Source organism: Lissotriton helveticus, chromosome 3_2 (genome assembly GCF_964261635.1).
Source record: "Lissotriton helveticus chromosome 3_2, aLisHel1.1, whole genome shotgun sequence".
In the NCBI taxonomy this organism is placed as follows: Eukaryota; Metazoa; Chordata; class Amphibia; order Caudata; family Salamandridae; genus Lissotriton; species Lissotriton helveticus.
Genome location: NC_136062.1, coordinates 42378424 through 42955139, shown reverse-complemented (window position 1 = coordinate 42955139; position 576716 = coordinate 42378424). Strand labels below are relative to the sequence as shown.

General features: G+C 47.0%; 2 protein-coding genes across 3 annotated transcripts; both read right to left on the bottom strand.

Annotated features, from left to right (window-relative positions):
* Window positions 1–63216: 63216 nt before the first annotated feature.
* On the bottom strand, window positions 63217–77866 carry LOC144826206 (uncharacterized). Its single transcript, XM_078684590.1, has 4 exons — window positions 77836–77866; window positions 65902–66339; window positions 64535–64750; window positions 63217–63442 (listed from the first exon to the last, which is right to left on the bottom strand). Exons 2-4 carry the CDS (start codon window positions 66337–66339, stop codon window positions 63350–63352), a joined length of 747 nt encoding a protein of 248 aa, XP_078540716.1. The 5' UTR covers window positions 77836–77866; the 3' UTR covers window positions 63217–63349.
* Window positions 77867–115829: 37963 nt separating this feature from the next.
* On the bottom strand, window positions 115830–556831 carry COPS2 (COP9 signalosome subunit 2). Of its 2 annotated transcripts, none has more exons than XM_078684793.1 (13): window positions 556601–556831; window positions 519662–519775; window positions 507574–507651; window positions 383631–383756; window positions 381787–381897; window positions 373052–373129; window positions 305858–306032; window positions 288546–288724; window positions 288410–288462; window positions 287306–287403; window positions 231205–231287; window positions 157965–158023; window positions 115830–116563 (listed from the first exon to the last, which is right to left on the bottom strand). In XM_078684793.1, exons 1-13 carry the CDS (start codon window positions 556652–556654, stop codon window positions 116419–116421), a joined length of 1353 nt encoding a protein of 450 aa, XP_078540919.1. In that variant the 5' UTR covers window positions 556655–556831; the 3' UTR covers window positions 115830–116418. The 2 variants fall into 2 exon arrangements, with proteins under 2 accessions (XP_078540919.1, XP_078540920.1); XM_078684794.1 differs by having other exon boundaries at window positions 381787–381876.
* Window positions 556832–576716: the final 19885 nt, after the last annotated feature.

Below are 576716 nucleotides of genomic sequence, written 5' to 3'. Positions count from 1 at the left end.
TCTGGGGCCCTATGGTTGATAGCAGAAATCTGAGACAGTTAACCCGTGTAGTAGAGTCAACTGCTAACATAACCGCAAGTGCCCTTGGTAATTTGACAGCAGAGCTTCAAGCGGATAGGCTTATGACGTTACAGAACCGTATGGTTCTCGACATTGTTCTAGCAGATAGAGGAGGTGTGTGTAGGGTCATCCATTCGAGCTGCTGCATATTCATACCTGATAACGCTCCAACGGTTTATCAAGCCATCTCCAAGTTGCACAAAATCTCGGAGTCCATACACGTGGACGAGGGAGATTGGACACTTCTAGGATGGTTTTGGGGCCTGATGTCGACCTGGGGTTGGAAGATTCTGATGATTATAGGGGTTGTTGTGACGTTCCTGTTCACGTGTTGTCTTTGTGTACAGTGTGGTCCTGCCTTATGTGGCCTTTGTGCTACAACGTGTATAAGAAGGCCGACTGTTTCCAGAGAGGCATTGATGGATAGAATAATGTTCCAGCAACACCTGAACGATCTGATGAATATCGAGATCAATCCTGATTTCGACTAGTGCTTGCCTACATGAGGGCAAAAGGAGCGTCTGAGGTTCCGTGAAAATCGTTACGGTGTTTTGGGCATTGCCGAATATGGACGAATGTGGTGTCTATGAACCGTAAATGGCAAGCTCGGTAAGTGTACGTGTTTTCACTACACTACCTGGCTTGGTTCGCCTTATTTACGTGTTTCTACATCTGAACCCGTGGGTTCCATTTTAGATACGGTATCCATTTTGTTCCTTGCCCTCACGTAGTCAGCGAACAGGCAAGTGTCCGCACCATGAACTTTTAGTTCCCAAGACATACGGAAGATGCATATTCCTTTCATGCTCCTTTATGACCGGAGGAATGACACTGCAAAGGCAAATGGCTCAGCTTGAGGGTAATCACTTCGTACCGGCCTATTGTTTCAGCCGTGCATGCGCTGGGATCAAGCTCTTTGATCCTATGATCATGTTTTCAATATTACCCCCACACTCTTTTCTTTAGGTGTGCCTGACTTCCTAGCAGCTGTTCTTGTCCCTTTTCTCTTGCTCATTTACAACTCAAGTGGAATGTGCCTAACGATGGGAAGATGTGCTTTTACAGTTGGGGACTGATAATGTACTGTGATCATGTTCCGGAGTTCTAAAAGCATGAAAGCGACCCTTATTGAAGTTTATTGTGGGAACTGGGTTGTAACCTTTTGTTCACATGTTGTGCAATGTCAATATCCTGTATAAAAGAGAGCGACTCACATATGCAAGTTGAAGCAGACTCGTAGAACCTACACGCTGTTGTACTTCTAGTGACTTTTGCCTCCCTGCAGTAATAAACTCTGATCTTTGATGCCGAAGGAAGCCTCCCGTGTCTCTGTCAATTGTGCGCCGGAACAGGTATCCCACGAAGGTTATAGGTGTTGTTCCCTGGCACCGCTGGGTCTTAAAAAGCTCAGTCCTTCACCATCCAAGCTAGAATTAGCCAACATCGTAGCAGGATCCGAAGGTCCGTTCTAAATGCACCTCTAGTGTCTCACTATAATGAAAAAAAATCACACCGCTGACAAAATAAAGTGGAAAGTGATAGAAATTGCCACCCTACCAGAAAGAGGAGGAGATTTAGCCAGCATACTGCAACGCACAGAGTGTAGATGGATAGTCAAAGTCAATTCCATTGAAGGAGGATTGAATACAGCTGAAGAGTGGAGACGTTATGTAACTACTCTAAATCAATAATTTAGAACACAACCCTGTACTCTCTCCCAGCACCATATACGTACACCTACAGGTAGGTCACTGACTCTAGAAACACCTAAACTCCACCACCCTTCATGTACCTGCATTGTTAGCACCAATATAGGTCATTACCATCAGGACACAACTGAAACTTGTCCAACACTATGACCTGTAATAGGTCAGGCTCAATCATCAACCTAAGCTTCAAAAGAATGAGAGCGCGCCATGCACTATGTGCTCGCGACAGTACGCCAAATGTAATGTTCTAAGACAGTAATATACCAGAATGCACTAATGTAACCCTATATGTACCCTGAACATGTTGTATTTAACCATATTGACCATCATTCCACATAATAGTTCACTAACGATAGGGCGTAATGCACCTTGTGCTCGCGATAGTAATGTCCTAAGGCAGTAACACACTAATGTAACCTTGTATGCAATTATCTTGTACCATGACAACAATGTGGCACCATACCCTGAACATGTTGTAATTAACCATATTGACCATCACCCATCGATTAATTTACGAATAGTAACGCATTATGCACCTCGTGCTCGTGACAGTGCGCCAAATGTATCGTTTTAAGTTTACAGCATACCAGGAGGAAACTATATTTTTTAAATATTTTTACACCTTTTAAAAAAAAATATTGCGACTATATTGATGCCACACAACTGTTGACAATGGTAAAATAATACTATTCATGTATCCGATATATAAGGAAGCATTATTATCACAGGCACACTGAATCTCAATGTGTTATGAATACGGTATGTACCTTGCCTGCAACATGTCGAATGAATATGCTGACCATTAGCACATACATCAGGCCATTTACGTAAACACATGATCGGCATGTCACTGCTTCATCAAAGATGTGCACCGAAAACCAAGAAGCCCGTGCGCGTTGTTATGGCAACGAGATCCCAATCAATGGATCGATCGCAGACACTGACAGCCTGATTCATGAAGCGAAATAGCGCCCGCAATGGCTGCGAAAATGCAATTGCGGGTGCAAAACACGGAATCGGCATTCAAGTACAAAATAGCGAATTCGCAAACACAGAATAGCGATTACGCTATAATAGTCGCAGACTCCGGGTAGTCGAGCATTAGCGATACGGAAATAGCGACCAACCACGGAATCTGCGAAATGAATAGCGAAACGCCATATTGTCTCAATCGGCATTCATGAAAAAAATACAATAGCGAAAAAGCGCAAATTCGCACGTTTGTGCGGCGCAATTTAAGGACAACTCAAAGCAGGTGGTAACCATAAAAGCCATGATTAAGTAAAATTTGAAAAACTGTTGGCCAATCACCAACAGGTCCAGGCCTGACCAATCACACATAAGGACATTCAGCAGCAGCATTAGGCGTTCCACAATGCCAGGGATGTACATGGTGGTGAGGCGGCGAAGGCTACAGCGAGCAGCACGGAGGAGACGCATGAGGCAGGAAAGGATTTACCGGCAGCGGGTCACCTTGCTGGGCCAAACCAGAGAACAGATTTATGCTAAATACAGGCTGAATGGGGAAATGATCACCTGGCTGATACAAGAACTCGACCCCATCATGCAGCACCCAACAAGGCGAAACAATTCTGTGCCCACACATGTGCAGGTATTGTGCAGCCTGCACCTCCTGGCCTCCGGCAGTTTCCAGGGCATAGTAGCCGCTGCTGGGGGGATATCCCAGCCCACCATGTCACGCTGCCTCCACACTTTTGTTGACGCCATGCTCAGCCAGCTCCACCGCCACATCACATTTCCCACGAGCCAACAGGAATTGGACCTGACAAAACTACAATTTTACAATGTCGCCCATTTTCCCCATGTCCTCGGCTGCATAGACTGTACCCACGTCGCCATCTGCCCACCAGCTGCCACGGAGTATATGTACCGCAACAGGAAGTCCTACCACTCCCTCAACATACAGATGGTCTGCAATGCCAAGACCATCATCACTGACATTGTGGCCCAGTACCCAGGGAGTACCCATGACTCCTTTATCTTCAGGCACAGCGGACTCCACACACAACTGCTCAGGGGAGAGTTTGGGGAAGGACACCTACTTGGTAAGTACACTTTGTCGACAATGTCACATTGCTATGAAGTAACTGCGCTGCACAGGCAATCAACATCTGCTCCTCTCATTCAGGTGACAGTGGCTACGCCCTACGGGAATACCTCCTGACCCCTTACCTCAACCCTGCCACACCTCAGCAACGGCGCTACAATGTTGCGCACATCCGGACAAGGAACTGTATAGAAAGGACATTTGGCCTGCTCAAGAGCAGGTTCCGTATTCTGCACAAGACAGGTGGGGCGATGTATTACAGTCCTGCAGCGTGCTGCCGCATTGTGGCTGTCTGTGCAATGCTTCATAACATTGCAACCAAGCGCCGGATACCTGTTGACATCTCAGGCAGTGAATCTGAGGGGGATGACCGGCCACCAGCACATGCGCACCATGCACGCGGGGAGAACCCAGCTGAAGGCCACAGACGTCGCAACCACATCACAGCGAACAATTTCTAGCCCACCCTCTTCCCCCAACCCACATATCGCAATTGCATGCAAAATGTAATGATTACACAAGGCTAATGTGTGCAGCAAAAAAAATGTATTTGTTTCATTCACAAGAAAAAGGTTATGGTTTCAACTATTTACAAATTACAGTATTCCTGCATACTGCAGTGTGAAGAAGGTTCTTGGCAGGCTTAGCGTCAGCCTGTGGCAGTGTCCCTCAGACAGTGTCAAAGGCGCCTCCGGCGCGTAATGCCCAGGCGCCTGTGAGGCTCATCCTCATCCTGGGCAGCTGTACCAGGCGTTGCCCTGGTGCTGTGCCTAGGTGGCGGGACCTGCGTGGCAGATTGGCTGCTCACGCTGGAGGCACCCTCACTGGCATCGTCTCCCCCTACAGTGGCCGGTAGCACAGGTGTGTGAAGTGCCGTCACGGCGGTGGTTAGGTGCTCCAGGACCCGTGTTATGTCCTCGCAGCACTGGACCAGTTGGTGCTGCTGGGTGAGAGAGCGCCGCGACAACTGGGTGGTGGCATTTGCTGCCACATAATTCGACCTACTATAGGACGACAGCCGGCTCATTAGCTGGTGGTGGCGCCTGCTTGCTACACTGCGGTGCTTGATGAGCGCAGCAGTGTTATCCTCCATGGCTGCAGTCATGCGGCACATGGCCGCCGTCATGCGGTCCATCCTGTCTCCAACTCCCGCCACATTGCGGCCAATTTTGTGCAGCTGGAGCTGGGTGGCTCCTTGCTGCTGCGACTGGCGCTGGTGGATTCTGAGCATGCGCCGCTCGACGCTCATACAGGCATGGAGATGCCCATTGCCCCTCCTGCTGATCGGCCGCTGTGTTGCCGCTGTCGCAGGCCCAGATCTCGTTGCACGAGCTGCAGGTGGTGTTGCAGCAGGTGTTGCTGGTGCGGCAGGAACTGGAGGCACATTGGTGGGGTGCCTGGCTCTGGCTGCCGGTGGGCCGGCAGATGCAGGAGCAGGTACGGTGGGGGGCCTGGCCTTGGCTGCGGGTGGTGCGGCAGATCCAGATAAAGCTACGGTGGGGGGCCTGGCCTTGGCTGCGGGTGGTGCGGCAGATCCAGATGCAGCTACGGTGGGGGGCCTGGCCTTGGCTGCCGGTGGGATGCTAGTTGCAGGGGCCACAACGGTGGGGGGCCTGGCTGCTGGTGTTGGTGCAGCGGCAGATGCAGGAGCAGGTATGGTGGGGGGCCTGGCTGCTGCTGTTGGTGCAGCGGCAGGGGCTGGTGCCTGGGTTTCGGGTTGTGAGTCCTCCTCCTGGGCCTCCTCATCAATCTGCAGCCTCTCGCTGTCACTGCTATCTGCGCCACCTGTGAGGGTAAGTGGATACTCATTAGTTGCATGTGACTGTCAGACGTGCAGATGTTACATGCATACTGGGTGACATTCCCTGGATGGCTGTGGATTTGCGTACTTTGGAACCTTTCTGCCTGCATTGTGGTACTACTACATTGTGGACATACTACATCTCCCACAATGCTTCAGGGCATTTCCTGATGCACAACATAGGCATGACTAAGGGCCAATGAGTGAGCCTATTTGGTCAGGGACGGTCATAGGGGACAGGGTCGCAGTCGCATGCCACTTACCTTGGGTGTCTTGGGTGGGGCGGGAGGAGTCCAGAGGGGTCACGCCAACGCACGCCTCCCTCTCCAAGGTGTTCTCAACCTGGTCCTCCAGGGGTGTGTTGGGTGGGACTGTCGGTCCGCCACCTCCAGTGCCCGATGCCTCACCAAGGCGCTCCGCCACCCTCTCCTTGGCACGACCTCGGAGGTCGTACCAGCGCTTCTTTAGCTCCTCCAAGGACCTATCGGCCACACCCACCGAGTTTACGCTGGAGGCTATTCCCAGCCAGATCCTCCGCTTGTCCTGCTCTGGGACCTTCCTGGAGTTGAGGCCGAACAGCCTGTCATGGTTGGCCACCACCCCTTCAATTAGGTTCTCGAGCTCCTGCTCAGAGAACTTGAGCTTGCGCTTTCGTCCTGCGCTGTTGCTGGGGCCAGGGACAGGTTCCTCAGACATGGCGGTCGCTATTTCAGGCGTTTCTGGAGTCGCTATCACTGGTTAGGCGTCTGCTTTCCGACGTGCTCACTCGTAGGATAGCGTCACTGTGGTGTTTGGGGGTGGGAACTGCCTGCTTCCTGGATGTGATGTCATCACGGTGCTCGGAATGCGTCTTCCCGTTTTCCCGATCGCGCGAGAATGCGAGTCGCAATCCCGATCGCACGGGATTGCGAGTCGCAATCCCGATCGCACGGGATTGCGAGTCACAATCCCGATCGCACGGGATTGCGAGTCGCAATCCCGATCGCAGGTAGCCGGGAATAGCGATTTTTCTGCGTTTTTAGTTGGTCGCTAACGGCTTTAGCGCCCGCGTGCGAGTCGCTATTTTTTCCCCGAAAAGTACATGAATGCCGTTTTGCGTTTCCTCTATAGCGAGTCGCTATGAATCGCTATTAGGGACACGCAAAACGGCCCGTACATGAATCAGGCTGATAGCTCTTCCCGTCTCGCTGCGCCACGCGCACGCGGGATACTATGCATCCTGTATATACGTTAGTTTAAACTGAACACTCGGTTTCAACGCACCAGGAGCATTTACTGACACGCCAAGGCCGCAGATTGTTTCGCGGGCCTTGTTCACAAGCCAGAGACCGTTCCACATACAAAGGACTAAGTAAGTACACAAATTTCCCCGCCAAGCGCAAACCTTCTCTCCTCTTGCCTGACAAGTGTAATTACTAATGGCAACCGCTGCGCACCCCTTCCCTCGTTTTCAGCAGCGCTCGGGAATCTCCGAGTTAAGCAGATCGCTACGGATGTAGCAGGGACTCGCTAGAGCCCGGTTTGGAAATTGAAATAGCAGAGCCAGCTATCTTCACCTCACAGTGAGGTAAGAGACAATAAATTATCCACAAACATGTGTATAACTTTGAAGAATCGTATGCACCAAGAGCCCAAATAACAATAATTTTCCTTCTTTGTTTACTCAACCAATTACCCGGCTGAATCCTCACGTGAGTCCTTTTAATTCCCTTTCACCACTCTTGGGTACACCACAGGGTCGAATTGGGATCACAATTCGGCCCGGGCACTGATGAAAAAAGTGGCCAACATTCAAGAGGCGTGGCCCATATTTAAGGGGCGTGGCCCACATTCAAGGGGCGTGCCCTTTCATGAAACACCATTTGCACAGACAAGGAATGAAAGTGGGAGGATACTGTTCTTGCACAGGACACAGGGCCAAGGTGAGAATGGCCTACATGCTGAGCAACTAAAAAAAATAGCAAGGCCCCTTTCTGTCACAACATTATTCCAGCCCTCCAGCACAGGAGCACCTGAAAAGCAGCAAAGCCCCTGCTATTACTAACCTACTTAGCCCTCCCAGACCTTCAGCTCAGGAGCACATGAACAGAGGTAAGGCCCCTGCATTTAGTAAATTAATCAGCCCTCCAGGCCTCGGGAAAATGTCCTGGCAGGGGAGCACAAAACACAGCTTTCTGGGTCATCCAAGGTAGCCAGGTAGCCAGGGGGGAGGCTGAGGTGAAGCTGGTGCATGGGAAGTGCCTTCCCAGTGTGTTCTGGCAGTTTGAGTGCTTACCATTTACTGTAGTATTACCCTTGTACCTGTGTATGGTACCCTTTTGTAACTTGCACACGTCACTTTTCTCTGGTATCACACTGTATGCTACCTTTTTTTTTTCATTTACCTCTCACTTTTGTTTGCTTTAGACAAGTGCCACCATTGCCTACGTAACGTTTGTTCTTGTGCTGGAGTGTCTGCCATTTATTGCAGTATTATACCTCTACTTGTACTTTGTACGCTTTTGTAACGTGCACACATATCACTTTTTCCTCCTGTAATGTACCGATTGCTACCTCATGTATTTTGGTTGCTCACTATTGTCACTTTTGATTCATGTAACTTAACGTTTGCTTTTGTAATTTGTCCACTTGTAATTTTTCTCCTCATGTATTATTGCTGTTCCTACTGTGAAGCGCTCTGACACCTTCGGGTAAAGTCCGCGCTATATAAAATCGCATAAATAAATAAGTAAAATAAAAAAATTCCAAACATCACCTGGCCCCCACAGCAAGACCCATTCTTCCTCGCCCACTATGCCCTGAATGTGAAGGGCTGTGGGCGAGGTGTTAAGACCGTTTCTGGGCTGCATGGGCGCCAGGGGGCCGAGATGCAAATGGCTCAAAGGCCTGAGAAACACCTGGCCCCCAGGGAGGCCGATTCTTGCAAACAATCACCCCTCCCCAGCCCAGCCTCAGCTTGATTGCTTGGCAGGGCAGGGGTGAAGGAGAGGCCACAGCTGACAATCGCTGTCTGGCCGCACAGCGAGGCTGCTTTCATTTTCTCTGTCTCTGTCTCCGTGCACTCTGTGGGCCGTTTTTTTTCCCTCCCCTTTCCTAGTCCACTCTCTGTGGACTGGGACAGGGGAGAAAAAAACGGCCCAGCGAGGGCACTGAGGCACCGGCCCTTCGGCCCATGCCCGAATGCCCGCCTTGCCAATCCGCCCCTGGTACACCACCCACGCCTAGCTGCGCTTTGTGACATCAGGTAAATGCCTCTCATTATGACCCGATCGAGTTTCTTGCATATGTGCCACTAACATGGGCCTAATGCTATTCTTATTCCTTATAGATGTCCCCACACTCACAGTCCTGAAGAGACTCCTCATACATAGTGGGTCAAAACGTTATCGGCAACCTCACAGAAACAGACCTAACTACAGCTAGTGTAACTATACACTGAGGCTGTTTATATATGAATGTATTGAATGGCCGATTTCTGTTTCTAGGAAAAACATACATTGCACATTGTAAATAGTCACAAGTGTTCTTTTGTTTTCATGTTTCTCTTGGGGGCACAATGCACATAGTGTAGCGCTTTTTGAATGAAAGAAATTGTTTTATAGTATTGAACTGTATATATTAAATTATCCAAAGAATCAAACTGTGTAGATTGGCCCTTCTGCCCTCTGATGTTAATAAGGCCTTTACAAAATCTAGAGCCATTGTGCTTACCTATTATCATAAATGTGCATGTATTAGCCACTAGAACCGCTGTCTCTTTATATAAACCCAATACCCTGGTTCCAAGTGAGTATGGTTCCCCCTGTCCTTAGTTGTGTCGTTGACCGTTTAGGCATTAAGCCTGATTGGTCAGGATGTATGAGTCCCGATATCACCCTAGTGAATCTGTTAGCCAAAATCCTAGCTAGTATTTTGGTTTCCATGTTAATAAGGGAAATGGATCTATACGAGCTACACTTCTGTGGTGGTCTGCCCTCCTTAGGAATCACCACAATTGTGGCGGTCCTCAGATCTCAGACCAGTCTCGCGTGCCTCCAGGTATAATTGGAGGAGGTGTGGCCAAAAGATCGTAACATTCTGCTTAAAAAATTCTGGGGGGGAGGGGGCATTAGTTCCCCATCTAATGTCTGCGATTCACTATCTGTCAGCGTTAGAAATTGCGTGCAGTGGAGGTAGGCCTGTATCTGTTCGGGTCCCGCCAGGTCGCATTGTGTGTAAAAGTTTTCATAATATTCCACGAATGCATTGGCTATTGCTATGGGGGTGTAGTGTGTCTGGCCGGTTTCGGTCTGTATCTGTGTCATCCACCTGCTTTCTAACTCCTTCTTACTGAGCCATGCAAGCAAGCAGCCCGTCTTGTTCCCTGAGTCATATAACGGTCGGTGCATGACTTGTATTGCGTGTTGGAAGTCCCTTTTGGCCAACACAAAATATTCCCGTCTGAGAAGTTGAAGTCTACCCAGGAATGAGGGGTTACTACTTGTGCTGGCTTGTGTTTCAATCTGCAATAGTTGGGAATCAAGCCCTGCAATCTTCTCACCCTCTTTTCGTTTTTTATAGGCTATAATGTTTTGGGCTCTATCTCTCCATACCGGTTTAAAGGCTTCCCACAGTGTGCTCGCTGAGTCTACTGGCCCCACGTTCTCACTAAGGTAGAGTTCAGAGTTCACCCTAATTTCTTTAGTAACCTGTGGGTCCCTTAATTCCCATGGACTGAGTTTCCATTCCCCTACTGGGCGTTGCAGTCGAGTGCCCGCTGTAAGCCACAGGGGTGAATGGTCTGAGAGGCCTCTCGCCATGTATTCCACCTTGTGCAAGTCTCCTAATTCCCCGCGCTGGGGTCAATATGTAGTCCAGACATGAGAAGAATTTGTGCTCACCTGAATAAAAGGAATAGGCTCTGTTTAGGAGTAATGCCTGTGCCATACATCTGTGAGTGCCAGTGTATCAGCGAACCTTTTTCAGGGGCATCTCCTTAGGGCCTCCCATAGGGATCGTTGTACGATCCATTGTGGAGTCCATTACATCATTAAAGTCCCCCCGATAATATGTGTGTCTGATCCTGCTTCCAGCAGGATTGTCGTTAATTTCTCTGGTGTTTGTTTTTGTAGCCTAGGGGGCGCATATACACTGATGAAGGTGACGTTTCTCCTGTCCCACATTCCCTTCACCGCAACATATGTACCACCGGGATCTGTCCATGTACGTTCAATTCTGAAAGGTGCGTTTTTCCTAATTAGTATTGCCACTCCTCTTGCTCCAGTCGAGAACCCGGCATGTGCTAGTGTCTTGTATGCCCCTCGGCCTATAAACCCACAGAGAGTTCCCTTTAAGTGTGTCTCTTGCAATAAGATGACATCTGGTTTCAGCCATCATCGTTTGCAGCCACCAGTCCCCTCTTCATTTTATTCCCCATCCCGTTCACGTTCCAGGAGAGGACCGAATACATTCCTATGTTAGGTGTGTCCATCCCGGTGGTGTAGTGTGTCTGTCCTGCTGTCGAGGCCGTCTCCAACGCCCCATTTCTGCTATGTCTGTTGTCTCACAATATCTGCCTGCTCACTATGGTGCCATCTAACCTGCGAAAACACCGACCCCACCCTCCCACCCTCCCCCCACGCTCCCCCATCATCCAACTGACTATCCCTTGGGTCAACAGGACCAACTTTGTCGTGTGTGGACTAGAGAGGTCTGTCACCCACCCACCCAAACTCACCCTCTCAAACTGTTCCCTGCCCTTCCAGGCCCCGCTCACACAGGTCTGCGCACTTCAATCAGTTATCTAGTGTTTGGGCCTGCACATTGCTAATGTTTCTCATGATCCTTCAGGCAGGGATTCCCCGCATCAAATAACCCCGCACCCGGTGTCCAATCCTGAAACAAAGAAAAAAACAACTAAAACAGGGGAAGGAAGGAAGGGGGAGAGGGGGAGGAGAAGGGGGGGAGGGGACCAAATAGGAACACCAAAAAATGAAAATAGAAAAATCTAATGCAGGAAAAGAGAACCAGAACCCATGGAATGGTGTGCGAGTTCCTCTATCTTCCCGCTGTCCTCGCGGTACTCCAGGCCAATTTCTGCACATCATTCTTCCGTACCGGCTTGTTGAATCCGATTGTCCATCTCGGTTTCAGTGTCTGTCTCTGCGTGGTTTTCCAGGAGATTCATATCTTCCAGCAAGGGATGCTCTCCTTCCGAGTCTGTTGTAGGATGTATGATGTTACAACGCAGGCTATTACAACGCCTGCCTTTACAACGTGGTTTTTACATCGCATACCATTACAACGCATAGCGCTTTTGGGTGCTGGATAGTGAATAGTTTAATTTACTATTCCAACTCCAGTCCCCGTGGACACTAGGGAAGGTTATTGGATAGTAAATTAACATATTCCCTATCCTAGAGCGCCCCCCAGCGCAATGCGTTGTAATAGTTTGCGTTGTAATGACCTCATTGTAATGGTAGTGCGTTGTAAAAGTTTTGTTGTAAGTGATGTTTCCCCTGTTGTAATGTCTTGATCTGTGCAATCCGCTGAGCGCTGTTGTGCCATATCCTCGGTGTGTGATGGCGCCCTGGGTTTCTCCGTGCGATGTAGGCTTTCAGAGTCCGAGGCTCGGGGCACTGATCCTGTTATTCTCCTACTATGGTATGGTGTCACTCGGTGTAATCCGCTTTGCGCAATCTCTTTATTTCTTCCTTTCAGACGCCCTGTTTTGGGCCTGTTGCTGTCCCTGATGGGGCTCTCCCAAAGAGTGTCATCGCGCCTCTCAATGTTCTCTGCATGTGGTGCTCCTCCAGCCAGTGCCATGCGTCCTCTGGCGTATTGAAGAATAGTCTCCTACCCTGGTAGATCACTTTAAGTTTGGCGGGGAACAGAAGCATGAATGTGATTTGCATTTGGCGTAGCTTGTCTTTCACCGAGTCGAATGTTTTATGTTGTTTCTGTACCTCACTGGAGTAGTCTGGGAATACCATGATCTTTGTGTTGTCCAAACGGATGTCACCCTTTTGTCTGAACTCTCTAAGGATGAGGTTCCTATATTGATAGTTCAGGAATTTCGTAATCAGCGGTCGTGGGGAGGCTCCCGGTGGCGGCCTGGCCCCGGGTATTCTGTGTGCTCTTTCGATCACGAAACATGGCGAGAAGCGGGCATCAGGGAAGAAGTCCAGTAACCACTTCCGTAGGTAGGCCCCTGCATCTGTCCCTTCAATGGCCTCTGGAAATCCAATACGGCAAAGATAATTTCTTCGGGCCCGATTTTCTGGGTCGTCGACCCTCCAGAGCACGTCTTTTCATGGCCGCTGACAGGGCTCTGACCTATCCTCTGACAACATAGGTAGTGTCCTCGACCTCCGATACACAATGTTTGCTTGTGTTACCTTCTCTGATACTTTTCGCAGGTCTTGATGGAGCAAGTTAACATCAACTTTGATCTCATTGATGTTGCCTTCCAGTACCACCCTAGAGGATTGAATCGCTTGGAGGAGGACGTTGTTATCAACCTTTGTAGAAATTCCCAGTGGAACAAACTGCGGGTTCAGGGGAATCGTCCCCCCCAAAATGGCCCCTAGCTCATCTAGCAGGTTGACCCAATATCTCTGAATCTGGGAACACTCCCAAACCGTGTGGAAGAAGGTGCCCTCTGGCTCTCGGCAGTGTAGGCAATTGCATTCCTCCACCCTCCCTATGCGGTGTAATCGTGCCCTATCATAGTACGCCCTGTGTAAATACTTGAGTTGGATCAGTCGTAATCGTGATTGGAGGGTGCATCAGCGCCATTTCCCAGTCCAGATCCTCTATTTCCCCCCATGTTTCGCTCCCATTTGGCCCTCAACTTCTGCAAGGAGTCTGGCTTGTTATTGATGATGGTTCTGTATGTCCTGAAGACCGCCTTGTCGCCCATCTCTGTCGTCAGGAGGCAACCCTCTAATGGTGCGTATTCTGGAATATCTGTTGTGTCGATATGTTGTCGATATGTTGTGCCCTCTACGCGTGTGTCAGCTGTAGATATTTATAATGTTGGGATTTGGCCATAGCATACTCTGTCTGAAGGTACAAGAAGGCTACCAGTTTCCCTAGACAAAGTATATCTTTAAGTTGTGAGATGCCCAGCATATCACAACTTAAAGATATTCCCCACTAGCAAAGGCTTAGTGAACTTATCCATCTTCCCCTGCCTCTGCATTTTGGAGTCTTTATCCCGCACCATCTGGAGTCGCTACCCGTGTGGGCCAGACGATTGTGGCGTCAACAGCACCACAGGCCATCTTTGGTCACTGTCTGCCGGTATCACTCTCTGCTGCCAGTTGGTGACGATGTCCCGCACTGGGTGCTCCCCCCGAGTGTAGGTCACAGCAATCTCCCACTTCCACTGTAGGGGGTGGGGGGATATCCTCCCACGTCTGTCTCTCTTGGTGCCCAACTATCACTCCATCTTGCCCTGGAGCTGCACCGGCACCTCCTCAGCTTATGCCCCCCTCATCCGGTTTCACTCGCCACTCAGTTGTGATTGCTGCACCACCGTGGAGGTGTAGGCCCCTTCACATGCCCTGCCGCATGATGCTGGTCTCCGTTTCCGTCGTTGGTCCACCACGTATGCGGGTGGAGGGGGGGGAGGAGATTTCCCCCAAAATATGGAATTCCTGTTACAAACAAGCGCCAAGGGACCTTTAATGCCTCATCACTGCGCTCCCCCTTTCCTTAACTGCTCACCATGTCCTTCTCCTTGACCACTTTGCTCGCCAGATTGCACCCTTTCCACCGTTGCCTCCACATGGTTCTAATCAGGGGCCTCTCCTCTCCGCGGCGGCCACTCCAGCACTGCAGAGTCCCCTGCGGATTGCCAAACTTCCCCACTGTCTCAGGGCATGTCGTCTCTCCACCTCCGGCGTTGTCGCGCCTTACCCCGTTAGTGTCGGCTGTCTTTTGGGGCCACGGCCGCCACCGCCCCCAAGGTGCAGTCGAGCCCTTCTTTGCCTCCACCGAGGTGCTGGGATATCACCGGTCGCGCCGTCGGCTGTTAACTTGCGTGCCCACCACCGGGCCTCTGTGTCCCGGGCTCACTACTACGTGCCACGTCACAGCGGGCCCGGTGGACGGAGAGTTTCGGAGGAGCCCGGGGACGTAGGGAAGAAGGCTGGGGAACGCCCGCAATGACTCACCGCTACTCGCTCTCCCCTGCTCCTGCAGCCTTGGCTCAGCATCGGGTCTGGAGCAGGGCCGGACTGGGAATCACAACCGGCCCTGGCAAAGTGCTCCCCCCCCCTCCCCACTCGGGGGGGGGAGGGGGTTGGAGGTGCCGCCGAGCTCTTTAGAGGTAAGGTTTTTGGCCGATTTTGGTACAGGGCCGATTTTGCAGCCTTGATGCAAAAACGGCCCTGTAACAAAATCGGCCCCCAGGGGCCCAAAACCGGCCCCCACCCGTGCAGTGCACCGGGGGTTTGCCCGGTGCCCGCTATAGCCAGTGTGGCCCTGGTCTGGAGTCAGTCTATCACCCTCGGCAGCCACCTCTTCAACACTTCGATATGGCCGCCGCTATTTTGCCTGCAGCCCGGGGTCCGCTTCTCATCGAGTTCCAAGCCTCAGCCAAAGGATTTCTGGTGGCACGACCCAGCCAGCATACGGACCATGCCTTCCAGCACCTTGCCTGTATGTTTCTTCTCTCAGTTTGCAGATATGCGTGTGAGAATGTCAGAATCACTTGTCGGCCCTCGGAGCACTGGTCGTACATGTCTAGTCCACCATGCTGCTGGCCACACTCTGCCAGTTAGACATAGTTGTTTGGGGTTAGTATATAGCGCTCTGTGGTATCCTCCCTGCTCCATTAGCCACAGATCCGTGCAAAAGCTCAGCTCAACTTGGGAACCATGGACCCAGTGATTAACTGCGATGCCCAATAATAGAGCTTAAGGTCGGGTAGTGCGATCCCGCCATCTTACTATCCTGCCATCATATTCTGCACTGCGATACGCAGTGCCCGCCCATCCCATCGTAGAGTACGAACCACACTGTCAATGTTTGAAAAATAGGAATCTGGGATCTTATAGGGGGTATTTTGCAGTGCAAATAGGAAGCGGGGTAGAGCTAACATTTTGAAAAGAGCTGCTCGACCCAAAAGGGTCAGCAGAAGGCCACGCCAGTGTCTGAGATCGGTTCGCAGACGTATCAAAGATCCCTGCAAATTAGTTTCAGAAAATGTTTTTGGGCCCATGGTTATAAATATCCCTGAATAGCGGAAGTCATCTGTTGCTACGGGGATGTAATAGGCTTTTGGTGGTTTAGGTCTAGGGCTGTGCACTGGAAATAGTTATGACTTGGACCAGTTTATTGTGTATCCAGAGTGGTTACCAAATATACGGAAGATATTGAGGATGCAGTGAATTGAGGATGTGTCATCTGCGTAAAGGGATATTCTGTCCTCATGCTGCTCCATCCATTTAAGTCCCCATATCAAGGGGTCACCCCTTACCCACTTGCCAGTGGTTACAGCACCAGTGCAAAAATCAACGGCGATAGGGGGCACCCCTGCCTGGTTCCTACCCAATTGGATCTGCCGTGATGTGTGACCGTTTACCACGATGTGTGCTTTTGGGTCTGTGTATAGGAGCTCAATCCACTTTATGAATTTAGGTCCGAAACACATTCATTCCAGTACAGCAAAGATGTAGGGTCACTCAATAGTATCGAAGGCCATTTCGGCATCCAATGACAGCAGGGCTACGTCCTCTCTTAATGTGTTTCTCCTACCCAGAAAGCTGTGTAGGTGGCATATGTTTAAAGAAGTGTTTCGGCCAGGCATAAAGCCTGACTGATCCGGAAGCACCAAATTTGTGATCAGAGGGACGAATCTATTAGTTAATACTTTTGCTAGTATTTTGGCCTCCGCTGTAGGGAGGGAGATGGGTCTGTACGCCTTATAATCGTTTGCTGGTTTGCCCTGCTCGTGTATTACCACTATCGTGGCTACACTTGTGCAGTCTTAAAACTGCAGCTCCTGCCAGATGGTGAAATCCAGTGGAGGCTATATCCATAGCACAATCAATAATCTCTGAAGATGTTCTTTCCCCTTCTTGCAGGATTCTCTTTACTTCTGCTTTTTTGTCCTCAGGCACGAGGTTTATGAAAGCACTAATGTAAGACCACATTTGCCATTTGTATGAGATACAAAACCTGGGCACACATATGAATATCAACAGTACAAAAGGTAAGTGTAGTCGACACCGGATTTATATTTTGCACATTTTATACGTGTAGATGATCTTTAAGAAAGACAAACGCCAGCCGACACGTGTTTCGTCAAAGGACAGTGCCTATGACTCTTCAGGGCTGGGAACAAGGTGACATAATGACAAAATAAGTACGATACATTATTCAGGTGCAATACATTTCTGCGATATAATTAGTCAAAAATGGGTCAAAAGTACAGGCACCTACACAGTGAAAGACCATCTTAACAAATTTAAAGGAAACCGAAATATCGAAGGAAGGAGTTATCATCTGCAAGAGATTAACAGATACAAATGATGTTAAACTGCGAGATTCGCTTGGAAGTCCTACAGTGTAGTATTTCTCAAGGAATGAGGGATGGCAAAAGAACAATATGAACTTCGAATCACTTGGAGACCGATTTGTATAAAGGATCTCTCAAGGGATAAAGATAGCGAATTTTAAAAGGAGCGTGCCCCGTGTTTTAGTACAAAATTTAACTGTATAATAGTAAAAACATACGGGAAACAGCCTTAATAACGAATCTTTAACAACGAGGGTCGTAAACAACGAGTCTTAAACAACGACCTTTCCATGAACCACGACTTCCTAAACAACTATGTACACGAACAACGACCTCATCATGTTCTCATGAAATTGGCCAATAGATGGCACTGCAATACACGATTTAGGAAGGGCACGAGTAAGGTACCCACCAGTTTTGTATTGAAGTTATGCAGCTTCGTTTTGCTGTGGTTCACAGCATGGACAGGCAGGGCAGCACAGGAACCAAGTGGCGAGAAGTTAAGATTCCCCACTGAGAAACTTAGAATACAGGGTATTGAGAGTTTTATAAAGGGAGAGGAGAGGATAAGAAGTCGAGCTCCATTGGCTTTAATAACTTGTCTGACTGTCAGTGGCAATACAAACGAAGATAGGAAAGTAGATGGAAATCATCCTGTAATAATTAGTAAGAATATTCCGTTTCTGAGGGAGCTAGTGTCACATATCCCCTGCCAGCCCTGGCCAATGAGGCAGAAGTTGAAGGTTTTCAGGTAGGCCATCCAAATCTATTTTTGAAATATAAAATAATCTAGTATGTTATAACATATGAATGAATTATATTTTATTTTTTTCAAGAGAAAATTACCGTCTTTTTGTAAGTTCATCCCTATTTAAAAAAAATGTGTTAATTTAAACATTCTTCACTTAATATTGTTTATTAAAAAAGATATGCGTTGTTTTAAGAACATAGTTGTATATTTGGGTAATGTGGCAATTAATAATTTTTCGTGGTTAAGGAAGTCGTGGCTAAGAATGTAATGATTTGTCTTTGTTCGTGATTTAGCCTTCGTGGTTCAGGCAGTCGGTCTTTGAGAAGTAGTTGTTTGATCATACATTCAAAACATACATATCAATGAAAAGAGCACAATAAACAACTGTAAAAAACACTATGAATAACAAAAAGTGGCGAAGCGACTAGCACCAAAATCATAATTCTCAATGGTATACAATAGACGGTGGAACAGTGAAAAGCTAGTGCGTGAGAAACGAGTAATTGTGAAATACATATCATATAAGGTGGAGATGAACAACTATGAGCAAACAGCTGTCATATTATAAGTTAAAGTGTGGTCACTAGCATACTACATGAGTTAGTGATTTTAAAAGAAAAAAGAAAAAAAACAATCAAACGTAGTAGCTCTCTAATATAGTAAGACATTAATCGGAACAGGGCGTAGTCGCGTACAAAAACGAGTGCTCAGTTCTATCTTATCGTGCTAGCCCAAGGTCAAAAGTCAAAAGTAAGAAAGGGACAGGGTAGAGAAAAGGGTGTAAGGGACAGGGTGAATATCCGCCGTAAAAATTCACAGCCGGACAAGAACAACAAGTTCACAGGGATAATGGAAGTTTTTTTTTTTTTTTTTTTTCAAAAACCTTTATTCAACAAAATTTGTGTAGCAAAATACACACGGATATCAATGCAAAGCACCATGGATATGCACTCAATTGAGTCTGACAACTTGGATCATAATCGCGGCTTGAATGAGAATCTGTCCGTTACGCCCGGGATTTGGCCAGTCTCTGAACCACGGCAAGGATAATGAAGTGCGCCGTATCCACCCTTCGCCCAATAACTTTGTTCACAAAAAGAAGGGAAAACCAATAGTAAACAACATAGGAACTCACCTGTCCCCAGAACCCCAACCCCTACCCAAACTCCCCCCCCTTCTCCCCCCTCTGGCTGCTGGGTCTAGGAATGAAGGAGAAAAGCGTAAACGAAAAATTGGGCCTATGCCACCCCTTCTCTATGGTGGGTCATCATGTATCTTCGGGGTCTCCCGCTGTCCCATGTACGTGGAATCCGGGCCATTTTGGGACTGCGGGGCATCCAGTCCCACTAGTTCCTGAAACATCACACCCCAAGCCTGCAGGACCTCCGGTAGCTTCCCGTCCCTTCTTGTGTGTCTCATGTGCGCTTCTTCCGCCAATGCCCACTCCCGTAGATCCGCCCTCCATTTCTGCAATATTGGGCCCTGTGGGGACAGCCAGTGGATCGCTATACGCCGGCGGGCTGTGACCAGGCCTAGTATGAGGAACCGCCTGCTCACTTTCCGTTTGGGGTCTCTGGGGATTAAGCCCAGGAGGCAAGGGCGCAGGTCCAGGTCTATCACCCACCCGAGACCTTTGTCAAGACCTCCAACACCGATTTCCAATAGGATTGGAGGGTAGGGCACGCCCACACCATGTGGACAAAGTCCGCCCCGGGACTGCGGCATCTGGGGCAATGGGAGTCCCTGGTGGTATCAATAACCTGGAGTCGCCTAGGGGAGAGATATGTCATATGTATGATATTATATTGAATTTGTTTAAAGCGGTTGCTCACCGACACCTTCCGCACACTCTCATGTATCTTTTCCCAGTCACGGGGGGTCATGTCCTGCGGACACGCCTGCTGCCATCTGTATTCTATCACCAAGGGCTGTAGTCTCTTATCCTCCTGAAAGCCCTGTAGAGGTGAGTCACGAACTTCCGCCCCCCTGCCATCGCCAACATCGTGACTAAGGTATGGGTGTGTGTTGGAGCCTCTGGGAATGAGGGCCATAACTGGTGCGCGGTCGCCGCTAGTTTAGCATAATGGAGGAATTGCCCTGGCCCCAGCTCAAAGGTAGTGACCGCCTCTTGGTAAGTGATGAATTTATCATTTGGGTACAGATCGGCCAACATCAGGCAACCACCCTCCATCCATTTGTCTACCGACATAACCTGTGAAATCCGGGCAAAGGGCGGCATCAGCCACAGATCCATGTCGGGGGGCAAATGGCGTGCCGCAGATGTGGCGGCGTGTCACGCGGTCCCAGATTGCGGACCCCAACTGAACCAATGGGGGAATGTGGTCCCTTTGTCCCCTCTCCGCCAGAGCAGCGCTCCTAGGTGTTCACTCCCATAGGCCCCTGCCAGCAGGGACCGTTCCCAGGAGGGATCCGTGTCCAACCATGAAATGGCATGCTGTAGCTGCGACGCAAAGTAGTACAGCTCTAGGTCGGGGACTTCCAGTCCACCTGTGCCCCAACTACGCTTTAGGACCTCTAGACTTACCCTACATCTCTTCCCATTCCATAACAGCAGGACTAAGAGAGAATCTAATTCCCCAAAAAACCGATGCGGCAACTCATAAAAGGACCCCTGCATCGTGTACAGGCAGCGTGGGAGGACCACCATCTTGATTAAAGCGATCTTCCCCATCAGGGAGATCTTGAGGGTGTTCCAGAAGGCAACACTTCCCTTCAGACCCCGCAGTATCCGTCCCATATTATCGTGGAAAAAGTCAGTCGGGTTACGACCTATCCAGATCCCCAAATAGCGAAGTGTGTCATCCACCCAAGGGAGTCCCACCTCCGGGCGCTGGACCCCCTCCCATTCAGACTGCTCCCTGATCGCATAGAGCTGGGACTTTGCCCTATTTACTGCAAGGCCAGAGGCTGCCGCAAAGTGTGACAGCTCGGACAGCAGGATGGGCAGTGATTGCGCTGGTTGATTCAGATAAACCAGGGCGTCATCTGCGTATAAGGACACCACATGCTCCACTGTCCCTATTTGGATACCCTCGCCCTGCAGTGCTATGCGGAGATGGCATGCCAATGGCTCCATTGCCAGGGCAAAGAGCAGGGGGGAGAGGGGACACCCCCGACGTGTTCCCCTCGATATAGGTATCTCATCTGAGACACAGCGCCCCGTGCGGACTCTAGCCACGGGTCTGGTATATAGTAGCTGAACCCATTTTACGAATCCCTCCCCCAGTCCTAGTTTTAAAAGCACCTTCCAGAGGTAGGCCCAGCGGATCGAGTCGAACGCTTGTTCGATATCCAAAAAGACCAGCGTGTTTTGTTTGGCCTGTCCCGCTAGAGTTCGCATGACGTGTGCCAGGCGACGGATATTCCGTAAGGTGTTCCGGCCAGGGATGAACCCTGACTGGTCATCATGGACCAGGCGACGAGGGTGGGGGAGGAGTCTGGAAGCCAGCACCTGGCTGATGATCTTCAAGTCCACGTTTAACATGGATATGGGTCGGTAGGATCCGGGGAGGAGAGGGTCCTTACCCGGCTTGGGGATCATTACGATCGTCGCTGCCCGCATGGAGTCTGGGAGCGAACCCCGGTCATAGGCCTCCATTGCCACCTCCCGCAGTTTTGGAACCAGAACCTCCCTGAGCTCTTTATATAGTTCGGCTGCTAAACCGTCCATCCCCGGGGATTTCGCTGTCTGCAGATGGGCTATTGCAGCACGTAGTTCCTCCTCTCGGAGTGGCCCCCCCAGGTCTTCCTGGCTATCCGCTTCAATCTCAGGGAGCTGTATCCCCTCGAGGTACACCTCCATGGTCTCGGCGCCCGCTAACGGCTGCGTTTCCGTGTATATTTTACATAGATGGGATCGGAACACCTCGTTAATCGCCTGTTGGGTATATACCGTCCGCCCCAATTCATTCTGCATTGCCAAAATAGGGTGAGGTTGGGTTTCTGCCCGTATCAGACGCGCTAACAGTCTACCAGCCCTGTCACCTTCCATATACCATTTCCGCCTGCTGGCCGTCCGGTTAAATTTGCCAAGCGAGGCCCAGGTATCTCCCAGTTGCTGCCGAGTGGCCGTCCATTCAGGCTGCCACTCCTTGTCCGTGGGGAAGTCTCTCTCCATCTCCGCCAAGCGGTCCTCGTGCTGGCGGAGTTCCCGTTCCAGCACCCGTTTTACCCCTACCTCCGTGGACATAGCAGTCCCCGGAAGGACAACCTTCATGGCGTCCCATTCAGTTGCCCTCGTAGTAGCTGACCCCCAGTTCACATCTAGGTATGTCCTGAGCCCCTGCGAGATAGCCTCCTTATAAGTGGGATCTCCGAAGGCCTCTGTGTTGAGTCTCCAGAGCGGGATCTTGGGCCGTGGTCCACCCATCAAATACGTGAGTAGGAGGGGGGAGTGATCAGATAGGTAGCGCGCCAAGTAGTGGATCTCGTCTATCCGGTCCATTACCATACCCTGCAGGAAAAAATAATCTAGTCTACTGTGTGTGTTGGCAGCAGGCGTGAAGCACGAGTACACCCGACGAACAGGGTTGCGGTGTCTCCACTCATCCACGAGGTCATAGCCTTGGAGCATCCGGGCCATCGCATCTCTCATTTTAGGTTTGGCGTCTAGTTTCGGGGGGCACCTGTCTAAGTTCCCATCAAGCGCACAGTTAAAATCCCCCGCCAGCAGGAGCTCCGTGTCTGGCTCTATATCTAACTGGCCCAGTACCTTACCCAAAAACTCACCATCATCCGTATTTGGGGCGTAAACATTCACCAGGCACACACTGCGTCCATCCAGGGTACCCACCACAATTACAAACCGACCCTCCGGATCCAATTTTGAATGTACGGCTTTAAAGGGGACCCCTGGTGCCACCCAAATTAGCGCCCCTCTGGCAAACCCTGAGTAGGATGTGGCAAAAAACTGACCACGCCACCTACGCTGGACATACTTAAGGCAATCCCCCCAGAGGTGTGTCTCCTGTAGGAAAGCAACGCTGACCCCATAACGCCGGAGATATGTGGCTACTCTGATCCGCTTAACCATGTTATTGAGCCCTCTAACATTCCACGTCAGTAGTTTGTATTTACATGTGTCACCCATCATGGATTAGCATTCATCCACCTCGTAGCACCCATCTGGCACCCCAAGGAATTGTCTCCTCAATGTGATGTGACCCATCAAAAAGCGGACAGCTTAAACAGTACATAGCAATAGTGTAAAAAGACCCGGCAGCATCCCTCTTTGAATCAAAAACAAGAGCCCCAACATTTCCCCCCCACAGGCAGTTATCCCACCCCGAATCAAAACTGGGAACTTCAACATCACCCACCCACAGGCGGTAGTACCGCATCCCCCGAATCGACCAGGAGACCTCGAACCCCGCCCCAAAGACACACCCTCCCTCAAAACCCTCCCCTCAACTCGCAATTAAAGAAGTAAACAAAATAAGCACTGCAACTGAATACTTTACAGTCCAAAAAACAAAACAAAAGAACTCTTTCACCCCGTAGTTGAGTCTTCAGCCGACTGACTGGTACCGTGCAGCCCTGCCTGGCCAAGGCCTAGCCGGCCACCTCGGCACTCTACAGTCGGTCACGTAAGGTGAATTGGCACAAGATAACGAGCACTGTGATACACCGGGTTTCCGCCCCCCCGCCCCCGTCTCATTATACTCTCACCACTCCGGGGAACAGCCCCTTCACTAGCTCGTCAGGCTGCCATGACACCCCCAGATTAAAAGTATGAAAATACTCACAGAGTCCTGGACCCCCTTATGCTACAATTCGACCATCTGAGTTACCAGTCACTTGTCCTGTGCAGGTCCAGCCAACGGGCTGGTGGCTCCCCCTGCGTCGGACTGTGTTTCTTGCACCAAACACAGTGGGGAGAATTGGTTCTGGGTGGGGATCGTCGTTAGTTCCGTTCGGAGTGTGCCATCCGGGCCAACCGTGATGCGTTCGCTTTGTATGACGGCGCGTTCAGCCGGGGGTTGTCCTCCCTCTCCGCGCCGCTGGCCCCGCCGGCGGGAATTCCGTCTTCGTTGTTCCTGCCATCCTTGCGCGTGGTCGTGGCCCGCTAGGCCCAGTGCGTCCATCCAGTCTTCCGCATCCGATGGGCGGTCGAAGAAGTGTGTCCTATCACCGTGCTGCACTCAGAGCCTGGCCGGGAAAAGCAGACTGTATTTGATGTCATGGCTCCGCATCTGTCGTTTAACCTGCAAAAAGTCGTTCCGAAGGTCTTGAACTTTTCTAGTGTAGTCTGGGAAAATATGGATATCCTGGTTGTCATACCTGGGTGGTCCGGACTTGCGGATATGCTGTAGGATCACGTCCCGGTCTCTAAAATTGAAGAAACAAGCTATTATGGCCCTCGGTGGAGACCCCGGCTTTGGAGGCGGCCCCAGAGTCCTATGGGCCCTCTCTATTGCGAACAGTTTGGATAATTGCAGATTCGGGAAGACCTTGCCAATCCATTCCTCCAGAAATAGGTCCGCCGCTGGCCCCTCTGAGCGTTTCGGAAATCCCAGAAAGCGGAGATTGTTCCTCCGGGAACGCCCTTCCGCATCCTCAGCCCGGTCCTCCAAGCGGGTCGTATGCTCCTGTAGGGCCGCTACCGTTTCCCTCATCTCCCGGACCTCAGATTGCAATTCTGTCAGATCCCCCTCCGTGGTGGTGACCCTGTCCGCCACCTTTTTGAGGTCAAGGCGCAAGTAGTTGATGTCCATAGCCATCCCATCCATCTTGGTTTCCAGTGCTACCCTGGAGTCCCGGATCGCCGCCAGAATATCAGCAGTATCCCGGGCCACCGCCTCCGGGGGGGCCTCCACCCTCCGGTCCATCCCGGGGCGCTCCGTCGCCGTTGGACCCGGGACCGTATATTGCACAATCTTATTAGCCTGGGCTCCCCTCACTGGACGGTCCTTTCCCATTGTACTGTGGGCCGCCAAGGGTGGTCTATCGGGCACCTCCCAGGGGAGGCCTGAGCAGGGTACCGTATCTCCCTGCGAGAGGCAGTGCAGCCCGGGTAGCAGCAATCCAAGGTCCAGTCAGTTCAGACATTGGGCACCGACAGGGGCGAGCTCTGTCCACTATTGACTGTGTCGTGGCTCTGGGCCGTCGGGCTATTGGGGGGCCTCTCCGACCTGTGTGCCCACTCAGTACCCACTCAGGGGCCACCTCGCCTCGTCCGGTAGCCGCTCCCCTTTCGCCGGCAGCCACCCCCAGCGATCCCGTAGGGGTGAGTTCACTCTGTGCTGCTCTATGTGGGGGTAGCTCCGATGGTACCAGCGGGCCTCACACTATTTACAGGCCCGGAACCTCCGCAGGACCAGGCGTCCCCCCGATGGGGCGGGGGAGAGGGGAGCAACAACAACCACACTTCAGGCCACTCCCGTCCTGCAGGCCCTTTCTCCGGTCACTCTGCCGGTGCCCCCGGCATCGGGACGTGTCTAGGCCGCTCCTCCTCGGCCTCGCGTAGGAGGTGTGCTCCGAGGCCTGCGGCAGCTCCCTCTGCAGTCTCCCCCGATCTCTATCGGCTGGGGTTTTTCGTCACTCCGGGGCTCGCGCGTCTCCCCACTCACCTCCGCGGGTGCGCACAGCCACTGCCCAGGGTCCCACAGCCACTGCACTGAATCGCCTCAGCGCGAGGCGGCTGCCATTTCCCGGCCGCGGGCGCAATCAAGTCCGTTGCCGGCCGCCGGGCCCCCTGTCTCCACTTGCGGTAATTTCTGTCCGCGTTAGATGCGGTCCAGGTCCGGGGGGGGGCTTCTCACCCCAGGAACAGCATTTTTCACTCCAAAAGTGCCAGGATATCGGAGGATATCAGAACTCTAGGGCAGGAGCTAGGCTCAGACACGTCTAGCCGGCCATTACGTCAAGCCACGCCCCCAGGGATAATGGAAGTTACCTCAAAAGCGTCATAATGGTATCTGGGGGGGAAAAAAGACAAAGTGATACGGGCCGTAAGTATTTACATTAAAGAAAGACATAGTGTTATCGATAATTGCGAGGTGAACGGGGCAATTGAGTACCCATTCTCACGAGCAGTTTCTCATGAGCAGTGGACTGAAGGAAAATGTAAAAGGATAACTCACCGTTGGTCCGGTGATAATTCTAACCCGGAGGCGGGTAAAATATGTGGTAAGCAAAATATATGAGGTGGTCAAAACGGGCGAGTGCGTCCGGGACCACGGAGGAATCTGAAAATGAAAGGAGTAACAGGGCGGTTTCAGTCACGTACTGTAAGAGATAACATGAATGGGAGGGGGGGGGGATAAGGCTATAGAATCGATCTCAATGCTGAACCGGTTCTTTGGACGTACCTGTGAAAGCAGAGCTCCTCCTGTCAGCGTCTCGTCGGTAAGGGTAAAAACCGAGAGCGTGCAGGAACAGGAAGTGAGCTTATCACAGTAAGACGGGTAAACTACTAGACCGCTGAACACAATCGAGTTATGTCCAACCGGAAGTAGATGTCTGGAAAGGAAATGACAGGTGGGAATTGACGGATGGGTATTGTTAGGCCGTCCGAGGAGGGTTGAGGTCCCAAATGTATAGTAAGAAAAGAAAAAATAGAAGATATAAGAGTCACCATTATACGAAATTATTTATGCAAGCCAAGAGAATAGTACAAGATTCATAAGGTGAAATGAAGAATATTATTACTTCTTAATTTGGTTATATCTTCTACAGTTCAAAATTTTAGTACATTTTAATGGCTCTTAACAGACTCAAGCACTTCTGTAAATAGAAAAACAGAGATCATATGGTTCAACACCACAGCCTTTATTGAAGAGAAAGTTGCAAGGGAATATTACCATCTGAGTTACCAGTCACTTGTCCTGTGCAGGTCCAGCCAACGGGCTGGTGGCTCCCCCTGCGTCGGACTGTGTTTCTTGCACCAAACACAGTGGGGAGAATTGGTTCTGGGTGGGGATCGTCGTTAGTTCCGTTCGGAGTGTGCCATCCGGGCCAACCGTGATGCGTTCGCTTTGTATGACGGCGCGTTCAGCCGGGGGTTGTCCTCCCTCTCCGCGCCGCTGGCCCCGCCGGCGGGAATTCCGTCTTCGTTGTTCCTGCCATCCTTGCGCGTGGTCGTGGCCCGCTAGGCCCAGTGCGTCCATCCAGTCTTCCGCATCCGATGGGCGGTCGAAGAAGTGTGTCCTATCACCGTGCTGCACTCAGAGCCTGGCCGGGAAAAGCAGACTGTATTTGATGTCATGGCTCCGCATCTGTCGTTTAACCTGCAAAAAGTCGTTCCGAAGGTCTTGAACTTTTCTAGTGTAGTCTGGGAAAATATGGATATCCTGGTTGTCATACCTGGGTGGTCCGGACTTGCGGATATGCTGTAGGATCACGTCCCGGTCTCTAAAATTGAAGAAACAAGCTATTATGGCCCTCGGTGGAGACCCCGGCTTTGGAGGCGGCCCCAGAGTCCTATGGGCCCTCTCTATTGCGAACAGTTTGGATAATTGCAGATTCGGGAAGACCTTGCCAATCCATTCCTCCAGAAATAGGTCCGCCGCTGGCCCCTCTGAGCGTTTCGGAAATCCCAGAAAGCGGAGATTGTTCCTCCGGGAACGCCCTTCCGCATCCTCAGCCCGGTCCTCCAAGCGGGTCGTATGCTCCTGTAGGGCCGCTACCGTTTCCCTCATCTCCCGGACCTCAGATTGCAATTCTGTCAGATCCCCCTCCGTGGTGGTGACCCTGTCCGCCACCTTTTTGAGGTCAAGGCGCAAGTAGTTGATGTCCATAGCCATCCCATCCATCTTGGTTTCCAGTGCTACCCTGGAGTCCCGGATCGCCGCCAGAATATCAGCAGTATCCCGGGCCACCGCCTCCGGGGGGGCCTCCACCCTCCGGTCCATCCCGGGGCGCTCCGTCGCCGTTGGACCCGGGACCGTATATTGCACAATCTTATTAGCCTGGGCTCCCCTCACTGGACGGTCCTTTCCCATTGTACTGTGGGCCGCCAAGGGTGGTCTATCGGGCACCTCCCAGGGGAGGCCTGAGCAGGGTACCGTATCTCCCTGCGAGAGGCAGTGCAGCCCGGGTAGCAGCAATCCAAGGTCCAGTCAGTTCAGACATTGGGCACCGACAGGGGCGAGCTCTGTCCACTATTGACTGTGTCGTGGCTCTGGGCCGTCGGGCTATTGGGGGGCCTCTCCGACCTGTGTGCCCACTCAGTACCCACTCAGGGGCCACCTCGCCTCGTCCGGTAGCCGCTCCCCTTTCGCCGGCAGCCACCCCCAGCGATCCCGTAGGGGTGAGTTCACTCTGTGCTGCTCTATGTGGGGGTAGCTCCGATGGTACCAGCGGGCCTCACACTATTTACAGGCCCGGAACCTCCGCAGGACCAGGCGTCCCCCCGATGGGGCGGGGGAGAGGGGAGCAACAACAACCACACTTCAGGCCACTCCCGTCCTGCAGGCCCTTTCTCCGGTCACTCTGCCGGTGCCCCCGGCATCGGGACGTGTCTAGGCCGCTCCTCCTCGGCCTCGCGTAGGAGGTGTGCTCCGAGGCCTGCGGCAGCTCCCTCTGCAGTCTCCCCCGATCTCTATCGGCTGGGGTTTTTCGTCACTCCGGGGCTCGCGCGTCTCCCCACTCACCTCCGCGGGTGCGCACAGCCACTGCCCAGGGTCCCACAGCCACTGCACTGAATCGCCTCAGCGCGAGGCGGCTGCCATTTCCCGGCCGCGGGCGCAATCAAGTCCGTTGCCGGCCGCCGGGCCCCCTGTCTCCACTTGCGGTAATTTCTGTCCGCGTTAGATGCGGTCCAGGTCCGGGGGGGGGCTTCTCACCCCAGGAACAGCATTTTTCACTCCAAAAGTGCCAGGATATCGGAGGATATCAGAACTCTAGGGCAGGAGCTAGGCTCAGACACGTCTAGCCGGCCATTACGTCAAGCCACGCCCCCAGGGATAATGGAAGTTACCTCAAAAGCGTCATAATGGTATCTGGGGGGGAAAAAAGACAAAGTGATACGGGCCGTAAGTATTTACATTAAAGAAAGACATAGTGTTATCGATAATTGCGAGGTGAACGGGGCAATTGAGTACCCATTCTCACGAGCAGTTTCTCATGAGCAGTGGACTGAAGGAAAATGTAAAAGGATAACTCACCGTTGGTCCGGTGATAATTCTAACCCGGAGGCGGGTAAAATATGTGGTAAGCAAAATATATGAGGTGGTCAAAACGGGCGAGTGCGTCCGGGACCACGGAGGAATCTGAAAATGAAAGGAGTAACAGGGCGGTTTCAGTCACGTACTGTAAGAGATAACATGAATGGGAGGGGGGGGGGATAAGGCTATAGAATCGATCTCAATGCTGAACCGGTTCTTTGGACGTACCTGTGAAAGCAGAGCTCCTCCTGTCAGCGTCTCGTCGGTAAGGGTAAAAACCGAGAGCGTGCAGGAACAGGAAGTGAGCTTATCACAGTAAGACGGGTAAACTACTAGACCGCTGAACACAATCGAGTTATGTCCAACCGGAAGTAGATGTCTGGAAAGGAAATGACAGGTGGGAATTGACGGATGGGTATTGTTAGGCCGTCCGAGGAGGGTTGAGGTCCCAAATGTATAGTAAGAAAAGAAAAAATAGAAGATATAAGAGTCACCATTATACGAAATTATTTATGCAAGCCAAGAGAATAGTACAAGATTCATAAGGTGAAATGAAGAATATTATTACTTCTTAATTTGGTTATATCTTCTACAGTTCAAAATTTTAGTACATTTTAATGGCTCTTAACAGACTCAAGCACTTCTGTAAATAGAAAAACAGAGATCATATGGTTCAACACCACAGCCTTTATTGAAGAGAAAGTTGCAAGGGAATACAAAGAAGTTATTAGCCAATAGGCTCCATTATTAGCAGAACTGGAGAATACTGGCACTGTGCCTATGAGACCCCCAGGACCATCTGTATACCATCATGCTCCAAAGATGACAGGTCAGTTTTTTTTATGGTAACATGAATAAGTAAAACAAAGAAATGTATAACTGCTGCATGCAAGACTCGTCCAAGGAGGTGGGCGTGTTGCTTATGACTTTGATGAGGAATCCTCTAGAAGAGAACTAGAATTACAGGTAAGTAACTTATCCTTATCTTCCAAGGGATCCTCATTAATAGTCATAAGGATTAGAATAGAGTAGCAAGCCCATCCCACAACCCTGCGGACGAGTCAGTAATAATTAAAAGCAGTAGTCATCATCTCTAAAATTGATTTTATTAAAGAAGCCGCCCTACTTGTGTGTCTTTCTTAGTGTCAGAATCTAGAAAGTAATGCCTTGTGAAAGTATGCTCCGATCTCCAAGTAGCAGCTTTGCCTATTTCGGAGACTGGAACCTTCTTTTGTAGAGCTGCTGTTGCCACCTTGCCCCTTGTAGAGTGGGATTTGGGTCTAGCAGATAACTCATTGTTGACTAACTGATAAGTTAACAGGTTACAAGAAACCACCCTGCTAGAGATGGACTATTTAGAGGATGCGAGGCCTGTCCTCATAGGACCATAATTAACAAATAGAATTTCAAAACTCTTTTGAAATCTAAAAAGTGTAACGCTCTTTCCACTGGTGTGAAAGGGTTTGGAAAGTATGATGGGAGAGAAATTCTTTGGTTAATGTCGAAATCAGACACTACTTTGGGTGAGAAAACTTGGATGAGTCCTCATAACCACCCTGTTAGCATGGAACACTGTGTAAGGCTCTTTGGCACAGAGAGACTAAATCTCATTGACCCTGCGTGCTGAAGTGATAGCTACCAGGAAAGCAACTTTCCAGATAAGGTGTTGCAAGTTTGCCTTATGTGTGGGTTTGAACAGTGGCCCCATGAACTTTGAAAGAATCACATTCAGTTTCCAAGGGAGAGACGAAGAGTGTAGTGGTGGGAACACCTTCTTCAATCCTTTTGAGAAATCCTTCAATACAGGAATCTGGAATAATGACCTTTGTGTTGGGGACATTCTACAAGCAGTTATGGCTGCAGGATGTACCATAATAGATGAGAATTGCAGACCAGATTTTGCTGAATGGAGAATGTAAGATAATATTATATCAATATTATATCCTCCTGCCCCGTAATTGGTTGGAAATCATTTTGTAAACTCCAGATGCAAAATGTCTTCCACTTGAAAGCAAAGAGCATCTGGTTGTGAGCCTCCTGGACTCCCGAAGAATGTTCATGCATTCATGGAAAAGGCCTAAGTGTCCATACTGCAGGAATTCAGGAGCCATGCTGTCAAGCTCAGCGAGGGAAGGTTGAGATGGAAAATCTTCCCTCCGAGCTTGTAGACGAAATCATGTCTGCATGGCAGCCTCCTGTGTGGTGTTTCTGACAGATTGAATTGGATCTGGGTACCACCACTGGTGAGGCCATTCTGGAGTTATTAGGATCATTCTGGTCCTGGCTTGGTACAGCTTGTTGATGACTCTGTATCAGGGGAATGGGAGGTAACGGGTACAGAAATGTTGTGGACTGGTCGCTAAAAAGGGCATTCCCTTTTGTTCCTGGTCGGTAGAACCTGGATGCAAAGTCTTGGCTTTTTTTGTTGCTTTCATCTACAAACAGGCCGATCTATGGATTCCCCATATTCTCGCAAAATGTCTTGCACAACATCATTGTGCAGAATCCAGACATGCAATGCAATGTGACCAATTGGCTTCCTTTTTTGTAAATAAAGTGGATAAAATTTACCAGGGTATTGAACGTATACAAAAGGACCAAAATCAGTCGAACACGACTATCCTTAGTAGCCCAACTGAGGACTTATGCAATAATATTAATGTATCAGATTCAAGTGTCACTGTCAACATGCACGCTACACTAGAAAGTTGGCCTTTGCTGAGTGTTGACTCGGTCATCGACTTACTAAACACGATCAAATCTGGCTCACCAAAAGACCCTCTACCATGTTCTATTCTAAAGCAATTAAATAGGAACGCCATGACTACGATCACGGACTTTCTAAATGCTTCCCTTCAGGAAGAATATGTTCCAGCAGAATGGAAGCATGCAATGGTTCATCCATTATTGAAGAAAGTTGGAGCTGATCCAAACATGCCCTCAAATTTTAGGCCAATTTCTCTTCTGCCTATTTTTTCAAAAATTTTAGAAAAACATGTTCTTCAGTCCCTCACTGAGTTTATAAGGACACACGATCTCTTGCCCCCGCAACAATCTGGTTTCCGCGTAGGCTTTTCAACTGAGACTACGTTGCTTGGAGTGACAGAGAACATCCGCGCCATGATGGATAGAGGAGAAACGGTTGCACTCGTATTATTAGACCTTAGTGCCGCGTTTGATACGGTGTCACACGCGGTACTTTTACGAACACTCTCCTCTATAGGTATTCATGGCGCTGCTATAAACTGGATTAAGTCCCTGCTAAGCAATCGTACGTTTCAAGCCTTCTCCCAGTGTGCCTGCTCAGAGATTTTAACTCTTAAGCATGGAGTACCGCAAGGTTCAATTCTGAGCCCATTGCTTTTTAACTTATATATGAGTCCACTTGCCAGAATAGTAGAAGAGGCAGGTTTAAATATGTTTTCCTATGCTGACGATTCTCAGCTCCTTTTCTCTCTCTCTTCAGCAGAAAGCGATCAACCTTCCACGTTAAAACTAGGACTGGGTAAGATCGCGGGATGGATGCAAGCTAATTTTCTAAAATTAAACGGCGAGAAAACAGAGCTAATCGTTCTAGGAAGAAATAAAGAACTATGGGGACCCCAGCATTGGCCATCTGAAATGGGCCCTCTTCCGATGCCAGTCCTACAGGCTCGAAATTTAGGTGTTATCATTGATGAATCTTTGAATATGCACCAGCAAGCCGTTAAGACTTCAGCCACCTGTTTTGCAGTCTTAAAATGGCTAAAAAAATCTGTTGGATGCTACCTGATTGTAAAAAAAAAACAGTTATTAATGCTTTGGTAACTTCAAGGCTTGATTATAGCAATGTGCTATATTTAGGGGCAAAGAAAACTACGATCAGAAGGATGCAAATGGTGCAAAACGCGGCGGCGAGACTCTTATTCAAAATCCCTATGTCTTGCTCTACTTCTAAATACATTTGTGACTTACATTGGCTGAAAGTCGAAAATAGGATTAAGTTTAAATCCTTGTGCTTCATGCATAAAATCTCAACTGGCACTGCCCCAAAATACTTGCAGAAACTTGTCCGTCCTTACCAACCATCTAGAACCCTTAGGTCAGCAACAGCCAATAACTTCGTGATCCCTAAAATCAAACTGTCACGGATGGGTGGGAAATCTTTTGTTTTCCTGGATCCATCTCTCTGGAATGCGATGCCATATGCATTACGTACGGAGATGAGCCACGTGAAATTCAGAAAGGCCTTAAAAACCTGGCTATTTAACATTTAATATTGCTTGGCACTAGAACGCACTTCTGAATTATCAAACGCCGGGAAACCCTTTGGTGGGTAGCTGATTTGCGCTATATAAATTAAATAAATAAATAAAACTTTTCGGCTGAGAGAGTCGGCTGAGAGAGTCTGCCTGGGTGTTGTGGACTTCTGGCAGGTGAATCACTAAGATCATCAGCTTCCTCGCTATGAGCAAATTCCAGAAGGCCTGTGCTTCCAGGGATAGGGGGCAAGTGAGAGTGCCCTCTTGCTTGTTTAGGTGCATCCTGGTCATGTTGTAGACTAGGAGCACTTTATTTGGATGGAGGGATAAAATGACTTGAGGGCTACATGGACAGCCCGCAGCTCCAGCATGTTGATGTAGTATGGTGGACCACAGGCCCTATGTCTGTAAGGTGTCTCTGTGTCTATGTGAGCCCTAGAGAGACGTATCTGTTATGAGCGTTTGCGTCAGACTGTCCTGGTGAAACAGGACACTGATGTAGAGATTTTTCCATTGAGACCACCACAGTAGCAAACTTTATGCTGCTTGTGACAGGGTGAGCCTGTTGATCCAATAGTCAGTGTATTGGTTCCACTGATCCTCCAGATTCTGTCTGGCATTGAGGACCAGGAATATGCATGAGGCCACTGACCCCAGTAGTGAAGCCATCTGACTGGCTGATGGGTGCAGCATGTGTAAGAGGTTAGAACACTTTCAAGTAACCGAGGATAGTCTCTCCTCAGAAGGACACCCTGTTGCGATTCTTGGGTTTAGGGTCACATCCAGGGAGTGCAGTCTTAGATTTGAGATCTGTATGGATTTCAGGCAAGGTAGATTGAGAATGTGTTGGTGTGCCTCTGGCTTCAGGCCTGTAAGATGAAGCCATGATGAACGTCGGGCACATATATCATGGGGATAGCTGTGCGCCGCAAGGTCAGAGCCGTCTGCCGCTGCACTAATTACTTGGTTAGCAATCAGACCTCCTTCTTGCAGGATCTCTTCAAAGTCCTGTTTTTCTTCCCTAGGAAGCTATTCTATGAATCTGGTGAATGAGTCTCATAGCGATCTATCATAGCAACCTAGCAAAGCATGCGCGCTAGATATCTTCATAAAGAGGAGGAGGTTCCGCACATTTTCCTGCCCATTGAATCTATTTGCTTGCTGTCCTTGTCCGGCGGCTGATGAAGCCGCAAGGAGTGCGTCTTCTTGGAGGAGTCAATAATAACCGAGTCTGGTGAAGGGTCGGTTCTCAGAAATAAAATATCCTGATCCAGAGACTTATACTTCTTCAAAAATCTTCCAGGAGCCACTTGAAGGGAGACCGGGGTAAGGAGAATGTTCATGACCTATGATGTAAGGTCTCGAAAATGACCAATGAGGTTGTTGCAGGTGTTGGAATATCTATGTTCAGCTTGGCAGCCCCTCTAACCAACACTTCGTTGAATGCATTTAGGTCATCTGTTGGGGATACTCTCGTTGGTGGAGTGTCCACAAGAGTTGGTAAGTAGTCCCTCTTTGATGATATGGTGGTATAGACCATGTAGGTGATCTACGTTCTCAGTGACATGAGCCAGACCTTCGAGATCTCCTTGCAGGTGTAAGAGATATTGCCCAGTGTGGAGATCTGATTCTTGTTTGTGACCGTGTTCTGCAGCAAGGAGTGGACTCTCTAGGTACCCTGGACCTTGTTGGGGATCTTTCAGTGCTGGTCTCCTCAAAGCAGTCTAGAGGAGTCTTCGGGGGTGGCTTTGGAGACAGTATACTCGGGGGAGACCCTGATAGTGAATAGATCCAGGAGTAGTGTGAATCTGGACTCTATTGCACAGGCCAGTGGTGGACACTCTCCAGCCTACGTCAATGGAGGAATGCTGCCTTGACATCGAGCAACAAGGTGCTGTTGTTGAGGGTGGACTCATGGCCTGATCATGATGCTTAGATAAGGAGTGACTGGAGTCTTGCTGCCATTGGCGGAGAATATCTAGAAAGTGTTTGACTAGACGTTGACTAGCGCCTGGATGCCACCACCAGAAATCCATGCTTGGATGTCAAGAGGCGCCTGGTTGCTGGAGGAGACATCTGCCTCTATGTTGAGTGGTGCCCTGTTACCACGGACTGAGACATCAGCCTCGGCATGGAGCTGTGCCTAGTTTCCGCCAATGGAGATGTTTGCGTTGGTGTGGAGTGGCACCTGATTGCCATTAACGGAGACTGCCTTGGAGACATGTGTCTAGACATTGAACATTGTAGAGAAGCCAGGGAAGCCGTGGGAGTCTTTGTCGTAGTATGCCTTGACGCTGAATGACAATGGGAGGCCGTTGATTGGGTGACTCTCTGATGCAGATGCCTCGCTGTCGACTACTGGACACTCATTGTCGACTGAGACTTCTCTTGTGCAAGACAAAAAATTTGATCTATATAATAAAATGCCCATGTGATAAGGCCTACATAGGGAAACGGCAAGAGAGGTTAAAACGCGGATTACAGAACACAAATCTGCCATCAGAACCAAAAAGCTGACTGCTCCCTTAGTGGAACACTGGATAACCCACAATCACAAAATAGAAGATCTGAAGTGGGGGGGTGTAGAAGCCATTTCCCATAGTATTAGAGGAGGTGACGATAATACTAAAAGAAAGAAAAGGGAGCAGTTTTTTATGTCGTTATTCAACACCTTTAGAACAGGACTCAATAATAGAGAGGAATGGGAAAGACTGTTTATATGACATTATTAATTTAAGATGCGATTCAAAATATCCCTCCATTTGATGATTGGAATATCAGCATGTTTATGTGATGATACCATGTGATGATACCATAATACTAGCAATTGTTGATCTGTAACAAAAGATATTAGCTTCGAGTTACTAGAGAGATAGACTGATCGTAATGACTATCTTAAGCAGACAGACAGCCCACTGTACACCTTTTGATGCTCTAATACCCGTACGATTATGCTAAGATACAATAATAGAAGCTGTATGTATACCATTACATTAATTGATGATTTGTAACAAAAAGCTAAGAGATTTAAGGTGTAGATATTATACAGATAAACTGAGTGTAATTGCTATTGTTATCATACAGATAGCCCACTTTATGCACTTTATACACTTTCCACTCGCTGTGGGTGCATAGTATATGGTCCACAGAATTGAGAACTGTATAAAGGGAGAATGAACTAGAAATTATTCGTTCATAACGCAAATTAAATGCTTTCTGAATTGTTCCCTGTACAAAATGTGGAATCATTCGCTCAAAACGCAAATAAATGCTTTCTGAACTGTTCCCGTACAAAATGTGAATTTCTGAACTGTTTGTTTTTCAATCACTTGATTGTGTGTATAAATGACATAACGATAAGGAGGAATTAGTAGATGTTAATAACCACGGAAAAGGCTGACTTTATGAAATCACTAACCAGGTTAGTCTCCCAAACTAAGATGGCCGCCAATTATACAAGCTGCATACAGACTTATCCAATGGGGCAATGATACATTACAAGATAAAACAGGACATATTAGTCGCTGCATGCCAATAACAGGCACACATTCCATCGTCGAACCGCAGTAAAATAATTTTTAATAAGTTTTTATTAACACGATCTTCAGGAGCGGAGTTAGTACCAACTACTTCCGGGTCTCCATAGGTAGGACTCGAACGTGACCGGAGTTTGGAGCTGAAAAACCCTTAGATATAGAGGGCTAGAGAATGGGCTATGACCGCAAGTATTAATAAATACATACGCTTAATAAATATTAAGTAATACAAAATGCGGTTTTGAAATTTTAACGATGTAAGTAAGTATTACTTCCGGGTCATTCTAGGAAGGGGCAGCATAAATACGTGGTCCCCTTCTTTGCGGGTTCATTCCACTTCGCATTGACATGAAGGCAACAGCACGGAGGAACAGGGAAGCCGAATAAAGAGGATAAGGTATGTTATCAGTTGGGCTCTGTTCTTGATGACTTGTTATCTGAGTAAGGGCATTCTTCACGGGCGGTATTTTACGCACAGTTCCAGGCAATACCCTAGACTATGTAAGGGCATTTTTCATGGGTGGTTTTTTACTTATAGTTCCATGCAATATCCTAGATTATGCAGCTCCTTGGGAACTTTGAACCGGGGGGCTAGTCTTACTTGGCACTGGATGTATTGTCCATGTGTATTGTTTAACAATTATAGATATCGCTCCATACGACTAACATCACAGCATTATTCTAGGATACTTATCCAGTTCGGTGAAGTTCTAGACACTTAAGAAGCGATTTTAAGTAGGAGTTAGAATAAGTAGAAACCTGTATTAAACTAGAGATATTATTAATTATAATCAGTTTTTTTCACATTTAGATCCATAGCCACCAAATATCTGATGCTTGAACAAATCCTGAAAAGCGGGAAAGTTCAATATAACCGCATCAAAAAGACAATACTCAGAAGACATTCATATAATAGCTGGTGAGTAACAATTGATGGGATATCTATTAACAATAAGAGACTTTCAGGCCCTATTATTGGTCACAATATACATGAGACCAATTATATGTGATCTCTTGTATACTCAGGTCACTAAGAGACCAAAGCGGTTGAAAAATTCACTTCGATCCCCAACGGTGGTTCCTCCGTGCATAGAGATAAAATCAAGTCTTATCTGAAAGGTAATAGCTTTGATTTCAATGACCACAAATATGTGAGTTTTGGGCACTGGAGAGAGAGAAATCAAAGGTGATTTTTGGTTTATGTATTTCTCACAGAATCACCCTGTGCTGAATAAAGAACAGGTACAACGATTGGCAAAATTTGCATCAAGGTGGATAGCAATTGATAAGCTCCTCCCACCTAAGATACAGGTATATACAGCCGTTTCTTAAAATCAAAAAGAATTAATCTGCAACAAATTAGCTATTTGCTATCAGGTCCGGTAGTACTATAGATTAACGACAATAGGTCTCCAAACTGGGGGAGGAGGAAGTAGGATGTCAGCATAAGATGATTAGTCCAGATAACATTTTGGTTAATAAGGAGGACATGGAAAATATGTCGTACACAATGATACTAAAACATTGTTATTCACTTGTAGATACGGAGTCAAATGTTTTAATGTCCTGATGAAGGTGCCAAGATTAAGTAACACCGAAACGCCGCGTCGACCTTTTTAAAGTTTTGACTGTAACCTTTTAATTTGTTGCTACCTTAGATGGTATTTTAAAATGTTTGAATTATGTTTTAGAATGTAACCCAGTTGGGAGGCTTATAATAAATTTTGTGTATCCTTATAAACTGTTTGTATCAGACAGACAGACAGAATATCTTTATTCGACTTATTCAAAGTCATACAAAGAAAAACAATAAAAACATTTCATACAAAGTGTTTTTCTTAGGAACGATAATATAAATATACAGTTTAAAAAAAAAAAAAAGTATTATTCACCATTAAAAAGTGTTACGTTCATAAAATGATCATACATGATGAAACATTTACTTTAAGGCGAAATTTGGCAGACAGCTTTCACCCTTGAGGCGGCTACCAGAAAATTAGCTATGCAAAAAGTAATGTGGGGATTAGGCAGTAATTGTAGAAAAAGCAGGGCCGGTCTCACTTGGGTGAAGCCGGCCTCTTTCAAGATAGGGAACAAATCTTTTTTCCTCTGCTCTATGTACAACCCACAAAACATAACAAAATGCATTGTATCCTGCACAGAAAACTGGTCACAGCTACAGGGAGGGGCTAAATCCGGCTTCTGCCAAGTTTTAAAAGAACCTAGATGAAAATGTAACAAATTAAATCTAAACTTAGTTAATAAAAACCTGTGAAAGGGGATTGTGACGAAACTAAGGTAAGATGCAAGTGAGGATGAGCTGACCAGGAGGCAATGTTCCCTTACTGATGGTTTCACCAGATCACATTCCTCACGGCGTGCTTCCTTCCTTTCCCTGAATGACTTTTTTATAAAGTCAATGTCTTGTACCTTAATTTTCTCTGGGGAGGAAAAAAGCTCCGAACGTCCCAAATCTGCGAATGTTTTAGCTAAATAGGCCAGCCATGGGATCTTGTTAAATTTGTCCAGAGACAAAACATCGTGCAAAATTTTATGGTTCAGGGGAAGTTCTTCGTTAATCCATATTTTCAGCCAAAAAATCAGAGGGGACATGCTCAATGTATCTGACAAATAAGGTAGGCCTACTTCTTTGTGGATTGAGTAAGTTGGAGTTGACTGTGGTACAGAAAGCAGGGTTCTGATAAATCTATTCTCTGCTTTCTGTATTAGATCTAAGTTTACATAACCCCACAAAGCGGAACCATATAACGCAATGGCCACAGATTTACACTTATAGATTTTTAAGAGGGCTTCCATAGGCCTAGCCCCTAACTTGCCAGCAAAGCCCAGGAGAGCTGATGACAATCTAATTACAGCTAGCCTCTTTGCTCTTATCTGTGGCCCCCAGGACCCTTTCTGGTCAAACAGTACACCTAAGTAGGGGAATGTAGATACCTTAGAGACAATGTCCCCCCTGCAAGAAAATGTTTTATGACTTCTCTTGTTGCACTCACGCCCCATTACCATTGTATGTGACTTAGTTACGTTTACCTTAAGGTCCAGACGCTCCATAAATGAGCCGAAAGCATCCAAAAGGTACTGAAGGCCGACACCCGTGCGGGCGATTAGCACGGTGTCATCCGCATACAGAAGTGCCGGAATTTGGGCATCTCCTGCATGCAGGACGTCGGCTTCCTGCCCCCGCAGATGTGCGCCCAGGCCATTGATGTAGATGGTGAAGAGCAAGGGGGCTAGTATACAACCTTGCCGTACCCCCTTTAATGATTTAAAAAGGGGGGTACGTCTACCATCATTAGTTACACGTACAGCTGCAAAGAGCTCCTGGTGCAAAGTGGCCATGAACGCGACCAAGGCTTCATCAATGCCCATTTCCAACAGAATCAACCACAGCTTTGACCTATTGACCAAGTCAAAAGCCGAGGAGAGGTCCATGAATGCAAGATACACGGACCCCTCCTTGGCCACAGTATATTTGGAGATAAGCAAATACAAATTAACGCACTGTTCAATGGTCCCTTTTCTTTCTCTAAAGCCATATTGTAGCTCGGACAACCCGCCGCAGCTCTCGACATTCTCCCTCAATCTAGATAGAAGGACTCGGCCTAAGATTTTTACAGTTGAGTCCAAGAGGGATATAGGCCTATAACAGGCGGGATCATCCCGCTGACCTTTATTTTTAAAGATAGGAACGATAGTAGATGTAGCCCATGAGGCTGGAACTGGGTTACCATTAACTGCATTAAACACATTTGTCAAAACCTCTGCCCACAGTTTTGGTGAGTAAATAAAAAAGTCGGCAGGGACACCATCAGGACCGGGTGCCTTGTGCTTTGTGGTAGCCAAGATTGCTTTTTCCACTTCTTGGGGGTTAAAAAGGATAGGGCGGACGGCTACAATGACCAACGGGACATCTTTAGTTTCTTCGTCCTCATCTCCGTAAACATTTTTAAAATGAGACAGCCATTTTCCATCGGGGATAACGCAGTCCATGAGTTCATTGTTATCATCTGAAAATAAAGGCTGTTTAATAATCTCCCAAAATTTCCTGCTGTCCTTCAGCACTGCCGCTGAAAGGAGATTTTCCCATGCTTCGCATTTGATGGTGTCCTTTCGTTTCTTTATAGCTAACTTGTAGATTTTCCTTAATCTGGTAATGTCATCTTTTACCCTAGGAGTATTTTTTAGGGCTACCAGCAGAGATCTGTGGGCATTTGAACATGCTGAGTCAAACCAGCGCATAATTCCCGGGGTTCCTTTTTTTGGCTTTGCTAAAAGGTCCTGTGACACCTGGCCACATATTAGCTCAAATGCCTCTACTATTTCTTTACCCTGCGCACAATGTTTTTTACAGATCTCGACCTTGTCCTTGATTTTAGGAAAAAATTTTGCATAAAATTTTTCTGGGACCACCTTAGCCCATTTCACTCGCCTATCTTGATCAGTAGTCCTCAAGGGGTGGGCGAGTTTTGCTGTTATTGGGGATACTCCCATCTGGGCTCCCCATGCCACTTCGAGTACTACCGGGTTATGATCGCTAAAGTGTATTTGTACTGTGCGATAATCCATAGTCCGGTTTAGAATGCCTTGTGAAACAAAGATGTAATCTATTATTGTGCCTTGCTGGGCGCCAATAAAAGTTGGCAGTCTCGAACCGCCATCAGGTTCATACAGGTCGAAGTTAGCAAGCAATTCTTCTAGCTCCTCCCCCTCTGTAGAGTGTTCAAAGTGGGGTCCCTGTGGTCCCTCATCCCCATCGTCACTGCTTCCCCTACAGGCTAGGTTACACAAATGAATATTAAAATCGCCTAATAAAAAAAACTCTAAAACGTACTTGATATTCTGGTTTACTGTTTTTAAAATGCTATCTAAATTAGCAACATTGCAACCTCTGTAGTCACTATTTCCTGAGTTGTAAAAGTTTATGTATATAGTCCTGCTGGTATTGTTAATCACCCTTTCAACCACTAGGATATTGTGGGAATCGGTGCTTATCTGCCTATAACTTCCCTTCAAGTTTAGAGAGAACAAAATCACTAGGCCTCCCTTGGCTCTCCCCATACGACTGGGGACAGCTGGTTTAGTAAAACTAATGAACCCATCCCACCAGAGATTAGCGGATGTATCCCAGGTTTCCTGGAGTGCAATGATATGGTGGCTTAAGACGAAACTTGACCATGCCTTATCCTGTCTTTTGGCACTTAGCCCTGCTATGTTCCAGCTTATGATCTTGCAGGAGTCTGTGGGTTTCTTAGACTCTTGATACCCCGCCGGGGCCCCTTCAGCTATTCGTGGCGGTTTTGTCCCCTCATTAATTCCCACTTGCAAAAGACTCTGTAGGTTATCGCTGACAAAGCTCTGGTTTGCACAGTGCTCCAGCCGATTTAGTGTAAGAAGGTGATCACGATTTAATATGACTTGACCCTCTAACACTGTCTGGGGGGTGGGCTCGCTGGAGTCTTGGCCATTGGTGTGTTGACTTCTCTTGGGTGGTGGCATATTCAGAACATCAATTGCCAAATCAATTCCATCTATGAGTCAATCACAATCATTTAGGTTCGATAAAGGCCCATACCTGTTCCCCATTCCAAATCCCCAATCAAAAGGGGTAGCTACCTGGCTCCATCCACTAGCTGTTGTATTCCACATGGGACGTGGGGTATTTGGGCGCATCAAAGACTGATCGTTTCCCATCCGTGATATAAACCCATTACCCTGAGCTCTATGGTCGTAACCCAGAAATCCAGGACCCCAACCATTTGTAGTGGGTCCATTACCCTGAGCTCTATGGTCGTAACCCAGAAATCCAGGACCCCAACCATTTGTAGTGGGTCCATGTGACATTACTGATCTGGCGATTGGCTCGATTGGGTAGTTATATTTTCCTGTCTCATGATTGATCATGGGCTGAAAACGGTCATTGTTATATCGGGGTCTGGTATCCCCTCCCCACCTAGTGGTATTTATGTATCTCCTAGGTCTAGGGATATTGGGGAAGGTAGCAAACTGGATCTCATTATAAAAGAATTTCAGGGTGAGGGGAATTATAGAGCCACTTTGTCGTTGGGGTGGAAAAATGTTAGACAGGATATTTGGGAGTACCTCTGCGTTAGCAAAATTTAATATTACGCAGTCCCCCTTAAACTTTTTTGGCTTGTTCCCAATCCATGGTACCCTCCTTGTCATAACAATATCCCCTGCTAATTGATCAAACCCTTGATATGCCATATGCATATTGTTAGTGAGCCAGTGTAACGCTTTATCTTTTAGACCCTGGTTAGATTTGGTTTTGTCTTGTGATAGGGCAGGGACATTTGCCAATACGAGTACTACTGGTGAGGCTTCCATAATGAATTGGGCTGAGTCATCCTCTTGTTGCAGTCGTGCTGATACAACCGATGGTACTGTGGAGGCATCTCCTATTAGTTCCTGGCTAGGCACAGGTAATGATGGAGATGCTGGTGGCTGCCCTTGCGGGATAGTCTGTGTTTGGCTTTCCAACGGGATATCCTCCGCGTCCGTGGCCATCAGTTTTGTAACGAAAGTAGATAGATTCTCCACCTCTTCAATCAGCTTACTTTGTGACCCGCCCAACTTTTTAACCTCAGAAGTTAATTTATCCAATTTCCCGATCATGGGCTTAATAATTGTCCTGATTTTCATGTCTATCATATCTTGAATCCTATTGAATAGATCATCGTCAATGATGCGTCTTGATTCCTCGTCAACATCAAGCTCCACAGTTTTCCCTTCCCGTCTTGGTGGTGTGACCAGCTTTTTCCTGCCTTGCTGTCTCCCCCCACGCTTTGCCTGGAATTTTCTGCAGGTTCTCACAGCCCGTACTACAGGCAGCTGGGGTGATAGAACTTCATCCACCGTGTCTATCTGGTGATTGGAATCAGAGACTACGTTTGTTGACAAATCTGCTAGTGGGTCTGAGTCACCGTCCTCCATACCAGTATCTTGAAGGTTAGAGTCTGGTATGTATATGGGAGGGTTTTCTACAGATATATCGGGCATTAATGCACTGGAGGGAGGGCTTTCTGGGAGCAGGGTTGGCGATTGGCTCAAACCTAGGGATTGCCTTCTTTCATTGTTGATCTTGCTGATAACTTGTACTAGGTAAGAGTCTAAGGTATTGAGTGACTCAGTTGCAGCAGGTACCAATATTTTTTACCATATTTACGATAGGTTTGTAATAGCTATCAGGAAACTAAACGGTGCTCAAGGGATTAACTCCAAATAATTTGCCCAATGTTAGCAGGGCAACAGGATGTGGCTATCATGCAACAGTGTACACTTTCTTCATCAACTCAAGTCATGAACCAGATGCGTACTTAACTAAGGATCAAACGGGTACAGTACCTTTGCAGCTCAGTGCAGGAAATGTCAGGGGGGTTGCCTTGCCTGGCCTTTTCGGTCCTCTGAGGGCCACAGAGGGCCCGCCCTTTGCCCGGGCTTAGCCCCGGGCGTCCCGCTCGCGTCCCGCGACGCTGAGGGCTTGCTGTTTATCTAGCCCCTCCTGGCGCGAATTCTGCGTCAGGGAACGCGCCGCCGCAAAGGCTGCCGGGATATGGAGTCCCGGGGCGGCGGGCGCGCCTGAAGGAAGCGGTATCTGTTTTCCCCAGTTGTTGGTCTGCTGGCAAAGCGCTCCTCTTGTGCCTCGATCCTCTTCCACGCAGGTAAGGCAGTAGTAACTTTTGGGTCCCCCCGCTCCCCCTAGGGCTTGCTGTTTATCTAGCCCCTCCTGGCGCGAATTCCGCGTCAGGGAACGCGCCGCCGCAAAGGCTGCCGGGATATGGAGTCCCGGGGCGGCGGGCGCGCCTGAAGGAAGCGGTATCTGTTTTCCCCAGTTGTTGGTCTGCTGGCAAAGCGCTCCTCTTGTGCCTCAATCCTCTTCCACGCAGGTAAGGCAGTAGTAACTTTTGGGTCCCCCCGCTCCCCCGAGGGCTTGCTGTTTATCTAGCCCCTCCTGGCGCGAATTCCGCATCAGGGAACGCGCCGCTGCAAAGGCTGCCGGGATATGGAGTCCCGGGGCGGCGGGCGCGCCTGAAGGAAGCGGTATCTGTTTTCCCCAGTTGTTGGTCTGCTGGCAAAGCGCTCCTCTTGTGCCTCGATCCTCTTCCACGCAGGTAAGGCAGTAGTAACTTTTGGGTCCCCCCGCTCCCCCGAGGGCTTGCTGTTTATCTAGCCCCTCCTGGCGCGAATTCCGCGTCAGGGAACGCGCCGCCGCAAAGGCTGCCGGGATATGGAGTCCCGGGGCGGCGGGCGCGCCTGAAGGAAGCGGTATCTGTTTTCCCCAGTTGTTGGTCTGCTGGCAAAGCGCTCCTCTTGTGCCTCGATCCTCTTCCACGCAGGTAAGGCAGTAGTAACTTTTGGGTCCCCCCGCTCCCCCGAGGGCTTGCTGTTTATCTAGCCCCTCCTGGCGCGAATTCCGCGTCAGGGAACGCGCCGCCGCAAAGGCTGCCGGGATATGGAGTCCCGGGGCGGCGGGCGCGCCTGAAGGAAGCGGTATCTGTTTTCCCCAGTTGTTGGTCTGCTGGCAAAGCGCTCCTCTTGTGCCTCGATCCTCTTCCACGCAGGTAAGGCAGTAGTAACTTTTGGGTCCCCCCGCTCCCCCGAGGGCTTGCTGTTTATCTAGCCCCTCCTGGCGCGAATTCCGCGTCAGGGAACGCGCCGCCGCAAAGGCTGCCGGGATATGGAGTCCCGGGGCGGCGGGCGCGCCTGAAGGAAGCGGTATCTGTTTTCCCCAGTTGTTGGTCTGCTGGCAAAGCGCTCCTCTTGTGCCTCGATCCTCTTCCACGCAGGTAAGGCAGTAGTAACTTTTGGGTCCCTGTTTGTATCATTTTTACCCTTGTGTCCTTGCTTAAAAATAGTTTAAAAATACTTCATTAAGTTAGCTAGTGTGTTTTGAGATATACCTACAAGTAATAGTAGATAAACTTACTACCTCCCCTTAGGTTTCCACCAGCGATCCCAGTCTGCTACAACTTTAACAGGGATTTTCTCTTTTTGGCTACTTCTCTTGTGTTGACATAGAGCGGAGAACCTCCCTTGAATCCGTGGTCTTCGATGACTTATGTATCACTGTCGATGGAGCCCTTCGTGGTGTAGAGTCCCTTGACGTCTGATGTCATTGTTTTCCTGCCGACAGCTGCATTGAAGATGAAGAGTGCCTTGTGGGCACTCTCGACGTCGATCCCAACGCTGACGGAGACAAAGCAAGTATTTTCCTACCTCTTGATGTAGATCTTGTTCTCCTTCTTTCACACCTGTATGGAGATCTACATCTGGATGGAGTCCTGTGAAGAGAGGTAGCCTTGGAGGAAGGTAGGAGAGCTCCTCTATCCTGTAAAATTATTTTTGAGATTTAGAGAGCCTCTGGGAATGGTGGCAAGGCTCAGGCAGATGAGTATGAGGTAGGCATAAGAGGCAGATTGAGTGGGGGTCAGTCTGAGCCTTTATTTGCCACAAGCAGGGCACTTGACAAAAATGAAGGCATTTTTTGACAGGAATTCCTGTCAGAAAACGATTGTACCTCGTTGTAGGAGTAAAAAGACACTGAGTGAAGCACAGAAAAATTATTTTAAAAGCAGTTTCTGATAAAAAGTCAAGAACTGAGAGAGCTCAATGCTCCAGGATCCTCACTGAAGGAAGTGGAAAAAGAACTGACCTAACTGTCACCTCTGGGGCATGATGGGATAGAGTAGGTTCTGAAGGTCTGGAAGGCACAGTGGCAGTATCCTCTTGTTATGCTTTTAATGCAGCCTATTGGCTAAAAACCTTTGCATTCCCTTGCAATTTTCTCTTCAATAAAGGCTATGGTTTTGAACCTTGTGCTCTCTGATATTCCACTTACAGAAAAGCTGGAGTCTGGTAAGAGTTTTATTAAAGGAAAATCCAATGTACATGGGGGATTTTTAGCTCTTAACATAGGCTGCATAGTTATATGTAGATGTTTATTAGAGTACTATGTATATGTTTTATTCTATACATACATATATAGTACATACTTAATATGTGCTCCAGGGCCCCCACACATAGGCATGTACATTCTAATGCTTATGACTTTGATGAGGATTCCCTGTAAGATAATCAGGATTTTCTTGTTATATCACCAGAGTCACATTTGCACTACTCCTAACTCATTCCACTGCACAGGAGGTCTTGCGAACAGCCTGACCCTCCATGCTCAGCTGGAAGTATTTGTAAACAGAAAGACAGTGAGATGTATATCTAAAAACATTAGTGCACAGATGTATTGAAAGTTTTGTCCAGTCATGTCTCTTGCTTACTGTGTTTTGGGCATGTCCGTGTTGGATTTACCATGATCAAATCAGTTGATTGATTGAATTACTGTTTCTGTTGATTTAAATGTAAGTTGTGTCAGAACATGTTGGCAATTTTATATAAATATATTGGCAGAATGAAAGTTTACAATGAAAAAGGTTCTGGGCATAGACTCAGGGGTCTCCTAGGATCAGAAAGGTACAGTAGTTACACCCTCAGCGGCACTGGGGCAGCCGGGTGCAGAGAGAGTTGGCCCAATGCAATCAAATGGAGGGTAGGGGTCCTTTGGTTGGTGGCTGCAAGCAAGCAGGCCACGCGGCTGTGGGAGCTGGGCTCCTGGTCACTTACTCAGGGCAAGTAATGTAGGGTAGAAGTTGCACTTCCAGCGGCACTCGGGCGGCTGAGTGCAGGCTGCTTTTGAGAATTCGGACGCACAATGTTAGCCAATGGGAAAGTTAAAAAGTGAACAAAGGCTGCAGGCTCTGGGAAGGAGATTCTTCAGGTGCGACCACCACTTCGAGAGATAAGTTGGGATCTTGGAGAAGAGGTAGGTACCCCAAAGGAAGGCACAGGGAACCGTGGGGCGCCGGGTGCAGGGGTGTCTTTTGGCGTCGGGAAATCTTACCCGCAGCTGTTCGCGGTTGGAAGGGTCACTGGTTCTGAGGTCGAGGAGAGTCTTTGGGCACTGGACTTCGGGTCCCAGTCACTGGGGGGGACGTCCTCGTGGTCATAGTTCACTCAGGCACAGTCCGGGCTCGGCGGGTGCAGAGTGGGCTGGATTTGCGGTTCCTGGCTGGCACCAGGGGTATTGCTGTTTGAGCAGAACGTTTGAGCAGAACCACTGCTCGTGGGAGTCCCAGTCTTTTAGAAAGTTCAAGGCAGGCAGGTCCTCTGGGGTTTTCGAGGTTGCTGCCTGCAGGAGACGCCCGAGTCTAACAGGAGCAGGTTCAAGGATCAACAGGCCTGTAGGGTTCTGGGGCCAAGGCAGTGGGCGTCGTCCTTTTGTTAGCAGCTGCATGGCAGGTCTTCTTGTTTCTTGGTCTTGTTGTTGCAATCAGGATCCAAGGAAGGAAGGTTCAGGATGCCCCTAATTACTACCTTTAGGGGTGTTACAGGTAGGGTAAGGGCAGGGACCAATGGGTACCTGTCCTGGGGTGGGTACAGCTCCTATCCTGCTCCTCTCCTGTGGGATGGAGGCAGGAGCATGGCTGTGATTGGGCAGGACTCCCCATCTTCAAGATGGCCATAGCCCGGGTCGTGCTTCACCTCGCCTCTCCCACCTGAGGTGTGGTGTTGGCACAGGCTGGCACCCCCTTTCCTGACGTAGGGTTTCCCGCCAGTTTTCCCGCCAGAGTGGGGGTCAGAACTGGTGGGGGCAGTTGCTGAGTACAACAAGTGGTCTGGAGAAGCTTACAAAGGCGGAATGCCTTTGAAGCTTCCCCTGCCCATCCTGGGGGGAGGAGGCTTGGCACCTCGTCCCAGGATGTGCATTGTTGCAGGGCCAGGAGAGCAGGGTCTCTCCACCCGGGGGTCCAGCAACATGTCTGCTGTGTGGCAGCCTAGGCAGCTTCTCAGACAAGACGTGGATTGTAGGTTAGGTTTCAGGGGGCTTTACTTCGCCTCTCCATCAGAAGGATGGAATTGGCAAAGGTGGGCACACCGCCTAGCCTTGCTACATTTTCCAGCTGGTTTTCATGCCCATAGTGGGGGTGTAAACCGAGGGCTGCAATCTGTTGCTAGCAGAAAAGGCTAGGGGTCGTATTACAAAGGAGGCTGGCCTTTGAAGCTTTCCCTTTGAGCACTGGGCCCATCCTGGGGGAGGTGGTGACACCACTACCCAGGATTTTCATTGCTTCCTGTCCCAGAGAGCAGAGGCTCTCCACCTGTGGGCCCAGAGACATGTCTGTGTGTGGCAGGCTTCGTAAAGCCAGTCGGTGTCCACACCAGGGTCAGGTGGTTTTCAGGGGGCACTTCTGAGCTGCCCGCTGAGTATTTTACAACATATCCCACAATGCCATCAGTGTGGGTTTCTTGTGAGGAGTAGTTTGGTACCAAACTCTCTTGTGTTCAGTGTAGGAAGCTGGCTCTGTATATACTATACCAAGATGAGGTATAGTGTGCATAGAGTCCAGGTGAACCCAAAGGTAGTCAGAGGCAAAGTTAGATAGCACCTCACTCTCTATTTGTGGTAGCTTGGTCGAGCAGTAAGGCAGTATCAGAGGACAGTGTTAAGCATTTGTTGTACACACTCAGTTAGCAAATGATGTCACACACACAGACTGAACTCAGACCACTTGGTTTTGAATAAAACTATTTAGTTGTAGTTTATTTCTAGAACCAAGCAAGCTTGGTACAGTTTAGTGATAAGTACTTTACAAGAATATTGCAGCTGAAATGCAGTTGAGTGCAATTGGGTTTGGTTACAGGCAAGTCAACTGTTCATACAGCGTTGAAATTACTATACAGTTATTTTGTAATTACTTTGTGAGTAGTTTGTTGAATTACCTTTTAGATTACTTTTCTTACTCCGTGTGGTATACCTGGGTACCACCCTGGAACACTTCCTGGATAAAGGTAAGTAATGCAATTTGTTATCAAAACTCCATCTTGTGAGTTGCAGCCTCCCTGTGCCCCAGATTGCAGTGAACAGGAAAAGCAGCTTCCAACTCCCTGGCCAGCAAACCTTGTCTGAGTTTGCTGGGACCTTATATGGTCTGATATTGTTTGGTACATGTGTACACTGATTGGTGGTTGTATCTGATGTTTCTATTGGATTAGGTTTAGGGCCCTCATTGGTTGGGTATTTGAGTGTTCTGATTGGTTTCTGGGTCTGTGATTAAATCAATGTAGGGTTGGGACTAGGGCTAGGGTCAGGATTTCTATTGGAAGTAGGGACTAGGGTTTCCTGTGTTATTGGTTGTTGGGACTAGGGTGGGACTAGGGCTAGAGTTAGACTTTTAATTAGAAGTAGCGATTAGGGCTTCTGGTCTGATTGGTTGCCTGACTGGTTGTGGGACTAAGAGTAGGGTTAGGCTTTCTATTGGAAGTAGGGACAAGGGCTTCCTGTGCCATTGGTTGCTTGGACTTGGGGTGGGACTACTGGTAGGGCTAGGGCCTCTATTGTACGTAGAGATTAGGGTTTTTGAACTGATTGGGTGCTTGGACTAGGGCTATGATTGGCTGTAAGGTCCTGGTCTCCTATTGGTTCTAGATTTTTAGGGCTAGTGTTGTGATTTGATAGTGTTAGGGCTAGGGTTCCCATTAGCTGACAGGGTCACCTGATTACTAGGGCTATAAAATGCCAGGCTTAGGGCGTCTCAGCCCCAGGGTCGAGGCTAAGGGTAGAGAGGATAAGGGCAGTTGCCTGTTTGAGCCTGTTAAGGGCGGAGAGGACAAGTGCAGTTGCCTGTTTGAGCCTGTTAAGGGCGAAGAGGACAAGGGCAGTTGCCTGTTTGAGCCTGTTCTAGACTGGCCAGGGCCAGAAATGCTGCCCAATATACATACCTCCATTATGCATCTATATACTTTCAATGTACTTATGGATCTATATATTTATCACTTTCTTCTAATTTAGCATTTCCAATGCAGTTCCCTATTTCTCAGCCTATACTTCGCTGAATATATCCTCTACATTCACTCTCTCATTTAACCCCATACCACTATTATGATCCCCAAAATAACCCTTTCTAGACTCTCTGCTACCCTACCCCTCCTTGCATAATCTTACACCTCTTTTACTATACCGATCCCCCAAAACAAACTTTCTAAACTCTTCCCTCTTTTCTGCCCCTCCTCAACCCTTCTCAATCCAAATAAGTGACTAACATATCCACCACTAAAATTACTTTCTTCTTTCACCATACTAATTCAAAACTAATCCTGATGGGTTCCAGAGTAGCGTGCTACTTGCGCTTCAAAGCCCCATCAGGGGTAGCAAGCGCTATATAAATACAAACCTCTTTCCCTTCACTATCCCGCCACCTACCCTTCTCTACCCAAATAACTGAATAACATATCCACTACTCAAATTACTTCATATTTGACTATACTAATTTTCAACAATAATCCTTTATGAGTTCCGGAGTGGCGGGCTACTCGCCAGAAAAGCGCTTCAATAGCCATCAGGGGTAACAAGTGCTATATGAATGCAAATCTTTCTTCCCCTTTTATCCCTTCGCTATTATTCTCACTCCAAATAACTGACTAATATCCACCACTGAAATTACTTTCATATTTCACCATATTAATTCAACACTAATCCGTTATGGGCTTCCTGAATAGCATGTTTCAACACCCCATCAGGAGTAACAAGCGCTATATAAATACAAACTTTTTTTCCCCTCCTCTATCCATCTGCTTTCATTCCAAATCCAAATAACTGACTAACCTATTCACCACTTAAAATGTACTTGCATGTTTCACTATACTAATTCAACACTAATGCTCTATGGGTCCCGGAGTAGCGTGCTACCCGCCGAAAACGCCTCGTCAGGTGTAGTAAGCACTATATAAATGCAATTACAATACAATACAATATGACATCAACTTAAAAAATCTTTTGTGTTCTGTACATAATTATGATCTTTTTAGTCACTATTTTGGTGTAAGCAGAGATTCATGATTAACAACACAAATATCTGCCTTAATGACATTTAAAACACAAGTTCATCATCATAATTGCTGAACATAACCACTTACAATAATCAACCATCACCACATCATTGTTGCTGTAACCATGATTTAGCACAGTTTTACTATTCTTTTATAAGTAAGTGCCTGTTTGCCAACATAGATGTAGGTAGGGCTGACATTACACAAATTATTCTGGGAAAATCACTGAATCTCCCAGGGTCTAACACAAAAAAATGAACATTTCTGTCTGTAACGTAACTGGTGCTAATGTAAAGCGCTCGGATACCTTCGGGTCTAGTTTGCGCTATATAAAACTCCACACAAAAAAACATAATGTACCCCTCTGAGCCCCTTTATAGCAAGCATTTCAAATCGTCTGTTATCTCACCCTTCCCTACCTGCTGCTATCTTTTTACCTAGTGTGTTGCTACAAGTTGCTTCTACTCCCACCTCAGGGTCTGTCCGGTCCAGGCGTACTTAGCCACTTGTCTGCATCTGAGAAAATATTTGTTGTGGTGCTCAAAACAGAAACTGAGGAATCCAGGGTTGTTTGCATCCAACTCATTAGAGCTCCTCTGACACTCCATCGGTGTCGGGGGTGACTTTACTTCTGTTGGATATTTGTGTTTTAGTTCACCAATTCACTAAACTTATAATATTTCGTCTATCATTTTGGACTTTTTTCTATTGGACTATTGTATTTTATCTTAAATTTTCCCCTTTTACACGTAGAAAAAGATGTTGCCCCTTACGTACCTAACATGTATTTACATTTGATTTCTTCATTTCAAGTTTTGATTTCCTGCTTGAATCCTAGTGTTATTTTCTTTCATTTACTCATTCACCAGGACTGTCCCCTACATAATAAGTGATAGATAATATACATTTCTTTACTGAAAGCTACTACCTTTTATGGGTTATTAAACCTGCGTACCTTATCCTGTTAGAGATGCATGTTGATGTATGCATTTATATTACATCAGGGAAAAATGACAACCAAAAACAGAATCTGTAGCACAATACATCCATACATGTAATTCACATAAGTAGTTTACATAGCTACACACGCTTGAAAGCACACATGTGGATGTTTGGTGCAATTGTGATTTATTTACAAATGTGTTCAAAGATTAGAGTTTGATATTATAAGATTTGTGGATGATAAAAACAAGTTCACCGAAAAATATGTGGACGAGTGAGTGAAATGTTGAATGAAAGGTTTAGGGGTTTGGGGATTAATGCCCATGTCAATGAGGGGGACAACGATATCTCTAGCTATGCAGAACTGTGGTCACTAGAGGTTGAGGTTGTGGAGTGCTTATGGGTGGTGAGGTTGTTGATATTGATAAAAACGATGCTAATGCTGATGATGGTACACTAGCATACACAAAACGAAAAACGCATCTTTAGTGTCAGATTTGCCCATACTGAACTCTCCATCAACCCTGACTCGAAAATACGTGATCAGGCAGGCTCTGCAACTTAGGTCTGCAGTAACTGATCGACAGGTGGGATGGCACATAGCCGGAAAACAAACGCTTGAACAGGAAGCTCATGTCTATCCTACAGATAAGCGTAGCGACACCAAAATGGTCCAGGGAAATTGGCCCCAATAACCCCTTTCCCTGCAGCGCGAATTCTGCCGTGACAGGGGGGGGGGGGGGGCTAGGGGGTGGGCGTGGTGCTGCGGTGCTCATGACGGCTCCCAGACACCATAAATCACGGTGGGCGTGTGCCGCCCACTGATTAATTCTTCCGAACAGGTGGGAAATTAACACGGCGTGGGAGGAGCAGCAACGTTCGGATGGCTCCCGCCGTCATGAGCACACACCTACCGTGACTCATGACAGCCGGGAGCCGTCATGAGCACCGAAGAGGATAAAGCACACATGGCCAGAGGGGTGTGCACATTCTCAAAACACCATAAAGTCAGATGCAACATGGAGGTAGGAACATGCAGCCATTCAGGACACAACACACAGTAGACACAGTGATCACGCGCTCCTCATGCCAGACATCTGGGGACACTAGCTCACATTGTGTCCACACAATCTCAAGGCGCACCTGCCTTTGTTATCAGGGATCTTTTATTTATGAGTCCACAGACAAGCCTACATTCTTTTACCAAAAAAGGTTCGCCTGACATACTTTTATTGCTCCCAAAACTGTATACAAATCATCACTCGGATTGATTATACTTGAGACCGTCCTCTGACCCGTTTCTGTAAGCTGTTCTCCTGTCCGCAGCATTTAAATATAGCAACTGTTCCTGTTTTGCCACATGCCTCTTGTCTTTTGTTTTTTCAAGGTAAATTCATATTCAAGCCATAAGGTGTACTGCTAAGACAGTTGGTGGGAGGTACAGGTGTATTGTGTACAGTCTGTGGTTGGTGCAGGTGTATTGCCCATAGGTTGTTGTGGTGCCTCAAGGCCTGTGCTGGTCTTGTCCTTGCAGGTTGATTTTGGCACTTGCAGGATTTTACTTTTATTATCTGCATGGCCAAGCCATTTTGTTTGGCAGTTTTATATAGTGCAAGGGACAGAAGAGAGCTTTACATAAGCACCGTAATATATTACACAAGGCCAAGTTTTTTTCTTTTAAGGCACAGGGAAATTAAGTGATTTGCTGAGAATCACAGGATGTTGAGCAAACTCAAACCTGTTTCCTTAGTTTCAGTCAGCAGCTCTGGCCATCAGGTCATGCATGTTGCCTTGCACTCAGCTCCTTCAATAAATGAAGAGGTTTCCAGTGCAACTTTCACATACCTAGAAAACATTTCTCCAAAACACATGTGTCTCAAGCAACACAGTTGGTTGTCCCATGTAATTAATATTCCGTTGTATGAATGACTGCTGTTTGAAAAAGTGATCCTTCCAGAGCTCAAGATGTGTCCATGCCAACCTCCTTATGCACCTGCATCTCCACCTCACCCCTACTACACCCCCACCCGGCTGCATGCATGGCCATCTGACGACCAGCAGGTTGTCGATCATGGAAAGTTCAGCACGTGCATGAACAGTATTGCGCAGTGGATGCAATTGAGCGCTCAAGCTTAACTCTCATAAAACGGAGGTTTTAACGTTTGCCAATAAGAGTACTTTCTGGAACTCCTCCTGGTGATCATCTAATTTGGGTTCGCTGCCAACTCCAGCCCAGAAGGTGATAATTCTACGTTTCATTTTTGACAACAGATTAACCTTCATATAACATTCAACCCAAGTGACCTCCTCCTGCTTTCTCATGTTAATCTTTTTTTTTTATCAAACTTATTTATACTAGCATTTGGTGTGCAATACTGTGACATACAATGAGCTTGAATACCTTTACAGGTTATAGTATTCTAAGCTGTGCCGAGGTTGAACACCCATTAAGAAAAAACGAAGGCCTCCTCCTTTATGGAACATGCAAATAAGAATACAGTTTCAAACATTGTAAAGGCACAACATTTTAACAGAAAGTCCATGCATGCTCAACCCGTCTATTCTTTTGCAACAAGTTTTTTAATCAAACCCTTCCAACCGGGAAGGTCCCTCAAGAACTAAACCCCACGTAAAATAAATAATTAGTGGTGGTGGCGAATGTGCAATATATTCTTAGACTCAGTCTTGTAAGGGGTGGACCTTGTGGTGTTTCATGAGGTTGTCCGTTCTCCTCTAGTCTTCCATACCCAAGTACCTCCGTAGCTGTGCCCGGTTCCCATGGGTATGATCTAGAACTGGAATAGGTGCATGTCTCTAATTGAGGGTGGGTAGACTCTAGGTAATATAAGTAACTAATGCACCCCATTTGTACTCGAAGTTTTTATAGTCATCCCTGAAAATATCAGTCATTCTCTCGAGACAGAGTATTTTCCAGAGACAAGAATGCCATAAAGAAATGGCAGGTGCCGCCTTCTTCTTCCAAGCCGCCACAATCGCAACTTTAGTGGCCTCCAGACAAGTCCACATAATTGCTTTGTCTGCCTTGGTTTGAGTACTCCTTCTATGAAGGTTGGTATGGGACACCCCAACTTTTCTTTAATGTGCACGAGTATCTCCTCCCAAAAGGGTTTGATTGTAGGACAATCCCACCATATATGTTGGAAATCACCGAGGAGACCACATCCCCTCCAACACATATCAGAGGTATTCGGAAATATCCTTTTAAGTTTGGTGGGATATAAATACCAATCCCTTAAAGTTATAATGTGGGCTTCCCGTAATTCTAGGGAGTGGTTAAATTTGGTGGTCAGACCAGAGCCTCGTCCATTCGGGTATTTCTCTTCGTGCCACCTCCTCCCACATGGTCATATATCTAGGTGGCAGGGAGAAGGGAGCTACACAGAAAAGAAAATACCCCCCTCAGGGAGTCTACCCAATGCACAAATCTTTCAAAAATCATTCTCTCTTGTGTTGCAGCGTCTCTAATCTGTGGGGTGAGAGCCCAGTGCTTGAGCTGAAGATAGTGGAAGTGTTCGTCCGGTTATAAGTGAAACTCCCTTTAGCAGTTCTCAAATGTAAAGCTATCATTATTGTGGAAGAGGTCTGACAACATTAGACATCCGCCATCCTTCCTTGGGTTAAAAGGGCCTTCGCGGTGCGCATGTGGAAAAGCCGGGTTGAAATGGATCAGTGTATATGGTGACGGGAACGTGGTCCACCTCTCTCCCCTAGAAACTGTGTCCCAAACCTTCAGAGTAGTGCTGAAGGGAGTGCTAATGTAGGTGTTACCGGGTCTGTCTTTCTTGGGTCTCCATATGAGGTCCTATATTGTCCTACCCGCTCTAGCCCTATGTATATGTAACCAGTGGTTATCTGATTCCCTCTAAGACCATTCCGCCACTATCCTCAGTTGGGCAGCTTTATAGTATAAGCCAATGTCGGGTCGTCCTACTCCTCCTTCAACTTTTGTTTGCCTCAGGGTATGGAATGGGAGACGAGCCCCACCGTTTTGCCAAATTAACCGGATGATTAGTGATCGGATTTTGGGAAGTTCCCTATCTAACTTGATGGGTAGTGCTTGAAAAAGATACAGAAATGTAGGGAACACTGTCATTTTAATCGCATGATTGCGGCCCAACCAGGAAATAAAGAGAGGTTTCCATCGCTTGAGGTAGTGTTGGAGCTGGAGAAGGAGAGGTGGGAAGTTGGCCTTATACAACCCCTCCAAGCGTGGTGTTAATTGTATACCCAGGTATTGAAGTGAGCGCTTGGCCCATTGAAAAGGAGTGTGCTCCCATAGGCCATTAGCCTCAGCCACTGGAATCCTTAGGTAAGTATGAAAGATTTATCTAAGTTAACTTTAAATCCCGCTACTTTCTCAAACAGGGCCAGCTCCCTCTGCAGAGCAGGATTGAAGAGAGATGGATCGGTGAGGGACAGTAGGACATCATCTGCAAACAGTGACATTTTGTGTATATCTCCCCCAAAGGGAAATCCTTTTATCTCTGGAGTCTCACGGATATGCATCGCCAGCGGTTCAATGCTTAAAGCAAATAACAGGGGCAATAACGGGCATCCCTGTCTAATCCGTCTAGTAAGGGGAAATGAAGTAGATGCAGTCCCATTAACCTGTACTCTAGATCAAGGTTGTACATAGTTGGCCTTGATCATCTTAACAAATGTGTCCTTGAAGCCAAAATGTTGGAGTGTGCTAAAAAAAAAAAAAAAACCAGTCCACCCTGTCAAAGGCCTTTTTGGCATCCAGACCCACGGGAATTGCAGGTATCTTGCACTTAGTTACTTTCTCAATCAGATGTACCGTTCTACGTATAATATCATGAGTGTGCCTGCCCTTTATGAAGCCAGACTGGTCAGGGTGTACTAAATCTAGCACCAGATCATTTAACCTCACCGCCAAAATAGCTGAATATAGCTTAGCAACTAAATGTAAAAGTGCAATGGGTCTATATGATGCGTAAAGATGCACGTTTTTCCCCGGCTTAGGGATTACCGTTTTCACAGACTCAGCCACGGAAGGGGTCACCCCGACATCTTCTGCCATTTTATAAAAAAAACTGTGTGAGGTGTGGAATGATATCTGGTGCGAATGTTTTATAGAATGGGCCGTCAGGCCATCCGGGCCCGGAGCCTTATTGGGCTTAGGGGATTTGATTGGTGCGCCCACTTCTTCCTGTGTATGGGTGCATTGAGAGTATCGTTTCAGGCCAGGTAAACCTTTGGGAATTTCAGTGTCTGTAGGTATCTATTTTGCCCGTCTACCTCCCATGTTTCCCCTGTGTATAACTTCTCATAAAATTCCCTAAATATGGTTGCCTTTCCCGTATCGGAGTTCACTATTTTGCCCTCCCTATCAAGTACTCCTCCGATGTATTCCTTTTCTCTTTTTTGCCTAAGCTGCCTACCTATTTTGTTCCCCTGTGTATAGGATATCTGATGTAGACGCAATACGTTATACTCAGCTCTGTTATATATCGCTTTAGCTTCCCTCTGAGTGCAGTAAGTTTAGGTTGCAATCCCATGGTGGGCGTGCTCTTATGTTCTTTTTCAACCAGTTTTAGTTCTGACTCTTAGCTCTCTCTCTCCCTAGCACTTTGCTTATTCAGGGTACCATTGAGTTCTAGGCATTTTCCTCTTATGACTGCTTTCAATGTGTTCCAATTATTGAACCCCGAAGTGTCATGGGGTAAGTTCAAATTAAAAAATTCCATGAACGACCCCCTCAACTCATCTCTCAGCAGTCTGTCTCTCGTAAGGGAGACCGGAAAATACCACCTTGGGGTCCCGGGTGTGACTCGGCCCCAGCTTAAACATATCGAGACAGGGCAGTTTTCAGAGATTATGAGTGGGAACATTTTTGCCTCCTGGGGAGAGCCTAGCAGACTTTGACTAATAAAAACATAATCGAGTCTTGAGTAAATTTGATGTACATGTGAAGAAAAGTGTAGTCTGTGGTCAAGGGGTAGAGAGTATGCCAGGCATCCCTGAGTACGAGATTGGCAGTGTCTGTTTAGCACTGGTAGGGAAGGAGCTTGTAACCGTACTGTGGGGGTGGTTACTATCTAACTCTGTTTGCCAGGTGAGATTAAAGTCTCCCAACAGGATCATCGGGCCTTCCGCAACTCTCCTTCTTGGTATAGAAGTGTTGTCCGAAAGGCCGGTTGGCTCACATTGGGAGCGTAAGCTGCAATAAATGTACATAGTTTCCCTCTCAGTGTCCCCTTTACCATGACTATTCGGCCTTCTCTATCGGATTTAACTGCCTCTGGAATTTAGTCAAGCTACCCCTCGCTGTTTTGGTGACTGCTGAAGACCTATAGATGAGAGGATATTGTTTATGGCGTAATCTAAACTCTTCTGCACGTTTTAAGTGCGTCTCCTGGACGGCCACTATATCGAGATGATGATCCGTCAGGTATTTCCAAATTTTTTGTCTCTTAAGTGGCTAGTTCAATCCTTTTACATTCCATGACACTAAGGTGATCACCATGGCATTATGTTAATTCCCCTTTCTTCCCAACCGCCATTTGGATCATCATTCCCAGTTTCGGCTCCTTGTTCTCTAGTCATTGGTCCCCTGGTCTCACCCCCCCCACGTAGAATCTACCAGGGCCCAAATATGCATATGGGTAATGTACTCTGTCAACCACCACCAATTCCCCAAATCCCTCCCCCCAACAAAAAAAACAACAATACCAACATCAACGTTTGCCAGAAAGGTGATAAATCTCCAGCTGTGTGAATCACGACACGTCGGGACATGTTGGTGGGTTACTCGACCGGAGTCCACGTCCACGCCAGTCCTATCTGTTCAAAGTGATCGCCAACCAGCGGCACACATCTTTGGATGCTCAAAGTGTTATGTTGGCGTGTCTCGTTGCATCAGCCTTTGTCCATTAAGAGTTTGCTATCCATACTTATACACCCTCCCCTTGAATGCTGCGACCACACAGGATCTGTTAGGTCTCAAATCAAGTTCCCTCAACCATTTTCGGTCTCATGCGCCCTCCCTTAGTGCTTGTGCACCACTGTAGCTTTTTATTAACGTCTCTTTCTGTCACCCTCGACGTGTCTTGTATGCTCACGATATGTGCAGGAGGGAGTCCCAATATTCTCAGTCCCTCTTACAGTTCTGTGATGTGGCGCATCTTGTTGTTATGCTCAAAACTTAGTCCAAATAGATATGTGGACCTGTATTTTATTTGGTCTGCGCGGAGTTTCGTGGTGATGGGCCTGAATTGCTGCCTCCTCGCCAGTGTCGCAGCGCTAGGTCTTGGTAGATGCTGCATCGGAATCCTTGAAAGAGGTCACCCTTTTTCCTAGCCTCCTGTAGAATAGCCTGCTTCACCTTAAGAAAGTGGAATTTGGCGAAATTGTCACGTGTATGGCGACAATCTCCAGCCACCTGGCACCCAACGCGGTTCTTTCGTTTTATCTTGATTTTGAGCTGCCGTGGGCTTGGAATCTCCGCAAAGAGTCCCTCAAGGAAGGCCTCCAAGTCTGGTCCCTCCGCTCCTTCCTCCAAGTCCCGAATTTGAATGTTATCTCTACAGGATCTATTTTCTAAATCCGCTGACTTCAGTAGGGCCAGGTGCTGTTGACTCTGGAGATCTTGTATCCTTTCTTGTGCGTCCGGGGCCCGCTTGTCCAGGTCCTGAGCTTCTAGATCAATAACTCTTGTGCTTACCGAGTCCACTTCCTGTTGGAGCATTGACATGCAGTAATTTAAGTCCGCTTTAAGTTGCTCAATAGAAGCTTTGATATCCTGGTTAAGCTCAGAGCGTAATTCTGTCTTAAATTCTCTCAAGGATGTCATCAAGTCCTCCTTCGTGAGGGGCATGGTGTTGGATGGTTCACCCTGATCTGGTTGTTGCCTTATCTCCGCAGGAGTAAAAAAGTTGGAAACTTTGTTTGTCTGGTGTTGTCAGCCATGGAAAGCACGCATCTCTCCACTCTCAAAGCTCTTCAGAGCCACTAGACGCCACCAGTGCAGGCACGACCCCGCTCTTCATTGAACTGGGCCAGGTATCCAATGTTATCTGTCCCCAGGGGACGAGTTCTTTGATTAAGTGGCCCAGTTCTGAGCAATGCCAGTGCTTGTTGATCATGGGGACTGCACGGTACCCAATTTCCTATGCATCACTCTTGCTGTCCTGTAATACTCGATACAGCAGGGGCATCTGAAGCATAGCCACCCCCATTCACAGGATCTTTGACAGAGAGCCGGCTGCCATTTTAGGGTCAGGCAAGGCTCAGTTTTGCTACAGTCTTCTAATCAGTGCCTATCTGCCCGGTGCCTTTGCTTCCCCCGCAGACCTCTGGCCAAAACCAGGTCGCTTAATCCTGTTGTGTTAAATAATCATGCAGGGGCGATCGAATTAATGTTCTTTTTCCTCTCTGCCCTATGATTTATTTGGCTATTAATTCGATGCCTATGTTCTTTGACACAATAATTTTCAAATCCGTAATTTCATGGCTCAAAAGGTGTGCTGGGAAACATTTCTCGTAAAATAACAGTTAGAAAGGCAATTTTTTGATTTTACACAATTTATCATGGTGGCATGATTTCTCCTATGGCAAAAGTGTTTGGCTCTGCCTTTGGAGTTTGTTATAAGCACCCAATACTTGCTGCTTGGTATAGTGGCCAACGTTAAACAATCACATTATTTTAGGAGTGTTCTTTCGTTTGCACATCTCATGGCCTTTTCCAAAGCAATTTTTTTCTCAATGAGTCTTAAAATACACCACTTGACAATTGTAAACAAGCATTTACAATGCAACGGTTTCGCCTTTCAAAAAGTTACAGCTATTGCCATTGTTTATGACAATTTTTTTGTATATGTTTGAAAACTGATGAGTAAATGGCATTGTTATTTATAATGACAATAGCTTAATGTGTTGCAATTGTGAGTATTGAATAGTTGTCATGTTAGTATAGAGTGAGTAGTATAGTTATTTTTGAGTTGAGTAGCAGAGTATTAGACAAGTAGTAGTAGTGAGTAGCGTAGAGACAGTATAGTTAGTTTGATAGTATAGAGTGATTAGTTTAGTGTGAGTAGAGAATTAGAAAGTGAATCTTTCATTAAGTATTAGTGAGTAGTAGTTAGTTAGAAAGTGCATAGTATAGTTTTTTTAGAGAGAGCATAGTAGAGTAGTGTGTTGTAGAGAATTATATTTAGTACTAGAGTAATAGTTTTTAATAAAAAGTGAGTAGTAGATATTATGAGTGAGTTGTGTAGTAGTATATTTATTATGGAGTATTGTGAATAGTGTAGTGCGAGTAGTAAGTGATGAATGTGTAGTAAGGAGTGAGTAGTGATAAGTGGAGTTAGTACTAGAGAGTATTAGTGAGTTTTGTAGTAGGGAGCATTAGAGTGAGTAGTATTAAGTTAAGAGTTGTAAATAGTGATTATTATATTGTAGAGAAGTGTGTGTATGGTTTACTAAATGTTTGTGGAGTACTTAGTAGAGTACACAAGAGAGTAGTATAGAGTATTATAGTGATCATATTTAAATGTGTAGTAAAGTGTTCTTAAATTCTGTAGAGTAAAGTGTGAATAGTAAAGTATCATTAGTAACGCAAGTAGTAAAGAGTTAGTATGAGCAAGTAGTAAATAGTGAGTATTAGTGTTAGTGAGTATGGTAGCGAGTAGTAGAATGAGTAGTATAGTTGTAAGTAGTGAGTAGTGAGTAGGAAGTGTTTCATAGAGTAAATAGTATAGAATGACTAGCAGAGTGAGTATTGTGTATTACAGTTGTAGAGTAAGTTGTAGAGTACTATAGGGAGTAGTTGAGAGTGTAGTTAATAGCAAGTAGTATAAAGTGAGTAGTATGGAGTGAGTAGTAAAGTGTGAGTAGTATTTGAGTAGTAAAGCGTGAGTAGTGGAGTGAGCAGTAGTGAGTATAGTAGCAGAGTAGTAGCATGAGAATTAGCATTATGAATTTTGTAATTAGTTAGTATTAGATAGTAGATATTTATTAGTAGAGTAAGTACAGAGTAGCAGATAGTGATTTTTAGAGTAAGTAGTCGAAAGTGATTAGTAGAGTGAGTAGGGAGTATTATAGAGTGGTAGACTAAGTACTAGAGGGAGTAGTAGAGAGTATAAGAGAGTGAGTAGTAAAGTGCAAGTAGCAAATATTTATTTGTAAAAAGCAATTGGTAGGTAGCTGTAAGCAAAATAAATCAGACAATTGTTGAGCACTTTACTGGAGGTTAGGTAATGTAAAACAGGCGTTGTTTTTAACTGGCAACAGGTAGATGTATTGCATTTGCAATGCAATAAGTCTGACATTTTGTGAATGAGAATACTAGGTACTCAACGCATGAGAGCAGTCATTTTTATATATATATATATATATAAAAAAGTAGAGGAATATATATTCATGTCGTTTATAAACAGTAATGAAAATATGTAACAAACAATAAGTTTAAGTTTTAAATCTTTTATTAAAGCAAATATATTTTACATTTTTCTTTGTGAAAGTTGCGTAGTGTACAATTGTTTAATCTTCAAGGATTTGAATGATGTATCCATTTTGGAATAGGACATTAACTGTTGTTGGCAGGTATTCAATGAGAGCTTCTGCAAAGTCGTCAATATCTGCTGGGATTTTTAAGTAGTCCATTAGTACTGAATTATTTATTTCAACAGATTGCAAATGTTCTGCATTTTCAATTTGTACTGTTATAGTACTTAGTTCTTGATTTGCAGTTTCCAGTCCATGTATTGTTATAGTAATTTTTTTCTTTTGGTGGTTCTATTTTCTGTGAAGGAAAAAGAAAAGTGTTACTTGAGAAATTTTCCTAAAAAATATTTTTCTTCTTTGAGCTAAAGGGAAAAATGATTGTTATATGCAGAGTTAAAACACGTTAATAACTAGAGAAGGTGATTTAGATAGCATAGATGAGACTAAACATATTTTACCAAATATACTGTTTACATATGACCTAACAAAACCTTTTTAAAAAGTATATATATTTTATAGATGTAGTTTAATAGTTTTTTTGTTAGAGAGTGCATAGTAGAGTTATTAGAGAGCACGTAGTAGAGGAGTTGAGTTATTAGTAGAGTGAGTAATAGAGTGAGTTGGGGAATTTTGTAAGTTGTAGAGGGAGTAGTAGAGATCTTCAGAGAGTGAGTATTAAAACTGCGAGTTTTAGGGCTGTAGTACTTATTAGTGTGTAGTAAAGAGTGAGTAGTAAACAGTAAGTAGTGCAGTGAGTTATAGTGAGTATTAGTGAGTACAGTAGTAGGGAGTAGTAGAACGAGTAGTATAAATTTAGAGTTGTAAATAGTGAGTAGCAGATAGTTGAGTTATTAGTAGAGTGTGAGTAGAGAGCAGTAGAAACTTAATAGAATAAGTAGTAGAGTTTGACTCAAATTGTGAGTAGTATTACTAGAGATTTGTTAAGTACATAGTAGAGTACTAGAGGGAGTAGTATAATGAGTTTTAGAGGGAATATTAAAGTGTGAGTAGTACAGTGTGAGCAGTAAAGTGTGAGTATGAAAGTGTGACTTCTAAAGTTTGAGTTGGAATCTGCGAGTAGTAAAGATTGAGTAGTAAAGAGTGAGTATTAAAGTGCGAGTTGTAAAGTGTTTGTAAAGTACAAGTAGTAAAATCTTAGTAGCAAACAGTAAGTAGTAAAGAGTAAGTAGTGGAGTAGTAGTAGAGTAGTTGAGTATTAGTTAGTATTGTAGTAGTGAGTATTTGAATGAGTAGTTAAGTTGTAGATAGTGAGTAGTAGATAGAGTTATTAGTAGAGTGTGTGTAGACTAGTAGAAAGTGATTAATAGAGTAAGTGGTAGAGACTGACTAGAAGAGTGAGTTATAAATATTGATTTGTACTTGTACTTACTTGAAATTGTGTATTCCGCGTTGTATTTAATATCTTCTGGCTATTGAATTCCTGCACAGTTAGGTGAGTCATTTTAATGTATGATCCAATTTTAACTGCAAAGTCTGCTGCATCTCTCCAAAGTGTTATTTTTATAGAGTCTGTTGTATCGTGAACGGTTATTGATTTCAGTTTCGTTTCTTGCCCTGCGATAAAGATAGTTTTTGTTTCTTCTACCTGTAAGATAAAGAAAAATATTTATATCATGGTTTTTGTATTTTTTAGATGGTGTATTGTTGAGAGTGTGTTTTTGTAAGTAATTAAAATATGAAATTTAGAAATAGCAGAGTGTGGGTGTTAAACAGTGTGGGCACAAAAGATTGTGGACGTGAAAGAGTGTGGGTGAAATAGCGAGTGTGAAAGAGCGAGTTTGAAAGAGTGTGTGTGAAAGAGTGTGTGTGAAAGAGTGTGTGTGAAAGAGTGTGTGTGAAAGAGTGTGTGTGAAAGAGTGTGTGTGAAAGAGTGTGTGTGAAAGAGTGAGAGTGTGTGAAAGAGTGAGAGTGTGTGAAAGAGTGAGAGTGTGTGAAAGAGTGAGAGTGTGTGAAAGAGTGAGAGTGTGTGAAAGAGTGAGTGTGTGAAAGAGTGAGTGTGTGAAAGAGTGAGTGTGTGAAAGAGTGAGTGTGTGAAAGAGTGAGTGTGTGAAAGAGTGAGTGTGTGAAAGAGTGAGAGTGTGTGAAAGAGTGAGAGTGTGTGAAAGAGTGAGAGTGTGTGAAAGAGTGAGAGTGTGTGAAAGAGTGAGAGTGTGTGAAAGAGTGAGAGTGTGTGAAAGAGTGAGAGTGTGTGAAAGAGTGAGAGTGTGTGAAAGAGTGAGAGTGTGTGAAAGAGTGAGAGTGAGTGAAAGAGTGAGAGTGAGTGAAAGAGTGAGAGTGAGTGATAGAGTGTGAGCAATAGAGTGTGTGAGGGTGAAAGAGCGAGTGGGGGTGAAAGAGCGAGTGGGGGTGAAAGAGCGAGTGGGGGTGAAAGAGCGAGTGGGGGTGAAAGAGCGAGTGGGGGTGAAAGAGCGAGTGGGGGGGAAAGAGCGTGTGGGGGTGAAAGAGCGTGTGGGGGTGAAAGAGCGTGTGGGGGTGAAAGAGCGTGTGGGGGTGAAAGAGCGTGTGGGGGTGAAAGAGCGTGTGGGGGTGAAAGAGCGTGTGGGGGTGAAAGAGCGTGTGGGGGTGAAAGAGTGGGGGGTGAAAGAGTGGGGGGTGAAAGAGTGGGGGGTGAAAGAGTGTAGGGGTGAAAGAGTGTGGTGGTAAAAGAATGTAGGAGTGTGTGTGAGTGGGTGGGTGTGTGCGAGAGGGTTGTGTGATAGTGTGTGTGAAAATAGGTTTACTTAGTAATGAACGTACCTCCGATATAGTTCCAGATATACTCATTAATGTGCGTAAATTTGCTTCTTTTACAGTTTTTATCGGCGAAATTGGTGGAGCAGGCGGTTGTAATATATATTCTGCCTCTTGCTTAATTTCCAGAGGAATAGTTAAGGGTGCTATTCTGGAGATCTTGGTTTGCTTTGTTAGGATTACTACATTGTTTTTTGTTAAAAAATTGCGAATAATAATTGCATGTCCTTCTTTTGTTTGTTGGTACAATTCTTCATTATAGCAAGTCCCTTTAATTGAAGCACTTTGATCAGCTAAAGCAAGATGATATAATACTTTACTTTCTTGTTTTGCGTTCTTATAGTTCGTTTTTGACGAACATTTCACTATGTTAGCACGGATATATTTTTGATATAGTTTGCTTTCTTCCTGTTGTGCTTGCTTAAGTTCTTGTATGGAAATCATCTGAAATGAGAGTAAATGTTAGTACACATTCTGTTTATACATTTTTTCCCTTTTGTAATTACCTGGAAGAAAAGCATATGTTAAAGGATACTTTTTTGCATATTAAACTGCTATCCATAATGCTTTGTGATCACTATAATATGATTCTATTATACCATAGTGCATTAAATCTACATTACTATAGATATGATCTAGTGTTGAATTGTAGTCTGTTGTGTATTCTTGTATTTTTTGTTGACATTGAAATTGTTCTATCATATATTCTAATAGTAATGTTGCATTTTGTGACACTTGTGTTAAATCTATGTTGAAGTCTCCCATGATTACATATTTATAATCTGGATAAAAGTTTATTATTGAAGTTAACACTTGTAATAGTGTCTGTAGACGCACATGTGGTGGCTTGTATGGTATAACAAATAAGTAGTCACAATCATTAAGATGCAGAGTAAAATATAAAATGTCAATTTCGTGTTGTGTTTCATATATTGGCAGTAAGAAAATACTTTTTCTGTAATAAATGGCTATTCCATGTTTGGTTTGCTGATTGTTAAATTTATCAAATATGAGCAGATGATATTGTTCCATCAAGAAATTATTGGTATCTGCTTTTCTAGTTGTGTTTATTTCAGTGAGGCATATAATATCACTATGCATGATATTTTGGTCAGCTTTAATAGCAGTGTAATTTTTTTGCAAGGACCTTATGTTATGCACAATAATATTACACTGTTGGCTATACTTTTCTAATTGTGGTACTGATATTTGCAATTGCATGTTTGTCCGCAAGCGTGTCATTTCTTCATCTACTTTTGGATGTACAACTATTTTGTCTGGCCGAAAGTTTTTAATATATATGTTGTCTAAAGATTTAGCTCTGCTTAAAGCTACATAATGCAAATGATGTACTTTGCTATTGTTAAAGTGGATGTAAAGGGGTTCAATAGTTTCTCCTTGTGTCCTATGTATAGTACGTGCTGATGGTTGTCGCAATGGGAATTGCTTGCGTATAATTGTTATATATTTCTGTGTAAATTGAAAATGCCGTGTTATAGCATGAATTGGTGTCCAATGCGACTTAATGTTACTGTGATATATGTGTCTATTTTCTTGCCTTGTTAATTTGCCAACAGTTTCTTTATCAAAATTAATCCATATTACATGTGGGTAGTTATTAATAGCTTCTACAAATTCCACTATACCTGTTGCACCATTTGTTAATCCATCATTAACATTTATATTGCTAGTTAAATCATATCTTAATTGTAGTGCAATATGTAATATGAATGGCAAGCCCATTGTTTTTGTTGTGTCTGTGGGTAATTGTACTAGTATTTTTTGTTTGACTACTTCACTTAGGTCTGATGCAACTGTATCTATCGCTGTTGCTGTGTAAACTGGGTATTGTGTCATATGTTCCAATAAAACTGCACTATTAATATTATTAACCTCATTGTTAGTTCCCATAATATAAGGAATAGTTTTTATAATGTTTTTGGGTGGTTCTAATTCTCGTGTTTGTATCTGTATTATGTCTTCATTAGTTTGTTTCCCTTCTCTTAATCTGTTTAGTAGTTCAGCAAATGGCAAGTCATTTAGTTGTCTCATTATTTTTGTTAACTCAAATAACTTAAAATGTGTCTGCCATAAATTGGTACTTACTGGCTTGTATGAATGGTTTGGATTTTGAAATATGTATGTGTCAAATACTGGTTTTAATTGGTAAAAATCTCCAATTGCTAAAATGGATATTCCGCCAAAAGGGAGATTAGACATTTTTATTTCTTGTAATCTATTATGTATGAAATTGAATACATTAGCCCCAACCATTGAAATTTCATCAATTATTAGCAATTTAAGATGCATTAGCTGACTCTGTAGTGTACTCCTATTCTCATGAGTTAGCTGTTTATAAGTTAGTGTTTGTTAAACAGGTATTTTAAAGGTACTATGTAGAGTCTTGCCATGAATGTTATGTGCTGCTTTGCCTGTTGGAGCTGTAAGTAATACATATATGTTATCTGGATTTTCTCCTGCTTTTGTATTGTAGTAACGTATTAATGTTTGGTAAAGTGCTGTAATAAGGAAGCTTTTGCCTACTCCTGCTCCGCCTGTACAAAATGTGTAGCAAGGTATTTCTTTTGTTTTCACCCAATGCAAGTGATGATATATAAAGTTAAGTTGTTCTGCTGTAAGATTTTGCATCATGCTGTTATATTGTTCATCTGGCATTATATTATTTGTTAGTGCTTCTTCTATAGTTGTACTTCTAATGCCTAAATCAAATGATAGGTCATATAATGGCTGTTCATTATCTTGGACTTCAGAGGCTATGTTGTCATCTGTTTCTACATCTATTGGTATAAGGAATGGATCTAATATACCGTTTTCATTGCTATTAGTTGTTATTGGTTTAATATGCTTATTATACTTATTATGATTAGAGTCAACTGTGTTTTTAACTTGTAGATATTGCTCATAATAATTTGTCTTATTATTAATTATTTGATTTTCTTGTCGCCATGGGTAATAAAGCATTAACAATTCTCTATAGTAATTTTCAGAGTCATTTTTGGGGTTAAATCTGCAGTAGCTAATTACTCTGTGCTTTTTTCTTTTTATATAGTCTGTTTGATCTTGTAAATTAATCTCAAGTTCTTCTTCATCTGAGCTATGAAAGTTATTTTCAGTAAGGAAATTGTCATGCCCGGTTTCTTGTTTTTTATTACATTTCTTCTTTTCATTATATATAGATGCATAGTCAGCTAATGTACATGTTTCTAATGATTCAGGGCGTTTGCTGTACTTTACAATAATATTATCATAATGTATTTTACAAGATTCATCTGGTAACAAATTTATTGTTTCTATGTCTTTTAATAAGTACATACGCTTTTCTGTAGGATTTGTATTAATAAATACAAAAGATCTTGAACTTTTCCTTAAAGGAATTTGAAGTATAAGATAGGCTGCTTCTTGTGCACTTATTTCTGTACAGTTTAAAAATGTGTTACCTATATGCTTAAGTTGTTCTTTAATACTTGGATTGTGATGTACTTCTTTCGCAGCTTGAGCAATTAATTTGCTCATTCCTCGCTGTGATTTACTAATATATGAAACAACATATACAGCACATGCATATGCATCTAAGATATATTGGATATCTATATTTGCTTGCCATGCTTGCAAAATAATAGGATTGTAGTTATTAATAAAGCATTCAGCTGGTGCCCTTTTTAGAAAAATAGTATTTTTTTGTATAATAGATTGTATACATAAAGTATATTGTTTTAAATCTAGTTGCATTGAACCTAAAAATTGATCAAAAGTATAATTTGGGAATTCTTGGGTGTTCATAGTTAAATGTAGTACTTCAATTTGTTGTAAGAGTTCTTTATCTGTTTTGTCTAGTTCTATTGGTTCAAGTATAAAAGTTTCAGGCATTGGATATCTTGGATAATGATATTTGCATGTTCTTTTATGTTTGATACGGCAGTTTTTTGTATGGCCGTGTCTTTGTAGGGGTATTAAAGACTCTATAGCTGGATCTTGCGATTTTGCACATGTAACATACTTATTTATAAAAGTAGTGACTTCATTGACATCAGAACTTTCATATAGTGGAGCATTTTCTATCCATATTATAGCATGTATATGTGGTGATCCACGTTGTTGGAATTCCACTCTATAAAAGTAATCAATAATCTTGCCAATTGGATTACTTTCATGCAATAAAATGCAATTAAATAATTTCCTAACTTGGAAGTCAAAATGTCTTGCACATGTAATGGGATTTTGCTGTATTAATTTGCATTTTGTTTCCCATGACATATTTTCAAATTCTTCTTTTGTGCATTCTGGTCTTTTTTCTATTCTCAATAAAATGTTAATTAAGTGATACCATTTAGTTTCTGCAGCTGATAACGTTAAAAAAAAGTTGGTAATCCTAATTGTCTAATCATAGCAAATAGGTCTTTTTTGCATTGCTCCCAATATGGTGGTGAACTACGTATTTTTTTAAGTATTTTGTACCCTTCATTATATTGTAAAATGGTGTCTAATTTATCTTTTATGTCTTTTGCAGTTATTATGTTCCCATTATTAAAGTATTTTCTAAGAGAGATAAAGATGTTGCTCTGTATTTGTTTAATGTGCAATGCTTTTAATTTAAAGAAAAGATTACTTATAGACTTTGCTACTCTTAGATCATTACTTCTTACTTCTAATTGACAAATTGTACTGTAATGTATTGGTACATGCCTTTCTTTATTAGTTGGCCTTCGTTTCCCGCAAAATATAGTTGGGAAAGCTAAATATTCTGAATCTTTGTCTTCATACAAGCCTCTTGGTGTGTTATATTCTGCAGGTGCTAAACTTAAAATATTATTTGTTTCAGTAGTAATTGTTTCATTATCTAACATAGTATCTAAATTCCCTGCTGCAATGTTGTCTGAAGAATCTGATGTATTATTTGTATCTGAAGTCTCATTACAAGGGTCTATATTTTGTGGTGTGTAATCCCAATCAGGGTTAGCAGTTATTCCATATTCTTGAAACATACTGCTAGTAGTCGCCAAATATAAAGCTGCACGTTTTACTTTGTTTGGTCTAACATTTTCAAAATGTGTATAAGATTTATAACTTAATTTTCTTTTTAATTTTATTCGAATTGTCATGTTGTCATTTATTTGCCTTGGTAAAACAGTTACAGTTGTCATAACATCTGCAGGTACATTTACTACTGCACCTCTTAGAGACTTTTGAAATCCACGTGGTAAGGTTCTAATTTGTAAAAAAGGTATTCTTGGTGATACTAATCTTTCTTCTAAGTTATGCAAGTGTAAGGCTGCTGGGATATCTGGAAATGTATTCCCATTATAAACTGAACATGGTGGTATTTTGTCCTTACAAATATAAGTGTAGCATGTTTGGCATATCTCATCTGTTGTGTATTTGCTAATGTTACATTCTATGAATTTTAGCCGCTTACTAATATTATGTGTTTTTTGTAGACTTTGCTTATGCCATAGTTGATTGCAAATAGTGCAAGTGTACTCAGGGCCATATTTTATTTCTGCATGAAAGATATTAATTATGTAATTTGTTGTTTGAACTGTAATATTTCTAGTATTATCCAGTGCATTTCCTCTGTTTTGTGTATGTTTTCTTTTTCTATTACTGATATTTACTAGAACTTGTATTGTACTTCTTTGACTTTATGATTCAGCATCAGGTGTGAATGTGTTTGTTATTATATCAGTATTGCTAATAGCTATTTGTGAAGCCAAATTGCTGTGTGTTGTTAAATGCAGTCCTTTGGCTTGACTATTGCTACTTTGTGTGTTTATAATTGTATTTTCTACTTGTAAGTTTGTTGATGAAATATGTGGCAATGCATTTAGAGATATCGGTGTTGTATGGACATATATGTTTTTTCTAGACTTAAGTTTTCCCTCTCTATGGTTTCGTTGTGTTATTTGTAGCGATATTTTGCTAATTGTCTTTATTTTAACTGTAGTTAATTGTAAAGTTATACTTATTGGATTTGTTATGTTTTCTGTATCAGCTAACTGTACGATGTATTCCATAATTAGATTAATAGAGTCAATTGGTATAGCAATACATGTTCCATTAGGATGAGGTATTGCTTTTTCATTTTGGCTATGTGAATCAAATATAAAGTATGCATGTATAGTTTTAAATACAGAAATTGTATATCTACCTATACAGATTAACACCCCAGTATGTGAAGTAATTGTTGAAGTTAATATTGATATAAATTTCCTATGTAAAATTTGTGCTGATTTTGTCATCTCGTCTATAAAGCATTTTTTTAACTTAATTGAATATATTATGCCATTGCTATTGATGTAATTTGGTAAATTTTGGGGTAGCATACAATGTTGTTCATTATCAGAGTGCATTTCTGTGTATAAAGCATCTCCGAGATTCATAATACAATGTAAATCTACACTATCCCAAGTATATGCTGGTTTACAGTAGTTCTGTAGAATAGCAAATATACTATTTGGTATAGAATGTGCATATTGAATACTATTTGCAATATGTGTATTTGTTTGCTGTTTTTGTGTGTTATTTACAAAATGCATTTTTTGTTGTGCTTGTACTAAAATATGTGCATCTATGTTAGTACTATTTGTGTCTGTTTGCCTGTTGTACAATGTGCTATTGTTTATACTTTCTGCTACTATTATATCATTACTTTCAGTAATCGGGTTATATGTATGATCAAAATTACCTGTATATGTGTTGGTATGTAAAGTACTTGTTGATGTTGTCGGTTGTTGTACATTTATGTTTGTGCTATCAATATGTTGTCTTTCTGTGTTGCACTGAAGTGTTTTCTTAAGTATACTTGCATATGTGTTAGTAGACGTACTCTCTTGTGGTGTACTAGTATATTGTGTTGTACTTATGTTCTTCTTGTTAGTGTTAGCCATATTCTTAGGTGTTGGAGTTAAAAGCGTATTGCAATATATACTAGTACTAGGAGTATTATCTAAAGATGGTAATGGCTGTTTCACATTACAAACTGTATTTGCTTTAGATTTAGCTTCCCGAATGATATTTTTTGCCGTTGCTATACGTGTTTGAAATGCCTGTGTAAAAAAATTTGGACATGCTTTAGTAGAATACACATAAAGCGCTTTGTGTGCTACTGAATTCCTATTTTGTTCATTAATGGCTATTGCTCTTCTAAGTGAATGTTTTTTAATTGTACTTAGTTGTATTGGAGTTAATTCATATGGTACGCAATTACTATTTTGTTTCTTTAGACTATGTGCTAGATTTGTGATGTACTCTATAAGTTTTTCAAATATGAACTGTATAGTAATACATGTTCCATTTGGGTGAGGCATTCCAGTGTTATCACGACTATGTGAGTCAAATACAAAGTATGAATCGTTATTTTTGAAAATGGATATTACATACATATCCATGCAAATCAAAACACCCGAGTTCAAATTAAGTTCAGCTTGTAATACTGTTTGCAAATTTGGAAAAGATGGGTCAAATTGTTGTAATATGTCCCCATAAGAAGGTTCCTTAAGCTTAAGCGAATAGATAATGCTATTGTGTTCTATGAAATTTGGTAAATCATCTGGGTGCATAAGTTGTTCTTTATTAATAGAATGCATATCTGTATATAAAGCATCACCTAAGTCCATAATGTAATGTAAATCTTCTTTAGTCCATGTATTTACAACTTTGTAATAGTTGTGTATAATTGCAAAAGTACTGTTTGGCAAACATTGGTTTCCTCTTGAATTAGCTGAAAATTTGTAATGGCCTTGATGATAATCTGCTGGCAGTATTTGCATCATATTTATTGTAATACAGGTAATATTTCTTAATTAAACTAATCTAATATTTTAAGTCTTAAGTCTAATTATTTTTACCTGTGGCGTAGTATTCTACATTTTTTTATATTTTTTATCAATATTTATTTGGTTATATGTGAAGATAAAGCAAATACTAAGCTACCTTTTTTAAGTTATGTTTTGCAATGGAATTTTAAATCAATGGTGTTTAGCTGTATTTTTTGATTAGTTGTTTAAAAACAAGGGTTTAATAAGGATAGATATACATTTGATCTAGATATAGAGGATTGTAGTCCTCTGTTGATGTCGACTGAGAGGCGTAACCTTTGTACGAAATTACCTATATTAAGTGTACCGGTTTTTAGGTTTCGCTGGAGGGCGGAGCTCTTAGCTCCGCCTCCAGAGAAATCTCTTGATTTCCAGTAAGGAGAATGGAATACGCCCCCCTGTCCCATTGGCTAGCTCCATAAATGGAGGCTAGCCATTGGAACAGAGATCTGTCCGTCAAGGCCGGACCAGATTCGGGGGCGTTCCCGAGATTTTTTCCCAGGGCGGAGTTACGTTTTTTCCGTTCCCTCCCCTTTTTGGCGACGTCACGCGACGTTCTGCTTTCACCTTCCTGCTCCGGCCGTCTTCTGCGTCTCTCCTCCCCCTTTCCCGCCCCCTCCCGCAGTCAGTCCGAAGCGCTGTGCTTCCCCCTGAGCGCTTTTTGTGCACAGCCGTTTTGGCCGTGAAAATCACCGCCGCAGCCCCGGGGCCGTGGAGAAGCCGAGGGAACCACCGCTGACGTCACCCGGGAGCCGCGCTGCCATTGGTTCAGGCTGCGGGAGGCTCGCCGGGTGACCTGCGCGGTGATTGGCTGCTGGAGTGAGGAGAAACCAGGAAGCGGACGGGAGGCCACCCCGCGCTCCTGCCGGGAAGAAGAAGGAACCGTCCTCCGGCGAGGCTCTCCCGAGGAGAGAGCCCTGCCACCGTCACCCAGAAGAGCCCAGTGGAGAGGAGCCGCCGCCGCCTCAGACAACCGGTGAGTGCGGGCGGGCTGGCTCCTGGTCGACGGCTCTATCTGCCTTATGCTTGCCCGGGGCCGTGGAGAAGCCGAGGGAACCACCGCTGACGTCACCCGGGAGCCGCGCTGCCATTGGTTCAGGCTGCGGGAGGCTCGCCGGGTGACCTGCGCGGTGATTGGCTGCTGGAGTGAGGAGAAACCAGGAAGCGGACGGGAGGCCACCCCGCGCTCCTGCCGGGAAGAAGAAGGAACCGTCCTCCGGCGAGGCTCTCCCGAGGAGAGAGCCCTGCCACCGTCACCCAGAAGAGCCCAGCGGAGAGGAGCCGCCGCCGCCTCAGACAACCGGTGAGTGCGGGCGGGCTGGCTCCTGGTCGACGGCTCTATCTGTCTTATGCTTGCTCCGATTCAAGGGCGTTTTTGCGTTTTCTTCTCCTTCACAAATCCTGTCTTTTTCAAGTTTGCTGATATTGAGAACTAGGCTTTGTACATTTGCCACCACTTGCTGTTAATCCGAAACTGAAAGCACGTTCCTGCTCTGGGCTTCCTGCTGTCTACGGAGCCCATCCCGTCTTCGTGCTCGAGCCTGTCTAAAAGAGCCAGATGTAACCTTTCAAAGTACACCATCTTTGAAAGAGCCCCTTTTCTGGTTACTGAAAAGCTGACAAGCTACACATTGGAGAAAATCCCTAACTTTTAGTGTAATTACACAGGATAGTGTTTGTGGATATCTGAGGGAGGCCGGAATATTCCTCCTTTTTTGTGCTCTACCTAGACTCCCGAAGTAGCTGAGGTTGCGCTGTTCAAAGCCTGGTTTCAGAGCAGGGCATAATCTGGGTAGGGTTGACTTGGCAAACAGATATACACCCGTTTGTTGCGATATACAGAGATGCTGAGGAAATAGCAGGCCTGCAGTATGTATGACAGGAGGAATACAATACCTACATGCTAAAAAGGCGTTCAGATGTCATAGTGAGTGGAATGACAGTGTGTACAATAAGGTTAATGATGGTGCCAGCCGAAGAAATGCTGAGATGGGTAGGCATGTAAGGCAAGCAGGGAGCTGAGAAAAGGGGTAACGCTACACTGTCAGATACTCAGTAGGGGATAAACATTGAAACTGTACCGACATGGTGATGGATATTTTGGGTTGACGTAAATGTGTATGGGTTAAAAGAAAACTGGACGGAAGATTCACCTAAGAAGAGAGGAGGAAGAGTCTGCACGCACAGGCTCGGGCACAGGTAGTGGGTGCCTGCGTTTGCAAAGAAGCTGTTTTTTTTTCTTTTCAAGGGTGGTTTTAAAAAGTGAAAAGGAGGGTAATTCGCCATATATAAAGACACCTTTCACATTTTAGGACTATTGGTAGGGAAGCATCTGAAAAATATGGTAGAAATATTGAGCAGTCTCTTGGTGGAAAATACCTCGAAGCAATTATCTGTTATGGGCATATAAAGAATTGTAATTTATTTAGGGCACACTTCTTCCTCCATGTTAGTTCTTCCATACTAGTTTTCTTGGGTCGCAACTGACATCCTCGAGTTAACAAGAATCTTTTATCAAACTGGAAGTAAATGAGAAACAAGCATTTACAATGCAACGGTTTCGCCTTTGGAAAAGTTAGAGCTATTAGCAATGTAAAAGACAATGCCATTTATTTATCTGTTTTCAAAACCAACACATAAATACAAATTTTGTCATTTACAATGCCAATAGCTCAAACTTTTCCAAAGGCGAAACCTTTGCATTGTAAATGCTTGTTTCATGTGTAAACACACTGACGAAGGCCTAGTGCTGAAACGTGTCTGTGGCATACTTGTAGTTAATAAACTACCGTGTGAGCAAGATACCCCCGAGTGCTGTCATTTCTTTCCCGGGACCCTGGGATGGTGAAGAGCGCAATATATATATATATATATATATATATATATATATATATATATATATATATATATATATTTTACAGTTGTTTAGCAGGCAACTAAATTTAAAGGTAAGTAGGCAAATTTTATATTGTTAATGGTTTTTTTTGGGCTTTTAAGTAGTAAGCTTAGAGGTATTGCTTAGATAATCAAACTTGGTATTTATTTTGTATATATATCTACTCTGTTTTTTATAGTTACAGGTTGTTAAATGAAGGAAACTGGTAGTTTTACCTTGATTTTTTTTCCCAAACAATTTGCAACGTTTGATAATACAAAACAATTGTCAATCCAGGGAATGAAAATTATATATATGTTATTTACAGTAGTTTTGCAGTGAACTAAAATGAAAGGTAAATGGGAAATGTCTATATTAGGCTAATGGTTCGTTTTTGGCCTTTTAAGTAGTAACCTTTTGATGTATTGCTTATATAATGAAACTTGTTATAGTAGCTATATTTTCTACTTATTTATATTTTATAATATATCTATACTACTATTATGAAGAGAGAACGTGCACCTTTGAGCCAGGTAAACTCGAAAACTACACCACCAATCTGAACACCCAAGACATCTAAGAAAACCTCAGGGCAAGCATAAGGACTTAGGCTACAAAAAAAAAAAAAAAAACATTGTTTAAAATATTTACAAATAAAAATAAAGTAGTCCCTTGCAAGTAGCGCCAGCCACAACGTATGCGTGAGGGGAGTAGCGTTGTTCACGAGCCAACAGGAAGAGCGAGGACATGAGGAGCGTCTGCGTGAGGGGAGAAGCAGAGTTCACCAACAACAGCAATACGGGAGAACATGAGCGCTGGGAGGAGCGGAGGAGCGATGAGAAGCGGAGGAGCAGTGGCAGCGCGGGGAGGTAAGTCGGGACCTGGGGGGTGGGTTCAAAAGCCAGGGCGGGAGGCGCGAGGCGCTATGCGCAATGTCGGGGCAGCAGGCAGCGGGCTCAAGGCGGGAGGCGGGAGGCAGTATAGCCAATGTCGGGGCGGAAGGCGGGAGGCGGGACGAATGCGGAGTAGGCAATGTTGGGGGGGTACACAGAGGCTTAAATTGCTACCCCCAGCCCCTTTCTGCCCCAAGCAACGCTGGGGCGGGCTGCTAGTATATATAATAAAATGTATATTTAGTTTTAATATATATGTACTCTCTTGATATTGGTTAAGCGATTTCTATACTTACAAGTGGCTAAATAAACAAAAAAACAATACAGAGACTTTTACCTTGATTTTTCATAAAGATTACCAATGTCCGATATTAAAGAAAGAATTGGCAACCTAGGAAAGAATGAAAACAAAAACAAGCATTAAGAATGAGTTTACATTTTTTATAAAAAAAAGTAGGTGTATGTTAATAAAGAATGCAAGTATATAAAAGTGTTTTGCAAAGAGTATTTATAATAATGCATAAGTATGAATGAAAAGTGTATTACAGTAAGTTTGTAAGAATAATGTAGTACAGTATGTAGTACAGTATATACTATAGTGTATGTTAAGTTTGTATTAAACATTGTGTGTAAGAGTGCATCTGTTGAGACTGCATTTTTAGAGTGCATCTGTTGAGACTGCATTTTTAGAGTGCATCTGTTGAGACTGCATTTTTAGAGTGCATCTGTTGAGACTGCATTTTTAGAGTGCATCTGTTGAGACTGCATTTTTAGAGTGCATCTGTTGAGACTGCATTTTTAGAGTGCATCTGTTGAGACTGCATTTTTAGAGTGCATGCGTAGAGTGCACATGCGTAGAGTGCACATGCGTAGAGTGCACATGCGTAGAGTGCACATGCGTAGAGTGCACGGCAAAGAGAGCGTGTGGCAAAGAGAGCGTGTGGCAAAGAGAGCGTGTGGCAAAGAGAGCGTGTGGCAAAGAGAGCGTGTGGCACAGAGAGCGTGTGGCACAGAGAGCGTGTGGCACAGAGAGCGTGTGGCACAGAGAGCGTGTGGCACAGAGAGCGTGTGGCACAGAGAGCGTGTGGCACAGAGAGCGTGTGGCACAGAGAGCGTGTGGCAAAGAGACTATGTGGCAAAGAGAGTATGTGGCAAAGAGAGTATGCTTGGCAGTCTTTACACTGGGCTCTTCATTAAGTTATCTACATTGGGCTTTGTGCACTATGCTGTCTGCATTACACTCCTTGCATTACAATCTGTGCACAACGCTCCCAGCACTATGCTCCGGCTTTGTTTTACTGCACCATCATGCATGGACTACTTTGCCCAGTATGTATGCTGCTGTTCGCTTCTTAGAGATAAGCCATTTTGACTCTGCTTCTAATGTGTGTTTTTTTTCCATTCACTTTTTAGGCTTATCCTGTGTCCTGTCGTGCCTGGCTGTTATCTCCATTTACCATTGTGCATGGACTGCTTTGTCCAGTATGTATGCTGCTCTTTGCACGGTGCATGGAGTGTAATGCAGAGAGTGTAATGCAGAGAGTGTAATGCAGAGAGCGTAATGCAGAGAGCGTAATGCAGAGAGCGTAATGCAGAGAGCGTAATGCAGAGAGCGTAATGCAGAGAGCGTAATGCAGAGAGCGTAATGCTGAGCTCTCTGTATTATGGAAAGCATGTGTAACAGAGCATGAGTTAAAGTACATGTCATAAAGTGTCTGTGTTAGCAATTGCGTGTGGCAAACAGAGCGTGTGGCAAACAGAGCGTGTGGCAAACAGAGCGTGTGGCAAACAGAGCGTGTGGCAAACAGAGCGTGTGGCAAAGAGAACATGTTACGTAGAGGGGGTCTGTGTGTGTAGAAGGCCTGTGTGTGTAGAAGGCGTGTGTGTGTGTGTGTGTGTGTAGAAGGCATGTGTGTGTAGAAGGCGCATGTGTGTAGAGGGCGCATGTGTGTAGAGGGCGCATGTGTGTAGAGGGCGCATGTGTGTAGAAGGTGGGGTGTGTGTGTGTAGAAGGTGGGGTGTGTGTGTGTAGAAGGTGGGGTGGGTGTGTGTGTAGAAGGTGGGGTGGGTGTGTGTGTAGAAGGTGGGGTGTGTGTGTGTGTAGAAGGTGGGGTGGGTGTGTGTGTAGAGGGCGGGGTGGGTGTGTGTGTAGAGGGCGTGCGTGTAGAGGGCGTGCGTGTAGAGGGCGTGCGTGTAGAGGGCGTGCGTGTAGAGGGCGTGCGTGTAGAGGGCGTGCGTGTAGAGGGCGTGCGTGTAGAGGGCATGCGTGTAGAGGGCATGCGTGCGTGTAGAGGGCATGCGTGCGTGTAGAGGGCATGCGTGCGTGTAGAGGGCATGCGTGCGTGTAGAGGGCATGCGTGCATGTAGAGGGCATGCGTGCATGTAGAGGGCATGAGTGCGTGTAGAGGGCATGAGTGCGTGTAGAGGGCATGAGTGCGTGTAGAGGGCATGCGTGCGTGTAGAGGGCGTGCGTGTAGAGGGCATGCGTGCGTGTAGAGGGCATGCATGTGCGTAGAGGGCGTGTGCGTAGAGGGCGTGTGCGTAGAGGGCGTGTGCGTAGAGGGCGTGTGCGTAGAGGGCGTGTTTAGAGAGAGCATGTAAAGAGCTTGTGTGTAGAAGTGTTTGTAAAAAGCATTTGTTTTGTACAGCGTGTAGTACAATTTGTGCATTAAAGGATGCATAGTACAGACTTACCAAGTAACACAAGGAAGAAGGCATAAGAGTAAATACACAAGCATTATATGAACATACCTTGTTGTATTAATAAACGTAAAAGATGTATAGTAGATGGTGGTGTTCGAGGAAATGGCTGGTGTTTTTTCTCCCCTGTGTAAGTAAATCAGAAAAATATTACGAGTGAAAATAAATGAAGCAATACATTTTTTATGTTTACTGCGAAAAGCCACCAATATCAAGCCCTTGAACTTTAGCAGCTAACGTGTTTGACTTCTTATATTTAAAAAATGGACTATTTACAACATGTGACATAAAAAAAAAAATTACAGAAGTTTGTGGTGGGCAGCACATTGCATTTTGCTTTGCATCGTGCGCAACGAATTGTTCCATTGAAAAGTAGGTCAGAGGCCTTTTGAGCATTAGCACATCAAAGCCTATTGGCTTTGACATTTTTCGTAGACCACGAGTCTTGCCATGTTTTCTGAAAGACTGAAGGCTGCACTATATATTCCATTCAGGTTTGGTTGTGTGCCATTTTGTTAATTACTCAAAGTAAGGAATGCCGAGTATGTGGCAAGAAAGAAAACAGGGGCCTTCTCCTGTCACAACATTGTCCAGTTATTCCAAGACTGCTAAATTGTCTCCTTGCCCTGTTTTGTTATGCAGCTAGTCACGGACAGCAAGGCTCAGGAAAGATTTATGTTTGTCTTTATAGATGCAGATAGCGTTCCAAAAACTTTAAAAGCCCTCAGTCCATGGAAGCACTCACCCGTCACTTATGTGTCTGCAGTGCTTAATTTGTAGAATTTGAAGTGCAGGTGCTCAAATGTTTGTTGGAGGCCACACCTACTTTTCTTCAGCTCCACCCATTTCCTCCATTGGAACCTGTACTGTGTGTGTGTTGCATTATCATAGATATTCCATCCATGCTCAGTCGCATGCTTGCAATTTTTTTTTGCAATAAGTGCTTTTAGAATGATGGGTGCTGGACTGCCTGTGTGTGTGTCGTGCGTGCGTGCAAAAGGTTTCAACTTTAAAGCCTGCCCAGCCTGAGCCACTGCCAGTAAGCCTGATGGATCAATCTGAAATATGCAGTGCTGGGCATGGGCGTCCGCAGGGGAGGGCAAGGGGGTGCGCTTGCCCCCCCCTGGATCGCCGGTCCCATTCCTTTTATCCTTAATGTTTATGATTACAGCAGGCTGTTCCCCTGCGAGAAGCCCCAGGAGTTTAAATGTCATGCCACCAAGCCAGCCCTGAGCCCGCCAAGCATTTGTGAAAGTGACTGAGTGAGCCCAAAAATTGACACATTTTTAAACATCCGAACAGGCGGTTTAGTGGTTTTACCGGCTTTTGGGCTGTTTGAACTAGAAACGTTTTTTATTTAAACCTGCAGTTTGTGCAGTAAATTGTGAAATATGCAGCAACAATGGGTAATTCAAACGTGGAAAAAGCAGTGGAACCACGATTCCTGAAGAGTGAAGCAATTTTGCTTGACTGTGTAACTTGGACACAAAGCAAAAGCAGAAGTGAAAACCACAAAACGAGCGCCTCCCGTCCACTTTACCAAAATGGGGCGCTGTTATCACTGAGGTGCCTATATAATAAATGTAGTTCTGTTTAACCAAGCGCTGGTTTGGCCGGTTTTACCGAACATATCTGGGTGCTGTGTAATCTCTACTCCAGTCAGTGCAGGACCCGCACACATGAAGGAGGCAGCTACAGAGGCTAATTATGGATAATTGTGTGGATGTGGCCTTGTGCGTAGCTTTGTGGTAGAACTGCACACATTCGACAGTTGCCTGATTATTCTACGAATCTATAGACACAGCCTGTGTACTGTCATCACACAGACGTGGTGTCGATGTTACTCACTTCGATACATATACTCACTGAATATGTCATCCAGTACTGACCTCGTCACGCTTGGCACATCTTGAAACACAGTGTTACCTTCAGTGAAAATTAAGTACCCCACCCTGGAGCACAGTCTTACTCTCACCCCCTTCAAGTGCCGCCCCACACTCGAGAGCAGAGCTCCCTCTCTGGAGCACAGCAAAATTTCTCTCACCCTATGCTATGGAATGCCGCGCAGCTCTAATCTCTGGCACAGGCACAAACATGAATCTGCCAACACCTCGACATGCAAAATAAAGCGGCCGTGCCCAGCCGCCGCTCCGTGAAACTGCGATTTGGCAAACACCGCGCAGGGCTTGCCGGCTTATGCGGATCCTGGAATAAAATGTACTTTTTTCAGGGTATTTAAAAATATTTAAAAAAAACCTCTGCGTTTTTAAGAACATTAACTGGCAGTAAATTGCTCTTTTTTCAACTTTGCTCCAGGGTTCCAAAACTGATAGATTGCTTAAGATTATGATATAATTAAAATATGTCTTTGGTCATGTCTAAAAAAACCCCACACACTGAAAATTCTCGCAGCACTTTGATACTAGATGATTTCACTGTTAGGTTACACGAAGAGGCCAGCAGCAAGCGCATTGCCCACTGCTCTATTGTTCCGTATGCTAACAATATGTACCCGGGTGGAGAGATACGAGCGTTTTATTTAATTAGCATTTTTTACCGGTAGAAGGACGCGTGATTTATACCTGTCACTTGAACCCCGAATCGGCATTACTGGATCATAAAACACGTTCTACTAGCGTAATTTTTTTTATTTATTATATGTCATAAAATTACATATGAAATAAGTGTGGATTTCTCCAGAAAACATTAGTTAAAATTATTTTTTTAACGGATGTATGCGCGTTTTACCGCTCTTGCATATTTACATTTTCGTGTAGCGCTCAGTGTCGCGTGAAGCAGCTTCTGTGCTCTGTGTGGCTGGCGATGTCCTGTTTGTGAAGAGCAGCCTATGGCGCTCGCGCAGCCTCCCCCTCCCCCCCCCGCTGAGTGAGAGAGTTTCCGTTAATTGTGCATTTTGAAACCACTGTGTGCACGAAGACCAGCCAAAGATGTCAAATAGATTCGCTTCTATAATATGATGACGTGGATGGTGCCCGGTGCACTAGAGCAACATTCACTGTTCGGATTTTTAACTTGAAGCCCAGACATGCCACTTGTCGATCCAACACGTCTGCCCAAAAACGAAATGCGATGTCATGTCAGGCGACAATGTCACGATATAGCTTGTTGTACGGGAAAGGTTTACTATGCCGCCCTGTTATGTCACGTCAGGTTATGGTATACTAAGCTGTGTCGTGACGTGTTAATTTGTCATGTCATATGAGTCTTTGGTTATGTTATATTACTTCATTGTATGGTATCCTAACGTCAGAACATGTCGGAGCGTGGCATGCTAGGTATGATGCGGTATGGTGTTTAATCTCAGATAGCTCTATATGAAGTTCAGTGCAGATCGAAGAAGTCAGGTCCCGGGCCGGCCAGCCAATCACAGCGCAGCCCGGGAATGACGTCACGGTGGTGTCCCGGGCTGGCAGCCAATCGCAGCGCAGCCCGGGACAAAGGGGCGGGGCTTAAAAAAAGCACCAGAAACGCCCCCGAATCGCGTTTTCGTGAGAAAGCGCGATTGACAGCCTCTGTCTCCCAATGGCTAGTCTCCATTTATGGAGCTAGCCAATTGGAAACAGAGGCGGTCCGAACCTCACTACTGAAAACAAAAGATTTCGATCTGGGAGGGGCTTTGCCCCTCGCCAAGTCGAAACCTAAAAATGGCAGGAGTTTGGAAAGTGCTGGCTTGTACAATGCACTTGCTTACTCGAAAATTGTTTGCAAGATCTTTGCTTTTTTGAAACAACACGTGTTGTGCCACTCCACCCCAAATTTGAAGAGCACATTTACAATATTTTGGCATAGGGCAGCGCTGCAAGCCTTCTAGCAGTCCTGTCCAACATAAAAAGAAAAGGGCAGGAATGCGCCTTATCTACAAGATATGGCGCATTCCTGTCCTTTCTGCCAGCGCACAAACTGCTGCCGAGCGCCAATGCAGGCTGTGTTGTTGGTATGATAGTTTTGTAGATGTCTGTGCTGTTTGCATGATTGTTTTTGTGCAGGAAGGAATACCTTCCTGCACAAAAACAATCAAAGGAGGCATGCACCTTGTACACGTGGAAAGGGGAAAAAACGAGGGGAAGCATAAACATTTCTCCTCATTATGCCTGCTTTAGGAAGGTGTTAGTTTCATAGCTTCCACAGATTTACGCTATGTTGTAAATCTGGGGCAGTGTCAAAAACTATGTGTGTTGCATAGGAACACCGAAAGCAACACCCATATTTACAAGGTCATGAAAAGCCACGGAGGGTGGCATTGCGTGGCCTTGTAAATATGGGTTGGCAGACTATGGTCTCTGGCTGTGTAAAAGGGCCGTAGGTGCACTGTAAATATGGCCTAGGTTCAGACTGAGTAGGATGGGAGGGCGCTCTTTTCGTGTTCTGGCGGCTGATCTATGGAACTCCCTCCCTGTACACATTCGTGCCCTGGATAGCCTTATTCTTTTTAGACGCGCCATTAAAACTTACCTGTTCGCTTCTGTTAACTGATCTTTTTCCTCTCAGCTTTGATCTGTTGTGTTGTGGTTCTGATCAGGCGCCGGGACGCCCCTTAGCTGGGGCAGCTGTGCGCCAAATAAAAGTTATTAACATAACATAACATAACATAACATAGTGTGTCCCAGTCTCATACCTAGGCAGCAAGATTAACTGCAAAGGTCTGTTTCAAAACTATGAACAACCATTGAAACTATATCTTTTCAACGTGTGATGAACCTTTATAATTTTGGAAACAGTGAACGTTTTTGGTATCAGAAGATGCTTTGAAAAGACCTATTTCCAATAAGAGGCAAGTTGCCTTCACAAGAGTACCCTAAAAGCATGCCATTCTTCAGAAATGTTTCAAAACCTAAAACACGACTATAAACCAAGGCAGCTTTGACCAGAGGCAAATAACTTTCTGAAAAGCAGCTGGAATGTGGAGACAACTTGAAAAACTTGTTTTCTGAAACATGTTCTTTTGGGGCACGGTTTTACACTTTGAGATGTTATGACATTTAGTCTGCTATCTTTCGTTTTTACAAATACTGTTTTTACAATTTGACTTCTGAAACAACTAATCCGTTTGCACATCTTGTTAGAGATGTAGGAGACATTGCATTAATGTCGAGCGCCAGATCCCACTCTTGTCGTGCTGAAACAATTGACTCTGTGTCAGTGACGACAATGGGTATTGTATGGCCTCTGCTTTAGCTAGTTAAAAATTCCAATGCAAATTATACGAACCTCAGCATTATGTCATGACACTTTCTTGTTTCATTGTGCCAGAAATAAAGGCTAATTCAGTTTGCAAGATAGATTTGTTATGTGACACTGTAGGACAGTACTCTACTGTAAGACCCCTTCTCGAAGGTCAACCCCCCACCCACCCTCTATTTAACGGCAAAACTCACTTGTGATTTGCAGGAGAGCTATGGAGCATATTTACAATATTTTAGCATAGTGCAGGCAGGGCCACAAGCCTTCTAGCTGCGCTGCCCTATGTTGAAAGAAAATGTCAGGAATGCACTTTATCTACAAGATAAGGTGCATTCCTGTCCCTTCTGCCGGTGTGCCAATGCAGGCACCATTGCACCATGGAGCCATGTTGTCTGTTTCATTGGCATGATTGTTTTTGTGCTGGAAGTGACAATTTCTTGCGCAAAAACAAAGGAGTTTTCCTTGTTCTAAGTGTGCTGCAGAATGCAGGACACGTAGAAAGAGGGAAAAAACTAGGAGAAATGTAAACATTTCTCCTCGCTACGCCTGCTTTAGGAAAGCATTAGTTTTGGTGCTGCCCCAGATTTACGGTATGTTGTAAATCTGGGGCAGTGTCAAAAACCATGGGTGTTGCATGGGAACACCCATAGCAACACCCATGGAACGCCCCTTTCATGCAGAGTAAGGCATTACCTAACTCCATATTTACGCCATAAAAAGCCATGTAGGGTGGCTTGGCATGGCCTTGCAAATATGGGCCGGCACACTGCACCTCTGGAGTGTCACAAAAGTGCAACTCCGGCGGCGTAAACGTTCCGCAGGAGTATTGTAAATATGCCCCAATGATTTGTAGGGAGGCAGTTGTTGAAAAATAAAAAAGAGCAAACAGCTTACTTCTAACGCTTTATGTAAAATGACAAACGTAAATCCAAAGTGCTACTTACAATGAATTATCTGGCCTACGCATAATAAAAAAAATATGTATGTGGGCAATTAACATTTTAATGGCAAATAATTTTAATGACCGATGACTGGGTGCGCTTGTAAAAATGTTACTGTGCGTGCAAGGCTTTTTAATTTCAAATGTATTTTATTGATTTTAAGAGCAAAAACGGGCATAGCAATACAATGGAAATGCAATAGGTACAGAAGGCGAGCGAGACAGACAGTCATGTCTTCTCTGCAGTTCAAAGCGAAACAAAAGGGGATGATGGACGGAGCGTTTGAGCAAATCAAACACTCACCCCCAGTCAACTGATCTGGGTTTAATCCATCACCATTCTTTAGCCCAATCAGCCACCCCAGTTCAGACATGGCTATATGCAAATCAGTCTGACCCTGTGCCTCATGGGAACAGTCCAGCCCGAACTGCCAAGCCATGTCTTCCCTGGACCGGAAACAAGCATCCTGGGACCGGTTTCGGATTCATAATCCTCATCAGCCAGGCTATCTTGAATTCAGTGGCCAAGTGAGCAAGGGACTCACGTCTGAGCATACCCTGCCACACTTAGGGCGAACAAAGCGAAACAAAAGGGGATGATGGACGGAGCGTTTGAGCAAATCAAACACTCACCCCCAGTCATCTGATTTGGGTTTAATCCATCAAGAATGGTGATGGATCAAACCCAGATCTTTTGACTGGGTGTGAGTGTTTGATTGGTTCAGATGCTCCGTCCATCACCACCCCCTTTTGTACCGCTTTGGCCACCATAAGTGTGGCAGGGTATGCTCAGACGTGAGTCCCTTGCTCACTTGGCCACTGGATTCAAGATAGCCTGGCTGATGAGGATTATGAATCCGAAACCGGTCCCAGGAGGCTTGTTTCCGGTCCAGGGAAGACATGGCTTGGCAGTTCGGGCTGGACTGTTCCCAGGAGGCACTAGGTCAGACTGATTTGCATATAGCCATGTCTGAACTGGGGTGGCAGAGTGGGCTAAAGAACGGCGATGGATCAAACCCAGATCTTTTGACTGGGTGTGAGTGTTTGATTGGTTCAGATGCTCCGTCCATCACCACCCCCTTTTGTACCGCTTTGGCCGCCATAAGTGTGGCAGGGTATGCTCAGACGTGAGTCCCTTGCTCACTTTGCCACTGGATTCAAGCATGCCAGAAACCGGTCCTCGGAAGCTTGTTTCCGGTCCAGGGAAGGCTTGGCTTGGCAGTTCGGGCTGGACTGTTCCCATGAGGCACAGGGTCAGACTGATTTGCATATAGCCATGTCTGAACTGGGGTGGCAGAGTGGGCTAAAGAACGGTGATGGATCAAACCCAGATCTTTTGACTGGGTGTGAGTGTTTGATTGGTTCAGATGCTCCGTCCATCACCACACCCTTTTGTACTTCTCTGTAGTTCAAGCAGTAAGCTAGGTACAGGTGCCCAATCGAAAGCATCATGCCAAGGCTGTAGATGAAAGCTAGGAACAGAAACCCGGAACTCCCCCCCACCCCTACCACCCCAACCAGTGTGCTGTAGTTGTGAAGTAATCATAGATGCAGACACTCGAGGAATATTGCAGGTATACATGAGATCACGGAGGGTCAGGAGGAGCCTCTGTGAGTCGCAGTATGCGGAGGTATCTAGGGCATGTGATCTCATTGAATTCCTTGGACAGGATTGACAGCAGCGGTAGCCAAAGCTTACGAAACGCAGCCGCGGAGTGTGTAAGTGTGGCCTGAATGCGTTCCATCCCCAAGGTGAACCAGATTTTGTGTGACCACCCTGTATGAGTAGGTTTGGTGGTGGAACCCCATAGTGATAGAATGTGTTGCGATGCAGCCTGCATGGCGATCCCCATTTGGCGACCTCGGGGAGATTTTAGAGGAAAGGTGAGTGCATTGGGGAGGCCCAAGACGGTGTAAGCCGGAAAGCGCGGGATTTCAGTATCAAAAGTAGAGTCAATGTCGTCCAGGACCGCTTTCCAGTAATCCTGATTTTCACTGCAGTCCCAGAGGAGATGAGTCAGGGTGCCCCGCTCTCCGCAGCCCCTCCAGCACAGCGCATCACGGGTTGGATTTCCCCTATAGAGCCGGACTGGAGTAAAATGCCAGTACATGGCCAATTTCACCGCTGCGTCCCTACCTGCGGTGTTGCGCGTGGTGTGTGAGGCCCTGTAATAGATGTAGCTCCATTCCCTGGAGGTCAGGGTGCAAGGCTTTTTAAAGGGAATGAGGACATTATTCTGGAGTAAATTGGCTGACACTCCTAGGCCCCCTGATAACAGCGGCGCAGCCAGAGATGGGAAAGGACTGGAACATATACATACCTCCTATATGACCAAAATCGGAACTAAGATGGTCAGAGCCACTTCCAAAGAAGTTTACAAAACAAATTGATGGATGGTATGCTTGAATCAATCTCAGCCACTGGGAATCACTTGGGCCGCATCCCAGTCCATTGCTATTTTGCACACCATGTCACCTCGGTTTGGATCCAGCCATATGCAAATCAGTCTTGACTCCGCTCCAATGGGAACAGTCCAGTCTGAACTGCCAGGCGAGGTTCTCCCTGAACCAGAACACAAGAAACCAAAGTCACTTTCAAAGGCTGCGCCTAGCACTTACACACTGATCAGACTCCAAATCATTTGCACTCAGAGGATCCAAGCTCACTTTAATTTGAATATGTTCCCAGTCCAATGCAGCTCACATATAGAGTCTGTCTGTTCCAAGCAGTTCAGGCCTTTTCTCATTAAGAGACATTTAGTGGATGAAGGAGAGCGAGCATCTCACAACACATACCAATTGATGCAAAATGCTCCCTCTGCCAGGAGCATCTTGCATAATGGGTTATGTATGAGTGTCAGGATACTTTCTTTTGACATTGCACTAGAATGATAATTTATGGTGACTAAGGCAGATATAGGGAGGTTAGGGGGCACAATAGCGCTATGTAAAATCCCTAAACAATCATCTAATCCAGGCTCTACCTTGTGATGTTGCAGCCATCGATATAATTATGGCAATTTATTACAAACTAGAAAAAACTCTAAAAACTTAACAGAAATGGCTTAGAGGGTATATGCATTGTACAATCTGTGTATTTGCAAATCCAGATTTTTCGCTGAGTGTAAACCGGTTATGATTCTGCCCCTGGATGTGTAAAGGCATTTGCCTCTCTGAAATGATTGTTCATGTTACCACTAGGTCCCAGAATATCCTGGTCATCTTCAACCTCAACATGGAGCTACGTGGGACTCTACTGTAAGATAATCTCAATATTTACCAATGTGCACTTGACACACAACTCTGTTGAGAGTTCTCCTGTGTTCCAGACTTCCAATAATAATAATAATAAAGACATTTATAGAGCGCACAGCTACCTCGACTGAGGTGTACCGGCGCTAAAGCGGTTAACTACAAAACAGAGCTGGTGAAAGAGCTAGTCCCTGCGCCTAAACAGTCAGGTGTTCAAAGCCTTTCTGAGCTCCTGTTCAGAATGCATTGCACATAGATGAAGAGGCAAGCCATTCCAGCATTTGGAGTTCCCACCTCCAACGTTCTTCCCCCCATCCTTGCTTTAACAATGTGTTTATTGTTGGACCTCAGCAAACTACCCTGCTGGTAAGGCTGCAGTCTCTTCCTCAGATAGTTAGGCCCTCTGCCCTGGTAGGACCGGAAAGCAAACGTGAGGACCTTGAATTTCACTCTCTTGGCCACCGGGAGCCAATTAAGTTGTCTGAGGTGGGGGGTAATATGCTGGGGGAGGGGAACCTTACATAACAATCTAGGGCCCCGCATTTTGGATTATCTGTAGCCTGGGGATCAAGCCGCAAGGCAGGCCAAGGTAGAGTCCATTGGTGTAATCGAGATGCGAGGTGACTAACACATGCACTACAGTTTTACGGGATTGCTCTGGCAAGAAGTCGATGGATTTTCTAATCTTTTTTATCTTGCCAAAGCAGGCTGCAGATACGTGCTGGACATGGGCAGAAAAGGATAAGTCTTTATCCCATCCTATTCCAAGGTTCCAGACCGAATCCTTAAGTACAAGGGCAGTCCCCAGTTCTGCCGGCCACCACAAGGCAGCCGGGAGTGGGACTGCTTGGTTAAAAAACAGGACCTCCGTCTTATTGGCATTAAGCTTTAAAAAATTGTTGCTCATCCAGATGGAAATGCTTTTGAGACAGTCTCTGAAGGAGTCCAAGACATAAGATGACGCCTCGCTGAAGGAGAACATGAGTTGGGTGTCGTCTGCATAGGATATCACCCTGATCCCCATGTTAGCAATGAGCTCCACCGGAGGTGCCAGATACATATTGAAGAGTAGTGGGCTTAGGGCCGAGCCTTGAGGCACCCCCCATCTAAGCGGTTTTGCAGCAGAGGTGAAAGGGTGGAGAAAGACTTGTTGGTATTGGCCATGTAGGTAAGAAACGATCCAGTCCAGCGCGGTCCCACAGATGCCAATTTGTTCAAGACGATGAAGCAAGAGGGAATGAGACACCGTGTCAAATACTGCTGACAAGTGGAGGAGTACCAACATGGTCGCAGCGCCCCCATCCACCGCCCAGTGAATGGAATCAGCCATCTCGATCAGTGCTGATTCAGTGCTGTAGCCAGGGTGGAAGCCAGACAGGGAGTCATGTAGTAGCCCATTGGATTATAAAAAGGCTGCCAACTGCTGGTGGGATAATTTCTCTAGGATCTTAGCAGGGGCTGAAAGAAGAGAGATGGGCCGGAAGTTACTGGCCACCATATTGAAAACCTGGGGCATCATCTACAAAGCAATCGTGAACCGCACCCATGCCTGCATTATGAAAAGCTCGCTATCTCTGGTAGCTTCTGCCACTCCCTTATCCAGAACGCCATGCGACTGGGAACAAGTACAAAAAAAAAAGGAGCCAGTCAAGCCAGGGATCTGCAAGGCGGTGGACCGGACTCTGCTCTTTGGTGCCTACGGACTGCAGGGGAGTAGCTCCTGTACTCTAAGGGAGGCATTTGTCAAAGTGCTGGCAGGCTACCCAAGGCAGTGGTAGATCTCAAGCTTGCATGACAAGTCACTCTGTCACAATTGTCGAGAGATTTGCGAGCAGGCATGGGTTTGGCCCAAAAGTTCACAGTTCTTGCCAGGCAATGACTGTTTTCCATCCTTCTTCTCTTGATCCGTCTCATCTAAATTCTTGGGTACAGGGGTACCTCATAAATACTCAATTAGGGGTACTAAAAGGAGTGCAGGTAATAGCCAATGGACTGCTTACCTTTAGGGTGTCTACACCCTCTATATATCGAAAAACAGCCAAGTCCCAGCCACAAGGGTAGATGCTTAGCATCTGTTTAGTAAAGTGGAATTCACAACTATCAAGGCTCCGATAGGAACACTAGTGCCACAGTATCAAAAAGACATTATATCAACAAAAACATTCAAAATAATTTTTACAAAAAATCATTCAGGTGCAAACTTATTACTAAAACAACATGATTTTATTAGATGCAATACATTGTAAAATATATCAAATTCATAAAAAACAATGACATAAAAACACATTAAAATAACATTTCTTGTGTGGTGGTTACAAAAATTTGATTAACAGTTGTCGACACAGCATTTCGGTTTTTTGAGAGTAAAACACCTTCTTCAGGACAATTCTAGGTAGCAAAGAACACAATCACACATATTCTGAATTCTTTATATACTATTTCAAAAGACAATTTAACAGGCACTGGTTACACTTTTAAATCATTTTTTTCAAAAAAACATTATTTGTATCTGAGCACAAAACACTTTAAAGATGTGACCGCTGACTAAGGGAAGACATGTATATGTCCATTAACAACATATATATTAAAGATATTATTATAAGAAAAGCTACTGGCGTAATCACTATACAGACATCCATTTGATTACATACTTCAAAAGAAACTTTCAAGAGGTACAAGATAAGATTCAAATTTTCACTTTTGATTCTTTGATCATCGGATCCCAACCGTGCTTTATCGGTACCAATCGTCACTTCTGTAGGATCACCCTTTTCAAAAAATAATAATGAATATTTTTGAATACCAACCTCTGTATCATCATTTGAGGTGTTGTATTCCTGATTTTTAAACATCTTTCATAAGAATTAATTACCTCAGGTCATCAATTTGCAGGGTGTGATGATGTACACCGGAGCTACCGTTATTAGTGATTACTGTCAATTCAGACTCTGAGAAAATATATATACATGAAGGATAATTAATCAAATATTACACTGCACAGATTGATGTTATACCCAAGGTTTACAGTACAACGCTTACCGATTTAAAATATGCAATGAATGTGCGTAGTAATGAATATGCAAGGTTTGCTAAATAAAGTATTTTAGTCGTTAAGGTAACATTAAAAGTAAAAAACGCCGTCCGACGTATGCACGTGGAGAGGAAGCAATCACATGTTATGGCGGAGGGCCGCTGATACGTAGACTGAACTTATTTAAACTTCCGCCCTGCTTGTTTCCCATCTTCTAATCAACATAAAGAAAGAACCGGTACACACGGAGCAGGGAGGCCGACCTTCATTTTACTGGTAAGTGGAAGCTATCGCTTAGTAGGAGACCTACGTGGCTATTGACTAATTTCACTGTTACACTGTAGCACACAATATAACGCGGGTGTGCAACAGTATATCGTTTATATCCTTTTTGTCCTAAGCGAAATAGCACGCACTACGTAGTTTAGCTGTACTTTCCGCTATAAGTATTCAAGGGCTTCAAAGTTTTATACATCTGATCCTTTGAAGCATTAGGAGAGAATCAGGAGAACTTTTATGTTAAGCAACTACCGACGGATACGAGGTCCATTCCGCCATGAGTGAGAGTGAGCCTCCAGTCAGACAACTACTATGTTAGTACTCGTATAGCGTTTTCCTAGTTTTGAAATGAGAATGACGGTTCATCTGTGCTCACTAGCACGCGTGCTTGGGCATAAAACTGATTTCAATTCCATTTTGTCTCGAGAACAAAGAGATATTTTAATAATATAAAATATTGCAGCGCGAAGATATGACACTCAGACTAACCCAGACACTAAGATGTCCAGTCGACTAAGGAGCATGCTATTAATCTTATTATACACTTTAATTTAGCTTGGAAACCAGTAGTCTATCACGAGACTTATTAACAAGCACTGGCGTTGCCAATAGGTCTCGCAGTAGGAAAGTTGGAGCTATTACAATTGCAAATAACAATGCCTTTTATTTTTGTTTTCATGTTAAAAACATAAAGGGCTTTGTCATTTACAAAACCAATAGCTCCAACTTTCCTACTGCAAGACCTATTGTGCACTGTACAGTGTGGGTGAAAGTGGCACTGCGTGGGTGTGAGTGGCTTTGAGTGAGTGGCGTTGCGTGGGTGAGTGGCGTTGCATGTGTGAGTGTTGTTGCGTGGGTGAGTGGCGTTGCGTGGTGAGTGGCGTTGCATGGGTGAGTGGCGTTGCATGTGTGAGTGTTATTGCGTGGGTGAGTGGCGTTGCGTGGGTGAGTGGCGTTGCGTGGGTGAGTGGCGTGCGTGGGTGAGTGGCGTTGCATGGGTGAGTGGCGTTGCATGTGTGAGTGGCGTTGCATGTGTGAGTGGCGTTGCATGTGTGAGTGGCGTTGCATGTGTGAGTGGCGTTGCGTGGATGAGTGGGGTTGCGTGTGTGAGTGGCGTTGCGTGGGTGAGTGGCGTTGCGTGGGTGAGTGAGGTTGCTTTGAGTGAGTGGCGTTGCGTGGGTGAGTGGCGTTGCATGTGTGAGTGTTGTTGCGTGGGTGAGTGGCATTGCGTGGGTGAGTGCCTACGTTTTAATTTTTATCATGCTCCTGCGGAAATTGTGCGTAAAACAATGAAAGTTACAAGTTTATCATTATTTATCACGTGAACTATATCAGCCATGCGTCAGCGCCATTATACATTATAAGCAAGCTCTTTTCAGATGTGACTTTGAAATGACATTTAGGTAAGAGATTGAACTCCACACGTCACACGTGCTGGAGCCTGGTGTAATATGCCGGTTAAGGTAATTGTTCAGGCAGGAAGGTTTGAGTGTTAGTAAGTACGCTTCATTTGTAGCTTAAAAGAAGGCAGCAGTCACGTGTGTGGGAAGGGTGGGGTGCTAAGCAGAGTGCCTGTTGAAGAAACTGAATTTCCTTCAAGGACACCCTCTCATGCGTGTCGCGCTCACTGTCAAATAATCGACAGCCCCAAGCTAAGTAAAATAAGTCAAACTTCAAGTAAAGCATATGTATGGTGACTTCCCATTCCCCCTTTCATGAATTGAAGACTTGCCACCGCGAAAGTGATGAGTAAATAATTTGGGCGTAATTGTGTTTTATAAAATATGGTAGTTTTAAATAAGTTACAGGAACATGTCAATTGGTTGGTACTAAAATAAATCGACGAGCTGGCGGAGCCTGAATTTCGTGTTGTATGCTGGAGGGGGAGGTGTGCTGGGAGAGAGAGTGGGGAGGGGGCGGAGCGGGAGGAGCGTCGTGAGGGGAGTAAGTACGCTTCATTTGTAGCTTAAAAGAAGGCAGCAGTCACGTGTGTGGGAAGGGTGGGGTGCTGAGCAGAGTGCCTGTTGAAGAAACTGAATTTCCTTCAAGGAGACCCTTTCATGCGTGTCGCGCTCACTGTCAAATAATCGACAGCCCCAAGCTAAGTAAAATAAGTCAAACTTCAAGTAAAGCATATGTTTGGTGACTTCCCATTCCCCCTTTCATGAATTGCAAACTTGCCACCGCGAAAGTGAGGAGTAAATAATTTGGGCGTAATTGTGTTTTATAAAATATGGTAGTTTTAAATAAGTTACAGGAACATGTCAATTGGTTGGTACTAAAATAAATCGACGAGCTGGCGGAGCCTGAATTCCGTGTTGTATGCTGGAGGGGGAGGTGTGCTGGGAGAGAGAGTGGGGAGGGGGCGGAGCGGGAGGAGCGTCGTGAGGGGAGAGAGAGTGGGGAGAGGGCGGAGCAGGAAGAGCTGCTCTAGGCAGGCTGGGGAACAGATGCTGCTGGGGAAGTGATGAGGGGAGGTGCCCTGAAGAAATGCGACACGGCAGGCAGGGGAGGGCGGGCGGAGCGGAGTGCCTGTTGAAGAAACTGAATTTCCTTCAAGGAGACCCTTTCATGCGTGTCGCGCTCACTGTCAAATAATCGTCAGCCCCAAGCTAAGTAAAATAATTCAAACTTCAAGTAAAGCATATGTTTGGCGACTTTTCAATTGGTTGGTACTAAAATAAATCGACGAGCTGGCGGAGCCTGAATTTCGTGTTGTATGCTGGAGGGGGAGTTGTGCCGGGAGAGAGAGTGGGGAGGGGGCGGAGCGGGAGGAGCGTCGTGAGGGGAGTAAGTACGCTTTTGGCAGCCCCTTTATAACAAGCATGAGATGGGACCCGAAAACACTGGAATGAGAAGGGGCTGAAAGGAGCTAGTGACAGAGTTCAACTGGAGGAGAGGTGGGCAAAAACAATGAAAAGGTGGACAAGGGAGGAGAGAAGGAAAGGTGACAGAGAACTGCTGGAGGAGCAAAGAGGAGAAAAGAAATGCGATACGGCGGGCAGGGGAGGGGGCGGAGCGGGTAAAAAAAATAAGGGGAGGGGGAGGAGAAATGCGACACGGCGGGCAGGGGAGGGGGCGGAGCGGGGAGAGGGTGTGAAAGCAGCAGGGGCCTGGAGTGCGGCTGAGGGAACTAATGTGCACGCGCTTTTAAGCTCAATGCGCATGCGCATTGAGCTTAAAAGTCACGGGCACTGCAAGGAATCGCCACGATTCCTTGCAAGTTAGTTAAAGAGTGGTTAAGCCCCAATAGTCTCGCAAGCTCGATGCGCATGCGCATCGACAGGCGAGACCTAACTAGTGGTGTTGACTAATGCCGAAATGGTATAAATGATGCTGTGTTAGTGCTCATTGACAATCGTGTGTACCTTGAGGAGAGATGGGAGAGGGGAAGGGAGAGTGAGGAAAGAGGGGAGAAAGGGGGGAGAATGTGGAGAGAGAGCAGAGAGGGTAGAGGAGAGAGAAGGAAGAGTGTGGGGAGGGGAGAGAGAGGAGACAGGGGAGAGTGGTGAGAGGGTGGAGAGTGGTGAGAGGGAGGAGAGTGGTGAGAGGGAGGGTAGAGTGGGGATAGAGGGGGAGGGGAGAGTGATGAGTGAGGGGAAAAAGAGAAGGGAGGGGAGAGTGATGGTGAGAGGGGAGAGTGGTGAGAGTGCATACTGGTGAGGTGGGATGAGAGAAGATAGTTGTTATAGGGCAGAGTGGTGAGAGGGCTGAGTGGTGAGAGGGCAGAGTGGTGAGAGGGCAGAGTGGTGAGAGGGCAGAGTGGTGAGAGGGCAGAGTGGTGAGAGGGCAGAGTGGTGAGAGGGCAGAGTGGTGAGAGGGCAGAGTGGTGAGAGGGGAGAGTGGTGGTGAGAGGGGAGAGTGGTGGTGAGAGGGGAGAGTGGTGGTGAGAGGGGTGAGTGAGGAGACAGAGGGATTGGAGAGGGAGTGTAGTGGTGAGTGGTGAGAGGTGAGATGGGGAGAGGGGTGGGTGAGGAGAGGGGTGAGTGAGGAGAGGGGAGAGGAGAGGGGAGAAAGGGGAGAGAATGAGGGGTGAGTGAGAAGAGAGGGGGAGGGGAGGTTGAGGAGAGTGAGAAAAGAGGGGGGAGAGTTATTTTTCACTTTTTAAAAGCCTTTTAAAAAAATCTCTCAACCTTTTTTTTATTTGCACCTTTTTAAACAGTTCTTGGTTTGAGGGCAGCTAAGGTATGCACTTCCCAGAGACAAGCATATGATTTATGAGGTATTTGTGCTTGACTTGATAGCCATGTTATTGCGTCTTTTATCAGTTGCTGGAAACTTCCCGGTTATGGAGCCCCCATGTTTGTCCGGCATGAAAGTGAGTTTTACCATCTTCCCAGCCCCTTGCCAAAGCCTTCCCGGTGTAAGCAGCGTTGAATTTTCTTTGTGCCTACATATTTAATGCCCGTGCAACAAACAAGAAACTTTAAAAAGCAAGTGGGAAGGGGAGCTGCGGTGCGCCGCGAGGCAGTTGGGTTCCCGAAACAGACACAGCTAGGAGGGTGAAGGGCACAAATCCACTCCTGCACTGGCGAGAGCTGTGAGAAAATGCGCGGCTGCCATTTGAAAAGATAAAACACAGCAGGCGCCCGGTTGATGAAAGGAAACATGCTGTGTGCTGCGGCCTGCGGAGGGCAGGTGAGAATGGGTGGGTGAAAAAAGAAAAAAAAAACGAGAAAGTGAGTGAGGAGGGATGTGGCGGGACACAGAAGCAAGGATGAAACGGCCCGAGATGCATAACTGAATTAAAAGTAAACAGGAGGAAAGGCCGACAGCGACAGTGAAGAGAAAGAAAAAGAGCGTAACAGAACGAGCTGTCAAGAGAGGGAGAGGTAGAGAGCGGGAGACCGTGAGGTAAATGGAGGAGAGTGAAACAGAGCGGGAGGAACAAGGCAAACAAGGAGGAACAAGGCAAGGAGACAAAGCAGTTAAAATGATAAAAGATAGACGGGGCACAAACAATCCTTTAAATAAAAATGTGTCTGATCCATGCCAACTGTGGCCAGAGAACCCGAATTGACAGAGGGTGAAGGAAGGCAAGACTGACACCGCTCTGGAATGTAGACCTTACTGGACAGGAGTCGATATGGGGGTGGGCGCACCACATCAATTCACAGGATAAGAAGCAACATCACGCTTGATAAAACAGAAAGCGCAAATTGAAGGCAATGGAGGATTTCCTAAATGAACATTTGCTGCATCCAAAAGACAAGGAAATGGTAAATGCTACGTCGAATGATAGGTTTAAAGGGTCAAAATATGAACATTTTCAACTAAGATGTAAACATACATAAAGCCAGAGAACATTTTACAATCCCAGTATTAAAACTCTGAGCAGGGTAAGGAAATATGAAATAAAAACAGAAACTTCAATACATAAAAAAAAAAAAGAATTTCGGTGTTGACGTTTTTCAAAATTGATTAATAAAAAGGTCCGCAATGGGGGGGGGGGGGGGGGGGGAGGGAGGGCTGTTCAGGTTCAAGAGCGCAAATTCGCTAACTGTGAACTGTCCCACTTTCCGTGCAATGAGTTAAGGCAAAAAAACTGTAGGGCTCTTCTCAGAGCACATGTGAAGTGATACCGCTGGAGCCTGTTTACCCTTCGCTTTGAACCTATTAGGTGTTTAACTAGTACACTATTTAAAGTCACTCAGTCAACTGCCTAAGAAGTCATGAATCAACAAATAACAATTACGCAAAAGGGAAGGCAGACAACGGAAGAGAAAAGCTCACTAAACTATTATAATGTTTGCAGACCTGCTATTATTCATTAGATGAAATCAGCTGTTTTAGGCATTTGTTTTTATTAAGAATGTTAATCACGCAAACACACCACAAAGTAGGAATCGAGATAGGGAAAGAGTATCTAAGCGTACAGCATCAATGCCATATGTTACAATAAATAGGATGAGTAAAACAGGACAACACAAATAAATATTCAAATAGCACTAGTCTGCACAATTTTACAGCGTTAACTAGCTCGGACTCAGGCTTTAAAGCTCACTGTTGAGCAGCATCATCAGATCACAAAGAATACCTGCAGCATCTTTCACGTGCATCATCAGTCAAACAGCGTCTCCTGGTGACCAAATCTAGATAAAGTCTGAAATAGTGTCCCTTTAAACGTAATGATGCCGCATTTAATGAAATAAAAATAATTGTGCTTTCAGAATCACCATGTTGGGAAAAGTTTGAAAAAAGTGAACCTGTGCAAGGACCCAGGTCTTAGCACAACCCTATGCCTTGGGAAAAGTTTGAAAAAAGTGAACCTGTGCAAGGACCCAGGTCTTAGCACAACCCTATGCCGCAAACATAAAAGCTGCCATGTTAAAATAAACAGCAACAGGGCCTGGGTGCCGTGTAAAGTGAAAGTACGGCCGGCCTGGGCAGTAAAAGGGGAGGAGGGAGGAGAAATGCGAGTCAGGGCAGCAGCAGCCTTTGATGTTGCCGCCGGCCGTGCAGTGAATAATTAGGGGAGGAGAAATGCCGGCTGGGGGAAGCAGAGATGCCTGTGGGAGGGGGGCTTTGATGTGCTGGTGGCTTTGATGTGCACGAGCTTTTTCTCGGGCACTGCAACAAATCGCCGAGATGGTTAAGCTCTGTTTAAGCCACAATAGAGCTCGCCAGCTATGCGCATGCGCATCAGCAGGCGAGCCCTAAAAACTGATAGCCTAAAACCCTGAATAGTGGGTAACCAAGCGTGAAAAACAGGGCATATCAAATAAGATTAGAGCAAAGTTAAGACCAACTAAACTAACTATTGAGAATTTTTTTTTCTCTAGTAATACTATACTATTAAACACCTTTCCAGATTGTCATATATACTGACCCACTTCAGGAGGAAAACCTCTGAATACTACACATCTTTGATATGAAAACAAGTTACTTACCTGTAACTTCAGTTATCCAGTATTGGTATCTTTCATAGATTCACATGCCTGATCATTCCCCGTCGCCGAGGCGGGAGTCCCACGTATATAAAAAAGCAGTGCCAAAAGTAAATTATAGTAGTAGGCCCTAAATACAGGCCTGAGGCCTACATTGCAGTAGCCTATCTACCTCATTATGCTGAAAAGACCCAAGTCTTTGTCACAGCCAATCATCTGTCAGCACCCTCTAGAAGCCTCTCTGCAGAGCCAGTTCTCCTGAGATTTTCGTTAGCACAAGTGGGGAATAAGTATCCCAATTCTAGAGAACTGACTCTCCGGGGAGGAGGGTGGGTGCATGTGAATCTATGAAAGATACCAATACTGGATAACTGAAGTTACAGGTAAGTAACTTGTTTTCTTATCCAGTATTGGGGTATCTTTCATAGATTCACATGCCTGAATCAGAATAGCAAGCAGTAACCAAGTGATAGTCGGTTGCAGATGGTGGGAGAATTGTACTGAAATAGCCCCATTAAACCATCATCAACCTATTCACAAAGGTTCTACATATTATTGTCATAGACAAAGAGTAACAAAAGTTTAAAAAATGCATTTGAAACATTAGCATATATATATATATATACATATATATATATATATATAAATCACATGAATATGTTTGCAATCTTAATAAAATAACCTCCTTTATAAAATAACAAGTATGACAAAATCAAATATCTGTACCTGAGATTTTCTTTAAACAAACAGGTGTCGTAAGACGGCTTGACCAACTGCTGCATCTCGATGACTTGACGATTGCAGGCAGTAATGTCTGGTGAATGTGTGGACATTTTTCCATGTCGCAGCGCGACAGATGTCCTCGACCTTCACCCCTGCGAACAACGCTGTAGATGCTGCAACAGCTCTCGTAGAATGTGCCTTGACATTCCTTGTAAGAGGTCTGTTTGCTTTGGTATGGCAGAACTGGATAGCTGAGGCTATCTATCTGGAGATCCTAGCCTTGGTAACCGCTGTTCCAAACGTGGTCTGTCCATAAGCTACAAACAGTTGATCAGATTTTCTGAAGTTCTTTGTCCTCTGTAAGTAGAATTTCAGACATCTTTTGATATCTAAGGAATGTAGTGTCTTTTCTGCCGGCGTACTCGAGTTTGGAAAGAAGACTTTCAGTTTAACTGGCTCATTTAAATGGAACTGAGAAGGTACCTTAGGTATAAATGAAGGGTTCGTTCTGAGAGTAACGCAATCCTGTGAAAAATGTAGGAAGGGTTCTTTTATGGTGAACGCTTGCATCTCACTCACTCTTCTAGCTGATGTCAAGGATAGGAGTAAGGAAACTTTCCACATAAGGTACTTGGTTTCAGACTTATGAATAGGCTCGAATGGATGCTTCATAAGTTGTGAAAGAACTGTATTGAGTTCCCACTCCGGTGGGGGATGTCTAATTGGAGGATACGCTCGGAAGAGTCCTCTCATGAACTGTTTAATTAGGGATGACGAACATAGTGAAGGAATGTTGGACATTTTCCTGAATCTGGACAGGGCCGCCAGGTGAACCTTTATCGATGAAAAGCAAAGGCCAGAGCGAGCCAAGTGTAGTAGGTAAGGAAGAACTTCTTCTGCTGGTGGTGCGTTAATCGGGTGGACATTGTTGGATGCACACCAGAAACAGAACCTTTTCCATTTCAGCCGGTAAGTTTTCACAGTACTTTGAGCTCGAGATCTCCGTAAAATATCTCTGCAGTCTTGCGAAATTTGAAGGTGCTCAAACTCTAGGAAATCAGGAGCCATGCGTGCAATGTTAGAGATTGAGGATCTGGGTGAAGAACCTGTCCCTCGTTCCGTGACAGTAGTGTTGGAGATGAAAAGAGGCGAATTGGCTGATCCTGAGACAACATGAGCTCTTGAAACCAATATTGGCGTGGCCATCTTGGAGCAATTAGTATCAAGCGGCAACTCTCGCACTTAATCTTGTGCAATACCCTCGGTATCAACGGAATCGGGGGAAAAGCGTAAACATAAATCCCTGACCATCGCATGGACACGGCATTCCCCCTTAACCCCTGTTGAGGGAATCTTCTGGCGTAAAACCGGCATTTTTTTATTCTGTTGTGTTGCGAACAAATCCAACTGTGGTTTGCCCCAAACCTGAAAGACTTTGTGCAATTGAGCTTGATCTAACTCCCACTCGTGGCAGTCTAACAGGGATCTGCTGAGCTTGTCCGCCAGTGTATTCTGGAGGCCTTTGACATGTTCCGCTCTGAGAGTTATGTTGTGGAGTGTAACCCAGTCCCATAACTCTTGAGCTTCCTGCGTCAGCGTCGTAGATCTTGTTCCTCCTTGTTTGTTCATGTAGAACATGCTGGTGGTATTGTCCGTCCGTACCAACGAATGGATGCTTCATAAGTTGTGAAAGAACTGTATTGAGTTCCCACTCCGGTGGGGGATGTCTAATTGGAGGATACGCTCGGAAGAGTCCTCTCATGAACTGTTTAATTAGGGATGAAGAACATAGTGTAGGAATGTTGGACATTTTACTGAATCTGGACAGGGCTGCCAGGTGAACCTTTATCGATGAAAAGCAAAGGCCAGAGCGAGCCAAGTGTAGTAGGTAAGGAAGAACTTCTTCTGCTGGTGGTGCGTTAATCGGGTGGACATTGTTGTATGCACACCAGAAACGGAACCTTTTCCATTTCAGCCGGTAAGTTTTCACAGTACTTTGAGCTCGAGATCTCCGTAAAATATCTCTGCAGTCTTGCGGAATTTGAAGGTGCTCAAACTCTAGGAAATCAGGAGCCATGCGTGCAATTTTAGAGATTGAGGATCTGGGTGAAGAACCTGTCCCTCGTTCCGTGACAGTAGTGTTGGAGATGGAAAGAGGCGAATTGGCTGATCCTGAGACAACAACATGAGCTCTTGAAACCAATATTGGCGTGGCCATCTTGGAGCAATTAGTATCAAGCGGCAACTCTCGCACTTAATCTTGTGCAATACCCTCGGTATCAACGGAATCGGGGAGAAAGAGTAAGCATAAATCCCTGACCATCGCATGGACAGGGCATTCCCCCTTGACCCCTGTTGAGGGAATCTTCTGGCGTAAAACCGGCATTTTTTTATTCTGTTGTGTTGCGAACAAATCCAACTGTGGTTTGCCCCAAACCTGAAAGACTTTGTGCAATTGAGCTTGATCTAACTCCCACTCGTGGCAGTCTAACAGGGATCTGCTGAGCTTGTCCGCCAGTGTATTCTGGAGGCCTTTGACATGTTCCGCTCTGAGAGTTATGTTGTGGAGTGTAACCCAGTCCCATAACTCTTGAGCTTCCTGCGTCAGCGTCGTAGATCTTGTTTCTCCTTCTTTGTTCATGTAGAACATGCTGGTGGTATTGTCCGTCCGTACCAACACTGACGATCCCGCTATTCTGGGGAGAAAGGCTTGCTAAGAGAGGAAGATGGCCCTCAACTCTATACTGTTGATGTGCTTCTGTCTGTAATCTTGAGTCCACCTGTCCTGGACTTGCAGATCTTGGAGAAGGCCTTTCCATCCCTCCATGGATGCATCTGTTGTAACTATGAAGTCTGGAGGCGTCTGTAAGAATGAAAGTCCCTGCTTTAGATTGTGCAACTGTGACCACCACAGCAGAGCATTTACCATGCGCGGCGTGACCTTGATAATGTCCTCGAAGGAACCTGTTGCCTGCTTCCATTGATGATGCAGCTATTCCTGCAGAGGTCGCATCTTGAGGCGTGCCAATGGGATGAGATTTATGGCTGACGAACACATTCACAGAAGGGAAGCAAATAGTCGGACCGAAAGTGACCTTTTTGAGATTTGAATTGCCAATTGTTGCAAGCGGAGTTGTCTCTCCTGTGAATGGAACGCTTTGCATTGTATTGTGTCCAGGCGTGCCCCTAAAAAGGGTAGGACTTGTCTTGGTTGCAGTTGGGATTTGCTTAGATTTATAGTCGGACCCAGAGAAGCAAAGAGAGCACGACAGTTTGTCATGGTGTGTATCACTTACAACGCAACTTTTACGTCGTAATGCTGTTACAACGCAGCTATTACAACGCAGGATCCATTACAACGCATGGCATTACAACGCATGGCATTACATCGCAGATGCTATTACAACGCATACCATTACATCGTAAGTATTGGTAAGTATATAATTTATTTTAATTTTATTTAATATTATATAATTGATTTAATTAATATTAATTATAAATAAAAATAAATAAAAATAGTTATTTATGTTTTTAAATATTATAAATTAAATTTATTAATTTAAGTAATTTTTTAAATAAGTATGAGTATAGGAGTATATGTTTTGGTGTACTGAGGTTTTAGGGCAGGGTTTGGGTTTTGGGGTGCAGGGGTGTTTTTAGGTTTCAGGGCTAGGTTTGGGTTTTGGGGTACAGGGGTGTTTTTAGGTTTCAGGTTTGGGTTTTGGGGTACAGGGGTGTTTTTAGGTTTCAGGGTAGGGTTTGGGTTTTGGGGTACAGGGGTGTTTTTAGGTTTTAGGGTAGGGTTTGGGTTTTGGGGTACAGGGGTGTTTTTAGGTTTCAGGGTAGGGTTTGGGTTTTGGGGTACAGGGGTGTTTTTAAGTTTCAGGGTAGGGTTTCAGGATAGGGTTTGGGTTTTGGGGTACAGGGGTGTTTTTAGGTTTCAGGGTAGGGTTTGGGTTTTGGGGTACAGGGGTGTTTTTAGGTTTCAGGGTAGGGTTTGGGTTTTGGGGTACAGGGGTGTTTTTAGGTTTCAGGGTAGGGTTTGGGTTTTGGGGTACATGGGTGTTTTTAGGTTAAATTAAATTAATTATAATATATTAATTACATTTCTTAATTAAAATAATTAAATTAAATACATTATTTTAAATAATTTAATTTAATTACAATCAAAAAAATATTTAAATTAAATTAATTTAATTATATTAATTAAATAAAATTAATTACAAATTTTATTAAAATTAATTTAAATAAATAGATTTAAATTTATTAAATAAAAATAATTACTATTTTAAAATGTATTTTAATTAAATTAATTTAATTAAATTAACTTAATTACATTTTTTTTAAAAAGGTATACTTACCTATACTTACGATGTAATGCCATGCGTTGTAATAGCATCTACTATGTAATGACATGCGTTGTAAAGGTTTGCATTGTAATGGTTCCTGCGTTGTAAAAATTGCGATGTAACGGTCTGCGTTGTAAAATAACGCGTTGTAACATCATAGATCCGTTTGTCATGGCGTCATGTACACTGTTTGTTGAAGTCCCTTTGAGTAACCAATCGTCCAAGTACGGGAACACTTGGATTCCCCAAGAACGTAGAGTTGCTGTTACCGGGGCCAGGCACTTTGTGAATATTCTTGGTGCCGACTTGAGGCCGAACGGTAGTACTTTGAATTGATAATGGGCGCCAGCCACATTGAATCTGAGATATTTGCGGTGTTTGGGATGGATGGGGATGTGGAAGTATGCGTCCTCCATGTCTAAGGAAGCTAAAAAATCTCCTTCCTTCAGGCAGTTTAGGATTTCTGAAAGAGTGACCATGCGAAAGCCCTGCTTCTTGAGGAATCGGTTGAGGCTGCGCAGATCTAAAATTGGCCATCATTCTCCCGACTTCTTTTTTATAAGGAAGAATCGGGAGAAGAACCCTTGCCCTCTTTGTTGAAACAGGACTTTTTCTAAGGCATTCTTGAGGAGCATTGTTTGAACCTCCTTGAACAATAAGTGAAGACGAGGGGGAGGGGGTCCCTTGGGCGGAACAGTTGGCGGTTTGGTAACGAATTCCAGGGTGTGACCATGTTGTACCAAATCTAACACCCATTGATCGGTGGTAATTTTTTGCCACTGTTGATGGAACACACATCTTCGCGCCCACGGGAAGGAATAAGGATGTGGATGGCGCCCGGTTGAATTCACTTGTTCTTGAGAGTATCTCGCCCTTGATTGTTGGAGCGTCTGCGGCCCCCTTGGCGAGAGAAAGCCGCTGTGTTCGATTGACTGTAAGAACCTAGTTTAAATTGCAGGTTACCGAGTGATCTAGCGGTATCTGTGTCCGTCTTGATCGTTTGTAGGGCATCGTCAATGTGTTTGCCAAATAGAGACTTGCTGTCATAGGCCATGTCTAGTCAAGTCAAGTCAAGTCATAACATTTATATAGCGCACTACATACCCAGAGGGTTTCAAGGCGCTTAGGGAGGGGAGGTGGATTATTTGTCAAATATCCACGTCTAGTACCTTTAATTGAACCTCTGGTCTGAAGGTGGTGGCTTTTAGCCAACCTTGATGCTTGAGCACAGCCGCTCCAGCCAATTGCCTGAAATTTGTGTTGGCAATATCCAAGGCACAGTCGATAGTTTCTGAGGCTGCGCATTCGCCCTCTGTCAAGATCTTCCGGGCTTCTGCTCTGTGGTCTTCTGGTATTAAATCAATGAAAGGTGACATGTCCGACCACATTTGGCGATCATAGCGCCCTATGATCGCCAGCGAATCAGCTGCTCGGATAGAAGCTGTCACCATGGTTGAGAATTTCTTCCCAATACGGTCAAGTCGACGCCCTTCCTTGTCCGGAGGAGTAGTGATGGGTGTAGCTGGATTTCTTGAGCGCTGCTGCGCCGCCTGAGAAATAACAGAGTCTGGTCTCGGGTGACCCAGTAGGCAAGATGGACTGTCTGATGTAGCTCGGTACTTCTTATCGATGCTTGGCAGTACTGCCGGCACGGAAGCAGGATTCTGCATGATTTTAATGCCTTCCTTCCAGATGTAATCAATGATTGGAATTGCTCTAGAAATCTTTCTAACGTCCTCTTTAAAGTCACGCAGGAAGCAATCCGTTTGTTCCACAGTGACCGGAAGTTTAAATCTTTTTGAAGCCCTTTGTATGAGATTGTGGAATCCACCTATGTCCTCTGGTGGAGAGTTGGATGGTTGCAGAGTTGGCGGAGATGGCAATGGAATAATATATGAATCCCACGGATCAGCAGGGGGATTCTCAGGAAGCTCTCCTTCCTCGACTTCGTCGTCAGAGGACGTATCAGGGGTACGAGGAGGTGGTGCAGGCTGGTCTATGATTGGTGACCTGGGCGCTGAAGGTTGAGGCGGAGGTACTGGGTCTGTACCTGCTGCAGAAACCGGTGGTGGGATGACCTGTTGCGGTGGAAAACGCTGTCTATAGTCAGCTAACATGGCTTGCATGTCTCGAATGAGGGTAGGAGGTATGTGACTTGTCTCTGCTGCCCTTGGATAACTTGCATGATGAGGAACCATAATGTCCTCTTGATAGTAGTGTGCAACGTAATCCTCCTCATCGTCATCTTGACATTTTATAACTAAGTCAGAAGGATGGCGGGCTACTCCAAAGGCTCCCTCATTGTCATCATCCTCATAGTCTCCTTCCTCGTCCGGATCATAAGTATCGAGGAGGTGAGGAGGTGAGAAGGTGTGAGTGGCGAAATATATGAGTACTCCTGTCTCTGAAAAGAGCGAAGTTGGAAGCTCTTGGAGGTAATAGGAGTTGAAAATGCCTGCATTGCTGGCATAGATGCCGTTGAAATCGTTGCCAATGCTGTAGATGGTACTGGACTCTTCTTTTTCGTCGACGGGCTCGGCGTCGACGGAGGGCTCGACGACGCGATCGTCGTCGCCAGGGTCATCGTCGACGGGGGCGTCGTCGCCGGGGTCATCGTCGACGGGCTTGATTTCTTCGTCGACGGGGCAGATGATGATTTCGTCGACGACGAAGCTGTCATCGACGGAGTTTTCTTCGATGAATGCTTCGACGACGAGGTTCTCGTTGACGATTTGTCGACGATGGTCTTTTTTGTGGTGATAGAAATACTAGTTGACAGGATTGGAGAGGTAATAGCCGTAGTAGATATAGTACCCGTCGACGAAGGAACTGAAGATGTAATAGTAGTGAAAGCTGAAGAGACAGAGCAAGTCTTACTCACGGTTTTATGCTTCTTAGGATCCTTAAGGATAGAAGGTCCTGAAGAAGCTGGAGGAGACCTTTGAGTAGAGCCAGGAGTGGAGTGTGAGGTTTTACATTGTTTTCTCCCCTCACTTGATGTTCTTTCCTGAGATCTTGCTCTTTTACTTGATGTTGAAGCTCCATCATCATCATCAGAAGATTTGAGCCATAACAAGACTCTAGCCTCCCTATCCCTCAAGGTTTTAGAAGGGAAGGTACGGCAAATCTTACAATTTTGGGCCTCATGAGAAGGATAGAGGCAATATATTCAGTCCTTATGTTGATCATCAACATGGACTCTCTTTTTGTCGCATGTCCTGCAAGGCTTGAACAAGGCCTTCTTCTCTGACATCTTTGAAGAAAAAACTGAGCAGGCACTCAGGGAGACTCCCTTCCACACGACGTGCGGTGAAAATCTGAGGAGAACTGGCTCTGCAGAGAGGGTTCTAGAGGGTGCTGACAGCTGAATGGCTGTGACAAAGACTTTGGTCTTTTCAGCATAATGAGGTAGATGGGCTACTGCAATCTAGGTCTCAGGCCTGTATTTAGGGCCTACTACTATAATTTACTTTTGGCACTGCCTTTTTATATACCGTGGGACTCCCGCCTCGGCGACGGGGAATGATTCAGGCATGTGAATCTATGAAAGATACCCCAATACTGGATAAAGGCAATAATCTGATTGTGGGTGCGGCACCATGCTCCCTTGCCATATTTTAAATCGGTAACCGTTGTACTGTAAACCTTGGGTATAACAACAATCTGTGCAATGTAATATTTTATTAATTATTCTTCATGTGTATATATTGTCTCAGAGTCTGAATTGACAGTAATCACTAATAACAGTGGCTCCGGTGTACATCATCACACCCTGCAAATTGATGACCTGAGGTAATTTTTATGAAAGATGTTTAAAAATCAGGAATACAACACCTCGAATGATGATAGAGGTTGATATTCAAAAATATTCATTATTATTTTTTGAAAATGGTGATCCTATAGAAGTGACGATTGGTACTGATAAAGCACGGTTGGGATCCGATGATCAAAGAATCAAAAGTGAATTTTTTTTATCTTATACCTCTTGAAAGTTTCTTTTGAGGTACGTAATCAAATGGATGTCTGTATAGTGATTACGCCAGTAGCTTTTCTTATAATAATATCTTTAATATATATGTTGTAAATGGACATATACATATGTCTTCCCTTAGTCAGCGGTCACATCTTTAAAGTGTTTTGTTCTCAGATACAAATAATGTTTTCTTTAAAAAAAAGGATTTAAAAGTGTAACCAGTGCCTGTTAAATTGTCTGTTGAAATAGTATATAAAGAATTCAGAATATGTGTGATTAATGTATGTTCTTTGCTATCTAGAATTGTCCTGAAGGGGTTTTACTCTCAAAAAACCGAAACGCTGCGTCGACAACTGTTTCTCAAATTTTTGTAACCACCACAAAAGAAATGTTATTTTAATATGTGTTTTTATGTCATTGTTTTTTATGAATTTGATATATTTTACAATGTATTGCATTTAATGAAATCATGTTGTTTTAGTAATAAGTTTGGCACCTGAATGATTTTTTGTAAAAATTATTTTAAATGTTTTTGTTGATATGTCTTTTTGATATTGTGGCACTAGTGTTCCTATCTGAGCCTTGATAGTTGTGACTTCCGCTTTACTAAACAGATGCTAAGCATCTACCCTTGTGGCTGGGACTTGGCTGTTTTTCGATATTTCTCTCCCCTGTCCCTCACTGGATCTTGTAGGGGACCTCCCTTTTGTTCGTGTCTCAATATACACCCTCTATATAACCACTTACTGTGGAAAGTGGGCATAATCCTGACCCCAGAAGCCTAATAACATCCAAAACAAGATGTAGGAGTCTGAAATGGTGGTGTCCACATCAGCTAGTCCACCATAGGGGTGGTGCAGGCTTGGTCTGGGACATACCTCTAAATCTTACTAATTTTCCCACCTGTCTGGACGGGGTGGGGGGATGGGGAGGGGGCAGGGATCTCCACTATCTGGGGAGGCCAGGGTTGCATAACAGAGGTGGTGAGGCTTTGAAGCTTCCCGTCATGGAATGCAGATCCTGCATGGAGGAAGTGTAAAGACCTCTGCCCAGAGCATGCTTTGTACCTGGCCTCCGAGGGCGAAGGCTCTGGGGGCTAGCTGATCAAGACCAGTCAATCAACACACTAGTAGTTAGTAGGTTTTCAGGGGGCACTCCTAAGGTATCCTTTGAGTACATTTATTAATAAATAAATCACTGGCATCAGTGTGGGTTTAAGACAAGATGTTTGGTACCAAACATTTGGGGGTACAGTAAAGCCACCATGTACCTGGGAAATCGTAATAACAAGTGTTGAGCCTATGTAATCGGTATGGCTTTCCTGTGCACTTGTGGCATCTTAGAGATCACAGAGACACATCCACTCATGAAGATGGGGTATAGTGCACCCTGCCGTACGGCTGCGAGGCCTGCAGTAAGGGGATGGCTTCCTATACAACATGCAGTGTTGTTCAGGCATGGCACACATAGACGAGTGCCATGTCGACTTTTCATTTTTCTCTGCACCAGGACACGCAGGCTGCAATGGCAGTTTTGTATGAGCTTGGTGAGGGGTCCCTTAGTGTGGCACAATTGATGCCGCAGCCCTAAGCAGCCCTCTTTAGTACCAATGCCCTAGATACCAGGGTTACATTTACTATGGCCTTATATTAAGCCTAAAGGGGTACACTGGTACTGGGGACCTGGTTAGCAGGAACCAAGTACACTTTCAGTCAAAGTTATATCAGGCAAAACGTGTGTGTGGGGAGAGGGGGAGGGCTAACCATGTCAAAAAGGGTACTTTTCTACATAGACTAAAAAGTCTCCCCTCAACCTTTTTTCTTGACATACAAGTAAAACATATTTTAGCAACCGTTTTTTTTTTATTTGACTAAATTATTGCATTATTGTCATTATGTAAAGAATAGTGCTAGGACACTGTCATTTGTATGATCTATGACAGGTAAATCCACAAGTATTTTCAGATAAAAGACATACAAATAACCAACTTTTCAGTCAGTAGTCTGGCATCTTCCGGAATCAGCCTTTTTTGAGGAAGTGTCATGACTGCCCTTCACCCAGACAATCGGCCTTCTAAAGAAGATCCTAGCATGCAAATTATTATTGCTGAATTCTGTCAGCATTTCAGAGACAATGCTGACATATGACTGACTTTACGCGAAGACTTCCTGTCTTTGATCAGTGATATTAACAAATGGCTGTAGTTATACCAAGTTGTCCCAAGCGACGTGAGACATCTTGAGTCACTGGTCTTAAAATCCACATTTTTCACCAAAAATTTAAATAGGTGCTATTTATCACACCTGATAAATGTCCAACTCCGAGAGGTTGAATTTTAGTGGGTGTGATGAGTAACACTTATTTTCACACACACTAAATCAGAGCCTAGGCGTCTATGGAAATATCAGCAAACTTTGCGGAACGTCATAATTGGTCATGCATCCCTCCTAGACTCATATGTAGCTAATTTTTCTCCATAATCCACTTCTATAAACACGCCCCTCCTCCAACTCTCCTTTACTCATCCCAGACCTCTTCCGACTGATATGACCTCCAAAAAAACACTTTCTTGACCCCTCCCTCTTCTATCCCTCCACTATCTTTTTCAATCTAACAGATTCACAGGTCCATCGCGCAAATTAATTCATATTTCCCCCAAAAAATTCACCGCTAATACTTTTTGGGTTCCAGAGTAGCATGTTACGCACCAAAAAGCACTTGGATGGCTCATCAGGGGTAGTAAGCGCTATATAAATGTAACCTCAGAATCCCCTGAAAAAAGTAGTGATTAATTATAATCAATTGATATTCCACTGAAACTAATTTGGTTGAAGCATAATCTATATTGAAAGGGATTTGATAGTAAGCTGTCCTACTGCACAAACGTCCATACTATGTATTGAATTATTAGGTGTGGGAGAGAATTATCTTTTAAATTATTGGTAGCCAGAAAGTCAGGAGCAGTAGAACATCCTTCAGTATTGTCAGCTTGAACATTGGTGCATACAGCCATTTAACAGATGCAAATCCAGAGTGTGTTTCAACGTCCAGTTCATTTCTAAGTACAAGTAGAGAGAATATACCCTCTGTCCTCACTCATCGAATGGAACCTTTTAACTGTTCCCTCTCCGACCTATGCTTGCCCTCTTCCAGCAGGAGAGAAATGTGGTCTTGATGAAAAAGAGCAAGAAGTCTTTTGATTTTGGACCACTTGTTAAGTGTACTTATTCACTATCAACCAGGGCGGTAATGTCAGCAAGAGTGAATACAGGCATGTCCTTTGATTGCGACTGTGGTGGAGGCTGCCATTTTCAGAAAGTGGAGGGCTGCTGGCCATGTCAATGAGATGCTTGCTCATTGGTTGCCATATGCCATTTACCCTGTCGCACAGGTAGATCTAATGTTACACCTGCAAAAGTGTAATCTTGCTGGAGTACTCTGCCAAGGCCTTTGCAGCATCTGTTTAAATGTTATTGGACTTTAGTGTATCATCTACGCCTGTCTCAGACAGATGAACTTTGGAAAAATTCATGTAATGATGTGACTAGGGAGAAAGCAAAAACTTAAATGGTGACATAGGACTAGTCAAACTGTAAGCAATGCTGCAATTGCTATGTTTGCATGCTGCTTGCGGCATATGTAAAAGCTCCAAGAGCGCTTCAATGACAGCCGCTTGCTTGTGGCTAGACCTACATATGAGGGCTATAGAATCAGCAGCACTCCAGCGAAAGAAGATTACATTTTATTTCTCTCAGCAACTAGTTTTGCATTCTGCATTTAACTGAAGGTCCGCGTTATTTTGTCAGGTTAATGGACTGCTTTCTTGTTGTGTATACAATAAGCAAGTCAGGGAACAGCACGCAACGTTTTATAGGTTGGGAGCTAAACAGTCCTCTACCTGTTCTGGGCGCAATGGATCTCACAATGGCCGTTTCCAAATGTTACTTGCTTATCATAAAAAGATACACAGCAGTATTGAAAACTGTTTTCTGATTACAGTGATGCTAGTGTTGCCATTAAAAAAGGCATGAACCTTCCCCCAACAAACACACTCCATATGTTTTTCGAAGCCCACTAGAACACTACACGGAATACCCCAACTTTAACCAGTAACCTACCAAAACTTCTCTTCTTTATCCTCATCACTAACTTCATATGACTGAGTATCAGCAACAGCTTGTAAAGGAATCTATTCCTGAACAGCGGTGTGATCCACATTTTCCTTTGTGTCACATGAAGCAGGAATGGAGTAAAAGGTAACCTCGAGTTAAAGCTGAATTGCAGTGTGGACATTTCTGAATGAAATTTTGTAGAAATATATAGCGACCATAACTTTCTTCAAAATGTGTCTTTCTTTTATCCAGCAATGAACGTTATAGATATTGTAAGGCAACACTTGGGTTTGGCGGACAAAAAGTGACTTTCAGCGATAAAACGATGTCCTTTTCAGTTGTATGTCAATTGCCTTTTGTTGTGATCAACATGAACAAATAGTAACTTTATAGCGACAGGACCTAAGTTAGAGCCTGGACCTAAACTGGGGTTGGCAGTGAGAAACACAGTCTTTAGATCAGCCAGTAGAAAAGACCAAGGATTGGTGAAAGGGTTCTCGATCACGTTTTGATTCTTTTTTTTGAGAAATATGGCTGGCCAAAGCCTGAGTCTCTATATGATAACTGTATATTTTGGACGTACCAACAAGAAGTTTGTTGGTACAGGTCTTGTGACTATGTAGTTTGTCCATAACACAAATTTTAGAAATATAAGAATGCATACAGAACGTCAGGAAATGTAAAGTTAAGGATTTATTACAAGTACAACACCTAATATGGTCTACCTACAACAGACCACCAGTGCTTGCTAAAAAAAAAAGCCCAGTATATTCCAAGGGGCCTGTTCTTGATTTTCCATATGATGTTTCCAAATCCAAAGGGTATATCAAACAACCCTATGTGCAGAGAAAGAAGGTGCTGACTTATTCAAATGATGGAAACGGGCTCAAATGCAGCAGTGAGCATGTAGGTCATTCTGATGTTTAATATCGACTTTTACCAACCTATTGTCTCTCCCCGAATAGAGAATATTGTGGAGTTCGGGTTCAGGTGTTGCAGACTGCTGAGAGAAAATAAGAATTCTTAGAGGGTAGGAATTCAGAAACGCGTACATCTGCATCAGAAACCAGGTGTGCATGCATTACAAAAACTACGAATAGAAATAGGACTTCGTGTATCACAGTTTTTGACATGAGTTTATGATATTGACTAATGAGTGGTGTGTTTTATGATTGGGATCAATATTAATATTTACTCTGTACTGGACTACTTAGCTGTAAGTATTTTTGTAAGTGGTTCCAAAAATGTGCAGGTGATGTACAGTTATTAGGTAAAAAAAAACAATGCAGTGAAAAAGATAATTTCCGCCTTCCAGCAAACCACACAATCAATCTCAAAAATTCTCGGAAGGGCTAGAAATGGCAGCATTAAGATATATATGTAGAACAAAATCACTTCTACAATTTCGATTTGTCTCAAGATAAAATATGCTGGCCAAGCTCACTTTGATTCTGGCAGCATTACATTCCGAGATACAAAAGATCATAAGCCACCCCTGCACACTGTTCAAATTAAACCATCGATTTAACAAGAATGTAAAAATAAGCTAATAATGACATAATGCATTTACAAATTAGCCTTCAGCTGCCGTTGTCAGTTGTCATGTTAAGCTTCTCTGCTGACAGTGCACATAAGCATTTCTGGAAATATCCATTGTTTACAATTGTTAAGAGAATTCTGAAAATCGTTGGCAGCAATTGATCGACACGCTTGCTAAAATGGCTGTACTGTTGCAGTATTCCAGTTTGACTAAATGCGATACTCAAACAGGTTCACCATTCAGCATGAATTATGTAAGAAGTCCTTAAGTCAGTGACATATTACTTTATTTAACTTCCTAGTGTTGTTTAATATTGTAGTACAATATTCAAGTGTAAGCAGCAAATCAAAACTTTCAAACCCGTCGCAGTCTTTCTCTACACGCTCTCTAAATTCAGCTCATAGCACCCTTACGAACCGTTGCAAGGGTGTAACAGCTGCAACAGCGCCAGAGGCTACTTCACTGCTCAACATAGCCATTCGCAGTTTGCCAGACAGCACTGTTTGTAGTACAATTTGTTTTGTTGTACTAGTTTTAGCAACTGTACAGTACGTTCAATCTGCAAGTAGAGGGACAGAAGGCAATGAACTGAAACTTCTTACAACAGTATTCATTCTTTGCTAAATGTGGCTCTGTAGAGATAACTTGTTTTCAGAAATTCCACTGACATTTTATTTATGTCTTACATAGCTATAGGGATAGTTTTATATTCTAGATCTGTATCATAACTTATGTACATCTCTCTTTCTACATAGATATATTTATAGAGCTGTACAAAATATCATATATTGGATTATATTTATCACCTCGTGTCCTGTACATGTGCATAAAATCAGGATATTAGCAATGCATTGAGTAACTGTTGCTAATTTCATGGAGGATTAAAATATATCCAATATATTTTGCTCCTCAAATGTTCTACGGTGAGTTTTACTGAACCCTCAAGATCATTTTTCACTGATAACAATTTTGTATCTGTAGCACCAACCAAGTACTGATTCTATTTCCATAGAAGTGGCTGCAATTCTTTAACTATTCTGAAAAGGTGGTTCTGGACAAATGTATGGTCGATTAAAGAGCAATACTGAAAAGGCTGCATAAAAATCAAGTTTGCCTGACTAACAGATACCAGTTCTGAACAAGGCATTTTTATGCTGTAACTTTCATATTTATAATTATATACAAAAACAATAAAAATATATGCCACATTTAAAATTATTTTCTCAAAATATTTTATCATAACTAAAAAAAATATTAACAATACTAAGACGCCTATCACCTGACTCACTTTGCTACCCTGCTCCAGCCCTCAAAAATATAAAGAAAACACATCAAGCAAACTGTACAATTTCTGAGCTGCACTGTTTATTTTGCTGCTTGAAACCTAAGTGACAGTATGCCACTGTAATTACCGGGTTTCTTCTAAACCTTTACTACACTGCAGGTGCAGAAATATACGGACACATTTTTCTGTTTGTGAGAACTGACATTTTGAAATGCAACAAACATTTCAATTCATACATGAGAAAAAAGGAAGTGTTCAAAAGGGTATGCATTTCAAGTTATTGCAGGTTATTTCTGTGAGAGAATTTCTGCAGGTAAAACATGTTTAAACTGAACCAAGAGTAGCGTGTCAGTGTATTTAAAATCATGACAAGTTCTTCTCTGGTCTAATTGTCTTTGCAAATTACTACGTTGTTGCATGTTTAGGGCAAGACGTCAAGACAGCATAAATCCCGTGGCGTTTTGGTTTTCTTCTGGAGGTTAAAGCTGTTTTTCTTGGGATAAATGCAGCAGCAAAACACAAACCAGCTGTTCGAAAAAGCACTTCTGCCATAACTCCAATCATTTTTTCAGGGCACACCAACCACAGTAGTTCTGCCATTCCCCGCACTGTTGTCTTAAGTACTTTTTGTCAAAGGCTGTACTCCATTACGCCAGCTTGCTGACCACAGCCTGGTTGAGAGAATTTAGCTGGTTTGTCCATTTATCTAACGCTGTGTACCGTGCCCCACCTCTCTTCTGATGATCCAGTTCAAGGAGTTGGTTAACTTGATCAATGCGGCCATGGATAGCGCTATGTGGGAAGCAAGAAAGGAAATTAATAATGTACACTAAACACACAGCTGATATTTACTTGAAACTCGCTTGCTGCATGCCTTTTTCCATTAGCAATCATAGCATCTAAAGATACAGCTCTACACGTCAGTAAACATAATGTATTTTATTTTTATAAAATGCGTACACGATCGGGGTGTATCAAAGAGCTGTACAATACACTTAAGGGAGGTTATAGTAAACAAAGACATAAATTAAAAACTAGAGCGATTCAGCAAGTCATTCCTCGTCCATGAGCTTACTAGATCAGAGACTATTTACAGAGTACTAATTAAAGGAAGCATGTGTAAAGCACTTACTAGATCCAGGGTGTCACTGCACTGTGCAATACACTTAAGAAGGTTGCAGTAAATAAAGCTAAAAAACAGTAATGCAGCAAGTCATTCTCCATCCTTATAGGTGACCAAATCAGAGTCTACTACAAGGTACAACAGTATAGGGAGATTACTTCTGCAGGTTTTTCCATCGGTAGGGATTTTATACTCTTCTGTCAGAAAGTGCTTCTCTTTACATGGTTAGCCCCAACGTTTTGCCTGGTTTTGATGTGGTTTAAATTGTAGTGCACAAGGTCCCTGCCAACCAGGTACAATGTGCCAGTGCTTCTTCCCCAAAACATATCTACAATTATGGCACTCTGGGCACCTAGGGCCTGGGAGCTGAAGAGTGTACCATGGGACCCCCCTCACTGGGACCAAGCAACTGCCCTTGCAGCTTGCCCCAGTGAGGTAGAAAACGACAAAGTCGACATGGCACCCTGCCTGGGTGCCATGCCAGCCAGCACTGCCTGTAGGTATAGGTAAGTCACCCCTCTAGCAGGCTTTGAAGCCCTAAGGCAGGGTGCACTGTACCACAGGTGAGGGCAGATCCGTATGAGCAGAAATGCACCTACAATATTAGGGTCCATTCCTTAATATTTTAAGTGCCAGTGAAGCCATAGAGTGTACATGGACTGGAAACTCGACAACTCAAGTGCCACAGCACCATGATGGCTTCACTGAACACATGAGTGTTTGGAACCAAACTACTCCTCTCAATAAATCCACCCTGATGCCAGTGTGAGATTTATTGTACCATTAATTCAAGGGGCACCTCAGAGGTGCCTCCTGAAAATCCACCCACCCTAGTATCTGACAAGCTGTAGACAGCCTGCCACCACCTTAAATGTTTCTGAACCCCTGGGTGGACATCCTCTGCTCTTTTGGACCAAAAACAATGCACATCCTGGGCAGAGGTGTCACACCTCCTCCCCCAGGATGGGCCAGTGCTCAAAGGGGAGGCTTCAAAGGCCTACTGCCTTTGTAATGCGACACCCCAGCCTCTGCTGCTAGCAGGAGATGGCAGCATCCGGTTTACACCCTCACTCTGGGTGGGAAAACTTAGGCGAAATGGAGGTGTGCCCACCCCCTGCCAACTTCACCCCTAAGTTGGAGGAGCCGGGGTGAAGCACATATTTCAGTCCCCGCCCTCTTGAAGATGGGGCGACCCCTCGAATCAGGGTTAGGTCTATGCCCCCTCCCACAGGAGTGTGGCATAATAGAGGGTATAGTCAGCCCAGGTAAGGTGTCCATTGGCTCTAACTGCTACTCCCCTATAGCACCTCTACATTTAGTATTTAGGTGGCTCCGCCAGACCTAGAAAGTAGATCTGTGGCAAACCAAGAAGAATGAAGACATCCCAGCAGAGAAGACTTAAGACGACAACTGCCTTGGACCCAGCCCTACCGGCATGTCTCCAGCTTCGACGAACCTGCGAACTATCTTGCAGCCAGCAACCTCTGAAACCCCCGGGAGGACTGCTGCCTTCGAAAAAGACTCCAATCACCCATGACCTGTCCAGAAGAAATTGACCCCAAGGGCTCTGAATCCAGCTGGAACCGCAATCCCTCACCACTCTGTAACCAACGCCCACAGCCAGAGTCGGAGTGGTCCCCTGTACAGTGAAGTCTCCCCAGGGATACTGACCTAGAGTTCAGCGTTGGATGACTGCTCCTGATCTCCACGACGATGCCTGCAGACTGAATCCAGAGGCTCCCCCTGACCACAACTGTCTCCGGTAAGAAAACCAGACGTAAAAAGGCACCCCTGCACCCGAAGCCCCTGGGCCTTGGTGAGCTGAATTGACTGTGCCCCTGTTCCCCCTACATCTCTACTTACCTCTGCTGTCGTTGGTTCTACCTCTTGGAACCTCCAGTGCAACGACTGCAGACTGTTTGTTGAAAGAAGAAACTCCAATAAAAAGCAATATGCGCCTGATGCAGAGTTTGCAACTTGCAGCCGGCTGCCCGTGTGCCTCTGGTGGTGTATGTTTGGTGCTGCTTCGTGACCTCCCCCCTATGCTTGATCTAACCCTGAAAGCTCGGTCCCTGTAACCAATCCACTAACCTGCAAGCGGTGTGGCTCCGGGCACCCCCAGTCTCCATTGAAAAGCATTAGGCTGAACTTGCCGCTGGTGGTGCAGTTGTGGTACTCACATGACCCTTGCTCCTTGCTTACTGATTTTTAAGTGTGGTAATTACCTGTTAAACCACATTATCGCTTTCCCATAGGATAACACTGAACTGCTACAAAAATATTCTACGTGTTGACTTTTTTATTTAAAAACATACTTACTTTATTGCGAAAATTGGTGTGGATTTCCTTTTTGAGTCGTGTGTCCATTATTGGTCAATGTTGTGCAATAAACGTCTTACACTCCTCTGTCAGGCCCAAGGCTGCACACCCACACTACCACTAATAGAGCACTTAGGGTTTTACATTGAGCCTTGTGCACTTTCGGGGAATTTCTGGACTAGTGGTATACCATATCATAGGAAAGTAGGATCTGCTATCATGGTTACTTCCACTTTGTGCCTTGTGTCAGTATGTCTGACTAGTCTGATGGGGATCCTGCTAATCAGGACCCCAATCACTGTGCTTTCTCCCTAAATTAACCATGCTAAGTACTTCTGTATATCCATAACGGGTTACTGGTGTACCCTTGTACGTCCCCAGTATATGGTACAAAGTTACCCAAGGGCATAGGTAGACCAGGGGTCTTCCATGGGATGCAGCATATATTGTGCCACCCATGGGAGTCCACCTAAACTGCGACTACAGGCCTGCCAATGCAGCCCGTATGAGTTGGTGCTTGCAACTCTCAGAACAGATACACGATTCCTTATATCAGAGGTCACTGTCCTTAAAACTTATAAGTCACCCATATGGCTGGCTCTTCAGTCCTAAAGGCATGGTGCTTGGTTGTAAGTGTGAGGGTGCCCCTCCATTTGCAGGAGACCTCTACAAACCCTGGAGTCAATTCTCCAGGCTTTTTAATTGCGGTCAGCCATTTTCATACATAGTGCGAGCATCAGTCATTACGAGATGTCTAACTATATAGTGGTTGCACCGAACCTGGTCATGTTTGGTATTTAACATGTTGGAATCATACCCTAACACAGATTCCAGTGTTGAAAGCATGATCCCATGCACTGGGGAGCTCCCTTGGGGTACCGCCCTGTACTATCAGTAAGAGCCTTTCAGGGTCTGACAGCAAAATGGGGCTACTATCAACTACAAATATGATTCTGCCCACCTGCTGCTGAGCCTAGCTCAAGCAGGGAAAGGTAGAAGGATAATGTTACTTACCCAGTCAGCATCTGTTCTTGGCATGCATTTATTTATTTATTATTTATTTAACGATTTGTAGAGCGCCTGGTGACCCGGAGGCATCCCCGCGCTGTAAGAACTTGCCTTGGCCAAAAGAGAAAGTGGGCTTATTTGGGAAAGAGAAGGGTTTTGAGCTGTTTGCGGAAGCGTAAGTAGCAGGGTTCCAGCCGCAGACAGTGGGGGAGCGAGTTCCAACCTGAGGATGCTTTTACTGAAAAGCGCTGACCTCCAGTGCGAACCCTCCTGAATTTGGGGACATTAGCCAGACGCTCATTGTCCGAGCGCAAGGATCTCGAGGCTTTGTACGGGGTGACCATGTCTCTCAGGATGGAAGGGCCTTGACCGTTGAGGAGTTTGTGGGCGATGCACATTGCCTTAAACTCTATCCTCTCTCGCACTGGAAGCCAGTGGAGAGCCTTAAGCGCTGGTCTGGAAGAGGCTCTAGAGGGGAGACTCAACAGCATCCGGGCAGCCGCATTTTGGGTACGTTGTAGCTTGGCCAGGGTAGATTCGGGGGGCTCCTAAATAGACGGCATTGCTGTAGTCCAATCGTGCAAGGATCAGTCCTTGAACCAGGAGTTTCCTAGAAGGGGGAGGGAGCAGCGGAAGGATCTTGCGGACTGATCGCATGAGTCCGAAGCAAGTTCCCGCTGTTTTGGTTGCCTGGGTTTTCATGGACAGGTCTGGTTCGAGCCAGACCCCCAGACTCTTGATTTCCTTCTTCGGGGCGGGCACCTCACCCAAAGCATCGGGCCAAACAGATGATGGAATTGCTGCCCATTTCTTGCCCATCAGCATGACTTCAGTTTTAGACCCGTTGAGTTTGAGTGAGGACTTGCACATCCAGAGGTGGATTTCCTGGAGGCAGTGCAAGAGATTGTCTGGGCAGTGGTCAAGATGTGAGAGCGAGACGACCAGTTGCGTGTCGTCCGCATAACTCACAATCTTGATGCCGAAGGGGGCAACTATGTCCTCTAAAGGGGCCATATAGGCGTTAAACAGGGTGGGACTAAGCGAGGACCCCTGGGGCACCCTGTTAGTCAGAGGCAGGGAATCAGAGCGGGAGTTGCCATCCCAGACCTGGAACGAACGGCCCGACAGAAATGACTCTATCCAGGCCAACGCGGTGCCCCCGAGTCCCGCCCTGGCCAGCCGGTGGAGCAGGACACGGTGGTTCACCGTGTCAAAGGCTGCACTAAGGTCCAGGAGGATCACTGCCACTGATCCCCCTGCATCTAAAATGCACCTAGCCTCCTCGATAACTGCGAGGAGGGCAGTGTCCGTGCCTTTGCCGGGACGGAACCCAGTTTGGGACCGACGCAGCAGGTTATTAGATTCCAGGAACTGGGACAGCTGGACGTTGACCAGTTTTTCGGCCATTTTGCTGATGCCCGGGAGGAGCGAGATCAGTCTGTAGTTGGCCAGGTTGGTGGGGTCCAATTGGGGTTTTTTAAGAAGGGCTTTAACTACCGCCCCCTTCCAGCTAGGAGGGACGGAGCCTTGGGACAGCGAGGTGTTGATCAGCTCCATGATAGGGGACACGATTGCAGGGGCAACTGCTTTCAGGAATCTCATGGGAGCAGGGTCACACGGGGAGCCGCTTTTCACCTTGGCCAGAGTCTTTCCAACCTCGTCCAGAGAAACCGCCCTAAAAGCGGTCGATTCAGAAAAGGGGGTGGTGATGAACAGGCTTTCTCGAGGGCTCGGCAGTTCTTCTTGGAGCTCTTGAGTTCGTCGGTGAACCATGGGGCCTTCTTGCTGCCGGGTCTGCTAGGCGGGGTCCTCAGTGGGGCGAGGTCGTCTGCGCAGTTGCTGATCCACTTCGTGAGGTTGTCGGCGGCCTGGCTGGGGTTCGCTCAGCTGGCGGGAGGGTGTTGGCTCAAGGAAGTGGCGAGCTGGTTTGCTGTGTCTGTTCCTGTCCCAGTGCATGATGGGAACAGGGCAAACCAAACTACCAAGCCAATTCTTATACTGGGAAGGAAACAAGCTTCCGGGGACCGGTTTCTGCCATTTCAGGCGTCGTCGGCCCGGCTTGCTTGAATCCTGATGGTGCAATGAGCAAGGGACTCACATCTGAGTATACCCTTCCACGCTTATGGTGGACAAAATGATTCAGAAAAGGGGGTGGTGATGAACATTTTGTCCACCATAAGCGTGGAAGGGTATACTCAGACATGAGTCCCTTGCTCACTGCTCCATCAGGATTCAAGCAAGCCGGGCCGACGACGCCTGAAATGGCAGAAACCGGTCCCCGGAAGCTTGTCTCCTTTCTGGTGAAGAATTGGCTTGGTAGTTTGGTCTGCCCTGTTCCCATGATGCACTGGGCCAGGGACAGACTAATTTGCATATAGCCAGGTTCTGAGCTGGGATGGGGCAGTGAGCTAAATAACGGTGATGGATCAAGCCCTGATCTTTGGACTGGGTAAGAGTGGTCTGCTTAATTCAGACACTCTGTTCATCACCACCCCCTTTTCTGAATCATTTTGTCCACCATAAGCGTGGAAGGGTATACTCAGACATGAGTCCCTTGCTCACTGCTCCATCAGGATTCAAGCAAGCCGGGCCGACGACGCCTGAAATGGCAGAAACCGGTCCCCGGAAGCTTGTCTCCTTTCTGGTGAAGAATTGGCTTGGTAGTTTGGTCTGCCCTGTTCCCATGATGCACTGGCCCAGGGAAAGACTAATTTGCATATAGCCAGGTTCTGAGCTGTGATGGGGCAGTGAGCTAAATAACGGTGATGGATCAAGCCCTGATCTTTGGACTGGGTAAGAGTGGTCTGCTTAATTCAGACACTCTGTTCATCACCACCCCCTTTTCTAAAAGCGGTCAGCTGTGGGTGAGAGGTGTCTCCTGGGCGGGTGTCAGGCGCAGCGATGTCCCTGTAGGTTAGCTGGCTAGGCTGCGGGAGTGAGGCTAGGATGTGGGAGATTTTGGAGTCAAAGTAGTTTGCAAGTTCATTGCTCCTGCCCGGAGGGTTCCTGTTAGGTGAGGGGGGTTGTGGTGTTTTTAGGAGCTCTTTGGCAATGAGGTAGGATTCTCTCGCCGAGTTGGTGGCATTTTTTGAGCTGTAGAGCTGTAGATTCACATGCTGTGCATAGCGTGCCATCTAGTGTTAGGTCCAGATGTTTGCATTTTTTGCGTTTTTATTCGAAGTCGTCTTTTCCAGTCACGAGGTAGGGGACTCCTTTCGGTGATAGTGCGCATGGGCATCAACTCCATTGTTAGATTGTTTTCACTCAGAGGGTGAGAATGGAGTAATAGTAAAGAACAGAGATGTCCATGCGTATGTATGTAAATTAATAGAGAACTACAGCAGTTACAGGTATCCGGGGAGGTGGGTGGGCACATGAGAATCTACAGCTCTACATGCAAAGAACAGATGCTTATTTGGCAAGTAACATTATTCGTTTGAGGCATGTGAGCTGTAGATCACATGCTGTGCATAGACTATATAGGAGTATCCTCCAAAAGTAGTAGCGAACCTGTAGCTCTTGGAGTTGTCTGAAATAGTGTTTTAGGTACTGCTTGACCCACATTGGCTTGTTGTCTCGCTAACACATCTACACAATACTATTTAGTGAGTGTGTGAGGTGTAGACCATGTTGCAGCTTTGCAAATGTCAAAAATGGGAATGTTTCCCAAGAAAGCCACAGTGGCCCCGAGCTTACGAGTGGAATGTGCCCTAGGGGGTACAGTTAGAGTTCTCTTTGCTTTCGCATAGCATGGTTTGAATGCACTTAACAATCCACCTTGCAATACCTGATTTGGAGATGGGATTGTCTTCATGTGGTGGCGCAAAAGCAACAATAAGTTGTTTTGTTTTATGAAAAGGTTTTGTTCTTTCAATTTAATACAAAAGTGCTCTTCTGACATCTAAGGTGTGTAGAGCTCGTTCTGCAACTGAATCAGGTTGAGGGAAGAATATAGGTAATTCTACTGACTGATTTACGTGACATGTAGATACTACCTTAGGTAAACATTTGGGGTTGATACGAAGAACCACTTAGTCTCTGTGTAGTTGGAAAAAGGGTTCCTGCATGGTTAATGAATGTAGTTCACCCACTCTCCTTAATGAAGTGATTACAATGAGGAAAGCGGCTTTCCAAGAGAGGAACTGTGGTTCGCATTTGTGCATGTGCACAAAAGGTGGGCCCATTAATATTGTGAGGACTATGTTAAGTTTCCACACTGGAGCAGGTGGGAGTCTTGTTGGTATGACTCTTTTTAGTCCTTCCATGAAAGCTTTGATTACAGGTACCCTAAACAACGACAAATGCTGTCTATTTTGTAGATATGCAGCCATTGCTGCCAGGTGTAGTCTAATAGAGGTGTAAGCCAACGCCGACTGTTGCAAGTGTAACATATAGTAGATGATGTTTTGTATGGAAGCATCAAGAGGGTTGATATGATTTTTGCCACAATAAATAATAAATCGCTTCCACGTAGCTGTATAACAGGCTCTCTGATGAGCCAGTCTTCCAAGTATGGGAAGACATGGAAGCTCTGTCGTCTCAGATGAGCAGCTACTACAGCCAGACACTTTGGGAAGACTCTGGGGGCAGTGGTGACTCCGAACGAGAGTACCTTGTACTGGAAGTGTTGACCCACTACCACAAACCTGAGGAATTTGCGATGAGCGGGTGAATTGGAATATGAAAATTGGTGTCTTTTAAATCTAGAGTAGACAGAAAGTCACCTTTCTGCAGGAGGTAGTACTCGAAGTGTTACCATGTGGAAATGATCTAACTGAATGTAAAGATTGAGTACTCTGAGATCTAATATTAGTCTGGGAGAACCATCTTTTTGGGGTATTAGGAAGTAAAAAAAAAATAAAATAATAAAAAAAAAAAGTATACGCCTGACCCGTGATGTTGTGGTGGTACAGGCTCTATTGGCCCTTTTAGAAGGGGAGACAGCACCTCTTGTTTGTGGAGGTGTAGGTGATCTGGTGAAAGTTTGTGTGACTTTGGTGGAATGTTTGGAGGCGTGTTGATGAACTCCAGGCAGTAACCAGAACGGATAATTTGTAGTACCTAATTGTCTGTTGGTATTCACTGCCAGATTGGTAGAAAATCTGAAAGTCTTTCCCCGACAGGTGTTAAGTGGTCAGGGGAAGTGGAGGCAAGTCACTGTTTTGTATTGGAGGGGGAGTTGCGTGTGTTTGAACCCCTACCCCTGTCCCTGCCGTTGTTACCTCTAACATCCTCTGAGGCAGGCGTCTCCACCCAGTAGCTCGGGAGCTACTGGTAGAACACCAGCACCCTCAAAGTAGCTCTTAGAGGTGAAGTCAAACCAATCTGATCTCTGGGATTCTGTGTATATTAAAGGAGGCAGCACTGCTTGTTTCATTACCCGTAAGAGTTACAGACCGCCAAACCAATGGCAGGAACTCTTGATAGGACACACACACACTGTTGGCCTATCAAGCAATCAATCAATCAATCAATCAGGGATTTAGAGTGCACTACTCACATGTGATGGTCTCAAAGCACTGGGGAGTGGGGGCATTTGGGCCACTACGGTCTCTCGAAAATCCAGGTCTTGAGGGTCTTCCTGAATGCTTTCAGGTTGGGGCTTCATCTGATGCTGAGGGGGAGTTCGTTCCAGGTCTTGGCCATGATGTAGAAGAAGGATCTGCCTCTGTGGATGCGAGTGAATTTGGCCAAGGCCTGGTCAGCAGAGCGGAGGTTTTTCTTGGAGGCGTAGAAGGAGATTCTTTTGTTGAGGTATTGGAATCCGGTGTTGTGGAGGGCTTTGTAGGTGTGTGTGTGTGAGCAGCTTGACGGTCACTCTTTTTTCGAAGGGGAGCCAGTGGAGGTCTTGTAGGTGCTGGGAGATGTGGTCTTGTCATGGGATGCTGAGGACCAGTCTGGCTGCTGTGTTCTGGACGGTCTGGAGTTTGCGGAGCAGAGATTTGTTGATTCTGGCATGGAGAGCATTCCGGTAGTCCAGCCTGCTGGTGATGAGTGCATGGGTGACGGTCTTCCTGGATTTGCGGGGGATCCATTTAAAGGTCTTGCAAAGTATGCGGAGGGTGTTGAAGCATGTGGAGGCTACGGTGTTATCCTATGAGTCTGCCACATGAACCATCTTTATCCACGTTTAAATCTACCTAAGAAGGAGATTGGCCATGTTAAATGCCCTGCTCTATCAGTCACACCGTGTGTGACACCAAAGAATAGTGGCAGCAGTAACCAGGGCTGACCCACCAAAGTGTGTGACTGCAAGAACTAGAGTGAAAATGTATTCGTTGGGAGCATGATCAACCAAAAAGCTGAAGGAAGAGAGTATGCATTCAGGGCAGAGAAAATTAGAAGCATCACATACATTTGTGTGTGGGTGTGTGACATTGTGTCCTTCCCTAATAAACAGTGATGATTCCTTAAAGCTACTCCTAGTGTCAAGGGCTGCCAAATATGTATGCTGGTCCCCATCATAAGAGTATTATCTCTGACGCAATTGTGCCTGTTCATGGTATAATTGTACCATTGCCATAATATATTCATCCTTGACTATTTTGGGCATACAAGTCTAGTATTTACATACTTGCTGCCATCACTGACATATTAAGAGTATGACTGGCTTGCTTTTAGCCATTCCTGACAGAGTGGCAACTGCTTCTCCCATAATAATGTCCATAACTGATATATGTTGGGCAGCCAGCTCTGGCACAGTGGTAGCCCCGGTTTAATGGTGGGCATTATTAGCATAAAAGATGCATTATTAGTGTTATGGTGAGCAAGCATGGCCTATGATTCCAATTCCTGGGTATTTGAAGCAGAATCTGTCCATCAGAGGCATTTTTACATGGTGGTACTCATCGAAAACGAAAAGCTGATGTTTAGGGACTGTATTTTGTAACAATGAAAACTGATTTGATTGATAAAGAAAAAATTATGCTTGTTCTGAAAAGGTTTTTCTTTTGGAAAATTGAGTTTGATTGCTCAAAGTGGAAAGTGGTTTTGATAGAAAAATATGTGTATTTTTCAAAACTAATATGCTCATGAAGACAAAATATTACAATTCTAAAACACATTTAAAGTTGTTAGCTGAATGATAATTCAATTTGCGTTGGGGAGACTTACTGTTGTGGTAGTACCCTTTGTGGCACACAGCATGTGATGATTTGAATTTTACTTGATTACAAGCATTTAATATTGATAACGTTTTCCTATCATTCTGCTGATAACTTCATCTGGAATGTTTGGGTGGTTACTACTGATAAATCGTTCTTGGGGTGGTCATAGTGTAATGTTAAGTCTTAGGCGTTGGTATCTTTGGATCTGAAGTGTGTTTCGGTGCCGAATAGTATGGGTCGGAGCCAGACTTGTGTTTCGATCCCGAAGGTTTCGGCTCGGAGCTTGATTTGGGGTGAGTCTTTTTTGTGAGCCGGAAGGCTTTTTAGTAGGCTCTGGTGCTGAGCCTGAAGGTGGGGCATCGGAAGCGTGGTCTCTGGGACCGACTGGGGCCCGAGGGCGCGGGTTGGACTGGAGCCTTCTTTTTATGTGGAGTTGGATCTTGGGATGAGGGGGATCTGTACTCACAGTACGTTGTCCATGTGGGATGTCTTTCTCTTGGTCGGAGTCGAGCTCTGAGATGGAGATTGACTCCTGCTTGTCCTCGGTTCCCATGGCCTCCCCGGCCTCTTCGTCCGATTGTTGCCCAAAGATGTCCGGAATGGAGCTTGTGTGCTGGCTTTGCATGTCGCGAAGTCGTGCCCAACAGTCGCAAAGTGTTCTCTTGGAGCAGAAATCCTGGCACGCGTCGCTGTCCTGTTCTCTGAGTTCGGGAGACATGCACAGGTTACACACTTCGTGTGAGGCGGTGCACTGGTATTTTGCGTGACACCAAGGGCAGAATTTGAAGGGAGTTTGTTCTATCGACTGCGGGTCGGCCTGACGGCCTTCCACGAGCTTTCCAATCGAAAGATAGTTTCAATAAGCTAATGCGATATATGCAATAAAATGGGAAATGCGACCATAAACAATACCATCGAGGGTGAGTGTCTTGCGCACCGAGGGAAACCAAAGGAATGGTGTAGAACCGGAGCGCAGTAATTCACGTCTGAACCCGATGGCAGAAAAAAACTATCTTAACAATGGAGTTGATGCCCATGCACACTATCACTGAAAGGAGTCACATACCTCGTGACTGGAAAATTCTTTTTCGAAGACAACAAAGGGCAAACATCCAGACCCAACACTAGCTGGTGGGTTATGGACGGCATGTGATCTACAACTCAGATGCCTCGAACCATAGATTTCCTATCGCAGGGAGGTGTGACTACCTCCCAGACAGAACATAGTGTATTGGGCTGGGCTGGAGCGCTTGTCAGTGCCACCAGACTGCTTTGAGGGGTACATTTGGTGCCCTCCTTGCATACTCCAGTTTGAACCAGTTAAGGGAGCCCTTGGCTCACACTCTGGAGCAAAACTGGACAAAGGACATGGGAGTATCCTCTCCTCTGTCCAGCTCCTCTTCTCGGAGGGACCCCTGAGTCGTTCCAGCCCTTTCCCTAGGACACTTAAGGGCTTATCTGTGGGTGGTTCCTTAGATTCATCATGGGAAAAGACTCAAGCCTGAAACCATGTCACTCTTCGACTGTCAGGACACTTGGACTTCGCTTGAAACCGTGAAGGAGGCATTCCCCTGCATTTGCAGTCTCTGCAAGGTCTGCAGCTCCTGACGTACCACGGACTTCGAAAGGCTTAGCAACACTGTGGTGGTTCTGGAACTCCCTAGAGGCCTGACCTGGCCACTCTACAATTTTGAGGGCAGAATCCCTCGTCAGAACTGCTGGGACCGAACCTCTGTGCACTGCGTGGACTTGCAGCTGCGAAGGCTTGTTGGCTCTGCACTCCAGAGATCTTCTGGCTACAAAAAGCACCAGCCTCTAGCATATCTTTCTGCCACATACAGCGTCCTCACCACATTCTCGGCACCATGGGCCTTCCTTCTTGGTGAGCTGCTGGAGGTTCTCTTACAACTCCTGTATCTACAGCCTGTGATTCCTCCAGAGGGTCTTCTTCTTCGCAGGGCTCACCTGCTTGCTCAGGGCCTGCGCTGACTCTTGTTCTTGAGGTGAGACCCTTGGATCTAGCTGGTCCTAATGTTGCTCCTTCTTCTTTCTCCATGCCAGTTGTGGCTACCAAGGCTTGTTGGTGCTCCTGTTGGACACTGACCGCCCTGGTCACAGACATCAGACGACAAGATCACCATCAACTCGTCTAAACAGTCCGACATTGGTTGCCATTGCTCTTCTGTGCCTCTTGGTCACTCCTGAGTGACATAGATTAAGTCCCCTCTGCTTGTAGGTTCTTCCCTTCCAGAATCCACCCTTGGATTCTGCCGGACTTCTTCACCCACCTTCTTCTCCAGAGGCACTTTTCTCCAAGTTTTCCATTGTCGTCTGCGGAGGCTTCCAACATTTCTTCACCCCTATGCACTTGGCTTCCCTGGTGTAGGTAACCTGGTCTCTGAGGCATACACGGGTGGGTTGGCTCTCTAACCTTCCGTCCTCCAAGGAAATTCTTTGGGGTCCTCTAGAAAGGGTCCTGTTTCTGGAAAACTGCAACCACGACTTCTCCATTGAGCACGTGGCTTTGATCCCACTGTGCACATAGCTCCCGTAGAGTTCATTGGTACTTACCATGGGTGTTTCCTTGTGTCCCGGCTCCTCTGGGTGTTCTGGTCCAAATACCGTCCTTTCTTGCTGTTCGGATTCCACTCTCTTAATATATGGTTTGGTCTCCCCTGCAGACCACTGTATTTTGTGCTACTTACCTTACTGCAATTAAAGTACTGTTGTGCATTTGTGTCACTCCTTCAAGATAAGCCTGAAGGCTGCTCTCCACATCTGCCACTTTGAGACCTTTCAATGGTTATCAAAGACCACTAAAATCACCATAAGGGTTGCCTGGATTAGTGCAAGGTGCATCACTAAAAGATGTGTGCACCATATACTAAGCCAGCCTCCTACATATATACAGAGCCAACTTCCTACAGTTAGTGTGCATCTCTGATGGTAATGAGTTCCATATTCTGGATGCCATCCCTTAGAAGGAAAGGAACTTGTTTTTTTCCCTTTTGAAATAAGGAGGTTCCAGTAGAGAATCAGCAATGAGCAGGGAGCCACTACTCCCAGATAAGGGGAGTTTTTGGGGTACCACAGCGCAAAGATTTGAGGGTAATGCAAGCTTTCAGGAGAATACACCTTGCTGTAATTGGGAGCCAACTGAGTGATGAGAACTGTAGAAAAGAGATAGCAAAGCCTTGCTCCCGATACCAGTCTTGCTGCTGCATTGGGTGTAGCCTTCATTGATGTAGGTGTTTTCAGGGCACCAGTTAAAAGTACACTGCCGGTTCAAGCTTAGATCTGACTAGGGTATATACCAAATTTTCCAAAATTATAATTTTCTTGTTTTACAGTAGAACAAGCACCAGCAGTATGACATTGGATAGCAACAATAGTGACGCAAGGACAAGTGAAAGAACAAAGACATTACCTTTAAAACCCCACCCTGTAACAGTGAATGCAAGCATCATGTATGAAGTTCAGGCTATTCCACGGCCCCCAGCCACTTGCTCCACACCCTCCGGTATTTCTTAGGACACCACCGTGCCTCACACATGGGTTTTTTCTGTGCCGCGCACCAGTCCACCCCCATGCGCCATTTCTCAGAACCTGGTGGTGTGGGAAGTTTCAAGAAGGCAGCTATATCCCGCTTTGCCACAACCATAGCTGTATTGTAAAGTAATTTCTCGTTCCTGGACACGTCTAGTCCATCCCTAATTCCGAGAAGGGAGTGTCGTGGGTCATGCAGAACCTCCCACCCCAGGACCTCAGTCAGCTCACTTTCGATCTCACACCAGAACCGATCAAGCCAGGGAATGTCACACCATGTGGAAAAAGTCATCCGGATTGTGACTGCATCTCGTACAAGAGGCAGACAGGGAGAAGCTGGCTCGATGGAGGCGCTTCAGGGTTAATTAAGTAGGCAGCATGCAAATAGTATAATTGGATCAAACTGAGTTTAGCGGACGCAGTGACCAACTTGGGAGACAAGAGTGCATCACGCCAATCCTCCTCATCCAAAGGACCTACCCATTCCTCCCATTGGCCCCCTGAGTCGGTCTAACGAGGTCGGGTGTTATTGATCAGAGTCAGGTAGATGCGGGAAATACCCCCTTTCCTAGACTAGCATTAGCTGTGCCTTGGGGGGGCTGTACTCAGGGATCCTGGTATCGTCCGGTATGTGTACGTGGAAGGCATGCTGCAGTTGCAACTATTTTTAAAACTGTGATGGGTGTAGGGAGAATCTGGACTGGAGGTCTTTAAAAGAGCGCATGTGGCCATTCGCCCACACATCACCGAGCTGAGAGATCCCTCGAAGATCCCACATTCGGAACACCTGCAATCCACCTACTTCCCTGTGCCATGTACCATGCAATAGAGGAGTTTGCTAGGTGGAGAAGTGTGGCTCAAAGGTTAGAGCGGCAGACCCTGATGCCTCGGCGGGTCTTGGGCTCAAAAATTCCACGGACCTGATCATTCTCGCCTCGGTGCCTATTCCAATCATGGAGTCCCACTCTGCAACTCTGGACAATAGCTTGCTTAATCTCCACAACGGCCCCCACAACGCTAAGGATGCCTGGCCTCCACCTTGGGGGTGCCCAGGAATGGACATCTCACAGGAAAAGCCAAGATGGGCTCCACAGCGGTATTCGTACAAGCGCCTTGAGACCTTTGCAGGTGAGTAGTGCGCTATACAAGTATCAATTTACATTTACATTTACACTGAGTATGTAGCAGAGCAGCCCGCCAGGCAAAGAGTGTGGATCGCGTGGCTGGATGGGACGGATTCCCCGTATATTAGGGACTGGATTTTGGGCAGGCCGAGCTCACATAGTTCAAGCCTATAGGCTGGGTCAGACCACCCCGTTGAACCAGTCATGTATAATCAATAAATGAGTGGCCAAGTAGTATAGGCATAAGTGTGTCATCCCCATGCCCCCGTCGAATGATGGAATCCGGCAGGTAGTTAACTCCAGCCAGGCCATCCTCCCATCACTCCCCCAGGGGAATTTCATTACAAGACCGGAGGCTACATTATGCATAAATCTTTAATGCAGATCCCAGCAGCCGCATCACAATATAACAGTTCCAAAATAGAACAAAGGCAACAGCTAAGAGCCATGAGCCAACAACACACAGCCTCTTTTAAATGCGGCTCCCAAGCAGATAAGTCTACTCTTATACTCTTCTGATTAATTATGTTTTTCTAGCCTTATTGGTTTAGTATATTGCTTATAGCGTTTTTAGTGGTTTATTATATGACCTTGTGGGGTTTGGCCTAGTATGGGTGTGTATTTATGGTGTGATAGTTTCCCTCCCCCATAACCTACACGCCCTCCCTCTACCAATTTCCAATATATGGAAATTCCCTCCTCGCAAACCCCCCCCCCCCCCCCCCCGCACGCCTATGCGGTTTCCTCAATGACCTTACTTTGTCTGTCATTTCAATTGGAACTATCCGGCCTTCCTGACTTTCTCCGCGCTTAGCGCGTCCTCCCCTGGCGATAACCATCGTTATTTTCGGGCGAGGGTAGTTACCCTCACCTTCTTTACTGACCCCCCTTGGCGGTTTCATTTCCTCCTCGCGCTCGGCAGCCAGTTTCATCGCGCTCGGCAGCCCGAGGTTGTGGCATCTTCCCCTCGCGCTCGGCAGCGCGAGGTTGTGGCGCATTAGAGGAGTGGCCCTGAGCGGCAATGACGCGGCGTCGTCGTGCTGCTAAGGGCCTTTCCTCTCCCTCGCACGCGCCGGCAAGCTTGTGACAGCGTGCCCATGGCAACCCCTGCCTTACTCGCGCTGTCCCCCTAGCGCAAGCGGCAGTTTAGAGACTAACGCGTCCAAGTACCTCCTTGCCACAGGAATAGTCGCGGATAATTACAGAATTAATTACAAAATTAATTTTAATTTGCGGGGAACTCTCTATCCGAGTCCCTTTCTCGCTGGAACACGTTGTTGTGCCTCAGCTGGCACATTATTGGCGTTTTCTGCCATATCTAATATCAGCTTGTCATTTCCACCTTATTTCCCTTCAAAGCATTTCAGGCCCATGTCTAGCTCAGGTTCTGAGGAGGCTTCGGCCCCTTCCCAAGACCTGGCCAGTATCCAGTTTAATAAAATACTCCAGAAGGAGATGAAAAGCTGCCTGAGGGAGGGGCTCGCTCAGATCATTAGTTCCAAGCGCCCCCCTCAAGAAGACGGCGCAGCCCGGGGTAAGAGACTAAAGAAGAATAACCATAATGAGTTGAGCATGGGGGGTCCTTGCACCTCATCGGATAAAGGAGGTCTTAGCACCTCAAGGAATGAAGGAGGTCTTCGCACCTCAAGCAGTATGGGTGTCCTTAGCGGCACAAAGAAACAAGGTGTCCAAAGCGACACACGCTCAACCGATGCTCATGACAGCTATGACGATATTGGTTCGGATGACTCCGAATTCCTCGACGAGTATGTCCTCGACCTTAATGATGAGGAGCACGACTTCGGAGACCCTACTGAAGAGGGTACATCCTCCTCAAGAGATGTAATCTGTAACCCCTTGGGCGAGGAGATGCTCTCTCCTCAAAACTTGAAACACCCCCGAAGCTCCGAATGGTTCCCTCAGGAACACGTTGCGAAGTTCGTTAAAAAGTGGATCAGGTTCCCCTTGGAGAACGAGACTCGCAACATTCTACGAGCAGAATGCGCTAGGCCTTCCGTGGGTGATAAGTCCTGTTACACCCCTAATCTCGACCCGGATCTAATTAAATTCCTTTTCAAGCTGGGGCGTGACCCCAGGAAAGGTATGGAGAAATCCCTGAAAGTTTGCCAGGATCGCCTTCTCGACGTTCTTGGCCCCCTCACGAGGATTCTCGACTCTGCAGAACAGAGCCACATTGAAGGTACTCGCCTCGATGCCGAATTGATTAGGGGCTGGAGCCAAAGGGCCATTATCCTTTTGGGAAATGCAAACGCAGGCATCAACGCCGAAAGGCGTAGAGTGGTCCTTACACGGATTAACCCTAAGCTCAGTGATCTTGCCGATAAAGAACCTACTAAAAACCAGAAAGGTCTCCTGTTTGGTGAAGATCTGATTAAATCCCTTGGGAAATATGTCTCGACCTTTACGGCTCTGGACAGGGCACAGCAAAATATGCGAAAAGTTTTTAATTCAGGCAATAACCTTTTCGGAAGGGCCGGAAGACGAGGCCAATCTTCCGGCCGCTACTTCCAGAGGCCCAACTTCAGATCACGTGGAACTGGCAGAGGATACCAGCAATTTCAGCAGTACCAGCAATATCCAACCCCGCAGTTCTACCCCCAGAGAGGTAGAGGACAGCGCGGCAGAGGCTTCAGATCTCGTGGATCAAGCGTCCAGAATAATCCCTCAGGTGAGCGCTCCCCCCCTCCCTTCCCTTTCTTTCCCCTTAAAGGTAGGGGGCAGACTGAAATATTTCTTGGAAAATTGGGAATGCATCACTCAAGATGCTTGGGTTCTGAGCACTGTGAGAGGCTTTGCTATAGATTTCGAGTCCGAACCCGTCCAGACTTCGCTCCCAATGTGTATTCCCATGTGCCAGGCTCAACAAGACATCATCGAGGAGGAAATCTCCTCAATGATTCAAAAAGGTGCTGTACTGGAGGTTCCCTTGGACCTCTTGGGTTTCGTAAGCAACCTCTTTTTAGTCGAAAAGAAGGACAAGGGTTGGAGGCCGGTTATAAACCTCCGCCAAGTAAACAGGTTCATTTCTTACAGACATTTCAAGATGGAGGGCATTCACCTCCTGAGGGACCTTCTTCTAGAAGGGGACTGGTTAGTCAAATTAGACCTCAAAGACGCCTACTTTACCATCCCCATGGCCAAGGCTCATCAGCGCTTTCTCCAGTTTTTATGGAAAGACCGCTTGTACCAGTTTCAAGCTCTGCCCTTTGGCCTCTCTTCCGCACCATGGTGCTTCACCAAGGTCATGAGGGCCGTTGTGTCTCACCTAAGATCAAGGGGTGTTCGTCTCATTATCTATCTGGACGATATTCTCATTATGGCGCAAGAAAGGGCGCAGTTGATTCGGGACCTGGATTTTTCTATGAAACTCATAGAAAGCCTAGGTTTCATTATAAACAAGGAGAAGTCCTCCCTGACTCCCTCAACATCGTTGGAGTTTCTGGGTTTCACGGTCGACACCTCTCGTTGCCTCCTCCTCCTTCCTTCCAAGAAGATCTCAAAAATAAAGAAGCAAATAAAGCATGCTTTGGGCCGTCAGAATCTCTCCCTCAGAGACTTGGCCAGACTTCTAGGCCTCCTTTCATCTTCAATTCAAGCAATATTTCCAGGCCCGCTCAACTATCGGGCTCTTCAGAGGCTCAAAGCGAGAGCTCTGAGATCAGGTCTCTGGTATGGGGACCTTGTTACTCTGGATTCGGATTCTCGTTCAGAGTTGCTTTGGTGGCTGAACAACCTGGAGGCATGGAACGGGAAAGCCATCTTTGGCTCATCCCCGGATTTCGTCCTGGAATCAGATGCCAGCCTGCACGGCTGGGGTGCTTGCCTCTTGAATCAAAACACAGGAGGTCTTTGGTCTCAGGAGGAATCTCTCCGCCACATAAATTTCCTGGAATTGACCGCCGGTCTCTATGCTCTCATGAGCTTCAGGAATTCTCTTCAGGGCAGGTCCGTCCTTTTGAAGATGGACAACATGTCAGCTGTGGCCTATGTCAATCGCCTCGGAGGCACCAAGTCTGCAGACCTCTCAGACCTAGCCAAGAAGCTTTGGATGTTCTGCCTGGAGCACAAGATTGCTCTGAGAGCAGAATACCTTCCAGGTGCCGCCAATTCCTCCGCGGACTGGAACTCACGCTTCCTCGTGGATTTCAGCGACTGGAAGCTGAATCCTTGTGTCTTCAGGACCCTGAATCAGATCTGGGGTCCCCTAGAGGTGGATCTCTTTGCAAGCAGACTCACCTCCCAGCTTCCGGATTATTTCAGCTGGATGCCCGACCCGGGTGCTCGGGCATTCAACTCCTTCCTCCAACATTGGGGCAATCTCCGGGGTTATGCCTTCCCTCCTTTTTCAATGATTCAGCGAGTACTTCAGAAGGTGAGGCACGACAAATGTCTCCTCCTTCTAATAACCCCCTTCTGGCCCTCCCAGGCCTGGTTTCCCACTGTTCTGGAATTGACTTGCAGCATTCCCTTCCTGATCCCTTCACTGGAGGATCTCCTCGTAGACTCGGACAGTCGCGTTCATCCTCTGATCCTCAATCGGAGTTTATCCCTTCTTGCCTGGAGGGTGTCAGGAGATCTAACGAGATCTCAGGCCTTTCGAACTCAGCTTCAATCCTCCTCAGGGAGTCTTGGGCACCAGGCACCCATTATAGATACAATAGAATCTGGAAACTCTGGGTTTGTTGGTGCCTGGAGAGGAACCTGGATCCCTTGGAGGCCCCTATTGTTGATGTGACTAATTTCCTAGTTGAACAATTCGAGAAGGGCCTTAGTTACAGGTCTATTAATTGTTTTAGATCTGCAATTTCTGCAGGCCATTCCCTTGTTAATGGTAGGTCCATTGGTAAAAATGTCATTGTTTGCAGGGTCATGAAGGCTATTCGTATCAAAAGGCCTCCTAGACCCAAATATGACGTCCTTTGGGACGTTGATTTGATTCTTCGTCTCTTTTCGGACTGGCCCTCTAACTCTCTCCTTAACAGGAGAAATCTTTCTTTTAAACTGGCTACCCTTCTATGCCTTGTTTCTTGCAGAAGGTCTTCAGACATTCGTTCCCTGGATATTACTTATCGCTCTTATAACCCGTTTGGCGTTAAGTTTGACGTCTACAGGAGGACAAAAACTATGTCTGACTCCATTTTTTATCCTCGTTTTGACCTTCATCCTAAACTCTGCGTTGTCAACTGCATGAAAGAGTATGACCTTAGAATGTCTGGACTTCGTCCAGTCGGCGTTAATCAATTACTTATTTCCTTCGTTAGACCTCATAGAGCTATTAGCTCCCCCACTATTGCTAGATGGATTAAATCCATTATGAGCTTAGCTGGAGTGGATTTGACCAAATTTCAAGCTCACTCCCTTAGAGGTGCTATGGCTAGCAAATCACTCTGGTCTGGAGGTAGGTTGGATGACATCTTGAAAGCTGCTGACTGGTCCAATGCCGGCACCTTTGCGCGTCATTATTGTAAACCTATCCAACACATGTCTGATGCTGTTTTAGGAAGCTTCCAACATGCATAATGTAGCCTCCGGTCTTGTAATGAAATTGCGATTCTCATATTTACATGACTAGAGAATCTGGATTTCATTAAAGACTCGGAGGCTGACATTATCCCCCCCTCCCTCCACCGGAGGTATGTCAATTTATGCATTTTACCATGTACAATTTATTGTAATGTATTGCAATGCTTACTGCCTTTGTTTTTCCTCTTGTGACATGTTTGGATTGGTTTCGTTTGGACTTCTTGGACTAATTCCGTTGTCCTTTCAGATGTTGCCTGATCCTGTATTCGTCTCTCAAGAGAACTTCCTGGGACATCCTTCCTGGATTTCTTCCTTCTACCTTCTACAGTCAAGTTTCGTGATGTTCTGCCTTCCATCGTTGTGGAGTTTCTACTCAAGCCTTTGATCTCTTCCTGAACTTTTCTACTTTTTCCTCATTTAAAAGAGGCTGTGTGTTGTTGGCTCATGGCTCTTAGCTGTTGCCTTTGTTCTATTTTGGAACTGTTATATTGTGATGCGGCTGCTGGGATCTGCATTAAAGATTTATGCATAATGTCAGCCTCCGAGTCTTTAATGAAATCCAGATTCTCTAGTCATGTAAATATGAGAATCGCAATTTATTAGCCATAGTGTCTAGTTCCCGAAACCACGCCCATGGGAAACAGAAGGGGGTGTTTTGGAGGACGTAAAGAAACTTGGGAAGAATCATCATTTCATATTTTTCAAATATGACTGAAGAATGAAAGGATTTACCTTTTTGGGAAGTCTAAGGTTGGTGTTTAGCGCTTGCGGCATTGATGTAAACTAGCATGCTCAGATTCTTGTCGTAGGTGAACCCTAAAGATTTGGTGCAATTAAAAATGTTGGATTTCCAGTTTAGTGTATCGAGTGAATTAAGCCAGTATCAAAATCAAATGGAGGGGAGGGGAGGGCAGGAGAAGAGGTATGCGGGAGGAGAGATAAAGAGGAATTTTGGATTCAGTGGGTTTAGCAATAGAGGGTTCAATAACTGTCACGCCTTGTCGCGTTTTAAGCTTGGACTAGGTGATGCTTTACACTGATAGACGAAAATTACCTAAAGCTAAGTGTCATTGGAATAAAGAGAGTAGGTGAGATTTGAGTTATTTAAGATTGCGGTCAGGGGCTCAATGTACAGGTTGAATAAAGTAAGGGATAATATGGATCCCAGAAGGACCCCTTGGCAGACAGGAGCCTGACTGGAGAGGGTTAGGGTCATGTTAATGTGCTGGGATTAATCATTTAGGTAAGAGGAAAGACAGTTTAGGACTGTGCCATGTATCTCCATTCTCTTTTTCAAAGTGTTTAATAAGATGTTATGCTTGAGTGTATCAAATGCAGCGCATAGGTCAAAGAATATTGGTAGGCAGCAGAAAGGTCAAAGAATATTGGTAGACAGGAGTCACCTATGTATAATATATGAAGAGCATCGTTTATGATCTGTAGAATATCAGCTCTGTGCTGCAATCAACTCTGAATCCTGACTGGAAATTGTCTAGCAGGTTGCTGTCATTGATTTGTATGAGTAAAAGTTAAATTGCAGCTTTCCAATAATTTCACCTGGAAAGTAAGTTTAGTCACTGGGCGTAAACTGTTCAAGTCTTTTGTGTCATCTCCTGCTTTTTTCAGGAGTGGGGTAACCTCTCCTTTCTTTACGCAATCAGAGACTTTGCCAGGGGTCAGTGAGGAATTGTTTACTTGTATCCAAAAGGTAATAATGTAGAAGCTGATCTCCTTGATTATGGTGGAGGGGATGGTATTTGCCATGTGTGCAGCACGTCTTGGTATTAGCAATTGTCTTAATGAGTTCAGCTTCATTTACTCCTCTGAATTTACTCCAGGATGCAATGTTCTTTGGGGTAGGAGGTAGGAAATGGTTGCTAGATCATTTAATTTGAATCAAGCCTTCCTTTCAGTAAACTCCTCTCCTCTTTCTTTGTGGAGTTTTGGTGTTAGGGCAAGTTTGTTGACTGATGATGTTAAAGAGTTTGCTGGGGTAGTTTCCTGACTTTCCTAACTAGGTTGACTTAACCGAAAGTCTCTACTTCTGTTCCAGTAGAGGCTAAAGTCTACCATTAAGATGTTGCCAAGCAGGAGGGATTATTTGACATCCATTGGTTGCTCCATCAAGAGGTGCTGGCCACCTGGTGAGTGGTAAACAAAGTGATCTTGGTTAGGATTGCTTCTGAGGAAGTGAGTTGAACTTCTTAACATTCCAAGGCGGAGTGATTATCAACATCAAGTAATCAATCAATCAAAGCATTTACAGAGCGCACTACTCACCCGTGAAGGTCTCAAGGCGCTAGGGGGGGGGGCTGCTACTGCTCGAAGAGCCAGGTCTTGAGGTGCTTCCTGAAGCTGAGATAGTCCTGGGTCAGTCGTAGGTGAGTGGGGAGGGAGTTCCAGGTATTCGCTGCCAGGTAGGAGAATGATCTTCCTCCGGAGGTGGTTCTGCGAATTCGTGGGACAATGGTGAGGGCCAGGCTGGTGGAGTGGAGCTGGCGGGTGGGGGTGTAGAACGAGAGTCGGCTGTTGAGGTAGTCGGGCCCATGTTGTGGAGCGCTTTGTGTGCGTGGGCGAGCAGTCTGAACGTGATCCTTTTGTTGACTGGGAGCCAGTGGAGGTTTCTCAGGTGGGTGGTTATGTGGCTGTGGCGAGGGATGTCGAGGAGGAGTCGTGCGGCGGTGTTTTGTATGCGCTGGAGCCTGGTCTGGAGTTTGGCAGTAGTTCCTGCGTATAGGGCGTTTCTGTAGTCCAGTTGGCTGATGACGAGGGCCTGGGTGACTGTTCTTCTGGTTTCTGTGGGGATCCACTGGAAGATCTTTCGAAACATTCTCAGGGTGTTGAAGCATGAGGATGAGACGGCGATGACTTGTTTGGTCATCATGAGGGAGGAGTCCAGGATAAAACCCAGGTTGCGTGTGTGGTCCGTGGGGGTGGGTGCCGTTCCCAGTGCCGAGGGCCACCAAGAGTTATCCCAGGCAGATGGGGATTGTCAGAGGATGCGGACTTCCGTGTGAGTTAAGCTTGAGACGGCTGTGCTTCATCCAGTCAGCTACTTCTTTCATCCCTTCCTGGAAGTTGGTTTTGGCGGTGGCTGGGTCCTTGGTGAGGGATAGTATCAGCTGGGTGTCGTCGGCGTAGGAGATGATGTTGATGTTGTGCTTTCGTGCGATGGTGGCGAGGGGGCTCATGTAGATAATGAAGAGCGTAGGGCTGAGTGAGGATCCTTTAGGGACGCCGCAGATCTTGGTGGCCACGGATCGGAAGGGGGGAGGCGGACTCTCTGGGTTCTTCCAGAGAGGAACGAGATGATCCATTCCAGGGCCTCTCCTTGGATTCCAGTGTCGCTGAGGCGCTGTATTAGAGTGTGGTGGCATACAGTGTCGAAGGCTGCTGAGAGGTCCAGGAGGATGAGGGCAGCTGTTTCCCCGTTGTCTATCAGGGTTCTGATGTCGTCTGTGGCTGTGATGAGGGCGGTCTTGGTGCTGTGGTTGGCTCGGAATCCGGACTGGGAAGGGTCGGGCGAGTTGTTGTCCTCGAGGAAAGCAGTCAGCTGTTTGTTGACGGTCTTCTTGATGACTTTAGCCGGGAAGGGGAGAAGAGAGATGGTACGGAAGTTCTTGAGGTCTGCTGTGGGTTTCTTCAGGAGGGCGTTGATCTCTGCGTGTTTCCATCTTTCAGGGAAGGTTGCTGACGTGAAGGAGCTGTTTAGGACGTTCCGCAGAAGTGGTGCGATGGTGGTGCCGGCTTTGTTGAAGATGCGGTGGGGCATGGGTCGGAGGGGGAGCCGGAGTGGACGGTGCTCATGGCGTGGGTGGTGTCAACATTGCTGATGGGGTCCAGGAGTTGATGGTGTTTCTAGGCGTCGTTGGTTTGGTGTCCTGAGGTGGAGTTTGGGGTCCAAAGCTGGCGTTAATGTCGTTGTTGCTGGCGTTGGGGTTGGAGAGCTCTTTGACGATGCTGACGAGTTCCTTGCTGTTGTGGGTGTTGTTGTCCAGACGCTCTTTGAACGATGTTCTCTTGGTGGTCCGGATCTGCTGGTGGTATTCACGGGTGGCGGTTTTGAGGGCTGTCATGTTTTCTGTTGTTCGTTCTTGGCGCCAGGTCCGAGTGTTCGGCAGGTTCTCTTTGCGGTTTTGAGGGCGTCTGTGAACCATGAGGGTTTGGTGGTGGTGGTCTTGCTGTGGGGGGTTTTCAGTGGAGCGAGGTCGTCGGCGCAGTTGGTGATCCACTGCGCGAAGTTGCGGGCTGCGTCGTTGGTGTCGGGTATGTTGGTGTCGGCCGGCGGGTTCTGGCTCAGTGACGAGGTAAGCTGGTCAGTGGTGACTTTGCTCCAGCATCTGCGGGGGATCTGAAGCGTGAGGTGTAGTTTTCTTGAAAGTGAAATGAAGGCAGCTGTGGTCGGTCCAGTGAAGTCCTGTGGAGTGGTTGAAGGCGACGTGGTTGCTGGCGGAGAAGATGGCGTCGAGGGTGTGGCCGGCGAGGTGGGTGGGGGTGTCCACCAGTTGCTTGAGTCCGAGGTTGGCGAGATTGTCGAGCAGGGTGGTGGTGGTGTTGTCGTTGTTTTTCTCCAGGTGAAAGTTCAGGTCTCCTAGAAGGATGTACTCTGGTGAGGCTAGGGCGTGCGGGCTGATGGCGATGGTTTCGCTGAATTGCGTGCGTGGGCCCGGGGGTCTATAGATGAGTGTTCCTCTGAGGGTGGTCTGGGGGTCGGTGTGGATCTGGAAATGTAGGTGTTCGCAGATGAGATGGTGTCTTCGGCGTTGGTCGTGACGCTGATGATGTTCCTGTGGATGATTGCGACCCCTCCTCCTGTATTGTTGGCGCGGTCCTTTCGGGTGATTTTGTAGCCGTCCGGGATGGCTATGGCGATGTTGGGGGCTGAGGAGGCGTTCATCCAGGTTTCCGTGAGGAAGGCGACGTCTGGGGTTGTTGTGTCGAGGAGGTCCCAGAGTTCGATGGCGTGCTTGTGAACGGAGCGGGTGTTGAGGAGGATGCACTTGAGGTGGTTGTTGTTGCCGTTTGCTTTGGCGGGCGGGGGACAGGGTTTGAGACAGGTGAATTTGCAGGCTTGACAGGTGAAGGGTCCATGGGTGCGTCTGGGGGTCGCTTGATAGCAGGTGGGCGCTCGTCCGGTGTTGAGTGCGCTGAGGGTGGCGGTGTTGTATGTCAGTCGGTTGGTCTGGGTCTGGGTCCCGCGAGGTCCAGGGGTCCTGGCGCTGGGCACAGTCCAGGCGCAGACGGGCGTAGACGGGCTTGCCTTTGGCGCGCCTGCTGCTTGTGATCGCTGCACGTTCAAGTGGGAGGGAGGAGCAGCTGGGAGGCGGGAGCGGGGCGGCGAATGGGGAGCGGGATCGGGTACAAAAGAGAAAAGGGGGCGGGCCGCAGGGGAGCACTGCGGGGAGCGGGGGGGGACACAGAGCGGGAAAACAATCACGGGGAGAGCGGCGAGGGGGCAAGCCGCGAAGTAAGCAGTGGCACAGGAAAAGACAGTAATTAAAACAGTGTAAATAAAACAGTGGCACAAGCAAAATTAGCAGGGCACAGAGCAGAGAATGCACAAAATACTCAGCGCAGCAGGAGCAGCGGCGAACTCGCGGCAGGCAGCGGTGAAGACCAGGACACACACGGGGGGCCGTGCGGTGAGTGGAGCGACTGGCCCTGAGAACAGAACATCAAAACATGTGATTAGGATGGAGTTTCTGTAAAGGACTGCAATCCCTCCACCGGGTCACCTCGTGTTCAAGGCATTTGACGGTGATGTTGGGGGGAACCAGTATGTTGATAAGTGGAGCAGAGGGGATATTTAGCAAGGTTTCAGTGTCATTGGTGATCTATGTGCACTGTTTTGCCATAGATCTGCAGTAGTGCAATATGCTTTTCAAGACAGATTTGGTAGATTTTGAAGTTTGTTCTGAAATGAGTGGAACAAGGATGAGATTGTCGGGGTTTGGTTTTTTCTCATGTACGCATGACCTATGCTTCCCAGACACTTCTACCACCAGGATTTTGTGGGACTACGTGGATGGGTGAGTCATGCTGGTCTAGCAATAGGTTTGTATCAGTGAGCCAATGTGTCCAGCAAGTGATAGCTGTGGGCTCTCTTAGGCTGATGAACCTTGCTGTTTCTAGGAATTGATAGCCACAGGAGGTGTGGACTTTTGTTCTCTAGGCCTGGTGTCATGGTAGAGTAGAGTAGCCTTCTCGTTCTCCGGATGGAGATGTCCATCCTCAACAGTGAAGAGGAAATGGAGTAGTTTACATGGATCAGAAAGAAGGGGTGGGTAGTTCAGTCTTTACAGTTCTGGATCTTTCAAGGGTGATGGCACTATGCTGGGGCAAGTTTGCCTGGATTTAGGGGGAGAGACAGCAGTGGGAATGTGTGGGTTAGAGGTGGAAATGTGTGGGTTAGAGGAGGGACTGGTGCCTTCAGAACTAAAAAGGAGTATAGGGCTCCCAGAAAGAAGAGGAGACTTTGGGGAGAGAAAAGACACACTCCTAAGCTTGGATGGTGTGGAGGATACGGTGTGGTAGAAGTGACTTCAGGGGGTTTAGAAGGGTCCATGTAACATGGTTAGGGAGAGAATTAGACAGGCTGTGGGGATTGTGTGACAATGTGTTTGTGGGTGTAATCAAGCCTGTAAGTGAGGTAGTTGGGGTACTAGGGTATGGATAGGTGGCAGTGGGATGATAGACAAGTGCTGGGGTAGTTGGATATCTAGGTGTGGTAAAAGAGAGCAGAGACATTCGAAAGGACTTCATGTAGTTTCTAGGTTGGTTGGGCTGGGGGAATGGGAGTTACCAGGGGTATGAGAGTGTTTATAGTAAGTTGAGGGGGGGCAAGGAATCCTAGATTGGGGAGAAAGCATGCAGGAGAAAGCACTATCTTGATAATGGGTTCCACTTGAGTTCATGAGATTCAACAGGGTAGAGACTTGGAGATCAAATGTTCTGGGGTTTGTGTCCAAGGCTTGGATCAAACCACTGCCATTCCTGTAGATGGGAGATGGATACTTCAACTTGGTAGCAGGAGGATGGCGAGAAAGACCTTGAGACCATAAGGATTGTTGTAATTTATGTCAGAAATAAGTGGCAGACAAAGCTGTTTTTCCGCAGGAAAGTGATGCGCTTGAAGATCAGATCAGTTTTTAGGCATTCTTTTTTTTCACGTATAAGTAGAGGTAAGCAATAAAAAAGAAGGGAATTCCTTAAATCTTTATGGTTCTTGGACACATTGTTTGTGAGAATGAGTGGGTAGATTAATTTAAAGGAGTGAGAGCCAGCTTTCTGTATATTTTCACAGGAGGACTTCTCTGGGGCAGCATTCTCTATTGCGGGATGGCATGTCTGAATTTTAGATTAAGATGGGGAGTACTAGCAAGAAAAAACAGAAGCTGACCAGGACTGAAGTTATAAATAGAGAACTTCCAGTGTCAATTATAGGGTACAGGAGATTGAGAAAGCTGAGAATGGGGAATAGACTGTTTCTGGCAGGGGGATCTCATCAGGATAGAACAATACGTTTTACTTAGATAGTCCCACCAAAAACGACCTTAGATGACAACAAAGGAGCAATTTCCTGAAAAAAAATGGGGTAATAGATTAAGGAAAGGGAATTCTAGGAAGGCATCATTCACTTAGAGTGAAGAGAGGGAAGTCACACTGGAAGGATGACAACTTCCATGTTAAAGCAATGAGTGAAGAGAGAGGGATCAAGTGTAATCTAAAAACTCCAAGACAATGAAGAGTTGTCCGTAGTGGAAGGGGAGTCTTTCTTTATTTCCCCACCTCACAATAAAGTGAGTGCCACAATACTAATATTAAGATTATGCTCAATATTGTAGAGAATTCTACTACAACTATTAAGGTCTTTGGTTATTCCCCTCAGGAGAGAGTCCTATAATTTCAGTGCAAACTAGGGTCTTTTTAAATTTCCCAAACCTTACAAGTCCTTCTACTGATAGAAATGCAATGGGTCCTTTCTACTGTTTTTGCCCCATTACTGTCCCTCTCAAGTGAATCATTTCACCGCAGAGAAAAGTATTTTCCCATTCCCTAAGCTTACTTTATTGAAAGTCTTGTTGCCCCTCTCAGCCCTTCTTCCATTCTAGTGAAAGCCATAGCCAGTCCTTCAGTTCTTGTGGCCAATTGAAGGAAGTTCTATCGTTTTAGTGGTTACAACAAATACAGTCAAATTTCCATTTCCATGCCCAGACAAAGTTGTCCAATGTGATATGTATTTCGGTTTCTTCCTATGGTAAGAAAATGGCAGTTGTCCCTTTGTTGTTACAAGCTCTGGGTCAGATAGAGGAGGGCACCCAAACTTAAAGGGTTATGGCCTCTGATGTGGACCTCTACAAGAGTTAATTAAATGTCTATGTTTCTCAAATTGCTTTGTGATGTGCACCGTCTCTGTCCTAGCTCAACCACAAGCATGAAAAGGGTGTGGCTTCAGAACAACCTCAACTCAGTGCATAGTGGAGCATGTCAAAAGAGGCTTCTCAGCTGTGTTGGTTTCCAGAGCACCCGGCAGGTACTGTAGTTGACAGAGGACCCAGCAGCAATTGCATTGCGGAGATGATGGGGCAACAATGGCAGGACACTGGTCCTTAACATAAGAGGAGAGGGTGGGCTGATGAAGGAGGCACACAGAGGGAGCAGGAACAAGAGTCTGCCCAGCCTCCCAAGTAACCACGTAGGTAGTCAACAGGAAACCACTGAAGGGGCATGTGGTATTGCTGACTCACCAGCTCAAGGCATGCAGGTGTCAGCTTGTCGTCTCTGCACTGCCCCAACACTCCAAGTTCATCGTCCTGTGGGCTCCAAGTGGATCTGTTCCTAGGTGAGTAGCTATCACTATTTTAGGTCCAGTTGAAGTCAAGCAGACACTCCTTCCCTAAAGGTCCTCGATAAGCACATTTTCAAGGGAGGATGGCAGGGGCCTAGATGAGATTTACATGAAATTTGATCCCTAGTTTTAACAGCTTGACGCAGAGCTTCCTCGCCATTATTCATCTTGGATGTTCTTTAAGAAATGTCAAAATGTATAGGGCTAGGATTTTAATAAAAGAACACCTTGGCGTACATTTAGTATTCACACTATATCAGGGGGAAACATGGATAATATTTATTGTTACATATGGGTATTTGCTCCATCTTTAGCATCTTTCTTTCATTTCTTTCCAGGTAGATGCCACCAACCTACCCTTCAGACACAGTTGTACAGTTTACGTGCCCGTCTTAATGTACCCTGTAGTAGGAAATGTTGACAGCCCCACTGTCAAAAGCATTTGAAAAAAACTGAAAATATAGTGTTATTGTAGAAATATAACATAACCTCTGAAATAGATTGTACAAGGGACACAGAATGCATGCAAGTGGTTATATCACCATTTTGGAACAACGCACACAATTTCATAGCTCGGGGTTTTAATACCATTACTATTTTGTACTGAATGTAAGGTTATTCTAGTTGACGCACAACTTGATGAGGAGTTCAAATTTAAAGAGGGCCAAGGAAGGAAAGGGTTATACGATTCTAGTTTAGCCCAGGAATACAGAGGATCTCATCTATGACTTGTTGGTTTTATACCAACCTAGTGCTGTGGTTAAAATTCATTGCCATGAAATAATTTCCTTTATTTTTTTTCTTCGATAGACTATTTCCACCGAGCTGCTTCCTTCTGTGCATAACTAACCTAAACTAAGTCAATACAAATAACATGTGCAACATTCTCGTTTAACTGCCACTGAGACAGACTGCTTCTTTTGCATTCTAGACTTCGATGAATGTAATGCACAATCATTTGGTAACTTGGAAAACTGGACAAGTCACTGGGAAAGCTCCATGTTTGTTTCAGTCTTTTAATCCCAAAGCAAACAGCTACAAAATGGCACCACTATCAGCTCGAAAGGTTCATTTGGCTTTTTGCTACCCTATCAATCAATCAATCAATATCTATAAAGCGCTGCTTATCACCTGATAGGGTATCCAGGCACTTGCAGGACCCGGACAGGTCATTTGAACAGCCAGGTTATGAGAGTCTTTCGGAATTCCGGAAGTGAGGTGATGGCCCTGAGCTGCGTTTCAGGTCTCTGCCATGTTGTAGCAGAAGGAGAATCCCCCACTTCTGCTTCAGTGGATGCGTGGAGCGTAGGTTAGGGATAGGGAGACCGGGCGTATTCTTATCGACGGTAGATAGAAGTTGAGTCAGTGGCTGAGGTAGGCGGATCCTTGGTTGTGTAGAGCCTTGTGTGCATTGGTCAACATCTTGAATTGGCATCTCTGGAGCCAGTGGATTTGCTTGTGGTAGGGTGTGATGTGGGTTAGTTGGGGGAGGTCGAGGATGAGCCTGGCTGCAGAGTTCAGTATAGTTTGAAGTCTCTGTAAAAGGTGTGCAGTGATTCCTATGTAGAGCGTTGCCATAGTCCAGATGCCTGGTGATGAGGGCCGGTGTCATGGAGTGTCTCATGTGCAGGGTGAGCCACTTTAAGATATTTCATAGCATGCAAACAGGCGGAGGAGACAGCCTTGATCTGAAATTTCATGGTGAGATTATCAATGATGATTCAGTGTTTTCCCAGGTTTTACTGTTGTTGCCGAAGATCAGTACTTCGATCTTGCCTATGTTTAGCTTCAGGCAGTTTTTCTTCATCCAGTCGGCGACACTTGTAATGCAGCTATGGAAGTTGGCCCTGGTGGTGGTAGGATCATCGGTGAGGGAGATGATGAGTTGGGTGTCGTCTGCATAGGATATTATGTTGTGATGGTAGGATTTAACATTGTTGGCCTGTGGGGTCATGTTCTTGGATTTGGAGGTGAAATGTGGTTGGCGGATCCTTTGGGCTCTTCGGGTGAGAAGAAAACAAGTTACTTGCCTGTAACTATAGTTATCCAGTATTGGTATCTTCCATAGATTCACATGCGTGAATCGTTCCCCGTCGAGGGAGTCCCAAGGTAAATAGAAAAGTAGTGCCAAAGGTAAATAATAGTAGTAGGCCTCAAAGAAAAGGCCTGAGGCCTAGATCTTAGTAGCCTATCTCCATTATTATGCTAAAAGAACCAAAAGATTGGTCCCAACCAATCAGCACCCTCTAGAACAGTTTCTCAGATTTTCATTAGCACTAGTGGGAAATAAGTATCCCAAAACTATAGAGAACTGACTCTCCGGGGAGGAGGGTGGGTGCATGTGAATCTATGAAAAATACCAATACTGGATAACTGGTTAGACTGGTTGGATAGTGGAGAAGTGTGGCTCACTGGTTAGAGGAGGCAGACCTGGAAGCAGAGGTCAGCCTGGGACCAGGGTTCAATTCCCGGCTCGGCGGGGTCTTGAGTCCTAAAATGTCCATGGACTCGACAATTCTCGCTCCGGTGCCTACTCGATTCACGGGTTCACACTCTGCGACTCTGGGCAATAGCTTGCTTAATCTCCACAACGGCCCCTCGCGGTGGGATGCCTGGCTTTCACCTTGCGGATACCCTGCCGGGGTTATCTCACAGGGGAATACCAGGACGGGTTCCCTAAGCAAGCGCTTAGAAACCGCTTGGTGATTTGCGCTATATAAATTCCTGTACATTTACATTTACATTTACATAACTGTAGTTACAGGTAAGTAACTTGCTTTCTTATCCAGTATTGGGTTATCTTTCATGGATTCACATGCCTGAATCAGAGTAGTGAGCAATATACCAAGTATACAGTCGGTTGCGTATGGTGGGAGACTTGTGCTGATAAACTCCCAATAACATCCATAAATCGTCAACAAAAGGTATAATAAACCAAACCGTACAATTTAAAAGCATGACCTATAAATAGGAAAATGAAACATGCATAGTAATATATCTTCTATGGATATGCAAGACATTTTGCACATATGTATACAATAAACATATTATAATTGCAGAAATTTGTTTGCATCGTGAACAATGACAACCATAGGTAGTATGTAAAAGACCGAAAGGTACCTGAAAAACTGGTCTGAAAGAAAAAGATGGCGCAGGACGGCCTGTCCAACCGCTGCATCCTCTTGATGTGTCGATTGAAGGCAATAATGCCTTGTGAAAGTGTGGACATTTTTCCATGTTGCAGCATGACGGATATTTTCTAGAGTCACTCCAGCAAACAATTCTGTCGATGCTGCCATAGTTCTTGTGGAGTGAGCCTTGACTCTCCTTAGCAATGGCCTGTTAGTCTTGTCATGGCAGAAATGGATTGTAGATGCTATCTATCTTGCAATTGTGGCCTTTGTGACTGCAGTTCCCAGAGTAGCTTGTCCGTAAGCTACAAACAACTGGTGATGTCAAGGGAATGTAATGTTCTTTCCACTGGTGTAGACGGATTTGGAAAGAAAGTGCGTAACCTCACAGGCTCATTGAGGTGAAATTGTGACAGTACTTTAGGTATAAATGTAGGATTAGTCTGGAGGGTCACATGATCCTGAGAGAAATGTAGAAATGGTTCCTTTATAGTGAAGGCTTGAATTTAGCTTTCTCTCCTAGCAGATGTTAGAGCTAGAAGTAAAGCAACTTTCCACGTGAGAAACTGGAGCTCGGCCTTGTGAATCGGCTTGAATGTGTGCTTCATTAACTGCGTTAGGACAGTGTTAAGTTGCCACTCCGGTGGAGGAGGCTGCACCGGAGGAAACACTCGGAAAAGACCTTTCATGAATTGTTTGATTGATGAGGATGAACGTAAAGAAGGAAGCTTAGCACCTTTCCTGAATCTTGAAAGTGTGGCTAAATGGATGTCCAAACCTCGCCAGATGCAGCAAATAAGGGAGAATTTGCTCTGCAGAAAATTCTACTGGGTGAACCTTGTTGGTCTTACACCAACAGCAAAATCTCTTCCATTTCAGACGAGAAGTCTTAATCGTGCTCTGAGCTCAGGATTTAGTTCAGATGTCACAACAGTCCTGAGGGATGTCAAGGTCCTTGAATTCTAAGAAATCAGGAGCCATGCGTGTAAATGTAGAGACTGAGGTTCTGGGAGAACCACCTGCCCTCTGTTCCTTGACAACATGGTTGTGTTGGAAGAAGACGGATCGTCTGGTCCTAGGATAGTAATAGCAGCTCTTTGAACCAGTACTGGCGTGGCCACCGGGGTGCAATCAGGATGAGACAGCAGCCCACCAGCCTCATCTTGCGTAACACCCTCGGGATCAGAGGTATTGGGGGAAAAGCGTAAGCACAAATCCCTGACCATCCCATGGACAGAGCATTCCCCCTTGATCCCTGTTGAGGATATCTGCTGGCGTAATATCAGCATTTCTTGTGCTTCGTTGCAAACAAATCCAATGTCGGCTTGCATCAAGTCTGGAACACCCTGTTCACTTGAGTGCGCTCTAGCTCCCACTCGTGGCAGTCCGATAGGCAACCTGCTGAGCGTGTCCACCAGAGTATTGTGTAGGCCTCTGACATGTTCCACTTTGAGGGTTATGTTGTGCAGTGTGACCCATTCCCACAACTCTTGAGCTTCTCTTGACAAAGTTGCCGATCTTGTTCCTTCTTGCTTGTTCACATAACCCATGCTGGTGGTATTTTTGTTCCGAACCAGTACTGATGAACCTGCGATCCTTGGAAGGAAAGCTTGCAGGGATAGAAAAATTGCTCGTAATTCTAGTCTGTTGATGTGTTGTCGTCTGTACTCTTGAGACCACTTACCTAGTATCTGTAAATCCTGGAGATGACCTCACCATCCTTACATGGAGGCATCCGTTGTCAGAACAAAATCCGGAATATCCTGTATGAAAGTGAGTCCTTCTGCTAAATTGGCTATCTGAGACCACCAATGTAGAGGGTTCACCATGTGTGGCGTGACCTTGATGGTGTCGTTGAAGGAACCCACGGCTTGCTGCCACTGAAGATGCAGCTCTTTCTGTAGAGGTCTCAGTCTGAGTCGTGCCAAAGGGATGAGATTTATGGCCGAAGAGCACATTCCCAGGAGCAAAGCGAACATGCGGACAGAAACAGACTTTTTTCTTGAAATCTGAGTTGCCAGCTTTTGAAGACGAACCTGTCGTTTGTGAGATAAGAATGCCTTGCACTGGACCGTGTCCAGAAGGGCTCCAAGAAATGGAAGGACTTGCATTGGATGTAATTGGGATTTGTTTTTGTTCAGAGTTAGTCCCAGAAAGTTGAAAAGATGACGAAACGTTGCAGTGGTAATCTTGACTGCTTGTTCCGAAGAACCTTTGATTAACCAATCGTCCAAATACGGGAATACTTGGATTCCCTGGGATCTTAACGCTGCCGCTACAGGAGCTAGGCACTTCGTGAAAATCCTTGGTGCCGATTTTAGCCCAAACGCAAGCACTTTAAACTGATAATGGGCACCAACCACAGTGAAGGGGAGATATTTACCATGTTTGGGATGGATTGGGATGTGGAAGTAAGCGTGTTCCATATCCAGAAAAGCCATAAAATCTCCCTCATTTTGGCAATCTAGAATTTCTGAAAGTGTGACCATGCGAAGTCCTTGTTTTTTGAGGAAAAGGTTCAGGTTGTGAAGGTCTAGGATCGGTCACCATTCCCCTGATTTCTTTTTGATCAGGAAAAAACGAGAATAGACACCTGTCCGTTGATGATGTGATGGGACCTTCTCTATAGCATTTTTGAGGAGCATTGTAAAAGCTTCTTTGAATAGTAAGTGAAGACGAGGGGGAGGGGGACCCATGGGCAGAGTGGTAGGTGGCTTGGTGACAAATTCTAGGGTATGTCCGTTGTTCACCAGGTCTAGAACCCATTGATCGGAGGTAATTTCTCGCCACTTGTCCACAAATGTTGACATTTTCGCTGTTGTGATTGGCGCCCTGTGGAGATCACTGCTTTCTGTTAGCGTCTCACCCTTGATTCTACGATTGTTTCCGACCGCCCTGACGAGAGAAACTAGTTGTATTGGATTGCCAGTGTGAAGATGATTGATAATTCTGTCTATATTGAGGCTGGTATTGTCTGTTCTGCTGGTTTTGAGATCCTCCTCTAGAGGAAAACCCACGCCCCTTGCGTCTCTGAAGGTTGTGCGCTTGTATTGCAGGTTCTGCGCTTGTATTGCAATGAACCCAAGGATCTTGCAGTGTCTGTATCTGTTAATATTGCCTGGAGGGCTTAATCGATGTGTTTCCCAAACAACGATTCGCCATCATAGGCCATGTCCAGTATTTTTGGCTGGACTTCAGGTCTGAAAGTGGTGGCTTTAAGCCAACCCTGGCGTCTGAGTACTGCCGCCCCAGTCAATTGTCTAAAATTGGTATTTACAATGTCTAGTGCGCAATCTATTGTTTCAGATGCCGCACGTTCTCCCTCCAGTAAGATCTTCCGTCCTCAGGAATGAGCTCAATCAACCCAGCCATATCTGACCACATTTGGCGATCATAATGCCCTATGATCGCTAGGGAGTTAGGTGCCCTGATGGATGCAGCTGCCATAGTTGAAAACTTCTTGCCAATCCGATCAAGACAACGTCCCTCCTGGTCCGGCGGTGTAGAAATGGGGGTTGCCGGGTTCTTAGATCCTTGTTGGACAGCCTGGGAGATGACCGAATCTGGCCGAGGGTGCCCAATGAGACAGGATGGACTGTTGGCCGGAGCACGATACTTCTTACCTATCCGCGGAAGCACTGCTGGCACAGAAGCAGGAGTTTTCATGATTTTGATACCTTCGTTCCATATATAATCAATTATAGGAACGGCCCTGGCAATTTTTCTGGATTCCTCTTTAAAGTCGTAAAGGGAACATTCTGTTTGTTCAATGGTGACAGGCAGTTGAAATCTAGCAGTGGCTCACTGCATGAGATCATGAAATCTTCCTATATCCTCTGGTGGCGAATCCGATGGAAGATGAGTCAGTGGAGAAGGCATAGGGATAATGTAAGAATCCCAAGGATCTACATGAAGATTCTCTGGCAATTCACCTTCTTCAACTTCCTCATCAGAGGATGTGTCCTGACCTAAATGAGGGTCTGGAAGTTGGTGCTCTTGCTGAGGTTCTGGAAGTGGAGGCGTTGGAACTGGAGCATCAGGTGGAGGCAAAGGGTCCGGAACTACCACAGGTGTAGGTGGGATTTGTGGAATAACTTGCTGCGGGGGAAACTGCTGTCTGTAGTCTGCAAGCATAGCTTGCAAGTCCTGTATAAGACTTGGAGGGAGGTGGCTGGTGTCACTCTGGCGTGACTGCCTATGATACACTTTATGATGCGGGACGACAATATCCTCTTAATAGTATTGTTCGTGGTAATCCTCCTCCTCTTCCTCATCATCCTGATATTTGATGTGAAGCTCAGAAGGATGATGAGCTATCCCAAGTGGTCCTTCGTCCTCCTCCTCATCGTCGTAATCATCATCCTCTTCCTGCACATATGTTTCGAGGAGATGTGATGGAGTAAGAGGGGAAATATTGCAGTATTCATGTCTTTGAAACGTCTTGAGTTGAAAGCTCCTAGATGGAACAGGCGCTGAATAAGTTGGAACGACAGTCAATGCCGTAGATGGAACAGATAAGTCCCCAGTCGATGGAATGGTCGTTGACGGGCTCTCCGTCGATGGACTTGTCGCTGACGGGCTCTTTGTCAATGTCGTCGGTGGGATTTGAGTCGACGGGCTCGACGTAGACGGCCTAGGCTTCGATGATGGCAAGATCCGTATTCAACCTCAAGATAGCAGACATCCACGACAGCTTCAACTCCCAGACAGCCCCAACAGACAGCAACACAACAGACAGCAACACAACAGACAGCAACACAACAGACCCACCGCACACCATCGACCACGACCCCCTGCTAGCCTGGGCCAGCGTGAGCATTGATGACACCATCAAGACCATGCGCACAATCCATTCCGGCTCTCCGTCAGACCCATTCCCGCACCACGTCTTCGACAGAGCAAGCAGCTCCATCGCACCCCACCTGCGCAACGTCATCAATCTCTCCCTCGAGACCGCGACCTTCCCAGTGATCTGGAAACACGCTGAGATCAACGCCCTACTCAAAAAACCTAAGGCAGACCCAAGAGACCTCAAGAACTTCCAGCCCATCTTTCTGCTCCCCTTCCCGCCCAAGGTCATCGATAAAACCGTCAACAGACAGCTAACCCGATACCTCGAAGAAAACAGAATCCTGGACCCTTCCCAATCAGGGTTTCGCAGCAACCACAGCACCAAGACTGCCCTCATTGCCGCCAACGATGACATCAGGACCCTGCTGGACAACGTCGAGAGCGCAGCACTCATCCTCCTAAACCTTTCAGCCACCTTCTACACCGTCTGCCACCGCACACGCAGGGATCCGAGACAAGGCTCTGGATTGGACCACCTCCTTACTCTCCGGCAGAACTCAGAGAGTCCGCCTCCCCCATTCTGTTCTAAAGCCTCCAAGATCATCTGCGGCGTACCCTAGGGATCCTCTCTCTGCCCGACGCAGTTCAACATTGACATGGCCCCGGTCTCACACGTAGCACGACTTCAACATAATCTCCTACGCTGACGACACTCAGCTGATCCTCTCCCTCACCAAGTACCCCATCACCGCCAAAGCCAACCTCCACTAAGGAATGAAGGCCGTCGCCGACTGGATGAAGACCAACCATCTGAAGTTGAACTCGGGCAAGACGAAGGTCCTCATCCTCGGCTCCAACCCTTCAGCCTGGGACGACTCCTGGTGGCCGACGGCACTGGGGGCAGCCCCGACACCCACCGACCACCCACGCAACCTGGGAATCATCCTCGACTCAACGCTCTCAATGACCAAGCAAGTTAACGCCGTCTCCTCCTCCTGCTTCAGCATCCTCTGCATGCTCCGCAAGATCTACAGATGGATCCGACAGATACAACCACCGGTGGGAGATCCTTCTCCCACCTCGCCGCCAAGACATGGAACACCCTCCCAAGACCTGCTGACCTTCAGGAGGATACTCAAGACCTGGCTGTTCGATCAGTAGTGCCCCTCCTCCCCCCAGCCCCTTGAGACCCTCACGGGTATGTAGTGCGCTTTATGAATGATTGATTGAAGGCTTCGTTGACGAGATTTTTGTCGACGGGGCAGTCGTGAACGGGACATTCGTCGACGGTGCAGTAGACACCTGCGTCTCAGTTGACGATACAACTCTCGTCAACGGTGGAGGCTTCGTCGATGTGGACTTCGACGCTGATTTCGACGACGAGGTCTTCGTCGACGGTCTTTTTTGACAGGATAGTAATCCTGGTAGACAATATAGGAGAGGTGATAGACGTCTGAGATATTGTCCATCGACAATGGAGCAGAAGAAGTGACAGAAACCGTCGACGGGGGGAGGGAAAGCCAGAGATTTTGAGAGGCTTTTACTTACTGTTTTAGAAGATGGCTTCTTAGAGTCCTTGACAGCAGAAGTCTGAGGAGACTGCGCAGGCCCAGAGGAAATTAAAGGAGACCTCTGAGAAGGGCCAGAAGTAGAGTGGGAGGACTGTCCTGAGATCTGGCTCTCTTGCTGTAAATTGAGGCTCTATCATCCTCTTTAGCCGAAGAGGATATAAGCCACAACAGGACTCTTGCCTCCCTATCCCTAAGGGTTTTAGAAGGGAAGTTACGGCACATTCTGCAATCTTTTGCCTCATGCTTAGGGTAGAGGCAGTAGATGCAGTCCTTATGTTGGTCATCAACATGGGCCCTCTTCTTGTTGCAGGTTCTGCAGTGCCTAAACAAGGCCTTCTTGTCAGACATCATGGAAAATAGAAGAAAACTGAGTGGCCCTCAGAGAGACTCCCTTCCACACGAAGTGCGGTGAAAATCTGAGGAGAAATGGCTCTGCTGAGAGTGTTCTAGAGGGTGCTGATAGCTGATTGATTGGGACCAATCTTTTGGTTCTTTTAGCATAATGATGTAGATGGGCTACTAAGACCTAGGCCTCATGCCTTTTCTTTGGGGCATACTACTATTATTTACCTTTGTCACTACTTTTACCGTGGGACTCCCGCCTCGGCGACAGGGAATGATTCAGGCATGCGAATCTATGAAAGATACCCCAATACTGGATAAATGAGGGGATTCTTCTGAGTGCATACCCTTGGATGCCAATGTGGTGGTGTATTTCGATCAGCATGTAATGGGATACGGTGCCGAAGGCTGCCTGGAGGTCGAGGAGGTTCAGGGCCACTGACTCTCCTCGCCCTCTGATTTAGTTTTACACTCTCTATTAAAAGCAGTGTGAAAGAAGAAAGGAAATCAGACTTGTTTCTGACTTAACTAAAATAGCTGCTGAGAGATTGATACTGGAGATGGGAGGCGGCGGACTAGCAAAGGAAAAGGAGATGCAACTCAGAAGAAATGATTAGGTAATTTCTGGATTGGAAACTAAAATAGGAGGCAGCATTGGGAAAAGTGTGTTGGAGTTCGAAGGAAGAGAAGGGAGATGAAGCATTCAGGAGCAGAGAAGTATGGACAATCCAGCGCAAGGGTTGAAGAGCCAAGTGAGGGGAGTACAGCAGGATGACAACAACAGGTGATCCAGTGAGAGGGAACTGGAGGAGTGAGAAGCCAGGATGGTATTTCTAAGGGTATCCAAGCAGACAGGAGGAGAGAGGGCAAGATGATCTGTAGGCAGAGTACTTTTTATGCTACTGAATACAGCTGCGTGAAGGAGATATAGGATTTGCATTCCCCGCTCCCACAGTACAGTTGAGGGACTTACCTGAAAGGGGCATGATAAGATCATTTATAAGTACATGGACACAGAAAGGAAGAACTGAAGACTGAGGCTAGGTGAGAGCTGATGCCCTGGTAGAAATGATTACAGCGTTGTTGGTGGTGGAAACAGTGAACCCCTTGGCAGGGTTGTCACAGATCTTTTTAAGTTCTTTTTAAGGGAAAGCAGGGAATTAGTGTCCAGTGAGAGAAACGAGAATGATTACATACAATCCAAGGAAGGGTTCAGGAGAACAGGTCTATTTTTTTTAGAACATGCTGAAAGCCAGAAAATTAATTGCACAACTACACTTCTGGAAACTACATAAATCCTTTCTACTTCTTTTTCGGTCAGTGTTGGTTGTGAATGCTGATCCTGTAAGAAGCAGTTTCCAAAGCAATTCTTAGATTCTGGAATCCAAGAAGTGCTAGAACGGACAAGAAAGACCAATGGTATTTTCTTTCTATGCGCAAGCACGCAGGATTTCATCTCAATCAAAAATCAACAGGTACCCTCTGACTTCCACTTCAGAACACATCTCAAAACTCTACTCTTCTGCGATGTAATCTCCCAATTACAGTTTGCATAAGAGGAGTACCCACCTTGCATTTTCTGCTAGTACATTATCAGATGCCCTACTCCAGCCCGGGTTCCTCCCCATGTTCGACATTCAGCATCCCTAAAACAATTGTTTATTGTGGAGCACTCCATTGCTAGCTTTGCACTATATACGTACCATATAGATAGATCAAAAACAAGAACAAAATACATACTTGTCTAATATGCACTGCACCAGCAAGCTCTCCACATCGGCAACATCTATGTTTAGCTCCTACAAAAGAAGATGATTTTATTCACAGTTTGGTCATATTCAAACACTTGTTAAAAGAAAGCAGACAACATGGTATAGAGAATTCTTTTACAAATTGCTGTGCTTTTCACTACAATTAGTTGCAGGTAGCATCAAGCACAAGTGTCTCATTTGTACCTTTTATTTCAAAAGCAACTTGCAAGCACTAAAACAGTGTTCATGTACACAAGGTGTTTGAAACCCTCATCCACAAATTACTAGAGTTTATATGGCATACAGTACCTTTCGCTGGGCATTATAGGGATACTGCTAGCTAACGTGGAGTTCAATGACCAAGTAGAGGATAAAGACCGCAGGCAAAGATCCTTGATAATGTAATGGAACTCCGTAGTGACTTGCAATGTTGTTTATTCTTACGGCAGAGGATACTGTATTCTGTATAATACATGGTCACAGTCACAATACTCAAAAACTGCTTAAATACTTGGTACCTTGCTCTATTCTTTTTATTAAAAATAAGAGAAAAAAGTAGATGATGTAGTGTAAATAAGACTACAGCTAAATTATACATTTGTTGCAAAAAAGATATTACAATCTGTTTAATGCAAGTCTGATTAAAAAATGCTGTAGCTCTTGCATCTGGGAGATGTATGGCGTAGACAGGCAATGCTCACGTTCCCCGAATTGCAGAAAGAATATCAGTTAGCGGATACAGAACACTAAAGGTACCTGCAGATGAAACACGCACTGGGTAGACACCTTAAAAGCGGGGAACAGATACCCAAATACCGAATATAGTCCTCTAGAAGACAGATTACTACTGGACCCGATCCCGGAAAAAGCACTATCGTTCATAATAACGCCCGGACTCCCTTGTGCAGCTGAAGGAGGCATGGGAATCCGATGTTGGCCTGCTGGAGGACGACGATTGGGTGGAATTGGTGCAAAGCCCTAGCGAAGTAGCGATCAGGGCAAGGTTCAGACTGGTTCAATTGCGAATCATACACAGATCTTACTCCACCAGTGTGCTCATGTTCAAGCTGGGGCGCATATTTATAGAAAATTGTCAAAGGGGGTGCAATCAGTGGGGGTACCTTCTTTCATATTATATTGGAGTGCCCGATCATACAGCGGTACAGGCAGTGGTGACGCAAATAATGTTGGCGGTAGTGGGACAGGAAGTATCGATGGATGCCAGGTGGCATGTGTTATGTATAACAGGGGAACAGACATGGCCAAAATACCCGCAAATTTGGCTGCTGGTGGCGGCAATGGTGACCAAAAGCAATATTGCGGGGCATGGGAGCAGTACAGCCACCGACAGTGAAATGCTGGAAGAGGGATATGGATTGGTGCTGCGCAGCCGAAAAAACTGTATACAAAGGCAGGCAGTGTCCCAGGAAATGAGAAAAAGTGGGTCAGAATGGGAAGAGGCACAGAGCGGGAGGGGTAGGTGGCTAGGGATATGTAAAGAGGGGAACCTGACTGAACAGCTGAAGGGGTTATAACGTTTAAATGCTACAGGACATGTACAACCAGATTATGATGTATTTACAAGATTGACTAGCAAGATGTTGTGTATTGAAACTGACGAATGTTCAATAAAAAGTTTATTTTTTCTAAATGCTGTAGCTCAGAATGTGAAGAAACATGCAGAGATTGTATCTTTCCCCAAATAGGGACGGTGGTCTCTACCTGCATGTATCAGCTGCGCAGGATTAGAAAGGTGGCATACCTCTTAACCCCCGAAGCCCTGATTCTAGTCATCATGGCTCTTGTCCTCTCCCGCTTGGATTTCTCGAACTCTCTCTACCATGGTCTGCCTAAGGTCCTTCTTTCTAGACCACAGATCGTTCAGAACCAAGCGGCGAGACTGGCCTTTGGGATTCCGAAATGGCAATCCGCCAAACCTCTTCTTGCTAAACTTCATTGGCTCTCGGTCACTTCGAGGGAAGCCTTTAAGATCGGCTGCATACTTTTAAATCCCTCACCGGCCCTTGCCCTGCCTTCCTGAAATCCCTCATTTGTCCCTACCGCCCCTCACGTAATCTTAGACCTTCTCACCTCCGTCTCCTGGTTGTCCCCTCCTTTAATCTCTGCAGAACCGGTGGCCGGAGATTTGCTCTCCTGGCCCCCAAATTCTGGAACTCTCTCCCTCCCTCACTCAAATCCTCTAACTCGCTCATTCAATTTCTTAAATCCTTAAAAACCTGGCTTTTCCCACAATCTGGTTAATTCATTTTGCCTCCCTCAGTATCAGATTAGCGCCAGGAAGCTCACGGTGACAGTGCGCTCTATAAGCACCCCTTAACATAACATAACATAATGATGTGCGGGGGAGAAACATTGCAATGAACACCTTATTTATTTTGATGACTGTTAATTTTAGATAAACAGATCAGAAGAACGAAAAACTGCAGCTGAGACCTGCCTTACACAATGGCCGCTGGCTCTAGTGGCAAGTATTAGAATGTCAAACACTTTCAGGGTGGGATGGGAGGGTTTGGGTCTGGGGTGGGATAGGATGGGGTTTTGGAACTTTTTTTTCTTTTCTTACTTTTCGTTTTATGTTATTCTGTTCACTCTGCATACCACGGCTTCCACTACTCAAGTGCCCGTATTCTCTTCTTAATTACAAACTCACGTAGTGGGTCTGGTAGGAAAACTCACAAGAAGTGTATAGATATAAATGGAAAGACAGATCCAAAAAAGTTCATACAACTGCTGATGTACTTTGCCATGAACAGATGCCTCTATTATCCTACTAATGTCATTGCATACGACAGGGTCCTCATGACTAAGCTGACAACTCAACTATGACATGGTTACCCTCAACAGGTCCACTGGTACGTAACAGTCTTAAGGTATTATCATTGAATGTAAAAGGCATTAATCACCCTATCAAGCGGCAAAAGATACTCTACTATGTCCAAAAACAAAAGGGAGATATTGTTCTCCTTCAAGAGAAGAAGATTGATTCGAAACACTTCAACTCACTTATAAGTAAAGCGTACGGCGAGGTTTCAGGTTCTGAAGCTTTAGGTAAAAAGAATGGGTTTCTGACTTTAGTGGCAAGGAGATCCAATATCGATATACTGTTTAATACGTCTGATACTAAGTGGAGGTGGGTTTCATCAAAAATGTCCAAGAACAATAAAGAATTCTACGTCACTAACATCTATGCCTCTAACAAGGACGAACCAGACTTCGGGAATGAGCTAAGTAACCATTTCAAAACGATTCCAGAGACTGCAATGCACATAGTTGCTGGTGATTTTAACTTACCCCTTGACCCGACATTAGACAGGGACTTCAAATGTTCTTTTCGACCCAATAACTCTCACAAAGCCCTTGTTAACCTCTGCTCACGCTTTAACCTGATAGATTCCTGGAGACTACACAACCCCTCTGAAAGGGACTACACTTCTTACTCCACACCACATAACACCTACTCACGCATTGATTATCTTCTCTCTGGCCATGCCATCTCCAGAATAGAAGACACCTCGATTGAACCGAGAGTTATCTCGGACGACTCTTGTATCACTTTGTCCCTGACTGAACTGAATTCTACCAAAAAGCAAAATATACGGAGCTTCAATAATGAGGTATTAGAAAAAGATTATTGAAGGAGTAATAATGGATTATCTTACGAACAACAAGGATGGTGAAACCTAGCACCTTGCACGCTTGGAAGCTCTCAAGTGCACAGTCAGAGGAGAAATCATTAAAATCAGAACGGCAATGAATAGGGAATACAACAGCAGCCATGAAAAACTAGAGCAAGAATTAGCCATACTTGAAGGGAAACATTATCTCTAGGGATACCTCATTCCTAAATGAAATGGTGCAAAAGAAATATGAATATAATAGGATAGTTAGCGACAGAGCTGGCGTTAAGGTTAAACAAATAAAAAAGCTCCAAACTATGTGAGTCTAATAGAGCAGGGAAGAGCCTTGCTTCGTACCTAAAATTTAAACTGCAGAAAAATACAATTCAGAACATTACGGACCAGACGGGGATAGTTCACTCTGACCCAGATAAAATCGCACTTTCAAATACTTTTATAACACCCTGTACAGCAGAAACCGGGATCTTGAAGGCTCTAGGAGACAAGACTACATAGAAAAATGCACGCTTCCAGCACTAACAGAACAAGAACAGGCAGAGCTCAGCAGACCTCTCGCTTCCCATGAAATAGATACTGCCATCAAGACTCTAAAACTTGGGAAAGCCCCTGGCCCGGATGGGTTTAATGCAAAGTTTTACAAATGCTTTTCATCAGTTCTAACACTTTTATTAAATTTATACCAAGAATTCTATACTTCTGGCCAAATTAACGGTACTCCGGCAGAAGCCATCATAGCTGTGATTCCTAAAGAAGGGAAAGATCAAACACTTCCAAAAATGTACAGACCAATTTCCCTGATTAATTTAGACTGCAATTTATATGCTATGATCCTTGCCAAACGTCTCCAAAAACTCCTACCCAAACTCCACCCCTCACAAGTGGGCTTTCGAAAGAATAGAGTCTCCAGTGACAATAATCGTATACTCTCTCATATTTTGGAGCAGGCTAAACTGACGGACTACCCAACAGTTTCTATCACCTTAGACGCGGAAAAGGCCATCGATAAAGTAGACTGGTCCTATTTAGAAGCGGCCTTAGGCAAATTCAATCTGGGGAAGGGCTTCACACGCATGGTCATGGCACTATATCACAACCCTTCGGCTAAAGTCAGAGCGGGTGGATGCCTATCGTCCTCCTTTAAACTAGAGCAAGGAACTAGGCAGGGTTGCCCTCTTTCCCCTTCTCTATTTTTACTTGTAATTGAAACCTTTCTCTACCACCTTAGAAATAATGACCATATCACAGGGGTTCGCTTTGATGATCACAAGGTCAAAATCACAGCCTATGCTGATGACGTTTTGGTGGTATCTGAGAAATGCTGACTCTGCCATACCGGCACTAATGTCCTCAATAAGAGATTTTGCAAAGGTTTCGGGGTACAAATTAAATAAGGACAAGACCGAAGTAAAACTATTAAACAGCCAGGGTAGCAAAGAAATAATCGGCGATTCCAGTCTACTGTGGCAACCTAAATGCTTCAAGTACCTAGGCCTAGATTTTGAAAAATATCGTATTACCACCTTAAAAACTAACGAAAACTCCTTCTATAAGAAAATCTCTACTCTGACGCAAAAAATGATGATCACCCCCCTAGTCAATTACTTATTGACCAGTAGGCTCCCTATGACGCTGTCCAATGATTTCCTGAACAAAATATATAAGATTTTTAACACGTTCCTGTGGCAAGGCAAAAAACCCAGGATATCACTAACTAAGCTACAACTATCCAAAGATAAAGGTGGTATGGGTCTACCGAACTTCAGAAGCTACCAAGAGGCATATTTATGTAAACAAGGTTCCAATTGGTTAACCCCCCCCATACAGACTACACCCCAGTGTGGTCGGACATAGAAAAAACACTCTCAAATTGTATACCTCGGACGACACTACTAACAATGGATGTCTCCACCTTTCCCTACTCAAAGTACATTATGCTCAACACTAAAAGGTCCCTGTTGCGCCTAGACAAGCTTTCCAAAACTAGAATCAATAAATCCAAGTTGACTTCCTTATGGCATAACACGAGTCTATTGATAGATGGGAGATCACTGTATTGGGAACTAGTCTAAAAATGGATTAAATCTAGTCAGGGACCTCTACACAAACAACCTACCGTTGCCTTTCTCAGACCTCCAGAATCGTCATGATCTTACATCACTGGATTTTTACAAGTTCTTAAAACTAAAGTCCCTTCTAACGCTACGCTCTATCAAACCCAGAGACCCCGCGATAATCCCCAAGATGACCCAACTAGTGAAAGAAGGACACCTTGTTTCTCAGATATACAAGCTTTTTTGTCAAAATCCCAGTAAACAGCACAAGAAGTGTGAGGCAAAATGGGAATCTGAACTTAATTCCTGTAACATCCCATTTGAATGGGAGAAAATTCATTTGACACAATTCACGAACAACATATCACCCATACTATCGCAGACTAAACTAATGCTAATAAATAGGATATATTGGACACCCGAGAGAATATTTAAACCAAACTCAGCGATAGCCCCACGTGCTGGAATTGTAAATCCCACATTGGTAGCTTTGCCCATATGCTCTTTTACTGTCCGAATCTACAATCATACTGGGATAGGATCTACGAGTACATAAATAAGACCTTCCACATCCTCCCCCCCTAGGGACTTTTCCTACATCCTACTAGGAATACTGGATCCTAGGATCAAGGACTTGCAGGATCGCTACCTATTGGACCTTATGCTCACTCTAGCATGTAAAGTTATCCTGAGTAATTGGAAAGACTCCAGTGCAGTATCTTTTAGAGCATGGCAGGAATGGCTCTCCTCCCTAAGAGGAGCAGATAACGAATCTCTACATGCTTCCCCCTGGTGTAAATCCCACAAGAAACTGTGGAAATCCCTTGATGGCTCCAATGCATTCTATGATCCCCCGTGAATACCTCAATTTTTGCCTCAAACTCGTATGCCTTCTGCACACCCCTTCTGTATCGTACCTCTGCTAATACTCTGTGGAATATGTTCTTCACGCTCAGTAACCTGTTAGACGAATGTGAGTGAGCCCTACCGTTGTACAATCTCTTAGACCTTAAGTACCTTCTATCATTATTATTTTCACACTATTATTACTGTTTTTTTACTTTTATTGACTGCTTTATCATTATCATTATAATTATTTCATTGTAATTGCTTTCTCTATTCTTGTTTTTTCCTTGAACATTTGTTTGATTGTTTTCTATAAAACTCAAAAATGATTTGAAATAAAAAGAGAATGTCAAACAGAAGTGTGAGAACTTATTACAGTTGAGCAGCTACGTCACTTTCTTGTTGAAGGTGACTGGAGGCATTACTCAACTCAAATGGAATAAGGAAATTAGAGTAGGGCGTTCATACAGGGATAGCAGGCTCCTGTGTATTAAAATGTCATATTGTAATATTAATTCACATATTGTCAAAACAAAAGAGCTTAAAATGATGGGGCAGAGTTTTGGAACGCACTGTAAATTGGTATATTTTGTTGACTTCCATCACATCCTCCCAAGTCAGGTTCAACACTATTTAATTTCACTCTGTGCGGCTAAGGGTGAAGAATAGTGCCCTTTTAGTTATATGATCTACAACATCTGGTAAGCACTCTCTTGTTACTAATTAATAAATTAATATCCACTTTTGTTCTTCAAATTTGAACTTCAGAATGAAAATTCATACTTTTAGTCTGGAAGCAGTGTGGGGGGATGGCCCCTTCTCCATCGGGAACAAGCACAAAGGCAAAGAAAGCATGACCCCCTTCATGCTCATGAAAAAAACCCCAGTCCATGATTTGGGTAACTTTTTCACCCAGAAAAACAATGGAGAAACGCTCCCAGATAATCAGCCCTTTTCCACACTCTCTGTCCTCCGCCCCGTTAGGAGGACAGTGATGGAGGCCTTTTGCGGTTTATGGATTAAATATTTTTATGGATTTTCAAACAGACAGAGAAAACAAGACCCTCGGCTACTCTACCATTGTGCCAAGGAGACAACAAAGTCGAAACATTGATCGTTACCTCAGGTAATAAGCTTGGAGCGGGTCGACAGATTTAACACAAACAACATAAGTAGAAAACATTCCCATTCCACCCTCCCCTCCCCCACCCCTCTACCCAGCCCTCGTCCACCACAAATAGGAAAAAGGGGGGAAAGTAAGGGGGAGAGAAGACAGGGCAGCGCGCTGGTCAGCAATGCCTGTTATGGCATTTCGTGGAGTCTTTGTTTGGACTCTGCGTGTCAGGGAGCCGCAGTAAGCAGAGATATCTAGGGCATGTCAACTCTCGGAACTCAGACACCAGAAGAGTCAGGAAGGGCCGCCACAGTTCAGGAAACTCCGATCCCCTACCGGCCAATGTAAGGGTAAGTTTCTCCATACCCAACACATGCCAGAGTCTCTGAAGCCAGCCAGAGTGCGTGGGTAATTGGGTAGAACGCCAATGTATCAGTATGTTCTGTATGGCCGTTCCTAGGGCAATCGCCATCAGCCGACCCTTCCGGGATTTAAGTGGATACGTCAATGGGTCGGGCAAACCTAGAAGAAGATATGAAGGGATGCGAGGTAGCTGGGTCTCAAAATGTAGGTCTATTTCATTGAGGACTTGGGACCAGTATGGTTGTATGCAGGTGCAGCTCCAAAGAACTTCTTCTAGTGTCCCTACCTCCCCACACTCCCTCCACCATAAGTCGCTCCGCCGGGGATCAAAGCGATGCAAGCGTTCCGGTATGACCAATAGGTGACAATCTTGGTCAGGGTCTCTCTGAGGACCATATGATAGGCCGAGTGTCGTGCCCTGTGGTAAATTCCCTCCCATTCTTTGTGGCTCAGGGATCGACCCAAGTCTCTCTCCCAACGGGCACGACCCGCATAGTATGTATGGATGGTGTGGGCCAGGAGCATCTTATACAGGTCGGAAATGATTTTCTTGTCAGAGGTGCGTGTTATTAGCCATTTTTCGTAGGGAGTTAGGAGACGCTGTGCCTGCGGTGTAATTTGAGGGTGTAAAGCTCAGTGTCTGATCTGGAGGTATGGCAGACGTTCAGTCTCTGTGAGACCATAGTGTTCCCTGAGCTGTGGAAATGGGATAATACCATTTAAATCGAAAAGGTGGCCCAGTGACCTGCAGTGGGAGGAGCGCAGGCCTTGAAAGGCACGAACATCTGTGCCAGGCTGGAACTCCAGGTTGCCAAATATCGGTGTGAGAGGTGATGGGAAGGTAGTCAATTGAGTGGAGACATTGGTTCGGTCCCAGGATTCCATGATCATGCAAATGATATATGACGCATAAAGATTAGCCGGCCGGTGGTGTTTGAGGAGGAAGGGGACCCCCTGTAATGGTCTGCCTGCTACCGCCTGGTCCTGAAACAGCCAATGCTTCTCTGATTCAAAGCATTGCCACTCTACCAGGTATCTAAGCTGAGCAGCGTGAAAGTATAGCTGAAGATCGGGTACCCCCACTCCCCCCTGCCCCGGCGGGAGGACTGCAACCTGATGTTGGAATCGTGGCTTACGGCCATGCCAAATAAAATGCTATAAGTCCGCCTGAGTCTGTTGGATACATCCCTGTGGAGGACGGAGAGGAAGGGTCTGGAAAATATACAGGTTTTGAGGAAGTATAGTCATTTTGGTGGCCACGATCCTACCCATCCAGGACATAGTGCAATGTTTCCACCTGTGTAGTTCACAACGAATTAGAGTGCGGAGGCCAGAGTAATTAATGTCAGACGTGGCCTGGCTGGTGGGAGCGAGCTGAATGCCTAGGTATGAAATCGGAATCCTCGCCCATTGCATCGGATGTTCCTCCCAAAGGTGAGTGAGGGTGTGTGAGGAAAGGGAGATATCAAGAGCCAAGGATGAATCCATATTAATTTTAAAAGCCTAATCTCTGAGCGAAGCTGTACAATTCAATAAAGAGCTGTGATGGGCTCCGACAATGACAACAGGATGTCGTCTGTGTAGAGACTTATGGTGTGGGTATCTCCCTCGAACTTGATCCCGGTTACGAGAGGGTGCCGTATGACTAAGTGCTAAAGGCTCCATATAGAGTGCAAAGAGGAGGGGTGACAGGGGTCAGCACTGTCTAGTGCCCCTCCCGATAGGGAAACGAGAAGAGGTATGGCCGTTAATTCGGACCGTCGCCATAGGTGAACGGTAGCAATTCAAGATTCGATTGCGAAGTTTCTCATCGAAACCGGCGGCCATTAATACCATCTCCAAATAGGGCCAGTGCACCCATTCAAAGGCCTTCTCAGCATCGATGGCCAGTAGCATAGTAATAATAATAATAGTTACATTTATAGAGTGCATGGTTACACTCGGCCAGTGTGTCCCCCGCGCAGACAGTCGTCAATAAGTTCAAAAGACAACAAGCTGAGGCCCAATGCTTCCGTAGTGAGATTTAATGGCAGTATTACCCAATGCGTTTCGCAGCAACAGCCGCTTGTTCACTGGTGAAATTTCAGCTTCCCTCTGCAGGACCCTCCCAGGGAAAGTGCAGAACACTAGGATGGCCACCCTTGCAAATTTGGAGGAGAATAATTGTGTTGGGAATGCCCCAGACCTCAACCTAAGGTGGTCCTTAGAGATAAGGTGGGTCTCCTGAAGTAAACAGATTTCTGCTTGTGAGTGTTCAAGGTAGTGGAGGACAACTCTGCGTTTGATCGAGTTGTTCAAGCCCTTCACATCCAAAGTGAGGATTTTTAGAGAGTCGTAGGACATCAGAGGGCTGGAATCGGGATAGGACCTGATGTACACTGCTGGCTATAACAACCATCTGAGAACCCAAAAGGGGTCGAGTAGATATGAGCCGACCAATAAATCATAGGGGGAAAACCCTCAGGGGAAAGCCAGGGAAGGTGGACGAGGGAACCCAAACCCAACAACAAAACCCCAAAACATGTCATCAAAAAAAACATCTCCACTAAAAGTGAGGAGACCAAAATCGGGAAAAAAGTCAAGTTACAAGGACAAAGTCCGCCAAACAGGAATAACCAGGAGGTCGTCAGGTGGGGGCACGTGGTGTGACCACTTGGGGGGGGGGGTCCGGTTCCCCCCATCGCCCGCCAGCATTCCAAACCCCAAAAAGAGGCACCAATGCAGTGTCCATGTGAGATTAGTTCTAACAGGTGCAGTCATTGAGCAATGTCCATTACCCGGAAGCGACCAGTAAATAGAATGAGGGGAATCCGTATTGTGACCCTAGGGGAGAGCATTCCCCCACTCGCCTCCCGCCTGGACCCAAAGAGGGAGCAACCCAGATGCTCAAGAAGGCAGCCACAGATTCAAAGCATCACCCAGTGCTGGGACCCTCGGCTGCGATGCCTCCGATGCAGCCGTGAGAGCCTCCTGTTGATTCTTGGCAATTTCATTTTTATGTGGTTTTTGTGTGCGTCGACGTCTGCCTTGTCTCTGCCAACCCGACAGGGATGTCTCAGCCCTAGTATCAGTGCCGTGTTCTCCTTCGTCGTCACTCGATGGGGCAAGGCCCAGCAGTCGGCACGAGTCTATCAATGAGGGGAGTTGCTGAAGTTTGCCATTGAACCGGAAAATTAGGCGAAAAGGAGGTCCCCATGAGTACGGGATCCCCTGATGTCTCAGATGTTCAGTTACCGGGCGGAATTGACGTCTGCGTTGGAGAGTGATCAAGGCTAGGTCCTGATATAACACCGGTGAATGGCCATGAAATGAGATAGGGTGCATAGTTCTCGCCTTTGCCAAAATGGCTTCCTTGATCTTAAAGTCCTGCACACACACCAAGATGTCTGCCGGGGTGGGGCATTGGGAGACTGGGGCGGCCCCACTCTGTGTGCCCTATCAAGGGCTATATCGGAATCATGGGAGACGACCAAAATATGGCAGAAGAGGCAGTTGGAGAACGCAAAAAGATCCTTGGTTTCTTCTGACAATCGCACTCCTCTAATTCTGATGTTATGCCTGCGGGATCTGTTTTCCAAGTCCTCCAAGTGCGATTGCATGTCTATGTGCTGGTCCTGCAGCCTGATGATCTCTTGCTGAAGCACCGTCAGGGTAGCTATGCACTCCCCCAGTGTGTCTTCGACCCTCCGCAACTCTAAGACCTCCGCCGCGAATTCGGCTTTGATTAATTGTATGTCCTCTCGGAGGGTGAGAAAAAGCGACTCTGGGAAAGCCTTAGTTATTGGTTCATCCCCAGCTGGTGCGGGAGGTTTAGAAGTCTCCTTTCCTCGGTCGGCGGCCGCCATCTTGGAGTGGGACAGGGAGCGGCCAAATATATTAGTGAGAGGTTTCCCTTTTCGTGTTCGCGAAGTGGACATGCCTGTCCAACGCCCACCGGTCAATGGTTTAAGGAGGCAGGAGCCACCGGGCCCCCGGGCTATCATCGCAGGAGCTCTGTTCCAAAGCTGAGGGGTGAAATACCACTCCCGGGTCCTCTCTCCAACACACCCGAGGTACTGCTCAGCCATCCCCAGGTAAAGTGGGCGATCAAGTGCGGCAAGGTGCAGGCCTTAGGAATCCAGATATGCAGGACGAGGGGGCGGCGGGGCCGGCGCAGGTCAAGCAGGGAGGGTCTCTGTAGCACCCGGCGACCCCCTAGGCCCCCACACCAAAGACAATCTGGGCTCAGGCCAGCCGGGGAAGGCGCTTCTGTGCATGTCCAATGCTGCTCACTCCCTGAACCCCTGCTGGGCCCTGCTAGGACCCCTGATGCGCCAGGCCACACTAATGCAGGGATGCATGCAGCTAATGGTGGGTATCCACCCCACCCCATTAGTCAGTCACCCCCCACATGGCCAGGTAAGAGTCGCATGCCTCTGCTGTGTCCTTGAAGGTCGGGCCAGGAAACCCCAAATGCTCGGCAGGGGCGAGCCCCCGGTGATGGCTTGGAGCCCTCCTACAAATGGGCCTTGGGTGTCAAAATAGCAGCCGCCACTAGGAGCTCTCGCGCCACCCAGGGGAGCACTCCAAGGCCCCAAGCCTAGGCGCCAGTCTCTGGGGTCGCAGCGGTCCACTCAGTCCGGACCTCTTCCTTCAGCAGCTCAACACCTCCCCAGTGAGTCAGCACTCATCGGGCCTCTGTCCCTCGTCGCCGAGTGGCGTCTATTTCCCAAGCGGCCTCTCTCTCTCGGGGCCTGCTCCGCCACACAGCCCGATCCACTAGGCACCAAGAACACGCAGGCCAGGGGAGGCCACAGGAGCCAGCTTCTGCGGGATCAGGCCAGCGATCGGGGTCTCCTAGGTCCAGCAGGCTGTATCACAGGCCTGCCAGAACCCCAGGCCCGGCCGACTCCTCCGCCGACCAGTGCGGGGTCTCAGCCCACTCCAGAGGCCCTCCGATGCAATCCGGCTCAGCCCCATACCTTGCAGGCTCCCAAAATGTCTGCTTCGTCCCAGGCACAACGTCTTCAGGGGTCGCTCAGCTCAGGACCCGGCCAGTCCGTTGCACCAGCCCCTTGCTCGCCCCCCTGAGGGTCGGCAGGACAGCTGCTCGGTACTACACTGGCCCCGATGATCGGGAGCACCCGACTACCGCCTTCTTGAGGCCGTCGTCCACCAGTCTCAAGAGTGGCACCGCCGGGCCTGCGCGCAGCCCCGCCGGGATCGCTATGTCTCCTTGTCCCCCGCGGAACCTCAAATGCCGGGCAGGGAATTCCCGGTCTGGAAGACACCTGTGGCAGTCTCTCCGGTGATGTTTGTGCCCTGCGGAGGACCGGCAGTGCTGTTTTCGGCGGATGACAGGTAGGAGCTCCAAGTCTTGCGTACTACTCCGCTGCCATCCTGGCCATGCCCCGCGATTTGCAGTTCAAACAAAGTTTGGGAACTGAAAAGTAAATGCTTCCAAAAACATGTGTAAAATGACAGGGAATCTTGTCCTTAATCCCTGGATATTAACGCTGGACAAGGTTGGTTTCCAACAGACATATATAGAGTCTAAGGTGCTTAGCATCTTTCAGACTGTACGCGTTACCAAGAGATTATATTCAGGATCGGAGATGAGAACCAGACTCAAAAGAATACGAAGAACCAGGGAAGTAATAATTGGGGGCATCTAATTTAGAAACAGAGGAGAACATAATGCTGAACAACTGAAAAATAATAATGGGAGCCAACCTGTCGGTATCTGTTGATTTCCACATAAGTAATTTTTGAGAAATTGTTTTAAGTACTTAGGGTCGAGCCCACTTGCTGCATTAAGAATGTCTCCATTTACAACTTGATGGTCTGAGTGGAATGACACCTATTAACTAGGCCACTTAAAAATGTTAAGTTTTTACTTAAGACAATGACGCTGAAAAGGAAGACTAAAGGACACTGAGACATATAACCCGAACCTAAAGGGCAAGGCAAAGATCCCTTGTAGCATGAGCCAAAATTCTAGGAAACACTGTTAACAAATGTAAGTATTTTCTTTGTAACTTAACACCATCAATTTGCAAACTAGAGGAAATCGTTTTTGTTGTGCCCAACTCTTTGCAAACACTAAGCTTCATGTTTTTGAGAGGTTGCTTTTTGCTCCACTCAATGAAGAATGTTAGAGCTCTTGAAGCTCCAACAGCGCTAGCACATGGAATGGACTATATTTCTCTAAGGAATTTTTGCATTATGATGGATAAAGCATGCATACATGAACAAGCATTGGAATAGCCAATAGGTCTTGCCTATGTGAGACCTATTGGCTTTGACAAAGTTTATTAGCCATGTTGTACAGCAGTGTAGAGGCTGGTCAGCATGGCTAACAGTTAATGGCGTGGCGAAGAGGAAAATGGAGTAGAGTGGCGTGGTTTAACGTGGTGTGGAGTGGCGTGCAGAGGCGCAAAGTGGCACTGTGTGAAGTGGCGTAGAGTAGATTGGTGTGCAGTGGGGTAGAATGAAGTAGCATAGAGTGGCATAGAGTTTGGTAGAGTGGCGTAGAGTGTCAGAGTGGGGTGGAGTGGCTTAAAGTGGCATAGGGTGGAGAGACTTAAAGTAGAATAAAGTAGCACAGGTGAATGTGGAGTGTCGTAGAGTGGAATAGAGTTGGGCAGAGTAGAGTGTAACTGTATAGAGAAGGTTGGCATTGTGTGCAAGAGTGCTTCATTCGTTCTGTACATGGCCCATTGTAGTTTTCCCTATGTTAGCCTAACTGTGCACAACACAGTCCACATTTGCTTTGCACACGTTACTACATAAACACGCTTGCTGTTGTGCCACATTGAATTTTTACACAGAACCTGCAGTTGTTTTCTCGTTCTTTTCTTTCAAGGGATTAATTCTGAACACAGCCGACAAGGTCAAACTACATTGTCCCTTGTTATTTTGTTCTGGTCAGGCACTTGCACCTAGATACAACACAATAATGCAGCTGTTTATAAGCATGTACACCATGTCATATAGGTATGCACAGTAATAAAACTTAGCTATGTCCCCCCTGTCCATGTCTCAGTTTGTTCCCTTACTACAGGACCTCTTGGCCACCCTGGCAGTAAACAACTCGTCAGTCGTCCTGCTTGGGGACTTCAATTACTGGCCTGATGATCCCAGAGAAAGTTCTGCATCCAAAGACTTCTCTGCTACTCTTCAGTCATTAAATTTCACTCCTCACATCACTGTCCCCACTCACGATAAGGGCCATATTTTGGACCAAATCTGGTCATTGCGTCGTCAAATTTCTCCTCCCTCTGCCCTTCAGTGCATTTGGTCGGATCACTTTATGATTTCTTTTAGTATTTTTTCTGCCTCTTCTGCAAAAACCCCTCTTTCCAAGAATGTGTCAGTCCGTTGTTGGAACCAGACTGACCTCACTCTTCTCTCCTCTTCTCTGGCCTCCTCAGTGCCTGACTTGACTGACCTCCCTCTCGAATCCCAAGCTGACGCCATCAGCATTTGGCTTTCTTCCTCCTGTGACATCGTTGCCCCCTTCAAGAAAGTCAAATCTGTCCGGCCACACGATGCCCACAGATGGTTCACGAGCGAACTTAAAGACCTTAAACTCAATCTCAGGCGCTCGGAGCGCCACTGGAGGCGTAAATATTGTCCCTTACTACGCACTAAATATAAACTCTTGCTTAACAGCTACAAGAAAGCAATCGTGTCGGCCAAAACAGATTACTTTTCAGAGAAAGTTGCTCTCTCTGTAAATAAACCCCGCGAGATCTTTTCTCTTGTCAAGCAGCTTGCCACCTCTGATCGCACGAACATCAGCTTTGCCCCATCTCAATCATTTTGCCTTGCACTTAATAACTATTTCATTGACAAGATTGCTGCTATCAAAGCCAATATTCCCGCAGTCTCTCAAACCCAAGCTACCTTCCCTCTCCCACCGCCGCCTTTTCTGTTGGATCACTTCCTCCCTATCTCTACTGAACAATTTCTTCTCTTGCTTGCTAAGGTCAAGTCCGGCTCTCCAGCTGACTGCGCTCCGTCCCGGATCCTTCAAACCCTCTTCACCTTTTGTCCTGGACCCCCTCTCACCTTGCTTAATTCTTCGCTGGCTCTTGGTTCCGTCCCTTCCTCCTTTAAAACCGCAATAGTTCTCCCCATCATTAAAAAAACGGGTTTGGATCCTTCTTCTCCCCCTAATTTCAGGCCCATTTCCCTTCTTCCCTACTTGGGGAAGATTTTGGAAAGTTATGTCACATCTTGCCTGTCCTCACACATTGAGGAGCACTGCCTCTTAGCCTCCCATCAGGCGGGCTTTCGCCCGGGCCATTCCACAGAGACTGTCGTCACTGCTGTTTTGGATGATCTCAAGGGAAAAGCGGACTCTAATCTTCCCCAAGCGCTGGTGCTCCTCGACCTGTCGGCTGCGTTTGACACGATCGACCATGCCATTCTTCTCGACCGTGTCAGCGCAGCCGGCATTAGGGGTGTGCACTCTCTTGGATAGCGTCCTTCCTTCAAGGCAGGTCCCAGGCAGTCCATCTCGCAGGATTTTCCGCTCCCCCCCGCCCTCTTGTGCGTGGGGTCCCTCAAGGCTCCTCTCTTTCCCCTCTTCTTTTCAATCTGTATATCTATCCTCTTATTCTCTCTCTTCGTGAGCTGGGGGTCTCCGTGTATAACTACGCGGATGACCTCCAGCTCATCTTTGATCTTTCTACTTCTGATTCTCCTCTTTTTCTTAGTTCTACCCTAGTCTTTATCTCGGATTGGATGATCACGAATCACCTCAAGTTGAATCCGGACAAGACGGAGCTTGTCCTCACGGGTGGTCCCACTAATCCCTGGTCCCCGTCTCATTGGCCCCTTTCCTTCGGCCCTCCCCCCCTACCAGTTCCCTCTGTCCGCACCCTGGGCATCAAGGTTAGCAATGACCTTTCCATGCATGCCCAAGTCAGCTCCGTCGTCTCATCCTGTTTTTTGTCCCTCCGCCTCATCCGAAAAATTTCCCGTTTTTTTTCTACGAATGCCCTCAAATCCATCATCATGGCCCTCATCACCTCCCGCCTTGATTACGGGAATGGCCTTTATGTTGGCATTCCGGCCTTTGAAACACGACGGTTACAGGCCATTCAAAACCAGGCAGCCCGTCTCATTTTTCATCTTCCCAAATTCTCTCACATCACGCCTGTTCTCAAGTCCCTCCACTGGCTCCCGGTGCACTTCTGATCTTTTTTTAAATTAGCTTGCTTAGCCTTTCTGGCTTATACCCACTCTGCTCCCCTCTTTATTGTTTCTTTAATCATTCCCTACACCCCGGCTCGTACCCTCCGTTCTTCATCTCTTCTTCTTCTCCAAGTACCCCGTTACCGTAAATCCCAAACTGGTGGCACCCGCTTCTCGGTTTTGGCCCCCCAGTTCTGGAACAGTCTTCCATTGTCTATTCGTTCTATCCCCACTTACTCCTCCTTTCGTAAAGCCTTAAAAACCTTTCTCTTCTCCCAGGCCTTCCCCGGTTAGCCCCCTTGGTTGCTTTGTAGAATCCGATTCCACCCTCAGCGCCAGGAAGCCGCTTGGCCGCAGTGCGCTTTAGCAAGTTTCTTTTCATTTCATTTCATTTCATTTCTGAGATGTAGAACGTCCAAGAGTGTATGCTAAGGTGCGGGCCCGCTACTAATCCCAGAGATCTTTGTTATATAATAATTTATAAAATCATTCCGCTTCCGTAGAAATGGGGTGGGGTTAGGCTAATCTGTCTTATTATGACAGGGCTTGTCATAGTATATGGTTTACAGATTGTTGGAGCAAGGTCTCGGGGAAAAGAGACTAGCTTGGAGAAATCTGATCGTTTAACTCACTAACAAGTTATTAATAAAGTTTTGTGGATATTAACACGCATTTACATGAATACTTTTGGGTTAGCGAAGCTTGCGTATGGATGTAGTAACAGGTAACATTGAAGAAGTACTAATACCGCTTTAAACGGGAAATCTGTTTTGCGCATGGGTCAACTACATCTACGTAGTATGACAAGGTAACGCTTGGAGGGAAAGTCTAGCACATGAGCAGAAGCGCTTAACATGGTGGCTTGAAGACTCGCATGCAGGGCACCTGCTTACTTGAAATTAGAGCAAGCTATTTTACTAATGCGAACTCTGGAATAAGTCTAATAAATAAATTGGGATAGAGTAGAAGTGGGTGGTATACAGTGCAATCACTTATTTTGAAAAATTAACATTGTCTTTTGACTTTTATCATTAGTGCGTATTTGGGCCTTTCTCGCATAACTGAATGAGCTAAATGACACGAAGTCCGCGCATGCCTACTGAGTGAAGCAATGAAGTTCAATGGCACAGCGGTTGAAAGGGAGCCAAGATCAAATGCTACAGCCTGGGAACGGATGGTGCAGAGTTCAACAAGGAGATGTCCTATTCATCGTAGTGTCATTAATGTTTCAACATGGATACATGGTGTATGAGAATATCATTTATGAATAAAAAGTAAGGGGTTGGGTTTACGAACAATGGTTTAACTGAATTTAGTGACATGCAAACATGGTGTGATGAAGACCCCTCTTTGCCGGACCAATCGGATTTCGTATTTTACGATATTGAAACATTAATGGGTGGAACATGCAGAACGAAAGGTATAATTATGACAGTTTTAGTTAGTCAGAACAGAGAATGCTGAGAGCGGAGATCAGAGGGTGTTGAATGCTGATGAAGAACTGATCGCAAAACCTGAAGCAGAAATTTCTATCCTAACTTAATTGGGTTGAATTTGAAGATCGTGGCAGAATCTCGAGGAGGAAGAGAATGTCAGAGAGGGGTGCTGCGCAATCATCGGTATCCTAGAGAGGGTAACTATCCTGTCCTGATTCCTGTCCTGAAGTCTTTGTCTCCTGAATCTATCTCAGGGGACCCCCACCAGCCCTTTGGCCAGGGTGTTGGTCTTCCACACCATCCTTGGTAAATATAATTTTCTGTTATTTGCTAAATGTTTTTGATCTTTTCTTTCTGTCCTCTCCCTTTCCGACATCAGTTATTGTGAGAGTCAGAGATAAATGCATTGTGATAATTAATTGAAATTTTCCTATGAATGATTGGGACTGCTGTGTATTGAGACTGTTCCCATGCATCAAAAATTTAGATAAAGATTTGAAAACTTCTTGAGTCTGTGTTGATTTACTTGAAGTATAGAACATTTAGCTTATGTTAATTATCACCTTCAACTAGCTCAACTAATGGCCCATCAACCAGAGGAAAGAACTTGTTGATCTGTAAAGGGTTAGGTAAAGAAATGAGCAGAGGTATTAATTAAACTAATCCTAGGACCACAGTATATGAAAAGATGATCTGGATTAAATTCTTTCCAAGTAAAACATATGTGCTCTTGATGAATTCAAGCTAAGTACAGTTTTTTCAGTTAAGAAAACATGAGGGTGAAAACTGGCGTATTCAATTGCTGATCAAGATGACATTTCATCAAAACCCTATGTATGAAAGAGGAGACTGCTCTCAGTGCCATTTTGTCTTAAGAGACATATTAATATGCATAGTTCTAAAAGACTGTCAAGACAGGCTTAGTCAAGAGTGCTCAAGACTACTCAGGTGAGCAAAACGACCTACTCGTAGAGTGTCACATAGAATAACATCAGTGACCAGAAGGCACAGAGTATGGCCTAGGGGCTAGGTTGCAAGAAGGGTCTCCCGGTACTGCCGAGTTTTTTCAATGGCAATGTAGAGAACTGGGCTTTTGTTGCAGTTACACCCTCCCCCACAAACACACTTTTTGCCCCCTTTTTAGCTACTCAGTGCTGATTTTCGATTCTGACAGTGCACCGAGGCATGCTAATCAGAAGGCAGTACCAGTGCCCCGTCCCTAAAACAAGATAAAGTCAAATTGTTCTATAATTGGCTATGGAGCGCTGTAGGTCCCTAGTAAATGGTACTCCAGGTACCTAGGGGCAAGGGTACTAAAGAGGGTCCCTTGGGGTGGAATCATGGCTTATGCCACCCTAAGGGACCAACATACAAATTCCACACAGACTGCCAGTGCAGGCTGGGTGACATGGTGCAAACCATGAGTGAAAACACATGACACCCTGTGAGTTATGCCAAAGTCACTACATCTAATATATTTAAGTCACTCCTACTGCAGACCTTTGAGCCCTAAGGCAGGGTGTATAAAGAGTTATGTGAGGAGATATCTGCATGAGCAGATATGCCCCTGTGATGTCTAGTTCTATTACTAGGTTAGGAACGTGTGCAGGGAAGCCTTCTTAGGGTATGTACTGGGCACTGGTCAAAACGAGTTCTCCAGCTACATAATGGCTTCACTGAAACATATGGTGTTTGGGATCAAACACCTTGTATTAATAAACCCACATTGATTCCAGTGATGGATTTATTAATACATGCACCCAAAGGGTACCTTGGAGGTACCCTCCTGAAACCTACCAGCCCTACAGTGTGCTGGCTGACTGCTTCAGTCTAGCCTGCTGCCACATACGGATTTTTGACCCCCAGAGGTGACAGCCTTCGCTCTCAGGAGGTCAGGACAAAACTTGCTCCAGAGAGAGGCGTTATCACCTCCTCCTCCTCCTCCAGGAAGACTGGTAAAAATAGCATTCCAAGGCAGGGGGTTTCTTAGAGCCCATGTCCTTTTGGTATGCAAGTATGGCTTCTATCACAGGAGGGAATGCCGACCCCCCTCCCAGCCCTGAAGCCATCTGTTGCCAGGACAGGCGGGAAAATTAGTTGTGCAGGAGGCGTGTTGCACTGCCAGGCGGGGCACACCTCTAGGGTGACCCAGTCTGATGGGAATGCAACTTTAGAACTTCCACCCTATTGTGTGTGGTGGAATTAGGAATTCTGAGACAGGGTGATGTCCACTTCCCATAAGAAGTGGCCATCTATGGGGTGTAGTGACTCCAGGGGTAAGTAGCCCATTGGCTACTACCCCTCGCTCCCTTTAACACCCCTAAATGGAGTATTAAGGTGACCCCCTGATACCAGGACGTTTGACAGATCAAGAGAAGGAGTGGACAAAGAAGAGTCCTTTCACGAGAATCGGGGAGCAACTATTGACTTTGTGTCAACCCTGCCAGCGTGACTGCTGCCCCCAACAATCGTGGTAAAAGCAGACTCGTCTTGCCACTGTGTTAACCCCCCTGCCAGTGCTTCGCCAATTGCCTAAACAAACTCCCTTGGAGTAGAGTTGCAACTCCCCTGCAGTTGCAGGCACCAACAAAGCATTGTGCGGTCCACCAAGTTGCTGCTCCTCAGGAAGAGGACTATGTCCTCCTGAAGGTCAGTTCTGTCTCCCCACCAGGAAGACACCAGGACCAACCAGAACTGCATCGGGCAAGCCGGGTACTGGACCCTTTGCAGCAGCCAAAGCTTGTTGTGTCCAGTCCGGACACCAATGCAGAGAAAGACTGACCTGCAAGGCAAGGGACTTGGGACAGTGAGACTCGCATAATGAGTGGTCCAGGTGTCCTGTTTGCCCCTCCTGGTGAAAAAAAGACAAAGAGGTGAGTCTGTGACTGCAGACACCTCAAAGCACTATACACCCGTGCTCCCAAGCCAGAGACCAAGGGAGGTGACGGTGGCAACACAGGTCCCTAGATCCACAAGAGCTAAGTACACACTTGGGTTTGCCCAGACTGGACTGCCTGTCGCCTCCTGCAGCCTCTTTCTGCAGGCCCCCTTCCAACCGCGAAACTCCTGCACAGGAATCTGACCCCAATGCACTGAAGCTCCAGTCAGAGGAGAAGTGGATCAAGGTTGTTCCTGTGTGCCCGAGGATCTCAAGGGTTGAGTTACCCTGTGAGTTCCCCCGGTCTCGTCCCCCAGTACGACCTTGCAACCTCTTTGTAACTGGACCCTTCTCCCATAGAAGTGATTTGGACATCCAACACTGACGCACCTCTGCACCCGGATGCCCAAGAGCTTCCAGAGGTCACCTGTTGGTGTGGCCTTGGGCCTTGGCCCACACTCACCTAAAGTCCAGAAGAACAGTCCTGTAGGTCGCTGACAAGTGCCCGAATGCAATAAAGGTTTTTCCTCCATAAGATTACAATTACTGATCCAGAAATTTCACTGTCCATTTTTTAAAACTGTAAAAAATCATAACTCGAAAAGCACTTATCTGATTCTGATGATCTTGGTATCTAAATATATATAAAAGTATGTTATTTTTATAAATTGGTGTTGGATGTTGTGACGAGGCAATGCAGCATATGGCAGAGACTGAGGACTTCACGTCAGAACGCTTTCCCCCATACATATCTCTGTGTCTTCTCCTTTAGTCACAGAGGCCCCCTGTGAAAGGCTATCCCTTTAAGAATCTCTCCCTGCGCCGGCATCCGGCTGATCACGTGACGGAATCATGTGATCCCCGGATTATGAAAGAGGAAGATGTGGTGCACTGGCGGCTCGCATCGGGAGTTCTGACGCGAGAAGAAGGAGACCCAGAGGGAAGAGAAGCCGTGCAGACATTCTACGTAGCACCTGGGACCCAAGATGCGGCAGGAGCTCGAGCCGAGAAAGAAGACGACCCGGATCCAGAGAGAAGGAGTAGTTTCTGTCCTGTAACTCCAGTTCTGTAGTAGGAGTATCTCTGTTATAGTCATAATATAGTAAATCATCCCGCCCATGTGCGTGGACCCCGGAGCAATAAAAAATAATCTCTTAAATTGTCAAAACATGCAGAACTGCACAGACACTTAAGAGAGAATTTAAAGACAGATAATGCAGCCTATATCCACAGGCTACACTGTCCAGTACTTCAACTAGAAATTCCACCAAAACTCCACAAACAGCACAGCCTGTCCAGGTTTCTCCACAGAGAAAAACCTTGCCTTACCAGTAAAACCCTCTGGAATGATAGAGAGGAAGAAGTGGACGGACAAGCCCCATAGGCTGCCATTATGTGGCTCAGAAAAGGATACTGTGCCTTTAAGAGAACTTTCCAGAACTCTCAGTATCCCAGAATGCACTGCAGGTCCCTTTTACTTTCAGTTCTTTTTGAAGGCGTAACACGCCAGACCTGTAGCATTCCGTACATGAATATCTCTCTCCACCGGGGAGGAGGGCGGGCGCTTATGACTATAACAGAGATACCCCTACTACAGAACTGGAGTTACAGGACAGAAACTACTCCTTCTGTAGTAGGGGATCTCTGTGTATAGTCATAATCTAGTGAATAGAATGGCAAGCCCATCCCCACACCAAAGCGGCGGTGGAGAAAAAATGAAATTACACCACTACTGTGCGAATAGATTTCGCAGCGAAGCCTGCCCAACCTGAGCGTCTGTCCTGGCATCAGTGTCCAGACAGTAATGCTTAGCAAAGGTATGGACCGACTTCCAAGTGGCCGCCTTGCAGATTTCTGCAATAGGAACATTACGTAGCAAAGCAGTCGTGGCAGCTTTGCCCCTGGTGGAATGAGCCTTAGGTTTTCCCCCTAAGGTCTTATTAGCCTTTTGGTAACACAATTGTATACAGGACACTATCCACCTCGAGATGGACTGTTTAGAGGTAGCAAGTCCGGTCCTGACTGATCCATAATTGATAAACAATTGGTCTGACCTACGAATATTCTTGGTTTTATCCAGATAAAATCTCAACACCATCCTAACATCCAGGGAATGCAGGGACCTTTCCGCTGGAGATGAAGGATTCTGAAAAAACTTAGGTAAAGTTATGGTCTGGTTAACATGGAAATCAGATATAACCTTTGGAAGAAATTTAGGGTGAGTACGCATAACAACCTTAGCAGCATGAAATACAGTATAAGGTTCTTGGCAATACAACGCCTGAATGTCACTCACCCTGCGGGCCGATGTAATGGCCACGAGGAACGTGCCTTCCAGGATAGGTGCTGCAACGAAGCCTTATGAATAGGTTCAAAATGCTCCTTCATCAATCTGGACAGCACCACGTTCAATTCCCATGAAGGCGAAGGAAGCCAGACAGGAGGGAACACTTTCTTCAAGCCTTCCAAAAAATCTTGAATCGCAGGGATCTGGAAGAAAGAAGTCTGTGAAGGGCATTTCCTGTAGGCAGTCAGCGCAGCGAGATGAACCTTAATGGAATGGACATTAAGGCCAGACTGCGCCAAATGTAGAAGATACAGAAGGATGACATCTTCCTTACACGTCGTTGGGTCATAGTTCTTGGACTTGCACCAGATGCAAAATCTCTTCCACTTGTAAGCATAGGAAGTCCTAGTGGAAGGTCGCTTAGCCTCCTTCAGTATAACCATACAATCTTCTGGTAGATTCAAATGGCCATATTGCACTATCTCAGGAGCCATGCCGCCAAACTCAAAGACGAGCGGTTGGGGTGCACCATCTGCCCCCTGAACTTCGTGAGAAGGTCCGGCCGGCACGGCAGCCTTATGTGAGGAAGGAGAGACCGGTGAAGCAGGTCCGTGAACCACCACTGCCTGGGCCATTCCGGGGCAATCAGGATCATCCGCGCCCTGGACTGGGACAGCTTGGTGAGCACTGCCGGAATCAGGGGAATGGGTGGAAAAGCGTACAGAAAGCTGTTCGACCAGTTGATCTATAACGCATTCCCCAGCGTCCCCTGCTGGTAGTACCTGGAGGCGAAGTCTCGGCATTTGCTGTTTTCGGCGGTGGCGAACAGATCTACGTCTGGAGTCCCCCACCTTGCGAAGACTTCTCCTAGTACTTCGTCATTTAATTCGTGGTTTTCCTGAATCAGTCTGCTCAGTGCGTCTGCCTGAACATTCTGCACACCTGGCAGATGGGTAGTCGTTATCGTCAGTCCTCTGGCTAGAAGCCAGTGCCAGATCGCCTCCGGCTCCTGTGACAGAGTGCGCGATCTCGAACCCCCCTGCTTGTTGAGGTAATACATTGTGGTCGTATTGTCCGTCTGTACAAGCAGAGAGTTGGTCTGGAAGGACAGATGAAAGGCCTTCAGTGCCAAGTGAACAGCTCTGAGTTCCAGGAAATTGATGTGATACGTGGACTCCATCGGGGACCACATTCCTTGTATCTGTAAGTCTCCGGATGCGCCCCCCAACCGTGGAGAGACGCATCCGTCACGATAGTCTGTGTGGGAATGTCCTTGTGGAAGGGAACTCCTCTGAGGAGATTCCCCGCTGAACACCACCACTTCAGAGACTGAAGAGCATGCAGAGACAGTTGAATCTTGTCGTCCCAAGATCCTTTCCTCTGATCCCACTGATCCTCCAAACACTACTGCAATGGTCTGATGTGCAGCCGTGCGTGTGGCGTGAGGAAGATACAAGAGGCCATCGACCCCAGTAGAGAAGACACCGTCCTCACTGTTGTAGATGGAGCGGTCATAAGAGCCTGAGCCTTCCGAAGGAGTGATAATCGTCTCTCCTACAAAGGAGACACGCTTGCTGACAGCGTATTGATGGAGGCTCCCAAGTACTGTATGCACTGGACCGGAGTCGGGACAGACTTGGACATGTTGATGTGCAACCCCAACTTGTTCAAGAGAACACACGTCTTCTGGAAGTGCGCTTGAGCTTCCGAGAAGGAGGAGGCCTTGATCAACCAATCGTCCAGGTACGGGTAGACAAACACCTCAGGTGTGCGGCTACCACTGCCATGCACTTCGAGAATGTTCTGGGCGCTGACTTCAGCCCGAATGGCAGTACTGTGTACTGATAATGATTGGCGCGGACTTGGAATCGCAGGAACTTCCTGTGTTTGTGTGCAATGGGCACATGGAAGTACGCATCCTGTAGGTCTATAGCACAGAGCCAGTCTCCCTGTTGCAGCTGAGGATAAATCCGATGCAACGACAGCATGCAAAATTTCTCTCTGCGAATCCACTTGTTTGCTTGTCGCAAATCCAGAATGGGCCTGAACTCGTTTTTGTCCTTCTTGCGAACCAGAAAAAAACAGGAGTACAGACCTCTTCCCCTTTGAGACAGAGGTACGTCTTCTATTGCCCTTTTCCTTAACAGGACATCGGCCTCCGCCTGGAGCTCGCGCAGCTGAAACTGCGAGCTGACCGGAGGAATTGCTGGAGGCGGGCTGGTGAACCGAAGACTGTATCCATTGCAAACAATATTCAGCACCCACTTGTCCGGAGTAATTTTTCCCCACTCTGCCAGAAAAAATTGAACGCTTCCCCCCATCGGAGCGGGTAACGGGTTTAGGGGAAGTAACCGCTCAGGGCCGAGACCCAGCCGGGCCTTTGTTCGCTGCTGGGGACTGCTGGCCGCCTCTGCCCTTCTGGTACTTCTGGAAGGGCCTTTGGAACTGCTGCTGCTGCTGCTGCTGCTGCTGTCCAGACGCCTGCCCACGCTCTCTGCCCTGCGCTCCAAACCGTCTCTGGAATGGGCGGTAGGTCTTCCTCTCCTTGGGCTTCGCCAACCCGACAGCCGTCAGGGTCTCGGCCTCCGCCTTCATGCGGGCCATCTCGTCATCCGCATGCTTGCCAAACAGGGTTTCCCCCGAGAAAGGCAGATTGGCCACCCGCTGCTGAGCCTCTGGCTTGAGCGATGTAAGGCGAAGCCAAGCGTGGCGTCGCTGATTGACACCATGACAGTATCCATGTGCCGCCAGAAGAGACACATCAGCCGCAGCGCTGATGAGTTGGTTCGACACCAGCATCCCCTCCTTCAGAATCTCTTGAAAGTACTCTTACTTCTCTCGTGGAAGGAGTTCTGCGAATTGCTGGAGGGACTCCCATAGGGCACGATCGTACCGCCCTAGCAAAGCCGTGGCACTAGCAGCCTTCATGGCAGTAGACGCCGTCCCACAGACCTTTCTGCCTGCAGAGTCCATCCAGCGGCTCTCCTTATCAGGAGGGACCGTGGAAGACGGGGTGGTGGCATGATGCTTCCTAGCCTCCGTCACTATGACAGAGTCCGGTGTCGGATCCATCCGAAGGAAAGCTGGGTTCGAATCCGGGGCCCGGTACTTCTTAAGGAGCCTGGAGGGTGCAGCCTTCGTCACCGTGGGAGTGAGAAACAACTCCTCTGCGGGCTCTACTAATCCTGGTACAGCAATGGTCGAGACAGGTGCTTTTTATGGAGCGTCTCGAAAATCACGGATGTCGTGGGCGTAGGCACCGTGATGCCCAACTTCACTGCCGCCCTCAGCAGAACATCTTGGAACGTGACGATGACGTCTACGGGCGACACCCTCGTCCCAGGGGGTTCCGACAGTCGGTGAGTAGTCCCTGGTCCCAGAAGAGTCCGTGTGGGACCGTGATCTGCGCCTCCTGTGGCGTCGTCTTGATCTCGTTGACGACCTGTGATGACTCCGCGATCTCCCCCTCCGACCGGAGCGAGAGCGCGATCTCCTCGGCTTCGGACGCTCCACAGGCCTCACAGGCGTAAGCGACTTCGGCCTGACTGGGGGGCCTCGGCCGAGGGGTCCCCTTAGGAGGTGTCGGATATCGTGGCAGTGAAGCTGTCCTCGGAGGAACCGGAGGCGGTCCACCAGCTGGGAGCCGAGGGACAGGGTGAGGATGAGGCTGAGGTTGAGGCTGAGGATGAGGTGGGAGCGGCGGCGGGATGGGATTCCGCGGCCGAGGCTCCTTGGGCAAGGGAGGCGGAGGTGGAGTCACCCTCGGCTTAGGAGGTGTATACACCTCAGAGTACACCGATCCCAGGGACTTTCCTTCTCTCCCAGGCTGAGGCAATGGAGAATCCCCTATCGGCACATGCCGCCGACTAGAATGTCTCCTGGCGCCAGAACTCCTTTTGGCGTCGAAGAACGTCGTCCCGACGGCGACCGTCGGCCCCTCGACGGCGAGCGCCTCCTCCTCGACGGCGAGCACCTCCTCCTCAACGGCGAACGCCTTCCCCTCGACGGCGACCTTCGCCTCGACGCCGAACATCTCCTAGATGCCGACCGCCTGCGAGACTTCGATGTCATTCTCGACGTCAAGGATCCCCTCGATGCCGATCTCCTCCTCTTCGCCGACGGCGAACGACGGTGTCGCCTCCACGGCGAGCGCCGACACCGGCCCACCTCTCTACGTCGATAACTCGATGACGAAGAAACCGTCACCGGTGATCTCGACGGCGGTCTATTCAGTTCCCTCGACGCCGCTTCAAACCAGAGCCCTGGGGAGACGGGGAACAGACTGCAGTCATCCCTCTCGACGCCGTCGTCAGTGCAATCAACGCTGACTGAGAATCGGGACGTTTGCTGGCCTTCCTGCCCCTGGGGAGCCCACCAGAGGCCTCAGCATGGGCAGAGGAAGTCTGCCCAGACCCACCTTGTGCCTTCAGTCTTCTATCTTCCAGGCCTTGGAGCCTGATCTTCATCCTATCTCTCAGGGTCCTGCTGGAGAAGCCCTGGCAAATGTCACATTCCTCTGGGACACGAGAGGAGGGAAGGCAGATGATGCACACCTCGTGTGGGTCAGACCTGGCCTTCTTCCTCGAACACTCTGGGCATTTGTCAAACAAAGCAGGCATTTTGACAATAAAGGGGTGCCCAGAAACACACACAAGGAAGAGAGCAACAAGTACTTCAAATGAAATACACTCAAACACTTGAAAAAGTGCAAAAATCACTAAATAAACCCTTAGAAAGGGAGAGCTCAATGCTCCAGGGTCCTGCTAGCAGGAGACGGAAAAAAAGAACTGAAGTAAAAGGGACCTGCAGGGCATTCTGGGATACTGTGAGAGTTCTGGAAAGTTCTCTTAAAGGCACAGTATCCTTTTCTGAGCCACATAATGGCAGCCTATGGGACTTGTCTTCCACTTCTTCCTCTCTATCATTCCAGAGGGTTTTACTGGTAAGGCAAGGTTTTTCTCTGTGGAGAAACCTGGACAGGCTGTACTGTTTGTGGAGTTTTAGTGGAATTTCTAGTTGAAGTACTGGACAGTGTAGCCTGTGGATATAGGCTGCATTATCTGTCTTTAAATTCTCTCTTAAGTGTCTGTGCAGTTCTGCATGTTTTGACAACTTAAGAGATTATTTTTGATTGCTCCGGGGTCCACGTACATGGGCGGGACTATTCACTAGATTATGACTATAACAGAGATCCCCTACTACAGAAGACCAGGTATCACGTGGGAGCCAAAGAGGGAGCCGGACCCTACCCGGCATTGCGAAGATGCCAGCCACGTTCCCGGAGGGACGTGGCTTTGCAAGGTAAGCGGCCGCCAGGGAACCCTGTGGGGAAAAGGGGCTGGAGTCTCTTAGGAGACACAGAGTGGGAAAGACGGAGGGCACTGACAAGCACGGAGCCTGTTTTTTTTGGGTGTGACTACGCATAACGAATATCGCGCAGCGTAGACACAGAGAGACGTGGTGCTGACACTGGGTGATATCTCCCCCTCACCCCCTTCCCCTGAACAAATCAGAGACAAAAGCACATCCCGACATTCCTTTTCTTTGTTTGTTTTTTATTTTATTTTGGACTACCTCCTGAATAAACTGGCATACAGTGATGGAGTCGGAACACAGAAAGAATGCCCAGCAAGACATTCTCGGAGGAAGAAGAAAGGACTTAGCGGCTATTCTGAAACTACTATAAAGGACAGTAGAGACGGTGTCCTCAACATTAACCCCCATATGTAATAGCGTCAATAAAGTCTCTGAAAAAACACAACCTAACGTGAGTCCCTTGTTCCTTCTCCACCACGCCACAGATGTTTTTGAGTGTGGTCTCACTGACTGTGTGTGTAATAAATACTTAACACTACCCTTTGGTATGGGTAACTGCTCACCTACACTACCACAAAAGAGAGCATATGGGGTGTCATTTGTGCCTCTAATTCCTTTGGGGTTTGCTTGGACTGTTTACACGGTGTAGAAGAGACAGCTTTCTACAGGCCATTTATCTGAGCATGGGGTAAGCCTATCTACTGTCTGAGACACATGATTTGTAACTGCCTTAATTACCAAATGCTGAAGTACTCTATGTTTCCTCAAACATTTCACCTATCAGCAGCTGTTCATAACCCGTTATGAGTTGCCTTATATTCTTTGTCCAGTAGAAGAGGTGCTGCCCCTGTGTTTGGTCTCTTCTCCCGCTCAAGTCCCTTGTCCATTTTGTTCTGGTGGAGAACCAGTTAGAGTTCACATAACTAGAAGATTGTAGGAATATCATCAAAACCAGTCTTGAGTTTGTCCCCAAGGTCAGGTTCTGTCAGAGACCTTTAAGCACACCAATGTTTCTTGCAAAGACAAGAGTGGGCAAGAAAAGGTCAAGGCCAACAGATGCAGAGACCCCAAAGGAGTATGCATTAAAGAGGCAACAACCAAATTGACATTTTACTGGGGAGCATGTTCTCTCATTGAAGGAAGTTAATGTTGAAGACCATCAAAGCATATTATAATTGCCTCTTGTTTCCAGGAAAGAATATATTTTGGAGTATTAAAGTAAGCACAACCCGCTGAGGCACAGTGTCAGCTAGACTTGCCAGTAAGTCCCAAAATTATCTAGAAGAGCCCACAAATGTTTAAAGTGATGTTCAAGACCCAAGTGACAAACGCATACTTATTCCAGTACATTGCAAAGCCTTTCTTGGAGGTACATGTGACGGCAATATTCGTCTCTGCAAGCCCATATGTGCGATTGCTGATTTTTTTAGGCTTCCAATTCAAGTTCAGAAATGTTTTTCAGATATGGAAAATATGTCTGGCCTGATGAATCAGGAGATCCCGAAACGAAGAAAATCCGAGGAAGATGTTCAACAGTTAAATCAAATCTGATAAAGTTTGTCTCAGTAAGTGGGCTGTGAATATAGCTGTCAAGTTTTTGAAAATCTTCAGTTTTTGCAGAGTGCTATGAACCAGGGGTGTTGCCTGGAAGTTGTAGAGGAATTTGCTGACTAATCTATATGTAAAACATCCTCTATGAAATTCTCTTCTGCTTCCAAACCGGATATAACCCAAGAACACCAATGACTACCTTGTCACTATCAGAGCAATTCCGGAACCCCCACACCCCAGCTCCATTTTTTGAGAATTTGCAGATTGATCTATATGCCAGTCAGTTCGATCAGGGTGTCTCCTTGGATATTACTTTTACCCCCAGATGAAACACCATACAACACCCAGTCACATAGCCAATCAACCACCTGGCCCAGGAAGACCGACTTTGTTCCACCCGGTTTGTCCAAGTAGAACACATCTGGTGTATTGTTTTTGAGGATTCCTTTAACTTTACTCTGCTTAAAATGACGAAAGAGAAAGACTGCTGTTAGCTCCTGTAATTTATCCAACACTTAATTTTCTACGCCACCTACAGCTGTGGCTGTCCATACTATAGCAGTGAAATTACCCAGCTACACTGAGAGGCGTGACTGAATGATTGGGAGTGAAATTTTGATATGGTAAAGGATTTGCTTACTTAGGCCACAAAGATATTGTGTCCTTGTATTATACTTTCAACAAGATGTTTCTTGCATAGCAGCTCTTAAATTATCTAGCCCAGATTGGTAAGATAAACAATAAAGGTGCATGCGACAATACTACCAACCAGTATACAGATGGCTGTTGTCTCAAAGTGAGCTTATTGCACAAGTTACTACTTGTGTAACGATATATCTGTAAGAGACATTAGTTAGTATTAGATTCCTTACCTTAGAATATCCCCAGGCGTCAGACTGGATCCGGAATTTTTTTGCGTAGCAGTACACTTGCGCGTCCGTAGGCGTCGTCTGCGGCTCCGCGTCAGTCGTCGACGTCGTGGGCGCCGTGATTACGTCATTGGAGTACTTAGACGCCGCCTCCGCGTGCTGATGTCAGTTCTTAGACACAGCTTTTCCGCGCCAGAAGCGCTGAGCCATGTTAAAAACCAACACTGGTGCCATTGAAACTAGGGCCCTGAAGGGGGTAACCCTAACCCTAGATATTGGTTTGCAGAACGGGGAGGATGGGTGGGTCGGTAAGGAATCTAATACTAACTAATGTATCTTACAGATATATCGTTACACAAGTAGTAACTTGTGCATCTGAAAGAGACACGTTAGTATTAGATTCCTTACCTTAGAATAGATACCCCAGCAATACCAACCCCGGTGGTGGGTCTGCGAACCAATAATCACACCAGAAAGTCCTGGAGGACAGAACGGTCAAAGAAGCCATCCCTCCGGACTTGGCTGTCCAGGCAGTAGTGTCTTGCAAACGTGTGCAGCGATGCCCACGTAGCTGCCTGACAGATGTCTTGTAAGGGCACTCCCCGGCCCAGAGCAGTTGTAGTCGCCGTGGCTCGGGTGGAATGAGCCCGCAATCCAACAGGGGTATCCTTTTTAGCCAAGGAGTAACATGCCTGGATACACAAGATGATACACCGGGAGATGGTCCTCTTGTGCACCGCTTTCCCCTTCTTAGCGCCCACGTAACCAACAAAGAGTTGGTCATCCACCCGAAACTGGCGTGTGCGATCCAAGTAGAATGAGAGCGCATGTTTTGGGTCCAGACGGTGGAGCCGCTCTTCCTCTTTAGAGGGATGCGGTGGCGGAAAGAAGGTTGGCAAGGTGATAGACTGCCCGATGTGGAAGGCCGTGACAACCTTGGGCAGGAAAGATGGCTTAGTACGCAACACCACTTTGTCCGGATGGACAGAAAGGAAAGGTGGAGTACAAGAAAGGGCCTGGAGCTCACTCACTCTCCTGGCAGAGGTGATGGCAACCAGGAAAGCAGTCTTCAGAGTAAGAAGGCGGAGATGACAGTTGTGAAGTGGCTCAAAGGGAGCGCACATCAGAAACGTAAGAACCAGGTTCAAGTCCCACTGAGGCCTTCAACAGGAGGGAACGTGTGTGTGATGCCTTTAAGAAATCTATTTACAATGGGTGACTTGAACAAAGAAGGTTGATCAGGCAGCCTCAGAAAGGCTGAAAGGGCAGAAAGGTAGCCCTTGATAGTGCCCAGAGCAGAGCCCTGCTGGGCAAGAGAAAGAAGGAAGAGAAGAACCTCAGAAAGAGGGGCAGCAAGAGGATCCACAGCCTTTGCTGTGAACCATGCCACAAATCTGTTCCACCTGCAGGCGTATACCGCCTGGCTGCCAGAATGATAGTACAGACTTCAGGAGGCAAGTCAAATGGCCTCAACTGTTGCCGCTCAATCTCCAAGCATGGTGGTGCGACAGAAGGTCCTCCCGAAGAGGCAGACGAACCGGGGGATCGACTGACATACTGAGTAGCTCTGGATACCAGTACCTTCGTGCCCAGTCCGGAGCCACAAGGATGACTTGGGCCCGATCGCGCTTGATCTTCTTCAGCACTCTGGGCAGAAGTGGTATAGGCGGAAAGGCGTATAACAGACCGCAACGCCACTCGTGACGAAAAGCGTCTCCGAACGAGTGCCGCCTTGGAAATTCCAACGCGCAGAACTGATGACATTGCGCGTTCTCTTCGGTGGCGAATAGATCTAACCAAGGCTCTCCCCATTGCTGAAAGAGGCCTTGCGCCACGTCCGAGTTCAGAGGCCATTCGTGATCCATCATGCACCGACGGCTGAGCTCGTCCGCCCTGGCGTTTAGAGAACCTGCCAGGTGTTGAGCCACCAGGGTCACGCCCTGGCGTTCCAGCCATTGCCAGAGGCGCAGAGCCTCCTGGCAAAGGGTCCACGACCCCACCCCGCCCTGTTTGTTGCAGTACCACATGGCGGTAGTGTTGTCCGTGAACACCTGCACTACGCTCCCCCGGACAGAGGGGAGGAATGCCTTCAGTGCTAGACGAATCGCCCGTAACTCCAACAGGTTGATGTGGAGCCGGGCCTCCGCCGGAGACCAGAGGCCTCTGATCTCCGCCTCTCCCATGTGGCCTCCCCAGCCCTGGAGGGACGCGTCCGTCACAACTACGTGCTCCGGTTGGGGAAGCGAGAGGGATCGGCCGCTGACCCAATCGCGGTCCGTGAGCCACCACTGCAGCTGTCTCGCAGTGCCCTCCGAGATCAGGACGTGGTCGGACAGGTTGCCCTGATGATGGGCCCACTGAAACTTCAGGTCCCACTGCAGAGCCCGCATCCGCCACCTGGCGTGATGCACCAGTAGGATGCAGGAGGCCATCAGCCCCAGAAGCCGCAGCGTCAACCTGACCGAGACCCGGGATACCGGCTGACAGATGGGAATCAGAGCCTGAATATCCAGGACCCGCTGTTCGGGTGGGTAAACCCGAAACCGCGCCGAGTCGAGAACTGCTCCGATGAAGAGGAGCTTCTGAGAGGGGCACAGGTGTGACTTCGGCACATTGATGGAGAACCCCAGCTGCTGCAGGAGATCCGCCGTAGTCTGGAGGTGGCTGACGACTGTCTGGGGCGAGCCCGCCTTCACAACCAGTCGTCGAGGTAGGGGAAGACTGAAACCCCTAACCTGCGCAGATGAGCTGCGACCACCGCCATCACCTTCGTGAACACCCGTGGGGCGCTGGTAAGGCCGAAGGGGAGCACGGTATACTGAAAGTGCTCGTGGCCAACCATGAACCGCAGATAGCGCCAATGGGCCGGCAGGACGGGGATGTGGAAATAAGTGTCCTGCAAGTCCAACGCTACCATCCAGTCTCCTGGGTCCAGGGCAGCTAAAACCTAAGCCAGTGTCAGCATTTTGAACTTCTCCTTACGGAGGAAGCCGTTGACGTTCAGTAGGTCCAAGATAGGGCATAGGCCCCCTTTGCCCTTCTTGGGTACCAGAAAGTAGTGGGAGTAGCAACCACACCCTACTTCTGGCCCAGGAACGCGCTCGATGGCCCCCTTGGCCAAGAGGACCGTAACTTCCTCCTGCAGAAGTCGCAAATGATCCCCCGATACACGGTGGTTCTGCGGTGGCATGGCTGGAGGAGTCGCCTCGAAGGGGAGGGAGTAGCCCCTTCGGACGATCTGCATCACCCACTTGTCCGATGTGACGGTGCGCCAGTGGAGGAGGTGATGGCGAACCTTGCCCTCACATGGGCCTGAAAGCACGGACTAGGAGGGTTTTGAGGCGGATGCTGCGGGGGAAGGTGTGGACTGACCTCGCCGTTGTCCCCGACCGCCACCACGGCAGTTTCCACGGCCGCCACCGCAATGGCAAGCGCATGGTCTGCCTTGTCGCCAAAGAGGCGACGGCCATCAAACGGCATGTCCATCAGTGTGTTTTGGACATCGGCCAAAAAGTTGGCGGACCTCAACCAGGTGTGACGTCTCACCGCCGTTGCCATCGCTCTACCTAGAGAGTCGGTGGTATCCAGCCCACACCGGATAGAATACTTGGCTGCATCCCGCACCCCCACAAGGGCTTGGCCGAGTTTGGCCCGTACCTCCAACGGACACTCTGGCAGCACTTCCGCAACCGTATCCCACAGAGAGTGGGTGTAGCGGCCGAAGAGGCATGCGGTGTTGGAAGACCGCAGTCCCAGACTAAGGGATGAGAAGATCTTTTTACCGTACTGCTCATACCTCTTGGATTCCCTGTCCGGCGGAGCCGACGGGAATGCGTTCTGGGAATTGGAGGCCTGGATGACCAGGCTCTCAGGGGTGGGGTGGGTGGACAGGAAACATGGGTCACCCGGAGCCGGGCGGTGGCGTCTGGCCACGTTCCTATCTACAGGCGAACCTGTAGCGGGCTTGGACCAAGTGCCCAAAAGAACGTCGGTCAAGGCCTCATTAAACGGCAGCAGAGGCTCAGCTGAGCATGACTGCGGCTTAAGGACCTCAGTGAGGAGGTTAGTCCTCACGGCTGCGATGGGGAGCTCAAGGCCCAAGACCTTGGCTGCCCTCGTCAACACCCCACTGTAGGTTGCCCCCTCCTCCGTATCCACGGTAGGAGGCGAGACAAAGCCAGTGTCGGGCGAAGTGTCCAGACCACTGGCATCCCCAAGTTTACCTGTCCAGTCCTCCTGGGACTGACATTCACGAGTCAGAGGGTCCTCAGACCCCTTCCAATACTCCTCATCACCCATCTCCTGATACTCAGGGTCAGAAAAGGATGGGGCCGGTTCATGGAAAGTAAACTCTCCGAACGGCGTCTGAAGCGGTGCCCAGCGGTGCCACTTCGGCGCCGGAACCGGGTCGAGGGAGGCATCGGTGACGGCGCCCCCCGAGGGCGGCACCGGGTGAGACACCTGGGGGGTCGGCGCCAGGGAGGTCGTTAAGTCCACCGGCGGCGACCCGAATCCGGAACCGGATCCAGTGGGGCCCTGCGGCGCCGGGACCGAAGCCCCCGACCCGCTAGGCCCCCAGATGGGTCCGCTGGGCCCGGAGGCGCCGCGGTGCCCGTCGGAGGAGAGAGGGACCTCATGGCCATGAGGAACCGCTCGATCTCCTCCGGCGTCGCGTTAGGCCCAGGGACCGGAGGGTATGAAGTCGGACGCGGCGCCTGCGACTCCGACGGAGCCGCGTGGGCGGTGTCACCAGAACCCCCAGCCGCGTCGTGCGAGCGTCGGGGGGGAGTCGGAAGAGTGATGACGTCTCTTCGACTTCTTATGCTTACCTGACGACTTCGACCCGGAGGAGTGATGTCGACTCCCGGAGCTCCGATGGCTCCTCTCCCGCGACCGGTCCCTTGACCTCCGTCCGGACCGGGACCGCTCTCTGCCTGGGACCGACTGCCGGAGTTCGAGTCGCTTGCGGGACCGCTCCCGCCTAGCTTTCGAAGTCAGGGCCCGACAGTCGGAGCAGGTCTTGTCGTCGTGATGGACGCCGAGGCAGTGGAGACACCGACGGTGAGAGTCGGTGACCGACATCATTCGGTGGCAATCCTCACAGGGCTTGAAACCTGGCATCCCTACCGGCACCGATTGGAGTCGAAGACTCGAAAAAGGATGATCAAAAGATCAAAAAAGAGTTAGTCAAAAAGTGACTAAGGTACCACTTTTTCCGGATCTGCGCTGCTGGCGCGGAAAAAAGAAGAACTGACGTCAGCACGCGGAGGCGGCATCTAAGTACTCCGACGACGTCATCACGGCGCCCACGACGGACGCGGAGCCGCAGACGACGCCTACCGACGCGCAAGGGTACTGCTACGCAAAAAATTTCCGGATCCAGTCTGACGCCTGGGGATATTCTAAGGTAAGGAATCTAATACTAATGGGTCTCTTTCAGATGATTATCTTAGTAACTCATCTCTCTGGAAGTAGACAACTTTTTCCTCACTGAAAAGATGAGCAGACCCCTATAAACTATTGCCTTTGCCAAGGGGACAGCCAAGATGTCAAACCTGTGTTATGAAGCGCGTCACACACCAATTGTATGTTTCTGGCCATTTCCTCTGGCCATTTCCTCTGGAAAGCATTCACTTATCAGCCAAGCCTCACTGTAATGGTGATGAACTTACTGGAGGCAAAAAGGAGAGACTATTTAAGAGTGCTTCTCCGTGAAAATCCTTTGAGCAGAATGGGGTCAAATTGGAAGCATCATTACTAATGGTGATGACTATCCATGACAAACCCTATGTAAGGCTGATGCTCCTTGAAAAGGATATGAACATAGGACATTTGGGAAGGTCCAAGAAGCAACTGAGATGGAAAATTAACAATGGTCACATAAAATCTGTAAGTAGATTTGACTATCTAGGCCTGATTGTGGATAACTTGGGCACACCACATTTCAAGCAAAAAAAAAAAAAGGGAAGCAAATACTGGTGTGAATTCCATAAAAAGATTTTGTAGAATCGATTGAAGACAAACCATTGTACAATCATTAAATGTCTTTAATAACAAGTTAATCCCGATTATTTTATAAACCTCTGTACTTTTCAACAATAAGCAATTGTGGCCTTAAATATAATTTAGATGAAGGGGATATGGTCGTTATTGAATCTGCGCCCATCTATACCTCATAGTACAATATGCCTTGATCTTTCGCTTTCTTCTTTACCCGCCCTTCAGACAAGTGCTTTAGTAAATATTGTTTGTAACTGTTGCTCGACCAAGGGAAATTCCATGAAATAACTCATGGTTAAGGAAATTAACCTAAACAAAAGTTAATTAAAGGAGCAAAGTCTCATTGAGGTCGGAAACAATCCCGGAGAAACATTTGCCATTGCATACAGATTTGACAAATGTCCCCAATCAAAAAGTAAAGAACGAATAAAGACTAATCTAAAGAAGAATAGTAAACTAAACGATTTCCTTTGAACGACTTATAAACATGCGGGCTATGTTATTGATTCCTAATATAATTTTGAGGAAATTATTTACATTCTTTTCAAGCCTAGCTGCTAATGGAAGTTCCTAAGATTTTGTTGTTCAAGCCAATATCAAAACTATTGTTTCGAATTATAGATTTATTGTCCAATTACTGGCAAACTTATGAAGTTTTCAGATCTCTTCTAGTGCTGTCCACAAAATTTCGAGCTCACATAATAGTGGCCGTTTTAGAAATCTTAGTCTATTTTTATCAATTTTTTATATTTAATATGTGGCTATGCTTGTGAATTTGTATTAGGAAATATTTTTTTCTTATGCAATACATTATTTTTATTATCATTCATAGGCCTCTTAGAGCAGTTGTAAGCCAGACCGACCAACGCAACACTTCTATGGCATGCTAGAGCAAGCTTTTGACACTGGTCATCAAAAATGTTGGTTCAGATTGTAGGAGCAAATGTTGGTTTGGACTTTACAAGTATAGGGTAAAAACGTAGCCTCAGCCTTTTTTGGGGGACAACGAAGAACCTAGAGAAAAATCCAAGGTAATTCTCCCAATACAGAACACATTTAATAGCCCTTAGAAGTAAAAGTTTTTGGATCTAACAGGAGCTTTGGAGATTATTTCTAAAACCCTCCTGGGATTCCCGGAGGAAACTTGGGAAACTGGAGAGGCATGTTCAAAGAAAACCAGTCTGATATTACTTTCAAAACACACAGACCTTGAGTAATGGATAACCACAGAGCAGAAAAGAAGAATGTCTACCTCTCAACTGGGGTCATAAAGATTATCTTTTTGCATCCGTAGAAGAGGCAATTTGGGGATGAATTTTCTATGTTTCTAGAAGATGCAATAGATTTGTAGGACTGTTTACCAAAAAACCTTTCTGATCCTAAAGATTTTGAACAAATGCAGCGCCTGAAATTCTTATTATGGTTAAAGTTTTGATTTTATATCAAGGATTTTTACAGTAGATAATAATAAATAGTAAATATGTTTTCCCTTCAAAACATAAAACCTTGACCTTGTCCTGAATGTCTGAATGAAGGGAGGAAGTCCTAAAACATGAATGTATATGCGCAAAGATTCAACTGTTCATGTCTCTAACCAGGTTGTCAACCAGCTATTGGTTTACCCATTGCTGCTGTAATTAAACCTTTTTGGATTCAGTGGTCCAGAATAAGAATTCTTTAATAAAATCAAAGAAGAAAATAGCAAATCTTATAATATTGTTCTGTTTTAAAGGTTTCTACAAAATAACCATGCGTTTGCTCCCTTTTCCCCTGGCTCACCTGAGATGGTGAATTACTCATACCTAGGAAGAGGTTGTCCTCTGGAAGAGCAATATCTAGTGTCCAAACCTTTAAAAATGTTGGTCTGAATTTTGTTTTGTCCTTGTATAAAATTACTAATCAAAAATAGGTTTCTGCACTGTACATTTACTTGTGGCAGAATACGAAGGAGAGCAAGAAGCAGCGTTTTCAATACATACATACCTTCAAACAATATAGTATGAAACGGTCGGGCAGGCTGTGGTTGGTACTGATAATTTCCTACAAAGGGTTTGCATCAGATTTGTATATTGCTTTTTTAGGAGAGATCTTCACAAATGCAGACTGTTCATCTACTGGTTATTAGGTTACATAGTTCTAAACGTATCAATCTGGGTTGTTACTAGGCTTACTTCAAGTTGTTTGGCTTAGATGTTAAGAAACTTCAGAAAATATATATTTATGAACATGTCTGTTATCTCTTGTGGCATGTCGGATTCAAAATCAACTATGCAACTGTATGCTCTTCAGCTGCCACTATAGAAGTAATATTGTTGGAAACAAGGTAAAGATTGGCATGTGTTCCCAATGCCATTGTATGCATTATACACTACATGTCTCCGTACAAGATTCGTCCAAAAAATAGGCTGATGATGTGGAAATATAGGAAGAGTAAACTTTTAGGATGGTCTATATACTGGAGAAAGGGCAGGTATACTCAAAGTAATATTCAAAGGAGCATTAACTTCAGTTTCCTTTGTGGGTTGAAAGCCTACTTTTGATATTGGTTAAGAATACCCTAATGATACTTGTCCTGGAGCCAAACAAATGCAGTCTATCAGTGTGTTTTCTTTCTTTCTCATCTGTTTTCTGACTTGTGCATCCAATGTTGCAGTGGATTATAAACTTTCAGGGTGAATTTGGTTGGAGTGTGTTACATTCAAGAGTACATGAGCCTGTTTGGGGATCTTTCCAGGTAAAGTCCTCCTCTGGGATAATGAACGATACTGTGTAAACAGGTCACATGGAACCACAGGACCCAATGTTTTGTGAATTTCGAACAAATACTCATTTCTAAAGGTTCCACAGCCTTACAAGGTGGTTAAGGACTTTGGAAGGGGGAAAATTGAACCATCACAACTTTAGGTGATACTGAAAAAGGTACCATTCCTAGTCGCAAAGCCTATTTAAATAAGTGCACTATATGGTGTATTGTCACAAAGTTAAAGTTAAAGGTCTCCTCTGGTACTAGACCTACCCTAGACATCCACAGCAAGTCTTTCACGCTGCAGCCTTGGCTGGTTTCCCATACAAAAAGGAAAAACACAGAAGCCTTTTCAAGCTCAGCTTCTGAGAAGAAACCTGAACCCTGCATGCACTGCTTAAAGGCGATCTTCTACAGCATGTGAAAAACAGGGGCGTTTATTTTTATTAGCAACTCAGAAAAGCAATCTGAAAAATGTCCCTTACTGGAATGAGGAAGAGCAAAAAGAAGTCAAAATAAAACCTTTGGTGAGGTTCTTCACTGTGCTAGTTTTTATCAGTTTTTGTCATGGGAACTAGGCCCAGCCACACAAGTAGGGTACCATTTTAATCAAAGAAGTGTGGGCAAGTTAGGTGGTAGGAATTTTGAGGATCCATGGCAATTATGGAACTTTCTCACAGAAATGTCAGGGAAATGTGTGCTTGTACCAAGTGTTTTAGGTTTGCAGTGCATTCTGGGTAAAAAAAACATAGTTGGAGACACACAAGTCACACTACCTTGATCTGCGTTCAATAGTTTTCTTTAGGAGGTGGCCAGGCCTGCGTCCAAATACTACTGCTACCTACATCGGCAAAATGAGCCAATTTTGATGGAAAAAAGTAGAAGTCTCCACGTTGCATTTTGAGGCCTTTCCCATCACGTGTGATAGGCTTCCCCACACAACTTGAATCCGGTTCTTATTGGGATAAGTGTGGGAACACAGAACAGTAGAAAATGTGTTTTTGACCTTTACATTTCTCACCATGTTTGGCTTTCAAATAAAATCTAGTGTGCAAGAAAGAGCACTTTTTGCAAAATGCCCTCTGAATAAGGATAACATTTACTATAATGTTATTCAGAGATGTACATATCACTATTTCAAAACTCAGTTTCTTGAGACATTTCGAAACTACTTAGGTTTTCTTCATAACCACTTCCATTCATTAGATTTTATATGAAGCATAGTCAGTACAAAAAGAAAGCTGCAAACTAGCTGTTGGCTCTGGATATCATGTGTTTTTTGGACAACCAACAAACACTATATCCCTTCGACCAGAAGACTATAACAGACTAAACCGCATATTTGTTTTCTACCTCAACTTTCAGAACAAAAAATTAGATAAAAACGTTTCCAGCTATTTCCATTTTTACATTATACTTTATGTCAGCGATTAGTTTTTTCTTTTTTAACAAACAATAAACGATCTTCACAAACGACCCCTTTCTGAATTTGGAATTTTGTTTAGTTTTTAGAAATGTATAGTGTTCAACTATGGGCTTCACACCAGCTTTTCACAACAAAAAGATGTGAATAGGCTGAGACAACAAAAAATAAAAATGAACTACCACTGACAAAAATGCAAACACTGTGGTAAAGAATATATGTATATATGTGTATATGTACATATATATATGTGTGTGTGTGTGTGTGTGTATATTACCTACTGGCGGTCGCCAGTAGGTATATATAGTTAGGATTTTTTCTCTATGGGATTTTTGAAAATTCTATGTCTAATAACTTTGGCGTTTGTGGACGGAATTGGCTGAAATTTTCAGGAAAATGGCACATTTTGTTTCTGAGCAGCCCTTGAAAATTTGGGGGGGGGGGGGGGGGGGTTCGTCAAGGGGGGGCCGAGAAAAAAGGGGGGTCCCAAAACGTGTTTTTAACATTGAGTTTTCCATAGGGCGGTTGGCCTCACTTTTAGCCCGAACGGCTGAATGGATTTGCACGAAACTTGGCAAAATTGTAGGGACTGGTAGCCCGATGTGCCTTTTGTAGGTCTCAATATATGTGCTCCAGTGGATTTTGAGAAATTAACGTTTAAAAAAAGATATATATCTGTAACAGCGGACCGGGCAGCGCTCCAGTACGCGTACTTTTCGCGCAACGGAGCTTTGTGAAGCGAAGCTGATTGGTTCTCCGGCGTCTGTAAACATTCCAAACAGTCCGTAGCGGCCGCCATCTTGTCTCTCGGTAGGATCGAGAGACAAGCGGAGGCCAAACCGAAGGGGCAAATGACCATAAGGGGGCATAGTAGATCCTCCCTGACCGTTTAGGTTTGATGTGGAGGTTTTAAAAGGGCCCCGCGGGGCAAAAAAAAAAAATAATAATAATAAAACAGCTGAATGGATTTGCACGAAACTTGGCAAAATTGTAGGGACTGGTAGCCCGATGTGCCTTTGCTAGATCTCAATATATGTGCTCCAGTGGATTTTGAGAAATTAACGTTCAAAAAAAGATATATATTTTTAACAGCGCACCGCTTCGCGTACTTTTCGCGTTACGGAGCTTTGCGAAGCGAAGCTGATTGGCTCTCCGGTGTCTGTAAACATTCCAAACAGTCCGTAGCGGCCGCCATCTTGTCTCTCAGTAGGATCGAGAGACAAGAGGAGGCCAAAGCGAAGGGGCAAATGACCATAAGGGGGCATAGTAGATCCTCGCTGACCCCCTAGGTTTGATGTGGAGGTTTTAAAAGGGCCCCGCGGGGCAAAAAAAAAAAAATAATAATAATAATCGAACGGCTGAATGGATTTGCACGAAACTTGGTAAAATATTAGGGACTGGTAGCCCGATGTGCCTTTGCTAGGTCTCAATATATGTGCTTCAGTGCATTTTGAGAAATTAACGTTCAAAAACAAGATATATATCTGTAACAGCGCTCCGCTTCGCGGAGATAAAATTATATCTGTATTACCTAGCTGTTGCTAACACCAGTTAGCGACGGCTAGTAGGAGATAGCGACCATCTTGGGCCCCACTTTGCATGTGAGTGATATTTATCACTAATGACATGCAAAGTGGGCATGCCAAGATGTTAGCGACTGGAAACAGTCGCTAACATCGCTATCTCCTATTATCAACTTTTGGAAATATTCGAGATAAGCGCGAATATCTCCAAAAGCTAGCACCTGCCCTGAGCAGTTCTTAGCCATGTTATCCAATGGGAGGTGGATAACATGGCTAAGAGCATTAGCTCGGTAATGCATGAATATCGCTGAGTTTTCAGCGATATTAATGCATTGCGGTCGTTTTTTATCGTATTTGCGATAAACCTTGATAATAGCAAGGTTTATCTGCGATAATTTCCGACGGTAAAAAAATCGTTGCTAAGCATCGTTAGGGATAAATATCGCTTAACTTTGGTAATATGCCCCAACGTCTGTTAACGTTCGATTCGAAGGAAATCAGGAAGTGTTGAAAAACATTGTCTGCGCCATCTTGTCTTCTTTCAAATGCCACACTTTTGTCGTGCACGGCAGCCATTTTAGATGCCTTGACCAGACCCACTCTGTGCTCGCTGTCGATCCTTAGCATGGCTCCCCACCCTCGCAAGCATCTCCCCCAGGCAGTGGTCACCCTCGCTCTCTGTCTTATGCATGGGTAATAAACCTCCCCCCATCTGCGCTGCTCTTCCCTGAGAATCACACCCTGTGCCCGCCCGACACCTCCCTTTCGCCCTATTCACTACCGCACCCTCTGACACTCCTTTTCCTCTGTGTCCGATTGTCCAGGCTGGTCCTAGGGTATCAGCTAGCCCTGCAGATGTAGTTTATGGCCACAGCTGTAAAGAATCACCCCTCTTCAAAGGAGTTATAGTAGATCAAGGCCCACACTCGATTAGATCCGTCACAGCAGAAGCGTTGCTATTATCTGAAAACCATCCTGTATTGTGATTGGGGAGGGGACCGAGCCTGAAGCGGAAGATTCCAGGGATGACTCTTTGTACATCAAAGTTTTTACAATTATGTGTCACATTAAAAATATATAGCACTCCGACAAAGTAGTAAGATTATAAAACTTTAATAATTTATAAATATATACAAGAAAACAAAAATAGTAATAACATATAAACATTTTTAGGGAAAAACAACGAAGTAGCGGTCGGCTGTGCGAATAGTCCCAACGCAGCACAACGTCCAGATTTCCGGCGTGGGGCGTCGCGGGGGGTGGGTCATCAGTAGCAAACTGTTGTGCGAATAGTTCCAAGGCAGCAGAACGCGTTGAAATCTAGATGACACGAAAGTGATGTCTAGTAAGTTGCCACCCAGGAAATAACGGCGTGGGGCGTCGCGGGGGGTGGGTCATCAGTAGCAAACTGTTGTGCGAATAGTTCCAAGGCAGCAGAACGATGGCACCAAGGTGATGTCCAGTAAGTTGCCGCACTGGTTTTGGTATCCTACAATGCTGCTCCGAATAACGGCGTGGGGCGCCCCGGGGGAGGCGGCGTGAACGGGCCTCTCCAGGTGGAGTGTCATCTGTTGTAATGGGGCGCACCTTTACCGTTTCAGTTGCCATTCCGTCCGTTTTTGGTCCACTGTGTCAAAAGCCGCAATTCAGCTGAGTTGCGCCCACTCTTGCGGTGCAGCGATAGGCGGCTGTCACAGGACTCTCAAAATGGCGGCAGGCTGTTTCCTTTTTGGGCCTGGTCCACTGAAATGGCCCTGGGACACCTTGGAAATCGGACGCTTGTCTGCTAGGTCTTGGACCCCATTCTCGAAAGCGTCCCCTCCGCCTTGAGAATTCATCAAAAGTTTTGGGAGCCCCGACTCCTGCAGGCTTCTGGTGGGGAGCGGCTGCCATGATTGCTCGCGGAATGACCACGACGGAGCTACGAGATGGTGGTGCTCTCATGCTGACGCCAGCTTCAGTCTGAAACATCCAGAAACAAGGTGGGGCTTTCATCGTTTGGGAAAAAAAAAAAGTTTTCATCCAATGAAAAGTGTTGTTTTTAGGTCATATGATCAAGCCTTCCATCATTAGGAAACCAAAAGTAAAATGAACCAATGAAAAGTTTTATAAACAAGTCACATGACCTGTTATGCGGCATAGGGTATAAAATGCGGAGAAAATACGTTGGCACGTGAGGCGGCGTTAGTAGCGGACCGATGTGCGAATAGGCCGAAGGCAATACAACGCGCCAAGATCCGGATGGCACCGAGGTGGTGTCCAGCAAGTTGCAGCACTGGTGTGGCCATCCTACAATGCTGAAAGTCGGCGTGGGGCGCCCCGTTGGCCTGTGAGTTTGCGTCAGTAGCGGACCGATGTGCGAATAGGCCGAAGGCAGCACAACGCGCCAAGATCCGGATGGCACCGAGGTGGTGTCTAGTAAGTTGCCGCACTGGTGTGGCCATCCAACAATGCTGAAAGTCGGCGTGGGGCGCCCCGTTGGCCTGTGAGTTTGCGTCAGTAGCGGACCGATGTGCGAATAGGCCGAAGGCAGCACAACGCGCCAAGATCCGGATGGCACCGAGGTGGTGTCTAGTAAGTTGCCGCACTGGTGTGGCCATCCTACAATGCTGAAAGTCGGCGTGGGGCGCCCCGTTGGCCTGTGAGATGGCGTCAGTAGCGGACCGATGTGTGAATGGGGCCGAAGGCAGCGCAACAATATTTTCGGAATAGAAGACACCACTAGGCGCTGAGATGCCAAGATCCGGATGGCACCGAGGTGGTGTGTAGCAAGTTGCCGCACTGGTGTGGCCATCCTACAATGCTGAAAGTCGGCGTGGGGCGCCCCGTTGGCCTGTGAGTTTGCGTCAGTAGCGGACCGATGTGCGAATGGGGCCAAAGGCAGCGCAACAATAGTTTCTGACTGACACCACAAGGCGCTGAGATGCCAAGATCCGGATGGCACCGAGGTGGTGTCATAGTTGAGAGTTCTGAGCAGCGGTTGTAACACTGTCTGAAGCTTATTTGCAGCTGCTGCAGCTTCACTACGCGTCAAGATCCGGATGGCACCGAGGTGGTGTCTAGTAAGGTGCACTGGTGTGGCCATCCTACAATGCTGAAAGTCGGCGTGGGGCGCCCCGTTGGCCTGTGAGTTTGCGTCAGTAGCGGACCGATGTGCGAATAGGCCGAAGGCAGCACAACGCGCCAAGATCCGGATGGCACCGAGGTGGTGTCTAGTAAGGTGCACTGGTGTGGCCATCCTACAATGCTGAAAGTCGGCGTGGGGCGCCCCGTTGGCCTGTGAGATGGCGTCAGTAGCGGACCGATGTGCGAATGGGGCCAAAGGCAGCGCAACAATATTTTCTGATTTGAAGACACCACAAGGCGCTGAGATGCCAAGATCCGGATGGCACCGAGGTGGTGTCTAGCAAGTTGTGGCACTGGTGTGGCCATCGTACAATGGTAAAAGTCGGCGTGGGGCGCCCTGTTGGCCTGTGAGATGGTGTCAGTAGCGGACTGATGTGCGAATGGGGCCAAAGGCAGCGCAACAATATTTTCTACAATATTTTCGGAGTAGAAGACACCACAAGGCGCTGAGATGCCAAGATCCGGATGGCACCGAGGTGATGTCTAAGTTGCGGACCGATGTGCGAATGGGGCCAAAGGCAGCGCAACAATATTTTCTGAAGAGAATACACCACAAGGCGCTGAGATGCCAAGATCCGGATGGCACCGAGGTGATGTCTAAGTTGCGGACCGATGTGCGAATGGGGCCAAAGGCAGCGTAACAATATTTTCTGTATGGAAGATACCACTAGGCGTTGAGATGCCAAGATTCGGATGGCACCGAGGTGATGTCTAGCAAGTTGTGGCACTGGTGTGGCCATCGTACAATGGTAAAAGTCGGCGTGGGGCGCCCTGTTGGCCTGTGAGATGGTGTCAGTAGCGGACTGATGTGCGAATGGGGCCAAAGGCAGCGCAACAATATTTTCTGACTGACACCACAAGGCGCTGAGATGCCAAGATCCGGATGGCACCGAGGTGATGTCTAAGTTGCGGACTGATGTGCGAATGGGGCCAAAGGCAGCGTAACAATATTTTCTGTATGGAAGATACCACTAGGCGTTGAGATGCCAAGATTCGGATGGCACCGAGGTGATGTCTAGCAAGTTGCTGTACTGGTGTGGTCATCCTACAATGCTGAAACTCGGCGTGGGTCGCCCCATTGGCCTGTGAGATGGCGTCAGTAGCGGACCGATGTGCGAATAGGCCGAAGGCAGCACAACGCGCCAAGATCCGGATGTCACCGTGGTGGTTTCATAGTTGAGAGGCACTTCATCTGCAGTGGGGCGCCGAGATCCGGATGGCACCGAGGTGGTGTCTAGCAAGCTATGCAGTTGAGTTGTGTGCGCACTTGCGGCGAATAGGTCGAAGGCAGCATAACAATGTTTTCTGAATAGAAGACACCACAAGGCGTTGAGATTCGGTTACCACCGAGGTGATGTCTAGCAAGTTGCCGCACTGGTGTGGCCATCCTACAATATTGCTCCGAATAACGGCGTGGGGTGCCCGAAGGGGGGGGGGGGAGGCGGCGTGAATGGGCCTTCCTAGGTGGAGGCTCGTCTGCTGTAGTGGGGCGCCCCTTTACCGTTTCAGTTGCCATTCAGCTGAGTTTCGGCTGCTCTTGATGCTACAGCGACAGGCGGCTGCAAGAGGACTCTCAAAATGGCGGCCTGTTCTTTGGATTTGGGCCTGGTCCACTAAAATGGCCCTGGGACACCTTAGAACTCGGACGCTCGATTTTTTTTTCCTTTCCTGTACATGCAAAAAAAGGTAAATGCCCGGTACGTTACACGCTTCATCTGCCACGATGAACTCTCCAGAGGAACCGAAAAAAAATATAGTTGTGGTAACTATACCATGCATCGTCATATGGAGAGGTGGCACCAATTAATTATAGTGCTGCATAAAAGAGATTTGGAGGAGAACCCCTGACCTGCTAGTACATTCATCAAAGAAGTGGCACTGAGAGCTTCAGAGGCAAGGGAAACGGTCCCAAATATTTAGAAGAACTTTGGAAAGATTAAAATGACATGTTTAGATTGTGTCAAATTAATTTCATGTGGACAGATGAGTGTTACTCTAATAAATACAGCATATGAACATCATCATAGTCGATGGTTGGTAGAGACATTTTGACTATATCCTGGACCTGCCCGTCCTCGCCCAAAATGGCGCCGGAATAAATGGGACTCGTAACTCCTTGTTGTGTACTGGTTGCAGAACCTTGAAATCACGAGATACGTATGCAGTTTTGAAGCACATGGCGGGCGGGGACGAGAATTGATTGAATATTTCGACATCCCTATTGATATTAAGTTCTGATGTGTTATTGATTACTGTACTGTTGAAAGTTCGAATTAACGTCACCCATGGTACTTGCCCGCAAATGTATATCTAGATAATTTTATTGTAACTGGCCCTGTCGTATTTTAATTATAAAATGTACGTCCACCGATTCCGTAACTGTTAGACACCTTAGTTCTTGCAACCTAATGGCCCGCCCGTTACGTTCCTCTACAGTGTAAATGTCTATTCATCATATACGATTACAGTTTGCTCCGTGGCAGGCCCACGTGGTTATAGGCTCGTATTTGTATAATGAAATTTTCACAATAAAGGTTTTTAAAAGAAAACATAGTAGTAGTATATACATTGGTAAAGTTTTTAATAATAGTCACTGTTTTAGAATCATTAAAAGGCAAGTGAAATAAAGCAGACCAATTACATGAAGGGTAAAAGGTATAATACGAAGGAACGCAGTAAAGATAAATGGTCAAGGGCTGTTGTGTTTTCTATTCCTGCAACATAAAGTGATCGATAAGAATCTCATATTCAGGCGTATCGGCGACTAAGACAGCAGGTCGACCCTCTTTTGCTCAACGGCTCCGTCATGGGACGAAGAAACGCTCTTTTTCTCGAAAAAAGAATATATTTTACTTGCAGGACAGTTGTAAAATTTCCGGGAAAGTACATTAGCCTGGAACATTATAACATATATTTAAGAAAAAATAATGTTCGGAAGTAATGAAAAGCGTAATTTTTAGGTCATATGACCAAGCCTTTCATCATTACAATAAGAAAAGTAAAATGAACCAATGAAAAGTTTTATTAACAAGTCACATGACTTGTTATGCTTACGTTACGCGCTGCGCGCCCCGGATGACTTCCGGATGCGCTAACGCGGCGCGTCATATGACGCATTACGCGACAACGCAGGTACAGAATATAGTCAAAATGTCTCCACCAACCTGCGGTCGGAACACAACCCCTTTCAGCAGCCTAAATAGTTCTGTTAAATGACAACAGAAGGGACAGGCAACAAGAACCATCAGTCAAAGAGGGGAGGGCTAGTTCTTCTCTACCGGGTTACATTGGGGCGCTACCGGAACTGATCGAATTGGTAGTCTACAGTGTTTCTGGATGTTTCAGACTGAAGCTGGGGTTAGCATGAGAGCAGCACCATTTCGTAGCTCCGTCGTGGCCATTCCGCAACCAATCATGGCAGCCGCTCTTTATCGTTATTTTGGGCGGGGTGGGTGGCGGAGCCGAGCTGTTTTGCAGCCATCATTGTGTGGAGTTCAGTTCATCTCACTAGTTTTGTATTTGTCATGAGGGGTTGTTCCTAATGTTTCTATTTTAGCGAGGTCAAAAAGAGATCCCATTAGTGGCCTACTGATTTTGCTCGATTCCTTTTCTTTTTTTTTACACGATTTTTCGTTATCTGCAAAGACTAAACAGAGTATTGCGACTCTGTGTTTGTTTGTAAATAGAGAATGAACCAAAGAGAACTAATTCTAAAACAGTAAATACTTGGATAACAATCAATCAAATGGAGAGAGAAGCAGGCACGACGGATTACAACGGGGGCAAAGGCCTGCGTTAACTACCTTTCACTATCTGCAAAGAGAGAGTACTCGTAATAGAAATGAGGGGGGGGGGCACCATTCAAAGCAGATCAGTGTGCATAAACACGAAAATGTTTTCACTTACCACGTACTTGACATTCGACAGCTTATGATATTTGCTATTAAAAAACCATTGAAATTCACTGAAAAAACCATAGGTTATAGACCATATATAGTTAGGAATTAGCATTTACAAAACCTTGAAAATTCACTGAAAAAACCATAGGTTATAGACCATATATAGTTAGGAATTAGCATTTAAAAAACCTTATTTTACTCACACAAAACCATTGAAATTCCATATATAGTTAGTTGCACTAACTATATATCGCGCACCCGCAATCCACTGCTGATCATGTCACATATTACATCATTCATGACATGGTCAGTGACATCACTGATGACATCACTGATGACATCTCAAATGACCACTGATGACATCACTGATGACATCTCAAATGACATCACTGATGACATCTCATTTGACATTACTGATCACATCACTGATGACATCATTCATGTGATAATACGATGAACCTCTTCAGACTCTAATATAACCTTAGATACACTCAGTGTAAACAGACACTCATAGACTGTCACTCATCCATGGAGTTACTCAGACACTTAGTCAGTCATGCAAAGAATCAATCACACCTCCATTTCCTCAACTATACAGTTATACACACCTTACTTATTCAAACATATACTAAAACATATTTACTCACTTATACAATCCTGGATACAAGTTCACAATGATCCATACAGCCACTCACACATTCACTGGCTCTTATGCACAGTTATTTATATATGTCAACTCTCACATGTACTGTGTTTTACATATGTACTTACTTTGACATGTAGCACTGAGATATCCATTCACTCACCAATACACTCATGCACACAGTCAACCGCCCATACAGCTGTTTCCACATGCACTTTTGAACCCATACATCTAGTCAATCAACTGCTCACACATCTATGCAGAGAGTCATACACCTCCCAGCCACCCAGACACACACTCAGTCTCCCATACAAATGCTTGGGCAACCAATCAATAACCCATACAGTTAATCATATAGCTAATGATCAACACATGCAGCAGTTTACAGAACAACAGACATAATGATGCACAAATTAAGACAGTTTAGTCACTAACCCATGCACTCAGTGAGACACATTTAATCAGTCACTCATACAGTCAGCCATGCCCCTACTAAATCCTTCATCAAGACACTTATACATCCACTCATTCTTCAATATGTAAGACATATTTTAACTTTACAGAATTATACAGTCACTGGATGTAGTCATCAGTGATGTCATTTGAGATGTCATCAGTGATGTCATCAGTGATGTCATTTGAGATGTCATCAGTGATGTCATCAGTGATGTCATTTGAGATGTCATCAGTGATGTCATCAGTGATGTCACTGACCATGTCATGAATGATGTAATATATGACATGATCAGCAGTGGATTGCGGGTGCGCGATATATAGTTAGTGCAACTAACTATATATGGAATATATATATATATATAAACACACGCACACATTTGTTTTTTACAACTCAGCTTATTCTTGAAAACTGGTAAGACGGTTATGTGAATACAGCAAACATTTTGCTGATGCCATCTTTCATTTTAATAAAAAGCTGCCTTGCACAGTGTTCCTCACACCCCCCCCCCCCCCCACCCGAATACATTTGCTATATTTTGGCTATTCCCTCAGTTTTTTTCTGTGGAGTCCACAAACATAGCTTGAGAATCCTTAGCATGTAGGAAAAATGGAAACAATATGGCCTGGTTGCCTTTTGTGGAAAAAAAGTATAAAGGCTTAAGTGCACACTGCCCCACACATTAAAAAAGAAGGCTCAGCCCAGGGTAGCCTCAGCTCAGCAGCTAAGGGGTTAAGGAGAAGTGTGGGGATGCAGGAAAGTAGGATTTTAGCGATTATCTATTGAATGCTTATTTTTTTTGTATTTGATTTATTGTTAGTCAGTGTCCACAAAACCTCCTTACAATTACCTGACATTACCGTTAAATTAGAATTGTGCGTGGTTCAAATCGACCGCTACCCTAAACTCTTGGGTGGAAAATACATTCACTTTCATTCATTCCCAATTTGTAATCATTAGAGTTTTTCATTGTTAAGCATACACGGTACACAGTGAAAATACTTTGTCAACAGTGGTTCTATTGCTGGCTCTAGGTATTGTTTTTTAACAATCTAAAAACAATTAACATTTTTGCAACCTGAAGAGTCTGAAAGACCTAATACTATATTATCGTCGGAGGATCAGCCTTCTCTACAAAATGTTACAGTTGAAAACCTTGATTCACATTTCAATTTTTCCCTACTTGATTTTTCTTTCATTTTTTACACTTCAATGGCTAATTTCTGAAAACCTTGCACAATCTAAACAAATGGTGACTGGCAGAATCTAGAATGTCTATTTGTAAGGAATATAGGGCTTTCTAAGTTGTCCCATGGTTTTCACACCTGTTTCCCCTGACAATTGTGGGTAGTTTCAAGGGGAAAAAAACCCAGGAAATGCAAAGAAAAAATCCAAACAGTGTCTGGCTCCATGATGGGGCAGAAACGCCTTGCTTCCTCGCACAGTTATTCTTATGGACAGAGAAGCATCGCGAGGGCAAGGGTCTGACCACAACTGTAACAGTCAAAATTAAGCAGGAAGTGGGAATTAATAGTCATACATTTGGTAATTTCAGATGTCATCAGTGACGATATCAATGCTGTCATTGTCCTTGTCATCAGTATTTTAATATATGAGAGTATAAGGAGCATGGAAAGGGAACTTCAGGTTTCTAGTTATAGGTACTTCAGTTAACTGTAACTGAGGAATAACAGTGTTTTTTTGTTTAAAAAGTAATGTTTAACTGTAACGTCATTTTAACCTTTAGTTTTTTCAGTGAATTTCTAAGGTTTATTTTTTAGTGTATGTCACTGTCAATATATAAAAGGCAATCCTATTAGTTTTGTCAAGGGGTCATTGTCAATAAACATTTAAATAAAACATGTATAATCAAAACATTATTAAACAAGTGTGTGTGTATTTCTTTTACACATCAAGCAACAATAGGCAGCCATTATGCCAACCACAAGGTACCTCTGCATTCCCAAGCATTTGAGCAAAAGCTTCAGCTTGGGAATGCTTAAAGAATTACCTTCTCTTCCTGGTTCCATGTTTTATAGACCCTAGGAAACAAAGTTTAAAAAAAAAGAATTACTAGGAGGCTGCTTTGCTGCATCCAGCCCCCACACCACTTAAACTGGTGCCACTGCTTAGATTAGGCATGGACATATATTTAACTTAGCCCATGAAGGGCATCATGGGGTGCTCCTTCGTGGAGCAATGAATATTAAATAAGAGGCTGAGGCCTCTCATTTATAATTCTACATACTCTATATATTTTGTTAATTATAATATTTGTACATGTCCTGGTCATATCTGGGACATCTTCAGGTTTTTTTTTGGGTGGTGGTGAAGGGGGATGTGAGGGGAAAGTCCAAAGTGGGCCACTTCTGTCTCCCTGGCCAGCTCTCATTCTAGATGCCGGCGGGAGCTAGCCACTTTTTTTTGGGTGGGTGCCCTGGTGCCTACCCTGGGCACCCACTTTTTTAAAATCTGTTGGGGCCAACAAGGGAGGCCCAGGGCCTCCGTGACCAATGCCAGTTCCCACTGAGAGAGCTGGTCACTTTAGTGGGCACCCTGGTGCCCATCTGGGGCACCCACATCTCAATTCGATGGGGGAGTTGGTGGGGGGGGGGGGGGGGTGGGGGGGGCCTTCCGGCTCCCCTGGTGGGAGGTAGCACATTTTTGGAGTTATGCCTATCCTGCCCCCGCTCCCCATATGTTTTTTATTCCTTATATTCAGGAGAAGGGACTGAGTCCCTGAGCCCTAAAATGTCTGCCATCTCTTCTTTACTGATGTGGTCGCAGCTAATCAGATCTTATCTCTAGGCCGGTCGGATCCTCCGCGGCGTGATGTATACATAAAATTTGAACCTTAATTATCTTAAAACTACTGAACTGATTTACCCCAAATCACAGAAAGCATGCTTTCTGGACCAAGATTTAGCTCTCTGCCAAATTTGGTTTGATTTAGTTCAGCCTTTTGTCTCAGTGTCTAATTTACCTATGGAAAATTGCTAAACGAGTTTTAAAACAACCCCCTTCCACACACGTTTTTTCCCAGCCATCACTTGACAGATCACCCTGAAACTTTCCAGGATGAGATGAGGTGGAAGAACACTTTTTGGGAAAGTTTTGTTGAGATTCGTCATATGGTGCCGAAGTTCGTAGCAAACCAAAAACGCTTTTTGTATGGAAATGTGTTCCTAATACTATAGGCAACCGCCATTGCATGTATGTATGTGTATATGTAGGAAGCTGGCTCTGTATATACTATACCAAAGTGGGGTATAGTGTTCACATAGTCCAGGTAGTACCCAGAGGTATATCAGAGGCTAAATTAAGTAAGTACTAACAGCTCTCTTTGTGGTAATGTGGGCGAGCAGTTAGGCCAATCCAGAGGGTGTGTTAAGCATTTATTGTATTCACTCAATCAGGACTGAAGGCACACACTCAGAGACTGAATCCAGACCAATTGTGTAAGTATAAAAAAGGTATACTTATGTTTTATTTTTTGGAACCTAGCAGGACTCGGCACAGGTAAGTAAAATATACTCTCAAATGCAGGACTTCACAAGGAAATGGAGTTGCTGTTAGATTTGCAATAGTTACAGGATGGTATTGATTCAAAGCACAAGTTACTTACCTTCGGTAATGATATATCTGTAAGAAACAGTAGTTCGTGTTAGATTCCTTACCTTAGAATATCCCCAGGCTTCAGACTGGATCTGGAAAGTTTTGCGTAGCAGTACCCGTGCGTGTCGGTAGGCGTTGTCTGCGGCTCCGCGTCCGTCGTCAGCCTCGTTGGCGCCGAGATGACGTCGGAGTACTTAAGACGCCACCCTCGCGCGCTGACGTCAGTTCTTATACACAGCTTTTACGCGCCAGAAACGCAGAGCTATGATAAAAACCGACATTGGTGCCATGAAACTAGGGCCCTCAAAGGAAAGAACCCTAACCCTAGATATCGGTTCGCAGAACGGGGAGGATGGGTGGGGCAGTAAGGAATCTAATACCAACTACTGTTTCTTACAGATATATTGTTACCGAAGGTAAGTAACTTGTGCATCTGAAAGAAACAGGTTAGTGTTAGATTCTGTACCTTAGAATAGATACCCCAGCAATACCAACCCCGGTGGTGGGTCTGCGAGCCAATGATCACACCAGAAAGTCCTGGAGAACAGAACGGCCAAAGAAGCCATCTCTCCAGGATTGGCTGTCCAGGCAATAGTGTCTAGCGAACGCGTGCAGCGAGGCCCACGTAGCTGCCGGACAGATGTCCTGCAAGGGGACGCCCTGACCCAGGGCAGTAGTAGCCGCTGTGGCTCGAGTAGAGTGGGCACGCAGCCCCACCGGAGGCTCCTTCTTAGCCAGAGAATAACAGGCTTTAATGCACAAAACGACCCATCAAGAAATTGTTCATTTGTGCACCACCCGTCCCTTCTTAGCACCCACGTAGCCAAAAAAGAACCGGTCGTCCACCTTGGCGTGTGCGATCCAAATAGAATGAGTGCGCACGTTTTGGGTCCAGACGGTGAAGCCTCTCTTCCTCTTTTGAGGGATGCGGAAAGAAGGTGGGCAAGGTGATGGACTGCCCGATGTGGAAGGCTGTAACAACCTTGGGCAAGAAAGAGGGACGTGTTTTTAAGACAACTTTGCCCGGATGGACAGAAAGGAAAGGAGGCTTAGAAGAAAGAGCCTGGAGCTCGCTCATCCTCCTGGCAGAGGTGATGGCAACCAGGAATGCAGTCTTAAGAGTAAGAAGACGGAGAGGACAATTGTGAAGTGGCTCAAAGGGAGCGCACATCAAATAAGTCAGAACAAGCTTCAAGTCCCACTGAGGCATCACGAAAGGAACAGGAGGAAACATGTGAGTGATGCCCTTCAAGAATCTATTTACAACAGGGGACTTGAAAAGAGAAGGCTGATCGGGAAGCCTTAAGAAGGCTGAAATGGCAGAGAGGTAGCCTTTGATAGTGCCCAGAGCAGAGCCCTGCTGGGCAAGAGAAAGAACAAAGAGGAGAACCTCCGAAAGAGGGTCAGAAAGGGGATCCACAGCCTTTGCTGTGCACCATGCCACAAATCTGTTCCACCTGCAGGCGTATACCGTTATCATGGAGGGACGCCTGGCTGCCAGAATGACATCACAGACTTCAGGAGGCAAGTAAAATGGCGTCAACTGCCGCCGCTCAATCTCCACGCATGGAGGTGGAGGCTGGACAGGTTCGGGTGGAGGACCGTCCCCTGCTGCTGCGGCAGATGGTCCTACCGAAGGGGCAGTCTGATCGAAGGATCGATGGGCATGCTCGGAAGGTCGGAATACCAGTCTTTACGTGCCCAATTCAGGAGCCACAAGAATGACTTAACCCTGGTTGTGCTTGATCTTCTTCAGCACTCTGGGCAGAAGTGGTATAGGCGGAAAGGCGTACAACAGACCGCAACTCCACTCGCGACGAAAAGCGTCGCCGAGCAAGTGCCGCCTTGGAAATTCCAACACGCAGAACTGATGACATTGCGCGTTCTCTTCTATGGTGAATAAATCTAACCAAGGCTCTCCTCCCCACTGCCGAAAGAGACCTTGCGCCACGTCCGAGTTCAGACGCCATTCGTGATCCATCATGCACCGACGGCTGAATTTGTCCGCCCTGGCGTTCAGGGAACCTGCCAGATGTTGAACCACCAGGGTGATGCCCTGGTGTTCCAGCCATTGCCAGAGGCGCAGAGCCTACTGGCAGAGTGACCACAACCTCAACCCACCCTGTTTGTTGCAGTACCACATGGCGGTGGTGTTGTCCGTGAACATCTGTACCACACTTCCCCGGACAGAGGGAAGGAATGCCTTCAGTGCAAGCCGGATCGCCCGCAGCTCCAAAAAGTTGATGTGGAGCCGGGACTCCGCCAGAGACCAGAGGCCTCTGATCTCTGCCTCTCCCATGTGGCCCCCCCAGCCCAGGAGTGATGCATCCGTCACAACTACGTGCTCCGGTAGGGGTAGGGAGAGGGATCTGCCGCTGACCCAATCGCGGTCCGTGAGCCACCACTGCAACTGCCTCGCAGTGCCCTCCGAGATCAGGACGTGGTCGGACAGGTTGCCCTGATGCTGGGCCCACTGAAACTTCAGGTCCCACTGCAGAGCCTGCATCCGCCACCTGGCGTGATGCACCAGATGGATGCAGGCCCAGAAGCCGCAGCGTCAACCTGACCGAGACCCGGGATAAAGGCTGAGAGATCGCAATCAGAGCCTGAATATCCCGAACCGGCTGTTCGGGTGGATAAACCCGAAACTGCGCCGAATCCAGAACCGCTCCGATGAAGAGGAGCTTTTGAGAGGGACACAGGTGTGACTTCAGCACATTGATAGAAAACCCCAGCAAGTGCAGGAGGTCGGGCGTAGTCTGGAGGTGGCGGACGACTGTCTGGGGCGAGCCCGCCTTCAACAACCAGTCGTTGAGATAGGGGAAGACTGACACCCCTAATCTGCGCAGATGAGCTGCGACCACCGCCATCACTTTCGTGAACACCTGTGGGGCGCTGGTAAGGCCAAAGGGGCGCACGATGAAATGAAAGTGCTCGTGGCCCACCGTGAACCGCAGCCAACGCCGGCAGGACGGGGATGGGGAAATAAGCGTCCCGCAAGTCCAACGCTACCAGCCAGTCTTCGGGGTCCAGGGCAGCTAAGACCTGAGCCAAAGTTAGCATCTTGACCTTCTCCTTCCGGAGGAAGCCGTTGACGTTCCGCAGGCCCAAGATAGGGCATCGGCCCCCTTTGCCCTTCTTGGGAACCAGAAAGTAGTGGGAATAGCAACCACGACCTACTTTTGACCCAGGAACGCGCTCAATGGCCCCCTTGACCAGGAGGGCCGATACTTCCTCTTGCAGAAGTTGCAAGTGATCCTCCGACACGCGGTGGTACTGTGGTTGCATGGCTGGAGGGGTCGCCTCGAAGGGGAGGGAGTAGCCCCTTTGGACGATTTTCAGCACCCACCTGTCCGATGTGATGTTGCGCCAGTGGAGGAGGTGATGGTGGACCCTGCCCCCCACTGGCGTCAAATGGGCCTGAAAGCTCGGACTAGGAAGGCTTTGAGGCAGATGCTGCAGGGGTGGATGAGGACTGGCCTCGCTGCGACTGGCGAAGCTAGGCACCCAGAGCCAGGCTTTGGAGTGGATACAATCATACCTGACTCAAAGGACTCAGAAGGTGGCTCTAAAGAATGTCTCCTCTTCTCCAAAAACCCTCAGCTGTGGTGTCCCCCAGGGTTCGGCCTTGAGCCCACTCCTATTTAATGTTTACCTTGCTCCACTCTTCACGCTAATTGCCAACTGGGGGATCAAGGCAATTTCATACGCCGATGACACCCAGCTGGTGTTCCCATATTCAGAGGTGTCAGAGACATCCTTTCTGAGTCTGAAGGGGTGCCTACAAGACGTGGCCTGCTGGATGAACACCAATAAACTAAAACTCAATGCCAGCAAGACAGAGGTGATCTTTTTCGGAAAAAGCCCCCCTCCACCATCTGAACTATGGTGGCCGGCAGAGATGGGACACGCCCCCTCGCCTAGCCACTCAGCAAGAAATCTTGGAGTCCGGTGGGACGACAAGCTGTCATTTGCTTCACACATCCAGCAAGTGGCAGGTTGCTGCATGAGCAAATTGAGAAATCTCCGCAAGATTCTCCGATTTTTACCAACTAGCTGCCGAAAAACTGTAATCCATGCCACAGTTACTTCAAGGCTGGATTACGCCAATGGCTTGTATCTGGGCTTACCAAAGTATCTTATACGACAACTCCAAATGGTCCAAAATGCGGCTGCGAGACTTTTAATGAGGATTCCTTACAAACACTCTAACTCTCCGCATCTCCTTTCCCTTCACTGGTTACCAGTGGCAAGCAGAATAAAATTTAAAGCACTCACCCTGGCTTTTAGATCTCTGTTCGGCAACTGCCCAAATTACCTGAAAGCTAGACTACCAAGATACACCCAAGCCCGGTCCCTTAGATCCAACAACAGTGTACGCATTACAGCCCCTAGAGCAAAAAGAGCCAGGTTAGGTGGACGAACCTTCTCGGCCAATGTGGCGGCACTATGGAACTCGCTACCCCCTGCTCTCCAACAGGCTCCATCCGAAGCATGTTTCAAGCGATTACTGAAAACCTGGCTGTTTGCCCAACCACGCTAGGCAACACGTTAAACTCCAGCTCTCTACCTAAACGGGCACAACACTGTTGCTATAGCGCCGGGACACCTCCTCGTGAGGTAGCTGTTCGCGCTTTATAAAACTCTGTATTATTATTATTATTATTATTGTCCCCTGGCACCGCCACGGCGGTTACCACGTCCACCGTCGCGCTGGATATTAGACTGCTATATTAACAGTCAATAGGGCGACCCAATATTCCCAAGGAACTGGGTATTGGGACATGGCCACTTTGTATATTTATATATATACAGTTGTAAATAGGACATTTTAGTCCCTTCGACACAGACTGTTGGCACTTTTTATTTATATGTTCACCACTTGGTTTGGTGTGGGCAGACAATCAAAAAACTTTGGATTCAAGAGTATGTACAGAATGAATTATGTTTCTGTTTACATTGTCTCACTATAGGTCCCTGGTGCAACCCATGTACTGATGATGGTCTCGCTAAATTGTATTGTAGGAGACCGAAACGTCGACGCAACAACACTTTTTTGTTAATAGCAGTTCCATTGATTGAGTCGCAATCGTTTGTATATAATATATGTAAATTATTGTAGATATGGGAGTGATGTAAATACTGTCCATATTGTTTGCAAAAGTGTCTTTTTGTACTGTACATTCAAAAAACTGGGTTAACAGTACAGCATTACGTTGCCAAAAGTGGACTGAAATATGATGCATATACATATTCTTTTGATCTAAGATGAATATGATTTAATGAAAATAAAAACAAATGAAATACTATTTGTATGTTCTATTGAAACAAATTGATGTTCACGATTGTGACAAGCCTCTAACTGAGAAGTCAAGTTAAAATAATTTTTCCTAAGGAACATTGTTCTTTTGGATATTAGACTGCGGCCATTGGCTGTCAGGACGTGAAGGGGCGCCCCTTCCTTGGCCACGAAAAGAGCGAAAGGCAGAATGCTGCTGGCGCTGGCCCGACAGGCCCAAGGAGTTGGCCGTAGCCCTGGAGTCCTTGAAGCGTTCAAGTGCATGATCTGCCTTGCCACCAAAGAGGTGGCTGCCAGCGAACGGCATGTCCATGAGGGTGTTCTGGACCTCAGCCGAGAAGTTGGCGGACCTCAGCCAGGCGTGGCGGTGAACCCCCACCGTCGTTGACATCGCCCTACCCAGGAAGTCCGTGGTATCCAGCCCACATCGAATGGAGTACCGCGCTGCGTCTCGTCCCTCTGCAAGGGCTTGAGCGAGCTTCACCCGTGCCCCCTCCGGGCACTCCGGCAGCACGGCCGCAACCGTATCGAACAGAGAGTGGGTGTAACGACCCAAAAGGCAAGCAGTGTTGACTGACCGCAACCCCAAACTGAGGGAGGAGAACAGTTTCTTGCCAAACTGTTCATACCTTTTGGATTCCCGATCTGGAGGTGCAGTCGGGAATGCGGACTGGGAAGTAGAGGCCTGGATAACTAGGCTCTCGGGGTGGGATGGGTGGACAGAAAGCTAGGGTCGCCCGGAGCCGGGCGGTGGCGCCTGGCGACGTTCCTATCTACAGGGGAAACTGTAGTGGGCCTGGACCAGGTGCCCAACAGGACGTCCGTGAGAGCCTCATTAAACGGCAGTAGAGGCTCCGAAGAGCTTACCTGCAGTTTAAGGGCCTCAGTGAGGATGTTAGACCTCACAGTCGTGACGGGGGAGCTCAAGAGCCAAGGCCTTGGCCGCCCTCGTCAGCACCACACTATAAGCAGCCCCTCCTCCGTAGCCACGGTAGAGGGGCGACAAAGCCAGTGTCAGGCGAAGTTTCGAGACCACTGGCTTCCCCTAGCTCGTCTGTCCAGTCCTGAAATGACTGACACTCCCGTGTCAGAGGGTCCTCAGACCCCTGCCAGTCACCCTCTCCCTCCATCTCCTGAAATCAGGTGCAAAGGACGGAGCCGGATCAAAGAAGAATTGTTCTTCTGCCAGCGTCGAATGCGGCGTCGAGCGACGCCGGCCCGACGCCGGATCCGGACCGAGGGAAGGACCAGGGAGGGTGCCGGTCGAGGACGACACCCTAGGGGTCGATGCCGGCGGGGTCGTAAGGTCGACCAGCGGCGACCCGGATCCAGCGCGGCCCTGCGGCGCCGGGACCAAAGTCGTCGACGGCGCCGAAGACCCCCTCGAGGGCGCCGGGGCCGAAGCACCCGGCCCGCTTGGGCTCCCAGCCGGGACCGCGGGCCCGAAGGCGCCGCGGAACCCGACGGAGGAAAGAGCGACCTCATGGAAGGCATCGATCTCCTCCGGCGTCGCATTCGGCCCAGGGACCGGCGGATATGGAGCAGGCCGCAACGCCTGCGTCTCCGGCGGAGCCGCGTGGGCTGTGTCGCCCGAACCCCCGGCCGCATCGCGCGAGCGTTGGGGGGAGTTGGAAGAGCGATGTCCTGAGGACTTTGAGCCCGACGAATGCTGACGACTCGCCGAGCTTCGACGACTGTGGCCCCGTGACCGATCCCTCGACCCCCTCCTGGACCGGGACCGTGAGCGGCGCGGGGCTGACTGCCGGATCTAGAGGCGCTTACGGGACCGCTCCCGCCTAGCCTTCGACGTCAGGGCCCGGCAGTCGGGGCACGACATGTCGTCGTGGTCGGCCCCGAGGCAATAGCGGGACCGGCGGTGGGGATCGGTAACCGACATCAGTCGGTTGCAGTCGGTACAGGGCTTGAACCCGGTCACACCTACCGGCACCGACAGTCATAAAGACTCGAAAAGTGATCAAAAAGGATCAAAAAAGTTTAGTCAAAAAATGACTAAGAGTACTGCTTTTTCCGGATCTGCGCTTGCCGGACAGAAAAAAGAAGAACTGACATCCACGCGCCGAGGGCGGCTTCTAAGAACTCCGCTGACGTCATCCCGGCGCCAACGACGCCCGCAGAGCCGCAGATGACGCCTACCGACGCGCAAGGGTATTGCTACGCAAAACTTTCCGGATCCAGTCTGACGCCCGGGGATATTCTAAGGTAAGGAATCTAACACTAACTTGTTTCTTTCAGATAAGCAGTTTACATTACACAATAATTACTTTTAGACTACTTTTCAGTTACTTTAGGATTACTTGGAGTACTAGGGTTAGTATACCTAGATACCACATATTAGGATCTAACAATACATGGTAAGTAAGAAGTTTCCTGGCTTAAAGTTAATGTTTTCCCCAAACAAAACAATAAATCAACATTGGAACATTTTTGGCCCAAAATCTTATGACATGGGGTCCTAAGGGAGACAAATGGTTATTGGTTTCACAGGTAAGTAAGAGTCTTACAAGTGGGAGATTTGGGGGTTAAGACCAAGGTTCCCCAAGGTCACAGGCACAAATATGGTGACAATCACACAGAGATGCTGCAACATGCACCTCCAGACAACAAATGGCATCAGATTTCACGCGAAACATACAGACCTCTAGTTGCACCACCTGTGGCACTGGGGCAGCCGGGTGCAGAGTGCAAGGGTCCAATGTTTGCAATGGGGCTGAGGGGGCCTCCGGTTAGGGACTGCTTACGAGCAGGCCACTCGGTGTGGGAAGAAAGCTCCTGGTGGTTAAGGTTAGCGCTGCAGGGGCCAACAATCAGCACAGTAGCTGCCCCACCATCGGCACAGGGGCGGCCGAATGCAGGGTGCCAAGAAGATGTTGGGCCCTGTGCATTTCAATTGAGATCTTCGATTCGGCAAAGTTGCTGAATACTCGGACAGGGAGGCTTCCTGAAGGCGAACACTGGCTGGATAGGTAAGTTGGATTCTTAGGGGATGTCTGGACACCGTTGGTTGTGCCAACCAAGGCCATTGGGCGTCGGGTGCAGGGGTGTCTTCTGGGATTGTGTTTTCTTACCAGCTCCGGTCATGGTCGGTGGGACCCTTCATGATGAGGCTGCATGCGTCGTTTTGAGGGAGTTTGGGGATCATCAGATCAGGATTGCTAGGGAGAACTCCATGTGGTGTTGGGCCACTAAAACTCGAGCCGGGTGTAGAGTGCAGAATCGCTGAGTCACCGGAATCAGGGTTCTGGTCTTGGAGTCTTTGTTGAGCAAATCCGGTGCTCACGGGAGAAGGTGTCTGTAAGGTGAGTGCAGCGCAGATCCTAGGGGCTCTTGGGGCAGCTGGTCATGGCGGGTTCTTCGCTGTAGGCAGGTCGGAGGCAGACAGGCCGGTAGGGCTGGGGCCAAAGCAGTAGCAGTCCTCTTCTTCCTGGTTCAGCAAGGCCCTTCTGTACTCCTTCCTCGAATCTGAGGAGGCAAGAATCAGGATGGCCCCTAAATACTAGATTAGGGGCGTTAAAAGGGGTGCGGAGGTCGTGACCGATGGGTCCCTTCCTTGGGGAGGGTGGCCTGACCCCCTATCATGCCATCCTCCAGTGGGAGGGGGGTCATGAGACTCTTCCTGATTGGTTGGGTCCACTTATTATCATGATGAAGGAGACTGAGATGTGTGCTTCACCTCCCCTCCCCCACCCGAGGGGTGTGGTTTGCAAAGGTGGGCCCACCTCTTCTCCTAACTTGTATTTATGCCGATTCTCCCACCCAAAGTGAGTTGCAGAACTGGGGAGCCAGTTGCTGGGGGCAGCAAAAGGCAGGGACTGCTCACAAAGGCAGCAGGCCTTTGTAGCTTCTCCCTTCGTGGACCCAGACCATCCTGGGATAGGCGGCATTACGCCTCAGCCCAGGATGGGCTTCGTTTCTCCCAGAGAGCAGAGGCTCTCTACCCAGGGGTCCAGAAACCTTTCTGGCGGTGGCAATTGGCGGCCAGTCATTCAGGTACTACACCAGGGCTGGTTGTTTTTCAGGGGCCAGCTCCAAGTTGCCCTACGAGGGCATTTGACATTAAATCTTACAATGGCATAAGCATTGGTTTAATGTGCTGAAAAGTTTGCTATCACACTTCTCAGGTTTTAGTAAAACCATTATGGAGCTGAGGAGTTTGTAATGACCAACTCCTAGATCATATACTCTTTATGGCTTTACTACACTTATAATGTCTAAGAATAAACTTAGACACTGTAGTGATACAGGGCTCATGCCACTGTACCCTCCCCTGAGGGCAGGTGCCAGAGGGGTGAATACCTAGACCTCAGGCAGTGGGTTGTAGGGATGGCACATAGGGATGCCACGGTAGGATCGTTGGTAGCAGGGACTAGCTCTACACTCGGTGCTAGTAAGCCCAACGTCCTCGTAGGTTCGTGAGGCTTTTGACTTCATCTTAGCAAATTGACACTGAAGGCAGCACCTTGTTTCAGGCCATTTCTCCAATAATAGGCACATTTGGCTCATTTCCACACAGAATATTAATTATGTTGAGACAGCAGAAGTCTGTCACATGTGAGTAGGGTAGGGATCTGTGCACCCGTCCTGAATAAGAAGCTTTACGCTTCGAAACATGTTGAAGCACATAGGAGGTCATGTACATTAAATACACATAAAACCTCCATCACACCTTTTTAACAATACCAGCACGGAGGCATATTAAAAGGTTTTAGTCCTCACTTGCCAGGTCATTTTAAACAATCACTCATCCACTCACTTCTGACCCTACCACTCACCAAACCTCACACACCACACAGTGATTACATCAGTGCTCCTGCGTATTCGTTGGTTAGTAGCACGCCGCGTTCCGTAGAGGGACGTGAAGATCCATATGATGAAGCATAACACCAAGGGCCCTTTTGGTGTGTGAGGGGTATTTAAAAAACACTAAGTGCTTCCCACCAATGTAGGAAACACTCGCCAATATAGAACATGTTTCCCCTTTTTCTTTTGTCTATCATTCATGGGAGATTCTCTGTGTTCTTTAACACAGGGATGTGTGCCCTGTCGACTCTTCACTCTTCCCTGCATCAAAACACGCAGCCTGCAATGGTAGTGTGTTGGTGTGTGGAAAATGACAATGTATATGTACATAAGCGGCGTTCATTTGTGTTCACCCTCGCCACTGTTGAAGGTAAAGCGAAAGTCACGAAACAGTGGCCCCGCCATCTTGTCCCCTTTTAGGCCCCATCACGAACATAGATAGTAGCCATTTTTGTGTCATGACCTCTCTGCCCACTGCCAATAGCCTGCGTCTCTCTCTCTCCCCCACTCCCCAGCCTCGCGAGTATTCCCCCGCGCCCTGACAGCCCCCGGTTTCTCCTGCGCGGGCCATAAACGCACCTCTAAACACAACCCTGCCTCCGTGCTGAACCCCTGCCCCCTCGCTCTTTCATCCCACCCATAGAACAGACCCTTTCGGTAACCTCTTCCTCCCTGCCCGATTGCCCGGCCTGATCCCAGGCCATCACCTAGCCCAACAGATGCAGTTTATTGCTTCCTACAGTAGGACCTCGCCTCACATCAGAGGAGCCGTGATTGATGAAGGCCTTCACACCCCTAGATCTGACCGACACCCCTGCATTCCTCCCAGGAACACCCTTCCTCTCTTCTGATGACCCCCCCCGGCTACACCTGGCCTCTCGACGCAGTCCCAAATCATAAAACTAGGTCTCGTGGATACACCCCCCCGGCCCCGCATAGCAAAACGTGATCTTATCGCCTGCCCAACCTTAGATCAGACTACCCCCTCCTGCCCTCGTGTCCTGTTGGAATGTCCGGCTGCAGATTGCGATCACATGTTACATTTGGGAGGGGAAAACAACATCAGAGCGGCCGGTATGGGAATAGGCCTGGAGCTGGGATCCCAAACATGCCCTTTTTGTACTTCAAAGTGTCTTTATTGCAATAAGGAATGTTTGTGCATCATAAACCTGTGTATAAAAGACGGAGCCGTAGAGAAACTTGTTAGAGCACCTCGAGAAGATACCCTGTTGTCTGATTTGACGTGTTCTGTTCCGTCGGAAATAAACTCCTGTTTCCTGCCTTCCAGTCTCCAGCGCCTGCCTCTTTATTTGGTAATCATGAGTTGGGTGAGAAGCGGCTAACGCCGGGCAACAATGGAAAAAGCGGTAATTGACCTGACCTGCCTGAACCCTTTGTTTTACAGGTGTTAAGGTAAAGGGCCACCAAGGGTGGCACAAAAGGTGCTGCAGCCCTTAGAGGCTAGTCACAGTGCGCCTAGTACCCATGGTGCCTTTTACAAGGGCTTACCTGTGGCCTGAGAAGGGCCAATTGGGGGTAAAAAAGGTACAGTTTTTTGGAAAAGAACACAGGCCCTGGGAGCCTGATTGGCAAGGACCCAGGGCACATCAAGTCAGTTTGCATCAGATGCAAGGCAAAAAGTGGGGGGTTAACTATGCAAAAAGGGGCACTACAGTATAGCTATGCATATACACACACACACAAACGGAAGGGCGACATAGGGATGCCTTTATCATTCACACATACAATACTGCTACTGTGGACCATGTATGGTTTTATTGAATGTACTGGTGCCCATCATATTGGGCACCAGTCCATCATTCTTTTAGGGCCTAAGAACCTCACAGTTTGTCTCTCATGTTAAACTCTTGCTTAAATCATTGCATTTATGAGTAATTTTGTATGACAATGTTATATATTCTTAGTTAGTCTTAATAGTGTGCTTTTAGTATTCATATTCTGATATCATAGATGGTGTAATGATACCAGAACAGAAAGATTTTATGAGCAAAATGGTAAAATAATTTGCTCATGTTACATTACAAATAGTGCCGAGATGTTTCTCATGATAGTTTTGAGAACGAATATAAAAGCAGCATAGTCAGCTTGCTTGGGAAGCTTTTTGACTTTCTACCAAGGTTACAGACTGAGGACCAACTCATTCTAAGAAATATATACTGTCCTTGAATTCAGCTCCAGGGTGTTAGCATTCAGGTATGCAACAAAAACTGTACACATTCACTTTGGCAAATCTTTCAGAGCCAATCACCATTAACCAGGATTTATTAAGAGGAATGGATTTAACTTCGTATGAGAGGTTAATAATATTTATTTTCTGCTCATTTATAATTTTTACATTTAGTAATAGTATCTGCTAATATTTTTATTGTAAACTCTGCATTCAAATGGATTCAAATAAAGCCCTATAAAATAACATGCTCAACTGGGGTAAAGGGTGAATGAGTGGAACCCATTCTCTTTAAAATCTTAGGTCCCTGACAGGTACATTATTATCGCATTCCAAATGTGAACCTTCTCTGGGTAAGCACAGCAGAGATTTGTGGACCACCTTCTGTCTGTTATCCCACTCTCAATGGCAAGTTGGTATACCTCTGCCTACCTTAGGGCCAAGGGAAAGCTACTGCTGTGGTCAGGATTGATCCCCACTATTATGTAACACATAGGACTACTGCAACACCAAGGTTTCAAAGAACTGTCAAAATATTAAAAACAAGAACCTTTTAAGATGGAACATACCAGAGGTCGACTGGTCATGGTGACTAGGGATGAGTTGTGCCAACTATGGAGCAGGATAGTTTATATCCACAATTCAAAAACAAATGACAGTCGGCTTACAGGCTGTATGATCCTCTGACAAATGTACTGTAAAAATCATGGCTCATTCAGATAGCTGTACTGAACTTTTAATCTGGAGTTTGTGAAATGCTATTAACCCAAAAACTACAGGATACAGGCAATCTTGGCGTTAATGGGAATTACAGAGTAATTTCATTGTCTTAGCTGTCGCCCATCAACTGTGATATAGAAAAAAGGTGCCAAAGGTAGTCAAATTGAATTAATGAGGAATCCACACCTTTTGCTGGAAAGCAAACACTAATCTTCTGTTCTCAATATACGCATTTCCTTCTGATTTATTTATTTTTACTTTTACTTTGCTGCCACTTCCGTGCTGGTGATTCTCGGATTTTGTTTTCTTCTCCCCTCACAATCCTCCTAAAGGGCATACAACCATTTCCTTCTAAAGAGTAGCAGTTATATCTTGGAAGATCTCTTGCTCTCTTCATCTGAAACTTTAACAAGTACTTTTCTCAACCCCTTTCTCTTTGGGTCTCCTTTCCTCTAACCCTCCATCTTTATCCTATAAGTCGGGTGTCATGTTGCCACAATGCTGCTATACTCAGTTTATATTTCTGTAGCTAACATCTCTTCTCCAAAACTTAACATTTCGAAAACCCACCCATAGTTACTTTTTCTTCCATTAGCAGACTACCCTTATTTTGTTTGTTTCATGATATATCAATATCAATATAGCTTTATTCGATTTTGAATCAAAAAATCATAAAAGCATACAGTTTAAAACAGTTGTAAATAAAACATACATACAATAATACATAATATCTACATGTTAAAAAGCTTTTGCCCAACCCGTGGGAGTAAGAGTCTTGGTTAAATCGTACCATACACAGGTCAGAATTTGAACAAACTGCAATTTATTAGGGGTTCCAGTACTTGGAACTATAGAGCAGTGATTCTTGACGGGTATGAATAGGAGAACTTCTGCCCATTAACATGTTACACCCTACCTTTAGACTGATTGTGGGGGACCACGACATTCTGGGGTAAAAATCGTGCAAATCCCAGACGGAGATTGGACTATTTCCCACTTGGGGTGCCCAGGTACGCAAGTACGAGACAATCTGTCTCTGCCTAAATCTTACAAGCACTAAGTCGCCAATGATATCTTTTTGGAGGGAACCCAACCAACCCACCCTTCTAACACTCGTTATTGTACCCACAAGGTTGGGTGGCAAGGGTCTATTGATGGTCAGCCAAAATTTGACCTTGTTCAGCAAGTCGTGTTGTCTCTCGGTTTTCCCTGGAGGAAGTACTGGTACTCCTGCGAGGACACACACAAAAGGAGCTGCCTCCGGGGGTAGTTGGATGGAAGTAGCTTTATTATAGTGTGCTCTAGGGGCAGCCAGTTGCGGGAGGGTAGGTGTAGGGGGGGTTCTGCAAAGTATTGGGACAGATACGTTGGGGGCTATTGGTTGGGTTAAGACCCTTTTGCCTAGCGTGGTTGGCTTTGGGTCTTTCGAAGTAGGAGATGGTTTGGGTGCTATAATACTTTTGTTAGCTGGCAAGGTGGACTTGGTGGACTTAATGGTTTCTTCCAATCCCGTCAGCCTGTCCCCTAGTGTGTTTATTTTATCTTACAGTGGTGTTATGATAGAGCTGACCAGTTGTTCGATAAGGGATAATAACTCCACCTGTGTAGAAGATGGTAGGACAACTAGTTTCTCAACAGACTCAGATATCTTGGAGGGGTTGCTTGCAGGAAGTGAAGGGCTTAAGCACAAATTTTGGGGTTTAGGTTGGTTCCCCATGTTATTGACCCCATTACATTTCCTTATAACGGGTGAGGAATCGGGAATGGTGAGCCTTTGGGTGTTTTGAATGTTGTCTTGATTGGATGATGGGAGGGGTTGCAAAAAGCTGACAGTGGCGGGTGATGCACAGAAACTTTCAACAGGAGGCGGTGAATCCACTAAAACGTGAGTGGTTTTGCATAGGAAGTTTAACTCATCTAACCACGAGGACGCTTGGTCTGCGACTACTGTTTGTAAGGTCTCAGTGGGCATTGTTGTGTTATCCCCCTTGTAAGTCATATTGTGGTTTAAGACCTAGGTCAGGGTCAAAGTCAGTTGATAATACTCCACGGAGAAGCAAGTGTTCTTTACCTCATTTTAGTATGTAATCACGAAATCAGGGGGGATGGCCCCGTCCCGGCCTCCTCGGGTCTCAGAGGGCCCGCCCTTTGCCCGGGCTTCGCCCCGGGCAATGTCCCGCGCGCGTCCCGCGTCGCGGGAATAGGAGCGAGATTAAAGCACTGTAGGCGTGGGGGCGGGAACGCCGAGGGAAGAGGCAGCAGCTGTGCAGCAGAGAGCCTGCTGGACCTTGCAGTCCCTCGGCGTCTGTAGCTGTCAAAGGTCTTTCCCCTTTCCCCGCACAAGGTAACAAGCGCTAGCAAATGCGCTGGAGTCCCACGATGTCCTTCCCTCACATCCACGGGGAACAAAGTCACGAACAGCAGCCCACAGTGAGCGGCACCCACGGAGCGGGGGCCGCAATAGGTTTTCAAATGACCGAGCGTGGGGGCGGGAACGCCGAGGGAAGAGGCAGCAGCTGTGCAGCAGAGAGCCTGCTGGATCTCGCAGTCCCTCGGCGTCTGTAGCTGTCAAAGGTCTTTCCCCTTTCCCCGCACAAGGTAACAAGCGCTAGCAAATGCGCTGGAGTCCCACGATGTCCTTCCCTCACATCCACGGGGACCAAAGTCATGAACAGCAGCCCACAGTGAGCGGCACCCGCGGAGCAGGGGCCGCGATAGGTTTTCAAATGACCGAGCGTGGGGGCGGGAACGCCGAGGGAAGAGGCAGCAGCTGTGCAGCAGAGAGCCTGCTGGACCTCGCAGTCCCTCGGCGTCTGTAGCTGTCAAAGGTCTTTCCCCTTTCCCCGCACAAGGTAACAAGCGCTAGCAAATGCGCTGGAGTCCCACGATGTCCTTCCCTCACATCCACGGGGACCAAAGTCACGAACAGCAGCCCACAGTGATTTATTCTCCTACTTCATCTTTTTGGTTCCTCCCCTTATCTCTTACAATTCATATTTAATTCTTCCATTAGACTGTTTTTCAGAATTTCTACTTCTGCCCCTAGTACCCCCATCTCTAACCTCTTTATGCTGGCTATCTTTTTGAATCCACATCAAATTCTGCTTTTTTTGTATTATGTTTACATGTATCAATGGTGGAGCACCACCTTGTCTGTCTTCCACTATGTACATGTATATCCCATCCCATAACCTCTATTTGCCACTATCTTATGTCCACCACTCATTCTGGTTGTGGTCAACCCAGTTTCCATTCTGATGCTATTTCCTCTTTGTACTCAAACCCTGGTATGCCCCTTCGCCCTCAACTTCCCTTTTCTCATAATGTCTTTGTTCCATTTCGTTACCGAACAGGAACGCATTAATGATGTTGCGTATGTTGAAGTTGTTGGACTCAATGTTATAAGCATTTATTTAAAGTGTGCTGACTGTCTCTATAAAATGAATGAATATGAGAAAGAAAATACTAGTCAGGAGAGGTCAGTTTCATTCACACCACAATGACCTTTCTCAAGCCATATGCCAGCTTATCGCTACAACAGGCAGAGGATGGCCTAGTTACCATCTGTTAGTGAACACTTGTTTCTTTTTAGGAATGAATTCATTCTAGAGCATAGTCTATTCTATTATCTAGGATTTGTAAAGCGCATGGCTACCCACAAAGGCTTCCCAGCGCTGTGCAGAGGGAGGGAGGAAGGAAGGAAGGAACCTAATTATTTGAATAGAAAGTTCTTTAACAGTTTCCTAAAGGAGAGCTCTGATTCTGCTTTCCTAATTTGAAGAGGAAGGGCATTCCATAGCCTAGGTACTAAGATGGAGAAGGAACGTCTTCCGACTCTAGCCTTTTCAAGGCTGGGGACAATAAGATGTTGCCGAGAGGCAGATCACAGAAGTCATGAAGGCTGATGGATTGTCAATAAGTGTAGACCTTTCTTGTGTGCTGCTTTGTAGGCCAGGCAGGGCACTTTAAATTGCATCCTTTTTTTCACTGGAAGCCAGTGTAATAAGGTTCTTGCAGCCGTAACTGACAAATTTCAGCATGTTTTGCTCCTTGGGGACTACTGCATTTTGTATCATCGGAAGCCTATTTAGGATAGATGTGGGGCTGCCTAGATATTGAGAGTTACAATAGCCAAGGCAAGACAAAATCAGGCCCTGAACTGTGGTTCTATGTGTGGAATTTGACTGCCATCTCAGTACTCTCCTGAGGGTGGGAAAGAGGCCGAAGCAGATGGCTGACAATTTCTTGGCTTGGGAAGTCATGGTAAGCTTTTGGTCTATCCAGACACACAGACTTTTCATTTCTTCCTTGGGGAAGGGTTTTCTGCCTATAGATACTGTTACAGCAAACAAATGATGGACGGAATGCTGACAATGCAAACATTCTCCCCCAGTCAAAAGATCTGAGTTAAATCCACCCCAGTTTGGCCATATGCAAATCAGTCTCGACCTTGTGCCTCATGGGAACAGTCCAGTCCGAACTGCCAGGCCTGGTCCTCCCTGGACCGGAAACAAGCATCCTGGGGCCGGTTTCAGGGTATGCGACCCTTCTTCAGCCAGGCTAGCTTGAATCCAGTGGCACAGTGAGCACGGGACCCATGTCTGGGTATACCCATCCCACTTAGGGCGAAAAGTGTTAGAGCAAACAAATGATGGACGGAATGCTGACAATGCAAACATTCTCCCCCAGTCAAAAGATCTGCTTAAATCCATTGTTCTTTTGCCAACTACGCCACCCCAGTTTGGACCCTTGCCCTCTAGGACCGGATTTGATTAACTGGGAAAGTTAGACTCCTTATCTGGCCAGCAGAAGGTTTGCCCAAACCCTTCTGGTGACAGCTGTCTCCCTGCTGTGGGAAATAACCTCTAGAATGTCTAAAAACCAAGAGGACTGAAAAGGTCAGTATGAGAGAGGTAGCTGACCAGTTCACAGGATCCATGTCAATTAGTATGCGTTTGGGGACCTTGGAGAAACTGAGGACAACCTATGTTAATTGCAGGAAGATGCTTGTAACCAATTTTACAAGGCCTGGAACCCGCTTCATGGCAGGATGAAGACGCTGGAGGGTTGAGTTTCAAACAAGAGACATGCTTGTGTGACCAAAAGGCAGCCAGCCATATGATGCAACTGGCAAGGTAAGCTGAACAGTCAAAAAATAATAAAACAAAGCACATTAGTTAAAGCTCTGTATCAAAATGTGTGGCTGATATTTTAGCATGAAATACCTTCGAAATAAAAGGAATATGTATTCTTGTGTAAGGCTTAATTAACTTTATTAGCACTTGTGTTCTGATGTTCCGCAAAAGCTCTGAAAAAGAAAAAAAAAGAAACAATCAAACTCTTCATAAATTAGGAGGCTATCCATTTTAAAGTTACGTCAAAGATTCAAGACATTTCTCAAGGACCCAACTACTCATCAGAGAATTTAACAGAATGACCAGGACTCCAGATAAGTTAATGAAGTGGGAGAAAAAATATTTCTTAGGGATTAGAAAAATAAATCTAATTTGTTATGGGGGTACATGTAAGGGGGATACAATTTGATGACATTTTTTAACATTAGTCAAATTTGTTGTAAGCCCTGGTCTCCTTATAGCTAGATATCTCTGCAAATCAAGCAATGCAATTTAATATTATAGTACATTCACAGATTAGGCTTCAAGTACAGTGCAGCGCCTTCTTGTGCCATATCAATGCTGATAACATTGAAGGTGGATACTCAGGTAGATTTCTGTATTGTTACTCCCAATTTGATTCTATTGGGACTATTGGCCCGATCAGATGGAGTAAAACAGCAAAGATGTTAAATATCTGGTGGGCTAAACATTAGAGGTATTCAGAGAAATTTAAAATAAAAAGTCTGTTTAGTCTATCTTGGCCTTCAGATTCTGTGCAGACGTAAAAAGTTAGATGTTGAGGTGTTGAAAAAATGCTATTAGGTTGTTCAACTGAAAGTCACTAATATTGAATATGCTTCAAATCATCTACTATGAGAGTCTCCCATGATCTAGACAGTACAATACTGCCATCAAGAGGCAACATCCAAGACACCTTTGAAAATATTGTAAACTACACATGTTCAGTCTCCCAGAAGTGTAAGCAGTAAAGGTTACTTTTAAAACATTAAAGTAGAATTGAAATTGTCGAGGTAATGTCATGTTCTCCGTTATTATCTATGACTATTTGAAAAATTTTGAATTCTAAAAGTTTATTACATGCATTATTTTATTTGACTAAATATACCTTAGCAGCCCCAAAGTACCCCTTAATGCTACCCTTACCTGAAAATCCCTTTCTACCCCTTGAAGTTACTCTGTCCTGAACTCTAAACCCCCCCCCCCCCCCCCAACTATCCCTTAAGGATAACCCTCCCTGAACTGTACCCTCCTCTTGCTACCCCTTAAAGCTAGCCTTCCTGGAATGTTAAAAACTTCTTACTAACTATTTACGCACCCTTATCTGAACCTGAAAAGAAAACCTTACTCCCCAACACTATTATTCCCTAACTTAAAAACTCCTTACTAACCCTATATGCTACCCTTCTCTATACCCTAAAAACCCCTTACTGCTGCCAATCCCTGAACCCTACCAACCACTTAGTACCACTTAACGGTACCATTCCCTGAATTCTTAAAACCCCTTTCGGGTTCACTGCCTCCACCTCCACTCTACTATAACAGGAAGATGCCCCCTTGCTCGGCTCCCAGTTAACTTACCTTTGGCCAATAAAGCACACCATTTTCCGTTTTTTTTTGGGAGCCACAATTTTGTGTTATTTTTTTTTCCAGCAGAAAACATTTTGACATTACTTTTTTTTCTTTTTTCCCCCTCAATAGTTTTACTGTAAACCCTCCCCCAGCATAGGCATCATGTCGCAATATAACACTAACTTCATTTACACAGTCAAATGTATTGTATGAAATATCAAAGGACTGTAGAAAATTGATTTACTTTACAGTTTTCACTTGATATGATCCACAACCGGATTATGAGCACATCTAAACATAAAATACCAGTTAAACTGTGCAAGATAAGCATCAAATACTCATTGATCTGCATTAGACAACAGTAATACAATATACAGTCATACATTTTTATGGGAATTTATGAAGTGCTCAATTCCTAGGCAGATTGTCAATTTCTTCATAGGACACAAATGTTCCTTTTTAAAGTGATAACTCTCCCATGCAAGTCCAATCTCGTGAGAATTGAGATGCGCAGTCCGCCCCAGCCCACAATTCTGACCATGCTGCAACCTGCTTTCCTGTATTATTGTACAGTACAAATGAATAATGTCCTCCAAATTGTATAGAGAGTATATGCTGCTAGATGTAAAAAGGGCCAATGCTATAGCACCTGCCTAGGCAGTCTCTCGGTTGAGTTCCCTCTGTCCCCAGAACCATGAATTATGACCCCATTACCAAGTTGGGGGAGGGGCAAAATGGCACTGCTCCTAGGGAGCCAACCATTCGAGCATATGCCTAGCTATATGCCACTCTTTGAAGGTAAGGAAAAGACAAGGAGAGAGAAGCATTGTGCAAGTGAGAGAAAAGTGGAGTGGGAGACGTTTTTGGGTTAGGTGTGCTGCCTGAAAACAGTACAGGCCTAATCTCGGTGCTGTATTTTTCTTTCCGCAACACAACATACTTTTTCCTAAATCTGAAGCAGTTCCTTTGATTGAACTTTCTTTTGATTGTTCTATCACATTCATCTGGTGTCTGGTCTGAAATGGTGAAATTAACCTAAATTAATCTCCTATGCGGATATCGACCAGTAGTGCAATTTGTTTTGAGCAAGGGAACCTGGGTCTATTGCCTATTTTACAATTTGTTTTACAAAATACTTTAAATGACAGATCCTTGTAGATGATCGACTGTGAAAAAAGGATAGTAGCATATTTTGTTACACAATAGTTGGGCAGGGTCAAGAACTTCAATTAAATTCCCACACCTACCTCATTGCTGGGGTATGCCTGCTAGAACTTAGCTATTTAAAATGCCTAGGGCTATTCCGTGGATGGCAGCAGCTGTACAGTAGAGGTATCAATTGTGGAATCCAGCTACACTGACTGAAACCCTGAACCTCATCTGAAATCCATTAAGGCCTACATTTAGGATACAAAAACACTATTAACCTATCACTCAAACACACCCTGCAGGGATTGGATGCACTGGCTAAGAATACAAACTCTGAGTAACCTGATAACCTGCAGTCTCAATGGTCTTCTAAGTAGGCGATGGCCGCACGAGTTATATTGGTGGTTATAAAGAACAATGCCCTTCACTTGAAGAGGGCCTCATCTGTATCTCATATTTCAGTCTGGAGTCTCATTACTTGGGACAGATAACCTAATATCCAATATTCTCCTTTGAGGTCCAGTATCCTCTTGCAAGGCCACATGCATGTAACCATTTCGAACCCTAATCTTATTCAGATATTTATACTGTCACAGTTTATGCCGGTTTCCCTTCTCTAACTCTGGAAATTCTTAAGGGGACAAAGATTAATCATTTCTGGCTCCAGAGATCACGGATACAGGTGCAAAATATAAATTGATTCACACAAGCGCATAGAGGTGGCAATGACCACTTGCGATGGGACATCTATTTACTGAGTCAGCCGTAGTATCGTAAGGACATCTGTATAGAGTAGTGTGGCGCTCTCCAAGCAATAAATCTCCTTCCACCCAAAAAGAGACACACTCTAGAGAGAAACGTCTCTGTAGATTTACAGGTATATGCACATATGCCTAGGTACACAACTTAGTCCAACTTGTATTAAAGGCAGTAACCAACACAGTAATTGAAGGAAGTCTGTTTAAAGTATAACTTCTTTTTTATTCTCGTATTCATTTCTTCTCAATCTCCGGGAGTTGCAGCCACTTCGTGACACAGAACCAAAAGCCTGTATACAAGGTCCATCTATAGAAAATGTTAAAATAAACACCACAATGGAAATATAAAATATCAGAACATGTATATAATTCTTAGACTTATGATGTTTCAGGTATTGATCATACCTGTACATGTATACATTGTGACTGTTGAGTATGAATGATGAGATGGATGTGGTGTGTATGTGGTTTGTTCTAGTTTTAATGATGAAATACTGAATATACCATTATCAATAAATAACTATTTTTGTACTTTTCAGTATATATATTTTTGTCTTTATCTCTCCTTGTATTTTGAAGTCGCCCTAGGAATTTATGTTATGAATGTGTTTTTGGGAAATGCTGTAATAATAGCAGTGTATTTAGCTTGTGTTTGAATGTGAGTGAAATATTCCTTGTATTTGTGTTGCCTTGTGTGTAATTTTCTTTTGTTTTATTTTCTAGTGGGACATTGTTAGTGCTTGCTGTGTCAGTGAAGAGTAGGTGTTGGTGAGTCTAGTGGTCTCTGGCAAGTGAGTGGTATTGTTTTACAGTATATAGGTCTTTGTGTGCTTTGTAGTGATCTACTTCTTGCAACGGCTACGTGCCAGTTTTTCTTTTTGCTTTATAAATCCGCACTTTATTGTTTTTTGTTTTTTTCTTTACAGTGTTGAGTATTGTTGACTTGTTTGTCAAGATACTTTACTTACTAAGGATTATGGCTAGCCGCAGGATGACTGCTCAGCAGGTAGCTGGCATGCATTCCGAGTCTTCTTCTGGCCATGAATATGAGACGGTCTCTGCATCTGAGGCAAAGGAGGAAGGCCAGGATTCCAAAAGTGAATTTTCTGTCAGAGAGAAATCATCTGATGGCTAAGCCAGTCTCAGAGCGGATGAAGTGCTGCTTTTAGGGGAAAACACTGGTGTGCTGATAGTCCAGCATGTGGCATCTATATTGCAGCCTGATTGGAAGTGCTGGACTCTGGGTTGACCCAAACATGGTGCAGCCGAAGTTGCCTGCCTTGAGTAGTGTTGCAGGGTGTAGAGTGAATTGTGAGAATGTTTTGCCTATAAATTTCTTTCAGTTGTTTATGGACAACGTATTTTTGAATGAGATTGTTGAGCAGACTAATTTATATAATGAACCGTATTTGAAGGACAACAGTGCCATACCTAAGCCCCACTCTAGAGCTACCTGGTGGACTCCAACAAATCTGGATGAGTTGAAGAATTTCTTGAGTCTATCTTTTTTGATAGATCTGATAAGGAAGCTGTTTCAGTCTTCATATTGGTCTACTAATTCCTTAATGGCAATGGCAATGGTTCATGCAACCATGAGTCGTAATCAGTATTTGCATCTTCTTCGGATGTTGAATTTTGTTGATAATGATTTAGTGTTGCCACAAGATCATCCTGATTGTGACCATCTTTTTAAGGTTTAGCCTGTCCTTGATCACTTGGTAGATCGATTTTCAATGATCGATGTGCCACGGAAAGAAATAGCAGTGGATGAGTCTTTCGTCCTGCTCAAGGCCTAATTGTTTTTTAGGAAGTACATTTTTAGCAAGTGGGCATGTTATGGAATTAAGATGTATATGCTGTCTGAGAAGAGTACTGGATATGTCTATAATTTCAGGGTCTACACAAGTAGGGATTCCAGTATTGACCCCCCATCCCTCTCCGGTTGTCCGTCCACTTTTGGAGTTACAGAGAAAATTGTGTCGGAATTTGGTATTGGACCTTTTAACAAAGTCACCATTTATACGTAGATAACTTTTAGACTGGTGTGCCATTGTTCAAGGAGGATATTGTTGCTTGTGGCACAATCGGCTCTAACAGTAAAGGTTACCCAAAAGAGCTTGTTTGTAAAAAAACGATAAACTAATTGCTCAGAAATTTGACTACCAACCATGATGAAAGTGCATCATCTGTGACTGTTGGGGGTCGGGTTGCTTAAGTGTGCAAACCTGTGTGCATGTTAGACTAAAATAAGCACATGGGTGATATAGCTCGAGTGGATCAGAGGTTGGAACCTTACACTGCTGTTCGTAAGGCATACGTTTGGTATAAGAAGGTGGCTATCCATTTATTTCATTTATCAACCTACAATGCTTTTGTTGTATTTAAGGATTGTTCGCCAGAGTCAAAGATAAAATTTGTTCAGTTTTAGAAGTCTCTGATACGCAGTCTTGGTTTAGTGGAACATCCCTGCAAATCTCAAATGCAGCTAAACATTTTTTTTTTAAATCACAATAACCGCACCAGTACAAATTTCCTAACACTCAGCGTTCCCCTCAACCTCCCGAGTAAAATGATACCTCACTTGTGTGGGTGGGCCAAATACGTAGAGATTGAGGGGATAGCACAACAAGCTCTAAGCGCTATGTTCTTTTATATACGTTTTAGGCTCATTCTGCATTGGACACCCACACAAATGAGGTATCATTTTTAATGGGAGACCAAAGGGAACGCTGGGTGGTAGGAAATTTGTGCTGGCATGGCGATCCAACACAGATATGTAAGGAAAATGTGATTTTTTTGTGTGCTAAATTTGAGATTTGCACGGGATTCTGGGTAAGAAAATGTCGGGAGATCTACGCAAGCCACATCTCCCTGGACTCACCCGGGTGTCTAGTTTTCAGAAATGTCTGCGTTTAGTAGGTTTTCCTACACGGCTAACGAGCCAGGATCAAAAGCGCAGGTGACTCCCTCGCAACACTAGGTCGATAATTTTCCAGTCTCCACAGTAGGTTTAGGCCATTTCTTGTTGCGGGTAGTAGGCCTACCCACACAAGTGAGGTACTGTTTTTATCGGGAGATTGAGGGGAACACAAAATAGTAGAACAAGTGTTATTACCAGTTGTCTTTCTATGCGTATCTGCCTTCCAAATGTAAGAAGGGGTGTAAAAAAAGAAGACATTTTGAAAACAGTCCTCTAATTCACATGCTAGTATGGGTACACACAAATTGAGAGATGTGCAAATAACCAATGCATCTAAACTCCAGATCTAGTTCCCATTTCAGAAATTAATAGGCTTCCTTGATACCTATTTTTTTACTCTTGACATTTTATCAAATGAATTGCTCTATATCCGGTACACAATGAAAACCCTTTGCAAGGTACAGCTAAGTTATTGGTTCTGGGTACCTCAGGATCTTGGTGAACCTAGAAGCCCTATATATCCCCGAAATGATAAGGGTCCAGTGACGTAACAGTATATTGCTTTAAAAAATCTGCCATAGTTAGAATAAGTTACAAGTGAAAATGTAGGCACAATGACTGTTTTGTTCAACTCAATTTCAATATTTTATAATTACAACTGATACTTTCTATAGGAAAGCAGTGAACGATCTACACAAATGACCCCTTGCTGAATTCAGAATTTTGTCTAGTTTTCAAAAATGTATAGCTTCCCAGGATCCATTATTGGTTTCACACCCATTTCTACCAGTAACTGGAAAGAGGTTAAAGCACAAAAAATAGGAAAAATACGACCAGTAAAATGCCAAAACTGTGTAAAAATGTTGGTTTTCTGACAATTGTCGGCCTGTTCCTGAACACTGGAAAGATGGTGCTTTTAGCACCGCAACCTCTTCGTTGATTCCATAGGAAGGGCAAACATCAGATGCTTTCTTCTGCAGCACTTTACCATTTTTTCCCAAAAAAACAAACTAAATTAGCTGTATTTTGGGCTATTTCTTCGTCCCCTCCAAGGGAATCCTCAAACCCTGGGTATCTTTCCAATCCTCAGGATGTTGGAAAAAAGGATGCAAATTTGTTATGGCTACCTTATGTGGAAAAAAAGTTATGGGGGCCTAAGCCCAAACTACCCCAAATAGCCACAAAAAAAAAGTGTTGCACTGTTGGGGGGCGAGGGGTGGGGCCAGGCAGCGAAGGGGTTAAAGCCAAGAATACAATAATGATTACAATCATGAGAAATAGGTGTATAAAACAACAATAGATGCATTAGCAACAGCAAAAAGAGTAAGTATTATGCATAGTTAGAAGAAGAAAAAATTGGGAAACAACTGAGGCTCACCTCATTGGAATAGATGGCCTAATACCACATGTTCTACAGCTGCCTCACTGAAGTGTGCTGATGTAAGGCAATATTGCTAAGTGAAAGTATAGTAAGAATGGTTTTCAACGTCTCAGCACGGCAAATCTTCTCTATACGAACGCCTGCAAACAAGGCTGCAGATGTGGAAATCGCCCTTATAGAGTGCGCTTTTGGCGTGGAAGACATCGGTTTGCCCGCTTTGGCATTGCAGAATTGAATAGTGGCAGAGATCCATCTGGAAATAGTCAATTTAGTCGCAGAATTGCCTTGCTGAAACAGGATAGTAGAGGGGGAATTGTTTGAATGTTATTATGAATGGAATCAATTACAGTTAGCAATGCATAGTGTGGCAGGAAGCCACAGGGTAAGAGGAGACATGGAGGAGAGACCGGATGCCCGAATGGGCAGGACATTCTGGAGGGCCATGAGGAAGGCACAGGAATAAGTAATAATCTGTATGTGCACTGCTTAATAATAAATGGCAATAAAATTGGTTTAAAAAACAAAAAAGAATTGCCTTGCTGAGATAGGCCATAGGCCATAGGCCACAAAGAGTTGCTGTTATTTACGGAACTGTTTGGTACGATGTAAGGAGAATACTACTTACTGTCACGGCTCGCGGCGTTGCCGCGGCCGGCCATCCCGCAAACACACACGGGAGGCCGGGATACTCACTTCCGGCGGAAGTCGAGTACTCGGTCTAGCCACTGGGAAACCAGGCACAGAAGCACTTCCGGGGGAAACGCATAAACTGCGCGTTTCCCGCCGGCTGAGTGCTTCGGATTCCGGATTCTAGCTGTACCTCACGTTTCCTGAGACCTGCATGCTCGGAGAAGAGCCGGGCAGGAGTGTTTTGACTTCCTGCTGCCCTGCGGAGCTCTCTTCAGCTGACTCAGAAAGCCGCGCTGAAGTGCAACTTTGTTTCCGCGCTTTCACGGGAGCCGCGCTGAAGTGCTACATTGTTTCAGCGGCATTTCCAGAAAGCCGCGCTGAAGTGCTACATTGTTTCAGCGGCTTTCACGGAGAGCCGCGCTGCTTTGCAACTTTGTTTCAACGTCTAGGAGGCAAGCCGCGCTGAAGCGCTTCCTTGTCCTAGACAGCCCCATCCAGGAACGCTTGTGTACTACTTCACCTGGGGGTTCCAGGAAAAGCCTTTTTTTTTGTTTTCATGACCCTTGGTGCGCAGGAGCGCCCTAAGGGTATAAATTGAACCTAGGATTGTGTTTTGGGGGTTTTACTTTGTTTTCCATCGCGCAGGAGCGCTATAAGGGAATAAACTCCGCCTACAGATCCTTTTCACCTTACCAGGGATACCACAAGCTGGGTGGTTGTTTCCCGTTTCCAGCTACCCGCGCAGGAGCGCTTTCCTTTTTGTTTTAGCTTGGGTGAATGCGCAGGAGCGCTTTCTTTAGTTTGTACTTGGCGATAACGCGCAGGAGCGCCTTCCTCGCTATTCACAACCGGAGCTGCACTCATCGGGGACTCTTCGTTTCGGGAGCCTCGGTAAGTCCTCCAGGGGTACCTGGTACTGTGTGTGTACGTGGGGTGGTTCCTTTCGGGTCTGCTTCCCTTTCTGATCTTTCTTATTCTGGTTTCCAGTGACACCGAGACGCCCCACCAGCTCCACGCCATCCTTAAACCTACACCCTGGCTACCATCCCTGCGTCCATCTCATCCCTGCTGGGTTTTGTCGTCCACGAGGGTTAGGTGGGTACAGGGACGGGTGCTCTTGTCGTCTCTGCGGAATCGCGCCACAAGCAAAGGTGAGACTTGTGGGGCAAACCTGACAGAATCCGAAGCCCACGAAAATCATTCCGCCCAGACGACATGAGTGATCAGGAAGTCACCCTGCAAGACATCGCAGTCATGCTTGCTGCCATGCAAACAGAGAACCTCGCCCTCCGCCAGGACATAACGACCCTACAGGGTCAAATGGCAGCCGGGGTCTCAAATCCTTGGGGTACTACTCCCAGCCCCAGAGCCAGACAAGACGGCCTGTTGAGACAACCCACGTTCACCTTTGGGGGTCCTTCCACCACCACGAACCAAGACACAGCCATCCAGGTCGTCACTCCCCATCCGGTGCAGTTGGCACCCCCTGAACGGTTCTACGGAGATAGTACTAAGTACGGAATATTCATCCATCAATGCCAACTACATTTCATGGCTAGGATTGCGGCCTTTCCCGATGATGCTTCCAAGGTCGCCTACATACTATCTTACATGGGCGGAGATGCGGCTCAGTGGTCCATCTCTTTGGTAGAGAACGACGATCCCATGCTTAACCACCTGCCTACGTTTAAAGAGACTATGCGGCGTATGTTCGCTCGCCATACCTTCGTGCAGGCTGCAGACAACGAGTTGCTCGGCCTCAAGCAAGGCAACCAGGACTTGCTCCATTACATCACCATGTTCAACCGGTTGGTCATCGAAGCCCACTGGCCAGAGGACAAGAAGGTATCCGTGTTCTATCGGGGGTTACGGGATGACCTGAAGGATCTCATCTCGCAGTATCCCGATCCGCCCGAAGCCATAGGCCCTTTCATAGACATGGTGGTGAAAATGAACTTCCGACTACAGGAAAGGAAAACGGACAGAGGAAAAGGGAACGAAATCCGACCCTTGCCCATCGGTGACAAGGGCGTCGAGAAAGCCAAAGAAGCTCCTACTCCCCAGGGAGAAGCGTCCGAACCCATGCAGATCGGAGGCATCAGAGGACCCCTGACCAGTCAAGAACGGGAAAAAAGGAGGAAGCAGAACCAGTGCCTGTATTGTGGCAAAAGCGGCCATTTCGTACGGGAATGCCCTGCTAAGCCCTCAAGACCACGAGGCAGAAGGCCGTTTGTGTTGCCCATCAGTAAGGGAGACAAGACGGGAAACGAGGAAACCCAGTAGACACAGGGATCCGTCTTCTGGGTTCTTCGTCATGCACATCTGCGATCCCTGTGGTATACGACGGTAGTCATCACGTCGGCATGGACGTGTCCTTACGGAATCAGGCGGGCAGAACCTGGGTGGTGACCGCCATGTTGGATTCCGGGGCGACAGGCTGCTTCATCGATACTGCGTTTTCCCGCGCATTGGGCATCGACACTGTGACGAAGGCCCAACCTGAACCCGTCAAGGCCGTTGACGGAACGGACCTTACTTCCGGCCCCATCCGACACCGAACCGAAAACTTGACCATGGTCTTCTCAAACAACCACACCGAGTCCATTTGTTTCGACGTCATAGACGCCCCTCAGTTCAAGGTGATCCTGGGTTTGCCTTGGTTGGTGAAGCACAATCCCTGCATCGATTGGGTGACCAGAACCGTCCATCTAGAATCAGAGCACTGCACCAGCACCTGTTACACAGATATCGACCTGACAGGTCCTCGGGTCATACAGGCACACTCGTTACCTGTGGTTGGGATGGGAATGGTTTCCCAAGGAACCATACCGAAAGAATACCAGGACCTAGCGGGGGTATTCGATAAGAAGGGAGCCAACACGTTGCCACCCCATCGATCCTTTGACTGCCGCATAGACCTGATTCCCGGCTCCACGTTGCCATGCAGCAGGATCTGCTCGCTCACAGAAAAAGAGAACATCCACCTCCGCTCCTATCTGGACGAATACCTGGACAACGGCTTCATACGTCACTCCAGATCTCCGGTTTCCTCTCCTCTTTTCTTCGTGTCGAAGAAGGAAGGTGATTTAAGGACCTGCATCGACTTTCGTGCGATGAACACCATCACGATTAAAAACCGGTACCCGCTACCGTTGATAACCAACCTCTTGGACCAGGTCAAAAACGCCACCATATACACCAAACTAGACCTTCGGGGGGCTTACCATCTTGTCAGGGTCCGGAAGGGCGACGAATGGAAGACCGCCTTCCGAACGAAGTTCGGCCTGTTCGAATACCAGGTCATGCCGTTCGGACTCTGCAACGCCCCCGCCGCATTCCAGTTTTTCATTGATGAGGTGTTGAGGGACTTCATCGACGTCTTTTGTATCGTCTACATCGACGACATCCTGATATATTCGCAAACCAATGAAGAGCACGTCCATCATGTTCGTTCAGTCCTACAGCAACTGGAGAAACACCGTCTGTACGTGAAGTTAGAAAAAAGCCTGTTCCACGTCACCTCGGTTGAGTTCCTGGGGCACATCATCACACCGGCAGGCATCCAAATGGACAACAAAAAAGTGGAAGCCATCCTGTCTTGGCCTACCCCAGAGACGGTGAAGGGCGTCCAACGATTCCTCGGCTTTTCCAACTATTATCGTCGTTTTATCACAGGCTTCTCTGAGATGGTGGCTCCCATTACGCGCTTGCTGCGCAAGGGAGTACGTTTTGATTGGGACCAAAAAGCCGACAATGCCTTCCAGGAATTGAAGAGACGGTTTACCATGGCCCCGGTTCTGGTGCACCCTGACACCGAGCAGCCTTTCATCGTAGAGGCTGATGCTTCTAAGGACGCCATAGGCGGTGTGCTCTCACAACGGGACTGCGAGACGGGCCGACTGCATCCCGTGGCCTTTTACTCCAAGAAACTCCAACCCGCCGAGCGCAACTACACCGTGTCTGATCGGGAACTACTAGCCATCAAGACCGCCTTCGAGGAATGGCGACACTTCCTGAAGGACTCGAAACATAAAGTGACCATCTATACAGACCACAGAAACTTGCAGTTTCTACGATCAGCACGTGCCCTCACAGCCCGACAGCTCCGATGGACCTTATTCTTCAACGAGTACGACTTCTTGATTACATTCCGGCCCGGGAAAGACAACGCCAAAGCAGATGCACTATCGCGGCTGGCCGAAACGGAAGAAAACGCTGAAGACCATGAGCCTGGCCTGATCCTACCGGACAAACATTTCCAAGGCATCATCGCTCCTGTTCGTTCCGATCCCGTTGTCTCGGAAGGGGACGAAGAAGGAGGGACAAGAAACCAAACGCATCTAACCGGGGTACCCGAACAAACAAAAGCCCTATACATGTGTCACAATCATGTACTCTCCGGCCATCCTGGTTACCACAAGACGCTCGACCTTGTGCGGAGGCAGTATTGGTGGCCAACGATGGTGACGGATACAAAGGCACACGTGACAAACTGCGCCGTCTGCCTGCTAGGCAAGAACAGATCCGAACCATCGGTTGGTCGTTTACAGCCCATTCCTGTGCCTCCTTCTCCCTGGCATACCAGCTCCATGGATTTCGTGGTTGAGCTCCCACTCACCAAAACAGGGCACACCACGGTTCTCACCATCGTGGACCACCTCACCAAGATGGCACATTTCGTTCCCTTGACGAAGCTTCCTACGGCGGCCGAGCTGGCCTTGATATTCGTACAAGAGGTGGTTCGTCTCCATGGCATTCCATCCGTGGTCATAACGGATAGGGGATCGCAGTTTGTGTCCCGCTTTTGGAAGGAGACATGTAGGATACTCGAGATGGACGTACGTCTCTCCTCAGCGTACCACCCCCAGACCGACGGGCAGGCCGAAAGAACAAACCACACCATGGAACAGTACCTCCGTTGCCTACTGCTGACAGTCGAGAAGGAATGGTCCGAAGTGCTATGGATGGCAGAGTATGCGTACAACAACAGCAAGCATTCGGCCATCGGCATGTCCCCGTTCTTCTGCCTCCAAGGACGCCATCCTCGCACGTCGGCATGGGAAGAGCCTCGGGACAGCCTCCTACCCACCGTGCGTTCTTACCATGGAACACTGCGCGACCTGTGGCAAAAGGCACGGTTCGAGTTGGCCACAGCAAAAGACAACTACAAGGTGCGGGCAGACGCCCATCGACAACAAGAACCCGCGTATCGCGAAGGCGACAGCGTATGGTTGTCTATTCGGCACCTAAACGTGCATGGGCCCAAAAAACTGCTGCCACGTTATGTGGGTCCCTTTCCTGTGGAGAAAGTAATCAACCCAGTGGCCATGAAGCTGTCCCTGCCTTCGCACATGAAAATCCATCCGGTCTTCCACGTCTCCCTGCTGCGGGCAGTTCGGTCTGGCGGTTCTCTTCCGTCACCCCCTTCTCCGGTGGTGGTGGAGGGCCATGAGGAATATGAAGTCAGGGCTATCTTGGGGTCCCGTCGTACCAGGGGCAAGCTGTTCTACCTTGTGGACTGGAAGGGGTACGGTCCCGATGAACGATCCTGGGAGCCCTTATCCCATGTACGCCATGCTCCTGTTCTGGTCCGTGCTTTCCACCTACGTCATCCCCTGTGTCCTCGCCCCGTCTCTATTTTCTGACTTCGGGGGTGGCTTTGGAGGGGTTCTGTTCTGGGGGTGGGTACTGTCACGGCTCGCGGCGTTGCCGCGGCCGGCCATCCCGCAAACACACACGGGAGGCCGGGATACTCACTTCCGGCGGAAGTCGAGTACCCGGTCTAGCCACTGGGAAACCAGGCACAGAAGCACTTCCGGGGGAAACGCATAAACTGCGCGTTTCCCGCCGGCTGAGTGCTTCGGATTCCGGATTCTAGCTGTACCTCACGTTTCCTGAGACCTGCATGCTCGGAGAAGAGCCGGGCAGGAGTGTTTTGACTTCCAGCTGCCCTGCGGAGCTCTCTTCAGCTGACTCAGAAAGCCGCGCTGAAGTGCAACTTTGTTTCCGCGCTTTCACGGGAGCCGCGCTGAAGTGCTACATTGTTTCAGCGGCATTTCCAGAAAGCCGCGCTGAAGTGCTACATTGTTTCAGCGGCTTTCACGGAGAGCCGCGCTGCTTTGCAACTTTGTTTCAACGTCTAGGAGGCAAGCCGCGCTGAAGCGCTTCCTTGTCCTAGACAGCCCCATCCAGGAACGCTTGTGTACTACTTCACCTGGGGGTTCCAGGAAAAGCCTTTTTTTTTGTTTTCATGACCCTTGGTGCGCAGGAGCGCCCTAAGGGTATAAATTGAACCTAGGATTGTGTTTTGGGGGTTTTACTTTGTTTTCCATCGCGCAGGAGCGCTATAAGGGAATAAACTCCGCCTACAGATCCTTTTCACCTTACCAGGGATACCACAAGCTGGGTGGTTGTTTCCTGTTTCCAGCTACCCGCGCAGGAGCGCTTTCCTTTTTGTTTTAGCTTGGGTGAATGCGCAGGAGCGCTTTCTTTAGTTTGTACTTGGCGATAACGCGCAGGAGCGCCTTCCTCGCTATTCACAACCGGAGCTGCACTCATCGGGGACTCTTCGTTTCGGGAGCCTTGGTAAGTCCTCCAGGGGTACCTGGTCCTGTGTGTGTACGTGGGGTGGTTCCTTTCGGGTCTGCTTCCCTTTCTGATCTTTCTTATTCTGGTTTCCAGTGACACCGAGACGCCCCACCAGCTCCACGCCATCCTTAAACCTACACCCTGGCTACCATCCCTGCGTCCATCTCATCCCTGCTGGGTTTTGTCGTCCACGAGGGTTAGGTGGGTACAGGGACGGGTGCTCTTGTCGTCTCTGCGGAATCGCGCCACAAGCAAAGGTGAGACTTGTGGGGCAAACCTGACACTTACTCAGTAAGCATCTGCTCTTGGCATGCAGAGCTGTACATTCACATGCTTTGTATACTCCTGCCATCTAGAGTTGGATACAGATGTTTATAAGTTGATTTTCTTTGAAGAAGTCATTCCAGTCAAGAGGTACAGTGACTCCTCCTTTCGGGGATAGTGCGCATGAGCATCAACTCCATTGTTAGATTGTTTTCCCACAAGAGGGTAGAATGGAGTAAGTAAGTGTAGTACAGAGATGTCCATGAGTATGTAATGTAAATGATGCAAAACTGCAACAGCTACAGGTGCCCGGGAGGTGGGAGGGCGCATCTGAATCTACAACTTTGCATGCCAAGAACAGATGCTTACTGGGTAAGTAGCATAATCCGTTTGAGGCACGTGTGCTGTAGATACACATGCTTTGCATAGACTATCAAGCAGTATTCTCCCACAGCGGTGGCTAACCAGTAGATGTTCCAGCTGTTTGAAAAAGTGTTTTTAGCACTGCTTGCCCTACATTAGCTTGCTGACGTGCTAACACATCCACATAGTAATGTTTGGTAAAAGTGTGTGGTGTAGACCATGTTGCTGCTTTACAAATGTCAGTTATAGGAATGTTACCTAAAAAGGCAATAGACGCTCCTATTTTACGAGAGGAATGCACTCTAGGAGGTATATATATATATATATAAAGTTAATTTAGCTTTACAACAATCCATCTTACAATACCAGATTTAGAAACAGAATTGCCTTTGTGAGGTGTAGCAAATGCAACAAACAATTGTTTTGTTCTGCGAAAATCCTTTGTTCTTTCAATGTAGTATAGTAGCGCTCTTCTGACATCAATGGTACGAAGAGCTTGTTCTGCTACCTTATCAGGTTGAGGAAAGAGCAAAGGCCACTCAACTGATTGGTTGATATGGAAAGCAGAAACCACTTTGGGAAGGAACTTTGGGTTGGTGCGGAGAACTACCCTGTCTCTATGAAGTTGAAAGAAGGGTTCTTCTAAGGGTAAAGCTTTTAGATCACTAACTCTCCTCAATGAGGTGATCGCAATGAGAAAAGCCACTTTACATGAAAGAAACTGTAGCGGACAGTTGTGTAATTGCTCAAAAGGTAGACCCTTGAGCCGTGTAAGCACAATGTTCAGATTCTAGACTGGTGCTGGAGGTACCCTGGGTGGTATTATTCTCTTAAGGCCCTCCATAAATGTTTTAATTACTGGAACCTTGAACAAAGATAGATGATGTCTATTTTACAATAATGCAGCTACTGCTGCAAGATAGGTAGTGTAGGTTAACCCAGCTCGCTGTAAATGCAGAAGGTAACAAATGATATTTTGAGTAGATGCATCTAGTGGATCAATATTGTTATTAGTACAATATATAACACATCTTTTCAATTTAGTTGCATAGCATGCTGTGGTTGTAGGCTTTCTTGCTTCCTTAAGAATGGTAAGTTAAGATATCCAAACTCGTCTGACTTCAGGAGCCAAATCGCTAGATTGAGCTCCTTGGGATTTGGATGTCTGACTTCTCCATGGTTCTGCGTGAGAAGACTGGAATTGAGATATAGCTTTTGATGTGGAACTACTGACATTTCTAAAAGTGTTATGAAGCACGGCTGACGAGCCCAAGTGGGAGCAACTAGAATCAGTGGGAGGGTTGTTTGCCTGAGCTTCCGTACCAGAATTGAAACGAGAGGGAGAGGCGGAACAGCGTAGGCAAAAATCCCCGACCAATTCATCCATAGAGCATTGCCTTTGGATAGAGGGAGTGGGAACCTGGAGGTGAAGTTTGGGCATTTTGAGTTGTCCACTGTGGCCAACATATCTATTTGAGGGAATCCCCATTGATGAAAGTATGGAAGGAAAACCTGGGGATAAAGTTCCCACTCGTGAATTTGTTGCCGCCTTCTGCTTAGTAAGTCGCAACAGATTGTCCACTCCTGGGAGGTGCTCTGCCAGAAGATGGACTCTGTGATGAATTGCCCAACGCCAAATTGTCTGAGAGAGGCGTGACAGTTGCAGAAAATGTGCCTCCTCCCCCTGTTTTTGTACGTAGTATATTGCTGTGATGTTGACAGTGCAGACAAGGATAACTTTCCCTATGAGGTGAGACTGAAAAGCTTTCTGTGCTAGATAAACTGCCAGAAGATCTAGAGAGTGGATGTGCAAAGCTCTGTATTTGTTGTCCCATAGACCTTAAATTGTCGAGTTGTGAAGATGGGCACCACAACCTGTGAGGGATGAGTCTGCTGTAAGCATGATCTGTGGAACAGGGACGATGAAGGGCTACCCTTTTTAACAAGTTTGGTGTGTTCCACCATTGCAGAGAGCGATGGGTGCGGCTGGCTACCAATACTAGATTTGTTAATTGACCGTGAGACTGATTCCACGGACACGCTAAGCACTTCTGTAGAGTACGCATGTGCAAACTTGCATGAGGTACAATCGCGATGTATGATGCCATCATCCCTAGCAGTTGCATGAACGTCCTGACTAAGTATTGATTGGCCTGAAACTGTATTAGCTTAGATTGAATATTCTGAATTCTGGCTGCATTGGGAGAGGCTAGAGCTGTACAAGTGTTTAGAGTCACTGCCAGATAAGACTACATTATGTGAAGGCTGAAAGTCAGACTTCTGAGCATTGACCTTGAAAACCAATTGGTAGAGTAGGACTAATGTAGTCTGAGTGTGGTGTTGACCCTTTTGGTGTGTGCTGGTTTTGAGTAGACAGTCGCCCAGATATGGGAAGACATGAATCTGTTGTCTTCTGAGATGTGCCGCCACTACTGCCACACATTTTGAGAATACTGAGGGAGCACTAGTTACTCCGAACTGGAGTACCTTAAATTGATAGTGTTTTCCTGCTATCACAAATCTGAGGTATTTGCGACGAGCTGGGTGAAACGGAATATGAAAGTATGCGTCTTGTAAGTCTAGTGTAGACATAAAATCGCCTTGTTGTAGCAGTGGTAGAACCTGCTGAAGCTTGACCATGTGGAAATAGTCTGAAAGTATGTACAGATTTAATGTCCTTCGATCCAAAATTGGTCTTAAGGATCCCTCCTTCTTAGGGATTAGAAAGTACAGAGAATACAGCCCTGAACCTTGGTACTGTAATGGAACTGGTGCTATAGCTCCTTTTGTAAAAAGTGTTTGTACCTCTTGTTTGAGGAGCTGCAGGTGCTCTGATGAGAGTTTGTGAGTGCGAGGTGGAATGTTGGGAGGATTGCTAGTGAGCTCCAGGCAATAGCCATGTCAGATAATGTCGAACACCCATGTTATGGATTGCCTAATGGGGAGTAATTGTTGAAGCCTGCCCCCGACAGGTGTTAGATGATCGGGGAAGCATAGGCAAGTCACTGCTTATTGGGGGCAGGGGAGTTGTGCGTTGGCGTGCCCTTACCCCTTCATTTAAAATGGCTTACTCTGTACCCTCCTCTAAAGAAGCCTCTACCGGAAGAGGTTTGCGTGTTGGACTTGTACGAGGAAGTGTTAGGGTCTGAGGATGTACTTTTAAACCCTGCTCTATAGAATGAGTGATGAAAGGAGCCTCTGCTTGAAGAAGTCTGAAGTGCTTCCCTGGATTTTGCCCAGTTAGTGTTTTTTTTCTTCTTTTCTAAAGGCTCATCAGCCTGAGGTCCAAAAAGATGTTGTTTGTCAAAAGGAATGTTTAAACTAGACTGTTGGACTTCTGGTTTAAAGCTTGAAATTCTAAACCAGGGATGCAGACGTAAGAGAACGCTGGTGTTAACTTCTCTTGCTGCAGTGTCAGCAGCATCAAGAGCACATCTGATAGAAAAGTTAGAAATGAGCTTCCCTTCTTGAACTAGCTTTTGTGCCTTTTTATTGTGCCCTGTCATACCCGGTTAATAGGCCCTGTGTGTTGGCAATGCGCCAGTATAGGAAGGTAGGATCCTTCTGCATGGTTATCCCCACTTTTTGCCTGGTGTTATTATGGTTTCTGACTAGTCTGACTGGGATCCTGCTAACCAGGAGCACAGTCTCTGTGCATTCTCCCTTAAATTGGTTATGGTAAGTACTTCAGTACAGTCCTGATTGGATAGTGGTGTACCCTTATAGCACAAGTTACTACTTGTGTAACGATATATCTGTAAGAGACATTAGTTAGTATTAGATTCCTTACCTTAGAATATCCCCAGGCGTCAGACTGGATCCGGAAACTTTTGCGTAGCAGTACCCTTGCGCGTCGGTAGGCGTCGTCTGCGGCTCCGCGTCCGTCGTCGGCGTCGTGGGCGCCGTTATTACATCGTCAGAGTACTTAGACGCCGCCTCCGCGTGCTGACGTCAGTTCTTAGACACCGCTTTTCCGGGCCAGAAACGCGGAGCCATGTCAAAAACCAACACTGGTGCCATTGAAACTAGGGCCCTGAAAGGGGTAAACCCTAACCCTAGATATCGGTTCGCAGAACGGGGAGGATGGGTGGGTCGGTAAGGAATCTAATACTAACCAATGTCTCTTACAGATATATCATTACACAAGTAGTAACTTGTGCATTTGAAAGAGACACGTTAGTATTAGATTCCTTACCTTAGAATAGATACCCCAGCAATACCAACCCCGGTGGTGGGTCTGCGAACCAATAATCACACCAGAAAGTCCTGGAGGACAGAACGGCTAAAGAAGCCATCCCTCCGGACTTGGCTGTCCAGGCAGTAGTGTCTTGCAAACGTGTGCAGCGATGCCCACGTGGCTGCCTGACAGATGTCTTGTAAGGGCATTCCCCGGCCCAGGGCAGTTGTAGTCGCCGTGGCTCGGGTAGAGTGAGCCCGCAATCCAACAGGGGGCTCCTTTTTAGCCAAGGAGTAGCATGCCTGGATACACAAGATGATCCACCGAGAGATGGTCCTCTTGTGCACCGCTTTCCCCTTCTTCGCGTCCACGTAACCAACAAAGAGTTGGTCATCCACCCGGAACTGGCGTGTGCGATCCAAGTAAAATGAGAGTGCACGTTTTGGGTCCAGACGGTGTAGCCGCTCTTCCTCTTTAGAGGGATGCGGTGGCGGGAAGAAGGTTGGCAAGGTGATAGACTGCCCGATGTGGAAGGCCGTGACAACCTTGGGCAGGAAAGATGGCTTAGTACGCAACACCACTTTGTCCGGATGGACAGAAAGGAAAGGTGGAGTACAAGAGAGGGCCTGGAGCTCACTCACTCTCCTGGCAGAGGGGATGGCAACCAGGAAAGCAGTCTTCAGAGTTAGAAGGCGTAGAGGACAGTTGTGAAGTAGCTCAAAGGGAGCGCACATCAGAAATGTAAGAACCAGGTTCAAGTCCCACTGAGGCATCACAAACGGAACAGGAGCAAACGTGTGTGTGATGCCCTTAAGAAATCTATTTACAATAGGGGACTTGAACAGAGAAGGTTGATCAGGCAGCCTCAGAAAGGCCGAAAGGGCAGAAAGGTAGCCCTTGATAGTGCCCAGAGCAGAGCCCTGCTGGGCAAGAGCAAGAAGGAAGAGAAGAACCTCAGAAAGAGAGGCAGCAAGAGGATCCACAGCCTTTGCTGTGCACCATGCCACAAATCTGTTCCACCTGCAGGCGTATACCGACTTAGTGGAGGGACGCCTGGCTGCCAGAATGACGTTACAGACTTCAGGAGGCAAGTCAAATGGCCTCAACTGTCGCCGCTCAATCTCCAAGCATGGAGGTGGAGACTGGACAGGTTCGGGTGGAGGTCCGTCCCCTGCTGCTGCGACAGAAGGTCCTCCGGAAGAGGCAGACGAACCGGGGGATCGACTGACATACTGAGTAGCTCTGGATACCAGTACCTTCGTGCCTAGTCCGGAGCCACAAGGATGACTTGGGCCCGGTCGCGCTTGATCTTCTTCAGCACTCTGGGCAGAAGTGGTATAGGCGGAAAGGCGTACAGTAGACCGCAGCTCCACTCGCGACGAAAAGCGTCTCCGAGCGAGTGCCGCCTTGGAAATTCCAACGCGCAGAACAGATGACATTGCGCGTTCTCTTCGGTGGCGAATAGATCTAACCAAGGCTCTCCCCATTGCTGAAAGAGGCCTTGCGCCACGTCCGAGTTCAGACGCCATTCGCGATCCATCATGCTGAGCTCGTCCGCCCTGGCGTTCAGAAAACCTGCCAGGTGTTGAGCCACCAGGGTCACGCCCTGGCGTTCCAGCCATTGCCAGAGGCGCAGAGCCTCCTGGCAAAGGGTCCACGACCCCACCCTGCCCTGTTTGTTGCAGTACCACATGGCGGTGGTGTTGTCCGTGAACACCTGCACTACACTCCCCCGGACAGAGGGGAGGAATGCTTTCAGTGCTAGACGAATCGCCCGTAACTCCAACAGGTTGATGTGGAGCCGGGCTTCCGCCGGAGACCAAAGGCCTCTGATCTCCGCCTCTCCCATGTGGCCTTCCCAGCCCTGGAGGGACGCATCCGTCACAACTACGTGCTCCGGTTGGGGAAGCGAGAGGGATCTGCCGCTGACCCAATCGCGGTCCGTGAGCCACCACTGCAGCTGTCTCGCAGTGCCCACCGAGATCAGGACGTGGTCGGATAGGTTGCCCTGAAGCTGGGCCCACTGAAACTTCAGGTCCCACTGCAGAGCCCGCATCCGCCACCTGGCGTGATGCACCAGCAGGATGCAGGAGGCCATCAGCCCCAGAAGCCGCAGCGTCAACCTGACCGAGACCCGGGATAACGGCTGAAAGATGGGAATCAGAGCCTGAATATCCCGGACCCGCTGCTCGGGTGGATAAACCCGAAACTGCGCCGAGTCGAGAACCGCTCCGATGAAAAGGAGCTTCTGAGAGGGGCACAGGTGTGACTTCGGCACATTGATTGAGAACCCCAGCCGATGCAGGAGATCTGCCGTAGTCTGGAGGTGGCGGACGACTGCCTGGGGCGAGCCCGCCTTCAACAACCAGTCGTCGAGGTAGGGGAAGACTGAAACCCCTAACCTGCGCAGATGAGCTGCGACCACCGCCATCACCTTTGTGAACACCCGTGGGGCGCTGGTAAGGCCGAAGGGGAGCACGGTATACTGAAAGTGCTCGTGGCCAACCGTGAACCGCAGGTAGCGCCGGTGGGCCGGCAGGACGGGGATGTGGAAATAAGCGCCCTGAAAGTCCAACGCTACCATCCAGTCTCCTGGGTCCAGGGCAGCTAGGACCTGAGCCAGTGTCAGCATCTTGAACTTCTCCTTCCGGAGGAAGCCGTTGACGTTCCGTAGGTCCAAGATAGGGCGTAGGCCCCCTTTGCCCTTCTTGGGTACCAGAAAGTAGTGGGAGTAGCAACCACACCCTACTTCTGGCCCAGGAACGCGCTCGATGGCCCCCTAGGCCAAGAGGGTCGTAACTTCCTCCTGGAATAGTCGCAAATGATCCCCCGATACACGGTGGTTCGGCGGTGGCATGGCTGGAGGAGTCGCCTCGAAGGGGAGGGAGTAGCCCCTTCGGACGATCTGCAGCACCCACCTGTCCGAAGTGACGGTGCGCCAGTGGAGGAGGTGATGGCGAACCCTGCCCCCCACTGGCGTCACATGGGCCTGAAAGCACGGACTAGGAGGGTTTTGAGGCGGATGCTGCGGGGGAAGGTGTGGACTGACCTCGCCGTTGTCCCCGAAGGAATGAAAGGCAGCCGATTGCTGGCGCGGGACCGAGAGGCCCAAGGACTTGGCCGTAGCCCTGGAGTCCTTAAAGCGCTCGAGCGCATGGTCTGCCTTGTCGCCAAAGAGGCGACGGCCATCGAACGGCATGTCCATCAAGGTGTTCTGGACATCGGCCGAAAAGTTGGCAGATCTCAACCAGGCGTGGCGTCTGACCGCCACCGTCGTTGCCATCGCTCTACCCAGTGAGTCGGTGGTATCCAGCCCACACCGTATGGAATATTTGGCTGCATCCCGGCCCTCTACAAGGGCTTGGCCGAGTTTGGCCCGTACCTCCAACGGACACTCAGGCACCACTTCCACGACCGTATCCCACAGAGAGTGGGTGTAGCGGCCCAAGAGGCATGCGGTGTTTGAAGACCGCAGTCCCAGACTTAGGGACGAGAAGATCTTTTTGCCATACTGCTCGTACCTCTTGGATTCCCTGTCCGGCGGAGCCGACGGGAATGTGGTCTGGGAATTAGAGGCCTGGATGACCAGGCTCTCGGTGGTAGGGTGGGTGGACAGGAAACATGGGTCGCCCGGGGCGGGGCGGTGGCGTCTGGCCACGTTCCTATCTACGGGCGAACCCGTAGCGGGCTTGGACCAAGTGCCCAGAAGAACGTCGGTCAAGGCCTCATTAAAGGGCAGCAGAGGCTCGGCCGAGCTTGACTGCGGTTTAAGGACCTCAGTGAGGAGATTAGTCCTCACGGCCGCGACGGGGAGCTCAAGGCCCAAGGCCTTGGCAGCCCTCATCAACACCACACTGTAGGTTGCCCCCTCCTCCGAAGGCACGGTAGGAGGGGAGACAAAACCAGTGTCTGGAGAGGTGTCCAGGCCACTGGCCTCCCCAAGGTCTCCTGTCCAGTCCTCATGAGACTGACACTCTCTGGTCAAAGGGTCCTCAGACCCCTCCCAATCCTCTTCAGCACCCATCTCCTGAAACTCAGGGTTCTCAACTAATGGGGCCTGTTCATAGAAGTGAAACTCTCCAAACGACGTCTGGAGCGGCGCCAATCGGGGCCGTCCCGACGCCGGAACAGGAATGAAGGGAGCATCGGGGACGGCGCCGCCCGAGGACGGCGCCGGAGGCGACACCCGATGGTCCGACGCCGGGGAGGTTGTAAGGTCCACCGGCGACGATCCAGATCCCGAAGAAGGTCTAGCGGCGTCCCGCGGCGCCGGGCCTGTAGGCGCCGGGACAACTGGACCCCGCGGCGCTGGGCCCGAAGGCGCCGGCGCCGTCGGGAGAGCGGGAACCTGCGGCGCCGGGCCCGAAGGCGTCGGCGGCGTCGGGGCCGAAACCCCCGACCCGCTAGGGGTCCCAGACGGGTCCGCTGGGCCCGAAGGCGTCACGGAGCCCGTCGGAGGAGAGAGTTTCCTCATGGCCATGAGGAAGCGCTCGATCTCCTCCGGCGTCGCGTGAGCCCAGGGACCGGAGGGTGTGGGGCTGAACGCGGCGCCCGCGACTCCGACGGAGCCGCGTGGGCGGTCACCCGAACCCCCGGCCACATCGCGCGAGCGTCGGGGGGAGTCCGCAGAGCGATGACGCCTCTTGGACTTCTTGTGCCTCTTACCTGACGACGACTTCGACCCGGAGGAGTGCGGCCAACCCTCGGAGCTGTGGTGGCTCCGAGCCCGCGACCTGTCCCTCGACCTCCCGTGGTACCGAGACCTCTCGTGGCGCGGGACCGAATGCCGGAGTTCGAGTCGCCTGCGGGACCGCTCCCGCCTGGCTTTTGAAAAGAGGGCCCGGCAGTCGGAGCAGGCCTTGTCGTCGTGATCGACTCCTAGACAGGTCAAACACAGGTGGTGAGGATCCGTCACCGACATCAGGCGGTCGCAATCCTCGCAGTGCTTAAAACCGGGCATCCCTACGGCACCAATCGGAGTCGAAAAGACTTCGAAAAACTATCAAAAATCGATCAGAAAGTTAGTCAAAAATTGACTAGGGTTACTGCTTTTTCCAGATCTGCGTTTGCTGGCGCGGAAAAAAGAAGAACTGACGTCAGCACGCGGAGGCGGCGTCTAAGTACTCCGACGACGTCATCACGGCGCCCACGACGCCGACGACTGACGTAGAGCCGCAGACGACGCCTACCGACACGCAAGGGTACTGCTACGCAAAAGTTTCCGGATCCAGTCTGACGCCTGGGGATATTCTAAGGTAAGGAATCTAATACTAACGTGTCTCTTTCAGATAGTTGAGTATTTGATACTGAGGTACCCAGGGCATAGGTACACCAGGGGTCCCCCATGGGCTGAAGCATGCATTATGCCAACCATGGGAGATCACTCAAACTGTAACAGGCCTGCCATTGCAGCCTGTGTAAGTTGGTGCTAGCACCACTTACAACAGATATAGGTTTCCCTATATCTAAGGCCACTGCACTTAAAACCTATAAGTCACACCTAAAGCAAGCCTTTAAATCCTGAAGGCAGGATGCTGGGTTATAAGTGTGAGGGTGTCCCTGCATGAGGAGAACACGCCTACACCTACAGAGTCCATTCTCCCAGTTGTAAGTGCATCAGCTGTTATGATACATAGAGTGGCCATGCGTCATTACGTGGAAAGCAAAGAAGAAGGTGCATTGTCGGGACCAGCAAGATCCAGCGGACTCACCACAAGCAGGGGAGTCAGGGCAGGTCCCAAGCAATAAGGGGAGCCTGCAGAAATCAAAGAAGACCATTAAACGAACCCACAGGCCGTAGGTACTGGAGTTGCAAGAGCACCTCAAGCAGCTCACCAAAGATACAGGCCCAGAGTACATAGGATGCGGTAAGGACGAAGACCTTGGCTGGAAGAGATGCTGGAGGCTGGAGCTTTTTGTAGCACGAAGATCTCTGGAGTTCAGAGTCAAAGAGCCTTTGCAACGGCAAGTCGACACGTGCACAGGGGTTCGGTTCCTGCGGCTCAGACGAGGAATACTGGCCTCAAACTTGGTGAGAGGACAGGGCAGGCGTCAAGGGATTCTAAGAACCACCACTCATGTTGCTGAGCCATTTGGAGTCTGTACGACTTCAGAACAGCAGACCGATCAGCTTGGTTGTGGTGCGTGCAGATGCAGGGGAGTGACTCCTTTATTTCAAGGGAAATTTCTTCGGGTGTCTTTGGTGCCCACAGGCCTGGAGAAGAACCTGGATGAAGCACAGGTAGAGACAACGCAGAAGACTAACAGGACGACGTAACGCGACTAGGAGCAGCAGGAGTCTTCCTTGGTGCAGGCAGAGTCCAACAGAGTCTAAAGTGGCCAGGCAGAAGAAGCTGAAGTGGTTTCGGGTTTGAATCTTGTCCCACGACGAATCTGAAGAGCCACCCAAAGGTAAGCCCTTAAGTACCCTAGGGAAAAGGGTTGGGAGGATTCAAGGTTCCCTTCCAGAGGAGGGGTTGGGCAGAGGGGAGGATACTCCCATGTCCTTTGTCCAGTTTCGCGCCAGAGCGGGGGCCAAAGGCTCCCTGAACTGGTTCCAACTGGAGTTGGCCATTCAAAGCAGTCTTGTGGCGCAGGCAAGCACCCCCACCCCACGCCAATACACTAAGTCCTTTCTGGGGTGGTGGTTACACCTCCCTGCGACAGGAAACCTACCTTCCCCTGCTCGAGCTTGGCTCAGCAGCAGGAGGGCAAAATTGTGTCTGTGGACGGCAGCAGCACTACTTTGCTGTTAAGATCCTGAATGGCTGGTACCGGAAATAAAGGGGGACGCCCTTGGGGAGATGAGATCCTACATTCAACACTGGAATCGGTGTTGGGGTAGGATTCCAACATGTTTGATACCAAACATGACCGGTTTCGGTGCAGCCAATCTATAATTAGACATCTTGTGATTGACTTGACGTCCCCTATATGTATTAAATGGCTGACCGCACTTACAAAGACTGGAGAATCGACTCTGGGGTTTGAAGGGGGTATCCCCTGCTTGTGCAGGGCACCCTCACACTTCTAGCCTAGCACCCCGCCTTCAGGAATGAAAGGCCTGCCTTAGGGGTGACTTATAGGTTTTAAGTCTAGTAACCTCACATATAAGAAAACGTATATCTGTTGTAAGTGGTGCTAACACCACCTTAAATAGGCTGCAATGGCAGGCCTGTAGTCACAGTTTGAGTTGTCTCTCACGGGTGGCACAATACACGAGGCAGCCCATGTGAGTACCCTGGTATACCTATGCCCTAGGTACCTTAGTACCATATACGAGGAACAGAGGGGCACACCAGTAGCCAATTGGGTAGGTACCAAATTACTTCCTATAGTCACATTTAGGGAGAGAGCACAGTGACTAGGTCCGGATTAGAAGGATCCCAGCCAGACTAGTCAGAAAACAGTATGACACTAGCAAATAGTGGGGATAACCATGAAAGCAGATCCTACTTTCCTACACTCATCCAGCAAGAAAAAGCTAGAAGGGTGACTACCTTCCAAGTGAGAAATTTGAGGTCCGACTTATACATTGGTTCGAACTGAGGCTTAATGAGTTGAGAAAGAACAATATTAAGGTGCCACTGAGTTGGAGGAGGTCGCACCGAGGAAAGATCTGAAAAAGGGCTTTCATTAACTGTTTAATTATCCACCTGGCCCACAGGGATGGAACCTGAGGAGAACGTCTGTATTTAGATATTGCTGCCAGATGCACCCCAACAGATGAATGCACCAAACCTCAACGTGCCAGTGACAGAAGATATTGCAAGATGTGCTCCGGAGTTGCTGCGAAAGGTTGTAAATTGTGCTGTTGGCTCCGTAAGCAAAACCTTTTCCACTTCAGTCTGTAACATTCATTAGTGGATGGAACCTTGGCGCTTGCCAAAATGTCTTTGCAATCCTGGGGAATGCTTAGGTTCTGGAATTCATGAAATTCAGGAGCCATGCACATAATCGCAGAAAGCTTGCATCTGGATGCAGAATGTGGCCCTTGTTCATTGTGAGGAGTATTGGTTTGATCTGTAGAGGAATTGACCAGGCTTTCGACATTAAGAGGAGCTGGGTGAACCAGTACAACCTGGGCTACATTGAAGCAATTAAGATCATCTCTCCAGCCTCATATAGCTGAGAACCTTCAGGGTCGTGGGGAAAGGGGGATAAGCGTACGCATAAGTCCTGAACCATCTGGTCTAAAAGGCATTCCTGGGGGTGGGTTCCGACTGGCGTATAAACAACATTTGCTGTTGCGGTCAGTGCTAAAGAGATCCAGATTTGGTTTTGCTCCAAAGTACCCTTCCCTCAGGACTTGGCTGTCCAGGCAGTAGTGTCTGGTGAGAATGGCCACGTCGCTGCCTGACAGATATCAAGGAGTGGGACTCCACGTGCTAATGCAGTGGTTGCCGCTGTTGCTCTACTGGAGTGAGCTCGGAACCCCAGAGGACGTTCCTTCTTCGCTAAACCATAGCATATATTAATGCAGAGGACAACCCATCTAGAAAATGATCTGTTTTTGAACAGCCAGATCTTTCTTCCACATAGCCAATAAAGAGTTCATCATCCACCCGGAAGTTTTTAGTACAATCAAGATAAAAAGACAATGCACATTTGGGGTCCAGACGGTGGAGTCTCTCCTCCTCCTTGGAGGGTTACAGGGAGCAGCTAAACGGTGGGCGAAGTGATGGATTGTCCCACATGAAAAGGTGTGACCACTTTAGGAAGGAACAAAGCTTTCATTCAAAGCACCACTATCTGGATAGACATATAAGGATGCTTGGAAGACACTGCCTGGAGCTCGCTAACTCTACAAGCAGAGGCCCTGGCAATGAGAAAAGCAGTTTGTAGAGTCAGTAGCTTGAGAGGATAATATCAAGGGGGTTGAATCGCGCGTACATAGGAAAGGTCAAAACCAAATTTAAATCCCATTGGGGCATTATGAAAAGAGAAAGAGGAAACAAATGAGTAAGGTCCTTAAAGAACCTAGTAACAATGGGAGACTTAAATAAAAAAGGGTGATCTGGAAGGCACAGAAAGGCAGATATAGTTGCAAGATATCCTTTAAGAGTGCCCAAAGCTGAACACCGTTGGGCCAAAGAAAGTATGTACACGAGTACCTCTAAATGAGGAGCAAATATGGGAATCAACAGCCTTTGCTGTACACAATGCCACAAATGTGTTCCTTCTACAGGCATATACTGCTTTAGTGGAGGGACACCCGGTTGCCAAGATAACATCAAAGATTTTGGGCAGAAGGTCAAAACCTGTCAACTGCCACCGCTCAATCTCCACGCAAGGAGGTGGAGACTGGACCGTCCCCTGCTGCTGCGACAGAAGATCCTACCGAAGGGGCAGTCTGATCGAAGCATCGATGGGCATGCTCAGAAGGTCGGAATACCAGTCTTTACGTGCCCAATTCAGGAGCCACAAGAATGACTTGACCCTGGTCGTGCTTGATCTTCCTGAGCAGTCTGGGAAGAAGTGGTATAGGCAGAAAGGTGTAAAGGAGGCTAGAGCTCCACTTGTGATGAAAAGCGTTGCAGAGAGAGTACTGCCTTGGAATCTCCAAGCACAATACTGCTGACATTGGGCGTTCTCTTCGGAGGTGCACAGATCCAATCAAAACTCTCCCCACCACTGAAAGAGACCTTCCTCCACCTCCGATTGGTTATGCCATTCGTGATCGAACAGGCACCGACAGCTGAGTTTGTCCGTTATGGCGTTCAGAGAGCCCTCCAGGTGTTGAACCACCAGGGTTATGCCCTGGTGTTCCAGCCATGTTCAGAGGCGGAGGCCCTCCTTACAAAGGGTCCACGACCCCACCCCGTCCTGTTTGTTGCTATACCACATGGCGGTGGTGTTGTCGGTGAACACCAGCACCACTTTCCCCTTATGTAGGAAAGGAATTCCTTCAGTGCTAGTCTGATCGCCCAGAGCTCCAAATGGTTGATAAGGAGACCAGACTTCGCGAGAGAACTATCTCCGCCTCTCCTAGATGACCGCCCCATCCCAGGAGTGACACATCTGTCACCACATTAGATCTGGTTGGGGAAGGGAGAGGAGTCTGCCTCGGACCCAATCTTGGTTCATTAGCCACCACTGCAGTTGGTGCGCAGTTCCCTCCGAGATCTGGACGTAGTCGTAAAGATTCCCTGATGCTGCACCCACTGGAAATTCAGGTCCCACTGCAGAGCCCGCAAATGCCACCTTGCATGATCCACCACCAGAAGGCCATGGGGCCCAGCAGCCTCGGTCTCATTCTCAATGAAATCTGGGCTAGAGGCTGAAACATCGGTATTGTAGCCCGAATATCCCGGACTCACTGCTTGGGAGGATAGCCCTGAAACTGCACTGTTTCTAGAAGTGCCCCGATGAAAGGGAGAGTCTGAGAATGAGTCGGTGTGACCAGCATGTTGATAGTGAACCCCATCGAGTGCAGGAGGTCCGCTGTAGTCTGGAGGTGGGAGACGACAGCCTGGGGCGAGTCCGCCTTCAACAGTCAGTCGTCTAGACAGGGTAAGACTGGTACCCCTGATCTGTGCCGATGAGCCAAATGGGAGCAGAGTAAACTGAAAGTTGTTGTGGTCCACTGTGAACTGCAAGTAACATCTGTGGACAGGCAGGACGTGGATATGAAAATAAGTGTCCTGCAAGTCCAACGCTACCATTCCTTTCTCCTGGGTCGAGGATAGAAAGTACCTGGGCCAAAGTAAGCATCTTGAACTTCTTTAAGGCGAAAGAAGATAAGGGACCAGAAGTCTAAGATAGGACGGAAGCCTTTTTCCTTTTTGGGTAACAGAAAGTAGTGGGAATAACAACCATGTCCTACTTTAGGCACAGGGACCCTCTCTATGGCCCCCTTAGCCGAGGGAAGAGACCACATCCTCCTGGAGAAACGCCAAATGATCCTCCGACATGGCGGGAGGGTGGCATGGCGGGAGGGGTTGTCTCAAGGGGAGGAAGTAGCCCCTCCGGACGATTTGCAGAACCCACCTGTCCGACATGAGGGATTGCCAGTGGAGGAGACAATGGCAAATCAGGCCTCCTACTGGCTGTTGATGGGCCTGAAACTTTGGACTAGGAAGGTTTGGAGGCTGTGGCGGGGGAGGAGGGAAGAGGAAGGGTGGACTGGTTGGCCCGAGGACAGTGGGTCCCACATACAGCCCACGCAGAGGCTGGACAGCTTGCGTGACTCGGTGGCTGGACTGGACAGGAAGAGGCTGGGAGTCCCTTCTGTAGCTACGAAAGGGACAAAAGGCAGACTGAGGTGGGCAGGAGGTAGCCGTGAGGTTAAAGGATCTGGCCGTAGCTCAAGAATCCTTGAAGCTCTCTAGCACAGAGTCTGCCTTGTCGCCAAAAAAGAGAATGCCATTAACCCGTTTGCTGCTTCGAACATTCAGCGCCAGTGCTGAACGTTCGAAGAAACGGGCGCGTCGGCCGTTGGACGTGCGCAGCACCAGGGAGGTAGCTCGCGCGACGTCCACTGGCAGCAGCGAAGGGGTTAAAGGGCATGTCCATCAAAGAAGACGAACATCCACCGAGAAGCTAGAAGTCCTCAACCAGGCATAGCGTCTAAGAACTACAGACATGACAATCATTCTGCCCAGTGATCCAGTGGTATCCAGTCCACATGGATGGTGAATTTGTCTGCATCTCTCCAGTTTTGCAACTGCTTGAGAGAGAACGGTCTGGGCCGCCTCTGGGGCACTGAGGCAGCACCTGTGCAACCGTATGCCAGATAGTATGAGAGTATTGGCCCAAGAGGCATGCGATATTCACCAACCGCAATGACAAGCTGGAGGAGGAAAACATCCTCTTCCCAAGATGATTTGGCCTCTTGGATTCCCTATCTGGTGGAGCAGAAGGTAATGCGCCTATTGAAGTATAGGCTTGGATGACCAAGCTCTCAGGAGAGGAATTTTGCGTTAGGATCACTGTGTTGCCCTGAGTGGGCGATCGTCCTATCCACAGGATCCCCTGTGCTGGGATTGGACCAAGTGCCCAGAAGGACGTCCATGAAGGCCTCATTGAACGGCAAAAGGGGTTCGGAAGTTGAAGCTGCAGGCTGACGCACCTCCGTCAGGAGGTTAGTCCCGACTGACACAATAGGGAGCTCGAGGCGGAGGACCTCAGCAGCCCCCTTCTCACCACCACAACATAGGAAGCCCTCTCCTCCGTAGCCACGGTAGGGGAGAAAACAAGCTAGTGTCAAGGAGAAGTGTCCAGACCACAGGAATCCTCCAGGTCCATACACCAGTACAGTTCTTCAAGCTGGTCAGTTAAAAGGTCCAGCTGCTCTTCCTAGTCCTCTTCTCACCTTCTGGCCCAAAAAGAGTACCAGGAATAAACACAGAGACAAAAATCTCTTCCGGCGTCGGAACAGACATCGGTCCGGCTCTGTGTCCACTTCGGGGATGAGGATGGGCTTAGCGCCAACCGGGTTGCACGGTCATCGCTGGGAGCGTCGTCGCTGGGGAAGGTCAAGTGAGATCGATCACCATCGATCTGGACACAAAAGCAGATCCACGAGGGCCCTCTGGAGTCGGAGCATAAGCCGTCGGCATCAAAGGGCCTAGGGCCCCCAATCGAGCCGGGCTACCCAGAAATGAGGTACAGGGCCTCATGAAATTTTGGATTTGGGCAGGAGACTCTCCGGCTCCCAGAAAGGCAGTGTCATATAGTTACTGCTTATCTATATATTGTGTTAAGTTAGCGTGAGCTTATTAAATGTTTAAACGCCATTTTTCCCTTTTGCTGCTTCTGCACACGACACTTACTTGTTGATTTAGCTTTCAACCTACAAGAGCGTTGTGATTTACATGAGAATAATATGTTATTGCTCTGATATCAGCTTTGCTTAGTAAACTATGTCTGTACAGTGAGTGCTGAAGTCTAAAAGATAACTCGACACAATTGTTGTGAAGTCTGATCTCCGCACCTACATAGACATAACATAAGTGCAGCTTCTGCCAAATCCTGGCTTTAGGCGGGTTTTATATTGCTTTGCTTAGAGCACACATACATATTTGATGCCGTTCGCATGCAGAGAGAGCTGGTGGAAGCAGATGTGATTTCTTCATACTAGGATCTTGAGGTATGGGCCCACCCTGCTAAAACCCAAAGAGACCTTCTTAGATATTAATATAATATGCTAGTTAGGGAGGGTGAGAAATAGGTGTTGTTAACCCTTATTCGTTACAGCATGTTAACATGCTATCACCTTTTGCTTTCTATGGACTAGTAACTATGCTGATAACTTTGCTTCTGATAATATGTTTCCTTGTATTATCTAAGATACTACGTTTGAGAAAACGGCATTAGTAAATAAATATTTCAAATGTGCACGTGTCCTCATTTACTTCACGTTCTGGTTTGAAATGATTGTATAACGAAAGAGTGTTCATGTGTTCCACGTGACCTGAGGTATTGTAAGTTCATGTTCTGGTTTGTCTAAACATTGGGAGTTTGTTATGACCAATGAGACACTGTAGCTAGCCTGGTAAGGGGTTTTGGGTACTGAGGTGAGTTTTGGATCACCCTAATTCACTGAGGTTCCAAATCTCTATGCACAGTTCTGTGGGAGAACGGAAACCCTGCGACATGGCGCCCAACCGTTGGTGGTCTTATATCATGACACTCGAGTAGTATATCATTCAATCCTTAACCCCTTCACTATCGTTTCCGGACAACGGTAGTGTCGGAGAAACCTACCTGTTTTTTTTAAATAGGTCTTTTCAAGCTTGAATGTTTCTAAAACGGTTTCCTTGAATTCTTACCCAGTTGTGCTACAAAGTTTGCTTTGTTTTTCTACGTTCCTGTGTTATCATGGCCCAGCCTGTGGACATCCCGCAGCATAGTCGCATTGCGGTGCGCAACCATTTACGGAATTACCTGGTCACATCGGAAGGCTTGGCTGTGGTTTTGGTAGTGAGTGCGGATGCTGCTTACCCATACGAACTGTTTTATTCGTGGGTGACGTTTCCGGCTGTGGACGCTAATTCTGGTGTGTTCCACAACTACACTGCCTCAACTGTACCGAATGAATATACTCCGTACAGGACACTGGAAATACCTATTGATCATTGGCAGCATCGCGTTTGGTTTGGTGGCGCCCTACCCCATTTGTTAACCGCTCCGAGGTTAGGTCCTTTGTCCATTCCAGGCGCAAATTGGCCTGTTTTGGCTGGATTTACTCCTCATCCACAACGCGGCAATTGTACCCTAGCGGAGGTACGTCGGCTACATGAAGTTTCCATTGCCGTGATTCGTGCAATACATAGGTCGTCATTTCCCGGGTGGACCCCCGGGCGGTCCGGCTCTTCCAGCTGAACATGGCGGATTGAAGCTCAATCCGGTTATGGTCAATGCAGTGTTTGGTAAGCGACCAGATGATAAGGATGACTTTCCTTTTTGGCTTGCCGAGAAATTTGACCAACTGGAAGCAGTATTTTTTAACACGACTCCAGGTGAAAAACATAGAATTTTGACGATTAGTTTACCTAAAGATTTAGCTCCCGAACTCGTTGACTGTGAAAGCTGGGGGAGGACTTTTGCGGCTGTTTATACGAGGTGTTTCGGCACCCCGTCTATGGCTGTACTGCCTACGATCATTAAACGTGTTCAAGACGATCACGGACCGGAAGCAGCGGTTGAATTGGGTATGCGCCTGTGTGGCTCCTTTGAAATAGTTTGCGATCTCGTACTTGCTAATGTCAAGGGAGAAGCTGTGAACTTTCAGGTGTTTAACGAGTTGGCAGCTCTTCCCGATGCCGAAAAGCCCCGCCAGTTAGCGAGAATTGTAGTGGCTGCTTATAAAACAGTGGGTCGCACAAGTAAGGGTCTAAAATATTTTTCTGACAAAGAGAAAAAACAACCGCAGGGGCAGTCTGCTCAGGCAGATGTCCAGCCCCAGTCCAAAAAACAAAATTGGCCAAAGAAACAGAATCAGGGTAAGCAGAAACAGCAGACTCCAGAATCTTATCCTGCGGCTCAAGTACCTGCGCCGACTGAGAGAGTTTATGACTTGCGCGATCGCGCGACGATTAAATCACCTGATCGATTTCAGGTTTCTGATCAACGCTCTCCTCGTTCCTTTCAGGACTCATCGGCTCCGAAGACCGGTGGTGGAGGAGGCGGAAGGGGTGGTCAGCAAGGACGCGGCCAGCCCCGCCAGACAGACGGCACAGGGAAGCAGGAGGACTCTACGCCAAAGAGACCGCAGTTTGCGAAAAATAAAGTCGCAGCATTACCAGCGCATCGATATGCCACAGATAATGAGAACGCGGCTTCGGAATCTGACGTGGGCTCTGACCTTGCTGGACAGCGTGGCGGAGATTACCATAGTGAGAGAGGTCCTCCGTCCACTACTGAGGGTGACAGCGACTGATGTATACGTTGTGGTAGAAACCGCCGATACACGACTTGCTCCCCCTGATAGACTTTATGAAATTGTCCTGTTGATAGAGGGTGACATACAACGTACCATCAAAGGGGTATTTTGGGAACATCTTTCTTCTACGTATGACATTTTGCTTTCGGAGGCTGACTGGCCCCCACCTTTTGTGCTTGCGGCGCCGCGAGGGGAGGAGGTAATCCTCCCAAGTTTCGCGAACACTGTCTCGAAAGAGCATGCGCAGCATTTTGCAGAAGAGTGGGCTAGGGCTCTAGCGCCGGCTCTGTACCGCAACCAATGTGGATGGGATAAATTGTCTCCATGCCACGAGATTCCGTTGCGGTCTCAGCCGCAGCCTCAATATCCCATACGACGTGAAGCCAAAGCTTCTGTCGCGGAAATCCTTGAACAATTGGAATATCAGGGTGTTATTGAAACTTGAGTAACAATGAATAATCCTCTTTTTACTGTGACCAAGCCTGACGGATCGTATCGTTTGGTATTGGATTACTGTCATTTAAACTCGCATTGCTGTAACTGTGCAGTACAGAATACTCACGACTCTGCCCTAGTGGATAGTCTAGTGCGTAAGCGTTTTAAAACAACGCTTGACATTTCCAACGGTTTCTATGCCCACAGATTGGATAGCTTTAGCTCCCAATGGACCAGTTTTACATGCGCTGGGGTCCAAAAACAATTCCGGCGTCTCCCAATGGGCTACAAGAATAGTCCTGGTATATTTACCGCCCGCATAGTCTCTCTTTTAGAGAGGGTCGACCCAGATGCTTGCTCGTATGTGGATGACATATATCTCACGGACGACGAAATTTGGGAGCATCTGTGTTGTGGAAATTCGATTATTTGTAACTTTGCAGACATGGGTTATAAATGTAACTTTGCAAAGTCGCACATTGCTGAGTACACAGTGTTGTTCCTGGGCTATGAGCTCAACAATGAAGGTAGAGGTTTAGCTACTCACTTCTTGGAGAAATGCGATCAGTTGCGCGCTCCTACAACACTGAAAAAATTACAGTCTTTACTGGGCTTTTTAAATTTCGGGAGGACATACATTCCGGTATATGCCCAGCGTATCAAGCCTTTGTATGCTTTGATACAACCAACTTTATCCAAATCAAGCCATCTTGCAATCCTTGCAGGCTGATCTGCTCGCTTCTAAATTCTTACTGACTCGTGATAACCACACCAACCTGGTGATAAGAATAATTCCAGGGACAGTGGGTTTCACGTACCTCACTTTTAATGAAGGAGACACAGTACCTATTGCTTACAAGTCACACTTGTACACTTCTGCTGAAATGCGGTTTCCCACTGTGGAAAAGGTTTTAACAGCTGTGCAGATGGCGATTCTTAAGGAACGAGCTCTGCCACAGGGGAAACGCATGTTGGTTGTTACACCCTGTCCTCATTTGGAGGCAGTCACGAAAGCCAGTGTACCGAATTCAAAAGCTTTGCACCCTCGGTGGATTCAATGGGCTGCGTCCTTGACGTCCACGGATGTCACGTTTATTTTTGACGCCTCATTACGGTCGCAAGAGTACTTGCAGTATGAGTTCGTTCATCCTGCTCCTCTAGCTATGCGACCTTTGGAGGACTTCCATTGCATCATTTACACTGATGGTTCGGCGCAGGTTGCGCATGGCTCTAAACACGCCTACGTTTCCGCATGCGCCACTGTGGTAGGTGCCATGGTGAACAATGAGTAACAGTCCAAGGCAGTACACACGCAGCCTCTTGGGGACTGCACCGCACAATTGGCGGAGCTTCGTGCTCTCTTACTAGCGTTGGAGTATGCTGATCCTAGTGTGACTACTCTTATTGTGAGTGATTCTTACTACTGTGTACAGTCTTACAATGAAAACTTGTTCTTTTGGATTCAGAATGATTTTTGTGATTCCAAGGGTAGCACAATAAAACACAAGATGATCTGGGTTCGAGTGGCGGAGCTTAAAGCTACAATGCCACTCGTTTTTGTAATTCATACTCTCGGCCATCAGCGTGTTGGAGTCCACGCTGTCGGTAACTCGCTTGCTGATGAAGCGGCAAAATCAGCGGTGTCTACATACTTAGTTGCAGCAGTTACTAGGTCCAAAAGTAAGATTGATGATGACATCTTGGCGGCTGTTGCTGCCACTGAGAAGGGAAGTAAACATCCTACGGGGTTCCCTTCGAAGTACACTTACCACTTAAGTCCCGAAAAGGTTCCTTTTGTGAAAATTCCTGATGTTGGAGAACGTTTGATTCCCAACTCGGATCGCAGGGCTGACTTGATTACAGCGGCACATGAAGGTGTGGCGTCTGCGCATGCGGGCGTCTCGGCCACTGTAACTCACTAACAACGTTTCTGGTGGCGGGGGCTGTACAAACAGACGCGTGATTTTGTCCATCAATGTGACATTTGCCAGCAGATTAAACCTTCGACTGCTGAGCGTCCGCCACAGACACAGTTGTACATTTCTAATAAACCACTAGGTTGTGTTTATTTAGATCACTGCGGTCCTTTTTCCTCTGATACTGCGTATAAGTACATCTTAGTAGCAGTTGATTCATGCACACGCTTTGTGTGGGTCTGGCCCCATCGCAGCGCTGATTCACGGACTGTCATTAGAGATTTGCGTATCTTTGTAGGGATTTTTGCCTGTGGTACCTTCCATTCGGATCAGGGTCCGGCTTTCGCCTCTAAGGCGTATAAGGATGCCATGACTTCGATGGGGGTCCAAGTCAAGTTTTCGTCTCCCTACAGACTTGAGGGTAATAGTGTAGTGGAGCGAATGAACCGTGATTTAAAGCAATCTTTGACAGCTCGAGTTATAGGCACTGGCAGAAACTGGCTGGCCCACCTCAATGGCTTGCAGCGTGCTCTTAATAATCTCCCTAGAAGGTCTCTGGGTGGGCGGACCCCATACGAAATGCTCTTTGGCATCAAGATGTATGTCCCTGAACTTGACGGTCTAGACGGCGTGGCTCGCGCCACAACCTTTGACGTAGATGAACATTGCAATGTTTTACAGGATCTACAAAAGACCAGAGACAGTCTTGCGAAGGAACATTTGCCCTCCACATCGGATGTTGCGTTGCAGATCCCGGTAGTCGGCTGGCTACCCCAAGTTGGAGACCTGGTTCGAGAAAAGATCGATAACAAGAAAGAATTTGGTCCTTCCTATCGAGCTCCGGTTACAGTGCTTGGCGTGAAGGGCACAAGAACAGTCATTTTACCACCCCTTCCTGGTCGTAAGGAAAACAGGTTTATCTCAATTGACAATGTCAAGATACACAGAGTGGCCGATTCTTCTTAGCATGACACCGGCAGTTTCCTGTCCTTCCATTGTAAGAAATTCAGTTGTGGCCACTGCTTCTAATCCTGAAACTGAAGTGGCCATCGAATTACCTGCACTTTCCAGTCCTTTATTAAGTACTTTGCCCGGTACAGACCATGATGAAATAGACTATACTTACCCCACTGACTTATCCATGCCTGACCTGCAAGCACGTTTGGCCACAGAATCCAGATTTTCATTTGACACTGTTTCCAATGCTTCGAAAAGACCCTCAAGTTTTGCAGTTTATGCCAGCTTATTTAAAAAACATTTTTTGATTCCCCCTTGGACATATATTTGGCTGGTGCTTTTTTCGATTTACCTTTTTATGTCAATTGGGTTTGTGTTTTATTTTTTCCGGATTATAAATGGACACTATGTCGAGGAAAGAACATGCAGTCGACATCTCAATGGAACTTTGGCCCCCCCCTTTCCTTATCGCATTCTGCACACAGACTGAAAAGAGACTTGACTTTTGTTAACATCACTGCTTGGCCTGTCCTTGATGGGATAGTGTGGGATGCCGTTAGATTTCAAATTCATGGCCCTACTGAGGTTGTTAATGTCCCTAATGTACTTAGAGTTAATATGGGGGATGTGGTGAAACAAAACATATGTTCTGATGATTGGGATGTTCAGGCCGTAGAGTCCTTGTTTTCTGATTTGAAATACTATGCTGCCTTTGATGCGGAAGATTTGTACTTAGAATCTGCTAATTATGGTGATTTGTTTTGCTTTCAACATTTTGGCAATCACTTCTTACATAAAACGACTTCCAGAAGGAATACTGTAAATTATACACAATGGGAGCATTGTCCATCTCCTAAACAAGGCAGTTCAAGTACTTTTTTTAAAAAGTACACTTATTTTACTGACTTCAATCAGTCTAATCCCGAGTCCTTTTATTTCAAGATGACACAGAAGCCTATGTCCAAGGTTAGACTTACCGATACCAAATTATTGTACTCTAAGTCCTTTCTTGATCAGCTGGCTATTGGCGGCTATGAATTGTGGAAGGAAACTGTTGACCTAAAATCTGTTTGGGGTTCTAAAAGCTGGCAGGTACAAGGCACTGAGGCTTTGCACCGTGCTTGTCTAATCCCAAATCAAATGTTGTATTTGAATTCCTCTATTTCACAGACAACATGCTTTGGATTGGCTACTTCTAAAAAATTAAATTTTCCAACCAGTTGGAGTTGGAAGAATATTCTGGCTGGAGTAATTATACTCAGTTTTCGATTAGGGACTTACAGACCCTATTGCTGAATTAATCCTTTAACATATCCAGTATGGATCCAAAGGGTTGGCTAATGTGGCACAGAAGTGCTGATTCATGCCAGCACCGGTTTCTGGGGTTGTCTGATGGCTTTACACAGGTCAGACCTGATCCACGTTTTGGATCGGAACATTCTGTCACAACTTACTCAGTGGGCAAATTATGTCAAAATTGGCTGACACATTCTAAATTGTCTGCAGTAAAATTACATCTTGCGAAGCTACATGATGATGTAGATTTAAATGATTTCATAAAAGGCCCGGCTAGTGGTAGGTCAAAAAGGTGGATATATGCGGTTTACAATGAAATCTGGAAGACATCACAGATTGAAGCGGCGACACGCCTTAGAGCTATAGATCAAGCCAATCTAGAAAAAGTGCTTGCTGTGGTAGATAATAGTATTAACATGCTTTCTTCCCGCATTTACACGTTGGATAATATTGTGTCTTCTGTAGTTGATATAGTGCAGGATGAAGTGTCTGTATTGTACCATGGTCAAAATCAATTGCGATCTATCATGCAATTTGCATGGACCCTTCAAACACTTAAATCTGGCAAGGTGCCATGGACCTACATGAATGTTTCCTCTCTCTTTCCCCCCTTTAATTTGACTGACAAGCAGCGCTTGCTTTCCATGCTAGATGCTTCCTTTTCAATGTTACATATTGAGAGATTAGAGTCCTTGCCTTTTTCTGTGGCAGAGGCCACCGCTGCAACGTGGCTTATCCACGGTTTGATAACGTTACCTTTTGCTTTGTAAAAATTTACAAATTGTATGCGATATGTTGCCATAGGTCGCTATGAGCCCTTGGGTAGTGCGTTTCTCCATGAAGTCTGGTCCCTTCCTTTCACTTATAGATGTTTGAAAGACGGACAGGAAGTTTATCTGAATGGGGAGGAGTGTACAGAAACACCAGATCACTCATTAATGTGTAGGCACATACAATTGCACGGTTCTTGTAACCAGGACCGGCCAAACTTAGCCTGTGTTTTAAAAGGTACTCCAGTTCCTGCAATCACCCCGACTTTTACCTTGCTGGGTAACGGAAGTTATTTACTTTTAAATAATGAAGATTGTTGCGGGTTAATTAAAGGTGTGGCTTATGCGGTAACGGTAACTGAATGTGTCGTTTGCTGCAAAAATGTGCTGTACCCACCCACGCATGGGAACGGGGATGTTTCCATCTGGCCGCGCATCCCAACCTTGAAAGCGGAGTTCAATGGCATGAGCAGAATAAGAGCTCTATTGTCCCAAAAATAAGTGGCCTTGAGTTCGGCTAGAGAAACATTCGTGCTTCACATAGCTAACACCCGTACAGAGGTTCAAGCCCTTTTAAATACTGATTTACCGTTGCATTTCAGCGAACTGGTTCATTCTATTTTTAACGCTTCCTCGACGAAGGGGCTGGCGCACTTTTTTAAAAATAGTTAGCAGTGGTCTCCTGACTTCATTTGAGAAAATATTTGGAGTCATTCCTGCTTTCTTCCATTCCATTTTTTCAAGCCTGTTTGGTGGATTCCCGGTTTTACTGGCACTAGCGGCAGGCATTTTGGTGATTTTTTGTTTCTTTAAATATGGATGCCCTTCGTGTGCAAGAAGCCGCGCAGCCCCTCCTGGCACTGTTTCGCAACAGGATGCTTGAATATTATGGCACGCTGCCGCTTGCGACTTTAAGCACGGCGTTTGGATTATCATTTCGATTTTCCTATTTCACCTGTGTCCAGCCTGTATTTCATTGCCTGAGCTGTGATTTTGACTGGGCCATTGATTTGTGTCTCTGCAAGACGGTTTCTCCTGACGTCGATTTTAATCAGCTGATGTGTCCCGTCGTGGCTCACGAGTTGGTTTGTTCCGGCGATAGGATTATGGCCTTGGCATTGATGCATGGACTAATGGGTCCCTGGAACATACTCGCAGCAGCGCAGGATTTCTTGACACAGAGCTTTATTGAGAACCCACCGAGTTGTCCTCTGATGGTGATAGAGGCTCCGGTACTAGAAGAGCACGTATGTTCTTTCCCACTTTTAAATTGGATGGCTGTACTGTTTTCAGATGAAGACGGTGATTTCATGTTGGAGGCTGTTGCTGCATATTTTGCAAATTCGGTCTTACCATAAAAACTTTCTTAGTTTCTGATCATGACGCCTTTTTCTTTGCATTTTTTTCACCTCCCAGACCTATTGACTTGAGTGCTGATGAACACAGTATTGACATTTTGAATTAGTTCATGGTATTGTTTTCCATCACTTTTTAATTTTTAACATTGCTCATCGTTCTTGAACTCTGTTTTCATGAAGAGGCCCTTATCTTATCTTATCTTATCCGTGCTCGGATCATGGGGGGGTGTCATATAGTTACTGCTTATCTATATATTGTGTTAAGTTAGCGTGAGCTTATTAAATGTTTAAACGCCATTTTTCCTTTTGCTGCTTCTGCACACGACACTTACTTGTTGATTTAGCTTTCAACCTACAAGAGCGTTGTGATTTACATGACAATAATATGTTATTGCTCTGATATCAGCTTTGCTTAGTAAACTATGTCTGTACAGTGAGTGCTGAAGTCTAAAAGATAACTCGACACAATTGTTGTGAAGTGCAGCTTCTGCCAAATCCTGGCTTTAGGCGGGTTTTATATTGCTTTGCTTAGAGCACACATACACATTTGATGCGGTTCGCATGCAGAGAGAGCTGGTGGAAGCAGATGTGATCTCTTCATACTAGGATCTTGAGGTATGGGCCCGCCCTGCTAAAACCCAAAGAGACCTTCTTAGATATTAATATAATATGCTAGTTTGGGAGGGTGAGAAATAGGTGTTGTTAACCCTTATTCGTTACAGCATGTTAACATGCTGTCACCTTTTGCTTTCTATGGACTAGTAACTATGCTGATAACTTTGATTCTGATAATATGTTTCCTTGTATTATCTAAGATACTACGTTTGAGAAAACGGCATTAGTAAATAAATATTTCAAATGTGCACGTGTCCTCATTTACTCCACGTTCTGGTTTGAAATGATTGTATAACGAAAGAGTGTTCATGTGTTCCACGTGACCTGAGGTATTGTAAGTTCATGTTCTGGTTTGTCTAAACATTGGGAGTTTGTTATGACCAATGAGACACTGTAGCTAGCCTGGTAAGGGGTTTTGGGTACTGAGGTGAGTTTTGGGTCACCCTAATTCACTGAGGTTCCAAATCTCTATGCACAGTTCTGTGGGATAACGGAAACCCTGCGACAGCAGGGAGGCACGTAGTTGTCTCAGCAGGAGGCTCCGGGGACGGAGCTCTTGAGCAATAACGCTCTGAGTCCTGCATCGCGGTGGTCTACGGATGGGGAGAAGCCGAAGAACGTCTGTGCTTCTTCAACGACTTCTTGTGTTTGCCTGACTTACCCGACCTTTCCGATGACTTGGAATACGAAAAGGAGTGTGGGCTCTGCGACCGTACTCGAGACCTTCCACTCAAATGAGAACGGAAGCTACTTGAGCCAAGCGCCAGGCCTCCAGCAGCTTTCGGGACTGCTCCTGCAAAGCATTCGGGTTCATAGCCAGGCACTCGGAGCACGACTAAGGATCGTGGTCGCGCTCCAGACACCAGAGGCACACGAGATGCGGATCTGCAATTGGACATCATCCAGTGGTAGGAACTGCAAGGCTTAAAGTCAGTCCTACGCTGGGACATCCTCTATGCACCTGGAGTCTAAGACTCAAAAAAGTAGTCTGCAAAAAGTCGAAAAAAGTTAGCCAAAAAGTGGCTAGGGGTACCTCTCTACGGATCTGCGCTTAGACTGGCACAGAAAAATAAAAAGAACGGACATCAGTACACATGGGTGTGGTTTATATAGGTCCTGTGACATCATCCCGGCGCAGATGGCAGACGCAGAGCGCCGCCACCTACTGACGTGCAGGGGTACTGCTGACAGAAAATCTTCAGATACAGACTGACGCCTGGGGGAAATTCTAAGGTAAGGAATCTACAACCAACAGTCCCTATCAGATAGGTACTTTCTTGATTGCACCCTTTAAGAATGGTGCTGGGCTGCTTGTAAAATTATGTAATCGGCTTTTGGTTGTCCTGTGAAACAGGCAAGAGAGTCTTCTGGGGCTTTATACTTTGTCTATACGCGGCACTACAGCCACAACCGGATTCGGGGTTTTCATCAATTTAAGTTCTTCATCCCAACTGTGATCTACTATAGGGATGGCTCTGACCAATTTTCGCACCTGCTCCTTAAAATCATATAAGAAGTAATTGGATTGCTTCACCGACTTTCGGAAGGTCAAAACATGCAGCAGCTCTTTCCATAAAATTTTAGAAACCACTAATGTCCTCAGGAGAGGAATCTGATGAGTTCAGAGATGGTGGTGAAGGCGTAGGTATGATACAATTATTCCACTTAGCCACAGGTGGCTGGGCGTTGTGTATCTCACCCTCTTCTTTCATCATCAGAGGTGGATGAAGGTGGCCCCTCTTTAGGTAACCATGGCTGCACTAAGGAGAAAGGCATTTGGATTTGCGATGGAGGGGACTGATGCTCTGGGATGTAGGAGTAATGATGTTGCACATTATAATAGTGCCCATAGTAAGAATCTTCTTCTTCCTCTTTGTCCTGATACTTTACTCTTAGCTCTAATGGGCTATGTGCAGCTCCACAAATCCACTCATCATCTGAGTCATCCAGCTCATCAAGCAAGCGGAGGGAATGGTGACATTTTGCTTGGGGAAGTGTCATGAGCTTCCAGAATTGCTTGTGAAGGTTTATTCCCCGTGGAGGACATTGTCGTCATCAGCTCTGAGGGAACCAAAGAATAAGTGTCTACATCAGGTGGAGTAGACTGCTTTGCTGATGAGGCATCTGGTGTTGAGGGTTTCTTCGACGGCTTTGTTGACGGATCATCTATCGTTGATGGCTTCGTCAATGCGGGTATTGCAGAAGATGAGTCTGACGACAACAACTTTGTTGACGGAGCCAATACAGCAGAGGTCTTGATCACTGACGAGATGATTGCAGAGGGAATGGGTGACAATACAGCCACAGAAGTCTTAATCTGCATCGTCTATGGCGCAGAAGAAGTTACTTTGAGGATCGTCGACAACTGAGACGCCGACAAGGGTATTTTCTTTGACTGTACGGATTAGTCACTTACCTGTAATTCTAGTTCTCTTCCAGGGGTATCCTCATAAAAGTCATAAGCATTAGAATATTCCCGCCCATGCGCGGGACCCCGGAAACACAACAATATATGTGCCCCACATATATATTATATATATATATATATATATATATATATATATATACACACACATATATATATATATATATATATATATATAATTATACAAATAAGCAACTGCAGCCTTGTACATATCAGAGCTGAATCATGCTGTAAGGACTTCCCATCTTACCATGATAAAACCATGCAATAGACAAGTGAAAAAAACACCAATAAAACACGTTTTAAACTGTTTTAATGCACAGCAAACAATAGAAAATCCTATACAGGACTGAAAGCATATACAGCTCCCAGGCTGCATTGCAATTCACAGTCTAAAAAGACTGAAAAGCTAACTCATAGCAACATAGAAATAAACTGACACTGTGCCTTTAAGGCACTCATGATCCCCAGCTTCCCATCATGCCCCAGGGGTGACAGTTGGGTCAATTGTTCTTTGCGGAGACTGAAAAAAGCCATGGCACAACGAATGAACAATAGTTCCAAAAAGGAAAAGTTCTTTGCCCGGGGAGGCGGGAGGGTTGCTTATGACTTTGATGAGGATACCCCTGGAAGAGAACTAGGATTACAGGTAAGTAACTAATCCTTCTCTTCCAGGGAATCCTCATCAATACGCATAAGGATTAGAATAGAGTAGCGAGCCTCACCTCATCTCCCTGCAGGCAAAGGAGAAAAACAGTAATAAAACCAAGAAGCTTAGAAGAACTAAGCTTGGTCAGATAGATGTCTATCCAAACAAATTCCTCAAGGAGGCCTGGCCTACTTGAGTATCAGCCCTGGAATCGGATTCTAGGCAGTATTGCCTTGTAAAAGTATGTACCGTTCTCCAGGTTGCAGCCTTGCAAATCTCTGACATGGGGACATCATGTAAGAAAGCCACTGTGGCTGCTTTCCCCTAGTGGAATGCGCTTTAGGCGACACCAGTAAGGGTCTTTTTGCCAGTTGATAAGCTTAATTAAGGCAGGATACGATCCATCTGGAAATGGATCTCTTAGCTGCTGGGAAGCCTGTTCTCATGGCACCATAATTGACAAATAAGTGGTCCGTTTTCCTTATGCCCTTGGTACTCTCTAAGTAAAATTTAAGCACTCTTTTGAAGTCCAAGGAATGCAGCGACCGCTCAGCCGGGGTCGTAGGGTTTGGGAAAAAAGATGGAAGGGAGATGGACTGATTAATGTGAAAATCAGACACAACCTTCGGGAGGAAAGACAGATGCGCCCTCAAGACTACTTTGTTGAGGTGGAAGACAGTGTAAGGCTCTTTCGTACACAGCGCTTGGATTTCGCTTACTTTGCGCGCAGATGTAATGGCTACCAGAAAAGCGGGCTTCCATGACAGAAGCTGCAAGGAGGCTCTGTGAATGGGCTTAAAAGGCGGGCCCATCAACTTAGATAACACCAGGTTTAACTCCCATGGAGGAGAAGGGTATCACACAGGGGGATAAACCTTCTTCAACCCCTGTAAGAAGTCGTTGACCACCTGCATTTGGAAAAATGAGGGTTGGGTAGGTGACTTCCTATACACCGTAATGGCTGATAAAAGCAACCTGATGGAAGCATACTTCAGCCCAGATCTCGCTAAATAGAGAAGGTAAGGAAGAATGACATCCTCCTGCCCCTTCGTAGGATCGAGGTGATGCTCTCAACACCGAAGAAAAAAACCTCTTACACTTAAACGCATACGACACTCTTGTGGAGGGTCGCTTAGCCTCTTTTAAAATGAGCATGCAATCAGGAGGCAATTTCAAATGTCCGTATTGCAGGACCTCAGGAGCCATGCTGTCAAGTTCAGCGAGGGATGGTTGGGATGAAGAATCCTCCCGCCCATCTTGGTCAGCAGGTCCGGCCTGCAAAGTAGTCTCCTGTGTGGATGTACCGAAAGATGAAGAAGGTCCGGGTACCACCACTGCCGAGGCCAGTCTGGAGCTATCACAATCATCTGCATGTTGGATCTGATGAGCTTGGACACCACCTTCAGGATCAGAGGCAGGGGAGGAAAGGCGTAGGCAAATGTCCCTGACCAATCCATCAAAATCGCATTCCCCCTTGTCGATGGACGGTGGAATCTGGATGCGAAGGTGTGGCATTTTTTGTTTTCGTCGTCTGCGAACAAATCTATTGTTAGACGACCCCATCGATGGAAAATGTCTGCCAGCACCTCCTCGTTTATCACCCAGTTTGGCTGATCTTCTAAGTGCCTGCTGAGGGAGTCTGCCTTGATGTTTTGCTCCCCTGGAAGGTGCACTGCCACCACCGAGAGGTTCCAGGCAAGCAGCCAGTGCCAGATCACCTGGGCTTCCGGGGAGAGAGGGCGTGACCGTGTACGACCTTGTTTGTTGAGATAGAACATGGTGGTCGTGTTGTCGGTCTGTACCAAGACCGAGCTGGATAAGATTGCAGGTAGAAAAGCTTTCATAGCCAGGTGGACTGCTCGGAGCTCCAGCATATTGATGTGGTAGGATTGTTCCTTTACTGACCACTGTCCTTGTATCTGGAGGCACCCCATGTGTGCCCCCCCGCCTTGCAGAGAGGCGTCGGTCACCACCGATTGCACCGGAATCGGCTGGTGAAAAGGAACTCCCACCAACAGATTCCGAAGCTGAGTCCACCTTTTGATGGGGGATCTCGCTGCCTGGGAGAGAGTGATCCGATCTTCCCAGCGACCTGTCGATTGATCCTACTGGTCCTCCAACGCTTGTTGTAGCGGGCACATTCTCAGCCTGGCGCTGGGGATGAGAAAAATGCAGGAAGCCATGGATCCCAGCAGGGACGCCACCTGTCGGACCGTTGGATTGCGCACTTGGAGAAGAATTCTGCATTTCTGCTGCATTGAAGAAAGTCTCTCCTCCGAAGGAAAGGCTCTTCTTAAGCTTGTGTCCAGAACGGAGCCTAGGTAATGGATGGTCTGGGTGGGTTGTTGCACTGACTTCTCCATGTTGACAAGGAGGCCGAGATTGTGTAACTGCTGCAGACAGACTTGGAAGTCGTTTCGTACTTGCAGCAGGGATAGCCCCTTCAGAGGCCAGTCGTCCAAGTATGGATAGACTAAGAGACCTTCTATGTGCAGGAAGGCTGCCACCACTGCCATGCACTTGGTGAAGACTCGTGGAGCCGACTTGAGCCCGAAGGGCAGGACTTTGTACTGGTAGTGTTTGTGGCCGACCACAAACCGCAGGTATTTGCGATGACGTTGTGCAATCGGAATATGGAAGTACGCATCTTGGACATATTTGGTGAAGGGCCAACATGCGAAACTTCTCTTTGACTATGACCTTGTTCAGGAGGCGAAGGTCTAGGGTAGGACGAAACTTGTACTCCAGATCTTTTTTGGGGACAAGAAAGTACCTGGAGTAAACACCTCTTCCTCTTTGAGAGGGAGGAACTTCTTCTATAGCTTGTTTTTGAAGAAGCGCCTTCACCTCCTTCCAAAGCAGCTTTAGCTGGTGAGGTAGAGATTTTTTCGGAAGTATGTCCTTTGGGAGCGCACGGAAACGTAGTGCGTATCCATTGCGCAGTATATTCAGCACCCAACGATCTTTTGTGATGCTGCACCACTCTGCCAGATGTTGTGAAGCACTTCCTCCCACTGGTGTGGGCAACGGCGCCAGAGGAAGCCATCGTTCATGACTTCCCTCCTGCTCTCGCTGTGGTAGAGGATTGCTGCTGGTGACCACCTCTACCTCTGTTGGACTTTCTCCCCTGATACTGGGACTTGCACTGGTTCTTATTCTGGGACCACTGAGGGGTTTGAACCCTCTGTTGAGGCCCCTTGCGCTGGTTGGGTCTGTACCGACGCTTGAACTCCTACTTCTCCAAACCGACTGCCTTGAGTGTGTCCAGCTTGGTTTTCATTCTACTCATCTCTTCGTCTGCATGTGTGCTGAAGAGAGAGGAACCAGAAAAAGGGAGGTTCAAGATTCTGTGCTGCGCATCCGGTTAGAGGCCAGTCAATCTCAACCAGGATGATCTCCTGGCGCATATTCCATGCGCGTAAGAGTGTGCTGATAACACTGTGCCGTACGCCGCTGTGCTAATCATTTGGTTTGCCACAAGAGATCCTTCAGTCACTATCTCGTCAAATTCCTTTTGATCTTCCTTTGGTAGCTTGGTCTTAAAGCGCTCCAAGGAATCCCATAAAGCTCTGTCGCGCTGGAGACCATCAGGGTAGAAGCCGCTGAACTGCAGACCTTGCGACCCCATGAGTCCTGGGATCTGCTTTCTTTATCCGGTGGAACCGAAGAGGTAGCAGTGACCGCATGTGTCTTTCATGCTGCGGCTACTATCACCAAGTCTGCAGGTGGATCGGTCTTAACAAAGACCGGGTCCGAGGTAGCCGGCTTGTATTTCTTTTGGATGCGAGCTGGCACTGCTTTGATGGTTGCTGGAGACAGGAAAGTGTCCTTGACAGGGTCTAGAATCCCTGGAACCAAAGGAAGCAATGGTCGAGATGAAGTCTTCTGATGAAGCGTCTCGAAAATCACTATCGTTGTGATTTGAGGAACAGACATCTCGATATTGAGTTTCTGAGCCCCTCTCTGCAGAACCTCATGGTAGGTATTAATGTCATCTATTGGAGACAACCTAGAGATAGGGCGGCCTGAGAGCATAGGGGAATAATTCCCTCTTTGATGAGCGGGTAGAGGAAGTAGATGGTATTCTTCTACTGCGGTGAGTACTGTGCCTCCTTTCCCGTGATCTGACTGCGCGTTCCTCCCGTCTTGGGGAACGTGATCCATAGAGCCGTCCCTCAGAAGGCCTCTCTGTGTGGGCTCTATGCCTGGGAGAGCTCGGTCTGTCCACTTCTTCCACCAGTTTTTCAAGAGGAGATCTGTGAACAGAGCTGGCATACTCCTGCATTTTCCTCGTCGCCCCAGAATCCTGCCAGTGGTGTAAGGGCAGTTGCCATCTTGGGGACAACCGAACAGCAGAAGGAGCCTCCTTTTGTCGGGAAGGGGACTTGTGGACATGGCTTCTAGCTTCCGGGGAGGCTGATTTCGAGGAATCCCGCCTGGAAGAGTGAGACGACGAATGGCGTGAGGCTGATTCCGTCACCAGGACTACTGATTCCTCTCCAGACCTTACTGAGGCAGGTCTTGACGTCGGTAAGCCTCTCGACGTCGAACCAGTACGCCTTCTAGACGTTGATCTCTCTCGTGCCTGCCTTCTCAGCGTCGGGGACGACGATGTATGGATCTCTCGTCTGCTCGACGTCGACCGTCGTATCGACAGGGACCTGTGAGAAGTAGGCGAAGGCTGTCGAGTCCTTGACGACGAACGGCGGTGAGAAGCAAATGGCAGAGTATTTGTCTCTCTAGACGCCGAACATCGGTGAGACGACGGCGGAGCAATGTCCAATCTAGACGTCGAAGGTCTGCGAGACGACGGCGGAGGGGTATTTTGCGCCCTCAACGCCGAACGCCATTGAGACGACGATGGAGATCTCATCCTCGACGCCGATCGTCGCCGAGTTCACGACGGCGGAGGGGTCTTGGCCCTCGACGTCGATTCCGCGTTGACGGAGGTGAACCTGCTCTCGACGCCTAACGTCGTGTCGACGACGGTGTAGGCTCTCTATCCCTCTACGCCGATCGTCGCCGGGTTGACAACAGTGGAGGGGTGATGCTCCTCGACGCCGATCGTCACCTAGTTGATGACAGCGGAGGGGTGATGCTCCTCGACACCGATCGTCGCCGGGTTGACGACAGCGGAGGGCTGATGCTCCTCGACGCCGATCGTCGCTGGGTTGACGACGGCGGAGGATCGCGAATCTTCGATGACGTACCTGAATGACTCTTCTTTCGCGACGGCGAGCCCTCTGTCGAAGGTCTTTTCTTGAATAAATGACCCACCGGTAGATCTTTTTTCAGCGCCGAGCCCGACGCTGAAGTTGAAGGACGTGAGGTCTTGCTTCTAGATGGAGATCTCGACCTCTTGGAGCCCTTCCTCACCAGCGACCGTCCTCTAGATTATTTATCTGCCAGGCCATACAGGCGAATCCTTTCCCTGTCCGTCAGAGTTCTCCTGGACAGGGTTTGGCAGTCAGAACAGGTTTTTGGATCATGATCCTCAGGGAGACAAAGAATACAGACCTCATGTGAGTCTGTCTTGGCCTTCTTTTTACCACAAGAAGGGCAGGAGTCAAAAAGAGAAGGTATTTTAAGGTGTTTAAAATGCCACAAACTGTCAAAAAAGACAGCAACTTACTGCAAAAGATGAAAAACATCTAAGTAAGGTTTAAAAGTTGTGAAAAGTGAAAAGAATTTCTGACAAAAATCAGAAAGAAGTGGAGCTGTGTTGCCAGGATCCTTCCAGAAGGAGCCGGAAAGAACAACTGCCCCAACTGTCACCCCTGGGGCATGATGGGAAGCTGGGGGTCATGAGTGCCTTAAAGGCACGGTGTCAGTTTATTTCTATGTTGCTATGAGTTAGCTTTTCAGTCTTTTTAGACTGATTTGCAATGCAGCCTGGGAGCTGTATATGCTTTCAGTCCTGTATAGGATTTTCTATTGTTTGCTGTGCATTAAAACAGTTCAAAACATGTTTTATTGGTGTTTTTTCTCTTTTCTAATGCATGTTTTTCTCATGGTATGATGGGAAGTCCTTACAGCATGATTCAGCTCTGATATTTACAATGCTGCAGTTGCTTATTTGTGTATAGCGGGCAAGCTGAGCAATAATATGCATAAATAAAGGCACCTTTGTTTTGGCACCAGAAACGGGTTCAACTCTTCCTCTTTTCATCCAGTTGAATCACTAATTGGAGGCGCAGGCGAGTTTTGTTTCATATATATATATATATATATATATATATATATATATATATATATATATATATATATATATATATTCACTGGAAAAAACCATAGGTTTCACACCAGTTATAGTTAGGTGGAAATTTTACTCGCATAAAACCATTGAAATTCCCACGTTATAGTTAGTTGGACTCACTATAAATTGCGCGTGCAATGCACTGCTGATGACGTCACATATTACATCACTCATGACATGGTCAGTGACATCACTCATGACATCTCTGATGACATCACTGATGACAACATCCTTGTGACAAAGTGGCAGACCTCCTATCAGCATAAAATAACCTTTGACACACACATTCAAAAATAGAAACTAACATTTTCTTAAAAAAGGAGAAACCAATACCAATTACAACAACTTATTAGGTAATTCCAACATCTACATACTCATCCACTCATTCACCAACAGTTCTATATAGTCACTCATGCATGTACTTACTCATTATATGTACTCATACACCTATACATCCTGTTACACACTAATACTCATCCATATAGTTACTCACACACAAATTCACACATGCAAATAAACTATCAAAAAAACATTTACTTGATTATACTGCTATATACACACCACTACACATACTTCTACAGAAACGGAAACATATTTACTCTCTTAAACAATCAATTATAAAAACACATACTCACGAATCCACCCATACACACAATCATCCACCCATACAGTCTTGCACACATGCTGTCTTCAAAATACATACAAATAATGAGTCACTCATTCATGCATCTGTGCTCTAAGTAATATCCCCCACCGAACCATACAGACACCGATACTGATACTAAAAAAAAAAAACTAATAACCCATATACACACTCATGTAGCTACTCACCAACCCATGCAGCCACTTATACACAAAGTGAGACACAGATACAGATATTTAAATATTTAAACATTACTCGCTAATATATGTATTCACTAAGATACATTTAATGAGTCAGTTAACCAATCAATTTTACACAAAATAAACATCCATTTAGACATTTATTTACCCATTTATTCTTCCATCAACCTTTAGATATACATATATAAAAAATATTTATTTTTCAGAAAGATACACATTCACTGGATGATGTCATCAGTGATGTCATTTGAGATGCCCTCAGTGATGTCATGAGTGATGTCACTAACCTTGTCATGAGTGATGTAATATGTGACGTCATCAGCAGTGCATTGCACGCGCAAGTTATAGTGAGTCCAACTAACTATAACGTGGGAATTTCAATGGTTTTATGCGAGTAAAATTTCCACCTAACTATAACTGGTGTGAAACCTATGGTTTTTTTCAGTGAATATATATATATATATATATATATATATATATATATATATATATATATATATATATATATACACATATATACATATATACAACTTCTATGGCAAAATGAAACCCCTCATTTTGTTCCTTTTCAAATTAAATGTATTAAGTGTTACCACTTTATTCCAATCAAGATGACTTCAGGTGTGCCATACTTTTGTCATAAGTAAGACTGTTAGCGTTCTAGTTGTTCTTTAGAGCACTCTAGGACATTCTGTTATTGGGCTATAGTTGGGCTACATCTGGCTGATATTTGGGCTACATTTGGGCTCTTTTGTCTCTGGTGGCCATCTTGGGAGACTGCATATCAGAATTTTTTTAATGAAATATAAGAGGATTTGAGAAGTCACTCAAAATGTGCCCTAATTTTTCTTTCTTCAGCACTAATCATAATTTCTATGGCAAAATGAACACCCTCATTTTGTTCCTTTGCAAATTAAATGTTTTAAGTGTTAACACTTTATTCCAATCAAGATGACTTCAGGTGTGCCATACTTTTGTCATAAGTAAGACTGTTAGTGCTCTACTTGTTCTTTAGAACACTCTGGGACATTCTGTCATTGGGCTATAGTTGAGCTACATCTGGCTGATATTTGGGCTACATTTGATTTTTTTGTGTCTCTGGTGGCCATCTTTGGGCTACATTGGGCTACATTTGGGCTCTAACATATATATAGCCCAATATATATTTTTTCAAAGTAAATTTTCGTAAAAACCACTGGAGCATATATCTTGAGACATAGCAAAGACATATCGGGGTACCAGTCCCTACAATTTTGCCAAGTTTGGTGGAAATCCATTCAGCCGTTCGGGCTAAAAGTGAGTCCAACCGCGCTATGGAAATTAACATGGGGAAAACACGTTTTGGGACCCCCTTTTATCTCGGCCCCCGCTTGACGGATCCCCCTGAAACTTTCAGGGAAGGAGCGGAGCGCAGCGAGGCAAAGTTAAGGAAAATTACAGGCAGATCCCTCATTCGGCGCCAAAGTTATTCCCAATAGAATGTTGCGGATTTCCTATGGAAAACGATCCTAACTATAACTACCTACTGGCGACCGCCAGTAGGTAATATATATATATATATATATATATATATATATATATATATATATATATATATATATATATATATATATATATATATAATATATTTATATATATATAATATATTTATATATATATGTGGGGCACATAAATTGTTGTATTTCCGGGGTCCTGCGCATGGCGGGAATATTCTAATGCTCATGAGTTTGATGAGGATCCCCTGGAAGAGAACTTTTATTAACTTGACGTTGCTGGCTCTGCGACAGGGTGAAAGAATTCTGAAGACTTGACAGCAGGGATGGATGGCTCTTAAACAGTCTTTGAATAGACTTTATATGTTTTCTCCTTTTTCTCGACTATTTTGAAAGACCCATGATGTGAGGTCTTCTGAATCTTCCTGGTCATGGGACCTTTCCCTCTTTTGAGCTTCAGAAGAAGAGTCACTGTCCTCATCCGAGGAGATGGAGTTTGACCTCTGGAGCCACAACAAACATCTTGCTTCTCTGTTGTGAAGAGTCTTGGAAGAAAAAGTGCGACAAAGGCTACAATCCTTCACAGAGTGCTGTGGGTGAAGATAATAAGGACATTCCTCATGAGGGACGTCCACATACAATCTCTTTTTCCCACATGACTTGCAGGATCTGAAGAGCACTTTTTTTAGAAGAATCAGACATATTGAAATTTCCAAACAGCCGACTGACATGCAGTAAAAAATCTGAGGAAAATCGTCTGTTGGGAATGTTCTAAGGGGTACTGTCACCTTATTAGTCATAGTTCAAGTTTGGTTCTTGAAGAAAAAAAAAAAAGGATATATGTATGGCTGCTAAACAAACCTTCTATTGCCATTATAGGCTATTGTAAAGCATCTTAATGCTTTGTTATTGTACCGTGGGACTCCACCTTCGATGACGGGGAAAGATTCAGTCAAGTGAATCTATGAAAGATCCAATACTGCTCAACTTTGCTCCTGCAAAGAGGCATTCAGATGCAGGGGCAAGAAAACACCACGGTTACAATTAAGGGAACATGAAAGCCTAGGAGACAAAGTAGTAAGAAGACAGGCATTGGGACAAGGAAACTGGAAAGTCGCATGCAAAGAGGCAGCACTAAAAAGGCACTTGCAGGGAAGTAAAGGAATGGTGCAAGCAGGAAGTTAATGGAGGGGTGCAACACGGTGGGGTGAATGAGCAAGTAAAGCAACACAACGGGCATATGAGAGGTACAAGGGTCACCGACAGGGAGGCAGCTGTGTCAGGCTACCATATAGGCCACATGTCAGCAGGTTGTTCCTCAAACCTATTGGTGTTGGAAGAGGGGTAATACACTCATTGCAGAGAGTAGGTGTTTTCCAAATAAGGCATGATGCCGATAAGAAGCATTCTCTTTGGCCACATGGAGACTGAGAAAATCTCTCTGGTATCTATGAACGTCCTACCATTAGCTCAGCAACCTGTTTTAACACGAGTTCATGCATATGGATTGTGAATTGACCAAACTATACCATGACAGGATACACATGTACTACTAGTCTTGTGCTTGTGTACTCCTCATGAAATGCCAGGACTTATAAACTTGTCTGAACTTGTATACCAATCAAAGTGCCTGTGATCTTAACTTGTTTACTCTGAATATGTGCTAACTCTCTCAAACCTTCCTTATGCTGATGACTTTCAAATGGTATTGACTTTCATTACCTCAACAATCTACAATAAAGGGTCTACAACTGTAATTTCATTAAAGTTATTCTTCCGAACCTGTTCATCCCTTCCTCGAAGGATCCACAGGACAACACTTACCTCTCTATGACCTTCAAAATCGAAGGGCTCATCAACTTACACAACTCTGCTTTTTTGCTTTCTTATGAGGAACTGGGATTAAGGCGGTTAGTCTTTTTAGGCCCATTCTATCCTCTACTGAAATGGGCAAGTGTAATTTTCAGAGAAACAATACTCCAATAACATACCTTCAATATGCTCCCTTATGAAGGGATCATCCATGATGTTGCTGTGATTTGTTTTGAGGATTTTCTCAAACTCTGTGATGTCATTATTCTGATAGGCACTTCAAGGGGGTAAAAGATAAAATAAATGTCAAGTCACAGTTTCAAACATTGAGGGGCCATATAAGAGTGATGGAGAATTCTGAGAAACCAAAGACATTCAGAGGAATGGTTTAGAAATCAGAAGATAAAAAATTGGTCATCATGTGATTTTTTTTTTTTATACACATAACATTCAGCATTGTTCTATAAACTAGAATAGTATATTTCTGCTTTAAATAAAATTGTCATTACATTTGTATAGTGCTTTCTACCCCTGAGGAGGCATCAAAGCATTTTTTCAAAAAGTTGCATGCTACTCCGGAACGTAAAACGGATTGGTGGTGAATTAGTATAGAGAAATATAAAATTAATTTAAGTGGTGGACATGTCAGTTTGTTATTTGGATTGAAAAGGATAGTCGAGGGATAGAAGAGGGAAGGGTTTGCATTTATATAGCGCTTACTACCTCTGATGAAGGTGTTGAAGCGCTTTATGGCAGGTCGAACGCTACTCCGGAACCCAAACAGGTTTAGTGGGGAAATTAATTTGAGATGTGGACAGGTTAGTTTGTGATTTGGATTGAAAAGGATAGTAGAGGGATAGAAAAGGGAAGGTTTGAGAACGTTTTGTTTTATTTGATGCTAATAGCAGTAGGAGGTTTTGGATGAGTAAGGGGGAGTAAGTTAGTAGAAAGGATTCAGAAAGGCTTGTTTGGGAGATCTGAATAGTAAAAGAGGTCTGAGATGAGGGGTAGGGGAAGGAATAGTCTAGAAAGGGTTATTTTGGGGATCATAGTACTAGAATGGGGTTTGGGATGAGTGAGAGAGTGGAGGTAGAGGATATATTGAGAGAAGTATAGGGTGTGAAGTAGGGTAATGCATTGAAAAGACTAGTAGAAGGAGGTGTGAGATGAGTCAGAATGGAGTTAAGAGTTTATACTGAGAAAGGTAGAGGGTGAGATGCAGAGTAGTGCACAAATGTGTACTGTTTCATGAATTAGTTATTATGAGAAACTAACATTCTTACCTTACTAAATTTGTCATCGCTAGAATCTCTGGATCGTTTTTGTACGGCTTAGCCTAAATAATAAAATACATTTTAGTTCTACAAGAATGAAGAAACAAGGCCTTGTATAAATAGCAATATTAGGTAATAGGTCTACCTCCTGAGAGTCAAATGGATTTATTCCAGACTTCATCAACATATTTGCTAGGACCAAATATTTCAAGCAAGTAGTTCGTCTGGGACTTCCCGACTCATCGTAGTTCTTAAAGGCTTCAAAGAAATCAGTGTGTGCCTTTTCAAATTCACCTTCTCTTAAGTGCATTTTACCTCCACATTCTGAAAGAAAGGTACAAAGAAATTGCAGAGAACATTTCTTTACTTGGAATTCAGTTGGACAATTTTATGTAAAACATTTTAAACCATTGGCATTAAAGTCTACCACGATAAAGCAAATGTGTTTTCAACATCAATGTGTACATTTTGAGATCAATATTTACAGCACTAAGGGAAGAGGAGAAAAAAACATTTACACTGAGTATAAAGTGGATTTTTTGAATTGAAAGACTACTGTTGCTGCTGTTTATTGAAGTATTCTACTTAATTGTACTTTTTCTCGCAAATCTGAATATTTCATCCAGAAACAGAATCAAAACATATTTTTATCACAGGCTTACATCACCTAATGTAATATGCTTATGCTTCCTACTCTTTTTTCTGTAGCCCTCTATCTTTAAAAAAAAATAAAGTTCTTTAACATTTTCTTTAATTCAACATTAATTCAATTAACATTTGCAGGTAGTGACAGTGAATTCTTAATAACATTTTCATGTAGAGGTATTAACAATTGCAGCAGTGATACATAAATCAGGGTTTGATACTACTCAAATCCCCCTCGTCTCATTATCCCTCCCTCCCCCCCACATCTACCCCGGCCATTTTCCGGAATCTATGATTGGGAGACTATTTGCGAAACTTCTATCTCGAGGCCATAATAATGCATCCACAGACTCCATATTTTCTGGAACTTTTTGGGACATCCCCTGGCCTCATAAGTAGTCTTTTCTCCTGACATATACATATCCATTCCCCTTTTCCATTCATCTAATGCGGGTCCCTGTGTCGATCCCCACTTACGTGCCAGGTCTCTTTTAGCAACCACCAGGCCAAGATTAGTAAGTAATAGCTTAGTCTTCGGGAGGCCTACCTCGGTAGGAATGCCCAAAGACACAAATTTGGCATCTCTAGGTATCGTATCACCCAAACCGGCCTTTATCTCAATCATTACATTCTCCCAGTAAACACATATTTCCCGTCACTTCCATATTGAATGAAAATAGGTCCCGGATTCTTCGTTACATCTGAGGCAATTAGGGGTTTCTGCCCTTTCTATTCTATGCAGACGGGATCGGTCATAATAAGCCCTGTGTAGGTATTTAAATTTAATAAATCTGAGCCTTGATTTAATGGCCACTTCCTGTGGGTGCATCAACGCAGTCTCCCAGTCTACATCGTCATGGCCCTCAACTCAGATTCCCATTTAGCCCTAAGTTTCAGGAGTGTGTCAGGCTGATTATTTATTATGGTCTTGTACCTCCAGGATACTGCTTTTTCTGGGATTTCGCCCCCAAGGAGTCTACCCTCTAATTTGGCATATTCAGGGAGCTTCTCCATGTCTATGCGATGTGCCTCCCATGCGTGGGCCAACTGCAGGTATTTATAGTGTTGTGTCGGATACACTTCGTACTCCCTCTGGAGGAGGGGAAAGGTAGCGAGTTCATTGTGGTCCAATATGTCTTTGATTTGGGAAATACCCAGCAGATCCCATTTATTAAATTCAGTCAATTTGGTGAATTCTTTGAGTCTCCTTCCCACCCAGAGAGGAGTTTCTCTAGTAATGACATTGGTCCATTTGATTTGTCTTTTTGCTTTTTTCCAAGCGGGAACAACCACCTGTGTAGCTGTAATAATTTCTAAACTCCCCTTCCTCCATAAAGATAGTGGGTGTGTGGGTATTTGTCAAAATGCGTGCGCTCCAACGCATAGGTAGGGTGATTACCAGGCATGTGTTCCCATTCATTAATCATTATCACATGGGAGGCCCAATAGTAGACTCTAATATCTGGTAGTGAAATTCCGCCATAGTACTGGTTATGTTGCAGAGGAATGTACGCAAAGCATCCTCTATCTTAACAAAAGCTTCCTCTGGGACTGGGCAATATGTATTCTGGAGGATGTAGAGAAATGTAGGTAAAACGACCATTTTATATAGGGTGGCTCTGCCCAACAGTGTCGGAGGCAACGTTTTCCACCTTTCAATATCTTTTTTTAATTCTCTGAGGACTCTATAGAGATTGCGATTCAGGGCCTCCTGTCGGTCAGTGGTCACCCACACACAATCGAGAGGTCCCCATCCCCTATTCACCGAATATAAACAGGATTTCTCCCAATTAATTTTATATCCGGCATGTCTGCCATAGCTTCCAAAACTGTCCAGTATCCGTGGGAGTGTTGTCCGGGGGTTCGTGACTTAGAGAAGAATGTCATCTCGTATTAATGTTATTCATACATCGATGGACTCAGTGCCGTTACGACGAAATCCAGTCATATCCGGATGTGCTCTAATAACACACTCAAGAGGCTCCAATAGAAGAGCAAAAAGGAGGGGTGACAGAGGGCATCCTTGTCTTGTCCCACGCTCTAATGTAAATTCCCCAGAAATCATTCTGTTTACCCGTACCCGGGCAATTGTTTTCTCGTATACAAGGGTTATCCATTGCCTGAATTTGGTACTGAAACCAAACTCTTCCAACACCGACATGAGATAAGGCCAGTGGGCGGTGTCAAAAGCTTTTTCAGCATCAAGTGACAATATTATTTGCCGGTCTGACCTGTTACTAGCTACCTCAAGCCAATTATGGACTCTCCGCAGGTTTAGTCTGGTGGACCTCCTTGGCATAAAGCCAGATTGGCCCCGTGGATATGACTGTTGTGAGCCTACCAGTGAAAATATGAGCCAGTATCTTTGTCTCTATGTTTAGAAGAGAGATAGGGCGATACAACTACACTTCTGTGGCGGTCTATCTTTCTGATGTATTGCCGCTATTGTGGCAGTTCCGAGGTCTTTCGGTAGGCTGCCTACATTTTGTGCCTCCAGGTAAAGGTTCGGCAGATGAGGGCTAAATAATGCAGCATTTTGTTTAAAGAGTTCTGGCAGTAGTCCCTTGGGACCCGGGGCTTTCCCGGACTTCAGGTAACTAATAGCTGCTCCTACTTCATCAAGCGTTATCTCTTCATCCAACATTCGAGAGTCTATGCCTAGCCTGGGGACCTCTATCTCCTCCAATTTTCCTTCAATCTGTATTGGTCGCGCAAGGGGGGCGCTTAGCGTAAAATGCTTCATAATAATGAGCAAAGGCATTGGCCATCGCACTGGGGGTCACGTGTTTCTGGCCATCATCAGTATCAATTTGGGTGACCCACCTAGTTTCCAGTTCTTTTTTGCTAAGCCATGCCAGCAGCCTACCCGTCTTGTTACCACATCATAAAGGCGTTGATGCATGGCCTGTATCGCCTGTTTCGCATCGTCCTTAGCCTTGGCCAGGCATTCCTGGCAAGATTTCTCATTCGCGTAGCAGTGCAGAATCTTCACTTATGAGGGCCTACATTTCTAACTGGAGGAGACTGGATTCAATATCAGCAATAGCTCTCATTGCCTGGCCTTTTTATGGGCTATTATGTTTTGGGCCTTTTCTATTAAGACCATCTTATAGGACTCCCAAAGTGTTATAGCCGATTCCACAGAACCTACATTTTCCCTGAAGAAGAGTTCCACATCTACTCTAATTTCTTGGGCTACCTTAGAATCCTTAAGTTCCCAGGCATTGAGTCTCCATTCATTGCGCAAACGTGTTTTATCTCTTCCCATCGTTAGCCAGAGGGGCGAGTGGTCTGAGAGGCCTCTTGCTAAATATTCTGCCTTTTGAATCTCCTTCACGTCTCCCACAGGGCCAGGATATAGTCTAATCTCTAAAAGGTTTTATGGGCTCTGGAATAGAAGGAATACGCCCTAGTACCTGGATGGTGCCTTCGCCATAAGTCCATCAGTGCTAGACTGTCCGTGAATCTCTTAAGTTGTGTTTCGCTAAACCCTGCAGGAGGGACCGTTGTACGATCTAATCTAGGATCCGACAAAGGACTCCCCCAGCGAGTGTATCAACGTTCAGAGGGGCTACCCAGTTCGCACCACATGGCAATATCCACAGGGGGTAAAACTTGGATGCAGAAATATCTTTGTCAACAAGAAAGGGGGTTGCCACCAAGCCCCTCCCGTAACGGTATTCAAGGGGTATTGATTCTACAATGGCCACATCAGGTCACTTAGCAGCAGGGGTCCAACTATCCCTCCTGGCCCACAATGCGCCTGCCTTATGTGCATGTGACACAGTAGGATCCCACAACTGTCTTCAGGGGCACGAAAGGAACAACCAGACAGATGCAAATGTACCTGGCTCTGCCGTCACACAAGGGTCGCCTCTGATCGGCATGGAGAAAATGGCAGAGCAGGTGGAATAAATATCCGACCCGCTACCACTTGCTGCTGCCACTCGTAGGCCTCTCGGTCACTCAAGATATGGGTTGGGGCACTTTTTGAGGCCACGGATCGCAGATCCCCCTCAGCAGGCGCGGTGCGTCCATTAGGGCGTGGGGGCGTAGCCCCCCGCCCGCAGCCGCCCGCAGCTCCGGCGTTTCTGAACTTTAGTTTACTTAAGTTCAAAGACCGACGCCGAGGGAGAACTGACAATGCATGCCAGCCAGCATGACGTCAGACCGCGCGTCATGTTGACTGACATGCATTGTCAGACATGGGGGCAGCAGCGCAACACAAGTGTGCATGAGTGGGGACGGAGGGCGAATTTTCGCACCGTGCCCACGCATGCGCACTTGTGTTTTAACTTGTTAGCGCATGCCCATTAGGTCTCCTAATGGGCGTGCTGCGGGCGAGGATTAACTGTGCCCTGGCGCTGCAGATTGGCTTAGGGGTTGCCACTCGGTGCTGCTGTTCCTGTTCCAGTTCCTGTTTGGAGATGAGGCGCCAACGCGGACCAGGAGCAGAGGCGGTCAGGTAAGTTTTCTTAATGTTATCTCCCTTGGCGCACCCCCTACCGCGACCCCCTCCCCCCGCAACCTCCCCGCGACCCCACCTCGCGAGTACTGCATTGATTTGTCAGTTTGTTAAAGTGTTCATGCGTTCATCTCTTGACCTCTTCACATAGATAATGAATAGCTATAACATCATTGTTCTGTTTCCGACCTTGAAGTTGATGCATGTCAAACAATTGTCATCAGTAGCAGAACAGAGCGAGAGTGTCTATTCTAGATTACTTCCAACTGGTAGGATAGTTCCATGGGTTAAGCCTTTGCTGCAGCAATCCCAGGTTCGAACCCTATAGGTCCTACGTCATCCACTCAGACGTAAACATCACCATCCATTTGACAAGTCGCTTTGTGAACGGTTCTATACACATTATGAATATTATTCTCTTTAAGGGATAGATGAAACACAACGTTGTGTAACCGTGGACAGACAATTACCAATTATTGGTCAAAACGGTCACCTAAATCTAAGCAACAATGATTGTTAAAAAGTGAAACATATACATGCTCCGTGTTTTTTGCTCATCACAGTTGTATGTATATTGATGGGCTAGCCAGTTTTCAGTTCAGAATGTGTGCATTGTTCATTTTGTCATGCGGCAGTGCTTTAGTAGAGTTTTGCTACTGTCGCTTCTATGGGGCATTGCATTATGTTTTTAATATGGAAACCTACTGGCTCCAGTGTTTCATGCAGACAGGCCTCACAAACAGTGTGGAGTGGCAACTTGAGCAAAATGCCGAGATGTTGAGCAGACTGTGGCATCTCTAAAGGATGAGCATTGTATGGATTTAGTGATATCATAGTCTGACTCGCCAGTGAATAGGCATACTGTGATATCACTCAGGCTATATCACAATCTGACTCTATATCCAGCATTTATCGATACTGTGATATCACTGTGGGACCTGCCATTGTCAGGGTCAAATGATATCATTGTCCGACTCTATTTCAAGTGTGTGCGCATGCTGTTACATCACTCTGGAATCTGCCGTAATATGCCTACAATCATATCACAATCTGACTGTACATCCAGTAGATATCAATGCTGTGATATCACGATGGGACCTGCCATTGTCTAGCTCTAATGATATCATAGTCTGACTCTATTGCATATTTGTTCGTGCTTACTGTGACATCAATTATGAATCTGCCATAATCTGGCCCCAATGATATTACAATTAGGTGATGAGCAGAACTCGAGTGAGTATAGGGTTAGCAGTGTGCCTGTGTGAGTCCTGGGTGAGTGATGTCTGTGTGAGTATGGCCTGAGCAGTGTGCCTGTGTGAGTCCTGGGTGAGTGATGTCTGTGTGAGCGCAGGGTCAGCAGTGTGCTTGTGTGAGTCCAGGGTGAGTGATGTCTGTGACAGTGCAGGGTTGGTGATGTCTGTGTAAGCGCAGGGTGAGCAGTGTGCCTGTGTGAGTCTAGGGTGCTTAAGAATGCACCATTTGCCCACTCTTTTTTCAAAATGTTCTCGTGGGAGAACCCCTGAATCCCCCATAGGTGGTTGGGCCTCGCTCGCTGCGCGCGCCACAGTGCAGTATTTACGCCTCACCACTTTCAAATGTCACCAGCCGCCCCGGCCCCTCAGTCGTTACCCCAGGCATCACAGCCCTGGCACCCATGCCTTAGGTTGCCGTCTTCACCGAGCGGACGCTCCCGTCCGGCTCCACCGCGCAGCTAATTGCGGCATGAATCTCCTCCCCACACCCGCACCCCCAACTCCGCAACCGACTGTCCTCGGGCTTTATGTGTCACAAGGTAGAGCGGGGGTGGGGGGGCGGTCCCACTCCCGTAAGCTCCTGGACCAGAGAGTCTGACTCCCCTCCACGCGGGGGTGGTGAGGGCAGCTGCTGCAACTCCGGAGGCAATCCTTGGGCCCCACACAATACAAGTATAATCACTTGCCGCTTCTCACCGTCTATCTCCCTGGTCATGCGGCCCGGGGACACAACAAGCGCAACTCCGGCGCTCGAAAACGTGGTCAGCTGTGGCCCCCATCACACTCAGGACTATGATGCCCTCCTCTGCACTGCTGCGGACCAAGGGGAGAAGGAAGGAGGAGGCCTCACCCCAGTGCGCAGTTAGCGACACACCGTCAACGTCCCAGCCACGGCTGATCCGGTTATGATCGCTCGGAGCGCGTCTCCCCTATCTCCGCTGTCTCGCTGCTCCAGATCTGCCCAGAAGGCAAGGGTGGTGGCCCCTGCAGTACAGCACAGGGACTGTTCACCCCCTCAGAGCAGATATCTTCGGTTATGTTTTATCCCCAGTGGGACCAAGCGGCCATATTGTCGGTAAGGCCTCGTCCTCTCAGCGATCGCACCAGCCTCTTATTTCCCCCAGTTGCGGAGTCGCAGAATACATCTTCTCCAGGGCAAGTTCAGCTCTCAGGTGTGGCTACAAGGCAGGATAAAGGTCAGGATCTGTTCCAGGCGGCCGGAACTCCGTCAAAAAGCGAGTAGTCCGCCATGGTGCTGGCCACGACCAGCCCCCTCCTACCGTAACCCTCTATCTTTGTGCAGATTTTGCCATGTACATGGTTGAGTGTCACACTACACAACCCAAGAAATGGCATGGAAACCATTTTAAGATTTTTTTTGTACCTGGTCTAAAATAGAATAGTGGAGAATTTGTGTATTGTATTCAATATGAGCAAAGAACAAGAATATTCTTTAAATATTTCAAAGGTGCAATTTACACAGGTGGTACAAAATTGTAGTGCTCTAGGTAGACCACAAACAGCACTAAAATAGAAAACATTATCTTTAGTTCACTCGGAAATGGCCAATTCAAAATGATTTACCCAAGCTTTATAAATCACTGGTCTTAGTGTGAAGTGGCAGAGTACTGACTTGCTGTTATTTCTTTAACATTGCATTCTTTAAATGTTTTATTTCTCTAAAAATTTATGAAGTTGGGGAGAGGACTTCAATTGTGTTTTGTACCCTGCCTGCAATCGCTCGAAGGGTCCTCCTCGCCACCAGTCTGTGACAGCAGATATAACAGGCCAATTAGGTGTGCTAGACGTTTGTAGACAGCGTTCCAACGGCGCAACAGGTTGCACACACTACTCTGCCGCTTATGATATTCACACCCGAATAGATTTCGGTCTGATATCTAGGAGTCTATTCTCCTGGGTTATCACCGGTGACCCCCTCCCACGAACTTATTCGGTCCATTTTACTGGTTTTGCTGGACATCTAACTACCTACCAGGAAATTTGCACCATTTATTTGGAGATTTCCCCCATACTCTTTAATGGACCCTGTCTGTAAAGCTGACATCGCATCATCTATAGAGGGGTTCTTTAAGGACAACAAAGGCTCGATATCTATTTCGCCACCGTTTGGGAGGCCTTTCAGGTGTTAACTAGAGGTATGACATTTTCAAAGCATGCAGAAGTGATACGCGCCTTAAGAGACACATTATCGAGATTAGAAAGGGATAGCTTAACTGGAGCAAGCCCATAAACACTCAGTCAATAGTAAACTCCTTGAGGATATCAAAAAGGCACTGAAGGAACATGGCTGATAGTGAGGTTAAGCACCACAGCAAATACTCTCTAGCTCAGGTTTATGGTGAGGAAGAATGCCCCAGAGGTACTCTGGCTGTGTTGCTTCAGCCTGAAGAGAGGCAGGTACGGTTATTGAACTGAAAACGGCCGCACGTTACAGGATGCAAGCTTAATTGTAGAGAGGTTTGGTAGATATTACACTGAGCTATATAGTTCACGGATATCACCAGACGATGAAGCAATTAAACAGTAATTGGAACATATCCAAATGACATGGCTTACCAATACGCCTTGATTTCCCCTTGATCCTAGAGAAATTTGTACAGCACTTTAGGCAATGAAGGCGGGGCACACCTGGATTAGATGGCCTTCAGTTGCCTTCTATAAAGTTTTTCAGGAATTGCTTATACCTCAACTACTCTGTACAAGGAAATGGATGAAGCCAATGTGATGCCCCCATCTATGAGAGAAGCATTCATTGTTACACTCCTGAAACCTGGAAAACCTCCAGATAATTGCTCTTCCTACAGACCCTTATCCCTACTGAATTTAGATACCAAGTTCTTTGCCAAAATATTAGCTTATCGACTTGCCCCCTTAGTCCCATTGGTGGTCCACCCAGTGCAGGCTGGCTTTGTTCCAAGCCGGAGTATAGCTTAAAAGCGCAGATCTGTTTTTGGGACCATCCAAAGAGCAAAGCAAGATGTCAGAGCTGCGGCAGTCTTTTTAGACGCAGAAAAGGCTCTTGACTCTGCAGAGTGGACATTTATGAATGTGGTGCTTCGCCGCATCGGGGTCAGCGAGGTGTATCTCCAGTTAGTCACAGTTTTATACACGGCCACAATGGCCAGGATAAGACTGGGCAATATTGTCACCTCCCCTACTGCAATCTCGAGGGGAAACTGACTGGGGTTCCCACTGTCCACCCCTTCTATACGCACTGGAGGCAGAGCCCCATGCCTGTGCCTTCAGGGAGTACTACGGACATAGGGGGCTGCGATTCCCAAGTTTTCGCTTAATTGTATCCACATATGCATACAACAGGCTGCTTTATGTATGAGAAGCATCTCACCCCTGTGCTCACTAAGGTTGTCCGCTTTGGCCAGTAACCGGGCCTCAAAGTTAATTGCGCAATATCTTTAACTTTTCCCCTAACTGCATCCATGACTCCAGTTAAATTAGACTTCGAACTATAGTGGATTACAGATTCAGTACGTTATTTAGAAATACAAATTAGACAATTATGGGAAAGTAATTTGCAAGCTAGAAGAGGATATTGCCCAATAGATCAGATTATCCCTCTCATTGATTGGACACATTTCACTTATGAGGATGATAGTGCTCCCCAGATTTTTGTTCCTGTTTCAGAATATCCTGATGCTACTTCCGCGTCACTCTCTGTTCACTGATGATTAAACTGGCCTGGGACAGTAAGCGGCCGAGGGTTAAGTGAGATACTCTTACCTTGCCATACAATATGGGTGGCCTAAATGCACTGGATCTCGAGTTGTACTGTAAAGCAGCACAGGGCTCAGAGGCACATTCCTGGATACATGGCAAATGGAATTACCGCATCTGGACATTGAGCGAGATGCTGCTGACCCGGATACTCTCCCTCAGGTGCTCTTTAGTGCCCCGGTTAGACGACTAAGTATCCTTGATTCTTTAAACTCAACAGTACATTTGTGGGGAAATTTACTGGAGAGGTATGGAGGAGCTTTGATGTACTCCCCACTGACCCCACTAGAATGGTTTTCCTGGTTTCCAACAGAGAGAGAAAGGGATGTCTCCCGAACATTGCGGACACTAGGTATATCTGAGATGGGCAATTTCTTTCACCACTGGGTGGTAGATAAGTGGGAGGGCAATTTGGAGGAGAGACGTGAACCTTTGACTCTTACCCAATATCAATACTTCAAAGCCCAACATGCATTACGCGACCTCCTGGGAGAAGTTTTGTAGGAGCCACTAGAGATACCAACCCTTTAATATATTATACGATCTGCACACCCACTAAGCTGGTTACCTAAATTTAGAGCTTTGCACAGGAATCTAGGAGGCCACGCTTAATGAAAGCTCACCAGGACTGGCAGAAAGACCTAGACCTGGTCGTAGATGACAAAAGTTGGCAGTATTATGCAAAGTGTCAAGACACATCTCTCTAAATGGTAGACACCGACTAATCCATTTTAAATATATTAACAGAGCATATTACACAAAGTTCAAGTTCAAAAAGTACTTTATTCGGTTAAAAAGACAGTAACCATAAAAGCAACAAGTTAAGATTTCATTTACAGTGAATGATAAAAACAGTTTTTATCTAAGGAGGAGGTGACACAGTTTTCTTTTCCCTGAGAGAACAAATAAAAATCATCCACACATATCGATTTTCACAGTTTAAAAACATGCTTAAAAAATTCTGATAATAATGCAACAATAAAAACAGTGTCCATTCTTTGTAATTCAAGAAACGCTGGGCGGCATCTATTTAAATTCATCTCTTTAAGGACAGGGACAATAATTTTCCTACGAGGCAAAGTATAAAATTTACATAAAAATAAAACATGAATATCCGATTGCAGGGAAAATCCATCACATGGGCACATACACAGTTTATTCGACCAAGAGTTCATTTCTGGGAAAGTCAATAACCTAAAAACAATATTAAGTCTAAAACGTGTTAAAAGGAATCTATCGTAATTAGACATAGGAAGGCTTAAGTATGGCTGTAATTTATCTCCGGTTAAAATCAACTGTTATGAAAAAACCGTCTTTTTCTTTATTTCCTCTGACACTCTTTTTTCCCTCAAGTGTTCCATACACAGTTTTTTCAATAATTTTCTGGATATGTTTACCATTGTTGGTGGGTCCACGTAATATTGTATACAGTCAATTTCTGTCAAGAAAGTTTTAACATAATTTAACCACTTAAAACCATTAACATTTTCAAGTTTTAACACATCCTGAAGTATGGCACGATTTACTACACACTCATTTACAGTCCATACCCTGTGCCACAGAAGGATGGGCTGGGTTCTAATTATATCTGAGATATACGGCTGCCCCAGCTCCGCGTGACAAATAAAGGTCGCAATACTTTCGGGTATGGACAGAATATACCGCATAAACTTGTTTTCAATTAGTTGAATTGAATTTATATTGGCATACCCCCAGAGTCCCGATCCGTACAAAGCCACCGATAGACACGTTGCGTTATAAATTGTTAAATTTTCCCTTACTGGTTTCTTTCCCAGTTTTTTTTATGAATCTCTTTAAGGCCATTGTTGTCTTCGAGAACAAGAGGGTTCTGGCCTTTACCGCACTTGCCCAGGAACCAGTCTCATGAAAGAGGATGCCTAGATAAGGAAAGGTGGACGTGTTTTCTAAGGGAGCGTTATTTATGAACATCGTTTTCATTCGCTTCTTTGTTCGTGTTCCACAATTCATGGAAAAAGTTTTGCTGCAATTGATATTTAAATCCAAACTGAGCATGAACTTATTGAAAGAAGCTAACAGGTTTTGCAGGGCCATGGGGGTACGAGCCAATAAAACAGCATAGTCTGCATACAAGAGTGCAGGGATAGATCTTTTACCAACCATGGGCATATCCCTGCACTCTTGGATGAGATGAGGCTCCAGGCCGTTTATATAGTTCAGGAATAAAAAAGGTGCCAGGACGCACCCCTGGCGTACTCCACGCCCTATTCCAAATGATCTACTACATTCCCCCCCTTTTCCATAGCGAACAGTGGCAGTGGCCCCTGAATACAATTCTCTCAGGAAACAAATGATCGGTTCTTCCACGCCCAGCCTTAGCAGCAGTTCCCATAGTTTGTTGTCGGACACACAATCAAAAGCCGATGTAAGATCGACAAACGTAAATTATAAACGCTCCCTTTTTATCGTTATGTATTTCTGCTGAACGATAAATAAATTTAGGCCCTGCTCAATGGTTCCTATGCCCTTTTGGAATCCGAATTGTAGGTCACTTATTACCCCATTGTCCTCTGCCCAGTTTTGTAATTTTTCTAGAATAGTTCTACCAAGAATCTTTATAGATGAGTCGAGTAGGGATATTGGCCTGTAACATGCACAGTTTTGCCTATCTCCCTTCTTGTAGAAAGGAACAATAATCGATGTAAACCATGATGGACACAAACCCCTCACTAAGGCTGCGTTAAAAAGCTGTACCAGAATGGGGCCCCAGATGTCACTGTTGGCTTTATACAGATCAGCTAGGATCCCATCAGGACCTGCCGCCTTTCCACCCTTTGTGGCTTTCAGACTCCTTAAACCTTCGGGGAGAGTTACCACCAATTTTTGTGCGTCATCCCCTTTCTCGTGCATTATGTTGAGTCCTATTTCGGGAGTTTCCTCTTGAGACGTGTAGAGAGTGGAAAAATGTGCAACCCAGTCATCTTCATTAATCGCAATTTCCATGCGAGCTTTAGTATTATCATAAAGGAAGGGGGCATTTACCGCCCTCCAAAAAGCAGACGTGTCTTTAGATTGTGAGGCTGCGCATAGTTCTTCCCAAGCCACTCTCTTTATGACATTTTTCCTATTGATCAATGCCAGGTTATAACGTTTCCTTAGGTCTCTTATTAAAGAGGGGTCTCGCGGCACCTGGTGAATGGCGTGTTTAAGCTCAGTGAGGGCCTTGGTGCATGCCTTATCAAACCATCTTCTGCTATTCTTGGGCCCATTCTTTGACTCCACCCTCAGACTCTCTTTAATAGTAGAGGCTATAATATAAAAATGTTCCATTATGCATTCACTCTTGGAGTCTTCATCCAGGCAGACTCTAAAGCTATCTCTACAGGTATTCACCAACTTAGCAAGAAATTCCTCCGGGACCACCTTACTCCACTTGAGTGTGTACCCATTTTGCCTCCCCAGCATTACATCCGGGGCTGCCTGGTTAGAGGGCTGGTCATTTTGCAATACCACAAATGGGGTATCAATCTCAAGTATTTGTGGGAGATGATCACTCATTGGTGAATCCAGGATCTTAAAACTACTTATCCTGTGACCATAACTCTTTGAACAGATGCTAACATCAATGGTAGTCGATGCTCCCCTGCCAATAAAAGTCGCAGCAAATGGTGTTGGTCGATGGGCCATTTCATTTGCAAATCCCAAATCATAATTAAATAATATCTCATTTAACAGATCCCCGATTAGTGTATGATCAAAATGTGTGAGATTAATGTCCTGCTCTAACATTAACCCACAAATGCCTTTTTGGCCCTTTTTACAAAGTGGACAATTAAAATCCCCCCCCCCCACAAAATCATTACTTCCTTCTCCTTACTATCTATTTCACAATGTAAATCGTTACTTAACATTTTCAAAATATCCTGGATCGCACTACTTGGGATATTGTTAGAGAAATTTATGATAATGACACTAGCTCCCCTCCTAGTATCTATCACCGTTTTATGATAAAAACTGCATTTAGAATAAAATCGTACCCTCTCATATGTTAGGTGATTTGAGAGGTACGTAATTAAACCGCCCTTAGGTCTCCCGTGTGCTCCCCCCACTGCCGGCTTACAGTAAGTTTTATAACCATTTAAGTGTATAGGATGTATGGTCCAAGTTCCTTGCAAGGCCAAGATGTCAAGACTATCTATAACAGTTTCCCAAGAGGGATTGGTCATTTTCTGTCTTAGGCCTGCCACGTTCCAAAACATCAGGCTGCATGTTTCTTTATTCTCTGCCACTGCTTCCAAATCCATGACGGCATGTCCCATTTCCTTCCCATTTATTTCTGAATTACTTTTGCCATGGGTTTTTGTGGGCACAGGGAGCCCTTGTCGGCCCTCTTATCATTTGAACTTCTTGCAATCATATCAGGCATTTCCTGTAGTAAGCTACTATCAGATGGGTTTGGGGGAGTAGATAAAAAAGGGGAACACTGGAGGGCGACTTCACACTCTGGGCGTCAGTCGACAGCCTCCAATTCGCTAAACCGATTGTAGCAGGGGATAAAGGGTGGAGCAAACTGTGGGCCCATCCATTCTACGCTGTAGTGATGCCCACTATGAGGTGTTCTCCCAGCCCTTCGTTGTATTAGGGTCCATCCATCTTCTCCACCCCCTCCCCAACTATTTTGGTTGGAATCCCTGTACAATTCATGCCCCCTCCCTCCCCTGGCATAGTTAGAGTTCCTAGTCCAGCTCCATCTATTGTCTAGTTGCTCTACTGGCATATAGAAGTAGGACAGGGGTCTGGCCACAATCGCTGATCCATAATTTCTCGATTCCCCCAAGCAGATATGATCCACTGTTCGAGGGTCTTCAAAGGTTACAACCACACAATCCCCCTGAGATCTTTTTCTATTGTACACCACCCAAGGAACCCTCTGAACCATTAAGATGTTACTGGTTATTGCTGGTGGTAAAGGGTGGTTGGAGTTTAACCAATGAAACACCTTATTCCTAAGTGCCCAAAAGGGTTCCGTAATTTGAGGAGCCAATTCTGGAACCCCAGTCAGGACCACCACATAGGGGCATGCTTCTGATGGTAAATTGATGCTTCTACGTTTTTCGGTCCTGTCTTGTTGAGCTTGGTCGGGTTTGTGAGTGGGTACATTGGGGCCAGCTGGTTTATTTGTGGTTGCCTCGATTGCCGGGGTAGATTTAGCAGAAACTTTACTTGCTTCAGAAGATGTGGGATTTGGTAAGGGAGTTTTAGGTGCTGTTTTTTTCCCTTCCGTTGCACATTTTTTAAGTGTTTGAGATTTATTAGCTAGTAAAGTTGTAGGTGCTACTCTTTTTCCCTGGCCAGTATACTGTGCTTTTATGTCCTTCTGCAGTTCATGGAGTTGGATTTCTATCCCATGAAGCCTCTCTTCTAGGGGAGTAAGTAAGGATTTAATTAATATCGTCAGGGTGCATATTAGAGGATCTTCCCTTTCTGCTGTTGTACCTGTGCTATTAGGTGTGGTACTATTTGAAAAAATATCAGCTAATGTATCGTCTAGGGTAGTATCCTCAAAAATGGTCATGGGCATGGTTTTAGAACCAGCCTCTTCTTTCCCTGACTCAACCCCAGGAATTTCCATCGCTGTCTCTTTGCTACTGTCATTACTAATCCCATCTATGTTCGCTGCTTTTGCCTTCTTGGCAGTGGGGTTATTCTTGTAGATGCGCTTATTTTTAGGGATTGCCCCCTCCCTTTTCCCTCTCATTTGACTATTGCTACTCTCAGCCTGGGTATCTAATTCTACTGTGGTCATAATATTTCCTGTAGGTACCAAGGCCTGAGGATCATGAGAGATCAAATCTTGAAGAGCAGGCTGGGTACAGGCAATATTATGGATCTCCACGTGTGTCTGGACGGAAGTGGATTTATTTAAGGTGTTTTCAGGGCTTCGTCCCGCGGCAATATGGCCCATGGACGACCTCTTAGCAAACGCTAAGTCTTGAGATAACCTTCTCTCCATAAGCACACTTCCTTAGTCTATCAATGAATTTGTGCGTACTATGAAGTCGTCCAATGTTCCCGTCAGCTTTGTCCCTCCTGCTGCAGCCTTACTTCTAGTTTCCAGTGTAATTTTTATGAACTGCAGATATCAGGGTTCACAAAGTATAAGAGGGCTATAATGTAAGGGGGCCAGGCTCCCAATATATGCAATTAGCTGGTGCAGACTAAAAGGATCCTCAATCGGATCCACAGGTCAGGGGTGACGAATATACTTTAAACAATACCAAGGACTCCAGGGTATAAAAGAACGTTAAGAAGAGGAGGGTTGCTTACAGTTCCGTAGTCCTAAAATATGTTAACATCCAGGGTCTCTGGCCCAGCCCAGTCTCCTCGGGCCTAAGAGGGCCTGCCCTTTTTCCGGGCTTCGTCCGGCGGCGCCCGCGCGCGTCCGGCGACGCGGAGGGAGCTCCGATCTTTTCTGCGCCTTCCGGGCGCGTCACCAGGCAGAATAGGCGGAGTCAGCCGCAAAGGGTTGTAGGGGCTGTAGTCCCCCCGCTCGGCGGCCGCGTGGTGCTCCTGTCGCGGCAGCGGGGGGGACCAACAGCCTGTGGTGTAGCAAGCGCTGGTAGCGCTGAGGGAAGTGTTCACTCCAGTTGCAGGGATTCTGCTGCCCCCGGTAAGTAGTTGCTCGAAATTGAAGTCGCATATTACACACCTGAGAGGTTCTGCTGGTACGGACTACGCGATTCGGCGGTATGCCACCGTTGGACAGAAAAAGAGGCTAGGTTCTTGCACGTAGCTTGGTATTGCCCACGGATTCTAGAGTTTTGGGGGAAGATCTTTCCCTTGAAACTAATTCGTTGCTCGCCTTATTGGGACATGACACAGGGGTTGACAAAAGTGTAAGGAGACTAGTTGCGATAGGCCTGCTGCTTGCTAAACGAAGATTTGCAATGCGTTGGGCTAAAGGCCAAGTTTATTGGACTATAGATATGCTCTATTGCAACACACAGTCGGACACATATAGTGCGTTACTGCCTTCACAGAACTGCCCCGAATATTTAGGAACATCCCTGACACATAGAATGGCAGCACCTGGGTTGATTGTTTAAGCATATATGGGAGGCGAGCTCGTGCAAGTTATCCATACCCATCATTGAGATCACTGGCTCTGAATGTATCCACTAATCAACTGTCGGAACCTGGTTGTGATGACGGATATAATTGTAGTATGAACTATACATAGTATATTATCGCCACTGAGTTGCACTGTACCCAGCAAAGAGAAAATACAACTGTATTTTTCATTAATTGAAGATTTCTGATAAAATCAATATATAAAAATATATATATTAATGAACTACCAACCTCTAATTACCCCCATGATGAGAGGATGAGGAATTGCAGACTTAATGTGCAAGGACTGTTCATATAGTGCTTTAAGTTTTTTGTTGTTTTTCTGTGCTGTGTACATCTGAATTTCCAAAGCGTAAATTTCTAAAAGCTGTGTGCCCTTTTTAAGGTCATCTTCTCCATCGTCAGTCTGGAAATGGGGAAAACAGAAAATGAAATTTGCAGATAAACATCTCTCGTATGAGTACTGTTTGCATTTTATAAATGAATGTTAACATATTAAACAGAAAGCCATCACCCTCTAGTTCTGTAGGATTGTTTAATTCTGATCTAGATGCTGAGTGTGTGCATGATGGAGCTGTACACTAGAGACCTTCCAACACTGGACTCCAACATCGCAATAAACTCCATCTAACAAACAACCGCTTGGAGAATAAAATTCCATTAAAAACATCAACTAAAACTAGACACAGGAAAAGTGTACTATTGAACAAGATCAAGATCACACTCAAATTGAGAGATGAGGAATATAAAATCCTTCTTTCTCTGTATAACAAAGTTTAGAGAGCGGCAAACAAACCTACACCACTCATATAGTGGATGCACACTGCTCATCAAAGAGCTATCAAGGATCCTTGCAAAGGGTTGTGACCCAGAGTGTTTTAACTCTGAGATACCCCAATCATAAGCTTTCTGTGATGCATTTTATCACAAGCATTAAAAACACAGATAGGCACCTCAAGAAGAACGTATAAAGCACTTCACATACAAGAGATAGGACCACTAGGAACTAAGACCCAATCCATCAAAAATCTCTTACTTCCTTCAACTCGTCACAGAAAAGGAATTCTGAAATGTTATCAAAACAAGCAAACCTTCAGGTCCCCAATAGATGCAACTCAACCAGTACAGTATTTTCTGCCAAACGGCAAAAGATCGGATCTAAGCATACGTATAAAAATAGATGGGGAGTACTTTAAAACTTGTCTATCACCCCCATAGAACAGACCATTGTACAATAAGGTTCCATACAGTCACAGAAATGACAGGTCTTCAGGAATGCTTATTATTACATATTACACTTTCACCCTACCATCTAGCGGTTGAGGAGTATTAGCTTCAGCTTTGCCATCTAGGTAATGTCTAAGTGGGCCCCAAATTTCTCGGAGCCTCGCTTGGTATACTTGCAAATTGATGTATGCTTCCGCATCTCAGCACAGGATCTTTAAACTAGTCTTACAGTTTAGGCGGCAGTCCTTTCATCCAACAGTCTGGGTTTCACCAAAAGGATCTGCACCACTGCCAGACTGGTTGATGTAAGGGAGTGGGTTAAAACTGTCCATCAATAACAGTCTGGGCGAGCAATTTACCTTTGAGTCAAGTATCTTTCCTATGGGTTGTGTAATTTCAGATCAGTAAACATTTAAGGGTGGACACTCCTCTGCTAAATGGAAGAATCTGGCTGGGCCTCCGGAACATCTCACACAATCTGAGAGTTTAGAGGGGGTCTCTTCTATGTAGAAAGTTTGGCGAGCAGTATAATCAATTTGGAAATTTTAAGTGTACGAGTCTGTGCTTTATGGATACGGTAGAGTTTGACTAAAATAGTATTTCTATACTCCAGCATAAGCATTATGCATTTGTTCTTGACATGCAGTGCTGTAGATTCACAAGCTGTGCCTAAGTCCGCCATCTAGTGTTGGGTTCCGATGATCACAAATTGGTTTTCTTCTAAGGAGATTCTCGAAACACAATGTCATACCACTCCTCCCGTTGGTCATAGTGTGCATGGGCACCAACTTCATTGTTAGATTGTTTTGATACACGCGGGTGAAAATGGAGTTCTAGTGAGAATTAGTGATGTGATGTCCATGCTAATAATGTGAATTAAAGTAAAATAAATGAGCGAACTGCAACCTACACAGGCATCTGGGGAGGAGAGAAGAAGCATGTGAATCTACAGCATTACATGCCAGGAAAAGATGCTTATAGGGTAAGTAACAATCAGCTCGAGGCTTGTGTGGCTATAGATACACATGCTGTGTATACACTGTAAAACAGTCCCCCTCCAAAAGCGGTGGCTAGCCTGTGGGGGTTGGAGTGGTTTGAAATTGAGTACGAAGCACTGCTTGTCCAACAATGGATTGTTGGTGCGCAGAAATATTCACAGTGATGTTTTGTGAAAGTATGTGGTGTAGACCATGTTGCTGCTTTATGAATATCAGCAATGAGAATGTTCCGGAAAAATGCAACAGAGGCTCCAATTTTACGAGTTGAATGAGCCGTAGGGGGTACAGATAAGAGTATCCTTGCTTTAGCATAAAAGGTATGAATACATTTGACTATCCACCTGGAAATACATTTTTTTGATATTGGATTTCCAATGAGAAGAGGTGACAAAGCAATGAATAACTGCTTAGTTTTCCTGAATGCTTTCGTTCTGTCTGTGTAATAAAGTAAAGCTGTACAGCTCTTAATGTCTAGAGTATGAAGAGCTCTTTCCGCAATAGAGTTCTGTTGGGGGGGGGGGGGGGGGGTGGGTGGGGACGGGAGGCAATTCTTTTGACTGATTAATATGAAAAGAAGATATTACTTTGGGAAGAAATTTGGGGTTTGTTCTGAACACTACTGTATCATTGTGTAGTTGAAAGAAGTGCTTTTCTAAGGTTAGGGCCTGGAGCTCACTGATACGTCTGAGTGAAGTGATAGCTGTTAAAAAGGCTACTTTCCAAGATAAGTATTAGGGTTGGCAGAAATGTAGTGGCACAAATGGAGGCCCAATGAGCCTTGTTAGTACAATGCTAAGATTCCATACTGATGCTGGTGGAAGTGTAGGGAGAATGACTCTTGGGTCCTTCCATGAAGACTTTAACAACTGGAATTTTTAATAAAGACATATGCGGTCTGTTTTGTAGATAAAGTGCTGTGGCAGCAAGGTGCAGGCGAACAGAAGTGTAGGCTAAACCTAAGGTTTAAAGATGTATCCGATAACAAATAATGGTTTGTACCTGAACATCTAAAGAGTTTATATTTTGACGTGGAGAATATAAAACACATCTTTCCCATTTGGAAGAATTGGATTTTCTAGTTGCAGGCTTAAAAGCTCGTTTAAGAATTTCCATACATTGTTGTGGTAGGGAAAAACTTTATGACTTCAGGAGCCATATCGCAAGGTTCATTTCCTTGGGATTAAGATGTCTGATTTCGCCATAATTCTGTGTAAGAAGGTCCGGGTTGTGAGGCAGTTTCTCGTGGGGAACTTGTGAGAGTTCCAGTAGTGTTGTGAACCATGGCTAACGTGCCCAAGTTGGAGGGAGGTCTGCCTGAGTTTTCTCACCACAAATGGAAGTAGAGGGAGAGGCAGAAAAGCGTAAGCAAATATCCTTGACCGTTACATCCATAGATCATTGCCTTTGGATAGTGGGTGTGAGTACCTGGATGCAAAGTTTGGGCATTTTGAGGTTTTCTGGGGTTGCGAACAAGTCTATTTATGCAAATCCCCAGTTGTGAAAGTATGGTAGGAGGACTCTGGGGTGGAGTTCTCATTCATAGACATGTTGCTGCGTCCTGCTGAGGAGGTATGCAACTTGTTTGCCTGTTCCCGATACAGGTTCCGCTAGGAGATCAATGTTGTGACAAATTCCTATGCGCCCAATGGTCTGAGATAGTCGCGATAAATGTAAAGAGTGCCCCCTCCCCTGTTTTTAGGTCGAGCTGGTAACAGCTGGAGACCTAATGTTGCCTGTCAGGAGGGAAGGAGGACAAGAGGGTGTTACGAGCTTTTTCCCTGGATTTGTGTGCGCGAACGCGCACGTTCAGTCCTGCGCCGCGCCGTGCACTTCCCTCCCATACTCCCAGCAAGTCAGCTGCACACAGACACACACACACACGCGCGCGCACACGCACTTACACAGACACGCAGGCACCCAGACAGGCAACACCCCCCCACCCCCACAGTCACACACACACACACGCATACACAGAGACTCCGAGACACATACACAGCCCGCCGCGCGCGCGCGCACACACATGTCCCCCGACCTCGCAGCCCAACCTAACAAGGCGAAGCCCCACTCACCGGCTTCCTTGGTGCAGCGGCTCTCACCAGCAGCAGGACTCTTCCTCCCTTCTTCGGCACCGGGGCGCAGGGTAGGCTCCTGCCTGCTCCGGTGCTCTAAACAATCGCGGCTCTTCCGTGGGAGGCGGGGTAGGCTCCCGCCCTCCTACTTCCTGTTTCCGGTTGTCCCGGCCGGCCTGCCTGACTTCCTGGTCGCAGGCCGGCGGCGCGAGCTTTCGACGGACTGCAGCTCTCGCGTTAATTTTGTAACCAGAGGCCCCAGAGAAGGCGGATGCATGGAGTTCCATGATGAGACTATTGTAAGAAGTATGTCATTTGAATAAAGTATTATCTTGAGGTTGCGGGCTAGAATGTCAATGCCTTGTATTTTGTCTGAGCAGCGTATTGCAATCTCGAGTGGTTCCAGGGCCAATATAAAGAGTAGTGTTGACAGTGGGCATCCTTGTCTCGTCCTGCTATAGGTATCACGTTTGCGAAAGTTATAACTATTAGCATTGTAAATGACAAAGCTATTAATTTAGCTATTTAAAAAAAAAACATAAATAAAAACTTAGCCATTTACAATACCAATAGCTCAAACTTTCCTAATGCGAGACCTATTGCATTGCAAATGCTTGTTATATATATAGCAAATGGTTGTCATATTGTCAATCTAGATTAGGACAAACGTTTTTGAGGTAAGGTAGAAATGCTTTCAATGATAGTTGAACTGCTTGAAGCTCTAGGTGATTTATATGGAGACCCTTTTATTTGGAGTCCCATAGGCCCTGAAGAACAAGTTACTTACCTTTGGTAACGTTGGATCTGTAAGAGACATACATTAGTGATAGATTCCTTACCTAGGAATTACCCCCAGGCTTCAGACTGGATCCGGAGAATTTTTCTCCTAGCAGTACCCCTGCGCGTTGGTAGGTGGCGTCAGTCGACTCACAGTCAGTCGTTAGCATCGTGGATGCCGGGATGACGTCGCTGTGTCTACTTAGACGCCGCCCCTGCGCGCTGACGTCAGTTCTGACACGACTTTCCACGCCAGAAGCGCAGAGTCATGACAGACACTGATCACTGGTGCAGATAACTAGGGCCATGAAAGGGAGTTCCTAACTCTAAAAGTCAGTTAGCAGAACGGGGAGGACTGGTGAGGCAGTAAGGAATCTATAACTAACGTATATCTCTTACAGATACATCATTAGTGAAGGAAAGTAACTTGTTCATCTGTCTGAAAGAGACCATTAGATATAACTTCCTTAACTTAGAATAGATACCCCAGCAATGCCAATCCCGGAGGTGGGTCTGCGAACTAAGTTCACACCTGAAAGTCCTGGAGAACAGAACGGCCGAAGTAGCCATCTATCCATAGTTGACTATTCAGGCAATAATGTTTAGTGAATGTGTACAAAGATGCCCACGTGGCTGCCTGACAGATGTCAAAGACGGGAATTCCACGCCCCAAAGCAGTAGTAGCTGCCATTGCCCTGGTGGAGTGGGTACGCAGACCTGCTGGGGCTTCCTTCTTTGCCCAAGAGTAGCAGATTTAATGCAAAGGCCAACCCATCGAGAGATGGTGTGTTTTTGTGCAGCCCGACCTTTCTTAACGACCTCTGACCCTGCTCGCAGGCAGGTCGCTCTCCATGCCACCACACGGCCGCCAGCTGCCTCGTGCCCTGCTCCGTGCCGCCCGCCTGGTTTCCCGCTCCTTCCCGCCGCTGCATCCCTGCAGCCCCATCCACCTGCTCCCCATTGGACACAGCGCTCCCGCCTCCCAGCTGCTCCTCCCTCCCTCTCCCACCCTCTTAAGGGGGCCGCGCAGTGGCGTAGGAGCGACCTCCGACCTTGCTTGCAGGCAGGTCGCTCCCAAGCCACCACATGGCCGCCAGCTGCCTCGTGCCCTGCTTCCTGCCACCCGCCTGTTTCCCGCCGCTGCGTGCCCGCCCCCCTGCTCCCCATTGGACACCCCGCTTCCACCTCCCAGCTGCTCCTCCCTCCCTCCCTCACCCCCTCCTATGTTGGCCACGCAGAGGCCGCGCCGCTGGCGCGCCGAAGGCAAGCCCGTCTGCACCCGTCTGCGCCTGACCACGCCTGGATTGCGCCCAGCGCCAGAACACCTGGACCCCGCGAACGCCACAACACCAGACTCCGCTAAGACGCCAGCACCCTCTACGCACTCAACGCCGGCCGAAACCACACCTGCTTCCAAGCCGCCCCACAACTGACTCACGGACCTTTCTCCTGCCACACCTGCAGCAACACTTGCGACAGAACCACCAAACCTCCAAGGACTGGACCCAACCACCTCCGCTGCATACTCCTCAACACCTGCTCCGCACGCAAACACGCCGTCAACCTCTGGGATCTGCTCGACACCTCCGCCCCAGACGTCGCCTTCCTGACCGAGACCTGGTGGAATGACTCTTCGGCGCCAGACATCGCCATAGCCATCCCGGACGGCTACAAGATCACCCAAAGGGATCGCGCCAACTAAATCGTCGGAGGAATAGCCATCGTCCAAAAGTCCACCCTCAAGGTCGCCACCCACGCAGACGACACCCTCAACACCGCGAACACCTGCACTTCTGGATCCACACCGATCCCAACACCACCCTCAGAGGAACACTCATCTACAGACCACCCGGACCCGGAGCTTAATTCAGCGACTCCATCGCCGACCTCGCCAGCACCCACGCACTCGCCTCCACGGACTACATCCTCCTCGGGGACCTGAATTTCCACCTCGAGAACAACAACGCGCCAACTCCGCCACCCTGATCGACAACCTCGGCCTCAGACAACCAGTCATCGCACCCACCCACGCCGCTGGCCACACGCTGGATCCCATCATCTCCACAGGCACCCACGTCGCCTTCGACCACACCACAGAACTCCACTGGACCGACCACCACTGTATCCATTTCACCTTCAACAAACCAGCTACCTCGCCGCTGCTGGAGCAAAGTCACGGAAGACCATCTGATCACCACCCTGGCCCAAACCCCACCCACCGACCCCACCAACCCAGACACCGCAGCCTGCAACCTCAGTGGATCGACGACTGCGCCAACACCCTCGCCCCACTCAAGAAACCCTTCAACAACCACGCCAACAAGAGAGACTCCTGGTTCACCGACGAGCTGCAGACCTCCAAACGCGCACCCCGGAAACTGCCACAAGGACGCCACCCACAGACATCACCACCTCATCAGATTAGCCAAGAGATCCTCCTTCAAAGACCGCCTGGATAACAACGCACACAACAGCAAAGAGCTCTTCAGCATCGTAAAGGAACTCTCCAACCCCAGCGCCAACGACATACCGCCCTCACAAGAACTGTGCAACTCACTAGCCATCTTCTTCCAACGCAAGATCGCTGACATCCATGACAGTTTCAACACTATGACCGCCCGACTACACTAGACCCCACCTCCCCTGTGAACACCACCACCGCCAACCGCCTGACCTCCTAGTCCAACGTCAACGACGACGAGACACGCAAGGTCATGAACTCCATCCATTCAGGATCTCCGTCAGACCCGTGCCCACACCACGTATTCAACAAAGCAGACGCTGCCATTGCACCCCAACTACGGAAGGTAATCAACATCTCCTTCGAAACAGCGACATTCCTGGAAAGCTGGAAACACGCCGAAATCAACGCCCTCCTCAAGAAGCCCAAGGCGGACCCCAAGAACCTGAAGAACTTCCGGCCCATCTCCCTGCTCCCGTTCCCGGCAAAGGTCATCGAGAAAATCGTCAACATACAACTGGCCCGCCACCTGGAAGACAACAATATCTTGGACCCGTCCCAGTCTGGGTTCAGACGAAACCACAGCACCGAGAGAGCCCTCATTGCCGCCACTGACGACATCAGACGCCAACTAGACAATGGCGAAACATCAGCCCTCATCCTCCTGGACCTGTCGGCCGCCTTCTACATGGTCTGCCATCACACTCTAAAGACACGCCTCCTAGAAGCTGGAATCCAAGAGAAGGCCCTTGACTGGACCACGTCCTTCCTCTCCGGCAGAGCCCAGGGCGTCCGCCTCTCGCCCTTCCGATCGAGGCCACCGACATCATCTGCGGCCTCCCCAGGGCTCATCCCTCAGCCCGACGCTGTTCAACGTCTACGTGGCCCCCCTCGCACAAGTGGCCCTCCAACACGACCTCAACATCATCTCCTATGCAGTCGACACCCAGCTCATCCTCTCCCTCACCCTCACCAAGGACCAGCACACCGCCAAAACCAACCTCCATGAGGGAACGAAGGCCGTCGCCGGCTGGATGAGGAACAGCCGTCTTAAGTTCAACTCGGACAAGACGGAGGTACTCATCCTCGGACGCACCCCCTCAGCCTGGGACGACTCCTGGTGGCCAACCACACTGGGAACAGCACCGACACCCACCGACCATGTACACAACCTAGGATTCTTCCTCGGCTCCTCCCTCTCTATGTCTAAACAGGTCAACGCCGTCTCCTCCTCCTGCTACAACACCCTCTGCATGCTCCGCAGGATCTACAAGTGGATCCCGACCGAAACAAGAAGAACGGTGACACAGGCCCTCGTCAGCAGCAGACTGCACTACGGCAACGCACTCTATGCAGGAATCCCAGCCAAACACCTACGAGGACTAAAACGCATCCAAATCGCCTCCGCCCGACTGATCGTCAACGTCCCCCGCCGCAGCCACATCACCCCCCACCTGAGAGACCTACACTGGCTTCCCGTCGACAAGAGGATCACCTTCCAGCTCCTCACCCACACACGCAAAGCACTCCACAACGCCAGACCAGCCTACCTGAAGAGCAGACTCAGCTTCTACACCCCCACCTGTCAGCTCTGCTCCGCCAGCCTCGCCCTCGTCCCCCCACATCCAACGAACAACCTCCGGCGGCAGATCCTTCTCCCACCTCGCCGCCAAGACCTGGAACACCCTCTCTACCCACCTACGGCAGACCCAGGACCTACTCGCATTCAGAAGACTCCTCAAGACCTGGCTCTTCGAGAAGTAGCGGCACCCCCTCTACTCAGCGCCTTGAGACCCTCACGGGTAAGTAGCGCGCTTTAAAAGTACTCTGATTGATTAACCCCCACATATCCAACAAAGAGTTGATCGTCCACCCAGAAGGGAAGCACGGAGCCTTCCCAGAAGCAGGCTCCAAAGACGGAGCCGGAGAGCGATGATGTTCCGGGTCCTGTGTCGCGTCGGCAGACGGACAGGGCGAAGAGCAGCTTCTTCGCCTTCTTCTTGTGCTTCGACTTACACGAGGAGTGCGAAGACTTGGAGGAAGAAGCGTGATGGTGGCTCAGCGATCGGTCCGAGACCTTCCTCTTGACCCGGACCTCAAGCAGACTGCTGGCTTCCAAAAGCTTTCAGGACCGCTTCGGCAAAGACTTCAGATCGTGGTCGCGCTCCAGGCACTAACGGCACACTAGGTGCGGATCCATGATGGACATCAGCTTGCGACAGGAGTCATAAGGCTTGAAGCCGGTCAGACGATGGGACATCCCTCGTACTACTAGGAGTCAAAGACTCGAAAAAGTTGTCAACATAAGTCGAAAAAGGTCTATCAAAAAGTGACTAAGAGGCAAGCTCTCTCCAGATGTGCGCTAGGGTGGCGCAGAAAAAGAAAGAACGGATAACAGCCGCAGGGGCGGCGTCTAAGACACCGCAACGTCATCCCGGTGACCATAACGCTGATGACGGACACGACCGACGCCACCTACCGGCACACAGGGGTACTGCTAAGAGAAACATTCTCCGGATCCAGTCTGACGGTAATTCTAAGGCAAGCAAACTAAAACTAATGGTCTCTTTCAGATATTTTTTACTTTTCTGCCCCCCGGGGCTCAGATTGGCAGATTTTTATTTTAATTTTGTGTGCCCCACTAGGCCACTAGGGTTTTCTTTTTTTTATGTTTGGGAGCAACCCTTGGGCAAGGGTCACTCCCCTTTATTGGGGTAAATGCTTTTGGCCATTTCTGCAACCCCTCTGTGGGGCAGATAGGCCTTATGTTTTTAGGCCCACCTGCCCCAATGGGGTGGGGAGGGGGGCAGAAGCCACTAAACACCAGGGATTTCTTATTAATCAATTTCGGCAATGTCGGGGTGTGCCACCTTGTGCAAGAGTCGATCCCTAGTACTAGGGTGATTATTTTGGCCTTATTATGTTTTTAGGGCCATCTGCCCACAAGGGGGGCAGAAGCCACTAGACACCAGGATTTTCTTTTCTAGATCAATTTTGGCGATGTCTGGGAGCGGCCCCTTGGGGGAAGGGTTGCGCCCCTTAATTGGGGGGAAGGGAGCAGAAGCCACTAGACCCCAGGGATGGCTGAATGGCAAGGGTACCCAGAATCCCCTATAAACCTCAAATGTACCAGAAAAATCACATTTTCCTCACATTTCTGTGTGGGATCACCGTGCCAACACAAATGTCCTACCACACAGCGGTCCCCTTGGTCTTCCTATAAAAATGAGACCTCAATTGTGTGGGTGTCCAAAGCAGAAACGCCTAAAAATGTATTTTAAAAATAATATAGTGCTTAGAGTTTGATGTGCTGTCCCCTCAATCCCTATATTTTTACCCCTTCCACGTCACAGGATCCTGGCCCACCCACACAAGTAAGGTATCATTTTACTCAGGAGACTGAGAGGAATGCTGAATGGTAGGACATCTGTGTTTGCATGGTGATCCCACACAGAAATGTGAGAAAATGTGATTTTTTTCAGCTAAATTTGAGGTTTGCAGGGGATTCTGGATAGTTAAACATTGGGGGATCCACGCAACCCACACATCCCTGGACTCCCCGGGTGTCTAGTTTTCTTAAATGTGTGGGTTTGGTAGGTTTCCATTTATGGCTGCAGAGTCTGGGGCCAAAAACCCAGGTGACCCCCCCCCCCCTTGCAAAACCAGGTTGTTTTGTGATAGGTGATTTTGTTGTATCTACAATACTTTTTGGGCCCTTCCCTGCTGAGGGGACACTTGGTCCACCCACACAAGTGAGGTACCATTTTTAATCGGGAGACTTTGAGGAATGCGGGGTGGGTGGAAGTTTGTGGATCCACGCAGATTCCAGAACTTTATATCAAAGAAGTGTGAGGAAAATGTGTTTTTTCTTGACAAAGTTAAGGTTTGAAAGGGACTCTGATTAACAGAACCTGGTGAGAGCCACACAAGTCACCCCATCCTGGATTCCCCTGGCTAGCTAGTTTTAAAAAATATATAGGTTTGCTAGATTTCCCTAGGTGCCGGCTGCACTAGGGTTCAAATTCCACAGCTAGGCACTTTGCAAAAAAAGGGTCACTTTTCACTGTAAAAATGTGGTGTGTCCACGTTGCACTTTGGGCAATTTCCTGTCGCAGGCACTAAGCCTTCCCACACAAGTGAGGTATAGTTTTTATCTGAAGACTTTGGGGAATACTGGGTGGGTGGAAGTTTGTCGATCCATCCAGATTCCAGAACTTTCCATCACAGAAATGTGACGAAAATGTGTTTTTTCTTGACAGAGTTTGAGGTTTGCAAGGGATTCTGAGTAACAGAGCCACACAAGTCACCCAATCCTGGAGTCCACTGGGTGTCTAGTTTTAAAAAAAAATGTGTAGGTTAGCTAGGTTTCCCTAGGTGCCGGCTGAGCTAGGGTTCAAAAACCACAGCTAGGCAAACTGCAAAAAAAGGTCTATTTTAACTGGAAAAATGTGATGTGTCCACATTGCACTTTGGGCCTCTTCCGGTCGCGGGCACTAGGTCTTCCCACACAAGTGAGATAGCATTTTGATCGGGAGACTTGGGAAAACACAGAATAGTAGAACAAGTGTTATTACCATTTGACTTTCTTTGCATTTCTACCTTCCAAAAATGCCTTGTAAAAAAGTAATTTTGAAAAATGACCTCTAATTCACATGCGTGTATGGGTACCCACAATGCAAGTAACCACTGCTTCTAAACTCTATATTTTGTTCTCATTTCAGAAATATATAGGTTTCCTTGGTACCTATTTTTCACTCTTTATATTTTACCAAATAAATTGGTATATACCCGGTACACAAAGAAAAACCAATGCAAGACGCAGCTCAGTTATTGGTTCCTAGGTTCCTCGGGTTCTTGGTGAACCTACAAGTCCTATATATCCCAACAACCAGAAGGCTGCAGTGGATTTAACTGTATATTGCTTTCAAAAATCATCGCTCCTACTTAGAAGAAGTTAAACAGACCCCCCAGGATATAGCGGCATAAATTAGTAAATTTAGCGGCACAAAAACATGAATTTAGCGGCACAAAAAGTGAAATTTTGCGGCATTCTAGCGGCAAATAATGCTTGTTTCTTTTTAAAAGTAAAAACAAAATTTCCAGTGTGCCCCCATTTTTTCTTTTAAAAAGAAAAAATGTTTCCCCCTCACTCGCTCTCCCTCCCTTCGTTCTGTCTCTAGCTCACTCTCTTCCTCACCTGCTGAAAACTGAGTTCAATAAACTGCGCCTGCCCTCTTTTTTAACTTCATTGGTTCCCCTGTGAAATGGGTCCAAAAAGACAAAAGAAAACACATTGCTTTAAAATGTTGTCTTTTTTGGACAATTTCCCCTATAAAGTGCAGCCTCGGTACAGTTAAAAAAAATATACAGGGTGATATCTTGCTAAATCAACAGGTAACCCTGTAAGCCCCTTCTAACTCTTGCTCCTCTGAAGCTTTATTCGTACCAGTAGTATACAGTTTTTATCTTTTTTGGGCGGGGGGCCGTGGGCTGGTACAGGGGTGGGCCATGCTTCTCTCCATAGCTCAAAGAGGCCGAGCGGCAGGTTCAGCATCGGCAGACACCAGCAAGTTACAGGCTCCATGAGCAGACAACCACCCCGGGTTCCTGGAGCCAAGACCTCGATAAGGACGTGAGTATGTGCCCTTTAAGTTGTTGTACAACGTTTTAGGCACATATACTGACGCGAACCTTTTGCTGTTTTATCTCAAGTTCGTATTTCTACCCTGAGACTCCGACCATAGCCTAGATTTCGCGGCCACTTTTGTAAAAAGCACGGCCTTTTTACAAAAGTGCCGATTTCGCTATTTTTTTGCGAAATCGCGAAATCCTGGAGGGTCTTGTTAAAGGTGAAAACGTTGGTACAAACGGCTGGTTTTTTTTTTAACTCAATTTCACTATTATTTATTTTCAACTGTTAGTTTCTATAAAAAGCCTGAAATGGTCTACACAAATTACCCCTAACTGAATTGAGAATTTGGTCTACTTTTCAGAAATATATAGCTTTCTGGGATCCATTATTGCTTTCACACCTATTTCTACCACTAACTGAAAGGAGGTTGAAAACACACAAAATAGCAAAAATAGGCTATGTCCCAGTTAAATTGAAAAAACTGTGTAGAAGATTTTGGTTTTCCAACAAGTCTGCCTGTCCCTGAAAGCTGAGAAGATGGTGATTTCAGCACCACAAACCCTTTGTTGATGCCATATGCAAAGAAAAAAACAGACTCTTCTGCAGCACTTTTTTCCCATTTAAAAAAATCCCCCAAAAAACATTTAGCTGTATTCTGGCTACTTTCTGGGTCCCCCTCTAGGTGAATCCATCCTCAAGCCCTGGGGACATTTAGAATCCTCAAGGTGTTGGAAAAAGGGGCCCAAATCAGACATGTGCACCTTATGTGGACAAAACGTTACAGGGGGCTAATTGCCAAAAAAAGGTTCAGCACAGGGGTGGAAAAGGCTTAGCAGCGGAGAGGTTAATGTAGCAGCAGAGGGGTTAATATTTCAGGGTTAATGTTTTTTGTGTATGTTGGTTGCAAACCTGAAAGCTTTTTGCTTTTATTTATTTATTTATAAAGTTTTATATCAGCCAATCATCTAGCTATGGGAATACATTAATGTTTTATTAGTGCAGATGTGTTGCTACCACTGCTAAGCATTTTGTGAATACCTGTGGGGCGGTTGTAACTCATAAGGGAAGAACTTTGAATTGATCGTGTTTTCTCTGGAAAACAAACTGGCGGTATTTGCAGTGTGAGGGACGATGGTTGTACGCAAGTAGGAGTCTTTTAGATCTAATTCTTCCATAAATCTCCTATTTGCAACAATATTATCACTTCTCAAAGAGTGACCATATGGAAATGTTCCGATAAGATGTGCCGATTTAGAATTATAGAGTTTTGCTATCTTCAGACCCCAATGCTTGTAGTGAGTATTGTCAGTGGGAGGCTACCAGGCCCCCTCTCTCCTCCTATAGCTGCCGCCACCTCAGACAACAACCATAGCCCGCAAGGCCGCATTTGCTGCTCTGTTTCTGCCCACTCGTCAATGCGCCCGGCTCGCTCGTGGAGGAGGGCGAGCTCAGGAGGGGTGGAGTCGCTTTGCTGGCCTTATAGATTTTGTGGCTGCAGAACCATGTGGAGATCCTATTTTGTGCCTATGCTATGCTTATGCCTACCCTGACATGGTTTGTCCATCACAGCTAGTGGCAGTCTTGTGACACTGGCTCCGGCATTGAATTAGATTTTTTAGTCTAGTCCTGGTCTTGGTTTGGATCAGCCTCCCAAAATATGGGGTGGTGGGGGTTACTAAAAACATGTTAAATCCATTGGTGTCCATACAGGGAGAACCTCATGGGCAAGTGCAAATGCACTGGGGTGGGTGGGGGGGAAGTAACATTTCAACCTCCTGAAACAACAGCGATAGATATGATGCTCCAGAGGGCGATTGGGGTCGAAGTCACCGAAATCGAGATGACTGGGGGGAGACTCTCTATAGTCCCCCGAGAATCAGCACGTTCACCACCTAGTCTGAGTGTGGCTACCCCAATTAGCAACACCCCTTTGAAGTACTGTTGTGGTAGAGGTAGTCCCTAATATGCTGAGTGAGGCCCCTGACCAGACCCATGATAACTCGACTTTGAGGCCATCTCTAAGGTTACCGCAGGATGAGCATCAAGTGGGGGTGCACCAGCAAGCTACCAAAAGAGTAAAAAGGGTTATCTGCCGAAAATAAGTGAAGAACTTTACCACCAAATACTAAGATGATTGTGAAATCAAAGTACGCCAACCATTGTTTGAAGGAAAGATTATGAGGCACCCTGGATATGAAAACAGTTGAATATTACTTTTAAATCACTACAGTCAAATTAATTGATCAATATTTAGGACGGATTGAGAATGTAAATCACCCGCTCCTTTTAACATCCTTCAGATTTAATTTAATTCACTTTAAAGTGTCATTGTGAGAATGCCACCAATCAAAGCACATGTCACTTTACTTTATTTTGTCCACTTTATGCAGGCCCAAGATTTAACTCTTGGATTCCTTTGTTGCGCCAGGTAGAGATTAGGCAATACAGGCCCCTCCAACACCGATGATGCTGCCCACAGCTTAAGACTCTGGACAGACGACTGCACAAACACCCACCCCCCGCTGAAGAAACCCTCCTACAGTGACACCAGCATGAGGGCCAGCTGGTTCACCCCTGAACTCCTAGTCTCCAAGCGAGCCTGCCGGAAACTAGAGAATACATGGCACAGTGAGCAGACTCCGGACAGACACACAGCCCTCAAGGACGCCATCCGCAACCACCATCACCTCATCAGGACTGCTAAGAGGACCTCCTTCAAAGACCGCCTCGACAACAACGCACACAATAGCAAGGAGCTCTTCAACATCATGAAGGAACTTTCCAACTCCAGCTCCAACAACAACGACATCCTGCCGTCGCTAGCCCTGTGCAACTCCCTCGCCACGTATTTCCACCGCAAGATAGCAGACTTCCACAATAGCTTCAACACCCAGACTGACCCAAGAGACATCAACACAACTGACTATCCGCACACCATCAACCACGACCCCCTGCTATCCTGGGCCAACGTGAGCATCGATGACACCATCAAGACCATGAGCACAATCCACTCCGGCTCCCCGTCAGACCCATTCCCGCACCAAATCTTCAACAAAGCCAGCAGCTCCATCGCAGACACAATCCACTCTGGCTCCCCGTCAGACCCATTCCCGCACCAAATCTTCAACAAAGCCAGCAGCTCCATCGCAGACACAATCCACTCTGGCTCCCCGTCAAACCCATTCCCGCACCACATCTTCAACAAAGCCAGCAGCTCCATCGCACCCCATCTGCGCAACATCATCAATCTCTCCCTCGAGACCGCGGCCTTCCCAGAGAGCTGGAAACACGCCGAGATCAACTCCCTACTCAAAAAACCCAAGGCGGACCCAAGAGACTTCAAGAACTTCCGGCCCATCTCTCTGCTTCCGTTCCCGGCCAAGGTCATCGAGGAGATCGTCAACAGACCGCTAACCTGATACCTCGAAGGAAACAGAATCCTGGACCCTTCCCAGTCAGGATTCCGCAGCAACAACAGCACCGAGACTGCCCTCATCGCCGCCACAGACGACATCAGGACCCTTCTGGACAACGGTGTGACCGCCGCCCTCATCCTCCAAGACCTCTCCACTGCCTTCGACACTGTCTGCCACCGCACACTATGCGCACGATTCCACGCCGTAGGGATCCTAGACAAGGTTCTGGAATGGACCACCTCCTTCCTCTCCGGCAGAACCCAGAGCGCCCGCCTTCCCCATTCCGATCCGAAGCCTCCGAGATCATTTGTGGTGTACCCCAGGGATCTTCCCTCAGCCCGACATTGTTCAACATCTACATGGCCCTGCTCGCACACGTCGCCCGACAGCACGACCTCAACATAATCTCCTACGCCGACGACACTCAACTGATCCTCTCCCTCACCAAGGACCCCATCACCGCCAAATCCAACCTCCACAAAGGAATGAAGGCCGTCGCCGAATGGATGAAGAACAGCCGTCTGAAACTGAACTCTGACAAGATGGAGGTCCTCCTCCTCAGCTCCAACCCTTCAGCCTGGGACGACTCTTGGTGGCCAACGGCACTGGGGGCAGCCCCTACACCCACCGACCACGCACGCAACCTGAGAATCATCCTCAACTCAACGCTCTCCATGACCAAGCAAGTCAACGCCGTCTCCTCCTCCTGCTTTAACACCCTCCGCATGCTCCGCAAGATCTACAGGTGGATCCCGACAGATACAAGCAAAACAGTCACCCAGGCCCTCGTCAGCAGCAGACTCTACTACGGAAACGCCATCTACGTGGGAGCCCCGATCAAGCTCATCAAACGACTGCAACGCATCCAAAATGCATCTGCACGACTGATCTTTGGCGTACCACGCCACAGCCACATCACCCTCTACCTGAGAAACCTGCACTGGCTCCCCATCAACCAGAAGATATCCTTCAAGCTCCTCATCAATGCACACAAGGCACTCCACGAGACAGGCCCAGCCTACCTCAACAGACTACTTTCCTTCTACATTCCCAACCTCCAGCTCCGCTCCGCCGACCTCGCATTCGCCACCGTCCTCGCATTCGAAGAACAACCACCGGAGGGAGATCCTTTTCCCACCCGGCCGCCAAAACCTGGAACACCCTCCCACATGAGCCTATAACAGACCCAAGACCTGCTGACCTTCAGGAGGCTACTTAAGACCTGGCTTGGCTGTTTGACCAGTAGCAATTAGCAGATTGGGTTGCCACCCGTTTCCCAGATGCATCAATAAGTTTTGAATATTTATCTGTGGGAAAGTGAGTGAGTGCGAGAGAGTGTGAGTTTGAGTGTGAGTGCCTTCAGATGGCGCTGCGTTTTTTTTGTCAACCCTTTGTGTAATTCTGCATGCCTTGACAGGGTTTTACAAAAATATATTCAGTATGACGTTGCGCTCCTTTGAGTATAGGTAAATATTGAGACCCTTGTGCAGTGGTAGGGGTCTCAAAGAGAAAGTCATCCTCCATAGGGTCTTTATATAGTGGAACCTGGTGATATGCTGCAGCTCTGGCTATTAAGTCTTCATAAGCTGAAGCATCATCTGGTGGGGATGGCCGTGTAAGGTAAATGTCTTGATCACTGTCTCCTTGTGGCTCTATATTATAGGTGTCCCATGGATCCCTAGGCTGTGTATCCCCTCCTGTATTTTAATCTCATCTAATATGGGTAAATTTGGAGAGAAGTTACTCTCTTCAGGTTGAGTTGGTGAAGTGGGTGGTGTACTATGTGTAGGGGGTGGTGCTGATGGAATTGGAGAGGTAGGTAGAGGAATGTGTAAAGGGCTAGTGGCAATGTCCCTTTTCTTCTGTTTAGGAACTGGAATTGGAGCTTCAAAAGCGTCTTCAAAAGATAATTGTTTCTTTGAAGTTTGAGGAATTGGCATTTGAAGAACAATCTTTTTAGTGCCTGGATGAAATTGTAAAATGTTCTGCCTCGGATCGAGCCTTCCCTGCATAGTTTAAAGAATGAGCTCAGGTGGTGTTTTCAGTCCGAAAGTGTATCATTTCGGTGCCAGTAGGTGTTTTGATCTTGGCACCGGTGTACTTAGAACCAAAGTATCATGGGTTTTGGAACCGATGCTACAGTCTGATATATCGTTCCCAAATTTGGAAGAGGTAGAGTCCCCTGCCGTAGATCGATGTTTCGGTTCAGAGTCCAAGGGTGGCGCATCCGAGTCTGTATTTCGGTGCACCCCATGGGTTTTTCGTAGTAGCGGCCCGTAAGCAGTTTTATCAGTGGAAGCTGATTTTTTGGGCTTTGTATCGGGGCAGCTGTACTCACGGACCACAGTCTTTGTGAATATTTCTGGATAACTGGGTGTTGGTCGTCCTCAAATTCGGAATCGGTCTGATGGTTGGAGACCAATTCTTCCTGGGCTGCCAGGATTCCTCTTCTTCCTCATTGTGTCGAAGAAATATATCAGGTGCATTGTCTGCTTGCTTGGGCTACATTTCTAATCGTCGTGTGTGTTGATCCAGTACACTTTTCTTAGATCGAAACGATCTGCACACCTCACAGGTGTCTTCTCTGTGTTCGGGCGCCATAAATTACAGACTGACTTGAGGTCAGTGTGAGGGTATTTGAAATGCAATTGAGACAGAATGGGAACAGATTACGTTCCACAAACAGCTCATTTTTTTAATACAGCTGTTAAAGTAGAAAAGACCCAGTCAGGTGTGGCCCCAAAGGCAGTGGATGCAAGACGAAGAATCCAACGAGCAAAATAGTTGTTTTGCTTGGAACACAAGGAGAACTACGCGATCAAAACAATACCGTGAAAGGGATCTACTGGCGAACTAAAGGGAGCCCAAAAGGATCTCGAACCGGTGCGCGAGAGAGTACATCAAAACCAATCAGCAAAAAAAAATAACCTAACAATGGAGTCTATGCCCATGTGCACTAGCACCAACTGGAGGAGTCACATAACTTTGTGACTCGAAAATCTTCTTTGAAGGAAAAAACAACTCCTAATCATCCAAGCACAGCATGCGTATCTACAACCACAGATGCCTCGAACATCTAGTTCTCATTTTCACAGGACCAAACTGTCAGTTGCTGCTATACAGTACATAAATAATACATACAGTCAGGCAACTCATCCAGAGTTTCCATAGCTGCAATGTAGTGTGTGAGAGGGAACTCAGCTGGCTCATTCAGAAATGAAGCTATTTGAAAGACACTACATGTCTGACTCTAAAGAGGGCAAACACCTGCAGTGCCTTAATCACCGTTTCCCAGAAACTGCTCCAATGTTTAACATTTCCCACCCTCAAACAACTGGCCAACACGAAAGAGGCTAACACTCCATTCTGTTAATAAGACGGTTATCATGAGTTGCTTATGAGCTGGGAAGTAGAGGTGTTCCATTCCAGTCGACTTGGTCTTAGACCATATCAACCACAGTCGGTATGAGTTGAATATCACGGCGGGAAATCTGCTCCTACATGCGAGCAGTTTCCATCCCAAGCAGACCATCATAAGTTGACCTTATGGTGAATTTTTGAGAATTCGCAGGGCATGTAGTACACCGGAAGCCCTAGCAACAGCACAGAACGAGGCCAGAAATAGGTTCCTTCAGAGAGGGTACGGGGCCAAGCAACTGGACTTTGCCATAAAGAAGGCCAATGCCCGGGACAGGACAGAGTTACTGCAGACACAAGCCATCCACAGCACTTCAGATGTGAAAAACTATAACAGTGAGCAGAGCGACTCAATAGTTACCTCTGACTCGCCCATGACATGCAGGTTCATTACCACATATAGTAGGCAAGCTAAAGCCATTCAGCGCATTATTAATGCACAATGGCCAATAGTACAGACGGACACAGTACTTTCGCCAGTCTTGCCAGAAAGACCTAACTACACCTATAGAAAAGCACGCTCGATGCGTAGCGATCTGGTAAAAACGAGTCCTGAAGTTGATGTAAAGAGTGGGTGGTTCAGTGCAAGTTTAGGTTTCCACAAATGCAGTACATGCAGGGCGTGTAAGTTCGGAAAGAACACCACAACTTACACAAGCCCTTTTTCGGATCGTCCCATCAAACTCAAAGGCTATTTCACGTGCCGCACTGATCACGCAGTGTACGTTCTGCAATGTGTGTGCGGTTTAAGATATGTAGGGAGCACTAAGCTCCCAGTGCACCAAAGAATTCTCCAGCATTTGAGGGCTACAATCAATTCCGACCCTGCTTACCCTGTAGCCAGGCATATTAAAGCTGAGCATGCCAGTGATCTAAATATTCTGTCGTATTTCGTTATTGATGCGGTTCCCACCAACAAGCGGGGTGGAAACCGGGAGAAAAAATTAAGACAACTTGAAACGAGATACATAATAGACCTCGACACCAAGGCACCTAGGGGGTTGAACTTATGCGAGGATTTGCATGTTTACCTCTAGAGAGTTCGTTTCAGGGTAGCTGTGCTTGGCGTTTCATGCAGTTTTTCCACCATCTGTTTCGTGGTTACATGAATCTGTAATATCATAAATAGAGTCACTGATATATGCTTTGTTTAGTATATATTTTTCTGCCATTGTTGGGGGCTTCGAGACTTTCTTGCTTTCCTCTTCTTCTCCTTTATTTTCCCAATTGGGGTACACGTGTGCATAATAGTATAATAGTATGCTACATTTTACTGGCCATCCGTCCATTCCCATTAGGAATTATATATGAATTAAATGACAGTTAATTGAAGGGGATCTGGCCACCATAGTAGATGTAAATCACTTGCTAGTAAATATCGGATTTGGGATTCAGGTCAATAGTTCTCTCTCGTGCTCCATTGGGAGAGATGATTTAGTTAGATTATTGTCACCTTATTATTTTAGCATATGCACTTTACACATACTACTTTTGGCTTCATCTATAGTTTCCGTCTAGTTGTGACAACTAGTGGGGCAGAGGCACACATAGGCGATTTGCAGATGACAGATGTAATCAGCATATCGGCATGGGCGGAGTGAGAGACAGACACACGTGTCAAAACTGATATTCCCGGGGGTTGCGTTAATTTGACGCTGCGCCTTTGGCAAATATACACAGAACCAACCATGGCGAGCTACTTGGACTATAAGTACATGGGTACTGTACATACATGGTGGAAGGCAAACAACAGCATGGAGTAGCGCATTTGAGCAGTTAGAGCCACCTTGAGTAATCCGGAGGTTCATTAATTTTGCATTTGTGCGGATATTGTTCATGTTTTATCTGTGAAGCTATGTATTTTCCCGTGGTGCCAAGTTTTGTAGCTGCACATATTCGATCCGTATTTGAGCGTACATGATATGTGTTCCATAAAAGTATTATTATCAACTGACGTTGTCAGCAGTGTGCATTATTCTTCAGCCTTTGCTTTGTTTTGCTTCACTTTGGATATGTATACCTGTCACTGCACTATTTACACTGTGCTGTTCACACACGCCTATATTTTTTATAGCGAACAAGAGCTTTGGTAATGGGCGACAGTCGGAAATGGGGCTCAAGCGCCTAATTGTTGCTCATCAGCACTGAGTTGTGTGCCTCGATTGCAAATCATTGTAAATAACTTACATTTTGTTGTGATTATTTTTTGAAATGCTGTTTTGTTACCCACTATGCAAAAAGATGAAATTTGTGACGGATTTTAATACTAGACGTACAATTTTGAGGGATGTATGCCAGTAGTATGTTTTCACTGTTTACTTAATTTGTAGTTCTTGCACTATCACGTGATAGGCACTCGGGTGTATTTAATCAGCCAACAACGCAATTATGTGAGCAAGGCCACCCTGCTGGCCGAAACGCGTCATCCCGTCCTGCATGTTGCGCTGATGGAATGAAAATAAATACATTTTGAAGTATTCCAGCCTGCGGTGAATTATATTTCCTGTGTCCGTTTCTCGTGGTTGGTGAATTTCAACACCAGGAGTGGTAATTGGAGATATATATATATTCACTGAAAAAACCATAGGTTTTAGGAATTTTATAGTTAACTGGACATTTCACTCATACAAAACCATTGAAATTCCACTGTTATAGTTAGTTGTACTAACTGTAACTCTCGCGCCCGCAATCCACTGGTGATGATGTCACGTTACATCATTCATGACATGGTCAGTGACATCACTGATGACATCATTCAGTGAATTCAGTTTGGATCTATATTTAAATATGTAATATATATATATATATAGCAATCTGCATTGAAGAACGAGTGGATGTATAAGTGTCTAGAAGGACGATTTAGTAGCAGTGTGATTGACTATTTACTTGACTAATTTATAGTGTCTCACTAAATATATTGGATAGTGACTAAACTGTGTGAATATCTGTATTACTTTCTCAATTGTTGTGTAAACTGCTGCACCAGTTAGTTACTAGCTACGTGAAAGTCTATATTAGTTATTGGTTACTTAACTGATTATTTGTATGGGAGAGTGAATTTGTGTGTAGTTCGGTGGGGTGTTTGTGACTGCCCAAAGATGTGTCAATAGTTGATTCAATAGGTTTATGATGTTAAGACTACATGTTATAATACTTGTATGGGTGAATGAATATGTATATGGATGTGCTGATGTGCAAATATATCTCTCAATGGTACATTTCCAAAAAACTAGAATAATAGTGTATATGACATATGTTGTACATAAATAGGTATACATAAGACTCAGTGATTGAATGAGTGACTGTATAGATAACTGTATACTTGTAATAGTAATTTTATAACACACTAAGTATGAGTTACTATCTATATCATTAAATAAAGTGGTGTTTGTATAAGTGTGTAGCTCAGTAAATAGAAGGTTGATCCATTGTTTGCATAAGTGAGCAGGATGACTGCATAAGTAAATAAGATGTGTGCTGGTGTGTAATGTCAACATAGGTGTATAAGTATATTTCATAGTGTTCTATTGATCATTGACAGCATGTATGAATGAATCTATAGATAATAGATTACATGTTTGTGTACATCTAAGAATGACTGAGTGGGGTCTTAGATACTTGTATTAGTGTGTCAATGGATTCAAATATGGTACTCTATATTTTATAGTGAGTGATGAAAGATTATAATAGTGTATGATGAGGTGTATCTGATTGTCACGTGGATGATGTCATCAGTGATGTCAATGACCAGGTCATGAATGATGTAATGTAAATGTTTTTGAGCTTGTAAAGCGCACTGCTACCCGTCCATAGGTTTCCTGGCGCTGTACAACTCTGGGGAACCCGTCCTGGCTTTCCCTGTGGGATGGTCCCTTGCTGGGAGTCCCCAAGGTGGAGCCAGGCATCCCCGGAATTGGTGGGGCCGTTGTGGAGATTAGGCAAGCTAATGCCCAGAGTTGCTGAGTGGAACCCCTGATTAGAGTTAGCACCGAAGCAAGAATTATCAAGTCCGCTGACCAAGGTCCACGACCCTGCCGCGTCGGGAATTGAACCCTGGTCCCGGGCCGACTTCTGCTCTCAGGCCTGCTGCCTCTAACCAGTGAGCCACACTACTCCACAGTGAGCCACACTACTCCACAGTGAGCCACACTACTCCACAATATGTGACATCATCACCAGTTGATTGTGGGCACAAGAGTTACAGTTAGTTCAACTAACTATAACAGAGGAATTTCAATGGTTCTGTATGAGTGAAATGTCCAGTTAACTAGAACATTACTAAAACCTATGGTTTTTTCAGTGAATTTCTAAGGTTTTTTTAATGCTAATTTCTAAATAAAACCTGCCTGAAACCTATGTTTTTTTCAGTGAATTTCAAAGGTTTTTTTAAATGACAATTTCTACTTATTATGTTGACCACTGGCCCATATGTTCAACCAGAAACCAAATCTGCAATGCTACGTAAAAAATCAGGCAATAGTTCCACTTACCACTAACAAATTAACATCAACATTTAACTACTGTAAGAACGTCGAATATGTACTATCTGAACTACATCGAACTCACACCCATGTTTAAAGACCAATATGTCTTAGAGATTGTAATTATACACTTCCGACAACCAACAAAATCACAATACTCAGCGCCACTTAAACTACCCCCACGGACACCTCTCCTCTACTACCTCAGAGGCAACGCAGAACAGGACAACGGACCTTTCCAAAATAATATATGTCCTCAACAATACGCTAGCTCAATCTACAAAGATGTGGCAACCAAGTATGTATAAGGGAAAAAACTCGAACATCAACAATAATGTACACAACGCTGAGACTACCGGTGAAATACTATACACAATTCTCTATAGAAATCAAAAACTTTTCAGTGTGTAGATATACCATTGATACGTGAAGTGTACTGAATAGTGGACGCAACCAAATTATCTCAGACTCTAGAGAATATTTCAGTCAAGTAGCTGTGTTCACCCCCCTCCTTTGAAACAGAAGCAGAGTATTTATTGTTGTACGTTGACGTTGTTTACATTGGACTAGCCTAATTAGGCTTTGTCTTGGGCGTGGTTCACTTCTGCAAAGAGAAGAGACTGTAGCGCAGCAAAGGACCCCACCCTGCCACGTGGCTGCCGCCATGACTATGTGCCTCCTCGGTACAGGCCGATTGCGAACTCAGCGCCACAGCACCGCAGGCTTATGTCTGTATCGACTAGTGGTTTCCATCGACACTGCGGACAGCAGGGTTCACAACTTGAATTCAAATTTGGATCTAAATTTGTCTTCAGTATTTGTGCTGAGAAATGCCTACAATCCATTCTGCGGTCAGTAGAGTTGACAACTTGATACCAGTTGAATTCAGCTTTTCATCAACACTACAGACAGAATTGAATCCAGCCTTAATTTATTTAAGGCAGACACAATTGTACTATGTCCTCAGATTCTGTGACAAAATAGCATGCTTCGATGTTTGTGGCGACTACTGCCTTAAATCTACACTGCATACAACAGGGTTCACAACTTGCATTCAGCTTTCCATCTACACTACGGACAGCACTTAAGATATCCTTGATTTATGTAAGGCAAAGATTATTTTCTTAAAGGATGCCACAAAAAACATTCCTCAATTACTGTAGTGAGTTCTGTTTTCAAATGTACACTGCGATCAAGAGTTTACCGCTTGATATCAGTGCCGCATAAGCACTACAGACAGCATTAAATTCAGCCTCGATTTCTATAAAGCAGAGAAAAAATAGTGCTGTTGCACTGCTAATATGTGCAAGCACCTTTAATAGTTGCATCATGTGAACTATGATAAACAATGAACAAGTTTGTGCCAAAATGTACCTCCACCACCAGCAATACCAAGTACCTCTGGGGTATCACCCTCAACATCGCCACCCGACATACGTCCCCAATTTGTGAAAGTTACAATGACCTGCGTAACGAGGAATCGTGTAATTTGTTATGAGGAGCAATGAGTACACCTAGTTTTCACAGCAAATGATAACCATCAATGCTAGTCCCCCCCCCCCTCAAAGTTCATATACTCCATTATGCAACAGAGAAAGATTTCAGTGCAGCCCGTTCAGACCACGCATCATCGCAGGGTGAGCACACGACAAACACCAGACGTACCACTAACTCAGTACACCGTAATTAATCACCACGTGCCCTTGTTAAAGCAAAATTCAATACTCAAAACACATTTTTACCAGTGTGGTCTGCTTGGACCATGCATCATCGCAGGCTCTACACAAACCGCCCCTACCTCAGGGCACCACAACTCATGAACTCTTTACGATAGAATCTTTTGTGTATTATTTGACATACAATGCTCCTAACTTTGTACAGCAGAAGTCATAAACCGTTTATGATTCATTATCTGTATATGATATCATGATTACTATTCTACTTGTTACCAACAACAACGTAATAAAATGGAGTCGAGCACACATGCCCGTACCCGCTTCAACTATCTATCTGTGTCTGTATATTTATTGTGTTTGTAAAATGCTGGTCCTCCACCCTACCATGTTATATTGTGCTATAAATAGAGTATGCAACCAACTTACCTGTGACAGTAAGTGTGGTCTATTCCTCCTTTTATTTTGTAGCATAACAGAGAGATGGCTCTTCCAGATTTACTTTCTTATTGTTATGCTTTTCAGTTTAAAAATTTCAGACTCTTGGCTAATAAATTGGCCTCTACTTCGAACGGTAAACTTTTTCGGGCGATGACATCAGACTTAATATTTGGTCCTGATTTTTTTCTCTATAAATTAGGAGATCAGAAGTTTATCAAGAAAGTTCGTCTAAAGCTTCTACGGGCAGCCCTAGATAATTGGCAATCAACACGCAGAATTCTCGGTATCCCATATTTCCATTCTTATGCCCCGATATGGGATTCTCCTGGTACCCCTGAATGCCTACAGGATCAACTGGCCCTCCCGTTAAAAAGAGCTGGTTTTATTAATTGGGGAGATTTATCTATTAATTCTTCTCTACTAAGTTGGGAATCCCTATCAAATCTAACAGGGGGAACTATGACCAGATTTAAATTCTATCAATTGTCTGCCTGGTGGGGAAATCAGATCTGGCCTGGTGAGGAGGAGAGCCCTATTTTTGAACCAATCAGCAGAGAGAAGGGATGGAAAGGCGAGGTTGCACTATGGTATAGGACTTTAGTGGGATCTAGGGATAATCAGGAAGCTGAAATTATTAAACTATGGGATAATTCCACTATACAGATTGAAGGAGATCTGCTAAAAATATGGAAAGACTCCTTTACTTTATCTCAAAAGATTATAAAACCTTCAAACTTACGAAGAAACCATCTCTTTACATCATATAGGGTGTATTGGACACCTGCGAAACTTTCTAAAATGGCAACAGACGAATACTTATGCCCAAGATGCAAATCTCCAGCGGCTGATGATGGACATATGTTTGTGGAATGTTCAGAAATAGTCACTTACTGGAGGCAAGTCTGCGGGTTTCTTGAAGAAGTACTATCAATACCAATAATCTACAGCCCCAGATTAGTTTTATTTGGCCTCCCATTGGATTATAATATAAATAATTATTCTACACAGTTTATTTTTTACGTAATTGTCATTGCTAGGAGAGAGATCTGTAGGGAGTGGAAATCTGAAAACCCTCCAAAATTTGCAGACTGTTTAAGAAATATTATGGCCATAAGCCGCTTAGATTTATTGTGTGGGGGGGTCGGGGGGGGGGGGGTAAATTCACTAAAACTGTGGTCAGCATTAAATATATGGTGCGAGAAATGATATCCACTAGTTCAATGATTATGCCAGAGGTTGAATGGGCCGATCCTCCCAAAGTGGCAAGTAACATCGAAACTGGGAGTTGGATTGGAATCGACCTACCTCTGGGCAATCTCTAATTCTCTAATGGCTCTCTACAACACAAGGGCGGAAAAGGATGGTTGTGTTGGTGGCCTGGAGTAAGCCTACTTGAGTGAACATCTACTGGTGGCATGTATGAGGACGAGAGAAAAAAAAAAAAAAAAAAAAAAATAATGCTTTGGACTTAACTCACTTGAGACACCTTGATTAAATAAAAGGGACTATCTTCTCCCAAACAAACTACAAAAAATCCCCAAAACAAAGAAAGGAATTAGACTACAGTGCAACCCTACTCTCACTATCCTGGAAAACTAAACGAAGACTATACCCAACCACAGCCTCAGAGCTCTACCTAGTGGTCAACACAACAAAGGCAACATTGATAGTTAAACCTTCAGGAACCTTCAAACTACAGTCCACTGTTCTGTCCCATGATATTTGGCATTTCCCACACACCCTCGCTCCCAATGTACGACCTCCCCCGGTGACATCATGGAAAGATATGGTCCCAAAATCCTCCCGCATAAAATTCACACAAAATCTCTCAAACATGAAGTGAAAAACTACAAACACAAACTCCTAAAAGAACATCCAAAAACAGTAATAACACATCTACTACAGCTCTCGCTCGTAAGCCTTATAACAGACTTCATCTTCTACACCAAAATGCTTGCCAAATGGAGAGAAATCGTCCTACAGCACCCACATGTTTACCAACATAATCAACATCCCATATGGATCCAAACTCTATATCCCCATATCTAAAGTTTAGCATAGAACTGTCCAGACTAATAGAAACATCCCTATTCAAGCTTCTGAACAGTACCTCTCCATCTTGGACTGCTAATTCCCCTCTCTCTGCACCTCCTCATTACCCACTCTCATTCTTTCTCTTCCTCCTACCCCTACAGACCTCACCCCTCACCCTACCCAGTACAACCTCTCTCCCCGACCCCCACACATTAACACCGCTTATACCCCTCATATATTCTCCCCTTTCCTCAATCCCCACAAAGCTTCGGCCACTCAGCAAGAAAATCTCCCCCCTCCATCAAGTGCCACCTCCCCTGCACATTCAAACCACACAACCACGCCCGATTACCCACAATCCCTGAACCAGCTCAAGCCAGAGCCAACGCTAGCTACCACCACAGCCTACGATGTCCACCAGTCTACCCTTCTCTCCAACTTACAGCCAACCGCAGCTCAACTGAACCCCATATTCACTCGTCTGGAACTTAAAATGAAAACCAAGATCCTCCATAACTCGCCTCACACCCTCACATCCAAGACAAACACTGATCATGCTACAACCATACACCCTGACTCCTCACGCCTTATCACATGGCCAACCATCCCCTTTACCCAGTACCACCGTAAACCCAGATACACTACAACTGGAATGTCACAGTTGGAAACGGAAATGCTGAGCCACACGTACGTCAATGGACCTAACCAACCCTGATACCCGAAGCACAAGTTACTTACCTTCGGTAACGATATATCTGTAAGAAACATTAGTTAGTATTAGATTCCTTACCTTAGAATATCCCCAGGCGTCAGACTGGACTCGAAAAATTTTGCGTAACAGTACCCCTGCGCGTCGGTAGGTGTCGTCTGCGGCTCCGCGTCCGTCGTCTTTGGCGCTGGGATGACGTCGCCGGAGTACTTAGACGCCGCCTTCACACGCTGACGTCAGTTCTTATACACAGCTTTTCCGCGCCAGAAACGCAGAGCCATGATAAAAACCAACACTGGTGCCACGAAAACTAGGGCCCTGAAAGGGGATGACCTTAACCCTAGATATCGGTTCGCAGAACGGGGAGGATGGGTGGGGCGGTAAGGAATCTAATACTAACTCCTGTTACGTACAGATATATCATTACCGAAGGAAAGTAACTTGAGCATCTGAAAGAAACAGGTTAGTATTAGATTCCTTACCTTAGAATAGATACACCAGCAATACCAACCTTGGTAGTGGGTCTGCGAACCAATGATCACACCAGAAAGTCCTGGAGAACGGAACGGCCGAAAAATCCATCTCTCCGGACTTGGCTGTCCAGGCAGTAGTGTCTTGCGAACGTGTGCAGCGAGGCCCACGTAGCTGCCTGACAGATGTCCTGCAAGGGGACTCCCCAACCCAGGGCAGTAGTAGCCGCCGTGGCCAGAGTGGAATGGGCCCGTACCCCACAGGAGGTTCCTTTTTAGCCAGAGAGTAACAAGCCTTGATGCACAAGACGACCCATCAAGAAATGGTCCTTTTGTGCACCGCCCGTCTCTTCTTAGCGCACACGTAACCAACAAAGAGTTGGTCATCCACTCGGAACCGGCGTGGGCGATCCAGATAATATGAGAGCGCACGTTTTGGGTCCAGACGGTGGAGCCTCTCTTCCTCTTTGGAGGGATGCGGAGGCGGAAAGAAGGTGGCAAGGTGATGGACTGCCCGATGTGGAAGGCTGTGACTACCTTGGGCAGGAAAGAGGGTTGTGTCCACATCACAACTTTGTCCGGATGGACAGAAAGGAAGGGAGGTTGAGAAGAAAGAGCCTGGAGCTCACTCACTCTCCTGGCAGAGATAATGGCAACCAGGAATGCAGTCTTGAAAGTAAGGAGACAAAGAGGACAGTTATGAAGTGGCTCGAAGGGAGCGCACATCAGACAAGTCAGAACAAGGTTCAAGTCCCACTGAGGCATCATGAAAAGAACAGGAGGAAACATGAGTGATGCCCTTCAAAAACCTATTTACAACCAGGGACTTGAACAAAGAGGGCTGATCAGGGAGCCTTAAGAAGGCGGAAATTGCAGAGGTAGTCCTTCAGAGTGCCCAGAGCAGAGCCCTGCTGGGCAAGAGAAAGAAGAAAGAGGAGAACCTCTGAAAGAGGGGCAGAAAGGGGATCCACAGCCTTTGCTGTGCACCACGCCGCAAATTTGTTCCACCTGCAGGCATATACCGATTTTGTGGAGGGACGCCTGGCTGCCAGAATCACATTACAGACTGCAGGAGGCAAGTCAAATGGCCTCAACTGCCGCTGCTCAATCTCCACGCATGTAAGTGGAGACTGGACAGGTTCGGGTGGAGGACCGTCCCCTGCTGCTGCGACAGAAGGTCCTACTGAAGAGGCAGACGAATCGGGGGATCGACTGACATACTGAGCAGCTCGGAAACCAGTATCTTCGTGCCCAGTCCGGAGCCATAAAGATGACTTGGGCCCGGTCGCGCCTGATCTTTTTCAGCACTCTGGGCAGAAGCGGTATAGGCGGAAAGGCGTACAACAGACCGCAGCTCCACTCGCGACGAGAATCTTCTCCAAGCGAGTGCCACCTTGGAAATTCTAACGCGCAGAACTAATGACATTGCGCGTTCTCTACTGTGGCGAATAGATCTAACCAAGGCTCTCCCAACTGCTGAAAGAGGCCTTGCCACGTTCGAGTTCAGACGCCATTCGTGATCCATCATGCACCGACAGCTGAGTTCGTCCGCCCTGGCGTTCAGGGAACCTGCCAGGTGTTGAACTACCAGGGTCACGCCCTGATGTTCCAGCCACTGCCAGAGGCGCAGAGCCTCCTCGCAATGGGTCCATGACCTCACCCTGCCCTGTTTGTTGCAGTACCACATGGCAGTGGTATTGTCCGTGAACACCTGCACTACACTCCCCCGGACAGAGGGGAGGAATGCCTTCAGTGCAAGCCGGATCGTCCGCAACTCCAGAAGGTTGATGTGGAGCCGGGACTCCGCCGGAGACCAGAGGCCTCTGATCTCCGCCTCTCCCATGTGGCTCCCCCCCCAGCCCTGGAGGGACACGTCCGTTACAACTACGTGCTCCGGGTGGAATAGGAAGAGGGATCTGGCGCTGACCCAATCGCGGTCCGTGAGACACCACTGCAACTGTCTTGCAGTGCCCTCCGAGATCAAGACATGGTCGGGCAAGTTGCCCTGATGCTGGGCCCACTGAAACTTCACTACCCACTCGAAGACTTTATTCTGGAGTGGTTGGACAACCAGTAAAAAAAATTACATGAGGCACCTATTGCCTGGTTAGGTAGGCTGTGGTGTCAGAAATTAGACGTAGAAAATGTTTATAAGGGTAGGTCTACATGTTTCAACCTTCATGTGATTGTAGAGGTTTTCTTCCGGACCAGTGTAACTTAGGCTGGGTGGTCTACACACGCTAAGGTGTATCCTGCCCTCGCCTAGTAATGTAAAGTGAAATCACAAAACGGCGATTTCGTAAAAAGTGTTCTTCTCCGTGTAGTTTTGGTTAAAAACTCGAAGCGCGCTCATTCAGGGCTTCATGAGCTCCCCCGACCCTGCTTTACCGTGCAACCACCATTTGTGGCATCAGGAAGTCAGGCTGATTAGCCTAGCAGCGGTTCGGTTAGGAGCTCCTAACCGAACCGCTGCTAGGCTAATCAGCCTGACTTCCTGATGCCACAAATGGTGGTTGCACGGTAAATTTCTGACACCACAGCCTACCTAACCAGGCAATAGGGGCCTCATGTAATATTTTTACTGGTTGTCCAACCACTCCAGAATAAAGTCTTCGAGTGGGTAGTGTTGAGACAACTCTTAATCACACCTCCCTATTCATATCACATATAAATCAAAATAACCAGCTCGACTGTAATCAGGTGTCGCAGCACACCTGGATGGCATTCGGCTATCCGGGTGGGACCCCGATGATGAAGCATGTCACCAACCAGGTTGGTGAGTGAGGGGTCTTTTAAGGACAAAGGATTGTCCCAGTCTGGGTGGCAGGGCTTGCACCCCAATACCATACTAATGTGTACAGGTATTTAGTACCCTCAGTGGTTACTCCTTCATTTGTTTATTTATTGAAGCCAAGGGGACCAGGAGTTCCCCCTAGACCCCTAGGGTCAAACCACCCTTTCTCTCCCACTTGTTTACAAGTGATGTGATGGAGCGCCAGTGGAGGAGGTGATGGCGAACCCTGCCCTCCACTGGCGTCAAATGGGCTTGAAAGCTCGGACTAGGAAGGCTTTGAGGCGGATGCTGCAGGGGTGGATGTGGACTGGCCGCACCGTTGACCCCTGATACCACCACGACGGTAACCACGTCCGACACCGCTCTGAATGTTAGTCTGCGGCCCGTGGCTGGCAGGACGTGTGGGAGCACCCCTTCCGTGGCCATGAAAGGAGCACTGGGCAGAAGATTGCTGGCACAGGGCCGACAGGCCCAAGTACTTGGCCATAGCCCTGGAGTCCTTAAAGCATTCCAGCGCATGATCTGCCTTGCCACCGAACGGCATTTCCATAAGGGTGTTTTGGACATCGGCCAAAAAGTTGGCGGACCTCAGCCAGGCGTGGCAGCGAACCGCCACAGACGTGAAAATCGCTCTTCCTAGCGAGTCCGTGGTATCCAGTCCACATCTGATAGAGTACCGCGCTGCGTCCCTTCCCTCCGCAAGGACATGAGCGAGTTTCGCCCGGGATCCCTCCAGGCACTCCGGCAGCACGGCCGCAACCGTATCCCACAGAGAGTGGGTGTAACGGCCCAAGAGGCTCGCGGTGTTGACTGACCGCAAACCCAAACTAAGGGAGGAGAACATCTTCATTCCGAACTGTTCATACCTCTTGGATTCCCAATCTGGTGGTGCAGTCGGGAATGCAGATTGGGAGGTAGAGGCCTGGATAACCAGACTCTCGGGCGTAGGGTGGGTGGACAACTAGGGTCGCCTGGGGCTGGGCGGTGGCGCCTAGCGACGTTCCTATCTACAGGAGGACCTGTAGTGGGCCTGGACCAAGTGCCCAACAGGACGTCTGTGAGAGCCTCATTAAACGGCAGTAGAGGCTCTGTGGAGCTTAACTGCGGTTTAAGGACCTCTGTAAAGATGTTGGACCTCACTGTTGCGACGGGGAGCTCTAGAGCCAAGGCCTTGGCTGCCCTCATCAGCACCACACTATAAGCTGCCCCCTCCTCCGTAGCCACGGTAGGAGGGGAGACAAAACCAGTGTCTAGGGAGGTACCCAGGCCACTGGCTTCCCCTAGTTCCTGTGTCCAGTCATCATATGACTGGCACTCACGTGCCAGGGGGCCCTCAGACCCCCCCACAGTCTCCCTCGTCGTCCATGTCCTGAAATTCAGGGATAAAGGATGGTCCCAGATCCTCGAAAGAATTCCTCTTTGGCCGGCGCCGAATGCGGCGTCGAGCAACGCCGCTCCGACGCCAGATCCTGACCGAGTGTCAGTCCAGGGACGGCGTCGCCCGAGGACGGCACCGGGGGTGACACCCTAGGGCTCGACGCCGGCGGGGTCGTAAGGTAGACCAGCGGCGAACCGGCTCCAGTGGGGCCTTGCGGCACCGGGACCGAAGTCGCCGACGGCACCGGGACCAAAGCACCCGACGGCGCCGGGGCCGAAGCACCCGGCCCGCTTGGGCTCCCAGTCGGGTCCGATGGGCCCGAAGGCGCCGCGGAACCCGACGGAGGAGAGAGCAACCTCATGGCCATGAGGAAGGCATTGATCTGCTCCGGCGTCGTGTTCTGCCCAGGGACCAGTGGGTATGGAGCAGGCCGCAATGCCGGCAGCTCTGGCGTAGCCGTGGGGGTGGCTCCGCCAGAACCCGAACCCCCGGCCGCGTCGCCGAGCGCCGGGGGGAGTCAGAAGAGCGATGTCGCCTCTTCGACTTCTTGTGCCTCTTACCTGAGGCCTTGGAGCCCAACGAGTGGTGTCGACTCGCCGAGCTGTGATGACTCCGGCCCCGCGACCGGTCCCTTAACCTCCTTCCCGACCGGGACCTCGAGCGGCGCAGGCTGTCGGCCGGAGCTCGAGGCGCTTGCGGGACCGCTCCCGCCTAGCCTTCGACGTCAAGGCCCGGCAGTCGGGGCACAACAATATAGGCACCGGCGGTGGGGGTCGGTAACCAACATCAGTCGGTTGCAGTCGGCACAGGGCTTCAACCCGGGCATCCCTACCGGCACCGATGGAGTCGCACGACTCGAAACGGATCCAAAAAGGATCCAAAAAGCTTAGTCAAAAAGTGACTAAAGGTTACTACTTTCTCCGGACCTACGCTTGCTGGCGCGGAAAAAAGAAGAACTGATGTCAGCGCGTGAGGGCGGCGTCTAAGTACTTCGGCGACGTCATCCCGTCTCCAACGACGCAGACAACGGACGGGGAGCCGCAGACGACGCCTACTGACGTGCAGCAGTATTGCTGCGCAAAATTTTTCAGATCCAGTCTGACGCCTGGGGTTTTTCCAAGGTAAGGAATCTAATACTAACCTGTTTCTTTCAGATGATTCCGGTTATCCTCTCTACTGATCGGATGCTTCACACTAATCGCCCTCCAAGGCCATCAACCCAAATAAATAGCATCCAGCCTACTCAATCTGAACTGAAAACATCACCCAAACTACAATGTACATTATTAAAAAGTAGGTCAGCAGTCACGCACATCACCAGAAAAGCGGAAAACATCCTGCTTCATAAAATCGACTTATGTTTTCTGACTGAAGCCTGGCTAAATGACCACTTGTCCCCCATTATCAATCTCCTCTAGCCACCGGGCTTCTCTATCATTTGCCGCAACCGTAAAGATCGTATTGGAGGTGGGTGAGCTATCATGCACAATAAAACCTTTCCACACCTCCAAAGGATCCAACCCTATCAAATTCCATGCCGTCTACCACACACCAGGTTAGAAATTGCAATTCTTTGAGGATTTAACAGACCGTATAACACTAAACACCATGAAGGACTCCACAGTAATTATCCTAGGGGACATTAACTTGCACATGAATGATGCTGACGATACAACAGTACAAGCCTTAGCCACCCTCCTTGAATCGAAAGATCTCACTCAACACTGCAAAAAGCAAACTCACAATATAGGATCTACCCTTGGTGCAATCATTTCCAACCACAATATCATCTACCTCCATTCCATTCTTCTCATCGACTGGACTGACCTAATTTTATTCTAACTAAATAGCAACCAACCTAAACTTCCCACCCAATTCTAGTTTCCTATGCACTGGACAAGGAACATACACCAAATCCTACCATCAGAGCTAAAAAACCTAATCACTTCCCAAGTGCTTCCTCCACACAACATTACCACTGACAAGCTCACCTTCCACTATAATTCTAAAGTGAGGGAACTCTGACACCATTGCACATCTAAAACTCAAGAAGAATCCCTTCCAGATCCTGGCTCAACAAAGACCTTAATAAGAAGAGACGTCAACTGAGAATGGCTGAACGAACCTAGACAAAATAGCCTTCCCTGATTCATCTCTCCCTTCTGCGAGCTGAACCTTCAAAATACAAAAAACTTATCTACGGAGAAAAATCCTCCTTCTTCAGAGTCCAACTTGCCCAATCTACAAACAGACCTAATTACCTTTTCAACATAATTAAATACCAAACCCCCTCTATACCACAACACCCTACTGTTGGCTCTACCAAGCACTGTAAAGATTTTGTCAAATTCTTCTCAGACAAAATAATTAACATTGAACACTCTCTAGACCTCACCACATACTCTCCAGATACCAAAGTTGGCCCTCCCACCAAAAATGGCCCTCCCATCTCTACTTCCTCAACAAATGGTTCTCCCCAATCACCTACAACTGAAAAACACTGCAGCCAAGTTGCAAAATGTCACGGAAAACGAAGTCCTTGAAATATTCTCATGCATGAGGCATACGTTCCTCTTCTCTAACCCTCTTCCCTTGTCAGAAATCTCAGACACATCACCTCCCCATCTTGCACTAAAATCATTAACTCCTCCCTGTCCAGCGGCTCTAAGCCGGCCTCCCTCAAACTTGGCCACGTTGCGCCCCTTGTCAAAAAGCCAGACACCGATCAGAGTGATCTCAATAACTTCAGACCTATAATCAACCTCCCTCTTCTAGCCAAAACAACAGAAAAATGTGTGCTCTCTCAATCAAACGATCAGGGATTTGGGAAGCGCACTACTCGCCCTTGAGGGTCTCAAAGTGGTGGGGTGGGGTGTGGAGGGGGGTTTCGAGCGGCTCCATCTCATTCGAAGAGCCAGGTCTTGAGTCGCTTCCTGAATGCTTGCAGTGTGGGGTTTAGTCGGATGCTGAGAAGGAGTTCGTTCCAGGTCTTGGGCAGGATGTAGGAGAAGGCTCTTCCTCCCCTTCTGGCTCTGCAGATACAAGGGATTTCAGCCAGGGCGAGGTAGGCGGAGCAGAGGTTTCTCTTCGGTGTGTAGAAGGAGATTCTTTTGTTGAGGTGGTATTGGGGTCCGGTGTTGGAGGGATTTGTAGGCGGGTGAGCAGTTTGAAAGTCCATCTCTTTTTGACGGGGGGCCTGTGGACATCTCGTAGGGGCTGGGTGATGTGGTCTTGTCGTGGGATTACGAGGACGAGTCTGCCTGTGGCGTTCTGGATGGTCTGGAGTTTGAGGAGTAAAGATTTGTTGATTCCGGCGTAGAGGGTGTTCCCATAGTCCAGTCTGCTGGTTGGAGTGCGTGGGTGACGGTCTTTCTGGATTCGGGAGGACCCATTTGAAGGTCTTGCAGAGAATGTAGAGGGTGTTGAAGCACGTGGAGGATACAGCGTTGATCTGTGGGGTAATGGTGAGGGAGGAGTAGAGTATGATGCTGAGGTTGCAGGCGAGGTTCGTGGGTGTGGGGAGTTTGCCAAGGGCCGTGGTCCACCAGGTGTTGTCCCATGCGCTCTCAACTTAACCACATTGAAAAATTCAACCTACATTATACATTCCTATCCGGGTTGAGAAAAGGCGGGAGTACTGAGACTGCAATCCTGAACATCATTAATGACCTACACAGATCTCTACATGATGGTGAGGCCTGCCACTTCCTCCTGGACCCATCAGCGGCCTTTCATACCATTAACCACAAAATTCTCCTAAACACCCTCTCATAGCAGGCTGGCATCAACTGAACGGTCCTTAAGTGGTTTGCCTCATTCCTTAACCAAAGATATCACCTAATAAAACTAAATAATTTCACCGCTTTAGGAGTACTAGTTCAGTAAGGAGTTCCCCAAGGATCAATCTAGTCCCTTGTCCTGTTCAACCTCTATATGGAACATCTTGCAATGACCCTAAAATAGGCCAGAATTGACTACCATATATATGTAGAAGACACCCAACTCTCCATGAAAATCTCGACATCTAAAGACATCCAACACCTAGCCAACACTCTCTCCATGGTACAAACCTGGCTGACCAACAACCACTTAAAGCTTAACCCAAACAAAACTGAACTCTTCTTCATTCAGCCTAAAAGAAAGTCATATCCTATCCATAACTGGCTTGACAACCTAAATGCACTACAATGCAAACTATCCATCCCTGAGTCTGTAAAGTCACTAGGGATATCCCTTGACAATAACTTAAACATGAAAGAACATATTAATACTTCGGCAAAAAGTGCCTTCCACACGTTGAAACATCTAAACCCCCCCAAAAAACCCTTTATCCCCCCCTGAAGATCTAAAAACTGTACTACGATCCCTAGTCTTCCCCAAGATGGATTAAGACAATGCAATGTGGAGAAGTGTGGCTCAATGGTTAGAGTGGCAGACCCTGATGCAGAGGTCTCTCTCGGTCTCTCTCTCTCTCAGTCTCTCTCTCTCTCGGTCTCTCTCTCGGTCTCGGTCTCTCTCTCTCGGTCTCGGTCTCTCTCTGTCTCGGTCTCTCTCTCGGTCTCTCGGTCTCGGTCTCTCGGTCTCTCTCTCTCTCTCTCTCGGTCTCGGTCTCGGTCTCGGTCTCTCTCTCGGTCTCTCTCTCGGTCTCGGTCTCTCTCTCGGTCTCTCTCTCGGTCTCGGTCTCTCTCTCGGTCTCTCTCTCGGTCTCGGTCTCTCTCTCTCTCTCTCTCGGTCTCGGTCTCTCTCTCGGTCTCTCTCTCTCTCTCTCTCGGTCTCTCTCTCGGTCTCGGTCTCTCTCTCGGTCTCTCTCTCGGTCTCTCTCTCTGTCTCTCTCTCTCGGTCTCTCTCTCTCTCTCGGTCTCTCTCTCGGTCGGTCTCTCGGTCGGTCTCTCGGTCTCTCTCGGTCTCTCTCGGTCTCTGTCTCTCTCTCTCTCTCTCTCTCTCTCTCTCTCTCTCCTCCGAGGTAGAACTATTGACACACAGGTGACAGGCTCTGGATATAATAACTCAATGAGTTCTACAATGTTGGGGCTAGTCCACATTCTTCGCAGGACTCTAAATAAAAAGGGCCATTCAAGGAAGTTATATGCCCTTTCAGCATCCAATAGAACAGAGCGAGCTTTAACATCTTGGAATATCTCATGCATGAGTGCTAAAAAGGGTCATACGTTGTTGATGGTCTTTCTTCCGGATGTAAACCCTGATTGTTCTGGGAGTATCAGACTTTTCTTTAAAGTGATTACCAACCATCCAGACTAGTATGTTATTGTCAAGGTTCATTAAAGAAAGCTGACTTACAATCTATAATTTTTACCTGGTTTGAGGGTTGCTGAAACAACATCCTCTCTAGTTGTGAGCAGTAATCTGTTTCCAGAGCTTCTTGGTACAAATCAGTTAGTCACAGGGCAATTATTGTCTTAAATTCCTTACAGAATTCAGCACGAATACATCAGAGCGAGGTGTTTTTCCCCTGGGTATGCCCTCAGCTGCTGCTGTAATTTCCTGAAAGTCAATAGGTTGCTACAGGATCTACTGCTCCTCTCTAGCCACTGAAGGGTAACCCCATCCAAGTATTGTTCAATGTGACTGGGGTCCACAAGAGACTAAAAAACATAGAATTTATTTTTGAGGACCTTATATTCCTGCAGTATAGCCTCATTACCTTCAATCGCCTCCCCTGCAGCAGTATGGAACAAATTAACAATTGCTTGTTTATGTCACTGTTGGAGCAGCCAGGCAAGCATCTTCACCATTCCCACATGCCCTGGCCTCCTTCCTCAAAACAATGACTATCCTTATCAGCCACCTAGTAATAGACTAGGTTTCATTACATTCTTGAACTATCTTGGGGCTGTGGACTCTTTCACACATTGCACCTAGGACTCTGTGAGTTTGTTAAAAACTTTTCCAACTATGTTTTTAACAGGGGACCCCAAAATGTTTATCCATTGAGTAACCTTTGAACATCGCCACACTGTTGTAAAACAGTTAGCATAATCTGCATTGATGCTAAAAAATAAAATTCAGAGACAGCAAGCAGATGGCTTCCCTGACTTTAATACATGGTCCTTACAGGATCGCAAACACCATCATCATTGTTGGCCTATTGGGTCAGGGATCTCCAACTTCACGATATTAAAGAATGATCGGACAGTGTCCGTTGCCAATATACCACATCTATTATCAATGGTATGATATAACCCAATACTCAGTACGGGAGTGTGTGTTGTGCACTGAAGAATAGTAGGAATCCCGCTTTTTGTATTATTTTAATAATATTCCCGTTCCCCTCACCAAGTCTTTTTTTTTCGCAGCTTCGCTCCATCCTGTTACACCTGGTTTGGGGGGATAAGACACCCCCGGGTCAGTTGGAAGACCCTGACTTTGCCGCCTGACAGAGGTGGGCTTGATGTCCCAGATTTTTATTTGTATTATTTAGTTGCGCAGTGTTGTTACACATATGCTTGGTTCCACCCGGATGCACGCATCCCGTATTTAAAGCCGGAGGCGGAACTTGTACTCCCGCGACAGCTTCTTACACTCCTTCCCTCTGGCTTCCCTTGAGACCCCCGAGATGTCCAGACAGTCTCCACCACGTGCTGGGCTTGGAACAGACTGCGCAGACATTTGAGGCTGGACTTCTTATATTCCTCTGCCTTACCCTTGCCTAATTCTTCCCTTCTTTCAATCACCAGGGAAACTTTGGTCAAGCGCACTTTGGAGAAATTTCATATACACACGCTCGGGGACCTGTTCCCTGACGGGCATGCATTTTCACTGACGGAAGAGGCTCGCTTTAGTGAACGTTCCTTTATGGACACATATATCATGACTCGGGTGTGCTCTGCATCCTTTCCCATAGCCCCGGTTGAAGCCCCTCCCCTCACTCTATTGATCCAGAACCCGGATGGTGCACATCTGATATCCAAACTCTATAGGCAGTGTGGGTCACTTAAACCCTTAGATGACTCCAGGATTCGGGCTGCTTGGGAGGCAGACTTGGGGTGGGCCGATCCTAGATGACCAGTGGGAGCATTGCTGCAGGGCCACAAGCGACGTCTCCTTGAATAGTCAACATAAATTACTCCATTTTAAATTCCTTCGCCGGATGTATTTCACCCCCGCTCACGCTCACAGAATCGACAAGTTCAGACCACACCATTGTCAGAAATGTTTGGCACCCTTTGCGGACTTTGCACACCTTACCTGGACTTGTCCTAAGATTCACCAGTACTGGTTGAATGTCCACTCCACATTGGGAGACATATTATCCATGCAACTCCTTCCAACCCCTGAGATCGCACTTCTAGGATATGTGGTAAACTTCACCAGGAGGGTTCGCAAGCTAGCCGCGCTTGGTTTCCTCTTGGTCAAATTTCACTGTTGTGGGGCAGTAAGCGCGCCCCCACGCTACGCTCTTGGTTGAATAGCCTCGCGTTCTGCAATGTGAATTGCGAGGAATTTAGTACTCTACTTCCCAGCTCATCCAGGCCAATTGACATTTGGGGCCCATATAGGGACTAACAGCCTGATTCATCAAGCTAAATTGCACTTGCAAAGGGCAAGATTCTCAGAATCTGGCCCTTTGCGAGCGCAATTATTGCATTTGGGATTCATCATCCCAAATGCAATAATCGCTATTATAGAATTCGCATTTGTGCGAGGAATTGCATTTAAGGAATCTCTATTAGAGATTCCTTAAATGCAATTCATCAACGAATTTTGAATTGCGAATTCGCTATATTTGGTCACTATTTACCACGAAGTCTGACTTCGTGGTAAATAGCGAAAAAATAGATTAAAGCACTTTAGTGCATTTTTTTCTTTTGCATGTTACACACACACATGTCCTTTGGACATGTGTGCGCGCAACACCTGTGTAATGTTGCATTTCAGGGGTGCTACAGGGTGTCCTTTGGACACCCCTGGCACCCTTGAAATCGCATCCTTATTAGCGATTAGCAATTTGCTAATCGCAAATAAGGAATGTGTAGGAATCGCAATTTATTTAGCAATTCCTACATGAATCCCGTTTTGCAAGTCCTTAATAGCGATTCCTTATGATTCGCTATTAGGGGCTCGCAAAACGGGAGAATGATGAATCAGGCTGTATATCTCCAGGCGTCAGGCAATGCACGACTCTCAGGCACAGGCCGGCATTACCCCTGAGTGGGTGTGGGTTAGATCTCTGCTGACGCTGGGATTGGGTTGCAGGAAAGCTGCTTGCATATTATGTGCATTGTATTCTGATATTGTCCTCGGATGTGTATATTGTTTTTGGTCACGACACATTATTCTTTGTCAATATTTTATGTATCTTTTGTTTTTATTTGATATGTCTTATCAATCTTTCACAAATGTTGATTCATCCAACTGCATTGTATCCTTAATGTCATGTCTTTATTGCAAAACTGGAAAATAAAGCTTTAAAAAAAAAAAAAAGAATAGTAGGATTACATTCTACCCATACCTCTTTTTTACTACATACATCCCTCAGTGTGTCAATGTCTAGCATATGTTGCAATGTTCATGCATGGATCACACATGGTCAAGTCTCCGAGGATTAGTACTATCAAGAGGGGGGTAAATGCCCAAGTTAAAATTGCCGCTCCAAATTATCTTTTGTGCTATCCTCTGCCTTCAAAAGAAATCTGGGAATTTATGTTAGAGGTGTATATGTTTATCAGACTGACAGGAACATCATGCCCTGAGGGAATATACATATTAGAGACAGCTTGTGGCATATATAACATTTACTCAGTTTCACTACGCCACATGAATATGAACTAAAGGAGTCAAAAATATAATTTTTTCCGCCAGGTGGAGGCAAAAGAGCAGGACACACCAGCACCTAGAGAGTTTCTTGCAACAGGGTAATTTCCACTTTATCCCTCTACAAGTAAACCAGTACCAACTGTTTCCTTTTAGGGTTGCCCTGGTCGTTTATTTTCTATGTAACAATATTAAGAGCGTGCTCAGTAAGATTGCCGTTATAATCACATCCAATAATCCATACGTCACAAAAGCCACAAGTGAGACTGCTGGCCCGTGTCATAGTACAGTACAATCTTTGCCCGTTCAAAGCAACAACATCCACACAAAAAACCAATTATTAAGTACATTTCTATAGATCTGGAAAACATGAATGAAAGGGTCTTCAAACGCTTCAGCACCTATGACCTGCATGCAGCTAGAACCATGCAGCCAACCTTTTGTTGGGTTGAAAACTACCCAAGTATAAGATCACAATGAGTCATCACAATATTTGAAAGGTGCACGTTTTACAGCCAATGAATAGATAACATGTCCTTCTTGCAGGTTTTAAACGAGGACTGGGCGAGAAGGGAGGGGGGAATGCCAGCAGGAAGGGAGGGGGTGACAAATGGTGAGCATTTCGCTGCCGCTTTGATGTTCTCAGTGGCCGCGCGGCTCACTGAGAACATCATAGCGGCCGCGAAATTGCTCCCACAACCTGCAGGCGGACAAATGGTGCGCGCGCCCGGCGCACATGCACGGTGTCCGATCTGCAGACTTTGGGAGCATTTTTTAAAGCCCTACTATACTCTTGCAGGACAACGCATGCGCGTTGGTTCAGCGAGACCTAATAAGGCAGGTGCACCACTGTGTACAGATATTAAAAATAAACAATGGAAGGGGCGTGGCCAACCATCATGGCAGAGCGGACGGGATTCCGCTTGGCTCCGCTCCAAGCCCGCACAATATAGCCAGTTGGAGGACAAATGGTACCCCGATATTGAGTCGCCTGTGATGCTTACTCACCCAGGCACGAAGGGGTCCCAGGTGGGCACTACTGGCAGTGCTAGGGATGCCTGCGAGGGACTGATCTGGTGGAGCCTGAAGCCATGAGGCTCTATACAAGATGGCGGATTCTCGCGGGCGATGGTTCGGCGGAAGCCCTCGATGCGCCCAAAGCCGAGGGACTAAGGCACACAAATTGCGGCGACCGGGGGCGCGACAAGCTAACTGAAAGGAAGCCCTGAGAGCCGGTCTCGCCGTCCGCTGTATGCGCCCTACTGCCGCTGAGGGATCACTGAAGCGCGCGGGGCGGCCACATGGACTCCCAGGTGAGGCGCGGGGTCTGCAATGTAAACAAGTGGGCCCTGGAGGGCGCCACATGCTAGGCCTGAGTGCCTGGGGTTCCCCAGGCCTGATGATTATACAGAGAAACCATGAGACTGAGATGCCTGACCTTTAAAATGGCACCGGCCAGGCACCTCTTAGTTCGAATCTAAGTTACCAACAGCGGACTGTATTCGCCGCACTTCGCTCTCCCGTTCCCTTTATATAACAATAATTAGTGCACAGACACCCCTGCCCCCGCCGTCTTTAGGTGCAACTGCAGATGCAGAACAACTTAAAATAATTAATGGAATGGTGCACCATAGACAGTAATCAGAATCACTATTGTCCAGATAATGTGTCCAGCCAAGTATCCAATTTAGTCATCAGCTTTATTTAGTTGGTACAAACAGAGCATCGCCCAGCCAATGCATTTCGTTCAGATCGGTTGATTGAACTTCATCGGGGCTATTTATCAATAATCCACATATAAGTGATCCAAAGACGTCATGGCATTCTTACACCAAGAAGCCACCAGACGAATGAGCTTCTAATATTGCAGGAGTAAAAAGAGTATTTCTAATAAAACAGGGCAGATGGCCACATGATAAAGCCACCAGTGCGATAGCCCAAGCAACAAATACTTGTACATGTTATCAGTCCGAAAAGAAGTAGCAAAGCTCCTCGTTTGAATGCAGCCTTGTGTGTGGGAATCCAGCCAGGTGCCCCATATATCATTACAGAATCCAGCCCACGTGTGCCCTCCATAAGCCCGAGAGGGTGCCTGGGAAAGAGAAGTTTGTGTAGCCAGGGCTTTAAGTGTCCCAAGGGCTACGCAGAGGGGTCCCTAACTTTAGCTCTCAAGGGCAGGATCTCAGTGTGCTACCGGGGAGGCCCCACGCAGCTCTGACACTTCTTTGCAGGGAGGCCCCATGCTGACTTCGCACCCTGGTCCCCATGCCACCAATGAAAGCACAACCCGCCAGAGTCTCCAGCTACTTCACCCCAGCAAGCATGGGGCGGACAAAGAGGGGAAAGCTCAGTCTACCGGAGACATGGCGCTTACAAGGGAGGACCTGATGGCGTCACTAAAAGAGTTCAAAAAGGAGCTGTGGGATGACATCAAGGCAAATATGGGGGCCTCGTTCGACGCATTTAAAGCAGAAATGGCGGCAAAGTTGGTGGCTTTGCAAGCAGATTTAGACTCGGTCGAGCCTCGCACCCTGGACCTCAAGGTGAAATGCCAGGAACTGGCTGACTGTGTGCAGCATCTAGTGGACAATTTTGCTGACCTGTGTAACCAACTGGGGGCCACGATACTCAAGTGTGAAGACCTTGAGAACCGCTCCTGGTGAAACCAGATTCGGGTGAGAGGCCTGGAAAAAGGGTGCGAGGGCCCAGACTTAGAAGCATTTATGGTGGGGCTTTTCGCGACAGTGTTGGGAGAGAATGGCCCAGAGGTACAGCTGGAGAGGGTCCATAGAGTGGGGCCGTGACTAACGGGAGACTCCAGAAAGCCCAGGGATGTTTGAGCAAAATTCAGTTCCTTTAAGATTAAAGAATAGGTTCTTCGGAAAGCACGAGCCCTCGATAAACTAACATTTCAGAATGTGTCCTGCTCCCTGTTTTAAGACATGGCCCAGGCCACCCTGGCTCGCCGCCAGCAGTTCATCCCGATCACAGAAGCCCTGAGAGATCGCAAAATAAAATACTGCAGGACTTATCCCTTTGGCCTGGCCTTCTCGTTGGATAATAAGAACTTTCATTGCATGGAGATCGAGGAAGCAGCATCCATCCTGGGCATCGAGGTCTCCACTCCTAAGCACACAACGGGTGCAGGGGGCGCAGGAACAGACTTGCAGATGGGGAGACATACTGGGTGACCTTGACTGCAGCAGAAAAGAGGCAGCAAGAAAACGTAGGGCTGACTCATGAGGAGACCCTTCCGTGTGGAAAAGATATGAACTGATCAAGCAGCCCAGCAAGGAACACTGGTGATAAGATTTAAAAGGGGCTCGGCCTCATCCACTGATAAGATCAGGATTAACGAAGGTTAGGGGGGTGAGCGCAAGGGGGTGAAGCCATGAATAGTCGATAGGCAACGAACAATGGTTCATTCTAAAATCATGCTAAGTAGCGTTTTAGAGGACCTTGGGAGCAGAATTGGGTCCGCCCCAGGAGATGCTCAAGTTGGGGTTCTCTTCTGAGCTAGAGAGCCTCGGAGCTCGAAGTTCTGGTTCGTATTTGTTTATGTGGAGTAGGTTTCTGTATCACGGTGCTCATCAATTTGATTATGAAGTTATGGGGCGGGGGGGTTGGGGGATGGGGGAATCAGACGATCTCACGGGCGAATCCAGGGAGGCATGCAGAAGGGTTCCAGACTGATTAATGGCGGTTAACTGTCTATCTTGGAATGTGAGGGGCCTTAACTCCCCCAATAAGAGACACAACATGTGGAACTTTCTGTTGGATCATCATGTTAAACGGCTGAAGCATAGAGCCTTCCCACAAGTCTTTCGCTCCTCAGCACACACGAAGCATAACGGGGTGGCTATACTTTTCCGTTCCTCTGTACCATTTTTCCACTAGGCTTCCAAATCAGATAAAGCAGGGAGATTCCTGACGACCAGGGGCGAGCTAAGAGGAAGGTCATGTACTCTTGCTACAGTCTATGCACCTAATGTGGGGCAACAAGACTTCTTGAGCACATTTCTATCCACACTGGAGGCGTTCGCAATGGGCGACATATTGCTAAAGGGAGATTTTAATTCAATATGGGACCGACACTAGACACAACCCACCCACACTGGGCAACAAGGGGGGGGGGGGGTGTTCAGCAAGACGCTCAAAGCTGATTTACAGGGGCTGGGTCTCTAAGACGCGTGGAGGGGTCTTCACCCCTCGACAAAAGACTATTCCTTTTTCTCTCACTCTCACAGGACCTACTCCTGAGTTGACCTTGCCTTCATTAGCCAGGATCTGTTTCATATGCTCTCAGGAAGCCAGTTCCACCAGATTTGCCTCCCTCGGGTCATGTGCCTTTGGAGCTGGTCCTGGATTGGCCTGCCCCACGCTTTAAACATGCAAGGTGGTATTTCCCTAACTTTCTCAGTGGGGATCGACTTTTCAGGGATGAATTGAGAAAGGCAATCACAGAGTTTTTTTACATTAACAATTCTGCACTGACTTCTCTTGCTAATAACTGGGACACCTTCAAGGCGGTCATAAGGGGGAAGTGCATCGAACTAGCCACCATGCTTAAAAACCAACGCAAGGAGCAGCGACTACTTTTAGAAGGGGAGCTACAAAAAGCAGAAAATGCTCACAAGGCCAATCCCTCGCTTCAATCCCTTCGGAAAGTCACACAGCTAAAGAGGAAGTTGCAAGCCATCTACACTAATGGGGCTGAAAAAACTATCCTGCGACTGCAAGCCCTAAGTTACGATGGGGGAAATAAAGTTGGTGCCCTACGGGCTAGACATCTCAGAGCTAGGTAGGAAAAAGAATATATTGCACATATAGTGGACAATGCCGGTGTATCAGCGAAGTTAAGTGGGGCAAGCCAGACACTTTGGGGAATTCAATCGCTCCTTATATACCACTGACCCAATGGAAGTCGGGGAACAGGACAGATACCTAGAAGCACTTGATCTGCCACAGATATCGGCCTCCACGAACGATTACATCAGCAGGTCTATCTCTTGTGACGAGCGGCAGAGGGTAATAGACACTCAAACTGCAGAAAACACCTGGCCCAGATGTGTGAAACGCTCACTTCTATCGTAGTTTCGCACTGGAGCTGGTTCCCCGCTTGGTGAGCCTGTTTAATGATATAGCAATCACGCAACGGGTGACTCCGTCCATGGGGGAAGCTCTGATCTCCATCATCCCCAAAGCAGGAAAAGACCCTAAAAGTTGTGCCTCGTACAGGCCTATTGCACTATTGAACCTAGACGCCAAATTATACTCTACAATACAAGCCACTCGTCTAGAGAATGTAATGTTGTATCTCATTAAGGCAGATCAAGCGGGTTTCATTAAGAGTAGGCAAACCCATAATAGTTTGAGGAGGGTGATACACGTTATCAAAAAAGTGCAGAAAAAAAGACATCCCAGCAGCCCTTCTTTTGTTAGATGCGGAGAAGGTCCTTGATCAGGTCGATTGGGCCTTTAGGACTTGAACAATGAGGCTCTTTGGGTTCAATGAGACCTTTACAGGTATGGTGCAGGCCAACTATCACTCTCCTAGATTCCGGGTATTGGTGAACAGGGTGGCTTCGGAATCCTTTGGTCTCTTGCAGGGAACTAGGCAGGCATGCCTGCTGTCTCCCCTACTTTTTGCCTGAGCATTGAGCCTCTAGCGGAGCGAATCCGGGCCAATCTAGACATAGGAGGGGTGCCTTTCGGGACAGATGAGCACAAGATCTCTCTCTTTGCAGATGATTGATCCCATTCACAAAGCCGCTGATCTCTCTTCTGGCCAACCAAACTGAACTCAACTCCTTCGAAAAAGCCTTGAGGTTTAAAGTAAATCTATCAAAGTCTTATCTCCTCAATTTGCCACTGCCCAAGAAAACTATGAGGATCATAGAATAGGTGTCCCCTTTTCAAAGCACACACAAAGACATCTAATATCTGGGCATTCAACCTACCCCTAATCTATCAAATCTTTATGGGGCTAACTATACTCCCTTGTTGCAACAGCTTAAAGCAGAATTGGCCAGATGGAGAACTTCCTACACGTCCTGTTTAGGGCGTATCAACGCCATCAAAATGAATGTCCTTCCAAGGCTGCTCGATCTCTTTCAAGGCCTACCGATACTTGTTGAAAGGTATCTATTTATCAACCTCAAAAAGATGATCACTAAGTTCATCTGGCAGGGTCAGAGGGTGCCACTGCCCTACCGTTTGTTAACCAAGGTACACATGAAGGGGGGGGGGGGTTGGGGGGGTTGGCCCTCCCAGACTTCCTGGGCTACTACAAGGCGGCCCAACTCCGGGTGCTCACAGATTGGTCCCACCGAGAATCTGAACAACTTTGGCTACATATGGACCGACAAATAGTGGGCAGGATGATATGGGAACTCATATGGAAGCAGAAACAAAATCGGCCTGTAAATGTTTATATTAGCACCCCACACCTACCACCCTGCAGGTTTGGGATGACCTTACCAGGTTGTGCCCCTAACTACTTTCCCTTCTCCCTACACTCCCATTTACTTCAATCCAGAGTTCCCATCGGCTCACGGAGAGGGGCTCTTTAAAGGCTGGCGGGAGGGGGATTGCCTTATGATATCTGACCTTTACAAAAAAGGGAACTTGATGACATTTGAGGAATGCGCTAAAACATTCAAGCTTCAACCTTCTGATACATTCCACTACATACAACTTAAACAGTGGGTACAGCAATCTCAGGTACGATTGGCCGCAACTAGAGACTTACTCCCAATTCAGAAGTTCGCACAATCGGGGGAGTATACAAAGGGGACCATCTCCTTCCTTTACTCACTCATACAGACTTGGAGTCCACACTCACCTCCTAGACACCAAAAGTTTTGAGATTACATTCTAGCTGCTCATCTGGGGAAAAAACAATGGGGCTCCTTATACAAGTGCATTTCCAAATACAACTGCTCCATGTTCTTAAGAGAGGCTCACTATGAAATTAAGTATGAGTGGTATTTGCATCCCCAGAAATTGCACAAAATATTCCCTAACACTTCAGATAGATGTTGGATAGGTTGCGGACTCCTGGAGGAACTTCAGGCATATTTGGTGGGACTGCCCCTCAATCCAGCTCTTTTTGAAAGAAATGTTGTCCCAAATTAAATTGATCCTGGGTTATCCAATTCCCTACACAATGGAACACACTCTCCTGGGGATTTGGGATCCCAGTTTGAAACATTAATTGCAAGGGGATCGCTTCGTAATGTGGCTGTGCTTGGGGGTCGACAAGATGGAAATAGCTGAGGCATGGAAGAAGGTGGAGGCCCCCTCCCTTATGCAATGGCATGCCAGGTTATGGCGAGCACTGGCAATGGAAAGAATGGCGGACATAGTGGAGGACTCGAGAAAAGTGTTTGACTACATCTGGGGCCCCCCTGCTAGAATACTTGTCGGAGGGTTTGCCTCTTTTTGCTTGTGGTCCCAGACTAAGAGCTCTCCACCTCTTTCATATTTAATAATCCAGATGGCTGCTACTCCTGGACCGGGAGTCTCGATGGACTCGGTTCGTACAAGGCCCACGTCGGAACGTCCTCCCTTAGGACCATTCTTTTACTGCAGTAATACTTTTGTTGGTTTATATTTGTTTGTCATTGAGTTTTTCTGACAGAAAGGGTGTGGGTGGGAGACACGAGTGCCAAAAAGAATATGACCCACAATGGGATATAAATGAGATGTGGTACATGGCAATTCTAGAAGCAACCAGCGGGGGACATGAAGGTTTGAGGTCAACTCAGGTTGAGACCTAGTGCACAAGATGAGTATTTTATTTGAGATTCCTGTAACTCTTGATCTGTAAGCTATGCTAATGCCTCCCACCATTATTTGTCTTGTACTGTTCTAAAACCAAAACCAATAAAAACATTTTGAAATAAAAATAAACAATGGTGCATATATAAAAGACCACAATACATCCATCCTGGCATTAGAACTAAATCAAAACCTTATTGTGGCAGGTATCCAACGACACTCAAAGTGGTCTACAGTTCTAGATGAGCCGGAGTCCCGGCAGGCCACCAGCTTCTTAGTATCAACTTTAGCAAACTAATAGAATGTTTGAGGCGTCATCAAAAATTCTGGATTTGAAGGCGAGCTGGATACAACATAGCATATTTAACGTAATGAGCTCTCAAAAGCTTCTTCACCACTATGCATGTCCTCCTGGCCTCTTGCACCACTATTGTGAAGTTTGGGAGAAAAAAGAAGATTGTAGAGCCTTAGTTTTGCTGGGGACTTTTCTCTCTGGCGAGTCTGAAGGCCGTGTCATGGTCACAATAATTTAGGCTGTGCCATGGTCAATAAATTAATAAGAGACATAATTGGCCAGGGGCATGGCTGCAGCCTTGGGCTCGATGATCTATGTGATCTTTCAACAAACAGTAGCCCAGAAAAATTGGTCTGACCAAGTAGCTCAGTAAGGAGAGTTGTAACTAAAGTGTCTGGCCTACGAAGATCTGTAAACTTTGGAAGTACAACTATGCATTTATTATTCCTGCATGATCAAAATTCCTAATCTTCATTCTTTGCAGAGAATTTCGCCAAGTATCTTTCTATAGATATGATAGAGTTTCTTATTTACAGGGTTTCATCCTCCAAGCAAGAGATCATACATTCAGTCTCTGTGATATGGTCACCATGCATGTCCAGTCTTTCATCAGATCCATGCGCACGCTGAGGTGATTGATTTTTGAGTCTCTGGCACGTAAACTGGATTTCATTATCTGTACGTATGTTTTTGATATCCACATCAATTTGTGTAACGGGGAACGGGTAGGTTTGGACTTAAATCCTGTCTTTCTCCTACAATCAAAGGATATCTTGCCGTTTTTGAAGTAGACAATGAAGGTGGGAAGTACACCACAATCATGTGCTCTTCCCAGGCAATGCAGTACATGAACTATGCACATATATGTATGTAACGACTCCCAACTGAAATGATGAACTGCACCAATCAGAGGAGTCCAGTACAGTCACCAGCCATCCACTCGACCTAGGAGGCATACTTATGTATCACCTCTGCGGGGCCCAGCCAAGGAGAACTGAAGAAATTACTGAAACGCATTGCTGGCCTCCATCCTACCAGCTCATCAGGTTGATATTGCAAATGAATGTACCCTGCAAGGGCCAGCCTAGGTCAGTAATGCACAGAGGTGGAACCCATGCCCACACGACATCACAAGGCAAATTAAGCAGGCAGGGGAGACTAAAACTAGGGCCGAAAAGGAGGGGCTTGGCATCGTCCAGGAGCTCCAGCCCATCTTCGTGGTGCTCAGGTAACGACAACCGCTATAAGAAGCTGTAATCCCTGCCGAGAGGCCTCCCCTGCCACCGAGCACAGCAGCCAGGGCACATCCCTGATCAAAAGTACACGTGGGCCATTTAAACATCACATTGACAGTGCTCACTACGCCACTGTTCCCTACTAGCAGCACCCTGTCCCTCACCAACCTGTGGCACAGGTGTTAGGTTGGAAAGCCACAGAGAGATGGATTTAGGGGCTGTGGAACAGGAGAAACATGTCAATATTATAATTTTGGCAGCGGCAAGCCCCTACCCCAATCCATCCCACTCTAGAGCTCACAATCAGCAGTGTGGCATCCCATAATGATCATTCATCTTCCCTGTTCTATTCAAACTCCATCCAAGGATCCGATCGAATCCCTCATTCAAATGAAGTACAATTACAAGTATGACATACAAATCATCCTAAAAATGGACAATGCTAAAGTTCTTTACTCCTAAATATGGTACCTGTCTCCGTCTGACGTTGTGACCCAGAACTGACTGACTGAGGAAAATCTTCCACTTAACAAAAGTTGCACATGAGTAGGTTGCTGCTCCTCTACCTTCTCGACTGCCTACGCTCCCAGCCACCTCCTGACCCCAGGATTAAGAATGTAGGCCACGGAGCCTGACGGGGGCAACACACACATGACCGGCTGACCAGCAGGAGGTGCAAGGCTTGGTTCGACTTCGTTCCGTGCACAAGTACACACCAGGATCAATCCTCGACCCCTTAACTATCAGGCTTGCCAGGCGGGAGCAGAACAAGGGCTACACGACGAGCGGGGGTACACTGCGCATATTAGGGAGAGCAACGGATTTAGAACACGCCACACTAAGGTAGGGCCCGAACCTGCAGAAGCAGCCCAGCTAGGCTTGGGTTAGGCTTGAGGGACGGGAGAGCTCCTACTCCTTGACAGCGGTCCCCCTAAGCACACATGGAACCCAGGGACTCTGTCTCTGACAATTTGACAACCCACCTCTCTCGGACTGCACAATTTACGGCAAGGAGTGTATGATTAGCTCACTGCCATAACTGCTCATTGGCAATTGCTCAAATCAAGGAGTCACTTAAGAGCACTAGCAACCTTGGCAGAATTTGGGCCCTGCATGAACTTGCTAACAAAATCACACCAGCTGAAACACTTAAATATGCCTAAAGGTGTGGAAAAGTTAAGGCTGATAGGCGGCCAGTGGATTCAGATGGCAATCAACTACAACAATTAAATAAAAATTAGAGCAACAAATAGGTCTGGCAGGACACAAATAGACCCTACGAATAGAAAGGAGGGAGAAAAGCTATACCGGTGAAAGCCAGTCCAATTATTCGAACAGTGCAAAAAAACAAAAAAAGTAAAAAAGGTGAAGAAGCCAACTTAGTCTCTTCTTTACAAAAATGTTTGAGAGGAGCCAGAAAATTCCATATAAGTGTACATTCCTTAAAGACTCAGGCCAGGAATCTTATTCGAATGCGAACAATCTACTGGGACTTGCAGAGCATCTGAGCCCTTAACTATTGAGCAAGGATTGCGTTTCAAACCTAAATAAAGATATTGATAAACCGGGTGCAACTAACACAGCAAGTCTCAACCCCAGCTTTAAACGGACATCAAAGCCCAATACCACGCAGCCTAACAGTCAAACATCACCTGCATTGTCAATACCAACAGTCGTTCTTTTTAAGGACAAGTTCCAAATGTTTTTGGACCATGTTTATATACAAGACGGCTTGGAAGGAGCTCAAATGCCTCTGGGCCAAACCACCCCGGGACGAGTTGAGCCAACGCTGCTACAAACTCTCCCACAAAACCAAGTCACAAAGGTCGAGGTGCATGCTCCGTGTGCAGCCGTTTTGGAAATGGTAAAGGATGTGGGTGATACCAAACAAACTCATGCATCCCCTTGACAGTCCAACTCTGTCACAACTTCTCCAATACAGCACCCAAAGTTAACCCAGGGCTCACTAGACATGGACGGACCAGAGGAGTCCGACCAAGTTCCAACACAGTTAGACTTAACTTCTCTGAGGTCAACATTGGCACATATGGCAAAGACAATTAAAAGTGTGTTACCCTCTACAATGGAGCCACCAATGGTCTTCAGGAGTCAAGCCACGGCAGGAACACTCGATCCTCCCCCACACATCAAACCTGCTACAAGTCCAACTATCACCAATGGAAGGTCCCCTGAGCAAGGAAAACAGTGTCTTCCTAAATGTTTGGCCACTTTTGTTAAAACCCTTTTAAACTCTGTGGCGGCTCTCAACTACCACTCACATAAACTGGGTTTCCAAGTGGATCTACTTGATATTCTAGCTGTACACAATTCAGGTAAATGAGGGACAGGGTAGCGGGACAGTCTCGGTACGGGTGCAGGAAGGGATACCCTGCGCACAGCTCTCAATCCTCGAGCCGGGGGGTTCCGAGAGGTCGAGCCGCGGCAGCGCCAGCAGGACTCGACAGATGGTCTTTAACGGAGAGGGGGCCGCGGCAGCGCCAGCAGGCCTCAAGGTGGGTTCGGCGAAGATGGGCCGCAGCAGCGCCAGCAGGCTCTCAAGATGGTTCAGCGAGATGGGCCGCGGCAGCGCCAGCAGGCTCTCAAGATGGTTCAGCGAAGATGGGCCGCGGCAGCGCCAGCAGGTTCCCAGGGCAGCTTCAGGTTCCAGGGTAATGAGTTCTTCTGGTGTCGGCCGCGACAGCGTCAGCAGGGCTCTGCAGTCCAGGATACAACTGGCGTCCTACTCCGGGGCTGGCCCAGATATAGGACTGGAGTCCTTTGATGTCCGGACCCTCGCGCCTGGGGGTCAGAGGGGCCGGGATGATGGTGTCCAGACACCCAGCAGGGGGGTGGAGCCAGCGCCCAGGGAGGCCGGAGGGCGATCGATACCAGGCGTCCGGGTACGGCTGGAGGCCCATCGAAACTTCCCTCCTCTTGGATCTGTTGAGTGGCCACTCGACCACCTGGGTGGATCTTGGTGCCTCGATGTCGGGGCTTCGCTGGGGCCTTGGTCGGGGCCGAGGCCACGTGTTCGTGATGTGGTGGGCCCAAGATGGAGTCGGGCGAGGCCTCGTGCTCAGGACGTGGTTCGTGACGTGATGGGCCCAAGATGGAAAGGCCGGTAGTGGTGGTCCGGGTTGGTAACCGGACCGGCAGTATTGGGGCGTGCAGGGTCGGGCAAAAGGGGCCGCCCGAGGCTCGGCGGAGGGCCGATGTCGTTCTGGGCCCGCCATGCGGGAGGGGTAGGACCACGCCATGAGGCCGGGTCCAACACGCGTCCCCCCCAGCTGAAGGCAGGGGAGAGTCACCCATCTTCTTGGGGGTTCTCCTCGCCGAGGCGGAAGAATCGGGACAGGCCGTCAGCATTGGCATGGTCGTTGCCGGGGCGATGCTCCACAGTGAAGTCCATCCCTTGGAGGGAGATGGACCATCGCAACAGTTTCGGGTTTTCCCCCCACATCTGCATCAACCACCGCAGGGGCCGGTGGTCGGTCTGGACCCGGAAGTGGGTGCCGAAGAGGTAGGGCCGGAGCTTCTTTAGGGCCCACACGACGGCGAAGGCTTCCCTCTCAATGGTGCTCCATCGTTGTTCTCTGGCCAGCAGCCGCCGGCTGATGAAGGCAACGGGAAGGTCGACTACCTCAGGGTTTACTTGGGATAGGACCGCCCCAATGCCGTGCTCCGAGGCGTCGGTTTGGACCACAAACTCTCGGCTGTGGTCGGGGGCTTGGAGCACAGGGGCGGTGCACATGGCGGTCTTCAGTGTATCGAAGGAGACCTGGCACTCGGGGGTCCAGCGCACCTTTTGTGGTAGTCTCTTGGAGGTCAGTTCTGTGAGGGGCCCCACAATGCTGCCATAGTCTTTTATGAAGCGCCGATAATATCCGGTGAGCCCCAGGAAGGCTCGGACGGCTGTTTGGGTGACCGGGGGCTCCCAGGCCCGGATGGCGTCAATCTTTGGCTGGAGGGGAGCCACCTGGCCGCTTCCTACTTGGTGTCCCAGATAGGTCACGGACCCTTGGCCTATCTGGCACTTGCTGGCTTTTATTGTCAGTCCGGCCCGTCGGAGAGCCGTCAGGACCTCCCAGAGGTGGGTCAGGTGCTCATCCCAGTGGAGGCTGTACACTGCAATGTCGTCCAGATAGGCGGCACTGAACTCTTCCAGCCCGGCCAGCACCCTGTTCACGAGTCTCTGGAAGGTGGCCGGGACGTTTTTCATGCCAAAGGGCATCACTTTGAAATGGTAGTGGCCATCAGGGGTCGAGAAGGCTGAACGCTCTTGCGCTCCAGGGGTGAGGCCGATCTGCCAATATCCGGCCGTGAGGTCGAAGGTGCTGAGATACTTGGCGGCCCCCAGGCGATCGATCAGTTCATCCGCCCGGGGGATGGGATGGGCGTCGGTCCTGGTGACTGCATTCAGCCCCCGGTAGTCAACACAGAACCGGAGCTCCGGGGCGTGCCGAGGGCGGCGGCCTTAGGGACCAGGACAACAGGACTGGCCCAGGGACTGTCGGAGGGTTCGACTACCCCCAGAGCTAGCATCTTGGCCACCTCGGATTGAATGCAGGCCCGAACTCGGTCGGGCACTCGGAAAGCTCGGTGTCTTACAGGCGGGCTGTCTCCGGTGTCTACATCGTGGACACACCACCGGGTGACCCCAGGAGTGAGGGAAAATAGATCTGCAAATTGCCCCAGCAGCTTCCGGCAGTCTTGGTGCTGTTCAGGGGTCAGGGTAGAGGAGAGCGTGACCCCTTCGACGGTGCCGTCTTTCTCGGTGGTGCTCAGGAGATCTGGTAGAGGTTCGGAGTTGTCTTCAGCTCCGTCATCGGTCGCTAGCAGCAGACTTAGTTCAGTGCGTGCAAAGTGCGGCTCGAGCCGGTTAGCGTGTAGAACCCGGAGGGGGTTCCTGGGGGACTCCATGTCCACCAGATAGGTGACGGGGCTCTTGCGCTCCACCACAAGGTTCAACCGGGGACATGACCCAGACCTGCTGGCCCGGCTCGAATTCGATGGACGAGGCGTTCTGGTCATACCAGCGTTTCATCTCCTCCTGACGGGCCTCCAGGTTGGCCTCGGCAAGTTCCCGGAACTTCCGAGTCTGGTTGCGGAGGGTCAGGAGGTACAGGTAGACATCTGGTGGAGCACCTCGGACAGCCGTCTCCCAGCCTTCTTTGACCAGGCTGAGGGGGCCTCGGACTGGGTGCCCATACAATAGTTCGAAGGGGCTGTACCCCAGGGACTTCTGGGGTACCTCGCGATAGGCAAACAGGAGGCAGGGCAGCAGGACATACCATTTGCGTCGTAGCGGCTCTTCTAGGCCCTTGATCATCCCCTTCAGTGTTCGGTTAAACCGCTCTACAAGTCCATTTCCTTGGGGGTGATACGGGGTGGTGAACTTATATGTGACCCCGCACTGTTGCCACAGGGACCGCATATATTTAGATATAAAGTTTGTGCCCCGATCACTCACGACTTCTCGGGGGAAGCAGACTCTGGAGAAGATCCCCATTAGGGCTCAGCCTACTACTGGGGCCGTGATGGTTTGGAGGGGGATGGCTTCAGGATAGCGGGTGGCGTGGTCCACCAGAACGAGGATGAAGCGGTGCCCCTGAGAGGTGCGGGGGTCCAAGTGTCCCACTATGTCGATCCCCACTCGCTCAAAGGGGGTGGTGACCACGGGGAAAGGCTTGAGTGGAGCTTTGACTCTTCCCCCGCTCTTCCCGCTGGCTTGACTGGTCGGACAGGATCGGCAGTGATTACTCACATCGTTGCGCATTTTCGGCCAGTAGAAATGGGTCACCAGGCGGCTGTAAGTTTTGTCCTGCCCCAGGTGCCCGGCGAGGGGCACGTCATGTGCCAAGTTCAAAAGGAAGTCTCGGAATCGGAGGGGAACGACCAGCACCCGGCTGGCCCCTAGTTCAGCAATCTTCTGCTCGCTGTAGAGAAGGTCGTGGTCCCAATAGATCCAGTGGGACCCCGAGGGGTCTCCAGCGGCTTGAGTGGCGGCTTGTTGTCGGATTCCCTCAAGGGAGGGACAGGTTTTCTGTTCCTGCCGGAATTGTTCGCGGGTGGGGCCACCTTCTTGGCGCCATTGAGCTAGTTCTGGAAGGTGGCCGAGCTCGGTGTGGTCTTCATGGCTGGGCCCCTGGGGGCCGGGTTCGGGGTCGGCGTCCTCGGGGACGGCGGGCGGTGGAGGTGCGGGCCACTCCGGTTCTTCAGGCGGGGTGTCTTCGTTCGGGGCGGAGGCCCGGGCGGTCATGGAACGAGTGGTTGCACAGACCCACTCGGGAAGGCCGAGCATGCCCAGATGCTCTCTCCGCTCGACGTGGGCCCAGGGGGAACTTTCCAGGTCGTTCCCGAGGAGGCAGTCCACAGGGGCATCGTCCCGGACAGTCACTTTCAGCAGGCCCGACACCCCTCCCCACTCGAAGGGAATGCGTGCCATCTGGCACAAGCTCTCGGAGTTGTCCGCCGACCGCACCGGGCACAGGACATTGGGTAGAATTTGTTCTGGGGTCACCAAGTGGCAGCGGACCGCCGTCACGCTGGCTCCAGTGTCACGGAGGGCTTCGGCCCGGCGTCCATTGATGGTGACCCATTGGCGGTATTTCTGTGTGTTGCCTGGGATCGGGTCTCGGGGATCATGTCTCGTTCACCCAGGCAAGCCAAGATCATAGCGGCGGGCTCCCACTCGGCCTGCTCGGGGTCGTTGCCCTCTTCCTCGCCTCCTTCTGTACCCAGGGCGGCGGCCGCGATCTGGCGGTTCATCGGACCGGTGGTGCCGGGTCGCTGGTTCATCGAGCAGAGGGGGTCATTCGCATAATGACCCTGTCGCTGGCATCTGTGGCAAGTAACGTTCGGGCGGGGTCCAGGTCGTGCGGGAGGGGCCCCCTTCGGCCCAGGGATGGCGAAGTGGAGGTAGGGGAGAACCCCGTGGGGGGATCTCGGCCCCTGCTCTGGCCTCCTCCTCCGCCTCGTGGTCGGTGGTTTCCGGGGGATCCCCGGCCGTAGTCTCCCAGCGGGATCCGGGGGACTCGGGTGCTCACCCATCTATCAGCCTCGACAGCGAGTTTTCGCGGCTCTGTCAATTTGCTGTCGAGGAGATGTTGCCGGAGTTCGATGAAGCAGTTGTTGGAAAGGTGTTCCCATATAATGAGGTCGACCAACTGCTGGTAGGTGGTGACCTGGCTGCCTTTGATCCACCCCTCGAAGGCTCTGCTGAAGAAGTTCACGTACTCCACCCATGTGGTACCGGGGATTTTTTTACAGTCTCGGAATCGCTGCCGGTACATTTCGGGGGTGAGTCCGTAGCGAGTGAGGAGAGCGGTTTTCATGTGCTCATACGAGGTCATCTCGGCATCGGGGAGCTCTAGCAGGGCGTCTCTCCCCTCGTTGACGAACTTCCCCCACAGGCCGGCGCCCCAGTCCTTGAGGGGTACTCTATGGGCGGTCATGGCTACTTCGTAGGCTTTGAACCACTGTTGGATGTCGTCATTCTTGTAGTATTCTTTGACGACATCCTTGGGTATGTGCACCTTTGTGTCCACAGGAGGGGCCGCAATCTTGCCCCCGGATGCGTTGGCATCGTTCGCTTTGGCCTTGATTTCTAGTTCCTTTAAGCCACGCTCATGCTCGAGCATGAGTCTCTTTTCCTCGAGGTCTCTTTGTCTACGTTTCTCCTCCAGGTCTCCTTCTAGCCGTAGTTGCTCGAGGGCTATCTTTCTTTCCGCCAGCTGTAGTTCTCCGTCTAGCCGGAGTCGGGCGAGCTCCAATTCATGGAGCCGGATTCTCTCTCGTTCCCGGGCGTCTTCGTGGGAGAGACCCGTGTCTGGGTTTGTGGGTCTGTCTCCCGCTGGGGGCGCGTCTGTCTCCGGGCGTCCGTTCGGGCCCGGGTTATCTTCGTTCTGGGGTGGCGTGTCACCGGCTTCTACCCAGGCTTGTAGGGCCGTTTTAAAGTCCTCCTTGGTGCTTAGGCCAGTGGTAGCGATGCCCAGGTCTTTGCAGAATTGTTTTAATTCCTTATGACTGTAATCTTCCATTTTTTCTTTCTGGAATTCTGTAGTCGGTCTGGTTTCTTGCGTAGTCATGGTCGTAGTGTGTTTTTCTCGGTAGTGGTTGAATCACTCTCTGCACGATCTGCGTCGGCTCGGATCCCGCCGCTTGCCACCAATGTTGGAAAGGCGATCCCGGGGGAGGCAGTAGATGTCTGACTGACCACCCCTAGGTCCACCCCTCCGTGGAGAAGTAGCCGAGCGCTATCGAGAGCCCTCCTGGGTGAGGGTCCTCTCCTAGGATCGTACAGCAGGGTAACCACAACACTACAAACGGACACCACACAAGAAGTTAAGTTCGTAGGCTTTATCAAGAATAAGGGTTTCTGGTTCTTAGCGATATGTACAGGCAGATCGATGGATCTGTAAAGTCTCGTAAATGAGGGACAGGGTAGCGGGACAGTCTCGGTACGGGTGCAGGAAGGGATACCCTGCGCACAGCTCTCAATCCTCGAGCCGGGGGGTTCCGAGAGGTCGAGCCGCGGCAGCGCCAGCAGGACTCGACAGATGGTCTTTAACGGAGAGGGGGCCGCGGCAGCGCCAGCAGGCCTCAAGGTGGGTTCGGCGAAGATGGGCCGCGGCAGCGCCAGCAGGCTCTCAAGATGGTTCAGCGAAGATGGGCCGCGGCAGCGCCAGCAGGCTCTCAAGATGGTTCAGCGAAGATGGGCCGCGGCAGCGCCAGCAGGTTCCCAGGGCAGCTTCAGGTTCCAGGGTAATGAGTTCTTCTGGTGTCGGCCGCGACAGCGTCAGCAGGGCTCTGCAGTCCAGGATACAACTGGCGTCCTAATCCGGGGCTGGCCCAGATATAGGACTGGAGTCCTTTGATGTCCGGACCCTCGCGCCTGGGGGTCAGAGGGGCCGGGATGATGGTGTCCAGACACCCAGCAGGGGGGTGGAGCCAGCGCCCAGGGAGGCCGGAGGGCGATCGATACCAGGCGTCCGGGTACGGCTGGAGGCCAATCGAAACTTCACTCTCCTCTTGGATCTGTTGAGTGGCCACTCGACCACCTGGGTGGATCTTGGTGCCTCGATGTCGGGGCTTCGCTGGGGCCTTGGTCGGGGCCGAGGCCACGTGTTCGTGACGTGATGGGCCCAAGATGGAGTCGGGCGAGGCCTCGTGCTCAGGACGTGGTTCGTGACGTGATGGGCCCAAGATGGAGTCAGGCCGGTAGTGGTGGTCCGGGGTGGTAACCGAACCGGCAGTATTGGGGCGTGCAGGGTCGGGCAAAAGGGGCCGCCCGAGGCTCGGCAGAGGGCCGATGTCGTTCTGGGCCCGCCATGCGGGAGGGGTAGGACCACGCCATGAGGCCGGGTCCAACATGTGCACACACAGAATCCCCGCAACAATGAGGGCACTTAATGGCAGACTACCCGACGACTACCCGGCAAACCTTACTTATTTTGGCCCACGGTCTGAGTCGGTTATTGACTATACCTTCACATCTTTTACTCGAATTGTGAAATGCTCAACGAGCTATAATCTTCCACAAACACTGGTCTTACATCGGGGAAGAGAGGTTGATGAGAGCAGAACTACAACTTTCGGTACACAATTCAATATCAATTATAAATAAATGAGATGTCAGAAACATCTAGAATGAAGATTGCCGAAAGTGCTGAGGCCGTAAGAAAAGGGTGTGAAAGGCTAAGCTTAAATGAGATAAGAACATTGCATAAATTTTTTATTGAGCTACTGGATAGCAGCAATTGAAACACAAACGGGGCGCCCTCAGGAAATAGCCAAAAATTCTAAATAAGATCACTAGCCTGCCACCTGGCCAAAAAGAAGCAAAATCAGGACCGGAGGGTTGCTCGAAGGGTTCATGGCAAAAGAAGACACAACCTAGATATCTTAAGAGCTGCTAAAAATAAAACAGGAAGTCTATCTGGGTTGACAGAAAAAAAGAAAAAGGACAACTTTTGGGCAAAATTGTACAGTAATAGCAAGCAACCACATTTTGGGAATTTCTGGCCCACTGTGAATAATTTAAATTGACAACAGTCCTCAAGTAATATCCCAATCAGGTAAAAGAGCTGGGTGGCTTTTCTCTAAAAACACTACTCAGTAGCTCAATATCTGCCAACTCAAACACATCAAGAGGCATACCGCACACTGCTGCAGCTAGGGTGCTTAGCCATTCCCAGTAGAGGGTTAGCAGCGGTTATGGCACTGATCCAAGCGGCACAGCTCCAAACCATCACTCCAGCCAAAGACTGCAATGTCCACATGGGCTCGCAGTCAACCCTCCCCCGTCCCAACACGGAGTCAATTTACTACAAAACTAAATCTTTCTATGTACAGTCTTTTACATAGCCTCCAACTCAGAAGTAGAAACGCCTGAACAAGAAATTGCAAGGGTAATTGCAAAAGAAAGGAGAGACTGTGCCCCCAGGCCCAACGGAAAACCCAGGCCATTTATAAACTTGACCCACAGTACTGGGCAGGAATATTGGCTATTTTTTAATGCAATGCAATCTCCACTGCAGACACACCCGACTCGTGGAGAGGCACAGTCATCCCTCCAGTCTATAAATGAAAATGTAAATGTAGTAGTACTTGTTTAGCGCACTAATCGACCCATGAGGGTATCTCGGCGCTTGTACGCATACCGCTGTGGAACCCTTCCTGGCTTTTCTCTGTGAAGTACCCACTCTTGGGCACCCCCAAGGTGAAGCCAGGCATCCTAGCGTTGTTGGGGCCGTTGTGGAGATTAAGCAAGCTATTGCCCAGAGTTGCAGAGTGGGACCCATGATTAGAATAGGCACCGAGGCGAGAATTATCATGCCCAAGGAAATTAAGCCCAAGACCCGCCGAGGCAGGAATTGAACCCTGGTCCCGTGCTAGACCTCTGCATCAGGGTCTGCCGCTCTAGCCATTGAGCCACACTTCTCCCCCTTCTCCAAAGGGGGAGAAAAACCCTACCAGAGAACTATTGTATTTTCACATCACTAGATAAAAAAGCTAAATACTTAGCAGGTCTCGTATTACAGGGGTAAGAATCAAAACAGATAATTCCAATAACTCAAACTGGCTTTAGGAGATTTTGCAGTACAATAATTAAATAAGTATTTTGGCTCTGTCAATTCTATTTGATCAAATGGAAAAGCAGCATTGTATGGCCTACCTCTGGTTTGTCGACTATATGTCAGCTTTTGACTGTATAAACAGAGTCAAGCTTTGGAAGAAGCTCAGGGGCGAGTAACATCCCGCTACTCCTGCTTAGAGTCATTGAGTCACCCTACAGTCAAACTTGGTACGGATCAAAGTAGGGAACGGCTCTCTTTTGTCAAAAAACATCTACAGACTTCAACATTTAAAGCAGGGTTGTGTGTTGGCACCATATCTTTTCAATCTTTTTATGGCAGACCTTTCCCCAGCCCTTGACGCAAATAACAGCCATGCTTCCCGCCTCAGAACATTTGTGTTAAACTGTTTACTATATGGGACGTGGCCCTGTGCAATCAAACCAAAGTAGGCCTGCAGAGGCTAATAAACACACTTCAACTGCACATAACGCAAAACTACCTCATTATTAACCGAAACAAAACAAAGGTGATGGATGTCCTTGTGGGAAATTCGGTTTTTGTTGCAGTAGTACCCCCCACTTTTTGCCTGGTATTTGATGCAACTTTGACTGCATTGGGTTCCTGCTAACCATGTCCCCAGTGCCAGTGTCCTTTCCCCAAATCAAGGCAACTGATCTACAGTTGACCAAGGTTTTAGCACCTCCGTAAGTCACTAGTAAGTCCTTCCTCACCAGCAAAACCCAGAGAGTCCGTCTCCCCCAATTCCAATCTGAAGCCATCAAAATCACCTGCGGCGAACCCCAAGGATCCTCCCTCAGCCCAACCGTCTTCAACGTCTACATGGCACAGCTCTCCAACATCATCCGATCACATAACCTCGTCTCATACGCCGACGACACCCAGCTGATCCGCCAGAACCAACCTCCAGGAAGGGATGAGGGCTGTCGCCGAATGGATGAAGAACAGTTGCTTGAAACTGAACTCAGACAAGACTGAGGTCCTCATCCTCAGTTCCACCCCATCCGCCTGGGACTACTGATGGCCGGCCACGCTGGGAGCTGCACCAGCACCCACCGACCACGCAAGCAACCTGGGTTTCATCGTAGACTCATCACTTTCAATGACCCAGCAAGTCAACGCCATCTCCTCCTCCTGCTTCATCACCATCTGCATGCTTCGCAAGATCTACAGATGGATCCCCACCGGACCCAGAAGGACGGTCACCCAGGCCCTCGTCAGCAGCAGGCTGGACTACGGCAACGCCCTCTACGCGGGAACCACGGCCAAACTTCAGAAAATACTTCAACGCATACAGAACTCCTCCGCACGACTCATCCTCGACGTCCCAGGCCACATCACTGCCCACCTGGGAGACCTGCACTGGCTTCCCGTCTACAAGAGGATCACATTCAAACTCCTTGCCCACGCTCACAAAACACTACACAACACCGGACCAGCATACCTCAACAAACCACTCACCTTCTACACCCCGAGCCGCTAACTTCGCAACGCTGACCGCGCCCTCGTTCCACGCATCCACCGAACGACCACCGGCAGCAGATCTTTCTCCCACCTCGCAGCCAAGACATGGAACACCCTCCCCATCCACCTGCGACAGACCCAGGTCCTGCTGACCTTCAGAAGACTTCTCAAGACCTGAGTGTTCGAGCAGTAGCGGCATTTCCCCTCTCCCCCCCCCCCCCCCCCCTTAGCACCTTGAGACCCTCGCGGGTGAATAGAGCGCTCTACAAATGCACTTATTGATTGATTGATTGATTAACATCAACAGATTCAAAGAGTATTTAGCCCAATCTCTAGCAAACTTACAACTTGGAAATTTATATGTGCTGCCAGTTACGTATGATGTTTTTAAAAAACACAGTTAACTCTGCGATGGCCAAGCTCTCCATACTAAAGGATAAAGATGAACTTGCAAAAAGATCTCATGCCTGGATGGTGATTAACAGTTCTCTTCAGCTAAAGCAGGAAAAATATCGGGCTTGTACATACCCGTTCCCTCTAAAACTAAAGTTGTAGTAGTGCCGACTGGGCTGTCCTCCTACACTAGGCTAGCGGAAAGACAAGCATGGCAGCACACAGGTAATACAGAGTGTGGTTTGTGTGGCTCAAGCACGGAAAAGCTTTCCTCTTACATGCATTTGTTCAGAGTTGGCCTCCGATAGCAGTCGCCTCCTTAAAACATACTATAAAATAGGGAGATCCGCACATGCAGGCAGGCAATCATATCCTGCTTACAACCTGATGACCCAATACTAAATTACAGCTTTGCGAAATTTTAAAATAAATTATAACAAAAAATTAACAGATCAGAAAGTGCGCATGGCAAGGTCCAGTGATAAACAGAGAATAAAAAATCCCACTTTAGCTTTCGGAGCCAGGCTGCTAGCCTGGGAATGGACATTCATACTAACCTAAAGCTATCCTAGCTCCTTGGGAATTCATGACTTAATGAGACTCTCCGACAAAGTTGTACACTCATACTTGCGCTGCTTTTAATTCACACAGCCGCACTTTTAACCAGTTTTTAACTTATGTGGGATTACTCCTTTTAAATTTACACTATTTGCATAATTGCCTGACGTTTACTTTCTCTAGGGCTGCCCTTATTTATTATATTGTGTTCTTGCCTTAGTTATTATATTTATTGTGTTCTTTTTATAATAAAAAAAACGTCGATTTGTTTGAATTTACATGTCAAGAGTTTTTATTAACTGATGAAACTAAAGTGTACTTACTTACTCCTAAAGACTCAATGATTGTCAAATTAATGAAACACTTTCCATATAATGGGAACACTGCGGAATATCCCCCTATAACTCCAATACGATTAAAAAATCTACAAGCTATTTTTACTCTTGTTACTGCTAAGCTCGAATATGCGAATAGTCTTTATCTTGGTGCTTTCAGCTTTGTAACAATAAAATGTCAACGTATTCAGAACATTGCTATGATCCTATTACTTTGCCTATATGCAAGCGGGCACATGAAGCCAAACTTGCAAGGTCTATACCAGCTTCCCATATCTAGCTGATCTATGATCAGGGTACACTGCACCATTCACAGAGTAACTTAGAAAAAGGCCCACTGCACTTACAACTAAAGCTCAAGTGACATTCCCAAAACAAGAAGCTACACTTAAGATTAGCTCCACTGTACCATCCTACAAAAAGACCTCTGTTGATGGATCTGCCTTTGCATTCCAGCTGGCTTGACTCTAGTACTCGCTACCAGAATACAGAATATGAAGAAATACCTGAAATTCAGAATGGAAGTCAAAACTTGGCTGCTCCTGAGATAATATTCCCAAGTGCTGGGATAATGGTAATGAAAGCAAAAACACTCTCAAGGCTTATGGGCACTGAAATAGAAATCCCACACTGATTAACAGCCACCACACCAAGAAGACTGATAGTCAGTCCTGAAAAGGAAATATAAATATGCTCCTAGGATGCACACAGTTATCTACACTTAAAGTAGATCTGTATCACACAGAAGAGGGGGATTTATAGGTTGCCCACCAAATATTTCTCGACACATAATTTGCCGCACACACACGCCAACATGAATTAATCATATCAATAACAACACCCTCCAAAGGGGACGGGATCTAAACAGTGATCCTCTTCCAAAAATGAATACGGATCCATTTCTTACTGCGAGAGAGGTTTGCAATATGCACCGCTGAGAACAGTGATCGCCCGCAGCGAGAGTCGATTTTTATTCACCACTAGATTGCAAATAGCATCAAAAATAGTATTTCCGTTGTAATGTGCTGCCCTCTGTTGATGGTTTGTGTTAATTCTGAAGGATGATTTTGATTACTGTACAGGCACACGTCGCGCGCGCACACACACACACACGTGTACACACACGTGTACACATACACACCTGTACAGAGGTCATTAATAGAACACTTTAGAAAGAAACAATTCTGCCTTGATATTTCTTCTTTATTGCAACAATGTTATAATATAGCTGCAATGATTACTCAAAACCACATTCCATGAACTCAGTTATGGATTCTGGACCATGACCCTTGGAACAATCAATGAAGCTTTGGAAGGGCAACGTTTCATCATAAACTATTCTGCATCACTGCCATGTGGGAAACCCTGAAGTCTTTTTTTAGATACTACAAAATTGTAAAAACTACACAGATCTGGTTAAAAATTCTCAATTGTCAAAAACTGCACATTTTCAACAACAGCGTATTTGAATTTCTTTAAATAAAACTGAATATTTGTATTGAAATGTTAACACTGTACCTGGCATGACTGATGTAACTGGCGTAAAATCTTCTGCAATTTTCCATATTCTTCCCGTTCTAAATATAATTTACCAAGCTAAAAAATAAAATGAAAATATTTGAATTTGTTCACACAGGCTTCATAATGTGACAAAAACTAATCTGGAACTCATTCTCTTAAGAGTCAAGGTCAAGTGGCTTCAATTTAATTCATCTAATGATTTCTCAACGTCTATTGTGATCCACAATTTCTTAGGGCCCCCGTTGCTCTAATCTTAGTTTATTAAAGGGTAACCTGATGTTGTCATATGTAACATGTAATACAAATCCATCTTGTCCTTAATATCAAACCCAGAGATCACCGTTCAGTCTGTACTCTGTTCAACACTTACATACGATCTTCGCATCAACAATCAGCAGTGTACTCCTTGTTAATAACAGCTTCCCGGAACATTTCATCTCTGTATGAGACCACTTCTAAGATGTTCTGATTATACACAAATATATAAGGATTATGTTACTTATCCAGTAAGTATCTGTTCTTGGCATGTAGGGCCGTAGCTTCACATGCTTTGCATACTCCTGCCATCTGGTGTTGGGTCCAGATGTTTGCAAGTTGTTTTTCTTCGAAGAAGTCTTTCCAGTCACGAGGTAAGGTGACTCATCCTTTCGGTGATGGTAAGCATGGGCATCGATTCCATTGTTAGATGGTTTTCCCTCAAGAGGGTGAAAATTGAGTAACTGAGTGTAGAACATAGATGTCCATGCATATGAATGTAAATAGTTAGAACTACAACAATATAGGTTTCCGGGGAAATCGGTGGGCGCATGTGAAACTACAGCTCTAGATGCCAAGAACAGATGCTTACTGGGTAAGTAACATGAATCGGTTCGAGGCATGTGTGCTGTAGATACACATACATCTACCCAATAGTGCTTGGTAAATATTTGTGTTGTTGCCTTACATGTCAGCTAGAGTGTTACCTAACAAAGCAATAGTAGCCCGTATTTTGTGAGTGAAATGCGCTTAGGGGTATAGATAAAGTTCTTTCCGCTTTCACATAGCCTGTTTGAAAGCATTTAACAATCGATTTCGAAATGGCAGATTTAGAGATGGGATTGCCTTTGTGAGGTGGAGTAAATGCAACAAAGAGTGGTTTTGTTTTGCGTAAATCTTGGTCCTTTCTATGAAGTACAATTTGGCTCTTCTAGCATCAAGCGTGTGAAGAGCTCGTTCTGCTACTGAATCAGGTTGAGAAAAAAAAACACACAGGTAACTCAACTGATTGGTTAATATGAAAAGCAGAAACTACTAAGGGAAGGAATTTGGGATTGGTGCAAAGAACTACCCTGTCTTTGTGGAGCTGAAAGAAGGGTTCTTATAAGGTAAATGCCTGTAGCTCCTTAAATCTCCTGAATTAAGTGATTGCAATGAGGAAAGCATCCTTCCATGAAAGAAACTGTAAAGGACAATTATGAAAAGGTTCAAAAGTTAGACCCATAAGCCTTGTAAGGACAATGTTAAGGTTCCACACTGTTGTAGAGGGAATTCTTGGTGGTATTACCCTTTTCAAGCCTTCCATGAAGGCTGTGATTGATGGAACTTTGAATAGGGCTAAATGCTGTCTGTTCTGCTAATACGCAGCTACCGCTGCAAGATGGAAACAAACAGATGTATAAGCCAGTCCGCTTACCTGTAGGTGCAACATGTAACAGATAATGTTTTGTACAGAAGCAACTAGAGGATTTATTTTGTTATTATTACAATAGACAACAATTCTTTTCCACTTTGCTGCATAACACGCTCTTGTAGAAAGGCTTTCTTGCTTCCTTTAGCATAGTCATACAGTCTGGTGGTAGATTTAAATAACCAAACTCTATTACTTCAAGAGCCAGATTGCTAGGTTTACTTCTTTGGGATTTTGGATGCCTGATTTCTCCAAGGTGCCGAGTGAGGAGCCTGGAGGTGAGATGCAGCTTTTGATGTGGAACTACTGACGGCACCAACAAGGTGGTGTACCATGGTTAACGGGCCCATGTGTGAGCTTCTAGAATCAGTGTGAGGGATGTTTGCCTGAGCTTCCGAAACAGAAACGGAATGAGCAGGGGAGGCTGGAAAGCGTAGGCAAATATCCCTGACTAGATAATCCATAGGGCATTCTCTTTGGAGAGTGGGTGTGAGTACCTGGAGGCGAAGTTTGGGCATTTTGCATTGTTAACTGTGGCGAACAAGTCTATTTGTGGGAATCCCCATTGTTGGAAGTATGGAAGGAGAACTTGGGGATGAAGTTCCCACTCGTGAATTTGCTGTATTTCCGCTTAGGAGGTCGGTAAATAGATTGTTTACTACTGGAAGGTGTTCTGTCAGAAGATAAATCCAGTGATGGGTTGCCAAATTCCAAATGGCTTGAGAGAGGCGTGTCAGTTGGAGAGTGTCCCCCTCCCCCAGTTTTTGTACTGAGTACATTGTTGTCATATTGTCCGTGCCGACTAGGACAACTTTGCCTATGAGGTGAGTTTGAAAAGCTTGGAGTGCTAGAAACACTGCTAGAAGTTCCAGGTAGTTGATGTGGAGACTTCTGTGAATGCCGCTCCACAGGCACTGGATTGTGTAATCTTAGAGATGGGCACCCCCAACCAGTTAGGGATGAGTCTGCTGGTAGCACGATCTGTGGAATAGGGTTTTGATAAATGTTGTGGGTTCCACCACTGCAGAGAGCGATGGGTGCGGCAGTCTACCAACACTAGATAAGTTAATTGACCATGCAACTGATTCCACTGACGTGCTAAGCACTCTTATAGGTGATGCATGTGAATTCTTGCATGGGGTACAATTGTGATGCAAGATGCCATCATTCCCAGCAGTTGCATGAATACTCTGGCTGATAATGTTTATTGGGTTGAAACTGTAGTATCATAGACTGAATATTGTGAATTCTGGCTACATTGGGCGATGCTAGAGCTTTGAGAGTGGCCCCAAATAAGACCGCATCTGTGAAGGATGCAGGTGAAATTTCTGTGCATTAACCATAAAGCCCAATTGATGAAGTAGGTCTACTGTAGTATGAATGTGTAGTAGACAGTTTTGGTAAGTGCTGGCTTTGATGAGCCAGTTGTCTAGGTAGGGGAAGAAGTGCATGTGTTGTCTTCTGAGGTGAGCAGCGACTACTGCCAGACATTTGGTAAATACTCTGGAAGCAGTTGTCAATCCGAACTGTACTTCTTTGAAATGGTAATGTTTGCCTGCTATCACAAATCTAAGGCATTTGCAATGAGCTGGATGAATTGGAATGTGAAAACATGCGTCTAAACTCTAGAGTAGATCTAAAACCGCCCTGCTGTAAAAGTGGAAGCACTTGTTGAAGGGTTACCATGTGAAAGTGCTCCGAAAGTATGTATTGGTTTAACTCTCTGAGATCTAGAATAGATTTTAAGGAGCCATCGTTTGTGGGGATCAGAAAGTAGAGAGTACACCCATGAACCTTGGTACTGTAGTGGATTTGGTTCTATGTATCCCTTTAGTAAAAGAGATTGCACTTCTTGTTCGAGCAACGGAAAGTGGTCTGGCGACAATTTGTGAGAGCGAGGTGGAATGTTTAGAGGATTGGCAGTAAGCTCCAGGCAATAACAATGTTGGATAATTCCAATCACCCATTTGTCGATTGTTATAGATTGCCAAATGGTGAGAAACTGTTCAAGTCTTTCCCCCAACAGGTGTGGAATAGTCGGAGGGAAGCATGGGGAAGTCACTGCTTATTAGGGGAAGGGGAGTTACAGGGTGTACTGCCCCTACCCATGCGTTTGGAGTGGTTACCTCTATACCCTCCTCTATAAAAGCCTTGAGGAAAAGGACTGGTTGTTACCTTTGCAAGAGGAAGCATTCTGGTCTGAGGGTGTGGTTTTGGACCCTCCCCGATAAAAGTAACGACGAAAGGAGCCTCTGTTTGAAGGAGACTGGAGCACTCCCATGGACTTTGCCACTTCAGTGCCTTATCATTTTCTCAAGCGCCTGATCTACCTCAGGACCAAAAAGAGGTTCTTTGTCAAAGGGGGTATTTAAAATAAATTGCTGGACTATAGGCTTAAACCCGGAAATCCTTAACCAAGCATGCCTTCTGAGTAATGTATGTAACGTAAAGGGTTCTTGTATAGCACGGACTACACTCCAGGGGGCATCTTGGCGCTTTAGAGAGGAACAAACCGGAGGCCTTGTTCATGTAGTGAGATAGGTTGGTAGGTTTAGATTAAGTTTTTACATTGTGAGTCAGATAGGGTGTAAATCCAGGTTTTGAGGGCCTTTCTGAAAGCTGTTTCTGTGGTGATTTGACGGAGGGGTGGTGGGAGTATGTTCCAGGCTTTGGAGCCCAAGACTGCCAGAGCTTTTCCTCCTCTAGTTTTAAGTCTGAATTTGGGGATGGTGAGGAGGTTGGCATTTTGGGATCTCAGACATTGCGAAGGGGGTGTAGTGTTGGAACATACTCTGAATGTAGCTGGGTCCGTTTCCATTGAAGGCCCTGTAGGTAATTAGGAGCATTTTAAAAAGCACCCGCTTGTGGATTAGGCACTAGTGTTGACCTCTCTAGCTGGGGTGTCTGCAGCATCTAGAGCACACCTTATTGAAAAATTGGAAATTAGCTTTCCTTCCTGTACCAAGCCTTGCGCTTTTGCTGTATGCTCATTTGGAAGATTTTGGAGCAATTTCTCCATTTCAACCCAGTGCGCCCTGTCATATCTGGCTAAAATGCCTTGCATGTTTGCAATGCGCCCGTGATTGGCAGCTTGAGCAGCTTTGCGTTTGCCAGAAGGGTCTATTAGCTTGGGTTCTTTATCTGGAGAAGGAGCATCCCCAGAGGTTTGGGAATTAGTTTGCTTATGAGAATTGGACACTACCAGGGAATCTAGTGGTAACTGTCCCTTAATAAATACAGGATCTGTTGGGGAAGGTTTATATTTTTATCGACTCTAGGAGTCAAGGTGAGTGCATTAACAGATCCTTTAAAAAATTTATCAGCATGTCTTATCATACCTTTAAGAATAGGGAGTGTTTGGCTCAACCTGTGTGTGGATCCAAAATCCTCCTCCAAGGATTCTTTGTGTAATACCACCCCATGGTATTCTGCGGCTAGGGGACAGAGTTCTTGATAAGATAGATTGTCATCAGGAGGAGATGGCTTGGCAAGGTAAAGGTCTGGTTCTTTGTCTAATGGAAGGTCAATTGTGTAATCCTTCCATTGTTCTACTGGTAAATGAATGTTCCCCGTCATCAATATCGTCCCTGTCAGGCTGAGATTGTGGAGAATCCCGAGGTGTGATGTGCAAAGGATCTAAAGTTGGAGAAGAGGGTGGAAGTGGAGGTGATGATGGTGGTGGATGAGAAGGACTGGTACCAACATTCTTCTTCGTTAAAGGAATCTTGTAATGAGTGTCATCAACAGGAAGCTTGTGTTTAGGAGGCGGTTTGATGTGAAAATGTCCTTATCTGGGTTAATATGATGTCTCTTTTGTTTGGGATCCAATTTGGGAGGGACAATGTCTAAAATCTTTCGGTTTCAGCAGCGGCAGTTTCGGTGCAGAGATGGAATGACCTTTGGATGTGGAAGGTTTTGGCTCCAAAGGCGTTTTCTTTTCGGCATGGAGGGTTTTGCTCCGATAGAGATTTGGGCTTCAAACCGGAGGGCTTCCGTTCCGAAGAGGATCTGGATCTACTCAGTCCTGAGCCGGAAGGCTTGACAGAGAATTTCGGTGCCGAGCTGAAATGCGGGTCGTTGGAAACATTGTCTCTGTGCTGACCTTGGCCAGAAGGTGGAAGTGGTGCCGAAGCCTTAGGTTTTTTGGGTGTGGGTTGATGGGGCGAGGGGTCTTCAGTACTCACGTCAGTCACCCTGTCTCTGCAGAACTTCTTAGACATTGAGGTCTATCTCGAGCTCCGACTCGGAGTAGTCCTCTTGCTCCTTCGCTGCTGATGAATCAATTTTTTCTTGCTCTAACTCCTCATCGTAGATATCCGTCATTTACTCGATATTCTGATGCTGCATTTCTCGACAACGAGCCCGACGATCTGAAAAAGGGTTTTCTTCGACCAAAGCGATCTGCAAGCGTTGCAGTCTTCTTCATTGTGCTCCAGAGACAATTACAAGTTACACACCTAGTGTGAATTGGTGCACAGATACTTTGCATGGCACAGAGGACAGAATTTGAACAGAGTCTGTTCCATCGATTAAGAGCTGGACCGAAGTGGTTAGGCCCAAAAGCGGCCCACAAAGTTTTTCAATCAGAAATTGAGATTTCGTTTACCAAAACAATACGCGGAGAAGTGGGAAACATGTACGAAACAATACCTTCGAGGGTAGAGTGGATTGCGCACTAAGGGGAACCGGAAGCCTGGTTTCAAACCGGAGCACAACAATACACGTCCAAACCGGATGGCGGGAAAAAACAATCAAACAATGGAGTTGGAGCCCATGCGCACTATCACCGAAAGGAGGAGTCACCATACCTCGTGACTGGAAAGACGTCTCAGAAGAAAAATAACTTGCAAACATCCGGACCAATCACTAGATGGTAGGAGTATGCAAAGCCTGTGTATCTACAGCCCACATGCCTCAACCACCTATTTTCGCAAAACAATAGGTGACTTTTTCCACATAAGACAAACCGTAGCCAATATTTAAAGCGATTCACAATCCATGTGATCACTGACAACAGCACCTCTTTCCGTTCTCTCTTAACTATACATACATGAGTCTCTACGGAAATCAGAAACTATGTCAAATATTGATCCTACTCTTTGACGCCTAGACAGAAGCCATCATGAAATACGGGTGCATACCATAACTCTGGTGATGTTGGAGTATGGTATGCACCTGTATATCATGATACAATGAAATGCAAAACCAGATTGGCAGCAAGGGTAATTAAAACCAAGAAAAACATGTAAAATGTATCGCCAGGAATATGGTGTGCCATATATTCCTCGATCTTATACTAAACAGTCCTTTGGTCAGAGAGAAGAATCAGATTCAACTTTAAGAAAGTTAGAAAAACCTAACTCAAAGAAGGCACTGCTCATTCCATGCCAACTATTTAATATCTACCGCAAATCTCTGGTCAATCTTATCAACAAATTTAAAAAAGTAGTATATGTGGATGACACACAAATCTACATAACAGAAAGCAAAAACCTATGCGAACATCGCTCTTTCCCCCTTGTATCATTTTGCTCTGCGTCACTATCAAGGAGATGGACTGAATGTCAGCGGAGAGCACAACTGAAGACACCTTCTTGGCCATTTAGCCCTTCACAAAAGGCTAAATAACGTCCACCAGGCTCCTCCACATCCTATCCATAAAGTACAATACTTTGGACTAACAGTTGCATGCCTCGGACTGCCCAAAAATGAGCACACTACAAAATCCACCAACACAAAAATGAGCTAGCAAAAGAATGATATGAATCTCTAATTTAGAACCAAAAAAATGTAATTTTATCACACGAATTGTCACGTATTTATACCCGCAACACTTCAAACCTATGACCCTCAAAGAGAATGATCAACAAACTCCAACACAACACTGATATCATTAGTCCAAACTAAAAGACTATGCATGGTCTCCCTGTGGACCATGGAACACCACATCCAGTTCCAGAGATTCTACAACGCAGTGTGGTGCATTGCCCCACCAATGCCACAGAGTGCATCAACATATCTCTACATAAATGTGCAACAAGGAGAACACATGGCAAGACCACAGGTAACGATGTTGAAGAACATGTTCCTGAATACTATGCGACTGACACGTATCTAACACGAACATTCTTCCTGTAAGAACTGAAAAGATGTATTTCTATTAGGTCTTCATCCAATATATCATGTAATATTAAGAAAATCTTCCATAAACCTTCACTTATTTGAACATATATTTTCTGGGATGTTTAATCAAGGCAGCTACAGATAAAGTGCTACTGGGGAATAAAGCTCATGATTGAGCGCAATATTCAAGTTATATCTGTGAAAACATTATCTATGATCAAAGATTAACAGGGAGTCATGACAATTAGAGCATGTATAAGGTTCTACGGGCAGACAATGGTGAAAGCAATTTGTCACCAACCAATGATACAGAGATTAAGATCCTAACACCAATACACAAAGAGTTCAAATGTAAGCAAGATGAAACCCAAATATTTTATTTTTAATCTTTACATCACTTAGGTATTTGAGATCCATTAACATAAGGCTACTAATAAACATGCAGGTTCCAGGGCAAACAACCTTTACAAGCTCAGTTCAGGTGAAACTCAGATTTCAGTCTCAAACCATCATATACAAAGTTGTTCAACGTTCTGCACACTGAATGACAGGTGTTTACACAAGCAGATAGAAGACGGCCATCAAATGTGTGGTTGATAGTCCGCTCACAGGAACATTGTGCATGCAAATGAAAGAAGGAAAGAAACCATGCCAAACTCTATAAAAAGGTATAAGTGAAGATCAAAGTAATGCTTACACTTTTACAGTCTACTTTAGAACATGAACACAATTAAAACCTAAGAGCTAAGAGAGTAAAGAAACCATTTCGATGACAAAAAAGGGATGTAATGCTAGTCTGTGTGCAGGAATGCTGGGACATCCAATGCAACAAAACTCGCTTTCTGGATTAATCTGTTTTTCTTTTTGGTAGAGATTGCAAGGCTTTTAAGAAACATTTTTAGAATAATCCAACTTTATAAAAAAGCAATCAAGCTAGCTTTACCTTTGTGTTCGTCTTAAACCATAACCTATCGTTCTTAGCATCTTTTAGAGCTTCCAGTGTTGTTTCATAGAATTCCTGTAGTAAGTCCATCTGATATAAAAAATCAGAATTCTATAATTATAAAACAGCAAATGCATACCAATTAATAACGTCAAAGTGAACAAACCAAAGTGCATGGTTAATCTTCAAAGCAAAGAAAATACAACAAATCTCTGTGATAATATTATAGAACGCAACAATCAAACATTATATAAAATCCTAAACCCTTCATAATCAACATGACTAACAAACACATTGTATATAATACGGTATGGAATTTGTAGTAATTAATAATTATGGATTTAGTTAACACTTTCAAATATGAATAGTATATTTGCTTTCTATCAAGGTACACTTCCTATTTTTAAATGTATTCTTTTAAGAATCCGTGCAAAACGTGTTCTTATATATTTGGAATGCTGCTCATGTGGTTATATTGTATTGCTCTCAGACAAATATTAAGTTCGAAAACGTTCTTCACAAAATACAAATGTACACTACACTCCACACTTCCAATCACACTCTATTAGAGAAATCAACAAATGCAAGACACTTAACCCCGCGAGTGCTTGAGACCGAGATGGAATTATCAAAAGCGCAACTGGAGCTGGCTGCGCTTAGGGCAAGGCTATCTCGACCTGAGCACTTAAGTGGATACACACCTTTTTAAAGTGCCTTGTATTAGTGCACAGGAACGTTGGCCTTGGTGAGTAGTTGAACATCAACAGTTCCTAGACCTTCTTTAGTATTAATAGTGTTTTAAAGAAAGGAACATTTTAATTCCCACAGTCCTATATTTTAAACAGCATTAGATAAGCCAATAGGGTCTCACCTTTGAGAACTATTGACTGCTAATGCCTTTTGTTCATGCTGTTCAGCATCGGTTTTACAGCATGAGCAAAAGGAGAGTGGGATTATGCAGCCGAGGGTGCTGCATCATGTCTTGTGACATCTGCATATGCATGCATAACATTGGGAGCGCCATTAAAAAAAAAAACATTTATTTACTGAGATGAATCGGTAAATGCATGAAAATGATAAACTGCAAAAGTGCTTTTATTTTTAAGGGAGAAGGGCTGGCAGCAATTTGCGGACAGGTCTCCTCAAGAAAATAGATAAATAAAAAATAGGAAGGAGAGGAGCGAAACGAAGGAGCAGGTCATGGTAGGGGATCGGGGAGAAGTAAATAGGGGAAGGAACAACAAGGAGGGCAGCGGAGATACATACGAAGAGAAGAACACAGGGCCGAAGAGAGTGTGGGTGAAAGAAGCACACAGACGAGAGAAAGCAACATGGCGCACGGATGAGAGAAATGAACACACAAATTTGGTCGGGAGAGAGGCACACTGGAGGGGCAGGTGGAAAACACTTGCACTCTCGGGGACTGCTTACGTAAAACGAAAAAAGTTGTTCCCTAAAAGTGAGCAGTGGAAGGACACAAGTAAAGAAGTTACGCTGCAGGAGTTGGACAAACACAAAATGGACAATGTAAGCTATTGAACAAAATGGACAATGTAAGCTATTGAACAAGAACCACGCAAATGAGTGACAATAAAGTAAACCAATTGCAAGTAATGGGTGGGCTTTAAGTTCAATTTAAGTTCTTAATAAGCTGACAATAGGTCTTCTACAAGTAGACAGCTTTGCTGTCTGGTAGGCTAGACCTAAAAATGCTTTGTTGGAGTATAGGATAATTTCTTAATCATAGTCAGGATGCACACACACAACTTCACGAAAACTCACAATGAAAAGTAAACATAAAATGTAAAGCCAGTCTATAGGGATTAAATTAAATTTACACTAACCTGTTTTGATGTGGAGATATAATCAAGAATAGAGTTGATAGACTTTTCAGAATAATTTCGTGTAACTGCACTTCTAATGTAAGTCAACAGTTGTTTGTACCTGTTCATCATTTCGGGATAGTTTCCCTGCAAAGAAAACATTCCACAATAAAAGGCAGGTTTTGCACAGGCCATAAGCATCCCATCAAAAGTCAAGAAAACACAGGTACCGATTGTTGTATTTGCATGTTTTCAAGTAAATGGGCCCTCATTCTGTGAAATGTGAAAATGTTAAAGATACAGCAATCAAAGTTGTGCAATTTCGAAAATCTACCTATGTCTCAAAAACTAAACGCACATTGGTGTTGTAACACATGAAAACAAGCATATGCAAGCGCACATTTGGGCAAGTCAGTATTAATAGGTTTTCACATAAGACAAACCTGGAGAAGTGCCCTTTGGGATTTAAATTAAACAGTAACAAAAGATAGACTATTCACACACACGATTTATAAGAAAGCGTAATGTTTGTTGTAATAATGACGGTTTGTCACAGATTTGTTTTAGCAAAACAATACTACATTCTGTCCCTACCCTCGAAGGCCATGGTACTTCTATGAACGGGTTTCCTGGCACACTTGTTGTTCATTAAACATCATTTTTTGGCTGCTCATAACAATACATACTCCTCAAAGAGAATAAAATAACTTTGCCCAACACAAGGAAAGGTGCCCGCAGAATGCCTCTTTATATGTTCAAGTACTATCACCTGAATGGATTGGAAGGGGACAAGGATACCTGTACTGTCTTAAAGCAGTTTGACTTGGACTACAGGAGTCTTGTTGTAGATCAGTACATTAATGTATGCAGTTTTGCGACTCATGAAAAAAAGAACATACGCAAATCGTCAAAAATGACACTCAAAAATATAATTGTCAATTGAATGAGAATTAATAAAGTTAGCCAACAAAAAGAAAAGGTATGGGGAATGAAAGATTCTATACCTGAACAAACAGGATTAACAAGCATTTACAATGCAACAGTCTCACCTTTGCCAAAGTTAGAGCCAATGGCATTGTAAATGACAACATTTTCATTTATGTGTTGGTTTTGAAAACAGATAAATAAATGGCAGTCATTTACAATGCCAATAGCTTAATCTCTCGCAAATGCCACACACAAACACAGACCCACACACACAGAGCCCCCCACACACACACAGAGCCGCACACACACACACACAGAGCCACACACACACACAGAGAGAGCCACACACACACACACAGAGCCACACACACACACACAGAGCCACACACACACACACAGAGCCACACACACACACACAGAGCCACACACACACACACAGAGCCACACACACACACACACACAGAGCCACACAGACACAGAGCCACACACACACACAGAGCCACACACACACACACACAGAGCCACACACACACACAGAGCCACACACACAGAGCCACACACACACACAGAGCCCCACACACACAGAGCCCCACACACACAGAGCCCCACACACACAGAGCCACACACACACAGAGCCACACACACACAGAGCCACACACACACACACAGCCACACACACAGAGCCACACACACACAGAGCCACACACACACACACAGCCACACACACACACACAGAGCCACACACACACAGAGCCACACACAGAGCCACACACAGAGCCACACACACACAGAGCCACACACACACAGAGCCACACACACACACAGAGCCACACACACACACAGAGCCACACACACACACAGAGCCACACACACACACACACACAGAGCCACACACACACACACAGAGCCACACACACAGAGCCACACACAGAGAGCCACACACACAGAGAGCCACACACACAGAGAGCCACACACATAGTCACACACACACAGTCACACACACACATAGCCACACACACAGCCACACACACACAGCCACACACACACACAGAGCCACACACACACACAGAGCCACACACACACACAGAGCCACACACACACACACAGAGCCACACACACACAAAGAGCCACACACACACAGAGAGCCACACACACACACACAGAGAGCCACACACACAGAGCCCCCCCCACACACACAGCCCCCCCACACACAGAGCCCCCCCCACACACAGAGCCCCCCGCACACACAGAGCCCCCCGCACACACAGAGCCCCCCGCACACACAGAGCCCCCCGCACACACAGAGCCCCCCGCACACACAGAGCCCCACGCACACACAGAGCCCCCCCCACACACAGAGCCCCCCCCACACACAGAGCCCCCCCCACACACAGAGCCCCCCCCACACACAGAGCCCCCCCCACACACAGAGCCCCACACACACACAGAGCCCCACACACACACAGAGCCCCACACACACACACAGAGCCCCCCACACACACACAGAGCCCCCCACACACACACAGAGCCCCACACACACACACAGAGCCCCACACACACACAGAGCCCCCCCACACACAGAGCCCCCCCCACACACACACAGAGCCCCACACGCACACAGCCCCACACACGCACAGAGCCCCCACACGCACAGAGCCCCACACACGCACAGAGCCCCACACACGCACAGAGCCCCACACACGCACAGAGCCCCACACACGCACAGAGCCCCACACACGCACAGAGCCCCACACACGCACAGAGCCCCACACACGCACAGAGCCCCACACACGCACAGGGCCCCACACACGCACAGAGCCCCACACACACACAGAGCCCCCCCCACACACACAGAGCCCCCCCACACACACACAGAGCCCCCCCACACACACACAGAGCCCCCCCCCCCACACACACAGAGCCCCACACACACACACAGAGCCCCACACACACACACAGAGCCCCACACACACACAGAGCCCCCCACACACACACAGAGCCCCACACACACACAGAGCCCCACACACACACACAGAGCCCCACACACACACAAAGCCCCCCACACACAGAGCCCCCCACACACAGAGCCCCCCACACACAGAGCCCCCCACACACAGAGCCCCCCACACACAGAGCCCCACACACACAGAGCCCCACACACACAGAGCCCCACACACACAGAGCCCCACACACACAGAGCCCCACACACACAGAGCCCCACACACACACAGAGCCCCCCCCACACAGAGCCCCCCACACACACAGAGCCTCCCCACACACAGAGCCTCCCCCCACACAGAGCCCCACATACACACACAGAACACCACACACAGAGCCCCCCCCACACACAGATCCCCCCACACACACAGATCCCCCCACACACACAGATCCCCCCACACACACAGATCCCCCCACACACACAGATCCCCCCCACACATACACAGATCCCCCCACACATACACAGATCCCCCCACACATAGCCCCCCACACACACAGAGCCCCCCACACACACAGAGCCCCCCACACACACACAGAGCCCCACACACACACACAGAGCCCCACACACACACACAGAGCCCCACACACACAGAGCCCCACACACACACACACACAGCCACACATACAGAGCCACACACACACACAGAGCCACACACACACACACAGAGAGCCACACACACACACAGAGAGCCACACACACACACAGAGCCCCCCCCACACACACACACACAGAGCCACACACACAGACACACACACAGAGCCACACACACAGCCACCCCCACCCCCCCCACACACACACACACACCACCTCAGCACTGCATCTACTAATGTCCAGATAGAAACTATGAGGACCTGGCTGAGCCCATAGAGGCGGCGCCGTTGAGGTCAGGGGGAAGCCTACACTAATCGCGGGTAATATCGGCTGCCTGAAGGTACATGAGGGGCAAGGTCAGAAAGATCTGCTGATCTGAATTCCCGGGGCTATGAGACCAGATTTCACCCTGGAGTCCTTCCAGTGGCAGCCCACTTTCTGCTCGCGTCCAGCCACGCCTTGCCTTTCCCTCCCGCACCACAGGTGTTATTCTTGCTAGTCCAGCTCACACTCGACCGCCTCCAAAGCTGCTGTAGGCCCGGTCATCATAAGTATCGTAATCTGCCATTGCTGTCTCCTCTCAGACCAAGCAGGTCCAGACCGAAGGACCCTCGATATAGCACCATAGGCAGGGCTGCCCTGCACGCTGCCTGACTGCTGTGCAGACAGCACTCATCACAGAAACAGAAGAAGGACACGGATGACAACCCGCAATGGAGCCCCTGCTCGGCCGCGCTTACGCGAGATGTCAAGTTTAATATGATAAGGGCACCTGTTCAAGGAAAAGCAACGTGTTGCAATACCTGAAGTGGTATTGTTTCAAGAAACTAGACAAGCAGTTTAATATTTTTAATGATGTAACAATGTTTCACATGAAGCTTTTAAAGTAATAACGTGTTGGGATGTAAGCTGTTAAGATTGACTTTTCTAGAAAACTACGTGGAAATGATCTGAATATTGAAAACATTTGTCTTGAATGAGAAGTAGGAGTGTTGTTTTTGAGAGAGTTACTTGACATTGATATAATTCCGAAATGGCCGACGAAGGAGCACGTAAAAGCAGGGTTTTCAATGCGGTCCATTTTCCATTTTAACGCACACAGAGGAATGGATGTAATACAACAAGCGCTCGCCATGACACAGCCTTTTGTCTGTAAGCCCCGTCCTTTTCAGACTGGGCGCCCGGACTTCCTGCTTGCATAAAAGGATCCTTATCTTCTTTATGGGGCCATCTGAGCCCATAAAGAAGATAAGAAACCTATTACTTGAGCAGTAAGTCAAGTAACCCAGTCTGGAAAGGATGGGGCTTAGCGAGAAAGGAGAACGTCACTAGGACCTCTTCTCCAATGGCTGGCCACCATTTAGGAGGCCAGCCAATGGAGAAGAGGAGCAGGGCTTAATCTTGCTAGTGATATCTCTCTATCTCATTAAATCTCATCAGCGAGACTGCGCATATGCGCAGCCTACGCTAGTCGAGACCTAAAAATGACAAATCAGAAAATGAGATTGAGTCAGGAGTGTATAAAAAGCAAATTTATAAAAAATGAGTAGTCTTCTTACTTGACAAACAGCATCAACAACATAATGCTGTTCAGTACAAAATACTTAAGAAGTACTTCTGTTACGACCCATTTCTATCCACGTGCTGCAGCACAACAAACTGTCAAGTCGAGGCTCACCAGAAAGGGCAGAGAAAAACGGGAAAGCATAGCAGTATTCATACTGCACTACAGGAGAGAGCTCTGCAATACCCATCCCGCCATATTGTACCATTAACATTTCTTAAATGGAGTGTTAGTATGCCTGAAGTCCTCCTATATCCATCCAACACCCTCTAACTCCTTTTCTCTTTCACCATATCATTTAAACTCCTTTTTTTGCTCCCTCCTCATTTCCTATGCTAGACTCAGTCAATGTCTCAGTCAGTAAAACCCTCATCCTGCTACACCTCTCCCATTTTCATACTTGTTTCGCACAACCGCTCCTCCATCCCTCTTTCAATTTCCTCTTATATATGGTCCACCGAACAATGCAACTTCATACAACCACAACATCTCCATCTGAGGCTCGCACTTTCTCATAGCCAACACTACATGTGTATCCAGTCTCTCTTCTATCTCACCCTAAAATGAATACGGTAAAAGTTTTTTCCATGCCACTCTTCTATTTAGAATTGGCTTATTGTTGTAGTCTACTGGTGTTTTGCTGCTCTCTTTGTTACAAAACCGCTGTTTATTGAAAGCCTCCTGTACCTCACGATGAATACCATCTTTTAAACATTTCTAGTAAAGGTTCATGTCACCTGTTGCTGGAGAAATGCATAAAGAAAGAAATAAACATCCTGCAAAAAGCTTTGCCTAACTACATTTTGGTAACATCCCTCTAGCCCACTTTGGGTTCCTCACATGTCACTTCTTCCCCCTGCACTGCCTCTTCCCCTCTTTAAGACTCTGTTTCCACATCTTATTCATTGTGCCCTCCTTCCCCATCAACTGAAGTCTGCACCTCGACCTATATCCTCATCAACAGCAGATCCATATCAAAGGGGAAATTTTTTTTAATTGGCATCAATAATCACCTCACGGACAAGCATCCAGACCGCCTTTTTATCATGGAGACTTGCTGATGTTGCATCACTTGCCCTTCATGTTGCACTTGCTGTGGAAACAAGATCAGCCTCAGGAAATGTCAAAATAACAAGGCAGAGCTTAAAGAAATTGTACACAGATCCACCTCTATCAACACAAGTCTAGTTGATAAATTCCATCATATCCATGTAGCTGTGTACAGCTACGGACCTTATAAAAGACCTTTTTTGGAGAAATGTCATGCCATTATCGGATTCACCCACACTTCTGAACACACCTTGGATGCAATCTAAGCAAGCCAGAGGACCATTGAGGAGCAAAAAAAACCTCTCTACTCTTAGAAGCACCCACCATGAAATCCCGGTCCCAATCCTAACCAAGTCTCTGAATAAACCTGACTTTACGGACAGAACTCAAGACTCTTAAAACATTCTTTGCACTACCAGAAAAGCTCAGCACCCTGGAAAAAGCAGTCTCCACCTTTAATTACTGGCTTGCTGATGAATCGGACTCTGCACCATCTCACACATATCCATTGTCAACCTGGAACAACTTACTCAACAAATGGTTCACAACCAACTTGTATTCCTCATACTCACAAACTGCTCATCAGAAATCAAATGGAGTAGCAGGATGAACCTTTTGACGAACAACTGTACCTTCACTAAATATTTTACGTTTTTAACAACGACCATCTACCAAGCAAAGAAGTTTTAGTGCCTAGCTTGTTTCTTGCGGCAACGTTTATCTGTGAGCAACTTTTCAGGATCATCGTCTATAGGAAGCTGGCTCTGTATATACTAAAACAAAGTAAGGTATAGTGTGCACAAAGTCCAGTGGAATCCCAAAGGTAGGCAGATGTAAAAGTAGATAATACCTTACTCTCTATTTGTGGTAGTGTGGGCGGGCCAGTAAGGCTTTATCAGAGGGTAGTGCTAAGCATTTATTGTACACACTCAGGCAAGAAATATGTCACACACTCAAAGACTGTGCTCAGACAAATGTGTTTGTATAAAAATATTATTTAGTTATATTTATTTTCTAGAACCAAGCAAGCCTGGCACAGGTAAGTGTAAAAGGTACTTTTCAAGGCATATTGAACAATACAAGCAAGCTGAATGAAAATTACTTTGTCACAAGTTTGTAAATGCTTTGAATACAGTTGAAAATCCAGTTAGATCTAAAGCATAACGATACAGATCACATTCGGATGTTTGTTATGTTTTTTTGTTGGTGATTGTATACCGCCCTACGTGCGGCTTTGCGAAGTGCCTTATCTTGAAAATCGATTAAAAAAGAATAAAAAATATTTTTATTTCATACAGAAGATAAGGTATAACCCGTTGTTTACAATACACAGGACAGGACGTATATTTTACATTAGACTGGTTCCTAGTCATCAGGTGTTGGGTTCACGGGAGGAGTTTGTTAGCAAATAATGCCGTAATGATTCCCAGATGTCTTTAGGCTTAGATGAAGATGGAAGTTCTTCCGCATACAGCGAGGGTCTCCTTACAATAGACCATGTTTTTTATCCAGTGGTCCGTGCGTGGAACCAGGAAACTCTCCCAAGTCAACGCTATTTAACGTTTTGCTAGTAACAAAGCAATCCGCAGGAAGAATCCGTTAGGGTCTCTAGGCGCAGGGGGCCGTTGGGAAGATTAAGCAAGCTATTGCCCGGAGTCACATGGTGCTAGGCTAACCTGCCACCGGCCCCGGGGATCGAACGTGATTCCCAGATTCCGGAGACAGTCACCCTGGCCGCGGCGCCACACCTCTCCAAGGCACCTTTTACCTGAGGCACAAAGCTCAATAAACAGACTGCAAGTACACATTGTAATTGTTGATTCGACATTACCTGTAAACAATGCATTACTTCTGCCCAGAACTTTGCAACAGGAGCGCACTGCCATGCCAGAGGTCTGCGTCCGGTTGGCTACATCTTTTACAATCAAATGTGTGACGAAGGCCAATTTTATAGAGCCTAAGCTGTGTGTAGCAGACCTGGTGAATATACTTGAAATGGATGATTCTGAGATTACCATTTGGGGTCAGTATCCCAGTTAGTGTGCATATATGCTCCCAGTCCGTAGCAGACCTGGTGAATATACTTGAAATGGATGATTCTGAGATTATCATTTGGGGTCAGTATCCCAGTTAGTGTGCATATATGCTCCCAGTCCGACGTAGTCCTTGGAGGATCTAGTGTGCTATTCCACCGAGCCAAACTGTCATCCCCCTCTTTAACCAACTCAGTATGCACCGCTATATATAGTTTAGTTACCAGTTTACGCTTCGAGGGTGCCACTAATTGAAGCTGCAGAGATTGCGAGGCGGGTGGCTCCTCAGGGAAAAATTTATATTGTGTGCTTTGAGCGCAAGTTTCAGGCGATGAATAGTGAACGTAAATAGTAGTGATTGGTTGGTGATGTAGTGAAGGTCCTCAGAGGTGAGAAACTGCCCTTATATAAAAAAAGATGCTGCATGTGTCAGATACCCACCACTTGTAGTGAACGGATCGCACCCGAATCTTGTGTAACGGAAAGTGAGGCGTGAAGTGCAATCGGAAGCACCGGGGCATATAGTGGGAACTTTGTCGTCATTTTACCAATAGTTTGTCAAGCGGTAATAGTGGTGACTATAGTGTTTATTTCCGTCCGAGGAGTGCCTCTGCATGTGTGCGTAAGTTTCCCATCTAGGTGGGTAGGGTGTGCATCCCCATCTTCCACAGCAACGTGAGGTGTAAAGGCATGCGGATTGTGCCAGTAGTAGACATATGCCGGCCGGTCCCACGCCTGCTGCCGAGCCACCCCGAGATGCACCCACGGACCCTTCACCTGCAAGTTCACCTGCCTCCGATCCTGCCCCGCACCCGCCAAGACAAGCACCAGCAGCAACCACCTCAAGTGCATCCTGCTCAACACCCGCTCCGTCCACAGACACACCGTGGAACTCTGGAACCTCCTCGACGCTACATCACCGGACGTCGCCTTCCTCACGGAAACCTGGAACAACGCCTCCTCTGCACCCGACATCGCCATCGCCATCCCGGACGGGTACAAGATCATCAGGAGGGACCGCATCAACCAGACCGGAGGAGGCATCGCCATCGTCCACAAGAACACCATCCGCATCACGACCGACGCCAACGACTCCTTCGCCGCAGCCGAACATCTCCACTTCCAGATTCACACCGACCCAAAGACGACCCTCAGAGGCACCCTCGTCTACAGACTCCCGGGACCACGCACACAATTCAGCGAAGACATCACAGACTTCATCAGCCCACATGCCCTCCCCTCCGCTGACTACATCCTCCTAGGGGACCTCAACTTCCACCTGGAGAACAACAAGGACCGCAACACCACCGCCCTGCTGGAAAACCTCGCCAACCTCGGACTCAAGCAACTGGTCAACACCCCCACCCACTACGGCGGCCACACGCTTGATCCCGTCTTCTCTTCCAGCAAGTACATCACCTTCAGCCACGCCACCGGACTCCACTGGACCGACCACAGCTGCGTCCACTTCAGCTTCATAAGAACCACGACCCACCACCACCCGCAACAGGTACCTCACAGGAATTGGAGCAAGATCACCGCGGACCAGCTCACCACCTCCCTCAGCCAAAGCCCACCCGCCAACACAACGGACCCCAACGAAGCAGCCCGCAACTCCACACAGTGGCTGACCGCCTGCGCCGACGACCTCGCGCCACTAAAGAACCCTCCCAGAAGACCCAGAAGCAAGAAGGCATCCTGGTTCACCGACGAACTCAAGGACTTTAAGAAGACCTGCCGCACCCTCGAGAAAGCCTGGCTCCTCGACCGGACCACCGACAACATGACCGCCCTCAAACACGCTACCCGCAAGCACCACCAGCTCATCCACACCACCAAGAAGAAATCCCTGAAGGAACGACTGGACAACAACACCCACGACAGCAAGGAACTCTTCACCATCGTCAAGGAGTTCTCCAACCCCAGCACCGGCACCAACGACATCACTCCGTCACAAGACCTCTGCGACTCCCTCGCCTCGTTCTTCCACCGCAAGATCACCGACATCCACAACAGCTTCGGCGCACCACCCACGCACCCAACCGTCGAACCCACGCCCCCCACCGCCACCCTTCGCACCTGGACCACGGTGACCACCGAAGACACAACCCGCACGATGAACACCATCCACTCCGGATCACCAACCGACCCCTGCCCACACCACGTCTTCAACAAGGCCGACTCCACCATCGCACCCCAACTCCGGAACATCATCAACACCTCCTTCAACACCGCCACCTTCCCGGAGAGCTGGAAGCACGCCGAGCTCAGCGCCCTCCTGAAGAAACCTACAGCGGACCCCACCGACCTCAAAAACGTCCGCCCCATCTCACTCCTCCCTTTTCCTGCTAAAGTCATCGAGAAGATCGTCAACAGACAGCTGACCGCCTTCCTCGAGACGAACGGATCCCTCGACCCCTCGCAGTCCGGCTTCAGAGCCAACCACAGCACCGAGACCGCCCTCATCGCAGCCACCGACGACATCCGGACCCTGCTCGACAAGGGGGAAACAGTGGCCCTCATCCTCCTGGACCTCTCCGCGGCGTTCGACACTGTTTGCCACCGCACCCTAGTCCAGCGCCTCAGCAACATCGGTATCGAAGAGAAGGCACTGGAGTGGATCAATGTGGCAAGAGAACTGGGAATTTAAGGAAAAATCTGCACTACTGTTGAAATACCATACGCTGTATAGGAATAGAAGGTGCTAAGTCCAGACACGTGATCCCCACACGAGTCTTAAGGAAGATAGGCAACCTACCACCCAAGAAACAAATTTTGGAAATTGGACAGCACCCTTCAAAAATTATGCACCATTGCAAAACAGTTATTAGAAACAATCATACAAATAAACAAAGTGGATCATCTTGTTCCTCGCCGGCAGAACACAAAGAGTCCGCCTCCCCCCGTTTCGCTCCGAGGCCACCGAAGTCATCTGCGGCGTCCCGCAAGGATCTTCACTCAGCCCCACCCTCTTCAACGTCTACATGAGACCTCTTGCAGCCATCGCACGACAGCACAACCTCAACATCATCTCTTACGCCAACGACACCCAGCTGATCCTCTCCCTCACCAGAGACCCCGACGCTGCCAGAACCTGCCTACACGAAGGGATGAAAGACGTCGCCGAGTGGATGAAGGACAGCCGCCTGAAACTGAACTCGGACAAGACGGAAGTCCTCATCCTGGGATCTTCGCCCTCCGCCTGGGACGACTCCTGGTGGCCCCCAGCCCTGGGCACCGCACCCAAGCCAACCGACCACGCACGCAACCTGGGCTTCATCCTGGACTCCTCCCTCTCGATGACCAGACAAGTCAACGCCGTCTCCTCATCGTGTTTCAACACCCTACGTATGCTTCGCAAGATCTTCCGCTGGATCCCGACCGAGACCAGGAAGACTGTCACCCAGGCACTCGTCACCAGCCGACTGGACTACGGAAACGCCCTCTACGCCGGAACCACAGCCAAGCTACAGAAAAGACTCCAGCGCATCCAGAACGCCTCCGCCCGACTCATCCTGGATGTCCCCCGACGCAGCCACATCTCCAGCCACCTGAGGAACCTGCACTGGCTCCCCGTCGACAAGAGGATCACGTTCCGGCTCCTCACCCACGCACACAAGTCTCTCCACGACCTGGGCCCCAAGTACCTCAACGACCGCCTGACCTTCTACACGCCCACCCGCCAGCTACGGTCCACCAGCCTCGCCCTCGCAGCCGTACCACGCATCCGAAGAGCCACCGCCGGAGGAAGATCCTTCTCTTACCTGGCTGCCAAGACATGGAACTCCCTCCCCATCCACCTTCGGCTGACCCAGGACCATCTCGCCTTCAGGAAACAACTCAAGACCTGGCTGTTTCAGCAGTAGCATACCCCTCCCCCCAAGCGCCTTGAGACCCTCCCGGGTGAGTAGTGCGCTATACAAATGGTATGATTGATTGATTGATTGACATACTGCGCCTGTGCACAAAGGTAATAAAAGTATAAATCTGGCACGCAGAATCCTCCCCGTGCATAATCTAGCGTAAGTGTATGCCAGCTTACCCTAGCTTGTTTGCCATTCCATATAAGCCAAAGTAAATGGGTGCGTATAGAGTGAAAGAGCTGCTTTGGTAATTTAATCGGGATATTATTGAAAAGATAGAGGAACCGTGGTAACACTATCATTTTAATAATGGTGATGCGGTCGGCCATAGAAAGGGGGAAAGGGGACCACCTGTCTACTTGAGATTCTAGTGCTACGCATGCTGCACCATAGTTCTCTCTTATGACAACTTCCGGTCGCTGTGTACCCACACTCCTACGTATTTCACAGGATCTGCTGACCAGATCAACAGATATTCCATCTGTGTAGGTGTAGTAATCGTCGTTAGGGGGACAATCACTGACTTATCCCAGTTTATTAAAAGGCCAGAGAACAACCCGAAGCACTGTATTCCCGCAGGATTGGGGACAGGTATTTTTGTGGCTCGCGGATAAAAAGCACCATATCGTCAGCATATAGGGATATGCCGACAGGACGTTGATTGAAGTTGAGTGCGGATTCTCTGTGCCGCTGACTAATCACGCAAGCCAGTGGCTCAAGCATGAGGGCAAATAGAAGAGGCAAGAGAGGACATCCCTGTCGGGTGCCTCTGTGAATGCAAAAAGATTCGGAGGTGAGACACCCTACTCGGACCCTGCTGATGGCCCATTAGACAGAAGCTGCACCCAGCGCAGAAAAAGGAGCAGAAACCCCATTCGCCGTAACATGTAAAACATATAGTGCCATTCAATAGAGTTGAACGCTTTGGCCGCATCTATCATTACTGCAGCAGCTGGGAGATCTGGGTTTAGCACATGATACATGGCGAAAAGCGTTCTCAGATTATGGGAAATTGAACGTTGCGGTATAAAGCCAAATTGATCTGGCACCACCAGACAGGTCATGAGAGGTTGGAGTCAATTGGCTATTATTTTGGCTAGTACTTTTGCATCTCAATTAGTTAGCGACAAAGATCGATAGGAGTCACATTGGGAGGGGGGTTTATCCTTTTTAAGTAATGTATTGATTAAGGCCTGCAGTAGCGATGCCGGTAGAATGCCAGTTTCATGGGCCTCTGCATACACCTTCAAAAGATAGGGTGCTAAGAGATCAGCATACTCCTTGTAAAACTCTGCTGAAAGTCCGGCCGGACCAGGTGCTTTTTTATTTGGCAGAGATCAGATTGCCGCCTAGATATCCTGAAATTCTGTTAGATTACCATTGATTACTTTGCAGTGTTATATGCCTAGATATCACACTGGGACATTTCCTAGGGAAAAAGGTAAGTAAAGCAGTTTTTGTATATTTGCAGTTTCTTGGAGTTCCATACAAACCAACTCCACTCTTAAAACACTTTTCTAGCAAAGTAGTCAATGCAATCCTAAGGGAGGAAATGAAGTTATCGGTTTACAGGCAAGTACTTGGTTCTGAGAGTTGGGTTTCTGGGGGTTAGAACCAGGGTTCCCCCAGTGTCGAGGATACACTCTCAAAGCACCCACAGCGGCACTACGGTGGCCGGGTGCAGAGTGCTAAGGCCCATTATTATCCAATGGGGGATAAGGGGCCTCTGGTTGGTGGCTGCTCACGAGCCGTCCACAAGGTTGTGGGACAAAAGCTCCTGGTGTTGGGCTCAGGGCAAATGGGGATCCGAGTTAAAACACAAAGTGCACCCGCAGCGGCACCACGGCAGCTGGGTGCAGTGGGCTATTTTGGCATTGGGTGCCCTGTTTATTTCAATGGGGATTGTCGGTTGCAACAAACACTGCAGCTTCGTAGACAAAGATCTTCTGGAAGTGATCACCGGTTGGAGAGGTAAGTTGGGATGCCTGGGGATGCTGGGACACAGTCGGTTGGGCCACCCAAGGCCGTAGGACGTCAGGGGCAGAGGTGTCTTTAGGCGTAGGGTTATTCTTACCAGCTCTGGTCGGGGGATCCTTCAGAAAGTGGCTGCAGGCATTGATTTGAGATTCGAGGTAGAGATCACTAGATCTCAGGTCAGGATCGCAGCGGAGACCTCTTGGTGGTGTTGGCCACTCGGACTAGGGCTGTGGGCATCGGGTGCAGAGTGGTGCAGACTCGCGGATTTGGCCGGGGCCAGAGTCTGTGGGTGAGCAAATCCGGTGCTCACGGGAGACTATGTCTTTGTTTGGCAGGGCAGGGCAGGTCCTCCAGGTTCTTGGGGGCTGCTGCTGAAGAACACAGAGGGATTTTGCTGGAGCAGGTTTGAGGTGGGGACAGCCCAGTAGGCGTCCTCCTCTTCTTAGTTCAGCACGGCTTCTTCGGTCGTTCTTCTTCTGGTCGGTTCTTGCCTGAGGAGACAAGATTCAGGGTTGCCCCATAATGCTAAATTTAGGGGCGTTACAGCTAGGTACAGGTCGGGACAAATGGGTCCCTTCCTTGGGGTGGATACACCCCCTATAATGCCAACCTCCAGTGGCATAATAGTGGGTGATGAACTGGGAGTTTTGCTTCACCTCCCCACCTGAGGGGTGGAGTTGGAAAAGGTGGTCACATCTCACTTGGTTTTCCCGCGGATTCTCGCGCCCAAAGTGGGGGCCAGAACCGGTGGGGGCATTTTCTGGAAGCAGCAAATGGCTGGGGTGACTCGCAAAGCCAGAAAGCCTTTGAAGCTTCCCCTTCATGGACCCTGACCATTCTGGAGGAGGAGGCTTGGCACCTCGGCCCCGGTTGTGCATTGTTTCAGACCCCCCCCCCCCAAGAGCAGCAGTCTCTTGACCCAGGGGTCCAGAAACGTGTCTGGTGGTGACAGCTTGTGAGCAGCCACTTAGCCAAGACACTAGAGTTAGGTAGTTTTTCAGGGGGCATCTCTAAGATGCCCTCTGGGTGCATTTTTCATTAAATACCACACTGGCATCTGTGTGGGTTTAAGACGTCTAAGACGTTTGACACCAAACTTCCCAGTGTTCAGTAAAGCCATTATGGTGCTGTGGAGTTCGTCATTTCCATCCCCAAGTGCTATATATTCATAATGGCATTACTGCACTTACAATGTCGAAGGATATGTTTAGATACTGTAGGGGTACAGGGCTCATGCACCTGTACCCTCACCACTGGTTTAGTGCATCCAGCTAGAGGGGTGGGTTACCTATGCCAGGGCAGTGGGTTGTAGGTATGGCACACAGGGATGTAGACGTTCTGGAGTGAATTATGAGCTCCTACGTCCTATGTGGTCTACATGTTTCAGCCAGGCCTTTTGTTTACAACTGGCTTTCCTCAGGACCAATAGTATGTGTGGGTGATAAAGTAAATAAACTATATTAAGTGGTTGGTGTGTGTTAAAAAGTGTCGCACTCGCTAAGGTGCTATACGTGTTAGAGGGGGATTCCCTCTGCTTTAACTTGCTATTTGCTGTTAAAGCCTCCTGGGTCACCTGGCAGGGAGAGAAGACCGGAATTGCCGATCTGCGTGCTCCTGCGACCTATCGTCCTGCTCCGGTGTCCCGAGTGACACACACCAACCACTTAATATAGTTTATTTACTTTATCACCCACACATACTCATTGGTCCTGAGGAAAGCCAGTTGTAAACAAAAGGCCTGGCTGAAACATGTAGACCACATAGGACGTAGGAGCTCATAATTTACTCCACAACGTCCACTTGCCTTTTTATCTGCTAGCAGGGGCCCAGATATTAAAATTATCCTTATACCCTCGGGAACTGGGACTACCTGCATAGCTTTTAACATCACGTTCACACCCACTTATCACAGCACACTCAGTAAGTATACCAGCTCCTCAGTAATCTGGAGTCGCAGCACACCCGGGACACATTCGGTGTCACTGTGGTGGGCCCGATGATCAAGCATGCTACCAACTAGGTTGGTGGGTGAGGGCTTCATGACCAAACCAAATGGTTTGTACCCTCTGAGTCTCGCCAACACAACTAAGCTAGTCCTTTCTTGATATTACTGCATATAAACCAGGGGATCCGGACTAGCCTATCTAGTCCTCTCTCTCCATTTTGATTTGCTGACACAGGGATGTGTGCCATCTCGACTCTTCACTGTTCTGCACCAAAACACGCAGCCAGTAATTGGGGGGGGATATATATATATATATATATATATATATATATATATATATATATATACATACACACACATGTCTATGTCTTGCAATGTCCATGTGGGCTCAGGTATGTGGGCAGCACCAGGCCCCAGGTTCACAAAAGAATATTGCAACATCTGAGGGCCATTACCAATGCTGATCCCACATATCCTGTGGCCAGACATTTCGAATTGGTCCACGATAAGAACCCACAGGGCCTGACCTATTTTGTTATTGATTGGGTGCCACCACAACGCAGGGGAGGCGACAGGGAGGGCCTGCTTCGTAAACTTGAGACCCGCTACATCATCTTACTGGACAGTAAGATGCCTAATGGGCTCAACAAGAGTGAAGATTGCCATACATACCTCTAACTGTGTCACTTTATGGGGTTCTTGTCTCTTAGTCCTATACTGAACAAATATCTACCATCTATTTTACCATTAGATTAACTTAATTCCCTTATCCTCCACATTTTCCATCAGGTAGATCATTATGATCACATTTTTTAATCACTTTTTTTCTTTGGCACAATTGTTTTTGCTAATCCGTGTTATTTGCACTTTAATGCGTGTAGATGCACAATCAACCAATTTGCACTGAAACCATTAGCTACTTTGCACAGAGGACGGTCTTGCCCACATGGGCATTATAAATCAAAACCATATATTTATATATTGCTTTTAATCATTGAACCAACTTATTTATATACAGTATATTTAATATATATATATATATATTTAATACGTGTTTTAAAATCTTATCTTATTGTTGTTTTATATTAAACAAACGGTTGATAATAATGTGAAGTGTGCCCACAGTGGGCAAAAGGTATACCGCAAAAAGAGTCTAAGTTGGTCATAGATATAGTTGCATGAACAAAAACTGGGGTATTAGCATGGTTGTGTATATGGTGACCCCCTACATGCAGACTAGTCGTTTTTATGTCCAGCAACCTCGCTAATGGTCCCTCTATAGCAAGAAATGAGGTTTATGTTATGTATTTATACAGTAATCACAAAGTTCACTACATTTTAACAACAAGAGTACTGAATTGAATTTTATTTTTCTTGTTACAGTGCTGCTAAATGCTTTGAATTGTGTTAATATCAGTTGTGCATTCACGCATATAGTATGTCTTCTATGTTCATTATGCACTCGTGCACTTTAAAAATGGTGATTTGGCCTGTGTACTGCGTCATGTGATCAAGGCTCCACGAGAGCCGAAACGCGTCGTGGCAAACTGGTGTTGGGCAAAATAAATCTCTGAGGAAACACCAACCATTGGGTCTCGTCTCGTCTTTTACAGATATTGGCTGTTGGCGCTACATACCGCACACATATATATATATATACATATATATATACACACATACATATACACATATATATATACATATATATACACACACATATACATACATATATACATACATATACACACACATATATACATATACACACACATATATACATATACACACACATATATACATATACACACACATATATACATATACACACACATATATACATATACACACACATATATACACATATATATATATATATATATACAGACACACATATATATATACACATATATACACACATATATACACATATACATATATATACATATATATATATATATATATATATATATATTACCTACTGGCGGTCGCCAGTAGGTATATATAGTTAGGATTTTTTCTCTATGGGATTTTTGAAAATTCTATGTCTAATAACTTTGGCGTTTGTGGACGGAATTGGCTGAAATTTTCAGGAAAATGGCACATTTTGTTTCTGAGCAGCCCCTGAAAATTGGGGGGGGGGGGTTCGTCCAGGGGGGGTCGAGAAAAAAGGGGGGTCCCAAAACGTGTTTTTAACATTGAGTTTTCCATAGGGCGGTTGGCCTCACTTTTAGCCCGAACGGCTGAATGGATTTGCACGAAACTTGGCAAAATTGTAGGGACTGGTAGCCCGATGTGCCTTTTGTAGGTCTCAATATATGTGCTCCAGTGGATTTTGAGAAATTAACGTTTAAAAAAAGATATATATCTGTAACAGCGGACCGGGCAGCGCTCCAGTTTGCGTACTTTTCGCGCAACGGAGCTTTGTGAAGCGAAGCTGATTGGTTCTCCGGCGTCTGTAAACATTCCAAACAGTCCGTAGCGGCCGCCATCTTGTCTCTCGGTAGGATCGAGAGACAAGAGGAGGCCAAAGCGAAGGGGCAAATGACCATAAGGGGGCATAGTAGATCCTCCCTGACCTCTTAGGTTTGATGTACCATTTTGCCAAGTTTGGTGTAATTCCGTTCAGCCATTCAGGCTGTAGACGTATCTAAATGTCAATAATCGAACGGCTGAATGGATTTGCACGAAACTTGGCAAAATATTAGGGACTGGTAGCCCGATGTGCCTTTGCTAGGTCTCAATATATGTGCTCCAGTGGATTTTGAGAAATTAACGTTCAAAAAAAGATATATATCTGTAACAGCGCTCCGCTTCGCGTACTTTTCGCGTTACGGAGCTTTGCGAAGCTGATTGGTTCTCCGGCGTCTGTCAACATTACAAACAGTCCGTAGCGGCCGCCATCTTGTCTCTCGGTAGGATCGAGAGACAAGAGGAGGCCAAAGCGAAGGGGCAAATGACCATAAGGGGGCATAGTAGATCCTTCCTGACCTCTTAGGTTTGATGTACCATTTTGCCAAGTTTGGTGTAATTCCGTTCAGCCATTCAAGCTGTAGACGTATGTAAATGTCCTATGGAAAATTGCATGGGGAAAACACATTTGAAAGTGTTGAAATTTAGAACCAATTAAAATGTTACTTTGGTTTTGTATTTGTGTGTGATGAAAGTTAATTGGTTATGTATATATCTCAAATGAGAGGAAACCACAGCCATTTTGTGATACTACTGTCTGAGGTACATTTGTGAGGAATTTTTGGTGGTGAATTTCTGGTGTTTGATTTACACAGTACTAACACTTCTCCTACTTTTAAAAAGGTGAGTTGTTAATTTGTAAGGGGAACTATGTTGTACACTTGAAGATAATTTGAAAAATGTTTTCTGTTATTTATTTGCAGTCCTTCTGTTATACTAAATACTTGATAAAGTTAGTTTTATATTATGTATTACTAAAAACGATAAATGAAAGTGATTATTTTTTTCTGCAATTTACAGCAAGCAATTTCAAAATAAAATGGCTCACAATGAAGAGACCGTGGCAATTTCTTTTGCATTGTCCACTACATTGATTGAAATTGAGAGCACCAATAATGAAATATTGTCACAAGGAGGAGATGACTTGTATGGTTTCATTAGATTGATTGAAATTGACAGCACCAATAATGAAATATTGTCACAAGGAGGAGATGACTTGAATGATTCCACTACATTGATTGAAATTGAGAGCACCAATAATGAAATATTGTCACGAGGAGATGACTTGAATGATTCCACTACATTGATTGAAATTGACAGCACCAATAATGAAATATTGTCACAAGGAGGAGATGACTTGAATGATTCCACTACATTGATTGAAATTGACAGCACCAATAATGAAATATTGTCACAAGGAGGAGATGACTTGAATGATTTTTTTGATCAATCTGTTGATGGCGAATTTATCGAATGTTTGGAGACCATAGAGTTACAAGAATCATCATTGCAGACTTTTAATGAGGAGATTCCAGATGAGATGATTGAAGAGGAAATTGCTGATGAGGACATGTTACTAGTTCTTTCAAATTTAGAAAATTCTGAAGAATAAATTTATATTTAGAAATCAAAAATTGTTTGAGACATTATTCATTTTTATTTTTAATTTATGAGGTTGTAGCGAAGTGATTGTAGTATAAAATGAGACTTATAGTATAGAGTGCAACATTTTTATGTTACATGGTAAGTTTACTCATATTTACTTCCCTTCTCCCACTATATTATCTCCAATGTGTATTTGACACCTCTTCTTCATCTCCGGCCTCCTTTCTCTCACTGTGTGTCTCTGATGCATCTTATCGCTGCTATTTTGTGTAATTACAGAAGAGAGTAAAATAAAATAGTTCGGAACGTGAAAAGGGGGCAAAGTAGAGTACCCCTCACCCCCTAGGCCTTCTCAGGCGGTCCCAAAAGGATCAGTTTCTGCTTTCCTGAGAGATTATGGTATGAGTTCCATATACCACAATAATTTGCATTACAACATGCAAGATATATATCTCCTATTACCAACTTTTGGAGATATTCGCGCTAAGCGCGAATATCTCCAAAAAGTAACACCTGCCCTGAGCAGTTCTTAGCCATGTTATCCAATGGGAGGTGGATAACATGGCTAAGAGCATTAGCTCGGTAATGCATGAATATCGCTGACTTTTTAGCAATATTCATGCATTGCGGCCGTTTTTTATCGCATTTGCGATAAACCTTGATAATAGCAAGGTTTATCTTCGATAATTTCTGACGATGCTTAGCGGTAAAAAATTCGTTGGTAAGCATCGTTAGCGATAAATATCGCTTAACTTTGGTAATATGCACCAACGTCTGTTAACGTTCGATTCGAAGGAAATGAGGAAGTGTTGAAAAACATTGTTTGCGCCATCTTGCCTTTTTTGAAATGCCACACTTTTGTCGTGCACGGCAGCCATTTTAGATGCCTTGACCAGACCCACTCTCTGCACGCTGTCTATTCGTAGCATGGCTCCCCACCCTCGCAAGCATCTTCCCCAGGCACTGGTCACCCCCGCTCTCTGTCTTATGCATGGGCAATAAACCTCCCCCCATCTGCGCTGCTCTTCCCTGAGAATCACACTCTGTGCCCGCCCGACACCTCCCTTTCGCCCTATTCACTACCGCACCCTCTGACACTCCTCTTCCTCTGTGTCCGATTGTCCAGGCTATCAGCTAGCCCTGCAGATGTAGTTTATGGGTCCAGCTGTAAAGAATCACCCCTCTTTAAAGGAGTTATAGTAGATCAAGGCCCACACCCGATGAGATCCGTCACACCACACGTGTTCCTACTATCTGAAAACCATCCTGTATTGTGATTGGGGAGGGGACCGAGCCTGAAGCGGAAGATTCTAGGAATGACTCTTTGTACATCAAAGTTTTTACAATTATGTGTCACATTAAAAATAAATAGCACTCCAACAAAGTAGTAGGAATATAAAACTTTAATAACATATAAATATATACAACAAAACAAAAACAGTAAAAACATTTAAACAACGAAGAGACCGTGGCAATTTCTTTTGAATTCCTGATGAGGACATGTTACTAGTTCTTTCAAATTATGAAAATTCAGAAGATGTTGCCTGGGGGTGGGTCGTCAGTAGCAGTCTGTTGTGCGAATAGTTCCAAGGCAGCAGAACGCGCTGAAATCTAGATGGCACGAAAGTGATGTCTAGTAAGTTGCCGCCCAGCAAATAACGGCGTGGGGCGCCGCGGGGGTGAGTGAGTCCAGTAGGCACCACAGCTATTCTTACCGGCATTGCAGAATTACTGCTGGGGACAATGCCTGTGCTGTAGCAGGGTCACAGCAGAAACAAAAAGGATTCTGTTGAAGATGTTGTTGGTTTTCAATTTGAAAACAGTTCTGGTGTCAACTGCTATGGTAATGTAGTGGTTAATGTTTTGTTTTCTCTAGAAAATGAGGGGGAGGCAGTCCAAAGTTCCGTTAAAAGGGCAAAGGAAAGGATCGGTGGTTTGAACTATCACTCAAAAAGGGGAGGGGGTGCAACAATTTTTCCTACCGGGTCACACTGTGCTTTCACCGGAACTGAGGTCTGCAGGATTCTAGTAATTCAAAGTGAGGCTGGCGCCAGCATGGGAGCGCCGACGTCCCGCGGATACAGTTTTGTCACTCCACGGGCGATCATGGCAGTCATTCCCCATCGGGGGTCGGAGACTCCCGCGGCTCCTCTAGAATCTTCAAGGTCGTGGAGGACTACGGTGGTGGAGTCAACCAGTGACCGGGCCATTTCTTCATGCTGGGCCTGCTCTTGCCAGGTCGATCGCCATTTTGAGAGTTCGGCAGCTACCGGCGATCGCGGGGTCACATGAGCGGACGGGCTCCACCCTGCCGGGCGAGACGTTGCAGCATCGCCACAGTGGACGAACCCTTTTCGGGGCGCCTGGAGCGCTGAGGGTGCAGCTGGGAAGCCTTCATCTGAGGAGGCGGGAGAGGCCTGTTCGCACCGTCTCTCCCTCCCAGTGCACCCCACGGCGCCCCGCTTGACATTTGTTATGGCCGGTGGCGATGAGGACGGGGGGGGGGTCGGAGGCATGTGCAAGACATCCCCCCCAGTGTTGTCAAAGCCATTTTTGAAGAAAGAAGTGGTGCCTGGCGTGTTGCCGCTGCTATTACGAAGGAGAAAAGAAAAAATGTCCCGTCCGTCTTTGGGCCGGGCTTCCGGTGGATGTCGGCCGGACGCCCCTGGCTCTGGCCTCATGAACGGGTTCCTTGGTTTATCGGCTGCAGCCGGATCCCGTCGGCCTCGGCCCCCCGACCGTTGGTGGCCGGACCGGAAGAGCATGTGGCGGGACTACCTGAAACTCTCAAGGGCCACCGCGGCCGGACTGGGAGAGAGAGGGGAGGGTCGAGGAGACATTCCCCCCCCTGCAACTCTTCAGCGTTGTAAAGGCAATCCCCTGGCCGGGTCCCGCTGGCCTCGGCCTCTCCTCCGGCTACACCCTACGTTAGGATCTCCTGGCCGAGGCGTGGCAGCAGGACCCGCCTTATATGGGCTGCTCCCGGCTGGGCGTAGCCGCAACCCTGCCCCACCTTGGAAGTTTCCAGAGTGGGGGCGGATGTTCTACTGACTTGCATTTTCCCTAGTCTATCGATTTTTTTGGCGTGGCAGGCGGTGGGACAGCGAGGGGTGATTTGGTTTCTCTTACTGTTTTTCTGGTCTCTCACCACTGGCATATTTCTAACGTTTTCTTGTTTCTAGGACATTAATAGGTTTTATCATTACGTTATGTTATCGTTTCTTTGTTCGTTGTTTAATAAAAGTTCATGTTCATCAGTGGCCTACTGATTTTCGTTTTCCTATTCTTTTCTTTCCAGGTTGTTTCATGCTAAAGTTTCTGTTAACAGGATACAGTGATCACTTCGTTATTATTGCATATGTCCTTTTCACTAGGGGTGCTCTCTGGTCGGGCCAGATGACGTATCTCTAGTAAATGGTCCGGGTGAAACAGGTGCATCAATCAGTGGGGAGTAGATAGGCATGACAGATTACAACGGGGGAGAAAGGTCCGCATTACGTACCCTTTCACTATTTGCAAAGATTTTCCTACGTATATTTGCAAACAGGGAATACCTCCAAAAAGAACCAATTCCCAAACAGTCAATGTTTGGGGAAACAATCAATCAATGAGGAATGAAATAGGCACGACGTGTTAAAGGTTTGCGTTACCTACCCTTCACTATCTGCAAAGGGAGAGAGAATATTCCTATTCTTCCTCGTTTGCAGGCAGAGAAGATTCTTAAGAGAACCAACTTCTAACAATTCAATGCTCGATTCAAACAATCAACAAGGGGTACTGTGAACACAAACGAACGCCGCTTATGTACATACACATTGGTATTATCAACAGGTTGTTCCTAATGTTTCTATTTTAGGGAGGTCAAAAAGAGATCCCATTAGTGGCCTACTGATTTTGCTCGATTCCTTTTGTTTTTTTACACGATTTTTCGCTATCTGCAAAGACTAAACAGAGTATTGCGACTCTGTGCTTGTTTGTAAATAGAGAATGAACCAAAGAGAACAATCAATCAAATGGAGAGAGAAGCAGGCACGACGGATTACAACGGGGGCAAAGGCCTGCGTTAACTACCCTTCACTATCTGCAAAGAAAGAGTACTCCTAATAGAAATGAGGGGTGGGGGGCAGCATTCAAAGCAGATCAGTGTGCATAAACACGAAAATGTTTTTACTTACCACGTACTTGACATTCGACAACTTATGATATTTTCTATTAAAAAACCATTGAAATTCACTGAAAAAACCATAGGTTATAGACCATATATAGTTAGGAATTAGCATTTACAAAACCTTGAAGATTCACTGAAAAAACCATAGGTTATAGACCATATATAGTTAGGAATTAGCATTTAAAAAACCTTATTTTACTCACACAAAACCATTGAAATTCCATATATAGTTAGTTGCACTAACTATATATTGCGCACCCGCAATCCACTGCTGATCATGTCACATATTACATCATTCATGACATGGTCAGTGACATCACTGATGACATCACTGATGACATCTCAAATGACCACTGATGACATCACTGATGACATCTCAAATGACATCACTGATGACATCTCATTTGACATTACTGATCACATCACTGATGACATCATTCATGTGATAATACGATGAACCTCTTCAGACTCTAATATAACCTTAGATACACTCAGTGTATACAGACACTCACACACTGCCACTCATCCATGGAGTTACTCACACACCCAGTCAGTCATGCAAAGAAACAATCTCACCTCCATTTCTTCAACTATACAGTTATACACACCTTACTTATTGAAACCTATACTAACACATATTTACTCTCTTATACAATCCCTGATACAAGTTCACAATGATCGATACAACCACTCACTCATTCAGTGGCTCTCATGCACAGTTATTTATATATGCCAACTCTCACATGTACTGTGTTTTACATATGTACTTACTATGACATGTAGCATTGAGATATCCATTCACTCATCAATACACTCATGCACACAGTCAACTGCCCATGTAGCTGTTTCCACATGCACTCTTGAACTCATACACCTAGGGCCAGATGTAGGTAGGGTTTTACCGGTCGGTAACGGCCGAATTCGGCCGTTACCGACCGGTAAAAGGAATTTGAGATGTAGGGGGCAGAATCGGTAATTTTACCGTTCTGTAAATTTACCGATCTGTAATTTTACAGAATCTGTAAATATACCGGTCGGTAAATTTACAGAACGGTAAATTTACAGATTCTGTAAAATCGATATGTAGGTGGGACTCTGATGAGTCCCACAAGGCCTAAGAAATCGGTATTTTACCATCAAATTCAATTTGATGGTGAAATACCGATTCAGGTGAGCATGCAAATGTGTGCATGCACACCTGTGCCATATGGCAGGCAGACCTGCCCTTAGGGCAGGTCTGCCTGCCATATGGCCCCCGAACCTTTTTTGGGGGTGCTAGAGGGTGTCAAAGTGACACCCCCTGCACCCTTGCCAAAAATCTGTATTTACCGATCGGTAAATACCGACCTGTAATGCCCCATTCATTCCTATGGGCTTCAAAGCCCATAGGAATGAATGGAGCATTACAGGTCGGTATTTACCGAATCGGTAAATACCGACTTTTAAAGAATCGGTAAATCCACATCTGGATTTACCTACATCTCGGTACATCTATTTTACCGACTCTTAAATACCGAATCGGTAAAATTCGGTATTTAAGTGTCGGTAAAATAGATTTACCTACATCTGGCCCCTAGTGAATAAACTGCTCACACATCTATGCACAGAGTCACACACCTTCCAGCCACCCCCACACAAACTCAATCTCCCATAGAAATACTTGGGCAACCAATTAATAACACATATAGCCTCTCGTATAGCTAATGATCAACACATGCAGCAGTTTACATCACAACAGACATAATGATGCACAAATTAAGACAGTTTAGTCACTAACCCATGCATTCAGTGAGACACATTTAATCACTCACTCATACAGTCAGTCACACACCTACTAAATCCTTTATCCAGACACTTATACATCCACTCATTCTTCAATATGTAAGACATATTTTAACTTTACAGAAACATACAGTCACTGGATGTTGTCATCAGTGATGTCATTTGAGATGTCATCAGTGATGTCATCAGTGATGTCACTGACCATGTCATGAATGATGTAATATGTGATATGATCAGCAGTGGATTGCGGGTGCGCGATATATAGTTAGTGCAACTAACTATATATGGAATTTCAATGGTTTTGTGTGAGTAAAATAAGGTTTTTTAAATGCTAATTCCTAACTATATATGGTCTATAACCTATGGTTTTTTCAGTGAATATATATATATATAGATATAGATATATATATATCTCCTCTAAGGGTGGCTCAAAAAGTGCTGCAGCCCTTAGAGGCTTTCCCTGGCCAAGGTACCATTTACAAGGGACTTCTATTTGGCCAAAGGGTGCCAATTGGGTTTAGTATTTATGCAGTTAGTGAAAGAACATAGGCCTTTGGTACCTGGATGGCAGGAACCCAGGGCACACTCAGTCAACGTTCATCAAGAGATTGGCAAAAAAGTGGGGGCAACCATGCAAAAAAGAGGGCACTTTCCTACATTGTCCAATTTCATAGCTCAATATACTGCTTTTTCCAGGTGTCACCATCCAAGCAGATTTGTGAAACATTCATCAACCATCTCATGATGAATTCTCATAATCCAAAGATACATCGTACAAACTAAATGACCTCCTCCCTCATTTTATTCTTCGCCCCCTTCCCAATCAGCATCTTTGGCTGCCTCAGACCATTGCACACCTACATCTATTCAGAGCATTTTAAATACGTTTTTGCATTGGATTCAGTCCTTCCTTGGACGTGACACACGCAACAGAGCAGCAGCACAGAGAGAAGCAGACCGGAATCAGAATCGGGTGACTCAAAATCAGGAAAGGGCATCGCCATGGGGGATCAACATGAGGTGAAAGCCTCCCAGAGCGATCCTACCCTGTTACAGCCTAAGATCTAAATCAAATTTCAGTTTTTGAAAAATATGGGGGATACTCTCCTTTCGAGTATAATTGCAGCCCAGGGCCTACTTATGCCGATTGAGCCACTCAATCCGCTAGACAACGGAAGCAGTAGAAATGGTCGGGCTCTTGGGTCAAGCGCAACACCCGGACCAGAAATCCAACTCGTGCCCGAGGCCAACCTTCCACTTGTAGCAGCTTCAAGAACAGGCTCAAAAAATCAAGCCACACATTTGTTACAGGACCCCCAGTGGCCTGCTAAAATGCCTATGGTGGAAGTAGTAGTAGAAGTAATAGCAACCAGTGAACAAGGACCAAAAATGGTGAGGGTCGGGAGAGGTGAGACAGAGCCGCCAGGAGAGGGTGCCCGCAACAAAGAGATGCGAAGTAACTGTATCATACATAAGGATCTGTCAATAATAAAGGTAGGCAGCCTGAAAACGCAGAAACCACCCTGGTCTTCCATCAACAAAGCAAAGCCTAACCTGATCTTGACACCAAAAGAATCTAAAGCCACTCCTATTTATCAAACTAAGCCGCATCTAATCCAAAGGGAGTTTCAACCGGAAATGGCAATCCAACTTTCGACTGATCTCGATTAATCTCTAATAAGGCGTAAGCGGGCAGCAAACTTGATCCTGCCAAAGCTACGGTGGTCCGTGTAGGAGAGTAGGGTCTGCTTCCCATGGTCACCCCAACTTTTTGCAGTGATTCTCTGGTTTTTCGACTTTAGTGTGGCTCTGGGCCTGCTAATCAGACCCACAGCCCAGCTGTTCTCTCTCTAAATTGATACCATGTACTTTAGGTACGTACCAGATTGGTTACTGGGTCACCTTTGTGAGTCCCTGTATAGTGTACCATAGGTCCCCAGGGCATAGGTGAACCCAAGGCCTACCAGGGGTTGAAGCATGTATTATGCCACCCCTGGCTGGCCCTCCAAACATAGCGTCTTTTAATTGTTTGATCATTCGTCACCACTAGGCACATATGTGACTGCGTTACATTTTTTAAAATTCCTCACATCATCCATAGGGTGACTATGATAGACTCTCCTACACCATTCCTATAGTTATTGCGTATGCATAGCTTTCTCTTGGTAGCTGTTTACCATTAGGTGAGTTACATTTTCCGTTTAATTTTTTACCAGTGACCTAGCCCGTACATTTTCAGCCTTTAGGACCTGTCTTTTATAATGGCTTCATTTGGTCCCGTTGATCATTACACTTGTTTTCCATTAGTTCATATATCTTACATTGCATCTAGTGCACCTTCAGTATGTATATAAACACATTCCAAGATGGCGCCCCCACGCATTGCACTAGTCCTTTCTTGATTGCTATAGTAAATACTATGTAACGCGAACCACTGGCGAGTTCGCGTTTACCTGTTGGAACAGATACACCGAGTGGGAGACGGCTTGATTTTGCGAGCAACGATTGTGAAAAACGAGTAAGTCCTTCATCTCACGGTTGTTTGAAACATTTATCTGTGAGTTAGGTTATGCATCAGGACCCACATTTGTAACGTTAAGCCCATGTTTTCAGATGTGGTCTATCCAGTGATCGGGCACTAGTACTTACACGTGACCAGAAGGAGCAAGCAGTTGATCGATTACACATTCCACGTGGGTGAGTGACAGCAGTAACAATGGCGAGATAACACGGTGAACATAACTATAGTTCTTTCACTTCAATGAAGGGTTGGTTTTGTTATTTTGGCAGCTATCTCCAGCATATCACAGTACAGCAGTTGCAGTCATTATACGGATACGGTCCATCATTACACATATCCAGGTAGGCGTTTGTGATGTTACGTTTGGAGACTCCAGTGGCATTGCATGTCTTTAGGTGATATTGGCCATAGGTCGCTTTAGTGAGTTTCATGTTGGTTTTTTCCACAGTTGGCAGGACATGGTTTCAGCCAGGTAGATCAGTCTTAATCGTCATACATCTTTAGTTTGGTTAATCCATCGACAAATTTAAAAAAAAATTTAAATAACCCTGGGGATTAGCCTACCGGGACATTTATTATACGGTTCATTATCTTATCTTACCACGTGGTCACTTTAACGATATTGACTCATGGACTTTACTTTTTCTGTTCAACCTGTGGTTGTTTCAGTGAACTAGCACCTGCGTCATATTGTTAGTCTTCGACACCAGTATCACAGCATCTGCACTTATTTCCAGTTATGACCCATGCATGGTGTGTCTAAATGTACAATCCTTTTGATTCACAGCATCTACATTTTAAACATAAATTTTGAGAAATTGTTTTTCTTCCACAGATTGCCCCTGAAGAAGGGACATTACTGTCCCGAAATGCATCGGGCATTTCCAAGATCGTTATCCTCAAGAATTTATTGACTCATGTTTAGATTGTATTTCAATGTTTATCATTATTTCATTGGATTCATGCATTAATGGACCAAGAGCTGATTCTTTATCTTGTGATACAATTGATTATGGTATATACATGGTATATACATTTGTTCAGTATCAATGGTATAACACATACAAGAATGCATTTGAATGAATAATAAGCATTCTCTTGAAAAAAAAATGTGTATGCATATGATTTATTTGTTTATTATTAATTTGACCACTAGAGTCCATTTGGACTTTTCATTCACAGTGCACAGCGTTTTCTATCAGTATTGGTAGTATTATAATTGGCCCTCCAAACTGACACCACAGGTCTGTTCAGCGGCCTGGGTAAGGTGGTGTAATCATCCCTTACTTAGATATAGTATACCTATATCTATATGTACATATAGACACATATACACCTATAAGTCACTCCTATGGCAGGCCTTAACAATCTTGGAGGCAGAGTGCTTGGTTTTATGTGAGAGGGTGCCCTAGCAAGAGGTGAGCCCCTCTGCAGCTTTCGGAACCATCTCCTTATAGCTGTTCTATGATATAGCCATACCATATACTCTTAAGTGCATTATAATCCTCGCGGTTAATGCTAACTTTGGTTTGGCTTTATCAAAACATGTCGTGTAAGGTGTCACACACTTTGGAATACTACCCCCCCGCCAGTCCTGGGGAGAGGTGGGTAGCATTCCATCCTTCTAGAGGGAGAAGACATGTAGTTACTGCTTTACCCGGTTAAAGTTAAACCAAGCCTCAGCATCACAAAATGTATGCTGCTGCCACAGACACAAGTCTGACCTCCTGTTGCTGGACGAAACACCGGCAGGAGAGGCCTGGACAATCGGTTTCCGGTCCAGGGAGGTGCTGGCACCTCCCCAGACAGGGGTTTTGTGTATTGGGGCAGGGAGGGCTGCATTCATTGAATGCTTCTAGACGCTGCCTGGGGCATACAAGGTGCTCCATGCATAGCCCTGTTCAAATCAGTTGCTGGGGAACACAGCACCAGCTCTGGCGCAAAACTGGACAAAGGGAAAGGGGTGTAGCCACCCCCTTCTCAGGTCCACCCATAGGAGGGACCTATCCAGGTAGTCCAGCCCCATCCTTAGTATAAGTATAGGAGCTGTGTCCCTAGAACTTTGGATTACACACTTTGAGTATCTCTGGGGTTCTCCGAGCTATATCTCGCCCACCTCTAGCATCGCCCCCAGGCAACGATAGTCAAGTAACATATACTCTGTGGAAGTTTAGGGGCTAGGTTCCAGATCAGTTGTGGACTGTGGAGGTTCACATATATTCCCTCGGGATTCGTTCCATCGCCCCCAGATCCTACACCATTTTCTGGGGCAACCCCGGTGAGTATATACCGCCCTCTCCGCTATCTTTGCCATGTCCATATCAATTTCCCATTGTGTCTGTGTAGGTACTATGGTAATAAGGGTGTGAGGAGCACTCCTAATGTGGCAGTTTATCAATCTATTCTAAAGGTGTTGCAACTGCTAAGGTTTGTCACGCCTGTTGGAAATGCTAAATTATGATGGGTATCGAACTCATCCAGTTGCGCACTGTGCACTTGGTGTTAATCCCACACCTCAAGTGTTTAACTCATTCACAATTTTAAAAAAAAACTGTTGTTCATCAGTTATTTATTTTCATAAACTGATATCTTAATTTTGTCAACATGAAATTCAACATATGATCACTTTACATTTTCAGACTTCATATAATCACAATACATTATTCAATAGTGTTGATATTATAACAGCATGACTATAAAACACGATTCAAATGTTTTCACTCCTTGCCCAATGCATTTCGGTACCATCTGGTACCTTCATCAGGGGCTGATCTGGAAAGTAAATAGACATAAACTGTGTAAGTGTTGTTTGTTTAATGTGTGCCATGGGAGTTATCGTTTATGAGTGGTGACATCGCATACCTGTTGGTGTTATGTCTGTAGTTTATCAGCTGAAAGAAGACCACGAAACCCAGTGTTATTTCAGAGACATATAATAAAAATATTTAGTCGGAGGAGTTCTGTTCATTACTCAGAACTTACCTATTGTTTAGTGTTGCCTGAGGCTTATGAGTCTGTCGGGAGAAATGCATAAAATGCCTAGGGTTAATTCGACTCACGTCTTAATGCAGTGGAATATCATTGTATGAGAAATTAACGCGATGAAATCCTACCTGATCTTCTCGGTTTATAGAGACCTGCGAAGTCATAAGGAACGCTTTTAATATTAGCTTCGGATCACATAGAACATGTGTCCCTGTTGCAAGGTTATAAAAACATACCTGCTAAGTTGTAATCTGTCGACCTGCGAAAAAACGCATAACAAATTTAATGTTATGTCGTTCCTGTTTTTCTATCACTAGTGAGGGGAGCTCTATTTATTAGAACATACCTGTATTTTCTACCGATGCCGCTCGTAAAAGCCGTCTCAGGTTAAATCCACCGTGTTTGTTCCACGTTAAACCGGCGCCATTATCACGTTTGTCTTTTACTGACTCTTGCGTCTAGTAAACATGAACGATGTACTGCTTTTTGTGGTCGATGCCTGTAATGTATACTCACTGGCTCCGCCATTTTGTAGTGTCTAAGGGACCAGCATGTTCTAAAACAGTAATCCAATCGTATTCTTGTTAAAAGAGTATGCGGTGCTGTAATTTGATGTCAAAAAATGTTTTTCCGTGGAAAAACAGTGTGTATGTTACCTCAATTTACTAACCATTATATACTTATTCGGACTAGTTAAATAATGTGTATTCTGCCGTACTCGTGCGCGAGGTTGTAAGAATGATATCAGTGCACAGTGGTTCCATGTTTGCATATCAACGGATGTTAGTGTAGTGAGTGAAATGTAGTAGCAGAGATATAACATATTAATCTACTATACACAAATTCTGTTCAATATAAACATTTTACATTATGAACATTTTTCACTGGTTTACATGTGTTGTAAACATAAGGACCATAATCAATAATACAACTTGATCTTTTCTGCCTTGGTACTTTTGTATCATTTAAATAATAGTGCGTTTGACATATATTGCTACATACTGCATTATATAATGGAATAATGTTTTGGTCTTGCCCTGCTCAGGATTCAATGATACTTGGCCACTAAGGTGTCAGAGACACTGATTTATATGGTCTAGATGTAACAAGAGAGATCGTATCTATCATTTTACCCCGTTGGATGCATGGTATGTAAAAATTTTATCCAGTATAACTCTCGTTGTAATAGTCTCTGTTTATAGTCTATTCCTGCTTTGATCTCAACTTTCTCAATGATCAAGAACCGAAACTGAGAGATTTTATGGTTAGCTTCCTTCCAGTGAGAGGCTAAGGGTGATGATAAATACTGATTCCGTATTCTACTTTTATGTTCAGTTAGTCTGGTTTTGATTTTCCTTTCTGTTTTACCCATCATAATTTTGCGTAGGTACTATGCCAGACCCCCAATTTCGTGCAATGTTTCGTTTTGCGATTGTCATCCCAAGTGTCGCCCAAGTTTGCAGCGCTAGATTAAGGTCTGTCGGTTTCCAGATATTTAACAGGCAGCACCCAGGATCTAGTTGGACCTCTGCTCCGCCCACCTCCGAGATTTCAGTCAGCACCTGGGCCCAGAATGTTTGTATTTCTGGACATTCCCATATGATATGGAAATACGTCCCTCCGTGTCCACAACCCCTTAAACAGAGTGGATCAGGTGTGTGGCCCAGTTTGTGTAACATAGTGCGAGAGTAGAATCCTCGGTGCAGCACCTTAAGTTGGATCAATTTCAGCCGGGATGGGATGGCCGCCTCCCTTGCAGAGGCTAGTGCATTCATCCAGTCTGAATCCTCTATGTCTCCTAGTTCCATTTCCCACTTGCTGCGCAGCACAACCATAGGGTCCGGCAGATTGTTTACTAATTTTCGGTACGTCTGTGAGATAGCCTTTTTTCCCAGGTAGCCAGTGAGGAGTCTATGCTCAAGGGGAGATGATTCAACGAGTTTGGTGCCCGGTGGGATAGCGCTTTGCAGTGCGTGTCGGATTTGTATGTAGCGGTATAATTCAGTATCGGCCATCCCATGACTCCCATGACTCTCTTGTAGGGCTGCAAATGATACGACTTCTCCCTTATTCCACAGGTCTCCTATCTTGGAAATGCCAATGAGGTCCCATAGCCTAAATCCCTTGGTGTTAGCCAGGGTGCCAAGGCGGCTGGTTTCCCATAGCGGGGTGGCCAAAGTGAACACTCCCTCCCATCCCAGGGCTCGCTGCGCCGTGTGCCAAATTTTGATCGTATGTGCCTTAGGACCTGTGAGTGTATGGCGCTTTTTGTTAGTGTAAAGGGCTTTCATCAGGTGTTCTACGGGAAGTACCTGTCTGTCAAGGCGGTATGCCGGGTCAGTTTGTGGAGAGTGGAGCCATTGGTTGATAATCATTAGTTGTGCAGCCCAGTAATATAGTTTAAGACTCGGTAGGGCTATGCTTCCGTCGTACCAAGAGCGGATCAGTTTAGTCTGTGCTATCCGAGCTGGCTTCCCATCCCACAACAAGGAGGAGAGTTCTGCCTCAACAGCTTTGTAATAGAAAAGAGGGACTGGGAAAGGGGTATTGTGGAGTGCATAAAGGAACCTGGGGAGCGCGAGCATTTTAAAACGTGCAGCCCTTCCCAGGTGTCAACGGGAGAGTTCTCCAGTGTAAGACATCCGATTTGAGTCGCTGCAGTGGCTTTGCCAAATTTTCTTCCATAAAGACTGATTCCTGCGGGGAGACATATATACCGAAGTATTTGAACCCCCTAGTTGCTGTTTTTAATGCCCAGTCCGGGGGTAGTTCTGGCATCCGACCGCGCAGTAGATATATCAGTGAACCGGTCTGCATTTTTGAGGCTCCCGCCGGATCCCGAAGAATCTGCGACACAGGAACTGGACTTCCAGACTTCTCTGACCCCGACCCACATCCACAGCGAAGCTGAGACTCGTGGCGGACACGAGAAACGTGGGACCGGAACTCCTGGACATCCTGCATTTTGGAAGCTGCACTCCTTCAACGAGGTATCTCGAGGTTGTGCTTTGGGGTGCTTGAAGCCCCAGCCCCGAGCACCATTTGCATCGAAGTCCAGGCCCCCACACTCCGCGAGTGTTCCGTGGGCCCCGCTTTTGCATTTGAGCTCGACGCGTCTTCCCGATTCCTAGTCCGTAGGCTACTGAGCCCCCCGAAGACCTGTCTTTGAACTTAACTTGCTTTCCTGGTTGCTCCAGGCTTGCTCCAGCTTCCCTGAAAAGGAGAAGCGCCACAGACCTTGCTGGTCTGCATCAGAGCCAATCTCGACAACCTGCGTGGGTTGCGGTTGCCAAAGGCTTGTTGGGTCCAATCCGGATACCGACGCCGCAGTCAGCTAGATCCATTGTGGGACAGCTCGAAAACCAGCGCCTGGACATCGTCGATGCCTCCTGGGCCTCGTGGCTGAAGAAACAAGTTCGACTACTTCACCTGAAATCACCCGACCTCACCTGGTTTCTTCCTGGTCACTGGCTAGTGACCCAGACTCTGTCCCTTCTCTGTTCTTCGGATATTCGATCCACCCTTGGATCCACCCGGACACTTTTCCTCTTGTCGCCTGCAGCACTTCTTTGTAGCTCTCCATAGAAAACGACGACTAAACCAGACAAGAAAAGACACCTATGCACCCGGCTTACCTGGGCACGGTAACACGAGTACTTAGGTGCTCCCGTGGGTCTTGACTCTCTAAGTGTCCTAGTTTAAAAGGGTTCCATCCTAGTCCATCTGGAAGTGTCCTTAAATTGTATATTTGTAACTTTTACGATCTCCATAGAAAGTCAATGGTAACCCGCGCCTATGTTTAGACACTGCACGCGTCTGCCGTGGGCCTCCTACTTCCTAACCTTTGGTCGATTAGAGTAGCCCCAGCGATTCCACAGGCCCCAGACCTGCTTTCTTATTCTCTCGCGGTTCTTATACCACTTTCTTAGTATATGGTTTGTGAGGCCCCTAGGGCATAACGTATACTGTGCAACTTATCGTATATTAACTATGCGACTTGTAATGTATTTTTACCTCTGACCTCATAAAGAGTGCAGAGGGGTTGTGTTTAGATTAAATACATATATATTTGATATATACCTTGTGTGGTGTCCTTTCATTTGGTACTTAAGGGATTATAATTGGTAAAACAACTTGCTTAACTCGCCTACTGAAGTCTTAGCCTGAAGACTGCTGGTTCATGCTACCACTAGGATAGCGATCTATAAGGTTGACTTTACAACCACCATCAATAAGGGTCGATTAGACTGGTGCAAGGTGCCCACTAGAACTAGTGGACATCATATGCCAGGCTAACTTCTCACAGTCCGGCTTTAGGAATATCTCAGCGGAAACAAGGGGTCACTAGTCCAGCACTGTATCGTTCACAAACACAACACAGAGCGATTGGAGCAGGGTTGACACCAAAGGTCCGCTAACATTGGACAAACCAGGAAATAACAACTATCGGCCTACTACCAACCAGAAAGTGGCCTATACAGCTGACAACTTAAATGAGGAAGGAAACACCCTCAAGTTTGCACCAGAATATAGATCAAGAGGCCCTCATGAAACCAAGGAAATATCCTCTACCTAATGTTGCACATACCAACACTTAAAGATGTAACTACCGCAGACCTGGACTCAGTTGAATTCATCAATCGTAAAGGCCCAGAGAGGTAAAGGATACAATGACAAATGGAGACAGACAACTATCACACTAAAAGTACTCTTGGAAAGCTCCACATTCAAATGCTGGGGGATAAATATCATACCCGTCCTGGCTATCCTGTTCCATTGGCCGTGGAATATACAGACAAAGCACCGACAGCTCGTAAAACACCCCAAGATCTGAATTAAAAGGCGCAAAAGGGCACTCTCCTCTCACAAATGGGCATTCACAGGATACACACAAACCAAGCCAAGAACCCGCATATCAAGCAAACTGGCTTGAAACTCTGGGAAGGTTCTCAAGGACAATTAATAACCAAGCAAGAAATAATTGACAATCAGCCACCAACCCTCACCAAAAGGGGAAACCAACCTCCTACAGATATGCTCATGGAACATCAAGGGCCTGCCCAGCAAGATGAAAGGTTTGGATTTCATCAACTATCAAAGGACATTTCACATCATCGCAATGCAGGAGACTTGGTTGTTTGATCCACCACATTTCCAAGGAGATCTCCGTTTTTTCGCACCAGCGGCTAAAGGGGTAAGATACGGTCGTCACCTGCAGGGAGGCCTTGTAATTTATGTCACCAACACATGTACAACTTCAGCACGTTCAGTTGGCCCAACATCGTCAGAAGATATTGCAATAAAAATCTCTGCACCAAGGGTGCCACCAGGGAACGGGTGTAAGGACATCGTAATAATAAACGCTTATATACACCCGAATAGAAAAACCAAGGCTGTTAAACAACTAACTGATTTCTTAGAGTCATAAGCAAGGTTAATACATCAGATATGATACTCACAGGTACCTCAATTTACATCCAGTTGGCTCGACAGTGGAGGAAGTGTCTATACAAAACCGGATATGGAACATACCACCACAGGGAAAGAACCCATCAGGACAGCCTACAAAAACTCACCAGCGTCTCTTAGAGGACCTTGAACACCTCAATTTTAGAGCAGTAAATCGCAGAAGCACAGGCGACAACCCTCCGGCAATCACTCACTACCCATCAACTAAAAATTCAACATTAGACTATACTTTCGTGTTCCTACCCCCGTTTAATGAAATTTACACATTCAACATGCGCAACAAAGCGGACAGCGACCATCGCCCCCCTGGAAATCACGTTCTGTACAAACATGCCCGCGTTCGAGAAATCACACTCCCTACAAGGAGTGAGCTTTACAATTTATTATAGGAAAGTCGAATTTGTGCAAGCATCGCAAAGAAGTTTCTTGCAAACTGCAGCACTTTTATGTGAAGCACGGGAAGGGGGCAACGAAAAAGAGAAATGGGTTAACTTCACAACTTCACTGAGAGAGTCTTTTGACACACCAATTAAATCAAGAGAGCAGCCTAGCTATAGCAGTGTAACCAACTTCACAAACACACAAAAAATCGAGATAAGATCCATAAAAAATATAATCAATCGCACGCTGCAGTACCTCAGACGAAATCCAACCAACATCACATACTTAGCCGCATTACTCCAGCAGAAAATTATGTTAAAGCAATTAACATCGACAGCCAAGCGAGCAGCAGAAGATGCGGTCACGCAGATATTAAACAGAGTGATAGTGCAAGATTCTGGGGGACAATAAATTGACTCATCCGTCCCGCACATTAGGGATTATCATCCAACATATCAGAACAGGATTGGGCAACATATCTTGGAAAACACTTCCATCAAGATGACATCTCACCACCTACCGAAGCAAGGCCGGCTGTAACTCTGAAAACAACCCCACTTGAGACCAGACATGTTGAGGGGAGCGCAATAGTACTGCAAGGGGAATAAGCCATAACACTGGGAGCTGTACTCCCAAGCAATCACTTTAAAGCATTCAAACAACAAATAGGGAAGGGAAGAAGAGAAGGGGCACCGGGCCCAAACAGAATCCCGCCAGTGCTTTACAAACAAGATGCAGATTATTGGGCAAAAGGCCTCACCCCTCTCTTCACTGAAAAATGGCAAACCGGCCAACTACCCTGCCAAAGAATTACCGCTTAGTTGCCCTTTTGGACAACAAGGCAAAATATTTTGCAAGAACTCTTCTGGAGGAACAGCTATGGGCCGAAGGGAATTTGATCATTCCTCTAAATCAGCTTCTCTAAGTCTGTTGGAACAGTAACAAATATAATGACTATGGTTCTGATAATAAATAAGGCAGCAAAAAAAAGATGTCACTATACCGATGTTTCATCGATTATAGAGCTGCCTTCGACCATTTAAACCGTAACAGATTATGGGCAAAACTGACCAAATGGGGCATACCACAGCCATTGCTTGATTTGCTAATCAACTTGCATACTGACACCTGGATAAAAATAAAACTGGTCGACGGATCAACCCTTTCAAGACGGATACCAACAACGAAAGGACTTAAGCAAGGTCATGCGCTGGCACCAACCCTTTTCAATCTGTTCCTTGCGGACTTTGCCCTGCTACTAAACGCCAGAAATTCACATGCACCAAGGCTAGGGAACTCAACACTACCATGCCTACTCTACGCAGACGACTTAGTATTAATTATCCAGACGAAGGTGGGTTTACAGCATCTCCTTAACACCACATTTGAATACTCCAAAGCCAACAGTTTGCACATCAACCTGGAGAAAACTAAGACTATGGTAATCAAAAAGAATCGAAAGAAATTACCGGCCTGGTTCTGCGGGCACACCCGCATCAACTCCGTATCAGAATATAAATACTTAGGAGTGGTTATCAACAAAGGCGGCCACTTCACTGCTCAAAGGGACTCAATCAGGAGGAAGGGCACAGCCCTGGCAGTTTTAATAAGAAATCTCAACTCTAAACTGAGTGGCCCATCATTCCTCCCATTGGTCGAAGTCATGCGGGCAGAACTCATACCGCAGCGAGGCACAAAAAGGCAGGGAAACTCTTAACTACTGGACAGCACGGTTGTAACAGCATATCGAATAATCTTTGGCTTGCCTAAATACAACTCTCCTGCACAGATCAGGCTAGAGTTTGGCGTCTAAAAGCAGACCTTGACTAGACAAGAAGCATATGTCATTTTTTGGAACAAGGTACGAATATCTGGACCAGGAACTCTTAACTTGCACTTGTTGTTAGAGCTGCAACAGCAAACATCATCACCAGCTGCAAAATATCTACAAACAAGTCAGACCACCCTGGGCCTAACCGAGCTCTGGGAAACACCTAACAATCACTGCCGTTTCCAAAAATTTGGATGGAAGACAGTAAGTATTTTACCATGGATCAAGAATAAAGCATTCCTATCAAAAAGGTCACACAGCTGGATGACTAAGTACCTATCCCACTCCCGTCGCTCAAGAATAGACAGGTCAGGACTCCCCTGGGTGATAGTCCAGAACATGATCCCAGGTGGTGCCTATACTTACCGGGCGAAACAGAATTTAACTACAGCATTGACCCCCCTACAGCCCGCTGGCAGAGGATTGATAAAAACTAAGGTGGGAGACACCTAAGCGCCTCAACTCAAGGGAATCACCAGCGAGGGAATCGGCAGTGTCAGAGGCCTCGGATGAAGCCCAATGGGCAACCTGGAACGCAGACAAATAAAATGGACAAATACGCGGTCTCTAAGTCAATGGCAGCTGACCCCAGAACAGCGAAAGGAGGACACGAACGAACCCTCCCTGAGCGCAGTAATGGCAGCGATTGCAGATCTGAAAGGTATGATAACACCCAAATTGGATGCCGTAACTGTGGATGTGAATCTCCTGTGGGCAGATTGTTGCATTGTTATATCTATTTTATCACTAATATCATTTCTGTATTAAGTCATTCCCATTCCCTCTGTATATTTCCCTTTTAAGAATGTGTATACTTTTGATTGTGGCACATGCTGCAAGAAGGATTCTGTTGTATTGTACTGTTAGACGGGATTCTCATTCTACTTGGAGACTGCAACAGAAGATGTACTGTGCTTAATCTGGAATAAATTCTTCTTTGAGCATTTGATCTTTCCTGAATTTATTTGAAGCTTCTACACCGATCTTCACAAAATGGCCGGGAAAGTCGCTGTCACTGAGACAGAGGTGGCGCATCTACAGACCAGCACCAAACACCTTGAGGAGCAAGTTCAGTCCCCCGTGAAGCAGCAAGCGGCGATGGCGGCTAAGCTACAAGACCAGGAGGGGCTGGCACAAAGGAATAATAGAGTGGAGGGGGTCCCGGAAGGTATGGAGGGAGCGAGTGTTGACCTGTTCCTAGAAGATTTAATCCTCAATCACTTAAAGCCTCCACAGCTTTTCACCTACTTTACTATTGAGAGTGCGCAAAGGGAGCCCATCCCCAAGCCAAAGCTCTACCAGAACAATCGCAGCACAGCTCCTTACCTATCGTGATAGACGCTATCCTGCAGGCAGCGCTTGCACACTGGGATCTACACCATGAGAATGCCGTGATACGCTTCTTCCCGGATTTCACGGTGCTGGTCCAACAGCAAAGGAGAACATTCAAGGGAATCAAAAGAGAACTGCGCAGCAAAGAGATTAAACACTCAATGTTATTTCCAGCGTAGTTAAGAGTGGTCGCCGAAGGGAAAACTTAGTATTTCAGCACTGCTGAGGAAATCTGGGAATGGCTGGAAGGCTGGCGCACGGTGGGCCACAACTCCCAAGGCAAAAGAAGACTGGGACCGTCGAAGGACAAACATGGGGGACCGGCGGCAGTCGGAGCCCAGGTTTCGGACTAGGCATGTTAAGCAGGGGGGTCCGGCTCAAGAAGGTAATGCGACAATGCAACATTGATAACTAGAAACGCGAGGTTGGACACCATGCACTAAGTGAGAGGTACGATTGTGTGTATGGGTCTATACCCATTGGGACATACAATTGGCAGAGGGCCCAACAAGTGATCAGCAGGACTGGATCAGAACTGATTGACCCATGGGATGTGTGGGAAATCAGCAGCGGTGGGGCTAATTTGCTCGGCACCTGCCAACCCCGATTAGTTATTCCGTTAAGGGCGACAGGCATTCTGCAAGTTTGGGAGGTGGGTGGTTCTCTAACCTGCCAGCAGGGAAGCAGGGAGGGGGGAACGCTGGGGTTGGGGTATGAAGCGTTATTACAGTCTTTTTAGTGATGTTTATTTTTGTTAAAGAATCGTTGGAGTGCAGGATTTATTAAGTACTTAGTGGGTGAAATGATGGGGTTCACAACTTAGTGGTCAGTGATGGTGCTATCTTACTCCAAATGGAAGACCAAAGTGTGAAGGCGTTGTGCCGGGGGAACAGAAGTGTGCCAATAACAATGGCTTGGGCAATTGAATTAAACGCACAGTTGTTTTGCAATACCTCCATAGACATACCCCAGATGAGGCGCTGCTCCAAAAAACATACCTCAAAGGCAATAGATATAAAGCAATGGATAGATATGGCTATAAGCTTGCAGGAGACTCAGTCTACACAACAGTTTTGAGGGGGGTAGGGATAATAGTTAGGACTGGCCTCCCTCTGGCAGTAAGGAGGATCTGGCACGATCCCCTCGAAGATACATGGCACTCACTGGAACATGGGAGGGACAGAAGCTGGATAGTCTTGGGATACATACCGCCAGCTCTGCACGCAGCGGCATTGTCAGCAATGGGGGGCCTTGTTGGTGTACCTTACACTGGGGATTTTAATATTAGGGGGAGACATGAATTCCACCATGACACCAGTCACATGGTGTCCTGCATCATTCTCAGTCCGGCTTCCGGGCAAATATGAGTCCAGAATCGGCACTGCTGGTGGTGTCGGAGGCTATCAAGGAGTTCCTGGACATTGGAGAGAGAGCACTGCTGGTGTTAATTAGATCTTTCGGCAGCGTTTGACACCGTTCCCCATGACCGAGTCCTGGCAAGACTCTTGGAGATTGGTGTCGGGGGAACGGTGTTCAGATGGTTTGAGGCTTTTCTTTCCAACCGACAACAGACAGTCTGGGCCCCTCCGTACTCTGCCGCAGTGCCGCCTCTGGAGGTGGTAGTCCCCCAAGGGTCGATTTTAAGCCCCACTCTCTTCAACATTTATATGTCCCCTTTGGCGACACTGGTCGAGTCATTTGGCGCCCAGATTGTCTCGTACGCTGATGACACCCAGCTTCTCTTTACCTGCGGAAAGGTTGGAAGTCTTGGTGGCCGGCGGGTATGTTTCCACCTTCTGCCGACACCTTGGCGGCTAAGAATCTTGGAGTTAAGATGGACAACTGTCTTACTCTTAAACCACAGATTCTGGGCCTGGTTAGACAGTGCTTTGGGATACTAAAAACGCTAAGGAAATTCCTCCCTTTTCTTTCCATTACCCACAGGAAAACCACGGTACAAGCCTTGGTGGGTTCAAGGCTTGACTATGCTAACGTGCTCTACCTTGGTCTTCCGGAGTATCTTCTATCGCGTTTACAGGTAGTGCAGAACTCGGCGGCACGGGCAATTTTTGGCCTCAGCCGTAGTTCCCATGCTGCGGGCTTGCTGAAGTCTCTCCACTGGTTGCCAATTCGGAAACGCATTGAGTTTAAGGCTCTTACCACCGCGTTTAAGGCACTTCACGGCACCGGTGCTTTTTACCTAAGGAAGAGAATTGGTTTTCACCATCCTTCTAGAGCCTTCCGCTCGGCGTCATTGTCACTGACCACGGTCCCGGCAATTAGGCGTGAAAACTTACTGTCCTTTAGAAAAGAGCTCAAAACGTGGCTGTTCCGCCAATAATCTCCCCTCTCCGCGGGGGTTATGCTGTGCTGGGTCTGATAGCGCCGGGACACAGCTTGAGTAGCTGAGCGCTCAAAAAAACACCAGTTAACATAACGTAACATGGACTCGAAGAGGGATAGGGAAACTAAAGCCAACAGGGGGAGGGGCTGGAACCGCTTTGCACCTTTGTAGAGGCCATGGGCCGAACACATATATGGCATCTCCATAATCCCAGAGATCGATCCTACTCTTTTTATTCTGCGGTGCATGGCAGTTACTCCTGTCTGGATCATGTCTTAACAATTCGGGGTAGCGAGGGGTGGATCTGTAATGCCCGCATTAAGGCGCGGTGTATCTCAGACCACTCGCAGGTGGAGGTGATCCTGCAGGGCTTGACAAAAACTAATGTATTGCAACCCAAAATAAACACCTGGGTTTTCAAGAATGAGGTTTTGGCCAATCCAACCAGAGAGAGGGCGAAACTCTACTTTCATGAAAATGAGGGATCGGTGGGCTAGACATGCATCCTATGGGAGGCATTTAAACCAGTAATACGAGGGCCGATACAAGCCCCCCTAGGGGGCTGTAAAAATGAAAAAAAGATTCAATGGGACAGGTTAGAAACTGAAGTGGCCACGATGGAGGCCAGAATTCAGGCCAGGGAGGAGGCTGACCCACCGCTTGTGCACCAACTTGAGCTTAAAAAACAGGAGATGAAGAACCTTGCAGATAACTCTGCGAGATCCACTGCTTTGGCAACACAAAGGAAGATATACGATATCAGCGATAAGGCCAACAAAATGATCGCTCGGTTGGAAAAGAGAGACCGAGAACGCCAATAGGTGGCTGAGATATGCGATTCTCAGGAGGCAATGCATGTGACTGGTGAGGAGATATTGGGAGCATTCGCACAGTATTATGAGGAGGTCTACACGTCTCCAACCCCATCCGAACAGAAGCAGAATGTCGGGAACTGCTAGTTGATGTTCGGCTACCCAGGCTGTCTGATGCAGATAGGTAGGGCATGGAGAAAGACATTACAGTCGAAGAGTCCGAGGGGGCTATCCAGGATCTACAGAAGGAGATTCAGCTAGTGGAAACAGAAAGATGAAAACAAGTTACTTACCTGTAACTTTAGTTCTCCAATATTGGTAACTTTCATAGATTCCCATAGCTTGTATCATTCCCCGTCGTCGGAATGGGAGTCTCGGTAACCAAAATAACACAGCAATAGCTACAAAAGAGAAAGAAAAGGCCTAGGCCTCATCTCCTTTTGTAGCATATCCGCCTCTTTTTGTAAAAGAGACCAAAATAATGCAACAACCAATCAGATTAGCCTAACCCCATAGAACCCTCCTGAGAGAACCTCAGAGCCTTAGATTTTCATAGCCGTTGTGTAACAGTATAACAAAACTTGCTAAAGACTGAGCTTTCCCAGGAGAGGAGGGTGGGCGCATGGGAATCTATGAAAGTTATCAATACTGGAGGACCAAAGTTCCAGGTAAGTAACTTGTTTTCTTACTCCAGTATTGAACTTTCATAAATTCCCATAGCTTGCATCAGAGTAGCTAGCAGTAAAAGCACATTTTGCTCTCTCATCGTTGTTTCTCCCTCTCTTCACTCCTTTTTAAAAAAAAAAAAAAAAAAAGAATGCATAAAGCCAAAACATTAACTAACAGTGCAATAACATAAGAATAAATATTAAATGCACATATAACCCCAAAAACAAAATGTGCCAATAACAAGAAAGAAAGGAGGAGGGAACAAAGGAAAGGTCACCACTCAATGGAAGAGATTCCTCAGGACCGCCTGGCCTACAGCTGTGTCTTCCTGTGTTGAGGCTTCCAGGTAGTAATGTCTTGTGAAGGTGTGCACGCTGCTCCAAGTTGCAGCCCTGCAGATATCTTTAATCTGGACCCCAGCAAAGAGGGCCGTAAAAGAAGCCATGGACCTTGTAGAATGTGCTCGGACTCTACCCTCCAGGGGTTTGCCCGCTGCTGAATGACAAAAACGTATAGCACTGGTCACCCACCATGCAATACCTTGCTTGGACAGGGGCAAGCCATTGCGGGGAGCGCTGAACGAAATAAACAGTAGAGAAGATTTCTGGAATTCTTTAGTACGGTCCAGATAGAATTTCAAACATCTCTGCACATCCAGGCAGTGGAGTGCTCTTTCCGCCGGCGTAGAGGGCTGAGCGAAAAAAGCCTTAAGAATCACCGGCTCATTTAAATGAAAGTCCGAAGGCACCTTAGGTATGAACCTTGGATTAATCCTTAGAATCACCTTATTTCTTTTGAATTGAAGGAAGGGTTCCTGGATTGTCAGAGCTAGAAGCTCACCAATTCTTCTTGCAGAAGTGAGAGCTAGAAGGAGCGCCACCTTCCAAGAGAGGAATTTCAGATCTGTTTGATGGATCGGTTCCCCTGCTTCGCCCTACCTACCTGCCGTGAGGGCAACGGCTCGATCATTCACAGTCCAGCGCCGTGAGGGGAACGGCAGCCACGCAAACCAGCTCAGCTACACCGGGGCAAAGAACTCCAACCCCCAGGTGCCCCGGCGGCCGAGTCGCGTCCCTGACGCTACCTTCGCGCCTGAAAAACAAGGAGCGCCGAGCGCTCAGGGTCCCCCTGCTTCGCCCTACCTACCTGCCGTGAGGGCAACGGCTCGATCATTCACAGTCCAGCGCCGTGAGGGGAACGGCAGCCACGCAAACCAGCTCAGCTACACCGGGGCAAAGAACTCCAACCCCCAGGTGCCCCGGCGGCCGAGTCGCGTCCCTGACGCTACCTTCGCGCCTGGAGGCGCCTGAAAAACAAGCAACACCTCTCGCAACGCGAGTCGCGCGCGGGAGCGCCCGGGGCGAAGCCTGGGCAAAGAGTGGGCCCTCTACGGCCCTCAGAGGACCCGAGGAGGACGGGACGGGCCACCCCACTTGGCCCCATCAAAAGATGAGGTATAGAGACACGTTACCCTTTTCTTGTGCGTTGTGATTTGTTTAGTGACTTATTGGGGCCCTTTTTGTAACTAAACTACTATGTCTGTCTGGGAAGATCTGAATGCCTTGTGTGGCACAAACTATGCCCCTGATATTTCTACTTCCCCTACAATGGACAGAGATACGGATCTCATAAACTGCACTCCCCAGGCTCCTGAAATAACCCTACCTCTATCTGATACACCGTTTCGGGATCCAGTCAGCAAAAGGCACAATGAGGTTACCCCACTAAACGCCGCCCGAATGTGTTGTAGCCCCTCTTTTTCCTCCGTCAATCCAAGCGTATCAACGCCACTTAAGACAGTGATCACTTCAATTGACTCTGTTTCCCCCTTCCAAACGACCCTACTGGCCCATATTGAGCGACTGTTGAATACGGCTTTATCACCTCTGCTCTCAAAAATTCAGGATCTGGGAAATAGGTTGTCTGATGTTGAACAAATAGTACAAAGGATTCTACCATCACCTGTAAATACTGTTATTCCCTCTTGTCCTATCCTCTCTACTAACCTTGTGAACCCCAAGTCCATCGAACACAGGAAAGAACGAACAATTGATCCTTCTCTCAGCACATCCATCCTAAGCGGCAGTAAAGTTACTTCTAAGCCCACTCGCCCCCTTCTTAAACCCCTTAGGCTCCCTCAAGAAAGAAGACACCGAATGAATTTACCCCCTGAAGCCGCCCCCTATGTGACTGTTCTCTCCGGGATTCCTGAACTTAGTCAGGACAAACATGAAACAAGCCAGGAGCTGCTGAATAAAGCCATCTTTTGGCTTAATAACAACAGACCGCTGCCACCTGATCTAGATGGCGGAATCCTGAGCGTCAGGAGGGTGGGATGGCTAGGGATGTTGCCTAAAGACATTCCGGGAGACCTGATACTAATCAAATTCAAACACAGGAACATTGTCCCATTTTTAAGATTTTCCCAGCCCAAAATTGGAGATGGCCCTATTTCTATCTGGGACTTGCTTGATTTTTACCCTGGCCCCAGAGCATTGAACTATAACTCTTGGTTAAAGGGGACTCTGTTTACCATGCGTTTTTATTTCGCACTAGTTTGGTTTTAGTTTGCTTTAAATATCCGTAATGAACTGTTGATTTTGATACATGTATGTATTTCTTTTTGCTGCTTTTTATGGTTTTAAACTCAAAAACCGAAATAAAGCTTATTTGATTTGATTTGATGGATCGGTTCAAAGGGGTGCTTCATCAGCTGGGTAAGTACCAAATTCAAATGCCATGTAGGAGGCTGAGGCCTCACTGGAGGTAAAACCCTAAAGAGGCCCTTGAAAAACTGTTTGACAGTCCTGTCTGAACAGAGAGAAGGTCCAGATGCAGAGCGTCTAAAGCGAGAGACTGCCACCAAAGGAACCTTTATGGATGAATGAGCCAGTCCCTTTTTAGCCAAAGACAGGAAATATGGAACAACTTGATGAGGTTGATACAAGAAAGGGTCGAGACCCTCCTGCTGACACCAAATACAGAATCGTTTCCACTTTAAACGGTATGTCTTGTTAGTAAAAGGAGCTCTAGCATGAGAGAGAACCTCCTTAATCTCCCCGAGAGATCTAGCCCAAGAAAATCTCACTGCTCAAGGCCATGCTGACAGGTGTAAGGAGCGAGGATCCGGATGCCAGACTTGACCTTGGGACATTGTGAGAAGGGCTGGTACCATCCGCAGAAGCCGTGGAGGTTCCAGGGAGAGGAGGAGAATTTCAGTGAACCCGAACTGCCTCGGCCACTTTGGAGCTATTAGTATCATCCAGCACAGCTCAGTTTTGATCTTCCTGTGTATTCTGGGTATCAACGGAAAGGGGGGAAAAGCGTATACAAACGTGCCTGACCAGGCTATCGAAAGCGCATTCCCCAGCGATCCGCGATGGTGTCGCCTGCTGGCGTAAAACTGGCATTTTTTGTTCTCCGGGGTGGCAAAGTGATCTATTGGGGGTTTGCCCCATCGGTGGAAAATTTCCTCCAAGACAGCCTGATTCAGTTCCCATTCGTGGCTGACTGGCGACAGTCTGCTGAGCATGTCTACCTTCTTGTTTAGAACTCCAGGAAGATGTTCTGCCTTCAGGGATATTCCGAGCAGGATAGATACATCCCACATCTTTTGGGCTTCCTGTGACAACAGAAGAGATCTGGTACCCCCTTCCTTTTTTATGTAGTGCATGGCTGTGGTATTGTCCGTGCGGACGGGAACCACTGACCCCTGAAGTCATGGCAGAAAGGCCTGCAGTGCCAGAGGAATCGCCCTAAGTTCCAGGAGGTTGATATGGAGACGGCGGTGTTGTGGTAATCAATGTCCGCTTACATGTAAGTCCTGTAGCACTGCGCCCCAGCCCTCCAGAAAGGCATATGTAGTAACTACCTGAGGAGCTGGATCGATTACGAAGGATAGACCTTGTGATATATTCTCTTCCTTCGTCCACCACAAGGCGGCCCTTCTTATAGCCGGAGAGATCACTACCTTGTCGTCGAAGGATCTGTCTACTTGTCGCCATTGCAGGTCGAGCTGTTCTTGAAGCGAACGCATCCGCAACCTGCAGTGAGGTATCAAAAGAATCCAAGAGGAAATTGTTCCCAGCAAGGATTTGTAGAGGCTAACTGAAAGATACTTTCTTCTTCGCAACAGCTGGGCCATGGCCATCAGTTTCTCTCGCCTTTTGAAGGATGGAGAAGCCTCGCTGAGAGACGTGTTCAGGATGGCCCCTAGGAATCGTGCTTCCTTGGACGGACAGAGAGACGACTTCTCCCTGTTGCGAGTCTGTCCCAGATTGCTGAACAGACGTGTACGTGCGTCGACTGCATCTTCCGCTGCACGCCTGGTTAGGGCCTTCAGCAACCAATCATCCAGGTAGGGGAAGATCTGGAAATGCTGCTTCCTGAGGAAGGCTGCCACCAGCGCCAGCACCTTGGTAAAGACGCTCGGAGTAGACCGAAGTCCAAACAGAAGAACTTTGAATTGGAAATGGCTCTTGGCTACTGTGAACCGTAGAAACCTCCTGTGGGCTGGATGAATGGGTATATGAAAATACGCTTCCTCGAAATCGAGAGTGGCCATGAAGTCCCCAGGATTGCGGAGACGTAAAATGACCTGGAGAGACACCATCCGAAAGGATTGACTTATGAGATAGGTGTTTAGCTCCCGGAGATCTAATATGGGCGCCACTTCTCCAGCGTCTTCTTGACCAGAAAGAATCTAGAGTAGAAACCCTCTCCCTGTTGAGAAAAGGAGACCGGCTCTACAGCTCCCTTGAGGAGAATCTGATAAACTTCGAGCCACAAAAGACGCAGATGTTTTGAAGGCATGGCGGCAGGGGGCTTGGAAGGTGGAAGACGAACAAACTTCAGCGTATGGCCACAATGAATGATGTTCAGTACCCAAAGGTCTGAGGTTATCCGTTGCCTGTTGTGGAGGTACTGAGATACCCTGCCCCCCACAGATGTTGGCGGGGAGGGGGGGTACAGCAGGAAGAGCCAGAACGCCGCTATTGTTTGCCGCTCTAACCAAAAGACTTGCCATGGATGAAAATCTTTTCCCAGCATTATCTAGGCGTCTGCCTTCTTTGTCAGGAGGAGGAGTAAGGGGCGCAGAAGGGTTACGTGATTTCCTCTGAGCCACCTGCGAGATCACCGAATCCAGTTTCGATTGACCTGTTAAAGATGCTGGAGTGTCGTCAGGGGCCTTGTATTTCTTATCCAGGCGCGGCAAGACTGGAATGACAGTAGCCGGATTCTTCATTGCCCTTATTCCTTCCTCCCAGACGTGATTGACAATAGGAATGGAACGGACCGTCTTCCTATAAGGTACTTTAAAATCATAAAGAAAACACTCAGATTGAATCGAAGGCATGGGAAGTTGAAATCTGTGTGAGGCTCTCTCCATCAATTTGTGAAACCCCCCTCCAATGTCTGCTGGTGGAGAATCAACAGTTTCTGGTGTAGGAGAAGCTAGGTCCGGTATCACGTAATCGTCCCATTCCACACCCTGATCCGGCCTGCTGACATCACCTTGATCCTCATCCGAGGAATCATACTGCACCACTGGAACCACTGTAGGTATAACAGGACTGGGGACTTGCGGCTGCGATACCTTCTGGGACTGTGCCCTTGGCGAGGCCACAGCAGAAGCTGGCAGAGCAGACACATCTTGCGTTAAAGGAAGTGAAGAATGAGGAGGCTGGGAGAATCTCCTCCTATAGTCCCATAACATGCCCTGAAGGTCCGCCAAGATGGAAGTAGGAACAGAAACCATCTCCTGGGCAGTGTCTTCCGGACGATGAAAAGATTGCTGATACGAATGCCCATGAAGGTATTCACCTTCAGAATAAGTGTCCTGACACTTGACAAGAAGCTGTGAGGGGCTATTGGCATAGCCAAAAGAATCATCAGCTCCCTCAGAATCCTCTTCCTCTTCAAGCAACAGAGCGGGAGGCAGGGGGGTCACCCTCCCTGGCGAAGTCGTGTCCGGCGTGATTTTCTTAAAAAAAATAGTGATTTTCTCTATCGACGACGACGTAGTCGACGTACCGTCGGTGGTGGAGAAGAAAAGGCAACTATCGTCGACTAGGTCGACGACGGAATATCCGACGACGACGAGCAGGTCGTCTATGAAGAGATGGGCGTCGTCGACACGGTCGTGGACGAGACCGGCGACACTCCTGCCGTCGTCATCGTTGCTGTAGTAGTCGTCAATGACACCGTTGTTGCAGTACCGTCGTCGACACCCTCGTCGACGTTCATGACATCATCGTCGACAAGCCCGTCGACACCGGCGTCGACAGATGGATACTCGATGATACCGTCAACGAGCCCGTCGACGGTGGTACTTTAACTTTTACCTTTGCCGACTTCGTCGACTGAGTCTTTCACAGCGTCGTCGACGATTGATCATCTTTGTCAGACTTCTCAGATGTTAGAGAAGGAGGCTTCTTGAAGGGTAATTACAAAAAGGGGGTGGTGATGGACAGAGTATCTGAGTTAATCAGAACACTCCTACCCAGTCAACAGATCAGGGCTTGATCCATCACCGTTTTTTAGCTCACTGCACCATCCAAAAGGGTAAAGCAGACTCCACAACTGCTGCTGTCGAAAGCAGTCCTTCCCTCTCCTGTGCACCATGGTGAGGAGATTCGTTAGGACTTAGGCTCTCAGACTCACTTTTTTTGAGGCCTTAGCGCAACGCTCTGTAGATGGTGATGAGGTAGTCCTACACCTCTTCACTGACCTTCTGGATGAAGTGGCAGATGATGAATCCTCACTGACACTTGATAGTGTCTCCTTCATTGACTTCAGCTTTTGTAGCCAAGTGAGGAGGTGACCCTCACGCTCCCGGAGAGTCTTCGTTGAAAAGGTGCGACAGATTTTGCAGTCCGCTGCCTTGTGGTCAGGATACAGGCAGTATATGCAGTCTTTATGCCTGTCCTCCACATACAACCTTTTCTTGCCACAGGTGGAACAAGCCTTAAAAAGGGCTTTTTTCTCTTTGTCAGACATTCCAGAAGAAATACCCAACAATCCTGAAGAAAAAACTGCTGAAAAAACAGTAGAATAGAATTGAAGTGAGCAGAGGTCAAATGAGACTCCCTTGCACAACGCGTGGTAGAAATTATGAGGCTCTGAGGTTCTCTCAGGAGGGTTCTATGGGGTGAGGCTAATCTGATTGGTTGTTGAATTATTTTTGGTCTCTTTTACAAAAAGAGGTGGATATGCTACAAAAAGAGATGAGGCCTAGGCCTTTTCTTTCTCTTTTGTATCTACTGCTATGTTATTTTGGTTACCAAGACTCCCATTCCGACGACGGGGAATGATACAAGCTATGGGAATCTATGAAAGTTCCAATAGTGGAGTAACTAGATATATGCAATTGGGGCATGCACTCTGTAGGCATATCAGAGAGGGGGAAAGCATTCAGGAATATAGCCCCTTGGAAGACCGACTCTTACTAGATCCGATCTCAGAAAAGGAACTATCCCTCACATACAGGAAGATTGTGAACAATTCAACTGATCCTCCTGGGGGCGCTCCAGGAGGCCTGGGAGACTAATTTAGGCCATAAAAAGGCAAGGAGAACTAGCAGTTAGAGCGAGATTCAGATTAGTACAAGTTAGAATTCTCCACAGATCTTACTCTACGATTACACTCATGCACAAACTTGGGCATATCCTAACGGATGGCTGCATGCGGGGCTGCGACCAAAGGAGTACCTTCTTCCACATCATTTGGGAGTGTCCAGTTATACAACAATATTGGGGGAGGGTAATACTTGTGATGTCAGTGGTCCTGGGGCACATACTATGTGTAACGGGGGAACAGATATGGCTGAAATACTAGAAAATGTGGCTAATGGTGGCAGCAATAGTGGCTAAGAGAAACATTACCAGGGCACCAATGGGAGGCATATATGGGTAAATAAGGTCGGGAGGGAGGATAGCGGGCATGATACCACATTGTGAGTGTGCTAATTCAATGCAGATGTCAGAGACGTGAGATCCGATATGCCTGACACACCAATGGACCAAGACACTGAAAATGTATGGTTTGATGTTTATATCATCAATTGTCCGTAATATTGTACTGTATACTGCAAACAATGCATGTTAAATAAAAATATTTGTTAAAAATATATAAATATCTAGTCTTTCGGTATGCTATATCTACCAGAATCCAATTCTTAAAGTATCGACTAGGTCTGCTACCCTGTAGAAAGCACTTTCAAAATTAGCTGAAGGCCCAAGCTGACTCCACCTGCCGTTTATGTGGCACAGCACAGGAGGACATGTCACCTATTCTGCACTTGTAAAGGACTGAAGGCTGAACGAAAACAACTTTTAAAGAAATTTTTTAATCAAAGAGGCATTCGCACATGGAGACAAGCTGCGTTGATCTGCTTTGCACACAAGGACCCGCAGCTGAACTGCAGCCTGGTTAAGTTTTTGAGGCAGGCGTGGAAGAAAAGGCTATAATTATGATAGGCATATGCCTGCACCTACATCACCCCCTGCAGAGCTATATCCCCACCCAAATGCATAGCGGCTAACCATCATCCAGGAAATGACCTGCTTATATAAACTACAATGGAAACAAACGTGCAACTGTTTTAACCAAACTTTTTTATTTTTTTATTTTAATATAACTTACAAAAACATTTATCATCAATACATTTAGTAGCAATGGTTTGAATTAACTACGCAAATAAAAATAAACGTAAACAGTTCTTCCTTGTGGGCAGGGACCCACAGGTTCAGGTGGGCAACCTAATTATCACCTTCAATAAATAACTTCATTTTTTCCAGTGCTGCATATACATCATGACACTTTAGAGCAACCCCCATGGCGCTGCCAGTTTGGGAGTTGGATAGCTGCCGAGAAGCAACTTCTTGAAACTGTCAGACCTGGCATCCGCATCCACTACAGTGACTTGTCAATGGCTGAAACAAAGGCAATAAGGACTGCCTTAGATCTTGTGCAATAAGCCAAACTCCACTCAGTCATGCTCATAAACACCACACGCTATGCTGGGTTTCCATTAAATCCTTTGTTAAGCAATACGTAAAAACCCTTCTCTATATTCCAAGAAGGATGGAGGGAGAAGTGATATAGGGTTCGCTCACTTTCCCAAACATATCAAACAAAAACAGCAGGAGGTGAACCACTACTGTGTTTAGCCTATCTCTCCTTACCACCCTATGGGGATCACCCTATTACCATAGGGTAAAAGGACTCTCATCCAATGGGTTAATTATCTTTCAGCTATCACACCAACTTCCATTTACCATATTCATACATGCCATACATACCGACCTATTTGGTCCCTCTTTTGGCATTTCTTTAGGTGCGTCCTATTTAAAGCTCCTTGCAGGTAAGGAGGCAGGTAGACCTTGTAGTCAAACTTTCATAAAACACCTCTCTTTCCAGCCATGAACCTATTCGGTTCCTTCCACGGGCTACCAACGAAATGCGAACATAGGAAACAAATGTGTCGATATGTATGACATGCATGAGTATGGTGAATGGAAGGGTCATAATTGAATGCACACAAATAGAATACGAACGGGATCCTTGGGAAGGCCTGACAAAAGCTAACTGGCCCGGTAAGGCACTAGAGTGACGGCTGGAACATGCTGACAGGGATACAGAGGATACTAATTTCCTGAGTGCATCCCCAACTGTTTTTAACTCCGTCTGGGTGCTCTCTGAAAATAAAATTAACTCTCAGGACACTCTAGGCTATGTTAAATCTAGGATCCCACCCAATAACCAAAGTGCTCCCATGGCTACCAAGGTTCAGCCTGTCCAGATACATTAGGTGTCTGGACGAGGCCTCTGATGAAGCATGCCACTTGGAATTCCAGTGGGTGAGAGTACTTTTAGTACGATAGGGGGATCCCCTTGGGCTAGTATGGATAGATAAGCTAAGTACATTAGGGGTTCCCTCCTGTTGTTTTTGTAAAAAAAAAATACTAAACACTATTAAAACATGGTACATTGCTATAAAGAATAAGGCTTCAAGAAATACAATAGCAATGTTGATAGAGACAATTAAATGAGAACATGAATTAACTTTAGGGATGAATTCAAAGGTAATTCTCAAAGCACTCTTCTGTATCATGAAAAATAGAGTAAAGTCAACATTAAAAACTTGAATGGGGCGTGGACAAGTAGGCAACAAGGACAGATGTGGGGTTGAGGAGCTCTGCTTGTCTTGAACGCCATGCAGCATCCTGATCCAGTGGACGCCCCTACATTCTCTCCTGGGTTGGGGAACGCTCCAGTTCTGGGGCCAAGGGCGAAGTTCAGCTGGGTGTCTGAACGTAAAGGTGTGCCTGGCCTCCCTTCACCTCCAGCCTGGCGTACTATTACCACCTGGGAGCAGGAGCCACTTCATAGAAGGTAACCTTAGAGACGTCACCATTCGGCCCCACTCTTGAGGGGCTACGGCTCTACACAGTGCCTGGTGAGGCCAAAGGATGGCCCCTGATGCCTTCAACTGCAGCGACGGCGCAGAGAGGCAGCACCAGACCATACGTGAGGCGATCAAGGCCACACACGCCTCTACAGAAGTTGGCCTATCTGCTGCAGGGCTGAGCAGTGGAGCTGGAACAGCAGCTGGCAGTGGTTCAAGGCGACAATGGCTTGAGTGCACCCAGGGCTCGGTGGCAACACAGGGGACGGGGGGTATCCTCCCACTGACCGGTTTGATCAATTTTGGGAGGCTATCAGGGACGCAAAGGCCAAATCTCTACACCAAATTGGACTCCTTGGTGGTGGAGAGGAGCCTGCTTCAGTCTGACCAGGCCAAATTGAGGGACAGTGTAGAGATCAATGAATCCGCTATTGCCGGACTGTGCCATTCTATGGTGGATTTGCAATCCCAGCTGAAAGCCCTTCAGGAGGAGGTGACCCTCTTACGAATCAGAGTAAATGGAGTTGAGGGCCGCTCCCGGAGCAATAACATTTGCATAATGGGGGTCCCGGAGGGGACAGAGGTCCTAACATGGATCTCTTTCTTAAGGATTGACTCCTAACATGGTGATTGAAAGGGGCGCTCTCACAGGGTATTGGGTTGTCCGCCCCCACCAAGGGCTCCCCCTACCTCCGTGGTGGCGCTGCTGTTTAACAACCATGACCACATTTTTCAGATAGTGGGCACCAAGGAACCCTGGCCGGTGGAAAATAGTTCAGTGAATAGGTATTTAGACTACACAACGGACGTACAATCACAGCGCAGCTTATTTATGCAGCATAAGCGTCAACTTCGCCAAATGGGCCTACAATAATCCTGGATCGTCCCTGCTAAACAATGTGTCCTAGATTTTGGCACCTCTCTTGTCACCTCAGTCGAGGCCTGGGAATGGCTGGAGTTCAAAAGGGTTCTGTCTTCTACGCGCGAGGAGATAGGTGCTGGTGGAGGATAGCATAGGCACGATCTCGGCGGTGCCAGGGCTCCTCCAGGGGCAGGCTGCAGGAGAGTAGACTGTTGGTTGTGGGCTTGAGTCCCGTCATTGCCAAGGACTCACCTGCCCATTCCATGTCCTTGCTGGACGATAACCAAATACACGCACTCGCTGACATCCCGCTGGAACCACGAGCTGGCCCACCACTCACCCCATTGTCGGTGGAATTAGTGATCTGAGCGCTGACACTATATCCTTCACAGCTGTAATGCAGTGGATCACGCCCTTTGTGGAATCGGGGGTCGTGCATGATCTAGTGTGTGTAGGGCAGGCCTGGCTCTGCACATCTCTTTCCCATTTGTGGTTTTCTCCCCAAACCGACCTTAGAGAACTTTATTAGACTGGTTTTGTTTTTTTGTTGGGTTTTGGTCTGAGGCTCGTTCCTGCTTTGACCTGGGGAGGGGAGTTGGCATTGCTGCCAAAGTTATTTTTCTTGTTCTCACTATATTTTTTCCTTCTAGTCTGTGTGTGAATGTGGTTGTGTGGTAGGGGGGAAGGGAATGTTGGTTAGGGCAATATGTGCGGGGCGAGCTGCAGACAGGAGGAATAGTGTTCTTTTGTAATTGCATCTGGAATCGTTGGCTCTCCCCCTATATAGAACTTTTTACCCTGGAATGTGCGGGAGTTAGACACCTAAAAGATGCCATCAGGTTTATTCATACCTAAAGACGCCGACACATTCAATTGCATACTTTTAGGAGACACACATGAGAGCAGTGAAGTTACAATTGCAGCACCGCTGGAAGGGTCAGGTAATAGGAACTGCTTACAGGGGTCATTGATATGGTTTGCGCCAACGGCACCCCTTAAGGTGGTGCAACAGAGGGAAGAAATGCGATAGTGGAAGGGCAACTGGATGGCACGCCTATTACACTATACCCTGTATGCTTCTTATGTGGAACAGTCACATTTCTTTTAGCTCCTCACTACAGGCTTGGTCCACAACTTCACTCCACTTCAGAAAGCTGTATTTCGACATGGAGGTCATAAAAGCACATACAACAAGGCATTCGTAGTTTAACAAATAGATAAATCTTATATGGCAAACTGTAGCAATATGTACCATTACACATTTCATCCAGAAAAGGGATCACGTCCTTATTACCTCCTTGAATCACATAACATTCTCGGATTACAGTGATAGCCGTAACATGTGATATATTAAGTAGCAGCACACAATATTTAAAAACCACAGGACGAGCCATACAACGCAGAATTGATAATTAATAAATACCTAATAAAAGTATTGAGCTATAAAATCAGGCATGTAATAAAAAGCATGCTTAGATGAATGTGATAAAAAGTAAAAATATTATTAGCCCAGTGTAAAATGCAACTAGTAAAAATTTTGAATAATGAGATTCAGTTGATGAAACCCTTCAAGATCTAATTAATGCAGCAAAATCAGGTAGCAAAAGTGCATAATTATTCTATGTTAATACACTTTTTAATCTAATGCACCAAACCCACTTTAAAATGTGGCATGGGGAACAGCATAACGAAGCGAGGGATCATTAAGATTCTTAGCGCTACGCTGCTTTGCCTAGTGCCAAAGATCTTACATTAAGGTACTAGCCAGATCTTTCGCGGGATGGCATAGGCAGGAAAACATGGGGATAGGTTTCTGTTTGTTCAGCAGAATGAGGACACTTGTTATTTTCCCAAATCAGACACTTGGAAGTTAAGGATTTTAGTGGCAAAGAGCCAACACTAATTTGAAAAGAGTTTCCGGTCTAGTGTTTGGAGATAGTATCCCAGTATGGCTCAAGGTGGGGGAGAGATTTTGCGAAAAGAAACCCCCAGTCAGCGTCATGCTGTCGCTCAGCCTGTTGGTGTTTTGTCCCACCATGTTCCAGTATTTGCACTTTAGTACAGCTTTAGACATAGACTGTAAATTGCTCAGATTCTCCAAGAAGTTATTCAAACTCATGGAGGCCCCCTGGTTATCGTTCAGCCACTTCAGCTTATGGTTATAATGAGCAACCCTCATTGCAACCAATGTCCGCTAGCGAAGGTACTTAGCTCAGGTGTGACCCAGATTCAGTGCCAATATAGAAGGGGATGGAGCCTTGCTATATCTACTAGGTAATGCCTTCCCATAACTCTAAGCAATGGGAATGTGGGAGTACTCTTAGGAAGACTAGAAATTGTGCAATTTTTTTTTATTTTCAGCGGTAGTCAGCTGTGTAAAATTTCCATACCCCCATAGTTCCGAGCCATACAGTACTGAGCTAATTACTTTGGCATTGTATATCTGTATTACTGGGCTGACTGGTTTGGTCAGCGACAACCTAAATTCTTTTGAGAGCACAACATGGGCGAGGGCCCAACACCTTTCCATATATAAACCAATTAGCAAAGGATTACAATAGGCGGAGCCATCCATGTGCACAATTGGCATTTATAACAAAAGAAAACACATTGAAAACTGTACGCAGGCTTCCCGACACCGTCCACATTGGCAAGCATATGTTAATACTTTTATAAACCCATGAAGATACAGTAATACATTGTGAATTGTGTTGGAAGGGGAGGGAGGTTGATACCCCTATATGCAGCCCATCGGGAACAGATCCTTCTATGTTTTTTGAGGGCAGCCCTTGACTGAAATACAGCCATTTTGGCACCCTTGCACTTATCTAGTTCTCTTCGCCACTTGCCCGTTGTCAGAGGGGAGGTGCCCTTCCACATTTGAGCAATATCACGTTTGGTGATGGTAAGAACAAAAAAGAGTAAATGCTGTTTATACCGGTTACCTCCTATGTCCTCTGTCCCATGAAGGAGAACCAAGCGGGGATCACGCGGCAGGTCCCAAGATAGCACCTAGCTGTCTATGTTTTAATGCCTTTTTAGGTCGAGACTGGCGTAGGCCGCGCACATGCGCAGTCTCGCCAGCGAGACTTAATGTCCCTCAGTAGCGAGGGTAAACCCCGCCCCTCTTCTCCATTGGCTGGCCTCCGAAACGGCGGCCAGCCATTGGAGAAGAGGGCTGAGTGATGTCATTTTGTTGCTCTAAGCCCCGTCCTTGTCGGATTGACGGGCGTGTTTTTTTCATTTCTTTCTCTCAGTGACTTCCTCAGTCAAAAACACATCCCCCAGTCTGAAAAGGACGGGGCTTAGATACAAAGAAGAACCATTTGTTGTAAGCCCGTCCTTTTCAGACTGGGGGCGTGTTTTTGACTGTTGTTTACAGCCGAGAAAGAATATCAAAAACACGCCCCCCAATCGTAAAAGGACGGGGCTTAGAGACAAATGGCGAATTACTGCAAGCTGTGCCCTGGTGTAACTCGTGTAAACGTTCTAGAAAATGGCACTTGTTTACGTCTATTGACCAGAGTGTGCCATTGGTGGAGATGCTGATTTGTGTCATGCTAGAGGTTTGTGAGGTTATGGCGGTGAAGCAATAGCCTTCACTGAAAATGCCTCGCGACCAGCGCTTATCGCGTGCGTAGTGGTCTGTGTGGCGGAAGTAAAAAGCGTTGCCTGGCAGCAACCGTAGTTTCTTGCTTACAGTTAAGACATCTGCCAGGCGCGTGCGCAGTGCAAATTTTGCTCTGAAGTGTGGCGGAAACGCTGCGCTGTATCTTGCACTACCCACTGCCCTGTTTGTCAGTAGCGCTCAAGATGTCTCTGCTTTTTCATGTGCTCTTCTTGCTTGCCACCCCGACACTTTGGGCTCGGTACACCCCCGACTGGGATTACCTGGACGCGCGCCCGTTGCCTGACTGGTACGATTTCTGCACTGGGGAGTCTTCTCTGTACCTTCATAGGGCTACGAATGGTTTTGGTGGTACTGGGAAGGCGAGCAGAAAGCGGATTACGTAAACGTCATAAAAAATACTATGAACCAGGTGCGACGTACGCCGACTTCGCACCCGGCTTCACCGCGGAGTTCTTCGACCCGGACGCGTGGGCTGAGCTCTTAGAGGCTGCGGGGGCCAAGTGAGTGCGGGAAAGTAACGAGGATGGCGGGACGGGAGGGATATAATAAAACAAAGCTCTGCGGTTGCTCTGCTCGCACCGTCTACATCCACATACCTTGACAGTTTGCATGCATTTATGAAAGGGAGCTGTCTGAGTTGAATGTGCGTGTGGCTCTCTGCGTGCGCGTGGCTCTCTGCGTGCGTGTGCGCTCTCTGCGTGCGTGCGCGCACGTGTGCGCACTCTGCGTGCGTGTGCGCTCTCTGCGTGCGTGTGCCCTCTCTGCGTGCGTGTGCCCTCTCTGCGTGCGTGTGCGCTCTCTGCGTGCGTGTGCGCTCTCTGCGTGCGTGTGCGCGCTCTCTGCGTGCGTGTGCGCTCTCTGCGTGTGTGTGGCTCTCTGCGTGTGCGTGTGTGGCTCTCTGCGTGTGCGGCTCTCTGCGTGTGCGGCTCTCTGCGTGTGTGTGTGTGGCTCTGTGTGTGTGTGTGTCTCTCTGAGTGTGTGTGTGTGTGTGTGTGTCTCTCTGAGTGTGTGTGTGTGTGTGTGTGTCTCTCTGAGTGTGTGTGTGTGGCTCTGTGTGTGTGTGTCTGTGGCCTTGTGTGTGTGTGTGTGTGTCTGTGGCCTTGTGTGTGTGTGTGTGTGTCTGTGGCCTTGTGTGCGTGTGTGTGTGTGTCTGTTGTGTGTGTGTGTGTGTGTGTGTGTGTGTCTGTGGCTGTGTGTGTGTGTGTGTGTGTGCCTGTGGCTCTGTGTGTGTCTGTGGCTCTGTGTGTGTGTGTGGCTCTGTGTGTGTGTGTGTGTGTGTGTGTGTGGCTCTGTGTGTGTGTGGCTCTGTGTGTGGGTGGCTCTGTGTGTGTGTGGCTCTGTGTGTGTGTGGCTCTGTGTGTGGCTCTGTGTGTGTGTGTGGCTCTGTGTGTGTGTGTGGCTCTGTGTGTGTGTGTGGCTCTGTGTGTGTGTGTGGCTCTGTGTGTGTGTGTGGCTCTGTGTGTGGCTCTGTGTGTGTGTGTGTGTGTGTGTGTGTGTGGCTCTGTGTGTGTGGCTCTGTGTGTGTGTGTGTGTGGCTCTGTGTGTGTGTTAGAAGGGCGATTCCGGGGGAGGCAGAAGATGTCTGACTGACCACCCCTAGGTCCACCCCTCCGTCGAGAAGTAGCCGAGCGTTAGCGAGAGGCCTCCTGGGTGAGGGTCCTCTCCTAGGATCGTACAGCAGAGTAATCACACCACTACAAATGGACACCACACCAGAGGATAAGTTCTTAGGCTTTTATCAAGAATAAAAGGTTGCTTGTCTTCCGCGATATGTACAGGCAGATCGGGGGATCTGTAAAGTCTAGTAATTAAGGGACAGGGTAGCGGGACAGTCTTAGTACTGAGGAAGGAAGGGATACCCTGCGCACAGCTCTCAATCCTCGAGCCGGGGGGTTCCGAGAGGTCGGGCCGCGCCAGCGCCAGCAAGCCTTGAGGTGGTTACGGCGAGGATGGACCGCGGCAGCGCCAGCAGGCTCCAAAGATGGTTCAGCGAATATGGACCGCGGCAGCGCCAGCAGGCTCCAAAGATGGTTCAGCAAAGATGGACCGCAGCAGCGCCAGCAGGCTCCAAAGATGGTTCAGCGAAGATGGACTGCGGCAGCGCCAGCAGGCTCCAAAGATGGTTCAGCGAAGATGGACCGCGGCAGTGCCAGCAGGCTCCAGAGATGGTTGCAGGTTTCAGGGAATTGAGTTCGTCTCGGGGTCAGCCGCGACAGCGTCAGCAGGGCTCTCGACTCCAGGATACAACTGTCGTCCTACTCCGGGGCTGGCCCAGATATAGGACAGGAGTCCTTTGAAGTCCGGACCCTCGCGCCTGGGGGTCAGAGGGGCCGGGATGATGGTGTCCAGACACCCAGCAGGGGGGGTGGAGCCAGCACCCAGGGAGGCCGGAGGGCGATCGATACCAGGCGTCCGGGGACGGCTGGAGGGCCATCGAAACTCCCCTCCTCTTGGATCCGTTGAGTGGCCACTCTGCCACCCGGGGGGATCTTGGTGCCTCGATGTCGGAGCTTCGCTGGGGCCTTGGCCGGGGCCGAGGCCACGTGCTCGGGACGTGATGGGCCCAAGATGGAGTCGGGCCTATAGGGGTGGTCCGGAGCGGTAGCCGGACCGGCAGGGTTGGGGGCGTGCAGGGTCCGCCATGTTCCAGGGGAGGAGAGCCGTGGTATGTCAGGGGGGTTGCTCTCGCCGGTAGTTCGTGTAGGGTCGGGCCAAGGGGGTGCCCGTGGCCCGATGGAGGGCCGATGTCGTCCTGGGCCCGCCATGCGGAGAGGGGTAGCACCACGCCATGGGGCCGGGTCCAACACGCGTCCCCCCCCAGCTGAAGGCAGGGGAGAGTCACCCATCTTCTTGGGGGTTCTCCTCGCCGAGGCGGAAGAATCGGGACAGGCCATCAGCATTGGCGTGGTCGTTGCCAGGGCGATGCTCCACAGTGAAGTCCATCCCTTGGAGGGAGATGGACCATCGCAGTAGCTTCGGGTTCTCGCCCCGCATCTGCATCAGCCACCGCAGGGGCCGGTGGTCGGTCTGTACCCGGAAGTGGGTGCCGAAGAGGTAGGGCCGGAGTTTCTTTAAGGCCCGCACGACAGCGAAGGCTTCTCTCTCAATGGTGCTCCACCGTTGTTCTCTAGCCAGCAGGCGCTGACTGATGAAGGCCATGGGAAGGTCGATTCTCTCAGGGTTTACTTGTGATAGGACCGCCCCAATGCCGTGCTCTGAGGCGTCTGTTTGGACCACAAACTCTCGGCTGTAGTCGGGGGCTTGGAGCACAGGGGCGGTGCACATGGCAGTCTTTAGTGTTTCGAAGGCTGCTTGGCACTCTGGGGTCCAGTGTACCTTCTGTGGTAGTCTTTTGGAGGTCAGTTCTGTGAGGGGCCCCACAATGCTCCCATAGTCCTTTATGAAGCGCCGATAATATCCTGTGAGCCCCAGGAAGGCTCGGACTGCGGTCTGGGTGACGGGGGCTCCCAGGCCCGGATGGCGTCAATCTTTGGCTGGAGGGGAGCCACCTGGCCGCTCCCTACTTGGTGCCCCAGATAGGTCACGGACCCTTGGCCGATCTGGCACTTGCTGGCTTTTATTGTCAGTCCGGCCCGTCGGAGGGCCGCCAGGACCTCCCAGAGGTCTGCCAGGTGCTCGTCCCAGTGGAGGCTGTATACCACAATATCGTCCAGATATGCGGCACTGAACTCTTCTAGCCCCGCCAGCACTCTATTCACGAGTCTCTGGAAGGTGGCCGGGGCGTTTTTCATGCCGAAGGGCATCACTTTGAAATGGTAGTGGCCATCAGGGGTCGAGAAGGCAGATCGCTCTTGGGCACCAGGGGTGAGGCCGATCTGCCAATATCCAGCCATGAGGTCAAAGGTGCTGAGATACTTGGAGGCCCCCAGGCGATCGATCAGTTCATCCGCCCGGGGGATGGGATGGGCGTCGGTCCTGGTGACGGCATTCAGCCCCCGGTAGTTGACACCGAACCGGCGCTCCGGGGGTGCGCCTGGGGCGGCGGCTTTAGGGACCAGGACAACGGGACTGGGCCAGGGGCTGTTGGAGGGTTCGACTACCACCAGAGCTAGCATCTTGGCAACTTCGGACTGAATGCAGGCCCGAACTCGGTCGGGAACTCGAAAAGCCCGGTGTCGTACAGGCGGGCTGTCCCCAGTGTCTACATCGTGGACACACCACCGGGTGACTCCGGGAGTGAGGGAGAATAGGTCTGCAAATTGCCCCAGCAGCTTCCGGCAGTCGTGGCGCTGTTCGGGGGTCAGGGTAGAGGAGAGTGCGACCCCTTCGACGGAGCCGTCCCTCTCGGTGGAGCTCAAGAGATCTGGCAGAGGCTCCGAGTCGTCTTCAGCTCCGTCATCTGTAGCTAGCAGTAGGCTCAGTTCGGTGCGGGCAAAGTGAGGCTTGAGCCTGTTGGCGTGTAGAACCCGGAGGGGGTTCCGGGGGGACTCCATGTCCACCAAGTAAGTGACGGGGCTCTTGCGCTCCACCACTTTGAAGGGCCCCGTCCATTTGCCCTGGAGGGCGCACGGTTCGACCGGGGAGATGACCCAGACCTGCTGGCCCGGCTCGAACTCGATGGACGAGGTGTTCTGGTCATACCAGCGCTTCATTTCCTCCTGGCTGGCCTCAAGGTTGGCCTCTGCAAGTTCCCGGAACTTCAGAGTCTGGATGCGGAGGGTCAGGAGGTACCGGTAGACGTCCGGGGGTGCATCTTGGACAGCCGTCTCCCAGCCTTCTTTGACCATGCTGAGGGGACCTCGGAGGGGATGCCCGTACAGCAGTTCGAAGGGGCTGAACCCCAGGGATTTCTGGGGCACCTCTCGATAGGCGAACAGGAGGCAGGGCAGCAGGACATCCCATCTGCGTTGTAGCGGCTCTTCGAGGCCCTTGATCATCCCTTTCAATGTTCGGTTAAACCGTTTTACCAGTCCATTTCCTTGGGGGTGATACGGGGTGGTGAACTTATATGTGACCCCGCACTGTTGCCACAGGGACCGCATATATTTAGATATAAAGTTGGTGCCCCGATCACTCACGACCTCTCTGGAGAAGCCGACTCTGGAGAAGATCCCCATTAGTGCTCGACCCACCACGGGGGCCGTGATGGTGCGGAGGGGGATGGCCTCTGGATAGCAGGTGGCATGGTCCACCAGGACGAGGATGAAGCGGTGCCCCTGAGAGGTGCGGGGGTCCAGGGGCCCCACGATGTCGATCCCCACTCGCTCGAAGGGGGTTGTTACCACGGGAAAAGGCTGGAGTGGGGCTTTGACTTTCCCCCCGCTCTTCCCGCTGGCTTGACACGTCGGGCAGGTTCGGCAGTGATGGTTCACGTCGTTGCCATTTTTGGCCAGTAAAAATGGGTCACCAGGCGGCTGTAGGTCTTGTCCTGCCCTAGGTGCCCGGCGAGGGGCACGTCATGTGCCAGGTTCAAGAGAAAGTCTCGGAATCGGAGGGGGACGACCAGCACCCGGCAATCTTCTTTTCGCTATAGAGGAGGTCGTGCTCCCAATAGACCCAGTGGGACCCCGAGGGGTCTCTGGCGGCTTGCGTGGCGGCTTGTTGTCAGATTCCCTCGAGGGAGGGACACGTTTTCTGTTCCTGACGGAACTGTTCGCGGGTGGGGCCCCCTTCTTGGCGCCATCGAGCTAGTTCTGGAAGGTGTCCGAGCTCGGTGTGGTCTTCAGGGTTGGGCCCCTGGGGCCCGGGTTCAGGGTTGGCGTCCTCGGAGACGGTGGGCGGCGGAGGTGCGGGCCACTCCGGTTCTTCAAGCGGGGTGCCTTCGTTCGGGGTGGAGGCCCGGGCGGTCATGGAACGAGTGGTTGCACAGACCCACTCGGGAAGGCCTAGCATCCCCAGATGCTCTCTCCGCTCGACGTGGGCCCAGGGGGAACTTTCCAGGTCGTTCCCGAGGAGGCAGTCCACAGGGGCATCGTCCCAGACAGTTACTTTCAGCATGCCCGACACCCCTCCCCACTCGAAGGGAATGCGTGCCATCTGGCACAAGCTCTCGGAGTTGTCCGCCGACCGTACTGGGCACAGGATGTTGGGCAGGATTTGTTCAGGGCGGTAACTGCAAACACAACAGTGATGGACAGAATGTGGATCAATGTCACACATTCACCCCAGTCCAAAGATCTGGGCCCAAATCCATCGTTTTTCCACTCCACACCACCCTGGGTTAGACAATGGCGATATGCAAATCAGCGCTGACCCTGTGCCCCATGGGAACAGTCCAGTCCGAACTACAAAAGCCATGTCCTTCCCAGAACGGAAACAAGCATCCGAGGACCGGACCGGTTTCGAGGTAACCCCTCTCATCAGCCCGGCTAGCTTGATTCCAGTGGTGTGGAGTGCCTGGGACTCACGTCTGAGCATCCCCAGTACACTTGGAGCGGTAACTGCAAACACAACAGTGATGGACAGAATGTGGATCAATGTCACACATTCACCCCAGTCCAAAGATCTGGGCCCAAATCCATCGTTTTTCCACTCCACACCACCCTGGGTTAGACAATGGCGATATGTAAATCAGCGCTGACCCTGTGCCCCATGGGAACAGTCCAGTCCGAACTACAAAAGCCATGTCCTTCCCAGTACGGAAACAAGCATCCGAGGACCGGACCGGTTTCGAGGTAACACCTCTCATCAGCCCGGCTAGCTTGATTCCATGGGGCACAGGGTCAGCGCTGATTTGCATATCGCCATTGTCTAACCCAGGGTGGTGTGGAGTGGAAAAACGATGGATTTGGGCCCAGATCTTTGGACTGGGGTGAATGTATGACATTGATCCACATTCTGTCCATCACTGTTGTGTTTGCAATTACCGCTCTAAGTGTACTGGGGATGCTCAGACGTGAGTCCCAGGCACTCCACACCACTGGAATCAAGCTAGCCGGGCTGATGAGAGGTGTTACCTCGAAACCGGGCCGGTCCTCGGATGCTTGTTTCCGTTCTGGGAAGGACATGGCTTTTGTAGTTCGGACTGGACTGTTCCCATGGGGCACAGGGTCAGCGCTGATTTGCATATCGCCATTGTCTAACCCAGGGTGATGTGGAGTGGAAAAACGATGGATTTGGGCCCAGATCTTTGGACTGGGGTGAATGTGTGACATTGATCCACATTCTGTCCATCACTGTTGTGTTTGCGGATTTGTTCAGGGGTCACTAAATGGCAGCGGACCGCCGTCACGCTGGCTCCAGGGTCATGGAAGGCTTCGGCCCGGTGTCCATTAATGGTGACCCACTGGCGGTACTTCTGTGTGTTGCCTGGGATCGGGGCTCGGGGGACCATGTCTCTTTCGCCCAGGCACACCAAGGACATAGCGGCGGGCTCCCACTCGGTCTGTTCAGGGACTTCGTCCTCTCCCTCGCTTCCTCCTTCACCCAGGGCGGCGGCCATGATCTGGCGGTTTGGAGGGCCGGTGGTGCCGGGTCGCTGGTTCATCGGGCAGAGGGGGTCATTAGCATAGTGACCCAGCCGCTGGCATCTGTGGCAAGTAACACTCGGACGGAGCCCCGGTCGTGCTGGAGGGGCCCCCCTTCGGCCTAGGGCTGGCGACGTGGAGGTAGGGGAGGACCCCGTGGGGGCGTCTCGGCCCCTGCTCGGACCTCCTCTGCCGCCTCGTGGTCGGTGGTTCCCCGGGGATCCCCGGCCGTAGTCTCCCATCGGGCTCCGGGGGACTCGGGTGCTCACCCATCTATCAGCGTCGACAGCGAGTTTTCGTGGCTCTGTCAGTTTGCTGTCGAGGAGATGCTGCCGGAGTTCGATGAAGCAGTTGTTGGAAAGATGTTCCCATATAATGAGGTCGACCAACTGCTGGAAGGTGGTGACCTGACTGCCTTTGATCCACCCCTCGAAGGCTCTGCTATAAAAGTTCACGTATTCCACCCAGGTGGTACCGGGGATTTTTTTACAGTCTCGGAATTGCTGCCGGTACATTTCGGGGGTGAGTCCGTAGCGAGTGAGGAGGGCGGTTTTCATGTGTTCGTACGAGGTCATCTCGGCATCGGGAAGCTCTAGCAGAGCGTCCCTCCCTTCGTTGACGAACTTCCCCCACAGGCCGGCGCCCCAGTCCTTGAGGGGTACTCGATGGGCGGTCATGGCTACTTCATAGGCTTTGAACCACTGTTGGATGTCGTCGTTCTTATAGTACTCCTTGACGACATCCTTGGGTATGTGCACCTTCGTGTCCACGGGGGGGGGGGGGGGGGGGGGGGGGGGTGTCTTGCCCCCGGAGGCGCTGGCCTCGCTCGTTTTGGCCTTGATCTCTAGTTCCTTTAAGCCACGCTCATGCTCGTACGTGAGTTTCTTTTCTTCGAGTTCTCTTTGTCTTCGTTTCTCCTCCAGGTCTCCTTCTAGCCGTAGTTGCTCGAGGGCTATTTTTCTCTCTGCCAGCTGTAGTTCTCCTTCTAGCCGGAGTCGGGCTAGTTCTAGTTCGTGCAGCCGGTTCCTCTCTCGTTCTCGGGCGTCTTCGTGGGAGAGGCCCGTGTCTAGGTTTGCTGGTCTTTCCCCCGCTGGGGTCCTGTTGGTCTCCAGGCGTCCGTTCGGGCCCGGGTTATCTTCATTCTGGGGTGGCGTGTCTCCGGCTTCCACCCATGCTTGTAGGGCCGATTTAAAGTCTTCCTTGGTGCTTAGGCCAGTGGTAGCGATGCCTAGATCTTTGCAGAATTGTTTCAACTCCTTATGACTGTACTCTTCCATTTTCTCTTTCCGGAATTCTGCAGTCGGTCTTGTTTCTTGAGTAGTCATGCTCGCGGTGTGTGTTTTTTTTTCTCGGTAGCGGTTGACTCACTCTCTGTACGAATTGCGTTGGCTCGGATCGCACCGCCTGCCGCCAATGTTAGAAGGGCGATCCCGGGGGAGGCAGAAGATGTCTGACTGACCACCCCTAGGTCCACCCCTCCGTCGAGAAGTAGCTGAGCGTTAGCGAGAGGCCTCCTGGGTGAGGGTCCTCTCCTAGGTTCGTACAGCAGAGTAATCACACCACTACAAATGGACACCACACCAGAGGATAAGTTCTTAGGCTTTTATCAAGAATAAAAGGTTGCTTGTCTTCCGCGATATGTACAGGCAGATCGGGGGATCTGTAAAGTCTCGTAATTAAGGGACAGGGTAGCGGGACAGTCTTAGTACTGAGGAAGGAAGGGATACCCTGCGCACAGCTCTCAATCCTCGAGCCGGGGGGTTCCGAGAGGTCGGGCCGCGGCAGCGCCAGCAGGCCTCGAGGTGGTTACGGCGAGGATGGACCGCGGCAGCGCCAGCAGGCTCCAAAGATGGTTCAGCGAATATGGACCGCGGCAGCGCCAGCAGGCTCCGAAGATGGTTCAGCGAAGATGGACCGCGGCAGCGCCAGCAGGCTCCAACGATGGTTCAGCGAAGATGGACCGCGGCAGCGCCAGCAGGCTCCAAAGATGGTTCAGCGATGATGGACCGCGGCAGCGCCAGCAGGCTCCAAAGATGGTTCAGCGAAGATGGACCGCGGCAGCGCCAGCAGGCTCCAGAGATGGTTGCAGGTTTCAGGGAATTGAGTTCGTCTCGGGGTCAGCCGCGACAGCATCAGCAGGGCTCTCGACTCCAGGATACAACTGTCGTCCTACTCCGGGGCTGGCCCAGATATAGGACAGGAGTCCTTTGAAGTCCGGACCCTCGCGCCTGGGGGTCAGAGGGGCCGGGTTGATGGTGTCCAGACACCCAGCAGGGGGGTGGAGCCAGCACCCAGGGAAGCCGGAGGGCGATCGATACCAGGCGTCCGGGGACGGCTGGAGGGCCATCGAAACTCCCCTCCTCTTGGATCCGTTGAGTGGCCACTCTGCCACCCGGGGGGGATCTTGGTGCCTCGATGTCGGAGCTTCGCTGGGGCCTTGGCCGGGGCCGAGGCCACGTGCTCGGGACGTGATGGGCTCAAGATGGAGTCGGGCGAGGCCTCGTGCTCGTAACGTGATGGGCCCAAGATGGAGTCGGGCCTGTAGGGGTGGTCCGGAGCGGTAGCCGGACCGGCAGGGTTGGGGGCGTGCAGGGTCCGCCGCGTTCCAGGGGAGGAGAGCCGTGGTGTGTCAGGGGGGTTGCTCTCGCCGGTAGTTCGTGTAGGGTCGGGCCAAGGGGGTGCCCGTGGCCCGATGGAGGGCCGATGTCGTCCTGGGCCCGCCATGCGGGGAGGGGTAGGACCACGCCATGGGGCCGGGTCCAACAGTGTGTGTGTGGCTCTGTGTGTGTGGCTCTGTGTGTGTGTGTGGCTCTATGTGTGTGTGTGGCTGTGTGTATGGCTGTGTGTGTGGCTCTGTGTGTGTGGCTCTGTGTGTGTGTGTGTGGCTGTGTGTGTTTGGCTCTGTGTGTGTGTGTGTGTGTGTCTCTCTGTGTTACTCATGCTATGTGTTACTCTGCTCGTCACTCATGGTAAATACATTACAATTGATGGATAGGCACTTTTATATATAAATGTTTTTGATTTTTGCCTTTATAGGTTTGATCTTTTTAGATAAACCCCAATAAAAGAATAACCAATATGTTTTAAACAGTTGTTCATTAATTGCACTGAGCTTGGGGTCATCCCCCACATTATGTCAAATGAATTAATGTAATGTTTATGATACCCACTGCCTAGGAAAGTTTTTCCCTTTGGTATTTTGCCCTGTCGTAGGAGTTCTAGAGCCATACAGGGGGTCCTAGTTTTTCACATAATTGTCATTTACAATGCCAATAGCTTAATCGCTCGCAAATTCGAGACCTATTGCATTTGCACCCACACACAGAGCCACCCACACAAAGCCACCCACACACACACATACAGAGACACCCACACAGAGCCACCCACAGTGATTCACATAGAGCCACCCACACACACACATAGCCACCCACACAGAGCCACCTAAACACACAGAGCCACCCTCATACAGACAGACCCACCCATACTTAGAGCTACCTACAAAAAAAGCTAGCCACACACACAGACAGGGCCACACACACACACACACACACAGACAGACAGACAGAGCCACACACCCAGACGGTGCCACACACACACACAGACAGAAAGAGCCACACACACAGACAGACAGACCCACACACACAGAGCACACACACACAGAGAGCACACACACACACACAGCACAACACACACACAGAGCCCAACACACACATACAGAGCCCAACACACACATACAGAGCCCAACACACACACAGAGCCCAACACACACACACAGAGCCCAACATACACACACAGAGCCCAACACACACACACAGAGCCCAACACACACACACACAGAGCCCAACACACACACACAGAGCCCAACACACACACACAGAGCCCAACACACACACACCCAAAGAGCACACACACACAAAGAGCACACACACACAAAGAGCACACACACACAAAGAGCACACATACACACAAAGCGCACACACACACACAAAGAGCACACACACACACACAAAGAGCACACACACACAGAGCACACACACACAGAGCACACACACACACAGAGCACACACACACACAGAGCACACACACACACAGAGCACACACACACACAGAGCACACACACACACAGAGCACACACACACACAGAGCACACACACAGAGCACATACACACAAAGCGCACACACACACACAAAGAGCACACACACACAGAGCACACACACACAGAGCACACACACACACACAGAGCACACACACACACAGAGCACACACACACAAAGAGCGCACACACACACAAAGAGCGCACACACACACAAAGAGCGCACACACACACAAAGAGCGCACACACACACAAAGAGCGCACACACACAAAGAGCGCACACACACACAAAGAGCGCACACACACACAAAGAGCGCACACACACAGAGCACACACACACAAAGAGCGCACACACACACACAAAGAGCGCACACACACACACAAAGAGCGCACACACACACACACAAAGAGCGCACACACACACAAAGAGCGCACACACACACAAAGAGCGCACACACACACAAAGAGCGCACACACACACAAAGAGCGCACACACACACAAAGAGCGCACACACACAAAGAGCGCACACACACAAAGAGCACACACACACAAAGAGCACACACACACACACACAAAGAGCACACACACAAAGAGCACACACACACACAGAGCACACAGAGCACACACACAGAGCACACACACAGAGCACACACACAGAGCACACACACACAGAGCACACACACACACACACAGAGCACACACACACACACAAAGAGCACACACAGAGCACACACAGAGCACACACACAGAGCACACACACACACACACACAGAGCACACACACACACACACACACAGAGCACACACACACACACAGAGCACACACACACACACACACAGAGCACACACACACACACACAGAGCACACACACACACACACACAGAGCACACACACACACACACACAGCACACACACACACACACACACACACACACACACACACACACACACACACAGAGCACACACAGAGCCCAACACACACAGAGCCCAACACACACAGAGCCCAACACACACAGAGCCCAACACACACAGAGCCCAACACACACAGAGCCCAACACACACAGAGCCCAACACACACAGAGCCCAACACACACAGAGCCCAACACACACAGAGCCCAACACACACAGAGCCCAACACACACACAGAGCCCAACACACACACAGAGCCCAACACACACACAGAGCCCAACACACACACAGATCCCAACACACACACAGATCCCAACACACACACAGATCCCAACACACACACAGATCCCAACACACACACAGATCCCAACACACACACAGATCCCAACACACACACAGATCCCAACACACACACAGAGCCCAACACACACACAGAGCCCAACACACACACAGAGCCCAACACACACACAGAGCCCAACACACACACAGAGCCCAACACACACACAGAGCCCAACACACACACAGAGCCCAACACACACACAGAGCCCAACACACACACACACAGAGCCCAACACACACACACAGAGCCCAACACACACAGAGCCCAACACACACAGAGCCCAACACACACACACAGAGCCCAACACACACACACAGAGCCCAACACACACACACAGAGCCCAACACACACACACAGAGCCCAACACACACACACAGAGCCCAACACACACACACAGAGCCCAACACACACACACACACACAGAGCCCAACACACACACACACACAGAGCCCAACACACACACACACACAGAGCCCAACACACACACACACACACACAGAGCCCAACACACACACACACACACACAGAGCCCAACACACACACACACACACACAGAGCCCAACACACACACACACACACACACACACACACACACAGAGGCCAACACACACACACACAGAGCCCAACACACACACACAGAGCCCAACACACACACACACACACACAGAGCCCAACACACACAGAGCCCAACACACACACAGAGCCCAACACACACATAGCCCAACACACACACATACACACACACACACACACAGCCCAAAACACACACACACACACACACAGCCACACACAGCCACACACAGCCACACACAGCCACACACACACACACACACAGAGACACACACACAGGGAACAGAGGGCAGAACAATCACAACGAGGGAACAGAGGGCACAATCACAACGAGGGAACAGAGGACACAATCACAACGAGGGAACAGAGGGCAGAATTACGACGAGGGAACAGAGGGCAGAATCACAACGAGGGAACAGAGGGCAGAATCACAACGAGGGAACAGAGGGCAGAATCACAACGAGGGAACACATGGGCCACACACACAGGGCCACACACACAGAGCCACACACACAGAGCGCCACAAAGACAGAACATAACTCACTGTTGGAGCATTCTTGCCGGTGGGACAGAGGTTTGATAACATCCCGAGGTCCGGTTATACACAAACACATTTTGGAAATACAAACAGCCGCAGTGCTGGGGCTAAAGTGTCGCCACTCAGCCTCGGTCTATGGGGAACATAGCCCTCTTTCCAAAAATAGTGGGCGCGTCGGTCCGTCAACCTCCCGACTAGTGTGCCCGGTTTGCTATGTTCAAGTGACCTTAAAATAAAATATGATATTGCCACATAACAGAGATTAGGTGAAACTGAGATCTCACGAAATAAGGCTCTGACTTGAGCCCCTCATCTGCCAGAAACACTGCAGCCTTAATTATAACCACAATTATAACCACAATCACAAGCGGGACGTTTCCGGTTAGATCGCCTCTCAGTTCCTATCCAGACCCACAACTACCTCGAGCAAACCGCACCAGGAAAACACGCCCAACAATAAAAAAGGACCAACTCCAAATACGAACCCCCAGCTTGACCGAGCCCCAACCCACCCACCCAGGCAGAGGATCCCTTTCACAACAGCAAGAGGATGAAGGCTACTTACCGGATTATACAAATTACTGGAGAAGCTTCTACCGGGACACTGGTTCGAGAAGGCGCCCCGGGTACTGCTTACTTGTTCCCTGAACTCAGCGGCTGCAGCAGGGGAGCCTCTCCAGCGGGCAGCCCCGGCGTCGTACCCTCTTCACCTGGCTGCGGTAGTGACCCCTCCGCAATGATGTAAGTCAGGGGTCCTCACCCCAGGTCTGCGTCGCTGCCTTCCGAGGAGCTAAGCCCACCAGGTTAGGTCGGACACCTCGCGTTACCTGCGACCCACGGGCTGCAGCTGGCTATACTGTGTGTCTAACTATGGTGCGATGGCAAGTGGCCGTAGGGGCATCGTTGTAGTTGTGTGAGTGTATGATTGTCTTCCAACTGTCTTGCTGACAGACTACTTAAAGTGCGTGTGTGTAACCTTACGGTACCCAAGACCCCCACCAAGCTGCACCTGAGTGCGTAACTCTGTCTGGACGGGTCATGGGCATGTGCGCATGTGTGTTTCTTTGCTGCACATGGGTGGGCGAGCCACCTCGCTTCACCTGGGACCCCTTGGGTAACTTCTGTCGCTACTGTCGGCGCAGAAGCAGCAGGACATGGGGTGCGTATTTTTGCACGTGCCTGTCCAAGAAGGTGTGCCGTGTTCTTCAGGTGGACCCCAGAACCGTGCCACTTTAGAACGAACCCCACTGTTTGGAAAGTGCTGGTAATATAATAGGTGGCGAGGGTTGTACCCGTATGTGTAATAGAAAGCCCTCTTAGACAACCGCCTGAAAAGGTTCATTGACAACGTGAAACTCTGCAGGTTGGGGCGCCCCCTCGTTCTGTTACACACCCAGCCCCACCCCCCTTAAAATCTCTTCTTATGAGTCCACTCGCCTGCCAAAACTCTTATAAAGTACCTCTTCCAGTTCTTCTCAAAGTCGGTCGCCTAACCAAAAACACTCTACTGGGATTTACCCCCCCACCCCCACCCCCACCCCCCTACTCCCCTCAGGCATTTTTTAGGGGTGGCTTATTTTCCGCCACCCTTCCCTTCTGTGGCACCAACTAAACTAAGAAATTCATACTTGTTAAAGTTTCGTATCTGCTAACTCAAGCTGTGTGGGGACGACTGTGGTTAGTATGGGGTCAGTTTTCATGGTTACATTGCTTTATTCCAAACACCCATCGTTTGTTTACTTATTTTGGTGAAAAACACAAGATATAACGGCGCCGAAAACACAGTTGCACTTGGAAGGCTTGGGGTTTCAAGCATCGCTGCCACGAGGCAACGTGTGCCCGAGCGTTCGCGGACCAGCAAGGCATTTTCCAAAATATTCTATGCTTGCAAATAAATTAACGTGCGCTGCTTTTTTTATTCCCTGTTTTTAACACGCAAGGAAGGTTGTACACAGTTCCCCTGGGGTACAACAAGTAATAAGGTCTCTCTCCTAGTTATCTGACAGTCAGCTAGAGGATGTGGAATGTCAGATACTCAACAAGTTCCTTAGCGGAACTAAGGAAGCCTCACACAACTGATGAGCTGGATGACATGTCTCATTCAGCCTACTTGAGATGTTGTTTATATCATCGGCTTCCTGCTCCTGCGGCGGGCCGGCGCTGCAATGCCCGACGGGTAACAACGAGTGTCACTCTTTTGCGGAGGTCTTTTGTTCCTTGCCGTGATAAGTAGAAACTTGTGAGGCTTAAAAAAGTGGGGTAGTGAGCAAGAAGTGGATAATTTAAAAAAAGTTGGATAGTCCACAGGGAAGACTTTATTCAGGTGGCTAGCCACTTTATTAAAAAGTGAAAGGAGGGGTACTGAGGACCAGCGTAACTATTGGTGTGGCCTCGTAACGACCCTCCACTTGGTCAACATGTTTCATGCCCAGCAGGGCAATTCTTCAGGACCGAAAAAAGTGCTCATATAAACCTAATGTGCCCAAAAGGTGAGCTACAGGTGATTGTTAATACAACCTGACAGGTCTAGGTCTAAGGCTGGCGAGGGCCACTGCGTCACCGTCAGACCTAGGGATACAGTAAACACAACAATTGCTACATTGTCATCATTGATTACACTGTTGTCAGTCTAGGCTGTGACTTCACCCCAAAAGTCAATCAAGCACCCAAGTATACATATTATGCTAGGTGACTATAAAAGAGACAAATGGAGTGCAACGTGATGAGGGGAGAGAGACCATTATTACATGTATCCTAACAGCGCCCCGCGTGTAGTCAGGGCGTGTGTGAGTGCTACTCGTAGCAAGGGTGGTCAGTTATGTGTTTTAACAATACAGCCACCGGAAATAAAAAGCAATATTCATAGTATTTTGACTTAGAACGCCACTCAGCCACATGGAGGGGGACAGGCACACTGAGGGATGGTTGTGGTATCATGTTCTTAACATGTTTATAACCTACCATTGGGAGCCAATTAGCAGTCTGCGCGGCTAGTTCCTGTGGGGACTGCGCTAGGGAAATAGCCCTAAGGGAGAAAAGGGGGAGAGAAAGCATTTCAGCTTAGGGTCAGTACAGGAGATTCTGGTCAGGGATCTAGACCCGGTAGTGTATGGGGCCAGCAGTCGCCCCGCCTCGCCGGGCTATCAAGTGCCAGGTTGTTAAGTGGGACGAGCGGTCTGTGTCAACCCTCTCACGGATATCAGAGGAGATACCAATAGTTAAAAGCTGGCCGGTGGTGTAGCTTAAAGGGCAGCTAGAACATAACTGGAGCAATAGCCAGAGCAGCCCGGCGGTGCGGGGCGCGCTACGTGAGCCCTGTCCTGGGTGCCGTCATCATGGAGCGGCGGCCAGTGGAAAATCAAAATTGCGGGCTTACCTTAGCGGCGGGAGATTCGCGCCGATATCACCTACCCCCACACCGTCGGCGTGAAGTTACACGCGGAACTGCCGGTCAAGGGTGAGGAGCACAGCCGCCATTAAGAGTGGGGCGTGCGAGTGCTGGGAGGGAGGGGCCATGATGACAGGGGAGCTAGGGCGCCAATCAGAGGCCACTACTGGGTACTCATGGGTAGCGTAGTTTGTTTACCCAGGCGAAGAGAACGCCTAGGATGGGCGTGTAGGGGGGAGGAGGAGGAGGGGAGCGAAGGAGGGAGGGATGACGCCGTATCGGTCACATGGTGCAGCGCGGCTGCGCTGGAGCAGGTCCGACAGGTGAGAGGCCAAATGCTCACATGTAAACAGTAAGATTACTGTCATAATTCCTTAACAGGCACCAAATGCAATGGTCAGGTAAAGGGCGGAACCACCCGTGTCAGGTGTGTCTGTGGCGTAAGGACTATTAGCGGATTCAGACGCAAATGACCCAAGTGTTCAAGGGTAAACAGTGTGTATACTGTAAAAGTACGTCAGCAGACACCCAGTATAATGGTCAATTAGTGAGCGGAACCACCCGGGTGAGATCCGCATGTAGGGTAGGTTCTACTGACTGACTCAGACACACAATGGCCCAGTGTGAGTTGATTGTTTTTTTGATAAAGGTGGAGTTCCTGGTATAGGTTGTTACACAGGTAATGACATCATTGGTGGGCTTGGGGTTAGACTCCAGTAAAGCTTGTCTGTTGTTGTTACGTGCCCTTTTGAAGGATAGATTCAGAAGTCTGGTTGGATAGCCCTTATCCTGGAGTTAATGCTGGAGGGTAGAGGATTCACGTACAAAATCGGTCAGTGATGTACAGTTTCTTCGTATTCGGAGAAATTGTCCGAAGGGGAGATTGTCCCTCAAGGCTCGAGTGTGGTGGCTCTGGTAAGGGAGGAGACTGTTCCTATCGGTTTCTTTCCTGTAGAGAGTCGTAGTAATCTCTGACGGATCCAGCCTGATAGTGAGATCAAGGAAGGGAAGAGAAATGGCGGAGATAGTACCCGTGTCTCACCTGTCGGACCTGCTCCAGCGCAGCCGCGCTGCACCATGTGACCGATACGGCGTCATCCCTCCCTCCTTCGCTCCCCTCCTCCTCCTCCCCCCTACACGCCCATCCTAGGCGTTCTCTTCGCCTAGGTAAACAAACTACGCTACCCATGAGTACCCAGTAGTGGCCTCTGATTGGCGCCCTAGCTCCCCTGTCATCATGGCCCCTCCCTCCCAGCACTCGCACGCCCCACTCTTAATGGCGGCTGTGCTCCTCACCCTTGACCGGCAGTTCCGCGTGTAACTTCACGCCGACGGTGTGGGGGTAGGTGATATCGGCGCGAATCTCCCGCCGCTAGGGTAAGCCCGCAATTTTGATTTTCCACTGGCCGCCGCTCCATGATGACGGCACCCAGGACAGGGCTCACGTAGCGCGCCCCGCACCGCCGGGCTGCTCTGGCTATTGCTCCAGTTATGTTCTAGCTGCCCTTTAAGCTACACCACCGGCCAGCTTTTAACTATTGGTATCTCCTCTGATATCCGTGAGAGGGTTGACACAGACCGCTCGTCCCACTTAACAACCTGGCACTTGATAGCCCGGCGAGGCGGGGCGACTGCTGGCCCCATACACTACCGGGTCTAGATCCCTGACCAGGATCTCCTGTACTGACCCTAAGCTGAAATGCTTTCTCTCCCCCTTTTCTCCCTTAGGGCTATTTCCCTAGCGCAGTCCCCACAGGAACTAGCCGCGCAGACTGCTAATTGGCTCCCAATGGCAGGTTATAAACATGTTAAGAACATGATACCACAACCATCCCTCAGTGTGCCTGTCCCCCTCCATGTGGCTGAGTGGCGTTCTAAGTCAAAATACTATGAATATTGCTTTTTATTTCCGGTGGCTGTATTGTTAAAACACATAACTGACCACCCTTGCTACGAGTAGCACTCACACACGCCCTGACTACACGCGGGGCGCTGTTAGGATACATGTAATAATGGTCTCTCTCCCCTCATCACGTTGCACTCCATTTGTCTCTTTTATAGTCACCTAGCATAATATGTATACTTGGGTGCTTGATTGGCTTTTGGGGTGAAGTCACAGCCTAGACTGACAACAGTGTAATCAATGATGACAATGTAGCAATTGTTGTGTTTACTGTATCCCTAGGTCTGACGGTGACGCAGTGGCCCTCGCCAGCCTTAGACCTAGACCTGTCAGGTTGTATTAACAATCACCTGTAGCTCACCTTTTGGGCACATTAGGTTTATATGAGCACTTTTTTCGGTCCTGAAGAATTGCCCTGCTGGGCATGAAACATGTTGACCAAGTGGAGGGTCGTTACGAGGCCACACCAATAGTTACGCTGGTCCTCAGTACCCCTCCTTTCACTTTTTAATAAAGTGGCTAGCCACCTGAATAAAGTCTTCCCTGTGGACTATCCAACTTTTTTTAAATTATCCACTTCTTGCTCACTACCCCACTTTTTTAAGCCTCACAAGTTTCTACTTATCACGGCAAGGAACAAAAGACCTCTGCAAAAGAGTGACACTCGTTGTTACCCGTCGGGCATTGCAGCGCCGGCCCGCCGCAGGAGCAGGAAGCCGATGATATAAACAACATCTCAAGTAGGCTGAATGAGACATGTCATCCAGCTCATCAGTTGTGTGAGGCTTCCTTAGTTCCGCTAAGGAACTTGTTGAGTATCTGACATTTCACATCCTCTAGCTGACTGTCAGATAACTAGGAGAGAGACCTTATTACTTGTTGTACCCCAGGGGAACTGTGTACAACCTTGCTTGCTTGCTCACTGGACAAGTACACTGGACCCCTCTAAATATCGTCCACTCCCGTCCCCCCCTGTTGTTTACACTGTTTTTAACACGACCAGGAAAATTAATCTCTCCCTCTACGCAATTATAAAGGACCTATATAAAGGGGCGCCCCTTGTGTTTATGTTTTAAAACTTTGCATTGTTGCAGGAACTGATGACAGGTAGGTTGCTCTCCAGACTGGAAGCACACAGAAGAGGCTTCGGTTCACACTTCGGGGTTTGGATAAAAAAAAATGTTGATGAAAGCCAGAGTCCACAGCCTTCTAACGGTCACCGTGTAAACATCGCAATCAAAACGTGTAACATAGTGCCTCTGCGAATATTAAAACCGGCATTTTTTTTTTTTTAAGTAAAAGAAAACGGAGAAACTTGTATCAAAAGTTTCCTAAAGCTTCTTCTCAACCCCCTCCCCCCTATGCTCAGGAAACAAAATGCAGAGTTTGCCAACCTTTCAGGGCTAAAAGTCCCTATGAAAAGCCCTAATGCCCTGCGAGAGGCGACGAGGGAGGCGCGAGGATGCTGCAAGCTGTCAGGAGGGCAGTCGAACACCACCATCTTTCTCCAAGGCGATGCGGAAATGCCTCGGAGAAACGCAGCGTCATTTTGGGATTCCGGGGCTTGTTTTTCTTTCTCTCCTCTTCCATTGGCTGGAAGGTAAAATTCCAGCCAATGGGAAGAGGAGAGAAAGAAAAGATAAAGTAAAAAACATCCTCCCGAAACCCAAAAAGACGGGGCTTAAACGGAGTGACGCCCCTCTCCTCCAACGGCTGGCCTCCGTTTAGGAATCCAGCCAATGGAGAAGAGGGGCGGGTTCAAGCCCCCATACTAAGTAACATAAAATCTCGCCAGCAAGACAGCGCAAGCGCAGCCTTCGCTAGGCCGAGACCTAAAAAGTAGAACACTTACAATGCCAATAGCTCTAACTTTTGCGAAGGCGAGACCGTTGCATTGTAAATGCTTGTTTTAATATGGGTTCTCCATTTCATCCTTTTCTCCATGGTGACACCTGGATACGTAAATTCATCTACTTCCTCTAGTGCCACACCCTCTATGGTAACTTTCTCCCTGAATGATCGATGTTGGTTAGAAATCATAAGTTTTGTTTTATCTGCATTGATCGTAAACCCTCTAACTGTGCAGAATTCTTCAAACAGGCCCAGTGCTCGCTGCAGTCCACTGGGTTTTTGGACATGATAAGGGTATTTTCCGCAAACATAAGTATTGGGACCTTGGAGCCAGCAAGGGAGGGGGCATCAGTGGGTGTTCAGGCAAAAATAATTGCAGCTTCATTATTAAAAAGGGAGAACAATGTGGGTGCTAGAACGCACCCTTGACGGAGTGGGTTCGTGATTTCCTCCTGGGCACCCCGACGTATATGTGCAAAGTTGCTCTTGTGAAGGCGCACTAAAAAAGTTAACAAATTAGCCGGCATACCTAGATCCCGTAACACCTCCCACAGTTTACCAAGAGATACTAGATCAAAAGCTGATTTTAAAATCAACAAAAACTACGTATATGCTGCCTTCCCCAATCACCACAGTCCGCCAATATATCAAAATAAATCTAAAAACTTGATCTACAATACTAATATGGGCCCAGAAGCCAGCCTACTGAGGAGTTAAGATGCTATTGTCATCAACCCATTCCTGGACCTTAACCAGAACTGGGCTCCAGAAAAGAGACCATGTTAGTCACACCAGCACTGCTTCTACATTCCGGTTTGAGATATAATTCTGTTCAAGCTCTGCTACTTCATGTTTAAAGCACTAATAAGTCATTCTCTATTCAGATGGGGCAAAGATTCTTCTGGTATCATTCTGAAAGAAAATCAAGAAATCAGAATAGGTAATTACACAAGTTAAATTAAAAAGCAAAGTGGGTAAAGCCTTCTCAGGCCAAGGATCACATTTTTGGAACACCCTGGCAATAATATCAATACATTGGTCCAACATGACCCTTAAAGACACTTTTTCTAGGTCTCTCTATGACTAGCACCACGGAACAATAATGGTAGTGTGATACAAGTGTCATAATTAATTAAGATGTGCTGGTATCAAACTGATTTGAAAAGTCAAGGTTTGAAAAAGTTACGGCTCAAACGCATTTCTCAAGCGATTCAAGAAGGATTTCCAGAACCGCAAGAGGTCTATTCTACCTAGGAGCTACTGAAAGAGAAAATAAAGCACACCGTCTCTCACCGCACCCTTGCAGCCAGACTTCACGACACTGATATACAAAGAGCCACCCTTAACAGGATCCGATCCTCTCCAAACCCACCAACATCAACTGTGGAGTACCCCATGGCTCATTACTAAGCCCCACACTCTTCAACATCTACATGACCCCCCTTCCCTCGCCGCCATTGTCAAACAACATGGGCTCTGCATCGTTTCCTACACAGACGACACCCAGCTCATCCTCTCACTCACGAAGAATCACAACGACACCAAACTCTGCTTCCAGGAGGGAATGAAGAATGTGGCAACCTGGATGAAGGACATCTGCCTCAAGCTTAACTCGGAGAAGACGGAGGTCCTCATCCTCGGACCCTGCAACTCCGCCTGGGACAACTCCTGGTGGCCCTCCGCCCTCGGGAACCCACCCACTCCTACAGACCACGCACGCAACCTCAGCATCATCCTCGACTCCTCCCTCTCCATGAACCGCCAGGTCAACCCCATCGCTTCCTCTAGCTTCCACTACCTGCGCATCCTCCGCAAGATCTTCAAATGGATCCCCCCCGACTGCAGAAAGACCGTCACACATGCGCTCATAACCAGCAGACTGGACTACAGCAACGCCCTATATGCTGGAATCAACAGATCTCTCCTTCACAGACTCCAGAATATCCGGAATGCTGCCGCCAGACTCGTCCTCGGAACCCCAAGCCACAAACACATGGCTCAACACCTATGAGACCTTCACTGGCTCCCTGTAGAGAAGAGGGTCACCTTGAAGCTCCTAACCCACGCCTACAAATCCCTCAACATCGGAATCAAATACCTCAACGACCCCGCCCTGGCATAGGTCCCCTGGATCCGCAAGAGCAGAACAGGTGGGAAAACCTATCACATCGCAGCCAAGACCTGGAACGAGATCCCTGTGAACATCAGACGCTCCGCAACCCTGCACACGTTCTGGAAGGACCTCAAGACCTAGCTTTTCGACTGATACAGAGTTATACCCTCCCCCACTCCACCCTCCCAAGCACCCTGAGACCCTCACGGGTGAGTTGTGCGCTTTATAACCCTCTGATTGATTGCTCAGACTGAAAAGTGGTATGAAATGTTTAAAAGTCTTTCAATCAGAGTATAGAAAATCAACCAAATAGCATTTATTATGCGGAGATGCTGCAGAAGCATTGTTTGACATTCAGCTGAATGTTTCACCCATCTAGATCAAGGTAACACGTTTAAAGAAACCCAACCTTGCCAAAGAAAGATCATGAATTCACTCCTTAAAGGGCTTGGAAAGGTTTCCGTCTTAAGTGCAAGACTGTATGAGAGAGGTGTTAAGAGATTTCACTAATGCCCACTAAGCAGTCAACTGAAAGATTCAGCTTTCCAGAGTATAGAATTTCAGTGACTGAATACTGGACTGGGACACCGGACATTAAATTGGCCTCAAATTTCTCTTCATAAATTAACCAAATTCTATGAATGCTCCCAAGTGACGATAAGGCGACGATGTCAGCACAGAATAAAACACAGCAAATCAATAAATAAACAAGCATTTGCAATGCAATAGGTCTCACATTTGTTGAAGTTCGAGATGTTGGCGTTCAAAATGACAATGTTTTTTACTTTTGGCTTGTTATACCAATGACAATAACACTAAGCAAATATAAATACTCCACTGCAAATAAATGTTTTTAAAAACAACAGTAAAAACATTGTCATTTTCAATGCCAACAGCTCAAACTTTAACAAATGCTGAAGTAATGTATTTGTACCAATGTGAGCAAAGTAACAAATACTTCACTCAGCTAAGTACATAACATGCAATGCAGTAAACAGACACTGACAAAAGGTGGGTTTAACAACAAATCTATAAAAAACACTTCTACCTAGGTACCTCATTACTGGTAGAAATCTGCATTGTCAGATAAATATATATAAAGTAATAGACACTGCAGCAGCTGATGACAACAGGGACAGCGCTGTGGACACCGGCAGGCACTGCATCAGCTGACAACAACAGGGACAGCGGAGTGGACACTGGCAGACACTGTAGCAGCTGGCTGGGAACACCGGGGCGTGGGGAACCGACAAAACTAGTACTACAGTGAGCACTTCAATCCGCATTCAATGAGTGCCCAAAATGTCAAAGAGGAAACACGCCGGAAAAGCAATGACGTACTGAAACTACAAGCAAGTAGTCTATGTTCACTCTAGTTAGTCTAGCAGCCACCTTGAATTGGGGAGATATATGCACTCTACGTGTGGGTGTCTCTGCAGACTTCAATACAAGAGCAGGGAATTTTACAAGAAGGTGGTCCAACTTTAACAAATGCTGAAGCGCAGGGGTGAAGGTCTACTTGGGAAATGAAAGTGTGCATATTGAAGAGTCTATCTCATCGCTAGGGGACTGCAGAATACACATACAAAGTTTGACGAGCGATGCCGAAGAAAAGAAAGGTGCGGCTCACCAAACAGTAATGATTCAATATTTTAGGCTTTTAGTAAGCAACGCAGCATGCTGGTTGTGCCACGCTCCTTTCTAAAAGCATAAAATATTTAAAATAGAGTTTGCCTAACCGTGCCTTTTGCTGGAGTGGGGCGAGGTGCGCACTTTAAAAATAAAAGAGCACGGTTTACGGAGACAAAAAGAAAGGCACATGGCCGCTATTGCTAAAGCGTACTGCACTGCCCAAAAAAACTAGCTGCCATAACAGACCTGTTAAGAACAACTACAAAATGGTAAGGTGGCTGAACTTCTGCAATCATCACTAATATTACCTCCACTTGGAGCTGCTTTTCAAGATCTATGACAACAAATCAGATTACTTTGATCTTGGTGAAAATAGATGCACTTTATTTACAGCGCAAGTGAGACTGAAAGTATCAGTTTGGATGTGCAAACATCTCCGTAAACTCCAACTGTGATATTGTAAATTGGATATACATGTACTTCTCCCAGTACTATCTTCACATCATACTCTGACAGCAATGGATACTGAACATGCGCTCAAATCTTGCAGAAACACTCAATGACACATTTACACCCAAAGTAATGACACAAGTGCGAATACCACTCGCAACCAAAATACCCATCTACATAGGGGCACCGGCCAAGAGGGCCCCTCCCTCACCCCGCCTGCTGTTCTGAATACAAGTACTGCCCCACGCAATTGGCAATAGATTCCCTCTGTCCAGTTGTGGCAAACTGGGTAGGTTTTTCCCATTCAAACATATTTAAGTGTAGTATGTAGGGCATTTTCAAAGACTGTCAAGAGGCCTTTTCAATCATAACATGGAATGCATCAACTCTTGATTTAACAAGTTTTAGAAATAAAATGGTTTATGCATAGCTAAAATATTTTAAACTGGTTTTGCAGGCCTGGGGCAAAAATTGGGTGCCCAACACAGAAGACCTTCGCAAAAGTCATGATGTAATAGAATAATCTGATAGCATTTTAAAAAGTGTGTAGAAAAAGCAAGCAGAAAAAAAGTCCCCTTTTTAAAGAAACCTTGCACCTCACTCTCAGAAGCTCTTTGGCTATAGCCAGGGTGTTTTTACACAGCAAATCACAAAGAAATCAAATCGCATAAGACAGCAGGAAACAGAGGGACAAATCTGCATTTACAGATTAAATCACTTCTGGAAACTGTCTCTATTCAGAAAGCCCCATTTTGTAAGTGTCCGAGGATATCCTGAATTGGCTGTTGCCTTTCCAACAACTAGATCACGCTTTTAAAAAAAGATGTCAAGACTAGTGGCATCAGACCATTACAGAAAAACATTCAAACTAAAATGCAACTATTCATCAGGTGTAACATGGGTGTTAAGGAGTCAACAACGGGATAAAATATGCACTAAAAATCCATCGAATTGCGCAGGTAATACATTCTGGGAAAAATAATATGATAACATTTGCTGAAAACCATAGGCATCACTTAACCAAAATGCCTGGAGTAACGGAAGTGATATCACATATCCTCTGACCTACACTTTCACTCACAAGCTTACACATACACACACATTCAAGCTTATAAACACACTCTCTCATTAAAATACTCTCATCTGCAGGCACGTCCACAGCATACATTAAAAACATTTTTTACTTACTTTAGATGCCATTGAAGGTTTTATTCCAGCTATTTGTACACAATTGCATTAGTGGATAATACAATATTCATATACACTAATAGTGAATATATTATTCACTATTAGTCAAATAAAATATTTACAAAAACCAAACAGAGTAGAGCCCAAACTGATGTATTAAGGACGAGTTGCCACTGGGTTCCTTGCACTGATTTTGCCACCTCGGAGACCAGGGGTCGTAAAGGCAGTGCTGGGGGTTGCAGCTGCGACCCCTAAATGACATCCTTGCTTTGAACTTCCACACACAATGAGTGTGCTATTTCGTGTAGCAAAGTTGTACTGCTTCTGAAAGGGACTGTGTCTCAGCAGCACACTTGTCTAGGATACAGGGCACACAGAAGTGAACAGACCAGAACCCCACAAGGGCTAATGGTGTAATAACTCCCACAACTGTCTGAAATCCAGATCTCTCGGGTTGTAATGTAAATGTATACTTGTAAAGCGCACTGTTACTCCATCTCGGAGTGTCCTGGCGCTGTATACCGCTGGGGAACCCGTCCTGGCTTTCCCTGTGAGATGGTCCCTCCTGGGCACCCCCAAGGTGAAGCCAGGCATCCCCGGCGCTGATAGGGCCGTTGTGGAGATTAAGCAAGCTATTGCCCAGAGTTGCAGAGTGGGACCCATGGTTAGCTTAGGCACCTAGGCGAGAATTATCGAGTCCGTGGACATTGACCCAAGACCCTGCCGCGTCGGGAATTGAACCCTGGTCCCGGGCCGACCTCTGCTTCAGGGTCTGCCGCTTCTAACCAGTGAGCCACACTTCTCCACTTCACCTGGACACGGATGATGATGCTGGACAGGCAAGTTATCTCAGACTTAAGTGACCACAGGCGTCATCTAACTACAGAGTCAGAAGTAGACTTCAACTACTGCGAAGCCGAATTAGCGCGGAAATGTTTATACTCATGAACCTCTTTTAACAAAGTCGACCACAGAAATGACAAATAGTGGTATGCACTGCGGACCTCAGCTGGTGTCTAACCAGTTACCTGCTGATCCACCCAGGGCCTCCACAGTAGCAGTGTTTTATGTAATACTTTCTATCAAATGTATTATTATAAAATAAAAATAAAAAGTAAGTAAATTCCCTATTCTACACAATATTTGTACATTGAAACATGCAGTCAGAAAGCACTTACTGTCGCGGGTGCTGTCCCAGTTCCACTGGTCGTTCTTGAAGAACGGATGTTGCCTTGATACACCTACCCTGAGAGAGCGAGGGTGCTTGGCCGTCACCGACCACCGTTATGGGTTGACTAACCGGGGCCTCCTCCCATGACCCCCGCTCCTGGGTGTGCGTTTCACTCCCTTTGAGGCAGGGAACTGACTGGGGCGTGAGGCCTGCGACGTGCGGAGGGGGGGCTGTGTTTCTTGTAAATTGTGTGCGGCGAGGTCACGAGCAACCAATCTCCTCTTGAACTGCTGGCATTCATGAAGCTGCCAAGACATGGGGCAAGTCTTAGCGACAGAGGGGAGGGCGCAAGAATGTGATCGCCAAGTGCGGCAGCACAAAAATGCAAAAAGTAAATACATAGATTCTGTACAGTCCCAGGATTTAACCCTTGCGCACCAAATGAGAAACTCGTCAAAGGGCGAACAGCACGGGCTGTGTTAGAAATAAAGAGCATTTCAGCCAAGCTTCAGGCATGAGCACAAGAGCCACTTGAGACCCGAGATTAAATAAAAATATAAAACAGGAAAGAAACCCAAGTAATTCACGTATCACATCCAGCGTGAAACTGGTAATCAAGTGGACAAAAAGTGAGATCAGACAAATAAAAGGAAAGCCAGCGCCGCCCTCTGAACTCTCCCCTCTAAAGCTATAAATTTAACCTGAATGCACGAAGGTATGCTGAAGCAGCTTCGTTCTCGAGGTCTATGTGCGGCCTCAATAAGCGGCAATGAAAGACACGCACCCAAGTGGTGCGTACCCGCGCGCCACAGCGACACACGTGACCACATGGTCTCTTGGTGTCTATTACGCGCACCACGCGCGTAATAGACACCAATAGGCCATGGGCAGAGCAATGCAACCGCCTTTGGCCAATTGCGTGCAGTCTTTTACAAAAAGACGCACACAAAGGCCAATAGCTGCCCACAAAAGGAAAAGCACATGCACGAGCGTGTGCGATTCCTAGGGTAGCTTCGAAACCCTGTTTTTAGGTTTTGCCTGGCGAAAAGATGCGCTCTGCGCATCTTTTTCGCGCAGGCGAAATCCTGATGAGTTCTGTAGTGTGGCTTTGGGTCGGCCCTCGTCATTCATTGGCTGGCTCCATAAATGGAGCCTAGCCATTGGACGAGGGGCCTGTCCGTCAATGCCGGACCAGATTCGGAGGCGTTCCCGAGATTCTTTGGCTTTTGCCGACGTCACGCGACGTCAGCCGAAAGCCGGGAACGCCCCCGAATCGACTTGCAGGTAAGCGATGGTGTGTTTTGTAATTAAGAAATAACTGTGTTCAGCCTATATTGTTTAGATTGTAATGTATTTATTTTTTTCCTTTGCTCTCCCTCTGTTCTCTCTAGTGTTTCCTCTCTTTTCCGCCGCGTTTCATCTTGACTACTCTGCGCTGTTCCGGTCTCTGCCTCGCTGGTCTTGCGTCGGGTCTGCTTCGATGAGTGTGCGGTGAGTGCTGGTATTCGGGACCCGCTGGCGGGGGGGCGTTTGTTGTCCTCGATGCAGAGCTGCTGTTTGTGTGGCCCGGGGGGCCGAGGGAGAAGCGTGGCGGGCAGTGTTGTTCTTCCGGCGGTTCGGATGATGCGAGTGTCCATGCCGCCTCTTTGTTTGTAGTGTAGTGGATGAGTCATGGCGTCGGGATGCTTCTGGCTGCGGGACGAGTCGGTATTTCTCGGGTCTGTGGCCCCATGTGCGCTAAGCCATTTTCAACAGGCAGGTATTTGCTATTTTCTGTGGGGTAAGGAGTGGATGGCACATACGGCTGGGTTAGCGGGGATGGCCCTGGGTGGTCGGCTCGGGTGCGGGGCTTCAGCGAGAGCTGCATCGGTGCGCATCTGAGAGCATGAGTGCTTGTGTGCTCGGCATTGTTCACGCCGGCGGGCGGGTGAGGCAGCCAGCTTGAGCCTTGAAAGAGCTTGCAGTTTAGGTTACCTTAATGTCTGTTTAAAGAAAACCTCGGAAATTTATTTTAAACAGTTAAAGTTTACATAATAAAAACGAATGCCTCTGAAATGCCCCAGTTTTCGCTAGCTCCGCACACCATAGTTCATATAAATGCCATTCAAAGCTTAACTCGCACACTAAATATAATGCGGATGTCCCCTACAGTATTTATAACATTAAGTAAAAGGACTTCAGGATGTATACTATCACTGCGCACAGGCACAGTTTGCGTATTGTCGGTTGTACCCTACACAGTTTATAACACATGCGGCTCCGAGGCATGACCTTGCGGCTCATTATCTATGGTGCTATTCAGGACCGGGGTCTTTCATTCCGGAGCAACAGCTACCTGAAGGGGACACAGACTGGCAGCGCTTGGCGGTGATTTGCCCTCACCCCCCCCCTCCATATCATGGGCCTATATGGCAGGGCCGGGTGCTTCGTGGTCTTCCCTAGGGGGAGGGGTATGCAGCGACGCCTTGCATTCGCACCCCCCTCCCCGCCTCGATGTACATTTCCCAAACCCTCGGGTATTACTTTTATTGATGGCGAGGCCTGTCTGCCCCCTCCCCACGGCACTGACAGGAAGTGGTAGGTGGGACTAGGGGAGCTGGAGGGAACTCGCAGGCTCCGCTATTGTTTTCAGAAGCGCAGAGTGTAAAGTTGGAGGCCGTGCTCCCGTCCCATCCTTCCAGATCCGAGCCCGGGGGAGTGTGCGAGCCTCGGACTGCAGCGGGCAGCTGTCTGGGGCCGCTGCACTCCGTACTGCTGCTGCATCCCCTTCACAATGCACAGCACTGTTTGTTTATTGGCGGCCAGTGGCCCATGCGCACTGGCACGTGATGACCACCCCTCTCCCAAAGGGCCCCAAATAAGTGAGCTTGAGTTAAACTTCAGGCAGACTCGCCACTGAGCTGCAACGTCATATACTGGCCGTAACTGCAAGATGCTCGATTTCTGTATAGATGATTAATGGCCACGCCCCCCGCGCGTAGTAACGCGCATACAGCATCATAACATTGATTTAGAGACTTATTTATTTGAACTGCAAGTTTTGAAGAACACAACTTTACGTCCGTTTAAAAAAAAAATAGGAGGCATTGGCTTATTTATTGCGCTTATCTTCGCAGTAAATATTTGTGGTGAATCTGGAGGGGGGGAAAGGCTACGGTGGATAGAAGGGTCAAGATGGGAGGCACGGGTCCTCTCGAGGGAGCTTTGGGCTAGCAACGATCAGGGCTTTCGGAGTTAGGGTAAGGGGGCGTGCGGACGATCAGCAACGCTCTCGGCTGTGTAAATCACTCAACGGTTGAGGGATGTTATAAAAGAACCCCTTTTCATCCATGGGAATGAGTGAACTACTTGCAAATATATGGGGTGGGTTCCCACGCCTTAAACCGATTTAGAGTGTGACACTGTAACCCACCCCAAATCTTCGGCTGGGTGATTCAAATCCCGATCGAGACAGTGTGACGCCCCATAAAAAATTGTGGTGGAATCTGTAATTTTCGATACTATTCTTTCCTAAGTTTTAATTTGTCCCTGGTTTTTAACATGGATATTTCAGCTGCTTTGAGCTATGGCCATGAGTTAAGTGCTCCAAGCTAATAATTGTGATTGACCTGCTGGATACATGTTCTGATCCAGGCAGGCCCCCTCACCCCTTCATCCTTCAAAGGTTGATTGGAAGGGTTTCAGTCAAGTTGGCAAAAAGAAACAGTGCAGCAAAACTGCAGTCACTGCAATTTAAGTCATATTATGTCGATTGTAAGAGTGACAGATTGTTTCTTTTCTTCTCCTGTGAGTCACAGAAGAAAGCTGGTTGGTTTCTGTTTTGGTAACTTTTGCACTTGGCATAATGAACATTTCTTATTTTAGCATTACAAGCTATCTTGTGCGTAAGTACAAAAGTGACCAGCTGTTTTTTTTTTTTTTGCAGCTGTATTTTCCAGTTTTTGGACTTTCCATCCTGAAGTTACCCTGCGTTTTGATTTTTGGCTAAATATAAGCTTCCCTACTGTGCAGTTACAGGTGTCGTGGGGGGGGGGGGGGGGGGAGGGGCACGGTGAAGGGTTGGTGTATTTCCAGTGGTTAAGCAATAGGCGAAGACAAAATGTAAACACCCATTGGTAAAGAATTAGGAAGACCGCATGGAGAATTTCCAGGTTTGAGCTAATAAGACAGAATCAACAATATTTTGGCGTATAGACTGAGTAACAACTGGTGAAAGAGGTAATGAATGTCAGTGCTGGAAGCGAAATTAGTGCACACCCATAAGGCCTAGTACCACATTCAAAATAAAAGCCGTTTTTTTTATGGACTCTGCTTGTGCCTCCGTGTGCCCCTGTTGCGCCTCTGTGTACCCCTGTTGCGTGCTTGTGCCTCTGTGTGCCCCTGTTGCCTGCTTGTGCCTCTGTGTGCCCCTGTTGCCTGCTTGTGCCTCTGTGTGCCCCTGTTGCCTGCTTGTGCCTCCGTGTGCCCCTGTTGCCTACTTGTGCCTCCGTGTGCCCCTGTTGCCTGCTTGTGCTGTGTGGGTGTGTGTGGAGGGCTCCGTGTGGCTGTGTGTGTGGGAAGCTTTGTGTGGCTGTGTGTGTAGGAAGCTTTGTATGGCTGTGTGTGTGTGGGGGGCTTTGTGTGGCTGTGTGTGGGGGGGGCTCTGTGTGGCTGTGTGTGGGGGGGGCTCTGTGTGGGTGTGTGTGTGTGTGGGGGGGCTCTGTGTGTGTCATTTGCGGGAGATAAAGCTAGTGGCATTGTAAATGACTGCCATTTATTTATGTTAAAAAAGCATTAATAAAAATAATGTCAAGAGCAATGCCAATAGCTCTAACTTTAACAAAGGCAAAACCATTGCATTGTAAATGCTTGTTTTCACCTACTACAGGGCTCACGCTGCAAGCACTGCTACGCAGTGCAATGCAGGGCGCGAGCCCTAAAAATAAATTAACTGTCTCAAAGTGTAACAAAGTGCTCTCTTTTTGCATGGTTGCCACCACTTTTTGCAAAGCTTAGTGTGCAGAGATCTGTACACATTTCACAAAGCGCACTATGTTGAGACCCCTAGGGTTCTAACTATTTTATGTGTTTTACAAGTTATTTTAGGAAAAACTCATAACATTCTTCAAAAAATATTTAGTCAAAGTATTTCGGTCTCAATAATATAACATTTTAATATGTTTGCATGATTCAATGTTACTCAACATTCTTCAAAGGTATATGCAAGCGAAATTCGCTGTTACAAAAACAGCTTAATTCATGTGCTTCGTATCCTACCCAATGCCTTTCATATCCTGCCCAATGACAAAACCCTTCATCAGGGGAACAATTTGTTGAAAATTAAGCTTTATCGGCCACCTGCCAGAACAGATACAAAAAACTACAGTCAATGCAACGCTATACAAAGTGTTAACAATATGAGAATAGTATAAAAATGCATACAGGATTAAATTTAAAATCCTATTGCCGTGTGTTTCAAATATATGCATGATAGAGTGTACCTCAGCTGCAAAACGTGTGTGATCATAAACACCAAGAAACAATAAATGCTAGTACCTGCCAGTCTCACACTGTGAAAATAGTCCCCAATGCGTGTCAAGGAGCACTTACTTCGTAATCCACTGCTAATGCTGATAGACGCCGTAAATCAAGTCTGGAGACTATCCCGCAATTCTGCAGGGAAATTCATCACTAAGAGAACCTCAAACTCGGAAAATCTTAAAATCAGTTTACAAACCAATACCAATGGAAATCCCTATACGCCGTAGTTAATTTTACCCGCAAAACGCTGTATACTCCTTTCCGTGCATGTGTGTTACTCTCCTGAATCCTGCCTCCATGTTAATTGCGTAGCGGTGTTGCGTGTAGAAGTGAAAGGGTTGAAAGAATACCCCATTTATGGTAAAAAGACATATCAACTAGCTTTATTGAAATCCCCCAGTTATTTACAAAATAACCAATATTAATTGTGATCATCAAGTGCTCATATGTTACCAAACGTCGCAAAATAACTCCAGGGGGTAATAACCAAAAAAATCAGAAAAAACTGCATATGAAAAATTGTTAATAAATGACCGCTCTAGTAGTAGTGCAATTGTGCAAAGTGACATGCTTGCTTGTCGTTAAATGTTTGTATTCAATGGATGTACAAGGAATATCGCCAAAGTTCACATTAGTGCCAAAAGAGAAATGCGTTCATGTATCAAGTATCAAGTTATGTTGTTCCATGGGCTAAGATCTAGAACATGAATATATGCAGGTAGAAAATCAGGGAAACATTAGAGAAAACATATAATCTCAAGTTTATCATTGAGACCTTTTGGAACTTAAGTATCAAGGAATTTAATCCAAAAGGTTTCTCTACATGCAAATGCTTCTTGTGTGTCCCAGTCTACAGCTAGTAGTGCATTTTCCAAAACTTTAAAGCGAATTTGAGGTATGGAATGTTGTGCATCTAACCAGTGAGCTGCCAAACATAAATTCCTATTCTATGTCCGGATCATACTCTTGTGTTCTGTGATCCTAACTCTAACCTTACGTGAAGTAAGTCCCACATAAGTTAATCAACAGGGCATAAATCACTGACTCAGAGTTGCAATCTGACAAGTGTTTTAAGTTGATTTTTTTTGCCCGTCTGTGGATGTGTGAATGTGTTACCTAATATAAAATTAACGACTACAGTTCCAGCCCTTCTTCATTTCTGTATGTGTGTGTTTGGCATGCATTAGTGATGACTTCAGCATTTGCCTGAGATTCTTTGAGCGAGAAACAGCAAACATGGGTTTGGTAGAAAATTGTGTGCTGAAAATCGGGCTCTTGTTCCAAAACTTCCCATCCGCGGGAAATAATCAGTTTCATGGCTGGAGCTTAGCTTGGGTTGAGAATTATAGTACGCAAACTTCTCTCCTGGTCATCAATTTTGGTGTGGGAGTAAGTAAAATCTCTTGTGGCTTAAGCGCTACTTTACTCTTGGCGTCATTCATTCAGGACATCAGGGGAGTAACCTCTCTTAATGTAGCATGCGTATTCTTCCTCTATGGTTTTGTCCATCTGTGCCTGTAGTGACAAAAATAGTTTGATCCTGATGAACTGTGAGACCGGTAAATGCCTCTTTAGAGATGGAGGATGAAAACTGGTGTAATGTAAGGTGTTGTTCGGTATGTGGGCTTCTTGTAAATTGCTGCTTGGAGACCATTAGCCATGATCGTAATTTTCCTTTAAAGCTTCCTTATGTAGTATGTGAGTGTTCTAAAATTGAGCCATGAAGATATTGGCATGAAAACCCATCGAAGTTCCAGTCCTTTGTAGTAAGAATTTGTTTTCCGAGACGAAATAGCTGTGGAACAAACTGAAATGAAGTAGTTCCTTCAAAAAGATAGTCAGTTTATCCATGATCATTGTTTAAAAGCATATATTCAACTGCTTCTAGCCCTTCGACATGAGGGATCGACGTATACAATGCCACCACGTCTATGGTGTATAACAGTGTATTATTTGAGACCTCCTGTTGTATGCAATTCAACTTTTTCAAACAGTCAGTTGAGTCGTTCACGTATGTGACCCAAGATTGAGTATAAATATTTTCGGGTGTTCTCGTTGATCCATCCCATCTCGAAAGCTCTATCCAATAAAGTCGATAGGACATCCATGAAAGTTTTCGTGGGGACTGATTTCAAGTGAATATAGGTATCCTCGTTAAGGACGTGTAAGTCTAATTTTCATTCATAAAATGCTCTCTCATGACAACAAAGGCTCCCCCTTTATCCGCTGGTTGAACAGTGAGTGTATTATCCTGGCATAGTTGCCACAGTATCTTCTGTTCCGTAGTGGATAGGTTTTTGTATTGTGTCGGCTGATATTTCAATTGTTGTAGATCGTTGTTAACTAGTGTTTCGTAAGTGTCCTGCGATTTATTAGAGTTAGGAGCCATGAATATACTTTTGGGTCTGAATTTCTCGGAAGTGCTCTCATTTGATGGTTGATTCAATAAGAGAGAAGGTATGAAAAAAAAATGTAGCCTAAGTTTCCTCATGACTTTGAAGAAAGCTACCTCTGTTTCCAGTGCGTTTGAATTGTATGTGGGTACAAATGACACTCATTTATTTAGTACTGCCAGCTCTTGATGATTCAGTTGTCTTTGTGAGATATTCATGATTAGGTCTGCTTGACATTTCTGAGAGTCCGTGAAGACTCAGCGATTCTTTTTTTGTCCCCTCCTGGTTCGTATCCTTTTGTCATTTCCTTCTCTTCTAGAGGATGTTTGGAAGTTTGACCCTGAGCTAAAAAAAGACTCCTTCACTGTAACTGTGGTTGAACTTGTTTCTGCTGGTTTTTCTAAACTCCCACTAGTGGATGGAATTGGAGCCCTGGATAGTGTCATCTCTTGGTCCGTAAGTACACTTTCTTCAGAAGATGCAGTGTCTGGTTTGCAAAAAGCTCAGTTTTGGCATAAGCCTCTGCCCACGTAGAGACTTCATCCAATTTGTAGTCTATAGAATCTCTATTAAATTTTCTAAGTTTTTGCTCATGTAGCTCCTTGGTATGATAATCTAGTTTAGCGTTGATTTTGTTTAGTGTCTTAGTCCAGTTGTCTGCCTCCATTCTTTTTTCTATTTCCGTCTTCAGATCCGATATCTCTGTGGATAACCCTATCAAAATGCTGGATAATTCCTCAATAATTAGTATCCTCAAAGGACATTTGTGTGTGGTGCGGGTTGAACAGTTTGAGCAGAACCACGAGAACCTCACTAAAGAAGGTTCAACCTGCACTCCAAAAATATATTCAATTTAAAATCCCACCCTGGACTGGGTAGCTCCAACAACCCAGGCCCAAGTCAGGGCATTCCTTGGCTTGACTGGGTACTACTGGAGGTTTGTGAAGGGATATGGGCCCATTGTGACTCCCCTCTCATAACTCACCACCAAGAAGATGCCCAATAAGGTAAACTGGACAGTTAGCTGTTACAAGGTTGAAAGAGGCAATGTGCTCATCACCAATTCTCAAAGCTCCAGACTATACCAAGCAGTTCATAGTGCAGACTGATGCCTCTGAGCTGGGGATTGGAGTAGTCCTATCCCAGACCAACGGACCCACTTGTTGCTTTTATAAGCAGGAGATTACTCCCCAGGGAGCAACGTTGCAGCGCCATTGAGAGGGAGGCCTTTGCTGTGGTTTGGTCACTGAAGAAGCTGAGACTGTAGGAGAGTAGATCTGCTTCCTATGGTTACACTCACTTTTTGCTGTGTTTCACTGGTTTATCGACTTTAGTCTGACTGTGTCCCTGCTAATCAGGACCACAGCCTAGCTGTTCTCTCTCTAAATTGGTTACCTGTACATTAGGTACACTCCAGATTGGTTACTGGGTTACCCTTGTGAGGTCCTAGTATATGGTACCTTAGGTACCAAGGGCATAGGTACCCCAGAGGCCTACCAGGGGCTGAAGCATGTATTATGCCACCCCTGGGAAGCCTTCTAAAATGGCACCACAGGTCTGCACTTGCTTTGTTTCTTGGGCTTTCCTAGTTGCTCCAGACGTGCCCTGACTCTCCTCCAAAGGGTGAGTCGCTCAGACCTTGCAGGTCTGCACCGAAGCCAATCTTGTCATCTTGCGTGGGTTGTTGTTGCCAAGGCTTGTTGGGTCCAATCCGGATACCGACGCTGCAGCACTCGACATCCGACGTGGGACAGCTCGAATCCAGCTCCTGGTTGTCGTCGACGTCTCCTGGTCCTCGTGGCTGAAGAGTCAAGCTTCACCTACTTCACTTGAAAGCAGCAGACATTGGCAGGCATCTCCTTGTCGCCATCCTGGTCACTGGCTTGTGACCCATACTCTGTCCCCTCTGCTTTCAGGTTCTTCAGATCTCTGATCTGTCCAGGCACTTTTCTCCTGGTCGCCTGCAGAACTTCTTTACATCTCTCCATTGGAATAGACGACGAAACCAGACATGAAAAGTCACCCGGCTTCCCTGGGTGAGGCAACACGAGTACTTAGGTGCTCCCGTGGGTCCTGACTCTCAAAGTGTCCAGTACTGGAAGGTATTTACCGTAGTCCACTCCCAAGTGTCCTTAAACTTTAACTTTGTAAGTTTAACTTTCGCCATAGAAGTCAATGGTTTAGACACTGCAAGAGTCTCCCGTGGGTCTCCTGCATCCCTACCTTGGTGGTTCCTGGTTGCCCCAGCGGTTCTACAGGCCCAAGGCCTAACATCTATCCCTCACGTGGTTCTTGCCACTAGGGCAAAACGTATACTATGCTCATTGACTGTGTGCTAGTTAAGTTCGTATATTGTACTTTTGCCTCTAGCCTCATAAAGAGACTAGATGGGTTGTGTTTAGAATAAATACATATATTTTATATATATATATACCTGGTGTGGTGCTCTTTCATTTGAACATTCAAGAGATAAAAGACTGGTAAAACAAGCTGCTTTACATTCCTTCAAGACTTAGCCTGAAGGCTGCCCTCCACAGCTACCACTAGGATAGCTTTCTATAAATGTTGTCTAAACCTACCATCAATAAGGGTCGTTTGGACTGGTGCAAGGTGCCCACTAGAATAGTGGACATTATATGCCAAGCCAACTTCTCACAGAGACCATACTTGTTTGGCGCTCACTTCCTAGTGCAAACTGACCACAGACCTTTCAAATGGGTAATGCAAAGGAAAGGTGAAAATCCTAAACTTTTGAGGTGGTCCATCTCCATATAGGGAATTGACTTTATAGTGAAACACAGACCTGGGACTGCCCATGCCAATGCAGATGGACTTTCCAGGTTCCTCCACTTAGGCAATGAAGACTCTCTAGAGAAAGGTTAGTCTCATCCGCTTTCATTTGGGGGTCGTGGTGGGGTTGTGTAAGAGAATGCCCTCTTTGTGCATGGTTGCTGCCACTTTCGGCCAAACTGCTAATGTACTTTGACTGGGTTCCTGCCAAACAGGTACCCAGGGTCTATTTTTCTTTCCCTAAACTGCATTAAAAACAAAACCCAATTGGCACTCTTTGACAACAGGTCAGTCCCTTGTAAATGATACCACAGGTACCAAGGGCACTGTGAACAGGGAAGGCCTATAAGGGCTGCAGCACTTATTGTGCCACCCTTAGGGGCCATGTACATTTATACACACACACACTGCCTCTGCAGGCTGCATTTTTGGTGCAAAAGTCGACATGGCACACATCTCTGTGTGCCATGCCTACAACCCACTGCCCTGGCATAGGTCAGCCACCCCTCTAGCTGGGTGCACTATACCAGTAGTGAAGGTACAAGTGCATGAGCCTGTACCCCACCAGTGTCTAATAACCGGAAACCGGTCCTAGGATGCTTGTTTCCAGTCCAGGGAGGTCTTGGCTTGGCAGTTTGGTCTGGACTGTTCTCAAGAAGCACAGGATCAAGACTGATTTGCATATGGCTGGGTCTAAACTGGGGTGGCATGGTGAGCAAAAGAACGATGGATTTAACCCAGATCTTTTGACTGGGGGTGAATGTATGATTTATTCAGCATTCTGTCCATAATTTGTTGCGTAGCACTTTTCACCCTAATTGGGATGGGTATGCCCAGATGTGGGTCCCTTGCACACCGTGCCACTGGATTCAAGCTAGCCAGGCTGATGAAGGGTAAAACCCAGAAACCGGTCCTAGGATGCTTGTTCCCGGTCCAGGGAGGACCTCGCTTGGCAGTTCGGTCTGGACTGTTCCCATGAGGCACAGGGTCTACACTGATTTGCATATAGCTGGGGTGGCATGGTGAGCAAAAGAACGATGGATTTAACCCAGATCTCTTGACTGGGGGTGAATGTATGATTTAGCACTAAGCAAATTCTGAGACATTGTAAGTGTAGTAATGCCATTAAGAATATATAGTACTGGGAGTTTGTCAATACGAACTCCACGCACCACAATGGCTTTACTAAAAACTGGGAAGTTTGGTTTCAAACTTCTCAGCACATTAAACCCACAAGGAGGCCAGTGTGGGAGTTAATTCAAAAGGCACTCAGAGGGCATCTTAGAGATGCCCACTGAAAAACGACCTAACACTAGAGTCCTAGCTGAGTGGCTGCTCGCCAGCTGCCACCACCAGACATGTTTCTGGACCCCTGGATCGAGAGCCTGCCGCCGGGGTCTGAAGTACGAGTTACTTGCCTTCGGTAACAATGTATCTGGTAGAGACTATTATAGCCGCAGATTCCTTAATGTAGAATATTCCCCAGGTGTGAGACTGGACCCGGAACACTTTTTTGTCCAGCATCCCTGCATGCCGGGGGATCGGTGCCACGCGACTCCACCTGACGTATCCGTTGGCGTGACATCAGCGAGGTCACATAAGCCCCACCCCGGCGCGCTGACATCAGTTTGCTTTAGAGAACATTTCCGCGCCACAACGCGGAGCCATCACAACAAAACTGAGGATAGCATGGGAACAGTGTGCGAAAGAAACACAGACAAAATAGAGAGAAAGAAAAGGTGGTAAACATCGCTTGGAGGCACCAAGGCAGCAGAAGGCAACAACAGTAGGCCAGAGCAGAGCAGCACTCTGAGGCACAACTGATGCAACCCAAGGTGAAAACACCAAGTGACATTAAACCACTAGCAGGTCAGAGGTGCGAAGCCACAGCAAGAAAAGCGTAGGCACCACTACGTGGAACCACCTGCAAGCCAAAGCGAGAGCCACCCTGGAGGCACAACCGTCGAGACAGAAAGAAAGAGAAAGAAAGTCTGCAACTACAACAACAAGGGAAAGGGCCACAAGCACGGAAACAGAAGAGCAACAGCAATCCAGCTCCAGACTATACCGCCAAGAATGGCCATACCTCCTGAAAGGAGGAGGTCAAGGACAGGCAAAGGAACCCCCAAAGTAAAGACCAGGAGGGTATCAGAGCTCCAACAACAGAGAGAAAGAGCCAAAGTCGTCCCTCACACTGGAGGGAAACCAACCGGATGGATTCCGGACCAGAGGGAAAAGGAAGGACACCCATAGAAGACAAGACACCCAAAGGGAGGCGACTGCATAAAACCCAAATAGAGGGTTCTCGCAGAACGGGGGGGGGAAGGGTGGGTCATTAAAGAATCTGCAGCTAGAATCGTCTCTACCAGATACATCGGTACCGAAGGTAAGTAACTCATACATCTGATAGAGACTACTAGCCGCAGATTCCTTAACGTAGAATAGATACCCTAGCCATACCCAAAGGGGGAGGAGAGTCTGCGAGAAGACCTCTCCAGCTCAGAAGAGCACAAGACCCCCAGCAGGGGACCAGTTACAGGGACAGGGAAAAATAGCCCCGACCACCGCAACAGGGGAAGAGTCACAGGCCCTGAGCTGAAGAGAATCTCAGAATTGTGGAGGAACACCAGCCCTACAGGGGATGTGTCATAACGACAAGAGACAACCCAGCATCCACCTACAGGAGAAGCAAGGGTAAAACGAAGGAAACCAGACCACCTCAAGCCCAGTCAACGGACCAGGGACTTCCACCCGGAAGCCCAGAGGTACAAACAACACAGAGGAAGAAGAGCCACCTACAGACTCCAAGGAGAAGGGGTAGAAGTACAGCAAAGCCCTCCACCGGGAAACAACCCAGCGAAGAGGGCCGCCAAGGCCCTCACAGCTCGAAGTCAAGACAAAACAGCGCCGCAACAAGGAGGCATGCGGAAGAGGAAGGACAAGATCTCACAACGGCCCAGGCCAAGACAAGGTCGCCGGTCACAGAAGAGCAGGGGGGCAGCCAGCTGCTGACAACGCCACAAAACTAAACATCCAGACCAAGCCAGACTCAAAACAAGGTTCAGAACAAGGGGCAGGACTAGTAAACCAATCCACTAAGTAGTGGAACCGCACCCTCAAGCGGCAGACAAGACAGGAATGGCTGCATCACTAAAAGGACAGCCTGAAGAAGAAAGAAGAGATCGCACTCGTGACATACTGAGACGCCACGGAGAGTAGAGGCCCAAAAGACGACCACACCTCCCCAGCACATGATAGGGCTAAATAATAGCTACCTCTACCCCACATAGGGCATGTTATGTCCCAAGACTTGGGAATCCTCTTAGGATAAAATATAAGCAGCAGAGGAGAACAAAGAAGACCCGCGGAGGAAGCGCAGAGGGCTTGCCAATCAGCCAAAAAGAATACACGGAAGGCCTAATCTCAGGGCCCACATGGCTGACCAACAGCCAAAACCACAATGAAACAGGAGCCAGACCAGCAGCCAACAGCACCTAAGTCCAACAAGGGACTGGAAGTCACAATAATCACCCCAAATAAACACGACCGGGCTACCCGCAACAAGGAGCCAGAACATAATGGAAATACACCTCACCAAACCAAAATGACTCACTGGTCACTCACAAAACCAGAATGAACCACCGGTCACTGAGGGGGGGCCCGGATGTGCATAATTGCATCATTCGAAAAAATTGGGACTTTAACCTGCCTTATCGTGAACAGAAAAGTAATATTTGTTGAATCAAGACGAATATTGAATAAAAGTAAAAGAAGTTTTGTAACTTGTACTTTTTGGCTGTGCGATTGGAAAAGTAGCGTATTCAAGCTACATATGGCTACGAACGTCAAAGAACCGCCCGCCAGACAAGGAGAAACTCCTTATCCGGCGGGCAGTTCCTATACGGGTTTGGCGGTGCAGGAGAGGGCGGGTCCCACCCTGCCAAACTCGGAATGAGGCCCTAAGCAATCTACTAAACACTTGAGCATTCAGGCTAACTGCAAAAATAGGCAAAAGGGTGGCTCACAGAACACGTCTAATAATCTAAAGCAGTAGTTCCCAATCTGTGGTCCGCGGAACCCCAGGGGTCGGTGGCACATTCCCAGGAGGTCAGCAGGCAGCAGATTTAAAAGCACTGCAAAGTTCCTTGTTTACTCAGCAGTTTTTGGCTAACAATAAAAGTGTCATGATAACTCTGGTGACTGATGTACCTGCTGGAAAGAGAAGATATTTTTATTTAGTGATGCGCTCTTAAAAAAACATGCACCATGCATTTCAAAATACAATATTTTATGTGCACAACTCAATGGATTACGGCTTTTATCACTTTCTGTTACTGTGCAGTTCATACATTACAATCGTAATCTAGAACAGTGAGCTATGTACTGCCATCAAACAGCTGCATGCAAACTGCATGGTACAAGTTAGTTAATTATGTTTTTTTCCCAGTCTTTCATTATCCTGATGCTGCTAAAAAAGGTTTCTTGGGGTGAAATAAATTCTTATTATTAAAGTCAATGCTAACCACTGTGTTAGGTTGTGAATCGTGGATTTGTGTTTCTCCAAACCAAGTACTCCTAAAAAATGCCTACCAATATGTAGTAAATGTTCCACCTTGGAGACCCCTACACTGGTATGAAAGGTGCTGTAAAACAAAGGAAATATATGTGACAGAAGGGCTATGGGACACGATGCACTGTTGGAGGGTGATAGTGAGGGAATCATTAAAGAGCCCCAACAAGGATGGCTGCATCCTGGTGCACAGTAAGGTTATCATTTACTACGCTGCATTTGATGTGACTTGTACAGAGATTGGTCTGACAACATTTTCAAGGGCTGCTCTGGGTTTCCTGTCTGGCCCTGGCAGGAGAAGGAGCTTCATACCGTGAAATAAGACCAAACATTTAAAAGTTAGTCGCCGAGATGCAAACCCAACCTTCCCATTAAAAGTTTTCGATTTTTCAATACAAAATAATAATATCTTTAGAAATTTAAATATTTGTTTGATGTGCACTTGTTTGTGTATTTTTTTTGCAACTTACTGTTTTAATGTTTGAAATGTAAATAGTACAAATTGCTTCCAGTAGTGACTCAATGGGGGTCCTCAGGAGTGAAAAGTTTGGTAACCACTGATGTAAAGTGGGGTTTGCCTCAACCCTAAAAACCACATACTCAACCAGTCCACACTTGGCAAGACTGTAGCGCCAAAAAGAGTAAAAGTGCCTGCTAGGAAGGAATTTATAAAGCTGCGTTATACTTATTCCATGGCGAAAGCTTTATTATACATCATTCATCCATGGTAACTATCAAAACAAGAAGGTAGAGTTTCATGTCCACAAATTCAAATCAATAACCACACTAGTTTTTATATTCTGTTATTTCCACTTAGCTAATAGAGTCACTGACCTTACAGAAGACATTATGGGAGAAGGAGATATAAGAGGGGGTGCCTTTAAATCAAATTGGTATACCTCAGTATCCAGACACATGGTAGTCAAAACAGTTTAGAATACATGGGAGCTTGCAATCCTGGTATAAAATCCAGTCTCTAATTTCCCTATTACAGGTGTCTTGTGACCTCTCTAGAACACCTGAAATAAAGAAAAGGCATAACTGTTCAAAATGATTACTGTTGAGTTCTGACATCATAGTCCCTGCTGCCAGCAGCCAGGGAGTACGGCAGGTCACAAAGCATAATTATGGCCGCAGTTTAACCAAGGAAAATGGGGGGGAGGAGCCAAGATGGCGCTCGGAGCGGACGTGTAGTCCCTCGGCTCCGGGGACCGTCTCCGCCTTCAAGTCTCTCCTGCCTGATATCCTGCAACGCAGTGGCTGATTTCGACGGCGGACTTGCTCCACTGACCCGCCACGAAATCCTGACGTTTTTGCTCCTTGGCAAGTCGGAGAAATACTTGGACGCAGTTGGCGGCCCGCATCAGCGTACAGACCGGGGCCTCGCGTAACTATCGAGGCCGGTCAATAGACGCGCTCTCCCGGACTGGGTGACGGTGAGGTCCCGATTGGCAGCTCTCATCGGCCAGCGGACCCCGTGCTCGCATCCTGCTGCGCTTTTGGCTCTGCGGTGACTGCGCCAATCTACAACTTTGACGCTACGCACACTTGCACTGTGATTTGTGTGCTTATTGCCTGCATTTCGCCCCGCTATTGCCGCTGTGCTTTCGAGCTGGCCGAGCAATCGACGCTAAGCGGACGGCGTATTGGTCGGACTACACTAAAGTCTGCGCCCGGGCTCAGGCTTCTGACATCGTAGCACGCCTGGTTGTCCTTGTATGGTGCGCGCCTGTTTCTACTTGGGGTCTCCCTGCCCGATGCTATGGTGGACATCCTGCGGTGTGTTGTGGCTGTTTGGCCGTGATTGGTGTTTCTTGCCTCACTGAATGGAGAACATGCCTGCTACATTGTGTGCTCCCTCTCACAGTTTTGGGAACGTTTTGGAAGCGGTCCTCTCCTTCCGATCTGAGGCTCTACGCTCTGGCTGCGTCCTGCTGGACAAAATGGAGGGCATCCTCGGTGCTTCACTTTGTCCTAAGATGGCCGACTCGCAGGGACTCGGCACCGCTCTTTGTTCCACCTTCGCCTGTGCTCCGGTGGCGTCCACTGGAGTCGGTGGCGCCCTCGTGACCCCGAACCTGTCGTTGCCATCAGTCACGGGAGAGTGGCCCCTGAAATCGTGTATTTTGAAACCTTTGCCACAATGCGAGCCCTCCCTTCTCGCAATGTTTGCTGATCCCCGAGACTCGCTCCGAGGAGAGTTGTGCACGGCGCTTTCCCTCCCTGCCCTGGCTACCTTCGGAGATTTTGAGATGGCATACTCGGCGCTCCCTTTGGTACTCCTGGACTTCATTGCCCTGCCTGCACCGGATCCCCTACGCCGCGGTTTCTTTCCTGGATTGCCATCTGCATCCGTATCGACTGCCCGGGTCTGCGGTGGTAGGGAAAAATCGGGACAAGGATAGACGCTTCCATTATTGGGCTGATGGATTTTTGGTTACTGATCATGCCGGATGGGGACATATTATTGGTATTCTGTTTATTGTTCTTGCCGCTGTGCTCCTTTCTGTGCTCTGGGACCGTGCTATGGCGATTGGGATACTGATTCCTGTTCTTGTGCCATTCTGGTGGGTGTGACGGCGAGGGATCTAGCTTCTTTGACTGACTCGGACGTGTATCGTTGGGGATGGAAGATTATATCGGGGGCTTGCGCTTGGTTTGGGTGTTTTTGCCTTACATATATTGCGCGCTGCTGCTGCGTCTCCACTTTTTCTGCATATTGGACATATTATACTTGTTGAGCGTCAGACCGCTGTGGGAACTATTGGTACAGAATGGCGGAGCTGGGGGACGGGTTGTGGGCTCCTCCCCACTTTTCTTTTTTCTGAGAGTGTTAGGATTCTCTCCTTTTCTTACTCTCTATCTTTCGGGACTCCTTTTCTTGGGGGACAGGCACACTGCTAGGGGGGGTCGGGCCGTAGCCAGCTGCAGGGGTGCAGGGTGGGGGGTACTTAGGGGGGGGGATGCTTTCTTTTTGTTTTTTGTTTTTTTTTTCTGTTCTATGGGCCTACTATTCTTTTTCCTTTTTTCCTTCCCTGGGGTTTAGACGCTTCTTTCCTTGGTGCCTCGCAACGACTTTGGTGTTTGTTTATGCTTCAAGAGTACCTATCCTGACTGTTTTATACCGGTGTTGTCCTGTTGCACCGCGCTCTCCTGTTCATGTCTATTCTACAAGGAACACTTTTAAAACTAGACCTCCTTCCTTCTGTAATGGATCCTTCGTGCTTCAGTAAATTGCAATGTACCGTATGTGTGAGCTCCTGGGCTCCTGTTGATTTGTACTTGCCTTTTCTATCAATAAAGGTCTTTAAAAAAAAACAAAAAAAAAAACAAGGAAAATGGAAGGAATTGTTTCTTACCTGTAATCCTAGTTCTCTCTCAGGGGAATCTCCACTGAAATCATAAACACTGAATAGTCCCGCCAATGTTCAGGGGAACAGGGAGAAGTTTTTTCAAAGTTTTTTTTTTGTTTCACAGTATCTTAGCTTTACTTCTAAAAGGCCAGAAGTTACATGTGACATACATTTCAAATTTGCCTTAAAAACAGGCTATACTGCCAGCCACAGACATCACTCATCATGAAGGAAAAAAAGCATCAGCCTAACAAAGTCAGTAAGATCATTAATAATGACCTTTTAAAAACGTCATTCACAAACCCTTTATACTTATCTTAACCTCTGTTTGTCATCATGGCCAGCAGGTGGAAGTCTGCCCGGTTCTTTTTAACGTAGAAAGTAACAGGATAGAGCCATCCTTATTTCATCTCTACCCTCAGGGAGCAGGAAGGGCTGCTTATAATGTTAATGGAAATTCCCTGAGACAGAACTAGGATTATAGGTAAAACACTATTCCTTCTCTCTCAGGGGATCGCTATTCCTAATCATAAACACTGAATAGATTAGCTGACTCATTTCCAAATAAAACCACAAGGCGAGAGATAAAAATAAGTAGTATAATTAAACAAATCGATTTCTTAGTGAGGCTTGCATAAGATGGGCATCTGTCCTCGTATCCGAATAAAGACAATAATGTCTTGTAAAGTTGTGAACAGATCTCCAAGTTGCAAGTCTGCAAATCTTGGAACTGTGAATGCTTCTAAGCAACGCAGCAGTAGCTCTTTATTCTGGTGGAATGGGCTTTAGATTTCCGAGGTAAGGTTTTATTGGCTTTCTGGTAACAGAGGATTATACAGGAGACAATCCATCTAGACAAGAACTGCGTCTATAGTTCATAAAAAGTTGCTTTAATCTCCTCAGAGATCTTTTTTTCTGAAGATAAACTTCGTCGCCATCCTGACATCGAGAGTATGGAGAGATCTCTCTACAGAAGAAGAGGGGTTTCAAATAATGTAGTTAAGGAGATATTCCGATATCAAAATCTGACCATATTTATAGGAATTTAGCATGGATCTTCGTCACTAGCCAGTTACAATGAAATACTGTGCACAGTTCATGAGAATATAAGGCTTGTATTTTGCCAACTACGTACAGAGGTTACGGTGACGAAGAAGGAAGCCTTCCAGGATAGGTGTTGAAGAGACACATTATGAATGGGTTTGAAGGGAGGACCCATTAAGCAAGAAACAACAATATTTAATTCCAAAGGAATAAAATATCTCCTGAGGGGGATCACAGATCTTTTTAGTTCAAGTCTATTTTATTTTGAACACAGCGGTAAGCCTACAACCTCATGTCGAGGCCGGCCGCGTATGATATAGTTCTTTGAGTGCGGTGCCAGAGCGACCGGAAAAAAGGGGCTCTAACACAGCGCCTTGCCTACAACCCTCTCAGGAGGGCCGGCCGCGTGGCTTACAGATGCAATGTCGAAACGCTTGCCGCAGGCAGCAGGTTTGTCACTTTAGTAAGTAGGATATGTGAAGGGTGGGTAACCCACCTGTCTCTAGCTGCCCAACGGGGCGCAACCGTCTCAGAGAGAGACAAGTGCCATAGTGGCAAGTAGGAAGAAAGAGAGTGGGAAAGACAGAGAATCCTAAGCGTGGGCAAAGAGGGGGGGGGATAAAATGCCGGGTACAGGCGGTATGACGGAGGACAGCTGGTGAGGGGGCATGTGTGTCTGCAGCCGCAGCTGTGTTGCGCATGGTGGGCAAGGGTGCAGTCTGGCCGGATCTCTAGGAACAAGCGCGTCCTCAAAGAGGTGCAGAGTGCGGAGTCTAGTGGGCATGTGTCGCGCATATTCTACAGAGCAAAGGTGTCGCACCAAAGGCTCCCAGACCGCCTTGAAGCGCGTAGCCTGCGCCTGCAGACGCGCCGTAAGGAGCTCTATCGCAAGGACCTGCCAAAGGCGCACAAACCAGGAAGCCATGGGTGGTGCTTCCATTCGCTTCCAGTACAATGCAATGAGTTGTTTAGCGGCACCTAGCATTTGGAGCGTGAGGATCCAGTCGCCGCGAGTAAGTGCCTTGAGCGCAGCAGGGTGTATGCCAAGCAGGATCGTGCTCACCTCTTCGGGCAAAGGGAACCCCAGCACCCCCTTGATATGGCTAAGCACCTCCTTCCAGAAAACCATAAGGGTCGGACACGTCCACCATATATGCACAAAGTCACCAGTCGCAGATTTACATCTCCAGCACATCGGGGAAGCATTGGGGAACATCTGGCTAAGGCGGAGAGGGGTGTAATACCATTGCGTAAGTAGCTTGTAAGCGTTTTCCCTCTGTGGGATGCTGCGATATACCTTGGGTATATCCCGCCACAGTCTGCTCCATTGGGAGGGGTCAATGTCTGTGCCCGATGTTAATTGCCAGTTCCTCTGATAGGGATGTGCAGGCGCCAATGTGGGGTGCTGCAGTATGCTATATATTTGGGAGTTCAGCCTCTTCAGTCCCCCGAGAGAGCGCGCCAGCTTCTCAAAGGGTGTGTATGCTCGGGTAGCTGCTTGGTACATTTCGTCGCTGGTAGTCCAGTGGTGTAGCTGAGTATGTTGAAGGCTAGCCTGTGGTGGCACCCGAAATTCCTCCCTGCAGTCTTTCCAGGTTTTGGGCATGCCCTCAAGGAAGAGATCTCCGGCTACTCTACAGTCCCCTTGAATCCATTTATCAAAACGCCCGAGTCCGGTGGGCCGGGGGGAACTGCGGATTCCCTGCTATCGGGGTGTGCGGGGACGGAAACGAGGTCAAACCTCTTGTCACGGCTATGCTATCCAAAATATCCAGCACCGTTTTCGTGGGGATTGCAAGGTATGCGCTTCTGGAGCGCGTCGCCCGCGGGAGCCAGGGTAGGTCCCATATGGTACGTCCCGTGACCGCCCGGTCCATATGGAACCAGTGCTTATCACTTTCGCGCGCGCCCCATTCCACCACGAAGCGGAGGTGTGCCGCCCAGTAATAATGTACCAAGTTGGGGCATGCCAAACCTCCTCTGTCTCTTGGCTCCATGAGGACCTTTTGCGAGAACCGGGGGCGCTTCCCACCCCAGATAAAGGATGTGATCTCGCGCTCGAGACTCCGAATACAGTGCAGTGGGACAGGGGTGGGCAAGCATTGGAATACGTAGAGGATGCGAGGGAGGATCGACATCTTGACTGCGTTAAGGCGTCCCAGCCAGGATATCATCAAAGGCTTCCATTTCCTAAGGTCCTCCAGCACTGCTTTGCGGCATTCCGTCCATTTCACCGAGGACCAGGAGTCTAAGTGAGGGGTAAGGGCGAGGCCCAAGTATCTAATGTGGTTCTCCGCCCATTGATAGGGCACAATAATTACAAAAAGGGGGTGGTGATGGACAGAGTATCTGAGTTAATCAGAACACTCCTACCCAGTCAACAGATCAGGGCTTGATCCATCACCGTTTTTTAGCTCACTGCACCATCCCAGTTCAGAACCTGGCTATATGCAAATTAGTCTGTCCCTGGCCCAGTGCATCATGGGAACAGGGCAGACCAAACTACCAAGCCAATTCTTCACTGGAAAGGAAACAAGCTTCCGGGGACCGGTTTCTGGCATTACAGCCGTCTTCGGCCCGGCTTGCTTGAATCCTGATGGTGCAATGAGCAAGGGACTCATATCTGAGCATACCCTTCCACACTCATGGTGGCCAAAATAGTCTGGTCTGCCCTGTTCCCATGATGCACTGGGCCAGGGACAGACTAATTTGCATACAGCCGGGTTCTGAAACTGGGATGGTGCAATGAGCTAAAAAACGGTGTTTGATTTAGCCCTGATCTCTTGACTGGGTGAGAGTATTCTGCTTAATTCAGAGACTCTGTCCATCACCACCCCTTGTTGTAAATATTTTTGTCCACCCTAAGCGTGGAAGGGTATACTCAGATGTGAGTCCCTTGCTCATTGCACCATCAGGATTCAAGCAAGCCGGGCCGAAGACGGCTGAAATGCCAGAAACCGGTCCCCGGAAGCTTGTTTCCTTCCCAGTGTAAGAATTGGCTTTTGTAGTCTTGTCTGCCCTGTTCCCATGATGCACTGGGCCAGGGACAGACTAATTTGCATACAGCCGGGTTCTGAAACTGGGATGGTGCAATGAGCTAAAAAACGGTGTTGGATTTAGCCCTGATCTCTTGACTGGGTGAGAGTATTCTGTTTAATTCAGAGACTCTGTCCATCACCACCCCTTGTTGTAAATATTTTTGTCCACCCTAAGCGTGGAAGGGTATACTCAGATGTGAGTCCCTTGCTCATTTGTATTTGTATTTGTGAGTATTTATAAAGCGCAGCCTATCGCTCCGGAAGGAGCATCTTGGCGCTGAGAAATTGTGTGTGGATGGGATTGGATGAAGGAAGCTCTAGATAGCGGCCATAACATAAGCATCAGATTGCTGATAGACCCAGGTCTTCAGTTGTTTCCTGAAAAGACTCTCAGTCTCAACCAGTCTGAGATTTAAAGGCAAGTTGTTCCAGGCCCTAGCTGCGAGGACTGTCAAAGTTTTTCCGCCCCTGGTTTTATATTTATACCTCGGAATCCTGGTAAGGTTACCACCGGAGGATCTCAAACTTCGTACGGGGTCATAGTGAACAAAGCGGTTGATAAGGTATTTCGGACCGATGTTTTTTAGTGCTTTGAAAACTGTTAGTAGAAGTTTGAAGAGGATCCTCTTGTGCAGGGGCAACCAATGAAGACGATTTAATGCTGCTGAGGATTTCCTGGGAAGTTTTAACACTAATCTTGCAGCTGCGTGCTGTACACTTTGCAACTTCTTCAGTGTGGACTTTTTCACTCCAGCCATCAACCCATTGCAGTAGTCGAGTCGGGAGAGTATTAATGCGACCACGACCGATTTCCTGGATGCAATGGGGAGGAAGTCAAAGAATTTTTTTAAAGATTTGATAAGTCCGAAACAGCAGCCTGCGGTGATCCTGACGTGATCATCAAAGGATAGAGCTGTATCAAATTGCACGCCAAGATTACGTGCAGAGGTCACTGCACTAGGCGGGGCCTCTGAGTCTTTGGGCCACCAATCCTTAGGACAGAAGGGCAGATCTTTACCTAATGGTATGATTTCAGTTTTCCCACTGTTGCACTTCAAGTGGTTTTTGTTCAACCACTGAAATACATCCGTGAGACAATTCTGGAAACGCAGCTCTGTGTCCGTGCAGTTTTTGTCGATAGAGTCGACAAGTTGTGTGTCGTCAGCGTAAGACGTGACTAGGATCCCATGGGACTCTATCACAGCTAGGAGGGGTGCCATGTAGATGTTAAACAATAATGGACTTAATGTGGACCCCTGCGGTACTCCCGATGTAATGGTTTTTACGCTGGATAGATGGGGGCCCAGTGACACAGATTGGGACCTATTGGTCAGGAAAGATGTTACCCATGCCAAAGCTGTGTCTGTCACGCCAATCTGACGCATCCCGTCAATCAGGATGGCATGAGAAATTGTATCGAACGCTGCTGTGAGATCAAGCAGGATGAGGACGGCTTTCCTCCCCTCATCCTGCAGGAACTTGATGGAGTCGGAGAGTTCTATAAGGGCTGTTTCAGTGGAGTGGCTGGGGCGAAAGCCAGATTGCTGTGGATGCAGAATGTTATGGTCCTCCACAAAGGCTTTCAGCTCCCAGTACACTATCTGCTCCGTGATCTTTCCTAGGGCAGGCAGGAGTGAGATAGGGCGCATGTTGGTTAGGTCTGTGGGGGATTTATTTTGTTTTTTCATCAAGGGTTTCACGATAGCCTTCTTCCATTCGTTGGGCACTACCCCTGAGTCTAAAGAAGCATTTATGATAGCGTTGATATTTGGATTGACTGCCTCAATTAAGTGATGCAGTATACGCGGGGGACAGGAGTCAGTGGGTGCTCCTGATTTGCAGGCCATGATCGCTTTACGGGTCTGCTGGAGGGAGACGGGTTGGAACCTGCAGAGAGAAGGATGGTTATCGGCTACCTGCTTCTGGGGTTGTAGAATGGGAATGGTCAGGGGGGGGCGGGAAATCATTTTGAATGTTGGCTATTTTTTCCCCGAAGAAATTTGCAATATTGTTGCACAGGATTTCAGAGGGAGGGATTTCAGGCTGTAGGGCTTTGGGGTGGGTGAAGGATTTTGCGATTGAGAAAACCGTTTTTTGTTTCTGGTGGGCATCGTTGATGGCTTTAGTATAATACTCTTTTTTAGCGGATTTTATGCTAGAGAGGTATAGTTTCCTCTGTTGAACATAGAGGGCTCTGGATGCCTCATCATATGTTTTACTCCACTTCCTTTCTTTTATCCTGCAAAGTAGGTGGCTCTCAGTTAAGGCCTGGGTATACCAAGGGGCGTTCAGCTTCCTTCTGGAACACTTCACACGGTCACCTTTAGGATTGGAGTTGTCTGAGATAATTTGATTTATCCAGAGATGAAAGTTACATGAGTCGACCGACACATCGCCCACCAACTTAGGTGCCTGTGCCAGTGGTTGGGAGTTCTGCTTGATTCGGTCGGTCACCTTTTTCCAATTTATCGGGAAGGAGGGTTGGGAACGCTTTATAGTTGATGGGGCTTGAACTCTTTGTTCAATTACGAAGGGGATGAGGCTGTGGTCAGTCCATATTTGCGGAATGGGAGGCGATATGGACATAGTCCCTAGGTTGGAACAGATACCGTCCAACGTGTGACCAGCTAGATGGGTGGGTGCGGTCACTAATTGGGCCAGTCCAAAGATGTTGAGGGTATGTTGAAAGCAGGTGGCGTGTGGGTCATCACATGACTCCAGTTGCAAATTCATGTCTCCCATTATAGTGAAATGAGGGTAGCGTAGCATAAGCGACCCCAGTATTTCACCTAGGGAATCCAAAAAGGAGGTGGCATTGCCTGGAGGGCGATAGATTAAGCCTCCCGTAAAAGAGGTGGAGGGATTTAGCCCAATAGAGAAACCGATACTCTCGCTTCCTTTAAGATGGCCTAGATCGAATGTGTGGCACGAGAAAGACTTTTTTACGATGAATGCGACCCCACCTCCTCGCCCGATTGGTCTGTCCTGTCTGAAGATGGTAAAATCAGGGGGAAGGGCAGAAGCCAAATCGGGATTAGAGGAGTCGTTGAGCCATGTTTCAGTTATGAAAAGGGCATCAAGGTCATGGCACATAATTAAGTCGTGTATATCGTGGCTGTGACAGCACAGTGAGCGGGCATTGATGAGACCTCCCTTGAAGTTATTGCTACTATGCTTAGGGGGAGCGGTGCTTTTGGGCATCACTAAGGATGTAGAGAGGGATGTCCATTTACAAAGTGAACATGAGAAGGGGCCCCACAGTTGGTCGGTGGGGAGACAGCCCTTACATGCATCACCTGTCTTAGGACGTAGTGCCAACAATTCACCGCTATCGTACCCAGTGATGGGCGGAGATTGTCCAGCATGCCCTGCGCCTGGCGATCATTGCACCATCAGGATTCAAGCAAGCCGGGCCGAAGACGGCTGAAATGCCAGAAACCGGTCCCCGGAAGCTGGTTTCCTTCCCAGTGTAAGAATTGGCTTTTGTAGTCTGGTCTGCCCTGTTCCCATGATGCACTGGGCCAGGGACAGACTAATTTGCATACAGCCGGGTTCTGAAACTGGGATGGTGCAATGAGCTAAAAAACGGTGTTGGATTTATCCCTGATCTCTTGACTGGGTGAGAGTATTCTGCTTAATTCAGAGACTCTGTCCATCACCACCCCTTGTTGTAAACATTGATAGGGCACAGCCTCCTTTAGGGAGAGGACGTCCTCGGCAGACACAGTGAGGTTGAGCGCCCAAGATTTAGTATGGTTTATTTTGAGGCCCGACGCCCGTGTGATGTATTCCTATAGGTTCTGTATCGATCCCCCTATTCCTGACCCTATTCTGGTTAACAAGTTAACTAGCAGCCATCCCATGAGGCAGAAAACCCCCATGATGCAGGAACCGTTATCTGATAGGTCATAACGCTTGCCATCTAATTAGACAAGCGATATTCCTCCAGCCCCTGATAAGGCATACGGAGTTCTCAAAACAAATCAAACCTATGACAGACCTGGGAAAAACCCTGCGGCCATTGTTTTGATTTCACCGAGAACTTCAGCAAAAGAATGTGCTAACGACCAGGTCGTATGACATCCTTATTGACGTATCTATGTCCATCCTTACGTCAATCTCGGCACCTTAAAGGTATAAATATTACCGATATTGCCCTATGCAAACACACGCGGTGGTGACGAGATCGGAGCAGCCAGACTTGCCGAAGCCCAGAGCAGAGCAGACCCCGCTGGCGCAGCCCCGCCTTCCTGACGCACTGAGAACGAGACGCTGCCTTTCTCCTGCCGAGAAATCCAGCTCCGGCGCTTCCGGGTAGCCCTCGCAGGCAGCCTGGGATATCGAGACCAGAGACGAGAGATACCATCCCTCATTCATCCTAGATTCCAGGTACAAAACTGAATAACCCCTTGCAGAGAATTCTTTAGTCAGTCACTTGGCAAAACAAACTTAACTTAAACTGTAACTTTCTATTCCCGCCCACGTATTAGGCTTAGGTCAGGTACCCGGGGTAGGCGTAGTTAGAAACACCAGTTGAGTACGATTAGTCAAATGTAAATGTGTATGTATCTATTTTATTCATTTTAAACCTTCATATGGCTTAGAAACCATATCAATGTTTTTACAGTATTTTATACTTCTGCTTTTATTGTATGCACTTTACTTAACCATAAGTATTGCAATAATATCGATCCATTTCTCTTGTATGAGAAAAGAGACTGATCAATAAATAACATCTTTTATTGAACACGCCCATCTCTTCCTTTTCTCTACAATCTGGTGAGACTAAGAATGCACGTACTGACTGAGTAAAATAAGTCGTCTTTTGTTTTCACACGACTCTAGAGATACACTCTTGATTAGGGGAGAGCAAAGTTGTCATGTTCTATGGTTGTCAGAAACTAAATCCCTTCTTGTCTATCCAGGGAGGTTCAACTCCTCCTTGCCTATTCGAGAAAGTTTCTAGTGAACTCTGAGCTAGCTGGCAAAACCCAAAACTTTAAGTCTAATATCGACAGTAGTAGACCTAGTTAACGTCTGGTCTAGGCCTATACTATTGAAGGTATTATTCCAATGCGCAGAGCCTATTGGGATAATAGGAACTACACTACACCCGTTCATATAGGCAGAGGACGTCGTGGACCGCTGGTAGAGATTCCCGAGGGTGTGTGAGAGTGAGGATCAGGTCATCCGCGAAGAGCGCCACCTTATTGACCCTCCCCCCATGGGCTATTCCATGTATTCTGGGATCACGTCTGATCAGCGCCGCTAGGGGCTCCACTGCCAGGGCAAACAGGAGTGGCGAGAGTGGACAGCCCTGCCTCGTGCCCCTGTGAATCGCCAGTGGTGATGTTAACTGGCCATTTACCCCGATCCTGGCCTGCGGTCCCAGGTATGGGGCCATGATGCTCGCTATCATTTTGGGGCCAAGGCCCAGCTTCCGGAGGACCTCCTTCAAGAAGGTCCAGTCCACCCGGTCAAAGGCCTTCTCTGCGTCGAGCGAGAGAAGGCATGCGGGGATATCCCAATGTCGCACCTTGCCCACCAGGTGGGCCAGTCTGCGCACGTTGTCGGCTCCCTGTCGGTCTCGGATAAACCCCACTTGATCCGGATTCACCAATCCCGGCATGTATGGGTCTAGTCGCTTAGCCAAGATCTTGGTATAGACCTTCAGAGGGCAATAGGCCGATAGGAGGCACAGAGTGCAGGGTCTTTCCCTGGCTTCGGTATTAGCGCGATCTCAGCCATTCCCATGTCGAGGGATGGACCCACCACCTCCGAGAAGGAGTTGTACAATCGCAGCAGCTGAGGGCGAAGCTGGGTTTGGAAGACTCAGTAGAGGGTAGCGGCAAGCCATCAGGTCCCGGGGTTTTCCCCACGGGGAGATCTTTGAGAGCCGAAGAAATTTCATCTTCTAGAATGGGCTCTTCCAGTTCCGCTGTTTGGGTTGGCGATAGGGGGGTCCCCTCAAAATCAGCGAGGACGGACGCCCGCGCCTCCGCCGATGTAGGTTCCTCCGCGTATAGGGAGGTATAGTAGGCCACAAAGGCGTCCTGCTTGGTTCGCTCAGTGACAGCACACGTGCCATCCTGATGCCGTAGAGTAGCGATATGAGCTCTGGCTGCCCGTCACAGATCTTTTTAATGCTCTCCAGGAAATCCTCAACTACAGGCATTCTAAAGCAGGACTTTTGTGAATGACGTTTTGGATAGGCCACGATTGCTGCAAGATGCACTCTAATAGATGAAAATTGAAATGTTGCTTTAGCCAAATGGAGGAGGTTTGGAAGAACCATCTCTTCTTGCCAAGTGAAAACATTTTGAGCACACCTGAGGCAGAATCTCTTTCATTTGAAAGAATAGGAATTTCTTGTAGTTGGTCTTTTGGAGTCTCTCAAAACATTCATGCACTCCTGTGGAAGGTTCAGGTGATCATATCGTATGAGTTCAGGAACCAAGCTGCCCAGTTCAGTGAGTGAAGGTTGGGGTGTTGAATCTGGCCTCTGAGTTTCTGAAGAAGGTCCTGTCTGTACTGCAGCCTCCTATGTGGACACTATCAGTGTTGAAGAAGATCCGGGAACCAATATGGTTGATGCCACTCCAGAGCCATAAGAATCATTCTGCCCTTTGAATAAGACAGCTTGATGATCACTATTGGCAGCAAGGTAACTGGAGGAAAGGCATAACAAAATTTGCTCAACCAGTCGGTCCTTAGAGCATTCTCCAACATGCCTGGTTGGTAAAACCTCGAGGAGAAGCATGGTCAATTTTTGTTTTTTCCAGCTGCGAAAAGATCTTTTAAGGGAAAGCCCAGTCACAAAGATTCTAAGAAGGACAGAATGGTTTAAGATCCATTCTCGATTCTCTTGAATGGTTCTACTGACCGGTGTAATTCTGAGATCTGTGGATATTAACTATTGTCAGATTGATTGTGCATCCAGAGCACTATTTCCCAAACAGTAGGTCGAAAGCCAATTTTTGGGAGGTGATTAAGTCGGAGAAATAAATAAAAAAGCCTTTAAATTGTGTGTTTTTTGGTCACATTTGCTGGTGCTTCAGACAGATGTCTAATGACAAATTGCTGCACATACTTTTAACATGGAGGATGTTAACTTTTCTTTCTCACACTTCAAAATGAAATGAGTTTTAATAAACGTTGCTTCCTGGAAGTTACAAAAATAATTATGCACTTGGAGTCGATCAACGAGATCACTGGCAAAGCTCTGATTATTACTTTTTTCACATGGCTGCAATGGATAGAAGTAATTTTAATATTAAGTAAAGAATAGTGTATGTTGTGAGGAATACAAAGATTTTAAAGAAAATATTAGTGGTCCGCTTTACGCATTCATAAAATCAACAGGATATTTGCTTGGCTTTCAGGTGAACACTATATTTTCACTTACTCTTTGATGATTAGAAGGTTGTCTAAGATATGACTGGAGGCTAGCTGTGCATGCATTCACCACAAACTGGGTACACTAGAGCAGATTTCACATGAACAATCAGGATTTTCTAGGACTTGCAAAAAATACAAATGTCCCCTTGTTTCAGTTAAATGTATACTGGAATATGCACAGCTCTGTCCTTTGGAGGACAATTGTTGGTCACTTGATCAGCCTCATATCTCCACATAATTTCCATTTGCATTACATTTCACTGAAATGAAAATATTAAGGGCACACACCAACTTTGGTGAAGTCATAAGCTTATAAAGATAGTTGATACCACAGTATTGGGAGCCTTTGCCTTTTCAATAGTCCCCTTGACATTTTCAGGCTCATTTGTAGCCAGGAAAAATAACCATTACTGGTTGAGATCAGATCCTAAGAATTGCCCCCCTTGGAATGTCCACTAAATTGCCCCTTTTTAGGTCTGGTGTCTTGCTTTGTAAACAGAGTATGGGCTTTAGGTAAGACGCTTAAGCATTTGGCTTGCAACAATGTTGCATGTGTTCCGTCCCATACTTGCCTATAAAAAACTGCCTCAAGCTGTAGGATATAGGCCTCATTGTCATCTGTTATTTTAAAGAAAATATATCCCTATCATTATCTATTGGCCTTAAATGAAGAAAAGTAGTTACTTACCTGTAACTTTGGTTCCCCAGTATTGGTAACTTTCATAGATTCCCGTAGCTTGTATCATTCCCCGTCGTCGGAATGGAGTCTCGGTAAACAAAATAACATAGCAGTAGGTACAAAAGAGAAAGAAAAAGGCATAGGCCTCATTCCCTTTTGTAGCATATCCACCTCTTTTTTGCAAAAAAGACCAAAGTAAAGCAACAGCCAATCAGATTAGCCTCACCCCATAGAACCTTCCTGAGAGAACCTCAGAGCCTCAGATTTTTGTAGCCGTTGTGTAACAGGCCTGAGAGAGAACATCTCTTATTTCTTCCGAGAGATAAAGGTCTAGGAACTCTCGCTGCTCAGGAGCCCTGCTGACAGGTGTAAGGAACGAGGATCCGGATGCCAGATCTGGCCCTGGGACATCGTGAGAAGATCCGGGATTACACGTAAAGTACGTGGAGGGGCCAGAGAAAGGAGGTGAAGCTCCGTGAACCAAAACTGCCTTGGCCAAGCTGGAGCTATTAGGATCATCCTGCAAGGTTCCGTCTTGATCTTCTCGAGTAGTCTCAGAATTAAGTGAATGGGGGGAAAGGCGTATACAAATGCTCTTGACCTGGCTATCGAAAGCGCATTCCCCAGCGATCCTCAATGGTGTAGTTTGCTTGAGTGAAACTGGCATTTCCTGTTCACCGGGGTGGCAAAGAGATTTATTGAGGGTTTGCCCCAATGGTGGAAAATCTCCTCCAAGACCGTCTGGTTTAGTTCCCATTCGTGGCTGACTGACGAAAGCCTGCTGAGCCTGGCCGCCTTTTCGTTTACACTCCTGGAAGGTGTTCTGCTTGTAGCGATATTCCGTGTAGGATCACCCACTCCCAAATTTCTGGAACCTCCTGCGACAACGGAAGAGATCTGGTACACCCTTCCTCGTTTATGTAGTGCATGTCCATGGTGTTGTCCGTGCGGACGATAACCGCTGAACCCTGCAATCATGGAAGAAATGCCTGCAGTGCCAGACGGATCACTCCGAGCTCCAGGACATTGATGTGAAGAAGGCAGTGCTAGGGCAACCAATGCCTGCTTACATGTAAGTCCTGAAGCACCGCACCCCAGCCCTCCAGCGAGGCATAGGTCGTTATAACTTGAGAAGCAGGATTGCTTACGAAGGACAGACCTTGGGATAAATTCTCTTCCTTCGTCCGCCACAAGTCTGTTTTTCTCATTGCCTCAGTAATCACCACTTTGTCATCGAAGGAGCCGTGAACTTGCTGCCATTGCATGTCTAGTTGCTCCTGAAGAGATCACATCCGCAACCTGCAGTGGAGTATCAGAGGGATGCATGAAGAAATCACTCCTAGAAGGGATTTGTAACGGCGTATTGAAAGACACTTTCTTTTTCTCAACAAATGAGCCATGGACCTTAGTTTTTCTTGCCTTTCGAAGGATGGAGAAGCCTTGCTGAGAGACATGTCCAGGATAGCCCCCAGGAATCGTGCTTTCTTGAAAGGGTAGTGAGACAACTTCTCCCTGTTGAGAGTCAGGCCCAGATTGCTGAACATTCCTCGACTGTCTCCTCCGCTGCCCGCCTGGATGGGGCTTTCAGCAACCAGTCGTCCAGCTATGGGAAGACTTGAAAATGAGGTTTCTTTAGGAAAGCTGCCACCGGTGCCAGCACCTTGGTAAGGATCCTCGGGGCAGAGCGAAGTCCAAAGGGTAAAACTTTGAATTGGAAGTGGCGCTTGGCTACTGCGAATCGAAGAAACCTCCTGTGGGCTAGATGAATGGGTATGTGAAAATACGCATTTTCGAGATCAAGAGGGGCCATGAGGTCTCCCAGGTTGAGGAGACGCAAGATATCCTGGAGAGAGACCATCCGAAAGGATTGACTTATGAGATAGGTGTTTAGCTCCCTGAGATCTAAAATGGGGCGCCATTTCCCCAGCGTCTCCTTTACCTGGAAAAACCTGGAATGGAAACCTTCACCTTTTTGAGAAAGGAGGACCAGCTCTACAGCCCCCTTGAGGAGCATCTGATGAACTTCGAGCCGCAAGAGACGCAGATGATTTGAAGGCATGGCGGCAGGGGGCTTGGAAGGTGGCATATGAATAAACTCCAGCGTGTGGCCATCCTGAATGATGTTGAGCACCCATCGGTCTGATGCTATCCGTTTCCAGATGTGGAGGTATTGAGACACCCTGCCTCCCAAAGATGTCGATGGGGAGGTGGGTAAACAGGCAGAGCGAGAACGCAGCTATTGTCACTTAGAAGTGTCACGTCCCTGGCGATTCGGTTTTCCTCTAATGTTGGACCTAGAGAAAGAAGAGGTCTGGCCTTGTCTTTGTTGGTATGATGGTCGATAAGACTGAGGCGTTGAACCATAAGAAGATTACAGTGGTTGTTGGTACGAACCTCTGTAGATGTGGTACTCTTCCCTCTGGGCCCACGGAAAGGAACCTTCCGATACTTAAGAGTACCGAGAGATCTTGCCGTCTCCATATCCTTTTTAATGTCCTGGAGGGCATCGTCGATATGTTTGCCAAATAATGCCTCACCATCAAACAAAAGGTCCAGGATTTCGTTCTGGACCTCCGGCGGGAACCATGTCGCACTGAGCCAGCCTTGGTGATGAAGAACAGCTCCGCCTGCCAGCGAACGGAAAGCAGTTGTGGCAATATCCATGGCGCAGTCCATCACTTCTGCTGATGTAGCCTCTCCCTCCTGTATGATCTTCTTGGCCTCTACCTTGGACTCCTGAGGGAGCTGGTCCAAATATGGTGAGAGATCGCACCACATTTCGCAATCGTATCTGCCAAGGATCGCCAACGCATTCACTGCCCGTACCAAAAGACTTTCCATAGACGAAAACCTTTTCCCCGCATTATTAAGGTGCCTGCCCTCTTTATCAGGAGGAGTTGTCAGGGATGCAGAAGGATTGCGTGACTTTCTCTGCACCGCCTGAGATATTACCGAATCCGGCTTCGGCTGACCAATCAATGACGCTGGACTATCCTCATGGGCCTTGTACTTGTTCTCCAGGCGTGGCAAAACTGGAATGACTGTAGCCGGGTTTTACATTGCCTTACAACCCTCGTCCCAGACATGGCTGACTATGGGAATGGACCGGACCACTTTCCTGTAGGGCTACTTAAAATCATAAAGGAAGCACTCTGTTTGAACAGAAGGCATAGGAAGTTTAAATCTACTGGAGGCTCTTTCCATCAGTTTGTGAAGTCCCCCAATGTCTGCCGGGGAAGAGTCCACTGGATCCGGAGTAGGTGAAGCTGGGTCTGTGTTCACAATCATCCCACTCTATACCCCGGTTAGACCGGTTGCCATCGTCCTGATCCTCGTCCGAGGAATCATCTTGTACATCTTGGACCACTGGAGGTATACCTGGCCCGGGTACCTACGGCTGTGAAACCATCTGGAATGGTTCTCCCAGAGAAACCATTGCAGAAGCTGATGGTGCAGGCACAGCATGTACTGCAGAGAAAGACGAAGAAGGAGGAGTAGCTTGAGAAAACCTCCTATAATCCTACAACATGCCCTGAAGATCTGCCAGGAGGGAAGAAGGAACTGAAACCATCTCCTGGCTTGCGCCTTCCTGTCGACAATAGGATTGCTGGTATGAGCAATCATGAAGGTATTCGCCCTCAGAATCAGTGTCTTGGCATTTTACCAACAATTTTGAGGGGCTATTGGCATAGCCAAAAGAATCCTGATCATCCCCGTCAGAATCCTCTTCTTCTTCGAGTAACAGTGAGGGAGGCAAAGGGGTAACCCTCCTTGGAGACGTCATATCAGGTGTTATCCTCTTTAAGGAAATAGTGATCCTCTCCGTCGACGAAGATGTCGTTGACGGCACCGTCGGCGATGGGGTTGCAAGAGAAACCATTGTCAACGAGGTCGTCGACATAAGATCCACCATCGAGGGTTGAATCGTCGATGACGAATTGGGCGTCGTCGACACTCTTGCCGTCATCGTCGTTTCTCTCGTCGACGACACCATCGTCGTCGCAACCGTCGTCGACACTCTCATCGTCATCACCGTCGCCATAACCGTCATAGAGACTCCCATCGACGCTGACGTTGATATGTGGAGACTAGAAGGTACATTCGATGAGCCAGTCAAAGGTGCAACTTTTTTCACCTTCTGTAGCGTCGTCAACTATCTGTAATCTTTCTCTGATTTCTCAGATGCTGGAGAAGAGGGCTTTTTAAAAGCTTTAGTAGACTCCACCACTGCTGTAGCTGGATATAGTCCTTCCCTCTCATTTGCACCATGGTGAGGAGATTTGCTAGGACTCCGGCTCTCAGATTCACCGGGGGTCTTCTTTGAGACCTTAACAGGACGTTCTGAGGATTGTGTAGGGGAAGCCCTACCCCTTTTCACTGACCTTCTAGAAATTTAGTTTTAAATTCTTGATCGAGTTCTAATAGGCCATTTGACAATCTGCATACACTTTAACAGACGTTTCAGTGATAAGTTAAATTTCAAATTACATGCAGACTGGCCTGGATGGATAAAATTATGTGAGGTTATGCAGAAGTACCTTTTTCCACCATGAGTCCAACAGAAATTCTGTACTTTTGCTACAACAAACATTGCTGAGCATAATTACACGATGCTTTGTCATCCTCAAATGGCTGAGGAAAATACTGTGGCAACTACCAGGTGGGGCACAGAGAACAGTATTACAGGCATTAGTCGTCTCCAGATTAGATTACAGAAATGTCTTATACTTAGGAGTTACTAAAGGTACCTTGAACTGACTCCAAGTTGTTCAGAATGCTGCGGCGAGATTGCTTCTCAATCTCCCAGGACGCACGAGCATGACAGAACACCTTAAGAAGTTACACTGGCTAAGGATTGCTAGTAGAGTAAAATTTAAGGCACTATGCTACATGTTTAAGATTAGTTCAGGGGAAGCACCAGAATACTTATGTAAGATTGCCAAGAAATATCTACCCTCCCGTAACCTTCGATCCATGAATCAGGCCAAATTTGCTGTTCCCAGATTCAACCGGGCGCGGATGGGCGGACGCTCGTTTGCCTTTTTGGCCCCAGCATTGTGGAATTCACTCCCTCTCCAACTAAGTTTAGAACCCTGCTACCTTCAATTTCGGAAGCGAGTTAAAACATGGTTGTTTGATCAATAGTGCCCACCTCCCGTTCTCTGAGTAATACAGATCCAAGGCGCCGGGAAACCCTCAGGGTGGCCGTCGCGCCATACAAATGCAATAAATAAATAATAAAATAGTGGGAAGCTAAAAACTTTTTCAGAAACAGCTGCAAAACAGTTCTGTAGTTATTTAAGTATTTAACAAATATGAGTCTAGCAGGCTTCAATGGGTTATGTATATAATCCATTGACCTGGCCCTCTTAAGTGAATTCTCCAATGATACCAAGCTCAGTAAGAACCCCCGAGTTGGACGTTGGCCCTATCTTTCAGTACTGGTAAGTAGAAGTCAAGGAGAACAGCGCAAGCCATGCAGTGTGACATGGCATAGTCATGGCACTGACATATCTAGAAACAGCAGACCCGCACTGTGAGCATAGCAGCTTTTTGGCACATTTCTGGTCACTGCTGTTCGGTCTCTTCTGCCTGTGGCGACAAACCTCAACTCATGTTCCATTTTCAACATTAACTCACGCTAGTGGACTGGGTAAGGAGGTGGGGTTTAGAAGGCGAAGTGATGTATCGCACCAGTTAAGGAGGTAGTCAGCACAAAGGAAAATGTAAGCAAAGGTGCGCACAAGCAGTCAGCCGACGTGGGGCGCAGAGTAAGGAAACCTAAGGATAGTGGACAATGGCGAGCAATTCTATTGCAGTGAGCCTACTTCAGTTATTCAAAGCAGAGGTAAATTGCTATAGCAGGATCCATCCAAGGCATTTCATTAAGGTCCCCCTTCCCCCTCCTCTTTGGCTACACCGGTCTCTTGACAGGCCTCTTCAAGGAGATGCACAGCCTGGAAGCTTAGGTGAGATAGAAAGCATAGGGTCTACTCACTCACTTCCCTTTCCCCCCACCCTAAAATAGGTATACAGCTTAGTGCAGAGGTCATGTTAGTATAAGACACTAGGAATCAACTGTCAGCACTCAGGCACATAGAAAGCATGTGTTTTCCACATAAAACCAGATGTTATTTCTGGATCAAATGGGTTTTACAATTTTGTCAGGTTTAAAACGGAAACCCTAAACATATTTCTGTTCAAACATTCACTGTATCTGTTCGACTAAAATGATGTTATAAACACCAACTACATTCTTACAAAAATAATGCAAGGTCTAACGACAGTAGCAATATATTTTTAATTATGATGCGTTTTAATGACAGTTCCCCGCCCCTAAAAAAATAAATAAAAAATAAAAAAATTACGAAAGCTTCAGTTCATACCAGTTTGAAGTTAATTTTGATCATTTGTTTCAGTGCTTTAAATCCCCATTCACCCTTTTCTCCTTCAAGTTCCAAAACCTGGAGAAAAGAAACGTGCTGTTAATTTTACAGCATAGACATGCATTCATTCAGTATCTTCTTGCACAATCTTAGCGCAAAAGCAACATTTAAAGTTTCATAGTTTAAAATAATAAATATATAGGCCTTAAAACGCTTCCACCAAGATGGACACAACACAAAAAAAAAAACCATAGGAGGTTGCCAGGCAACCATGAACAGTTTAAAGATAAATCACACATTACATGCTGATCGGTTGTGCATCTACTCTAGAACGGTTAATCCCGAACAATCATGATTGGAAACATCTGAGGAAGAGCAAATTAACGATGGATAACATTGTGGAGAAGTTCACCAGATGATTGTGCGAATCTCAACAAGTCCCAGGGTGAGTAGAGTCCATTTATTTGAAGACATTTTTTGCCTCTACTGTAATAAAGTAAATAAAAACAAAGGAGTCTCTAATGAGTTACATCTGGATGTGTATATGTACTGTGAAAATGATTTATTTAAGTTTTTGGACAAAGAAATGTTTGGAGATTATCAGTCTATCACAAATCATCTTCAGGAGTAAGAATTTGTGCAGACGTCTGCTTTTAACCAACCAATGTGGGCAAATAGTGTTTAATACAGTAGTTCTGAACCTGTGGTCCAGGCACCCCCAGGGTTCGTAACACGAACTCGGGGGCTCCACAACTGATTAGGCATTTACATATCAACAGATTATTAAAGTGTATATACATAAAGAAGCAAAATAGAAACCTGAAATGTTTTTACAAGTTCTGTAAATATGAAGGAATTTGAAATTGGGGGCTAAAAAGTATGCTGATATCCTCAGATTGATTTGAGGGAGCAGTGCAAGTGCTTAAAACAGAATATAGTATGATCACAAAGCCTACGGCTGATCCATTGCTCCCTTCGAACTATCGCCCCATTTACCTTCTCCCAGCTCTTGCGAAGGTCTGCGAGAAGGTGGCGTTCAGACAACTTGAGAAGTTTGTGGAAGCCTCAGAGGCCCTGCACCCTGCTCAATCTGGCTTTAGATCATCTTTTAGCACCGAGACGGCGCTGGTAGAGGTCTCGGAGGCCATCAAAGAATGCCTAGATGGGGGCGGCAGAGCAGCTTTCATTTTATTGGACCTCCCTGCCGCGTTCGATACGGTCCCCCATCTCCAGCTCCTCTCCAGGCTGTCGGACATCGGCATCGCAGACTCGGCACTAAGATGGGTGGAATCATTTCTTAAAGACCGCTTCCAACAAGTAGGGTTGCCTCCATTCCACTCGTCTGATAACAAAGTGGAAACTGGGGTCCCTCAGGGCTCAACACTTAGCCCCCTACTCTTCAATGTCTATATGACCCCCCTGATCTACCTGGCAGAGAGTTTGGGTGCCAAAAGTATGGCCTACAACGATGACACCCAACTCCTCTTCACCTGGAAAGGCAATGATTTACAGACTGGGAAAGCTCAGCACTGTCTGTCGTCAGTATGTAATGAGGAGAAATCCGAAATACTGCTTTACGGACAATTCCCGATAGCTTTTAAAGAATCACTGTGGCCCACAGGATCACCTTGTCCAAAGGGTGACTGTGGGATAGCCAAGAACTTAGGGATTTGGGTTGGGGCTGATATGTGCTTCCGAGAACAGATCAGAAAATTAGCGGGAACATGTTTTGGCACCCTTACAACCCTAAGGAAATTCTTTCCCCTCCTCCCTAGAGCAGCTAAGGAGGCTGTGGCCAGGGCTCTCATACTCTCGCGCCTGGATTATGCCAATGCCTTGTATATTGGCTCTCCTGCGTTTCTTCTAGAGAAACTGCAGGTGGTACAAAACGCGGCGGTTAGGCTCCTTTTTGACATCCCTAGGAGACTAAGTGTCCGCAAACAACTATGTGAACTTCATTGGCTTCCGGTGACCCAAAGAGTATGCTACAAGGCCTTTGTCTCGACTCATAAAGCCCTCCATGGTCCCTGTCCAGCCTACTTGAGGGCTAGGTTTAAGTTCTACCAGCCGACGCGACAATTACGCTCGGCAGCACTTAGAAGCCTGGTTGTCCCTAGGTTTCGGAAAGCTCACCTAGGGGGCAAATCTTTGGCGGTTAGAGCGGCCAATATGTGGAATACCCTGCCAAACCAACTACGGCATACGATGGATCTGGCCATTTTAAAAAAACTATTACAAACACCTCTGTTTAAACAAGCCCTCTAGATTCCCGGTGTATGCTGTCTTTGTTTCCTCTACGCGCCAGGACAGTCTCGACTAACAGTGCGCGATACAAATCAGCCTATAACATAACATAACATAATTGTTGGTCTCCATTGAATTCTGAAAAGTTCGAACTTTCCTTTTAAAATTCGAACTGATTTTTGTATATTAGTTCGTTAATTAAATAAAATATTTCAACATTTGTTTATTTGTTTGATGAATGCTTGTTCCCATATTTTTGTGTGGTTCAAATTCTAAAAATTGTTTAGAGCAGGCTCCCCTGTTTCCAATGAGTCCATGAAGGACCCCAGATTCCAGTAATGAGTATATTGGGGTCCTCAGAATTCAAAAGGTTAAGAACCAGAGGTTTAGAACACAAATGTTTTGCTCTAATCTTATTACAGAGTACTGAGCGAAGATGATGGATTTTTGGACGGACACATTTTAAGAAAGATGAATCAATGGCAATTGTACAGTGCTCAGCTGCTCCAGAAGCGTCTCGGCACTCAAAGCAGGGACAGAGAACGGACTGGACAATCAAATCTAATTTTAGTCAAAAAGCCAGATTTTTAATTCTTTCCTGAAGCAGTGCTCATAGTTGGTCATGTGAAGTTTTAGTGGAAGAGTGTTCCAAAGTTTCGCTGTCAGTACTGAAAAAGATCTGCCACCCTGACAGACTTTTGAAAACCTGGAAATGTGTACAAGTCAGGGACGGAGCGATCTCTTCTGTTGGCACAGACCGAGTCTATTTCTCAGGTATTGAGGGCCCTTGCATGCAAGGGCTCTGAAAGCCATAGACAGAGCCTTGAACTTGACCCTTTTTGCCACACGGAGGCAGTGTAGCTGGCTTCAATGCAGCGAGATATGATGGCGAAACCTGACCCGCCGGATCAGCCTAGCGGCCACATTTTGTATTTTCTGAAGTTATGGATCAGAAATGTGGGGAGACCCAAATAAAGGCTGTTTTGCGTAATCCAACCACCAGAGGTTAGTGGCAGGGTCGTCTGGTTGAAAAAAAAAATAACCTCAGTTTTATCTGTATTTGGTTTTAAAAAGTTGGAGCCCAGCCAGTTGACTATGCCTTTTAGGTAGTTTTAAATTTGAGGTAGGCCGGTTCTGAATGTTCTTGGAACGTGAACAGCATTTGCGTGTGGTCTGCATAGGAGAGTACCCAGTATTCAACCAAGGTGGCCATGGGGCCACTTAGAGGTTAAAGAGCAGCAGGCTAAGTGCGGAGTCCTGAGACACCCCATAGGCCAGGGGTTTGGAGAAAGAGGAGAAAGGGTGGAGAAAGGCCTGCTGAGAGAGATCTTCCAGGAAAGATTGAATCCAGGAGGGAAATGTGCCCTGAAAGCCAAGTAGGCTTAACCTATTCAACAAGGTGGAGTGTGCCACCTAGTCGAACGCTGCTGACAGGTCTAGCAGAGGAGCCGCTGTCCACAGTTTCTCATACGGATTCAGAGACTTTTAATAAGGCCGACTGAGTGTCATACAGGAGACGGTTTGCCTCAACGAAAGATGAAAGCTGGTCCAAGCTTATCCATGATCTTTTCAGGAGTTGGCAATAGTGAAATAGGCCTAAAGTTGCTGAGCATGCTAGGGTCCACATTAGCTTTTCCAGATGACGGGGTAGGTGCTGAAAGTCAAAGAGGCGTTCCAGATCATATTGAGATTAGGATTTACCAATTTTTCCAAAGCATATCAGTGAGCTCGTGTCTCTGTCTGCCCGCAGCTAATCTTTTTGAGTTAGGCGCCTTGACGCCCAGTGGGCATAGTAGCGCGTGAATAAATCATATTTCATTCATTCATTCACCGAGTGTGCTGCCAGTCTGAGAAATTGGGGTGGGGGAATGGGGGGGGCAGGGGTCCTCTGGGAAACCTGATTTACAGTTCAGAAGTTCCTCAAGAGAATAGTCTTTCAGGATAGCACAAATCTCAGAGAGAACAGGTGAGCAATAAGCGGGTGGCGTCAATGGGTCAATTGTGCCAGCAGGACCCAGGAAGAGGAAATATAGTTTTTGGATCATTTCATAAAAAATCAGAAGAGAACCAGGGTGCCGAAGGCTTGGTTCTTCTGGCTGTGCATGTTTTCAGAGGAGCAATAGGATCTAATGCTATGGAGACAAATTGGTTCAATTGGATTGTGTCGCTGTCTGGATGGCCTGTGAATGCGGGGCAAATGGATTGAAGAGATGGCGCAAAGGACTACCTTGTGACATTCCACTAGTTTCTCATTATTTCGGGGCTGATTTGCTTTCTGACTGGCTACGTGGACCATAGAAAGAAAACAGCAACAGGGAATGATCCCTCAACACCAAACAGGGATTGGCGAAGGCTGAAGGCAACTAATGTTGGAAAAAATTAAGTTAAATGCATGGCCTGTCTTATGGGTGGGGGTGGTGACAAGTTGAGTCAAGTTAAGGCCTGCCAGGCTCTGGATCAGCTGAGAGGCATGGGAGCAGTTAGGGTCATCCGCATAAGTGTTAAATTCTCCGAGAAGTGTTTGAGCTTTGTAAGACAGCTGTTTGAGCATTCCAGGGGCTTATAAATTAGCAAGCCTGCAAAGGAGAATGTGGAGGTTAGTTTGTTTCAAAAGATGAGACCTTCATATTATAAACAGAAGAGCCTTTGGTGTCTTGGGCAAGTACATGTAAACGAATTATCCACGTGGAAGAGATAGCGACCAAGATCGCCGTTTGACTTAGTAATTCCGGAGCCTTCGCTGGAAGTTTTCTCCGCCATTCTGCGAAAAGCAACTGGTACTTAGCGCCATGTACCAGACTCGTGAGCAGTAGGAGCCGGGCACCCAAACGTGCCGTTTGCAGTCCGAGACAACGCCCACGTCACAGACATCCTGTCAATCGCACTCCCGGGCCTGACGCGGCCCTCGGAAGCCCCGAGACAGCAGGGGTCTTGGGTAGGCTTGAGGGCAGGGCCCAGTGAGCACAAGGTATGCCGAGACTGCTGTCAACTTTGAAGACGTGCCGCAATGGCCACAGCATTCCAGGAGCGTTGGGGGCCATAGTGATGCCACACGCTTTGAATGCTGTTACTCAAGGAGGATTTCTCTGCCGTATCTGATGCAGTGAGTGATTCAGTGCATCCCAGGCGACCCTTCTTTCCCATGCGTTCATTGCGCTGCTTGTCTCTGCAAGGCTGGGCCGCCATTCCTTTCTTAAACGCTCTTGACAGCTTTTATCACACTGACGCATGCCTAGTGTGCACTGTGTGCTCGCAGCCTTGTGTGCACTGAGAGGCGGGATGCATTGAGCTTACGCTGTTGTGGGCCCATGCTGATCTAAATTCACTTTCCGCTGCCTCGCCTGGTGGCCTTTTCGATTGCGCACGCCTCACAGTATTGTATAGCTTCTTCATGCAGGACATCGGTCCATGAACTGCGGGTGTGACGAGTGGTGTGCTTGGTGGGTCCTAGCACCATACCGCAACTCAGCTCTCTTAGTGACGCAGCCCTGGTAACTTGGTACTTACCTTATATAGGTGCAATGGGGCCTCTGACCCTAAACAGCATCAGTTGAACTTTGAGGCTGGAAAGACCTCCAGACGCGATGAAACAGAGGGAACCAGTGAAAGGCAATCATGGCCAAGCTGCGTGCTGGCTTCCAGGCCATTGACACCCGCTTAGACACTGTCACCACCCGTATGGAGGACATAAATGGACGCCTGGAGTCACAGGATACCCGTATTACGACCTCTGAACAGTGGATTTCCGATCTGGAAGATGCACAGCCACCTGTGCAGAGAAGACCTGAAAGGACTGAGAGCCTTCTCAAACAGCTCGCCACGAAGGCTAAAGACTTGGAAGCACACTCGCGCAGAAATAATATCCGCATTGCGGGTATTGCCGAATCTACAAACACAGACCCCATGGCTAAATTAGTCAAAACTGTCCTTCTGGATTTCTTTGGGAAAGAGGCCTTTTTTGACATATTTGCTGTGGAGCGAGCACATTGGACACTCGGACCTCGCCCGGTGCCGGGAGCCGCTCCAAGACTGATTATTGCAAAAATCCTCAACTATCGTGATCAGGATGTTGCGTTCCGGCTGTCCAGAGAGCGGGTCTCCCTCACCTACCAAGGATCAAACATTGCACTGTTCCCCGATTTTACTCCATTCGTTCAAGAGGCGTGTTGTAAATATATGGACATCAAGCGCTCCCTCCAAAAAGCAAATATCAAATATGCCATGCTATACTCGGCCCGACTTCGAATCCAGATTGGAAGCAAGGCACATGTCTTCGATACCCCTGAAGATGCAGCGAAGTTTTGGAAACCGCACCAACAGGTGGACAGGCCTCAGGGGCATGATGGAAGCTGGGACACACATTCATAAGCAGCTAGAAACCGCCATGTGACCTTGGATGCATTTGTTGTACCTTTGCGGCCCGACTCTCGGTGCGGACGTTCGACGAACCTGATTTGCGGCTGCTCAAAGACATTATACAGGGTCTATAAGTCATGGGTACATTTAACGGAACTTCCATATTCTAGATCACCATTAACTGCAGTATACCTATACAAATGAGGAAATGTTGTAAGTCATTTGGTTTATTATACACATGACAGCTCTTCAGAGTGTTGCCTACCTCCCCAGGATGTTCTCCTTCTCTCTTCCTTTCTCTCCCCTCCTTCCCTCTCTTTATTTTCTTCTCTTTGCGTCATTTCGTTCTCTATTTTGTTGGTATGGAGCCGGGCACCCAAACGTGCCGTTTGCAGTCCCAGACAGCACCAACATCACCGACATCCTGTCAATCGTGCTCCCGGGCCTGACGCAGCCCTCGGAAGCCCCGAGACGGCAGGGGTCTCGGGTAGGCTGGAGGGCAGGGCCCAGTGAGCAAAAGGTATGCCGAGACTGCTGTCGACTTCGGAGACGTGCTGCAATGGCCACACCATTCCAGGAGCTTTGTGGGCCATAGTGATACCACACTCTTTGAACGCTGCTACTCAAGGAGGATTTCTCCGCCTTATCTGATGCGGTGGATGATTCAGTGCATCCTGTGCGACCCTTACTCCCCATGCGTTCACTGCGCTGCTTGTCTCTGCAAGGCTGGACCGCCATTCGTGTCTTAAACGCTCGACAGCTTTTATCACACTGACACATGCCTTGCGTGCACTGTGTGCTTGCTGCCTTGTGTGCACTGAGAGGCGGGATGCATTGAGTTTACGCTGTTGTGGGCCCATGCTGATCTAAATACACTTTCCGCTGCGTCGCCTGGTGGCCTTTTCGATTGCGCACGCCTCAACAGTATTGTATACCTTCTTCATGCCGGACATCAGTCCGTGAACTGCGGGCGTGACGACCGGCGTGCTCGGGTGGGTCCATACCGCAACTCAGCTCTCTTAGTGATGCAGCCGTTGTAACTTAGTACTTACCTTATATAGGTGCAATGGGGCGCTCTTCCATTGAAGTGATTTATGTATTTGCATGATGTAATGCAATCTTATGTGAAGATTAGATGACCCCCCAGGGTGAGAGCAGCCTTGGTCTGCGCCTTCAAGGCCTATCCTGAAATGTGAGAGGACTGTTGAATCCCAAGAAAAGCCGCCAGGTCCTTGCTTATATGGCCAGACACACTATTCAAATTGCCTTCTTCCAGGAGAAGCACTATACTCCACTCCCGATGCATGGGTTTGCAGCGTCATGGGGCAGCCACGGTTTCTTTTCCAGCTATAGTTCTTACTCATGTGGGGTGTGTATATTGATCCATTGATCGCTCCCCTTCCAGGTCTTAGAGGTGGTGTCGGACGACAAGGGCAGGTACATTTTAGTACTGGGTACATTAGGAGGAGAATCACTTCTCTAAATCAACGTATATGCACCGAATGTAGACACTACAGATTTTTTTCCCCCAACTTGCAACACAGATTGATCGCTTTGACGCTGGCAACATTCTCCTGGGGGGAGGGGGGACTTTAAACTGACACTAGAACCCATTACAGACACCGCTGGCCCAGGCCGCGTCACGAAACCACATGCAACATTGGGCTTTACTACACTGTTGCAATCCACATCGTTAGTAGACCCCTGGTGCATGAAACATCCAATGGTCCAAAACTACTCATTTTATTCTTCCCCTCGTGGCTCTTGGTCCTGGATTGATCACTGGTGTCTTACGCTGCAGCTATTACTAGAGGTTTAGACGATCGATTATCTGCCCCATACATTGTCCGATCATGCCCCAGTGCTCCTTGTGATAGACTTCCCTATGATCCCCAAAGATCGACCTTTATGGAGGTTTCCCGCCTCAGCTCTGCTTGACTCAGTTTTTCATATGGAGGTAGGTGACACCATTTGAGAATACTTCCTGTTAAATGAAGTGACTGTATCCTCACAATCCGTACTGTGGGACGCCTGTAAGGCGTATATTCGTGGGGTCTGTCTCTCGAAACACGCTGACGTGCTTCGATCCATTCGGGGGGTGTTGGAAGTCGTGGAGAGTAAAGTCAAAGATAAAGACACAGCTGCACAGACTACCTCTTCGCCTGTGCCACTGCATGATCGTGCAACACTTCTATCCTAATTTGCTGAACGGGATGTTGAATATCTCGGCAAATACGCAATGTCCCGGGTGTATGGGGAGGGCTAGAGGCCCATTAGAATGTTCACTAGACTACTTCGGCCTCATTATCAATCGGCACATATCACACACCTCGACACGGATACCGGCACTGCATTGACAACGGGTCTGACATCACAGCAGCTTTTCTATCCTATTACACTAACCAATACGAAACATGTGCCCATAATCCCCCTATGGAACAGGCTCTGACCGATTACCTTCAAGGAACAGCCACGGTTTGGTCGGAAGTGGGACAACGCAATTGTTTTGCCTCCCTAATCGATACAGACGAAATTAAACAGATGATAAAAGATCTGGCAGCAGCCATGCACCTGGCTCTGATGGCCTACCTATCGGGAGAATTGTATAAAGCCTATCAACACAAACTAGCTCCCCGACTGTTGGAGGTATATGACAAGGCCCTGCAAAATAGATCCCTCAACCCTACTATGCGTGAAACTATAATCACGCTTCTGCTCAAACCCGGCAAATCTCCTCGCCACTGCACGTCCTATAGACGTTATTACTAAATCATGACTATGTAATCCTGGCCAAAATATTGGCTACCCGTCTATCATTGCTTGCGAGTCCCACATCATGCCCCTTCCAAGCAGGCTTTATCCCTGGTAGGTCCACTGAACTTAATCTGCGAGCTATCTTTTCAGTAATTAAACAAATAGAGCCGACATTACCAACTGCGGCTGTTCTCCACGATGCCAAAAAGGCCTTCGATTCAGTAGAGTGACCTTTTCAATATGCAGTGTTGCAGAAACTTCGTATTCCAGTCGTTTTTTAAAATCTGATACACTTTTTATATTCTAGCTCGGTTGCCCAGCTAAAATTGAACGGGGAAATAACAGCTCAATTCCCTTTGATGCGTGGTACCAGGCAGGGATGCCCCCTTTCACCTCTATTATTTATTGTTGCCATGGATCCATTGGCACTTCATATACAAGAGAGACCTCTTCATCGGGGCTTGCAATTTCACTCGGGCCCACTTGTTGCCTCGTTCTATGCAGACACGGTCATGCTGTTCGTAAGAGAACCCGCAACTAATCTGTCCCCATTATTGTGCGAAGTGGTCAGGTTTGGAGAATACTCAGGATTGGTCATTAACTGGTCTAAATCGGAAATCCTCCCCTCGACACCAGCTACTTCTCATGAACATTTTGAATACTCTTTGAAATGGTATATCGAACCCCCAAAATACCTCTGCATCTTCTTGCACTGCAGTGCATCTGAAGTGGCCCGCCTCAACTACGGTCCGGCAATAGATCACATTTCAGCTCAGATCGAAAGATGGATCAAACTTCCCCTTTCCATGGCTGACAGAAATCGCCATAATGAAAATGGTGGTCCTCTCGTGACTTTTATATTTATTTTGAATATTCCCATTGCCCTCCCCATAAAATGTTTAGATACTCTCCAGGCCTTACTCGTTTGTCTTGGCTGGGCTGGGCTGGGCTGGGCTGGGCTGGGCTGGGCAACAGCCATGGATTGGCTGGAATACTCTACTTATGCCTTACGCGCGTGGGGGATTTGGAGTCCCGGATTTTTATTTATATTGCCTGGTTGCCCAAATTTACTTTACATACTGCTGGTATCAACCTGATGCCCTACTTCAGTATCTAAAGCCCGAACTTTCCCAGATTCACCCTTATCTGCTATCTGCAGTACTACCGCAGGGCCTACCTCACTGCCCCTCAGAAATTCAGACGTTATCCACGACGTGTTTGGCATGGACGAAACTGCGTAGGTATTTGCAATCTGAATTCCTATACTCTACAAATATACCATTGGCTGATAATCCATGGCTACCCCCTACTACCGAAACCTTTACCAAACGTACATTACCCAAACATAGACTCCAGACAGTTGGAAATCTGTTCAAAGAATCGTGCCCACGCACCACGTCAGAACTCCTTTCCCACGGAGATGCCCCATATATGGACAAATTCCTTCTACACAGGGTCCGTGGACCTCTCATCGGAGCTATCCGAGATGCCGCATCAGAACTGGCTGACCTCTTCCCCCACCCCCTCACGCTGGTTACATCCTCACCAGATGGGACCCACTTGGTTTCACGCCTGTACCATCTTTCACTATCTCTTTGCCCGCTGTTGGCATTAAGGCACGGTCTGCCTGGGAGCGTGACCTGGGTATATCAATAACTGACGACATATGGCACTATTGCTGTGCACAAATGTGTTATGGATGGAATAACCATTGCCACAAATTACTGCATTTTAAAAATATAAACCGAGCTTACATCTCCCCGAAACTATTGGCCAAGATAGATCCTAACACCCCACACGAGTGTGATCGGTGCTTAGCTTCGGACCCTGATCTTTCACACTTGGCATGGTACTGCACGCCAGTTTGGGTACATTGGGGAGAGATCTTCCGCCATATATCTGTCATGGTGGAGCAGACCATACAACCTACACCATTGGCAGCATTGCTTGGATATGTTCGACCTTTGAAGAAGAGCATTAGGCGGTCCACAGCAATTGCTTTACTCATCGCAAAGCGACAGTTCTCTTTGCATTGTGTCAGAGCGCAAACACAGACTGTTAGGGCCTGGCTCCGAGATATGAGTCATTGCGACACTATGAGTAACATACAAGCTACTCTGCAACCATTGACTTCACGCCCGCGGGATATTTGGCAACCATTGAAGAACTATTTATTAACATACCCCCTGGACGGAGGAGACTGAAACGCCCAGGAGCTGGTGAATGGCCGGACTGCAATGCCTGGTAATTGTAATGTGTTGCAATTATGCTTGTTGCTGATAAAAGTATAAGATAGACGGTCCTCGATCCATTGTAAAAACTATGCAACCAACTGTATTAGATGGAGTTCACTTCATATGTTATTGTCATCTTTTTCGTTGAATGCTCTTGTACCCTGTTTATCAACTAAGCTATGCTTCTTGAAGTTATCTAATGATTTCAATTGATTTGAGAAGCTATATATTCTTATGCACTATGAATGTGTTTGTCTTTTGCCGATCTGAATAAAGAAAAACATATGGAAAAAAAACAAAAAAAAACTAATTATCCACAATCTGGTAATATTAGAAACCTCACAAAATCATCTGTACATCCTTCTTATTCAGTCTGATGAAACATTTAATAAACGGTCTGAATGCCCTGAAAGAGTCATATAACAGACTTTAATGACCATTTAAAGTTTGAAACACAAAGTTAAAAACAAACATGAAGAACAGATTAAATAAAAAATTACCTTTTGAAAACTGCTAAGCGCTGCCTTTGGGTCATCCTCCTTCAACGCTTTCGAGTTGTAGTACTGGTTTTCCAGATCCACGTTTGGCTCCGAGTTACTGTCTTCTGAATACTCCTGCATTGAAGGATTTGAACATAAAGCACAATTGTAAACATGCTCTTCTGAAATGAGAAAATATAAAATGAACAATGAATATATTCTGAATGAAAACAGTCAGTCATTTTTAGGATGGGAACGTCTCCTTCATGGTTTTACAGACCTGCACCTCAAACCTGATTAAACTCAACTGCAGTTTTCACTGAAATCCTACATTTTTGTATCCGGGACAAATTTTGCACTGGGGCATGGGCTGTACGAAAGGTTCTGATCTAGAGATGCACACAAAGTGTGCCTTACTATAGAACACAGGACTACTGTCTTTGTTCCAGGAGAACATGCAACAGCGGTGGCAGCATATCGTTTTTCTGATATATAGTACAGGACAGACTTTCCCTCTTAATGAAGAGTGAGATGCCTATTTGCCTCACTCAGGTAACTTTCCACTACTATGGTGGCCTGAAGCCTGTGCGAATGTCCCTGGGTGTGTGACAGTGAGGCCAGTGGGATAAGCAGTCTCCTTTGTAGTGCAGAGCAATCATCCATGCAGTGCCTGCCAATGTGTTTCTCTCAGAGGTAATACTTCCAAAGGCTGAAACGGTGGCGAGGGGGGAGGTACGGTCTTTAGTTGCAGGGAAAAAGATGAGGAACCAAGCTGAGATAGCGCGGAAGGAGGCGGAAGTGATGAGGTTGGAAAAGAGAGTGGCAGTGTCTCATACAGCTGCGGAGCTCCATCATTTGAGAAATTGGCAGGAGTGGCGCGGGATGGGTCGATCGCTCTTAACAGTGCCGTGCAGAGCCGCATATCCGAAAATGGCGACAAAGCGGGTAAACTAATAGCATGGCTCGAACACGGTGAAAGAGCCTCCAGGCTAGTACCGGAATTAGTGGGATCGGAGTCACGTAGGATTACGGATCCGTAGGCGGTGGCAGTTGAGTTTTCAGTGTACTACGAAAAGGTTTATGCTGCTGGTAGTGGGTATTCCGAGGCTGAGAATAGTGATATGATTAGGAACATTGTTATGCCGACTCTGTCGGAGGAAGATAGAAGTTATCTGGAGTCCCCCATCTCCGATGATGAAGTGGCACAGGCCATAAGGCAGATACGATCAGGCAAGGCGACGGGCCCTAACGGGATACCGATCGAGCTACATAAACTGAATGCCAACCGAATTGCCCAACATGTCCGAGCTATGTTCCTGGAGAGTAGGGAGAAGGGCCGACTACCATATGATCAACGGGTGGCGAATATAGTGGTTATACATAAAGAGGGTAAGCCCATGACGCAATGTTCTTCATATAAACCGTGCTGACGAGGGGTGATACCCCGAAACACGTGTCCAGGGATGGCGAAGACAGCAAAGATAGCAGAGAATCGAAAGAAGATGCATCGCGGAACACGAAACTACATTAACCATAGTCCTCAGGGGCGATACCGCCGGTGTGTGAGTAGTGTGCAACCCCACCCCCATTTGTAATGTTAAAGATCCCTTGAGCAGTTGGCTGACGAGCCTGGGACCCCGCACCTGCACGCCTGAGTGGTACTAAACCTGGCAGATATTTGGCAGCCACCGGCAACCCCAGAACACGGCCTATCCCACCTGACGTGGGGTCATACCCCGAAACACGTGTCCAGGGATGGCGAAGACAGCGAAGATAGCAGAGAATCGAAAGAAGATGCATCGCGGAACACGTAACTACATTAACCATAGTCCTTAGGGGCGATACCGCCGGTGTGTGAGTAGTGTGCGACCCCACCCCCATTTGTAATGTTAAAGCTCCCTTGAGCAGTTGGCTGACGAGCCTGGGACCCCGCACCTGCGCGCCCGAGTGGTACTAAACCTGGCAGATATTTGGCAGCCACCGGCAACCCCAGAACACGGCCTATCCCTGCTGACGAGGGGTGATACCCCGAAACACGGGTCCAGGGATGGCAAAGACAGCGAAGATAGAAGAGAATCGAAAGATGATGCATCGCGGACCACGTAACTACATTAACCATAGCTCTTGGGGGCGATACCGCCGGTGTGTGAGTAGTGTGTGACCCTACCCCCATTTGTAATGTTCTTCATATAGACCTATCTTGCTTCTCAACGCGGAACCCAAGATTTTGGCGAAACTACTGGCCACCCAACTGGTCAAGGTGATCGCGTCCTTGATTCATCCGGATAAATCTGGATTTATGCCACGTCGTAACACGGCGCTAAATCTGCGACAGCTTCACAGTATCCTTGGGGGTTCCTCGAAGATTCATGAACCAGCGGTGGTGGTGTCCCTTGATGCCACCATGGCGTTTGATAGGGTAGAATGGCAGTATTTGTTTGCAGTGCTGGTAAAGCTGGGCTTTGGGCAGGAGTTTATCGGTTGGGTAAGACGGTTATATGCTGAGCCCCTGGCTAGAGTGGTGGTTAATAATTGCAAATCCAGGGACTTCTCCCTGAGGAGAGGCACGAGGCAGGGGTGCCCGTTGTCCCCTTTGCTTTTTGCGCTTGCTCTGGAACCCCTTGCGGCTTGGGTCCGATGGGACAGGTCGATACGGGGCCAGCGGTGGACGCCTGAATGGGAAGATAAGATATCGCTCTATGCGGATGATGTTTTACTTTACCTCACTAATCCCAGAGACTCATTGAGCAACTCCCTGGATGTCCTATATATCTTTGGCAGGTACTCCGGTTTTGCCAAAAACTGGACCAAATCGGTACTCTTTGTCCTAGTCGGAGATCCTCCGGTGGTCCCACGATCATGTCCAATCCAGATTGAAAAGATAGGTTTCAAGTACTTGGGCATATAGATTACGCTGGATCCGTGGCTGCGATATACCAACAATCTTGCTCTCCCATTAGATATATGCAGGAAGGATGTAGGGCGTTGGAAGACTCTTCCGCTATCCATGCTCGGGCGAGCCACTCTTTTCAAAACGATGGCCCTGCCCCGGTTTCTGTATGCCTTGCAGAATTCGATGGATCCTGTGCCGACCTCCTATTTTAAAGAAATAGAGACTCTGCAGAGTCAGCTTCTATGGGATGGTAGGGCCCGAATTGTGTCGTCAAACTCTATCTCCCGTGGTACGATGGCGGGATAGGTCTCCCAGATTTGCGGACATATTATTGAGCTTCGCAATTGGCTGCAGTGAACCACATTGTTTATGCCCCCATCGCCCCCGGAACCCGGGATTTGCCATGGACCAGGGACAGGCACCGGGAGGAATGATAGATAGAGCACTGTGTGCCGAAAAGGGGAAATTTGCATTGACCGGCCCGACTGCACATGCGGTGCAGGTGTGGCATGTGGCTAACAGGTGTCTAGGGTGGGAAGGTCGACTTACACTGGCCACCCCCCTGTTGAATTCGGAGAAGCTGGGTAGCCTTTGGAAAACTAAGGGGTTTGATAAGTGGGACACTATCGGGATCACTCAAATAAAGTATGTTTAGGGGAAGGATGCGGTACTTTACATTTGAGTCTCTTCAGACAACTTATGGCTTACATAATAGCAAGCGGTTTAGGCATGCCCTTGCTGCGCATATACCTAAAGGCTCAGTTCTCCCGGAGTCGTCTCCCCTTGAAGATCGTGTGCTTGACGGGCATATCCCCGAGATATATGATTTATAGGAAGCTGGTCAACAACATGGAGAATCCCTTAGAGCGCATTAGAGCCCAATGGTGTATGGATGGATTGGAATTGGATGATGAAGACTGGGTGGCAGCGGTTTCCTCTCCTAAGGTGGTTGCAATTCAGATGAGGCTCCGACTTGCACAATTGAAGATACTACATAGGTCTAATATCACGGGGCCCCGATTGGCACGAATGAGGCAGGGAGAGAGTGGTGAGTGCAGGAGACGGTGTGGAGAATCTGGCACCCTAATGCATACCTTATGGCATTGCGTGGTGAGACGTTCTGGATGACGATTCACGATGTGTTGAAGGATGTCTTGGGGGCGGAGATACTACCAGAAGCCCGACGGTGTTTGTTGAACGTTTGGGAGCCTACAGATCTGAATGTGTATCAGAAGCAATCTGTCACTCTGGCGTATATGGTGGCCAAGCGAAACATTGCCAGGCTCTGGGGAGCTAGCCAACCGCCCCGGACCACCCAGTGGGCGGAAGATCTTGACTTTTGCATGTTCAGGGAAAAGTCGGTGTTCATAGCCAGGGGATGCCCGAGGAAATGGGAGAAGGTGTGGGGAGCTTAGAATACACACCGGGGAGAGATTTGTGAACCGCCATTGCCAAGTTTGAGATCGGATGCGCAGGATTCCCCATGATCCTAGCATGTTACAATATGGATTTAGATCCTGTATCTGGCCAGAATAATCTGTGTGTATTAGATTGTATGTGATCACCTGACGTTTTCTTTTTCTTTTTGTATTGTCTTTATTCAGCAATAAAAAGAGTTATAAAAAAAAAAATACTTCCAAAGGCTGATGACTGTAAAATGCAATGTCTGACTGTGTGACTGTGCTTATGTGTTTAGGTGCTCCAGTTCGAGACACCACTCGTCACTACCTGCTGTAGAAACCCGGACCTGAAACAAAGACTATATATACATGCTGGGCAAAGAAGAAATACAGTAAGGGAGAGAACCTCACTGGGCCAGATCAAGACCCTGATACTAGAATCAACATTTCCTGTCTGGAAGAGTTACTGAAATCTCCCCACTTGGTTCCAGATTTCTTGCAGATACTCTACAAAGTTCCAAAGAAATTCCTGAGGCCCCGGGCTGGTGTTGCTAACAGCCAGTCTCTCATGGTGGGGGAAAAATCTTGCAAGTCTGCAAGGAGTGGGAGTAATTCCATACTTGAGGCAGCCTGACTTGCTTAGGTGGGGGGGGGGAGCATAAGACACCCCTGCAGGACTAGAGAGAGGAGCCCACTTGCTGTGTCATAGTGGAAGGGACAGCCCAGAATTGTGCATTAGCATAGTCGTAACGGTGATGGAGTAGCTCTCCCTCCTTCCCCCTCTCTGCTTAAACTATAGCCAGCACTCAGCACCAACCAAGGCGGACAGTGTGACCGTTTCTAGTTTCAAAAGACGTTTTCTGGCACCCTATGTCAAGTGCTGACTCCGTCCGAATGTGGAGGACAGCAGAAGAATTGTATCATCCCAGGTTGGGAAGAGGTGGAGCCTGCAGCCACTCATGCTGACCAGTTGCGATCTGCACAGAGAGCTCTCATACGCCATCAGAGATTGGCAGGATCATTGCACATGCACCCTAGAGTGAGGGCCTCACTCTAATGACATTTTTTACTGCAGCCAAGCTCCGATAACTCCCACACATTTAAACTAAACTCAAGAGACGCTGGGAATCTTGGCTTTAGGAAAAGCTATGATGGGGTTGCTAGTGACTGAAGCACCGAAGGACTGCCTACAAGGGTAGGGGGTGGAGAGAGACAGACAGACAAACACACGTGTCTAGTTAAGGAGTTCCTAGTGAGTCTGCACCCGTCGGATTTTAAACTGGACACATTTGTTGCATGTCTTCCCAATAGTAAACATTATATAACTGTAATCAGACTTATTCCTTAATGTGGTATTTCGTTTTTAGTATAATAAAGTACTTCTTGTTTATATTGCAATGGACAATCATTACTGCAGGGTATTTGGTGAGAGTGGAGTTATGAGTTCCAACCCTCCACACTACTTCCCCGATAAGCATTGGACAGCTACTTTAACCTTGACCAACACTAGCCTGAGGGTCAAGTGATCAAAGGGTGCAATCAGTTTTTTTTAGTTTGCAGTGTCACAATAGGTCAGGCCCAAGAAAGAAGTGACAAAAGTCCTTAACAACCACCGATGTATCCAAGTAACACTTGCTAGCCCCGTTGCCCAAACAGGTTCTGGCAGTCATCAAGACAGTTTGTATTATTTTTTTTTTTAAATGCACTTATATATTTTGTTTATTTTCTATAGCATCACAATCCCACCTTGCAGTCTCAACACAGCACTATGTCCTCAAGGTAGAATAAACTGGAAGGTAAGAAATTCAAGAAGAAAGGGTTGTCCTTCCTGTTTTGATGGGCAGTTACAGAGGCATCCTCAATTAGTCAAGAAAACAGAGATAAAAGTACCCCATAGGTTGAGGGATTTGGCCACTCAAAGAAAAAAAGTTGTTAGAGTAGACTGTTCATAGGATCCCTTCTCGCAGTGTACCAATTGGACTACTTCGGGTGAGGAAACCCTGCCCGTAATTATGCGTTTTAGTCTTTTGGGGAAGGGTAACATGAGAGGTAGGATCTCAGTTCAGTCCCACAAGTAAATGCCTCGATGGGTCTCTTCAGGTTGAGTAGACTGCTCATAGGATCCCTTCTCGCACAGTGTACCAATTGGACTACTTCGGGTGAGGAAACCCTGCCCGTAATGATGCGTTTTAGTCTTTTGGGGAAGGGTAACATGAGAGGTAGGATCTCAGTTCAGTCCCACAAGTAAATGCCTCGATGGGTCTCTTCAGGTTGAGGCAGAGTAGGGTTGCATGATTTTGCATTCAGATTGCATTTTCAGACACACCTGCATAGACACTGTTGTGGGAGTCGGGCAATTTCAAACAGCAGGATGATTTACAGTGTTGTAAGAACTTTCTTTAGCATTATAAATTGAAAGCTAGAGTTCTTAAGCACAGCATTAATTTGAGGAGCTCTTAAGGTGTGGGGATTTAAGGGAAGAACTATATTTTCCACTTTCTCTAATGGGGTTGCGTTTCTGCTCATGGCTCCTAATACTTAAATTTTGACTTGGATCGGTTCATGTGTGGATATGTTTTCCTTAAAGCATGCTTGGACATTTCTCCAGTTTGCTTCTCCTTCCTGCATTTGATATTAGATATGCAGGTTATACACTTTACATACATTTCGAATTACACTGAATGACTGCTGTTGACCTCTACCAATGGTTGCATGCACACACTGAAAAGGCTTGGTGGCAAGGACTACTAATGATGTCATATAGTGCAGTCAGAAAATCCTTATAACCTTTTACGAGGGTGGCCTACAAGACTCACAATTAGGCCAAGTAAAGGCATATGGAACTCAGCACAGACATGTAATTGTGTTGCAACCTACCCTTCCAAGGTCATGGAGGATAAGAGTTTGGCTATAGATCAATAGTAGTAGTAGAGTAAATTTGGATTGGCCGTTGGGTTTGGTTAAGTAGAGAATTTATCATCATGTATCTGAGGGAACTAGCAGCAAATGAATGACCTTTATTTGAGAATGTCATTCACGATGTCAGTATGTTGTATCTTGCAATGTGACCTTAAACGGGTCATTGTAATATGGTCCTTAAAGAATAAAGGGTGTTTTTTTCTGTATTCAAGAGAGGTGTTGGATACATTCTTTATAGCTGCTAAGTAAATGTTTTGTAGGTAGATTCTGTATGTTTAACATGATTAGTTGGATCGCTCACCAATGTCCGCGATGTGTTATATTACAGCCTTTAAAACTACTCTTGGTATCTGGCACATGCAGGCAGCAACTCAGTCAGTCAAGTAAACTTTATTTCATTGCTTTTTTTTTTAGACAGTCATAAAAGTTTATAAAAAACACACAGTTCATTACACGACAATTTCTTTAAAAAATATATATATATTTTACAATTGGGTTTTAAAAGCATTGAGTTAAATCCCCATCTCTAATCTCATGGTAGGCTAGTTGGTTATGTTGTAATACATTTTCTATACCAAAGTACCTTCTTTAAGAACATTGCTACCCTCCAGGCTATGTGTTCATTTTCCAGGGATTGTAGTGCAATAAACGCAGGGCGACATGGTCTAATCCCAATAGATTTAAAAACTGGAACAATCCACATTTTCCTTAAAACAGTATAACATCTACAAAACAGAGCAACATGAATGGTGGATTGTTCTGAATGGTTATCACAGGAACACAATTACAACTCTCTTGACCAATTGTTCATTCTTGGAAAGCTGACAAGTTTGCGAAAGATTCCCAGTCTAAATCTGGTCAGTAAAAACCTGTCATAGCCACCTGGTACTATTATTAAATAAGGTTGAGTGCAAAAAGTGGTTAAGATCATTTGGTTATAGCGCACAGTAGGCTTGGTAATCTTTACTGAAACTCTGATCATATCTAATAACAGTAGGCCCTCTTTTTTAAATCTCTCCTCGCACCGGTCAACATAGTGCTTGGGTTGGTAAAATATTTGGGGTGGCCTAGATCGCGCATAAAATCTCGGACTTACCTTAACCAGGGGATGGTTAAAACCACTTCCAGTTTCAAACTATCCAATAAAATATCCTGATTAAGCGTAGTTTTTTCCGATGTCCAGATCCTATTCCATAAGAGGATAGGCTCCATTTTTATGAGATCAGCGATATATGGTACGCCCATCTCAGAGTGGCAGACATACGATGATGTACTGCTTGGTACTGCCAGGATGTAACGTAAAAATGCATTTTCCACTATTTGAAGGGGATGTACGTCAGGAAAACCCCATAACCCTGCCCCGTACATGGCCACGGATATACATTTAGCTTTATAAATCTGGGTGAGCTCAACCGGCGGCCTCCTACTCAGCTTTCTTGAAAAGTTAGCAAGGGCGGCTGTAGCTTTTAAAAACGTCAATTGTTTTGCTGACACTGCTTGTGCCCAACCGTCATTCTGATCAAAGAGTATACCAAGATATGAGAATCTATTAGTAAACCCTATCTTCTGCCCATCTATATACATTTCCCTACACCTCTTACTACCTTGACCACACCTCATTATAAAGGTTTTCGAGGTGTTCACCCGGAGGCCAAGGTTGCACATAAAAGCTGCAAAGCCATTTAAAACCTTCTGTAGTCTACTTGGGTGTGTGACATCAGAACTGCATCATCCGCATTTGGAAGGGTTGGTATTGGGCGTCCTGCTATTTGGGGAAGGTCTTGGCAATCTTTGGTCGGTGCTTCACCGAGACCATTAATGTAAATGTTAAAAAGAAAGGGGGCTAGCACACATCCTTGCCTTACCCCCCTCCTTATTGGGAACGGGGCAGAGCACTCACCATTAATACCCTATCTCACTCTCGCCTTTGTGTCACTGTATATCCGTCTAAGGTAGTGGATAATTTGCAATTCCACTCCCATCACCTCAAGGATTTCCCATAACTTACTGCGTCTAACACAGACAAAGGCATCTGTGAGATCCACAAAAGCTAGAAACAGCCTGCCCTTCTTCACCCTTGTATTAGATTTAAGCACTGTTCTACAGTCCCTAGGCCCTCAAGGAAACCGTACTGTACATCTTTTAAGACCTTGTTATCCTCGGCCCATTCTTGTTGACCTTCTAAGATGATTCGGCCTACTACTTTTATCAGGGAATCCAGCAATTAAATTGGCCTCTAACAGCCAGGGTCCTGACGGTCCCCTTTTTTTGAAAATTGTGACTATGATAGATTCTGCCCATGTTGCCAAAAAAGCGGAAAAACGGCTTGCAGTAGTTACCTGGGTTATAAGTGGTCCCCAAAGAGTCACATTTGACTTATATAGGTCTACAGGCACCCCATCCGGTCCAGAGGCCTTACCACCCATACTTGCTGAAATTGCACAATTTACTTCATGCAGTGTAAACTGGAGGTCTGTATAATTGATCCGGGGTGCTAGAGCAGCGTCCCCATGATGTTGAATCTCTGGTACTTCAGCGCTCCCCTCACTATTATACACAGTGTGTGGAGAAGTGTTGGATCCATTATTCTTCTGTTATGCTATTTTTATTGTTGGCCCTCCTCCTGCCATTAGAAGGAGTGTGTTCGAGGTATATGAGCTGAAGATCTCACACAATTAGATCGCCACCTGGTGTTGGGCTTGGATGATTGCATGTTGTCGTCGTCTTGGAAGAAGTCTTTGTAGTCACGAGATAGGTGACTCCTCCCTTGGACTATAGTGCGCATGGGCATCGACTCCATCCTTAGATTGTTTTTTTCCGCCACTGGGTTCAGATGTAACTTTTCTACTCCAGTTCGAAACCTACTTTCTAAGTATTTCGACAAGTCAAAAAAGTTACTAAAACTCTTTTAAACAACTTTCGACATCAAGAACCATCGACTCGATTTCATCAGCTCGATTCCAGTTGTCGACGCGGGCCGTTAGGCCTATCCACGCCGTGAGGCCTACAGCTCATGGAAAAGACGTCGTTCAAGAAATACCCCCGGTGTTGAGCAAAATTTCCGCACAGTGACCATCACAAGGTCTGTAACCTGCGCTTATTACCTGATCTTGACGAGTCCAGCTGTCCAGCCTGCGCTTCCTTTCGATCCAAGAAGACCATTCGAGATCGAAAGGCCCGTCGGCACATCATGCAGAGGAAATCTTCGACGAGGGTCCAGATGTTCCCGAAGAAGATTCCAAAGATCTCCAAATCGTATCTGGGGCAGATGACTCTGATGACGCAATACCTTCGGGTCAACGCACGAGTACTACTGTCCCTGCCCCAACCCCAACATCGAAGGCAAAGGTCAACACTCCGCCTCCGGGGCCCAGTCGAGACCGAAAAACTACTTCAGGAGCCGCTCGCCGTGAGGTTCTTACCACAAACTCTTGCCTGACGCTACAGGAGTAGCTTGTTATCCCTCCAGTGTTCCAGCCCTTGTGCCCTTCGTGAAGAGGAGGAAAATCACCGGCGAGGCCGCAGAGGAGACGAGAGGCGTGGCCCCGGGACTGCGAGGCTCAGCGTTCAATTCCATCAGCTGTTGCCTCTTCCCGCGTGAGCCGCGCCCCCTCCCAGTGCCACGCCCCCACCAAACTACTCATAACCTCTTGCGGCCCCCGCTTCGCGGGTGCCGCTCGCCTTGAGGTTCTTACCACAAACTCTTGCCTGACGCTACAGGAGTAGCTTGTTATCCCTCCAGTGTTCCAGCCCTTGTGCCCTTCGTGAAGAGGAGGAAAATCACCGGCGAGGCCGCAGAGGAGACGAGAGGCGCGGCCCCGGGACTGCGAGGCTCAGCGTTCAATTCCATCAGCTGTTGCCTCTTCCCGCGTGAGCCGCGCCCCCTCCCAGTGCCACGCCCCCACCAAACTACTCATAACCTCTTGCGGCCCCCGCTTCGCGGGAGCCGCTCGCCTTGAGGTTCTTACCACAAACTCTTGCCTGACGCTACAGGAGTAGCTTGTTATCCCTCCAGTGTTCCAGCCCTTGTGCCCTTCGTGAAGAGGAGGAAAATCACCGGCGAGGCCGCAGAGGAGACGAGAGGCGCGGCCCCGGGACTGCGAGGCTCAGCGTTCAATTCCATCAGCTGTTGCCTCTTCCCGCGTGAGCTGCGCCCCCTCCCAGTGCCACGCCCCCTCTCACTTTACAGGAACTTAACCAAGGATATTAACGCGCATCGCGGGACGCGCGCGGGTCGCAGCCCGGGCAAAGGGCAGGCCCGTTGTTGCCCGTTAGTGCCCGGTAGAGACCGGGCCACCCCCCTTGGTTTCAACTGACATTACTGGTACTACTCAGTGCATAGGCCTCCATAAATGTCTACCATGCACGGTAGAACTAGAAGTAATACTAAAAAAGCAATGGCTGTAGCACAGGTCATTGGGCCAATAGACCAGTTTATTTCCCGGGTAAATGAGACAATTGACCATAGCATTATTCTATTGGAAAAAAGAGTATCTTTGGACCTTATGAATGCCAAACGCTCGTCCCTGGGCCTTTTAGCAACTGCAAGTTCACCCATCCAGCAACCCCTAATTAATTGTTCCCTCCCTTTACCTTCGCCTGCTGCTGGCACATACACAGTCCCAAACGCAGTCGACCTATCGGTAACTCATTCAGACTCTGACCTGTCATACGTTGATCTTGAGGCCACTCCAGACCTAGAAGCCTGCCAATCATCTGAAAAGTCAGAGCTAATTGCAGATAAACATCCCCAAGTATCAAGGGTAGGAGCTATTCCTGTATTATCAGAATCAGGGAACTCAGGTTCTGCTAAGAACGCGTTTAAGATTAAGGAAAAGCCTAAAACTAAAATTAGGAATCACAACCTTGTTTCACCTACCCCTAACTCTGCATCAGGCATACCTTGCTGGGTCGAAAATATGGTAATAGATCTAAAATCGGACCTTGAAGCTACGATAGCGGCTCAAATTAAGCCCTTAATATCCAAAATTGATAGACTGACGTCGCTAATCAATTTAAAATGGGCTAATATGGCTAGTGGGAATGTGCCTACACAGACGCACGGGAACACAAAAGATGTGCCTCTGGAAAATACATCTGGTAGCAAGCCTTCGAGAGATCCTCCCACTAAGGCCAAAATCTCTTCAGATAACCTAGGAACAGCAACACAGCATTCGATTCAAACAGGGGGTAAATCTGTTGTATCTCCCCCAACCCCTAGTGTGACTGGTCCTACCCCTGAGATGCAAACATCCTCTGGCCCAAAAAAAGTGAGCAATCAACCAGCAAAGGGATCTAATGGTTTGGATGTTAACCCAACATCAACCTCTACCTCAAATAAGACTCAGGAACCAAAGACAAGGTTGGCTCGTTTTAAAACAATCAACTTACCGCCGGAAGTTTCTCCCTTTGTGGTTGTTTTGACGGGTGTACCACCACTGAAGGAGGGTAGAAGAGAAACTTTCGTTGAACTGAGAAACAAATGTGCCCAGTGGCTTCAGTTGCACAAACCTCTACCCATCCATATGAGTGGTGAAATTCTTGCTGTACGCAGAGGAGAGTGGGTGGGCAGGAATACCAAGACCATAGCAGGGGATGTTATTACTGTTAATCTCAGGGACACAGGGGCAGTGAATTATATATGTAATACACCCTGTAGTGGACCTGCTACTCAAATTAATCCACTTCCCTTGTCTTATTTCTTACCTATGCCCCCAAGACAAAATCCCCCTAGATTCAGCTTCCCAATTAATAGAGGGTATACGCATGCTCCACATCATATTACTCATCAGTGGCAGCAACCATGGCATGGACTACCTCCTCCATTCGACCCCTTTGTTTCCCAGTTTGCCCACTGGAATAGATTCTGTGCGCTGGATGAGGTTGATTGACTCAACTCTGATGAAGCTTCCTCCACACATCTCGATATTAATAGGGGTGAGGAGGAGGCTTTTTCGGTCACATCTCACCCCTTATGCCCTAATCCCCCAACTGTGGCGGTTACCAGCCTGACCAAGTCAATGCCTTTTGCTCTAGATAGAGGCAGTGTAGATCCCCATAACCCTAGAGATATTATGGGTACTAGAGGAGAAACCATTAAGGACAAAATAAAAATTCTCAGTTGGAATCTCGCGGGGATTCACAGGAAATTAGGTCTCCCTGAGTGGAGTGATTTGGTTGAAGCACACAAGATATGTGTGTTTCAGGAGACCTGGAGCACTGAGCCACTCCACCGAGTTGGGTTTGTCACCTATTTTGTTCCAGCAGAAAAACCCAGGCAAGGGAAGGGGCGTCCTTCGGGAGGGCTCATTATTTGGGTAAGCATCTCACTCAACTGCCGGATAACCTCTAAGCAGACAAATAACCCAGACATTTTGGGTATTTCTCTGTCTAATCACCGTAGAGGTTTGACCTTAGATCTTTACAACGTCTACGCTAGAGGCACTAAAAATGGGTGCACCTCATCTGTAATATCCGATCTTGAGGTGCAGCTTAGGGATTATAAAGAAGCTGACCATACCCTAGTAGCAGGCGATTTTAACTGCACATATGAGCCACTTCCCCTGGATGGAATCCCTGACCTAGGTGAGGAAGATAGCAGATGGGGTATTCCCACACTCTCCATCCCTCCGATTAAACGTTGGACCCGTAGTGCAGTGCAGTTAAATGCACTGACCTTGGAGTTTGGGTTAAGAGCCACTAATGGCCGTACATCTTCGGATCGGATGGGCGCTCCAACGTTCAACAGGGTGGGTCACACCTCGAGGATTGACTATATTCTGTTGGACTTGGGGCTCTGGAGTTCGGTTGAAGATATGGTAATTACACCGACTGTGGAGCGACCATAATTCGCTTTCCTTAATCATCACGAATCCCTGGTTTAATGGAGCATTGTTAGCACCACCCAAATGCAAACATAGGGTCACTGTCTCCTCCTGTGGAAGACGCCTAAAGTGGAACAAAGTTGCCAGCAATGCTGACAAACTTTCTACCATAGAAGAGGTCCTCATAGCCTCACAAGCAGAGATCAATACTATTGATTTAGCCACGGTAGCAGATAGGGCAACACCCATTTTTGAGGCAGCTGCAAAGGCTATAGGAGAAGTTTTTTGGGTAAAGGGTACTACAGGGAAGAATATGTCCCAGAACAAATCTAAAGGGATACATGATTGGTACACTGTAGCATGCAGGAAAGCTAAGACTAGGCTAATTGAGGCCGTTAAGGGCAAGTCCCAACCCCTAATACAGATAGCCAGGAAAGAACACAAGAGAACACTGGGGCTAGCAAAAAAGGAGTGGGAAGAGGCCTATTGGTCTACCCTTAAAGAAGCTAGCTCTAAGAAAGACTCTAAATGGTTTTGGGATACTATAAGAGCTCGTAATAGGCCAGATAGTGACCTGATAACTTGTAACATCCCAAGTCAGGCGTGGGTCAAACACTTCTCAAAGCTATATACCCGTCAAGACGATCATCTCACTCCTACTGCTCTTTGTGATCCTGATGGAGGGCTGGTGGCTCCACCATTGTTCACCCCAATTTGGGACATTCAGCCTAATGACTTTGATTTTACAACTAAGGAAGTGGACTACGCAATAAGCACTATTATTCCCCAAAAAGCGGCTGGTCCGGACGGTATCCCTGGCGACCTCTTGAAATCTGATATTATGAAGTGGGGGAAACTGATCCACTCCCTACTCGTTGCTATCTGTAGGGGCGCCCCTATCCCCTCCTCATGGAAAGGGGCTGAGGTGGTCCCTATTTATAAAGAAGGCCCCAGAGATGACCCATCTAATTATAGGCCCATCAGCCTGTTAGATATTAGTCAAAAAGTAGTCAGCAAGGTTCTGCTGGTCAGAATTTCAAACTGGATAGAAGAAAATAAAATCCTTTCTGACTATCAGGCGGGCTTTAGAGCGGGTACCGGGACAGTTGAACAAGCCTTTAGACTCATGATGGTGTATTGGAAAGTTGTGGTCATAGGCAAGGGCAGTCTTTATCTCGCGTTCATCGATTTAAAGACTGCCTTTGACCTTGTACCCAGGGAGACCCTTTGGACCGTACTGGCTGATATGGTGTTGCCCCACTACTTGCTATCCCTACTTGTTAGGTTGCATCAAGATAATTTTGCTCAGGTTAGGTGGGGCCCTGGGGGGGAAAAACCAAATAGTATCCCGGTTGAGAGAGGTGTCCGCCAGGGATGTGTGTTAGCTCCCACCCTTTTTTCCCTTTACATCAATGGGGTGGTCGAGCATCTTCGGAAACATCCCTCAGATGAACCATCCCTGGCTGGCCAACGTATACCAACCCTCCTCTTCGCGGACGATACGCTTTTAATCTCTAAAACCCCCATAGGACTCCAAAGGCTCCTAGACAACTTCCAATCCTTTTGCACCAAACGAGGCCTGGTAATCAACACAAGCAAAACTAAATACCTTGTGCTGAACCCTCCCAAAAAACAAGCCCGCCCTCCTACCCTGAACGCTGAACTTTTGGAGAGGGTAGAAGTCTTCGACTATCTTGGGATACGCCTCTCTCACAAAATGGAATGGACCCCACACTTGGACAAAATGCTGTTATCTCATAAAAGGATCACAGGAGCTCTTCTGAAAGAACAACGCTCCTGTATAATAAGACCAATAGCTACAGTCCTTGAGATTTATTCGGCCAAAGGGGTCAGTTCAGCTCTCTATGGGGCCGAACTTTGGGGGTCATCCATTACTGACGCTTTGCCAGGATCAGAGAGGAAATTTTGTAGAGCGATTATGTCTCTCCCGCAGGGCACTCCCACAGTTCCGCTAATGTTGGATCTAGGCTGCCGCCCAATTGATGACCTCGCAAAATTTCGTCCACTATTGATATGGGCACGCCTGTGGCGTGTGGAGGAACTCAGCAGATATGCGCAAGGCCTAGCAGAAATTATGTCACTACCAGGGTGGCATAAAATTAAATGGTTGAGGGATATGAAGATGCTGCTAGCAAATTTGGGCTTGAATGAAGCATGGGCAAATAGAACCTCACCCCCGAAGTTAGCTCTTAAGAAACTCTATTGGGACTGGATCCTTTCTCAGAGGAACATAAGCACCACCACGGGCAAACTCACGGAGGACTTCCTGAAGTTTAAAGATCAACCTAAACGGGAAGTGTACCTCGACATCATTGAAAAACCTTTTGACAGGGCTTTGTATTTTAGATTTAGAATAGGAACGCTTCCCCTCTACTCTTTTACTTCACGTTGGAAATCTCGTGTACAAATTACAGAGCTTTGCCCTGCATGCCTAGACAAACCAGAGTCATTGGCACATCTTATGTTCGAGTGCAGCGAGTATACAATACCCAGGAGGGATTGGCTCAAAAACTTATGTCGGCAGCTGGGTACTAGGAGCCACGCGGCTGCAATCAGGATACTAATGTCGGACAGCCGTGCAACCTACGTTTGTGCCATAGCCAAATTTTTATTATGGGCTTGGTCCATTCGAGCTAAAAGGCTAAAATTGACTGTTTAATTTCATTTTTAATCCACTGCTCGAAGAACTGTCTTATGAACTGCCTTGCAAATTGGAAAAACTAAAAACTAAATGAACTAAAAGGCTAATATTGTTTGTTTAAATTTTCTTTTATATTGATTACCTAATGTACTGCTTTGACAATTCTTTAAATAGGTTGCATTTTTATTGAACGTTTACGTTTGCTTTTAATTGTTGCACTGTGATTTCTGTGTTGCTTTTATGATAATTTTTTATCGAAATAAAGCCTTTTGACTTGACTTCGGGAGCCCCGCCATCGACCCCGGCTCCGAAGAAAATACAAAAGCCTTCCGGTAGCTCGGGACAGAGCAAACTGTATGTGCAGATACCACCAGCTTCCTTGGCACCGAATCCAAAATAAGTCCCGGTTCCGAAAACAGCTCCGAAACCGTCAACTTCGATAGACAGACCGGCTCCGTACATAATAAAGCCTGTTTGACGCTTCCAAGCCCACAAAATCAGTTCCGGCTTCAAAGCCAAGGTCTTCGGAGCCAAAAACCGACGGCAAAGGACTCTGCCACAACGCCTAAGGCTAAAGACAAAGAAAAGAGACAACCACGCTCGGAACCGAAAAAAAATCGGCACCGAAAGCAGTTCCTCAAGAAGAGGAGCTTTTTCACCCCAATACTACACAAAAAAAAAAGCTCTATATTGACGCAAAAGCAGGACATGTCTCTACTGACAGGAAGAGGAAGTTAAATACAGCACCTCCAGTGCTTGTAAACAAGAAGGACTGTGCAACATCACCTATGCACCCTTCTTCTCCTATACCTCCCTCTATTCCACCTCCTCTTCCTTCACCTCCTCAAAATTCTCCTACTCATTTTTCACCACAACATACACCTCCTCATAACACTGATGAGGACATTATGGGGGGAGGAGACGACCCAAATGACCCTTTTACCTACCCAACAGATCCACCTGAGTGGGAGTACCCAATCCCACCAGATGTCACAACAGATGTACCAGGCATCCCTGATCGATACACATGCCCATACAAACCATCACCTCCAGAAGATAATATTGGGTTTGGACACTTAATCAATAGAGCTGCCATCCTTCATGGGGTCACAATGCACTCAGATGAGGCAGAGGAAGATTTCCTACTAGACACTTTTGAGCAATCCCAAAAGTCAGTTCAGATATTACCTATGATCAAAGGGGTTATTAAGCATGCACCAGAAGTGTTTAAAGATCCTGTACATCCTAGGATTATAAACCCCAAGATAGAAAAGAAATATAGGCCTGCTCCTGCAGATCCTGCCTACATTAAAGGACAACTGCCTTTAGATTCTCTTGTTGTTTCAAATGCACGGAAAAGAGCAAACTCCCAAACATCAGGTGAAGCGCCACCTCCTGATAAAGAGTCCAAGATGATAGATGCTTCAGGTAAAAGGATAGCTGCCCAAGCAAGTAACACATGGCGCATAGCTAATACACAAGCCCTCCTCGCAAGATACGACAGGGCTCATTAAGATCAGCTAGAAACACTCTTACAACATCTACCTGACCAATATAAGGCACAGGCTAATGACCTTATCCAAGAAGGAAAGTTAATTTCTAATGCTTCTATCAAGTGCGCACTTGATGCAGCAGACACTGCTTCTAGGGCAATAAACACTAGTGTCCTCATTAGACGCCATGCATGGCTACGCATCTCGGGATTTAAGCAAAAGGTGCAAACCACCATATTAAATCAGCCATTTAACCAACAGCAGCTTTTTGGCCCAGCTGTAGACACCGCACTTGAAAAAATTAAAAAGGACATTGATATTGCCAAATAAATGGGAGCTTTGCAGTCACCACAAAGAGGCTCCTTTTCGTTGCTCCTTCTGTAGAGGAGGCTCCGAACAAGTTGGAACAGACAATTCAGCTTCCTTTAAAAGCAATACACAAACATCCTCCAATAGGAGATATTTAAAGGAGGCTACAGAGGCAATAACAAGGTCAGAGGTCAAGGCAATAACAACAATCGAACCTCTCCCACCACAAAACAGTGACTACCTTCCGCTCCCACAACAGCATTCTACTCCTGTAGGGGGGAGACTAACACAGTTCCTACCTGTCTGGAATTCCATCACCACAGATAAGTGGGTAAGCCAGATTAACCAGTATGGCTACTGCCTAGAACTGACAGCTACCCCTCCACATATACCACCCAGACAGCGTCCAATGTCTACAGAACATCTTACGCTGCTCAAACAAGAGGTTCTATCATTGCTTCAAAAGGACGCATTCGAAATAGTCCCATTCCAACATCAAGGAACAGGGGTTTACTCGCTGTACTTCCTAATACCCAATAAGGACGGGACACTAAGACCAATTCTAGACCTCATGCCCCTCAATCTGTATATACACTCAGATCATTTTCATATGATCACTTTACAACAAGTGCCCCCATTGTAGCAACAAGGCGATTCCCTTACTACACTAGATCTCAAGGACGCCTACTTCCACATTCCCAAACACCCTTCTCACAGGAAGTATCTAAGGTTTGTACTAGAAGGACAACACTATCAGTTCAAAGTCCTTAAATTCGGAGTCACAACTACATCAAGAGTGTTTACAAAGTGGCGAGCAGTAGTAGCAGCACATCTCAGGAGGCAACACATTCATGTCTTCCCATACCTTGACGATTGGCTCATAAAAGCCAAGTCATTCAACCAGTGTGTCCAACACACGTCTCAGACAATTCAAACATTGCACAACTTGGTGTTTACAACCAACTACACCAAGTCGCATCTCCAGCCCTCTCATGTACATCAATACCTAGGGGCTACAATAGACACGTCTACAGCTCTAGCTTATCCCAGTCCAGCCAGGATACAGAGCATTCAAGCCTTAATCACAAGGTTTCAAGACAAACACTCTCTCCCAGCCAGAGTGTTCATACAACTAATAGGCATGATGGCATCTTGCATTTTTATTGTACCATATGCAAGACTGCAAATGCGCCCATTGCAGGAATGTCTAGCACATCAATAGATCCAAGCTCAAGGACAACTTACAGATCTGGTGTTGGTGGACAGCCGCACACATCGCTCTCTGCAGTGGTGGAACACCAAAAACTTGTCCAGAGAGCGGCAGTTCCTCGACCCTGTACCACAGAGAGTACTTACAACAGACGCATCCTTGACAGGATGGGGAGCCCATCTCCTACACCATACAACTCAGGGAAGATGGACCACTCAACAAAAGTGCTCCACATCAATCACCTAGAGCTGCTAGCAATATTCCTAGCACGAAAGTCCTTTCAGGTACATGTACAGAACAAAGCTGTCTTGAACCGAATGGACAACATGACAGCCATGTGCTACATTCAAAAACAAGGAGACACACATTCTCTGCAACTCTCCCAGCTAGCACAGAACATGTGGAGATGGGCCATTCCACAAAACATATATACGCTAGCAGAACACCTTCCAGGGGTTCACAATCAGATTGCAGAACTGTTAAGTCAGCAGACACAACAGATTCTTGAATGGGAACTACATCCCCAAGTTCTTCTACCATTCTTTCACAAGTGGGGTCACCCAGACATAGATCGGTTCGCCAAACACGAAAACGCGAAATGCCCAACCTTCGCTGCCAGGTTTCCACACCCGCTGTCCAAGGGCAATGCGATATGGATGAACTGGTCAGGCAGATTTGCGTACGCTTCTCCGCCACTCCCACTAATACCACAAGTAGTGCGCAAGTTAAGACAGCAGTCTCTCAAAATGATCTTAGTAGCTCCAACTTGGGCACGCCAACCGTGATTCACAACGCTGCAAGAACTCTTTCTAGTTCAACACCAAAGACTGTGTCTAACACCATCCATGCTAACGCCGAACCATGGAGACATCAGACATCCACATCCAAGTCAACTGAATCTGGCGATCTGGCTCCTGAAGTCTTAGAGTTTGGTTACCTTAAGCTGCCACAAGACTGTATGAATATCATTAAAGAAGCCAGAAGACCGACTAGTAGAGCTTGCTATGCAGCAAAATGGAAAAAAATTGCCATTTACTGCACCAATAATGAAATTGATCCCCTGGATGCTTCCATCCAGAATATAATCTGCTACTTATTACACTTACAAAGATGTAAGCTAGCATATCCATCTATACGGCTACACATTGCAGCCATTGCTGCGTACCTACAAAATAGACATCTCTCATTATTTAGAGTACCTGCAATTAAAGCATTTATGGAAGGATTAAAAAGAATAATTTCTCCTAGGTTACCACCCTCACCAGTGTGGAACCTAAACATTGTTCTTACAAGGCTCATGGGACCTCCTTTTGAACCTTTACACAAATGTGAACTGTAATTCCTCACATGGAAAACAGCTTTCCTTATTGCCATTACCTCTCTTACGAGAGCGAGTGAGATTCAAGCTTTCACTATAGAAGAACCATTTTTACAATTACACCGTAACAAAGTGGTCCTAAGAACAAATCCCAAATTCCTTCCTAAAGTCATTACTCCATTTCATCTAAACCAGTCAGTAGAGTTGCCAGTGTTTTTTCAAAACCCTGACTCAGTAGCAGAAAGAGCTCTACACACCCTAGACGTTAAAAGAGCCCTTCTCTATTACATTGACAGGACTAAATCCTTTCGCAAGACAAAACAATTGTTAGTAGCTTTTTTCACCACCACATAAAGGCAACCCCATCTCTACAGCTGGGATTGCAAGGTGGATTGTAAAATGCATACAAATATGCTATCAAAAAGCAAAACGTACATTAACAATTCCTCCTAGAGCGCACTCCACACGCAAACTAGGAGCCTCTATGGCTTTCTTAGGGAACATTCCCCTAGAAGACATCTGCAAGGCAACAACATGGTCTACAACATATACCTTCACTAAACACTATTGTGTTGATGTGCAAGCCAAGCAGCAAGCTGCAGTAGACCAAGCTGTCCTCAAAACTCTTTCAAACTACTGCAACAGATACAGGTGACCACCGCTAATGGAGGCAATGCTGTATAATCGGTGGTCAGTGTGAGATCTGCAGCTCATATGCCTCGAACGGAAAATGCTACTTACCAGTATGCATCTGTTCTTGGCATGTAGCGCTGCAGAGTCTCACACGCCCACCCGCCTCCCTGGGACCTGTATCTGTTCCAGTTCTATCTTACTTAGATATACACGCATGGACATCCTTTTTTACTTCTACTAACTCCATCATTTCGCAACATGGCGAAAAACAATCTAAAGATGGAGTTGATACCCATGCGCACTATCGTCCAAGAGAGGAGTCACCTATCTTGTGACTACAAAGACTTCTTCCAAGACGACAACAACATGCAATCATCTGAGCCCAACACCAGGTGGCGATCTAATGCTCAGTGTGAGACTCTGCAGCTCTACATGCCAAGAACGGATGAATACAGGTAAGTAGCATTTTCCTTTCCTGCTTTCCAGAAAGCTGAACTATCTTTTGATAATGAGGCCTCATGCAGGTATGGCCATGCTTCGTTTTTCAGGGATGCTTTTCGTTCTTTTAGTGCACGCCTATAAGCCCCTCTAGCCTCTCTGATATTGCTTGGGTTTCTTGGGGTCTTATGTAATTCAAGCTTTAGGTTGGCATATGCTTGTGTGCACTGAGTCGAACCACCCTTGTCGTTTCCATTTATTGTGACTCTGTAACAACCAGGGCCTCCTTCATGGCTCCCGAGATTTCTTGAAATTAGGATAAAACATGATATGGGGAAGCTATCTCACTCAGACATACAACAAAGGCTGGTTTGCATATAGTTATCACTTGTATTGTAATGTCTAAGGGTTCGACCAGCGCAGAGAGTAACCATTTGTCCAATTAATTGTTAGTTTTTGTGAGGCCTGGACTGTTTTATTCCATCTTCCAAATAACCTTTTTGACAGTATGATAGAAACGCTCAGCGGAAAGTGGTCACTCAATGAGTTATTATGTATGGTAAAAGAGTGAAATCAACTTGCGTGACTATTTGACACGAATATCTAGTCTATAGTGGTAAACAATCCTCTACCATTAAAAGTGTAGCTCTTCGGAACGGGCGTAACACATACCTCGTTTGCAAACCCCAAGTCAAGACAGCTGGGGTATGGAAGGTTTTAAATCCATTAATGTGGGTTATATCCTTTACCCAAGTTTTCTAAATACACATTATATCAAAATTTAACATGAAATCACACCATATAGGGTTGGTCATTTTAGAACGTATACATAAAATGTTCCAGAAAACTAGGTTACAGTTAATGCTGTTTATGTTACCTGAGGGTTTTGATACTGCAAGATTGTTTTGATAAGTTTCAGGGTTATATATTGATCTCGGTTTTGAACTTGTGGGTGTAATGAGTTCAAAGGACACGTTTTTGTTACTGACACCCAGCGACTCTTCTCTCCTCTCAGCAATAAACGATGATAAGGGGTAGCTATTCATTTGGTTTTGCGTATAATCAACAATGGTTTTATTTTCGTGTCGTTTATCAGTACTATAGTTACTGGGGTCATGATTATGGGTAGGGTAAGTATCATTAGGATGAGGTGTTCAATTTATATCGTCTAGGGTGTTGAATGTATCAAAACTATTACTAAGGGACTCCATATTTATGCTGCAGGTTACCTCGTTGGCCCACCTCCACTGGTTTATTCCAAAAAACCTTTGGTGGTTGATAAAAATACCCAAGTGGTAAGATATTAATTTCCTGGGCCATAATGGACTGGTTGCCCGCCCTGTCAAGGATGGACTGTACCAAGTTCGGGGACCTGAAGGTTAAAACCACAAAGTCACCTGCTAGAAGCTTGTTTGTTTTGCCCACCCATCCTATTCTTCTATTCTTCTAACCATTTTAAACTCTTTAAACTCTGTAAAGAGAATATTGATTAAACCTGATCTGACACTCAGTAGGTGAAGTGACTTATTGCTCAGTGTTTACCAATATTAAGGGTCATGAAAAGGTAAAGTAGGAACATTAGCCAACACAATCATAAAGGGTGTTGCTTCCGACGGGAGATGAAGGGTCTGATTTGAATTTGTAGAGCGTATTAGGTTAGACCTTTGAGAGTTCTCAGTGTTCGTGTCGCACCTTGCTTCTCCCAGTTTAGGTATCCTTCTGTGTGAGATTAGCCCAGCACCATGTGACTCTGAGCAATAGCTTGCTTAATCTTCCCGACGGCCCCCAGCGCCTAGAGACCCTAACGGGTGATTGTGCGCTTTACAAATGTGGATATTATTATTATTATTATTATTATTATTATTATTATAGGTGTTAGCAACCTGTGCACATGTAGTGCCCGGGCCAGTCGAGTCACATAAGTGCTCTGTATTTTCTGAGGATAAAGATGCTACAACTTGTTGGAGGGGTCGAGCTAGGGCTGACACTTCTGCAGTACTGCCGTGAGTGACTGCGTGGGGTACTGGTCCACTCTCAGGTTTAGTTACAGGTGTACTTACCGCATTTCCCAGCACCCTGTCTGATAAAAGATTAGGTTCTCTACCAGGATTTGTAACCAGCCCCTACAATTTAGTGAGTCTCTCCTCAATTTGTAATAATTTCTGTGACAGTCGATCAATTAAAACCGACACTATGGTCTCAAGCCGCTTCCAGAAGTCCTTCTCCGTTGATTTTAGGGGTAATATGCCGGGCTGATTTGTGTTCAGTTGAGCAGACCCCCTGTTCACGGATTCTCTCATCTGTTATAGATTCACTTCTTGTTACCTTTGTTTTTTGTTTCTGAGGCCCCAGACCCTTTCTTTTCTTAGAAGGTGGCTCACTATTACTATCACTCCTTGCTTTGGACTTCTGCCCCCTAGTGGTTATATTTATTCTATTTGCTACCTCAAGGGATGTACAACTGTCAACATCTGAGCCTGAATGTTGTAATTGTCTGGCTTGAATTGCAGGATCTTGTAAACTATTTTGTGTGGGATGTCCAATGACTGGACGATTTCTGAATTACCTGAGGTCCTAGCGAAAGCCGACTTTCTGTCAACTCGATCTCATGTACGAGAGCTGATTCCGCCCTTAAAAGAAAAGCGTCAAGTGTCCCCACAACTCCCGGGGCCCGCTGATCAATGGCAGTCTTGTGCTTGCTCATTTTGGCACCCCTTGTAGTAATGAAGGATAAACAAGATTTAAATACCTGGGTCGGAAGGTGCACGCAAAGTCCAGAGTCCGGATGGGGTGGCCAAAAGTGATTTTTCTGCCAGAGGACAATCACAAGAGCCACACTCGACCATGGATGTGCCTTATTAATTTCAGGTGGAGCACAAAATCCATTAGCATATATGCACAGCTTTTACAATCATGAGGTGGTGGATCAAATAAGAAAAAGGCAGCTATAAAGGCTGCATTTATAGCCGATAATAGATTACAATTTGCAAAAGAAAATGTAAACGTGCTATGGTGAGCAGCTCAAGGTAGCACCCATGTAGCCATCCACAGTGAGCAACACCATCCTGGTGAAAAGTCGAGGTTGTATATGCCTGTTGCATATAGTACCCAAAATAAACAGTGAAAAATACTTCCTTCTTCGACTCTACGATCTTCCTCACATGTGGAACAGGAGTTAAACATTTAAAAATATTTACAAGCATTATTATTAGAATGCTGAACAGTCATTGAAAGTTTTATAGGATGGTGCATGGGTTCATTTCATACCAACTGTTTTGTGTTTGAAAGATCAAAATAATTTCTGTGCAGTACAGTTTGTGTTTAATGCAGCAGGGAAGAATACGGTCCAATGTTTTGGACCTCTTCTGCTGAACTGCAGTTACATATAGGAACGTGGATCTAGGAATGATGAAGTTGCTTTACAATCAATCAATCATTTGTAAAGTGCACTACATACCCGCGAGGGTCTCAAGGCAGGGGCGGGCGCTACTGATCGATCGATCAATAAGATCATTAACCAGAGACCATGTTTCTTATTTCCAAGACTGAACAACTTGCAATGCATTGCACTAGCGGTCAAATAAATATTTATTTTTCCTTTTATTTACGTTTTATTATTAGTGCAGCAACAAACCCAGAGGTATCAGCACACTGTACATTTAACAAACATTCAATAATGACCAATTAACAGCACATTTGCTTCATAAAGATATGGTCCTGACCTGGCCATCTCTATATTCTTGACAACCAAGTGATGACAAGCATTTGCAATGCAATAGGTCTTGCTTTTATGAGAAGTTGAGCTATTGCTTTGTAAATGACAATAGCTTAAATTCTCGCAAACTTGAGACCTATTATATTGCAAATATTTTGTTTTTTACAAGCGCCACATGCCGCGCTTTCACTTTAATAGAGGCCATACACCCTTCTTTTGACGAGCCGTGTCTAAAGAAAGGTCTGCTGCCTCTATTAAAGTGAAACCGCGGTATGGGGCGCTTTTATGAAAAAAAGCTTTTTTTAACTTGACAAACAGATGCTGTTTTGTTTTGTAAAAAGCATCCCATGCCGCAGTTTCACTTTAATAGCGCCCGTGGACCTCTATTTAGACACAGCTCATCTAAAGAAGGGGGCATGGGCCGCTATAAACATGAAAGCATGGCATGGGGCGCTTGTAAACAACAACAAAAAAAGTAAATACATAGTAAATAAAACATGCGGCCGCGTTCTGTGGTGCAAATAAAGCAAATGCGTGGCCATGCTATTAAAAGAATTAATAAAGGTTAGGAGAGAGCGTGTCTTGCCTGCAACAGCAGGCAGGTGAAAACAATTTAACGAAATAGTGCTCGGAGGCTGCAATTAAAGCCTACCGAGTACCAGCAAACGTAAAAGGGTCAGTCCTTATGGAGGTTACAAGATGAGACAAGGCGGTACTAAGGAGGGACTACTAAGCCTTTTGACCAATGAAAAGCCACAGTTTCCAAAGGACAATGACGCAAGCTAATGAAAAATATGGGTGGAGTGTGTGCGGAGCTTCAAGTCCATACCTGAATACAGCATGCCTCACAGAGCCGCGAATGCGCTGCCCAGGCCAGACCTAAAAAGTAACATCATTAGGAGAAGCAGGGAGGCCGGTGAATGCAGTGAAGAGAAAGATCAAAAGGGTTAGTTTACCCGAATGTGGCAAGACATCCCTTTTGGCAGAATGTCGCAAGAGAGACTGCATCTGAACATGAGCTCATTCAAAGAGGAAGAATGTGAACTTTCTTTATTCAAAGAAAAAATAATTGGATTCAATTCTGAGGGCTGGAGGAGCACAATCCACAGCTGGTGACTTTGCTTGCTCAGTTGATTGATTGAAGTGACTGCAGACTTTATCTTGTAATATTAGATTGATGGTGGTAGAACACAGCGATACAAAAGGGGATGATGGACGGAGCGTTTGAGCAAATCAAACACTTACCCCCAGTCAACTGATCTGGGTTTAATCCATCACCATTCTTTAGCTCACTCCGCCACCCCAGTTCAGATATGGCCATATGCAAATCAGTCTGACCCTGTGCCTCATGGGAACAGTCCAGACCGAACTGCCAAGCCATGTCTTCCCTGGACCAGAAACAAGCATCCTGGGACCGGTTTCGGATTCATAATCCTCATCAGCCAGGCTATCTTGAATCCAGTGGCAGAGTGAGCAAGGGACTCACGTCTGAGCATACCCTGCCAACTTAGGGCGAACAAAGCGATACAAAAGGGGATGATGGACGGAGCGTTTGAGCAAATCAAACACTCACCCCCAGTCAACTGATCTGGGTTTAATCCATCACCATTCTTTAGCTCACTCCGCCACCCCAGTTCAGACATGGCCATATGCAAATCAGTCTGACCCTGTGCCTCATGGGAACAGTCCAGCCCGAACTGCCAAGCCATGTCTTCCCTGGACCGGAAACAAGCATCCTGGGACCGGTTTCGGATTTGCCTGTGGTAGAACACAGGCAAAGAAAGGTAAGAAAGACAGGTTAGGACATTGATTCTTGGAGCTACTAAAAAAAATCTCTGCAAGTTGGAACTGTCACCCCTTTTTCCTAACGTACAAGTATTTTGTGCTTCTTTTATCATTTTTATTATTACACAGAGCAATGGTAGTGAAAGCATACAAATAAGAGCTGGTCATCTGTTCATGAGCAGTAAAAATGCAGATAGCTAGCGTACCATACACTGGAAAGTAACATGGCTGGTTCCATTTGTGCAGTTGTAGGGTTTAGCTCTATGAAATGCAGTTCCATTAATGTCAGGTACTGTAGGCATTTCATGAAAAAGTTTGTAGCCTAGCCTGGTGAACAAGAGACCCAAGCACTTGCCAAGTACTGTTGAAATGCATTGTAAAAGAGAATACACCAACATTGAACTTTCTAGCTACTATCACTTTTCCCTTTCACTTCTATTAGCCAGGCTTTTTAAGGGTGCTGATCCTGGGCTGCAATGCAAAGGGGCATTCCTTAGTGCCCTGAAATGTAGGCATTTACTGATGAGAACAAGAGTCTAGTGTCGCTGGGGCTAGAAGTGGATTTTAAAACTTGCATGCCTTCTTACCCAGTAGGTACCAAAATGCATACTCTTGGGTTCAGGGTGTACAATACCTTATTCACTATTACTACACAACTACTGACAAGACAATGAAATATTACATAAAAGGTCAAGCGTATTGCATCTGTGAATGTTTTGTTCATGCTTAGGCTTTGAAAACAACCTTTCAAGTGAAGTTATACCATTTGTTTACTTGTCACGTCTCATTCTCCCTTTGGAAGTACTGAAATAAAGGGTCTTCACCATCCCAACTAGCAATGCATAAGTATAAACTCAGAACAAACTGGTCCAGGTACAATTTCAATTTCAACTGTTTTCACGTGCCGGTTGGAGTCTTTGGGTTCGCTATGTTGTGTTTCATTAAACCTTTTATCCATTGTTCTAGGTAGAGTTTACATGCCCTTGACTATTTCCCTGCACCAACACATATTTCAATGGTGTATGTCCTCTATGTAGATATGGCTAGCCTGGTGTACCGAAACATGTCAAGCTGACAACACTGAACTGAAAACTACGTGATGTAGGAGGTAAACATTGAAAAATAACAGCTGCATTAGACCTAGTTGACGAACTAAGATCCAACGTAGTCAGGATTAGATCAAGTAACACCACTGCACATTGACATTGGCACATTCTTTTTTTGTTTTTAAGAGGGATTGCAAGGATCTGTTTTAGAACTTTTAATAGCCATGTTTATCTTTGCTCTATCCTTAAAAGGGAAATTCTTCTGAACAGTTTTAGTAACTTGATGATGCAATAACCACATCTGCCTGGCTACAAGTTGTTATTTCGAAATGAAAATATCCTTAAAACCTGAAGTTTACTTTTGATGCTGATGACCATGTTTCCCAACCTGATGTTATGGTGTAGGGACAAGAAGATACAAGGATATTATGTTTGGTATAGCGCCTTCATCTGGAACGATAAATTGCATTTTGTTTGTCATGTTGAGCCAAATAGACAGCCTAGACTAAATCCCTTGCAAAACATCCCCTAAAATTCAAAGTCCTGTATCTGAACATCAGCAGACAACTAAAAGACTAACAGCTAACGAGGACGGTGGATATAAACGTTAAAAAGCAAGAGCAACTGTACAGACGCTTGTGTTTGAACAACTTTGTGCTTGTTTAACACTCCCATGACTGCTATTCTACCAGATACTGTTAATATCCAGAAATGCTTGAAGGAGCAGTCGGACAGTTTTTGGTTTTTTCCAGTCATTTTTAACAGCCTGGGGCATATTTTGATAAGCGTAGTGATCAATGCTTGTTTCAGAAATGTCAGAATCCCTACGGTGCCAAATGAGCTATTAATAACAATCTGTGTGGGCAGGTGCCAGATGTTAGCACCATTCTTCAGTTACACTGAAAGGACATGGGTTCACAGGCACTTGTTCAGATTTAGATTACTTGTCATCAACTTTGCTTAGTGAAACCAAAAGTTGAAATGAAGAAACAGCTTTCAAAGCCTCAGCCCTGCCCAGGTAATCTACTAACAGTAGTGACATTTCGGGGACCTGCATGTTTCAATTTATCTGAGAAGTAATTCTGAATGTCGGGTGGGAGCCAATCAAGAAGTAGGTTTAAATAATTGCTTTGACAAAATACTCACAGTCGTCAATTTTTCTGAATGAGGGCATTTATATTTCCTGTTTTTTTAAGAGCAAAAACCCTAGCTTTTTACAATTTTAGAAAACTATATTTTATAAGTTTTAAGTCAGTTGAGAACAATTTATTTAGATTTACTTTATTCGAAATGTCTTTATATGTTCTTCATTGCGCATTTTCGTCCCCACAACACACAATACATTAGTTTAAGCAGTATTAACAGGTCACAGTCCATGTAAGCTTCCATCTGGTATGTTCTGAGGCTCACCGAGTCTTTTGGGCAGATTACCTTGAAATTAATTGCTGCATAATCCGACCAATCTACTGACAATGGCACTCCTCCATATCAGTATTAGAAAATAATATCCTTTCTCAAAACTGACATTCCTCCAGAGTGGCTGTAAATAATTGGCTACGAGTCCATTCCAGCAAAGTGTCCCATAGACTACCCGCCACTGCATCGTATTCCGCAATCCATACTGAAAGTCCACAAACACCACAATTTTGGAGCTTAGCAATAAGTGGCAGCATAGAGGCAAGCAGGTTGGTGCCAAAGGTCTGTGTCTTTTATGTGAGTGGCACCAATACAACCACAAAGATACTAACTGAATGCCTTAATGAAAATCCTATGGCTAAATTCTAATAAAAACTTATAAATAGGAATGCTACACACACGATCTGTCTTTTTCGATTCATGTGTTAGAAACACCCCCACTCATTTTCCCCATCTGCCCTTGAAATACAGTAGCCTTCCGAGACAACCATTGCTAGAGGAGTGGGACCAGAGACATATTTCAACCATGTTTCCATAATCGTAAACACAACCAATCTAAGATAAGACTTCACAGTTGTCAGATCTGTGCACGTTTAGAGCTCAGCATTACTCAAAGTGCACTTTAGAGCACAGCTTATTGTCAGCTTCTTATTAAATGGTTTCTTGATAGGAAACATAATCTCCTTTCCACCTCTTAAAGGGCACTGGCATGAATTTGGTAATCAAAATAACAGATACAACCCTAAAAGCTTGAAATGCGTGATACTAGGCTTTCAAAGTTCGGCAACCTTTTAGTTCTCATTACCTAATAAGGCACCATCACCTGAGAGTGGTGCCAAAGCAGGCGCCAGAATCCACTATAAACAGCACTTCCAGTTGGCGTAGCAGGCACCTAAAATAACATACTAAATTACGTAGAACAGACAAATTAGTTTCCAGATGGACAACAAACCGAATACTAATACTAACACCGCCCTGTGCATGGAACACATCCTCCACTGGATGGAGGAAATCTCCCTCTGAATAAACAGAATCTAGATGGAGGTCATTGTAATGGGAGAAAGCGATCAGCATAGATGCAATTTTAGGTTATAGTCGCTCATGAGTTTCAGAAGGAATTAAAATGTAAGAGCATGGAAAACCAGGATGATTCTTCCAGGAGGTTATTTTGAGTCTTTGAGAACAAGAAGTAGAATGATTCCAAGACACAAGCTTCCCCAAAGGAGGGACTCAACAGAGTCATTAGATCAACAAATTGGTCTTTTGGTTTATAGTTATGGAACTATCAACAGGTTTCATCTTAATCAGCTATTTTAAGGACATCTCCTTAAATTATGAGGAGGACTTTTTTTGGTTACCGTGCCTGTGTGGATAAGACTATAGTGGTTGATAAGGCTTTAATTGTCATGATTAACATGTGTTTTGGAGGCAATTGTTTTCTCAAGTATCTTAGAAGCAGTAAGGAGGACAGTGACATATCTGTAGCCAAAAGGCAAGGCAATGGCCAAACTTAGTGTGGTTTTCTTTAGTGGGGACAGGAAAATGTCATGGTTGAGAGCTGCTGAAATTAGTCCATCTTTAAAGGACTGGGTATGTGTGGGTCTAAGAAGCCTGAATTCTAAGGTTTATATGTTGAACATATTGCAACTTGGGGAACAGTAAACAGGCCTTCACTATTTGCTTACGTTGATAATCTAGAAATCAGTGTCGGAGAAAAAGCAAATTTGTTTTCGTGCAGTCTTTTGCAATTCTAGATGGTATTTAAAATATATGTCACAGTATTTGCTATAAATTGGGCTTTTTGGTTTGTCTAATCAGTGATGGATCATTCTAAATTACTTTCTTAGATCCTATAGTCAAGTAGACCAAGTTTAGACAGGACTTTTATTCTGGACTGCCGAGAATTAAAACGAGCTGTCCCACAACTATCACCATTATCCTACTTATGGTGTTCAATAAATATATGAGGTTTCTCAGCGACTCCCACCAACACTTGAACTGCCTGCCTAACCTATATTGAGATAATAGATATATTGGGGCACATGATCTTTCCCACACATGACAAGGATTACCCAGCAACTGTTTCTCATCAAATGACAATTGGATGCAAACCAGAAACCTAAAAAGTAAACAAGCTTTCGTAGCATGCACGCACAAGCAGAATACAGATTTGATAATGTTATTCCATGTAGGCCATAACTAAAGTTCGAACCAGTTGGAAAATAAAAAGTTTTGGCATTTTTCAATTACTCTTGTTTGGAATGCATGCTTCACGCCATTACGCAAATCTAATGCATGCAAATTGGGTTAGTAAAGTGTGAAACAAATCCTCACGTGCCTTTACAATGCAATAACTTCCAATTAAGCCATACTCCCCGCATAGAACTATGAAACTCCACATCGGAATTAATGGCTCATTTAAATGCTACATGAAACAATGAATAGGTCGTTCAAAAGGAGAAAGAGGAAAAACAAAGATGAAGTACTCTGCTTCGCTGAAGTAGGACATTGATTGTTGATGCGCTCATGGTGGTGCAAATGATGTAATTCACCATAACACATCACTGCAAGCTCAAATATAGTGACACAATCAAAACTTACCACAAAGTAAGCAAAAAATCTGTGACATAGGCAGTCTGCTAGTCGTGGGACCTGTTCGAGCCTCTCAGCTGTGGGAAAGCAGCCCACCCTGAATACATACATCATAAGATGGGGTTGGGTTAGGGATCCCATGGGAAAGAATAATATTATCAGACCTACGATCCTTCAGGGAATTGAACATCCAGTGAGTTTGAGGAGGTTGCCCTAGTCCCAGCTGGTATCTGGGCTTCCCGCTATCCCTGAAGTTAGGGAGAGGTCCGAGAGCTTATTTCACATTGCTGAAGAGAACATGGTACCGTATCTTAACATAATATTCAAGAAGGTGTTTTAGTGACTCTTTGAAGACAGAGCATTATGCTTCATAATGTAGAATTATGTTGTAAACAAATATTATCACATTGAAATCAAATGGGCTTTTATGTAATGTGTCCAGCAAGGTCTTTAACCTTTTTGTGCACTCTACTAGATAATTTAGTGGCATATGGTTCTTTTTGGATGGATAGATAAGATATGGAGTTTTCTTTGTGCGAGGTAAATAAATACACAAGGTTGTAATAGTCTGTTACTCAAATCACTGTATTTATGGAAACACAACTGTTGCTGCTTGTATTGCTGTGAAACAACACAATACCAGTATCTAGCTCACAGATAAAATAAACCAAACAAGCTGAATGTACTAGTGGTGTACGTCTAAAGAGGAAGAATGTAGGCAATTATGAGCTTAGGTTAAAAAGATACACAATTGAACATAACAGAACACAACTGTCTGCAACAGATGGTTTGAATTGGCGATGCACATTGCTCACGATTTAACTTCATTTGTAATTTCTGTCGCATTTTTTTTTTAAAACAATGGGTATATTCTAGTAAAGTTTAAACAAATACCTAAGCAGAACTTCGCAATTCTTTAAGTATCCATCCACCCTCATTCTTCAAAAATAAAGTTTGCTCCTAAATAAACAGGACTTAAACGATATGAACATCAGTTAATGAGGGGAAATGCAATGAATACGGGCAAAATTAAGAGACACTGCATTATATCAAGACACAACCGACACATCATACATAATCCAGAAACTTTAAACATAACGTGTATTTGTAAAGCGCACATCACCCAGAAGGGCATCTTGGCGCTGAAAAAAATTGTTACCCAACTCAATGGTACTCATTTTATCAAACTCAGAAGGATGAAAGGTTGAGTGAACCCACCTAGATTTTAACATGTGATCATGATGTCAAACACAGGCCCCTACAGTGGATGCCTTAGTCCACTAAGCCACCGGAACCAGTAGATCGTTGGATTACCGTCTCGAAAACGTAAAATATTACAGAACGTTGACAGATTTCTCCAAATAGATGGGCAACGCAATCACGGAACAAACTAACCTTAAACATTAGAGAAAACTGTAGCTGTGGAATGCACTAATTCAATGTTACGTTAAGTCATTCTTATGTAACAGTTATCTCAAACCATTGTGATTAATCCAACCTTATGGACCAGTAATTTAAAGCCATTGTGACGGACTGTTGAAAAATCTTACCCAAGTGTTGGTCTTAACATACACGTAAAACAAAGAAAGACTGGGTAGTAAGTCACTGAACACCCTCCACGATAATCAAGATGAAAACATGTCAAGTGCGATGGCCAATGATTGCAGACTACTCGGAGCCGCTTTCAAATAATTTCTAAAGCAACCTCACAAGACTATCTCTTAGGATGAGGAGTACTCGCCCATTAGTTGTGCCATGCATCATTTTCGTCGACCTCCTCCCACCCTGGTAAGATTATACTATCAGGGTGGAGTCAAACTCATTAACCCCTTAACTGCGCCAAACGTTACGCGCTAGTGCGGGACGTTCTATTGAGCGGGCGGAGCCGCGACAGCCAATGGACGTGACCAGCACTACAAAGGTGGTGCACGCGGTTAAGAGAGAGTTCTTAATAAAACTAACTGGACAAGAAGGGATCTAGCCAATCTAAAAATGCCTTTAGGTAAACCCAGGGTAATACCTTTATTCGCGGGTACCTAAGGTACAGTTAAAACCAACAACAGGCGTAAGGAATAGAGATAGGGATCCCCTTTGGCCCTCACAAATGCCCCTGACCAGTACTGGCATGTATGTGGGCAAAAACATGCTGGCTCATTGGGATGGGTTGTATGTCGTTACTACGTATTCCTTTGCAACGCATGCCTTTTCCACGCATGCGTTACAACGGAATTCGTTTTCCCCGCATCACCTTTACCACGTCGCTCGTACGTCGTAAAGAGGAAGCGGAAGTTTATTCTAGCTTCCTCTCTAACGACGCTAGGGGGGAGACCCCCCCAACCCCCCTTTTTTAATCCTACGCTTTTTTTTTTCCCCGACCGGAATGATTATTGCGTGGTAAAGACGATCGTGGTGGCATACGCGTGGAAAAGACTTTTACGTGGTAAGTGCCCCGTAGTAAACGTTACGCGTAGTAATGCCTTCGTTGTTAATGATGTTTCCCATTGGGATGTACGAGTCACTGTATCTGTGTAACTTCCCCTGTTGTTGGTTTTAGCAGTGCCTTAGCTACCCGTGAATAAAGGTATTACCCTGAGTTTACCTACAGGTATTTTTAAATTATCTGAGTCCCTTCTTGTCCAGTTAGTTTTATTACTATCAGGGCGGACCCAACCTCTTAAGGAGGTTGGGTCCGCCCTGATAGTATCATCTTACCAGGGTGGGAAGAGGTCCCCTAAAATGAAGCATGGCACAACTAGTGGGTGAGTCTTCCTCATCCAATCTAATTGGCATTCTAGAATCGAGGTAAATTTCTCTGTGACCCTAACGGATTGTCTTCTGAGGTTGCTTTAAGAATGACTTGATAGGGGCTCCCAGTAGCCTTCTATCATTGGCCGTCGCACGTGTGATGTGTTTACCTCTCAACATACAAACGACAGGTATATGGCTGTGGCACTACTTAAGAGTAAAGGGCTGTCACTAGCAATGATCACTGTATAATTTGCACGGATCCAGAGAAGAATATTACAAAATCTAGAGCTCCTGTTAATATATATCAATCCAATCTCCGAGCAGATGACAAGGTGATAAGCTTCTGGAAATGAGCTACGTTGATAACATTTGCTCATATCGCCAATCATTTAGGAGGTAAAAAATTGGGATTTTATAAAGATTTATGTTCTGCCAACATTAATTTTCAGTTCAATGGTGTATTGTTACTGGCAGAGAGAATAGTGTCCAGAACGTCGTGGTGACATGCAGAGAGCGTCGTGGTGACATGCAGAGAGCGTCGTGGTGACATGCAGAGAGCCTGGAACCTGCTACAATACTTAAGTGCAGTACCAGCTTTTCTCTAGTGACATTCACACTACACTTACAGGGACCCCTTATGGGCAAAACGAGTGCCACTCAAGCCTTATTTTTCAAAGAAGTGCAGAACTTTGCTTAGTCGAAGTCAGGCAATTATCAGTCCTCTTTCCTGTGAAATGTGAATAGGGAAATATACCCCATGCTCGCGGAGTACTAAGCGTTGGGGACAACAGCGTTGGGGGCAACAGCCTTGCTGGGCAAGAGTCAGCCTTTACTACCCTGGCATCGCGAATAAAGCCAGCCCTTTCCCTGCGACAGACGCGTTTACCTACCTGGTAAAACACGGAGAATCACGCCTATGTTGGGCACTTGTATGCCAATTATGTATCATGATCTGCTTATAGGGGGAACTACAGGGGTTCTCTCTCAACCTTAGTTTCTAAAATGTTTCACGTCTGATCGCAACACACTGTTGGTGGTCTAAGCACATAGGCTCTTGCCTTCCAGCGGAGGCTCCACGGCACAGCCCGATGCGAATAGACAGTGAAGAGTCTCATGCCCAGAGCTGGGAAGCCATATGACAGTGTATATAGTGTCCACCTCATCCCCTTCGCCCTTCCGAATGGGATAGTCAATAACTCAGAGGCCTGCCACGGACACTCACTTGTTCTTGTCCGGATCCAAGCACTGATCTGGGAGGCACACACAGGCCAAGTAGCTCTTGAGAGAGTCAATGGGTCGGCCTTCTTCCGTCGGACACTCGGCGCTTCGCACCAAGACATGAGCGCTTTCTGTCTGAGAACTTGAAGCACCGAAGTCGCCTCTATCTCCGCTAAAGTTCTATAGACCCGGCCTGCTGTCACCGGACATGTTCTCTCCAAGGCTCGGCAGGCCTGTGTCTATGGCCTGTAAGCTTGACTCTCTCCCCCCCGGGGTCTCCACAGCCGGTTGTACCGGTCACCAAAGGAACTCCCCGCTTAGCCCCTTTCCCCTACACCTACCAGGTCATAGTCCTCCTCATCATCGCACATGAAATCATCCTCCATGTCAGACATCTTGGCCGGGGAAGGAGGGAGGGAGGGGAGGACTGGTTTCGAGCGCTCCCACAATCCTGTGCGGCAGCGCCACAACCTGAGTTATCCGGCCGGCTACCCTAGGAACCAGTAGTGTGCTGCGTCTCTCAGTTCCGAGGAAAACAGAATCTCTGTGACACAGAAGCGAAAGAGACCGCCCAGACAGAGCACTTCCCTGCAGATCAGTCGAGGAGGGAGGGCCCGCATGACGGCTCATTACCACATGACCTGTCAAATCGACGGTGTCCTCCTTTGTCATAGTAGAAACTAGAGAAATACTATACTTCACGCTCTCCAGGAATAGTTAAACCGCGGTATTCCGGCCGTCCTGGTAACCATCTGTGCAATCGTTATTTTTATATATGCGCATTTCTCACTAAAATAAGTTGTAGTAGCGGCTCGGACTGATAACGTTATTTTTGAAGCAACACTAGCGGCTCGGACTGATAACGTTATTTTTGAAGCAACACGTATCTGGTGATATTGGTGATACATTTATATATATTTTAATCCAGATTTTTATAGCGCGAACTCAACCCGAAGGTATTGGAGCGCATTACATGAGCACCGGTAACGTTACACAAAGGGCATATTACAGAGATTTGCTTTTTTTTTTTTACAGAACTGACTCTTGAGGGCGCGGGATTACCAGCACAGTTCACCATACTCACCTGGGCCCATAAACATTCACACTTTGAACCAGTAATCCAACTTTTCTTCCTGCCTATCAGAATTGTATTCACCTTTAGAACTTAGACCTGTACAACATGACTTACCAAATCCTTGTCACTTGTGCTCTAAATCCTAAATCTATGGGATCAAAGGAGTTAGAATAATAGGTAGAGAATAATATTTACCTTTACGAAAATAACAAGACTCGTGTACGTTTTAAACACTTTATCTATGCAATATTTTGTGAGTTAGGTGCCATAACAATGAGATTAGGGATTTTGCAAGTAATGAAAATAACTATTAAAGCATAAATCTTGCAGGACATTAAGAAAATACCTTTAGACATTGGTACCTGGGACGGGTGAAAAAGGGAAAACGGTACAAGGACTTAGCACACAGATTATATTTACCTAGAATGGTGTGAGGACCAACCCTGGCCACGAGCTAGGACAAGAAAAAAGGGTCCCGACTAATCAGGTGTCAACAGAACAGGTGCAGGTCAGGACAGGCAACCTCCGCTAAGTGCAACACCAGCGTTACACCCCTCTATACGGTTACTCTCGGACCCCGACTGAGTAGATCAATTCTTCTCCCTCAGCAAACTCCCGATTCTTCTGTCAAAGTGCTCGACTAGCAATCTGCTCTCGATTCTCCTTTAGCATACATTGGGTCAGTGACAGGTCTGTGACAAGTCGGACAAACTAACTAAGTCTACCTTAGTTATGCCATTTTCCAGGGTATGTACCACCCCCCAATGTTGCGAGTATGTGTATTTGTTGTAAATATGATTTTAGTCTTCCTTTAGTGTCTCTTCTTTACATGCTGTTAGAATGATTCTATGACTTTGGTGTTGTGACTTCATCCAGCTGACATTCCAGCTATGGCAGTTGGAGCCTGGTCAGCTGGTGAGATAGACGTTTATTCTGTGCTGCAATTAAACGGTTGGAGCTTCTTACCACAAGAACTGTGTGGAGTGATTATTCTACTTACAACATTTGGCGAGAGTTACTGATGCTGACCAGAACGAAAGAGGCTTCTTAATTGCAGTGGAAGGCTTATTTATTTGATAAGTTACAGAAAACGAGCGTTTTCACCTAAGAAAGAATCCACGTCGTGCAGGATATGTTTTGGAACACTCTATTGGACCTGCGGTGAGATAATCTTAACTCTTTTTTCAGCGCGATATCATTAAAATCGCTGTTTAAGCAACGTTACTTCAGGATTGCTGTTGCCTAGTTACCGCAGCGTTGAGCACGCGAAACAAGCATTCTCGAGACTACTGTTGCCTAGTAACCTCAACAATGCGTGACGTCTACAGAGGTGTCGACTCGAGTTGAGGCGCATGCGCAACGACGCAAGCAAGCTTAGAGAATGGAGGTTAAGAGAGAATGGGCAACGTCGTGCTGCGGGGTGACGTCAGAAGTGAGCGTCTGTCATCCAACCGGGCACTACAGCGATTGATATCGTCGAGTGAGTAGCAGTGAAAAAGTTGTTTGTTACACAGAGTGGAGGATCCAGGAAACGTCTTTGTCGAGTGCACAACGGTGATACGCTCACCTTATTCTGGGAGTCCTGAAATTCGCCGTGGGAGTGTCTTGCAGATTCAAGGTGACTGTGGTGTTACAATCAGATTCCTGTTGTCTGTCGAATGTTACTGCAACTGGAATCGGAGGAGCATGCGCATTGAGTGAAGGAACATCTTTGGGAAAGAGATAGATATTAACAATATACAGTGTTTTGGCTTAATGTGCCTTTGCCAATAATTATTGTACTTTGTATAGTGTGACATGTTTATCTACAGTGGACTTAGAAAATACATTATGGCTCAACAAGTTAATGTAGCTCTCCCACCCCAATTTCTAAGTGAACCAGGTAATCCCCAGATATCTTGGGAAGATTGGATAATTATGCTCAACAACTATATTGAGGCTTTGGATGGGGAATCTTTTTCACTTAAAAGAAAGAAAGCCATTTTGATGACCACTTTAGGGAAAGAGGGTCAAAGAGTATTTAAAAACCTTCCTCATGTCTTGCCAGCTAGTGGCCAGTCGTCATTAGATGAATTTAAAGAAGCGGTCTCATGATTAGAAATTCATTTTGCCAAAGAAGAAAACCTTGTTATGAACAGGTACAAGTTTTACATGAATAAACAACGAGAGGGGGAATCCATAGATGAATTTATTACCAGGTTACGTGAATTATCTGTAAAATGTCATTTTGGACAGATGACGGAGGAATTCATTCGTGACCAGTTGATTGTTCAATGCAACAATCGAAAGATACAGGAGAGGCTGTGGGCAGCAAAAATCCCCAACTTAAAAACTGCAATAGATCTAGCTAAAGTAGTTGAGGAATCCGAAAAATGCACGAGAGAGCTTCAGAAATGTAACTCTGATCAGAGGGTCGCAGAGATATCTGGCAAGCACATAGTTGACAGTGACAACAGTGATGATGGCGTTGTTGCCTCGGTTAAAAAGAAAGGTTTTATTTTACAAAAGAGTTTTAAAAACAAATGTTAACAAAATGTGTTCAAAATGTGGCAGCGACACACATAACTCAGATGCAAAGTTTTGCTTTGCAAATAACAAGGAATGTCTAAAGTGTGGTAAAAGTGGACATTTTGCAAGAATGTGTAAGGGCAGAGCGAAATCTAGAGTGGGAATTATTAGCCAAGGAGACTGAAATCAAGAGGGATCTGAACAAAACATTAGTAGTAGAAGATTCTTGTGTGAGCCTATGTCTAGAAAAGCGAGAAATAAGACCAAAAGCTGATTTTACCATAGACCAGAAAAATATTAGTCTTATGGTTGATACAGGTTCTAGATGGACAATAATTCCTATTTCTTTGCATAATAAGGTGTGGGGTGAAAGAATTCTTTTAGAAAGTGACATTTCTCCCACAGGGTATCAAGGAGAAAAGATAGAGCTGTTAGGTTATTTAGAAAGTGAGATTTGTTTCAAGGGAAGGTCAACTTTGGGTAAGGTATATGTATCTGTAGATGGTCCGGCCATATTAGGAAGGATGCACCAGTACGATCTACACATTATTGTCAATCCGAGGGCTCGTGAACAGGTGATGGTCATTGATGATTTTAGTATAAATGACATTTTGTTAGATGCTAAAAGTGTATTCAGGGACGAGTTGGGAGAACTAAAAGGATATGAGCACAAAATATTATTGAAGAAAGGTGCAATACCAACTCAACACAGAGCGAGAAGAGTACCTATTGCTGTGAGAGAAGAAGTGAAGAGTGGGATTGAAGAGATGCTTCAAGGGGGTATAATAGAGCCTGTGGAAGCAGCTAACTGGATTTCTCCGGTAGTGATCACACAGAAGGCTGATAAAAAAATTAGATTCTTTGTTGATCTGAGATCATTGAATAAGTGTGTGGTTGCAGATGTTTTTCCCTTACCTAACATTGGGGAACTTGTGTCAACGTTGCAAGGTGCGAAATATTTGAGTAAGCTTGATTTAAAGAGCGCGTACCATCAGATACGACTTCACGAGGAATCAAAACATCTGACAGCGTTCATTACTAGTGAAGGCACATTTCAATTTACAAGATTACCTTTTGGCCTAATATCTGCGGCCAGTGTATTTCAAAGAATGGTGACAGAAATATTAAAGGGTATAGGGAAAGTGTTGTTTTTTCAGGACGACATACTCATTTTTGGAAACACAATATGTGAACACAACGATGTACTTAAAGAAGTTCTATCAAGAATTCAGGATGCAGGTCTTACCTTGCGTAAAGAAAAATGCTCATTTTTGGTACAAGAAATAGAGTACTTAGGGTATGTCATCACAAGTAATGGAATTAAACCCCAAAAAAATTACTAGCTGCCATTAAATCAGCTCTTTGCCCAGTAGACAAAGACCAGTAGATATCTTTTATGGGTTTGATTGAGTTTTATGCAAAATTTGTCAGGGATTTTTCAGATAAAACATTTGTTCTAAGGGCTCTTTTAAAAAAAGGTGTAAAGTTTTCTTGGAATGAAGAGCATGCAAATTGTTTCAAGCTCATAAACAAAGAGTTGTGTGATGCGGGAGTGTTGACTCCGTTTGATATCAAGCGTGTTTCTATATTGATGGTTGATGCTAGTAGCATTGGATTAGGCGCAGTGCTATTACAGAGACTTGGGAATGAAGAAAAGACTGTAGCTTTTGCTTTACGCCCTCTAACAGTTTCAGAACAGAATTACTCCGTTATAGAAAGGGAGGCCTTAGCTGCTGTGTGGGGCACGGTATGCGACGTTTACGACGCAACCATTACAACGCTGTTCCATTACGACGCGGTCATAACAACGAAAGTTGTTACAACGAATTGCGCTGGGGGGCGCTCAAGGATAGTAAATCATTTAATTTACTATCCCAACACCTTCCCTACTATCCACGGGGACTGGTGTTGGAATAGTAAATTAAAATTTTTTAATTTGCGCCCCCCCAACGCAAGTCGTGGTAACGACTTGCGTTGTTACAACCGCGTTGTAATGGAACGCGTTGTAAAAGTGTGCGTCGTAATGACGTACATCCGTGGGGCACACATTATTTTAGGATTTATCTTTGGGGCACTAGGTTTCAATTGCGATCCGATCACAAGCCTTTGGTGAATGTCTTGGCTCCTGGGATGCGGGTAAAGGTTCTCCCAGATTAGCGAGACTGGCTTCGAAGTTACAAGAGTACCAATTTGATTTATCGTTTGTGCAAGGCTGGCGGAATGTTTAAGCGGACTGTTTATCGAGACTTCCAGTGAGAGATGAAATCTCTAGTGAATGTCAGTGTGAGTTTCAAGAAGAAAGTGCTATCGCTTTTATACAGGTTGTGATTTCTTGTGGTGAAGGCTCTTTTTCTAAGGCTGAGTGGAGTTCCAGCATGGAGAAGGATTTGGTGTTGAAGAAAGTTGTGGATATCAGAAAGTTGGGTGCTAAACGTGAGAGTTCCGTTGAACCTAGTGTGAGACCGTATTTAAGAGTTTTGGATGAATTGTCAGTGTCTAGTGATGCAGTTTTGATGAGGGGAGATAGATTTATTCCTCCAAATTCTTTGAGACACAAGTTGTTGAGGTTGGCACACGAGGGCCATTTGGGTCAAACTCTCACTCAGCGGAGGATAAAAGAAAATTTTTGGTGACCTTCAATTGATTTGGATGCTGCTTCTTTTGTTGAACATTGTGACAGTTGCAGAGAAGGAGAAAAAAGGCTTAAGATTGTGCCCAGTCAACAGCAAGGAAAAATTAATGCACCAGATCAACCTTGTCTGGACTTAACGGTCCCATGGACGAATTACCTTACAACCAGCGCTTCGCAATTGTAATTGTGGATGTATTTTCTAAATGGCTCACAGTTTCATTTGTTAAGGAAATTACTACTGACAACACCATAAAGTTTTTGAAGGATGTTTTTATTGATGAGGGACTTCCATCTGTGTTAATAACTGACAATGGTACTCAGCTAACGTCTAATAAGATGAAGTTATTCATGGAGAATTGTGGCATAAGCCATCATCGCACTAGTTTATATAACCCTCAAGGTAACGGAATCTGTGAAAGGGTCAACAGGTTAGTGGAAGGTATAATTCAAATGACTTGTGCATTAGGGTGTTTTTCGGAGGAGAAAGTTCAGGAAATGGTTTGGGCTTATCAATCCACCCCGCATAAACAAAATGTCAGGTCTCCGTTTGAGGTGATGCGTGGTAGATTGCCTGGCACAAAATGAATACCTTCTTGGTTAAAGAATCATAATAGCCCTATGCTTGCTTTAAATATTCAAGAAATGTCTTCTTTTTTGGTTTCTGCAGGAGATTGGGTGAAGGTTAAACCAGGTAGAGTTACTAAAGGCCTTACGAAGTTTAGAGGACCATTTTTGGTGAAAAAAGTGTTTCCTCATTATGTGGTACTGGAGAATGGTGAGAAGTGGAATTACCGTAGGGTTGCCTTGTATAAGAGAGGTAACGGTGGGTTGTGGAACAAGGATGATGAGTATGTGTCAAGTACCAGTGGGTATATGTTCTCAATCCAAGAAGATTTGAATGCCTCTGATTCGTCTGTTTATAGGAGGGAGGATGGTGGTGGTGATGCTTCTCAGCACTTTGAGGAGGATTCTGGATCTTCAGGTAATACAAATTATGATGCTAATTTGACAAATCTTACCATGAGAGGTCCAAGATTACGTCGCCCACCCTATTACCTTAATGATTATATTTGTTGATCTTTTGTTCTTGTTTTCTGTATGCAATATTGTTTTCTTTCATTTATAAGTTCCTAGGGAAGGAGATGTGTTGTAAATATGATTTTAGTTTTTCTTTAGTGTCTCTTCTTTACATGCTGTTAGAATGATTCCATGACTTTGGTGTTGTGACTTCATCCAGCTGACATTCTAGCTATGGCAGTTGGAGCCTGGTCAGCTGGTGAGACAGACGTTTATTCTGTGCTGCAATTAAACGGTTGGAGCTTCTTACCACAAGAACTGTGTGGAGTGATTATTCTACTTACAACAGTATTCCCTTCATTTGATTGGTCAGAAAGGCGAGGAGAGGTCATCACGCCATAGCAGTATGAGATCATTTCTATTCGATATAGTTGATCAATGTTCCCGCCCATAATTTACTTTCCCATGCTTTTATTCCACCCAGCAATATTTGCTTCAAATCATATACAATGTATTAAATACAGTCCATATTTCTTCCTCTCCTGGGGTCACACGGTCAGGTTCCCATACACATCATGGGTAAGACGGGACTTGGCTGCTTGTCAATGACAGCTTCAAGGTTTCGGCGTTTAAATGCGCACGGTCACTGAACTCAAGATGGAGGTTTGCAGCACTCTTCAGGCCCAAATACGAGCTATTGATGAAGTCAAAGAAAGACATGTTAGAATACGGAAATAAATTAATGCACTGTATACCACTTATTTCTACTCTGATGCCATTACTTTATTTTAACTAAAGCATTAGTAGTTAAGCAGAACATACAAAGTTTAGTTCGAGCAGGATCATGTGCATTAATACGTGAAGCATGAAGCGGCATCTTTGGCACTAGTGCGCAGCTGCAAAGAGTTCACACCAAAAGCATAGATACGTCACACTACGTAGGTGTAGAAGACGCATGCGCAGAGAGGTTCCCTTGTTTACGGTGGCCATATTAGGACACTCGGGTTACTGTTAGTAAAAGCACATAGGAAAGCTTCTCCCAGATACCTAAATGTCGTGTAATGCAGTTATTAGTAAATACAAAACATGTTGATTAATAAGTTACATGTTATTTCAAGAGGATTGAATACAAGCAAGTTTCTTTACGTATGAAACCTTGCTCCATCAATCCCCTCTTTGATAGTATTTTATACCATCACTAATTACGGAACAAGATGCCAACTTTAGCATTCTCCCAATTCAATTTCTTCTATTACTTTAGGATTTCCTCTATCTCTTTTCTTTCTGGAAACCCTTAATTCTTTTGTAAATATCCCCTTTCATTTCTTCAAGTTGAATTTCATTGTATTTTCGCTTCTCTCCTTGCTCATTTACTGCATACCACTTTCTGTTTCTGCAGCATTTGCACCAGATCATTATCACCAAAATTAATAGTGCTATTCCCATTATTGGCTTGAATATTTAACCTACAAAGCTTCTTCCTACATTAGCAAACCAACTACCTACAGAGGAGCGACCATCAATTAGTCTCTTCCACGCACTGTCAACCTCCAGTGGTTTCAATTCTTCTTCCAAATGAGTAATATTTCTGACATACCTTCCAATTTCAATACTATTGTCAGGTATGTAAGTGCAACAATGTTGCGCCTTCAGCATTCTACAGACTCCGCCCTCTTTTGCAAATAATATATCAAGAGCAAGTCGATTTTGTAAAACCATTGATCTTATTGCAACTAATTCAGTATTGATCAGTAAGAATCCTCCAGCAGTGTCAGTCGATAAGCGATCCACCAGACAATTTACAAATTCTTTGTGTATTCAGAATTACCCCCACTGAAGGTATCTATGCACTAAATATATTTCCTAAAATTTCTGAAAAACTAGCTCTTTTATTTCGTGTTATTCCATTATTTTCTTCATTGATTCCAGTGATTCTTTTTACATGTATACCTTCGGGAGGGGCGTGGCTAAAGGCCGAGGGAGATGGACGTGTGAGCCGAGAGCTCCGTCCTTACCCCGGTGTTTCTCCTGCTTTATGAGCCACAAGGGTTTACTGGGCAGCTGAGGCATGCGCTAACTGGGTCCGAGAGCCGAGGATCGCAGTGATTGCAGAGCGAGCAGGATCAGAGACGGACCCCAAGATGGCGCTGCTAACAGCGGACCAGAGTCGACAGTGAAGCTGGAGGAGACCTGAGGTCGGAGAGCCAGGAAAGCGGAGCAATCGCCGTGGGACGCGTCCGGATTGCTGCTGGAGTATAAGAAGAGATCGGAGCGGAGCAGGGACGGCGGACCCAGTCACCCACAGGGAGCCTGTAGCTGGCGGGGAAGCCTGAAGGAGCGGAGGCTGGTGGAGCGCGGAGAGGAGGCGGCCGGGGGGCAGCATCAGCCCCTACCGCACAGACATCCGCGGGGGTATCGGCTGGACCTCCCGGTGAGGCGGATTGAGAGGGCTGAGACGCTGGTAGGCTGGTGCACCGAGGGGGATGACATTTGGGAGCCCATACTTGTGCAGAGGCGGGGAGACAGCCTGCAGAGGTTCGTCGAGCTACCGGCTGGCTGTGCCTGGAAGAGCACGGATGAGCCGCAGGCACACAGTGAGCAGATTGCGTTGTGTGAGGTGCGCAATAAATCAAGTAGCCGTCTGGAAGATAGTTCGCATTTCATTTAATAAACATGGTCAGCCACCCATCACAGGAGTGTCCTCTTGTTGGAAGATAGAATGGCAATTGTTTAAAGCCATTTGAACAATAGTGTGACAGTGCTCCATGAACTGACAGCACACGACTGGAGCGGCAGAGTAACAACAGCTAGGGAAGCCTGAGAGCATTGCAGACCCAGTTGCCTGAGAGTTGGGCAACATCGCGGCAGGAGCCCGAGTGAGGAGCGGGACCCAGTAGGGGGCGCTGGATTGGAGCCTGGTGACCTGTGTGCCCAAATCGGCCTCACAACTGGGACGTTTGCAGTAAGGGCCTGATCAACATCTTGCACTGCCACTGGTAGGAGGACACCGTGCAGGGGAGCAACGACCACGGCAAGGGGGGCTGGCGCGGCCTACCCGAAAGCTTGTGCACTCGGGCTCTCTGCCACTATTGACACTAGGAAGCGGGACAAGGATTACAAGGGGGTCGAGGGTACTGGTGGAGCCCGGGATTGCGACAGGTTATCCTCTCCGTGCACCGTTAATATCATCAGGAAGGGGGGCGTGGCCAAGCAGCATGGCCGACAGGACGTGAGCTCCTCCAGCTCCGTCCCGAAGACCAGCAAAATCCTGCCATTGATCCTACCCGGGCTCTCCTGATCGCTGGAAAAGCGTGTCGATAGGAGCTGTGACCCCGCTGGGGCCCATGAGCCCGAAAAATCGGACCCACGACCTGCGTTCCTCTGTGAGAGACGGCACGGGTGCTCCTTGAAGGCGTAGACGGCGCTTTGCCCCTCGCAACGCCGGGGACTGGGCCTGCACGGTGGGGCCGGACTGCGGGCACACCAAACGGGGCTCCCGACCTGGGCGAGCCCCCTGCTGCCCGCCGAGGATCTGGCCGCGACTCCCGCGCTGTGAGTGGAGGATTGGAGGGCGACGGCTCAGCGACCCTGCTGCTGGGTAGTGAGGAGGAAGTCCGGACGGAGGCGCCGTCCATTTTGTGCATTGCTCCTGTGTCGGAGCTCTGGGCCCCCTCCCCCCCTTCCTCTGCCGATGCTGGGTGCTGTGTCCCTGAACCGCCGAAGCGGCTACATCTGGTGGAGGAGGCCGTGAGCACCGTCTACCCTTCCTCCGTGTCGCAGTGTCTTGTGACCACGGGAGCCTCCGGGCTGCTACGTACCTGGCTGGACCCGACACCTTCACGAACCCTTGCACGGACTGGGTGCCTGCTTCCCTCCTCCTGCCGAACCTCTGCCTGTCTCCTCATTTGGCTTCTCGCCAACCTTCCTGCATCTGGGGGGACTCTGGAACAGCGTCGCTGGGCCCACTGTCGGACTGCGCCCCTCCCCCACACGCCCGCCATCTTGGGACCTGTGCCGGGCGGCCTCCAGGGAGTCCGAGGCGGCTGGTGGCGGAGCGCGCCTCTGTCCCTCCCGGCCCAGATCTGCGGAGCCTGGGGGATCCTCTGATAGACTGCCAACAGTGAGTGCTGTGGGGTGAGGAGGTGCTGATGCCCGCGTTCTCACTGGTCCTGCTCACTGTTCTCTAGGTGGGATCCCATATCCTGCCCCCCACTGATGGGTGGCGGACGCGTGCTACCCCTGCGCTGTCTGGCCTCTCAGCTTACTTGAACCACTGGTACTGCATCGTCTGTGTAGCGCGGGGGCGCCTATCATCCCTGACTTGGATTGGTTCGGGGGGGCCCTCCTTGAGCAGCCGGGCTTGAGGTGCGCATCTTGTGTCATACGGACTTGAGCTGCTCGTCATGACGGCCCGCACGGGTCGCGGTCCGAAGACCTCCCAGCCTAATACGATCGTCCAGTACACCACCCCTCGCCACCAGCCGCAGAGGATCACGCGGCAGACAGGCCCTGAGGACAGAGGTGAGGATCCGCCGGAACCGTCCAGAGCTGAACTCCTCAAGGCTATTCAGGGTTCACACGCGGCCCTGGAGCACCAGATTGAGACGGTCTCAATAGATGTGAACCTTTTGAGGACGGACCTTCGCAACGTCGCGGACAAGGTTTCGGATGCAGAGGGCAATATCACTCAACTCCAGGGGGAGGTCGCTTCCCTACAAAAGTCACTTGCCCAGCTCACCTCTACTACCCGGGCACTGGAAAGGCGCGCTGAGGATGCAGAGGGACGGGCGCGTCGGAGCAACATACGAGTACTGGGAGTTCCGGAACGACTGGAGGCGGGGAACCCTGAGCGCTTCCTAGAGACTTGGATCCGTGAGCACCTGTGTCCGACTGGTTTGTCCAACGTCTTCATTGTGGAACAGGCGCACAGGGCCCTGGTGCCCCCTCCGCGACCGGGAGAGGCTCCTAGAGCCCTCATTGCGAAAATTCTGAATTACAAGGACCGCGACTGTATTCTCAAGGCGGCGAGGGAGACGGGGCCCCACACGATGGAGAACAGTCGCATTTCGATATACCCTGATTACACCCAACAGGTGCAGGAACAGAGGAAATCCTACTTGAGGGTTAAACAAAAACTCCGAGACATGCAGCTTCAGTACATGCTTCTGTATCCAGCCAAGCTCAAGGTACTTGCCCAGGGCCGGGCACATTTCTTTGAGACTCCAGCGGAGGTTTGGGAATGGCTGGAGATCAGAGGGGATGACTTGCCCCCAGGTGAACGAGGGGGCTCGCGTGACACTTGGGGTACCAGGCCGAAGAGACGGCGTCGTGGTAGGAGAAATCGTCGCTCTAGGTCCCGAGGTTCTCCTGAGGCTCGACCCACGGTGGGACCGGATGGAGCCATTCTTATGAATGACTCGCCGACGAGAGCTGGCTCGGGCTCAGCGGGGGCGGCTGCTCCTAGTGACATCCTGGTACCGGACACTTTGCAGGAAACACTGCTGGACACAGCTTCTACAGCCCGGTGGTCCCGGAGACTGCCCTACCGGCACCGGAGTTGGAATGATCCTTGCTTGCACTTTCGTGCCATTTCTGTGTACTCCCTTTCAGATGTGCGGGCCTCCTTTAACCTGCGATTCTCTGGCCTGTAGCATTTCACCATTGTCGCCGGGGTCATCCGAACTCTGGTCGGTACCTTGTGATTGCATTTGGGTCATGTGAGCTTTGGGAGGTCTGAAGTGGAATTGTTTGATGTTGTGTTTACCTTATTGATACGGCTGGGGAGATATGCCTGGGTGATTCTCTCAGAATCATTTGGTCTTTCGGGGAGCTGGGTGGTGGGTGGGTGGGGTTGTTTTGCTGTGTGTGAGTGTGTGTGGAGTGTGTTGTATGGGGTGGCTGTGCACGTCCTGGCACTGGCGGGGGAAGGGCGGGGTGGCGGTTTTGGTTGTTGCTATCCTATTGCTCGTGGGTGGTGGGGGGGAGGGTGTTCTTGCGAAAGTTTCGTGTTTTGGGGTTATTGGGGGGTGGGATTGGGATTGTGATGAAGATGACACTGACATTATGTGCATATTGGTTCCGATTTGTGGGAAGCTTGCTCTCAGAGCGGCGTCCCTAGATTTAAATGTAGTAAGGGCCACTTGGAGGCGGTCCGAGTTGCGCCTATACTGTAGCCCGTTTGGGCGTCCGCCCTGGCCATGGGATTTAAGTTTTTAACGTGGAATGTGCGTGGCTTGGGCACGTGCACCAAGAGACACAGGGTCCTCACCTTCCTTAAACGCCATGGGGTTTCGATTGCTTGTTTGCAGAAAACCCACTTAGATGAGGAAGGCGCACAACGCCTGGCTAGGAAGTGGAGGGGCCAGTTTTTCCATTCCTCCTATTCTACATATGCCAGGGGGGTTCTTAATTGGGTGGCCCCAGGGATCCCCTGTGCTGTTCAATATATTGACGCAGATGTGGAAGGTAGATATATACTGGCGAGACTCAGACTAGATGACAAGGACCTCCTACTTCTGAACACGTATGCCCCGAACATTGATGACCCGGCCTTCTTCTCCCAGATACAGGATATTGTGGCTCCAAGTTTAGATGCGCCCCTCCTTTGGTTCGGTGATTTTAATTGCGTACTGCACCATGAGTTGGACCGTCACCCGTCCAGAGAGGGCACTAAGCCCCGTATGACGGTGCGCTTACGAGAAGTGATGCATAATCTTGGGGCAGTGGATGTGTGGCGTACTTGCCACCCCACACAGAAGCTTTACACATGCTATACTCCGACGCACGGTACACATAGTCGGCTAGACCGGGTTCTCGCAGCTAACCTTCCCTCCTCACTTATATTGACGGTTACACACCAGGCCCGATATCTGTCGGACCATGCCCCGGTCGCATGCGTGGCGCAGTGGCCTGATCGTGCGTCGCGCCCACGTACGTGGCGCCTACCGACTGACCTGCTTCAAGATCAGGTAGCTAGGGATCATGTAGCAACATCGCTTTCTGACTACTTGGAACTCAATTGGGCGGGGAATGACCTGTCCTACTCCACCCGGTGGGAGGCACTTAAGGCAGTCGTACGCGGAGCGTGTGTGGGCTTATCGTACGGGGTCAGGCAACAGTTGGTCTCTGACTTACGGACTGCGGAGGATGCACTCATGCGCGCCCAATCCCAGCCCGATCCGACCGCGTCGGACCAACAGGCGGAGGGTCTTGCCCTGGTATCCATCCACGACATACTAACGCGACTTGATAAATTTACGCTGGGCCAGTATAGGCAACGTCTCCACCGTGAAGGGGATAAGTCGGGCCGCTTGTTGGCCTGGATTCTTCGTCGGGAGTTCACGCCCGAACGCATCGTGGCCATACGGAACCCCAGTGGCGTTATGGTCCACTCGGAGGCGGATGTTCTTGCAGTCCTTCGAAGCCATCTGCAAACCGTATATGCAGCTGACTCGTCCATATCAGCGGACGCCTACCACTCGTATCTTGAGGACCTCCGCCTACAGACCCTGCCGGAAACTGTGGCGAAGGAACTAGATGTCAAGCTGACGCTGGGTGAGATTACTGCGGCGATAGCCGCCCTCCCCCGAGCCAGGACTCCTGGTGGAGATGGATACCCGGCTGAGTTTTATCAGGCTTTTGGACATGTCCTAGCCCCCCCCCTCTTACAGGTCTATAACGAGGCTCTGCGTATTGGCACCCTTCCACCCTCCATGAATCAGGGTGAGGTGTGTATGATCTTGAAGCCGGGCGGTGACAAAACAGACCCCGCAGCTTATCGACCTATCACATTGATAAACTCAGATGCAAAAATCCTTACCAAATTGCTGGCCAATCGCCTAGCCCCGCACATGTCCCAACTCGTTCATCCCGACCAGTGCGGCTTCATCCCGGGTCGCAATACGGCGATGAATTTGCGTCGCCTGAATCACATATTACATGAGGTGCGGAGACGAGAGGGTCCTCACGTGCTGGTCTCCGTTGATCTGGCCAAAGCCTTTGATACGGTGCACTGGGGTTATCTATTGCACGTGCTCCTGAAAATGGGGTTTGGTCCTGGATTTTGCAATTGGATCCGGGTGCTCTACAAGGCGCCCCGAGCCAAGGTGCGGCTGGGATCGGCCCGCTCCGACGAATGGTCGTTAGGGAGAGGCACCCGACAGGGCTGCCCTCTCTCCCCTCTCTTATTTGCTCTTGCCATTGAGCCCCTCGCCGTTTCCGCCCGTAGGGAACTACATGACTGGGGCATAGTGGTGGGGGATACTACCAATGTTATCTCCCTCTACGCGGATGATGCGCTCTTCTATTTGACTTCCCCGGTGGAGGCCCTCCCCGTTTTAATGCGGCTATTGGACCGCTTTGGTGCGGCCTCTGGCCTGCGTATGAATGTTAACAAGTCTCTGGTGTTCCCCCTGACGGATGCTGTCCCGGTCCCAGATGCGGATCCCCGATATTTAGGCCTCAGGTGTGAACGGGTGGCGTTTCGGTACTTGGGTATTCAGGTGGCAGCTTCTGACGACGCCCTCCTGGCGTACAATATAGACAAAATCCTCGCAGGCCTCGGTAAATCTATTGCCTTCTGGAATACACTTCCCCTTTCCCTCATGGGGCGACTGGCAGTTGCCAAGATGATGATGCTCCCCAGAGTCCTTTATGTGTTGCAGAATACTCTGTGTCCGTTGCCGCCCCGGGTGTTCCGTACCCTGAACTCGCTTCTCACCTCCCTACTTTGGGCGGGTGGGCGTAGCAGGGTCGCGCTAAGCACGGTAACGAGATGCTGGGACGAAGGTGGCCTCGAAGCCCCGAGGTTTGACCTGTACTACTATGCAGCACAGCTTCTCCCGGCCGCCAGGTGGTTTGCTGAACACGAAAACTGGGAGTTGGCACTGTTGGCAGGCATGACGACTGTTAAGGGCCTACAGGAGGCCTTGATGCAGGGTCGAGGTGCTGACGATACTCTGCCCTATGTGGTGAGGCATACGGCCAACGTTTGGCAGCGCTTTGTAGAGAAGGTTCTACGGCGCGCGCCGTTCCATAGGGAACTCCCACTTTGGATATTGGCCCCGATACTCACACTGGAGGCGAATATGTCCTTTAGGGAGTGGCGTTTGGGCGGCTGCGAGACCCTAGCGTATCTCTACCCGGACGACTCCTTTGTGTCCTTTGAGAGGGCCATGGACTCCTTTGACCTCGAGGAGGGCCAATACCTACACTATGGAAGTCTTAGGGAGGTGGCCAGGACGACATGGCCCCAATTCCCAGAGGCACTCCAGCTCACTTATACTCTGGACATTATTTTATCCTGTGGGAGAGGTAGGCGCCTGATTTCCCTTCTTTACTCCGCCATGCGCCGAGACTCGACTCCTCCGTTGGCGCCGGCCTGGGTGGCATGGGAGGCGGATCTGGGGATAGAGCTGGACCCGGCCCAGAGGAGGCGGATTGGACTGTTGACTCGTAGAGTATCCTGCAATGCACGCTTTAAGCTTATACACTTTAATTTTGTTCACCGTACTTACATGACACCTGTCTCCCTCCACCGTATATCGTCAGATAGACGTCACAATTGCCCTAGATGTGGGATGGCAAGGGCGGGGTTCCTGCACCTAGCGTGGGAATGTCCATTGGTCCAGGATTTTTGGCGCAGGGTGGTGATATTCATTACCCGTGCCACACATCTTCGGTTGCAACTGGACCCACTTCCCTGCCTGCTAGCGTTAGTGCCTAAACCGAAGAAGAAAGGTCTGTCTTATAAATTGCTGCAACTTCTGTTGGTACTGGCGAGGAGACGGGTGGCCATTACCTGGATGGGTCAGAGGGCGCCTGAACTTTCTCATTGGTTACGAGATGTCAAGGAATGGACCTTAGCGGAGGAGACACACATGCAGCGCTCTCGCAGAGACGAGAAGCTCCAGGATGACTTACTCGCCTGGAGAACTATGTGTATGGATGGGATGAGGGAGGATGACTCAGACGCTACCAGCGCTGAGTTGTTTTCCTCTGCGTCCTCGGAGTCTGGGGATGGGGAGGAGGGGGGTCTGGAACGGAGTGTTTGAGGTGGTGAGGCGGCTGGGATTCCCAATAGGCCACACTACATTGTGCTGACTGCGCCCCAGCTGGCCCTTGCATGTTTCTCCTCCTATATTCGGATCAGCACTAGAATGTCATTCATGGGGTAGTTCGTTATTGTTCAAACTGTTATGTAGTGTAGGAATGCAACATAAGAAAACTGGCGTGGACATTGATAATGTTTTACTGTTATTTAGAGCACGGTTGCACTTTTCCCTATTCTAATGTATGTTTACTCCTGCGCCGCCCTGCCTCCGGGATGTGGGCCATACACGGCTGTGTATTGATTCTGGGACTATTGTTCCTACTGTTTCCATACTGACTGGGTTGATGATTGTATACCTTGTGCCTTCTTCTTATCTTCGCCACAATAAAAAATACTTTAAAAAAAATATATATATATCATCAGGAAGGAGAAGAGCGCGGTTAGCAGCAGGGGTGTGTTATCATTGGAGAGCCGGGTGGACAATTTGAATACAGGTGGCACTGTAGCACGTCTGGGAAGAGTGCGGACCCCAGAACAAGATTATCCTTAGGTGGAGAGAAGAGCCAGAGGATTCGCTGAACGTAGGGCGGGTCCCTCTGGTAGACTTGATCGGACCAGGGGTTGTGAACACCCTTGTTGTATTGCGGCACGGGCCTGGAGCGGGAAGCAGGGAACCTGACTAAGCATGGAAAAACCACAGGGGACACTGACGATGCAGCAGCAGACCATGGGAAACACGAGACAGCGGAAGCACCCCCTGGGACCTTGATGCAACAGCAAGTGGATCAAATCCTGCAGGCCATCACAGATACAAGAGCTGCCCTCCAACAGGATATTGCACAAGTGCAACGGGACTGGGCCTTTTGCGAGCAGACCATGCTAAGCTGGCAGACTGGGTGAAGCGGTCAGAAACGACGTTGGATTCCATGGAGCCGGCGCACCGGAAGTTGGAAGCCCAGACGGGGATGTTACCGATCGGCTACATGCGCTGGAAAAGAGGGCTGAGGATGCCGAAGGTAGAAACCGCAGGAACAACGTCAGGGTGGTGGGGCTGCCGGAGGGAGTGAAGGGGGCTAACAAGGTGGAGTACCTGGAACACTGGCTACGAACTGAAGTTGCACCGGAAGGTCTGTCGCCATTCTACACCGTGGAGAGAACACATAGGGTGCGGGTGCGACCCCTGGCCCCGGGAAGACCCCCTAGACCGGTAGTGGCACGACTGGTGCATTATAAAGATAGGGATCTGTTGTTGCGTAACGCCCGGTCACTGGACCCCTATAAGGTGGACAATGGCACTTTGACACTGTTACCAGACTACACTTTCGAAGTGCAACGACGGTGAGCCTCTTTCTTTATTCGCTGATGTTCCCTGCGCGCCTGAGAATAGTAATAGACGGTAAAACACATTTTAACGACACGCCCGAGGAGGCGTGGGCATGGATGGAGAATTACCATGCGGGTGTGGGAGAGGAAGGGTGTGGCGTGAGGCAACCCCGAGGGGAACCGCGTCCCCGTCGATCGCAGCGCAACCGAAGACGCCAACCTGGCTGGAGTGGACCCACAGAGACACAAACAGAGACAGAGCAGTCAGCAGCGTTGAAAGCTGTTTCGGTGATCTCTCAAGACAGGCTATCTCAGTCAGTGGTGGACACGGAATCGGAGAAGGTTTTGGAAGGAACGGACTTCGATGGGACCGAAACTGGAAGTACAGCTTTTAGTGCCTTTCACGTCAAAAGAATGGGGTTAACTTTTTATTCACAAGGGTTTTGGCAAGCGGCTGAGCCTGGGGAAGTTTATTGGGAAATGTGGCGGCTATCGCACCCGAACGGGACCCGGTGGACTCAGGGCTGAAGAAGCATGGGGGGTAGGGCATGGGGTGGAGGGGCGGTAATAACACAGATCTTCAAATTCCCTAGCCGCTACCCCTGTTCTTTGAATTGTTTACCCTCAGTAGATACTGGGGGAGGTAGGTTGGGTTCTAGGTTTGGATGGGAACTAGATGTTAGTGCCTGTTCAGGGGAAGGGGGGATCGGGCGTTTTTTGTGAGGAGGTTGGGGGGATGAGGCGGAATTGTAGGGAAATCGGGGACCACCGGTGTGTTCGAGGGGAATGGGCAGCCCTATGTGAGACTACAACTGCAATATGGGGACGTTACCTGAAGTGAAATGTATTTCATGGAATGTGCGAGGGTTACACACAATGTTGAGACGTCATAGGGTGCACGCCTATTTGCTGCGTGGGGAGCTCAGATTGCATTTCTGCAGGAAACACATATTAATCAATCGGAAGGATTGGCACTGCAGCGTAGATGGAGAGGGCAACTTTTTTATACAACGTACTCAGCTTTTGCAAGGGGGGCGTTGATATGGGTAAGGGCAGGGATCCCCTTTCAGCCGACGCGACACTTGGTGGATCCAGAGGGAAGGTTTGTGGTGGTGGCAGTGTGCCTGAACGGGAAAGATGTGACGTTGTGTAGTGTGTATGCCCCCAATGTGCATCAGGCGGCCTTTTTTACCCACTTATCTGGGAGGTTGGCTCCATTCTTGACTGGATCCACAGGCACAAATATGGTGACAATCACATAGAGATGCTGCAACATGCACCTCCAGACAACAAATGGCATCAGATTTCATGCGAAACATACAGACCATGTCAGCCTTGCAGTGATACTGGCGGGCGACTTTAACTGAATAACGGACATCGGTCTGGATAGGTCTCACCCACCATTGCCAGGAGCGCCAATCCATAAGCTTTCCAAAATTAGGCGAGATTGGCAGGATAGATGGGGGTTAAATGATTCGTGGCAAGCGCAGCATCCAGGTGAACAGGACTTTTCTTTCTTTTCTGCGCTACACGGCGTACATATGCGACTGGATGCGATATTATGTACCCCGGACGTACACACGACCGTGGGTCATAGTGAATACCTGACGAGAACCATCTCAGATCATAACCCGCTATTGCTGAGAATCAAATGGCACAGGAGAGACCAGCGATTCTGGTTTGGAGGTTAAGACCCGAGGCATTGGACGACCCGGTTTTCCGCAACGAAATAGGGACTGGAGTCACTCAATATTTCCTCGAGAACAAGGGTACGGCATCGACAACAGCAATGGAATGGGATGCTTTTAAAGTGGTAGTGCGCGGGATATTTATCACCAAAATGGTGGGAGT

Coding starts and splice junctions, on each gene's coding strand:
- LOC144826206 (XM_078684590.1), bottom strand. CDS start 66,339: ATGATTTCCATACAAGAACTTAAGCAAGCACAACAGGAAGAAAGCAAA. Junction 64,751..65,901: donor TATCTGGAACTATATCGGAG/GTACGTTCATTA, acceptor TTTATCTTACAG/GTAGAAGAAACAAAAACTAT. Junction 63,443..64,534: donor CGCGGAATACACAATTTCAA/GTAAGTACAAGT, acceptor TTTCCTTCACAG/AAAATAGAACCACCAAAAGA.
- COPS2 (XM_078684793.1), bottom strand. CDS start 556,654: ATGTCTGACATGGAGGATGATTTCATGTGCGATGATGAGGAGGACTAT. Junction 306,033..373,051: donor AGTTACATCAGTCATGCCAG/GTACAGTGTTAA, acceptor CCCCATTTCCAG/ACTGACGATGGAGAAGATGA. Junction 287,404..288,409: donor GCGATGACAAATTTAGTAAG/GTAAGAATGTTA, acceptor ACCCCCTTGAAG/TGCCTATCAGAATAATGACA.